Source organism: Chaetodon auriga, chromosome 15 (assembly GCF_051107435.1).
Source record: "Chaetodon auriga isolate fChaAug3 chromosome 15, fChaAug3.hap1, whole genome shotgun sequence".
NCBI lineage: Eukaryota > Metazoa > Chordata > Actinopteri > Chaetodontiformes > Chaetodontidae > Chaetodon > Chaetodon auriga.
This window is the reverse complement of record NC_135088.1, coordinates 13,303,789-13,873,842: the sequence shown is the minus strand read 5'-3', so window position 1 is coordinate 13,873,842 and position 570,054 is coordinate 13,303,789. Positions and strand designations below refer to the sequence as shown.

The following is a 570,054-nucleotide window of genomic DNA, read 5'->3' as shown; positions in this document are numbered from 1 at the left end:
CAGAGCTGGACTTCAGGGAGGCTCTCAGTCCACTCCCAATACCCCCAAGGTCTTGTACACACATGCTGTACCTTGACATAGTGACATAAGATCTGTAACAATCAAACATTAATGGATATAGGCTGCAAGATCTTATGTCTTGAGTCACTCTGACTTCCAGAAAGAGCGTCTGCGCAGAGACAGAAGAACTGCATCCCCAGGTTGTGCGTCCCCCTTGAGAAGATCCGAATCTCCTGCTAGTGTCACCAAGTACTTGGCATCCCCTACTACCTCCAAGTAAGATTATTTGTTTGGTGTTGAAGGTCAGCAGGGACAATTACCTTGTTTGTACGGCACAGCTTTTCAATTTCTCTCCTGTCATGAAACATCTCCGTCTGTGTCTGTGCAGGCTGGCATCTAAGATGCGCAGCCAGTCTCCTTGCAATGCACATCAGTACCATTACTCTCCAACAAGGCATCGCCCAAACCTGTCAGCTGATGATAGGAAACCCGAAGACAAGAAGGTGGAAAAACTTGAACCATCCAAAGATGAGGCCACAGTGAAAAAGAATGCTGACAACAACGTCACCAGTCCATCATCACAAGCTGAGAAGAATGCGGTCAATGCTGAGATCATTAAATCCAAATCAACTAAAGGAGAAACTTTTGATAAGCGTCTCAAAGGCGACACACCTGAAAAACATCAGTCCCCGGACAGAAAGGACCACATGTCTCCAAAAGCGGATTCCTCAGAGAAGAAGACGCAGAGCAACGCCCAGGATGCAGACAAGAAAAAAGGTGGACTTTATACAAACGACAGAAAAATATTTGTAACCTCACACTGAATTAAGCTTTAGTGCACTTGGATGGTCTTACAGCAGTTTTGGTGTGTGTTTGACAGAATCAGCACCCTGCGCATCCGCAGTGAAGATGGCAGCTGGCACAACAAATGCAGAGGAGGCTACCAGGTTACTGGCAGAGCGAAGGCGTCAGGCTCGAGCTCAGAAAGAACTGGAAGACAAAAAACGGGAACAAGAGGAAGAAGAAAGGTGAGTTTATTGAATGAATCATGAAATAAAGACAGCATTCAATAGTCTGTGGGGTTTGAGTCTTTACGTGGCTTTGATAAGTGTACTCACCTGCCGATCAGACTAAGGCAAGAACAGCTGAGGAAGCAACTCGCGCAGGAGCAGCGACAGCAGGAGGCAAAGGCTCAACCAGTAAAGGAGAAGGGGAAAAATGAGGAAGATCCTCAGAGGCAGAAGCAAGAAGATGACAGACGAAAGAAGGAGGAGCAGGAGAAGGAGCTGCAGACCCAGATGGACAAAGAGGTAAGAGATCATTGAAAGGTGGTATAAGGCAGTTGTTTTTGCCTTAATGCTGTACACATTGTGTTCAGATGTCAGGTGACTCTCTGGCATATTGTGTAAAATACTGTCCTCTTGACCTTAACAGAGAGAAAAAGCCAAAGTCCAGGCTCAAGAGGATGCGGAGCGTCAGCGGCAAGACAGAGAACTGCAGGCGCAACAAGAAGAGGAGGAGAGGCAACTGAGGAAAAAGGTTATTTTAAACAGAAAAACAGTCACTGCACGCATTGCATGCGGGTTGCATGCTGTACTCTGAATTGTGTTCACACAGCAATTAAACATTGGTGTATTTTTGCAGAGAATCGAGGAGATCATGAAGAGAACTCGGAAGGGTGAAGCTGACTTGAAGGTACTGTAAGAGAGTCTGTTCTCGTACAGTAGTCCTGCTGCCTTTAAGCACCTGCTGATTGTGTGATCGAGATTTTTTTTTTTCCAACTTTAATTTATTGAAAACTCTGACTTTCTGTTGTTATTATCTTTATTAAATTCTATTGTTGGTGACACTTTGGTTTTGTGTCCTGATTACCCCCCAAAACGTTGACTCTCTCGTTGAATCAGAAGGAGGAGCAGGTGGAGACGAAGGCCGTCTCACCACCAGGTTAGTGTGCTCCTCGGCTGCGGATCCTTCAGTTTGCTTGCTGTCCCTGCTCACTCCACCCCTCTCAGTATGCCTTGCAGCTGTAAAAATGCAAACAGGGCATGCGTGGTTTATGATGGGATTCATTTATTAGCTTTTTTTTTTTTGAGCATGCGCAGCAGCAATCTGTATTTTTATCAGTTGGCTTGTGTGAGATCTCAGACCGACGCCAATATTTTTCCAGCATTCTTCTTGTCTTGTAATAATCCTGCTGCTTTTCAGAAGAATGGACTGCTAGGATCCTTGTTTTCACCAGCTTAAGTCAACCAAGCAAAATTGTTTGTTGTTATGTTGCTTGTGCTTTGGGCCATACATTCAAAACCATTTGGTGGGGTTAGACAGTCCTTTCTGGAATATGGAGCAGCAGCCAAAGACTTTCCTCTTGATGCTGAGAGGGCACCTTTTACTGTAGAGCTGTGCCAGGGGAGCTGACTGTAAAATTAGCTGCTCTTGAAAATGCCCTTGAAAGTTTTGTTCAGGGAACGCTCTGTGCAGTGTGAGCTAAGACTTTATCTGGACTGTCCAGCCTTAATTCCAGTGTAGCTGAGTACATTTACTCAAGTACTGTATTTGAATACAATTTTACTTGCAGTTTACTTGAGTAATTCCATTTTATGCTCCTTAATTCTTCCACTACACTACAAATTAGAACAAATATTGTACTTATTACTCCACCACATTTGTCTGACAACTTACATTATTAATACTTATATAAACCAACTAATGAATTGAGATTGATTTCTATAGGTTCTGCTACCCAGCAGTATATAAGTAACTAAAATAAGCTCAACCTTTACCAGCAGCAGCATTTAAGTGCTGACACATCAATGCATCACTAATTACAATTCAGTCATATATGATTTTGAAATGGGCCATTCTGCATAATGAGTACTTTTACTTTTGGTACTTTAAGTAAATGTCAATGCTAATACTTTACAATCGTGCATAAGTACGATTGGGAATGCAGGACTTTTACTTTGAATAGCATTTTTTTACATGTAGTTTTACCATCTAAGTAAATGATGTGAATTCTTCTTCCACCACTTGTTAGTTCACAAATAATTTGGGTTTTACAATAAGTCAATGTCAACATTTTGAATCAACTTGTCCACCAATATTAGTACTACGTGACAGCCAATGTTACTGCTAGCAGGAACAGACCCAAGTCAACCCAGTTGATGTTAACTGGACCGTCCAGATAAAGTGAAGCCCACTGTGGTGTTTTTGCTTGTTTTTTTTTTTTGTATCCTCCACAGGTGAAGAAAAGACTGTTGAAACTAATACACAGGTGAACGAGCAAGCAGTGAAAAAGGTTGAGTTTCAGATTAAAGAGCAGGTCACAGTCCAGGTCAACCCGAAGGAATGTGCCTTGGTGAAGAAAGAAGCAGCAGCAGCTGCAGCACAGATGGACAATCAGAAGAGTCTGCCAGTTAAAAACAACACTCATCAAGTGACACCAACACACGGTGTTCCCGACAAGAGACCGGACACCAAGCAGACCAGCGAGGAGCATGGCAGCCAACCAAACAGAGAGGGCAAAGCCGGTGTCCTCAAGCAACAAGGAAAAGAGGCAGAAATGAATGTAAACAAGCAGCACAGGGCAAACGTTAAAGCCACAGACCAAATAAATAAAGAGCTGACGAAGGCGGCACCGGCAGCAGACGCCAAAGTCAACCAAAGGGAGGCTGGTATGATGAATGGAGCAGTGAGGGGCGAAGGAAGTGCTTTGAAGAGCAGCCATATAACTGCAGAGGTAAGCAAACAACAAACCCTGCATGTGTCAACAGCTGAGGGGAAAGCTAAAGGAGGGTCCCAGGTGGAGGTAATTAGACCCACTGTGACACCCCTGCCGGTGGAACATCCATCCCCGCCAGTCATCAAGCTGGAGCCGCTGGATGTGAAGGGTACAGGGGCGTGTGACGAGGTGCAGTCCATGGAGGTCAGGTGAGTCGTCAGGTAACGCTGCCATTGTTAAAGCAGTGCCACAATACATGCTTGGTCTTAAAGGACACCAATGATTCTGGACACCGATATTTTAAGTAACTGCTTTTTTTTTATGATTATATTCCAGCCCAGCTTCCAAGGAGGAGCTGATCTCAATCCCCGAGTTCTCACCAGTCAACGACATCCAGCACGGCAGTGTGAGTAACACCCGAGCTCTCGAAGATCTGATGGACCTGACGGGCAGCGTCACCTACCCCAAACTGTCCTCTGACGGCAACATAGGCGACTGCAACAAGAACCTCATCGAGGGTGTCGTTAGTCCCATGTCAGACTCAAAGCTCGTTGGGATGTCGACCCCGTCCTCAAATAAGCTTAGCATTAAATAGTCCATTAATCTCTCTTTTTCCTTCCTCTCGCTTGCCTTCCCTCTCTCTCTCTCTCTCTCTTCCCTCTCTCTGTCTCACACGCACACACACACGCACATAGGGTGTCACATTGTGAGTGTGTACCCCTGTGTCACTACACTTATGGGAATAGAGCCATAGAGATTGATTTAAAAAAAAAAAAAAGGAAACTGTGACTCGCAATATAAACTCAACATCTTCTATATTCTAATCACATCATAATTGACCATTGAAATGATGTATCAAAGATTTAGTTTGATCTGCTTGTTATGAAATAAGTGTGTGTGTGTGTGTGTGTGTGTGTGTGTGTGTGTGTGTGAGAGAGAGAGCACATGTGAAAGAGGGTCAGGGAGAGAGAGTGTGTCTGAATATGTGAAAAATATCAGGGTTTTGAATATTTTAGAAATTTAAAATAATATTATTGCAAACATATGGTAAGAATCTAATTTCCCCTGCACAGACTCCCCACTGGGTTCCACCTCAGTCCACGTACTGGACTAATAAAGCCTGCTCGCAGCATCGATGACTACATTTGTACCTCTGCCTTTCCCCTCTTGAGCCTTCAGATCTAATTCAGTGTGTCGCTGGGAAAGGCATGACTATCTCATTTTCACAACAGCCTAGTTTGTAGTACTTATCCTTTCTAGGTAATGTTATTCACGCATGTATTGGTGATTGATTTGGCTGGAAATTTAATGGATTCATCTGGCAAACTAAAACCCACAAGACTCTCAGGACCACTGCAGTCCTACATTCTTCCCAATCCAGCGAGGTCTAATCATTAGATCACTCACATTTCTGATTTCATGGCAATGAGGTGATTCCCTTTATTCCTTTTTTTAATCTTTACCTGGGGCTTTCTAACTGCACGTGAGTGAGGAGGATGATTGCAAAGCTGTAAACTTGAATGTTATTGCACATTTAAAAACATCATAGCATCAGCACAAATGATGGTGCTGCACTACATGTTTGATGCAGGCTCAAGTGAATCGCTAACTTGGACTTTATTGCAAATATACACTAACTGCATTCATAAAAGCTTATTTTACTGGCAAGGTGCCCGTTTGAGATGAAAATACTGAGAGTGGAGTGACTTCATGTCATGCCTTGCCATGTGAAGTGCTTCCAAGGCATAGTGCAAATGGATGCGTTCGTCTATTACACAGCCAGTAACATACATATTCCAATCAATAGATTTTTGGCTATTGATGCATAAGACTGAAGTGCACTGGGTCAGGAATGCTTGTAACTTGGATGAGTGCCCTGTAGCTCTAAAGATGCTGTCTGCTGTCACAGTTTTTCTTCATCTGTCATGCTGTACTGTGTGGTCGTGTGTAGGAATTATCCAGTGGGATAACTTTAATTTCTTGAGTAATGCATAAAATGACTAATATTTGCAATTTTTCATTTTCTGTGTCATGTCAAAAATGGATTTTTTTTGTAGGGTTGCCTCATGAGGGACTGATTGGTAACTGGATGTTAGTCTTCTGGCTGTGTGTGTTTACCCTCTCATTGGGATTGTTGTGTGGGACCTGTAATACTTGAACCTCGGTTTGAAATGCACCATCTCCGCCATGCCACAAACAGTTACTCCAACAGCTCGTACATGTTGACATTTGTGTTCCTCAGACAATAGATAGCCTGACAGAGGCGTTTTTAATTGTCTTAAGTGAAGTAGCCACATGTTGCACACAGTGTTTGGAAGTTAGGATTTACTCTATATTTTGCAATGCTGCTGTTCCACATTGACTAAAATGCTGCTTTTTTTTATTTTTTATTTTTTGCAAAGGGGAATGATTTAAAGTAAAATCAAGTGATAAAAAAAATGATGCATACAACCACTTCAAAAGGTATTCAAGTCTGCTCATAGCCATACTCCAAAACAGTCTACCAGCTTAACTCTTTAAGTTATGTAATTACTGTAGACATTGTGCATGGTTAGCATGGTCATAACAATGAATAAAGTGTAAAACTGGAAATTATGTGCTTTTGCTTTCGTGTTAATATGTGCTTGTGTTATGAAGCACTTCACTCAAACATGAAATGAGATGAGTGAGGCAGACGACTTCACGGATAGAGAGTGAGATGTAGAAAGAAAGAATGAAAGCACACAATCAGATAGATTATTGTTTGATTGTTTGCTAACTAAAACATTCAATCTCCCTTTTTTTTTTCTTTTTTTTAAGTTACAAGTAGCTAAAGCCAACACAGTTTGACATAACAGCCCCGCAATAAATCCTCCAACACCTTCACGGATGTTGTATTAACATATGTTTGGAGGTTGTTCGTTTTTTTCCAGCAAAAAATTAAATAAAAATTGACATCATTACTAAATGATGGACAGACGATATTAAATAGTATAAGAAATCTGACAGAGAAGACACAATGGATAGTACAACATGGTCTAATAACCCTAGAGTTACAGGAATAATTCAGAAAATGTTGTTTTTCCTGTCGAAGTACCGGCCCACACTCCAGTCCAGTAGGTGGCGGTAACGACTATAAGCTAGTTTATCAGCCACCGTTAAAACTTGACGAAGAAGAGGAAGACGAAGATAAGGAGAAGAAGAAGCACAGTTGCGCAATTGAAGGAACGAAGCTTTCGTCTAATCGAGGTCTGGCCTTTGGTAAGTAGTTACTTGAGTTGTTCAGTTATCGAATGAAACTTATTCGAAGTTAAAGTCATTGTTTCGTGATGTATTTTGTTGATTTGTTTGTTTTGTCCAGTGAATGTCGTTTTCTGAGGGCCGCGTCGCAAAACAGCGAAATACCCAGGCTAGCTAACAGGCCTAGCAGTGAGATAAGGTTATTAGCGTTGGCTCGACTGTATTTTCACTTTTGTTTTGCCAAAACTAAATCAGACCGAAACATCGTGGTACTGTACTAACACCACTGCGATACTCACGAACCCAGTGTAGGATTTGGTTACCCCACGGAAAGATCATAGTGACTGAGCCGTGTTATTTTCTCCACCAAGTGCCCGTCGCTAATACCAAAAATGGAAGCACGATCTGCCCAGACAATTCACTGGGATTTAAGGATCGGGACTAACACTGAACCGATGGCGACTGCAGAAACATCCAACCTAAACAGACAGATTTAGGTAGAAGCTCACTTGTAATTGTATTGGTTATAATTTTGATTTTGTTAGACGTTAAATGGATTATGCGATACACAAGAACATGCGCCTTTGTGTCAAGGCCGTGCATTTTGTTTTGTAATCTCAGGTCCCATAACGGCGGTTATTGTTGATTAAGACCAAACTGAATGAAAGTTTAGTACTTGGGACATTAATCTGTTGCCACGTGCGCCGACAAAGCTGCGTGAACACGCGGAAAAGTGTTAATGTATATTTGATTTAGGTAAGTTCTTTCTCCCATCTCGAGCAACTTCTAAGAATTGCACAATGTTGAGGACAGGACTCAGTACCTTTGATCTCAGGTGCTGCAGTGTGCACACAGATGATGTTGTGCAATATGTGCAACATTTAAATAGTTATGCATTGTCTCAAAAGTCTACATATAAAATGTTTTCGTTGACACAAAACGTGAATGTACTTTTTGGTGTAGTGTAGTACGAGTACCACTATAGGTTCATGTTTTTAAGCTTCATGTAATATTTCATATGGTTCACAATGTGATGTGATTGGACAGTGATATCCATTAAATTGGCCTGTTTCATTTATACACTGTTAAATTACATGGCATCACCAGGAAATGTTTCATTCTTGAGATTGTCTTTCTACCGTACCATCACCATACTGTCCTCATGTCCTGCTAATGTGACTGGGTAATCAAAAATAACAAAACCTGCTTAAGTGCAGTTAAATTCTCTAAATGACGTTTTTTTATTCAACATCAACTCTTATTAAAGCAGCAGATGGCTTTTTGCCTTTCTGATTGATGCACTGTTGGAGAGCTGAGATGTTGCACGTTTGCAGTGTTGTCACTTGTGGCTTAAGCTGAGTTTGGGATCTGTCTGAGCTGGTTAGCCAATCTCTTTCAGGCCCATCAGCAGAGGATTTTCCTTGTAGTTTTTACTGTCCAAGTTCACAGAAGAAGGTCAAAGCAGCTCCAGTTGAATCTTTGTGATTTTGTAGTTTTAATATCAAATAAAATTCATTCATCTTGCTGCATTGTATTATTATTATTTGTGTGTCCTGATTGAAGTGCTTGCCCTTCTATATGATGGTGAGCTCTGTGTTGAGACAAACTATTTTACATTTGTTACCAGACCTCTGTGATTAAACCTGTCACCATATGAGGAGAGTCAAGACAAAGATAGCTTCTTGATTAAATCTTTTGTTGTATTGTGAGGAGGGCCCAGACCAGCCCTGTGAAGCGTCACAGTTTTACTATCACAGGAACCTAACTTGCTCCTCAGCTGCTTTCTTTTGGTCTTTCATCATTACAGTAGTAATGCTGAAGTAACGCTGAAGTGTAATCTGTTTTATTCAGGAAGCCCAGTAATCAATTAGTCTTTTGCTTTGAAACAATTGTGTATTGAAGGTTGTGTGTTTTATCATCCTCAGAGTCAGTGCCGGTTAGAGTTACTGTAAATCACCTTGATAACTTGTTATTATAGTCCCTGTTGTCAAACTAGTCTCCGTTGGTCTCAGAGGTGATATTCCATCCCGATGTGGCCGTGTTCACTGGGCGGTTGCTGGACCTGGCCCTGAAAACCTCCCCCCAGTGGTCCAAGGCTTCTGTCCTCACAGTGTAAATGTCAACACTCCCCCATTGCTCCTAGCTCCCAGGCCAAACCAGCTGACTAGCTAACAGCTGCTACAGTTAGCAGCAGTGTTCAGTACTATTTAGTTGAATTGTGTAGTTGTTTTTTTTTTTTTTTATTGTGACAAGTTACTGAACAGCATTTAACATCACAAGTTTAAAATCCAAATTTTTAAGATTATAATTTAAATAATGGTTCTTATGCACTTCAGACCATCTGAACTCACGTGTGTTCATGTAAATGTTGACCATTTCCAAATTACAGCATCATTTTTAAGACATTCAACTGCATTTTAGTATTGTTACTGTTGTTTATGTTTAAGTCACCTTCTAGCTAACTCACTAGCCAGTTCGTTGTAAATGTGAGTGAGCGAAAGAGGACGAGAAGTTGAGTTACTTATTCAAGCACATAAAAGCTCACAACTGACTGGGCTTCAGACAATAAGGTGCTTGTTTCAGGTCAGAGCAGGTCAGAGATTGTGGTTAGTTGTTGAAATGTCAACAATCAATATGGTTTATTTTTTTTAATCCATAGATAATTCACACACTTCTAAAGATGGTTCGACCGCATTTTGGACCACCACGCTTGAAGCCCAGGTAATGTCTTTTGTTATGTCAAGTTGCACCCAGATACTTTAATGTTATGTTCATGGTTGTTGAATCTTTTGTTATGGACACTAATAGTGATTTAAGCTAGATGTTGGCCCTTATTTTTGCAAAACTGGTGTTTTTAATATGCAATTATGTGTTGTTATTCACCAATTTCTGTTTTTTTATGTTTTGTTCCCTATCAGACCTTACAGGGATGGTCATGGCATTGGTCCAAATGAAGGGAATTACAACCCGAACTCCAAAAATCAAAGAGACGCCCAGGGCTACCCGGGAAAGGCCCCTTTTAACTGGAGAGATTCCAGAGGTAGAGGACGGCCCCCAGTTGTCAGAAGAGTCCCCCTGATGGGAGAGCAAAGGGATCTACGTTTCAATCACTGGAGGTCCCAGGGCCAGGATTCCTTTCAGTCGCACCCTCCCAAAATGGAACCACACCATAGCCAGAGGAGGCCCTCTCCATCTAGGCCAAACCGCTCCTCGCCACATGTCGAGCATCCATCATCTTCTCGCAGTCCTGCACAAGGATCCCCAAGTCATAGGGGCCCGCCTTTCCATGGCCACCCCTCAGGACACAGGTCATCGTCCCCAAGGCATTTTCGCAGCCACCCAGCTGACAGGAGGCCAGGCTCTACACCAGCCTGGCGGGGGTCTTTCAGGGGCCATAAAAGGCAGCCAGGTTTTCTGCATCAGGAGCATCAGAGTCGAGACCCTCGTGGAGATTACAATCCCAGAGAAAGGCCCAAAGACCACACAGGTCATGGCACGAAGCGCTGGAATGAGGCTGGAGCATTTTCTCATCCCCACAATGGAGAGCATGGGCCCTCTGGGCCACAGAGGAGCCCCAGAGAGATGCATAGGAGAGGCTCAGTGCCAGAGAGGTACAGGAGTGAAGCAACAATTCCAGCTGGGTAGAATTATGAAGGAGGAGGCCTGAAGCTGGCCCAGTCCTTCCAGTCTCAGGGGTCGTAATGATTACCTCTACTCTGCCCCAGCTCATAGTTATTAAAGGGGATTAATGGGGTCTGACGTAAATGTGGTTTCACCTGCCAGTGAGAGGAGTGTAACATCTGTAATTGTTTTACTTCTCCTACCTGTTTCATTCTGTCATGGCGTTATGAAGGGGCTGCATTAAGATAAAAGTTAAAAGTTCCGCCTCCCACTTAACATGGCAATGGATCTGTCATTGTAATGATTTCTCTATTGTTTGATGGATATACAGGTGGTCATCTGAGCAAGACTCCAGGCGGCAGCGTGGCCCGGTGGAGAGGCAGGGCAGCAGATCGCACAGCAGAGAGAGGGCACAAGATGTCCCTCACCTGCCCCCTTTCAGATCCTCCTCATGGAAAGGAGGTCCATCACCGTCATCCACCTACCACAGGAGCCCTCAGGAGAGGCAAATGGCAGGACCACGCAAGAGGAGGATGTCACACATCAGCATGCCCTCCTCAGACCCTGCACTGGAGTATGGCAATCCAAAACAACCCAGGAGAGAGAGGCCCCAGCTGCTCAGTCTTCCCAGGCCATTTGGTGGTAAAGCTTTATCTCTTAGGGATAAAAGTTACCTGGTTAAGAACAGACAAATCCGAGCAGAATCCCTCATGAAGCTCAAAATACCTCCATCTGTGAGACCCAGGCCTCGCCTGGGCGACCCTGCCTCCCAGGGAAATATGAGCTCTGTTCTTGCTATCAGGAAGAAACGTCTCCAGTCAAATGCAGTTCCCCTGAAAAAGCTGGATTCAAGGAGCGCTAAGCCACAACAGTCACCCTCAAGAGCTGAAAGCAGTGGCAGCAAGACTTCAAGAGACTCTGATACAGGCAAAGAACAGGTGGAGTCTCGCCGGTCCTTAAACACACACAGGTACGGTATTTTCCTTCTAGCACTGTTCGCAGGGGCTTGATGATGATGATTAGGAGGTCAAGAAAGAATGTCTCTATGTGAAAAGTGCCAGCTGTGGAAAATGGAGATGTGATGAGCTAAATGTGCAACACTCATTCAGTTCATGAAAAGCTGCAAAAGTTTTCAAATACCTGCCTGTCTGCGTGCTGCCAGTGTTTGAAAATGTCTTCCTGTCAAGCGGGCTGAAGAGAAAGTGCTAAGTTACGCACCCTGTCGATAACACCAACCTGTTTTTAAAAACCTGGCAAATGTGGTTAATGCACTTGATGAGGAGTGTGGAAAAAAATATTAGATCTGTGCTGTTGATGGATTCTTCAGTTTGTCAGCATTGTGTGCTTGAAAGAAGTGCTCCCCAGCATGTTGTAAAAGACCCCTTCATCCTCCATAGCACAACAGCTATTTGAAGTTACAATATATAGAGTGAGGAAAATGAGGACATGAAGAGGACTGCACTTAACACGATCTAAACTGAAACTGCCATGCCGCCTCTTATTATTGGCAACATGTCAGCCGTGCGTGGATCTTGGGAAAGGAGATGAATCAAATGAATGTCCAGCGTGGAACGGTGATGGTTCATGGCACGAACTGAGACATGAGGCAGCGAAGTTACATGTCAGTTGGGCTGTGACACTTTGTTTACATTGACTATAATCACAATGTCAGGATGGATGACGGTGGTTATTGCTGACGAGACGGCAAGTTGTCCAACAATGAAGAAGAATGTCTGTTGCTGAAGGACTCTTCTTGCCACCATCAGTTAGATGAAGTTCGCCTGCTTTCATTTTCACTCATCGGTTATTATTGATCTTTCTGACTCCAGTGTTTACACACATCAAATAACCAATAATGAAATGTCTTTCTTCTAACATTCCAAAGTGGTTTGGCCTAAGACTTAAAACAACACTAAAAAATGTTAAAATCCAAGACAAAGAATTCATCTTACAGTTGATCTAATCAGCATATTCAGGAATTTTAATCTTCACGTTTCATCAGATGCAGACTTATATGGACACATGCACCATTGACCCGGATTAATGCCTAATTTGTGTTATACACAGAAGTGGAAATAATATTCTTACATGGACGAATTTATGTCAGAAGGATTGTCCCATCGAGTGCATGACTCTGTTCCACCTGAAGTGTGAACCCTTGGAGACAATGCTGAATCATTCTCATTCGGCAGAACGAAGAGGAGCTACTTTGACTTCACACAGTGCATCTAAGCACCGGAGTTTTCTTCTCAGCACTCATGAGAACTTCAAAGTTTTGTTCAGACGTTCATCAAGCATCGACCATGTCAAAGCTGGAGAACTCGCAACTTTTGATGAAATACACCATGGATGTTAACATGAGCCTCAGCAGGGGTCGAAGCCTGTGACCATAGAGCTGATATAATGCCACCTCTGTTTTAATCATCAGTGACGCCTGCAGCCAGAGGGGTCATTTTAAATGGCTGGAAAAAGATCATGTGTGAAGTGTTTGAGAACACAGAAGGCTGTACATCAAAGAACAAGACACAAAAGGTGAAACAAGACGGGCCTCAGAATGGTTCCAACTTGATGCTCTGTGGGGACGGACGCAAGATCAGTTTGGTCTTTGCAGTCTCACCATGCCACGGTGTTATATTATCAGTGTCTGAGCATATGGGCTGGACACTGGGCACCCACAGCACATGCTGACCTGTGGGTGTTTCCCATGTCTACTCTGACATGTGACCTAAATGTGAATGTGCGTCATCAGCCTGAGGGAAATCCAAGCATTCAGCAGCCACTTCACAAGGCTAATGCAGCCAAAGTCCATAGCACCGAAAGTCTTTTACCAAAACCTGCACGTCAACCTTTGAAGACATTACCAAGTGTGACGGACAAGAGATGTCCTCAACCAATTCTCAGCACTGAAACTTAAAACTCCGACACGAAGAGGAAAAGGGAGCACTGTGCTAACTCCTTGACTGTTTTTGCCGCAGAACCAATCAGATGATCGTCTATTAAACCTCTGCCATCTAAAGGAACAGAAGCCTCAACTTGTGGGCACTGCAGAGCCTTTAAGTACGTTGCCTTGAAATCTGGACTTGTTCACGGGCAGACGAACACTGGATCATCTCTTAAAACCATTGCACAGCTCTGGAGAAGAAGCTGTTAAGCTGACATAATCACCAGCCTTGACGTGTTCAGGCATTCGGTTCAGAGTGAGAGGTGTCTCCAAGGCTCAGATCTCCTCCTGCCCTCTGATGTGCGTCTTGTGGAACCCCTCGGTTGGTGAAAATGAAGGAACAACCAGGAGTGACGTGAGGACAAAACAACCTGGAGTTCAGTCTGACTGTGAAAACGAGGCATTGTGTTCCTGGGCTCCTGAAAGAGGGACGATAGAAGATTTGGTCATGTGATCTAGACCCCATATCTTGCCATTCTCTCCAAGATTTGGCCGCTCTAGCAAACACTGAGTAAATGAAGAGAGCTCAGATTGATTCAGGGTACAAAAATAGGAGTAACGAAGCATGGACAATCCATGGTTTTTGTAAGTACCCATCTGATGAGTAGCTTTATGATCATTTGTCTGCCTGCCAAACAGTGCTGTTCATTACAGGTTTAAATTGCATTACTTTTAAGAGTTGACCGGGTGATTTAACCTTTTCCCGTAAGCACTGATCATTTGAATGACATGTTAATGTATCCAGGCCTCATTTAAGATGTTGATACTCTGACATAAGCCTCACTTACATAGGCCTGCTGATTAACAGTGGCCCCACCGATCTCTCTCTGCAGATCTTCGCCCATAGAGAAACGCGATCTGGTTGTTTTGTCCCACTGGCCACCTGGGCCGAGCTCGTCCTCGAAGGATGGCTCGCCTCCAAAAGCCCGCAACCCAAGACTGAAGAGTGGTAGGTTGATCCTTTCTGTCATCCACAAAGTTTTTATGTCTTATATCACTTTGCTTTCCTTCATTATTGTAAAGGTTTAAATTTGCACAATTTTAAGGCTTATCCCTTTTTTTTGTAGAACGCTGTTCAGATGAGGAAGACACCATGAACAGTCGGCTCTCGAAGATGAACGATTCCAGATCATCGCCAGATGACCGAAAACGCAACTATTTGGATAGGAGAATGTTTAGGTATGTGCCATCGAATGAGTTTTCTCTTAGTGAAACAAGGTACTGATTCATTAGAAAGTTCAGTGTTTTCCAAGCTTCACGAAGAGTGTGTCATGTTTCTGATGTTTGTTTATTTTCCAGGCCATTTAATTTGATGCAAGACAACAGCAGACCCGGGAGGCCTTTCAGGAGACCGGGACCAGGACCCATGCAGGTGAGTGACACATGTACTGCATGAGAGGCTGCAGAGTTTGTACATTTCTACATGATAATTCATGAAGATTTACAGCCGTAAATGTGCACATAGACACAAGCAAACTTACTATGTTGCAGCAAATGTGCTCATAATAGATGAAATTGAGTAAGCTGTAAATAGAGGTGTGCGGCTAAATCATGAAACAGTATTTTATTTATTTATTTATTTATTTTAAATTCAGCCAATGGAGGCAGGAAGATCAACAAACATGTTACGACTGCGTGGCATTGTTTTAACTTCAGATGTGTAAGCAATAAATAAGGATAATTGGGTTCTATATGTACTTGACGTTCACTGTTGTGTTTAGCAAAGACCAAAGTTCATCGGTGGTCCAAGGAAGATGGGCCCTGATCTGTCTGGAAACATCAGAAGACCACTCATGGTACGCATCCCCTCTTCAGAGGTCACTTAGCTCCCCTGAGAAGTGTTAACTGACTCATTGACTCTACTTTCTGATAACTCACATGTGAATTTCCTGTGTTTTAGGAGAGCTTGGTGCCACGTCCCTTCCCAACTCAGAGGCCAGTGTTCAGAAAAAGTCAAAGTATCATGTCCAAATACCGCACCATGAGAGTGATGCGCCAGCGGCCGCCGTACAACCGAGGTCCCAACCAACAGCGCTGCTGATAACCTGCGGTCAGTTGTCATTGATGGCGTGGCTTGTGGGCTGTAGTAGAGCTTTATCATGACTGCAATCTGTAATTAACTGAGAACCTCTTCAAGAAATGTTGTGTTAAAGGAGTTTTTCTTGATCTCTCAGGTCCCACATTCTGCCGACATGATCCTGGAAACTGGAGAAATCATCAGGGTCTTCTCTGCTGGGTGGACTGCACAAACCCCTCCCACTGTAATCCCAACCTGCCTGTATATTGTGGAAGTGTTGCTTACATTTGTTCTCTAGTACAAGTGTTTCCGTCACGTCTTTGAAGTACTGCGGCACTTTTGTTTTAGGATATTTGGAACATATGCCGTAGCGTTCCGCTCTCCTGCTTTTTCCTGGTCGATCGATTGCGGTCTCTGTTTTACAGAAATAGTTTTAGCGTTTTCTTTGTTGACCAGCAACAATCGCTTTTTGTTAAGTCCGAGAAATATTTACTTAATCGATCACCTTTATTGATTGTAAAGACTTACCCTGAGATATTTGATTAACCACGAGTGTTTTGATTAGAAGCTGCTGTTTGTCCAAAGACGCTTGGCTACTACTTGTAAAACTTGTATAAACACATGTTCAGTTTGTTGTTTGAGACTTGAAATAAAATGGGATTTAACAAACTCTGTTTAAGATTTGTGTCATTTTGCTAGTAGATTTTGGACAGAATCGCTTTATCAATAATGCTGTTTTGAAGAATCTTCAACTTTCTTAACCTGATCTAGCTGGTAAACCAGTTTTATGTCCCCAAATTTACATCAAAGTAGTAAAATCCTATATTTTTTGTAAGAATAGATTGGACCGCTTTAGACATTGACTTTGACAGTTCAAAAGATTCTTGAGTGACTGTAATAATGTAATGACTAACGTACAGCTGATACCCTCAATTTTAATCCTAAGTATGGGTTAATTTCCAAAAGCAGAGTCCAACATTTCAGAAATTGCAGTAGAATAATGTGTTTCATTAGACTCCTCCGTCTGCTTCTTAAATACCAATTCCTCTCTTACCCCACTCCGCCCCATCGGTTTGTAACCCAGGCTTTCTGTCAGATCTTGAGCCCTTGTGTAACTGCATTCCAGTTTGTCCCTTTAAACACGACTCTTGCCCTTCACTCTGTGACGCCCTTCAGTCTGTGACGCCCTTCTCTCTGCCTCGGTGATATTTGTGAGCAGAGTGGAGCTCCACTCTGTCCCGAGCTAAACTTAGCCCTGACTGTACCACTCCTCATCACAACATGCTCTGCAGATTACACCGGGTTACAATGGACGGTGTCGTGTTACCGCAGATGCTGCTGTACCTCACCAGTGACGCCGGCCAAACAAGGTGAGTGTGTGCCCCGGGTCCTTGATTGTAACCAACAATAATCTGGTAATCGGTTGTTTACTAATGGCTGTATGATCTGTCACTGTGATCCTTTCTGTGCGTTGGTCCCAGCATGTGTTGCACATTTGTTCACTGCTGTGGCATGAAGAGACACAGCTGCCTCTACCACCCAAGTTTAGTTCCCCCCACTTTGATAAAGCATGACCCCAGTTTCAATACAAACTGAAGTTGCTGTTATATTATGACAGGTACAGGTAATAGTTATAATTACGATTTTTCAGTTCCTTACAGATGTAGCCTGATGTGTGAGACTGCACTGATTTCTGATTTCTGCTCCACTGACTTGCTCCAATCTGTCATTTGTAGATGTAGACTTAAAGACTCTGCAGGTTTTTCTGTCTTTCACTCTCTACACTTGTATTCCTCTCTGTCGCGATGGGCAGCTATAGCTCAGCCCTCGTTCCTGGTAAGGCTCGCAACTCTTCTCACATCTGTTGCAACATGATTTGATATACCTACTACCATGCGTGAATGCTGCATGTTAAAAAGGCTGCAGTCTTTGGATTCTCAAAGATTTAGGCTCATTACTGTGAAAGTAGGCTGCAGTCACTCTAGTGATGGGTTGGAATTAGTTGTGGGATTTTAACATTTATTCTCCGTTTCTCTCAAAGAGACTGAAGAGTTTGATTCAATCGTGTCAATCGCGGAGAGGCTGAATGAGCAGGTAGCTCATGCTGCAGATGAGAGGTTACAGTCAGAGCTCCAGACTCTGGGAAGTATACACTTTTAATGATAGCTGTCAAGAATTGAATACACTGCTACTGTAACTTGGCTCACTTTGAAAAGGAGTGTGTGGTCTGGTGTGTTTGTGTCCCATCTGTCCTTGGGATAAATTTAACTTTTCGAAGCTGCCTCATACACACACAGCCACGCGCAGCAGCGAAAGATATCTTCTTCAACTCCTTACTTGAAAGATTTGAAGGTACTTGAGCTGTAATGAATATGAGCTACATTTTCTGGATTTTACGGGTGAAAAATGTCTTTGGGGACACCAAATAAAAGCTGGGACCATTTATTTTCCCACTCTCAAAGGGTGAAGTACCTTTTATTAAATGTATTTCACTTATCAGACGCCTCAAACTAGACTTAACTTACAGGTAACGCTCATGATGGAGGAGGAGAGGAAAGAAACCCAGAGGGAAGAGCTGGATTCTTCAACGCCTCAAGAAAACTCTCAGGAAACCAGTCAAAATGGGTCAGCTCTGCCCGTGAGTGCGCAAGAACTTCTAATTCAAATGAATGTCTCAGATTTTTGTCCTATCGGTCAAGAAATGTTGGTTTACTTTCCACAGGCAGCAGAACCCAGAAGTGTGCCCACGCAGTCCTTCTCCTCTCTGTTACCGAAGGCTCTCTCTGCCGTGCTCCACCCAACGCTGCCCCCCGGCCTCGATTCCGACCGCCAGCCCAGACACGCTCCACCGAGCCTGGAACAACTGCAGACAGAGCTGAGGGACCTGAGGGACCAGTTCAATCAGATGAAGGGTCAACACAAGTACGGCTTTGTTAGTGTAATCTCAGACATTCCCATCCCTGCATCACTGCTGCTGCTGCTGCTGTCGTTTCTGCTGCACTAACTCGACAATTGTCTCGTGTTTCAGCAAAGAAATTAAACTGCTGATGAATGAGCTCGATGAGGAGAAGAGGATTCGCTTGACTTTACAGGTGCAGCATGAAGACACAAAGCATGCAGAATGTTATTTTGTTCTTCATGTTAAAATATTTAAAGTAATAACAGAATTCTTTGGTTTGTATTAGATGGAGATTCAGCGCATGAAGAAGCACATGTCTAAATGAGGGGAGAACTTTGCCTTCATCAAAGACGAGACATCCTGATTTGACGAGTTTGAAAAGTCCTGTTGCACATTTCACTTCCGTGCTCCTTTTTGATGAAAAGCTCTCGTATTTTTTCGAAAAAGTCTTAGGTGGTCATTTTATTTGCTTTTTTGTTGGACGGCCGAATGCGACCGCCATGAAGACTGAGTGTTTTCACTGCTGAGAGTGCAAAGGTGGGAGCATGAGAAACTGTCCCTTGATCCGACGTCACACTGAGAGGAGTATCTGTTGACCGGAGCCTGGTCCTGTTATACAATTGGTTTGTTTCACTTATTTCTGCAGATGGACTCTGGCCTCTGTAGCATCCTGTGATGGGAGAATGTTTCTAAAGTGCCTTGAGGTTTCCATGAAGACAACAAAATGTTTTCTGTCTGCAGCCGGAGACCAGATTTCTAATGAATGTTGGAGATCGTCACTGTTGAGTTGATTTCAATCATTTTTACTTCATCCAATTAGCCAGCAGATAACCTGCAGCCGCATGGATGACGTTTGAGTAGAATTTGTTTCTAATAATGTGATCTGGAGGCACAAACATGAAGCTTCAACCACAGTTTAGGTACATATAGTTTTCAGAGGTGTGATAGTTTCATCTGCTGTTGATGTGAACTCATTAAATATGTTGGACATTATTTGACTTGAGATTTTATTAACAATAAGCATGAATTCTCATATGTTAAAAAAATATCCATGTTTGTTTGAGGAAGTGCAGTCTCGTTCCAAAAGAGTCGGCACGCTGTGTAAAACGTAAATAAAGACAGAATGCAGTTATTGAAAAGCAGGTTTTCCCAAGTGCTCTTGAGCCCATGCAGTAATGAGTGCCAACTTGGAATCAGCGTATGTTCAGTATCTCCTTGAACATCAGTGGAGACAGTGCTTTTTATGTAAAAAAATAAAATAAAATAAAATAAAAAATCAGGGACCAAACAAAAAATTATTAATACTTGTTACTTTTCCAGTCTTTAAGATAAATTTGTGATTCTACAAAGCAATACTTTTTGATAATCATCAGTTTTCTCCCTCACTCTTTCCTTATCCTCAGGAAAACATTGCCGGTGTGATTTTCAGAGACAGACTAGAGCCGGAGAGAGCACAAAAAGACTAAAAATGTCCGCTATTCTTTTAAAACCGGCATCAGTTTTGTAGTCAAGAAATCCATTACTGAGACAACTTGTTATCTTAAATCATTTGAGATCAATTAACTTTCAAATGCATGAAAGACAAGTGAAATGTCTCCTGTTCTTTTTCTTTTTCTTTCTTTTTTTTTTTTTTAAGAAACACACATATAAGTAACATGTCACATTTGATTTTCAGATCACAGATGATCACATCCTGCCAGGTTTGTACTTTTGATAGGCTCGTGGTGCAGTCCTGTACAACGCTGGAGAGGCTGAAGACTCAGCTGAATGTCTTCCAGTGTGAGCAGTGAAATCTTTTGACCTGGAGTCTGATGTCGTCTCAGAAGTTGGATTCTTCACAGGGGATGGGCCTGAAGGTGACCTCTTTGTTCTCCTCGAGAACGATGTCATACCGACAGAGAGGCCTGTGAAGGACAAAGTCAGCGTTACTGTTTCGCTTTTTGGAATTGGAGAAAAAAAATGAAAGTCAGCAGATGTTGCATACCTGTCCATGCGCTCCAGATGTGTGAGTCGGACTCGGAGAACACGGAGCTTATATTTGGGCTTGAATACATTCCCAGTGGAGAATTTGAGAGACATCTTTTCCACCGACTGGGTGTCTTTGTCAAACTGGGCAAACAGCTTGGTCTCTGTGAAGCTCCTGAAGTTTGCAGCTTTACTGATATGAAACAAAAAGCGCACATTACTGAGAGAAAGCAGATGAACACAGAGGAGTCACGGTGCACTCTGTGCTACAGAGCCAATGATAAATGAAGTCAAGACTCACTGATCAATGGTTGCCACTGCTTCTTTACCATTACTGGAAAGCTTAACCGTGATGTATCCCCAGCGCATGTCCTTATTCCATATCATCACGTCCACCATGTAGTTTGTCTCTGGGAGAGGACATTCAAATTTTTAATCAAATGTAAAATGTCCACCAAGTGCAGAGCAGTTGTGACCTTATAACAAAATCAGCAGGAAGCACATGATCAGTCTTAACTGCTTCTTGTCTTAAGACATGTTGTTCCCTTCATGTCTGTCATGTGTCACAGCATCACATATGTCCGGTCACATGATCCGCTCTTTAACCTCCACACAGATTTCGTTGTTGTGCAGATAAATTATTAATTAAATGCTTCAATATTATTAACATTTCCAAGGCACACAGGAACAGGAAGAGGTTTTGGCCCCTGATTTAAGATGTATAAGATCAAAAAGTGAAGCATTACAACCATCAGATTGAGACTAAATTAATTAACTGGGTATCAATTTTCCCCTTTCAAAGGGCAGTGTCCTTAGGTTAGTTTAATCCAAGGTATATTCTATCATTTAATATGCATGTTGTCTGTGTCTGATAGCCAGAAATGAGTGTAAATCCACCACTTCCAAATCATTTGCTATGATAATTTATCATCCTTGAAGGTATATGCTTCAATAGAGTATGATATGATATGAATATGATAGATGTTTTCACGTGTCCCCATAAACATTACTAATACATGTCTATATACCACATTGAAGTGAAGTTATTCCATTGCCACACTGACATTAAGGGCTCCTGCGATGTGTTTCTTTCTGGTTATTATGATCATGACTGTGACCATTGGTGCTCTGTCACTTACTGCAGAATGGAGGCAGTGAATTTGTGGTGAAGAACATTTTGGTTTGGCTGAGCCTCAGCAGGACATCTCTCCACTCTGTGACGTCGTAACCTGGATTTGAGTGAAATGGCTGCGTCAGGTCGACAACAACAACACACTGTGAACCCACATGATGCCACCTCATAACCACTCTCATTTTCTCCATTAACAGTATTCCCTTTTTCTATCTTGCACATGAACATGGATTTTCAGAACTGTCCATCAGCCACATTGAGGCGTAATTTTGAGGAGTGAAAACCTCATTACTAAGAGATGATTAAAGTACCAACCAAAGACAGGACATCCAGCAGCACCGAACCGGTCACAGCTCAGACAGTCACCATCCAGAAATTCACTGTATGAGGAGCAGGGGAAGGCCGTACTGGCACACGTCCGATTCACAGACTCCATGTAGAGCAACACTGATCTCTGGTGGTCGCATTTAAAATAGGACCCTCCTGCAAAGAGGCACGATGCAAACGGGATTGTTGCCATGCAGCATTATTGCATTTCTGATGATTGGTGAATCACCACATGTGATTAGAAAACACAGCAATTTTCCCACAAGCAACAGTGAACAATTACAGTCAGCAATTGACTGATGGTCTTGGTGTTTTTCATTTTTATCCATCATTTTAAAGGCCTTACCAGAAAGGATGGTCTTTGGGCAGCCAGGTTGGTCTGTTCCCCCATTAGCATAGAAGTCGATGTGACCCAGGGGTTGTCTGAAGCCCAGGGCTGTGAACACACCACATGACAACAGCAACAATCATTTTACACAGATTAATCATCTGTATACTTTCGTGTATAAAAAAATATTAAAAACAATTCTAAATGACTAAATGAGCACGTAACACAGTATTTCTTGACTGACCATCTATGTCTGTGTGCAGGACATCCACAAACTGGGCATCTGTGGGATCCAGTCGGTCCTCTGGACGAGCGCCAGTGAACTGAGGCCCAGCAGGATCCAGAGCTGCAGACATCACGACAGTAGAGCGTCAAGTTTATTTCCAAACTCAGCATTAAAGCAGCAGGCTTGGCAGGCTGAAATGTTCACCTTATTGTAAATAATTTGACTTCTGCACCGCATCTCTCTTTTGATACCATCATTTTCTGTTTTATATGACTGAACTTTTTGCTGTTTTGCTTTGTTGCAGAAGCACTCCAGACGTCCAGATCTGCTTTTCCCCTCTTGTCTTGGTTTTTTCATACTTCTTTGCCATTAATGCTGACCTGAATACCTGTGGTTAACTCTGTGGAGAGGATTTTCTGCCTTCACCTTCCAATCTCTCCACGGGTGGAATCATCGAAACTGTGCAGATTTTTTTCACTGTGAATCCTGTCCTGAACTCTGATATGTTGCTGCAACTCCATCATGACCAAAATCCTTCATATACTCCATCACCATCTGCCAAACCCTTTGTCAGCAAGGCCACTCTGTGTTATTGGTTTCTTGTCATGTTCGCAGTCAAAGTTCATTCAGGTGTCACAAAACTGCGCTGAGGGGGTTTTGTCTTAAGGTTGGAGTTTGAATCTAAGACTGAGAGAAGCGTTCACAGTCCATAAATCTCAACATTATTCAGAATTATTCAGAAACTGGGGCTGTGAATTCTAGTCCAGACGTCGGACTTCTGCCGCTAACATTAAAACAGTGGAAGTGATCTGAATGTGCCGGCATGTGCACACTCCTACCTGTAATTCTTCCAATCGACCCATTCAGGTTTGCACCCACAAAGCCTGATATATGAGCCCCGAGGCTGACCCCGATCATGTGGATGGAGCTCAGAGAGGCGCCGTGTTCCTGAAAAGATCAGTCATTAGGTTTGATAGGCAAAACAATCTGTGTGGCGATCCTATCCAGACACAGCAGAGACGGTCACAGAGAGTGCCGGATGCATCTCATACCTGCATCTTTTTCATGAAAGCAGTGAGGTTGTCGGCTGCCTTGTGTGTGTTCTCCACTGCCTTGAAATAATTCACATTAGCAGCTCCATAGTTCCAGTCCACTACTATGAGATTCATGTCTTTCCTGGCCAGCAGCAGTTCAATGATCCTGTGCAACCACATTGGTGGAGATCCCGTGGGCCGGTACCCGTGAATGACGAAGGTGGTTAGTCTGGACAAGTTAAACTGGGGGTGGGCGGACAGGTCGGTGTGGGACATGAGTGTACCACAGGTGCCATTTTCCCTGGTGTACAGCAACAGCCTAATCCTGATGTTGGTTCCAATGATTGCGTGACTGAGATCTAGATCTGTAAATTCATCACATCTCTGAGCTGAGAGCGATGGTGGGAGGAAAAAGGAGGAGCAGACAGTGAAAGGTGTATTCGGGTATGGCAGGATGACATAATAAAATAAACACATCGTGACCATTTTGATCTCAGCGTTGCTCAAGAAAGGTTGCACAACCTTTAAAAGTTTATCATCCAGAGTTTCTGGCATCATCAGTGACATAATTCTCATATATGACTCAGTGTCGGAGTATTCTTCGCAATACTAGGTTGAAGTTGTTTTCACACACAGCTTCACCCACTAGAAGACACATCTTGAACAAGTTTTACTGGGAAAGCAGACAGTTTAGATGGCAATGAGATTCATGAGTGAAACTGACTTGTAACACACTTCCTCAGGGTTTGTGGACCAGTTCAGGAGAAATATATGCAACTAACTGCAGACAGTTCACACCAAGTGAATCTTGAGTAAAAGGGAAGATTCATAGCTTTATGTCTAAAAAGTGCCATCAGCTGCTCTCAGTATCTGTTACACAATACAAGTGAATTTCCATTTGCGTAATCATTGAAGTGTCTATAGCTATCAGCTGAGAGTCCTGCATGGGTCTACGTGATGCCACTGGTGTTTGCAAACCACAGCGAAGGCTGTTTGCTCAAACATGGTTCCCAAGAAATTTCAGTTCCTCAAATGTTGCTCACTGTCCTGTTTTCCCAGGAGTCCAATTAAACACTTACAGCAAAAAGCCACTTGTGTTTGTGTGTGTGTTTGTATGCATACATTCACACATCAGAGTGTTGTGTTTTGGGTTTTTACCTTTGCTTATTTGAACAGTTATCAGCAGGAGCAGTGCCAGACATTGCCACCGGAACATGCTTCACACCAGCTTGTGCAAACAGTCTGTAGACAGAGTTACCGCAGTAAAAATACATCAGTCAGACATGACCCATAATCATGCAGCAAATCACATGTACGCAAACACAACACATGCAGCAACAGCAGGAGAACGCTGTACTAACTCTTCAGATGTGTCTCTTAACAAAAAAAGGAAACCAAGCAAGCGGAGCTCAAGCAAAGAGGTCAGTTACTCATCTACTTACTTTCCAGAGGAATGAAACTGACCATGAACAAGTGGAAAGAAATATTTACATTGCTGGTACCATTTAGGTGGCGTGCAGGCTGAAAATCTGTTTCTAGCTCCACCCACAGTGAGTCATCTCAACCAATGACATTGTGATTAGAAGTGAAACTGAAATCTGCACAAATCTGATCTGTCTGCGACTAAATTCTTCAGCCACACTAGACGCCTCACGTGTACTGACTCTTTAGAGTCAGTGACTTCTTTAGGTTTACCTCTAACAAACCTGACAACAGAGAGAAAGAACAACATGTCTTCATTGTTGCGAGTCTTACCTTGCTGTGGGATATTAGTTCCTGGTCTGGTGTGTCAAAGGTCCAGAATATTACAGATTATCCTGTGCTTGTAACTCCACATATTTGGGCAGTGTTCAGGAAGTGAGAGGAGGAACAGCAAGGCTCTACTCCCGCCCTGCATGTTCTCACGAGGATGACCACACCCCTTGCCCCAGGTCATTGTGTTCACAGGTGAAACATTCCTGTGAAGTCACTCCTGGTTCCTGAACCGGTTCTTTGTTGCATTTACATTGAACTTGAATCTGCATAATCAACCAAGTTTCTGTTTATTGAGCTCATTCTTATACATGTGCAAGAAACTAGAGTGAAAGTCAAACATGTCAGGGGCATTTTCTGAAAGGTGTCTCTTTTACAGGAAGGAATGTTTGGAATGAGAGTGAGGCTCTGCTCAACTGGAGTCACGGAAAGCTTCACTGACATTTGTGAGAAGCTGCACAACAAATTCTCTAAACTTCCCACGTTACACTGCAGTTGGATTAGTGTCCGGTATCATGTGCACAGCCTGTTTGGAGAATGTGATCAACATTTCAGAGCTTTGGGAGAAGCAGCCTTTTGATCCCTCATTATTTCTATTTGATGTTTAGCTTGCCTTAAGTTTTTAGGATAAGTCTTTGTTTGAGCTTTCCTGCACAAGCTTTTGTTTACTTTAAATTCATGAATATGTATAGGAAATAGTGTCTCTCTGTGTATGTGAGTGTCTTTGTGGACACATCATATATATCATATATCATATATCTGAAATTTCCCCTTGCAGGACAAATAAAGGAATATTGATTGATTGATATGTTTTAGAATAATTCCATTTTTTATGTGCTAAAAAGAAAACAAAAAGAATAAATAATTAATGTGGGAATTGATGGTTTCACCTGTGATTCTTGAGTTTCCATTGCTATGGGTGTTGACTGAATCTTCATTTAAAGGTGAATCATCGTCAGTTGTTTTTCTCTCAACTGACTGTCTCCAGCTCCAAAGGGACTTGATTAATGTGTTCAGTTTCTTTCTGAAAAAAGAGCCTCACGCCTGTATGCCTTCGCCAACCAGTCAAGTTGCACTACAATGGTTCAAATATGGATGTTACTGCAAAGAAGCGTTTCATGTTGACGTTATTGTATTGAAAAATGGCCAGAAAAGTGTTTATGCAGAACATTATGATGTCACAGTGAAGCTGACCTTTGACCTTTTGGATATAAAATGTCAACACATCATCATTTTATCCGATGAGACATTTGCGTCACATTTTGTCATAATTAGAGTATGAATTCTTTAGTAATGGCCAAAAATACGTTTTGTTTGGTCACAGTGACCTTTGACCTTTGATCACCAAACTCTAACCAGCTCATCCTAGAATCCACTTGGGCGTTTGAGCCAGATGCAATGAAATTCTCTCAAGGGGGTTGCTGAGACATCTTGTTCAAGACTAGGATGGACGTGTGCTCACAGTGACCCTTGACTGCCAAAATCAAATCTGTTCATTCTTGAGTTCAAGTGAACATTTGGGCCAAATTTGAAGAAATTCCCTGGAGGAGTTGCTGAGATATTGCGTCCTCGAGAAATGGACGGAAAACCTGAAAACTTGGTGGTGCAGAAGCATAAACACGAAGATAAGATAAAGATAAAGGAGATGAACTTCAAACTTCACTATTTGTCTTTGAAAATGTTTTTGAGGGTCCTGCATCAGCATTAAACTGTACTGTATTATATTTCTAACAAGTGTCTATGGAAATGTATTTTCAACTGCTAGTGTGGCCAACAATTCTTCATCTCTGTTTCTCCACACACTAAACACTATAACATGTGTTTCATGTATCCCAAGCTGAGTATTATCAGCTTTTGTGTGGCTGTTTTAGACAGTGCGTGTGTGTATGAACCATGCAATCCGTCTGTCCTGTCAAACTTCAGCTGGTGTGATATAATGTAAACATCCTGTATTTAAGTACCAAATGGTGTCAAGAACTAAACAGCAGGAAAGGCACCACTGGTTTCAAGACGGAGCCAAACTGTATTCACAACAGGAATTACATAATATCCAGCGCAATGGCACTTTGAGAAATGTTGGAACATGTTGTCCCTCTGTGTTTGGTTCCAAAGGCTGCCATAGTAAAGGGCACATACTCATATCAAACTTCATCTTATTTAGCTTCCCTCAGTGTAAAATGTTATCAGCAGCCTCCGTTCTCATGAGAATCAATCAAAACATTTTTCACAGTCACATCCATTACAAGCTTCTGTGTACACAAAGAAAGAGAAAGCCCTCACAAGCTCAGCACTGATGACAAGTGCGAGCTGCATTTCTGAACACAGGCTGGCTTGACCTTTGCTCACTACGTTCTTCCGTAATCAGTGTCAGGCAGCCTGATGGGATGTATACTTAAAAACACACACAGGCTAAGAAATCCTCCCTGTGCTCTTGCTAGGCTGGCTGAGAGGAGCGGCGGGCGGGTGCAGTGGCGTTGTTAGCGGACAAGACAGGAGAACATTCAGGATGGCTCGAAGGAGACGAGGCCGAGGCAGCAACGTCCAGCAACGACAGGCCTCACAGAGCCAAAGAGGAGGCCCTCCTCGCAAGGTAAGTCCTGCTTTAATGTGAAACATGGACACCATGTTTATTCTTATGCTACAAATAATCATATGAGAACTCAGAGCCTGAGTGTTCAACATTTGTTTTGGTGAGGACAGACAGTGAGGACATAAGACATGCTATTGTTATGTGAAAGGCTTTGAATGTTACAGTAAACTTCTGCTCTGTGGTTATTTGACTTGTCCCTGGGAGTGGAGAGTTAACTGATTCACTGCCAGGGACGGTGTGGCCATGACTCATGTGAATGTCTTCAATATAGTACAGTAACGCATGATTATTCTCAAGTGATACTAAGCAATTGCTTGGTATGATAAAAGTTATTCTACTGTACTCAGGTTTCATTGCTGTAAATGTATCAAAGAATTGTGAGTCATATATTAAAGTGCATAAGGTACAGCTCAACATTTGAGTCTCGATTGTGGAAACATACAAGGGTCTGCATGTATGTTGACTTCTTGAATGCAGGTGTAAAGTGGGAAATCACGGCTAACCATAAAGACTAAGAGAAAACTGTATAAGAGGCGTGGCAGTAGGCTTATATTATTAGCATTCACAAATGCTTAAAAAAAAAAAGTAAACAGTATTATAGTTTAACACAGCACAAGAAACACCAGACGTTTGAGCAGAGTTCAAAGTGTACCTTACAACACAGCAGATAAGCTGCATGTATGTATCTGCACTCAACACAAAGTCCATGACATAACGACATAACGAGGCACTCATTACTTCAGAGTGCTGAGATTATTCATATCTATCATGAAGACAGATAAGCTTTGATATCTTTTTTTTTCACCATGTCAGATATCAGGAGGAGTCCCAACCTGCACGTATACAACACCTTATTTCTTTAAAAAAAAATAAAACTTATAACTGTTAATATGCTGTGCATTGTCTGCCTGCATGTGTTTGTTTTCCTCCCATACATCAAACACATGCAGGTTAGTTAAACTGGAATCTATACAATCACCCCAAGGTGTGAATGCAAATACATGTTTGTCTGCATATACAACAGTTTGTTATGTTTGAGCCATTATCGAATGCATGCTGAGGCCCTGAACAGGATAAACACTTCAGAAGATGGAAAATACAGCATTTGATTAAACTTCACATGTGTTTTTTCCACCCTCTGCTCTCCATCTTGTCTCTCTGTATTCAGGCTCTGCGGGAGCCAGCTGCTTTTGCCAAGCCCACAGGTTTTGAATCAGAGATCCCCCACGAAAAGCTGACCATTGCCCAAGCGAGGAGGGGCACCCCAGGTCACACTTCTCAATAGTGTTTTGTTTCCGTTGCTAATTGTAATGCAACTGAGAGCGTCTGCGCATCTTGTCAGTGCCAGCTTGTAGCAGTAAGGAATAAGGAAAGACTAGTGGGAGAATTATTAACTCAAGCATGTTGGTATCAGCTGATATCAGCCTTAAAAGCTGGTCTACGCATCAGTACAATATTGTTTTATTGCTAGTTATTTGACTAATCGGTATCAGTATGATGTTTTTCTCCAGAAATGTATCACGCCATTCAATTAAAGAATTGGCAACGGAATACAACTATTATATAACTATATATTACAGTCTTTACCAGCTGATCAGATATTGATATCAACTTCAAAATCACATATCAGTAAATCTTTATAAATGGAACAAATAAAGTGAGGTTTTGTAATGTGATACTGGTATTCAAAGACTAGCTTTCATATTCTCATCTTGTAGCTCATCGTCCGGTGCGAGTCTACGCTGATGGGATCTTTGATCTTTTCCATTCGGGGCACGCTCGAGCTCTGATGCAGGCCAAAAATGTGTTCCCAAACACATACCTGATGGTAGGAGGTATGAAAACCTGCAGTAAAACAAAACTGGAAATGTTAACAGTGTGTAAATGAAATGGGCCATCACTGAGGGAACATGAACCCTGCAGCACAACAGCGTGACGGTAAAATGAATCAAGGCCAGCAGAGAATACTAGCAGCAGTAACGGTGAACAGCACTGCTGTCCAAAATTAAAATATTTTGGCTTTTTGCTGTCCTCCGAGGCAACTGGATGTTATGTAGCTCCCTCACATATGGAGGAAATGAATGAATGACCTTAAGTTTTGAAGGGAATTTAACATTAATCTGCTGTCGAGTCCATGTGAATGCATGAAGTCTTACTTCAGGTTTAGTCTAATGTCCATGTAACAGGTCCTCTCTGTCTCTGCGTCTCCAGTCTGCAGTGACGAACTCACCCACAAGTTTAAGGGCTACACAGTGATGACAGAGGACGAACGGTACGACGCCCTGAGACACTGTCGCTACGTTGACGAGGTGGTGCGGGACGCTCCCTGGACCCTGACCACAGAGTTCCTTCAGAAACATAAGGTCAAAGGTCACGCAGGCACTGGACACAGTTTCTGACAATGTCTTACAGTGACAACAGCAGATGTCTGAAGTTCAATCAGTCTGAACATGTAATGTTACACTCACAGATTGACTTTGTGGCCCATGATGATATCCCTTACACCTCTGCTGGATCAGAGGACGTTTATAAACACATCAAGGAAGCAGGTGAAGATATGAATGCTCTTATACAAGCACCCACCATAATTCTAGTTCCATCATTTATTGCCTGAATTAATCACTTGTGTTCTAACATCAGGGATGTTTGTGGCCACCGAGAGGACAGAGGGCATCTCCACGTCTGATCTGATCACTCGCATCGTCCGAGACTATGACATCTACGTTCGACGCAACCTGCAAAGAGGCTACACAGCCCAAGAACTGAACGTTGGATTCATTAACGTTAGTGAAACGATATTTCAGAAACAGAACGTTGACCTTTTTGACACAAACTATAGAGAACTATACACTCGCTTTGTACTTCACTGACAGGAGAAGAAATACCGGCTCCAGAACCAGGTGGACAAGATGAAAGAGAAAGTCCGAACAGTGGAGAAAAAGTCCAAACACTTTGTTTACAGAGTGGAGGAGAAGAGCCAAGACCTCATCCACAAGTGGGAGGAGAAGTCACGAGAATTCATCGGCAACTTCCTGGAGCTTTTCGGACCTGATGGAGCCTGGGCAAGTTTCTTTTACATTAATCCATATCCAAAATACATCTCAACCCTAACCCTGTTTAGTGGTGTATTTATATTATTGTACATATATAAAAGCACAACATCACAGTAAACGTCTGTCTCTGTCCTTGTTCAGCATGCGATCCAGGAGCGGAGTGGCCGTATGCTCCAGGCCCTGTCGCCTTACTCCTCCCCCCGTGGCTCCCCCAGCAGCAGTCCCACCAGAAGACGTTCAGTTTCTCCTGACTCCTCCCCTACCTCTGCCTCATCCTCCCCACCCTCTCTTTCCCCTCCTTCCACCCCCACCTCACCTAAAAAGGGGAAACGCTCCTCTTTCAGAGCTTCCGCCACATACAGCAGACATGCACAATGAGCTTATAGAGCTTTGGTTATCTTTAATGGTCTTCATATAGCCTGTTGATTATTAATCTGGTACATAATATGTCCAATTAATTAATCAAAATGAACAAATTAAAAGAAAATAATTTATAACTTGTTTATTTAAGTGCAAGTGCAATATATCATGATGTACATAATGTGTCTTTGCTGAAAAGAAATGGAAAAGAACACTGAAATCTTGCTTGGATGTGATTTGTCTTTTGTCATTTGTTACTCTTCAATATGTCCAAATACAAAACACACACTCGCCCTCAAAGCACCTTCATAAGAATCGATAATTGTAAGTAAGTTGTATTTATCCATACTATGGTTAAGAATGGTACATTTCAGGCTTATCAACACAAATGTTCCTGTCATTAAATGTCTAACAAGGAAATAAACTCCCTGTAAGTTTGGGAGGAGGCTGAATAATTCATTTTATGTAGGTCTAAAAGGACACAGGCCAAATGGGTTCTTACACTGTTGTACAAAATCATTAGTAGTTTTGAAGCAATACTGCATGTCCTCAAAGTTCAGGCTAATAGCTCGACAAATTATGGTCAGTCCATATTTATTTCTGATGCAGACATATTACAACTACATTTAAGCTAGTTATCGTGTACTAGAGAAAAGGAAATACATTCTGGATCTGCGATTTAGGGGCTGACAGCAAATTCTCAACAACACACAACACCCTCTCCAGCAGTTAACATCACTGTGACAACGATGTCAGCCATAGGGAAATCAGCCACATTAAAACCATATTCACCTGGGGACAGCATCGCTGTGAATGACGCCCCCCCAGGAAACAAACAAAAGCCTTCAGGCTGAGAGCTGGTAACGAAAATAAACTCAAGCGCCTCTTGCATCTAAGAGACAATCTTCGTGAGCTTTCATGAGTCCTCAACAGGTGAACTATAAATTATGGACCTTTTGGCTCCTTGTCAGGAGTTGGCAAGTTAATGGACAATTACTCTCCTGACAGACTGGAACTCTGTTACTGCAGTTTTAATCTGCACTAATCAATATTCTCTTTAATATTACAATGGGACAAATGATTAATGTGACAGGTGCCAGTTGTAGTGTTGAACATGCAGAAAAATTTAAGCATATTCTTTGATTTTAAGACCTGAAAAGAAATCACCATGTATTGAACTTGTTCCCAGCCACATTTGTTTTTAGCAGAAAAAGCTCTGATAAATCAATTGCATGCGATCTGTCCTGCACCACACAAAGTTAGCCTACTAAGCTTTTATTTGATTTCTCTTTACTATCAGAATATTCTTCAGAAATGCGTCCTGCATCCCAAGATGTACACTGTTTACATGATTCCATGTGAATTTACCAAAACTTTAAGGCATGGCAGATGTTGAGTTTTCAGCTTGTTGTGGAGTTCTTCTTCCCCCATGTGGCCAAAATTAACAATTACTGCAGCGGTTTTAGAAGTCTTTGACATTGTGTACTTCAAATCACAAAACTAACTGAGCACATTTTCTATTTACTATGAACTGAGATGTATGTTTTCAATCACAGTATAAAAATATATGAAGTAATATGAATGAATAGCCCGGGATTGAAGCCTTTATTTAAACACACAAACAAAGATAACCAGAAACCGGATGTCCGACTTGTGTAGGCTATGGTAATTTGTTGGTATGTGAGCTTTAAAGTCAGTCAAATGACATGCGGGACGCTCGAGAACTACAAACATGGCTGCGCTTGTGTGTCGGTTTCCGTCAGGTGTCCCGCTATTGTAGCGTCTTTGGCTCGTTCATATAAAACCGTGGGTATGACGTCACCGTCAGCTCATGTCCTACACGGATTAAAGATGGCGCCCTCTCATGCGCTGAGGTGCTGCAAACGGGCTCTGAACTGGGTACCTGTCCTGTTTATAAACCTGGTTGTTGGTTGGTCTTATTACGCTTATGTTGTGGAGCTCTGTGTCTGTAAGTACACTCACTTTTAGAGGTATTTAATTGCCGGTGTCTGCATGTGTTGACAGTTTCTGGGTTGTCAACTTTGGTCGGCTAACGTTAACTTGTCCGTAGATTTAAAATCAGCCGCAGGCTGCGGACATGCGTTTAAACCTCAGGACAATATTACACCAGGTCCTTCTGTTTCTGCCTGTTTCACCACTGACATAATGTCAGCTTTCATGACAGCAATATATACAGCGTTAATATAACGGGGCAACTTTTTTTCCAGTTACATTGCGAGAGGAAGACAAGAACAGTAATGAATTAATAATTAATAACTTCGTAATGATAGTTGCAGTGCATCGGCTAGCATTAACTATTACATTGCCACTTAAGTAGAATTTCAAAAAAAGTAACATTTTCTCACATGATTTTTTTTGATTTTATATTTTTGTTTTAAATGTGCTATGTATTGCAAATGAATGGACTAATTAGCTCTTTAATTTTGGAAGCTCAGTTTAATGATACAACCTTGTTTTCTCGGTTTTAACCATCGAGTTCACTTATAAAAGTGCATTTCGTGTTTCTGTTTCCTAATGTCACCCCGGCTGTCTTTCTACAGTTCATGCTTCTGTATGTGTATTTTGAAAATATTTTACAAATGGCAATGATTACAAATGATTGTCTTAAATTGATGTTTGAGCGATATGGGCAAACCTTGGGAGCCAGCTGTTAAATGATCACATCAGCCACAGTGGGAGACAGCTTTAATGTAATCATCTGAGGCATCCCCTGTTATTGTCTATGGCAAGATGCAATGAAAGAGATTAAAGCTCTTAATGTGAAAGCAACCAAACCACCTCCCACACGCTTGTTGTGGTGTTTAAACTTTAATTAATCTAATGCCAAAAGTCCAAAAGCACAGATGCAGATTATTGATTCAGATGAAGACTGGTTGTTGAATCATTTGTTTTACAGCTGTAAACACACATCAGAGGATATGACTTCTACTTTTAGCTCATAATCAAACGTGATCATCCGAGTTTAAATAAGCAGATCTCAAAGTACATCAGCCCACACGAGTGCTGAAGGTCTTGACATACTTTCAGATGCGTATTGATCAGATAAGTTGTGTTTGTTTCAGCCTGGAACTGATGATACCATTATCAGCATGTAGACGGCCTGCAGTTATGTCTGTAAGTCAGCGGCTGTGGTCAGGACAGGGACATCCCTGCTGCTTAAACAAAGCTCTCTGTTATGGGTGGGTCACTGCTGGCCGTGCCAGGCTGCTGCCACATGGTGGGAGAATGGGGTGGTGTGTGTGTGTGTGTGTGTGTGTGTGTGTAGTGGGAGATGTGTAGGCATGCATTCTTAGGATTTTCATTACTCCTCACTGTTTTTTTTTTTCTTATCTAGATACAATCCCAAATAATGCAGAACGAAGTAAGTGATGCTATAATTGTCCTCATGTTAATTATTCATAGCAAAGATTTTTTTCTTGTGACTACAACTCAAACTCTTTCTTTCTCTCAACAGTCAGCTATTTGGTCATCTTTCACATTTTCCTCGCCATGTTTATATGGTCCTACTGGAAAACTATCGGGTCCAGACCAGCCAGCCCCTCAAAAGCAGTAAGTAGAGAATGTGATTCTGTAAATATATATATATATATGTGTGTGTGTGTGTGTAGAAAAGACAGAATTTCACTAAAGATCGTATTTGTTGGACATTCCGGTCTTTTTTCCTCCTCTCAGTTCGGTCTGCCCAGAGCAGAGAAGGAGCTGTACGAGCGAGAGGAGCGAGCCGAGGCACAACAAGAGATTCTGAAGAAAGTGGCGAGGAATTTACCCGTGTATACACGCACAGCAGGTGGAGGTGAGGCTGTCCCCACAGCGGCAAAATCAACTGCGGTCGGCTCACTATTTTTTTCCCAGGGGACCACCACGTGCTCCTTTGAGTAACTGTTTGCTACCATTGCCTCTTACAAAGAAGGAAGCTCACACACCTTCCCCTTTGTTCAGTGGTTTGTCAGCCACATGCACAACATCAAACAAGCAATACAAATGAAATTGCACACACATGTGTTGCTACAGTGCATCTTCCCCTTTTGGCTACAAGTCACAACACTCAACAACACTCAACAGTGAAACTTCTCTGTGACTTAGCTGTTTCCCTGCTAATGTGCATCAGGCTCATCCGTCTTGTTTATACTGACCTGCGTGAACCAGGGTTAATTGGCCTCAGGTGTGCCTTGGTATCTCTACAGGCCACACCTGTGCTCATCAACACTCATGAGCTCACATGCTTTGTTTCCCAGAGACATTTGAAAGGTTTATAAATTAATCTCTTTATTAAACTTAAGGAATTAGTAAAATAGTCAGTTCGTGGTTTAAGCATTGAAAAGAGCAGGAAATTTCTGGTTTAGTCTTCAAATTGTTAAAAATGCAGAATACACCTGAAATTCTTATTTTGTTTAGCAATAGAGAAACTGTTGTACTGTAACAATTCTGCTTTCGTTTTCTGTAAATAGCCATCCGATACTGTGACCACTGCCAGGTAATCAAACCCGACCGCTGCCATCACTGCTCAACCTGTGAGATGTGAGTGTTTTCTAAGTGTACTCGCTGAATAATTAAAGCTCATCGTTTTGAGTTTGTTCTTTCATTTCCCCAAAGGAGCTGACATGTTTAGCCCCATTCATACTCCGATTTCGATGTTTTCAAACATCCAAAAGTTGTTATTTTGGCTTATTTCTGCACCTTCTGGTAAAAGAAAGCAAAGAGAAAACTGGAGAGAGAATGTAAAGGTGTTACTGTGGACAAATCAGACAATAAATGGTCATTGACTGTTGCCCAGTGTTGTGATATACAATATAAACATATCACTTTCTTTTTTAATACTGAGCATTATGTATTTTCTTATGCTGCTTGCTCACACATTTTTAATGCTTCTGGGTAACAATAAAATCCAGAATATGCCAACATCTCAAGTATTAGATGGTACTAATAAGATGTACATATGTTTTCTTATTCTTCAAGGTGTGTGCTGAAAATGGACCATCACTGCCCCTGGTAGGCTTTCCTCCTTTATCTATACATTTTTTATTCCATCATGATCTTAGTTTGCTTGTTCATATTCCACCTCCTGTCTCATGTTTTCTGTCATGTTTTCTTTCAGGGTGAATAACTGTGTCGGATTCTCAAACTACAAGTACTTTGTCTTGTTCTTGGCCTACGCCTCACTCTACTGTCTAGTAATTTGTGCGACAGTCATCCGGTATTTCATCAAATTCTGGACCGTAAGTACCAACAACAACATACATGAAGTAAATAAAAAAATGAAGTGCAGTCAGGCTGTGGTGAAGCATGTGGTCAGTGGCTATTCAGCCACTAATCTGCATCGTAAGATATCGACCAATTGGTTTACAAAAGTGTCACTGTGGTGCACAAGTGTGCCATGTGATCGCTTATTTGCATGCTGCTTTGCATGAGACAATGGCTCCTGCCATGTAGCCTGACAGTGAAGGAGTATATTGTACTGCAGCAAAAAAAAGACAATAACGGATGGTGCAAAGGTGGATTGTCCACTCCAGTCAGCCGCTACGTGAAGATGACTCGACATGAGCTCATGAAATATTCTTGCAGATGCTCAGACTGACAAGACTAACACCTGTGTTCCTTCTTTCCCCCTGAAGAAACAGCTGCCTGACACGCATGCCAAATTCCACATCTTGTTTCTGTTTTTTGTGGCGGCCCTGTTCTTTATCAGCATCCTGTCACTTCTCAGCTACCATCTATGGCTTGTGGGAAAGAACAGGACCACTATAGGTAGCTCGAAATAAATGTCTTTCAGCTTCTGGTTATACCTGGTTAGAAGTCACCGCTGACTAGCAGTATTTTTCTATCCTTTTCCAGAGGCTTTTAGGGCACCCGTGTTCACGAATGGTCCAGACAAAAACGGGTTTTCTCTCGGCTTTAGCCGAAATGTAGCTGAGGTGTTTGGAGACCAAGCGAAGCACTGGGTGTTTCCTGTTTTCTCAAGGTGAGTCTACTCCGACCCGATATATAATTGCAGCTATCAATCACCTTAGCAGTCACAGTGATAAAAAAATAAGTAGGCCGCACTGTTGTTATGTGTGCACTGTGCTTAAGGCTGATAAGCTCTATATAAGGAAAAAGTACAATTAGCCCTGAATGCATCCCATGCTAACATGCTCACTAATGCTGTCTTTATCTTAATGTGATCAGTCTGGGAGATGGACATTCCTTTGTTACCAGACTGGTGCACATAGATCCTGAACAAGCAAACAGTGTCCTCCAGCAGAATGGCAAAGGGCAAGTATCATTTAATTTTATTTCTTTCAAATGTTTCCTTTTAACTGTGTTTGCCAGACGTTAATCTCTCATGTGACTTGAATCACAGCCCTGCCGATGGGGAGGCCAACCCCTGTGTGCTCGGTAACAACATACACACCGCGGACGACAGCAAAGAGAAGATTGGTATGTTGTTGTTGCTCACGTTTTCATTTTTTCTATTACATCTCGCATGTTAAGTGTTTTTCTAATTACTTTCCTGAGACGTCTCTCGTGTCCTCATCATTTCCTTTCAGACGGAGGCCAGATCGTCTCTGTGACGATGGAGAGTGAGCCATAGCAGGTGCTGTGCATTACACGGACATCACCTGAATACTGTTGAGTTTTGCTGGTTTGTAATCCTCCTGTGTTCATTTCTTTATTGCTGTGTTGTTGCTGCAGGTCACAGGCACATCAGTAAAGAGCTCATCAGATATGATGCCTTAAACCAGGAGCATCAGCACCTCTACAGCAGACATCCTCCACCCTCATCCATCATGTAGCGTGCTTTAAACCAGCACCACAACAATACTGCTATCACACGAGCAGAGACTGCGACCCTGTGGACTGAAGCAGACGTGATTCACAGGTTTTGTCTTTGTTTAGAGCCAAAGACATTCAAGTGTTTTGTTATTGCTGCATCTGAACAAACTCTGGGACTGCTTGTTCACCCTCGAGCCAACTCCATCCACACCGTCTGTGTTCATCTGCGTGGATTACTCACGCTCTACGTTTCAACTAGAAAATAATCCTTTGTCAGTATTAATCAAGCATTAATCACTAAGCCTGGTCGTGTCTGATGGAGAGCAGCGAGAGCCACTAAAGTGAGATTTGTTTAACTCCTCATACTGTACAAAAATGGTGAAACATTTCAACACTGACAGCAGTGTCTTCAGTTTTAAAGCACAGTGCAATTATTAAGACCAGTAGTCATTTCTCACATGGTCTGATTTAGTTTACAACTTACATGATTGAACATTTTTCTGTTTACACTTTTAATATATTTATTTTGTACATTTCAGGTTTTATACTACAGTCAAACTTACAGGTGACGTAAGCGTAAAATGTGAGGACCAAATCCAGTTTGACTGCAGTTAAAACGGTTTCATCTTATTTCAAGTAATTGTCTAAGACGCATAACCAGTGGATCTCAGATAATGCAGTCGTTATCAAAGATTGCCATTTTTCATTGCACTAAAAATATTTGTAATTTAATTGTTCTCAAGCTTTTATAAATTATGTTGTCTTTGAGTGTCTGTTGATTTTATCATAATGGCATATTTGCTTTATTTAGTTAGTTTTTTAAAAAGCTGTCGTCAGTTTCGTTTGCTCTCCTCATCGTCCACAGAATGTCTTCACGATCACGATCAATCCTTTGCCACAGTATGCATGTTTGGTTTTGAATGAATCAATCTTGAGCGTTAATGCCAAGCACTAAATCTGTATTCTTTCCATTTGTGTGTTTTTTTTTCCAGTTTGGTGATTAGATTTATTTGAAAGCTGGAAAAAAAAAAAAGAGCACACAACAAAACCAGAATCAAACCATTGAAGATTTTGCCAGAAGGGTCAGGGACATTTGATCCACCGTGTCCTTGAGCCTGAATGAGTACAGATAAGATGAACTTTATATGCCAGTGATGAAAGAGTGGGCTGGGGTCATCATAAATACTTCTCTCTGTCCTGCTGGCAGCTCTCTCATAGTATGACATTACTTTTAGTGGAAACGATGCACAGCACAGTATGAGGTTTGCCCGAGTGACCAGTACGTAGTGTTCATGTGTAGATATTTCTGAGCGGAGCACATGTGAATGTACTCACAGTACTTTAATAACTAACTCCACTGACTGAACCAAAACAGCTCGAGCTGCTGATGTAGGTGTGTTAAAGAACTGCTGTTTTAATGAGACGGACCTATTCAGGCAGGCTGAGCTTCACTGTTCTGTAACAATAAATGTGATGTAAGAAACTATAAGGTGTGATTCTTCATCTTCAACACTGCTGCGCTGTTTTGGAACAAATTAGAGGAATTTAAAATTCTTACTTGAGGTTGACTTTGTGGATCACGGCCGTACCTCTTCAGTTGTTCATGATAACCAGCTAAAATGAAGTCCAGATTCCAGGCGAACGACGTGTTTGATGTGACTTATGATGATTTCTGCCTGAGCAACGTGGTCTCTTCACAATCTTGAAAATTAGTTCTCAAATTGGGTTTGTATCTGCTTTTTTTCATTGTGTTTCCTGTGCAGTCATCTGTGATGCAAACGTGATACCGTAGTATGCAACGTCATTTAAATTCTGAACATACAAGCCATCAGAAGTGCACAACGTATACAACAATATGCTTTTCCTCTCGCACTGCCAGCTGGTTGACAAATTTGGTACAAACATTCATGTTTCCCTCTTTATCTGTCTGAAATGCTGAGTGTGCAACCCTCAACTTGACATTTACTGTAAGAAGACAGCAATCGTAAGAAATTGTGTGAGTACAGTGAAAGTGCTGGTGATATACAGAGGGTTCACAGATGTGGTAGTAACACTAGATTACACACTTCAGATCATTAAAGGATTAACACTGTTGAGCGTTTGACACTTAGCGACCTTTTGTCTGACACAGGAACAATATGAGCGGGGAATAAGATCATCAGGCCGGCGGGGGTGGAGGTGGGGGTGAATGACCTCAGTGCCGTTCACCTCTCCATAACAATGCAACAGATAAAGTTGCAAGAGTCTCCACACGCAGCTTTACATACACAAATGACCCTTTTGAACCCTTTATGGAGTCCCTGTTAAAAGCCCTGCATTAAAACCTAACTATCAGCCAAATGTACTGCACAAAATGTACTGTAAAGTCTCATCACCATTTGTAGCTTCCTGTGAGAACCACAAATCTCTAAGAAGTCAACTCAGAAAAAAAACCCTGTTTTCAGCTTTGTGACAAAGTATTTCACGGCTAAACTAAGAGCCCATAAAGGAACATTTCATCTTTCAGTTTATCAGAAAATTCAAATTCAAACTCACCACATGTGGAGATACATGGCTTTCAGTAACTTAAGTGGTCAGATGAATGTAATGGAGTAGAAAGTTGAAATAAAAAAAAGTTTATTTAGATAAGTATAAGTAAGTATAAAACGTCATAAAATGGAAATACTAAAGTAAAGTACCAATACCTTGAATTTGAACTTAAGTACAGTGCTTGAGTAAATATACTTCATTCCACCAAGTTTTTTTCTCCTCAAACCAACTCAGTGACATTTAGTGATTATTTGTCTGTAAATGGTTCATTCATTCATTCAAACATTTACTTATAAGAGTTATTTTTTCTTCCATTCAAACCTGAATGTAATACTCTTCTGTCCCACCAACCATCCGAGTGACGCTGACAGCACACCATTGATCATTATAATTCTACATGATTCAGGAGCCATATCCTGAAGGTTTGGGGACAGCACTGAGGTACACAACATGACAACAGACACATTCCTCAAAGCTCCAGCCGCTATCTTTTATACTCTTTCACATTTACTGGGAAGGAAACAACACACCCTGTCAAAGTTCATCTCTCCTGACGCGCTCGCTGGGTCTCACCCTTTTAACTATACCTCTGACCCTGCTGTTATTTTAATCACCGTGACTTAAGTCTGTGAATGAATGAGCGACAGTCACTTATGGAAGTGCTCCTATAAGCATGCATGCTCTGAACCCGTCATGCCACCTTCACTCCTTCAAAGATCTCTAAAGGGTAAAGTACACTTGCTGTTGAATCTGCGACTGGAATCTACCGGCTGACACTGTGATGTAAAGGGGGAAACAGATTCATTTTACAATCACAACCTACTGATCGGGTACTTCACCTAGGTCTTACTACCGGGACAGAAAGCTGAGGTCAATTTAGATTCTCCAGATCATTTCTTTTTTAAATTAAGTGAATTTCTCAAGAGGATTAACTACACGCCATGGAGGAAGACCTCAACAGCACCATTCATCCAGCTTGTTTACAAGACCCTCCGCTGGCTATCGATGTGATCAAGCGTAAGTGATCCACACACATCCTGCTCGCTGATAATGCTTTCTTATCAACCAGTCAGAGCTAAGGACACTGACAGCTCCCTCAGCGATGTCACGCTTGTATCTGAGTGTCCTGAATGCACCATGTGATTTCGGTTTCTTCTTCATTTATGTACCTCTGTTACAAAATATGTCCCACAAAGTAAACTTCATAGTAAACTGTCATGGATGTACAGTAATCATGTGTCTGCTGGAGTTAAATGCGCTCATGCTACAGTAGGAGTAACAAAAGCTTTTGCTAAAGTTAAAAAGCAGCATTCCTACATCATTTTAACAACATTTTCTATACCAAGAAAAATCATTTTTGTGCTGTTTGTGTGTGATATTTCACATAAAGTGTCCAACATACGTGTGCTGTATGTATCTGAACGCCTCTCTCTCCCCCTCTTACTGTTTCAAATCAGAGCTAGATGTCTTTGATTATTGCCTGTACACCATGCTCACCTGCATGTCCTGCTTGTCCCTGCTGCTGTACCTGGAGCAGTGCGTCTATATTTATAAAAACCTGCCTTATCCCACGAAGACCAACCTCATTTGGATAAGTGGCGCAGCACCAGTAAGCACTTAGGCCTGTTTTGTCATTATAATATGCTGCTAACTCTGTAACCAATACAGTTTAAATCACTTTATTTGTGGAGAAAGTTTGAAGAAGTCTGCGACAAGGCCTTTTGAAATACAACAGGAAATATGATTGAAACAGAGAAAACTGAAGATAAAAAGCAAACCACGCTACAGTATATTAAAGTACTGCTGTCATTGTGTGTTTTTATGCACATTACTGTATTTCTCTGTTTCAGGTCATTGCCACCATGTCTTGTTTCGGGATGTGGATCCCGAGGGCAGTCATGTTCACAGACATGACGTCCAACTGGTGCGTTTCCTCTCAAACTAGACCTAAGTCAGTACACAAGTGGAGGGTTTGTTTAAGTGATCCTCATGGGAGCTCATGTTAAAAGCAAACAAAACAATCAGTATTTCACACGTTCTCTCTTATCTGCACTCACTTCCTTTACTTACTTTAAACAACAATAATTATCAACGATCAGCGTTTGATGTCTGTTATCTGATAGCTGTGACCAGTAGCTAGGCCACCGTGCAGTGAACTCATCACTACTGTTATCACGTTTGCCGTATCATCATATTCCCCTTCACGCAGCTATATTTAAGCATATCTAGCTCAACAGACTTTGACAAAGCCAGACTGTTTGTGTAAATAAGCCTGTGCTAAATGGAACCGGCTGGAAAAACAACAAGTTTAGTTAAGGCTGGATAAATCATCCCAAACCCAAAGTTCAGGGCCGACCATCCATGCACACTCGCTGTCAGAAGATCAATTAAATTACAACAAGGTAAACATAATAAAAGCCCTGAAAACTTGAAAGCTTTGTATGAACTAGCTGAAGATTAGTTCAAACACTCGATGAATCATTACACACTCAAAGATTATGCTCAACTTCAATAAAATGCAGGAGTTTGCCACCCGCAGCGATAAATTTTATGTGCTTTCTTGGCACAGTGCATATAATTCAGCATGTTTAACAGTTCTTGATTTGTCGTCACGTGTCAAGAGCAGGTGTGTTTTTCTGTGCTAAACAAATGATATATTAAATTAGTCATTTGGCTCGCCGCCCTGAAAATAAACTTCAGTGGAGTGATTTTTGTGAATTATGACATACCTGCTCTTTCTTGTCTTTCTCCAGTTATTTTGCAGCCGTGGTGTATAAGGTCTTGGTTCTGATGATCGAGGAGTTTGGGGGAAGCAACAGTTTTCTGAGGCGGTTTTCTGGGAAACCCTTTCGGATCAGTACAGGGCCGTGCTGCTGCTGCTGCTACCCATGCTTACCCAACGTGCCCTTGTCACGGTATTTACACCTGTTCATACTAATACAGTCTGCATATTACTAGTCTGTCCTATTCTAATGCTGCTCTTGTATCTATACTCTCTCTGAATTGACTGCACAGTGATTGTACGCTGCACTTATGACTGCCTCCATTTTTAATGTGGCTCTTTCTTTGGATGGGATCATTCAGGCGAATGTTTTTCTGGATGAAGGTGGCTGCTCTTCAGTACGCAATCCTGAAGACGACACTCTCTGTCGTCTCCATAGTGCTGTGGGCAAATGGCAACTTTAATCAGTTAGATGTAAGTATTTTCGATGTTTCTGTATGTATCTAAAAATGAAATGAAAATGGCATGACATTTTACACATTTCTTTGCTTGTCTTTCAGCTAGCTGCCACCAGCACAGCCATTTGGATAAACTCATTCATTGGCGTTCTCACTATCATCTCCCTTTGGCCTATTGCCATCGTCTTCATGAACACTAACAAGTATCTACGCAGCCTCAATATGACCCCCAAGTATGCCATGTACCAAGTGAGTCAACACAACCAATACCACATATTTTGTGTTTATCCTTCATTTCTTCACCCGACGCGTGTGGGGAAAAGTCACACTGGGGCCTCTCCCACTCTTCTGTGTCAACTTGTTTTATTGCTTTATGGTTCAAAATGATAAGAGTGCTGCGGTTTTTAGTCCACAGTAAGTTTTTTTAAGACTTGGTGGAGAATTTCCTTGCAGCGTGTTCATCCTAAGAGAAAACGGTACAATGAAAGAGCGACAGGGTTCATGGGACATGTAGTCTCAGTTGAGAGAAACATAAGCACTACAAATACTCTATTCTGTCGTATCACTGGTGTCACAGCACCAAACTCTGAAAATTTGTGATTTTTAGAGATGCTACACAGTGAACCTTTGCTGTATAGTGTATGTAACTGATTCAGTATTGCTTTCTTCCTTAGCTGGTACTTGTATTGAGTCAGCTGCAGACATCAATTATTAACGTCCTGGCCATGAATGGAGTCATCGCCTGCGCTCCTCCCTTCTCTCCCAAAGCTCGTGGATCCAGTAAGAAACATCTCTGAATGTCTTTCTGCATCGGCTGCTTACATGAAGTGAAACGATCAATCTGAAAGCCCAATTATTACTCTCTCTCTCTCTCTCTCTCTCTCTCTCTCTGTCCCGTAGTGCTAAGTCAGCAGATGATGATCATGGAGATGTTCATCATCACTCTGGTCAATCGTTTTTTCTACCACCGTACATATAATCCAATTCCCTGTGAGGAACATGAGGAACATGACAACGACCAGAACGTCAAAGTTGACCTGGAGACTGCTCTGGTGGAGCATGATGTCTAAGAAATGAGAAGAGTGAAAGAAGTGGAAGTCAACACTGCTCTTTAACGATGTATCAGATCATTTAAGTTAAAAGTTTCTTACCTCATTTTGATCCTCGAATGTAAGGGGAGAGAGAACATCACTACTTGGATGGTTTTCAACTGTATTTCTTTGTACTTTTCACACAGCACTCACTGACATATCTAATAATAAACAATAAAAACAAACCCTATTTATTTGGGTTAATGTGTTTGTGTGTGTGTGTAAGACAACACAGTAATGCTGACTTAAACCAAGTGGTGAACTGAGGCCTATGCTGACATCTGAAGGATGTTTTTGCAGTAAAGTGGGCAGTAAATACTGCTGCATTATTCAGTTGGTTATGTATTCACTCTTTACAGTGTATTGACCTAAACTGAGGATTTAAGCACCAAAACATGAATGCATTTATCAAACAGGATTTATTCTGTCTGTTGTTCACTGAGCAACATGTACAGGGAGGTATTTGTGACAATGTTCATTTTTAATTTAGTTTCAATTCGATTTTTGTGTGAATCTCATGTCATTCCATCTCTGCTGCAATAATTTATGTTCCCTGCAAAAGCATCTGTGTACCAGTCTGACTGTGCCCTTAAACCTCCTCCTGTGTGTTAACACAGGCTGCAGAAACAGGCAGATTTGTTCAAAGATTGCTGACCCACTTACTCAGACTTATTTGGGCCAAGGAATACATGTGGATGAGACAGCAGCTTTATTTTCAGACTCTGTGTTCATTTTACAGCCGTCTGCAGCAAACTGTGCCACATGTTGTTTCCTCGGCCACCACAAGAGGCCATGCTTGTTCCACCCCAAACCCTCATTGATTCTCCTGGAAGTAAAGAACATCAAGTCGCCTCACATGAAAAAAAAAAAAAAAGTTCAACACAAACAAAATGTTTAGATCTTAAAACACGACAACTTAAAGTTTTTGGCTTAAAGTACTATTACAGTTGCTTAATTTAGAAGGACAAATTAAATACTTGAACCAAGCAAGCACAATATGTAATAAACTGATACTTAATGATGATTGTTAACATCTGCTAACGAGATGATGAACCAGGACTTAAACAAATTCAGACTGACTCCTGCATTTATTCTTATAGACTCTCATCCCGTCTTTCAGTGAATGCTAGAATTCTAAAAAAAAAAAAAAAAGAAAACTTAGACATGATAATGTTGACCAAACCATACAGAGTAAGAGATATATTAACACCGCCATGTTCAAGAGAGTTTCCTTTACCTCTCCCCTTTTCTTTTCTCCTTTTAAACTGAAATCCATTCATTTACAATTATGTAACATTCACAATGGCTCGCTTGTCTTCAGCAGTGTAGCTGACTCAAGTAAGACGTTCAAAAGGTCATTGCTATTAATTTGATTTATTATCATAATATCTACATTTTCTCTTCACAGGAAGCGTTACATTTGTGCTTTACGTGCTCTCTGATACTTGTAAAAATATTGCTTTTTGAAATAAAATGCAGCATAGTGGATGAATTTCAAGAGGAAAATACTCGACAAATATGCATATAGGTCAATATGCTAATTATGTCCCAACCTTGAGTGTAATCAATTGTCACATTTAACTGCAATTCCTATTCAGAAAACTGCAATTTTTGTAAAACTCCATAAATCTTGAGTAGACTGGGGTGAGTTACTGTAGGTTCACACTAGCTGGGAATAAGACCAGTTTATTTAGAATAAAGGCAAATCTGTTAGATTATTCAGCTGCATTAATAGGTATGTCGCATTAATCTGGATGAGTTTATGTAAAGCCAGAGCATTCGGAAATCACAATTTGGCCCTATTAATGGAGTATTTGTCTTTGCTGTTTATGTAAACAGAGTCATCAGACAGAGAGGAAGAGAGAGAGGAAGAGAGAGAGGAAGAGAGAGCTGCGTTCAGGGTGGGTTGATGACAGCCCCTGGCTCTGCATTGCTGACGAAAGCTGCTTAGCTCCTCAGTTGCTATGGCAACCGGGGAGCGCAGCCAGACAAAAACGAGGCAAAGGGGAGGGGCTTTCGAGGGAGAAATAGAGGAGAAAGGGCTGGATGGGAAAGATAGAGAGAGGGAGGGATACAGACAGCCGATAAAGAAACGCTCGGAGAGCCCAGAGGTAAAGCAGAGCAACAGACGGTCTGGATGCAAATGCTCACACCGCTGGCTGGGGAATAATAACTGCATCAAGTGACAGGAGGATACAGAGAAAGGGGGGAAACAGGGAGAAGATGGATGTACAAACGGAGAGCATGGACCCCCCGCCTTGTGAATCCCAATCGAGTGGAAAAATCAGAAAAGGATTCAAGCTGTTTGGCAAACGCAAGCCAGGCAACATCTTTTCTATCCGAAGCAAAGGGGATGGAAACAACAAGTCACCTGTTAACAGGAGCAAAACCCTCGATGGATTAACGGAGACCGCTGCGCCAGATTCGGAGCAGGAGCCAGACAAGGAAAAGGGACAGGAGGTGAGTCAAGGAGAGATGGAGCAGGCAGAAGAGGAAACGCTTGGCGAAGATGGCGTTCTGGCTGCCGCCCATCCTCGACCCTCCATTTCTTCAGTCAGCTCAGCCAAGTCCCTCAGCTTCCTGTCGTTACTGAGGGGTGGCCGGAGAGGAACAGGGGACCGCCGAGTCCACACCGTGTCCCAGCCAGTGGGTCGCCAACGTCGTGGGCTGAAGGGTCTCTTTGGCAATGTTAAGTTACGATCAAAGGATAAGGAGGACAAGGAGGATGCTCCCCCGAGCCCACTTCTCATGTCGTCCCGTGCCAACAGTGTGGAAATCATCAAAGAGGACCTCACCCTCACCCCCAAATCTCTGCCACGCTCTCTGGACAGCCCAGAGACTGAGAGCTGTGAGCCCATCAAGAGCTTAACAACACAGGACAGTACAGCCACGACCCCATCAGAGACTGTAACTCCCCCGGAGACAGCAGGCAATGTGAGTAGAACTAATGAGCATGTGTCGCTTTTTCCCACCTCTGAACCACCCTTGGTACCCGGTGATAACAGCCTGAGCTGCTTGCTGGCAGACATCTCCTCTCTCCTGACCTTTGACTCAATCTCAGGGGGTGGAGACATCATGGCTGATGTGGAGGCAGAGTGGGGAAAAGCCAGCAGTGCTATCAGTGCTGTTGTGACTGAAGTCACGTCATCATCCACATCTCTCTTCTCCAAACCCTCCATCTCCTCTCCGGTGTCTTCTACATCCGTCAGCACCACTACTACAGCAAAATCCTCTCCTATAGCCGTCCCCACAGCCACCTCGACCAAATCCTTTACTCCTCTCACAAAGTCAACTTTTTCCTCCTCTCCCATTACCAAGCCGAGCACCATCATCACAACATTGACCAAATCTTCTACTTTGACCACTCACTCAGTCAAATTGAGCTCAGACTCAACTCCACCATCTGAGCCTGCTACCAGCATTAAAATTAAATCAACTCCTGCACCAACCACGGGAAAACCCTCAACTACCCCTGCGACGATAACAAGCCTTTCATCTCCAATAATGTCTTCCCCTTTGATGACTATTAAATCCACACTGAGCTCCAACTCTGCTACTACCACGGCTCCTCCGAACACCCCGGCCACTGTAGTCAAGGCTCCCTCAGTTAGTCCAATTCTTACCTCTACAGTTAGTAAATTGGCTTCAGAGCCTCCTCAGACGATTCCTTCAGTAGATAAACCTAGCCCTGTAGCTACTCCACCTCCTGCACCAGCTAAACCTCCACCAGTAATCCATAGCTCTCCCACCCCTCTTGATTTGACCCAGCATCCACCTGTCAAATTGGAGTCGGCTAGTAATTTGAACCTGCAAACTTCCACTTCCTACAAACCTTCCCTAACCTCAGCAGCAGGACAATCTAAAGCCCCAGTGACAGTACCACCGGCCTGTACTGTTACAACCAAGCCCCCCTCTCCTGCACTGAATATCCCCTCCAAGATGACAATGGTTCCCACATCAACTACAACCTCAGCCTCGGTATCTACCCTTTCCAAGCCTTCACTCACCTCTAGCCCAGTGGACTTCAATCAGACCCCTCCCTCCGTTGTAACTGTTCCCAATCTTGGTCCTTCCTCTACCCTGACTACCACAACTAAAACTCAACCCAGCACCTCGTCTGTTCCAGCTCCAACTTCTTTAGATGAAATTCCCCCTAAACCCGCTCCTGTACCAGCATCTTCAGATAAGCTCCCCCCTGCTCCCACAATAACTTCAGCCCCTACCACTCATGCTGTTTTTTCTACAGCATCCCCAATACCTCCTGCTCTGGGTCAGATACCAGTCTCTCAATCTAAAACCACACCTGCTCCTGCTCAAGTCCTGATTTCTGGATCTAAAGATGCCCCTGCTACTGCTCAAATTCAAGATTCTATATCTAAAGCCCCTCCTGCCCCTGCTCAGATCATAGTTTCTGAGTCTAAAGCCCCTCCGGCCCCTGCTCAGATCCCAATTTCTGAACCTAAAGTCCCTCCAGCCCCTGCTCAGATCCCAATTTCTGTGTCAAAGGATCCCCCTGCCACTGTTCAAATTCAAGTCTCTCAATCTAAAGCCCCTCCTGCCCCTGCTCAGATCCCAGTTTTGGAATCTAAAGCCCCTCCTGCCCCTGCTCAGATCCCAGTTTTGGAATTTAAAGCCCCTCCTGCCCCTGCTCAGATCCCAGTTTTTGAATCCAAAGCCCCTCCTGCCCCTGCTCAGATCCCAGTTTTTGAATCCAAAGCCCCTCCTGCCCCTGCTCAGATCCCAGTTTTTGAATCTAAAGCCCCTCCTGCCCCTGCTCAGATCGAAGGTTCTGTATCTACTGACCTTCCTGTCCCCATTCATACCAAAATTTCTGGATCTAGAGACCCTCCTGCTCCTGCTCAGTTCCCAGTTTCTCAATCTAAAGCCCCTCTTGCACCTACCTCTGCCCCTGCCCCTTTCCCTGTCACTTCGCTTCCTTCTACTCCTGCACCATGGCCAAGTGAGGCCCAAGCATCTGCTAAGATGAGAGGAAGTGGACAGGCATCAGTGGACGGGCAGCTGGCTAGTCCAAGTAGCACAGGTGCCCAGGGGGCCCAGACAGTGCCATCCAAAACAGATGAACTGCATAATGAGTCACGAATGAGCCTCCAGGGGCCCTCCAGAGAAAAGAGGGCACCACAAGTAAAGGCATCAGGACATAGCAAAATACCTGTAGTTGGAGGGAGCAGAGCAGGTAAGATACCTGTCCGAGAGAGTCAACATGTTGATGATGAAGCAAGCAGGCCTGTGCTAGAGGAGGAGCGGCCCCAGTTCAACTCACATGATGCAGGAAGCAAAGATAAAACCAGTGATGTCGGGGCTACTGTGCCCACCTCAAAACACACCCAGGAGGAGAGTCAGCAGCCTCCCCAGCCGAAAGTCCTCACCAGTTTACCGCGTGACTCAAAGATCCCTGTGAAGCATGGCGCACAGTCTCACACTGCCTCCCAAATCCCTCAAGCTAAAGAACCACCTCGCACCAAGATACCCGTATCCAAGGTTCCTGTCCGCAGGGCTGGTAATAAACCTGGGGCTGGCAGCACCCAGATCAGAAAATAAAGCAATGGACCGAATCAATTAACAATACAGATTATGGCTCTGACTGCAACTTTTTTTTCCAATATAACGACATGGCCACCCTTTTTTTAATTCATATTTCTATACTGTATTTCTATGCTTGTCTCTCTGTCATCTCTTGGCTTCACTACACCATAAGCAACAGTAACAGAGTCAAGGAGGCTGACAGCACTCAAGCACAAAAACATCTCCACAGGGAGTGAAAGCAACAAGCCTGGCTCTTTGGCGCTGGGACAACTGGACATGCACTCAGGAAAGGTTCGGGGTCACACCTGAACACACAGCAGCATCGGTAACTAAGGATAAGCAAGATTCAAGGTCTTCTGGGAACACAGTCACACACACAACATGGGCGAGTGCCTTTTGAAGGGTGCTTTTCCTACAGACTCTCAAAATTTGTTCAGTCTTTTCTACAGTACTTTTAACTTTTGTTACTCCCACTTTTTGTAGGAACTGTCAAATCTTTTTTGTCTTTCTTTCCAGCAAGTCTCTTTGATAACAACCAGTCCCTTTATGTTTTTATTTATGTCAGGAGAAGAACCGCAGGAGCTCTATAATTACATGCAAAACAACCAAATTTACATTCCACACCTATCTCTGGATGTATGTAGCAGAAAATGTGCCATTAATTTTTGTACAAGATGTTGAACTGTACAGCGCCTGTGTGTCCGCCTGCTCATATGTAACATGATCTGAGCTCACTGTGAACTATGGGAGAGAGACTGGCTTTGAGGGAGGAAAGGAAATAACTCCTTCCAGTGAAATGGACAGTGGACAGAAGCCATTATGAATGGCACCGTGGACGTTTGAGCGAGACAGAGAGGATGCTGAGATGAGATTTCCACCTCATACACTGGCACATCCTTATCCTTACCCCACTCATACTCAGATGAGAACAATATCTCTGTGTATAGTCTCATCTATGTTGTTCTGTTTCCTATTTAATCAATAAAACAATATGAATACTTAGCAAGATGAGATCTGTTTAAGTTGTGAATTATATCCTGCTTCCCATATTGCGGCAGCTTGCAGACAGATAAGAAATGTGAGCACATATAAAACGAATAACTGGCACTGTATTAGGTAAGAATACATAATCTCTTGAGTTAATCTTATGTGGAAGGAAATGACATAACTCTAGAGAAAAGCTAAAGATCCGAGTAAAGCGAAATGTCAAACACTTTCTATTTTCACTGACAAATCCCCACAGTGGTGAACCATCTTACAACAGCCTGAGCTCAGAGTCCTCATAGGAAAAATGATTCCAACAACATCCACACTCAAAGCTCACTGACCTGAATAGTGAGCACATGAATGTCAGCAGAGCCCAGCCAATCAGCCGCAAGGGAAAACGCTTAACATGCATACCTTATTATCAGGAAAAGGGTTTGGGAATGTGTGTCATTGCTATTCTTAGTGTGAAATGCACTCAATGTGTCTGCTGAATAATGCCCCTCAGACTGAGTGGATCATTTGATTTGGACAAAATGCAGATAATTATTTAAAGACCAAAGGCTGGAGTGAACTATAAAGACTATGTACAATGCTGCACAAAAGCAACTCCAACAGCTACTAGTGATGAGAGTAAAACCTCAGGTTAGGGATGGGAATCTGATCTGAGTCACGGGGTTACATTCAGGGGACTGTGGCGTTAGGAAGGAGTGAAAGACAAAGGGTGATTTTTTTTTTTTTTTTTTTTTGCTTTTGCAAAAAAAAACAGTACGGAGGTGACACAAAAAGACCTCTGTTTATTTTAGGAAGCCAGAGGCGGCAAGCTAAGAAGAGAGGACCATCCTTCAAAAACACGAGTTTTTCAGCATATCAGGTGCTGTTATAAACTACAGAGGGTGAAACCATCTCCCTGGGAAAAGAACAGTCTCCCCCTGAGGCCCTGACTCATCACAGGTTCACCTCTCGGTAGCACCTGGATTCGGGATTAAAACTTTTAAATATTGTCTGTAACAGCATGTAGATTTACAAAACTTACAGCAAAGATCACGCTGGTTATACGGGATCACACTCCACCACAGTGTGATAAATCACATTATGTTCTCTGTTACAGCAAAGCATGAACAAGATTCATGCAGAAACGGAAACAGGCATAGTCAGTGAATGCTGCCTTTTGTTGACATCCATTCACATGATTGTCTCCGCAATGTGGCTTTCATGCTTATACTGTACGTGATCGTACCAACAGCCTTGAGTGAAGAACAACTACAGAACTTGTTGGAATAAACTTTTGAGCTTTATTGCATACAATGTCTCAGAGCACCTCTGTTTATTGGTTGTTTGTGTGTCTTTAAGGCCAGCCCCCTTGCCCTAAATATGTTATAGAAATTACAGCACCCATAATGCACTGAGGCCACCCTGGCTGTAGGGTCTGTGTGTGCTTGTGTCTGTTTCTGCCTCTGGAGAGACGGTGCGCCTCTTTAGAACCTAATTTAGCATGCTTCATTCTGTGTTTCCATGCCAACCCCACTAGGTCAACCAATGAAAGCTGCGAGTGTCGGGGGGAGGAGTTTAAAAACCTGAGTGCCTTAATGAGCACACTCACACTATACATGCTAATAAGACCGGTTATCACTTCATACACAATTTTAAATGGGATCGGGGGGTTATAACAGTTTAGTGTGCCGTAACAAGGCTTCACTGTAATTTTGAGACATATTTTACGCACAGAAACAATGTGCTTCCAAACTCAGGATTGCATTGACCTGAGATGAACCAGTCAAGTCAGAAATGGTTCATAAAAGCAGAAGATCCCACACACCAGCAAACATGATGGCTGTAGGAGTTGTATTTATTGAATAAGCTGTCAAAAAGTTCTAAAACAGATGTAGGGATTTACAGCTCTTGCTTCAGCTGAAAAAGCCTGCACCACACAGTACAGTACTGCAGACAGCATTTCATTCCCAAAATCATGTTCTTGAGACATTTTATATACTTTTCAGATATACTGGGAACTGATGACTTGGCACAAAATGCCACAGTAATGGTGGTATTGACTCTTTTCGGGACTATCTTAACATAAATAAAAGGCAGACTCCTTCAGGAGGTTGAATGAAAATATCTAGTTACACTGAACTACAGGGGCATTGTGCAGCCCTATATAATTGATTCCCACTGGCCATTGATTCCCATGGCGATACATTACATAACGGTGTAAAAATACTGCTATTGTACTCAGTATTGACTGAAGAGCACACCGTCTTGCCGTTTTGGGCTTTACAAAGCTTCTTTTCAGTATTCCAATGAAGCAAAACTTCTACAGCCCGTTGATCCACCTCTGTTCCGCTAACAGTTTAAGAGCTTGGGAAACATAATGTTCATGTTCAATAGACAAAGTAACATAACAATTGACAAATGTGATTCATAATCAAAATTATTTATTCTTATTCAGATTGAAAAAAAAGTCAGTTATAAACCTGTAGCATTATTCCGACTAAAATTAACATTTGTTCATACACAAAATATAAAATACCAAATTTATTAAAAATATATATAAATGCGGCCATTTGTTTGGTTTCAAGGCTTGTGTCTAATACAGTGGGAGACAGTTCGTGGATGAGATGTTAATATGACAGATAACTCTCTCTGTTCACCGAGAAGCATCCAGCAAAGGCAACAACTCATCTGCAACACTGTCAGCTCTGCAGCCTGATCTGCAGTCTGTAAACACACAGCTGCTGTTACACTTATATTTCAATGTCAGATAGTAAAGCTGTTGCAAATAGTCAAAGAATATACAGATCAAATATATGGATTTTTATAACACATTTAATAAAAACTACAAAAATAATTTTGTGTTCAAGATCAGAATAATGATTTATGGTTTGCTTCCAAAATGCAAATCTTAAGCTTGATAATACATGTGCTTATAAATGCACATATCTGATATATAAGCATCAGAAAAAAATGGATCACTGAAGCTCCACTCTTTCACTAACTGCTCATTTAAGTGAGCATGGGCGACCAGCCAGGGCATGACATCATTTCAGTGCAATAACTCTACACTGAGGCCCTCTGCTGGTGAAAAAACATACTGAAATGCCACGGAACATGTGGTGACGCAGTACATGTAGCATCACTGCTGCACAACATGGCCTCATCATACCAGGCCTGTCGCCTCCACTACAGAGGGGGAGCTAGCTGCACAGTGGTAGGCAGGAAAGACAGTACCATTGTGATTTGGGCAAATTTTCTACTTTTATGGGTAGAATATTTGCTGGAAATTACAAATAATTCATAAAATGTAAAAAGTGCACATGATCATCTCCCTTCATGGATGAAGGTTGCATGTTTGCAGAAAACATTATTAAGACTCACTGGAATGAAAGTGATGCAAAGAGAGATGTGAAGGAATACTGATGGTGGACCTTCAGACCTGCTTTGAATAAGAAGACAGGACCAGCTTATGCCGGCAGTCTGGCAGCAGCAATCAAAATACTCACACTAATTCTGTTTGAATATTAGTGACAATATAGAAACAAAAATGTGCATTCTCGCAAACCACAAATTTGGAGGGGTCAATCTTCTCTGGGAAAAGACTGGCGAGAAGTTGTGACCCACTGATTCAGACATTTAAAGCAAAGAAATTTCAGTCTTTGAAGCACTGAAAAGGTGGAGTCCAACCAGAAGCAGAGAGGGGAGAAGAAGGCAAAGAAACAGAGGTGGTCCAACAACTTAAAGTCTGGTTTGAACATCTGGGATACCTACAGAAAGCTGTTTATAGAGAGACAGCATCGGTGTGGACCGCGGTTTAGAAGTGCACCAGATGTTGAGTTTTTGATCCCCCCCCTGATCCTTGAGGTTTCGACTGAACAAAAGTCAAACATACCAGGGAGCGTATGGGAAAAGCAGGGATTTTGTATAAGGAAAGTTGGAAAATGTAACAGCTTAATTGTTGTAAGACTTAGTGATGCTTCAGCTACTCATGGTACATAAACAAAATAACTAAACAGCTTAATTATGAAACGTGTATATCAACTCTTTTGATCTGCTACACATGATTACATGATAAAGTGTGTTTTTGAGCATGAGCTGTAGGTTACAAATACTAAAAAGTGTAAACAGAAGTTCATTTCTTGTTGACCTGATGAACATTCAGCTCTGCACAACGCGTTTGCTGTCACGCTGACACGAGCAGAGTGCCGTAAACCTTCCCGTGTGGCACAATGTTTACCGAAGGAATTGAGCGGTGTGGACCCTGATCTGTTGGGATCAGTCACACCATGAAATGCATGTGTCCTTCAGCGCCCGTAACCATAACATCCATCCAGATACGCATGGCCTCAGGCGACGGAGCCACCATGTAGTACACCCGATCGTGGGTCTTCAGACTGAAGGTCAGCGAGGGGTTGGGGCTCTTGGGTGTGGAAGTGAATGTAATTTTGAGAAAAAAGTGAAATAATGGAGAATAGGAGGGAGAGGGGTGAGGTTATGCATGTGTGGGAGGGAGAAAGGCAAACGGAGGGGGAAAAAAGCAGAGGATAAACAGACGTCAACGATATTCAAAGGCAATGAGGCATGTGCGGACGATGCCAAACGCTAAAAATCACAGACGCGCACATGCACGCAAACTGACTTACTTTGTGTGCATTCTTTAAATGGTCATAGTACACCTCCTCTATGGCTTGGAAGTAAATGACTCCTTTCATCTTGGTCTCATGTTTGTCTGCAGCGGAGAATGTAAACAGAACTGTTCACGGACACTGTGATCAAAGCTCGTTCTCAGCATCCAAAGTATCCTGGCTTACAAGTCACGTCGCTGCTGCTGTAACTTTGTCTCACATTTTCAACAGAGAACAGCGAAAAAGAGTTACTCACCTGCATAGTAGGTAAGCGTCCTGCGATTCTGGTCGAAGACGAACCAGCGTTTCTTCCAGGTCTTGATCTTGCCGCCCATTTTGACCAGGAAGCCTCGACAGGTTTTATCTGTGATGGCCAGATGGAAGCAGGCGTCTGGGTTGTGCCCAGCTGCCTCGATATGGCCGTGGAGATCAAAGTCGTCTTTTCTTACAGGGAGGTAGCGAGTCAACAGCCGGGACTATGGAAACAGCATTGAAATAAACAACAGATGTAAACACTGTGCAGTACTTTACTCGGGAAGTATTTACATGAAGATTACGGATTAAAAAACATCATATGTGAACCTCTTCTCATGTAAATACCTGCGATCTTTGTTTCTCCCTGAGCTTCACCTCTCTCTCCACAAGTCTCTGTCTCCTGCTCGTCTCCTCCTGCAGTCGTTTCTCCAGTTCCTCCCGTCTCCTCCGCTCCTCCTCCAGAGCCTGCCTGCGCATCGCCATCTCACGCTCCTGCACATGGCACGGAGCACAAATGACATCCATCATCAAACACACACGTCCACATACATGGTGGGTTTTGGTAGGCTTACTTACCCGATGCTCGAGGAGCCTCAGCTTCTCAGCCTGGGCCTCTCGGAGTAAACGCTCCATCTCCTCGATCTTCACCATATTGGACATGCTGGCACTGATGGAGAATGGAAAACACAAGTCGTCACACATGAGAAGAAACACTGTAGTAAGCAAACTAAGGTTAAAATGAGGCCTTGAAAAAACACTCAACTCATTTCTACAGGAAAAGAAAGGCGACTAACAGCACAATGACGTGGGACTTCCTTGATTACAAACAGCCCCCACTTATACACCACAAAGTGCCAGCTTTTCTATCAACATGAACTCTATTATAAGGTAACTGCATTTCCTAATTTGTATGCGGCTGTTGGTGAGAAAGTGTAAGAACAGCTCGATATCATGTGGATACGTTTGTCTCAGATCTGATACAAAAACAGCATCACAGCCTCTTCAAAAGCACTTGTTTAGAATATCACTCCTGACTATCCTCTGCAGCCTTTATGCTCCAACTTCTCCTCTAAAAATACAACTCCTCTTCTTCTGATTGACAGAGATTCGCTCTGTCTACACTTTTCAAAGCAACCTTTCATTTGCACTTCTCTAACCTTGAGATGTTGTCTGGGGAGCAGGCGGAAAAGCTGGTCTCGAGGCTGTCAGAGCTGTCCACGCTGACGGTATCCGAGGCCTGGCTGTTGTCCGGGTACGAGAAGGATTCCAAGAACACGTTGGGCTCAGACACCATCCTGCTGCAAAAATCACTTCTTCTCTGTCTGTCGTCATTCATGTGTGCATGGTTGTTGCCTGCTGACAGAGGAGAATATCACAGTAACAAGATGGAAATACCCTCAGTATGCATGGTCTAATGTTAAAGTACCAAAAAACTACAGCAGAGTTGCAATTCATTAACTAGTTGGACCAGTGGAATCGCATCTTGTGATCATAATTTTATAAAATCTGTTTGCAGCAACAGGGCCAAGTTACTAACTGTGGTCCATCAGGACAGAGAAAGTCTCTATCTACTGTATTAAACTAGTAGTTTGTACAGAGAATTACACATGAATTTCCATTACCAAGTTATTTTGTGTGTGGGACTTGTTTTGAGCATGCTGGGCAACTACATAATTTTCCTCAAAATCACAAATTCCTATCTAGTATAATGTAGAGTCCTAATGTCAGGACAAACATTTAGTCGTTCATATCAGATTTGGGCTAAATGTGGCTCCCTTTGTGCATCACTGTAGCATTTCCTGTCCTGATACATGTGCGATGAGGTTTTAAAGCTGGTCAGACGCAGCACAGACTTCACGCAGATGAGATGCGACAGTTTGGTACTCTGACTCACTCTTAGGAAGGCGGCGGGTGCTCAAGTCCCGCGGGGAGAAGCTGAAGCCTTGTGGGATGACGCTGCCACAGCTGGAGCTTTGGGACAGAGGCAGGTGGGCCTGAGGAGGAAACCGCAGCACACATGCTGTTCAACACCAGCCTCTATAATCAACTAGAAAAGGTCTTCATGAGCAGAAAGCACTTCATGAGTGGGATGGGTGTTGCAAGCTTGTCTGAAACAGAGAATTCCTGCTTGGGTGGATCATTCTCTTGGGACAGAAAGTTCTGGATACAAATAATGAGGGCAATGAAATCCCCTCTTCTGCAGTCCAGAATCAGAATGAGGACCATTATTTTGAAACTATTTTTCAAAACTCTTCCCAATTTGGAAAAGTTGTAGTCAAATATCGCAAAAACGGGTTATTTTTGTCTTAAATGCTAATCAATCAATGGGTCTTTTGAACAGATTAGAAACATCTTTATGTCAGATTTGAAACACCCAGTCTAATCCTACAGTATCCAATCCGTAATGTCTGCTAAGATAACAAAACATAAGGACCTTGGGAGGAAGCGTGCGTCCCAGGGATCTGCCATAAGAGCTGAGGAGCTGCTGGCTCCTCTTATGAGGTAGGCTGTCAGTCGGGTGGGAGCCATTTTCCTTGCTGCTGCTGCTTCTTCTCCTTTCTTTCAGAGAGTGCAGGTGCTGCAGGGATCACAGACATCAAGGATAAAAATAACAGAACTTCTCATATTGAAAATTTGGCCATTCACTGTGTGAGACACTTTGTGAAAACCACCTCACACAGTGCACGCCGCTGGTGGAAATATAAAGTATTATTGTAACTGTAACTGACACCCACCTCTGTGATGGCTACAGGGCTATTAGTGAAGGTCTGCCCCTCAGACAACTCTGCATACTTTCCTTCCAAAGACGCCAGCTTCTCTCTCTCCTGCAGACAGCGGGATAGTATGTTCAGGTAAATAAAATCAAATATTTAGAGTGTCAGCATGCGGAGAATGTCCTCACCTTCTGCAGCATGATGAGCAAATTGTTTTTCTCTCTCTGGAAATTCTCTCTTTCTTGCTGAGCCTGTAAAGTAATCTGTGAGGACTGTTTCTTCAGCGTCACGAGTCTTTCCTGTGACAAAAAAACAGCAGAATATCACTACACGATATCCAAACTTTGGATGAAGCAAATATGCAGTCTTGTAGCAGAGGTGTTTTATTATGAAGCAGCAGCAGAGTGAACAGAGCAAATTCTCTTTTTGGACAATAATAACATCTTCTCCCTGATTCTGCCATTTCTGAGTGGCTTTGTGCACGATTGAAAAAAATCTATTAATTCTCTGTCTTTATGACGCAAATAGTATTTCATGCTTACCATTGCTGGTATTGTTGTTTCTTGTAATTAGTTCATGCTTTGTGCTGCAAATCTCACAATTTGGCAGCTTTATTTTCATGCACAACGTGTAGTAGAACCACAATGTAGTAACTGAAGACGCCAGAAAAAAGACAAAGAAAATTTAAGGTATTAGAAATTTAAAATAGGCTTAAACTTTTTTAAAATTCTACTGACAGGAAGTCTACCTCTTGAATAAAAATATGCATATTTCTGTGGGCCAATTACTGAAACCTGAGAGCAAGCCTGAGCCTGAGCTTCTGGGACCCTCAAGAAACAGTGTGTTGGCATAAACACACACTGAAGAGTCCTGACTTGTACTAAACATGCACTTTAGCTAAACCATTAATAAGCAAACATTTCAGATCTTGTCAAAATTTAGTTACGAAAATGAAAAGTGATGCAGTGCCAGCACTAACTGCAGTGTTAAACATGCACAACATGCTTCGTGCGCACTCAGGAAACCTCACTGCTGTACCTTGCGTGTGACAGTAAGACGCTGACACTCTGCAATCTCTCGCAGCAGCTCTTGGCTCTGATTCTCTTTTTCCTCGCCCTGATTAATTTCTCTCTCCAGCTTCTGAAACTCCAAATCCTCCAAACTTTTTGTCTGCTCCTCAGCCTCCTAAGAAACAGCACACACACACACACACACACACACACACACCCACGAACAATACAATACAAATATAATTATAAGGTAAAATGTTTTGCTTTTTTCAGCATCTTATTCAATAATAACATTTAAGATTTAACTAAGTGACCATCTGCCTCAGAGTGATATCTAACAGATGCTATTACATTACACAAAGTGTTCATTTTCATGTCTTTCCAAGTGATGCCAGGTTTCAGGTGATTTTAGTTTTTCACCAAATTGGAGTCAGATGAACTAACAATTTTCTTTACACGTGGTAACTATTTGGGCCCCTTCTCAAACGAGGGTCTACGGGGTACAAGGGCCGAAATAGAAGTTGTGAAAGGATCCAGGATTATAGAAAACAAGGTCAGGAGGGATAATGAAGGTGTAAAGGGAAACAAATTGGGGAGAAAAGAGAAAACAGACTGTACAGGTGAAAGATGAGAACTGAGATATTTGGTTTTTTCTATGAGTCTTGGCGCTCACTGCGAACATGAGCTCATTCTGGAGAAGAGAGACTGAACTGCCATGTGTCGTCCAGCAGAGCTGGTTCAGGTGTTCTGCCCACTGGTTTGTCAAGCGAGTACTGCTGCAGAGAAAGTCAGCTGACCGGTCCAGATGCAGAAACATAACATCTTTTTATGACTTTGATTATAGATGCCTTTACGTGTCAGCTAACTGGACAGTTTCAGGCGAGGGTCTTTAAGATGGCCTTTCAAGCTGCTCTGCAGATCCCATTTGTGATGACATCCCTTGGTCTGGTGTTGTAGGTATTTCCTCTTGGAAACATAATTTGTTTGTTTGGCTTTACAGGAAATGGAACTGAAACCATTTCAGAGGAAGTTGCGGTTGAACTGAACTTATCCTCGAGAGTTTGTTTGAGCTCTGGCTTCAGTGTCTGAGGACGCGTGTCCACATGCTTAGTCTTGATGCCAGCACTCCCTTTACTCCCCTCTGACCACTGTGTGCTGAACTCCTAACGAAGGACAAACTGGTAAAAGTAGTCATTTAAGATTTCAAAAACTTGACCATTTGACATATTTTTTACCTGAGACTTCTCAGTGTGGCTCTTCTTCTCACTACTATGGATCTTGTCCTTAAGTTGGTCCAGAAGCTCCTTTTCCCTCTGCAGCTGGGCCATCTCGGACTCCTGTTCTCCCTCCAGCAGAGCACACTCCACCTCCATCTGCAGCAGCACAGAGTAAAAAAAAAAAAAACAGCCTTATAAATCTATTGTCATCGTAAAATGAAACAAAAAAAAAAAAATCAGACAGAATAAGCAGCTGAAACTTAAAAACAAATGCACATCTTGTGGTTGTGTTTCCTTATCAAAACACATGACTGCTGGTGGCTGCTTCCATCAACACCACTGAGCATTAAGAAGCTCACTTCATCAGCTTTATTGTGATGAGCTTGAGTGATAAACTTAAACACAGTGCTCTTAAGCTATGAAGAGGTCATCAGTTTATCTGACACGAGATAAGAACGAACACCATCGAGCTGCTCGAGCCTCAGCTGTGTTTACACACTGCACTGTGCTGTGTACCTCTCTGACCGACTCCTCCATCTGGTTGTCCAGGTCTTTGATCTTCTGCTCCAGCTCTTCTATGTTGTTCAGGACTTGAATCCTCTCTTCCTCTATGTGCGTTACTTCCTGTTTCAGCTGCACACTCTCCAAAGCCTGCAGTGACATCAGGAATGCATAGAAATGCTTGGCTGTACATTTTGTGCATAAACACACACACACACACACACACACACACACACACACACATCTTAACACTCATACACACTGTGCATTCAAGAAATGCACAGACATGCTGCACAGGAAAATCCCCATCATAAAGTTTATTGGCCGTAGCATCTCTTGGTGATTGTATATTCAAAGTTTCGGAGAGTTTTTATGACATGAGAAACTACTTTTTCTGTGCATCCAGTGTGTTGTTAAACTAATTTGCCAGCCAGTAGAAATCAGTTTTTCTGATTTAGACGACAGCAGCTGCTGTTTTAACTCATCCAAAGTTGGATCACTGACAGCAGGATTCTTTTCCACTCGGTGTAATGGAAATCTCTATCAGTGCACTCCGCTGCCAGTCATGCCAAAGTACTCCCACATCTTTTGGCATCTACCGACGTTCATTCATACTCCTATATGGCTGCATTTCAGGGATCCTATATTATCAGGTACACTTCCATGTAAAAGTCAGGATGATTGTTTTAGAGGCCAGAGTCTCATGTGGCCAGCAGCTCTCAGATTTATAGTTTCCCAGGCGGGTTGTGAACGCTCTTTCTTCCTGTACACACTGCTCTGAGGAATGTAAGAGATGGAGGAGAGGGTATTTAGAGTCTGTAAAGCCCTGTCACAACTGAAACACTGCAGACACGATGGTCTCAACTTGGAAATTCAATTTCTATAAACTCCATGTGTTTTTGAAAAATTGTGTCCTTCACATAAATGAGATTGGTTGATTACCTGTGCTGATGTGCTAACTACATTTTCATTCTCATATGCTCCTCCATCCACTTAGCTTCAGTATATATACTGTAGTCCAAAACATCTGGAAAAACGCATGCCTTTGCCATGCATATACACTAGCATTCTTCCACTCATACACACCCACAGTTGTGCATGCGCGCACACACACATGCGGACGCTAATTCTCCGTGGGATAAAGTCATTTCCTGTTCCCCCCTCCTTGAAGACTTTGAATGGCTGAGCGCTGAAACAAAACTAGGGCTTCTTCATTAAAACCAGACACACCGCTAGGTTGTTAGTGCTCTAGAGTGGAAAAAAAGCTGCACTTTTACAGAGACAGTAACTCAGCGGCACTGGGACTAAGACAGTGGAGGAGGTGGCCTGCATGGAAGCTAAAATCACAGCATTTGATAAAATTGCTATATATTTGTATTTGTAAATTAAACATGTTCATTCATTTCTAAGTACGTGCAGCGAGGCCTCCCACTTTGACACCTTCAAAAAAGTTGGGGAGAGAAAAGATGAGGTCAAATCACAGTAACATCAAATCTGTGATGAGACCTTGCGCAACTGTGATTTCCTAGTTTATGTGTCTGTAAAACCCACATAAACAGGAACTGCAGACTCTTAGAGTACTTCTGACTAAAAGCCCAAAGATGTTGAGGAATCTACTTCAAACAAGAGAAGCTTGTGTTGAATAATAGTGGAGGATACAAACTATATACAACCATCATGCACTGGATATGCTGTCAGCATGTGACTCAGAGTCAAATCCAGCTTGAAGCAAATGAAATGCAAAATGTGTCTTTGCGTGTATCATGATTTTGTTTTTCAGACCACAATAACCCCTTCCACCTTTTGTTCCTAAAAACTTAGAAAAGAAATGGCTGCACCAATATATAAATCGCAAAATAGATGTCTCGAACGTAATTGTGTACAGATTTCGCACATCTGGTATCTCTGGAAAGCGTAATCTGCACTGGATTTTAAAATGAGGTTCTGTGGAAATGTGAAAGGGAAATGGGAAGCATTTACCCTGATATTATAACAGGTAAACAAAGATCAACATGTTATCAGCAGGCTGATAAACTGCATTCCACAGGAGGGGTGTGTCTCTACACACTACAGCTGGGTCCTCTCTGTCTCACTTTAACACTCATGCTGCAGCAGGAAGAAACTGAGAAAAGGCAAAAAAAAAAAAAAAAAAAAAAAAAAAAGGACGGGAGGGAAGCAAATAAAAAAAGGATAAGATGCGGATACACTGGGGGAAGGTGATCAAATACATTTAGCTCAGGTGATGCAGCCTGATCAGAAACCTTCCATCCTACAGTCAGACACGGGGTTTATCAGGCCTTTTCATAGCAGACAATTTGATTAGCATAAAGTTATTAGTAACACCTGTGTACAGCAGGAAAAGCACAGGTGTTACTAATGACACTGACAATGGCTTTGTTCAATCCCAGTGACCCAGTACGTCATGTCAACATGCACAATACCAGGACAATGACACTGAAGCAGCTAAATTCAACCAAGAGGCTTCATAAACACAATAAAATTAGAGTGAATATTGAACTGACATATGTCAAGTGGCCAGAGAAGAGTCCAAATAAAAGCTAATGTTGCCCCCTATTTAAACGACAAGTAACTGCTAACATGTTAGCTAATAGCACTGTATTTGTTGTTTTTGTGTGTTCTACAGCCCAAAGTGTCCAAAGAAATCAAATACAGCTCTAACCCTTCTGTTACAAACATATTAGCCACTATGTAGTAGGCAGGTTGTGGTATACAATCCTACACATTTTTTCAAGAAAGGATATATCCTAGGGGTGTTTTTTTTGTCACCTGTGACAGATTTTACTGATTAGCATTAATGTATTCAGAGCTGAAATACAAACCAATGACATCAGCTTATATAGTACTTGAAATAAAAACATGCAGACCGCTGCTGGACCACCTAAGAAAACATCGCTTCTGCAGTTAAGGCGGTCACTTGATGACACTTACTTTGGCCCTGTGGTGGGTGGAGGGTGAGGGGGCGCTGCTGTTCAGGCTCATAGCAGGTGAGTGGGACCTGGCCTCTCTGTAGCCGCTCTGCTGACGCTGGCTGGACTGCTGCTCCTCGGCCAGTTGGAAGTCTCTGGCTTTGGCCCCAAAGCAGCTCTCTGGGGCAGTGCTGCTGGGGGAGTCAGAGAACACTGACTCATCATCTGACACCTGCAGCTTCTCCAGCTCCTTATTGATCTTCTGCAGGTCAGAAACTGCTGAGCCCGCCGGCTCTCTCTCCACATGGCCGAACTCAGTACACAGGTTTAAGATGGTCTCTAGGCGCTGGCACTCCTGTAGACAGATCCACACTTGATTATTTAACAATGTTTGAGTTATTTTCCTGTCAAAAGTGGATGAATCGGGTTCAAAAAGAAACTCACCAATCTCTGCACTTTCTGCTCCCTGAGTCGTTCATCTCTCTGGTGCTGGTGATAGTCTCTCAGCTCCTCTTTGCCATTCAAAGAGCTGATACTGCCCACCCTCTGTCCTGGACCTAGACCACCCTTCCCAAAGGACAACCTCCTCTCTCCGAAGCCCAGATCTAAGCCAGTCCCATCCATGTCGATCCCCAGAGAGCTCAGAGAGGCCAGGCTGGCCCTCCTGGGAGTACTGGGCATGCTGGCTGGTACTGTCACATCTGGTGGCTGCTCCAGGGAGGAGAGACTGCGCCGCGGCCCTGCTGAGCCCACTCCTCTGTGGGAACCCACTGAGTGGCGTGACGGTAGAGACAGAGCAGGGGGGTCTGCTGCATTGTTAAGCCTTGGCAGAGAGCGACTGTGCATCCCCAGGCTGTTAAGGGAGCCAGTGGAATATTTTCTCTGCCGAGAGTCTCCTCCAGCTTTGCCCTGAGAGTAGAGCCTGCGGCCCATTCGAGGGCTGGACGGCACACTGGCTGCTCCACTTTTGACCCTGGGAGAACGAGGTAGGGGCTGCCCATATGAGGAGAGCAGAGAGCTTCCATCTGCTGCATTGGAGAGGAGCAGACTGTCTTGTGACTGGTGGCGAGAGTGAGGGTGGCGGAGTAAGCCGTTAGGGCTCAGCTGACGTTCACCTTGGCGAGGAGATGGGGGCACACTGCTGCTGGTCATGTAGGAGAAGGCTCTGGAGGCCGACGGAGGCCGGTCTGTATTGCTGAGCACTGACAATGGCCTGGTGGACTGTGATCCAACACCTGAGGGCACGCTGAGGTACTTGCGGCTGCACTCAGCTGCCCTCAAGCTGGCCTCCAGAGCACTCTTCCTGCGCTGCAGAGTCTCCATCAGCTCCTGCAGCTCTGCCTTAGAGCGGGAGCCCCTCAGCAACGTCCCACCCACTGAGCCACTGCTGCTGTGCTCAATCTTCACACAGTCTGTAAAAAAGAGAGAGCTGTCAGAGCGTGAAATCCTGCCTCTTTTTGGGTGCTGTAATAGAGTCTGGTTTAATGTCACTTCTTTAATAAGCACCAGCTCAGGGAAGAAAAGTGCTATCGCACTTGTGCTGAGTGAGGGAGGGAAACCAGTGAAGAATGTAGGCTCATACAGTTCTGAGCCCAATACAAACATTGGCTCAATCAGTGGTTAAGCTTCTTCTAAAAATGGAAGAATGCTGGTGGAGCAAGACAAGCCATAATGCATCATAGTCTCGACTGTAAGAGAAATCCAGAGGACACCCTCCACTCCAGCCCAAATATCTTAGCAAGCAGTATGAGGACGGTGCCCTGAGTCATGGGTGGCCGGATGCTGAATAAACATATAATTATAGTTCATGTGATAGCAAAGAATGTCCACCTCATGTTATATAAATTGAGTCTGGGGCTTCAAAATGACAAACTTTGCTGGGCTAACTAAAACTTGGATAAGCAACTTATTTAAACTTTCTCTCAGACATCATGAATGCTGGTATCTTTGTCTCTCTATAGAAATTGTTGTGGTGTGACAATGCTGCTCAGTTTGAGATAAAATCCTCAAGGTTCTCTGTATTTTGTCAGCTAATCATTACTGATAAATTTAGGCTGAAGCCTCTTCCAAGAGGCAAGTTGGCCTAAAACCCAGAAGCTTTTAAAGTCTTGAATGTGGACTGATGGAAAAGCAGCTGTCCCAGGTTCTAGGTCAAGGAAAGTCGTTAAGCCTCGTGGAGCATTTAACCAACCCAGATCTAGTATCATGTATTCATTGTTAACCGGCTAAAATTATCTTGTTATTCAGCTGAACACAAGTGGAAGATAGGTTAAATCAAAAGCATAAGGGACATTAGATGTAAAATGAATAATCTGTAAGTGTAGATTACTGTGAGATTCACTGCAGAATGACACAATTAGAGTGATTAATACCATTTAAATGTCACAAGGAAACATAAACTTGAATGTTGTCCTACCTGAACCATAGCCCAGACTGGCGACCGCACTCCTTTGAGGAAGCATGCTGTTCATCACAATGACCTCCTTTCTCTGATTCAGTCTGAGGATGCAGGATTCAGCTGGGCGCTATGTGCTTTGTTTCCTGAGAGGAAGAAATCAATATGAGACTCACAAACATGAAAAGACTGTAAATCCTAATACCTACTGGAATACAAATAAATACTGTACATAACAATACAACATTATACAGCAGCACCTTTCAATCTGGAAACACAGTGGAGTCCATGCCTGGCTGTCCCTCCACTCATCCTCTAAAAACTCTACAACAGTGCCTAATTTCAAGCATATATTTCAGATGTGCATATTTAAACGGAGAGAAAAACTTTCCTGAAGACTAAGTCGGAAAACAGATCTGGAGGAAACTTTTTCTGCCTGGCTCGGTCTAACCAATAAAAACCAAGTCTGAAAAGCAGCACTCAGCGCCTTAATTGATCTTTTAGCCCCAAACTCATGACCAGTCCACGAAAGCATTCCCTCAGAGTTCCAGAGTCATTGAGACGGCAGCCAAAGTTAGAGGTTCAGGCTGGGTAAAGACTGGGACGGCATGAGGATCAGAGGAGCAGCTCATGCTAAAACCATTAGTCCATTACCTGAAAACCAATACAATTTCAAACAAGCACCTTCATTTACTGAGAGAATATATGAAATATTTGCTGGTTATAGCTTCCTTGTCACTATTTCATATAATTTAGATTTTTCATTTTGGGATCTGGTGACTTTTAATTGAGTAACTGGTTAATCAGGTCATCGTAAGATTGGATGATGATGAAAACCAACCCTAAGTTTCCAATGCTGAGCCACAAACAGAATGTCTGACTCTCTCCTCTCAGGAAAATTAAAGCTAAAACAAATGAATACATCCAACAGGACAAAGAAAATCAAAGAAATACATCCTGAGGTCCCCACACTCCTAACATAACTCAGAAAGGTCAGATTGAGTGAGGATATTGTAGGTTCCAGTGATACAACAGAGGGATTTTAAAAGGCAGACTGTTTCCTGAGCCCACAGACAGCACACAAAGCCCAGAGAAAGACAAGAGACGGCTGATCCAAGACTTGCTGGTCCTGCTGTCTGGAGAGAGGGCCTACAGGAAGTAGGGTATCCTTTTACACAGTCACACAATCAATCAGCATGAGTTCATTCTCGAGACCGCCTGGAGGGAGGCGGGGGGCGGGGGGCTTCACATTAGGAGCACGGGTTTTTACTGCATCAGCCAAAGCACAGGCCAGCAGAGTAGAGCGGATCATAAACACAGAGGCGTGTAAACAGTCTGAGGAATGGCCACTGATAACATGTTTTTTCATTGAGTGTGTGGTAACTCTGTGAAGATAAACACTTTCACATTGCACAAGGCTCAAACTGTTGTTGTCGTCACTCATTGTCCAGACAAACACTATTTATTTTCAGGGGGCTTGAAAATCATTCAGGCCACAAACTCTCATTTTCATTTATGGATAATCTTCTGATTATTTTCATTAAAAAAAGATAAAATCCATCCATTTTGTCGATCAACTACTTCCTAAAATCATATCGGCTCTAAATTCACTGCACTGCTTTTACAATATTCTGATTCAACATCAGGCATTAACAAACTCACACACACACATAACGGACACACAAACACACTCAGGGATGGAATCAACAGTTTGAGGACTTACTGATTGGCTGTCACCCACTTTGCTTTTTTAAATGGCTGTGACAGTTTCCAGCGATGTTAAGTGAGCGGAGGTGAACAGTAAGCCAGACAACTACAGCTCAAAATTCATTCATTTTGACTTTTTGCATGTTTCTTGAGCATCAGCTTGACATACTTACATTTGCTTGAGTCATCTGTCTGGCATTCTTGTAATTGTACACATATGTTAACTGCTCTACATTTGGCACCGACGATGCATGCAGTACTATGCCTTAAACTATGCACTGTACTTATTTAAACTTTACTTTAAAGTCTGACACAGCGGCGCAAATGAGACAAAATGCAGTCATGTGGTTCTCACGGAGCATCACTGGTTGCGTCGACCCGGACATTTAGGAGCTGACTGAATGCGTGAATTAAAAGCAACTAACCTTTGTTTTCTGTCCCATTCACATAATATCTCCTGAGTTTTTTGGCGTCTTGTTCCTGAAGCTGAAGTCCTCTCTCTCCCTCTGTCTCTCTCTCTCTCTGTATGAAACAGAAAAGTAAAGTCTTCCCATGACAAAGGATCAGACAGGAGACCCTCTCCCTCCTCTCCCCTCCCACCTCAACTCTCTGCTCAGACTCCCTTCCCAGGAGAGAGAGAGAGAGAGGGGGAGAGAGTGTTTACTTTGCAGCATCAGGCCCGGTTGCTGCCCCCCTCTGGTTAGAGAGAGAACTGTTCTTATGTAGAAAAGCAACAGAGCAGATGGGCAAGAAAGAAGGAATGAAGGAAGCACTATTAGTTTTCACTGTAAGTGTCTTCAGAGGAATCAGTATGTTTAATCCCTTCTAACTTCAGTCTGTAGCTGATTCTGACCTTTGACCTCTCATTGATCAATAAGCTCCAGTATCATGTTATCATTATGTCATATTCCAGCACAGAGACACTGGGTTTGAGTGAATTACTGCAGATCTGGGCTCGTCATGTGACAGCATCTAACCTCCCTCCTTATACCTTCAGAGACTGTTCTGTCTGCACTTCACATCGTATTTACAATGGCAACAGTTTTCCTGCTGTCTGGCCCGTTCGTTCACAGAGAAAAAAGGACTCAACCCACAGTGTGCGTTTTCTGTGGGAGAAAGAGCAAGAGTCGGCATTAGTGCTGAAAGTTGTAAAAAAAAAAAAAAATGTTGACTCTTAGATTGTTGTTTCAGCAGTATGTGGAGGCGGGAGGAGGCCCCATCGCTGTGTTTGAAACACAGCCAACTTCACTCCCCCTCTTAACTGTGCAGGCAAAGAGCGAAAACCCCCTTATGGTCAGAGACATTACACACACTGAAACACGCAGCATATCTAATACTCTGATCCTTAACTAATAGATTTCTTTTATATAAACTGATCGGCATGTGGATGTGAAACGAGTGAATATGATGTCGAGGATGAAACAGCGAGTTCTGAGAGTAGAATGAATGAAAAGTTACTTTGGAAAAATCCCCTGAATCCCTCTGAAAATCTTGAACCATCACAAAAACTCCAATTACATCATAGGGAGGGGGCTGTGGAGTGCGGCCTGGACGAGATGATTGCTTCCAGACTCAGAGCTGGGGTCTTTGTCATAAAAACACACACACACACACATCCACACCCACGCGCACACACGTCTGTCTGCCTCTCTCTTTCGTTCTTTACTATTTCAGGAAAATAAAATGACATATAAATCTCAGGAGGGCCTCATTTGAAAACTGTGACACTTTAAGTTTAGTGCTACCACAAAAAGCTAATTGTCACAGAGCACTGCAATGTTACTCCACTTCCTGTCCAGAGAAGGTCAAATAAAGGTAGGATTTTAAAGTGTGAAACCCTGATCCATGAGTAGTGAAAGATGTGGAAAAAGGGGGAGAACGATGGAAGAAAAATTGGTGTCAGATTGTGGGAGTGGGTGTACGATCAAACTCTGGTAATTGTCGGGAATTCTGAGTCAGAGCGCGAGTCTCAAGTGTCTCACCCAATCACAAAAGACCTAAGTCATTTGCAGTTTTTGGTGTTAAAATGTGGATCAGTTCTGTTTGTTTTCTTTTGTGGACTCATCTTTCACTCCGTGCTGTCAAATGTAACTGACTTTCCCTGAAAGACAGAACCACCCGCCATGTTTCTCACCCGCCCCCTGCACTTGGACAGTCCATTTTATTGCATTTGAACGATGTGTATTTACTCAGAGCAGTTCCTGTCACCACTGATGACAAAATGAGCGAGCCCTCGAGCCATTTCGTCAAGTCACCCCACAGTTCAACTCCACAAAGAAAACTTAATTAGCAGGATGCGGGCGTTAATATGAACACAAGCCACACCACAGCTGCTTCCAGGATTTATCTCGATGACAAAACTCACTTCAATTTAAACAAATTGGCTTAAGCTCCACTTGAAACCACAAAACAGTCTTGTGTCAGTGTTATGTTAGTGGGCCTATAATTATATGGCTGTGGTGTAGGGAGGTCGTCCGGACATCTTCGGGCAGTGTCATGTTTGCACAGACAATGTAACAATGTCCCTATCTCGCGGCAATTAGCCCATAATTAAAACCAAACCTAAATCCATCGTCCATACGGACCTTTTGTGGTTTGCTTGTGGGTTATCAACCTCAGCAAACAAGCAAACAATACAAAGAAATCATGGCTCGTGTTGCCTCCGTCGCTCTGGCAAATGAGCACAGACCCTCCCGATAGCTGCATTCTGTATTGTGGCACCCCAATGTCAGAAAGACCACACAGGACACTGCAAAAAATGTTGCAATAAGGTTCTTTTTATTTTAAAGGTAGGAAAACAAGCTCACAGTCAATAGTAGTGTTTCACAGTATACAATACAGGCACTGTATACAGAAGATGAAGACAAAGCTAAGCACATGCTCTTAGTGAATTTTACAGAATCCCGGCAGTCTGATCTGGATCTTGATCTCTTTGTTGGAGGTAGTTTAAACGTTTCTGTGCATTATCCTCCACGGCATGTCGCTCATTCACGGCATTACATGAAGTTCATGATATACGGAGCCCAGGTTCAATCTTTCAAGATCCATCCTCCTCTAGACAACTGGATTGCAGCTCATCATCGTCTTCCACAGGTGGTCCTACTGGTTTTTCTTCTTCTATTTCAGCACCTGGTGGTAGAGCCACTTCACAGTCCTCTGCTGTGTTTGCCGCACTGGCTGCTACTTCATCCTTTGCTTCAGGCTGTAGTCTGTTGCATTCAACTCCATGTTGCCTGATTACGTATGTAGCTGAGGTGTTCAGCTCTTTGTGAGGCCCACCCTCAACAAAGCCTACTCCATTGTATCTATGTGAGGTCTCCTTTGCTGTACCAGTTAGAGAAAATCAAAATGAGTTATTCAACACGAGGAAGACACTGAAAAATTGTCAATATTAACACACATGTTGTGCTGTTGAGTTGAGTTAATTAGCAGGATATCTCAATGCTGCTTCAGTTTTTAGTGAAACATGGTGGATGAAACATGGCTGTTAATCATCTGAGAAAATGCATGAGTTTTTAGTGCAGACATTGCTAGTCTTGCTTTTTGAATTCCAAGCTTTGCTCCAAAATTAGATATTGTTTTTGCCAACAGATGCTGCGACAGCAAAAAGATCAAGTGGTCATGAGACAAACTGTGAATTGATGCAGATCTGATCCAAGTGCAGTTTTACTTACTTTTCTACCACAAAAAATGTAAAATGATGAAAGCCGTGGGGGTTTGCCCTCTCTGAATGCTTTCCAGTTCATAATATTATCATAAAATATCAGACTACACTGTTGGATTCAAAGTTCGCTACATGCAGGTTTTACTCACTTTTCATCACTAAGGTTTAAGTACCCTCTTACATACCTCTTTGCCTTACACACTGAGGGACAGCGATGATGACGGTGAACAAGAAAAAAGCCGCAGAGGCTGCAGTGCTCCACCATGACCTCTGCACACTCTGCTCATCTACACCTGTAGAGCAAACATGCCACATTAGTTTCAATGAACTGTTTACGGAGTTAAGAGTTTACATCTCCACCGCCAGATACTCACTTATTGGTGAAACGGTGATGTTCACTTTGGTCTGAACGATATGTTTGTTCTGCAGGCCTGAGAACGTGCAGGTATACATCCCAGAGTGTTCCTCAATGTCTGGCTTGTGAAGCAGAAGAGATCCGTTTCCCAGGAGAAGCAGGTCCTGGTCCACTTCAGCTTGACCCTCCCACAGGTTAAAGGTGTGTCTGGTTTTGGTGTCATATCTCAAGATGACGGTGGGCTCACTGGACAAGGTGAAAGTCCATGTGAGGGAGAAATTCTGGAGAATGTGTGGGGTGATGCATGGGACGGACAGCGCATGACCCTCTGTCTGTGTTATACTGTCTGAAAGGAATACCAACAGATTTTTGTTTTTATTTTTCATGAATCATCTTATGAAAACTATATCATCATGCTACCTAAACGCACCTTGGTTTTTGCGAGAGGCGGTCCACACCTGGGTCTTGTCAGCCGATATGAAAGAGCAGAAGTAGGTACAGTTGGAGAGATGACCCAGAATCCTCAGTGTGCTTGCTACAGTGAACAGACCTCTGTGGTCTGTGGTTTTGAGGGTTGAATTTTCAAGAGCTTCCTGGGCAGAGGGGGGGTCTGTGGCCCATGTCACCTGAGGGACGGGGTAGATGTGGTGAGAGGAGCAGGTGACCGTCTCATCAGTCATCTCCATGACAACGGACTGGATGAGGGCTAGAAGAAAAGCAGACAACAGAGTGAGCATTTCATTGCTAACCCGTATCCGACTTTCTGCCATCTGTTTTACTACAAAGGCTAAACAATACTTTTAAATTTGCAGCAACAACCAAACAGACATAAAAAACAAAAACGCAGTACATGCACTGTCTGATCTTTTTGTCAAAGTGAGCATTAGGCCTATGACTTTCATAAAAGTTGGATTAGTTAGGTGTACCTAATGCACTCGAAAGTGTATAACAAATACTTTAACAGTTTAGCTGCTGTCTGCTTTCCATTAGCTCTGTCATTAAGACACTTGTAAGAGCCCTTCTGCTGCGCGCTAGTGGGAAAAAAAAGTGCAAAATGTTCCACCTTGTTGTTATGTCCCTGAAGGTAATTTAAGAGCAGAGACATATCACCATCCAAAGCTTCATCAGTGCTGAATTCATCAATTTTAGACCAAAGAAAACCAAAAACAAACCGGGAACGGTAGCAAAATGGGCAACATTTCTGTCATATTGACAGTACTGCTGTCAAATTTACTGACCTTTCACCTCCAGGTTGACAAAGATCTCCTGGTTGCCCTTTCGTGTGCTTGTGTAACACTTGTATCTGCCCTTGTCTTGAACTTTGACCCTCCTGAGGAGTAGGGAGGCATTGCCATGAGGGATGTGGGAGTTGAACAAACAAGTCCGTCCACTGAAGTGCTTGTTCTGGAGTCCAAACTGATCCTTGTTGTAGTAGTAGCTGTGAACGGGGATTTGCTGCTTGTACCAGTGGATCACCACCGTGCCTGTGGGTCTGAAGCTGCAGGGCAGGATGCAGTCGTCAGGGATGATGCAGGTGACGTTGGTATCTGGTAATAAGACTTTCAGATGGTAAAGCTACTGTCAAGATTCAAGAGTTCTGCTATGTTTATATTTTACATTTTTGTCATTATAACTTAACATCTGAGAGTTGTACTGATCAAAACAAAAGCATTGCATCTGACCAACAGTCTCACTTTCACTGTCTTTTAGCCTGTAAAACATCTCAGATGTATCAAAAAAATATTATTAGCGCTGTTTTGAATGTTAAATTGAACCATGAACTGCTGGATTAAAGCAGTAAAAAATGTAAATCCTCTCTTTACATAAACAGTGAGTAATGACTGAATCTAACAGAACTGACAACTATGTTTGAAATACATGTTCATTAAATGTTTTAATGATTCTGTTTCAGAGTCTTTCATGTCTTGTCCCCCTACAGTATGACAATAACAAAAAACGTAACCATAATTTGCCTCATTTTCCTTCATAATTACATATTCTTGCAGGCATGTTTTGTAACCATTTCCTGCCACATCTGTGGTGTTTTGGGTTTGCAGATTTCAAGAGCCTGTTTTCAGCAGACTTCACAAACACTTTAAAACACACTGAACGACTGCATAACTTTAAAATCTGAGACTATTAAATGTAACACCCCCCCCCCCCCTTCTGTGTTTAATTGTCCAATAAAAATCCATGTTGTTTTACTTGAATACAGTTTTTTTTCCCCAGTCACACTTCAGCTGTTATGTGTGCTCCGTGTTTTCCCCCAGATGTGTGCAGCTGTCACAGCTGGGTAACACTCTCAGTGCTCTGAGGACACGGCACAGCTGAGATTACTGCTGCTGTGGAAATATCATTTGCAAACGGAGGCTATCTGTGAACAGCTCTGCGACATTCTTCAGCACATACTGCTACTCAAAGGCAACACAACTGACATTATATTACATGAACTACTGAGCTGTGAAATCATTTTTGACGTGTTGTGAATGGTGTGAGGGAGACACTGTGCATTGTACTGTTTTCTAGACACTTAAGATACCCTGTTGGAGAGCAGAACTCCTCCTCTGGCGTGCCTGGCCTTTACATACATGAGTAGTTAATTAGTTGATGTCATCTGTGCATGAACAGCATCATAAAGCTGTTTATGTGTCCACAAAAACTAATCACCATTATAAAAAGAAAAAAGAACTACTTTTTCCAATTGGACAAAACCTCATTCACGATCAGCTTGATGCAAACATTTGTAGTATCTGCCAGAATTGTGAAGAAGCCTTTCTTTGTGCGAGCATTATATTCTCATTATCGTCATCTCACGCCAGTCTTTTGCTTTTGAATTTGCAGTGAGACTCAGATGATGAATTACAGTAACACAGACACCAAAATAAATCACAACTCAGGCAATTCACCACAACAGTTGAGCATTTCCCTACATGCTGCATCAGATTATGCACAGCAGTAACTCTTAAAAGCATCTCATCCATTTAACTCCCTTTGATCAGAATAAATTACTTATCCATAAATTGTAGGAACAGATGTTGAGTATTACGATACCTTTTGAGTTTGTCAGTAACAATATCTGCAAGAGAATAAACAGCACAATCACGAGTCCATGTGTCTCTGCCATGTCAGAAGGCCTGCTCCGAGTTGTCGATCCCGAAATAGTATCTGGCACGCATGTGTGTGAAACACTGGTGTGCAGTCAACTGTTTCTGTGTGATTTCACTTCCTAACACGACTGAAACACTGACTAATTAACCAGGCGGGTAGAAGTTTAACCAGCCAGCTTGTGAAAACAACTCGACAGAAACAGTTCAGAAAAGCAAATGCAACACCTAATTCCTCCTCATATTCACAAAATGAGTACATGCACTCTTCACTGTCTTAGATGTTCAGTAATGTTATCTTGAAAGATGCCTCTTGCAGATCGCACATCCTCATATGGACAGATATTAACACTGTCATTTAATCTGACCATAAAAATGACTAACAGCAGGAAGCATTACAATTACTAATCAATATGATCTTTGTAAAAGAATATTTTATTTGTTTATTTATTAATGTATTTATTTATTTTAAACTAAAATTAAACTAAAGTGATCCCAGCAATGCAATACAAACCTATTCCTATTCACTGTCCATACTTGTCTAGGATAGCTACAGATATGGAAATACAATAATACAATAGTTAAACCTGTCTTCTGCATTTGGCCACAAGTTATCATCAACATCCCACCTTATGTCCTCTCCTGCGATACACCTGGGAAAGAGACTTTCTGCATGCCTGACCCATATCTGGTAATGTTCTGCACATATGCCCTGACATCCAGCATTCATTCAATTCCTCTGTGAGGCGGCACAATGGGGAGTGAGGTAAAAGGAGAAGTGGGAGCATCCCGGGGTGGGCTGTCAACCACTCAGTGACTGCAGGAGAGCACTGAAATGCCATATCATCCCATGCAATTACAAAACGCTCTGGAGCCTGCCTCGCTTTCCCCACGGGGCACATTGAGGTCATCGAGAAATGAAAAGAGGAACTCGTGTCCCAGATATGCAGTTTTATTTTAATTAGATGTGGATGCAGCAGAATGTAGCAAGTTGCATCAAATCTTGGGACATGTTTGAGGATGACTTTAACAGATTTTACAATAGTATGTAAACAGGTGGGAAAAGGATTGTTAATATACAACTCATGTATTTGGATAGATGTGCTCTGCTGAACGCATGAAGAGTTTTGAAAACAACTCAGTATTGAGAAATTAATTGTAAAAAATGTTTGTAATGTAATGTTTCGTAAGCTTATACACTGTTCCAAACAGGGATGAATTACTCTGTTGTTTTATATACGGATGTTTCTTTTCTGCTCAACACCAGCTGGAAGAGACTTTTGTCCCTCTTGACCTTTCACCGGCATTACCGATTATAGAAGATAGATGGATGGATGTGGCAGTATTAGTGATTTCAACTTATCTCAAAGACAATTTCAGAAATGGTCGACAAAGTTACAGAAAGTCTGGAACATACCTGTCATTGCTGAACACAAGGTGTGCTCTATAAACGTGGCTGCTCATGAATAAAAAAAAGCACAGTACAGCTCTTATCATATTTTGACAGATGATGACCTCTAGAGGGCACAGATGAGATGTCACTTCCACATGTGAATGGCTGCCTGCTGTCCAGCTGCTGTGGGGTCACATGTACAAGAGAACCAAGGTCCACGTGCGTGATTCTTTAAGATGGCACCGCTCATGACTGCCCTCAATCAACTTTAATCCCAGATTAAAGGGACCATGCCACTAGAGCGGAGTCATGCTGTCCATGTTTTGATTTCATTGATTCTTATCAAGTTTCTCTTTCTCTGCTCCAGCTTTTCATTTCTTCCCTGACTTGTTACAGTACCATTAAATATGCTTGTTTCTGTTAGCCTGTTATATTTCCTGGTCATTTCTTATGGAGAATTGAATTATTAAGAGTGTCCCCATTGCCTCAGTGGTTTACTTTTGCCTCATTTTCATTAGTGATACAGAATAATTTGCTGTGTGTCTATTGAAGTAAATTATTGAACACATTTATCACACTCACCTCTGTGATGACTGGAAATGCTTTTCTTTGCCGAGGCATCTGATGTCAGATGGTAGTGATGGTGATGATGGTGATGGTGATGATGATGATACTCACACCTGGTTTTTCCAGGGTTGGGTCAGTCAGTCTTGAGCAGAGCTGAGTCTTTGTAAAAGTCAGATTGGAAAAGAGCTGCTCTCATACGTAGGTCGGTGCTCAATGCCTCTATGTTGCAGGCACATCAGCTGGTTCCATGTGAAACTGAGTAGCGTCATTTTAGTTTATTTTTCGTGTCTTTAAACTTCTCACCAAACGCCTGAAGAAGCTTTCACACTCAGCAGCATATTCAGATGTCATAGCAGGCTTTAGCTCTTGCAGAGTAGGAAAACGCAGTCTTTCCTCCAGCTTTAACTTCACTTGAAATGATTTCACAGTTGAAAGCAGACAGCTGAGAAGCTGTTGGAGCCTGAGGTTCAGCTCAGAGAGGCTCTTGGTAATGTTCACCATGAGGGCCAGATCACACAGTTTCTATGACTGAGTTTCCACAACAGGTCTTCCTTCATTTCCATGAATTATTCCAGACAAACATACAGGTTAAAACATATGTAATTTGTCCGATGCTAGCACCTCCACAGCAGCAACATGGCTCTCCTTCACAAATTCTCCTTCTGAATGAGGTTTTGGCTTCTTAGCTATTAGCTCGCTCACCACACACGTGCCTGCTCAACACTGCTTCTCTCAGAATGTGGTCCTGTGAAAGCTGCTTGTTGAGCACCCAAACTCCACCGAAGACCCTTAATTTTATCCAAGCCATTGTCCTTGTATCTTATTCAGTTTGGCATGTTTCGAGCTGTGACGACGATCGACATTAGCCTTTGACATCATTGTCAGAGCCTCCACACAAACTAACTTAAAGCACACTGGTTTCTATTTTAGTTCAACTAACAAACAAACAAAGTTTGTCCATTTCTCTAAGAAACCGCTACACTCGACATCTACTTCCGTTTTGTTGATAGGCGCCATGATGCATGACGTCATATCAACGGTCCGACTGTGCTGCGTTCAGGGACCACTCGGAAGAACGTATTTAACTACTGTTGTGTTATTTTCTATTTAGCTGAAAAAGTATTTTTGTATTTATGCATTGCCTCGCGGGCCGTATACGATCCGAAGGTCGCAGGTTCCCCATGTCCAGATGTACAGATGTGGCTTGCAATCAGAATAGCACTGGTTCTGAATCACCAACCTGCAAATCTCTGCGTTAAGAAAGTGGACGTGCAGCTTCCCCCTTTTAGTAACGACTGAGAGGTTGCTGCGGTGCGTTCACTGTATCCCGGCTGCTCGTGGAGCTGCCTAGTGTCCATCAATAGAGATTAGTCAGGGATGGACAAAATAATAATAGTAATAATAAAGTATTGTTTGTTAAAATAGACAACTAAGAAATGCTAATTTTCAGATGTTGTAGTATTTTTGTTTTTTATTAGATTGTATTAAGTGTTTGAACTGGATTTTATCATAAAACGCTTTTATATCCCCATAATGTAGGAGATCATGTGATCTTTTAATAAGATCTAAATCACAAAGCTGGATCACAAAGAAACCAGTCCTGTCTAAATGTATGAGTTGACTCCATGTTTGGAATGATGATGTTTTGCATGGGTTAAATTCGCACAGACACTGATTGTATTATTATCCTTATTTTCCCCTAATATTTAGTAGTTCAAAGCCCTGGTTTAGGAATCACATTCTCTGTTGTGAATGATATCTGTTCAGGAGCAATAAGTGCAATGCTTGCAGCTGTGGCACAGACATATGTTTCCATCTGTGTCCTCTCTATGGGATCATTTGCATCCTCCCACCACAACAGTGTGCAACTCGAGGGAAAATCCTGCAATGCATAAAAGTAGGCTACAGGCTTTTTATTTTTATCTGGTCAGAATGATGATGAAACTGCTGGTTGTATTATCCCCCTCCCCGCCCTCTACTGCCTCCAGTTTGTGGGTTACTGAAAGATTTCACCAACCACAGATAAGAAGATTAGAGAGGAATTAATGGTATTCCTTTGTCATTATAGGAATAAATTGATATTTGGTTTTAAATCAGAGGGTGGGGACAGCGGGGAGTCGGAGCAACATGTTGTGTCAGGAGACGTAAGCAGAGGGATGGCACAGTGACAAGCAAACTCAACCAGGGGGATGCCTGTTCAGTGGAGCTAAGAACTGGATATCTCGACTGATGTTCACCATGACGCAGGACATGAAAGAGCAGGATAATGCAGAAGTAGCTGGGTGCGTCCGTCGTGGGGCAGAATGAGTGCTGCTGGGACATGGATGTGCCAGTAGAGGACGGGGACAGCTGTGGCATTCCCTGGGCGAGACAGTGACGCAGTCGGAGGAACGTCTGGGTTCCTCTCGTCTCTCCAGCCCCAGCTTAACCATGAGAGTGGCCCTCCTGGCCTTAAGACTGATGTGCTTGGCCTGGTTGTGGCCTGTCACCCAGCTCAACAGCAGCCACTTCCCGAACAAGAGGAGGCACAAAGAGCTGTACGTCGGAGAGAACGCCAAACAAAAGCATGGAGGGTGAGCCAAAGCAGGATTTCTTGTATGACATGTAATTTCAGAGCTGCTTCTGCTGTTAAAATGTATCTTCTGGCACCTGGCAGTTATCTTTTCTGTATGCTGCTTCACAGTGTCATCACAAATATGGTTGGAAAGGTAAGAGCAAGTGTTTAGGCTCATGTGAGGCGAAAGGTGGTCTGTGCATCACAGATCTGTCTGAAATGACTTCTCAAGCACATATTGTTAAAGTTGATATTGCTTAGTTATTTGAAATTGGAAAAAAGGGTCATTAGAAATTAAAATAGTTAATTCTAGGTTCATGTTAATCTCTTCATTAGGATTTCTAGGAGGCTAGTGAAGACAGATGGGCCTCTTAGAGCAAAAAAAACAGTTCAGGTGCAAGGTCAGCTCATGAGACAGATACGACAGAGGCCCCACGACATGTCTGATATAGTTACCACTGTGTTAGATCAGTGTCAATAAAGTAAAAAAAAAAAAAAAAAAAGCTTTAATTTCGTTTAGACTAAGGCCTTGGCCTTGTAATCAAGAGTGCTTAAGTTCAATTAACTATCACTAACTCCCTCGACCAGATGTCAGTTCTGCTTCAAGTAAGTGTCTGTATTAGAAAGAGGAAGATGGAGACAGAGAGAGAGTTTCTATTTGTTCTCTTTGGTTCTCAGACGGGTGGATCTTAAGATGAAAAAGCTGGACAGCACCAAGTCAATGTTAATTAAGTCTGAGCAGCTGCTTCGGATTGAAGACCATGACTTTGCAATGAGGCCAGGCTTTGGAGGTAAGACACACACCTGATATATCTATCCTTCTATTTGATTATACATCCTCCTCTTTCTTTTTATTTTTTTGTACTATTTCTAATAACCATGTGCTTGCCTGGCAACTCAGTAAGGTTAATGTGGGTTACTGTGCTGTCTTTGGTATTACGCCTCCAAAAAAAACCTTAGTGACCTAGATTGTCTGCTGTGCGAGACAATGACTGCAGCCAGTGGTACAGATAAAATAATCTGAACTGCGAACCTAATTCTGTGAGGGGAAAAGGGAGAAGGAAAAGCCTGACATTAGAGGTTGTTCCAAAAACTCTCTTTTTCATCTGCCTCCAAGCACAGGTCTGGATTTTCGTTTAATTTTTCATTTTTGATATGAATTCAAGTAAAAGGTGCACAAGATAAATTCAACAAACATCAATGATTTACAGTAAATCATTTCTTGTGCTTCAGATACTGCATGTCCACCTTGTTCACTGTCCTTTACAATTCAACTTGGAGCCTCCTTTTCTCCAGTCACAGATGGTTTAGGTTCAGTAAATTGACTGGTTGTCTCCATCCTCTCAGTGAACTCTACCTCCGAAGTTATACCACTGTTGAAACACTGTAAGTTGTGAATGCAGCGGGCGCTCCATGGAGCAGTCCTCTCTGAGAACAAACCTCCAAGGAGTGACAACTCTTACCTCCATTTAGTTACAGTGAGAACAGATATACCACGTGACGCAGGAAATGTGCATTATTGTACAAAAACCATTGCATAAATGACGCACATCGTGGGAGGGTGCTCTGTGAGTTGACTTCCTGTATGACCGTGTTCTCATATCATGGTTGGATTGAGTGTTTGGTAAAAGCTTTTGATTCCTGTGTACCAGTATGTGCATGTTTTTCTTTTTGCACCTTCATGAACTCTATGAGCACCTCTCATGATGCACACCAGTGAATAAATCTGCCTCTGTGAATAACTCACTCTGTGAATAGCTTTTAATTTACCTGTCAAACATCACATTTTGCTTAAAACGACATAGTTCATGGAGATGAAGAACTGACATTTACTTTCAAACATTCTGAAGACCCCTGGTCAGTGAGACCTTCTCTGATTTCAGCCGCTGCAGTTGATCTTCGTTGGTACTGGAGAGTTCAATGCCAACAAAGAGCTGAAAGAACCTCAGTGACCTAACATTGTAAAAAATGAACAGGACTTCCAGGCCCATAGCTGTCTGATATAATCCCTCCCACTTCACTACTCTATTGTTATCGTAGACTGACGGTTCTGAGTGCTTACCTTCATTAGATAATGGCACAGAGAGAACAGGTTGTTTACAGTACACATAATACGTTTACAGCATTCTGCCACAGGACGATGACATAGGGACCAACTTGCAATACATTACACTGGATTCTTATATAGAAGTAAAACATGGTAGTGTTATCGTATGATTTTTATTTAAGGAGCAAATGTTTGGGTCTATCCAAGCAGACTGCTATGCCGGCACGTGTGCTTACAGGCCAAGCTGAACCTCTTTGTTGCGATATTTCAATGATGGCCTGACTTCCTCTTTTTTTCATAACTGCATAAGATAGACAGCATAATAGCAAATGACCTGGTTTGATTTCTGCCTCTGACCCCTTCTGTTCATTTTCTCCCAGTGTTCGTGCGTGCTTGTTCCCGATCATGTAAACTAAAATGCCCACTGATAGGATTGTTAGTGTCAGTGATTGTTTTTCTCAGTGCATGCCGGGACGGGCTTCAGACTCTTATTGAAATAGGCAGTTAAGCAAACACAAACTAATGAATGAATGAGTGTTTTGTTAATCTTCATATCTTGTGGACTATGTAACACAAGGGATATTTATATCCATGTAGGTTGTCGTAGTGAGCCAGAGTTATTCCCACGGGCCTGATTCCACAGATAGGCTAAAATCAGCTTTGGATCCTTTGCCTGTCTGATGCAGTCTGATTCTGAAAGAACTTGTTAGTGTTTTGCCTTCACTAAAGCTCTTCCCTAATGTTAGCAACTACACATCTGCTCTCAATCTATATGGTCTCATAAGGCGATTTAGGTTCAGACTGTGACAGCAGCACAGCTAGTCATCTTCTGAAAACACAACATTTTTGTACACTGCAAAAAAGCAATTCAGCGGGGGAAATATTACATAAAGACTTCCTGAATCCTGAAATCCTGAAGCAGTTTTGTCCTCGTCAGTGTTGATCAAACAGCTTTAGAATTCTGGACATTCTAGTTTCAAGCATTAAGTTATTCTGAACCAGAAATAAAATCTCAGTAACAAGTCATATTATTAAGATAATTAAGGACAAAAAAAAGCTTGAAACAGTAAAACACTCTAACATAAACTACCTGGTACGAAGAAGTATCCTGTCAGGCAAAAAACAAGCATATATTGCCATTATTTAAGATATTTCAATTTAATTTGATTTCACTTTTTGCAGTGTAGTTTCATAATACTGTTTGGCTACTCATAGCTCATTCAGAAAGTGAAAAGCGATGAGATCGGCATCTTATCTGTGCTACTTGAGGGAACAGCAGACCTGCAGAGGTGAGGATGCGGATTACTGCTTCAGCCTCTGGGTTATGTATGAGCCATCACCTGTCTATCTGTGCAGCAGGTAAAGTGATGTTGTAGCTATAAACTATTTATAAAAAGATGATATGACAGCAGCTCTAAGCTGAGTCATGCAAGGACCAGCACGATTTCCAGGTCATCACTTTCATCCAACCTTTTGTCTCTGTCATTTGTAAGATGTGGCTTATGTCTTCTAGCTCGGCAGTGGGATTTACACATATGTAATCTCTGGCAGATGTGCGGACAGATGACTCATGGATGATTTATGATCCAACTGTTGCCTAAAGCTGATGCATTACAATGTTTGACCTTTTGCAGGTTCAGCGATTCCTGTCGGTATCGATGTTCAGGTGGAGAGCATTGACAGCATATCTGAAGTAAACATGGTACGTCCCACATGGAATTCTGGAGTCTGGAGTCTAAACACTATACGGCGTCTCCTTTTCTATGTTGGCCTTGGTTCTGTCTTTCAGGACTTCACCATGACGCTGTACCTGAGGCATTACTGGCAGGACGACCGGCTGGCCTTCCCCTCCAGCAGCAACAAGAGTCGTACGTTCGATGCACGTCTTGTAAAGAAGATTTGGGTTCCTGATGTGTTCTTTGTCCACTCTAAGCGTTCTTTTATCCACGATACAACCATGGAGAACATCATGCTGAGGGTTTTTCCTGATGGCAATATCCTCTACAGTGTCAGGTAAAAAAAAAAATAGTATTATTATTATTATTATTATTTAATTTTTCTCATAAAGAGATAACCATTGTGGTAGGAATGATTAAAGGCAATTTTTTTTTGCTGAAACGCAACAGCAGCCACTGTGGCCACAAGTGGTAATCACAGGATTGGATTATATTTTCATCAGACGCTTTAAAGACATCATTACCTTTATCTGTGACATATTAAAATGTATAAGAGCAAAGTTTCAAAGTATCTCAAGTTTGCTAACATTGGCTAACATTAGCAACCACGAGCTACTGGTCATACCAGACCAAGTATGGCTGCAGCTGCAAACCTGCTCTGCTGTTGAAATGAACAAAGGTGTGTTTTTTGCATGTGAATTCAACTATATATTAGCAAAAGAAGAATGTGTAATTTCGTCCTTTAGAAGATCATCATCGTCGTGATCTGAATATTAGAAAAATGTTTTGAAAGGGATGTCAACCAAGATATTTAACAATCCACTGGACTGTTACTGAAAGCTTTAACGAGCAAAGCCCGAGAGGAAAATGAGAGGCTGGTCAGTAAGCTTTCAGACCACAGTCATCATATCCATTTCAGGCACAGATGTCGACAATATGGCGTCATCCCTAACAGCTTTCTGCAGCCTCAGAGCCTGCCAGGCATAGAAACAGTTATTGAATCATCAGATCAGTCCAGTTTTGTTTTATATCCTTTTTTGACATCTTACTACAGCAGCTGGTTGACTGAGGATAATCTACGCAGCCGTGCTCTTAAAGTCATCTTATTTCAAATGTGACTTTTTCTGTTGCTGATGCTGAACGATTGTTTGATTTATGTGGGTGTTTCTTTAACTGTAAGCTGTGTTTTAGGATCACTGTGACTGCACTTTGCTCAATGGACTTCAGTAGTTTCCCTCTGGACACACAGAATTGCTCTCTGGAGCTAGAGAGCTGTGAGTATCAAACTACAGTTGGGACATTGCTTTCTGTGAATGCCTGGCAGGATATCCAAAGCAGTTTTTAAGAGGAATTCTGTTCATTTTGTAACATAAATTTGCCTTACATAATATGCCTGCTTGACATCTTTTGCTGGAAAACATGTTACACAACCTCTGCACTGATTTGTAATTTAAAGGCACTGCTAGCGATGCTGCCGAGCCCACTGAATTATTTAACAGCACCCACATTGCTGGTCAAAAAACACTGTTTGGATATCTTTGAGCATTGAACTGGTGGTACAGAATCACACTCGTTACAGCTCACAGTGCATTACACAGAGCAACTATCACCATTGTCTTACAGCAAAAATAAGCCATAATTCTCATCCAGGTCAATCTCTGTCCATTTTGTACACGTCAGTCTTTCTGATGCAGGATTTACTCAGGATTTCTTTTTTTTTTTTTTTTCGTTCTGTTCCACTCTGATTTTTAAGTTGGTCATAAATGACGGGATTACTTTTATATAGAGTTTGTGGATTTTTTTTTTTTGTCTTTCGGGCCTGCTTCTCTCTCTCTCTCTCTCTTTCTGTGCATCTTAAATTACTGCATGGATAAAACATGGATCCTGGTCCCAGAGGAGAGTCGGGAGTCTCGTTTCTGAGCGCTCTCTCCTCTCCTCTGAGAAAAACATCCATGAATCCTCCAAGAGAGACAATGTGTGAAGGTGTCATCTCCCCTCCCTCTCGCTCCCCCCTTCTCCCCTCTCTTGAAGATGCTTACAATGAGAACGACCTAATGCTCTACTGGAAGAACGGGAACGATTCATTAAGGACTGACGAGATCGTGCTCTCTCAGTTTTTTGTTGAAGACTTCCAGCCTTCCTTTGGGCTTGCCTTCTACAGCAGTACTGGTATGTGAGGTTGGAGCCTTTGGGCCCTCTGAGCTGTTCCCAGTTTGGGAACAACCAGACAGCTCCTAATTTTATCAAAACCCTTACTCAATTTTTCTAAACGGGGAATATTTCAGATGTTCATACACGTGTTTCTTCACCTTCACACCCGCTGGCAAACATTGAGAACATGTGTTGATGATAGTTTTTTGGTAGTCTCGGGTTCATATGTGCAAAAATAACTAAATAACCTCTCTTTTTAGAGCTACTCAACATCAATTGATCAACTCTGACTTGACTTTATTCTGCAGTATCAGTAACAGTGCAGGTCCCGTTATAGGAATAGTTTGATATTTTGGGTAGTGTGCTTATTCGCTTTTTTGCTGACTTAGAGAACACTTTCATGTCTCAGGATGAAGCTACCGTCAGCAGCTGCAGAGCTTAGCTTAGCATAGTGAGTGGAAGCAGGGGGAAACACATAGCCTGTCCCTGTCTGAACAAAATCCAGCTGCAACATCACGATTCATTAGGATGTGATGACAGCTGACGACGACACAGCAATTTATAGGGACAAGGATCAACTGTATTATGAGAATCACTGCTATAATACAGTATAATATTCTACTTATTGAGTACATTTAATTCTTCGTGAAAATATTGAAAAAACATCTCTACGACACATCGCTCAATTAAACACTATTACTGAATACAATTTAAAGTGTGTCAGCCTTTCAAGCCTTTTAAAGGTCTTATGGTAAAACATTTTAGTTGTCAAAAGAAATGTGCTTTTTTTTTTACAGTATGAGTGCTAAGCCACTTTTCCAAAGACTGTCTGCTTCTACTGTCACATTTCCAGTGTGAGAGAGAAAGATAGGAAAGGGGCCATGGAGATTTTCTTCTCAGTGTGAACTAATCTTGCGAGGACCTATCCGCTCTGAGAGGTTGTTATATAACTTCAGCTCTAGACAGATCTGCCCCAGAAAATAATTACTTTTAGCTCGTCCTTCTCTGGATCCATCTTGTACTTTCTTAGATTGACAACTTACACCATCCCGTGCACGTGCCGCTTGAAACATTTCCACGGAGCGATTGTCTCGTTTTCTGCCTCTCCTCACTGTTATCATGCCCCGCTCCCCACCCTGCCGGCCCCACCTCCACTTTCTGTCCGTTTATCTCTGTTTCAGGTTGGTACAATCGGCTCTACATAAACTTCATTCTCAGGAGGCATATCTTCTTCTTCATGCTTCAGACTTACTTTCCCACCATGCTGATGGTGATGCTGTCCTGGGTGTCTTTCTGGATAGACAGGAGGGCCGTACCAGCCCGAGTCTCTCTGGGTACTAAGACCGCATATCAACATGGCCATTAACACATGTTGTACATACAGTGCAAAACACTCACATTTTGCATTATGCACAATTGAAAATAACAGACAGATTTTTTTCAAGCTATACTATGAACTACTATTTTCCTCCAAATTGGTGCAGTTTTTCTGTTTTATTTAAAGGAATTGATTGAAATTTGGGGAAATATAACACACTTATTTGCTTTCTGACAGAGAGACAAATGAGAAAACTACCAATCTCATGTTTATACGCTAAATATGAAGAAGCCGCCGGCAGCAAGTTAGCTTAGCTTAGCACAAAGACTCAAGCTCTGTCCAAAGGAGACAAAATCTGCCTACCAGCACCTCTCAGGCTATTAATGTGTTATATCATGGTTTTGCTTAAAATAATTTCCTTAAAATAATCAACATTGACAATTGGTTTCACACTGGGATTGAACCCAGGTCTTCTGTGTTAAAGTCCTTGAACACTCATGCACATGAATCTATAGATTATATTCCACAAACTGCCCCAATACTGGGGCTGCACATTCACCAGTGAGTACATAGTATAATCCATCCTATCATCAAATGTTCTCTGTGAGGCACCATATTTAATCCTCATAATGTGTTGTGCTGGTGCTTTGTGTATCCAGGCATCACCACGGTTCTGACAATGTCCACGATCATCACTGGTGTCTCAGCCTCTATGCCACAGGTGTCTTACGTCAAAGCCGTAGACATCTACTTGTGGGCAAGCTTCCTGTTTGTCTTCCTGTCTGTCATCGAGTACGCCGCTGTCAACTATTTCACCACAGTGGAGGAGATGAAGAAGCTCAAGAGGGCAAAGGTCATTTATATTCAGATTTTTGTGGCCTGGAATGTCTCCTTAAATCTCATGTGACATGTTTGACCCTCAGAAAATCATTTCCTGCCATCTGGAGCTGGCCGACCTCGCAGCCTAACCCTCCTCTCTTCCCTCTGTCACCGCAGATACCCAGCTCCTACAATGCCACCCAGGCGATGGCGTTCGATGGCTGTTTCCACGACAATGAAATTGACTTGACTTCTTTCCCAGAGGTCTCCAGCACCCCAAATACAGAGAGGAACACCCAGGCTCGAAACTCCACTGTCTCTGCACCCACAGAAGGCACCAGGCTACGGCGCAAGCACCCTCTAAAACAAAACCTCAGCTTCATAATGAGCAACAGCTACATGATCGACTCCTACTCCAGAGTCATATTTCCCCTGGCCTACCTGCTCTTCAACATCATTTACTGGAGTTTGTACGCGTAGCACATTAACTCTGCAGCAGAATAAACAGGATTCTATTTCACAGTTATACAGTTTAACACCAACAGGCTGCAATACGCTCAAATTTGCACAGTTTCTGCTGATGAGCACAGATATCTTGCATGATGTGTTCTACTCAAAGACGTGTTCAGTTGTGACTTGGAGAAAATCTGAGATCAGCTGTTACATCGAATGGCTGCTATTTTTGCAGATGTTTATGTGAATTTTTGGCATGCCTGTTTTTTAAGAGAAAATTTTTAAGAGAAAATGAGATACATTTTTAGGATTTTATTTTATCGCTTGATTAGACACAGAGCATTAGATTGTGTAATTACTGTGTGACTTCTTGAAGAATAAACGTATGCTCTCAAAAATGTGTATCAAGCTAAACGTTTTTTGATGAAGCTTTACTTAACTTTATTTTACATGTTATTTATCTCAGGCAGCACACATAATTAACATCAGCACGATGTGGGCCAGATTTAGCCACAAAGGTAATTCTCATCTGTAGTCCCTGCAGGTTGATGAGACAAGCCAGACAAAAAGCACACAAAAACATTAAAGTACATAGACTTTAGGAAAATACAGCTGTTCTAATTAATTAAGTCTAATTACAACACAGGGTTCACGTTCATTCTTGGCATGTAACACAGGAGGTGAGAACATAAGGTCCCTCTAGTAGCTATATCAGATCATATGACATGATCTTCATCAGCAGATGAAACCATAGATGTTCACTTCTGTCCACCCTCACATCCATTTCTTCTGACCTTTGGTAGTAGCTGATTGTTTGGCCTCTTGGGGGCAGCAAATACAACTCTGACCTGCAGTATCATCACCCTTTAATTTGAGAAAGTGAAGATGTTAACAGCAAGTTGCCTGTTTACACATCCAACAGTAACAGTATCTTTCATTTGGACTCATGTTTCCAGCACTTATTCCAGCATTTAGTCCAGTCCAGCACTTACTCTCCATAAATGTCTGTTTTATTGTTTTAAGCTTTATCACTAAAGACAGCTGCTGCCTCAGCAGAGAAAGCAACAAAGTTGGAGCACTACAACCAAAACAATGAGCTGAAAAGTGTTAAAATGAGCAACTTGAAAAATATTTCTTAAAGATGCATTAAAGACTTGCAGCGAAGTGTTTGAAGTTCATTATTGACCCAAGAAACAGCAATTGAAAAAAGATTTAATACAATAATACAATACATTAATAATAGTGAAAAATGTATCACATGGCAATAAAGATTTATACATATTCATATCATAAACTCAACATTGTGTCCACACGATTACATGCTATGCTGTTTACAGTAATACATAAAAGAGACCATATTTTAAACTACTTTGTGTCGTATAGTGATTAGTAAATGAGGATTGGAGAGTAAGAGAAAATATGGAGAGAGGGGATTACATGCCATAAAGTCAGTTATACTTGGTTGCATAACCTTGTTGCTGCAGCCAGCAGGACGTCAGATTCATCAGAGGTGATTGATGGATAATGTGATGAATTACTACAATGAAAAAGCGATGAAACATGACCCTGTTCAAAAGTCTCAGTGGGGGGGCATCATAGGTTCAAAACATGGCTGAAAGTGACCTTTAGGCATTAAAGCTTTAACATTCAGGCTTGAACTTTGTTCCAGGAAAAACCTCTATGTGAGGTTTGTGCACCAGCTGGTGGGTGTTAGCAGGTGCCTTCTGTTTTGTTGTTTCTCTTTGGATAAGCACTGCTTCTCTACCAGCCTGTCTGAAATGAAAGGATGAGTGTCCAAGATGCTTTTGGTCACACACTGCAGCAGCCTCACTGAGTGCATTCACTCCCTATGCATTATTAGTGGAATAGACCAAAAAGAATCCATTGGTAGCATGACTTGTGCGCCAGGCTAAATGTGGCATCAAATGAACAAAGAAGCCACTGGAGGGCTGTTGATCTTAAAATAAACTGTTTAGATCTGCTCCGTGATCACGCTGCTTCCCACCATGTGGATATCCTGAACCCCCTGACTCCCTCTGGTGTACAGATGGAGAACTACACCTTTTATTCATCTATATTTTCTTTTTAATTTACAGGACACAAATCTGTTTGGTAACACTGTACAATAAGGTTTACTCATAAGAGGTTTATAAGCTGTTTTCCATTTAGAATGCCTATCTCTTTGTTTTTAGCCTAAAACAGGCTGAACATGTAGCTTTTTGGATCTATCATTAGAACATTTTCTATGACTTTGTACTTGATCATCATGTTCTTAGTATCCCATTAATATGGCTTAAGTCCTATGTCACCAACACACACTCCCAGTAAGTGTGTGTGCACTCTACAGGGTGTGTGCCTGGTTAAATACAGTTTTAATTGCCATAATAAAAGAAGAAATTAATCTCTCTCTCCCTCTGTGGTTGTGTGTGTATGTGGATCCCTCCCATTCAGAGTCCTGGTTCTAACTGAGGCAGACATACAATGCTGCAGGTGCGTGACTTCTTCTGACGCAACAGTGAATGTCTCAATGCCTGGACTCTTTTAGCTCTGTGGTGTTGCCCTGGAAACACTTGTTCACAGTCACACCCTGGGGCGCACCTTTACTGCCAAACAAAAATAGAGAGAGATAAATCTCTTCCTGACAAAAACCCAGCAGCAAACTTAGCGGTGCACAGGGAATTGTTTTGGACAACAGAACAGCCCAATGGGCCTTTCCTGATCTGGTGTGAAATCAAGTAATTTCCCGTCCAGCAGGAGGACTTGGAGACTTGCTCGGGGGTAAAGTATGCAGCGTTCACCTGTTCAGGTTGACGTTTCAGGGGCGTGCCACATGTGTCAGCTATTGATCCTTTGTGAGAAGCAGACACTCACAGTGAAACTTACACAGCAGTCTGCCAAGGACAATAGCAACAGTTAAGAGAAGAAAATGCACATTTAATGACTGCGGTTTGGCTTTGTGTTCAAGCTCGGATTCAGCCCACAGGAAGTTATGTTCCATGAAAATGAAGACGGAGAAATGAAAGGTCCTGAGGATTGTTCTGCCAGATCATCATGTTGGCACATGTTTGTCCCCTCCGTCAGGTAAAGTTGGTGTGCTGGTGTGTCTCCTTTTCCTTAATCAGAATGACAGATAGTCTCTCAAATCCAAGGTGGATCATGATTTGAGATTGTCTATCAGGCTCAATCTCTTCATCTCTACATAGATGTATCAGTTTAGAGCTTAGTGTCTCGTTTCTTTATTTAAACCACCTATTGACTTAAAATATCATGTTTCTTTTCTTACTTGAAAAGTATTTTACTTCATGTTTTTTTTTCAATACTTTTTTTGGCTTTGTGTGTATACTCTTTAATCTTACTCATCAAGTGTTCAGTGCGATCACTGATAATCCGAGAAGATGATGCATCAGCCACAGTGTGGTGACACAGTGATGTTCAGATCAGCTTACTGAGGACGGGTCCATGGATATGTGCTATTTATCCAAAAATTCCTTGTCTATTTAAATGTACAAACTGTGAAATGAGATCTGGATTTGTTCAACAAGGCAACATTGTTCCTCTCCTCAGTCGCTATCAGTTTTAGGTATCACACATGACTGTGGCTACGTCTTGTTTTTACCCATCAGGACTTCAGCTATTATTAGATTATCTGTTTGCCTGAATGTGTCCCTCACTGCGCAGGATTATTTCTCTTCACTGGCTCGATTCTCCCTCTTTCTCACAACACGTCTCACCATTCTCCTCTGGGCAAAATGTCTTTATCCACTCAACTTCCACTGTTTGGATGCATTTTGTTAACTGGATAACTTGTTTTGGTTTTCAAGTCTAACTAAATCAGTCCACTGAACTGCTTTGATTCCCTTGCTGTTATCTTTCCTCAGCAGGTAGCAAAGTTTAGAAAGGTCATAAATGCAAGTCTTCTGCTGCCATGGTATTATCTAATTCACTGCACAGTGACATAACAGAGGTAAACACCTCTGAAACACTCTGGCCCGAGCAAACATTCACCATGTGTGTCTACACATTATAATAACGTATCTTTGGCTCTATATACTGTTTGCAATTTCCCAAAGCTGTGATAAAAGTAATTTAGCTGTAGTAGTGTTTGTTCTGTGGTATTGTACTCTGATTATACTCAAAGGTTTGTCTGATCAGGAATGCATTCAAGCAGTTGATTCGACAATTCATTTATCCATTGCAAGATATGGATAATTGACTGCATGATCAGAAGCAAAGATAAAACTTTTTTGGACGCATAGCAACAGGCTACAAAGGGCTAAAGAATTCACTAGTATGGGTGTGAAGGAAAGAGGTGTTCAGGATTATGCCTGAGAAGTTTTTCGTGTGACGCGCTCTTTCACCCTTTTGAACTGTTGTTCAACAATAGGTCTCAAAAGCCTAACAGCACCTCAATGAAGCTGAAGAGCAGATGCTTTTATTTCATCGAACCAGTAATCATTTGAAAGGTTTCAATGATCATATTCGTTATGTTACAGCATGAAGACGTCAGGCTCACGTGTCGAACGTCTACGCTGGCTGCAGATGCTGCTGCTGTTCATCCTGCTGGCAGGTATGGGCTGACATCAGCTGTGACGGGTTTCGAGTGAAGTGCAGACAATGGAACAGCAGCTTCTGCCACCTTATCTGGACAGACAACTCTGCACCTCTATTTATAAACTGTGACGTCTGATGTGTCAGACACGCCAATCATTCAGCATAGGTCATGTACCTGAATGTGTTATTTTTCCCTCCTAATTGATACCGTAACCTGTTATTCCAGTCTGATTGCTGTCTGTTTCCTAATCGCACAAAACTTCACAGTGCTGTTGTGTCTTTGTAGAAGAAGAAAGGAAATATGACAAGAGTCAAACAGTTGACAGAGTCGACAACTGGGAACTTACCATGCATGTCTGAGCCTCTCAACCGTGATAATGTGAAAGAGAATAGAGGGAGATCCAAAAGGATTATACAGAAATGATCCTATATTTTAGCTTTTTGTACATTAATTGATATACTTCTGTTTGTTTTCTTTATTTCTGTGCTACTTATTCAATAAAATCTCTTTATGTATCAGCCATTAAAATCTCCAACAAACCTACAGTATATCAGGCAACCCCGTGCGGGACTGAAATACAAGATTATGAGATTTTCGTATGTGCACTGAATCTGGTCCACAACAATGGCTGTAGGTCACAATAATCATTATATAACTGAACTTTGAATTCCAAATGTTTCATACTTTGATTTACGATAGAGAAATAATTATTCTTTTCCCCCATCAGGTCAGGCTTCCTGTAATGAGGCCTCCACTTCTCCTTCCCCGCTTTCTGTTACAGCAAATGCACAGACATCAGGTAAACTTGCGAAAGCAGACATCATCCTACTCACTGCCATGTCAGGAGAAACATTTGTAATCAGAGAGCAGCAAACATCCGTTTCAGCCTTCTTTTCATCACCAAACTGCTGCTGCTGGTCTCGTCCATCACTTACAACTGGTTGAAAATGAAAACCAACCTGTTCAGTCCAAACCTCCTTTGTCCATTTGAAGGCGCCTAATGACAGGACACAAAAGATGTCACATAGTAGAGATACCGTAAAAGGTCGTCACTCAGTGACGTGGAGTACAGGAACATATTCACATAAAGGGCTAGTTTGGTGTTTGTGGACATATGCATGTTGCTTCCTTGCCGCGAGTTAGATGAGAAGATAAATACCACCCTCGTGCCTGTACAATATGCAAAATATATATATTTACCTGACAGAAATATGAGCGGTATCAATCTTTTCATTTAAGTCTTGGCAAGAAAGCGAATAAACACAATTCCCAGACTGTTGTGTCCTTTGGGTAAAACAGCAGTACCACTATGGTTACACATTACATTAAAATTGTACTCATATACAAGTGCTACTGGTGTTAGCACAATATGCTAAAGCATCAAAGTAAAACTAGCCCTTTGCGACGCAGAATAGTCCCTGTCAGTGTCATATTGTTATGTATTATAGTATTGGATTATTATTGGTGAAGCATTTTAAAGTTGAGTTGATTGAAATGGAGTTAGTTTTAACTACTTTATTCACTGTTGGGTAGTTTAATCCACTGTTTAAGGATGCAACATATTTTTATGATGATCATATATTGAATTGCAAAGTAATTAACTACAGCTAGTAAATGAATGTAGTGGAGTAAGACAATATTTGATGTGAAATAGTGGCGTAGGAGTCTAAAGTAGCCTAAAGTGGAAGTATAGAAAGTAAAAAACAAAACAAAAACAAAAAACTGAAATTGTACTGTAGGAAGGTTTGTGGGTAAATGTACCTCCAACAAACCACAGCTGTCCTTTGTCACACTGCTGCTGCTGCTGCTGCTGCTAGACACACACATGGCTTGAAAATGTTGAACAGTGTCACTTTTGACATTAAGGGGAAACTTCACCAGATATTAAATGATAGCCTCACATATTTTCTGTCTAAAAATGTCATTTGAAGTTCAGCTGAAGCTAATGTGAAGCTTGAAAAACAGTTGACTCATCATGGAGAATACAGCTCCTGCTAAAGTTGTATAATGCCCATCTTTTACAACCATGTTATCACATCTTATATTACTAATTCATGCTAACTGCTGGTGTTTACCGGGCACGGAGAGTCTAACAAGGTTGCATGAGTAATGCAGGACACTTCATAATTTTCTGCCCACCCTTCTTACAGCAGTATACTACTTTCTCGATGTCACTGTGGATATCACTGGAAAGACAAAGAATTCATCAGAAATCACGGCTTGGGTATGTAGGGAAACTGGAAATGCATTAACTGCTGAATAAAATTTAAAAAGTTTAATAAAACTTTTTATATCCTATGATTGAATGTATTAAGTGTCATGTTCTTTTCTCAGCTTATCCAGGTGTTCCAAAACAGCCTGCAGAGCTGCGGGTCTCCAGACCACAAAGAAACAACTACCCCACCTACCTCCCCACAAACTTCACCTGCAAGCACATATGAGACGACACTCATGACGACAGCAACATCACAAAGCTACAGCACAATGTCAGCTGCACCATCACCAGCGTCACAAAGCTACAGCACAATGTCAGCTGCACCCTCTACAACATCACAAAGCTACAGCACAATTTCAGCTGCACCCTCTACAACATCACAAAGCAACAGCACAATTTCAGCTGCACCCTCTACAACATCACAAAGCAACAGCACAATTTCAGCTGCACCATCTACAACATCACAAAGCAACAGCACAATGTCAGCTGCACCCTCTACAACATCACAAAGCAACAGCACAATTTCAGCTGCACCATCTGCAACATCACAAAGCTACAGCACAATGTCAGCTGCACCATCAACAACGTCACAAAGCTACAGCACACTGTCAGCTGCACCATCAACAGCCTCGAAAAGCTTCGGCACAGCTACAACTGCAACAAATCACTTGACCACAGTGGCTCCAACGCAGAGCAGCAGCTCTGCGGCCTCTTTACTCGCCTCCAGTGTGATCGCACAGACGCCTGACGCTGGAGAAAAGAACAAACCATCAAAGAACCCAAATTTCAGCTCCAGCTCAAAGAAGTCGGGCAGAGCTCGTCGTGAAGTCCGTGACAGTTTGATACAAACCAGGTACACTTGATGATACTCATGATTTAGTACAAAAATGCTTTGCTGTCTGCACTGTGGATAATAAGAGAAAGTAATGAGCATATATTTTGTCTCAGGATCTTCTGCTGTCTACCTTAATAGTGAACTCTAATCAAAGTACACTTCAAACTGCATATTTGTCAGTTCCCAAAAGTCCATACTGTGGGAACAACTTATCTGATTTGTTGTATTTATAACTCATAGTAAGTATGTTGCTGAACAGCGGCCACTGTGGCCACAAGTGGCAATTACAACATGATTGGCACATCGAGTTCATCTTGAGCCACACAATGCTTATTTTGCTTCTGCCATAAAACCACTGAAATGTTTATCTGTGACATGGTAAAATAAACAGTAAGAGAAGCAGAGATGAGTCATAACGTCAATTAACTGAGTCATTAATGTCAGTTAAACAGCAGTATTTGGTGTCAGTTTGCTTATATTAGCCACCATAAGCTACAAGTCATCAGAAGTGTAGCAACAAAACCTCTGGGTGCATTCATTTAAGCCAGGGTGTGTTTTACTGAATTCAACTCCTTATTTGCAAGAGGAACAGTGATATATCTCTACTTTTAAAATATATATAGACTTGCTTTAAGTTAGTCTTGTTTTACATTAATGTTGTCTCACTTCATTTTTCAGTGGGTTCAGTAATTACAGCAGAGCTGACTTATTTCAGGTAAGGTAATGTTTAAATGTACCCATGGATAACAGTATGTGAGTAGAAGAGATCATGTGAAACAATGGTGACTCGTGTTTTAACAGGGAATTGAAGTGAAATGCATCACAGAGACTGCAATAATGTAAGTGACATAATGATCTGCTGACTACCCTCACATGACTGGAATGGGTGTGACGAATGTATTTGTGGTTAATACTGAGCTTATTCTTCAGAAACACCAGCTGCGTTGTGCTGCTGAAGCTGAAGCAGAGCGTACCTCCATGCTGTATTCTCCGTACGCTCTGTGCGGCCAGCAAAAGGTCCTCTGACATCCATGTGGTGGGACAGATGGCAGACAGAATGAGTGAGTGTTGCATCCTCTGAAATACATAATGACCTACCTAAGAAGTTCCCATGATGCATTCAGGTCTCTGTTAAACAGGTCAGCTACAAAATGAGTGCAGTAGCAATCCACAAGAGGAAAGCAGTTGCATTTATAATGGTGAAGCCGGAGCATCATGGTAAGATGTTTGTCTTTTTCCCTTTCACAACCTCCAGCTTGTACTAAACAATATATTTTTTAAGCAAATGTGGCTTTCTTTCAACAGTGAAGTGTCTGAGTCTGCATATGTGGTTCAACAAAGCAACTCATCTCACTGCAGTGGAGGTGAGCTCTGATCATTTCCTTCAACATCTTCAAACCAAACAAATGATTCAACCGCTTTCATTTTTTACCACAGGTTGAATCAAAATGGACCAAAGTTGGACTTTTGTCACCAGTCTACATACATTAACCCACAAAGTCAAAGTAGACATTACATATTTTACATAAAGCTGACAGGTTCTGAGTTAATAAATGTTTACCTATTGTGCACATGGTGAGAGTAGCTAAAGCACATCCATATTACTTTGATTGGCCAAAACATGTTGGCTTGCCTTGCCTTGTCCACACATGGCCTGTTCAATGGATAAGACAGAAATCTTACAGAAATACCAAATGTGCTTACAGAGTATTACTTATACAGCTGCGAAATGGGCTGTCGCTTTCCTGCTGGGAATTAGATGAGAAGCTCAACACCACTCTCTGTCTGTAGGGTAAATATGAAGCTAGAGCCAGCAGTCGGTTAGCTTAGCTTAGCATAAAGACTGGAAACAGGGGGAAACAGCTAGCTCTGTCCAAAGGTAACAAATCTGCCTAGCACACCCTCTAAAGCTCACTAATTAACATTGCTCGTTTAAGGTTTATTTCTTGGCCGGGTGCAGTGACTTCCTGAAGTCACCGTGAGGTACCCAGACAACCAGCTTCTCCAGGAAGTCAGTGCGTCCAGCCAAGTGCACAATCCATCTGCTCTTATGTATCATTAAGTATTGAGATGGCACAGTGCCACAGAATGTGATAAAGTAAGTTAAAAACTGTACGAAGTGGTGTGGAAATGCTGTGGTTCTCTTCACACTGACATTTAAGTCAGTAAACAAACACACTTTGACTTTGTTTCAGATACACAGAACAACTGCAGCTGCTCTGCTTACTGCAATAGAACAGGTGAGTTTTTATCATCCCACAAAACCACCACATTATCATCGGAGTACATATAGTCTGAAAGATTTACATTTCTTTGTTTGTTTCTAGATGCATACTACACTTTTCAATTTTTAATACAAGATCCCGAGATAAGCATTGCATACGTCCGGTCCCTGGTAAGTTTAGAACATGCAAACATAAGAGTATGTTTTAGTATTTGTCTGTAAGTATCTCTTGAATCTTTTCAGGTTTCTAACATAGGACGACCACCAAAATGCTCTGAAAGTCGAGAGTGAGTTTTGCCATGCCTCAATTATCCAAATCTAATTTCACATCATATTCTTTACAGACATTTTCAGCAACTTTAATACAATCTTTGTCATGTTGCTCTGCAGTGTTTCATGTCCGCTGGCCATCATTGCCTCTGAATACAAGGTAATCATATTGCTTTAACCTGTCCTTCTTGAGTAGTTTCTTCACATTTGGTGAGCTTTTCCATCACACTTGATCAAGTTTGTGAAGATTTCATGCCCAAACAACGTTTTTGAGATCTTATCTTTCAATGCACATAAGTACATTTTGTATACAAAGCATACAACATGCATAACTCGTATTTAGCATGTTACTTTAACATAATCCATTGATTAAAATCTAAATCTCTGTTAAGGATGCCAATGTGGCCTGTGGAAGAACAGCACCAGAGTGAGTCTAATCATGCCTCGAAGGAGCATTTCTATGCACTGATACACCTGAAACATTTGAACATTGATTGAAATCTGCACTCTTCTTATTGTTTTGTTGTAGTGTTCAAAGCTGCTGGGTGATTCTAAGATTTGCCCATGAGGTTCCTATCTGTAGCGTGTCGGCCGCCGTGATTCATGTGTTTCAGTCTGTGAAACATATCAGTCTCAATGGACTCGTGACCCGAGCAGGTGTGTATATTAACTGCAGGGACAGAAGCCAACAAGCTGATTCAACGTATCTTGTAAAACCTCTCATCTGTGTTTTGCCTCATACGTCACACAGCCATTTGTGGAAATTCAGCAGCCAGCAACAATCCTCTAAATTCCCCGTTCACGTGGGTTGAAGTTAACCTAAAGCCTGATATTTTTTGCATGGCAATGGAAACACCTTCACCTGACATCCTCTCTTGGTTTGTATTATGTTCTGCACTAACTTAATAAAATCTTTATAAACTCAACATGATGGTAGTTTACTTGCAGGCTATTTGCTCTTTCACCCAAGATCTTTAATCTCTCCTTTTTTAGTCCAAATGGAAATAACGTGGTTGTGCAGATGGAGGAGCAGTGCAGTCTGCTGTCATTAACCACACCCGGCCCAAATGTGACTTCTGCAACACCAAGCACCACCAGCTCGTCTATGAATGTAACTTCATCCCCAGTGAGCACAACAGCTGAAGCCCTGAATGCCACCACCACTGCTGCTAATGTCACAGTGACAGCAACACTCAGCACAACCACAACCACCATAAATGAATCTGTTTCTGTGGTCCCATCAGAGAGCCCAACCACCAACGGATCAGGTTTATCATCACCTCAGCACTGCTTACAAATCTGTGTGCAACCTTAACAACATGACAGCATCATTAAAGCATCCCTTGTAAATGTTGTTGACTGCAGCGGAGAGCCAAGCCAACGCATTGCTGGATCTGACCAGAGACGTGTCCAAACTGAACTCCAGCCAGGTGGATCAGCTGGTGTCTGAGCTGGAGAATCTTTTGTCCGGCCCGACAGTCAGCCTGGAGCTGGGAAACACCTCCGTCCACATCGTCAGCAATCTGCTGGACGCTTCGCCTGAGACGCTGTCCGACTCTTCCAACAGGTTGCAGATGAATTTATCTGGACATTCTCAAACATTGTGCACTGCTAAATAACTTATAACCTTTTTGGACCTCAAACTATCTTTATATTGACAATTGTGTTGCAGACTGCCCCAGCAGGGGACACATCATAACTGAGTGTAACTGTTCTCCACATCCCATTACCACACAAACTGAAATATGTCAGTTAGTCAGGGGGCCTCCCATTAGTCTGTGGGTTCATATGCATGTGCCCCTCAAGCCTTGGTCTCACACAGATTTTCCACTCTTTTTAACAATGAAATGTTATGACATGGATTTAATCAGCAATTACCACAAACATAACTGACAGTAGTATATGTATCTAATTATTCTGCTCATTGAATCATAGCATTTCCTTGTGGTCCACTAGCAAACATTCAGAGGCCTGGTAGTAGTAGTGGTGTAACTGAACTGAATCAACAAATGTTTTGCACAATACCAATTCATTTCCTCTTTCATCAGGATTATAGGGATTGTTGACACAGTGGCGTTGAAGCTGGTCCTTCAGGAACAGACTGAGACCCTCTTATCTCCGGCTGTGGCTCTGTCAGTGAAACCAGCAGATGGCAGTAACTTTCAGGAAACATTTTTTTCCATCTCAGACCCCAGTAATGTCCAGGTATGTGACACCAAGAGCCCAGTTAATTACATCTGTATGAAGTATTTACTGTAATCACCAGAGCCTGTTTACCTGTGGGCTGCTGATGCAGATGTGGAGGTGTTTCAAGTCAAGTACTTTACTTGAAGGACAATTTTCAAGTACTTCTACTTTACTTGAGTATTTCCATTTTATGCTACTTAATACTTCTACTCCACTACATATCAGAGGGAAATACTTTTTCACTTCACTCTATTTATTTAACTGCTGATGTAACTTGTTACTTTTCATATTAAGATTTTATTTTAAAAAGTATGATAAACTTACAAAATACACATTATTAAAGATCCAAGATTGAGTTGCATCTTGAGACATATCACAGAAAAACAAAACAAAAACAAAACTGCATACTTGGGGGTCTTTGTCACATGTTTTGGATGTTTCTGATGTTTTGCCAGTTCCACCAAAAACACATTTCCCCCATTAAACTTCTCACATGCCGTCCTTGAAATAACTGTCATATGATTAGAGACCAAAATATGAATACAGATTCAGATTTTTGGTTGGTTTGGTTTTTGGCTTTTCTTTCCTCTCCCGTTAATTATCTCATGACCCCTCAGGTTTATCTTGTGATCCTTTGGAGGAGGTCTGACCCTGATGTTAGGAAACACTGAGCTGAACTACCAAACTGTTTATAATGCAGACAAAGCAGCTCCTCCTCAACCAGCCACTACAGTAGAATGCTGCTTGCACATTAATACATCAGTTTTATCTAATTACATCATAAATAAAACTATAACGGCCACAGAGACATTTTTTCTGCAGCATGGGTTCATTTACTTTAATATTTCAAGTACACTTGGCTGATGATACTTACATTATTTTACTTTAGTAGGACTTTGAATGCAGGGCTTTACTTTTGCTGCAGCATTTTGCTTCTTCCATAATTAGTGCACATGCAGCTACAACTTCAAACAGGCAGCAAAGAGTCAATAACTGTGGACCAACTTAAAATACCAGACAAGCAAGCCCAGAGGCATTAAAGAATTTTGGAACTGCAAACGGATGTTTTTCACAGCAGACATGTTGACATGTCACAGTATGAAAGTGTATGCGTGGTTAAAAACATGGATGACTTCTGATGAATAGCTGCTTTGCATTTAGTTATTTGTTCCATGTGTGTTTTATCTGCTATTACCAATAAAACTGTCTGCAGTGCAATCTTATATCTGGACAAATACCTGTGTTAATATATAATCTGGCTCAGTGTGTCCTACAAATGTGGACAGGTTGTTGCTGCTTCTGCATGACAGCATTCAGTGAGGTGAATTATGTCAGAAGGTCTTCCAGCCTGCTTCCTTTCACCACAGTGACGGGACTTTTCTAATATGGGTTTTACCCTGGGATTACATTTGTTTTTGCACATGATTTTGAAGAAGAAAGGAGCTATTGCAGCTCAGCTATCACAAATACTCATCTCTGGACCGATGTCAGTGGCCCCAAAGAAAAAGGTACTGTTAAGAGTCTGCACTAATAAAATCCAGTTGTTAAACCTATGTGAATCTTTCTTTTGTGTGTTGCAGGTCCGTGGGGATCCCAGGCCCAGACGGAATGTGAGGAGTGACTCCTCCATTCCTCAGGGCTCCATCAGGCTGCCTCCCTCTCTCACAGAGGACCTAACATCAGAGCAGCAGCAGCTAGTCTCCAGAGTTCAGTTCAATTTCTACCAGAAGAGCACAGTGTTCCAGGTCTCTACGTTCAGCAAACATCCCCATTCAAAACCAGATACATATTATTATGAGCTAAGGGAGAAACAGAAATGTGTTGTCATCTGCATATCTCTGATCTAGTGTTTAAAAGGGTTTTTTTTTGTGTGTTTCTAAACTCTAAACGGTCATGCAGGACAAATCTTTGGGAAAACGCAGACTTAACAGTGGGATTCTGGGGGCGAGTGTGGCCAACCTGTCAATCACAGGACTGCAGGACGATGTTGTAATTCACCTGAAGAACACAGAGCCTGTCCCAGTACGTCTGCTTTCGAAATACAAAATACACATAGTCCACAAACCTGCTGTGAGAGCAGCAGCTGTCACTCTCCACAAAGAGGAAAAAAATCATGATGTACAGTTAGAGACTATAAACTGATTGTGCCTTTTTTTTTCCAAACTACAGGCTAATTTTGTGGCGTCATGTGTTTTCTGGGACTTCCAATTGAACAGTAAGTGTTTTTTTTTTTTTTGTCCATCGGAATTAAATGAAGATAACCAAGAAAATTGAAAATATTGTTGCCCCTGTTTTCTCCTGGCAGACGGGTCAGGCGGCTGGAGTTCAAGTGGCTGTTCTGTCCAAAACAGCACAGACACCGAGACAGTTTGTGGCTGCAATCATTTAACCAGTTTTGCTATCCTGCTGGTGAGGAGACAATGGCTTCTCTATTTTTTTTTTTTTTTTTTTTTATCACATATTTGCTGATCTAACAGCTAACAGCTCTAATCCTAACCCTGTTTTGCTTTCTTCTTTTTCTGACAGGACCTCTCCAGGGAGCCTCTGACGAATCGCCTCCAGGCCACCATCCTTTCCTTCATCACATATATTGGCTGTGGAATCTCTGCCATCTTCCTGTCTGTCACCCTCCTCACCTACTTGGCCTTTGGGTGAGAGTCATGAGAGAAATTACACACATCAAACATTTAATAACCATCGCAGTGTGCCACTGTGTGTGTTTTGATTCCACCACAGAGTCACCAAAGTTTAAAGACTCTAGTTTTATATATATTATGATAAAGTTAAGGTGTTTTTTTTTTTGTTTTTTTTTACTCATTAGAAGTGCCTTGAATTCTCTGTTCTTTTCATTAGAATACTCCAATAATAATAATTGATGGCCATGAACATATAATGAGGCGGTGGCATACTCTAACAGACATTTTTCAGTTTTTAAAGATCATCCTCATCTTGCCTTTTTTTATTTTTATGCCCAAAATGTGGCGCCAACATTTTCAACAAATAACAAAAGCTGAAAAAAAAAAAAAAAAAAAAAAAGTTTCTCTCTCAGACTGCTGTTTATTACTACAAGAGTTCACAAATGAATGTGGCTTGGAATGCAGTCTTACTTATGTGCAAAGTTCACAAAAACTGGAAAGAGGCAGACATTTTTTCACAGTCCACTGAGATGCTTCATGTTGTCCAAACCATCTGAACACTGCAGGAAGTTGCGTAAGGACATTCCATCCAAAATCCTGATCCAGCTGTGCCTGGCCCTGCTGCTGCTGAACCTGGTCTTCCTGGTGGATGCGTGGCTGGCACTCTACCCGGACGCAGTGGGCCTCTGCATCTCCACCGCCTGGTTCCTTCACTACTTCCTGCTGGTTGCCTTCACCTGGATGGGACTGGAGGCTGTCCACATGTACCTGGCCCTCGTGAAAGTCTTCAACAGCTACATATCGCGCTACATGCTGAAGTTCTCGCTGGTTGGCTGGGGTGTCCCGATGATTGTGGTCATTATTGTCATTGCAATTGACAAGAATAACTACGGTCTTGTCTCCTATGGGAAGTTTTCTGATGGCACTAGTGATTCATTGTGAGTCTGCAGCTACATTTTCTACACAAACTGAAAATATTCCACAAATACCAAGACGCATCAAATAAAACCTGTACAAAACAAACCCACTAATTCCTTCCCATTGTTATCCTCTCCCACAGCTGCTGGCTGAGAAATGACATCGCTTTCTACGTAGCGGTGGTGGCCTATTTCTGTGTCATCTTTCTCTTCAACTTTGTCATGTTCATCGTGGTTTTGATCCAGCTGTGTCGGATAAAGAGGCAGAACCCTCACAATTCGCTTCACCGCACCACACTGCAGGATGCGCGCAGTGTGGCGGGGATAACCATCCTCCTGGGCCTCACTTGGGGCTTTGCCTTTTTCGCCTGGGGGCCCCTTAACCTGCCATTCATGTACCTCTTTGCCATCTTTAACTCCTTGCAAGGTGAGCTGACTCGTTTCACGTAAGAATGGGTCCATGAAAACCTGGTTTCGGTCATTTTTAGAATCATGAGGGCTCCACAGCAATAAGAAGACCATTTCAGTGCATTATAACTTGGGCTTTTTGTTTGTACACAACAAAAGTCACTGCATGACACAATACTGGGTTAACTTTACCCAGCAGGCTACCCATGGATAGAAAACCACCAAAGAAGACGACATGCCACTATTTGTTACTGATTCTTTTTAATTTGTAGTCATGAACAGTAAAGAAAAAGAAAAAATACGAAAGAGAGGGCAAAGTACCCTCCTGGTACTGGGTAAAGTTAACCCAGTATACACCCAGACTAGCTGAAATCTGGGAACATGGCACCACACTATGTGTCTGACAGGGAAGGCACGCCATCAGACGGGTTGTAAACACGCCAACACTTTAGCCAGATTATTTAAACCGCTTCATTCCGAGATGAAACGGAAAGTAAGGGCACATGAGGGAAATGTCTGCACTAATCCCTCATTGCATAAGAAAATGTGCGTGTGCACATCTTTGGTAAGTACAGTAGGTCAAAGTTGAAAGAGGAAGCGGGTCTGTAAGCTGCACTCGATGTTTACAGCAGACAGGTAGTCATTTTACCATTTGTCTTTATTTTGAATTCCAAATGAGTCACGTCTCTTCAAAAAATGCTGTTTCTCTTTTGCAGGTTTCTTTATATTTGTGTTCCACTGTGCGGTGAAGGAAAATGTGAGGAGGCAGTGGAGGACTTACCTGTGCTGCGGCAGAATGAGGCTCGCAGAGAACTCAGGTCAGAGAGGTTCACTTTCCATTTCATTTCCACACCTCTGTTTGGTTTCTGATTCCTTTGAATACAGACATCTACTCCTTCAAAGTAAAAGATTCAAGTACAGTACATGTGTGATCACATCTGTGGATGACTGCCACTTTACCACAGAATGGAGTCGCACCGCCACACAGAAGACGGCGAAGAAGTCATCGGTGACCAGAATAACATCTCTTCAGTCCTCCAAGTCCAACAACTCGTCCAGCTCCTCGTCCTTCCTGACCAGTGACTCCTCGGAGCAGATTAATGGCATTGGTAGGTGGAGACAGTGAGAGTCACAGACTGTGAGGTGTTCAGTCACTTATTATAAGCTTTCACTAGATTTACACCAGTCATACAGGTGTGCATTTGTATATTTACAGAATAATTATAGATATTTATATCTGGTCCACCACTTTGCTCCGTATGCTCCTGCTAAATGGCCCTTTCTGTATGTCCACAGTCTTCTGCATTGGATGGCTTTTACATAGAAATCTCCCTTTGGGCTGGTTCCTTCTTATTTATATACTTACATGTAAAATCCAGAATCACTACGATCTGCGCTCTCACAGTATTCTACAGATTCTCGTCCCCATAGCTAGAACAGAATTAGGCAAAAAGAGCTTTTAAATGCACTGCCCCTTTTTTCCTGGAATAATGAACAGAAGGGCCTGATGTGGTCAGAGCTGATTACTAAGGGGGAATTTAAGGATGGAGAGAACAGTGCACTCTGTCTGTGTGATTGCTCCTGAGTTTTCACTGAAATCGTTTTAAAAATCGCACATGCTTGTGCCTCATGACTGGCTTTTGTTTGTCCTTGACCTTGTGTTGCATTTCAACTGGATCCTGTTTACTCATCTGCTGTCTGCTACAGTTGTATTTGGTTGTTTGTGTTACTTGTTTATCGTGGTGACAATGTTAATTCATTTTTCATTCTTGAAAAGGAGATTTTTGCACACATTTGATCTGTTCTAAATAATGCGGTGTGCTGTATTTACAGGTAGCCCACATGAAGACAGAACAATCACAGCTGATGAAGACCCCAGCATGGACGTGATCCTCAACGAGATCAACAGGGAGTACAGAAACCAACAAGCACCCTGATCCAGAAAGGACAGAACAGACTGCTTAATGACTCGTTTTGAAATACTTGTACATATGTAAATGAACAGTAATTTATGCACCATCCGTCTTCATGTCACATGCATTATTTGACTTGGGGGCACTCTTTTACTACGGAGCCATGCTGCTGTAGTATGTGCAGAATGTGGTTTGACATGCTGAAACATGCAAGGCCTTCCCTGACTTCTGTACTGGTAACAAGCCGGATGGTCCCTCTCCTCTTGAACACGGAGGTCATGGCGTCCATGATTTCCAAAGAGATTTCACATTTTGAGTCATCAGACCACAGGACAGTTTTCCACTTTTCCTCAGTCCATCTTAAATGAGCTCAGGATCAGAGACGCTGGTGGTTTATATATAGTTTCCTCTTTGCATGGTAGAGTTTCAGCTTCATTTGTGGATGCAGCGATGAACTGTGTTTCCAGACGCTGGTTTTTGGAAGTGTTCCTGAGCTCATGCACTGACGTCCACGACAGAATTGTGTCTGTTCTCAACGCAGTGCCGTCTGAGGGATGAAGGTCACGGCCAGCCAATATTGGTTTTCGGCCTTGTGACTTGTGTACAGAGATTTCTTCAGATTTTCTGAATCTTCTAACGATATTATGTAGACAATGAAATCCCCAAATTCTTTGCAATTTCAATTGAGAAACATTATTCTCAAAATCATTGTGCTATTTGCCAGCAGAATCGCCATCTTTCCCTCAGACAGACTCAGCCTCTCTGGGAGGCTTTTTTTTTTATACCCAGTCATGTTACTCACCTGCTGCCAGTTAGCCTAATTACCTGTAAGATGGTCCACCAGGTGTTTTCATTCAGCATTTCACAGCCCTTCCAGTCTTTTGTTGCCTCAGTCCCAACTTTCCTGAAAAATGTTGCTGGCATCAAATTCTAGGATATAACAGGGTATCATTTTCAAAAAAGACTGAAATTTCTCAGTTTACACATTTGATATGTCTTTGTGCAACTTTCAATTAGATATGGGGCTTCAATGTTTTGCAAATCATCATGTTCTGTTTCTATTAACATTTATACAGCCATCTTTTTTGAAACGGGGTGGTAGAATCCACTTAATTGTCCTCCTTGAGCCCATGTTGTGGTCATGCTAGCAGCGGTTACATGGTCCAGACTGAAATACCTCAACAACCACTGGAGGGATTAAGAACCTACAGTATAATCTGGGATTTGTGCTGCACACTGCTTTGGTAAAGCACCTGTCATAGTTGAGTATTTCTCAGGACAAAAAGCTGATGATTATTTGACTCTGGACTGGAGTTGGTAATAAACAATGTGCTTTGCTTCTTTAGCACAGACTACAGTCAGAAGACGAGAACAGAGTAACTGACAGAGCTGTTGTCCTGTATGAAGATAAAACATGAATGTGACCCAGTTGTCTGACCAGGCTTTAACATGCTTTCTAATATTTAAAATACCACTGGGACATGACTGAACGCTGTTATGGGTTGTTGGGATCCCCTTGAAAAAGCAGTAAAAATGGATCACAGTGCAAGTGCTCCAAACCATCACTGCAACTGACCAAATAATGACAAAGTCTGCACCCGGAGCAGGAGATTGATGAGAGGGTCCAGCATAGTTTGTGTCCCATGTGAGACACTGTTGTATTGTTCACATATAATTTTCTTGTTTTTTTGGTTTGTTTTTTTTCAGTTTCCTGTTGCAGTTTGGTTAAGTTTAGGCAACAAAACTACTCGGTTAGATTTAGAAAAAGACGATTTCAGTTAAAATAGACCCTCTAACCACACTGGAAAGGCTAACTTCCTCCACAGCACCAACACGGTGATTTATCAGACCATGCAGAGTTCAGGCGGAGCACTGAAGTCAGCCTGCATTGTTTTCCTTCTCGGTTTATACAGACATGCTTTCTAAAATGTTTGGAAAAAAAAAAAAAAACCCAAAACATCTTCCCCCAAAAACACTTTAATTGTAGATGGTCACAAAAAATTATCTCACGTGGGACAGAACAGCATTTGGTGAAATCATATTGAATAAATAAATGTAACTCAGTCCCACAGGGTTGATCACGTGTAAACGTGCTGTGTACTGTATATGCAAGCTACATTCACCGTCCTTTACATGCACCTAATACGGTCTTAAAAAACTTAAAACATATCAGGAGAAACCAAAGGTGCTAATAAAACATGACACGTGAACAGCACAAGCACAGAGGTGGCATTAAAGTGGTGGAATCGTTTCCCTTTTAAAAACACATTTGGACTCAAACACTTCAGTCTCACTGGACACGGTCACATTGTCTTGATACAACCTGAAAGAATCAAATCACATTAGTGAGGCAGTAACAAAAACAGAGCTTAAAAGCAATTCAACTCGGCTGTGCTGAGCCTACAAACTGCCCTATCGCACAATCTGAGCTCATAACTCAAAGAAAAAAAAAAAAAACCCTAAAGAACAAGCTTGTTGTAAGAGCAGTTACACCACATTATCAGTGTATCAAAGCACTGTTGAAACATCTAACAGTTCCTTCAGAGTACATGCAAATGGACATTCCAAATCAACACGAACGAATACAACTGATCCGTTGTAGCAAACGATGGTAAAACACAACTAAAACTGGAAGAAAGAGAGGGAAGATTCGGGGAGAACGGGATTAATGGAGAGGGGAGAATAAAACTGTCATTGTGCCCCTTAAGCTGCATCCAGACTGAACACAAACATCGTGATTTATTCGCACTAACTTGACCGCTGGAGTGTTTTGAAGTTCCTGCTTGTTAACCAAAACCAGCCAATTACAGTACAGATGTGAGCTGTGGTCAGTGAGCAGTAACTCACTCATGCCAGCCATCCAGACCGCCATGTGTGTGAAATATGCCTTAGACGTATGAACTACTCTTTATATTGCAGGAACGCCGCAATCATTTTTGTGTCAATGTTCTATTTCTCCAGACTGACTCCTTTTTTCTTTTTTCTTTTTTTTTTTACATTTCAAAGCCTCCAAAACAATGCATTCATCCAATGTGACCTCTAATTTTCATGTCATGTTCAGTCTGAACACAGCCTCAAGGCTACAGCAGAAACGGGAGGAGCATTAACATTCCAGCCGCTGGGCATTCAAGCAGAGGAAACTGGAGGTCTCTACTTCTTCCATACGGTGTAGAAAACCCATCTGACAAAGTGCAATTAAGGACATGTACAGCGTTGCCTTTACTTGTTTAAGTAACAACCAAATAACACTCAACATAAACATTTTGGGGGGATTTTTCCTGCATGACAACCTGTTAAACACCTCTGATGGAAAGGATACAGCTCTGAGTAGGAGGGCACACACACCACCTCTTTGGAGAAGTCCACGGGACACGAGAGCCTTCCCAGCTGTTCCTCATACAGACTCAGTGCCTCTGTCAGGTTCACGCTGTTACCCTGATGAGCAGAGGCAGAAAACTGGAATCACTGCCTCGCGGTTGTGTTTCCACCAAACCAGTCAATTTGCATTTCCATCCACATCTGCCCAGACTTGTATAATAGGTGCAGTGAAGACTGAAGCCAAATTGAAGTTCTCACTCTATTGACATGTGTGATTCCAGAGAATAATCACCAGTGAGAAACATGCCATCCTCACTTAGAGACGATTTTTCCAGAGGAGTGCAGAGGACCGATAGAGAGCTTCATCACATGGTGCAACGACAATCAGCTGAAGCCAAATTTCAGCAGAACCAATGAGCTTATGGTGGACTACAATGACTCAAATAAGGATGATGCTGCAAAGATGCTACCAGTTGTAAAATGTTGATGCTTCACACACATGTTCACAGAAAATCTCTAAAATCAGCACAGTTTCAAAGTGGACACCTAAGATTAGTGTCACCAGGTCAGGATCTGACCAAATGTGAAATATGGTCACAGTCGGCCAGAAAAGTGTTTTTGTATAACATTACAATGTCCCAGTGAAGCTGACCTTTAACCTGTTGGATAGAAAATGTCGTCATCATTTGATCCTACGAGACATTTGCGTGGAATTTTGTCATAATTAGCACATGGATTCTTGAGTTACGGCCAAAAATGTGTTTTATGAGGTCACTGATCTTTGACAGCAGAAATCTAATCAGTTCAACCTTGAGTTCGAGTGAATTACACAAATCCCCTCGAGGCGTTCCTGAGATATTACATCCATGAGAATGGGACATGATTTCTCAAACCATCAAACATTCCTGTCTGACAATTTGAAACTGAATTCAGCTTAGATCTAAGAAGTATTTCATCCTTCCAATAACAAAGCCATTAACTCCTTCCTTGAAATACTTCCTGCAAGCAAATGTCTGACCTATAATTATCTCAGAGACTGAACAAACACAGCACGTGTACGGACGTATAAACGAGCCCAACGTTGACAGTTTGCACAGTATTTCCTAAAAGGACAAGACTCACCTGTGTGAAATACTTCCCAGAGGGATGCAGGACTTTTATTGACAGATCTAAGATGAGACGCAGGAACTCCCATGTCGAGTCTACAACAAGCAGTTAGACAGGTTCAGACATACGTTGTAATAACACCTCTGTGCTGCTTAAAGGCAACACCCAGGACAATATAGACAAAGTGTCTGTCAGACAGACTGGACAAACCCCCTTTTCCTTCTTAAAGCACTTGCAATAAGTGTAAAGGTAAGCAGTATGTATGCGGTCTCATGCAGCAGGAGGTGTTATGTAGGAATATGCTTGTTTATGCTTTATGTAATCTGAGTTTGAGGCATTTTAAGACCAAATGTTATATAAAAAATACAGAAACCTTCTTCTGGCTCCGTAGATATTGGGATTGCAGTGAGGTCATTAATTACGTAATCAAACGTCCTTCCTTCCTGGACGTACTTCTTCAGCACGGGGACACAGTCCTGGACTAGTATCTGCAATACAAGAGACAAAGACAGTCCACTCATTGTCCTCTTGGCATTCCGTCATTTAGCTAGCAAACATGGACACCGCACCTCTGACGCTGCCAGCTTCTTGAAGCCAGTTATTCAGGATCACGAACGTTAGGCTCAGTGAAGATTTCATGGCAATAACAGACGAGCGTGTATTCAGCACTCACTTGGTAACAGTCTCCGTTCAGGCTGTCGAGGATATTGCCGCAGGTTTCTCTCATGTGCGTTTTGCACCCGTCTATCACCTTCTGGTCAATGTGCACACGCTGTTAAGGAACGACCAATCAGGAGCAGATTACACACATTCAGGAAAAAAAAAACAAAGTCCTGACACAGAATGCAAAATAAAGGATATCTCCAACATGGTGATCATCTTTGGCTTTTGTTTGACCACCTCGGCGAGGATGCCTCCATCACCTCCTCCTAATATCAGCACCTCTTTTCCAGCGTAATTCTCTTTGCCGCTACCTATGATGGCTTGGGTGTAGGCCAAATCACTCTCAGCCAGGTCTGCAAGGGAAACGAGTCATTTACACACACACACAAAAACTTTTTTACCATCAAGCAATGGAGCTAAACTGCCAAACACGCCATGCACTGCAGTGTTGCATTCACTTACTAATGTCTCCATTGAGTACGAGGATATTCCCAAACTGCTGCGAGTGCAATATTTTTATGTTTTGGTATGCAGAATCTTCTTCGTACACCACCCGGTCAATGTCATACTCAATCAGTCTGCCGTCAGCTGTGGGCCAGTATCGGTCAACCTTCGCTCCTCGTACGAGGGCTGGGAGCCTTTTAATCCTTGTAATATTGCCATTTAAGAGAACCTTTAGCTCCTTTTCCAGTGCATTTAAAAGCTGTGGAGAAAAATAGCATAAAAGTATAAATACACAAACATTTTCATCAACATATTTTATAGTGCTACATCGGCACCAAATCACAGGCGACGAAAAATGCAGCAGCCGCATCGTTTCACTGCGCTTTCTGCCGGTGCTCCACCGCAGTTGCATTTCTAAAGGGCAGCTGAATGTGCCGTGTATGGGAAAGTGTGTGTTTGGGCGTCTGTGGCAAGTTGATAACATGTGCAGGCAATAATGTTGGTTGTTGCTCCTTGGCACAGATCTTTATGTCTCCAGGAAATACTGTACAAAGTGGTTGACGATGTGTGCAGGTAAAAAGTTGTAAAATTAAATTTTATGAGCGATTTAAAAAAAACAAAAAAAAAACACAAAAACATTATCGGATCCCTTGACCTGCTTAAAAGTGAGCAACATCACATGACAAGCGCTGCACCACGGCACTTCCTGTGTGTAAATGGATGAAGTACTGTGTCTTTAAATCACCTACATTGTCTAGCTGTGCAATGTTATCCTCTTCGTAACACTGCAGATCAATGGTGACCAACCCATGGGAGTGCACACGCAGAACGGCGAGCCTGACAAGAGAGCGGTGAAGAGAGCAAAGCAGTGAACTACGTGGAACATTTTATTGATTGATTGACACTCCATCCAAAAAAGCTCAAACTGCTGCTGAAAAGGTGGCTGCAAATGGTTTGTTTGGAAAGTTTCAATACATCCACTACAGCGCTCCTGTAGCATAATCCACCTCCCTGCTGAGCACCAGTATGCACACTATGTGCTTAACAGTCTTAATGACACCCAAATAACATTGCTGTGTTGTTCCTGTGGGGGTTTATTCCCATTGCACAACATCAGTAAGCTGTGAGTCAAGTCAGGCCAGCCTAAACCCGTTCAGTGGGGCCCTGACAGCAAACTGTCACTGAGCTGCATGTGGAACACATAACCCAGATACTTCAGAAGACCTCTGCTCGTCTGCGTGGGTCTCCGTCAGGATGTCCTCTTGTCTTGTGCCTGTTTATTAGTCAAGTGATGGAGTTATTTCAACTACTTAAACCAGATCTGACTTCGCCTGGCGAGATTATCAATGTGTTTACTTTGGGAGACACCAAAGTTCTGGATTGGGTTGCTGGGTTCGCTCAAGCCAGCCCAAAAAATGATGTTGCGCAGTTCTGATTATCAAATCAAAAGCCAATCTCCAGCATCTTGTTTGTTCTCGCATAAACCCCCCCAAACTTCCTGTGACAGCAGAGCTGCTCTCTCCAGAGAGTACAGCGTCACTATTAACCACATGCCACAAAGAGCACTCTGCCCAACAAGAACAGGCACTACAGGGTTCTACACGGGAAACAAAAGACGCTGTATGTAGTCTCGCTTGACATTTTCACATGGAAGCAAACAATGGTGTCAATGGATAACACTCATTTCCAATTTAACATCCACATTGCATGGAGCAGCATTTAAAGCTAATGTGCGCATTTTTGCAAAATATGGACCTAATATCGTGTAATGAACAACATGAATCTGAGACGTTTCTGGAAATTTCTGCATCCACAGACCAAAGAAGACACCAAGCTTTTGTTTGTCACAAACAATATGGCAGCTAAGGACAAACATGTTGTTCTTACCGGCCATTCTTGCCTACGAGAGTAGCAAGGTATCCGTGTCCATTTGTGTCATGGACAGTCTCTGTCATTTCCTGCTCATGAAATATGGACAGCAGACCAGGAACTGTTGAGGCAGAGTCAGCTGAGAAGAGAAAGACAGAAAATAACGATCTGCTCCCTTTCATCGTTCTCTGCATCAGCGGTGAAAGAAGGGCTCTGATCCTTCACTTACATAAAACTTGTAGCGTGACAACATAAAAAGATTGCTTTACAAGTAATAATTCAACTCAGCATCCTCTCAGCCGGCTTCATGAGGTATCACCTGGAAGGGTTTTTAACAGTCTTGAAATATGCACTGAGCCATTATTGGCTGCTTTCCATTCACTCTTCAGATCACCCCAAACATCTCAAGGTTTTTTTTGTCAGGTGACTGTGGAGGTCAGGTCACCTGATGCAGCACTCCATCACGCTCCTTCTCACCCTCACGCAGCCTTGGTCTCCCTCAGTCGTGTTTTCTCTGCAGCATTTTGACCATGAAGGTCTAATTCAAGACATCTCCTCTGAACAGCTGATGTTGGGATGTGTCTGCCACTTGACCTGTGTGAAGCACTTATATGGAGCTCTAATCTGAGGCGCTGTTAACTGGGACTTCTGAGGCTGCCAACTTTAAAACCAAGGATATGTGTATCGACTTTACATATCATCAATCCAACCCTGCCGACACTAAAACTGACGGTCAGGACTTGAGCAGAATAATTGATAAGTATCACAGGTGCTTCACAGAAAAGTCTGTGTGATCAATATAAGAACCAGTACACACAGATAAACTGACTACATCCACCCACTGCACCTCGAGTATCAGACTTTGCCTTCAAGTTCCTGCTCATACATCCAGCAGCCAAAACCAATAGATGCAAACACTCCTTCACACCCTCAGCTATTTCACCACCTTCCTCTGATAGTAACAGGTAATGTCAGCCAAACCACACTCGGTAAATATTGCTTTGCTTTCATTGTAATAGTACTCCATGTTTTTGCTTCTCATTATATGTTGGATTGTATCGCCTCATGTGTTTTTTGGATACTGTGTGACATTGTGTGTTATTACTGTTTTACTGCTGCACCACCAATAGCCTCTCTGGGGACAAATAAAGTCGAATTTGACTTGACTCTTTACTTAACTGAGTGGTTCTCATGATATGGATTACTACAGTGGTCGAACAGGGCCGTTAGCTGTATAAACTACCTGTGTGCAACAAAAATGATGGTCTTAAACATGTTAGAAAGGCAAGAATTTGCCCTAATTAACTCTTGACAAGGCACACCTGTTAACTGAAAACCACTCCAGGCAAATACCTCATGAGCGTCCTTGAGAGAATGCCAACAATGTGCAAAGCTGTTGTCAAGACAAACTGTGGCTATTTAGAAGAGTCTGAAATACTAAATAGATTTTGGTATAACAATACACACACACACACACACACACACACACACACACAACACACACACACACACACACACACACATATATACATACACACATATAAATTTGTATATATATGTATGTAAATATATTCATATATGGAGAGACACCTTTAATAAACAAATACATAATATACAGTTAGGTAATAATACATAGCTAATTTTACTTAAGTATAAGTATTTTCACAGTACTTTTACATAAGGATACATGAACGCTGCTTCTTCTTCTTCCACAGCCTTTACGTATTCGATTTCCACTTATAAAACTACAGAAATGGCCGAAGTCGCGCCACTTCCTGTGCGACCGCGCTGGATTGAACATACTTTATTCACATTGTTAGCCAGAGCGGTACTGAACCGCTATCCAGAGCAATGGGACTGAATAGAGTTCAAAAAAAGTGTAACGTCTAACACACGACCATGCACATGACATTAAAATCACACATTTCATCTCCAGTGGCCTTCAGCTTTGAACCCCGGCTTGTGAAAAACATGTGTGAATATACCTCTATCAGCCATGTTTCATCCAAATCAATACAGCCTTACTGTTTTGAAGGGCAGTGACAGACTAGCAGGTTGATGGTAGCAGGCTAGCCAGCTAGCTAGCATGCAGCCCTGATGCAGTGCCTGTAACCTGAATGCACTGAGTGTATTCAGCCGGTCGTCGGACTCGTCTTACCTGCCGTAGAGAGGCTGAAGTCGAGAGTATAATGTCGCAGTGCCATGTCTGAGTGCAACCGTCATCCATGCCTGGGATAGGCAGGCTGCGATTATTTATCTGCAGAGACAGAGGGAGGGCCCTGCTACCACTGCTGCTACCACTACCCACTACTCTCAACCAGGCGTGGCTACTGCGGTGTCAACGGCGATACGGTGACCGAGCAGAGAGACAAATGTGCGACGAGAGAGAAATCCTCCTCCGCGCGCTGTGCGGAATGGAGCGTTCCCGTTCAGAGAGAGAAGAATTCATCTCGTTTCTCTTACATACGCATTTACATTCTAGAATTTACATAGACTTATGACTTTACATAGACCACATGGTTTGTATTTTTTATTTTTTTTACTGGGAAATTTGATCCAGAACCAGGGAGAAAAATGTACAGCAACATTTGGAAGGACTTTATTTTTTATTTTTTTAGTGTCCCTGTGTTTTATGAAGCTGCAAAAACAGCACTTCTATTTAAAATTGCCAGTATTTGCTATGTAGAGTTGTATACTTTCCAAAGCATTAGAATGAATTCTGCTGGATAGACTTCAAGAATAGATCATGGCTACTTACATTCAGCTTAGATTTGTGTATATATACACTGAAGGAAGTGGTGGGGATGTAAACGATATAAGACATAGCACTACAATATTTATGCAGCCATAGCTTTGACCAAATTAATCATGATGAAATGTTTGTTAAACCACAAAGGTGAGGGGTTCCCCATATCTGATGAAGATCTTGCACTTGTATTCACATCAAGCTAGATGTCTATATCTGCACCACAGTGGCCAGTGGGGTCAAAACAAGGTGGACTACTGTAACCCTTTTTTCTTCAGTCTGGTCTTTCTAATGAGTTAAAAGAATGTAATACTGGATGAATGGTTGGGAATAGTCTTATTAACCATCTATAAGCTGATGATTTAGTCCTCCTGTCTGCTTATAATGCTGAGGAAGTTTATGTTGATGAGCTAATTCAAAAACGAGGCCTTAACTGAACCTACACACAGTCACACAAAGATGCCTGTAGGCTGTGTGTTTTAATCACATGATTAAGGAAACATGATACTCAAAATGGAGGAGTTATTGCACCTGAATTATTTTCTCACTGACAGGTTTCTGACATGGAAATAATGTTGACACACCTTAGCCAAGAGGGACAGGGAGGAATGAGGGCTCATAGAGGCCAGAAGTAAAGCATGTCATGCACTAACTGTGCGGCAGCTTTACAGATTTTCTTTTGCATATTGGAACATATGAGGAAAAACTGGTAATACAAAATTAGTCTACATTAGATGCACTTTGTGGAGCTGAGTGTCTAAGCAGCACATCATTTCTATGGTTATCTGTTCACTCAAAGAGCTCAGCAAGCTGTTTCCTTCTGCAGATATGTAGCTGTGCGGTACAGGTATACCATAGTTTCAGCAGGTCATTAAGATTGTACTCACTACCTTACCTCATTAAAGTCAAAGCAGGACGTACGGGTCATTAGTAACTGATTTATGTTTGTTCAAATATATGAAAAAGTAGGAAGAAAAGCAAATAAAATTGACAAAATCCCACATGTCAGTTTTATTCACATCAGTGAAATGGGCCCAAATTGCCATGACATAAAACAGATGTAAAGCACACTAACAGCTGGGTATGTGAAAGAAACACAGTACATGCACAAAAGTGGACGATGCTGAGATTCTGAAGAACCTGATGGTGGGTTGATTTACCCACAGCCAGAGCTTATAACTGCAACTACATGAAAAATCTGATGCAGATCTATTTGAATCCATTCATGGTTATGAAATAAGCATAATAATCCTACAACATTATGCAGAAATGTCACACAAGTGTGTACCATTAGCATCCATGGTTACTCACAGATATGGTTCATTCACGACTTTCACATACACATACATAGCATGTTATCCATTATCACAAATTCTTATCATAATCACAATCAGTGATAAAGCTGATAATGCAATTCTCATGACAAATAATGCAAATATACGGGGTAGGCAATATGCACAAAATTATTTTTGCAATGGTGTCCATATCACTACACAGGCGTTACAGAATATGCTAAAGAGTTCAAAATCACATGGTAACTTTTGACTTTGTTACACTGAAGGTCACACTGTTGTGTCAAATGTAATCGAATGTCACAAAATATTCCTACAATAAAAAATGTATGTCACACGTTTAGCAGGGTTTAGACAGAAAACCAACCTGTGCTAAGACAACGCCGGGGGAAGCATTAGTGGGGGGCAGTGAGTAAAGGTAAGGCAATGAAATACAGTCCAGGAAGTTTAGTTGAAGTGACGGATGAATGCGTTTACTGTGCTACCTGCTCAGCAACAAACGGCAGAGACACAAAGTTAGCGACTAGCTAGTGAACATAGTGGAGCATTCAGCAGCTAAGCAGACAGATATTTCCCTGAAGACTGGGTGGAGACCAAAAATGGAGCTAAAACAGAGTCAATATTGGACTTGTGTTTGCCAGGTGGCCGCAAACATGGCTTCAGATTAATGTTAATGTTGCTCTGGAACTGCTGGACGTGTAACTGGGCAACTAGTATTGTATTCACACTTGTTTGCTGCAGTTACTTCATAGCAACATTTTTTCCTAAAAAGCATCCCAAATTGGAGGCCGATACACAGTTCTGCCATTCTGACAAACCTTGAAATATCAAGTGAGTTGTCAGCATCATTAAAGCTGTCCAGATGCACACATCGCAGCACATTGCTAGAAAGTAAATCCACCACAATCAAAAGCATCGAAATCAGAGTCTGCCACTTCAAAGTCAAAGCTGTTGTAGTGAGGGGAGTCGAGCGCGGGGCCCCCGGCGTGGTACGCTCCTGCTGGCCCCATGCCAGTGAAATCCGTGTTGAGTGGCAGGTCAGCAGCTTTGGCTTCCAGATTAGAGAGTGAACATGCACCCAGGTAACCCATAGCAGAGGAAGCAGCGGCCCCTCCCATCAGCAGATAAACCGCCCTCACGGCTTGGGCATTACTGATAGTGCCATGACGAAGACACCCGACCGAATGAGCACCTCCTTTGTAATACTTTGAACGAGGAGAATTCCTACCTGTGAGCGGTTTGATGAAAACATACATGTAGTCAAACAAAAACCACGTGCGGCTCACATTAACCTGATTATCTACATGAAAATATCACAAATGAGCACATGGCTGTCTAAACTCACCTTTATCCCTCGGGGAAGCACAAGTCATGGGCCCTGGGGAGGGAACCTCTGTGTCGCTGACCGGTGGAGTTGGTGGATCTTTGTCCAGGATCTGCTCAGGCACCAGATCTCGGAGAGTAATGTGCGGTGGTGGCACGTGATGTCGCTTACAAGGACTGAGAGGTGATGAGAGACTCTGTCAGGGGAAAAAAAAGAGAGTTTTGTTAAGGAAAAACATGGTCATTGCTTCATCTAGCACACCATCAGTTAAAACAAACAAACAAAAAAATCAATTTGTCCCATTGGCTTGTGACCAAACATGTGCACCAGCCAGCACCAGCTGTATTTTGTGTTGTGCTAGTTAGCAAGTCTAAACTAGGGTGAACATTGCAATCATTATACCTGCTTAACATGGGCATGTTAGCATTGTCACTGTCAGCATGTGGTAATCTGATGTTGGCATTTAGCTCAAAGCACAGCGCGCACACAGACACACACAGACACACACACACACACACACACACACACACACACATTTTCCAAAACAAATACTTTTAAGAAATGTCTTATTAACTGACCTTTTTCACTTTTTTCAGCATATTCAGCCATTGACTGAAAAGTGATGAAAATGATTCTGTTATTACCTCCATAGAAACTACACATCCATCCATACATCAGTCAAAAAGTGCATACCAGTGAGATAACTGCGTAGGTTGCAGGGGTGGAATGTTCAGTATTTGTGGCTCTCAGTCTAACACAGTCATCTTGCAGGAGGGAGCAGGTGGTCAGAGTTAAAAAACAGGCTCTCCAAGTCTCTGATTATTAACACTGGGGCCCCACAAGGAGGTGCTTTGCCTCCAATGTTCAACCCAGTGGACACAAAGTGTAGTCTGATAAGATGTTTGAGTTTGCAGATGAAACCACAATGAAACAGCAGTAGTGGTGGACTTTTTTAAGAGTCAGAGTGGCTATTTAGTCCTGGTCGTCTGGTCTGGAAGCTTCCATCCCTTGCTGAGATCTAAACCATTAGACTAAAGAAAAAAGCTTCACAGTACTCCTCAAAACTCCTCCCACCCCGCTGACCTTGTCTTCAACTTCCTCCCTTCTTTGAAAAGACTGAAAAGTCCCAGAACTGGAACAGGTTCTGAAACAGCAGCTACCAAGAGGCTGTGAGTGTCCTTAAATCATCCACGTCCTGCTGTTATACTGTCTGTGATACACCGAAATGGTATGCATACATTGGTATACACCATAGCTGAGTGTGGTACTGATAGCTTCCCCATAATGTTAAGAGCAATGAGAGCAAAAATTAAAGTAGTTTAACATTTTGTGAAACTCACTTTTCCAGCTTTCTTGCTGAGTTAGATGAGAAGATAGGTACCACTGTCATATCTATCTGCTAATGAAGCTACCACTAGTTAGCTTAGCTTAGCATATAAAGACTGGAAACACAGGGAAACAGCTTGTCTGGCTCTGTGAAAAGGTTAAAAAAATCCACTTAAAGCTCACAAATTAATTTTTTTTTTTTGTTTATCCCATAGAAAACATGAAAAGTAAGAACTACAAGTAGCGTTTTTTTTTGTGCTGCACTATATTTTTGTCTGGTGACTTCCTGGACTCTCCTCCAACTTGTTCTCCCACTTCAGTGCAGCCAGGCTAAGATGTTTCCCCTTGTTTACAGTCCTCCAGGCATGTGAGTGGTACAAACATTCTCATTTAACTCTTGGCAAAAATGTGAAAAATAAAACAAACCACTGGAACCATTCCCCTGAGTAACTGGTGTTAAATGTAGTTACTCAGTTGAATGACGTGGACAGCATATCATTCAAGTGGAACAAGGCCAAGTAATCTGTAAAGCAAGCACAGTGACCTGCAGTCTGCAGAGGTTTCAGTCAGCAGCAGCAGGTATTTGTTCTGCGGGAGGATGAGAGCAAAGCAGCAATCCCTGCATCCACCAGAGGGTAACTTGGGCAGGTCAAGGATCTCCTTGCCTTCCACAATTGCCTCACAATTACTCTGCAACAACACCAGCTGGTCCGGGGGAGACGATGCATCGTGGCAAACCAGGAGAGTGCCCTCAGCTGTCAGGAGCAGAAACCTCTTCTTCCACTGTTTGAAAATAAATCCACCTGGACATGAGAAGCAGGTTGGGGGAAAAAAAAAAAACAGAAAACAGCACTAAATACTAAATACCTGTTGGAGAAATGATGCGTTTCTAATCATAACCCGATACCAAAGGCTTATTAACAATATTACGCGTGGTCGCTGTGATCGTGATTGCATTGGGGGCAGTGTGGAGCTGGATTAAAGCATAAACACTCTGTCCTTTTATCATCCCCACAGATTAGAAGCAGTCAGATGGTTGGAGGATCAAGGGGCTGTGGATGCTGGGCTCAACCAATCAGACCATGTTTACCAGTGTCCACATCTGGTTCTACTCATCCTATATGCATACAATAAAAAACACATGGACACACTTTATTAAAGCACCTAACAGGATAACAGAGACAAGAGAAGGTGGAAAAAGACAGAACACTTCAGATTTAGTCTTGATTTTTCATCTTTTTAGTGTATTTTCACCGACAGATTGAGACTGTTTTTTTTAAATATCAAGGTTCTTGGTCTAAAGAGCATTGCTGACTCTATTAACAGCATCATGAAATGATATTATGTGTTGTTTTGAAGCAAAGCTCTTATGAGTTTAGGCAAACACAGAGCCACAAAATGCATTCATCATCCTACTGAACAACTATTCAACATAACCACACCTCCGTGATGCAGGATCCAATTAAAATTCTCCAAATAAAAAAGAAAAAATCTAAATATGATCACCAAATGTAAAAGCTTGAGCGCTAACAGACATCAAATTTGGAAATTACCATAAAATCTGAGAGATGCACAACTATCCGTTAGCGAGATATGAGAGAGGCGATCGTGAAGAAGAGGATCAGCTCACCATACATCCTGAGCATCCCATGGTGGATCCCGGAGACGCTCATGTTAGCGACCGACGTGTCCCAGTCGAACAGGCTCGGAGAGAAATGTTAGACGACAGGATGGGTGAAAAGCACATGAAGCTCAATGTGAGTTTTAATGCTCGGCTTTAATCCGCATTCAGCCGGGATGTTCCACAGGGCCACAGTTCAACAGCTTGGTATGAAAATGGGATGTGATGAGATGTTACACACAAACTGCTGTCGTGCGTGCAGAGGGACTGTTTTAAAAGACTTATCAGCATGATTCAAATGTTTGGTTTTTTTTACGTTTTTCTCTTTAATATCAGTTCAGTTTCACATACACAGAGTTAAAAGTAAATCAGTTTCACTAAATCTGTTTGGCTCATTCCCTCATTCAAATACAAATCAAAAAAAGTAATCAATCCATCACTATGAATGATATGCCAACAACAACCTGCAGCCTAATCATCACAGTAAATGTCGGCATTGTACGTTTCTGCAAACCACAGAAATTCAATTCAATCTTATGCTGCGACAGTACAGGTCTGCTTAGGTTTAGGCACAAAAATCACCTGGTTAGGGTTAAGAAAACATCATGTTTTGGCTTAAAATACCTGATTTTGTTGCCACAAACACATCCCTCTGACCCACAAATGTACTCTTCTCTTACAGCAGCCATGAAAAGACCATTAAGTTATATTGAGTACTGTCTTGTGCAATGTAGTGTACTTGGTGGCTGTTCTCTGGTCAGCTTACAATATTGAAAACTATTACCACAAACATTTCTTGTTATATACTTAAATTGAAGAGAAAATAAATTAAACTGTACAATATCAGGATTTTAAATGTAGCTCAACCTTCCCTAATCTTCCAAATTCAAATACCCTCTGATCACCACTAATCACAGACTTAGGTAGAAATTTCTGAACAACTGAACAATAATTGAGGTCATACTGTAAATGTTGCAGATGAGGAGCCACACTCACAGACAGGACACTGTAGTCACATCACTACAGGTCATATACACACATTATACATACAGCATGACGAGTACAAGATCAAATCACATTGCAATGAAGCTTATTCTTACACAGAATTTATTCACCGTCACAGACTTTGACTGTCTTGAAAAACAATAAATAAAATAATTTAAATTCAAACATAGAAGCTACAGTATGTGAAGAAAACTAAACACAGAAAAGAAAAAAAAAAACACTCACCAACACTGAATACGCTGAAATAAAAGTGGCACAATGATCACAAAGGAAATATATAATGACTTTGAAGGAAATTACTGATTAGCGACTACAGTCTGTTCCTTATGTGCTAGTTGATGCTACAGCTGAGGCACTTTATCACACTGTCACATAAACAGTGGTTTTATCCTCTCCTCCTCTCGTTAAAACCAGCTTATGGGGCATGATTAAATAAATGACAATGCTTAAAATGTGTCTTTACTGGCAGTTTTTTCCCAGCCACTTCAAGGATGTCACAATTTCTCGCCATCTGCTAAAGATGACACCTGCATACTGAAAACTGCTCTGCTTGGAAGTTACCAAGGTTTCTCGTAATGTTCGTGCTGTTAACCATTCAAGAAAATGATTCTGCAGTTTTTCATGGCAAAATCAATCTGTGGTGCGTTTTGTCAGGAATGATGAACACAAGCAGTTCAATAGTTGTCATTTTCATTCTGTGTGTGTGTAAAAGTACTTGCTGGCTAGGAAAGCTGATCCTCATATTGCTTTCTGAAACAGTCTCCAGCAGGGAAGAAGTCCCAGCAACGCTCCTGGTACATCTTCCACACGTACGACTCCTAAAACAGAGGAAGTAAGAACAAGACTTCAAAGGAGGACCCAGCCTGAGACAACACACTGAAAGCAGCAGACTCTGTGTTATCAGTCACTGTGAGTCCTGCTCAGAAAACAATTAATAAACTGTAATAAAGCTGTTCAGACTGACCTGCCCAGTGTGCTCTGTCTCATCTTTGTTGATAAGGTACATTAAGAAGAACCTGAAAAGGAGTCACGTGTTAATATTTTCTCATCTCGCACACACAAACTGTAACACAGAGGAGGCACACTCACATGTAATTGGCCAGGTTGTGTTCATCGAAAGTGTGGGTCTCAAAGCCGTGTGGGGTTGTATCGAAGTAGTCACTTCCAATGCCACATATGAAGCATTTAGTCTGCACAAAGGAACAGTCAAGTGGATTAAAGCCATGTTGTGTGTACAGGGCAGAGGCTTACTTTAAAATATTATACTGTACCTCCATGTCTTCCTTGACCTGCTCTTGTTGGTCTCTGAGTTCTCCAAAGGCATCAATGATCAGACCTAAAGTAACATTATGATTAGAGGTGTTCATGAAATCTGCCAAACATAAAGCATCTTTAAATACTGGCATTATGTTTACCCTGAATAATGGCCAGCAGGATGACAATGACGAAGAAGAAGAAGGTTATATCAAAGACCACTCGGTAGAGCTCGTATTCATCTCCAGCAGGATCCTCGATCTCGTCTCCGATGCCTCCGCCAGCACGCACACCCACGTACATGTGGAACAGGTAACACTGTGAGGTACAGCAAACACACGTCGTTTGAAACGTGACGCAGGCGACAGCGGATCACACAGCCTTAAACACCCGGGACTCACAGTCATCATGTCGTCACATTTCATGTCCGGCTCATCCTCATCCTCACTCTTGTTGTAAAACTTGCGGAAGAAATTGAAGGCAACTACGGTGTAAAGGTACACCACCACAGCCAGCAGGCCCACTGTCATCATGAGCTGGCAGAGACAGGAACGACAAGAGGTAAGTACATTCAGACTGAAGCAAAGTGAACACTGTCGCCTTTTTCTCTGCACTTGCCTGTTTGCCATTGTGTGTGACTGAGGACAGGATAGTACGCAGAGTCTTGACACCCATGGCGATATCCAGCAAGTGGCAGGCGAAGAAGAAGTTGTTGTAATGCCCAAGCAAAGACATTATCGTGTACCAACAGAGATATAAGAAAGTCTACAAAGAGATAACAAGGAAGATTAATTCAACTCTTAGAAGTAACATCATGTTCACATACTGTAGTCTGGTATAGTATAGTAAAGTGTAGTATAGTCTAGTACAATATAGTGGAGTATTGTATCATAGAGTATGCTGTGCAGTATACAAGTAAACATGGGTTCGCTTACACCGTCTGTGAACACAACGCCAAATTTCCAGATCTGGTACTTGATGTCAATGGAGGTCATCCTAAAAAGACACAACATTGGTTGATATCCATTTTAAATGAACAACATGTAATCTCTGTTGGTGAACCCTGTACCGTACCATGCAAACACAGAGTTGTCTGGTTCCTCCTGTTTCTTCTCGTGTTGCTGACTCACATCCAGGGAGGCTAAATCGACACCCAGGAGCTCCGCGATTCTTTCTCTGCCGTAGATGTCTCCATACTTATCCAGAACCTGGACACAGACATTACATCACACGCTGAGCTGCTCTACAGAGCCCACGTTAAAACCACCAAAATCAACTCACCTTCCGTTTGACAAATTTATCCCAATAGTTGTTTGGGAAGGAGCTGTGGAAAAAAAGGGACGTCAGTTATTAGTTAAATCAAAAAGTTGTCTGTGTTTCTCGTGTGTCTATTTAATCTTGACATTATCAAGAAGCATGTGATAGGAGGCCAATGATCTCTCTCTTCACGTACGGTGTATTCAGGACCAGTCGGTCCCACTGGCCCTTAATGTCATCATCCTCTGGTTGCTCAGTGATGTAGAGGCCATCAAATTCCAGCTTTCTTGCAAGTTCTTTCTCCCTCTTAAAGATCACCAGTGGAATCTGCCGGAAACAAGTGCAAATACCGTTTAACTAAGTTCAAGTGAGATTTTGGAATCATCTGGCAGAACGTGGTTCATGCTGCAAAACTTTTCATACCTTGAGACAGTTGTAGCCGATAATACAGATGAATGAGATGACTGTGTGCAGGGCGGCGAGGAAGGCCAAGGTGGGCTGCATGTAGCCAGTGCTCTCCTCCAAATAGAAGTAAACTGGAACGTCTTCCTCGTCCTCATCTCCTCCTTCACTCATTCCGGATCCCTCGACTTCTTCCCCTGAGCCTTCAAACAACCCAGAGCCTTCAAATAAGCCGCTTCCCTCCGCCAGCCCGGACCCCTCCATCTCCTCGCCATCAGGCGGGGTGTCGGACACCTAAACAGAACAACGCAGAGGCGAGACATCGTGGTTTAGTAGAGCTGAGTGTATTATTGAGTTGTCATTTAGAACATAATCATTCAAATACAAAATGATCTTTTCACCCTGTAGAACAGCAGAATGAAGTTGAGGGCAAACGCGAGGAACAGAGCCAAGAAACGCAGGTTGTAGAAGTTTCTGGAGAGGTAGTTCTACAAAAGAGAGAAGGGTATTTTTCAGCCGATTAGCGGGTTGGTCAGTGAAGAGTGACAAATCAGTTCTGAAACAAATACAAAAAACGTGTTACCATAAATTTATTTCTTTGGGTTTCTAGCTCAGTCCAGATTTGAAAACCTCCTTCCGTTGTCGGCTTGTCTTTTCTTTTCGCAGATTTCTTTGGTTTTTGTGGCTCTTCCTCCTTGATCTGGGCTTCCTTCTCTGCTTTCTCTCCAGTTTCAACACTGACAACCAAACAGAGTAGGGTATTGTCCTATTTCTGCATTTCATTAACATCAAAATCAAATCATGATGCACTACGGCTCTCACTTCTGCAGCCGTGCAACCGTTTGAGAGGCCCAACTGCACACTGTGTAGTAATACTACAAATGTACTGCACATTCTGTACTGGTAGTAATGTTGATGGTGTAATATTTTAGCACTTAGCACAAGAAATTGCTGGATAGAAACGGTCCAAAGCATGTTCCAACATTATGAATTCTGAACATGAATGATTTGAGTCAAATATTCTTATCTACCGTATATAGACAACAACAACTCAAGACTCTTACTCAGCCTTTTCAGGCTCTGGAGGAGGTTCCTCTACAGGAACAGGCTCAGGCGGTTTCTGGCTAGCATCAGCCTCTTCTGGTGCCTGTAACAAAACAAAAACAAGACACACAATAGCCACCAACATTTTAGCCTTCACTTTTTATCTTTTCAAGTTTCTTAACAAATAAATGATATAAGACTTGAGACTTGGGAGATAGACAGAATAGTGTACTTTAAAACTGGATTGCCAACCCACAACCCACCCGGTGAAGTAGCTAACATTCATGTACATTTTCATTCACCCAAAGGTGCAAACAACTCACCATTTTCCTTTTTGTTATTGGAGTTCCTTCAGGAGTTGGAGGTTCAACAGGTGACTCCACACCCATGTCTCCAAGTCCACCTGGAGCATCAATACCTGGTATCCTCCCTCCCTCTTTTTCCTGGGTATCCTCCTCTTCTTCCTCTCCACTCCCGGTCTCCCCAGTGTCTGTTACACCTCCTGTGTCTTGCTCCTCCCCTGCCCTCGGCTCCCCTGGTCCATCTCCGTGCACATCGTCCTGTGTGGGATCTGGCATGCTCGCTAGAATCTCAGTCACGGTGATATTTTTAGCCCCTTCCACTAAGCCCCCTCCAAACAGTGTTTGCCAGATGATCATAAAGATGCCTTTGCACACATTGTAAATGAAGTGGAGTATACTCATCAGGATGGTCCAGAAAAAAGTGGACAAAGCCACGACAATCTCCTTGACGGTCATCTTCCTCACTCTGCGATACTGCCTGCGAAGGTTACGGAAGGTGAAAATGCTGAAGAAGCTTATCATGCTGTTTATGAAGTCTGCGAAGGCAGAGCTCGATTCAGGTTGTCCTTCCTCTCCGTTATTGTCCTCATCACCTCCACCTGCTCCCCCTCCTGATCCTCCCTCACCTCCACCTTCATCTAGCTCATCATCTTCTTCGTTCTTCTCTTCCTCCTCCTGCTCTGAAATTTGGGAGGCTATATTCATCTCAAAGATGGTGTCCTCGCAGAAGTTGACAAACATCTCCATCTTCTCCGATTCACCGCCCTCATTGACGACATCAAAGATGAACTGTCGTTTGGACTCTCTGACCTGGGGCATCTCCCACTGTCTGCGGTTTACTTCACTGATTTCAAAGTAGATGCGCTCAATTTTTCTGCTGGCGCCCATTATTTCAATGCGGCCCAGGAAGGGCCGGAAGTAGTTCAGCACACTGTCTGCTTGTTCTAGGAAGTTCTGTAGCCTGCTGTCATGGGGGACATGCTCAGACAGGTTGGTGAGCAGCACTGCGATGTTGAATCCGATGTCCTTGGCAGGTTCCTGGAAGCGATTGGCAAACTCCTCATAGTGGATCATGTCGTTCTCATCCGCTTCAGAGCAGGACAAAAGAAACTGGATCTCAGAAGGGGAGTACTGTTTCTGACTGTCCATGGCCTTCTGGAAGTCCTTCTTGGAGATCAGCCCTCGAGGGTCTGTGACGTAATCCCGGAAAGCATCCGAGGCCACAATGTCTTTTAGTTTGAGGAACATGTCAAAGAACTTGAGGATCATCTCCACATTGCTGGACGACTCTACCAACATGTCTACCATCTGGCGGGCTATTGTGCCATTTACCACGTTTCCTGAATAAGACAGAGTAAAATTCCAACAGAGGTTTGAAAAAGACGAGACAGGAGGAGATGAAAACTGTTGAAAACTGAACAGGAAAAAACTCTTTTACCCTCTAACAGGGAGAGCAACATAACAACCATGTCTTTCTGTAGGTCAAGAAGCTCCTTCAGCAGACCGATCTGACTGGAGTCCTGTGGCCATAAAAAGATGCACAAGAACTTACAGTAATGACAACAGATCTCAAACCATTTGAAAATATTAGGGGTTTACACAGAAACGCAAGTGTCAACAGTTATCACACCAAATTATTTTAACATATAATAACCCAAATCCTTGTTATGATATGAGGTGTACATTCAAAATACTGTGTGTTGCATCCAGTCACATTCACGTCAAAGAGGGTGCTGCAAAAAGAAGTTAAATAACCAAAACCTCATGCTGACAGAATCTGTAAAAATGATTTAGAAAAACTTGAATGTCAAAAATTGCCTCCAGCTTTACATCAATTCTGGTTTCAACAAAACAGTTAACTAACAAATTGCTATTACTGTATTACTTCTATAACTCTGAAATACACAGGAAGCAGAAGTTAAAATGTCAGGGATTACGATCTGAATAGTGATTAATACGTTTTGATGCCACTGGCCTGATCTTATTCTCTTATATGGTTTGTGTTTGGACATAAATAGCCTCACTGTACTACAATGCAATAAATACTAATGTTATGCTATGTTGTATTACATATAAATGTTATATTAATGCTTAAATAGTGTAACGACCAAAGCAATACAGAAGCCACGAAGCAACACAACACACATGAAAAGCATATCCCTTCAGGTTAAATATTAGTGTATGAAAATGGCAACAGAATCGTGAGCCCTGTTAACTGTGTGCACACAAAGTGGATGTCACATTAAAATGTATATTCCAACACCAAATAATCTCATATTAAAGTGTATATCCCAACAGTGGAGGTTAAAAGTCAGCCCCTCTCTCAGGAAGTTTTGTATTCACCTGCTTTTTTTTCTTAATTGATTGAACAAAAACAATGTTTTTGTAATTTCTATTTTTATTAGTATTATTGTGGGTTTTAAAATCCCTGCTGCTCTACAAAGTGCCTGTGATTGTTTAACAAGGCAAAACTCTGTGGTGAGGAGAATTTTGCTGTGTGGATATTCATACATTATTCCTGTAGCGTTCAGTATGAACGAGCAGGTGTGCCTCAAGATTTTATTCAAGGGTTTAGAGGGAGACGGTAATAATGTACTTGCCAACCCTGTGGCCATCCAAGTATTGATCTGTGACCTGTTTTCTGAATAATGACTCATCCTTTTGATGGGAGTTGGGAAAGGTCACACAAAATGCACTCTTTTCATATTTCTGTCTGACTCATGAGACACAAGTTGATGTTCACCTGCATCTTGTACTCTTTAAATAGTAATTCTGACTAAAATTAAACATCACAATGAATTCTGGCAAAAAGGTAAAATAAGCAATTGTCTTGTCATTCCATTATTGCATAACTACATTTTTACTGATTGCAAAGAGCCTTTCAACAAGGTCATGAATAGAATATTTTTTAATTTTTGAAGCGAGCATTTGATCAAATATCACGAAAAAGCTTTGTGCTGGCTGACGTGACACAGGATGTGGTTGGTGTGACTTCACAATGAACTCAATAAGGTGTTGAAGTATCTGCCTTTTAAAACTCACCTTCTATCTTGAGCTCAGTTTTGTTTGGAAGGATACTGAGCTCAGCATTAAAAAAAAAATGATTGGCTCTCATTGACTGGTATTTACTATGAAAGACCTAAAATGCTTAAATTAAAACAAATCAGTCAAAGAAATAAAGTAAAATACAATTAACCTTTGCATGTGTATCTCCGTTTTAAGTATGCATGAACCATGAAATGGCAACTGATAACATATATTTAAAGGACAGTTATTGAGCTTTGTGTTTAATAAATGAATAAATTGATTTTCATTTTATGTTAACAGTACAGCTGAGTGATTTGCTTTAGCATTGGCTGGTTTAAGATGCCCTCTACTGGACATCACTGCAATGGAACCCACCTTTTCACTTAGTTTCCGTGCTGTGATTTGAGTTTAACGTGGAAAAGTCACGTCATAATGAAAAACAACTCATTCAGCTGTTAAAGACAAGAAGCTAAATAACTGTCCTTTCATATTTTTATAACACATTAATACATACATGAAAGGGAAATACAAATAACAATGTATATTGCATTTCACTTCATTTCCTTGTTTGATTTCTTTTAATTTGGGCATTTTAGACCTTCCATAATATACAAACAGGAAGACAAGTCAAAGTATTCTCATTCTTTACAAGCAGGTGGGTATAAAACAACCTGATAAGGAAAACCAACATTGAATAATTACAAGCTAGTAAACACAATATCACATCAATAGATAAATAAAATGAATACATACTTTACCCTGCATTGACCATGTGGAAGACAGTTTAAATAATAAATAAATTATTCAGTTGTTAAACAATTAAAAACATTCTTACACTTTCAAATGCTATTATGTAGTATAGATTTCCACACTGAATACATAAACATCTTTTACAAACGGTACTATGGTTAGAGTTTAGTTTTTTGGTATTACACATTTAACATATGCCCTACTCACTGGTTTACCATAGTACTGAAAATATGATGACTGCAAAATGAAACAACTGATACTTGTGAGGATATCATGTCAGGAAGGGCAGTGCATGGATAAGTCATTTGTATTAGGTGCATCGTGTGTTAAGCGTCTGTTGAGCTGGGAACTTATGGATGAAGTATGGCTCAGCTCTTAATATGAGTGAATTAAAGGGTTATGCATGCAAAGCATTGAGCTAATAAGAAAGGTGCGCCGTTAGCCTCAGTCATCCAGAGAGGATGAGTGCACTGTGCAGAGTGGAGAAGTCATGTGATTTTGACCTTTCATTTGTAACTATAAAGTTACATCATATGGCCTGAAATCAATAAGGTTCCACACTTTTGGTCAGGTTGTTTTTTTTTTTTTTTTAATGGTTATATTACCTTTATGTGTATTTTATATTTTAATAATGAAATACTTTTGTTTCATTCACAAAAACTAAATGGCATCGAACCAGCTAGAAAAAGATATGTGATAATGTGTATTACATTAAATGCATATCAAAGGCCAACATTTAGACTTGTCATAGCAGGGAAAAGCACAGGTGTCATTAGTAATATTAGCAATGGCTCCGTTCTATTCAAGTGTCCCAGTAAGCCACGAGGGTATGAACAATACCAGGACCCTGAAACTGAAGAAGTTAATGGAATTAAACCATCACTGATGTTAATAATTACACTTGTGCTTTTCCTGCGGTGACATGTCAAAGTTCTGTCCATGCAGAATTAATGTGAAAGTGAAGAACCACACTGAATCCAGCCCATACTGAAGGTACAAATAAATGGTTGAAAAACTTGAAATTCAAAGTGACTTTGTTGTCTAAATGCAATATTCAGGTGTACTATATGCAGTGTATACTGGCCACCTCTTCAACAAAAATTTGGAAGCATGTTTACTACTAGGCTTGTGATATTAATAAACATTTTTCATGCACATGTAAGGAGCTGTTGTATGGTTTATACTGTTATATATGTACCCTGTAGAGGTAAACTGCACTGAACATCCATAAATAGATATTACTGAAGGCTTATAGGGTGTTAAGTGAACTTCCACTAACATAATGCACAATGAGATAACTACAGGCCAAATGAAATACCAAATGAACATCAACGGCCAATAGAGAGGCACTAAAGAACATCGTGCCTTTCACAATTTCCATAATTTGTCAGCATCGCTGAAAATATGTCAAGAGATCAAAGTTGTGTAACAGATTTCCTCTGTCAATATTGATCATATAAGTCTAGAATTGAGGTCAGTGAGTGAGTCCACCCATGAAGTTGCAGAAAGGCAACAAAGACTTTGCGTTTCTTTTGTTTCACATGCTTTCAGCAAATAAATATTTTTCATATGTGCGTACCTGAGCCAGCTTCATCATCATGTGGGCAAAGACATGAAGGAACCCGACAATAGCATCCCACAGCCTGCTGTGGGCCAGGGACTGCTGGTTGCCAGTGCAGGGGCCCTGAAAAGAGAAACTGTGTGTTACGCACATAATAAATCAACCAGCTGGTGTAAATGCCTGATTTATTTAAGTTTCACCTGAATGTATTCAGTTAGACTGTTGAAAATCTGCTTTGCGACTGTCATAGCTTTGGAGAAATTCTTTTTTCCTGGGTCATCAATGACATCCTTGCCGGAGTAATACCAGTAGAAATCACTGATAGACTCCTTGATTGAAAAAAATGAGAGGTAAGTACAGTATTCCCATAAATAAAAATATTGCATGTTTGAATAAGAATTTTATCAGGGTGTGTGTAACTGAAAATCCATGACTGAAGTCGTGGTGTAGCAAAGTTGGATGTGCCAACGAACAACCTAGCACATGTAGTTTCTGTGTCAATGTAATCCCCAATATGGCCGTCCGAACTTCTATTTTTAATCTGTGATAACAGGGCCATCTGCAGGCTCAATCAAAAGATGCACCTGGAGTCGGAGGAGGTAATCCACCGTACAGATGATGATGTTGATGGTGGTTGTGCTGCCGATCTGTGTCCGCAAATAGTTCTGAAAATCTGCAGGAAAAATAGTCGGAAACGTTTGAGACTTTAATGAAATGTATGACTTAGTTTGCATTTCTCTTTACTCTTAATTGAAACATTCTCACCATTATTGTGACCCTCACAAAGCAGCTGCAAGAAACGGAAGAGGTCACAGGTGAACTCGTCATCTGCCATCACTTTCTCATCTAGAAAATAAAATGAAATGAACAGAGGTGTGAAATGACAATCCTAAAATCAGGCTGAAATCAGACTAAATACAACGGCATAAAGTCTTACTGGTAATTACTGAAACAGTTTGCCTGAATATAAGCACTGTGAGAATAGTAAAAAAAAATTATGGCTCAACTCACCATCGTCTCTAAACAGATTTTAGTAACAGACACTGCAAAACCCACCTCTGACGGGGTGTAGATTGTTTACAATAAATTAAATAACGAGTCCCACTACACTGTATACAAAATATTAACACAAGAAATACAAACGGCTGTGGTCTGACAATGGCCTGACATATAATACACCGTCAAACAACATACAGGAGGCATCAACATCACGTGCACACAGTTAACACACAAACACGTGTTGCAGTGGAAAATGAACGCAGACACATATCAGACATACAGTCACATTAACAACACATATAAACTAAGCAGACGGTAAAAATGCACAGCTGCACGGACAGAAAGACAGCATTAAAGTTACTCTACTATACTAAAGTTAAACATACTCAGGGGTGAACTGGTCATCTGGGTTTTACTGGTGGCCTGATCAACCTCTTAGACAAGGAAAAATCTGAATTTCTAAGTGTGCGTCATCATAAATGGGCCATAAATTGCATATGCAGCTTTTTGTTGCCTTTCTAAAATCCCAGTCCACCACTGGCCGTAATGAACACACACACACGGACACAGAATCATGCAGCACACGCCAACTTTGCTCTAATGCAGCAGAGTTAAAGGTCAGAGAGGTTGGGGCGTTGTCCATCAAAATACTGAAGGGAATCCAGTGCATGATATCGTACATCAGAGAAAGCGACGGCCCGCTCTTTAGCTAATGACTTCCGACAGACTTGCACTTGGATGGAACTCTTTAAAATGAAACATCTCCGTGGTTTGAACTTGATCTCCTGAATTTAAGAGATTTAAGTTCAAGGGTTGGTTTACTAAAATCTATCAGAATATTTTTTCATGTTTAAATCGCGTCGATAATATTCTGATAGATTTATGTGTTCCAAGTCTTTTCAAGCGTGATACACGTTCATTATTAAGATTTACTGCAGTACCATAAATATTCGTGGCCATATTTCAAGATAGGAACAGCTTCTCTATAAATAATGTCAACATCAAAGAAGAAGAAAGGAAGAAAAAGAAGAAAAGAAGGAAAAAATGTCAAAGAAGGTTTCAGACAATTTCAGTGTTTTGTTTCGCAGGAGAAGAAAGGACCAGATTCCATTCATTGCCTTTTGAGATGAACAAGAAATGTGAGGAGGGATGCGAGCTATGAACATGAAAGATGGACAGAGGCATCCAATCCTCTCTTGGTGGAATTTCAGCGTTAGAAAAAGAAGTGATGGAGCAAGAGGGACAGGGGAGAGAGAGAGAGAGAGAGAGAGGAATAAGAGAACAGAGAGGCAGATGGACAGAAACATGATTTACCCCGATCTAGGTTCAAGTCTGAGGACCATGAAAGGAGGGACAAGGGAGAAGTGGCAGTGATCGTGGGGAAGGGAGAGAGGATCAGTGTGTTGACAACAGTAGAGGACTAAGAGATGAGGAGGGGGAGATTAACAACATTCCATGGCAAATTCATTCAGGTAGAATTTCAAATGAACCTCCAGAATTAGGTGACAAATGTTGGTAAAAGAGTAGGTGAAGCCCGATCAACGAGTCATACTACTGGACATAGTCAGGAAAAAAAAAACTTGAACTAATTCAAGTTAAACTAAATCTTTAAATCCAATCATTTAACAGTTATCGAGTGTTAATAATATTCAATGTTAGGAAACTAATCATTCAATTAAACTTGTACAGTAAATGTCACAGATGGAAGATGAATTAATAGATACTCAGACTGTCTTAAATTTATCTATTAATTCATATCTTATTTTGATTAATTTATTTTCTATGTTAATGATGATGAGGCAAATAAAAACCTCGGCTTGAGCAGCCGTTTTTCATTTTTGAACACTGTGACTCAATATACTGCAAAATCTGACACTGGACAGAACAGAGCTGCTGCTCCACAGTCATCCCGAGAGAACAAAAATGACAATCAGGAAATCCTGAGTGTTTTTGGCACAGCTTGTCTCAATGCACACAGAATGAACCTCTTTGGGATTTTCTGATCATATACAGAAATTAAGTGAAGGCACCCAGACATCTTGCACATGTACAATCTATGTTTAAACCCAATCAAACAAGCAAATAATCACCAAAGGCTTTACTATTAAATGCTGTTCACAGAAGTTCTGCTGCTGGGTTGAAAGTTGTGGTGCAGTGAATAATGGTAATGTGATACCAGTTTTTGAAGTGTGTCTGCAAATAATTTCTACAGACCTTCAGATCTTCATTGTTGTGGCTCACAAGGAGCAGCGGAGCAGTCTAAAGAATGTGCATCTGATTCCTCATTCAGACAAAATGTACTCGTACCACACTGCTGAGTGATTGTGTCATATGATATGTGAGGTATGTGCATTCAACAATCTAAATGAGGCAGATAATCTACTACATGATAATATTAAACAACGGCTGTGGTGTGATGTTCTGCCTGCTGTAAGTGTATGGAGACTTACTAGTGCCCTCCTCTGAGACCATGCCCAGTCCCTCTGCTTTGTTCTGCCTCTCAAAGGCGTTTAGATCCAGCACACTGCAGAGGACACACAGACATTTTTAGATGTGCACGAGGTTCACCACCAGGAAGTTACTACATGGGCTCAGGAACACTTTGTAAAACCAGTAAACACAGCTTGTTTGCAAATGAATTGGTGTTGTACAGGTCAATTGTTGAAAATTGTGCTGACTGATTGAAAACTGACCAGCATGTCTGCATCAGTGCCTGGAGACTCAAAAAGAAGCCGACATCCTTCTTATCCCTCAAGTACTCCAGCATTTTCTGACATAAGAGAGGGGTTAATCCATGAAAAGTGCTCCTTTAAAAGTAACTTGGAATTCAAAATGACATAATCTGAAGGGTTTGTTTTCAGAACACATACCCGTTGAACTTCACTGTTTCCACCGTTAAGGATGGAGATACCCAGCTTGAGCGTTGTAGTCACCATTGGGCCTGTATCTCCTACACGAAAAAGGGTCAAAGCCATAAACTTGGCACAGGTAAACCGAGTCATAGTGCAGGCAGGTTTGCAGAATAAAGGTTTCGACCGAATACAGGAAGTAAGACTACCTTTGCAGGCACTGATCATTTGCAAGACCATCTCTGCGGCACCACGATTATGAAGTCTGGACTGCTGGTACAGGAGCCTTTGTTTCTCCATTTCTTTCTCCTGCGGTGGACAAAAACATTATAAGCATTTGCTGCTGTTATATTTATCACAGAGAATATAAATAGACAGAATGGACTCTTTCAGGTCAGATATTTGATCAAATATTCAGTGGCAGTATTCAGTGCACCAGGATTGGGCTGCACCAGCTACTCCTAAATCCATTACTAATTTTGTCTTAGTAACTACTAATTTCAAACTAGTGATGTATTAAATCAGGTTGCACCATTAAAACTTAAGAGGTGTTACATCTAGTGAAGACTTTAGGAATGTGTAAAGGAAACAACTGTTGTACTGTCCAATCAAGAGCAATACACTAACAGTCATGCATCACACTCCAATTACTTAACACAGAGCGAAGCTAACTTTGAACTGACTAACAGCTGGTGCAGCTGGCTCCAGGTGTTTAAAAAAAAAAGTCTGTTCATGAAAAGGCTATCCATTCTATCATTTATTTTCTCAGTTTGGATTCACATTCACTCTCCATTCACTCACAGTCAAGTCCCTCACTTTTCACCTTTTCACTGTCTAATCAACTTACCATTTCTTTCTCAAATAGTCCATAACGGTAGCATTACACACCTACAGGTGATCTTTAAAGAGAAAATAACTCTTTATTGGTACGTTCTGTGAATTACCTGTTAATCAATATCACGCCATGTTTTTTTTCCATTTGTCAAAATCAAAATATTCCGACACCTATCTCTCATTTCTCTTCTCTTCCATGTACAGTAATATTGTCTTTTTCTAAGCTTTTGTGTTATGGGTTTGTTACTGTCTATTTAAAGGACCTGTCTGACTCTTGCACACATCCTGTCACCCCTCTTTATTAGTCATGGAGTTGTTACACTACTTCTTCACGTTTGCTGGCTGGAGCAAGCGTTAGACTACAGGAAACAGCCCCATTGCCTTAGCGTTTTAGCCACACAGCTCGCCAAAGGGTCTTTATTGCAGCAGCCCTGCAAATAAGATACTTTGGACAAGAGCCGTAAACCCTCTGTATCCGAGATATTTCTTTGGCATTCCGTAGCGGTGTGCCTTCACTTTAAGAAACAGTTAGAAATATTCATGCAAAATAACTTTGCACTTGTGATAATGAACAATTCCTTATTTGTAGTAATGAGCCAACTGGGAATGAAATGCCATTATGGAAAGACAATGGCAATCAAATTAATATCTCTGAATCCAGCGGACAAACTGACATTCCTCTGTTCATCAACATCACAAATCAACTTGTAGCATCCCACATCCTGACCCTAGAACAACCCCCACCTTGCCACCCCTTGCCTCCCCCACCTCCCTTCCCAAACCCAAGCCCCCTCCCACCCACCCACGTATGCCTGGCCATGACCTACCCACTATGTGTCGAGCAGTTAGACCTCAAATTTGCACTGCAGTCCCTGACTATCTAATGAAACCTGATTCTAAACTATGCACTGAATGATGTGTTTGCATGTACTTTTAAAACGATGACTATGTGCATGAATATATAGCTCTTAACACTGCGTGTTCTATGCTGGCTTTCGCTGTAGTCTGTCAGTATGCTATGTGAGTGGGGGGAGGGAACATTGATTAGCAGCATTCAGTTAATGAAGACTGGTGTTATGAGGGTGAGAGAGATTACATGAAGTGATGGTGAAAGAGACAGAGAGAGCGACAAATGGGACAGCTATATAAACTGGGAGGAATGACATCACTAGTCAATGAGTTTGTGTTAAAACACACTCAGATATTCTCAGTAGAGATTTGAATTTGAACGGCCTTTGGTCACACACCCAATATCACCTCCAGGCTATTCATAAAATCTTTGAGCATGTCTAACTCCCCAGTTTGATATCAGCACTCACATGTTTTGAGGGCATTTTTGAATTAAATTAAATAATTCTTTAGTAGTTCAATGCAACAACATGACGAAGCACAGAAACTGTTTATGCTCAAACAAAAAAAAATCTGAGTGCAGTTTTTTAATGGTTCAGCTCCAGTTGCCTCCAACAGTGGAGTCAGCAGTGGGTGTATCAGTGAGGACAGTGTGTGAGACTCATAAACCTGACACAAGGAATGTAGTGAAGGTCTGACAGGTGGCAGCTGGTGGTGCCTTTCAATAGAAACCATAAAGTATAAAAAGCCCTGCCAGTCCACTCCAAGGAGCTATAAGGAGTAAGACTAGAGCAGTGGACAGAGTGGTCAGCTGGGTGGCGAAACAGGAAGAAAAGCTTGACATGATTCTTCATTTATCCAAAGTGGTTTAAATTATCCATCAAGCTGAGCTGATGACTGATTTTAAAAATGAGTTAGCATTAGTGTGATGACTATTGTTATTGTTGATGTTAAATTACATTCGGTTAATCTAATTAGACCCAATCCAGATTCAAGGATTGCAATTGCAATAGCGAATGGTACATTTAAACAATTTGCTAAAATTGTCCAGTAACTTTTTGTCTCAAGTTGTCTCAAGAGATTTCACAAGATTAGTGTACATATAGTAATTGATAGAGTAAAAAAAAAAACAAAACTCTGGATTGGAGCTTTGAGTTTCTAAATCGAGCAACTGAATGAAGCACAACATACAAACAGACAGGACAGAGCACAGACATAACAGACGGAGGTAATGAGACAAAAACAAAGAGAGAGAGAGAGAGAGAGAGAGAGAGAGAGAGATGTGGTTGTGAAGTAATGTGCCGATGATGAGGTCACTCAATGCGTTGAGAGCTACCGCTCCACTGTGTTCCTGGTCCCTAGCCCCTGGCCGCCCATTACCAGTTCTGACTGTCGCACCTCAAAGGACATCTCATCCTCAGCATTTTCCACCATTTCCTCTCCCCCTTCTTCTTCCTCACCAATATGACAACTCTGAACAAATGGAGAGGAAAAGAAAAAATATGAGTGTTTCAAAGTATGTTGTACACATATCAAACCTCAACGCACAGCCGAAACCCTCCGCAGTGACTCACCTTTGCCATAATGTCGGCATATGCCATATAAAGATGATCTGTATCAAGTTTACTGAAATGGGGACAAGAAAAGACAATCAGTGAACAAGGAATGACCTCTCACCCCGTGTTTCTACCACATCTCTGCTTCCCAGTGTCGTATCAGTAAGGCTCTATCTAACCTCTTTTCTGTGAGAGCGGTACGACTGAAATGCAGAATAAGTTGGTGAAGGGGATCAGGCTTCGCTTCTTTCTCCTCCTCTTCATCTCCTTCCTCTTGCTCCATTGCTTTCTGGGATCCACAGGGGGGGAGGAAGGGTGAGTAATGGCACAGAAAAAGCAATTTTACATGAAACGGATGTGAGATGACACTCACAGATAAGTCATCTATCATCCTGTCTTCAAATGAGTAACCCTCAGTGTGAAGCCAGTTGCGTTTGTATCCCTCGAGGAACATGTTTGAAGCTCTGTGCCTGCAATCCAAAAAACAAAACGGAGCAAAAAACAACTTGAGTTTGCACTTTCATACATCTGTGCCCGTTCTGTACATGTCAGCTCTCACAACTTTCTCACCTTGGAATGTTGTAGAGTGGTGTCATCCTAAAGCAAGCGACCACAGCCCGCCGTCTCTGCTTGGACAACAGTTTGTGCCACACCATCTTCTTGGATTTAAACGGGTGCTCCGTCTGCAGCAGAGAAGGTAGACATTTGCAAGGTGGCCCGTTGTAACGTTTCATGTATATATAATACATTGCAGCTCAAAAAATGGGATCATCTGTTAGACTCATTTCTCATAATCTGTGCTGGAGAAACAGTGTGAGTCTACCACAGTTAGTGTGGTTCAGATTGGCCACTCACCACTTCAAGGTGGTAGAGGACAGCAGACACCTCCTGCACTCTCTTGACAACTTTCGCTGGAGCGTCAGCATCTTCAGCCTTCCCTGCCATCTCCTTGTACAGGGCCATCTGCCAGCGCATGGATGGGTTGTCCACCTTTCCACAACAGAGGGATGCAGAGCTTTCTGAACTGTATTGTGGTCGATTATCTGTTTACACATATCCGATTCCTTGGAAGCAATATACACTAATAGGCAATCCAGGAATTATACCTTGCCCTGAAGATGAAGGTTGTTCTGCAGGAACTCTCTCACTTCTTCATCAGTGTCTCTCTGTAGAGTAAAACATTTTATCAACCATTGTCCTCCCAAGAATACTTGGGAGGTAAAGCTGCTGTGGAATGGTTATTATACTACAGTATTTAATGCAGACAAAGTCAGAAAAAAAAAAACTACCAATGAGTATCTGATCTTGGCCAAGTTGATAAGCTCCTGGTCGGCGGGAGAGCACATGTTGAGGCCTATGGGGAGCATCTTTTTCAAGGCAGCCACAATAAGTGAAGTCTGCACGGAGTAACGGTCCCCTCGCCTCTTCTTCTTGGTACGTTCGGTATCTGAACCTCCACCCTATGAAAATGGAAAATAAACCAAAACGCATTCACAGTATCTCATAAAATGCCACAGGTATGACACCACAGTTAGCACTGCTCTGTTTCCAACACGTGACAGGCATCCTTCAAGGCAGTCACTCTCATGGATAGAAGCCCTCATTAGTGATTAACTGTTTTTTCCTAAAATGCTTGGAATGAATGCAACACCAGCAGAGCAAAAAAATGCAACTGCTTCTATACAGTATGCAACCGTACATCACATCAGGATAAACAGAAAATCAGTTTGTCAACACAGTCATACATTAAAATTAATGACAAACATTGGTGATTCTTTTAACAGTAACTACTGGACATAATCCCACCTTCCAGTGACGACTGACTGCAAGCTGTTTATTGTGCAATTAGAAGATTTTTCCATGTTAAAAACCCAACATAGCAGTCAACACTGTGTAAATAAAACACAAGTGCTTACATTATTTCCTGTATTTCCTAAATCTAAATAGATTTGTTTCTCTGAGCTCAGACTGGTAAGTAGAGGGTATAGTGAAAATGTGAAGGCAAAGTGGGTATATAGCTGGCTTTGGGAGAGGGAAGCTGAAAGGAATGGGTCTTTTAAGAAAGTAAATCAATGAAATTGCATTTACAAAACATGCAAACAGAAAACAGATTTCATTCAAGTGACAACCCATTCAGCAAATACCTAAAACAAACCCATGTCTTTTTCCGCAGCCCTTGGTGAAAGGTTAAAATTTTAGATGAAGTTACAGAACAAAATTCTTGAAATTAGTGTTAGACGGATGAGTCGCAGGCTGTTAAAATCACACAACTACTGTCAAACAAGCTGTCTACGGGACAGGTCCCTGTGCTCGCCTCCTGAACTCCTCTTTCTGTTTCTTTGAGAGTTCAGTCCTTCTGTTATCTGCTCTTTCTGGAGTCCTCAAAGATATGCAAGTGTATATGAGAGCTTACAGTATCTAAATGCATTTTGCAATATGGATGTTTATATAGTCTATTAAATGCATGCTCAATGAATATGTCACAGGGTATTTCTATTTGAGCCACAGAAGTGTAGATAACACCCTCACACAGTAATGGCGACTTCACAAAAAAACACAGGGTGCTCATTACCGCTCAGATTACACACACTGATGCTAAAAAGTACAAGAAGTACATAATATGGTCCATTGACTACTTATAAAATTTATGGTGTAGTTTACAGTGGCTCAAGTGTGTAAACCCTCAGCTTGCCTTGTGAAAATTATGGCTAGATTTTACAGGTAGGTCTGTTAACTGTCTGGGATTGCCCGGAGACAAATTCAGACACGTACATTAAGGCTGAAATGGAAAAATGAACCGAATGGGTCAGTTACAGCCTTTCTAACAGCAGTCTTTTCATTATAGGTGTTTGTTGGGATGTCACTGTCAGACATGTAGAGATATACACCCCCCTTTCCAAGTTGGATAACAAACACTATCAGTGCCAGGTGTACATAAGCCACTGTTTCTGCTTCAGTTCACTGCCAGATGCAAGTGTGTTATGGAAGACTAGTTCAGAGGGAACAGGGTGCAAAGCATTTCGGGGAGTAATTTAGATCAGAAGAGTGAATTAATGTATTGGTTAGGTTCATGGTCATTTTGAGCACATTCTAAAGAAGGAACCCAACAAATGTTTTCCAGAAATCTGCTTCAGTGATGTTAAGCATCAAGTCTTGTGTTAGTGTGGGTACTAGGGAGTGTAACGGAAGCTAAACCATGGTGTGAAATGGCATTTCCAGAGAGGAAAGAAGAAAGAGCACAGAGAAGACTAACATCATCCCCTAGTGGCAAAAAGCTGCATTACAAAAGCTACAGGTCAACCATCCTTCAATGAAAAGAAACAAAAGACATACCAGAAGACTCCAACTCAACTATGATCAAAAAAGAGCAAACTCAGTGACGGGATGATGGCACTGCGCTCTCACTGCCACCTCGGGCTTGGTGTAAAGCCCAGTGCCATGAGCCCAACTCTACAGCTGAGTACTTTCATCAAGCGCCTCCAGACTCCCCCCCTCACACACTGGCAGGACTGGGGAGGGCCTGCAGATGGGGCCTGCCCTTTTGTCCAATGATCCTTTATGAGAATAATGTGAATGTCATTCTCATGGTGAATACTCATGACAGGTCTTCCATAAGTATCATTTGGCACTAGTTTAAGTGTACAGTATGCAGGCATAAATCACTTGTTTCATGTGTCAGTGCACAAGTGCAAAGGTCCATACACTGGGGTATAGCCATGCTAATGGCAGTGTAAGTGGATCCAAACTGCATCTGTCGATCCTTTGAAGAAAATTTTGGCTCGGACGCTCATATTCTATTAATATAAATAACTCTATATTTATAGCAATGACAAATGCTCAGCTAAGTTTTGTTCCACTCATAAGCAGATACAGCTGCGTGTACAGAAAAAGCAAGTGTCACTGGCACTAAATTAAGTCGTCTCGGGTCATGTCTCAGTGAATGGAATGTGCACGCCTTTGTGCGCGTCTGCGTGCACGTGTGAGTTAAGTATACTTGTGTGTGCGTGTGCTTGTAGATGTATGTGGATCAGATGTGCCAGTGTGCTGGAGAGGTTGATGAAAAGCTCCCCCAAAGTGAGGTGCCATGCGGTCAGCACAGCGGTCGTGCAGGAACAAAGTCTAACCTCTGAGTCCCCGCCCTGGAAACCCATCCGCAACCCAAAAGAAGAGGACAAGGGACAGCCAAAGAGAGAATATTGTTAACACAGCTGCTATCGTTCTCAAATTTGCGAATTAAAATCAGACCTCCAAAGTATACAGCAGGCTTTGCGATGATAAGCCAAGCCTGATAAACAAAAATGTGGAAAAATTGAACATACACAAAATCAGAAACTTGTTTTAAAATCTTTTAAAATCATGTACCTGGTGCATCTGTTTCAGATTGCTTTGAAGGATTATAGTCAGTGAATTTTGTACGGCCATATGTTTAATAAATGGCCATCTATTAACTGGCTGAAAATAGCTGGTAAAATATCAAAATCTCAAAAACCTTGATAAAAAAACAGGGGCACAAAGAAAGGAATACAGTTGTTACACAAACTGCCCGATTTGAGACCTGACAGTATGCCAGCCCCGCCGTCGCGCTGGCTCTGCCTTTCATTAACTCACCTTGCTCATTTTGCTCTTGCTGTCAGCGGTGAGGAATGACATGTTATTGATCTCATTCATCACCACAAAGTTCTGCTCCTCTCGCTTGAAGTTCTACAACACAGAGAGAAGCAGGAAACGTACAGTACAGTAAAGGGTGTGAGCTGCTACGAATGGCTACATTCAAAGGCCAAATGGACATACTCACGTGAGATTTGGACCAGAAAATAAAGACCTCTCCAACCATTCGGAAGAGCTCCTCTGCATCTGGGTCTGGGCATGTCAGCCATCTTGCCCTGTAGCAGAACAAATGACTTTAAGCTGCCCCAAAGTCACAACAAGTTTAGCTAATGAACAATATATGAAAAGATGAGTGCATTTTCCTGCAACTCCATCAGTACCAGGTAGGATTCATGGTTCAAAATATATAATATGTTGGTGTTTATCACTTTATTGTACCTGTTGTTGTCCACATAGCGAATAAGTAGAGGGTAGAGGGCGTACAAGTCTCTGCAGAGGACAGCAAACTCATCACGTATTGTGCCGTCTTCCTCATCCCCCTCTGATTTCCCCTCCATCCGCAAATGGTCCTCTTCAGCCACCACCTTCGAGGTGCGTTTCTTCAGCTTCTCCATTGTCGGGATGAAGTGGGACTTGAGCATTTCTGGCTTTGCCCTGCTGACAATGGGCTGCGAAAACACTGGGAGAGAAAACAAATCAAAGTCAAAACAAAGTCATCTCACCTGTACAAAAACACACTCACGTGTAGACAGTGATACATTCATAGAGTTTAAAATGGTACTCACCAGCCAACCTCTTCATCCAAGAGGCCTCATCAATACCCAAGTTGTTGACTACAATTTTCATGATGCTGCCCAGCAGCTGATTGAGGTGCTCTGACGTGACGTCGGTGCAGAGCCGGGCCTCCATCTCGGGGAAGTTCTCAAGCCCTCTCTCCCACCAGCGAGGCAGGTAGTTGCACAGCATGGGCAGAGTGATTTCAATCACATGGGGCATCTCAGTATAACGAGCCCCTGACTCTGCCAAGTCTCCAATGTCCTTTAGCAGAGCATCCAGTTCTGGAATGTCTGGACATAATTCCTGGACCTCATTGGGAAGGCCCAAGACTTTGGCATTCAGAGGAGAAGTAGTGAAAAGTCAGAAACAAGGCATGTTGTTAGAGAGAGAACATATCAGAGGAAATAGTAATGCACTCACTGGCTCTCTCCCTGGGTGTCTTTGTGGTGTAGACAGAGAAAGCGTTGAATTCGTTCAAATTGGGCTCCAAGTAGGCCACTGGCATAGCTGCTGCAAGGTGAGCCAAACACTCTCCAAGAGCTGGTCTCTGCCTGCCAATGCAAAGGACAAGCGGATGCTCCCAAGAGTCGACTTCTAAATTAGTTCACAGATTGTAACATATGCAGCGATGGAGTTACCTCTCAACATGTGGATTCTTGACAGTGCCAAGGGAGTAGATGCTACACATGATGCGATAGCATGACATCTGTAGATCATCCACTGTAAGCAAGCAACAGGGACAGGCACAGCGGTGTCAGGGTGAATGAATGAATAAACCCCGTGTAAAATCAGGAATAGTACTGATGTGAAAACACTCACGGATGACATCATCTCCAAACTGGTGCTGAGCGATGTGATCAAACAGGGAGGTAAGCACTGGGAGCAGGGCAATGGTTGTGTAGTTAATGTTCTGGGACACGCCTTTCACTTGCTTTAAAGGAGAGAAGCAGCACATGATCATCAACTCAGGATATTTACGATCAAATGTTTAACTGATCATATGCAGCGGTCAAGGAATAGCAATATTTCAGAAATGATGTCCTTCTATTACCTGATTGCCTTTGGATACTTTGCCCAGTTTGAGGTTCTCTACCATCTTCTCTATATCATCAGCAGCACTCTCAAAGAATGACCGCAGCCCTGCTTTCACAATCTCAGGCCCCGACTTCATTACTGTCCTAATTAAGCAAATAAGAAAGGTAATAACTATGAATAAAAACGAAACAAAAACATATTCATCTTAATGGCCTTTGAGAAAATGAAAAAATACTAAACCTTGCATCCAATGACCGTGCCAGGATGTGAAGACAGTTAACAATCGCTGATGCATCCGTTCCTGCACATACAAATACAGTTCTGCTGTTATGAGGTCTTCTATAGAATCTAGATCAACACTGCACTTAACCTGGGTGACAATACATTACAGTTAATACAAAGAGCCACATGAGAGAAACACAGAAAAGATTCAGAAAGAAACTGACTTCTTACCAAAGAGAGAAACTCTGTGTCTCACCAGAGCGGACATTTTACAGAAGATACTACGATGAGAAGCAAAGGAAAGGGAAGGCAAGGGAAATGCAAGAAAAAGGAAATGCTGATAAAAGCAAGAAAGCGATGAAAAGAATACAAAGTGTAACGTCTGTATAAGAGAGGAAATCACCTTGCAATCATCTCCTTCTCCTTATTGGAAGAATGTCCACCGCTGCCCAGAACTTTTGCAGGCGTCGACAAGAAGTAGAGGCAGTGGTTTTTGAAATACTGGTTGATCAGAGGCATCAAGATCTGAGAGGGAGAGTTTTCACGCTTAGTTTAGCAATGAGGACAAGCTGGGCCTTCACTATTGTGAGCACTCTAGCTTTACACCATAGTCTCACCTTGGCAAAGAACTTGATTTCCTGCTCATGAGGAGACTTTTCCACTCGTCCACTGCTTACCACAGCCTCTATACAACACATCGCAAGACATGATGGTACCACAGTAACACTGACAGCACAGATCGACTTTAAGTTATACTAATACAGTTCTGTCAGACGAGCCAGTACCAAGATGAGCGATGAACTCCTGGGCAATTTCCATCCATTTCAGCAGTTTCTGCAGGAAACCATAAGCAAATCTCTTCTCGATGGATGAGATGTCAGACTCCATATCTTTCAGGCCCCTAAAGTGAAACAAGGTTTAACTTATTGTTCTCTCTACTTGGATTTAATGATAAATATCCTCCATGAGTGTCTGTGGCACATCATAAAAGAGGATTTCAAGCACTGCTATGACTTGAAACTGCTGCACAATGGCAGAGCATTGATTAAACAGAAAATGTGTTAGCAGATGAAATGAAAATACAGTTTACTATCATGAAGCAATTACAATTCCCGGCTTAATGATCTATATTAATTGCTCTCCTGATGTATTACCTTGTGACAGCATATCCATTAAGCTGCAGGAACTTGAGCAGCTCATGAGCCTTCTCTCTGTCTCGAGCCTTTTCCTTTGCTGTCAGAGTATCATATGGCACCAGCAGCGGATGTGTTCCACCTCCTACACAAACAGAAGCACAATTAAAACTCTTGAAGGAAATGGGCAAAAGTCAAATCTCTCATTTTCATATGTCCAGGATCCCTCCTCTGAAAAAACAAAAAAAAATCTAACCTTTGGACTGCAGCTCCAGCTTTTTCTTCCGTCCCCAGGTGTTATGGTAATTTTCTGCCAGTTGCTCAGCCATAGACTGTGAGCAGATACAAACAATGAATATTGATCAGATGGAAAGATTAAAGCGCAGAAGGCTCAACTATTCACTGCTGTACCTGCAGGTCTCTTGAAAGAGCCATGTGTGTGATATCAATGGGCTGGGGACTGTAGCCATGGCTTGGGTCGTAGGTTGCCTGGAACAGAGAGAAATATATTATAATATATACTAATAATGACTGACATTACGAGTGTTAGTACATTCGTCCCACAGCTCTATACCTGAGCAGTCTGTGAGATTTTCCGGGATGCTGCCTTCTTCTTCTCTGACTCCTCTTCCTCTCTAGCTTTATCTATGTTCCACTCCCATGCAATCATGGCTTTGATTGACTCTTTGATTGGCCAACGGTAGATCTCTTTGTCCTGCCAGAAGAAACGCAGTGATCAGACACAGAGACGGATGAGGAAGTCCAGGGAGATTCAATGCACAGTGTGACAGTGTACCTACCTTCTCTGAGAAGGTTTTGTATGGCCTTAGCATGGGATGAGTCTTTGCGTTTTCATCCAGCGCCTCACCGTATGACCAGTTATTCTGGATCTGAAACATTCATGCATACACATTATGTATAACAGCATCAGTGCTTCCAAATATTTAATGAGCTCCTCTTTACTTGTAGTAAGCCTATGTCTATTTGGAATTATGAATCCCTTCTAGCACATAATGTATATTCGCTCTGATCAAATAACCCAGCATGTTGCTCCTGAATTAAGAACAGTATTAGACTGTGAGTGATTACAGTGAGTGAAAATAAAAGCTCTACCTTTTCAAAGGCCCATTTATCATGTGTATATTCTGCATATTTGTTGATAAAGGTATCCAGTCTCTCAGGGATGATAGTGCTGTGGTTGGAGGAGGAATAACAGCACATTTAGCTTTCATAATTCTACAGAGAGAAACTTTATGTCTGGCATGATAACAAAAATCCTCACTTTGCAGTCTCTACTGGTTTCGGATCAAAGTTTCCCTCTGCATCTACTGATGCCTTTTTCTCAGTTTTGGAGGAGTAGCTGGCATCGACGTAGTCGGGAGGAATGGCCCCAGCAATGGCGCAGATGCATGGCATTGAAATTTTGAAAATCTCAGCATCAAATTTCTGGAATCAAAATACGAGACATTACAATCTGCCCTTACACCGTGGAATATACTGACGAAGAAAAATCTCATGTGGCAGGAGCTGCACCTTGTGTGCTAGAGATTCAAAGATCCCCCAAAACAGTTTGCGAGTCAGATGCAGCTCCTCCTCTGACGCAACTCCAAAGTTGGCCCAACCGTTAGGGAGGCAATAATACTTCCAACACCGCTCATAATGATTGGTCAAAAGCTGCAGGAGGCAAAAAAATATAAAAGTAAAAGTGAAAAACAAATACCAAAGGAACACTTTGTTTTTAATAGTTTCAGAACGTCTAAAGGTGCTCATACCTTCAGCGGCATTTTGGCATACTCATTGAGAATGGGCACATCGAACACCAGCCGTCTCAGTAAGTGCTGAAGCATAGATGGACGTAGATGTCTGAAATAAAGATGAACAAAGTTAACTTCAGCTATGAACCTGGCAATATTCAAAAGTTTGCCATGAGGTTAAACTCACTTGCACAAAGCCATGAGGCACTCTTCAATGATGTCTCTTTGGGCCTTTGTGAAGGCTCGCCCGCGAGACAGTCGGTAGATTGTGTGCAACATGGAGTCGATCATTATGGCCCGGTGGTCACTGCCAGCAAAGAGTGGGGCACACTTGGTGATGAGTGGCAACACAGCAGAACACAGGTAGCGGTTCAAAGCAAGGGCCATCTCTGTGGTGCTGAAAGCAACCTGTTGGAAAGGAACTCGAGCAGTGAATCAAGCCCAACAGTACCATTATAATCCTGCCCTGCACTGCCCTCCAAGGATGGTGACTATGTTTGTAAACTGGAGCTCACCGTGTCCAGAGAGGCAGCGGCCCTCATGTCGGGCAGAAAGCCCACCTCCAGCACGTGGAGCAGGAAATCCTGGTTGTCAATACCATACACTCTGTCCAGGAACAGAACCATGGGAGCCTTGTGATCCGGGACAAAACTGGCTGACATCTTTGGTTCTATGATGCTGTTGTCTAAGCACAAAATGAAGAAAACATTTAGGAAAAATGGTCACAGTATACGTATACAGTGTACGGTAACATTACATGTAGTTAAACCTTGCGCACTAGTCAGGATGCTAACATCATACTCTGATTCATAAATTCAGTACGTTTTCTCGAGTCTTTACCTTTTCCAAAAGAAGGAATTTGAACAGGAAGGCTGATGACTCCCACCAGATCCTCAATAGGTACGAGAGACCTCAGGATGGCCCTGATCCTCAGAGCCTCACCCTTACCAGCCTGGATCAACTGTAGAGACAAAAGCATGTTTTTGTTAATAAAGACATTTCCACCTAGATTTACTGTTCCTGTTTGTGAAGTCCAGTACGGTTGCCACTAAACAGCTTACGTGCATCTCTGGAGCGCAGCGTCCCAGCAAGTCAATAAGGGCAGAGTAAAAGGACATAATGGCGTTACCCAGGTGCACCCTGTTCTCCTCATGCTGCTCCTCTCCTCCAAACCTACCACACAAAAGATAGTGGCCCTAAATCTTTCTGTTACAGCAACAGTCAAGGAGATAATGCACTCTTTGGTGCCTCTTTAAGGCCTACAAACCAAAGCAGAGCTCTTACATGGGAAAGCGCCTGTCTTTCTTAACACTGGGACCATCTCTCGCAGGGTCCTCCGATATTTTGATGGCCTCTTCTATTGCAGCCAGCAGACCATTACCACCCTCCCCTCTCAGGGCCGGACCAAAGCACTCAGGGCGGCGAATGAGGAGACGCACCACGACATTAGCATTCTCTTCTACACTCTCTCCTACAGGAAAAATGGATTAACTGTTATTATTAAAGGAGAAAAACAGAAACAACATAGGCAATAGAATTAAATTTTGCATTGTGTAGCAAAATAAAACACAGACCATTGACAAATACAGCAAAGCGAAGAAAGTCAAGGTATTTCTCTCCACCACAAGGATTCCAGCCGATGTCAGGGTAGCCTTTAGCCAGTAGCATTGGACAGCTCTGAAGTCCACATCCAGCTAAATACTTTACCACCTGGAAATATATCAGTGTACTCAAGTCATGAAGACTTTTTGCACAATGCTTGTGATTGTGCATATTGAATGCATTTTACCATTTCTAGGTCCTGTTCTTGGAGAGCCAATGCCAGCTCGTTGTTGTCAATACAAGAGGCTGCAGCCACGTCCAAGGGGGTGGAGCCCCGCATTCCTAAAGAACGAAATGGGACGTCCAGCTTTATCACAGTTCGCACATCAAGAATAAACCAGCAAGAACAATGCTGGAACTTAGCACAGACACTCACCAAGGCCAATGCCACTGTTCTGGAGAAGGTAGCTGAGGTGGTCGAACATAGAGCGCTGATTCTGCCGACTGATGCGACAGAAATAGCAGAGAAAACGGCAACAGTTGGTCACCACTCGAGGGAATCTGATCTCCTATTGGGAGAAAGCATGTTGCAAATGTAAAGTTAAGTAACAAGCAGTGTTGGTGTTCTTGCCTAGTTTTGTGGCAATAGAAAGCAAGGTCTATGTGTAAACTGAGCACACTTACAATGCAGCTGAGTGGAATAAAAGCATACCTTTGAGTCCCCACCACCCAGTACATTAACCATGACCTCCATGACAGTTTCATGCATGCCCAGAGCTCGCATCAAGTTGGGGTGCTGATAGAAGACTTTGTTACTCATGATGTTTCTAAGGAAGACAAACATTTGTTGCTGTCATTTAGTTTCTGCCACATGTACTTATCATAGAATTTCCTTCGAGGCAAGAACTTCAGAATAAAGGAAATCTTATATTTACCCGATGCTTTGAATCATCAGCCTCTCCTCTTCTGGACCCATCTGGACAATAAGCAGTGAGCGGATCTGGCCTAAGCACTCAAGCAGGTCCATTGTGTCGTGAATTGACACTGCGTTGATGGTGTAGGCTTTGGGAAGGGCACGCATGAGCTCGCCCAGCCCGTCGTACTGCCTGTGAAGGAGGCTGAACATCATGCGGACGAGCTCAGGGTTCTGGATAAATGACTCCTGGGCCCAGTGGATCATAGTGTGGGAAATGAGTTCCTGCAATGTGCCTGGTCAACAGAGTACAAAAAGCAAAGCAATAGTACAAGAGATACTATGCACTGTAGCAAAGTGACTGTAGATACAAAAGACATGTTTTTGTTGTAGTTGTACGTGGCAAGCAAAAGCTGAGAGGCTCACTTGGTTTTTTATCCTCCTGTGGCTCAGGCTCCACCTCTACCTTCTTCTCACGGAATTTTTTCACCTTTTCCAACAAACGGAGCAGACGTCCTCGGACAGAATTATCCACTTCTTCCTCTTCTTCTTCCTCTTCAATGTGAACACCTGAGAGTGAAGTTTTAATTAAGATACTGTCACTTCTATTCAAAGCTGCCAGTCACAGTGTCAACCTTGGATGCTGATGTAGGTAGACTTGATACTGTAGATGAAGACGTACCACAGTGCGTCAGCAGAGCATTGTGAAACGTCAGCATAGACTCGCGGACGTCATCGGGAACGGGGCACTCGTCATCCTCAGCGCAGTTCTTAAAGTTCATGAGCATGTTGACCTACAGTTTTGGGGAAATTATAAAAATACACACTCAAATACATGAGTGACAAAATGAGAAGAAGCGGTATTTGTTCTTTTGGGAGTATATTCTGGGTGTACCTGCTCTTGTGGTGGGGAGCGAAATTCGCGGGTCTTGCGGGCGGTCTCGGCTGCACTCATGGTGAAGGCCAGCATAAGTTCATTGTAGCGCTGTCGCTGGTTGGACTGTATTTGGCTGACAAACTGGTCTGAAAAAGCAGTGATGGCCTCCACTCTGTGACGCAGCTCACAGTCACAGAAGTACTGCAGTAGAGTGCACATCTAAGGACAAAAGCTGAGGTGAATCACTAATACTTCATTGACAGTATCACTGAAGAGAAGAGCTTTTTGTGTATTCTGAAAAGACAGGCCATACCTGCAGTTTGACAGACTCTGGTAGCTTCATCTGGAAAAGCCCCTGCTCTAGTTGTTCCTCTTTAGCCTCCCCAGCTGTCTCTGCAGATTTCTCTTTCTCTGTTTCCTCAGCTCCTTTCTCACCGTTCACTGGCTCTGTCCCCTCCACCGTTTCTTCATGTAGCATGACTGCTTCTGCATTCTCTAATTCTTCCTCGTCCTCTATTTCTTCCTCCTCCTCCTCCTCTTCTTCGCCTAAGCCATCATCCTCAAACTCCTCTTCTTCTCCCTCCGCGGCCTCTTCCTCTTCTTCCCTCACCACTTCTGCTTTAGGTGGTGCTTTTTGTTCCTTCTCTTCCTTCAAGTTGGCGTTCTCCTCAACGGGCTCCTCTACTTTCTTGATGCTGAAGACCGTGGGCTCGAGCATCTTCAGAATGTGTGTGACATCTTCATCATCAAACACACCCATGATGAGGAGGGTACTGATGAGCTTCAGGATTGGAACAAAATGAAACTCAACACTTCCTCCCACAGGATCTCTCATGGCTTGACCTCCATCTTGCACAGCCTCAGTCAGCATGTTTAAGGCCTTGGTCTTTAGCACCTGGAAGCACAAGCAAACTTATGATGATTAGTGACTCGAGGATTCCATAAAAACGCCACAGCTGTTCAACCTCACCTGTAAGGGGATGGCTGGACTCAGCGTGTAGATGTCTGGATCTGTTCCCACAAACCCAACGAAGGAAAAGTGGAGTTTTGGACGCAGACACGTGGTGAGGCCGACCCCGGGCAGAGCATGAGATTTTTCAGTGTACAGAGTGATACTGCGTGTATCGTCAGTCATTGGAACGATGAATTCCTTGTTGGTTCCCAGCCGGTTCCTCTTGGCAGACTCCAGGTGCATGCTGATGAGCAGGTCGTAGAAGCCGCTCCTCATTGGTCCAGGTAGGTAGGTGTTCTCTATGGCATAGAAGAGCTGGGATTCATCCACATGGCTGCACAGGGCGTGAGCCACCCGGTTGTTTCCCAAAGCACACACTGAGCCATATAGCTTCAGAGTGTGATAGTGAAACGTCAGCAGGTCCATACGTTCCGACAGCTCCAGGATGTCAATGCACCTGAAGGATGCAAAGGGGTTAACGCATTTTTGAAACTCCTAACAATGCCACAGATAAATACAGAGTGGTACAGCTCTCACCTGTTCTCCTCCGGGATGTGGAGGGCCATCATGGCGAGGGGCTCCTGACACTGCACCACCCAGCCCAGTCTCTCGCTAACACGCCCAGTCTCTGGAGCCAGGAAGTGGTTTGGCATACGGCTCCAGATGACCGGTGTTAACATCTGGACATCCAGTCTAGGAGGGCACTGGGGGACAGGGTTCTTGCGTTCACTCCGGAACATGGCGGCTGAGATGGGCATAATGTTCTATCAAGACAAGTAAAGGAAGACAGTTACATAACAAAGTCAACAATGTGTAGTCTTGACTTTGAGCACTGGCACAGACCGAGATGTTCTGTGACTGACCTTGAGCTTGCCAAGCTCAAACTGAATCATGTTCTGACTGGAAGGAAGAACAAAGACAGCTGGGAAGAGTTTTGTGTTGGGCTCCACCTGCAAGAAGGGAACATGACATGATTGCATTAAATAACCATGACTGCACAACAAACGGGATGAATACCAGACTGAAGCTTTTCTGACCTGGTAAAACGTGTTGATCTCTTTTCCATTGGCAGTGAAAGTCATGAGTCCTGTGTCCAAATCAATAAGACAGCCGATCACAAAATCCTCTTGACTGACTCGGGTCTGCTGGGAGCTGCTGAACTCCCCTCCCCATACCATGTAGCAGTTACTGCGTTTTATACTGAGCAAGACAGAAAAAAATTAGAATATTTCTTGTATGTTTGTTATTTTAAACAAAAAGATGCTTTTTTTTTTGTTTGCTTTCTGTATACAGGAGCAACATACCTGTCATGAATGTTGCCTTTATCATCACCTACAGTGACTGTTACATTTCTCACTTTGCTGATGTCAAAATGAAGGTCATACTGGTGATAGTCAGGTGTGATCCAGCCCACCCACACACCACTGGGCTCCTGCCCCGCAAACACTCGCACAGAGTAATAGTACTGCAAGGGAAGGAAGTGGGTGGGAAATAACCATCAGCACAGGTTTGGTTGAAAATGATTCAAAACCCACCTTTTTTTTTCATCACTGTTATTTAAGCTAATATATACTCATACCCTTTACACCCTGTGCAATATGTCACATTTTTTTACTGTGTTGTTCATTTATTTCTCTACTGTGCAAAACATTGTATTTATTATCCACATTTGATCATGTGCAATTCAATATTTATTAGGCAACAGTATTTTTCTCATGTGCAATACAATACCAGCAACAGTATTCTTATAATCTAGTACACAATGTACATATATACAGTTGGAATGTACATAATATAGTTTATTTTTATTTTCTATTCTGCATCTTTTTTTTAATCTTGATTTTTCTTTGCCTCTCTAACAATTTCATTTCCCCGGCATGGGATAAATAAAGTTTTATCTTATCTTATAAAATATAGTATGTTAATTATGGCATCAGTATAAGCACAAGCGTGAAAGGATTTGACATGGTTATGTGTACGATAATTCTATAAGTTATAGTCATACTGTGGTGGTGTTGAGGATGATGTCGACGTCATCCCTGTCATCTGGCACCACATCCTCCACTAAACGGGGCATGGTGGGAACAACAGGGGGTGGAGTGATCAATGCAGCCTTCTTAGCCTTGAAAAGGAATCTGCAGATAACAGCAGCAATTACTCACTACATATGAAAGTTTAAACACATCATCCCATTTGCAGTCTTGTCAAACCCCACACATCTCGTACACCCCTTATCAAGACACTCAACATGAATCTATACGAACCCTTTCTTCTTGCTTTTCTCAGTTGAGGCATCCTTCTCATTCTCTCCATTTTTGATGGCGGGGATCTCTTTAGGCACAGAGGGTTCTTTCTTCTCCTCCTCCTGCTCTTTGCGAGTAGCTGACTTCTTGAGTATTTCAAAGTCAGAGTCTGGGTCTACCTCTACCACCTCATCCTCAGGAATGGTAAGGGCTCGAGTGAGAAGGGTGGTCCCCGCTGGGACTTTGAAGGTCTCATGAAACTCAACTGGCATGCTGAGTCTTAAGAACAGCAGATCTGTGTTGGCGTTCTGGGATCCGAACGTCTTGTGGGTCGCTTTGAGACATGGGGGAGTCTCCACTGTCCCATCAACCCGGGACATCTAGAGCATTCGAGGTGATCGAAAGAATATAACTTAACTCATAATAGGAACAAAGAAATATTTCATCAGGATACTGCGACAAGTCATGCACGATACCTCAATGTGAGGGTGATCAGTAGGCACGGTGATGAACTGGGGAAGGCTCTTGCTGAACCACATGGTAATGTCTCTTTTCATGTTGATAGCAAATGGTTCAAATCCCTCTTGCAGGCCACAGATGGTAAAGAAACGGAGACTGCTGACGTTTTGACCCAAGTTGATCCTTCCGACCTGGGACAGACCCAGACTGCACACAGGTATGAAGCCTAGGGATGTTTCACACATGCACGAACGTGAGTCAGGAAGACAAACACACATGTGCTAATATGCAAAGTCTCTTCATTTGGTATCAGCTGTGACTCCTCTTACCCTCTCCAATCTCGATATCCTTGAAGGCCATCTCAGAGCCTGAGTCGCTGATTAACATTTCTCCATTAAGTGTAAACATGATGTTCATCTCCGTGAGGTCAATCATACAACCCACCACATCACCAGACTGCCACTGACGACCGAATGGCTCAGTTCCCACATGCCAACGTTGGGCCTGAGAAAGAAAACCGTTAATTTTAGAGCTCTGTATTACGGAGGCTTTGGTCTCCTTCACAAGCACGTAAAATTGCTCTCACCCTGAAGCCATTGAAGACATACGCCAACTCATCTGCACCGAGTTCAGTGTCCGCGCGAACACTAGGCCTGGCCCAGCCCACTCGCATCTCCCCGACTGTCACAGCCTCAAACTCAAAGTACCACTTCCCCTGTGTGACAACATAAGATTTCTCCGCTCTGAACACTCTGATCTTATCTCCGCGGGAGCTGCCTGGTCCATCCCCACCTACATTAACACAAACACAGTGATGAACACTGAAAAGAAAAAAAATGACGCCTGCAGCTCTAAAAACAACTCATGTAAAATTCACACACAAAAAAATTAACAAATATTCCTTCTTGTAGATAGCAGTGCACACTTACTGCTCTCCTGGTCAGGTGGTTCTATGTTGTAACCATAGCCGATGAGAGTGCGAACAGCTGCGCAAACTGTGTCTCTGTTGGTCTTTTTAGTCTTTTCATCCAGTAGGTTGTAAGGAACCAGGCGGGGATTGCGCTTGTTCATTATATCCTATTCAATAAAGTAATACCAAACATAAAAATGTAATACAGTAAACCCATCAAAACATCTCCACATACTTATTATTATTATTATAGGGACTAAAAAGACTGGTGGTACCTGCACAATACTGTATGTCCAGCCCTGGCGAACCCGGTCTCTTGCCCACACATTGTGTCCGTTTTCTGCCAGTCTCTCCACCAGAGTGTTCTGATTAGGAGTCAGCTTGACATGGTTGAGGTCCAGAGGGGCTGGTTTATATCCATTACTCTGCATGTAACTAACAAACAATGCTTTGTGATCAGAACGGGTGCCTGAGAGACTGTTTGTCATTACCAGAATGCATGATAAAAGAAAGGCGATGTCGCAGAATCAGTCAAAATAAATGAAAAGCCCTGCGGCTCACGTTTTGGGGAGCTTGGTCCTTTTCAGATTCTCCTCTGCTTTCTCATCTCCCATTCCAACATGACAACCGAGTGCCAGCAGAGTCCTTTGAAGCGAATTACAAGAAGCATTAGAAATGCAAAGAGATGAAAAGCACAGTGCTGTTATTCAAGTGGAGCCCGCCACTTACTTGAGTGTCTCTCCTGACATCGCTAAATTGTAGTTCTTCTCTGGTTCAGGCAGACTCTGGAAATCTACCAGGCAGGGATGCAGCTTCTTGTTGTCATCACGAAACTTTGATTTTAAAAAGTAAAGAGAAAAGATTTTTTTATGGATATTGTTTGTGTAAACAACAAGATTTTCTGTGGAAAAGACAGCCAACAGCAAAACTCACTGGTCCAAAGGTCCACCCTTGTTCAATGCGAGTAACAGCCCATAACTCATGGCTATTTTCTGCAAGCTTCTCTCGAATGCGCTCCAAATGAGGAGGAAGCACAATCTGAAAGAATAATAAATTCAGTGGAGCGGAAAAGATGAAGATGAGAAAGAGATGGAATGGGATTTTACCTGTATGGTGTCCACAGGGCAAGGAGTGAAGGCTGTATGTGAGAGGGACTGAGTTGGACCCAACAGGTTGCGAACACCATCGAAATCATGCTTATACTCCTTGATGGGCTCAATTCGCAAACGGTCCCTGGGCAGCACTGCTTCATAGCATGGAGCATAGCCTGGAGGTGGGAGGAACTTGAAATCCCCATGACGCCCTCCGAGAAGAAATCGCAACCTTCGAGTGGAAAACTGACGTTAATCTCATATGCCATAACTGCACTGTGCTTATTAAAGAAAAAAAATTTGCTATTATAATTATGATTTATGGTTTCCTACGTAATGCCTGCAGAGAAGCTGACAACAGGGAAGAACAGGCCGTCCAGGTTGAAGTTCTCAAACATGCCCTGAACAGGATGCCCATTGATACGGAAGGAAATACTGGGCACACTCAGGTCCAGACAGCAGCTGACCACGTCCTCTGCAGCTAGGATGTGCTGATTGGGTGTGGCAACATGACGCGGAACACGTCCTTTGGACACATACAGTAAATGAATTAATGTTAGTCAATAAATATGAAATTTTAAGAAGTTTATCTGTATAATTTGTAGGTGTCATGTAGGAAAATTAAAAAAAAAATCAAAAAAGAGTTTTAATAAATAAATAAACTGTCCAAATTGGACCTGGCGATGGTGTCAGTGCTGGTCAAATGCATGCAAAAGACTACTTCTACGTCATACCATATTTACTTTACCTGACCAGAGGTGAAGCCCGTCAAAACCGTAGGAGTAGAGGTCATCCCCAACCCCGTTGCCCCCCCAGCCTTCCCCTCCACCAGGGTACGGACTGTAGCCCTCCGTCAGAGCCCAACCCACACGCAGGTGATATGGCTGAGCTGTAAGGAACGGCTCCACGTGGTCCACCATCACCTCAAAATACCACTTCTTATACTGAGTAGATCCTTCACAAGTTCCAAGGAAAACGTTGGGTCTCATGCTGAAGGAGGATCACAGAACAAATCATAGCTCAGAGCAGAAGTTTAGATAACTGGGTACACCATGTACACCCTGCACTGAAGGGAGCTCGTACAAACTCACCCACCTGGTTACATAATTGATAATGTTGGTTTGAAGTAACAGGTCACGACCTGGAAGCAGGTTCTCTGTGATGAGATTCTGATTTGACCGTACAGCCACCCCATTACACACACACAGAGAACAGAGCACATCCAAGACCTGACAAGACGAAGGAGACGGAAATTCATGAATGTTCTGTAGTTGTCTTGAAATTTGAGATTATATATCACGATTTTCGATTTTTACATATTAAAGAATATATGAATTGCAATCAGCTCAGATGTTTCAGGTTTTTCCAACATGCTCAGCAAGCAGTGTTATGTGTTCCTGACCTTATGGTTGCGTCCATGCTTATCCAGCAGAGAGATGATAGATTTGATGTGATTCTCCTGGATGATATTCAGCACCTCTGGACTCTCAATCAGAACACAATACAACACCTCCAGGATTCCTGTAAATTCATTCACAGTTATGTAGTCGGTCTAACATATGTTGGCTTTAAAAGACAAAAAACAAGATTTTACATTTTAAAAGAGCTTCTGCATGTCTATATATACCTGAGGATGCCTCCAAACGATCCAATTTACTGACCAGCCAGTCGAGGTTATCACAGAAGAGGGCACAGTTGGTACGATTACCTCTGATCAAAGATGCTTTACAAAAGAAGAGCGGCAGAAAAGCTTGTCAACGCAGCACTTTCGAAAACATGAAAGGTGGATCGATATGGGGTACAGAAAGTCACCATGAACGCAGAGAACCAATCATCAGACATACCCAGCAATTCATACAGTAAGTTTACTATCTCCTTCCATGACTCAGCGGCTTCTTCCCCAGCATACTCTGAGAAGTGGGCAGCTGTGTTGTACACATTGAGCCGATCAACACAGTCCAGGACGAGACTTATCATTCCCTGTTAAAAACAATGCAAACTTACAGAAGGCTGAAATACAAATACTGAATGGAAAGAGACCAAACAACCTACATTTACATCCAAACATGCAGCCTTTATACATTTTCATGAAGTCATCCCTCAGTAGGTAGACCAACCTCTTCCTGGAAGAGGTTCTGTCTGTTCTTGAGCGAGCGAAGCTTGAACTGTTTGTCCTCGTGCTCCAGCTCCTCCTCGGGGGGTCGGAAGTAGAAGATGAGGTCCTGCAGGGAGAGCACCACTGTGTCCATGGGCAGAGATGGTGGGTTGGCAGATTTGTTTTTCCCACTCAAGGCATCTAGGCCTCTGGAGACAAGAGAAGCACATAATGAGAATATGCTGTACCTACGAAGCAAAAACATAGCAAAGAATCGAATAAAATGAAGTGGTGCTACTTGATGAACTGGTTGAAGAGGCCTGTTGTGCTGTAAATCATTCTGGCAGCTTGGGACTCTTCAGTCTGGGATCGAGCCACTGTGAGTGCATCATCCATGTGGCCTTCTTTATGGAGAATGGCCTAAGAATTGAACACGGGTGCTCTTACAAAACATGCATACACTCAACACTTCACATTGTTACAGTTGCTCCAAGATTCATTGGTGATTTATATTTTGTGGACCATCTTGCTTTACCTTTCTCTTTAGAGGGCCCAGACGGGCAGATTTGGCATCAACAGCAGCATAGGTAAGCCAGAGGCCAGTTGAAACATGCTGTACGAAGCACATGGACTCTCCATACTTAATCTCAGGTGTGCCCATGCCTTCCACATCTCGCTTCTGGGCCACTTCAATTTTCTCCTGCAGTTTCAATAAAAAGCGTGTTCTTCATTAAGGTGAGTGAGAATCTCTGCACCGCACAATGAGGGCTCAGACACGATTCTGGCACAGCTGACTTTGCTTGACAATGACCTTTGATATTCTGAAGCAGAAGGCTGACATCTTAGAATTCGCCTTCTCTGAGTCCACCAACAGCAGTCCTTTCTCCTCATCCAGACAAAGATATCGGCCTGTTGTTATGTGACGTATCCGGAAAGACTGTCCCCATTTAATGTGACCTCCGCTCCAACTACCAACAGGCACAAATGAAAGAGCATCAGCGCACTGTAAAGTCAATAAAAATGAGTTATTGAAATGCACGTGTTGTTAAATGCAAGCGATCGAGACACTCACCCGATACGTAGTGGCTCGAGTCTCCATAAGGATCGAGCGTGACTGCATACAGCCCCTCCTTCATAGTGAGCAACCCTGGAACAAAAGGTTGACAAATTCTTACTTTGCAGAAGTTCTTGTTGGTGCGTTCAAGGATCCTACAACTAAGACTGTAGTCGCTGAAAAAGGCTCGAAAGCAATGTTAGCAATGTTGTGCAATGTTATAACGTGGGAAACATACTGAAAAACACAAGGTGTGTTAAGAAAAGAGAATGTAGATCCGATAAAAAATAAATTCTACTGATGCCTAGTGTTGTCATATCTGATGGACTGTACAGTAATGAGACATATCGTCACCTGCGCTGGTCGTCCCCTTGGTCAGCTGCCGGAATCGCCAAACACTCGTCCATGTGACCGTGGAACAGCCTGATCACATACCCTCCAATCAGAAAACCTAGTGGAAAAGAGTCACATTGCTAGGAGAGGGTGGACACGCTTACACGAACAAAGGAGGCAAAAACAACAAAATTACAGACCTTCTGCGAGCTCACATCCAGACATCACAGGGGTCATGGTCCAAAGTGTTTGCATGAAGGAGGCATCTACCATCAAGTCACCGCTGGCGTAGGACAGATGCTGAAAAGAGCGCAGGGGGTTAATACTGGAAGGATTCATTGACAACAAATTATCAGTTAAGATGCACGTAAATCAAACCATGGTTACCAGGTAACGCTCCGAAGAGACACTGACAAGAATGAGGTCATCTCCCACCCTGACCTTCTCGCCTTCAGACCTTTGTTTAGAGGCCGGATGGATGGTCCACCAGCAGGCCTCTCCTGTTACGGACAAATACATTTAGAACACAGAGATCTACATCTGCGTCTGTGTGTGCGACATAACGTGCAGTGAAGTGCACAGCCACCTGTGGAGTCTTCCTGCAAGCCCACGTCGAAAGCCAACTTGTCTGTCAGTGAGCGCGAAGTAGTCAAACAGCTCAAGTACTGCAATGTAACGAGAGGGATAACGAGTCAGTGTGGTGAGGTGACACGCACTGCAGACAATTTGGAGAACAATGGATTGTGAGAAGAACTGCCGCCAAGAGGAGAGATTATAGAGCAGCAGTATGTGCTCACCATGCCGGAGTGGGCGTGTTTGAGGAGGATGGCATGTCCGTACAGCAGGGTTCGGTGACCCCCACCTTGTGACGACTGGCGGAAGGAGGAAGAGGCAGAGTCATTTCAGTGTACAAAGGATGAAAGGACTGAGGAAGATTATACAGAACATACAAAAATAACTACAGCTTGAAATGTTTTATTGTTATTGTGTTATGGCATCATTGGTGTTTTTCATGTTCATTCATTCGCTGTTGAGAAAGAAACAGGAAAAGGCTGAAGCTGAAGTTTATGACAACACTTATGACACAAACTCTCAGGCTGAAATTTCAGTGATGGAGAGACTGAGCAGACATACCCATTTGTCCAGATCAACAGCCTATGGTTGGCAGGTGGGAGAGTGATGGAGCATGTGGCGGTCAGAAAAGAAACAAAGTTGTTTAGTAAATCATATACTGCATTTGTTTATTATATCACGGGTGGCACCTTTTAACCAAACAGTAGTAATTCCCCCTTGAATGTGTCTTACTTCATCCACAGAGGAGTTGGACAGCATCTCCTGCAACGCCCGCACAGACAGGGACTGCTCCAAAATGTAGCAGCAGATAGCAAGATCTGGAGGGACATTCTGAAGCACAAGACAAGCAGTGAGCCTGGTGAGCTGTAGCAATGACAGCTCTCAAAGAAAACAGATAAAAGGCATTAAGCACTGTGTGTGTTCACTACCTGAGCGTTCGAGGTGGTCTCGAGGAAACACAGACGATTCCCGAACCCTTCGCATGACAGACACAGCTTGATCTGCTCCTTGAGAATAGATGCAGTACACTGCAGCACCACCTGATCATCCTACAAAGACAAAATAAGTCCAGAGTGAGAAACAGTGGTATTTTTGCAGGAAAACACGGGGACAGAGCAAGATGGACTGACATGCAACAAAGATCCCAAACCAGAATTGATGTGATCTGTGGAGTTCCCCTTTAATGAATTCTACAAAACACAGATTACATGATGCCTCTTCCATTGCATGATGAGGTATACTAATGTTACCATTCAAGACTCTAATAGGTCAAATCTGTATGAACCACACTGTCCAAGGGTGGAATTACAAGCTAAATTAATCTGGAGGTGGCTGCGTACCAAGGAAGTGGTGAACAAAGGAACACAGATGTCTGACCTTATCTCATTACATACATGAGAGTTTTTTTTGTCCTCCAAATCTTTAATCAAAGCAACAACAGTGTGGACAGTACATACGAAACAGAAACTTGCTAAACAGCTGTTTTCTTACACAACTTTTCTTAACCTTCACTTGTTCTTGTCCTGTCAATGTATTTCTCTGCATCTGTCACTGGCCCAACTCTAATCTCCCTACCTCTCTGGCTCCATGACACCAGCCACTCCCCCCCTCGAGCTCTCTATTTCAGTCCGCTGCACCTGCTGTTCACAGATCCCATTCTGGAAAGCAACAGACATTCAGGAATTGACGGCCAGGGGAACCACACTGCCTAAATAATGTAATTAGTAAGATTGCTGAGGAGAGGAATATTCAAAATTTCACTTGGAGTTACCTCAGTTCAAAGCTTCATGCTCAGCTGTTTGTGTTCTTATCTGCAATTACTTCTGGTTCATTCAATCCTTTATCAAGGCACATGCCAGCAACACATCAGTTCAGCAAAATGAGTTCAACATAGTTCAACAAATGTCTGTCAACTGGGTTGAAATACACAGTAATTTCATTTAGTTTGTGGGTCATCACAGTTGTTCCTGAAGGTGTAAACTGGCAGCTGATTCTGCCAAATATCAACTGCTGATGGGTTTGAAAATTTTGACAATAAAACGAATCAAACTTGGGACATAATGACATCGTGTAAAAAAAGGAAATCTGTTAACCGATATTTCCTAATTACACAAGTATGTACAAAGTTAAAATACTGTGGTGTGATCATAAACTGGTTGCTCATAAACACATTTAAATTCACTTCCAAAGACAAAAAAAGAGCAGAGCAGGCGGACTTTTTTTCCAAGGTGAAGCTGCAGTACAGCAGAGCAGTTCTGCCACAGTGACCTATATTTTCTGTGGCTACACTGCAGATCTTAAGCATGAGTTTAGGAGACTTTTTACTGTGTCTGTGTAACAGTTTGTGAGTCTGCAGTGTTGTAAAGGGGAGCTGATGCAGTCTGTTTCCTTTCCATCAACCTCATGTCCTGAACACATGCTGAAATATCTGTCCCACAATCATAACACTTATGTCATGAAATAATTTACAGCAGTCATTAGACTGAAGTAAAAAAGCAGAGTAAGGACAGTGCTGGAAATAAAGAGAATTGAGCAAATATTTGGGATCGTTCAACAGTGACAATCCAAGCATAGCATATGACAGAAGTGTTAAGTTTCTCATCTTGACCAACTGACCAGGAATGCGTCTACAGAAAGACAGACCAACTGAAAGACATAGACCACCACGACAACATGAGGCTAGCAAGAAGATCTGCCATGTAAGAGCAACTCTAAAAAGAAAATCTGAGAAAATGTTTTGAAACCAGTATCTGATAATAAACAGTGCCAGTACTACTTTCGTAGTAAAGTTCCCACATGGACTGAAGTCAGCAGGTGCCGAAATGGGCTGAGCTTTGAACCTGATAATCCTCACACAGTAAATATAGAACTCAGCTGAGTTCAGGGTGAACAGCAACAGACTGGCACTAACTTTATGACACATTGTTAACATGTTTTACTTTGGTGCTATTTCAGGACGTGAGACGAGGAAGCTGAAAGTGTGTTTTTTAGATGAAGGTGGCTCCTAGATCGAGTGTGCAAAAGAAAAACATTTCAGTTTGAATGTGCTCATGCTCATTAAACGATTCAGTGGACTTTACATAGAAAGACCGCAGTCACGCTTCAGGATGTACTACTTACATTCAAGCGGCTACAGGGATTTTCAACTTATACTCATAATGCAGTTTATGTAAATAATCAGCATCTGGCTTATGTTAACATCCGGGCTAAAGTTACCAGGGTCTAGAGAAACTCAAGTGGCACTATGCAGAACAGCTACAGTAGCTGAGTGTCAACGCTGACCATCCAAATAGAGAGTGTTACATACAGCAGACGTACAAGGCCACAATGCCCTTCTGCAGGCTTTGACACAGAGATCTAAAAAGGAAATCCGATAGCTCAGCAGTGACTAATGCAGCAAAAATAAACAGAAATTAACACAATATTCATTGCATTTTAGAATGTAACATCATAGCAAAACAAAAACAATTAAGTCGAAATTTTAAAACTTCACAGTCAAGCAGCGTAAAGACCTGACAGCACCCCGTGGATTAATCTGACACCCTACTATTACATTTTGGTGTATTTGGGCAAATATGATCCTAAGTTATCACCAATCAAACAAAAGCCTGAGACACTGCAATCTGTCAGATTTTGATGATGATGATATTGCATTGATAGGAAGTTGGAGGACTTTGTGGTTTCTTAGAACTTTTGCTGAAGCTTTACAACCATATCAGCATTACTCTGTTGTAGATTCTTAACCCACAAGCCAAGAAAATCATCCACACCAGGCATGGTACAAATGAGTCCAGCAGTTCACACTACCGTTCACTATTAAGGCATTATTATTTCCAGTGTTTGTCATCTGGCTGACTCCAATCTTGGCGTGACCCAAATACAAGCTACAGAAAACGAAGCGTGTGATTCACCTTTCAAAGAAATATTTAATTACCCTACTTTCCATCAATTCAAATATGTTATATGAATATTTTCTGTTATATGTCTATGTGTTAACAGGGACCAGGGGACTTTTTTCTTTGTGACAAAACAATAACACATCAAGTCCCCCGTTGGGATATAAATAGATAACAATGTCGACAAAACCAGCCACCTGTCCTTGTCGATCTGTGCTCAGTCTACGTAAAGAAAGTAACCCGACACAACGAATACTTCTATTCTATTCCCATGCAGCAACAATACAACGCAGAAAAAGCTAATCACTGTACATCGTTGACTGAATAAGTTCACAACAGTTGCAAACCGTTTGAGAAGAGGCAGACAGCATCACTTACTGTGCGCAGGAATTGAATCTCTTCCTCCCCATCTGCACCTTCTGCCATCCTCCCAAGGCTTTAACAGCCAGACCTTGTGAGAAACAGGAAAAGGTTTGTCTCTTGGTTCTGTAAATACTGGTACCTATGTGGCCACCACATAAGACAAGACAATGTTGGTGAAGGCTTCTGAAGGGCACTGTGAGTGTGTGCCTCTCTCTGGCTGTGTTATGAGGCAGAGGGATTGACCATTCATTCCTGCTCATTACAACATCTGAAAGAGGTGGAGCAAGCTGACAAAGCTGAGCCAGCACTCAAGTGTTCCCTGGTCATGGAGTCTAGAGCATTGTTTTGCACCATTGTTAATGTAAAACAATGACTGTTATAATGCCATAACAATTGAAAAAAAAAAAAAAAAAAAAAAAAAGTGTTATTAAAGGGGGCAGATGAACTGATTGGACTGTGTGTCCCAGTGTGACACAGAGCAGCATGAAACGGATCATTGACAATGCTTTTTGAATTTTCATGAAAGACATAAAAGCATAAAATGATCAATAATTTTAATTTTTTGATTTTTTGGTTAATTTAAAAGAAGCTAGCCTTGCTAAATACCTAAAGCTGCCTACCTCTTCTGAATGTTAGCCTAAACTTACATGTCTGCAAATTAAAACTCACCTGTAGGGTCAACTGCCATTCCCTTTCTTCTCTATAGAAAACTTGAAAATACCTCAACGAAATGTAGCGATTTCTCAAAAACAAACAAACAAACAAAAAACTAAAATACGAGCAGATGCTAACATTCAACTGAATCTAACTGTAGCAATAACGTTAGCTGTGCATCAACAATTACAACGTAGCCAGGCGAACAATACCCCCATTTAGCTATGATGTGAGGTTGAGTGTGTTAAATAAGAATTATGCTCTTCTTCGGCGCAAAGTTATGAATAATAACAGTGTAAAATGTCGATAGCAACGACGTTTTGAGGATAAGCGTACAGTTTCATTGACGTTAACATGTATGACTGTGCAGACACACTGAACTTCCTGTGGAGGGCAGCAAAGCGCGCGAGGTGGGCGGCGTCCGGTGTTTGCCATCCATTTTCAGTAGAAGAAGAAAACGGTGCGTCGGTAAAACAATTCCCTCTTCATTTCCACAACACAAAGCAGTGTCAGGTAAGAGCTTTTAGCAATTTAAACCAGCATTATCAACTTAGTCATAACGTGCATATTTGCCAGTATACCGTGCAGAGTTAGTATGCTTGCGTTGAAAGTTGAAACAGCAACCCAAACGTATTAACTGGTTCTTTTGCTAACTTCGCTGCTAGCTTAGCTCGCAAAGCAGCGCTACGGTACTTTACAGAGTGGCTAATGTTTTGACATTGGTGAATGCTTGGTAATGTTGTCGTAGTTGTCGTTTGTAACACTGAACTTCCAGACGCTTCCACAGCTATAAACCCTATTTACAGTAGACTTAAAGCAAGCGCACCAGTTGGTTACGTCAGTCCGTAACTTAAAAGGAGAATGACATTGTAGTCAAATGTGTTTTTCTGCGCGAAAGACTTCAAGGTTGGCACAGAGGAGGAGAATGGATGCCCTCACCGACATGCTTACTGACCCTCTTGATCCAAAAGAAGAAAACGATGGACAAATCACAGAGGAATGCATGCTGGGGAACTGTAGGGTGAACCTCCCAGAGGACCTGCTTGAGGACGTGAGTTACCTGGCTCCCAGTGATGAAATACTGCTCTTCCCTGCTTTGTTCGCTTGTTTACAGGTTGCAGATGAAACATTCAATTTTTGCTGTTTACTTTTATTTGAAACAGCCTGAAATCTTCTTCTCTGTGATGAGCGAAAGCACCTGGAGTGAAGTACTGTCGGATTCCCAAAGGCAGCACCTCCGTCAGTTTTTGCCACAGTTTCCTGACAACAATGTTGCAGAGCAGGACAGCACCATCAGTGACCTATTCAACAACAGAGACTTTAACTTTGGAAATCCCCTTCATCTTGCACAAAAATTATTCAGAGGTTCTTTCTAGTTATCCACTTATTTACCCACCATCACACAATTATGTCATGCTGTGTGAATTTTTGAAGCACTTTGTGATCATGACTCTCATTATCTCTACCCAGACGGTTACTTCAATCCTGAGGTGGTGAAGTACAGACAACTTTGTGCCAAGTCGCAGAGAAAGCGACACTTGTACTCCCTTCAGCAGTATTACCACAGGCTGTTGAAGCAGATCCTCGTCTCCAGAAAGGTATTTTTGTGAACTTATATGTGCACGGCACACGGCCCCTTGCAAATCATCTTACCACGTCTTCTTGTTGAAGGAGCTGCTGGAGTTCGCGCTTCATAATGGCCTGGACTTTCCACCAAAAAGAAAGTTACCGTCCAAGACTCATGCTGAAATGCGGGAGCCAAGGGTGAGAAGAAGATTGAGCTGCATATTGAAGGAGGTCAAAACTGAGTGTGGAGATAGCAATGCTTCATCTGATGATGACGGTGAGTCTTTTCTTTTTGACTCTAATATGAATAGACACTAGTATAACAACCAATATGCATTGTGAAAATGAGTATCAGTATGAGATTCAAGTGCAGAAAAGGCAGATTTATAAAACTGACCACACTGTTTTCTTGCACGTCATTATTATTCTTATTGCATATGCTTGTAGACATTTCATTATGGACTCCGGCACCACAGTCCCCTTCCTCTCCGACGCCCACTGTCTCGCTCAGAGTTCTTCCCAGCCTCTCCACCCAGGACATGAAGATTAGTGGTTAGTGATTTCTGCAGTATCCTGATGATGTTCTTCAAATGTTTGAGCACAGTAAATGTTTAAAAACGTTTAATTTCTTCACAGAAAAAATAGAACTAGGGGAGCAGGACTTGAAGGCCATGCTGCAGAACCATCGAGAGAAGAGGAAGCGACAGCCAGTAAGAAAAGTAACACAATTATGGTTTAGTCTTAATTTGTACATTTTATTGCTAATGATTGATTCTCTCAGGACCATCCAGACTTGATGACCTCTGATATTCATCTTGGAGACATACTCTCAAGGACGAATATTGGTCGGAAGGGGACTATGCGTGAGTAAATAGAGTGGAAAAAATAATGATAAATCTCAAGCTTTGTTTTCCTTGACTTCATGACACATGATCATATGTTTTGTGCATATTTTCTTCCAGCACTCTTTGATCTGTCTCTGCCTAAGAAGAAGATAAAAGATGAGAGGAGGAAGAAGAAACTGAGGACCATAAAAGTGGAATCTGAGGATCCCTGTGAAATTCTTGCACCTTCAGACACTCCATCAGCTCCACCAGCCAACATCATCAACTCCCTGCCGGACACACCCTCTACTCCACTGCCCAACATCAAGGAGGAGTGAGTCCAGTGCTCGCCTGGTGTCGAGAATAATTCCGTAATTGTGTTCATATGTCCGTAATGTAAAGAACTGTCATTGTTGCAGAATTGTGGAGGAGTCTCAGAGCAGCCCGGTTACAGTTGAGGAAATAGCCGTCAGTTTCTTCAGCTTGCTGGAGAACATCTTAAGGGCAGACAGTCTTTGCAGTACTTCAATGGTATGCACTCATTTCAGAGCCTCACACTCATATTATGAAATTGAGTACATATGATAACGCCTACATTTTGATGACTCAGCTGGAGGACAAAGTTCAGATGTGGCAGTCGTCTCCAGCCAGCTCGCTCAACGTGTGGTTTTCGTCTGTGCCGTGTTGGTCTGACCTGGTTCTTCAAGCCCTGCAGTTTCTTGCAGGAGAGACTAAAGGTGAGTCACATCGGTCACTGCACAAAATATTACAATTTCTGTCTTATCCCAAAAAAAGACAACATTTTACCAACATGGCAATTGAAAATGAATAGTTCACCAATATTCTGTTTATGATGATTAAAGAGTTTTACAATGCCCATTCATAGACTGGTGGCAGAGGCTACTATGCAAGGTGTCACCTGCTCATCAGGAGCAATAACCGCATGCACAATCGCTTCAGAAACCTAAATAATGTCAGCATATCCCACATGTTTTAATCAGAAAATGCCTCATTTGGAAGATCCTGTTTACGTGACTACTACAAAATGTAGAGTAATAGTGGAATATTGGTGTATTCTGTAAATATAGGCACTGAAATGGACAGACTTTATTTTCCACCCTGTGCTGCTCATGTATTTCTTTCCCCCACACTTTTCTGTTTTTTATTCAGATGGCATGATGGCCCTGCCCAGTGGCTTTGCTCCATTTGTGGAATTTGCTGATGAATCTCAGCAGTGGAGGTGGATTGGTAAGAAAGTTTAACTGTTGAAATAAACGATTATTATTCAGACTGATTGTATTGCTGAAGATTAAAGTCACTCACTTATTTTAGGCCCCACTCAGGACACAGAGAAGGATCTCAGTGCTCTCTGTCAGCTGTGGCTGGACTCTAAAGATTTAGTTGTCAAGGTACTGCCGTGATTTATTTCACAAATACAGTTTTTATTTAGTTTTTGCTGTGAGGAAATTTAAACAGGCATCTTTGTCTCCCACAGACAGAAAATGAGGACATGCTGGAGATTACTTCTCCCACACCAAGAGTGTAAGATTCAGTGACACATAAAGCATTACAGACATGATGTAATGGCTGAAAATGTAACAATTTAACTGGTTGATTGACTGAAAATTAATTGATTATTGTTTTTTTGGCTTGCAGGACTAAGCATGCCTTATTCATTGACTTAATTTTATGTGTTTCAAACAGCAAATAGTTAATTACTTAATCAAAAAATCAATATCTTAATTGTAAATATCATCATCGATAGTTATTTGTAGTCGTACATTAACATAATGAAGTGGTTTGAGTTAAAATATCATGGTTGTTAACAATGTAATGTCTCTAACCAAGCAGTTCAACTGATTATGTGGTGCGACCCAGCACCGGAGATGAGAGACAAGTGTTTCAAATCCAGGTTTGTTTGTGCAGCTGGAATTATTTTCCTTATCTCTGAACATTTTGCCTCTTTTGTCTAGACATGATCTCTCTGAGCCGACATGCTTGTTTGTTTGTTTGTTTATTAGGAGCAGCAGCGATACAACCAGCCACATAAAGCCTTCACCTTTCGGATGCACGGCTTTGAATCTGTGGTCGGGCCCGTTAAAGGGGTGTTTGATAAAGAGATGTCTCTCAACAAAGCCAGGGAGCACACGCTGCTCCGCTCAGACCGACCGCCATACGTCACCATTCTCTCTCTGGGTCAGACTTATGTTTTACTCTTGACTCCATTGCCGGGCTGTGGGGGAACCAGTGTTTTAGGTGTGGGCAAAAGGAAAACAATCACACCGCTCTGACCTCTACCCTCTTTCTTCTTTCTTCAGTGCGGGACGCAGCAGCCAGGTTACCCAATGGAGAAGGAACAAGGGCAGAGATCTGCGAACTGTTGAAAGACTCACAGTTTCTTGCTCCAGATGTCACCAGTGCACAGGTGTGATATATTTTACTTAGTCCGGCAGAGTGATTTAGTTTTGTTGGGACCTGTGTAAGAGCTTCTTTCCAAAGGCAGATGCTGGTGACATTTCTTGTAGTAAGGAGCTTTCGTTGCCATTTAGGTGAACACAGTTGTGAGTGGAGCTCTGGACAGACTTCACTATGAGAAAGACCCCTGCGTGAAGTACGACATCGGCCGTAAACTCTGGATTTACCTGCACCGCAGTCGCAGTCAAGAGGAGTTTGGTAAGCAACTATGTGCTTGATATTAGGGTTTAACTGTCCAGCCGTGGCATAAAAATCTCTAATCCTATATCTCTAATCTCTAATCCTAGCCAATAAACTATTATTTCCCTCATTTGATTATCTACTGTTGTCTGAATAGAAGATATGAAAAAATGGTCATTCTCATGTTTTTTTCTTTCTCCCCCATCCAGAGAGGATCCACCAGGCTCAAGCCGCTGCTGCAAAGGCTCGAAAAGCCCTACAGCAGAAACCTAAACCTGCATCCAAGCCTGTGAGTCCACTGCCTCCATTTTTTATTACAGTGTTTTATTGAATTTTCAAGAAGAGAATTAAATACAAAACACATGATAGCAAGGATGGATACGAGCTGATCACAGACCCTGAGGAATAGACTTGTTTATGAGTGTTTGAAAGACACATTTTAGCTGTTGATGATGACTCTCACGGCCTGTTTATATTTTAGAAGTCTGGGAGTAAAGACGGAGGCAGTAAAACCCCGGGATGTCTGGAGGCAGGACAGGAGATCGGTTCCATTCCCATGTCACCAACCCCGACTACACCCACCATAAACACACCTGGAACCCCTAAGTCACCCTTACCCTGCGTAGCCACCACGCCAACAAAGACTGGAGTCCCGGATACAATCAAATCCAGCCCAGGGTCAGTGTGACACAAGATATCTTCATTTTTTATTAATATTGTGATTTAATGTGTGTCTTTTTTAATAGAATGCTTCTCTTATCTTTTGCTTCTCCTCCCTCTCGCTCCATCAGTGTTCTTCTTGTGTCGCCTCCCTCGTTGCCCCAGCTGGGAGCCATCTTACCCAGCAGTCAGGCTGGCCCAGCAGCTTCGCAGGCGGTCACATCCCAACACTCGGCTCGGATAGTGAGTCACCTGGCGGCAGGCTCCCTCCCTCAGGTGCGGGTGGTTTCGGCTCAGCCTGGTCTGGGTTCTTCAGCGGGAAGTCAGCAGGCCACACTGGTGCATCAGACCCCTCACCAGATCAGGATGCCGGTGTCAGTGGCAGCCAAGGGCATTTCACAGGTAACCAGATGAAGAGCCTGTTTGTTGTTTTGCATATTATTATGGTTGTATTATGTTAATTTTGTCTGTGTGTCTGTGTTCAACATGTATATCAATAGGCAGTGGTTTCTGTGCCTCTGAGGAGTCAGTCCTCCAGTAGTCCAGTCCAGGCGCCGACCACCCTGTCTGTATCTGCTGTAGCTGTGGCCAAACCTCACACTGGATCACCTGGTAGCCCAGCTAACAACCCTGCCTCCCCTGCTGTGCTGCAAGGGGTCGCCAGCCCGAATATCAAACAGGTGAGCCAGTCTTAAACTGTGAGAATGTCTCCACCAGGCTGGAAGTTAGTTACACAGATTAAAAATGTGTGGAGGGGTCACACTGTCTGATTATGGATCCTGTTTTCCCATGCTAATGATCTCAGGATTTATCTGTTGGTATGCTCATTTTTTTCTTTAAAGGTGTCCATCACGGGCCAGTTGGGAATGAAGACTCCAGGAGGAGCAGGAATTCCTATAACGGCAACAAACCTGCGCATCCAGGGTAAAGATGTCCTACGTCTTCCACCATCCTCCATCACCACCGACGCTAAGGGCCAGACGGTGCTGCGGATCACCCCAGACATGATGGCAACTCTTGCCAAATCACCCGTCGCGACTGTCAAACTCACCCCTGACTTCCTGAGCACGGCCACCACGGGCAGCAAGAGCATATCGGCCACTCTCCATGTGACGCCGCCCCACCCTTCACCTTCCTCTGCCTCCAGTGCCACATCCTGCACAGGGGAGATACAGACCTCTAAAGCAGGCCCTGTTGCTTCCACCTTGTTGAAGGCTGCAGGAGACACAGCCATACGTCTGATGCCCACATTGGCGGTCACTGTGGGTGACCAGAAATCTCGGACCTTCTCCACCGTGTCCTCTCCCGACAAGAGTGGCGCCACCATTCGGATAATGCCAGGCCTTGGTGTTATTCCGCAGAAACAGGGTCAGACCATCACAATGACGACCACCACTGGCGGCAAACCACTCACAGCATCTACATGTGCTAATGTAGTGACCATGCCCGCCAGTGTTGTGGCCGGTGCCAAGGGGATCACAGTGGCTCCTGGAGCCTCGGGCTCACCTCTGACACTGGGAACAGCTACAGCCACTGTGCGGCAGGTCCCTGCCACTGTGGTGACTACACAAACAGTAAGAGGATTGTTCAGTTTTTGTACATATTTATAGTCCACTGGGTCAAAGCATTTTCAGGATGCACATGTAAGAAGCAGCATGGCCTCCAGAGGTCACTATTGAGCTGTTAGACACTGTCTTGTGTCACTTCGTTGCTTCCTGAGAACAGTCTTTCCTGTGCTCCTATGGTACCCAGCTGATAAAAGCCAGCAATTTAATATGTAACAATATACCACATAACACTAACCACACATTTCTTGCATGACAGACGTTTTCATCAACCTTGTACAAACAGAACAGTTTTTTTATGGCAATGATAGACCACAGTATCATATCACGGCAAAGCGATCTCGATAAGGGTGGTGTTCTCAGTCTTGTATTGTTTTCCAGGTTAAGCCAAATGTTAATTTAGGTCACTCACCCAGGTCATGGGATATCAGCACAAAGGTGTTTTTTCTCTGCTCAGCAGTAGTCACAGAAAAAAGGAAAATAAGATTCATAAGTGGTCGTTGGATTGCAGGTGTGAACTGCAAGCTGGCTATAGACACAATCTGAATTTAGGTATCTGGATGCAGGCTTGACCCAAAACTACTGGATGTTTACCTCTCAATAGTTATGATGTGCAAATTTCCTTCGGGGCGATTCATCAAAGAGGAACTCTCCAGCTTTTATCTCGAACATTTTTAGTCATTTGTACTTGAATAACTGCTCTGACGTGTATTGATCCATTCTGTGCTGTTGATTTAAGAAGCTCTCCTCAAACATGTCTCTGTATGATAACACTATAGGGGAAGTTACCTGCACGGATAACTGTGCCCCTCTCTGTCCTCAACCAACCATTGAAGAGCAAGAGTGTTGTGACCACACCTATTGTGAAAGGAAGTTTAAACACAAAGTAAGTCTCATCACCGCCACTGTTATTTCTTTTATTGAGATGATTTCTCTCGTTTAGACCTTTTCCAGACAAAATGAATAGAGAAATTGACCACGGTGACTCAAAATGTAAAATAAGCTGTAAAGACTGTATTATTTAGACGTTTCCACCCTATTTTATTTGAATGTATTGTGAGATTCAGTGCTTTAATGTTTGACCTCGATCGCAGCTGCAACCTTGACACTATTTATGTCTACTGTTTTTATATTGTTTACTCTGTCAATCAATCTGGGAGCCCCTTAAAAATGCTTATTTATTGCTGTTCTGTCTCATTTTCTTGGCAGGGTTGGTAGACTGACATGTTTTTTGTCCTTTTCCTCTGTTTTCTGAGCAGCATCAGCAGTCTGGGCAGGAACATCATCCTGACCACCATGCCTGCTGGCACGAAGCTGATCGCAGGGAACAAACCAGTCAGCTTCGTCACAGCACAGCAGTTGCAGCAGCTTCAGCAGCAGGGACAGGCCACACAGGTTAGCGAGGGTTTCACTTTTTCAGTATTGTCAGTAGCTATATTATAATAACTACTAAATTACATTTTAATTTGTATTTTACAGTAATTGTAATTAAGCTGTCAAAACCCAGCAGAAAAAAGCAGTCATGTGACTTGGTGGCTTCAACTTCTTTAGGTTCGCATCCAGACGGTGCAAGCGCAGCAGCTCCAGCAGCACATGGCAGCAGGCTCGCCGAAATCTGTCTCCACAGTTGTAGTCACAACAGCACCTTCACCCAAATGTTCCACTGACCCCCCGCCTGCACCTCATCAGTGATCCTGTCTCATCAGACAGTAGATATGGGTAATATCGTAGAGAGTAATATGTCTTACCAGGGAAGTTACCTGCACGATGACTTCAGTTAGTTATTACAGTGTGTAATATGCTTTTATTTCTTTTCAATTTGGATGATTCTCACAAAAGCCAGAAACATAACTCCTCTCTGTGAACTGTATGGACTTCAGTTCAGATTTACACTTCGTCAGAGGGTTTGGACCTCTGGAACGTTAACAGTATCTGCAGTATGCTGAAAATCGGCATTATTACTCAACAACATTGCATCTCCTGAATTTTATTCTCCACCTTGTTAGAAATATAATGTCAAAGACTGTAACCATATCCAGGCAGGTTGCATACAAACCCTGGTTTTCTTTCTTTCAGTGGTCAAACTTTGAAAAGACCCGTCGCTCTATTGATACTTCACCTCAGTATGACTGCAAATTACAACTTGTCAGTTCATATTAAACTACCACTTCAAATTTCTGTACAACTGTAAATACGATGTTCTTTCTCACTTTTTGCTGGAATATTAGCAGATGTGACATAAGTGGGACTGAAGTCATTTCAATGTTGTGACTTGTTGATTTTTTTATTTGCTCTCATTTTCATTTGATACACTCGAGCCGTGTGTAAAATACTTTAACAGACCATAATAACAGGTCATATTTAAAACCACAGATATGTGTTTTATTTATTTACAGTACATTGTAGTACATAGTGCAAAAAAAGCAGATGTGGTCTTAGAAAGGTCAACATAAATGAAATCAAAAAGAAGTAAAATTTCAAAGAACTCGAACCATGCAGTCACTCTTCATCTGAGTCTTCAAGCAAAGCCTTCTGGGAGCTTGATTTGGAGGATGTATTTCGCATTCCAATCTCTATGTCCCGTCCCTTTCGTGAGCATCGCTTCACTGTGCTATTGGAAGAAGGAAAAACAAGGCTTTAGGAAACACGCAAACAGAAAGATTACACAGGCTACTCAAGCGTTAGGGTTTGCATGCAGGTGATGTGATAACACATTTACTGCTGACTCATAATGCACCAATGAAGAGGAAGGAGACAAGACGGGTTTCAAAGCATGGACTTGGCAAATATCTGTGAGGCCTTGTAAACATTTTAAACGCATTCAACGTTCTTAATAGGCCTCAAGCATTTGGGTGAGAAATGTTGAGTGTAAACAAAACCATGTTGACTACAAAAACCACAGGGTAGCTTGAATGAAAGGTTCAGAGACCAGATTAAACATCCTGTTTCTGTTCTTAGAAAGTTACAGTTTGTTATAAGTAGAAGTTTCTGACGCTATTGAAGAAATCTTTTGATCCAGTTTCTTTATAATAAATGTAGATGGGTTCACCAATTTACTGCTCCTGTCATGTAGGAAAGTGAAGAAGTGAATAGTATGTACTCTATAAATAGAACTATTTACTTGATTCCAGATGTTTATCGTGTATTTACCCTATTCTGCTAAACCCATAACTATGGCACGTTCAATAATGCTTGGTTTGTAGTACTTCAGGGTGGGATACTTACAACCAAACCACAAAGGAGGTGCAGGCGACTAAAAGCATGGCCACAGCTAAATGCCAGCAGAAGCACATTGTAACAAACATGACGTTGCCGTGCTGTTCCAGGTCCCACTCTGGTCCACTTAATGGGTAAAGTACAAATCCAATCTGAAATGACAAAAAGTGTGAAGAACGGGCGAACTGCAAAGCAATCTGTTCAATTTAGATTTCACTACAAAAAGACAGGTCTGAGGTCAGTGTGATGGTCTCTTTGAAGAGGCCATGATCAAACTAATTTGGTGTTGAAAAAAATCTAATGTTGCTTGAAGTAGTCCTTGTTTCAGTATTGAGTGTATTGTCTACATTGGTACTGTGGTTGGTTATAGCTCTAGAGATGTGTATGGGCACATTTTCCACAGATCACACACATTACAGCATTCTGAGCATCTGATGTTGGCTAATCACCTGGTAGAACCACGAGCCCTGCAGGATGAACAGGCATCCTCTGAACAGCTCCAAAATAATGTTGTCTCTAATGAACACCTCCAACATGGTGCTGGCCGATCCGCTGAACACAGCCACGAGCAGCAGGGAGTGGATGTGAGCATCCAGCATGGGCCGATTGTGCACGTGGTAATAGAACAGAAACCCTGGATGATGCACAAAACATGGCTTGGAGGGGCATATTTGTCATATGAAGGAAAATAACTAAAAACACAGCTTCCTTAGAGCTTACCTTCAACAAAAAGAGCCAAGGAGAGAGCAAGGCGGTCAACACCAGCTGGCACCAGTTTGGATGCAGTACTGCCAACCAGTACTATTCCATAGATCCCAAAGAACAGATACATGGTGCCATGCTGCCAGTTCATCAGTTTCACCCATGAAGCTGTCTCTCTGTTGTAAAGGTGGGCATGCGGTCCATCCACCACAAACTGTTCAACCATAATACCTGGGATGGAACAACATCGCACCAAATGAGATGAGTCAAGAACAAGTTTTAAAGTTTGAGAGTGCAGGTGGACTGAGATGAAAACTGACCAACAAATGAAGCAAAGATTGAAAATCCTCCCTCAAAATACTCCATTTTTTTCATGAAAGGCGGCATGATCAGTCTTCCTTTAGGCTGATTCGTCCTCCAGTAGTGTTGGAGAATGTATTTCACCGTTAGCCAAAAGCCAAAGAGCAGGAAAAAGGAGCCAGGAATGGCATGTCCTCCGAAGTTGGCCATCGTTAGGCCTGTAAACATAAAAAATATACTTCAGTAGTAAATAACAGACGCTTGTTTATTATTTGAACTGTTATTGCTTTGAATATGAGAGGATTCCACGTAGAGGTTAAAGTACGAGGTCAGGGCTTTATGGTGTTTGGAGCAAAGTAATGATTGCAAGCAGTCAAGGAAAAGGGCCTGAAAAGAGCAGCTGACAATGAGATACACACAATCACGTCTATATATATAGTAGTTAGATAATTCATGAATATGGTGCAATGTAAAATAAAATCATGACCAAAACTTCTCAAATGAAAACATCATTGACTGAGATGGAGTTCACTTTGAGCCTGAACGTCAGTCTGTCTAATACTAAACTTCATGTTAATCTCATTCAATCCTGAGATGCAATGGCAACAAAGATCTACCATACAATGGAAATGAGGAAATATTTATTACTCTATACTATATCTTGTATTTTAGGAGAGCTGCTCATTTGTCTTGCAAAAATGAAATTCAAATCAAACAGGGCCGTCGCCAAATGAACATGTTACTGTTCCGTTCAATGCAATGGAGCCACTGTGTGAAACAGAAATTAGACATATTCTCACAGCATGGTCACTCTTTTCCCTGTTTGTTTTCACGCCAGCAGCCAAATCAATGGTGCTCAGGCTGACCGTCTGTAACTTCCTCATGTTATCCTCAGAATCTGTGGGCACGAGGCACGGGTGTGCTCAAGATCTGCGTGCTCTGTCAAACAAGTTTTTCTTGATTAGCCCTGTTTGACCTGATGATTCTCCACATTTGTTCCTTTGACGCTTACACAGTCTCACACATTTTCACTAAGCTATCAGGAGGCACAGGCCTGTAGGTCGATGTGGCTTTCACCCAGTAGGCTGGTTGTTAACTACAATAGTTTCTGCTCATTGAAAGTGTTGGTAAGCTCTAAGCAGAACAGTCCCTGTGCAAACACTTAATGTGAAAATGAGTCTTTCCTGTCACAGTTACAATAGATAGCCATCAAAATGTACATACCTTATTTGCTGCTAATTCCAAAGGCTGAAGAGTTTTTGGGAAATCTATGAATGTTGGCAGCTGCCAGAGTGAGAGCACACTGGTCTGTGTAAACTGTGCACACCTGTTGTCTGCTCTCCTAACCTGTACTGACATCATGACATAGCCCCACCCATCATTTGCATTGGTTTCTGTGAGCAAGGGACATCCTCCTGGGAAACAGCTGCAACGTTCAGGCAGGAAAACAATACCTGACGAACTATCATGTTGTTTATTCATTTATTTATTGCAATCAAAAACAAATCTTAATGTAGGGTATTTTTTTCACGCTGTGAAAACATGATGTAGACTGAGTATATTACAACAAATCTGTAAGACATTTTCCCTTCTCATGCCATGAAATTAGTCAATCTACAACAATAATGCCAAAATCTAAACAAAGATTTGTCACATCTGTTTTAAAACTTAAGAGCACAGAAGATATTTTAGGGAGCACTATTACGTACTAACTCTGCAATTTAGTTAATGGATAAGCTCAGATACAAACTGTGTGCACAAGGAGAGGCAGCAGTACTTTAAATGAACTTTGCACTCATTTTCAAGAACTCTTTATTGCCGTCATTATCATGTTCAAGTGATAATCATTCCTCAGGTAAAGGTAGCTACTTTAACAATAAAACTGAATGCTGTAACAAAGAAAAAAAAACAACAACAACAGGATTTTGTTTGTCGTTGAATTCACACTGGGTTATAATATTACACAGAACAATTTCTTCTCTCGAAAAGGGTTCTCAGAAGAAGGTACCGGTGTGACTAGAGGGTCCTCTTTGGCGTGAGTTTCACAGTAGGCCATCAGATCAGCTGCTGCTTTGGATACCTGTGCAAAAAGGGTGTGTTAGTGTGTGTGAGTGTTTGTGTCAAAAAGGGGATTCAAATTCAGTTCATTCCTTATTTATTTTAACCACTGATTAAAACACCCAAAGGGCACCTTCAGTTCTACATCAATCAAAAGTGAGAAACTGATGTCAACAAAGGAAAGTAAAGCCAATTTTGTCAGTTTTATCAATTATTGTTAAAATTGAAAAAAAGTAAATAAACATGAAAGCAAATCTCTTATGAGATGGAAAAGTGAAAAGAGCAATTTTCATTCATTTGTTAACACTCATTCATTCTAAAACACAAGACATGTCGCCATGTAATGATCAGGCCCTTTTTGGTCATTTCATGTGTTCTCATGCTCTGATCTTTAGCCTACATGAATGTCCTTCATAGCCTAGAGCCGTAAGGATAACATGGCTGGTGAGAGCCACTTCTCATAACAAAAAGGCAGGTGGCACACTGGTTGTTGACAGTCTCGTCTCCTCTTCTCTTTTTGTGATGTCTATTGCATTTAGATCTGGCAGTCACGCCTTGACCAATTATATTCTGTAACGTATATCTGATAATTGTACTGGGTTGGTCAAACCCAACATGATAAATGTGAACTTTTGTATGACAACTGGGCTCATTCTGGCGGAGCTCCTGCGGGAGCTCTGTCAGTCTGAGACCAGCGCTGTATTACTTTACATGTGACCTTAATAAATACTTTGACTGTGAACTGAAGATTGCTTCAGACCGTTCTTGGGCTTTCAACAAAGAACCGGGCTAACAGCCATACTTAAAAGTCTAAAACAATTTCTAAACTTTTCCATTGTTACCAGCTGTGCAGACTCACCATCATCCTCTCTATGTTGACCTCCAGTTTCAGTTGTTCTACAGTCTTACGGGCATCTGCAATCTTGGCCATGTTGTTGGACATCCTGTGCCTTTCCCACTAAAGCGCGGCAGCAAAACATTAAAAGCTTAGTGATCAGAGAGGAAATAATAGTATGCATCACTGAAGTGGAAGAAGAAATCCAAACACGGTGACACTTCTAAAGTGCACACACAGCAAGCTTGACAATCTATTGAAGGTATCTGTGCCACGGCTGGAGTCTGTTTCAATTTGCTCGTTAATTCTGCTCCCTGGGCCTCAGCTGCAAGTGGCACAAGGAGGGTCTCAAAGGAGGAGGGGAGGGGAGGGGCAGCAGAGCGGCTTCCCCGGGGGAGGGCATCCGCTAGCTGCGAATGTAAATGCCCCTAACATTAACATTAACTTGTTGCTCTTGCAGAATACGTTTGTCATAAACCGCAGATGAAGAGATTGCAATGCAATAAATGTCCCCACTGTTGTTTCTACACAGCTGCTATTCTGTAGCTCAGCTGCAGAGACTGACGCAAGAGATCAATCTTGTTGAACCTCTTAGTGAGCATGAAAAGCATCATTACTCAACAACAAAACACTACTTATTTTGTCAGTATCTGTGAGTGTGAAATACATTTGTCAGTACTATCAATACAAATAATTTCCGCACTATTATAATTCATTCTCAGCACATATGCAGAGATATGTCGAGATATATGATCTGACACAAGCTGGTTCCATAAATATGTACAAAATTAAATGAAAAAAGACAATTTCTCATGATAATCACAACATCACTCACCACAAGACCTACAGCAACCGTTGGGCTCCTTGAATGAAAGTCCCCTTGTCTTCCACACGCATCAACTTACAGTAACAAATGAAGTGAGATTAATGGCAAAGATGAGGAGGAAGGCTTCATAGGTTCCCTCCCTCAAATAATAAGCTGTGGTTCTGCCCCCAGGATGGGCTCAGTGCGGCAGTTAAAGGCAACATGTGGTGTGACCTTCATCTCTTGAGTCCCCATCACACGCCTACCTGAGATAATATAGGAGCGTATGTTCCTAGATGGAGCATTAAAACATAGAGCCCAAATAGAAATTTGATTGAAATAACTAATAGTGTGTTTAATATAGAGACATGAAAAGAAAATCTGTTTTGTCATAACATCTGACAGCAACATGAAAAAACATTGGAGTGGGGAGGTTCCTAATAGAATAGGCGTGGTTGTGTCCCTTGACTTTAATTAATTTTCCTGTTCGTAACTCATTCTTAAACAATCAGCTCTTCAATACATGAAGACATATTTACCAAGCGCATTCATTTTAAGCACATTGGGCTGTAACACTCAATAATGAATTATCTGTATTTATAACAAGTTTATTATGTGGCACAACCGAATGTTGGAGTTCAAAATAAAAGTCCTCCAAAAGTCATAAACATACATTTCTGTTTTATGTGCTTTTACAGCAGAACCAATTCTTTTGCCATCAGGAGCTGGATTTGGCTTCAGATGTTTGACAAAAACTGCAGGTTTTGGACAGTTACAGTGATACATTGCTGTTAAAAAACGGGTCAGTGTCATTTGTTGCACATCAGCAAGGTGTAGTCTGACACAGTAAAGAAAACAATCTGATTTCTTTCCAATGTTTTGTGTATTTTATGAGTTCAGTTAAAAGTCAGATGCAACCTTTGGGTGTGTCTTACACAAAGTTACCTGGAGAATTGTGCAGATTTACAGGATAATATTAAGCAGCAGTGACTCAGTGCACAGTGGTTCAGAGGTAACATACTAATGTGTTTCAAGACGATCTCATCAAGGCATGAACAAATGCATTCAGAGCCTGACTCTTTCCTACAAGAAATTCAGAAGATAACTGGATGGCTTGCAATATACCCAGTGCTAAGTTTGCAAGGTAACTGAGTTTTTGTCAAGGTGTGAGTTTTCTTATTTGTGTCAGGCAGTAGCTATCCTCTGCACTGCTGCCAGTCTTTCCTGCAGAGCTGACAGTTACTCTACACAGCAGCAGGGGGCAAAGTGGCAGTGTTATGGAGTTAAATGTCAAGTGCCTCATTAACATTTGTTTTCCTGCAGTAATTGGTCTCTCTCCGTGGAAGATGTGGGACCATATGAGGAGAAAGAGCTGCCACCTCACCTAACTTACCTGTCATCAACGGCCCAAAAACATAATTTGCCCAGTGTTGTGTTGCATAAGCCAAGTGGGGGATTTTTCCAGATTATGTGGTAAAGTAAAGACTTAATATTGTTGCCCATGTTTGACAAGTATAAACTCTAATCATCCAGCCAGCCAGCCAAACAGCATGTCTCACAGTGTTCATTTATGGCAGTAGCTCAGCGAAATGGCAAGCTTGAACCCAAAAGCACAGGCAATGAGATGCTGATAAAGGTTCTCATTTACTGAATCCAAAAGACAGGCAAGGGTCCAAACCAGGAAACCAGTCAGCACGGGCTAATTTATCAAAAGGCGTTGGGCAGAGAATCATAAATGGCAGAGTCTTTCAGGTAGAGACGGGCAGTCAAAACAAAGGCTGGAAAACCTATGGTGGAAACTAGACAATCTTGCAAAGCATGGGTGGAGATGGGGAGCAGGTGGGCGGGGAAGGTCAGGTGATGCAGACAGCAGAATCAATGCTGGATGAAGTTGTGACAGACAGATGCTGACGAAACCATAAAGGAGGACGGAGTGTCTGCATATCCTATCAACACTGGTGTGCACGTGTTGTAGAAGTCTTATTTTGAAATCTCTTATTTACTGACATCTGTCTTTGACCCTTAAATAGAATATAAACCAAACCAACTTAAAACTGCTCATCACATGAACACAAGGAGCAAATTGTTTTCACGACTTTACAAAAAAACAAAACAAAACAGTTCTACTTCAGAACAATATTCTTGTAATAGCTTATATTTTCATTTGTCAGTGACATTAAATGAAGTCAATGTGGATGAATCTTTTAACACATAGCAATTGGAGGGAAAAAGAAAACACTCCCTTTTGGATAGATGACTACAACTCACCAGATAAAATGGGATTACAGTGGGATTACAAAACAGGAAGGCACCTCCTCAGCAGTTGTTTAGTCCCCAGTTCCCCTTGTTTATTTTGCCTCATCACACAGGTCACAAACCAGTTTTTCTAGTCTGTAGTTTATACTGCTCAATGTGTCGCAGACCAAACACCATTTACAGGCAGTTACTAGTATTAGCATCATTTAGTTTTCTGTGTTCTGATTTATACTCAATGTGGCACAGAAAATTAAAAAAATTAAAAATCAATTTTCAATTTAGATACATCATAGAAAAGACCTACATTAAAAAAGAAATAAGAATGTGAATCATCTCACTTTATTTCTTTGTTTGACTTGTTTGGCATTTTACATCTTCCATACTAATGTAATAAATATTAATAATAACTGTACAACAGTTTTCCCCAATGTAGTAATGCTGGATATTAGTTATAACTTAATTGTCTGGTAGACACATATGCACAATTAGGCACTAGTGAAGTTTTTACCACTCCTTTTTATCCGAACCGTAAAAATGGCATCAAATATCCTCCCTACATTTAGCCCCTATGGTTAAAAAGAAAAGAAAAAACAGAAAAAAAGGCTGTTGATCCAATATTTATACATTGTATTGTTGTTGTTGGAAGAGGACGAGGAGGAGGAAGGGGACATCCCTGTACATAAAACTCAAAAATAAGCGAGTTAGCCAAGTTACGAATATTCAACAGCATCCAGGATTGTACCATTATGAAGCCGCTCTGGTGGGCGTGTACGAACACTTCGCTGCCAGCTAAAATGATAAATAACCTCAGTGACTACAGTAAGCTCAATTTTCTCGCCTGGCTCTCGCTGAATAACAAAGAGTCTGCTGATCTTAACGCGAAATGAACCCTCTATTACGAGCGTGTCCAGAGAAAGACGCGTATAGCATTTGAGCTAGCTGGGGAATCTTTAAGTTACCAACAGCGAAGACACACGAGACTTTAACGGACAACGGTGATTCAGCGCGCTAGCTAACGTTCCACAGAACAATCTGAACATCTCCAGCGGAGCCTTCATTGATGTTAACGTCCATCATTTCATGCGGATCGTTAGTTAGTTGCAGGATTTCCATCTGCCAAGATGTATGGCATGTCGGGATGACAGGAAGATGGCAAACGGGGTTGGAAGTGAGTAACGTTGATACGTAGCAAATGTCATGACATGCTATCCATTAGCGGTGAGCGTGTCCTACTGTTGATGTTATCACCACTAACTTCCTGCACGGCAGCCTCCGCTCTCTGAAGGGGGACCCGCAAGGATTAATGGCTGTCATCGCGAGCTGACAGCTCTGTTTCACTAGTGGTGCCTCCTGATTACCACCAACTGTAAGAGCGACATGCTTTGTGTGATTCCAAGCAGGCACTGTATGTGTCCATAGTGACCTGCTGGCATGGGGGAGGTAGCTTTAGGTGGCATGGAAATTAAACCAAGATCAAGAGATTAACAACTCTGTTGGTACCAGGCCTGAGAGCTGGCTGCAGGCAGTCAGTTGAACATGCATGACATACAGGCATTGTTAAACTACATAAAGCATGTATCATGTTTTTTTTCCATTTTCCACTGCGTCTGCAGAGCACAAGCTGCTTGTCATTGGACCAACAGAGCCTTGGTCAGTGAGGGAGAAGCTGTGTTTGGCCACATCTGTCATGAAGAGTGGAGACCAGAACTGGTACTGTACCACTTTAATCTAAAGCTGCCGATAGTGATTCTTAATTGTGTGCAAAATGTTATGTGTCATAGGTCGATGATAGAGTCATACGCAGTTATTTGTAGTTTGAACATGTCTGAATATGTTAAACTTGTCATTCATCCTTTTGCTTAATACCTTTAAAGAATAGATGTAGTCAGTAAGGGTGGATCTGTTGTTGGCACTGCTGCCAAATAAGATGAATTAACCACAGGTAGGCATGTAGTCTATAGTTGTCTATCTCTCAGTGAATGCTGGCTTTAATTTTGCATATATTTTGTATGAATTTGCAACTAAATTAATAACAGCAAACAAAAGGAGCAAATAGATTTTGATTGGGGAGAATTTTTTTAAGACTGTAATAAACCAGTACTAGAATAGTAGGCCGTTTTGGACTTAAAGTCTTTAAGGTGCATCTCATCTCGGATCGTCTTCATCTCAACAGGGTATCTGTCAGTCGAGCCATCAAACCATTTGCAGAGTCTGGGCGACCGCCTGACTGGTTCTCTCAAAAGGTATGACAAGATCCAAGATCACTCTACTGCAGAACAAAAATGCCAAATTCATGGTCTCTGCAGCAGGTTTGCCACATTATATTCAGTCCTCTCACAAAGCCATTCTTACTCTCCTTTGGCTCTTCACAGCACTGTGCCTCCAAGTACTCTGAGCTCCTGGAAACAACAGAGGCCCCAAAGTGAGCGCACAAATGACGTTCACCCCGAGCATGCTTTTGTACACTTGCACAGCTTTGACAGTGTATGCCATAAAAAAAAAGCCTTAAACTAATAACGCATTTGTTGCCTTCAGGCGGAAACGTGGTGAGAAAGGCGAAGTGGTGGAGACAGTGGAGGATGTGATAGTACGCAGGCTGACGGCTGACAGGATTGATGAACTGAAAAAGTTGATCAAAGAGACACAGGAGAAGCACAGGTACACAAGTGCCGCTTTTAGCAGCATGAGCAAAACGCAGTTCGTTGCATCGTAAACTGCATCGGTGAGACTTGGCTGATTTGATGCTGTTTTCGTAGGAAGCTGAAGAGAGAGGCTGAACTGATTCAAGCAGGACATCTAGATTCCAAACTAGAGGAGTTATGGGAAGAAATTCTGCAGTAAGAGGCAGCAAACTTTCTGATTGACCTGTTTATGCAATACATACAACTCTTTTCTGTTTGTAAGACTCTGATAAATGATCTTATGTGTGTCTGTCAGGAAGAAGAAGCTGGAAGAGGAGGAAGCAGAGTTGAAAAGAAAAAACACAGATGCTGCTTATCAAGGTATCTCTTTCACTTTTAAGGGGTATTTTGGGGTAAAACACCAATATAGAGAGATATTTTAATGACGAATGATAGCTTGTACCACCTAAATCAAAAAGCTACATCCTCTGTACAGTGGCCTTCTTAGGACATTTCAGAGATAACTCACCAGGCTTAGCTCGACATAGCTGGTTTCATTCATGTTGTATGCAAGCATGCTAACTGTTTTTAGCATTTGTTGATTAAACTGATGAGATTTGGTCAGGTGTTTAGAAGTGTTCTGTCCTGAAGTGAAATATATGACCTCTTGGCAGCGCTAGATAGCCTTGGGATCACCAAGGTCAGTAGAATTCATCCTCTGAGGACCATGAAGATTTGTACCAAATGTTTTTTTTCATCTATATAGCTGTCCAGATATTTCAGGTGGGGAACAGACCAGCCACTGTAGAGCCACACTGCTAGCATGCTAAAAGTAGCATAATCAATGCTCATCTTTTGTGCGACAGATAAGAAAATCCTCTCTATGCTGCCCCTCCCTCTTCCAGCCAGACAGGTGGCAAAGAACACACCCAAGCGAGTGCCTGGCATCACCATGCATTCGCCCTCAAGCTGCAGCTCCCCGAGCCAGGAGTTCTCACCAGGTGACCCACTCGAGTGCTTGACGTTGGACGTTGTATCAACAAAGAATGTAAGTCACTGAAAGTCCTAAGGTATTTAAGGTCTGCCCCACTCTGTCCTCTGTCTTGGGCCGGATCTTGTGTGCCACATTTTCAGGTTAGACACTGTTAGACTCAGTGATCCTGCTTATTAACGACTTCACCATCCCCTCTCTCTGTCTCCAGGCTTCAGGATCAACCAGATTAATGACAATTCCTGAGTCTTCAGGACCTGGTAGTGATGACATGAGCCATGGGTCACTTTTGGATGACCCCACCCAAAAGAAGCTCCTGGGCCAGAAAGCCACACCACCACCGTCTCCACTCCTGTCAGAGTTGCTGAAGAAAGGCAGTATCTTGGCCACAAATTCCAGACTGGTATGTGGAGGGGACTCAATGTATTATGCCAGCATTGCCAAGCTCTGTAATTAATATGTTCAAGTCTGCAGGGCATCCCATCTTTATCTCATCATTTGTAGAATTAGTCTCTGTTGAGGAAGTGTTTAATCGTTTTGTCTTCCATTGTGTTGTGTGGTTTGTGTGGCTGCGGTTTGTTTTGACAATTGTGTGAAGATTTTGTCATTTTTACAAATGCATTGAATTAGGAATTCAGAGATATTCTTGGGTTTTTAACACCCAGGCTGTTTTCACCTCAGCACTCAGTACAGATTTGCTCAGGCTTTGTAAGGCTGGATGGGGTTCAACCGTCAGTTCCGCTCCGTTTTGAACGGGGTTCAGTTGTTGTCTTCGGCTGTGCTACACAAGGCCATTGCAGTGTTCTGAATATGCTTGCTTGTTGTCCTGTTATTTCTTCTATCTGTGGTCATATGCACCGTGAAGGCTATACTTAACAAGTTTCCTGTTTTTGGACACAGGAGTTCGTCTTTCTGCCCTTAAAGATTTGAGAGGCTGTGCCACAGAAACAGCACGGGAAAACATTTGAGCTTGTTCCCTTGAAACAAGTTGACTTGAAGAAATAAAAAATGTGTCATTCAACAGTTAACACATCACTAAATCTATTTTGCATTTGTTTTAGCGAATTTAGGCTATAATTGCATTGTTTGCATTATGTTTCATACCTCTATGTTATAGTTGAGGAGTTCAATATTTGCTATTTGCTTTCTCAGCCTCCTTTTTTGCAAACTGTGGGTGGACAGACTAAAAAAACATAGAAAATGTTTGACACGCGTGTACGTGTTTGTGTCTCAGATTGGGGAGAGTGACATGTCCACTGGTAATATGACAGGATCACATGACCTGCAGCTGGCTCCACCTTGTCAACCTCTGTCTCAGACAACAGGTACAGATGCATTGTTCCTGACTGATCAAATATCATATTTGTTCTAATCCTAAATGTATGTATGGCTTCTGTACAAAAGTGCTACTGTTGTCTCAGCTGTTTGCTCACACACTGGCAAGCTGATTGCCTTTTGCTGCTTTGTCTGAACTTGGTGTGTTAATGTGAATGCTTGCATGGCAGGTGCCCCGATGTTGTCTCGTCTCCTGGAGGCGGGCCCTGCTCAGTTTTCGGCCCCATTAGGTTTCATGGTCAGTGCAGACTCAGCCTGTGGCGCTCCTCTCTCTGCTGCCACTCCCATTCCCGTTGACTCGACCGCCTCAGCGAGCACAGGTCGGTCCACTTTGACCCATATCCAAACCGCTCAGCGCTCAATCTGTAACTACAACTGTTAAAATTCTTCGTGGTTAAATTTCAAATACAAACTAATGATGCTGCTAGAACTACTCTTGCTTGAAAAAACAACAGTCGAATATCAGTTGTTGTTGTTGTTGTTGGTTGCAGAGATGGATGTGATGGTGCCATCTGTGCCCCCTGGATGCCAGCCTGTCTCTGCAGAGGATAAGGTGTCAGAGCTCAGTGAGGAGGATGTGACTGTGTCCTACATGGGAGATGAGCTGGACCTGAAGACGGTGGGGGACATTATCGCCATCATTGAGGACAAGGTGCAAAAAGACAAAAAGTTCTAGATATTTCTGCAGCACTTGAGATCAGTTGTGGATAAATTAAAGCATCTGTAATCCCTGCTTATTTTATAATGTGGGTATTTTCATTTTGGCCATTAATCTAGTGAGTTATGACAACACTTGCTCACTAACGTCACTTCTGGGATTTAGGGTCAAAAAACCTCAGTTATTCTTTAAGATGTAGAGTCATATCACTTCTTCTACAGGCAGATGAGACTGCAGAGGCTTTGGATGCAGCTGCAGTCGAGGCTGCTCTGTCGCTGTGCGAGGAGAACGGCCATGCTTTGTCTGGTGCCTGGGAGGCTGGGCCTTTCCAGGCCCATGAGTCTCACCACGCAGTGCCCACAGGGATCCCACAGTCCTCACAGTCATCGTCTCTTCACAGTAGCCTGGAGGGGAAGACAGAAGTGTTAGAGGCTCAGGGTGGGACTTCAGCTTCACTCTCCTCCCTGTGCAACAGTCAGGATAACTGTCTTGCAGCATTCCCCATGGGACTGAGGGGCCCTCCTCCCGCCTCCTCATCCTCATGCAACTCGAAGAGTTTGGAGCACTGCCACACTGGAGCACCTCCACAGCCTCAGGCAATGAGAGATACTGGAGAGAGGGTGCACCAGAAAAGCCAAATTTCATTGGAGGTCACCACAAAATGTGAGAGTGAGAAGTGGGCACAGCAAAGACCCGATAAACCCCATGGAGGTATGCACACCCATGCCTAAATACTAGTATTCAGTTGCTTCATAACATGCAGTTTGCATGCAACTATGCATTTTGCATAACCATTTCCTTCTTATTATTCATCTTTACTATCTTGGCAGACTCAGTATTAGAAGATAGCCCACTGACAGAAAGGCATCCCAAGGTATAGCACCCAACGAGGACAGAGCGAACACGCTGCTTGTAAATGCTGTATTGAAATGCAAAGTGCGTAGCTCCACAGTTTTCCTGCACTGTAAGCCCTGTTTGAATCTCCCTGCATCTTTCTCCGTCTTCGTAGGAGATGAAGGCGGAGGATGGGAGAAATGTTGGCCGGGGACAGAATGCCTCAGGGACTAAAGCGCATAGCGAGGTCAACAGGCCAGAAGTCTGTGGAGAAGAGGAGGGTGACGGGACGGAGGGATTCTTGTCAGAGCCAGACGGGGAGATGGAACTAGAACCTGCGGCCAGCGAGAGCGAGGACGGGTACAGCCTCCACACAGCGTCCTCGTCTCTGCAGCTCCACACGACGGCAGACTCCATCCCCAGCAGCCCTGCCTCATCGCAGTTGTGAGTGAAACACTTTCAGGCACACACAGCAAGGAGGGAAAGTGTCAGTTGTGAGGGATGATAGTGAAGTGTTGTGTAAGAAGCTTGTTTTTCATTTTTGTCAGCTGTGTCATGCTGCAGATCAGGTTCAGCTTGAGAATAATTTCCTTATGACCTTTGTGCTCATGCTGCCTTCTCTCTAACATACCATTTTTGTGCAGTTCTGTGTGCAGCGAGGACCTGGAAGCTCTACAGGCTCACAAGATCTGGAAGAAAGCCATTATGCTGGTGTGGCGTGCAGCGGCCAATCACAGGTCAGAATATGGCTCTTAACGCTAACGTGAGCCACTGACGCACAGACTGATTTTTTTCCATTTTTTTAATCCTGTGTATTACTGAAACAATATAATGTGTGCGCACCTGTTGCAGGTATGCAAATGTCTTCCTGCAGCCAGTAACAGATGAAATTGCACCTGGGTACCACAGTATTGTGCACAGGTAAGAGTGCAAATCTTAACAAAAACAGCCTTTGTTTTGCTGGATGCCACTGGATTATTAACATTCACCAATCAGGAGCCTTCGTCAGATCACATAGACTTCCCCCCTCTTCACTCCTACAGGCCCATGGACCTGGCCACCATAAAAAAGAACATCGAGACGGGTTTGATACGGACCACCGCTGAGTTCCAGAGGGACATCATGCTGATGTTTCAGAACGCGGTCATGTACAACAGCCTGGACCATGACGTGTACCACATGGCTCTGGAGATGCAGCGCGACGTCCTGGAGCAGATCCAGCAGTTTCTAGCTACCCAGCTCATCATGGAGACATCAGAGTCTGGTATCAGCGCCAAAAGCCTGAGGGGCCGTGAGAGCACACGCAAACAGGACCCTACTGACAAGGTGCTTCACTAGAATTTTGACAAAAGCAGAGAGTACAGAAGAAGAGACAAGGGTGAGACAACAGGCTGACTTAAAGGTAGAAGAAAGTGATGCTAAAGTAGATCTGCCTGCCATTTTCCAAAGCATGACCTAAGTTTTTAGATTCACATCCTTTCAGGTAGCCACTGGTTTCCTTTGCTGTCAAAATCAACTTGCAGACACTTGAAACGTTCATGTTATAGATCTATCACAGTGAAAACCTTTTTTTAAAGCAGGAATGTCCCAAATGATCCCTTTCAAAATGTCCGTATTTGTATTTCCATTTAGTCAGCCGGTGTTGAGTTGTTTTTTCACATTTGTGCCTTAGCACCTAGTTGGCTGGTGAAGCAGAGACAGCACACTCCCCCCGAAATATTTTGATGGCAAGTTTCAAGTGTCTGAATGTTAACTGAAAACAGCAGTTGACTGAGAGGTCGGAGATGCTTGTAAAATGTCAAGCTATGCTTTGAAAAATGGTCGACAAGAATATTTGTTTGTAGTGTATGTTGTATGCAGCTAATGAGCTAAACAGTGCTGGCATGCTCCTTCAAAATACCTAAAGTGGATAAGTAGTGCAACTGCAGTGCAGCGAGGAAGTGAATCGCCAAATGCCAATATACCAATCCATGTAGAAATCTGTTTTTACACTCGTTCTCTTGAACCTCATTCCAACCTTCCCTTATGCTGAATATACTCTGTGTTGTATTATTTTTTGCCATTATTTTGCTTCTTCTTGAGACTTTCAGTGCACTTCTGAGTCGCAGCTCTGATATGCATCGTTTTCCTCTTCCAGGACACTGTCTCCATGTCCTCTCCTGCCTTCCTCCTTTCTCTTTTTGTAAGTAGTTTTCTTTCTTGTCTTTTTTTCCAAAAGCAAAAAATAAAAACTTCGGTCGTTCTATAGAAGTCACATACAGCCGAAGTCAAACAATTGTGGTAGAAGTCAAGTGACTTTAATATCTTGAAGCACAACTTGTTTGTGAAGTGAAACAGTGGCCTCGGCTCAGTTAAATGTGGTCCAATAGTCTGGTTTCTTCCTCTTTTCGACTGTAGGATGGGGGCACCAGAGGGCGCCGTTGTGCCATAGAAGCTGACCTCAAAATGAAGAAATGAACATAGAGTATGAAAATGAGCCGGCAGTGTCCCAGAGTTGAAGTGAAAGGTGTGATGCCACAAGATTCAACGTATTCTCTGTCCTTTGCACAGGTTCTCACCCTGCATAACCTTCACTTGCGCTCTACATTAAATGGGTAGACTGTAATGTGGAGAAGCTCATTTCTTCTGAGACAGCCATGCAGACATGGATTACATACAATATAATCCCAGATTACAATGGGGCATTCAGAAAGACTAGGTCAAACCTTTCATAGACGTAGCTGCAGATCAGTAAGACTTAGCCTGCTCTGAATGACATCAGGTTGTAGAGATGAAAAGAAAAGTTAGTCCCAGCCTACAAATGGTCTGGAGTTAAGCCTGCAGGGGGGTCCGGTTGAACTTCAGATTAGAGTGGCTGATTTTGAGAAATTCACCATGTTGACGATAAAACCAGAGGCCAAAGAGTCTGATTAACCTAGATTTTCTGAATGATTAGGGCAGCACATACTAATTTCAAAAACATTTTCTTTGCCGGTATAAAACCAGCCGAGATGGGGTTTTTTTTTTTTTTGGTCTTTTTTAGTTTTTCTAATTTTAAAAACTTTCAGATCATTTTTAGATATGGCTGTATCGTTTGTGATGATTTTATCGATGCTCCACTTTCCTGTGAAACAGTACCTTCATGCATATTCTCCATCATTTTCAGTATTTTTGAGAAAACTTCACGTTAATGAACTGTTTTGTGGACTTTAAAATGTGTAAACAATAAAACTCAATAAAGAGCCCTCAACCCACTCTGTTGAGATGGAATTCGATATCCTCGTGTTTTTAAGCATATGTGTCTGATTAGCCTAACTCATGACCCTGGTATTTAATGTACTGCGCGTCAGCAGGGAAAAGCATGCAGCTTCTCTCAGGAATGGGCTCAAGCAGCAGTGGCCACACTGCACGAAGCTGCTACGAGTTCCTCATTACAAGAGACATGAACCAGCTATCATCACTAAATAAGTCACACATACAGATAAGTGTGTCACCTGCATGTTTCATTTGCTGGCAAACACGTGAAGCATTCAGAGAGTCAAAACACAGAGGAATGAACCACACAGACCAAAACATATTCCGGTTACATCTTTAATTTTGTGGTATTTTTTGGCTTAAAACCTGTTGCTCAAGTGTACTGCCTCACCGACTGATACCGAAACCTGATTTGTATGCATCACAGTAAAGGTTTGACATGTGTGTGTGTGAGTTACAGCGTGGACCTGAAAGTTCTAATCGTTTAGCGTGTCAGCGGTCATGAAGATGTGTTCACACAAAATAAATACGAAACTAATAAAACACTCTCTCACTAGGGTGCATGCAACGGCAACAATATGGAACACAAGATTAAATATGAACTTAAAAGTGCTTGAGATGAACCTGAATATTTAAAAAGCATGAGGACAGCTAAGGCAGTCTGGCAGTCTTAGTGCACAGCAACAAGTATTAATGACTGTATACAGTTAGATTGATTTGGGGTTGGTGTGAAGAATTAAAGTTAACAACTCCACGAAGTTAGCGTCCTACTCGTGACAGGAAAAAGTCAAAATTCTGGTTTCTCGCCGTGGAAGGAGGTTGTTCTTATCCACAGACATTTAATAGAGCTTCTAAAAACAACTGACTTCATACTGTTAAGAGATTTTCAGAATAAAATGTGCCTTTTTTTTTTTCTTTTTTTTTTACAAAACATCAGTACAAATGAAAAGGTGCAGGACTTAGAAAACACTTTAAAATGTGGGCCGAAAAGCGTTTCTCTGAGAACAAAGTGATTTAAGCTTATGCATGGTTTAGGAAGGTTTACAAGGTATTGCATGCCGTTAAAGCCCCGGCCACCTTACACACGCACGCACGCGCACACACACACACAGAGGACTGTGCACGACTGTGAATGGGCTTCTCTTTTTTTTGTTTGTTTAGTTGAAGTGGATTCCCTGCTTGCGACAAACCAAAATGAGTTCTTCAAACCGTGGCCTCTTTCTGGGACAGACAACAGTTATTCCTCAAGCTTAAACCTCAAACATAATATGCCTGTAGCTAAAAACACTGGTTCCTGAAGGGCGAAAGCTTAATGACCAATGCAATAAACACCTATGCAAGCAGTAGTGCAAGGAGCAGAAGCTCTACTGGAGGAGGAGACGGCAATTTTTTTTTCTTTTTTTGGCAAGTACAACCTTTTACTAATAAGCAGAAAAAAATGTGGTCATGTTTTGGAACATGTTACTCTACTGTGACTCCTACTGCTTCAGTGCAAGAGGTCAAATCCCCTGACAAACACAGTCTAGATGTTTTAATCCTTTCCGGTGTCCGATTCGTCTGTGTTTTAAGAATAAATTAAAAGGTCCTGTCATTTCACAGTACAGAAGCTCTCACGTTTTGTCCAAAGACTACAGTATTATTTAAGTCGCTGTACTTAATTTCTTCCTACAGAAAAAAACAAGACGAGCCAGGTCGCTCAGGGAACATTCACTCTATTAACTAGGAAATAAATACACCTAAAATTTCAGCGAGGACACAAAAACATCCAAGAAAATAAATACAGGTGAACTACAAAAACCTAAAGGTGTATGTGTGAACATACAACTGCCTTCATAACCCCAAAGGGAGACCCCGTATGGCATGCCATTTCTATAAGAAAGTTTAAAGGCTCTGAGACATCGTACGTACTGCCACAGTGAGTTTGCACTTGATGCTGTCACCACAACAGCCAGGGTTGGCAGCGAACATGCAACTCCTATTTCCTACCATCGAAGAGGAGAGAAGGCACATTGTTTCCAGCGGCATTGTCTCCCACCGACTGCGCTATACCTTAGAGATTTCTTTACAAAGTGGCCAGATTGGATGAATTACACACTTCAATAAAATGCATTATTGTCAAGTCTGTAAAGAAACGCGTTCTGCTCTCAAACGCTCCTCATTTGCCTCTCTGGCGCCCGAGCAGTCGATGCAGTTTCTCGCAGTTGTCCAGCCTCATTGACTCGGCCTTCTGCTTTAAACGCTCGTCTCGGTACAGTTGTCCGAGGTTGGCCAAGTCTGACTCTGAAAAGGAGGACACAGTGAGAAAAAGATGATGTTTCACAACGATTTATAACTTAAAAAGGAATTAGAGTTTTTGGGAAATGCACTAATTTGCTCTCTGACAGGGAGTTAGATGTCTGTGTGGTCAATATGAAGCTAAAGCTAGCATCCAGTTAGCTTAGCTGTGCAATGAATTTGAGGGTCTGATGATGACACAGGAAACAATATTTCATATAGGTCAAGATTTGAACTTCATCGACATCAGCGATGCCAAAACAGACTCCCCTGCATGCTTACTCTGCTGTTTCTCTTTCCAGCAGCTGTTCTGCAGATGTTCGATATAGTCGCTCTCAATGGTTTTCTCTAGCTCCTCCAGCGCTGCTCCACGGTATTCCTTCACGAAACTTTTATCCACATAGTACGGTACACCCATGTGCTGCGTCTCCCTGGACACCACCAGCCCCATGGCCCTGAAACACACCATTAAAATGCATCGCACGGCGAAACTAAGGCCTCAGTCGGGATTTGCTAAAATGTCACTGTGGCGAAGTTGGTGGTGCGACAGACTCACGGCTTATAGAAGAGACTGTAGGGCGGGTTAGTGGCCATCATCTGAGTAAACACTGATATGAGGATTAGCACCAGCACAGGGAGCAGCTGCAGGAACGCTGTGAAGGTGTTCTGTGGGAAGATAAAATCAGCACAGATTACAAAGCACATAATACTGTATGTAGGCTGCACTCATACGCTGTACTCGTGCCAGCACAGTGCTTTTGTGTCTCTGAAGCAATCCACCGTCTTCTAAAGCAATGACGGCGCTTCAGTTGAGGGAAGTAAACGTGTGACATGGAATCGAGCACGATGGGAAACGGTCACTAGAGGGCTGCGGCCATGTTAAAAATGCTCCTGTGACGATTCTCCAGTGGGTGTTGCTGATTCGCATAACGCCATACCTCCGCAAGCAGATCGTAGCATAACACTGCGGTTGGTTAACAGGAGATTTGTCTTTATGTTTTGTGAGTCACTGACCTGACTCTGGTTGTCCTCCACCACCTCCTCGCGCCTCTCATGAGCACGTCGGCGACGAGGCTGATAGAACTGAGAGTAGGAGGCTCCCTGGTTGGTGTACACGTGGATATTTCCTGGAGAGACACACACACAGTTCTATAGCATCTGCACTTCCACAATAAGACTGTAGATTATGTGCCTAAACCGCAGCGGAAAGCAACAATAAATAATAATAATAATAATGAGAACAGTGAAAAAATGCTAGTAATAATCATAGATTACAGTATTTGAGGATGAAATTAAATGCTGTTCGCCTTTGCATGAAATTATTCACAGAGAAAACGTGCAAGCTGTTGGGGAAATATTCAGATTTCTTCCAAACTACCCACTAAAATTGGCTTATGAATGTATCTGATGCTACACCCTGAACAGTCATCTTGCAGCGTCTTCTCGAACGACCCTTCTGTGGCTGCAGCGCCTCGGCCAATCAAAGGCTCACGCACAGCCGCTCGCTCACCTGTGGGAAACCTTCCACCAAAGAAAATGTTGAAGAGCTCCTCGGGGGAAATGTCGGCCTCAAAGTCTCTGTGGAAGTTTCGGTGGTAACCATGGCGACTGTGGCTGGATTGGTGGGGTGCGTTCGAAGCCGCAGATTGATCTCCGTATTGATCATACTGCTGCCTCTTCTCTGGATTGCTCAGCACTGCATATGCGTTGCCTATTGCTGTTGGGAGACATAAAATGCAAAGCAAAACATAATATGATGGGAGCCATTCCTTAAAATCCAGTACAGCTCTCACTTCGCCCCTTCCCTGTTACTTTGTTTTGGGGAATATAAACAGGAAGTATAATGTTTCTATGGATCCAGTTAGCTAGCTGTGGGCTTCAACTTGAGCTTTGTTTTCTTAGCCTACATTTCTTTATGTTTTGGCAAATAGGCACCACTGGAAGTATGCTGAATTACCTATTTGCGCATCCTTTTTACAATGTACCCTTAAATGTACAGACAGCTGTGACTGGATGACTTCTAAATCTTAAAAACATCAAGATTCTCAAGCAACTTCTGGAGTTACAAGCAGTGTGTCTTTTCTCTGAATGTCTTTTTCCACGATTTCCATAAATTTACTTGAAGGCCAAACAGTAACTTTCTGTTTTCAAAACACCAACATATACCTGTCCTCTTCACCTCATGCAGTATTTGCCCCTCTGCACCTCACCCCCGCCCCCCTGGGTAGCCGCACTTCACAGTTTGAAATACATATATTCCATGAATGTAATCCAAACTGGTAAAGCTGGGCGACCCTGCTTCAAGCCGAATCTGTTGAAACAGGACACCACCAGCATGAGGGTGTTGTTCTTGAACTGACCATGACCTCCAACTTCGCTGAGAGGTGGTAACTTGGAAAAAAAATGTTAAAATCCAGAGTTTTTTTGGACACCATAAAAAGATATCGCCACTGTAGCTCACAGAAAAACTGTTTTCCTTCCACCTCTGCTGAAACTTGTACCTTTGAAAGCGTCTGTGGCTCCTGGTGCAAAGTTCTTGTCGGGGTGAAACTTGAGCGCCAGCTTCCTGTAGGCCTTCTTCAAATCCTCATCGCTGGCATTTTTGGAAACACCAAGGATTTCATAAAAGTCCTTGCAATTCTTTATCCTGCAACAACAAAGCATAACGATGGCAAAACACATGCCTCAACTTCAGCGCTAAACTCAGGAGGTTACTGAGTGCGTATAGTCTTCACACAACAGTTAGTTACATGTACACATGTACACTGACACAGAGCTCCATCCAGCACTCCATGTTATTTTAACTAGTGCATGACCAGTAGCCAGGTTACTCAGAGCAGCCAAAGTTATATGATGAGGAACAATGGCAGGGGTCGCTGCATACCAGTGTGAAAAAACAGGTTAAGAGTGTCTGTGCACCTGAGAACACCCTGCCGCTGCTCCTCAGTGTAGCTCTTCTTTTCATCACCACTCGCGTTACTTGTTTCATTGTGTCCGATGTCCTCGTCTCTCCAGCCAGTCGGCGGGGGCACGTGGTTTGCCTCTGGAGCTGCGGTGCCTCCGTTCCTCACGATGGCATCTATCAGCACTACAGACGAGAGCAGAGTGGTCAGCTGACCTACACTGAGTATCTCAGTGAGGGGTTTGACCTCTGTGAGCCTCCTGAACAGCTTCAATGCTCCCTGACATTGAATATATGCATCTCTGAAACTCCCTTAGAGGGTGAACACCATTCTTCCACAATCTCCCATAGGTGTCATAATCTGGTGAATGCAAAGCCCCCAGTTTGATTCACATCATTTTAACACTCAGTGACTCCTTGTGGCCTGTGTGAAAGCATATGCTCTAGTTTCTCCACTCATTTATTCAGGTTTTTTTCAGTCGCATGTCACTCAGGTTTTTTTCAGTAGCATGTCACTCATCAATGCATGTACACATCAAAAGTTTTTCACTTCTTGCACAATATGTGCAATTGAATCCAGACTGCTGGAAGAAGGACCGGTGTGGCATTTCACTGCCTCATCCATGTTGCGTTCAAAGAGCTGAACGTCATCTATGACAGCTGATCGTCCTGGTTATGCTGCCATTACTGCAAAAGCAATCAGGCAACGTAAAGCAACTGGAGACAGTTTGGACAGTCTGCGGTGCTGTCTGTGAGGGGGAAGGGGGCCTTTAACAGCCCTACATTTCAGTATGCAGCCTAAACAGACTTTAAGCATTAAAGCTAACGAGCTATTTCTGTCGCCATCTAAAAACAGCAATTCTGTGCACCCGTCCTAAAATCCGAAACGACACGTCCTACAGTTAACAGATTGGGATACGCTGGCTGGTTGACCAACGTTAGCAAGTCAGACTGCCATTGCAGAATGTGCGTCAGCTAATTTTACCTCTGGCTCGGGTGCTGGGGTAAATATTCTGGGCTTCATAGAGCAGCTGCAGCGCCCGTTCTTTCCGTCCAGACCGCAAACACAGCTTCGCCTTCTCTATCAGCCGGTCTGCTTCGTCTTTGTCCATTGCAGCGTTTCGGGGTTATTTCTGCGGATCCAGTCGCTGTCTATAGAGGTCTGTCCCTGTGCAATGTGCGCCAGTATCATATGGCGAGGCGAGCCGCTACAGCTAACGTTAGATAGCCGATTAGCTTTGGTTTCGGATAGCTGCGTTACGTTAGCTAGGTGCAAGCCGCAGTCACTCAGAGTCCTTCGCGGTGTCCGTTACGCAGACGATGGCGGTTGTTGACAGGCTGCAAACAGGCCTGCAGATGGGCCATTTTTTGAAATAGAAAGTCTGAAAGGTGAACTGTTTCTGCTGTTTAAAGGGCCACCCTGTTGAATTAATCTGGACCCCCTAAACTGTGATGGACAAGAGATGGAGGCGAGGCATAACTAACGTCATATCCCGTCAAGTGAGCTCATAAATCCTTAGAAAGATGCCACTGATATTAAGTCAAACTGGGATTCAGTTGGTTGTTAAGGTTTTATATTAAATCGCTACATAAAAGTACTTAGAAAACCAAGAAGGTTGAGTAACCTCAGGAAATGTAGGCCACAGGATGCTGCTGCTACATTCAAGCTCTTTCAGTAAAGACGAAGCCATGATACTTGCATGTGATGCGTTCAAGTGCTTTTGAAGCTGATTTTTTTAGGGTAGCCATCAAGAGGCACATTGCTGCTTTCGGTTGCAGTGACAGAATGAGAAGACAGCAGGAGCAGAAAGGATATTTGCAATGCAATGCGCACTGTGGATGCACAGGTTCAACAAACTTAGAATTAAGAAGGGAACAGCTGTACAGTGGTGGGGCTTCAGGGCATTAAAAGCATTTAACTGGTGAAACACAAGCTGACCTTTATTATGAACTGGTAGTAGTAGTAGTATAAATTTTTGGGATTTTTTTTTATTATATACTGTAGGGAGTAATGGAACAAGAAGGAGCAGCCACAGTGAGCTGTTATTGTAGATAAATATGTAAATAGATAAATATATATGGCAATTAATGCTAATTAATATAAACATGATATATATATATTATAAATACAGTGACATATAATTGAGCTAAGTCAATAATAAAAAAATAGTATTTAAAGATTATAATCATGGCAACTCATGGTGTGTTGTGTATACATTGACATTTTGGGTGATAGGATAATGTGTTACTAATCAGGAGGATAAAATGTGTGGTCCCACATATCCATGGGGGTTGTTAGATAAGATTTCACAAACAGCAAGGAGCTAATTTGTCCATCTTTCAAATGATCTTTTAGTTTTAATAGCTGAAAATGTAAATCATTTTGTCATATGTCTCTTCTTTTCAAAGATGACTTTCGTCAATAAAATGAATCTTGGTCATGATCCATCTAACCGTGAAGAAGCTGCAAACTTGCAAGTTTGAGCTGAAGGATTTGTTGCTCCAAAAAAAGAAATGTAAAGGCAGCTACATGTAAAGAGCTGACAAATCCAGACTCGTGCCAAATCAATAACAATCCATGCAAATTAACTCTGGATGGTAACAACATGGGTTTTAAACTTTCTTTAAATGTTTCTGCCAGAAAATGATCTTGTCATTACCTGTGAGACAGATTTGCACTCCCTCGTACATTTGGTCATGTGATTGTAATCATGTCCAAAATGTGGCTGTATAATGTTCCTTGCAACTATATGTAGCCCTGTACAAAATTCATATAGGTTAAATATATGTTGATGTTTTTAAAAGTTCATGATATTAAGAAGAAAAGTTCATGATAACTGTAGTTCATAATAAAAACATGTGCTGTATAAAAAGATAAATATCGTATGTGTGGTTTTAGAAGAATGGACTATTTACAGTTAAAAGATAAATAAATATTAAGGTCTTCAAGTTCATCTGTTCATAAAATAGCTAAGAAAGGAAGGAGTGTTTATGTGTAAAACCTAACCTGTTACTTGTCATCTGTCAATCATTTCATTATCTGTTTTGCCTTTGGTTGAGGTCAAGCTCACAAGCCAATCAAAGTGTGTTTGCTGTGTAAGAGAGCGGGACTAGTGGCACAGGTTAGTGTGGTGTGTACTGAGCATGCGACAGGAGAGAGACCAACGCTATCGCCCGTGAGCGTTAAGAAGAAGAAGCCTCGTTGTGTGGGGAGTGTTTAAGTTTAAGTTTGAGGAGGACGACTACTCGTGGGTCCTGCATATAAACTTCTGTGTAACCTGCCAGAGGTGAATATGATATGTATGTGCTATATCTAATCTGTCGTAGTGTGAAGAGACGGGATGTGTAACGGATTTAGCGACATGCTAAATACCGAGAGCGTACTGTGCTAATGGGCCTGTGTATCGTAGCTGTAGCATTCAGATGTTTACAAAGCTAAAACGAGCTAATGCTAAGTCGCACAGAGATGGCATTTGATATTGTGGCTCATTTTATGATAATATGCTTAAAGGAGGCGGACGTTGGAGAAGGAGAGAGGTCGAGACGGATCTTCCAACAGATGGTCCCTGCTGTCTCTGTGTGTGTGCTGTACCGCGCCGTGTTTTGCCTTCCGTGTGACTCGCCGCTGTGTACCATCGCCACGTGTTGAGACTGAACTGTGACTGCCACGGTCATTACGCTGCCGCTGCCATTTCCATTCCCCGTGAGAGTTTCATCATTCCCCTCTTACCCTTACCCCATGGATTTGTGAGTACTAACAGAATAAAACCAAAGTGCACGTGCTTTTTTTTTTTTTAAACTCAGTTGAGTGAAACGGCCATTGTTGTTTTGGGCCTCACCGCACCCGAGCGTCGTCCACAGGCCTGCAACGGGTTGAACTTGAGGTGTATTTCAAATGAGTGTGTGGGCCCACAGGTTTAATACCGAGTTTGAGTTTATTGTGTATTAAAATGTTGTATTTTGTATAACTGAAATAAGTGTAAAGGTATCAAATTAAGGGTTCTAAGAAAGAAAAGTTTTGTGTGAAACAGAGAAATTAAAGGGTAACTGTTAACTAAAATCTCTAACAAAAAAAGGGTTAATTTGTCATTTTGAATTGAGATCAAGGTGAAACCAAAACAAGAACTTGTGAATTTTCTTTTCTTTATTTTTCATACTTCTCATAGTGCAAAAGGTATATATTTCTTTTATTTCAGTCAAGGTATTTTATGTGAATTTATTTAACTTCTGTTAATAAATACCTGGGAAAGGATATTTTTTGCATTCAAAATACAGTTGTGGTGGTCCTCATTCAAGTACATTATTAAAGTTACATTAAAAAAAAAGTTGTATTTCCCTACAACGAGCCCAGGCCCAGTCTCATTGTATTGCCCACTCTAGTTTTCTTTTCAACTACATGGGACTTGGGTTACATATAGCATACATGCATTTTTATTATTTTTTTTTATTATTATTATTTTACACTACACTAAATAGGCTTTAGGGTACAGTTTCAGTAGTATGCCACCCTGCATTACTCTGTACATATTATATGAGCTTGAATTTTTAAGTTCTGGATCTGTTCTTCATTTTGTAAATGTATGTAAAACCTAAACAGGTTCAATTTGCTAATCTCAGTACAATAATTTCAAGATTTTAACATGCCTAAAAGTTTGGATTTATCCCATTAAAGGAAACTTTCAAATTTCATTGAGACACCAAATAACTTAACCTTTGTGTCACTATATTCTGAAGTCTTTCTGAACGTATACTGAAAGGCCATTCTTCATTTCTCATTTTCCATACTTGACCAACCCAATTCTTTCTGTGTCCCATGTATCACTTGACCTGTTGTTCCAAATATGGCCACTACATCACTGCACGGCCCAGCTCTGTTGGGAGCTAGTGAGTGTCCTGCAGTTAAAATATCATGAACACCTCCACAGTCTCATGCAATTTAGCACAAAAGCCCCTCAAAACATGAAGATATAATAGTACAAAAAAAATAAGAAATTTAATGTTTTGATTAAAGATTGAGGTAGGAAGAAAAAAGGGTGGGTGATTGATGGGTGGGAAGGGAATTAGGAAATAGTTGGTCCTGGACGAACTGTAACTGGAGATCCATCTGTGGTCCGGATCAATTCAGCCAGGAGTGGTTCTTAAGCGTCTCCAGGGTGGGTCGCGCCTCTGGGTTCTTGGTCAGACAGCTCAGAAGAAAATCGCGGCAGTCTGGGGAGACAAACAGGAATCTCATTTTAGTATACATACTTTGCTCTTTCACTCTGCACTGTTTCTGTGTGTGTATGATTCTACTGTACGTGTGTGTTTATGACTTACTAGAAGAAAGACTAGATCTGATTATAGGGTGTTTATGGATAATCTCACAGCCGTAGCGGAAGGGGAGAAATGGGTGCGTTATCCGAAACAGCATTACTCCGAGCTGCCACACTGTTGTTGATTCTCCCCTGTAACGCTGGTGCAGGAACCACTCAGGTGGGGCATATTCACGAGCTCCTACAATACACACAAAGACAAAGGTTAATGGTGAGGGACAGAGGTAGAGAACAGAGACAGCAAAGATGGTGGATTGTCTCAGAGAACCAGATTATTATAGAAAGATGGCATACCTGCTTTTGTATGGTACAGCCCCTCGTTCAGGTATGTGCCACAACCAAAATCAATAATCCTGACGTGTGGAATATCAGAGCCGGTTTCAATCAGAATGTTGTCTGGCTTGATGTCCCTGTGGAATACACCTCTGGAGTGGATCTCAATGAAGGCATCCACCAGCTGTTTGGTTATGATCTGAAGGAGAGAGAAAGACACATGCAGACTGTGAGATATGTTGCACTTGAACACAGATACAAAAACACAGAAATACACCTGCCATCAGCTACTTACTTTAGCCCTGTACTCCTGCAACGAGTACCCTCTTGATGCAGTGTAGTCTAGCAGGTCCATGCAGGGCACTGGTCTCTCTAGGACAAGAATCAGCTCATCTACCAGATCGTACCAGTCCAGCAGGGCCACGGCTGCACTGGTCTCTCCTGCTGCTGGTCTGAGTCTCAGCAGCAGTGCCACCTCCATAGGGACTTGGCAAATTTTCCCATCCAGACACTTTATATAAGAAGAAAAAAAAAAAACAATGAAACCTTCATGTGTACACATATACAAATGTAAACAGTATTCTAGCTGTCAGCGTGTATGAGTTACAAGAGGAACATGTGGATATGTTCCCTTTGTACCAAGTACAAAAAGAGGAATATCAAGAAATGTTCGTCATATGGTTTAAATAATGTAGAGACTTCACTTACCAGTGGTGTGCGCTCAATGCTGTCGTGGCAGATGTGTTTTAGGGCCACCTAACAGAAACACAGACATTTGGTTAGCTTATAGTACGTACAGAGTGGATACATGAATCAAAGAGTGTGTGGTTGTGTGTGTGTGTGTGTGTGTGTGTGTGTGTGTGTGTGTGTGTGTGTGTGTTGTATGGCATGACTTACAGGCAGATTGTCGTGTCTGCGGTGACCAGCATAGACCAATCCAAAGCTTCCTCCACCTAGCAGGTGCCCCGACTTTATGTATTTGGACACAAAGGCAGCTGCAGAAAGGAAATACAGATAAAAACAGTTTGATTACTTGTTCACAACTTTTAATGATTACACTTATTAAGTAACCTCTCATCATAATTTGTATTTTCTAAAAATTTAATCCTAATTGCAATATGAATCTAAACCCCAAGGCTGAACCTTGAAAAAAGTAGTTTGACCATTTGGACATTTGCGTAAACAGTTGATTAGCTTAGCTTAGCATAAAGACTAGAGATGGGTAAAACAGCCAGCCTGAATGTTTCTCAAGGCTCACAAAGTCCACATTAGTATCTATGCTACTAATTGACCCAGCAGAGGCGGAGCTGTCCAGATCCCTGTATGGATCACACTCCAAACATATTTCCACTCACTGGTATCTTTCACTGGACACCCCACCCCCACCTCAAACCCCATGATGACACCATCAGGGTTATTCTCTCAGTCTTTGAGGAACTCCCTCCACATCCACAGTAGACTTTACACAACAGTCTTCACAGTCTAAATAGCACTCCCCATGCCGAGCAAACTCAAGAATTTCTATCCCATCTTACCTCTGCTATAATGGAGGGCGGTGGTTGCTGAAGAGGAGGTGTTACTGGAGGAAGCCTGGGTTACATGGTCACTGGATGCCTTAGAGGAACTGGACCTCTTTCTGCTCCTCTTCCTGGGCTCCTCTGTTTCCTCAGACTTCCTCTTTCTGCTGGCCCTCCCTTCCCTTCCAGAGGAGATGTTGATGATGCTGGAGTCCCTGGAGGAACTGTGACTTGTCCTCCACCTCTGGCTGGCTCTTTCAAAACTCTTCTCAAAAAATCTTTTGGAGGTCTTCTGTCTTCCATCTGATTTGCAGTCCTTTACTGCATTGACAATGGGGTCAGTGTGGCATCCTGCAAGAATAGAAAATGTTTAACTACAATATCTACCTTAGTGAAAAAAATACACTAAATATACATAATTAAAGTGCTCTTCCAATTCGCTGAAATATATTGCATCTAGAATGTACATGACATGTACTACTAATGGATTACAAGTACATCCTCTGTAGTATATTTATATATTGCTTCCATTTCCAGTACACTTTAGGTGTAACTTAATAATCATAAAATTACACTACTAGTGTATTTTTACATACATCTTGAGCATTTTCAATACGCTTTAAGTGTACTTTAGGACTAAGGGTGAGCAGGGTGTGCTGTACATGAAAGTCGTCCGACATATTAAGTATTCAATGCACACTGTACACTTGAATTGAACTTAAATTTGACTAAAAATACATTTTACTGTAGTATTAATTAAAAGTGTGCTTTCAATGTATTTAAAGTCAGTACACATTTATATAAATGTACTGGAAACATACTTTGCAATATTTAAATATACTTTAAGTACATTTAAGTATGTATTTTTGCCGGGATTTGTCCTCACTACTCACCAAGTTGTTGATTGGACACCCAACACTGACCAGTGCTCGTTGTTGGCCACGATCTTGAATCCTTGAATTTCAAAAAGTACATTGTTCACCGATGAAATGCTATGCTATGAAAACTAATAATAACTGACTGCTCTTGGGAGTGTGTCCTCAGCTTTAAAGCCAATGTCCGGAATGTTGTGACCTCACAACAATGACATCATGATAATGTTCTTTGTTCAGTTCTAAATGCGAAATCAAAGCCAAATGAACACATTTAAGAAAAAACAACACAAAATTTAAAAAAAAACAAAGAGCCAGTGTAGCCCATGTGTTCATTTGCTAATTATATTTCACCAAAAATCCCCTAGTCCCCGGTTGCTATTTTCTCCCCCTTTTTTAAGGTATGCATAAGAGAAACCAGAGCTTGTGAAGTGCTGTACTGATATTATTGTGTTTTACACAGGTATGTGAGCTCCCTATTTATTTATTATTTTGTTTTGCTGATTTATTTTGTATTCCTAATTTTGTCCTTTTCCTTTTTTTTTGTTTGTTCTCATGTTCAGTGTTTTTGTATGGAGTGTGTTCAAGTTCAGTGATTCATATTAATTCATTAAATGTAAAATTGCAGCTAGTCGATGATAAAAATACCCTCAGTCGCGAGATGCGCTCTTGAGGAGAGGTATGCATAAGAGAAACCAGAGCTTGTGAAGTGCTGTACTGATATTATTGTGTTTTACACAGATGCGCTTTTGAGGAGAGAAATAAAAAAAACCCTTCTGGCTGCAAGACGTCTGTGGTCCCACCTCCTTCCTTCACTTTGCATTTAAACACAACGCAGAGAGTATAGCAGTATGGCGTGTCAGGCCAGACCGGCTACACCAGCACCCAGGCAGATGTTGTGCAGGATGGCACATGCTGTTATGACCTGTAGAAAAGAAGAAGAAGAAAAAAAAAAAAAAAGATAAATTGAATGTAATTAAAATTAAATTTTAATTAACTTCATTTACTGGTGCTCACCATTTAACAATAAGCAAAATTCTGTTGTGTCATGACATACCTGAGGCACAAAGGTGTGGTGCACCTCCAGCGCTTGGAGGAAGATGGCTCTAAAGCTTGTCTTCATCATTCCAAAGGCACGCTCTATGATGGAGCGTGCCTTTGGAATGATGGCTGTTGAAGCGCTGGGCTCCCACACCTTGCACCGGTCGCTTGTAGGGAGTGATGAGGGGGAGTGGATGTTGGAGGCACGGGTACCCGCCGTCTGCCAAGATGAAGTGCCCTGGAGGAGGGTAGATGCCACGCCTGTACAGTGGGCTGTGCCGGAGTACTCTGGAGTCGTGCACCGACCCCGGCCAGCCCACTGTACGCATCAATGAAGCGGCCCTGATGGTCAGAAACGGCCTGCAAGATTACTGAAGCAAACAGTTTCCTGTTGCGATAACAGTGACCATCAGGGCCGCTTGGAGGCTTGATCCTCACATGGCAGCCGCCGATTGCTCCAGCAGCTTTTGGAAAAGCTCTGTGTCTTGCCAGCCCTGCAAACCCCTGAGTTACTGCCGCCAGGTCTTCTGCGGTCTTGGGGAGGTAGATGACCCTGTGGCAAATGGCCACCACCTCCTCAGTAACTCGATGGATGATGCGGTGAAGAGTGGAGCGAGGCATCCCAAACACCCTTGCCACCACCCTGTAGGATGTCCCACTCGCCAGCCAGAAGAGGAAGATCAAGGTCTCTATTGTGGCACCCCATCCGTGTCGCCTTTCCTGGTGGAGAAGCTCCAGTAGCACCGCCAGGGACTCTGCTCAGCCTAAAATCTTGTCTCGTGTCATGATCATCAAAACAAAACTCGCAGAACTGGAATGCTGATGTTAATGCCGCAGTACATCGGCCTTACCTGGATGGAGAAAGGAGGGTAAGAACAGGAGGATTAAACATGAGCAATTGAATTTTAATTGATACGACAACTCCAGTGAATGTTAAAGCGTAGACCAATAATGCTTCATTTCTCCATCTATTACACTTTGACTTCTCAATATGGTTCTGATGTTTAATAACACAACATTTTAATAGGCTATTGAATTAAGTCAGGGTTATTTACAGGGTTCGTACACATTTAACTATTCAATTCAAGCACTTTTCACATCTTGAAAACATAGCATTAAAATCACAGCATACAGAACCCTTTATCAAGACTTATGGTTAAATGACATATATGTCAGTCCATAGTTTCTATGGCTAGCGTTTGTCACTAAACGGTATCGTTTCTTAACGGGTATATTAATTACCACGAACTATGCTAGCTACGTACGAACATTAATATGGGTTAAAATAGCAGGTCCCCACGGCGCTCTCCCAGCCGGAGATAAACGAGCCGGCGGTGCCGGAGCCGCTTCTCCTCTTCCTCCAACAAAAAATACATATATAAAAAAACAAAATGAAAATCTCTGGCTCCATTGTCGTCTGTCAGTTCTTTTTCCGTCGTCTGTCTGCTATGTTTCTGTTGTGTCGTCTGTCGTCTGTTAAAGTTTTGTCTCCGTACGTGTGTTTTTCCCGGGTTAGGAGGGAAGAAGTTATGACGTCGTGACGCAATCAGGAAATGCTACGAAGTCTAGACCGTCCCGTTTACCGATAGTTGATGCGGCCGACGGAGGAGCCTCCGAAGCCGTTGCCTCCGGAGCCCGCGTAGGTTGGGTCCTCCGAAGGATGCAGCCGCTGAATTGGGACACAGCTATAATATGATTTCATGGCACCTGAAACACAAACAACAGTAACTGGATTCATTCATATCAAAACATGGTTGGAGGCCAACTCTCATAATCAGTCTACAAACATTATATTAACCAACAAACCAGTTCAACAGGGCTTCTATCACCAGATGAAAAAGGGTCATGTTTAGCACTCTGTTGCATCGCCTCTTCTTTTAACAACACTGACAGCGTTTGGGAACTGGGGACCACTTGCTGTCATTTTGAACGCGGAATGTTTTCCCATTCTTGCTCTGATGCACGATTTCAGCTGCTCAACAGTTTAGGGTCTCCTGGGTTGTATTTAATCTTTCATCTGGATCTGGTTTATATATAGTTTCCTCTTTGCATGGTAGAGTTTCAGCTTCATTTGTGGATGCAGCGATGAACTGTATTTCCAGACGCTGGTTTTTGAAAGTGTTCCTGAGCTCATGCACTGACGTCCACGACAGAATTGTGTCTGTTTTCAACGCAGTAAATATATGTCTGATGATTCTTGTAGCTTTATGCAAACGCATACACGCCAGTGCCTTCGGGCGCAAGTTATGCCAACTGTCACCTTTCAGGTGCGCTCTGTCGTCTGGACAGGTGGCTGATTGGGGCCATGTGATGTAACCTGACTCATTCATTGTTTCAATGCCTGATGAAGATCCCACGGGGTCGAAACGTTGCCTTTTTAAACAAATACATTTTTCTTTGAGCATATACAGTGTGCAGACCACCCTTTTCTTGTATCTGTTATATCTAAAGTCTAGTACCTGTAGAGAACTTGCACGGATGTGCGCACCCCGCTTCCCTTTCTGTTTCCAACGCAGTGCCGTCTGAGGACTGAAGCTCATGGCCGGCCAGTGTTGGTTTTCAGCCTTGTGACTTGTGTACAGAGATTTCTTCAGATTCTCTGAATCTTTTACTGACATTGTGTACTGTAGACAATGAAATACTCAAATTCTTTGTAATTTTAGGTTGAGAAACATTATTTTTGAATCATTGTCTGTCACAGAGTTGCGAACCCCTCTCAAGCTTTCCCTCAGACAGACTCAGCCTCTCTGGGAGGCTTTTTTTTAATACCCAGTCATGTTACTCACCTGCTGCTAGTTAACCTAATTACCTGTGAGATGGTCCACTAGGTGTTTTCTTTCAGCATTTCACAGCCCTTCCAGTCTTTTGTTGCCACCATCTCAACTTTTTGAAATGTGTTTCTGGCATCAAATTCTAAATGAGGATATTGTTTTCAAAAAACAATGAAATTTCTCAGTTACAACATTTGATGTGTTGTCTTTGTGCTATTTTCAATTAAATGTGGGGTCTTAGTGTTTTGCAAATCAACACATTCCTGCTTTTATTGATCCCCACTTGGAGGAAAATGGGGTTGTATCTTGGTCACAGTTCATACTAATAATACTACCATAACAAACAATAATAATAATGATATGGGATCAATATATATTATTTTACACACACATACACACTTACCACTTTATTAGATACACCTCTGTAAAACTACTGTAGTCTAGAACAACAGCAATAAATTCTACAAATCATGATGTTTCAGTTTTTGTTGAAACTGTTTTATAGATGTCACTTTGATGATCATAAACATGTTGCAATTATTTTGTCCACTCCACAATACCAGAGGCCAGACAATCCGCTCACTCTGAACGAAGATGTTTTGAATGGGCACTGCACTAGTTAGAAAATGGCACACTGTCACTGACATGAGATGCATTTTGACCAGACATTAAGGCACATTTACTGAGATGTAAGCCACTGTAGCTTCATGGTTCTGATACAGAAATCAACCTTAAGCGTAGCAAATATTCTTGGTTGGCTGCATCGAACACGAGTGAAACATTCATCTTTTCAATGTTTGTATCTGGATGTAAGTCGGGGTGAAAGTTAAAGTTAGCATTAAGCCTTCCATCAGTGAGTCACAAACCATCCAACACATTTTTTGTTCATGCATATTTTATTCAAGAGTAAAAAAATGTGATTTGTCCCATAGGGCATGCTTACAATGTGTGTATCATTTAGGAAGTCAAATGCGAAAACGTATTTCCATAGATAATAAAAAATGTTGCAAGATAAAATCCATTATATTTGTTTGTTGAAATATGCATGTAGACCATACAAGAACCAGAAACAGAGGAAGGAAAATAACCATAAGCTAAATTGTAACAATAATAATATCAGCAGTAAATATAACCAGAGTACAATGTTTCCTGTTGAATGTAAGTGCGACACATGATTTTCTTTGTGTCCAGTTCATTTACATCGGAAAACCATGCTATCATGCTTTGGCAGCCTGAAAGTTGCTTTTCACTGAGATTATATTCATTCACACTATTGAACATTTTCTGTACATCAGTACAACAGAAAAAAAATAAAATAAAATAAACACAAGGCTTCATACCTTAGAAGGGCATCTTTGCATACAACAAATCAATATAAAATTAAAAGCAGTGGTAATAAATAACAGAATGAAAAATGGACAAAAACAATCAAAGGAAGCCTATTTAGAAAATTTATAAGACAAATAAAACTACAAATAGAATTTAAAAATAATTCAAGTTTACTATTTGAAACACAACTATCACAATTATAATCTCACATAACAATTAGGAACTTAACTGCATGCATTGATGCGTTCCGTACCATAGATGCTGTGTTAAAAATCACTTTTTGTCCATCCTTATTTCACATACCTTTATCATTAAATAGAAAGATGAAATATAAAGTAGAAAAAATATTAATGTATGAAAGGAAATTCTAGAAATTTATGTGATAGTACGTGTCGCTCAAAGGTGGGGCTTCACTTGTACCGCCTTTCCCAAATTATTTATTTTGAAAGAACCAGATTGTTTCCTGTTTGGATTTTGTGTCTTTTCTCTTCTTCTATCAGTCAAAATGACCCCTTCAGGGCAACAAGGCCTTTTTGGGATATAAATGGACTTTTCATCTCCGTACTCTGACACAATACTTGGACATGGGAATTGATGTTTTATTTGGATCACAGTGTGGGTGCACTTTAAAATGACACAAGATTAGAAAATGTGATAGCAAAACAAGAAATGATATATGTTTAACACACTTAAATGCTCTATGGATGGATTCATAAACCAAATGCCTCCGTCATCATGAGGGAAGTACGTGTGACAATTCTTCAAAGATCAGATTAAGTGCAAAAGAAATCACATTTGTTCCCAAAAGTAGCATTAATGAACTTCAAATCCCTTAAACTGCAGGATGGATCTAAGAGTGGTGTGTGGTTTTTAAGTACTCTTTAAAAAATAGATTATATGCATTCACAAATTTGTAGAATTTCCTTCTCACTCTGATATAGTACTTTGTGTAGCTCTTAGGCATTGAAATTTTGTTGAATTTGCAGCGCAGCAAAAAGTGCGAAAACTCAAAGGGCGCCAACGTATACTTGAGCGACTGCACGTATTCTTTTACTTTCTCTTTAGTGACAAGCAGGTGAGAAATAATCAGGTAGAGTGAGACGGCAGGGTATGCGTCAAAATCACCTCTTCTCTTCTCCTCTGTGGTCCAGAAACAGGTGTTAAGCTGCTTTGTTGCAACGCAGAAGACATGAGAAAACGGTGATCCGAAGCCTCCTTCAGCGGAGGACGCTCATGGGTACACTTTTCAGGAAGTAAATTGCACGACGTGCAAGTGAAGCTTAATCAAATGCCATGCTTCTCTGATGTGAGCCACTTAAACGTTTAATGGACGGGAAGAAAATAACTTTAAGGATGGTCTGGATTAAAATATAACCCTTTGAGATTCACCTACAGACAGTGATGAAGTTGCATCTTCATATGGGACAGTGTGTTCCTTTGGGGGATATTAAATCTTGGTGTTGAATCTGTGATGCCGAGGCTCCTACAGTAAGCAGTGGAACCAAATTTTCCAGGCGCTCCCTTCACCCCTCCCCCTTCTTCCCTCATCGCCTCCAAGTTATTTCTTGCTAGGAGATGACTGATAAGGAGGGATGCAAGGAAAGGAGCAGTCCTGGAGAGTAGTGAGACACAGTAGTGGAGCTTGACCTGCAGTGGCTTTGGTGGTTAGGGCACCGTGGCCTCTTTCCCTCGCAGCATCTTACTACAAGGTAAATCAATAAATTTAAGCCCACTGGTAAGATTGCACTGCAGGCTTTAAGAGGTATGTGCTTTGCTTCCTTTCCGTTTGCTTTATCTCTCACAAAGTGGTGCGACTTGTTAATACTAGCAACACATGAAGGTAAACACGTAAGATTAGTTTCCTCATGAAGTGAATTTGTGAGTGATTCGTAATAAACACTTTATGAAACAGTAACATGGTTTGTGTGGCATGGATACTGCAATTAAGTCTTCTGTCAGGCCCTGTAATGAAGGAGCAGACATTGGTCAGCACTCAGAACAACACAACTGCCAACAATTCAGTCTGTAATTGAACTGAGGAAGGGAACAACAGGCAGAAATAGCTTTCAGCAAGTCAAGCTGCAGCCCGCTGACCTCTCCTTATCCCCGCCCACTGCTGTGAACCCCAGCTCCCCCCACCCCAAACTGTGCGATGACATACTGTCATGAAAAAAATGACCTTTTCCGCCCGTGTTAGATTTGCTGCAGATTTCATGTTCTGTCTGTGGGCCTGGTTTATTTCTATGTTCTGAGGCCTGAATTCCCGATTTGGCAATGTCTCGCTGCACAGCGCAACAGCGGCACGCTTCTGAGGCTCCGACAGCAACATCACTGGATGTTGCTGTTATCATCCGTGCCGTTTGCCTCTGACATATTCATCTTTCCCATGGAGTGACCCACATGGTTCACCCCGTCCTTGCGAGGTGGCATGCGCTCATTGATGCGATCCAGGCCCTTAGCCTCCTCGAAGCTGGTGATCTTGTGCTGGGGGGAGAACCCACGGATGGCTGAAAAGAGACAGCACACGTAAAGGGATCAGGCTTTCCTTGTAATGGCACAATCTCAGAATATCCCTGATATCGTCGCTTATTGCGTGATTCAAAATATCAAATCTTGTTAGGTTTTTCAAGCAATATAACCAAAAAAGTTCAGCAAGTCAATGTCAATTAGGAGCAACAGATCCTATTTCCATAAAGAATGAATATACTAAACGTAGTGTACACTTTTAAAATGTCACATTTTTTTGCTTTGAATTGCACAGTTACAAACTACCAGCATATGATACTCGGTTATCTCTGCAGCTGATGCTAGTGACGCAGCAAAGCAGAAGCTGCTGCAATTTCACAGTTCAAAGATTCCTTTTGGCACTTGCACCAGCTGTAACACTTTGCGCAACACACAAATACTAGAAAAAGAAAAAAAAAAGTAGAGTTGTACAACCCTTATTCCAAAAAAGTTGGGACTGTGTAAAGCATAAATAAAACAAAATGTGACAATTTGCTAATCCTTTTTGACATATACACAATTGAAAACAGTACAAAGACAATAAATTTAACATTTTACCTCATCAACGTCATTGACTTTTGTAAATATCTGCTAATTATGAATTCAGCAGCAACACAAAGTAAGACTCAATGAACGTCCCCTCATTGTGAAAAGAACCAAACACATTTCTTTTTTTTTCAACAGTCATTGCAAATGTCGCCCATCCTGCTACCTATTTCACATAACATATGCATGTAAATAAAAAAGAATATCTACGCTGGTGCCATCAACTGCTGTCTCACACTGAAGCGTCTTGGTCAGAGAGCAATGATTACCTTAGACATATCACGAGGAACTGAGGCTTCAAGATGCATATTTCATGTTGATGCTCTGTTTCTTATTCTTGTGCATGCAACACTTTTAAGAACCAGATGGAGGCCATTTACAAGCCAAACCCAAAAACAATGGAGTATTTTAGTCATGCATCTCTTAGCAGCACTTGACTTTGCAGTGTTTTAATTTGTCATGAACACGTCTTGATGCCTTAGAAAGCTATTCCTTCCTCATTAAACATTTTTCCTCCTTTTCTCCTACTTTGTAATGACCAATTTCAAACTACAGTGATTGTTTGTGCAAAGCCTCTCTGTGTTGTTCTAGTAAGTGAGGGTGACAGCTAGTAAGAGAGTGATACACATGGAGGAACACTGGATTTCTTTTAACCTGTCTGCAAGGAACAAGAGTGCATCATCTTATCTTTTCAATTCCCTCCCCTCAAGACGATGATCCCTCACCAGCTACCCACCTGACAAATACTGCCAATAGTGAGATGTGTCTCCTCTTCAACACTCAAGCACACATTAGAAATCAGTTCCTTGGTGCACAGCATGGCCTACATTTCAAATACCCATTTATTATCCTCATCACTTCTAAATGAACCCCATCTCTCTAAAATTTGAAATCCAATCACCTTATTGGATTTCTGTGTTAATCGATGGCACTGCAAAGTAAAGTGCAAACCATAGCAGCATCAAACTGTCCCGTGAAATGTTGCTTGATGAAGTTATTATTGTGTGAGCTGTTGTGTGCATGAGCCGTCAGTGGCAGGTGGCCTCTGCAGCAGGTAACCCTGACAATATGTTGAGAGCAGTGGGAGGTGGAGCACTGGTTTACCTTCTCTGTCCTCATCATGCGGCTCGATGGCTTCAATGGCTTCAATGGTGGCTGAGGGGGGAGGAGGGGAGCAAGTTACTCCTGATCAAGCCATGCAAATGTAAAATGCAGCCCTCCAGCGAAACGGCAGCTCACATTAGGCCAGATGAGAAATACATGTTCACTGGCAACGCAGCCAAACTCCGAGGAGTGCCATGCATTAATACTGAGAGAATTAGTGTCAATATAGAATAAGATAGAGCCATATAGAGAGAGAGAGAGAGAGAGAGAGAGAGAGAGAGAGAGAGAGAGAGAGAGTAAGAGCATTAGGCTGAGGGCAGAAATCACTTGTTTTGTACCTAAACAGTGCTTTTGCTGTCACTGCTGTCAGCACACCAAATGGTTGGGTTAGAGGTAGCTAAAACCTTGATTTGAAAATACTTGATATTTAGTCATGAAGCTAAAGACTCTTTGCGGTTGCTTGGACTGCTAATTCCACTGTGAATCCACACTGAACTCCAAAGCTTAAGGGACTCCTTCGAAACTTGGTATTTCCTGTAGTAGTGCATGCTTTGGCGAGCTCTGTGACTGTCAGTCCATGCCCTGAGTGCATGTTCATGTGTTTTCCACAATGGAGGGTTAGTTGCATTCATTTTTATCGTAGACTACTTTATATGATCAGCTGTTTGCACCTTTGTAAGAATGCAGAACGTGTGTATTTGGTCACACACACAGTATGTGCATAGCCATTGAGTCTGTCTTGTAAGCCTGTTTGGGCTGGGCAAGCTGCTACACTGATATTAGAATACAGACCTCCTATTTGAGTAAATTTTTGTTGTTGAACATAAATTAGTTCATCTAAATGTCAGTATATTTTCATACTATTTAGTTGTGCATATTTTCCAGTATAACCTTATGATGGTCAATTTGAGAATTTAGTAGCAGTCAGGTAAAAGTCATTTGATAATCTGCAAGGAAATCTAGTTGAGGTTGCAGCCACGCCAGTAGTACAAGAGGAAAAACTGTATCTTCGCAGGACGAGGATTACAAAACAAATCAAACATCATCTCTGTTAGAAGTCACAGTCAGGTGTGAGGTCTCCTGTAGGGTTAAGGTTGGGGTTTAGGCTGAGATTAGGTTAATAAACGATTTATGGTCTTGCTAGCTTATCCACAAAGTGATGAGACAACCCAATGCAAGCCGACAAGAATGTGCATCAGGCAAGCAACACTCAGGATGCAGGATGCAGGCACCGCCCCCCGGTGAAATACCAAGTATTTAGGGTGTCCCTTCAGCTGAATGCAGTTAATGCGAGGTGGTGGAGTCCTGAGGTAAAGGAGGGACTGGGGAAGAAAATATAACATCCAGCAAGCTAAAGAGAGTTTGTTGACCAAACTATGACTAAAAAGTAAGCGAATAATAGACATGAGGAAGTGAGAAATAGGACTCTGAAAGGATTCTCATGTTGTTCTGTTTCTGCTGGATGTGGAAGTACACAACTTTGCTTATTGCAGCTTTAAGTCTATGTGTGAATTTATGGTCATAGTTAAGGCATGGATCTGGGAGGGACTTCCTTATTTGTCTTGTACTATGATGGGATTGATATAAGGAAGTAGCAACAATTTCTAGTAAACACTGTGATGCAGGTATTACTCTTTATGCGACTGCTGTAATGTGCTTATGACGGGTAGCTGTGTAGCTTAGATGCGATCAGAGCATCGCTAAGAGGCTCAAAACCAAAGCTTGCTGGCTGCTCTGCATTAAAGTCAGAGAAGGAGAGAGAAAGAGAGAGGTAGGACCAATGGTAGGACTGAGAACGGTGATGAAGAAATGAAACAAACAAGATGGAGTAAAGGGGAGAGAAAAGGCTTATGCTGCGCCTTGTACTCACCACTCTGCAGTGTCTGTCTGCCTCCAGAGAGAACCCCGCTCGGCAGCATGCCAGTGGGCGTCAGGCCCTTAAGCGTCAACACATTTTCACTCTCCTCTCTGCAGGGAACACGCAGTCAGGCAAACAGGTCAGAAAACTTCACTGAACCCTGGTCAAACTAAAAAAAAAACTTAATGCCCCGACTTTGACAACGGTGTATACGTATGCACACCTGACACAGGCTCGGTCTGTACGCATGTACACACAGAAACACCTGCTACAGCTTTAAAACATACACTCATACTTACATTCACGCACACAAACACAGAATCTACCTGAGAACTGAGAACATTTTGGCCATTTTCCCAATAGCACGGATCTTGTTTTTGATCACCTCCTTGCGCGCTGCAGCTGCATTGGCTGAAAACAAATCAGTATACATACTGTCAATAGAAGCTTCTTTTGATACAATAGATGCAATAAGCGTGTCATTATATGCTTATATAATGCAAGAGAAATGGTTTGTAGGGTTCTATGATGCATAAAATACTCCAATTATATACGTATTTCTTGATGACTAGGATACTGTGATAATAGGCCACAGTTCATTATAGGCAATTATAGCGCATTAGATATTGTAATTATACACCCATATGTCTCTATACTACAGACACTGTCATCATAGCCTGTCTGTGGAATAAGAAACTGTGTGTATTGGTCTCTCTGACACAATAATGCAATAAACACTGTCTTATATGTACATTTATTAGTATGTTTCTTGATGTAATAACACACAAACCTTTGTTTTACTGATGAACTATAAGGTAATGTTTCAGTTTCATGTAGTTAACATCAAGATCAAGGACAATTTCATATAATCTTCATATATTGTAACAAAACTAGCCAGTATTTAAAGGCAATGCCCTCATAAAAGCACATGGAAAACCCACAAGCAATAGAGACCTAAAATCCTTTGTGTGAATAGCTTAAGTGTGCAGATCTCATCCCACCAAAGACCTAGTTTAGCGTGTGGAGTCTGACTTGAACCCAAGACGCACTCTTGATAATACAAATAATGAATTATTAAAGCATTATTTACTTCTTACCATCAAAGATCTCATCTTCATCATTCATGAGTTCATCATCAGAGCAGATGCTCAGCACATTCACCAGCATTTCTGTGACTGGGGAAGAAACACAGCGTAGGAAAGGTGTTAAGGCACGGCGCAATAAGAGATAAGAGATTAGGATGTGGCATTTTACCCAGAGGACTTAATACCTTTCTCTCCAACAAACGGCAGAGACCAGGTGAAGACATCCATGAAGTTGGGCAGCCAGTAGGGATGGGGCGAGCAGTTGAACTGCCGGATGTTCATGACATTATTTTCATATTTGAGTACAGCAGCTGTTGGAGAAGAAGAAGAGAAACAGGTGAATTCCACAGAATCTTATAGCCTGATTGTACACTTTACTTTTTGATTCCATGAATGTTTTCTTTACATACATCAAAAACAGTGATGAAGAAGAATATTAAAATGTAGAGTAAAGCTCTCTGCTCAGCAGGCTAAACAACAGCCAGACAGGCTAGATTTCCTGACCCACAGCATCATTGTTGTAACACAAACTCAAAGATTTGAGGTCAAGAAAGCCAAAGTGAGTCCTCCCATGAAAGCATCACTAAGTACACGATGAGGCTTAGATAAACAGAGCCTTATGTGCCATATCCATATACACAGACATGGAGACAGTGTCAGTCCTTCCATGGCACATAATGCAGAGGTGGTAGTGCCATTTAACTTCATATATTTACCCTCTGAATGACCAAGGCAGATCCATTTTTTTATATAATAGACGGCTCCAAAATGATTATGTGTCTGTAACAAATCTGATGTTTATTTCATGACATCTACTGAAAGGAAAAGTTATAATGTGGTACTCATATATATACTCACATCTGTACTTACATAACAAAAATCATGCAGAGCGATGGCAGACTGCACAGTACACTTTGTCTCATTTTGTCTTATAGTGTGCAGACTCTTCATTTCATACTGTCATAAATGCACAACAGTGTTTCATATGCTCTCTTCAAATGTACTCATGTTCTGTGATGTTCCCCAGTTTTTTTTTTTTTTTAGAAGCAGCCCCCCTCTGTACACGCAGTACAAGCATAGAACCAGAGCAGAAAATGAGACACTTAACCACTAGATGGCCTAGCTGAGGCCAGGGATTGCTGACACTGTTACATCAAGAGGGATAAAGCCACATGGAGATAGTCAGCGATGCCGACAGTCCCTCCCACGCTCCCCAGCTCCCATAGCCCATAGCAACCAAGACACAGATCTGAGAACACAAACAAACGGGGGCTCCCTGATGCATTCTTATGCTTGCTCACAGGCTAAATGCAGCTACATTAGCCCATACATACAGTTCACGCTGTTGAAACCATTTTAATATGCAAGTCGGAGGAGACCATGGTAGTCATTTTGTCAGATGTGAAGCGCTTTTCAGAAACTCTAACCCAGCTGCAGCTACAATGCCAGAGATGCAGGTGTTAGAGGGATACTTCAAGTTCTATTTACTGTTGTGAGATTTAACTCAACAATAAATCATTTTCGCAAGGCCTGCCTACTTTACATAGCCATTGATATTGTATGATGTAGAAGCTTTTTTTTCCATCAGGAATAAATTTATTTCACATAACTTATTATAACACACTGGGTATAAAATGAACAAACTGATTTTCTGACCTTTGTTGTTGTAAACATCCAGGTAGTTTGGTGCTGAGAAGATGGTAATGAGCGATGGGAATCCAGTGGTCTGGCTTTTACGGTACATCCGGTAGCTGCAAGGTGGTCAGGGTGACAGAAAAAAGGCAGAGCTTGTTTTCACATATGTAAATGAGAATCTCTTATTGTTTGTGCGAGTATGCGTGTCTGCTGTAGGGATAACATACCCTGCATCTTGTGCTTCATGTGCCCGGATGATTGATAATAGGTTATTGCTCTGTAAGAACTCACATACAGCGGGATAACTGGAAAAGAGTAAATAAAAAAATGGGTTTATGTTTAGAGTCACTGAAAATGCTTTCGATATTTGGTAAAAGAGCAGTCAGTAACAGAATACCACAGAGTACAAATCAATTCAATTAAGCACACAATCTTCCCATAACTTGACGGAATTCTAAAAACGTGTTTTCCCATCACCCGACAGAACTACACTTAAGCTGCAGGTTAGCAATTTCACGCACAGTTTCACCACACCCGAGAATGAACACGATTTATCACTCATAAATGCATTTATGAAAGCCTCGCAGAGGATGATGCAAGGGTGTGAAAAACCAATCCAATAGCTACCTGTTGCAATGAAAAACAAACCAACCCCGGAAGCGGCAGTCAGGGCTTCCTGCCCCCCAGCTCTAACCTGACAGGAGAACGCCTGAGAGGGAGTGAAAGCCTGCGAGGTGGCTCAGACAGGCAAGTGAGGCCGCTGCAACACTCACACATAGCATTAAGAGGCCGCTACCTACATTTCCAATGCAGCCTAAGTTGTTTGTTTGGTTTGCTCCACCTTTCCCACTGGTGCTGTCTAAATTTCACACGTCCATTCAGCGGTCACCAGGTCAGCCAGAGGTGGAGATCTTTGTCTGAGCTGTGGACAGTTATGGGAACACAGCGGCTCTTATCAAAGGGTTTACTACCCACTAAGATGCTGGTGACCGTTGATTCACTTCACCACGCTAAGCAAGGCTGCTTATTTCTCCTTTTATGCTTCAGATATTTACCTGTGTCCAGTACCTGCATTTCTATTACAGTATTTGCAAAGTAATTTCTTGTATTGAGTTATATTTCTTCTGGTTCTTGATTGGTACACGCATCATAATTATTTCATGCTATTTATATCTGCAGTGGTGAAATATTAATATGTGAGTAATGAGAGTTATGGACTGATTTGTTTTGCAACACGTTTCATCCTGAGCTGTTGCGGAAGTTGTTGAGCCATGAGAGTTCTTTACATCTAAAAATCCAACATGTGAACCTCACTGCACGCATGTGCTCAGTTCTGATGTTCATTTTCAAAAAGATGCTGCATGCTGTGCTACTAAAGCCACCAACATGACCTACCTGTCTCTGACACTAATTCTAATTCAACCTGTCTAAAGCTTCTTATATCGGATCCATTTCCCAAAGACTAAGTCAAATTGTGGTTTTGTTATCTCTCCACTGGCTGCGTGCCGAAGTCGTCCTCTGTGTTTTTCTGGCCAGATGGACAATGAGCTGTCCAAAGGAAAAAGATGATAACATGACTTCCAATGTGACAGTTCCAACTCGAGTTGCATAGCTATTGATCAGATGGGGATCATCTAAGGGCCAGAATTTGCTTCCAAAGAGACAACAAAGGCATAAGATAGCACAGTGCAGAGGAACCATCAGACCTGCGTCACACGGGAGGAACAGATAATCAGAATTAGGACGCTTTCTAACTATTAGTATTATTATTATTACTTCCAGCTGCAGTCTGAATATAGTCTACCATAGAGCAGCTCTCACCACAGCTGTTATGTAATACCTAGAAGGTTGTGTTATGTCATTCAGAAACTGCCTTCAAACTGTGTCTCCTGGGTTATATAAAAAAGAGATTACAGTTTGATTAGCACTTTTAAAAAATGATTAATGAGCAATGTTCAATTCAGCAGCAACTCAAGCCGTCACTTCCATACGGGTCACGCCTTTGGAAAAGTCCTGTGTGTCATTTCTTTATTCTTCTAACTGCTGTATTCCACACTTACAGTATACCTGACAAGACAAAATGTCCTTGGGTTCATCAGTTGGAGGGACCAATCTGTTCACAAATGATGTTGTCATTGAAAGTTTGCCTAACTATCTTTCGAAGTATTTTCTTCCTAAAACGACTCTGACAATTGACAATTGTCCAACAAAGCCTGTGTGTCCTGTAAAACAGCGCTGAGTGAAGCACTAATGAGGACAGCTCTCTGGGTAAAAGCATTAGACAAAAAGCACCAAATGTAAATTGTGAATCAGACACATCCCTGACTTCAGTGTTACGCCCACAGTGTTCACCTAAATGAGTTCAACAGGACACATTTCAATTTATTATTGTGATAATTTGCTCTTTTGGATGTTTCTGTGCCGGCATTTAGAGATGTAAAAACTTTCTCATCGTCTCAATGTGCTAATTAGTGTTTGAAATGATCCATATTCACTGTTTTTATACTGTCTAATCCAATTACAAAGACAGAGAGAAATAGAGATACATTCAGTGACCTATTTGCACAGACTGCATGAAGCCCTGTAGACAATGCAAACCTAGAGTACTGATTCTAACCAGTATTATTTTTTTTATCAGTTAATCTGCAGGTTTTTTTTATTCATCCATTACACTTTTTAGCTGATAAAACAGTGAAATGTTCACCACAATCACCCAGAGCTCAAGATGATGTCTTCAAATTGCTTGTTTTGTCTGACCAACAGTCTAAAAGTCCAGATATTGAATTTACAGTGATAAAGTAGAGAAAAACAGCAAGTCTGAGGCAACTTTCTAAAGGATCAAAATGATTAATCACTAGTCAAAACTGATTACTTTTCTGACCATCGACGAAAGCCCCAGCAACCACTTCAACACCAGTCACTTTTATTTTTTCCAGTCCTACAGTAACATACAGTACATCCTCCCTGGAAACTCTCTTCCGGCACTTTCTTACAGTCGCTGCCATCCACGGACCCATCAAACTTTCACAAGTGTTTAAAATATTTAAGTTCTCAAAGGTTTGTGTGGGAAGAAAAACAAGGAGACTGCTGTGCCCTGAGCACCTGGCGAAACTGTGCCATCCTCATATATCTAGGTCACATGGCTAACATTCCCTTGGTGGCCACTATATAAATGACAGGAATAGCTGTGTTACACACTAACATGAATATGCTGTAACTCTTTCCACTATCATACCAGAACTGCAAAATGCCCGTCTCAGAAAATGTTATATAACTGTTTCTATTAGAACACATCCGCAATGCATGTCTAACTTAGAAATAAGGCCAATTTTTGCATCACACTTATTAAAGATTATCTTTGTCATAGCTGCAAAACACTATCTTTTGTTTCACAGCACTGGCGCAAATGACATGTAACACCATAACAATAAAGATCCCAACGTACACTATGTACTAATTTCTTTATTGTCCGCTAAAGCGGTATCTATTGATTACTGCGAGGGAACACAGTACACATATCGCTCGCCTGCGGCTCACATTCCTTCTCTCCCCTTTGTGAAAACACACAATTATGTGTCGGTGAGCCTGTGAGGGAGAGAGAGCGAGAAATCTGACAAGTGAGTACGAGCGAAAGAGACAGAGAGAGATGGAAGTGCTGTGTTGTGAGCGTGAAACTGAGAGGTTTTTTTTTCTTTCCCTTAAATCCATCTGTCAGGCTTGCGGTCATCACATTCCCTGTCCTCCCAATTTAAAAAGCATATTCCTAATCACTGAGCAGAATCACATTTTTCTAATTACTGCACAAGAAATTTGACTTGGTTGGTTGGCGCTTGGATAATGTTATAATAGAGTAGTGACAAGGTGCAGAGCCAAATGTAACACAACTTAACATGCTGTGTAGCCTGTATTATATAACAATAGACTTAATATGAACTCTTATGTGATCAAGCATTGCAACATCACGACGTCGCATCATTGAAATAGATAAGTCTGCAGTTGTGCCTCCGTCTAAATGTTACGATATATGATATATATGCAAAACCTCTTTAAAATGCTGGAGGATTTTGTTTTCATCATCTCCTCAAAAGAGGAGGCACGAAAATTTCATAACGTGACATGAGGGAATCAATCTTATACAACGCATCCGTTTGGCTGCTGTAACCAAAAAACTTTGATTTAATATCACAGGAGAACCAAATGACTGCATTATATTTCACTCCATTTTAATGAAGCCTCTTTTTCTCTCAATCTGCATGTACCTACTGCTATTTCAGGTCAAGATTTTCTTGTGTTTCCCCCCAAATCTCCAGCAAAATGTCTTTCTCCTTGCTGCATACATGTTGTATAGTTGGCAGGAGCCATAATGATGGAGAGGTAAGTTTGAGAGTGAAGGCAGAACAAAGCCATGGGGAGATAGATGACTATTATAGCAGCATCCTCCACACATCCACACAATAATCCTCACTAAGCTTCCCTCTCACTGTGAGTAGATGGTTTCTTATCTGCGACCATTTAACAGCAGAGGAAGGGGAAGTTAAGACCCATCACCTGCTTTTTTTTTTCTTCTTCTCTGTATCAGATACTCTCCTTGAGTGCTGGTTAACTCTACCAATACACCTTTCATCTTTCATTCAGTGGTTTTGCTTGTGTTAACATAATAATGTTGAAGTACTGCTGACCGTTCTCCAAAGATTAATTTGCTATAAGTTTAGTGGTTTCACTTCACTTCTTCTTCTTCTTCCTTCAATAACTTTGCGAGCTAATTTCTGGAATAGAAACCAATGGAAACAAATAGCTCATTCAAACATCCAAACACCTGCTATTCTTTGGGAAAAGAAGGCAAAAGGTCAGGATGGTTTTAAGTTTGTCTCAAAGTAACAAGGTGTGCACAGTCGAACTTTTTCATCTGATACCACTGAAGCATCTGACAATCTCCATGTACATGCAAATACATTGAAATGAGAAGTTGCAGTTGGGTCGTAATGTGAATCTGAACTGCAGTTATTCCGCACACGCTGTCCAGAATGTCATTTCCTCTTCGGCGGAGGAATAAATCTCCCTGGCTTTGCTTTTTGTGATCTGAGAAGAAGTGCAGCTCCCACGCAGTGGCCTGTACTGCTCTGAACCTTCATTAAGAAAACTCTCACCACAACTGCCACCTAATCTCCTCTCCTCACCACCACCTACTTCCACAGCTCTCTTCCATCGAACAACAATATTAGGACAGTGCTCACTCCCCCTTCTTTTACATGCTCTGTCACAGAGGTTGAACAGTTGCATAACAAACCCTTTCCCAATTTGCCTCGCTATTATGTTTTAGATTTTATTTCTTTCCCTGCCTCTATTTTTATTTGACTCCAGGTTCACCCAGCTAATCCTTTGTCTCTAACAATCTGTTCTGTGAGTCAAAAAGACAACGTCCTATCAAAAACTGCTTTTAACCACAAGGCAATATGACCCATTTACTCACAGACACTATCTATAGGCTTTAAGCAGACATTTATCTCTTCATTCAGTCTCCTTTTTCCATTATGGGGTGTTAAGTGTGTGTATTGTTTGGTTTGTTCATTTTGGTTTCGCTCAAGTAGAAATAAATGTTTGATATCTATTAATAATTCATAATCTTGACATCTATTTTTGATATTAAAAATAGTTCAGTTGCGAGGCTTCTGTGGAAGAGTCGAATTTCACCCTTTGCTCCAGCAAGATTAAATTAGATCTCATCAACACTGATAATTCATCTTCACCTTCTCCCACCTCCTCAAGTACATCCTCTAATGAAGAGATGAGGATGAAAAGGTGTGATGAGTTCACGACCAGCCAACATGGGGTTAAATTTTTAATTTTTTTTTTTTTTTTAAGCCAGGATTTACTGTTAAAGCATTCACAGTGTGAATCGCAACCTTTCATTTTTTTTTTTTTTAAACTAAAGTGTAATTAGAGACCTTCAGTGAGCCACATGGGTCAAGCTTCAGGCAACACATGACATGCAAGTTTCAGATTACTGACGCATGAAAGCAACACTGCACTGTATCCTGCGGTGTATTTGGATTTCAAAGCTGTGTGGTTATTTTCTCAAGTATCTAAGTGTGGACAACAACAGTGTTCAAGTTATAATAACACAGATGGTCCACAGGACTTGAGTCGCTGCAGGGAAAAAAAGAAGAAAGAGCTCACCTGTAGAAATAGGAGCAGCCTCGCACTGTGTTGTGGCTGAAATATTCCTGGGTTTTCTCGTTGCCAAAATCCTCCAGAGGATCGGACCACAGCAGGTCACACATGGGCCCGAAAGCCGGTGGCTCCTTGAACCGATCCAACTTCACATAAAGAAGCAGAAATGTGCCTTTTATGAAAGCTGCACCGACACAAACAACCACTGTACAGTTCGACCTGGTAAGCTGTTACCTTCTTAATGTCATCTAAGGTGTGTATTTCAGGTGAGAGTCCACCGTGGACACACAGAAACTGTTGGTTCATGAGCGCAGCCAGGGGAAGGCAGTCAAATGCATCCATACATGAGTCGTACACCTGCTCTGAGTACTTGATTTTACCTGACAGAGGACAGAAATGAAATCAGCTGCACTGATGAAAAAAAGGATCAGAACCACATAAAATGACATGCTGGCTTGTTACTGTGAGTCACTTTTGATATAGAAAAACACAAAATTACAAAACTAGCACATATGTAAAGGGTTTTTAACATAATATAAAAGTTAAAAAAAAAAATCAAATATTAAAACAAAAACAATTTATGATATATTACATGTAAATATACACTGCACTGCACTGTTTTGCTACCATCTCTAAATTTTCAATCGTTCACAGATAATTTCATCCTCCCTTTTTGTGCTGTCATCCAGAATCAACAGTCCTCACAGACAGGTGCATTAATTGTGATTAATTGGTGCATTAAGTCCACCCAAAGGGCTCAAGGCTACAAGTGACATTAGCAAGACAGAGAGAGAGAGACAGAAACACTGAGAGCTACTCACATTCTTGTTTGAAGGTGAAATATTCTGTCAAATGTCTACATTCATGATTTCCACGAAGTAAAAATAGTGTCTTTGGATAGAGGATTTTCAGCGACCAGAGGTATAAAACACACTGTCAAAACAAAGACACGAACAAAGTGTTATTCCCTGCAAAAATCTGTATAAAAACCCGCCTTGTGCAGCTTGTTTCCCCTGTGAATTACATAATGATATTCTAAAGGTTTTACCTCTATACTGAAGTAGCCACGGTCAACGTAGTCCCCGAGGAACAGGTACCGTGTTGTGGCTGGTGATCCTCCCACTTCAAACAGCTTCATAAGATCAAAGAATTGCCCATGGATGTCACCGCACACTGGAAAACAACCACAGCACAGCAAACATTACACAGTCTGACTGAATACCTGTCTGCATCTTTGTTATTTTCTGCGTCCATGGGCGTACATCCATCTTTTTGTCGCACGCTGTATCGTCGTTCTGTTCGGTGAAACGACTGATAATGTGCGAGTTTATGTAGATGTGCTACGCCTGCAGCTGTAAGGGGAGCAGGAGATCCACTTTTCTTATTTATTAGTACTGAAGGTTCAAAGTCAGAAAACAAGAAAGACCGTAGAGAACATTCTGGCAGGATCTCATGACAGTACAGAGTAGTGCACTTTGTATCGGAGGTGTGCATCTTCTTTTTCTGCTCACGGCTTCATAAATAGACAGCCGGGCGGGCAACTGCACGGAGATGCTACAGCACGTGTTTCATATCTGTATCTCAACAGTCTCAATAATTCATACCTTATAAAAGTGATGGTGTTTTGATTGCTGTTGCTACTATTGAGGTATCAAAGCAGTAAACATACAGTGGGCTGTCATCTATAATGAAGTTTAATGCACAATGAAATATAGATGTTATGTAACCATAAAGTCAGCCGTAAATAACAATATGTTGCAAACGGAAAAAAGCAGAGCATATTGTATGCTAGTTTAAAAAGGTGTTAAAGCTATTTGCATGCACACATTTCTTCATTATCACTATGGATTAATGTATACAACAGGTTAAAACCCTCCCCCACAGCCCGGTCGGTGGAATATAATGTTGCCATTCTATGCTTCTGCAAACCACAGATACATTAAATTTGTATGTTTTTATATATTGTATCAACGTTTCTACGATTGCTATCAAAGTGATGTTGTTGAGATCGCCGGTACATGCGTATGAGCTGACTTTCCCATGTTTGTAGCTACAAAGTTGAGTATTTTTAATGAGACCTTTGGACATTTTCCAGCTGTGTTTGTGGTGACTTAACCTAAGCAGACACTGACGACTGAAATGTAAAGTTTGAACATAAAAGAACAGAAAGTTTCAGCATATCATGGGTTTCAGAAACATGCAGTTCCAACATTTATTCAGGCCACTGGGTTCTTCCCAAAACAGAACAGTCAATTATTAACTCAGTCACTGTAAAGAAACATGTTTCTTCTTTTATTAGCTGCTTAGTCTTTGGCTGCTCTCTGATATCGAAGTTGTGTCAAGTAGAACAAGATGGACTTCACCTCTAACAGTCAGCGGAGCAGCAGAACAGCCTATGAGTTATGAAACTAATATTCCTGCATATGCATTTTCCTGCAGCGAGGATATATATTTAAACTGCAATAACAGCCAGTAGTGAGTACTTTGAGCGCTTGGATTTATATAATGGTATGAATTTCTCTTGTCCTTAAGTCGTTATCACGTTGAGATATTTCTATGGTCTTCTGCTGAAAGGCCTCTGTCCTCCGCAGACAAGTGAGAAGCTCTCACCTCAAAGAGGTAGAAAAAGCTCGAGCCCCCGGAGAGATGCGCACTTTTTCGCAGCGAACACTATGGCTCTGGAGTGCAAACCTACATCTCATTTCCTCACTGCCTTCAATTTTTCATTATCATCTTCCTCTGTCTCCTTCTCTCCTACTCATCCTCCATCTCCTCTCTCTTTTCTGTCTCCCCTATCAGCTCCACAGTGGCCTTCGCCCACTCAAAGCTTAGAGCAATGTGAGTGGGAGACTGCTTGTGTGACTAAAGCAATCAAACACACACACATGCACGCACGCACATACGCAAACACCCGTGGAACACATCCATGCAAGTAAAGATTCACAAGTGCATAACTGCCTCATAATATATGACTACACACACACACACACACACACACACACACACGCACAAACAGCTGCAGAGACATTCAAACACAACTCAAGCCCACAAAGATATAAAACAGACCTCCATACTTGCAAATGCCTGTACACAATACTCAGTTCATCATCCATATTTCATGCTTAATACAGAAAGCCTCCATTTTCCTGACGCCAGTCAAGACGAGGAGCTTGAGACTTCTCCTCGAGACAGTGTGCATTTCATCCATTTGTCACCTTTGTTTCGGTTAAACACCATTTGCTTTCAAGGAAGACAGTTAAGACGATGTTTATTTAGTGTCACACAGTTTTGGGGGAAGCTGAATGACATGCTAACGACAAACAACATGAGATTGTCGCCTTATAATACACCAAAAATCAGATGTCCCAGGTGCAAAGTGTTTGAGGGTATTTCAAGGATTTGTCAAAGAAGATGTAACTTCAATGTCAGGAAGAAGGTTGGCCTGCTGTATACTGTCTACTCTTTTGACAAACACATTTATTTTAGATGTAATAAAAGCAAAACGTTAAATCTTGATTCATTTCTCTTGATGGGAAACTATTTTGTGTCTGCATGTTCATGTTTTTACAACATAACTAGGACACGCTGTCGGTTGATCAGCAGCAGAAATGAGTGCTATCTGCTAACATGCGCAGATGCTTTCAGCAATTCAGATTTTTCTTTCTTCTCTCTGTTAGCTTTTATACTGATATGTGTTAATGATGGTGGTGTACTAATGTGAAGATGCTCCACCCTTTTTGCAACTAAAACCCTGATTCACATGCTCCCACTGTTTACACTGCTGCTTTTACTCAGATAAGTTACATCTGTTGCAAGATTACTTTGAGCCCGAATGTCGTTGATTTAGCTGACTTAAAAAGAAAGTCCTAATAATGCTCTCTTCAGAGTCAAAGCGCTGCAGTACTTTACTTGAAAAGTCTCACTCACAACAGACCGGAGATCTAGTCTTTGATGAGAGGACTTCTCAGGAGGGGTTTCTGAAATATCCTTGGCCTATTTCACTTGACAAGATAATGATGATTCTCCCTGAAAGTGACAGTTTCCTGCAGGAAGAATTTACATCCATATCGATTCAAATGATCTGTGTTTCGTCGTTGCTTGTGCTCTAGTCAGGTGCCTTCTTTATTTTTGTACTACAGGTACAAACAGTAGTATTGTTAGTACACGTCGTCTCACTCCCTCTGAAGTCTTGTATCTCTTCCTGTGATCATCCTTTCTTCTAGATTTTCTCTGTTGAATTATTACCATAGAATAGAAGCATCACTAAACTCAGAAATCACGTCCCCCTCAGGATAAACTATAACAACTTTTGATGACTATTCTGACTTTACATCAGAGTTTTAACCTGCAAAATGAATGGCATCCGCTTCACCTCTGGGCCACTTTGCTAAGCGCTAATTAGCACAAGTTTGCATGAAAAAGTGTTGGTGTTAGCATTTAGCTCAGGTACAGCCTCACAAACCTGCAAGCATGCCCGCATCATTATCAATCATATGGTGGATAAATGATACACAGCAATCATACGTAAGACTTCAGTGATTCTTTTTATCATCTTGTTACATGAGAGTCAACATTTTGTAATAATAATGCACATTTCATTACTCCTTTCATTGATTTTATTTTTTAAAAACGTGACTCTTAGGTTTAAACATTACTGCATGTGAAACTGAAACAAACACAGTCTCCAAAATGACCAGCGAACTAAGATTTGTTACAGGGCCGCTCCATTAGGCTGTATTAATATTAGCTGGGGGTGAAATTAGTTTTGAAAAATAGGCAGCCAAAACATTTGCAAACCTTGGTGAGATTTCGAATTGAAGCCCCATGTCTATGTTTAAGCAGGACTGATAACTATGTCCAACAAGTTACCAGTAACTATTAACTACCTGTGACTGGTGCTTCGATGTCCAGGATAGTTTTCTCCTGACGCAGGATGGCTGCTCCCTCACTGATGATTTTAAGTGCCACAGCTTCCTCCACGCGGCCCTCCTTGGTGAGGTGGGCCTTCAGGAGATCCACACGAGGTTTTCCATCGCAGTCGAACACTTCCTTCAATGTAAGGCGGTGGCTCAGGGGGAAGGGGACAGCTGAGGACAGAGCACAGGCACATGGTGACATTTTAACAGGCGGGACATTACAGTAACTCCTGCTAATGCCATCAAGAATACAATTCCTGACTCCTTTGCGCTGTTAAGAGAGAACAGCAGCAAAAACAACATATCATCAAGGAATTCATGCAGAAATCCCATTTGAGAAAATCCCATCCATGTTTGGCCTGCAGGCATTATTGTGCTGCTGCTGCCTCCATCCATCCATCCTTATAAACATGGCTGTGCTTAATATGCAGCGGGACAACATAGTATGAGAAGCCATTTGCTGATTCAAATTAAACGGGAAATAGAATTATCTTGAGTTAAATAAATAAAGACATTTATGTCAAACACCATTATTCTCAATAGATGTTTATATTTTTTCCTCTGAGGTGAAAATCGCCTGCACGCAGTGTTTTCTGCAGCGTGTTTTAAATGTGCTGCACATGTACTGTTATATTCCTATACCTCAATAATGTATATTTGTAAGACAAAACACATACAATATACTGTATGTCTAAATGACAACAGAAAATAAAAGCCTCATATTCCTGCTGTTGCTGTCAACTTTGACATGTGTAAATGGCAGCAGGCAAACTGCAACAGATTGACGCACAAAAAGTCCAGTCAGTTACAAACAGTTTTTTCTAGTACAGATGTGTGGTTACTTGCTAAGTATTTTCTGAGTGCCGGATAAAACTCAGCTAGCATCTAAGCACTCTATTTATCCAGCACTCCCCCTGGGTTGCTAAAGCCTGTGGTCATTAAAATGCACCAGTCACCTACCCAACAGACTGCCTGTGAAACTGTGAAATCCAACCACAGATCATTACTTCAGTGGCAGCAAAGGTTATTCATGAGATGTGGTGCTGATCTGTGTGCGCTGTCACTTCAAGCTTTCATGGCTCCATGTGCTGACATTAATCTACACATCATCTGGCCTGAGAAGTGTCGGAGCTGTGGAGAGCTCGGATGAAAAGAGAGATCAGTCGCATGGAGTCCGGTTGCAAAATTCATCAGAATAGCTTGACACAAACACACACATGGATGGGAGTAATAGATTACATTTAATCTCGTTACTGTAACAAAGTGGTACTTTTGTGCACTTTTACACTGTAATCTCTGACCGTGGACCAGCAGGTGCATGCTGAGTCTAGCTAAAATACTAAATGCTGGTATACCTGTGGTGGAGGAAATTCATGTAAATGTATGTAATGTCCCCAAAAATGATGAAAAATCTGTGTGTGTGTGTGTGTGTGTGTGTGTGTGTGTGTGTGTGTGTGTGTGTGTGTGCGCGTGTGCTACGTGGCGTGTAAGAACTGTGCAAGCTCTAATGTTTGTGTTTATGTGCTGCAGATGCTGTCAAGTTTATCCTGTTTTTACACCTCTGTGTTGGCTGCCTTGGTGATGCTTTATTCTGCTGTTAAAGCAGCGGTTTATTTCATTTATACAGTCTCACATTTCTGCTACACTGGTGTCCATAGCTCGTTTTATTTAGTGTCAGCCATTTATTGTGTAATTGTCTCAGTTTTGTTCTCTTTTCTGGTTAATTCTTGTAAGGCTACACTGAGGAAGGAGGTTGCATACGTACAACTGCTAATCAGTCTGTCTACAGCAAAGAAGTTTATAGTTCACTTCAAGGCTCACACCCAAACTACTACATATGTTGACATGTTAACACACTCAATTTTGATTTAATAGTTCTATCATATAGCATTACATAATCACATAACAACCCCCATTTTAACTTTTAACCAACCTACTTACCTACCCGTTTCTATTCAAGTATTTTTACTTGACTACAATTTCTTTAAAGTAACAGCACTTCTAACAGGATAAAATCATCTAGTACTCTTTCCATCCCTACAAATATGTACACATAACACAAGCTGTCAGCAGTAGTATATTCAGGAGTAAGGGCATGCTTGCCAGATTTGTGCAGTGCATAGCAAACAGGGCCACTTAGCAGTGCCAAATGAAGAGACGACAAAGGAAGCTCGGGCTCAAACTGAACATGATCAACATGCTCTTTAATAATGAATGCTTGACTAGAGAAATCTCAAAGTCGCTGCTCCTGGGATAATGAGGCGAGCCCCAGCGCGTGAATTTAATGGGACTAAAAATTTTCACAGTGTGCAGCGTGTATCTGTGATGGCGATGTGTGCTTTGACACTTTACCAGCTAGTGCAAACTCAGCACAGTCACCAATCAAGTTTTACTTTAATTAATGTCAGTGTGCGCTGATGAGTTTGCAGTGTTTTTGTCTTCTTCTTCTTGGTATTAGCATAAACAGCACAGTGACAGCCTGATGGCACGATGATACAACTTTGTAAAATACGTCCCAGATCCACGAATGAAACCTTCGCAGAGCCATTTTTTGAAGAACTGAGAGGGAAGGAATGAATCCATGAGCTATAATAACACTGACTGAATTCATCTTGAAACACTGAGAACTGGAGGGCATTTGCCAAAATATATTATTGTAGGTACTGTAATTTACATAACATGAATGTAAAAAGCTCAATGTGACGCAGAAACTCAAATCTGCCTGGAACTGCTAAATGATTTTACTTTTTGACACACAAGACACATTTTTTTCCAAACTGCTGGCACCTTTTAAACAGTAAAATGACCTGAATTGGAGGCACATGCAGATGCCTTGAAAGGGACATTGCTATTTGTTTTTTTAGACAAAATGGAGCAGCAGATTAAAACCACTAACAGCAACCCAGAAACTTAACAAATGATCTTGAACACCACATTTCAGAGACACGCGTGTATGCACGCAGACATATGAGCATATTGATATAGATGCATGGTGAGATGAAATGAGATGAAAAGATGACTTCTGCTCAGCACCCCGAGCAGAGTTGAACTATGAAATACTGTATGTTGCCGGGCAACAGCAGCAGCAGCAGCAGCAGCAGCAGCAGCCGCCGCAGCAGCTGACTGTTGGAGTACAGCCAGTGCCGCCACGGAAAACTGCAATTTGCATTGGAGGTTCACATAGCTGCTGCTGGAAATGCTCATACAGTAGACGCACATCAAAATGTTCCTATTACACTGAGAAGAGTCTATAATGTGCATCTTATTATGTGAAAACACATTTTCCTGAGAAAGATTTCTCCAGTCTGCAAGCTCATAAAAAAATGAAGTGTGGGGTAGGTTTGTGCTGCTAATGAGCAACCCTGGGTTCAGTCCAGAAACGGTGAACGGCGTCTTCTGATTGGACTAACTAGACGCTGTGCATTTATAAGAGGTCCAATTAACATACACGGACCCAAATGTCAACCTTTTAACATAATTTCATCAGTCTTTTTGCTTTTTTTCCCCCACGCACACCCTACAGCTCCACCAACTACGATCTGTTTTGTGTGTTGTTTGAAGGGTCATGTACCTCCTGGCTAATGTTAAACGTGTAGATAAAAGCAGATCTGTTGCTCCAGTGTAACCATTAATAAACTATTAATAAGTGTTGTTGGAGCCAATTTGCATGTTTGCTACTGGAAGCTGGAGTGAACGTTTAAGCCTGTCACAAGGCCCGTTCTGACTTTAAAGCTGACACATTATGTCTCCGTGCAACGCTTCTCATTTTGTTGCATAATTGTTTATTTAAAGAAACTGCTTTTATAACAATGGATGAAACAGTTACAGATTTACATACTGCATTGCCCTCAGAATACCGACTGCGTCCGTCTGTGAAATCAGGACCAACATCAATATCAGAGTCAATAATGTGAAGGAAATTCTTCTCTAAGGCGCTATAATATAGTTCACAGGTGTACTAAAGGCCTCATCCCTGAAATAACTGACCTGAATATGCCTCTTGATGCCCACAGCACAGTGGTGACGGTGCTTTGGAAAACAAACTGCACAGACCAGCAGTTATTGTATCTCTTAAGATACGTTCTGTCAGGTTAAAACATGCAAGGGAAAAGAGAACGGGTGAGCAACTTGCTGAGGTTTAAGTTGGAGATATGTAGTGATAAAAATAACTTGGAGTAGCTTGAAGTGTCAGTGTTCAGTAGTTTTCTACAAGCGCCGCACTCAGTAAGTGTAAGAAATATCAGTCTCTACTCATCAGAATCGTCATTGTCTTGATAACGTCCTTTGATCACCTGAAGGATACATGATTCAGCTTCTTGCATCTCATTTTTTTTTCACTTTTCAGCCTTTAGGGGAATGGAAAGAAAACAGGCTTTTACTACTTTTTCAGAGTGGAGTACAGAAATAGGAGAACGGATGGAAGTGACACAAGGAATATGCATATGTTAGTCAAGCGAATGTCAATAACAGCGTCTGAGCAACAAGACAAAAATGAGGGTTTGATGTTTGATGCTGAAAGGTTTCTAAGTTTCAACCTGAGGCCACATGAAGAGCAAAAATGAAGCTCACGATTTTATTCAACCAGGAAAGAAAATGCTTTGAGCGTTTCACACCGTAAACCCTAAATGTTACATGACCATGTTACAAAAGCAGAAACCTGAGTCAGAATTCTTGGCCGTGCTGCGTTTGCCGATATGAACTTTTTGTTTGATATATTTTTGAATGCCTGGATGTCAGCAAAGCTTTGCCAAAGAAATAACCACAATAGCTTTGTTGGCTGTGGGCTGTGAGGCTTTCGCTCAAACATACAACAACTAATAACAACATAAATTTAGAGAAACTTTCTGTCTCTCACGGTGGACTTTATGGTTGACAGATGACTAACTGTGTGGTAATTGGATGCAATGTTTTGATAGGATGTCCTAGAAAACAATGAACTGAATCATGTACTAACAGGGCAGATATGATGAGATGTGTCAGCGGTTTCAGAATTTGGGATGTACAGTATGTTATTTGTTACACTTCAATTTGTGATAGGACACTATTGAGTAATGATGCCCATTTTTCATTGTCACGCTGACACTCCACTAAAACTGAGTCTGAGACAAAGATTAAGATCCCTCATGAGAGCTGATTTTCTGACAAAAACCAATACCCAAACGCCTCTTTCTAGGGTCCAGACCTGTTCGTATATATCTCAAATGAAGCTTTGTCAGTTGTAAGAGCACATACATATAGGACATTAGTTGTGCCCGCAGTCATTATCACATGAGTGTATCTCACCGTGCAGATCAGTCCGTGTTTCTACAACTCCGTAGCCTCAAAGACAAAGAAGACAAAGTTGTTAATGCTGACTGAGCTGCTCGACCGTGAACGTGAATATATTCAGGCACAGTGCTGACTGTGAGCTGATCCATGGTCAGAACGAGCAGGGCTAAATGAGTTATGGCACAACTGTGAACACTTCATCATCCTCCATTGATCCAAGTTGTGTCCTCAGTAATTCTCTGACAGAGCAGCCTTCTCCACATCTACTGATGTGGCTTTTGGCTTTCCGATAGACTTTTCCTAATCAAATTAAAACATGACTCACTCCTGGTGAAATATACCCCATTAAATGTCAATTTCATGCCCTCTTCCTCCTCCACTGGCCCTGTCAAAGCCTGAGAAATCCTGCTGCATCACTGCCCCAGCTTCTACCAGCAGCTCGGCAATTCAGCTGTTTTTTTCCCCCCCTTGCCTCTCCTCTCATACCTACCCGAGCCAAAGCCAAGATACAGTCGTGACAGCAAATAATAAAATAGAAAGAAATCAGTGCGATAAAAATATAATGATTAAAAAAAATCCATATTTCCCGGTGACTGCTGCTGTTTCTAAGCTTTCTGCCCGCTCTAAGTGGGGGCTGTGCAGCAAAGAAAACCGGACTGTTTATCAACATCAAAGCTCCAGTAGCCCACTACCATCACCACGAACGCAACTTGATGGCCGCATACACACCATCAATGCACGACATCAAAGTAAAGGCCACATTCAGCCAAACCACAAGCAGCTAAACGCTCGAGATGTTATGTAATATCTACAGCCACAACCGAGCGCAAAAATGTAGGCTAACTTACATTTCACCATCCGATCGGTGGCGTTTAAGACGATGTCAGCGTTAGACATCTTCATGGGCAGTTGCTGTCTTCGTGGCTGAAGCGTTTTCTCTCCGTCCCCTTAGGATCTACTCGCAGTATTTGTTGGCGAAATGCGACTGATGCTGTGGCATCACTTAGATGATGCGCCCCCTCCGTGCGTCGGTGCTGCGCCGGGTAGGACTGCTGCTCCCCAGGCAGGCAGGCAGGCAGGCAGGCAGGGATGGATGCTGGATGCTGTAGGAGCTGCTGCTGCTGCTGCTGTGCTAAGCTGTTAATGTGGGGGAGGATGCACTGAGAGAGAGAGAGAGAGAGAGAGAGAGAGAGAGAGAGAGAGAGAGAGAGAGAGATGTGCACTATCCCGACATGGCGGTGAAGGGAACTCCCACGCAAATGTTTCACGGGACTGCCTGATGCTGCCATCAGATGGAGGCTGAGACGGGGTTGCCCCCACGCACGCGCGGCGCGCCATGTCTCGGTATTCTCGAAATTGCGTTACGCCTGGAGATGAGAGCGCACGGGCCCTGGCTAAAACATGCGCAACATATTCATGACAACTACACGGGCTCGTTTTGATTACGCGCGCGGACGTGCACGCGAACATTACAGGCAGTTGGACTGTTGCAATGATGGCAGAGAAATTTCACTTGGTGGCGACAAACCATCAGGGTTTGTGCAGACTAGGACGTTCAAACAGACGATCCGGCTCACATTTTTTTTCCTCAAGAAAAAACTTTTCATATTAGAAATTCAATTTCCTTTAAGCCTCAGGAAAAGCCTATGAATAGATTTTTCAGGATAATTACACACATCAAAATACTTCACCAAACTTGTCTGCTGCAACACGAAAACTTGAATTTCTAGGATTTTTATAACAATTTCTTACTTAAATTTATAGATTAAATTATGTTCGGTAACCTCTACTGGACGCAAAGGAGTAAAATCAAGAAATACATACAAATATTTATAGCCATCTACACCACAAAATACTGTTAATCCCTGAGTGTAGACTGCAAGGGAAATGTCTGAGTGGTTCAACGTCACTCTCCAGTAAGCCAACAATGGGCCAGCTTTGTACTTTGTTCATCTATTCTCAGCCAGTGAGCCTGACCAAACACATTTCATCTGTGGAACTTTTACACAAATCTACAGCCATAACCCTCCGTTTGTTATTTTATTACATGGAGGCTGTTTTGGAACATTCAGTCAATGTGGGATATCAAGTTAAAATAGGCATAAAGTGTATATGGTCTAGACACATCTCTAAATTTAGAGTCAAAATGGAAATTGCATTTTGAGGGATGCTGTTTTGACTCAGAGGATCCACTGTTTGTAGTAATAAATGTATCTGTAAATGTACCCGGAGAGCAGAGCTCTGTCTGCTGCAGTTCCTACTGACCACCAATAGAGGCACGTGATAGTCACTCTTTGGTCTTTACATTTTAGCAGCAAATCAGCCTTAAACTATTGTTTTAATGTCTATGATATACACTGGTTGCATTTTCAAACAGATCATTTCATGCCACAGCCATCCTCTTGTCTTTATAGCCCACCCTTAAGAAAGTAGCAGAAAGTATTTTTTTTTTAAACAGCACATAGAAATAATGAAAAATAGTTTAATAAACTAAACCTAAAAAGCAAATCCCAGACTAAGTGGATTCCTCTTTCCCTCACGACTTTGTGCAGGTGAAAGTTATGTGCTCCTTCCATTGAACACTATCATATCTACATCAAATGCTTCAAGCTAAACAGTCAGTGTGTGCAATCAGAGAAATTCAAAATCTGCTGCTTTATCTTCCCATGAATTCATCTCAGCTTTCACATAATTGTTTCATATTTAAAGAACTGTTTCATCACTTATTTCCTTATAATATCTGAAGTATATGTCACTGCATTTCTTACTACCTGACTGAATCGGGAGATTACCCCTTGAGTTGTATTTAATGATCACTTGCTGTTATACTTATGGTCACCACCATTAAATTACTCATTGCTATCAGCAACAGTCATGACGTCTGAGGCACGAGAATGAGTCTTTCATCGCCTGTGATGCTTGATGGCTTTGCGTCGTCATTATTGCTCTTGGCAATAAAAACTTTGCTCACACTGCTGCTCTTGTTAGCAGCTTTGAAAAAGTTGGCATTGACAGTGTGTTTTTGGGAGCATTGCAATCCTTCCTCATGCATGCACATGACACATGAAACAGGGATCACACCCTGTTGACCTTAAGAGAGTAAAAACAAAAAAAAGTTGGGACACACTCACAAGCAGAAAATTACATTGGTTATTCTAATTTGCCACTACTATTAGCCAGAGTGAATGAAGCAATTTGCTTCACTTTGTCCTCGGTTCAAAATGATGCATGGGTGGCTTTCTGGAACAACGCAATGTTAATACAGTGTAGACCTACAGTCCACACTGTAGGATTGTACAGTGTACAATCCTACAGTGTGTTCAGATTTCAACAAAATAAACCCAAGTTAACTGTTTGGAAGAAACATATTATTAAAACAGAGAAACTAAAGATGCAAACCGGCACCAGATGTTTACCCCAGGTGATCAGTAATGGAGCAGCTGGATACTTGGTTTGAGTGTTTGTGTCTGAGAAACACGCTTAAACAGTGCAGTGCAAAAAAGAAAAAAGAAAAAAGAAAAAAAGCTCACTCAAGTGATGAGTATAATTTGTATGGTACTTAATGCAGATACCAATTCTGATTAAATACTGAACTTTTTTGAATTGAAAAATTGACTTTACACTCAAGATGGATTATTAAATGCATATAAATAAATAAGAACGTTATCTTGAGGATGTCTCACACGACAAAAATGTATCTTGGATGCCTGGGTATTTTGATGAAAACCAGCATCCTTTCTTACTCTATACAGCAGCAAACCAGAGGTGAATGACGCTCATGTTAGCATGTCTGCAGACCTATAATGCTTTGAATCAGGAGTGTTTACATCCATCGCCGGCTGAGGCAAAGTTTTAGCTGATGACATCAAAACTTTGGTGGCCAGTTTCTTACATGGAAAAGCTCATTTTCCTATTCTACTTTTTGAGCTCTTAAGAAGTTGGATGGAGTAAATACTGCTTCAGCAATCACAGAGAGTTTTTTTTTTTCAGCAATCTTTCAAACAGCTTCTGTGAAGACTTGCCACTAGATGGGGCCCTAACCCTGATTTTAACCGCAACAGCAGCAGCAACAGCTGGTCGGCAGGTACTGCTACAGGAGGGGCAGTGTTTGCTCCTTAAAATTTAGACACACGCTAATGAGAAAGCAACGACACTACTTATTTAGCTGCACGAGCTAAACAGTTGTTGATGTCATTTTTTCATGCTTTTTTTTTGTCCTCATACTGTCAGTCAAGACAATAGAGCCACTTGCTTCCTGACAGATGAGGCTGAGCATGTGATTAGTGGCAGCATGAGTAATAAATCTCTAGTAATGGAGCCAGTGCTGCTCATCAGGCAGCGGGCCTCTGCAGCGTGGAGCTGTGAGGCTCACACAAAGCGTGACTGGCTTAGGCTTGTTCAGTGAGACGGGAAAACACATGGCAAAATCTCTAACACTTTAGAGACTCAATTGACAGCAGAGTGTCCAATACCCATCCTGGGTGCACATGGTATGTCCTTGAAGTTGCCAATATTGCTGGGAGAGATAAACCAGAGAGTGGTGATAAAAGTGAAGGGACACTATGCTGGATTTTGTGCTGGTGCTCTGCTTCTCAGTTCAGCACTGAGACCAAAATGAGCAATACTCTTGAGCCATATTTTATTATGGATAATACAGAAAAAGGACCAACTGCCAAGTCTGATTTACTGCCTTAAAAAGTCTCGCACTGCGTTGAAATGACACGTTCTTGGAAGTGACTAACTGAGTGTCACGTGTATAGGGCCAAAGTGTGCAAAGCAAATTTTAAATGAGTTTTCCTTGAAAAAAAAAAAAAATCTGCTTCTCAAGTGTAGAGTATTTCTGTAGTGGCAATGACCTGTTGGCAGCTACATTTGTTGACCCCTCCTTTAAATACTGTTGTTGCTGGCATGCTGCGCTGGCACTACAGTAGGAGAAAATGGTCTATTCCAGCATTATATACTGAAGCTTATCCAAGTGTAAGTTCCCACATAATTAACTCACAGTTACTACTTACTCTCAACAGCACAGGCCATTAATTAAATCACAAGCCATGTTATATGCGATTCAATTACATCATAAGCAAAATGTCCTGGCTCATAATAGCAACAATTCACAAGAGTACTGAGCATGAATACATTAATCTTGTGTACTTATGTGCTTATCTTATGCCCTGTCTGATTGCAGAAAGTCAATGGATTCCACAGCAAAAGAATCTCATTACTTTGGTGAGTACAGTAAGTATTTCTAATACTGCAGTACAATCGTAAATTGCCTTTGGATTCACTGACTTTGGTTGAAGGAACTGTTGAATTTTTTTTTGTGAAATATGCTTATTCACTTTACTGTTGCAAATTAAATGAGAAGATTGATTCCACTCTCATATTTGTTCATTAACTATGGAGCCAGAGCCTGGAGACATTAAGCTTAACTTAGTATGGAATCAGGAAGAAATGAGAAGGAGAAAACATCTAGCCCGGCTCACTCCGAGGCTAACAAATACGCCTACCTGTACTTTGAAAGCTCACTAATTAACACATTGCATCTAGTTTGTTTAATCTGTATAGAAACTGCAATGTAAAACTACACATTGTGGTTTTATGTGCTGGAACTATGGGCAGTGACTTCCTGGAGGTTGTGAAAAGAGGCAGCAACTGGAACACGCCGCTCCAACAGCTGGTAAATCTTGGTGACACACGATCTATGGTATTCTATGGGAAGTGACATCACTTGGCACCAAAGACCAGCCAATAGGAGAGAGCAGGAACCTTGTTTGTCGTCAGTAGATGTCATGTTTCAGACACATGTCTGGGTTAATTTTGTAAATGTAATTTTTGTCATTTATAATATGATTAAATAGCAGTTCCTCTGAACTCAAAATGTTCAGCTACAAGACAACGATGGGATTAAATCAGAATTTATGATCAGAATTTTACAGATAAATGGTGGAAATGGCCTGATGTGTATTGGTGCAGATATGGGTGAGAGGTTAATGAATGATTTTCTCTGTGCTTGTGCTGCTGGACCATGACAGAAAAAAGGACATTTGTAAGCTGCGAGAGAAACAACTGGCAGAGGAAGAAGGCAGCCTCTTAGAAATAAGGGGGATGTTGAAAGTGTGCTACAGTGATCATTTGGAGAGTTTACAGGGCTTGCAACATTCCGCCGTGTTGGAGAAAGCTGATGTTCATGTCTCGCCCTGCTCCCATCATCCCTTACGTACCTCTTTTTGGGCCGTCTTCGGGGGCTTTCCTACGTTGCTGGTCATGTGTGCAGCTGGGGATGGAGGCCATGCAACGCTAATCCTCCTCCCCGGCTCAGGAAAGTACCCTGCCTCCCTGTGCAGAACGAAAACAACAAAGAGCTGAGTGTGGCTGCAGCCTCCGGGGTTCAGTGCACCCACCAGAACATGTCCAAGAGTCACAGCTTGCTGCTTCCTCCTACCCATCTATCCATGCATGACTCTCCTTCGCCTTTTCTCTTTGACCCTCTTTTCAACCTGTGAAAGACACATATGATTGCAGACTACAATGTAATATTACGCCGCTTCATAGCCGAGGTAGAGGACTTTAGAAGGTCATAAGGGAGGACACACAGAACAGTACAAAAGAGAAAAGGAATGTGGTCAGGATGGGTTTTATGGAGGACAAATTATCCCTGTTTGTGTTACATCATTCCATGTGACTAATTACAATGAAGTCATCTACAAGTCTGAATGGAAACATACAGAACACGTAGAAGCAAAAGTGAAACTCTGATTTATGTCACCAACATTTAAAATAAAATAGCTGAAAGACCAAGAGAGAGAGAGAGAGAGACATAAGGATCTCTGGACTCACACATAAACAAAAGCGTGGAGATGATTTAGGCACATGGTTCCTGTGTTTGTTGCTGCAGCAATGGTCACTTTGTCCATATATTTGGCCTGTTGTGATGCTGGAAATGACTGACTCTGACTGACAAGCGCTAAGTTAAAACCTGTACAGCAAATGAATTAATTAAATGCACTTGGGCCTATCAGTAATTGTGTTAGCCATGCTAGCATCATGGCTATAGGGATAGCAATATCTGTTGGTCAGTCCGTCCATTGCTTTGGTCCAGACTGAAATATCACAACAGCTGTTACGTGGTTTGCCATGAAATTGTGTGCAGACAGGTGTCAGATGATGCAGGCTATGCTACTGACTTTTGTGAATCACTGACCTTTAGTGCCACCATGAGGTTGATATTTGAGGTTCTGAGTGAAATACAGCATGGATTGACATGAAGTCTGGTACACACATTGATGTGCCCCTCACAATGAAAAGAAATAACTTGGGTTCTTAGACTTTTCATCTAGTGTCGTCATCTGGTCAAAATGTCAATTTGTCCAATTCTTCAGTTTATGACAGAATATCTGCAAAGCTAATGATGCTCCCGTCAGCCTCAGCTGCACTCAGTGTTTAGAATTGGTAAATGTGAGCATGCTAACTAAGATGGGTACATCATGGTAAACATTACACCTGTTCAACATCAGCATCTTAGCATGCTGCTGTCATTTAGCTTGAGGCACTGTTGTGCGTCAGTACAGCCTCGCCAAGGTGCTCCTGTGGCTGTAGACCCTTAGATGTGTTATTTGACAGGCTGATAGTTCCATGTCAGTAAAAAAGATAAGCTCTGCGGCATGACAACAAAGATAGGGTGGCTGTTTGTTAAGCAAAGCCAATCATCAAACCCGTCAAATTCTGGCAATCTGCATTCTCACCAGGATTTCAAACTCAAGTCACAGTTCCTGCCCTGGTTGTCTCCTATGAATTACTTTCATAAATGCAACTTAATGGTGGCAATGAGGGCCAGTGCAAGGTGTAAGGACGTGGAGGCTGAGGTCTTGCTGTTTGACTTTAACACCGGTTTCACCTCCAGTGTAATTATACCCAGTGTTCCACATCTTTATTTAACCATGACTGCTGTATTTCCCAAACCTTCACCTAGTAACCTTAATCACGTCTCATCTATATAAAGGAGGAAACAGAAGTGTCAGTGAAGCGTTCACAGAAATGTACACTATGAAAATTTGTCTGATATGCTAAAGAAACACAAAGTGAGTACCATCAAATTCACATCCCAAACCACGTTACGTTTTGGTGAGTCTGTTTCGAAAAACCATCCAGCCTGAGACTGAAGGGATCAATTTGCAAAAAAGATGACTTAACAGAAGTGTGACACGGGGAACGTACGGGGGGACAGATAGCACACAAGCTGTTTGAAAGGAAATGGATCTTTTCTGCTTTGCTGGTCTTGCAGTGTCCTCTATTGTTGTTGTAGCTGCTGCATAATGCCCACGTTCCTCATCTTTAAGGCCACGGTCCCGGTTACCACAGGTTACCTTGAAATGTTCAGATCACTGAAAAGCCTTCTTCTATTGAGCATTTACTGGCAACATCCTATCCTGGGGACATGTATATTCAAAAATAGACATGAAATGTGTTTCCAGGTACTGTTTGATGTGCTGATGGCATTTTTGTTCCATCTTTTATGTACATATTGTACTGTGAATATACAGCACACGAGAGTGATTTACCTTACTTGTGTATTGTGAAATTTTGAAAAAAGCTTTTTAGAAGCTTTTTTTTTTAAGTAAAATTTCACTGATTGATATATTTTTCTATCATCATATTATCACCAAAAAGGAAATCCATTGGACTGATGTGTATCTGCTATAAGATTTGGTGAGTACTAAGGAAATATATACAATTCTTTTAGGAATTGAAGCACCCATTGTGGGTTTTAAATGAACAAAAAATGGACGTGTTAACCAGCTTTTAATGACATAAATCCAATGGCTTTTTTTTAACCTTTCAGACATCGTTGAATTATCTGACCACACTGGAGTCCTTGTTTTTGTAACAGACTTGTGCTGATCCCTTCCTGGTTGTGATAATGTCAGTTGGTGCTTCCAGGGAACACAATAAATGTTTAACAGCCTATAATGCAACAGGTGTGAGAAAACAGAAAAGTCTAACAGGATAAGATGAAGCCTATAACGAAAATAACAGTCTGACATTGTCCTTTGTTGAAGTGGAACAGCTCGGTGGAGGTGTCAGAGTAACCCACAGTCAATGTAGATTTACCAAACATATCCTGAGGAGGATTTAATTTGGGTATTAAACAATAACTGTTTAACTAAGGAGTTACACTCCAAAATGAGACACCCATCATTTTAATAAATGACACCCACTCTTGCATACAGACTTATGGCATGAGAGTTAGAGGATGTAATTGTTTGGTATTGAAAATAAATGTCATTTGAAGACATTTCAGGACAGAATTGATGATGTTTCCTCAATATTTCATGACATTTTTTAAGTATTTACTTAAATGAATATAAATCACAAAGCATAACTTAAAAATTATGCATATGAATGATGTTATTAAACTCCATCTTGGCTTTAATGATGCTTTGCCTAATCATTCAGTCATTGTGATGCTGTAAAGCTTCCTGTGAAATATTACAACCACGTTTTTCCAGCTAAATGTTGTCATTTTCCCAAGTTTTCTGTATTTCTGAAACAAGTGCAAAAACTTAGAAAGAAGTGAATTGAGCTTATGTGCCACTGGCAGATTTATTTCAAATTATCTATTTTGTTTTAAGTCATTATGTGAAATCATTTTACACTCACTAAATTATGAAAAGACTTCTTTGGGTGTGTATCTTTGCCGTTTGGAGCCCAACTCCTGTGCGTAATTACGCATTTTGGGGCTTTTTAACTTTAGTATTTACTAAGTGAGTGTCATGTTTATGATAGCCAGAGCATATTTGTTTGCAGGGAGGTTGGCTGGCTACTGACAGAGTTGGTTGAACACCCCCTCCTCTCTCTCTCTCCCTTTCTCTCTCTCCCTTTCTCTCTCTCTTCAGCTGCCGCGATATTTTCCAGCTCTGGAGCCTCAACCGCACAGCTCGATCGATTCGCATTGATTGTCCCTGACGAGCTGCTCCACTTTCTAGCCAATGTCAGCCAGTCTGCGATCGGGAAGGAGAGAAATGAAGGAAAATCTCTGCCGCCCTGGCGGTGTCATTTCCACACACTTGGGTTGGCCGCCTGCCAGCAGACAGGCCGGTCGAAAGAGGTGGAGTGGACTCACGGGCTGAGGGAGAGGAGGAGCAGCCGGGGATCGGGCTCATTTCTGTTGGCCTTGCATGTTGGATAACCTCGTGCTCTCCAAAATAAATTCATGGTTGAAATGAGTTCACCCGCGTTCACCCTCCACCCCCATACCCCTCTTGACTAAGAGGTCACACCTTGAAACAAGAAAGCACAAAATCTAAGATCACACCTGTCACAATAATGTGATAAAGCAGTTTTTTTTTTTTTTTTTATTGTTGTTAATATTTCATTTAGGCTTATTCTACTTATTTTACACCTAATTATAAAAATGCTCATCCAGGCAGTTTTATGTCTCTTAAATCACCCATATAAGAACTAGGAATAAAAGACATTTAGTTATTTTGAATGAATTATATGATCACCCTCTGATCTACGACACCATTAAAAAAACACACTGCTCGCAGGGTGCAGTCACTTTGCATCAGCCCACAGTTTTATTGTGAAACACCACCTCTCCCCTCAGCTGTCCTGAAACCACTGAACCTCACGGCCCCTCGCGCTTTATGATCGCCTCAGCGCGCGCGCCGCAGCAAAGTCCAGTTCGGTTTTTCCGCGAAGCTCCAAAAATCTATGAAATGTGTTTGCATGTTCCTCTCTGCAAGCGGGGATGTAGAGGTGGGATTGCAAGGACCGAGAAAGCTGGGGGAACCCACGCGTTCAGCCTCAGAGAAAGTACGCTTTTCCAAAATAACTGACGGTGAATATTTTTTTTCTTTTCACATTTGTCATTAACAGGCAGACACTCTGTAGGATTGTGTTCTCGGAGAATAAGCTTTTTTTCCTGCCCTTTTTCTTTTTTCTTTTTTTTTTTTTTTTGTCACCATTCTGCACGGCAGGCTGAGAGACGGACCGCTCGGACTGTGGGAGCCCTCCCCTCTGCTCGGATCTGCTTTGGTAGGTGCGAATAAAATGGGCCCGTGTTTGCAAATATGCAGATACATGGTGAGGGAGGGAGGAGGTGTGGGATGAGGCGGGAGGGGGGGATCATACTTTGTTGAAGTCTGCTGAAAGTTGGGATGTCATCTTCTTATAGGATCAAGTTGTGTCAGGGTGAGCCGGGGCTCCTCTGTATATCCTCAAATGTGCGACTGCAGACCATATGCTGGTACCGCAGATAGGCTACCGTGCTCATAGATCACTGAGTCCAGACAAAAGACAGCTATTTTGATCCGCTCACAGTGTTGAAAAAACACAACAAAGGTTTGATTCCCTATCCGGTGATCGGATATGCAATGATGCTGAAGGGGATATTTCCCAAGCTGCTCTCAGTTTTTCCAAGAACAGTCCTCATTTCCCTTTATCTTATAAAGGCAGCGCTGATACGGATCGGCACAACACCGGAGCAAAAAGCCCGGTGGTTTATTGTGAATCAGCTGTTAATGATGCGCACTAAACTTGACGCTTCCAGTTAAATGAGAGAGATGATCACCGCGCACTGGAGCCGGATCATGCTTACATTCGACAACAGACTCTGTTTGATATCCTCTATGATTCAAACTTTTATTTAATCCTGGAAACACTCAGTAAATACATATCACACTTTCCCACTCGCGTGAAGACAGGTGAGGGATTTATCGGCTTATTTTTTATTACAGATGTCTTATTCTTATTTTTTTTTTCTTCCGGGCATCATTAGAAAGTTGCCAGGTACACAAGCTTTCACCGCGCAGCCCGGAGATTACAGTCACCCCCTCTTCACTGCAATCCGCCACCAGTATCGCAGCTCCAAGTGCTCCATACGTTTACGAATAATTTGGAGTCACCGTGCGCACTGCGTGGTTGTTTTTCTCCTCCAACTTTTTGTGTGCATAGCCTAATTAAGGAGGAGAAGACACAGCAGGTTATGGACAAAGGATGGAGCCTTGAGTCTAATTATTGTCACCGGGCTTTTTAACTTCCTCTGCGTTTGCGCGTCTGCGTGTGTGTGTGCGTGTCCGTGTGCGCGCGTCAGTCGACAGGAGGTGGGAGGAATAGAGAATGTGTAGCTCACCGTAGACAAGCAGAGAGTCCGCAGACAGCGCGTCTGTACTGTGGGTGGGGGGGCTGCATTTGCATCGTGCATCGCCTGGACTAATGTGTTTCTCGCGTCTCTAGAGGTGCAGTCAGCTGCTCCGGAGTTCGTGGCCGACCAAATGTCTCATAACCCCGCAGGAAATTACATTAAAAAAAAATAAAAAAAATAAAAAAATAAAAAAAAAATCTGCCTGCAATTACCTGGCACCTGCGCATGCAGTGACGTCAGTGAGGGAAACTTATTCAGGAGTTGCTTCAGGTGCGCGCAGAGGAGATTAATTGTCCAGTGAAAACTGATGTGTGATTTCAATTAGCAGGGACGTTTGTTTATTTATTAAAAAAATTGTAAATTATTCAGCATTCGTGGCTTCCTGAAAGAGTCATGTTCGAGTGTCTCCATCACACACACCACAGTCCCAAACTAAATGAATTAATGTGTTTCATTGACCTCGTAAGTGGTCCTCGCTCCCACTGTGGGGACCAAGTCAATGCGTGATGAATATTTAAGCAGCCATGCTAGAAAAACAGCCCAGATTCCTGATAGTTTTTCCATTATTCTCATGTTTAGATTTTTGTTCTGAATAAGATTACAGGCCTGCAGTGGCAAAACAGTGAGAACTATAAAGACACACAGGCCCTAAGTGTGTTCCTCAATTCCTCCATCACCTATTGATCAGTCTAATCAACGAGTGAAGCGACCAACCACTCATCCATCAGTCAGTTGTCACTATACTGTGGACTGACACTCATTTTTACACACAAGTTTTTTTTTTTTTTTTTTTTTTTGCATTCTAGTTCAACAGCTGGTATAAAAATCAGGCACCTGAGAAGCTTTTTGTAAAAATATCTACTCAAGGTCACTGTTAAAGTTTGGAGCTATTACTGTACAAGCTGAGAGCTGCATGTGAATGTTAAATGAGCTGCTCATGTTCACACAAGTATCATTGTGCTGGCAACATTCATCCAGCAGCACTGTGGCTGTTAGGAAGTGCTCATCAGGTTTATCGCCGTGGATGTACAGGATGATCTACTGAAGTACCGTTTAATTCACCAAGAAGTTGAAAGTTTTTAATGTTCCACACAAAACAATAGACCTCTGATTGATTTGTAAACACCAGATTTTGCGAACTATTCATATACTGACCCTCTGATATATCTTATTTGGACTTTTGACTGGAGTTGCAATGTTTTGACTCACCATATAGATATTTTGACCAGCTTTGCTACAGAATATACTGATCATATTTGTGCCATATGGCATGAGGGAAAAGTTTTTGGAAATGCATTTTCTTGTGAGTCTTCTCTGTGAGTTAGATGAGACGATTGATACCACTGCAGAGACAGGGGGAAATGGGATGCATGTGCATCCGCTAAAGATTGACACCACTCACATGTCTGTATGCTAAGTATGAAGCTACCGCTAGCAGCCGGTTAAAAAGATAATTTGCCGCCATTCCCTGGCAAGGACCAGTAACTTCCACTGGTTGCCTGGAAACTGGTCGTGGCTAAGAAAGCGTTTAGACCCCCTGTTAAACGCTGATGTTGTTTTTACACTTCTGTTTTTGTGCAGATTAAACAAACAAGATATGATGTGTTAATTAGTGAGCTTTAGAGCTGCTAGGAGGGAGCTTTTTACTTCTGGACAGAGCCAGGCTAGCAGTTTCCCCCTGTTTCCAGCATTCATGCTAAGCTAAGCTAACCATCTCCGGCTATAGCTTCATATTTAGCGCATGGGCATCAACATCATTATTCTCGTCTAACTCTCAGCAAGAAAGTGAATATATGTATTTCTCAAAATTTGGAACTAATTGTTTTAATTAGAGTGTACTGATGCTGAGCTGGAAAAACCTCATGCAAAATATTGTACACAGGCCGGGGTGAAACTGTTTTCAGCAGCATGTTCAAGTAGCAAGTACGTGGAGGGCAAAAGCTGAATTTCTCTGAAAGGATCAATACAGTATTCTGTAGAGTCGGAATATCTGGCTGAAAACACCACACTTCACACTCGCATGACACACTGTGTCTTTTCGGGTTTGAATTTCACTGAGGCTGTGTGCACAAAATTTGTTATACATGACACAGCAGCTACAGTTTATGTGAGCCCAGACTGAGTTATAAGTTCCTGGAAAATGAATACCCATATATCATATATCAACCTATGTGACATTTTGTTAATCACATTCAGACGTTTGGTTTGAAATCCACAGGTTCTGCAGCTCAGCTGTTGTTGGCAAAGGGTCTGTTCACACTGCAGGCCAATCTCATGTGATGCTCAAATCAGATCTTTAAGGCTGTCCACACTGTTATTGCAGGTGATCAGATGGGACTTGTGTGTCCAGGCACCGCCAAACTATCTGCAGACTTGTAACGACATACATCATTAACTACCTGTGCTGGTGACGTTGACACAAAAGACACTGTGAAATCCGTTTTCAGCATCCAGAGCATCCAGACTGAGATGCATTTGTAGAATCTGATTGGAGTCTCATTTCAAACCACCTCCAAATGTAGCTTGGATTTCATTTTAATTTGATTTCACAAAGTAAACATTTCATTTGTGTTTCTTGGTGTCTTGGATCTTTTTATCTTGGCTATATTGTAAATGAGGTCTCAACCTCAACATATTTCATGGTTAAAATAAAGGTAGAATGTGGATTTTTGCTGTCCAGGCTTTCTAGAATCAATCTGATATACCAAAAACAGATTTGGGCTTGCAGTCTGAACAATGTCGCTGAGCTGTCATCGCTCAGCTGATTCAACAAAACAGGCACAAATTCATGTCGAGATTTTCTCTAAGTGTCTTTATTGAATGACCAGCAACATTTATAATCACATCAAGAATGTTCTGATATTCCTCCTCAGGCCTGTCAATATTTTGTTGGCTACTAAACGATTTATTGACCATTAAAACTACAGTATTTGTCCAGCTCTAAGATTTTAGAGTAAAAAAATAACAAAACGGTAAAATAGGATTCAGTTTTGCCCATAATGAAGACCAAGCATCACAGAAACAGTTCAAAATTCACACTCATGCACAGGTACTGTTCCTGCTGCAGTTTGAAATTCACCAAAACAAGAGGCCACCAATTATTTTTGTGGATGCTTCGATTGCAGGTTCACAGCTGAGCTCATTGGTCGATCCGTGAAAGGCTTCACACACGTAGCTGTTGAACCGTATTGATCATTTGGACCATTTATATCCAGATCTTTATCTCCATCTGCTAATCCTGTGCAGCACGTTGCGTGCAGATAGATTAGCAAAAAACCAAGAAGGACTCAGGGAAATATCAGGGATAGCTGATATTTATGTCTATTTTTGTGCTGAGACAGCTTGAGGTGCAAGAAATGTGTGTCTCATAGGCTTTAATATGGGACTAGTAATTATAGTGCTCTCGTCAGGCAATTTCACAGAAACCTGAGGTGCAAGGCTTTAATATGAACCACAGCATTAAGTCTGTGACATCACAGGAAAATGAATAAACATGCTTAAAGGACAAAACAACACAAAACACCTGGTTTCAGCTGTATGGCCTTCACACTCTCACTGACAGGGCCAGTTTAGTTTAGATTTAGGAGACAGTTCACAAAAGGACACAGACCTCTTCTGTAAATGATGTGGTGAGGGCATCTGAAGAGCCATGACGCTGGAAGTCCAAGAGGGTGATTAGCTAAAGACTATACACCACGCTCAGGGCTGATGATGACGGACAGAGTGTGACTGATAGGTCAGTAGGATGGAAGGCAGAGAAGGGTGAGTGTGAGGATAAAATAGGTGCCTCTGCTTTCATTTGTTACACAATGTGGTACAGCAGAGCCACAGCTGTAGTGTGCTGCACCAGCTTTGTCCGAACACAACCTGTAAACACGTAAAATACAAATCTGCGTACATGTGTTTGTCTTTCCAGACTGGTTTATCATGTTAGATCATGTGTAAAAAATTAAAATGTACCAAACTGTAACTGTCTACATATGAGTAAATTAATAACATTTGTTGATTCCTTTATGTTTTACAAATCATAGGATAGCTGGGTTATGCTTACACTTGTCACACTGATGTGTGTCTTCAACAGCACTGTGCATATGAAACTCATCTAAAACCCCCACTCCCCCATTTGTCTCATTATTAATATTTTACTGAAGAAACAAAATAAGTGTGTGTGTGTGTGTGTGTGTGTGTGTGTGTGTGTGCCTGCATGTCACTGCATCATCGTCATACACAGTAGGCGTTGCTGGGATTGACGCAAAGCAAGTCAGCAGTATGAAAAGTCCTGTGTCACATCCATACTATCAAGATCATTAACACATTGGAGGAACAGCAGCTGAAATGCATTATCATTTTCATTTGATGTAAAAACCAGTGGTGGCATCAGCAGGTCAGCTGGTGAGATGATAGTTTCCTGCCTGGGTCATTATGTTACAGCTGATCAGTGATATTTTTGAAACCGTTTTCATGGGCTCTTGATTGCCAACTTTGCTGCTTTGTAACCGACTTGAGAACTAATTTATTTTAGCTATTGATAATACGCCAGTTTGTTAATTATGTGGAATACTCAAGTCTTTTAGCCATTTACTGTATTTAGAGCATTGATGAAGCAGTTGGATCAGAGCTGGATATTCTGGCCATGATTAATCAAGAAATAATACCCACATTTACCTGTGTAGATGCACAGCTGCCATAAAGCTCAATGGAAACAATGTGACATTAAAATCTCCCTGAAAAATCCTCTCTAACAACATTTAAGTAGTCATAACTGACCACTAAATGCAGAATTTTTCAGGTCCAGTATTCCATAAGCACACAAAAACCCCCATGCGTCACTCTGATGATTTGCAGAGCTGTTATGCGTTCAACCACAACTGAGCAGAGATGCAGTTAGTTTGAGATGCTTTTGGGAAACCGGACCCTGGCCAGTGCTGTAGTAGGAGAAACTGAAACTATAGGGCTGAGGGGCTGCGGAGCTGGCTCTGGTTCGCTGGCGCCACATCCCCCTGAGCTGGTGAGAATGTGGGGGCTGTGCTCTTGCCTTTGAAGCTTTACCTCCCACTAATTCTGGCCTTCCAATTTCCACACACTGCACAGACACCCCCCCTCCATCCTCTTCCCCTCCCTCTCCCTTTGTTTCCCTTATAAGGACTGGCCCGGCCATTTCCTCAGCTTTTCTGTGGGAGGTGGTAGGCTTGTTTGTGAACATGGACAGGTCAGGAGAATAGCAGCATAGTTTTTCTTCTCATAGATGAGCAGTCAAAGGAATCTTACATTAAAAGCCAGTGGGTGCATGCAGGGTTCTAAATTAACTTTTTTGATCACCAGCCAATGTGGCTGGTGATCTTCTAAAGTTACCAGCCAATCAGAATTTCCACTAGCCAAATTTTTTCCCGGTGAAAATAAGAGAGATTATGAGTGCCACTGAATGCATTTGATCATTTTATTTACATTATTGGCATGAAAAATGCACAGAAAGTACAACACATGAAACAAAATATAAACAGAAAGTGCAAATATTTAATTTATACAAACAAAAAATGCTGTCAGATTTATTATTTTCTAAAATACATTTTTCCAGTATTTAGTATCATTACATTCCTAATAAAATGTATTTTTCCTTTCAACTTAAAGTGTTTCTGCTTTCCTTCTTTAATAAGAAATATATATATACGTAAGTAACAGCCATGACTTAAACACTTGCAAAAAATTGCATTGGTAATAAATTGAATTATGTATGTACAACTAGAAAACACAAACAGTGCAGCAGTCAGTACTGCAGACTCCTTCGGCTCTCCTGATGACTTCGGGCATTCTCATGGTCCTTTACTGCCTCCACTTTAAAATTATTAGTCCCCACCACAAAATTATTCGTCTTGTTTTTTTCTTTCGTGTACATGCGGCAATCCTTACAAAACATGACGGCATTTTCGTGATCAAACTCAAGCCATTCACGACCTGTCAGCCATTTAGCGTTAAACTTTCTTTTCTTCGTTTCGCACGCTTTGTCGACATTCTCATCCCCTGCCTCCTTCCTCTTCTCCCCCCAGACGTCTGTCCCAACCACCGCAGCATTTAGTTTAACTTTACTTTTTACTTTTAGCTAGCTCACTCTCCTTTTTTACAGTTTATACGCCGCCGTTCATTCTTCTTCTTCTTCTTCTTCGTGTTTGCGTTTCCGTGGTTTCTCGCGCCGGTTGCACTACAAACTGTAGTGTGCTTGCGCACAGCCAATGGGCGTTTTGTACGTCATCACGTAGCATTACGACAGTGTTCATGGGAACTGTAGGACGGACTGTCAGGGGGACAAATGACCAAGAACTGTAGAGCGGCTCTGACTGACATGATTGCCTAATGCATTACCGGCCAAATTGGCTAGTAAGTTTTTATTTACACCCGCCAATATGAATTTTAACCCGCATTTGGCGGGTTGGCGGGTGTTAATTTAGAACCCTGGGTGCATGCATCTCTGTCCAGTGGGGAGTCTCCCATTACTAGCCTAGTGAACCCTCTTCATAAGCCCCACCACTCTGTTTGATCTAATATTTTGCCAAACTCTATTGCTCTACAGGTTTGGTCTTTAAAACTAATATAATAGAATATCATTTCCTGACAAATAGTTCTTTGAAAAAGTCAAATTACAGAAACCCAAAGTTAATGAAAAGAAAATCAACTTCCTTTGTTCTGTCTGTGGGCTTTTGGCTACATTTTCAGCAGCCTCTCAGATTGTTGTGTGTGAGAAAGTCTAATAAGGGACAGCTATTTATTTTCTCTCATATTGTATCACAAGGTTATACACTCAGATCAATGAGCACACAATTGTTAGTCGATAAATGCAACATGTCTTAAGTGACTAAAATGTGGTCAGGGAAATACAATTCATTTATAAAGCATTCACTCCAAATAAGGCTGCTCTCAAACAAGGATTTACTTGTTTAAATGGAGCATATGTAGGGATTGAAAGGGCTAATAGTGGTGTACTGGTTTCACCGTATACAGTGGTATGAAAATTGCCAGGTGAAATTGCTTCTCTAAGGTATTGAATTCACCAACATTAGTGTAAAAAAGATTCAAATTCAAGTTTATATCAAGTTTGATGTCTGTCAGGAAATAATATTTTGTGTAATTATACTAAAGAACCCCCCTGTTTTCATGGGTTTCAGGGTCTCTGCAACTGATAATAATAATAATAATAATAATAATAATAATAATAATAATAATAATAATAATAATAATAATAATGGGTAATACCATAGTTATATGAAGTTTTCTGAGATGTTTATCATACCATGAAAATCTCATACCGTTAGAATTCTAATTACAAATGAATACTGATAAAAGGGATTTGACAAATGACATCAGGGACAGTTTACACATCTATAATTACAGAAAAAACACAATATCAAATTTTTATGTTTGTATATGAAGCTTAAGGTTACAATTCCCTTTATTTAACATAAGCAGTTTTTGCCCTCAATACAACACAATTAACTTGATTTTCTTTGACTTAAACAGCAATATTAGGCTCCCAACCTTGTAATTTCTTTTGTTTGCCAACCAATCAGAGAAGCTCCAGGGAAGCAGGTGTTGCCTCACTGGTCAGGAGTTTGATCTGTTGATTGATGTGTGAAGAATTAGAGGGAGAATGAAAGTTCTTGATTTTCAGTAATTGAATTCCATTCAGTAATTGAATACCAGCTAGTCACCAACACTGTAGTGCTGAGTAGGTAGAGCACAGTGGGTTTCTAGAGCTTTTTCTCTGTTTTATGCAGCCACAAACAACACTATGAGGGCACTAAGAGTGAAAAAAGGGTAAAGTTGTGGACCATGAAAACCACATGGTAGAGACCAAAACAGAGTGTGAACGCTGGACTTTAGTTTACCAGGTCGTCAGAAACATGACTCCAAATGATAAAGCTGCTCTGTCACTGCTGGATGTGAAAACAAATTTGCTCAGCAGATGATGATCAGCCAGTGCCGTGTACACAACCTGTGTCTGTTCACCCCAATCAGTCATGGCAGGTTTAAGATGCTATTTTTACTTATTCTTGCATTTTAACGGAACAAAAATGCAAATGTTTCTCTTGAGTGCTTCATTGTTTTGGTGAAGTGAACATTAATCAGTAATTTACCTTTTTTCTGTCCCTGTGTAAAGTTTCCAGGTGGCCCATGGAAGAACGTGGATGAGGGCTGAGCTGTAGTGCGGGCAGAAGGCTCCGGGGCCTGCCTGTTGTCGGCTGGCTGATTGGTCCATTGAGGTGAGGATCCACTCTCACCGGGACGCAGAACGGACCGAGAAAAGGTCTTTGCTCCCCCTCCTCGCTTACCCCTGCCCCCTTTCCACCCTCACCCCCAACCCAGGCACGTAAGCTCTGGACCATGTCTAGCGGGCTGTCGGAGGGGGGCCGAACAGAGGACCAGGAGCAGAGTAGCTGCAAACAGGACTCTCCTGTTATAGAGCGCAGGAACCGCAGTGGCATCATCAGCGAGCCCCTCAGTAAGAGCCTTAAGAACTCCCGTACCCTCTCCCAGTATACAGCGGTCTCCCCTGCCACCACCAATGGACATACGAACAACAGTGAGACTAAGAGCCACACGGCCAAGCCTCAGCCACCCCCGCAGCCCCAGCCCACTGTCTCAGCACTGACAGCAGCCAAGTTGGACCGGACCCTAGAACAGGTTCTGGAGGGACAGAATGGCCTGCTGCACTTTGCCCAGGCAGCAGCACTGTTAAAGCGGGCCGGTATGGAGCACATGCTCCTGCCTGGGGGCATGGGAGTTGGAGTTGGCGGTGGAGAGGCAGGCTCGGGGGCTAGCGACTTGGAGGGTACGTCTGTCACGGACGCCGTAGGTGGTCCTGTTGACTTCCCATATGGAGTAGGGGGTGGTTTCCCCTTCAACCCGGGGCTTTTCATCATGACGCCGGCTGGAGTGTTTCTGGCGGACAGCGCGCTACACATGGCCGGGCTGGCAGAGTACCCGGCGCAAAGCGAGCTGGCCTCTGCTATCAACTCCGGTAAAAAGAAGCGAAAACGTTGCGGCATGTGCCCACCTTGCCGACGGCGGATTAACTGCGAGCAATGCAGCAGTTGCCGGAATCGCAAAACAGGCCACCAGATCTGCAAGTTTCGCAAATGTGAGGAACTGAAGAAGAAGCCCTCTGCTGCTCTGGAGGTAAGAGGGTGGTGGTTATGATGTGTCATTGCTTAGGGGGTCATTTTCTAAAATTCCCCCAGAAAATAAGCTTCATGGGTTTTGATCCAAAGAGTTACCACAAAGCTTCACTGCAGTGACAGAAGCTGAAAATATCTGGATGCATTAGACATACTTACATACTCCAAAGTGAGAAACCAGAGGAATAAGACAGACAGGCAGAAAACTGTCTTTGTGAGAATTGATCCACAGTGAAGAACTGGAAAATTGTACAACAGACAGATCTGCAAACATCACATACAAATTTCATCTTCACACCTGAAAGCACAAAGAAGATCTCTTGGTTCATACCTGAATGTCATTCCCCTTTAAGGGAAATAGTACAGGGGGCTTTTTGGTGGGGTGATGGCTCCACAAGCAGGGAAATGACAGGTGGTGAGGAGTGCGGTGGGTATGTGCAGGGTAAGCATGCACCATGGGGTCTCTTTAATCTGTTCACCACAACCGTGCAATCACCCAATCTTTCAATTGGAAGGCTATTCACCAACTAAAACACACATGATTGTTTTTCCCATTGAGCTACTCAATGTATTCCCTTCAGTGGAGCATTTCGGTCACCCGTACATCCACCTTGTGCTTGCTTATGCATATGTTGTAATATAAAAATGTGTGTGGAGGCAGAGTGGCAGTAATTGTGAATAAGTGGACAGTGCATGTTTGTGTATAAGTGTACATACGTGGGTATGTTGTGTATTATGTGTGTGTGCATGTAACAAGGTCCATCTGGCCACAGAGCTGTCATCTGGAGCACCAGGTGTTAATGTGGCACATGTGCCACAACCCCCCCCCCTTGCTGCCGCTGTCCTCTCCGTTGACACTCCTGCTCAGCTAAATGGCCCTCCAAACTTCCTGCCTGTTACCTCCATCACACTCAGTGGCCTAACTAACCCCGGCTGTGATGACAGAACGACCAATCATGAAATCAATTCCAGCAGATGTTCCATCTCAAAGGAAATAAACTTTTGTGATCAATAGATAATAGCGTCACTTTGGCATTACGTAATAAATTGATAAGTATGGAACACAGTGTGAACATGAAATAGTGGAGAGGCATCTGGTCTAATTGACACAAACTGGATTTTTGCTCCAAACTGCTAATGGCTTTACTTCATTCTCTTTCTGATGTTGACTGAGGGTGACAGCTTGGCCCCTAGTTTGTAGGCTGAAAATCCCCATGTGCTAACTTTGGCCATCCACAGTGAAACACTCCTTAAAGGGATAGTTGGGTGATGGGAGAATTTTGAGTGATACAAACACAGTACTTGTGTGGCAGCGTTTTGAATGTAAGATTAGCCTAGCTTAGCTCGGTGAATGGATGTTCAAGGAGTCATAAGATTGACTGGACTATACCAAGTTCTACTTTGTTTTATCCTCTCTTTCCCAAAGCCTAAACCTAACCGAACCTTAATTAGAATCATCTCCATGTCAGTGATTTATAATGGTTTTGCAAGGCACAGACAAATAATGTTGTCCTGCCAATATGGGTGTCACTTCAGAAAAAGCTTGTTGTGTCTAAAGGGCAAACAACCTTGTTTGTTGCTTAATATTTCAACGTATTCTCACTTCCATCTTGTCATATACAGACGATTGGTCAGGGTGCCTTGGCATCTCTTTTTAAGACATTGGGTACCCCTTTAGCATACTTTTTTCAACATGCAGGATAGTCAGATAGACATCCTGTTCCTACTGCCAATGTGTCAAATGGCACAGTATAAAGAGCGATTAAAGTCCACCAATGGAGGAGGTTGGGGTGGTCGGATGGGTCAAGCACAGGGCTTTCACCCAGGAGAGCTGGTTTGTGTCTGTGTGAAACCAGAAGTGGGTGTTGATTTCTTTTGTAAGCAAAGTAGCGTAATGTATGAAAGTAACACACTCATGTTAAGCCAAACCACCATCTTTTCCTAAACCTGACCAAAGGGTTTTGGTGCCTAAACCCGTTAACCATGCGTTTATTATTGTTCTCTGCCAGCTTTATTTTGAAAGTCTAACCAGATCTTGCTAACTGTACGTTGCATATTGATATATGGATAACTTGATGGCAGAGGCCTATATGTTGAAAATGATGCTAAAGGGGTAACAAGTGCCTTAAAAAGTGATACCAAGTGGTCCTGACCAAGCATACATATGTGACGAGTTAGGAGTAAGAATGAGTTTGGAAGACTTGTTGGCTTGATTTAGATAATCCTCACAGTGAAGATCATGTCTCGTTTAATCCTTGTCAGAATCATGTTGTTGCTCATTGTAATACTGTACACTCAGTCCCCCTTTCTCCCCAGTGCTATGACCCTGAACATCACACAGCAGTAAGTTGTGTTTGGACAATGTTTATTGTAGATAAACATATGGAAAACAATGGCTGCCTGGACCACAAAGTAAAGCAAGAATTTGAAAGACTTAAAGTATACATGGTTACAATTGGAAAATTGTCAATAGCCAATAGTCAAAAGGATGCATGTTCTCTATTCCAATAAATACGTTAAAATATTCAAGAACCGTGGCATGGATCTTACATAGTGTAGGATTCATATTCTGGTAGTCACGGGCCACTGTGACTGTGACAAGTTGAGAATCAGACTGATGCGTCTGAATATCAGCATGTTGTTTTTCAGTGTCGTATTGTTCAGCTGCAAGTTAATGAGAGGCTTCATTTGTCTCTGTTGATGATTCACCAAAATGGTGAAATGTGTCAGCTTGCTATGTAGGTGGTACGACTGAATGTCTGTAACAGAAAGGAATTTAATTTTAATTTATGATCTGCAATTGATGTTGTCATGGCAGTTAGCCTAATACCAGTCGTTCACACCAGTGATGCCAAACCCAAGGGGGCTTGAATATTCATGAATGTTGATGTTGATATAGGTCATCATGCTGCTCGTAACGTCACAGTCTGCTGATATTGGCCACATCATGTGAAAGAAACCCTAGGGTACCATAAACCTGCCAAGACTTCAAGTACCAAGTATAATAGCACTATGATTATTGACATTAGTAATTGTATGTACTGTAATTACCTTGCACACATTTTTCTCTAATTTATTTAACATGTCTGTCAAGCAATTTCCCTTTTTCAGACCACAAATGAGAAGGCTAGTCTCTTCGTGTAACTCAATTTACTTTTACAGTATTAGACTAATGAATATTATTAAAGGTTATTATTAGTGTTTTTAAGAGGCTGTACTTGTTGTGTGGGTGAGACTTATCCATTACATCCTGACATCAGGAATGAAGGAACATCAGTGTAGCAGCAGTGTGGAAAAAACAGCTCTCAGACTTAAGCATTGCCTAAACTCGTCTATCAGAGTCAATATGAAATTTTAATGTTTTTCGCTTTTGCTGAAATTTCGATCATGTTACATTTAAGTTGGCCTGCTCATCAAACAGAAATGGATGTGAATACATTCATGGTCGGGGTCAGGAGGTGCATTGTAGTCGTGCAAGAGATGAAATGGGACTTTACATGAGCAAATATGCAGTGTCTATTTTAGAGCGCTGAAAGTTTCTTCAGTGCCACAGACATACTAAAGGTCTTTGGCATAAGACTGCTGTGGCAAAGGCGAGAAACATTCATGCCAACATGTGTAGCTTCTGTGCATCTACCCACACAAAATGCATGAATCAAACCATAACCTCAATCACCTAACAACCCGCCACATGAAAAAAACATCTCTGTGACCAAGTAATGCCTGTAGTATACCTCTGATGTGGCCTTATAAACCTAATGGTCTTATTCATGTTCCTTGCAGTGTATTTTGTTTTGCATCTTGGTTATATGATGCAGTTAATTTAGTAAAACTTGCGTTTTACGAATGACTGAAAGCAGCGAAACATCAATGCATTGCAACACAGCTCACAAAATGGAAAATACACCTTGACAGTAAATGGGCTTTTTGAGACCAATATTCTCATTCAATCAGGAAACCGTCAAAGACATCTGCAAACTCTTACCTTTCACTGTACGGAGCCCTGACAGTACTACAACGTTTTCAGTTGTGCCTGCTTTTTATTTGTCCTCATGCACTCATATGTTTCCCATCAGCAGTCTAGTAGCTGTCTCAAATGGCTTTGTTATTAAGTCAACAGCTCTTGTTCAGCAGGTGATTAGATCAGAGAATACAGCCTGGGCCGCGCTGTCAGTGAGCGTGATGTCATCAGTGTAAGCTAAATGTCAGAGGATGAGAATCATGGAGGATGTGCTGCGTCAGGAGAGAAAGTGGAGAGCAGAAAGTCAGCAGTAAATCCCAAATGTCAATTATGAGTACATGATGTAATAATGTAATAACTATATACATACAGTGTCTTTAAGGCTTCTATAAGAGACATTTCTGCTTCTCCTTAATGCTCTTCATGCATATTTAGAACGACTTGGGCAGCACCTGTGCCAGCACAGAAGATCGTCCACAGTGAACTGCAGTGAGCCTCAGCTGTGGCTCAAACAGCCCCTGAGTGTCACATTCCCCTCCAATCAAAGACAGAGCGGCACATCCCCGTCTGCTGTGGCTGTTAGACTCAGTGTGCAGGCTCTAAAGGGGCATGACGTCTTATTTAACATGTGTCTCGCGGTCAGTTTGTCAGATGGTTCTGACTGCTTTTCGGCATGTGCTCGCACACACACGTGAGTAGGAAGACCAGATGAAATGCCTGGGCTTTGTTTCCCTGCATTTGCATCGCAGGTTGCGTCCGTGTGCTTGCACACGAGCCTGTGAGCGTATACGCGTCGATACACAAGTGCAGTCCAGCAGTGTGCTTATTTTAAGGGTGTTGACGGTTTCCATTGAAAGCTCATGGCAGCTCAAAGAGGAGCGTAAAATTGGCAAGTGAGGGGGAGTTAGCATGCTGAGGCCTTTGCCACCTCATAGCTCACTGGCTGAAGATGTCTGGATTTATTCTGGGAATGCTACATTTGAGAGAAATAAGTGGGAAGGCAGTTCCTTTCTGCTGTATGTCTGAATACCCTCCAGTGGTGTCAGTCTCAGCGATGCTGTTCAACACCGAGAGAAAGGAGAGTCAGGAAGGGTTAGGAAGTTGTAGTGCACCTTGTTTTTACTTGTATGTCACTGTACGTTCAGGATGTACTGTACCGGTGGGGTGGGTTGAAAATAGCTGGAGCAGGAGCTGAGTTTTTGACTGTCTGCTTATAGAATAATGTATTTTCGAATGAAAGTCCGTGCCTCTTTGTCATCAGACACAGCTAACACCTGAACATAGTAATGTTGTCCACTGGGGGCCACTTTGCCAGGATCAGACGCTGATATGGGAGTAGCGTATTCCCTCATGGTCTTTCCTGCCTCCCAGACACCGTACACCAGACAGCCAGGACAGAAGAGGCTCATGCGAACTGACAGGCACGCAGACTGACACCGAGACACATGGATGTGTGGGCAAGTTGCTGGGCAGACGGAGGGACAAGTTGGAGTGGACAGAGGAGGCTCAGGGAGACGGAAAGAGAGAGAGAAGGCGGCGAGGCAGCCAAGGTGTTGTACTGTAGACTGACATCTGGATTTAGCAAACGGCCCTTTACTCCAAGAGGTACAGAGATCAGGCTCTAGTCCACCCAGTGAGGGCTGGTTTGGTAATGTGCAGCTCAAAAGACGTCTATAAAACTCATTTTTCGCTGTGTTACAGTGTAAAAGCATTGCAGTGGCTGCATTTCAACGTGGAAATAAAAGTCATGTAAACGAATCATCTCTGGCATATTTACCACTAGACCTGCAATGATTAGTTGAAAAATTAATCAGAAACTATCATTATAATCATTCATCGCAGCTCTATTTACACCAGCTGCCTGGGCACGTATAATTAACTGAATGGTGCACTTACTGTATGAGTTGAACTAATAGATCAGATTGTCTGTGCTAATGTTCCTGCCCTGGCTATGGGATGTATGTATCGGTCCAGTAAGAGAAATGATATCAATATATTTCCATATGAATCAAATTTGACTCCTGGAAGGGCGAGCAGACTGAGGGAAAGGCTTCACATTCAGCCAGACAAACAGTGAGTGTTTATGCCAGCTGGAGGTCAGCGGTGTTTTGATTCACTTGTTTCAAAAGTTTACTTTTCTGCTCCTTTTGAACGGCAGACAGTGTTACATCCCACATACGCTACTGCATGTGGAGATGCTTTGCGTTCATTGTGTCAGTTTGTGCTTTTTTTCCTCTCGATAAGGGAATTCTCACATTGCAATGTAAACAATTGTGGATGATGAATCCATGAAAACAATAACTGGAACGCTCAGGGGTTCCCTTTGCATCAGTACCACACAGCACCATGTGATGTACTCTGAAGGGCCGCTATAAGTCACTGTGGATTTAGGTGTTAAGAGGCAGTCTACTTTTGTGGCATGTTACACACGAATTGTTTGTGCAATGCTAAGACAAATGCGCTCGCCTTGTTTGAAAAAACACATCCATCGATTTTAGTGATTGGCCTCTTCACACCCACAGATCCCATCTGTTTGAACCTGTGCAATCAGGAAGGGTTTTTCTATTCCTGAACTGCTGCCATTTCTCCACTGATTGCTCATGTTTGGTAATGAGGAAAAACAGCATTTACAGTTCAATTGAGGGATGTGTTTTTCTTCCCACATATTACGTCATGGTCAGTCCAGCCCTGACCAGGTTTTTGACATCTGTGGCAGCGCCAGATGTTGCTGTCCTCCGACTGTCTTCTTAACAGCTGAGTGATGCTGTAGAGAGGTCATCGCAGAGATGGATGACCGGCTAACGCTAGACAGACCATGAAAACATGTTGGCAATATGTTGGCTGTTAACCTCTAGGTTCGTGGTTCTTATTAGTATTCATTTCAGTCAAAAAGCATTGGTATTGACAGTTTGTGCATATTTATCATTATGTTTAGCTGAACTAAACAAATTAGCATCACCAGAAACATCTACTCAATCCAAACCTGCATGCATCTTTGAGGAATGAATATGAAGTTGAGAATTTGATGTGAACTGGCACATGCATATGTGGGCTATGAACAGCACCGTGGTATGCGGTGTCTCTGCTGTCAGAATATTCCCGATTGAGTCAATTTAACAAATGAAGCACAGTGTGGGCTATATTTGGCTGAGATCACCAGAGTAATTACCTTGTTTGAAGTCTCTTTACCCCAGCAAAAATGTTTCATTTTTGTCAACAGGAGTTAACTTTCAAAATGAAAGTAAATGAAACCTGCGTAGCACGAACCCTGCTGTCACTCAGTTTCATGTCCAGATCTGAACAATAGCATTCAAAAGAACACTGTACTGCTGATTCGAGGGTAGGGGAATGGTTTAAGTGGGCCTGAAAAGTAATTAGGGCTTGTATTGTTTCTGGTTTCAAACAAACTTCTCTGAACTAATGGGCCATTCGCCTCTGAGTCGTCTTTGTTGGAAAACTCATAATTTAACTGCTGTGCAAGAGAGCTGCGCAACAAGATGCCCAAATAATTTTAGTCTGATTATGTTCAGGTGGCACATAATTTTTTCACTAGAAATTAGACAGAATTTAAAAGTTTTCAGTGCACAGTACAAACGTGTACATGTGAACAGTGTATGACATTTACATGCAGCACATCTTGTGTTGCTTTTTCCATTGGAAAGGTGGGATTGCATGCATGGGTGTGGGTATTTGTGCTTGCGCTCACAGCATCTTTGATTCCTTATTAAACCCTCTGCTCTCGATTACTGCTGGAAAAGTGAATCTGAATCCATCGTGTATGAGAATTTTATTTTAACGGTCTTACTGTTTGGTGTGATTTCGGGGGTGTATTGTGAGTGTCGGTTAGCGTGCCACTGTGTGTGGAGGTGTGCGACTGTACTTGAATACATATTGGTTCGGTGTGAGAGTGTGTGTGGGTGCATAAATGTTTGCCGAGCTCCTCCTGCCTCGCTCCAGGCAGAGCTGGCTCACGGAAGAATCCGTGCTGCAGAATCGAGTTGCACTTTGCAGGACGCCAGCCGTGCTGCAGCTCCAGGGACTCGAGCGGCTCTCTATCTCCTGACTGGCAGGCCGCTGCTGAGCCCTGCAGCTGCATGCATGTGTGCCACTCCTGCTCAGTGCAATCAGACACATAGATAGCCACAGCGAGTGAGGGGGGTGAGGGAGGGAAAGCGCCATAATCATTGGTGATGGTGTGGGAGAGCAATGCGTGTGGTGGCTAAATAATAAATGTGGCATATCGGGTTTTGTGTGAAGCCAGGACTGAAGCCCGCTTCTGTGGAGGTGCTGAGGGGAGGAAGTAGAGATTTCACACATACTACTCATGCAGGGATGAAGAGCGAAGTTCAGCTGTTTAATCGATTAGTTGTTTGACAGTAATCATTTTAGTCATCTATCAGCCAAAAATACCAGTTCTAGCTTCTTACGTGTAAAGATTTTCTGCTTTTGTCTGTTACAAACTGAACATCTTTATATTTTGGACTTTCAGTCGCACAAAACAAGCTGAAGGCTCCACAACGGGCTCTGATGATCTATGACTTTTATTTCTTTTTTACATTTCATATGTTCAGCAATTCACCAAAAAAGACAACAAACAAAAAAACAACTGGTCGTTAATGACCTAAATTGAAGAAACAACAGAGAATGTAGGACCGGGGGGGGGCCACAATTACGCCTGTCTGTCAAGGTATGAAGAAACGGTGGCTTCTCAGTGAGTAGATTTAGGATTATATTTGCAAACACTTATAAAAATGTGCTGCTTTTCATTAACGGCTCCAACCTCCTCTTCTCTCTTCCCTCCCCTCCCCTCCCCTTCCTCCTTGTCTTCTGTTTCTCCAAGAAGGTGATGCTTCCTACAGGAGCGGCGTTCCGGTGGTTCCAGTAGGACTCCTCCTCCACTCCCTACCCAAAGCTCTGCCATCAAGTGCAATGCCAACTCCTGGATTGTCTCCGGAACAGACACTGGCTAATAAACAAACAAGCAACAGATAAAATTATAGAAAAAAAAAAAAACAACAAAAAAACAAAACAGAACAACAACAACAAAAAAATCAATCGGGTAATGGATGCACCTACTTATTCCTTGAACCAAAAATGAAGCGTAAAGAAAAGCATCTATGGCAATTTTCATTCCCTTTTCTATGTTTCCATTTTGGTACCTTTTGTCCTTTTTCCAGCAGGTTTTTTTCTGTCGCTTAAACATGGAACTGTTCATTGCCAGAAACAGAAATGACGGACTGAGTGTGGACAATCAACTAATTTCTGTGTTTGGTGTTAATGTTGTTCATGTGTGGAAAGATACAGTACTTGTGTAGAGAATGTAAATTTACAGCTATATTTCAAAACTAGTGGCTAATGGCAAACATTATTGTAATTCTTCACCATCATGTTACTTAAAACCCTTGTCTATTTTATGATCATTTCGTTGGAGAGGATAGTTTTCAGACAGATCAGCGGTTGTCTTTGAAAGGCAGCGTTTCAAGTTGTGGACACGCTGTGGATTTCGGATCTAAATGAAACTGAAAAAGTCACGCTATCGGGCAGATATCCAGAGACTCTTCACTGGGTTGAAGATGCTGTTCGCCAGAGCCGTCACTACTGTAATCTCCTCAATCAGTCCTCCTCTGCATTTCCAAACTTTTCCTTTAGTGAAACTGGCAGCCTTATATTACTGTGGCCCTACTGAGCATGTGCCAATACTGCTCAGGGCGATAGCATTGAGAGACAGCACTTGCTCTGAGTCTACCCTACTGAACGCACTGAGACAAGATTACATTTTTTTTAATTTGTTTGTTAATTTGTTATATTTTCATGATTTTGTTATGTTGCTGGGTAGCTACAGCTTTTAAAAATAACCAATCTTTGTATCCGTTTAGAAAATTGGACTGGTTTTGTGAATAAAAAGGAATGCATGTATTCGTGTCAAAATTTACAATTCTGATGTTTGTCTATTTGCATGTTTTGTTTTGTTTTTTTTAAAAAACAGCTGGTTTGACGAAAAACAAACACTTTAAGTATAAATGTTCCATGACTTGAAAAAAAAAATGTTCCTTTTTTTCTTTAATAATTGGATGGTGTAGGGAAATTCTCAAAGATTCTAATGCAAGCAGAACTCATTAAAAGTAAATCAGGCGGTGGTATGGATCACCATGATGTCCTTCGTTTGACTGAGATATTTCTCTCACTGCCTATGTAACATCGTCCTATAGTGGAATGACTGATGGAGCCTTGTTATGCTAAAATGTAACCAAAATAATTTAAAAGGTGGTTGAATAATAACAATTTTGGTCGCGGTGTTTCTTCAAAATGCATGAAACCTCCTGAAAATCCTCCCAAATGGCATTTTCCTCAGCGATTTTCACTCCTCCCCAACATCATTATGACATTCACCCCTCTCCATGACATTTACAGCCAGAAAACACAAGCAGAAAATCATTGGTAGTCATGGATTGAAATATGGATTATCATGGATTACTGACTGTCAGAGCTATTAAGTATGGTGGCCCTGAAAGCTCAACACGCTGCAGTTTAAGAAAACAAATGCAAATAGACAAAACACGAGCGTGTGAAGAAAGCATCTTCATCAGTTTGACGACACATCCAACATTTAGGAACAAAACTGCAACTAGAGATAATACAACCAAGTATAGAAAAACGCTGAGCGCAGCACAAGTGGCAACAGGAACTGTTTCCAGGGGACACTAAAAAGTGACGCATGTGCCTGGACACGCTTGTTGTCCCACTGAAAAAGCTCCTCACAGATACTTCAATAACATTATGAGTCACAAACCATGGCAACAACAGGCATGCCCTGCTCATGTGCATCGCTTTTCAGTGTCCCCCGGAAACACCTTCTGCTGTCGCCCGTGCTAATTGCAGTGTGTGTGTGTGTGTGTGTGTGCGTGAATCTGGTGGTTTTCTCCACCTGCAGTATTGCCTGTGAATGCTTTGCATGCGTTGGTCAAATTTGCTCGTGTTTTTGGTCTATTTGCTTGTGTTTTCTGAAGTTGCAGTTGCACCATAATTAAGGTTATCCTGAAGAAGCCTGGATGAAGGGCTGGATGTGCTATGCATTCATGGAGGAGGAGGAGGAGGAGGGAGTGAAGTTCGGATAAAGACATGGATAAGCCAAAGCAGTGCTGATTTAAAAACCTTCCCAAAGTGTGGTCAATCTCACATGGGCCTTAGTGTAATTACTGATTCTAATGCCTCAGGTCTGTGACACTAGACTGAATTTCCATTTCCTGCTAAGTGATGATTCTCAGTGATTTTTTTTTTTTTCTCAAAGCTCCATAGTCACTCTTTCATATCCAGGTGGGGAAGTAGATGCAGATTTCTGCCGCAGCCGTAGTGCTGAGTGTTTTTAATTAGCGAGTATCCGCGGTGGAAGGCCCAGTATGGTGGGCTTGTGTACGAGCTCGTGATCAGCTTGGCGAGCGGAGGTTTGGAGAGTGTAGCTATATTCCCAGCTTCCCCCCCGGTGACAGTGCTGGGCTAGTGCCATCGCCATGGCGATGGGGGGAGTGTGTGTGTGCATGTGTGTGTGTGTGTGTGTGTGTGTGTGTCTGGGAGTGGGGGGGTGGGGGGTGGCTGAGGCCTTTCATTATTAATGTGCACCGCGGCGTCCTTACCTCCTCTGAGCCCGCACAGCTCACTGCCTGACCTGCCATCCAAGGGAGAGGGAGTGGGGAGGGGGGACTGAGGAGGCAGAGATAAAGAAAGAGAAGTGAGCCAGAGAGAAAGAAAGAGACAAGCACGACCAGTGTGCAGAAGCATAAGACTGTCAAGTAGAAATTCATTCATGCACTTTTATTACACGTTTACACCTGAGACAGAAGAAAACGGTCCGATTAAGATTTTCAGTTTGAGTGAGGGGGTTTTGGGTGTGGCTGCAGGTGACTGTGGCTCCAGCCTGCTGAGGTGTAACAGCCCAGGGGTTTGGGGGGGGGGGGGGGGGGGGGTCACGTTGTGGTGGTTGTCTTCATGCAGAGGGGTGTACGGCTTGGTGAGCAGGCCTGTCACACTGGGAAAATCCTGGAATCTTATCACCGCCTCACAGACACTGAGCAGCACTGATCTACTCACCCTCATTGCCAGCAGACATGCCCTTCCCCCATCCAAATGCCCCTGCACAGGCTGGCCCCTTCTCAGCTCGCTCGCCACCTTCTTCGAACGGGGAGATAGCAGGAACTGATGCAGTCCAATTGTTGAGGAGGGAGGAATGTTGCTTGTAAAATGCGACTGGCAGGAAGGAAAACACAAGCTTTGTAAGTGAGTACATGGGCCAGAGTGCTGAAGAGGCAGCAGTGACCCTCGTTTTGCTATAAGACCATTAAATACATGAATACCAAATACCTCTCAGTGTCATGCAAACTGCATGGGCAAAGATACAGTTAATTCTGCGTAATGAGGGAAAATGGGGGAAAAAGTTGAGCTCAGTAAGGTTCATATACTTTCTCGCCACATGTTCTACAAAGATGTTACAGCAGCAAAAACAAAGGTCATATATGATGCAACTGTGCTACAATTTGTATTTTCCATCACGCCTTTTCCATTTTGGACTCTGGTTTATCCAAAATGTATTTTCAAGTAATCTAATTGGTCAAAGATGTTCTCCAGTTGAGCTATTTGTTGTGCTGGTGGCTGTGCCAAATGCTGTAGCAACAAAGGCACATTGAAATCTTTCTGATCTGGTCAATTTATTTACTGTCAATATAACATAAATATAATAGAGTTTGAGTTTTTTTTACAAAAGCTCTAGAATACAATATGTCAGCGTCTGTGATCATAGATACAGATATGCTGCAGATTACAACAGTATTTAGAAGTGAATAAAGGTACTATGTGGATATTATTGATAACACATGATGTACTAATATATGTTTCAGTAATATATATCAATAATGCTCATGTTGCATCATGATAATACTATTAGTGACTCTTCAGTTAAATCTGTAAAATCTAGGTCCACACTCAATGTGAGACCACTTCGCACAGAATTCGTTCAGAAGTTGAACATCGACACTTACAGCGCATCATTCTGAAATACTGATGACTAATCTGTTTTCTTAAAGTAACATTACACTTTCTCACAATGCTCCACTTGTGTGATTGATGTCACAAACACTAAACCATAGAAATCAATGTTGCCAATACTCCAGTTGAGCATTGATCTACTGAAACTGGTGCATTCTCCACTCGGATTTGCTAACTGAGTATAGAAGGACTCTGATAGTGATGATGATAATATTATATCTGCCCATTCGTCACACTTTCCAGCTAAAAAGAGCAGAGCAAAACGTGGCTCAAGTTAGATTAGACAGTAGTTGTAGTTAGTTATCGTTGGACAGACACATTAAATCTACCAGACCTCTATTAAAGCTCAGACTCATGACACATGATGGAAGCGGGCCCTCTCAGAGTCTGAACAGTGTGTTGTTAGAAAGTTAGCACCTTAAGAAACTACAGCAAGTTTTTTTTTTTTTTTTTGCTTTGAGATTATTAAGACATATGAGGTGTCATTTGTACCATAAGGCCGGTCAACCATGTATATTACATTTAATAATGTACATAAAGCAACAAAACTGAATTTATTGAAAGGGTAAACAATACAAATGTGGATTGTATTGCTGTCATTCATATGTAATGTGGTAAAATTCCTTCTAAATTATCATAGAATTTACTCTGGGCTCACTACACAATTACATTTTTCTTCTGATTACTTAATTAAACTGCGGTTTTAAAGCTGGAGCAAATTATTTTGCTAAATTTAGGGTGCATTTTTGAGCATGGCTTTGCTTACTTTACTGATATATGACACACACTTCTGTGAATCTAACAAACAAACATGCAGAACAATATCTGCTTTCATAAGAATCAGCAGGACTTTCCCACTGAGATCAGGCAAATGTGCTAAATAGCAAAGCATAAATCTCACTTTGGGTATGAATGAATGAAACGTTTGCTTTCCCAACCACCATCACCACGGCCCACCCACGCATCCCTCCACACACACGTATATTTGGTTGAGACAAAATTATTTTCAGCTGTTAGTATATTACTACATCCATCCATCCATATATTATCTCTAACTGCTTGTCTTCTGGAGGGTCACAGAGGGGCTGGAGCCGATCCCAGCTGAGGGGTGGGGTCCACCATGGACGGATCGCCAGTTCATCACAGGGCTGACACATAGAGACAAACACGCGTTCACACTCACATTCATTGTATGACCACAAACATAAGGATTTCACTTATTCTAAACACACCTGCTCATGCCCGCTGTTTCATCATGGTTTCAAATAGCAACATGTGGCTCATACATGTTTGTCATATTTGGCTGTGCTGCTGCTGTTTGAAGAAACCATCCGTGTCATAGTTTTAATTATTTCAGTTGTGAGATCGTCTCATTATTGCCACAATAGCAACACCCAGAAATAGTGCAAAGACTTGCTGTACGTCCTGCTGCAGAGTAGATCTATAATATCAAAGTCAGACATCAGTCCAAATACGGCCTTAATGAACACACAATATGTCTAAAACCACATTTGAGTTTCAAGTGTTGGAGTCGCGCTGAGCTCTCATGTGAAGATCTGTTGTACCTTTTTAACCTGACGCCCTGAACAGATGGATTCAGGAAAGAGCTTTTTTGCGGACATTTTTGCCGACACACCATTAACAATGTGAGCTGGTGACAGTTGGTCTTTAGTGGAGAGCTGTTCAGTTTCAGTGTTTTTAACTTCTACTTCTAAGTGGTGACTTAATTAAAAAAAAAAAAAGAAGATAAAAACATGCTGTCTGTCCATTTGGAATTATCACAATAAATCTGCTGCTTAGACGAGCTGTAAGACTGCCGTTTAAACCTGAATATGCCATATCGTTCATATAATCAACCTTCATTCGTAGAGTCTCTCTTCAGGTGGACAAATAAGCATATTTATACTATATTATGCCTCTGGTAATGAAATACATGGTCAGATAGCTTGAGAAGTTAAATTAAAGCACAATCCATCACTGTGGCCTGTAAATTATCTGAAATTTGGCTTTGGGATCGTCTGGAAAAGATATTTCTATGAACAGATTTGTGCTTTTATTAAATACCTTAAATACTTCTGCTATTCCTTTGTCACACAACATAGCAATGCAATATACATCGCAAAGTAGAATAGTCAAGAACTGGCTATTAGATCATCTTACATGGTGAAATAAAAGTTGCATCTGGCAGATTTCCTTCACCCTCAGTTTCTAGTATTTCAATATATTATTGATAACCAGCAGTGCTTTGGGGATGTCTGAGGGCATGTTCATCAAAAAGAAAATTACAGAGGATCAGCACAATTTACAAGTGACCTTGCTTTGAGGGGCCTATTAGACATTTTGTGCTTTTTTTACATTTTTTTTTTTACCCCTGTCACACACACACAGTAGAACACTGTTTAGACTTTATTTAAACATCCGACGCAATAAAATTATAACTAACTTTGAAACTTAGTAATGAATTACTGGCTTGCTTGATTAAAAAGGTTAATAGACAGTATCTTGCGAGCAAAGACCCCTTGAAATGGTCCTGCTATGTCTGTCTAGTGAGGAAATGCTTCATAAAGCTGGACAATAACAGACTTGAATTTTAACATGTGCAGCGCTGCGACTAACACTGACAAGAGTTGGCGATGACTTCATAATTCTAGTTTATGCACAACCCATTACAATTTGTATATCGACTCATAATGTTTATAGAAATTACTTAATTATGAAAAAACACCAGACCTACAAGCAGGTGTATCAGGGTCCAGGCACCTGACTCCACTCTCACAGCGCCTCACTGATCATCACTGAATAGCGCTTAAAGAGCTGATTTAATATGCATTTGTTTGCATGCTCGAGCAGACTGAGACGTACTCCTGCACCCTGCCAAGATCTACTCCAGCCTTGGACTACAAGAGCCACTGAGCCTGTGTCAAGCTAAATAAATCTCAATAAATAATTTTCAACCTCTCCTCTAGTTTAGGTTATTCTCTCTGCAAATAGACTTAAAGCTTTAAAGGCAAAAAAATAAATGTAAGTATTAAGTTCTTTCTCCTGTTCACTGATTTGTTATTCACTGTAGACAGAAACTCCTGAGCCAACCATGGTGTGATATAATATAATATAAAACTATAATACCCATGGTTCAATTATGAAGCAAAGATACACACACACACACACACACACACACACACACACACCATGAATAGAACAAGAGACAAGTTTTGAAATTCACTCATGCACTAAATCATACACAAACACACACACTTCCAAACAGACACATGCATACGCTCCCTCTTTCTTTCTTTCTTTCTTTTTTCTTTCTTTCTTTCTTTCTTTCTTTCTTTCTTTCTTTCTTTCTCTGTCTCACACACACATGCACACACACACACACACGCACACAAACACACCCACGAGGACACGTGGGAACAGATTAAGTCCAAATCAATGGCTGTGGCTGGACTGGGAGAGAGATTTCACCCAGGGTTCTCGTTAAGGTCTGACACATGCGGCAAAGGCTGGAGGGAGTGTTATTACCAGGGTGATGGTTGATAAGACACTCGTTTCTCCACGGTGCGTCCCGCGGGAAAATGCATCGTGCAGCCATGGAAACCATAAGGCTAGGTGTTATGCTATAATTGGGCCAGCGTTTTGAACGGTGCAGCTGCACTGCCAGGTATGCCACTGTCTTCAAATGAGAAATTATAGTGGAGCCGCAGCAGAGAAGACGCGGCCGATTTTCAAGAGCGCTTTTCTTGCTGTGTGGTTCCTTTTTGATTTGTTTTGATCAAACAGACTTAGACAGAGGGAATATGGCACAAGTTGTAATCAACAAAATGAAGTAACCAAAAAAAAAAAAGAAAGAAAAAAATCAACTTATGAAGAATCGCTTGTGTGACTGGATGAGCAAATCATGCACACCTGTCACTATGTGTTCTGGAGTATTTACATCCCACAGAGTCATTTTTTTAATTGCTTACTAACTGTATTTTCTGCAGTCTGGATGAAAACTGCATGGGGAAGCACAGTATAAGATGGAGGAAGAAGAAGATGAGGGAAAAAGAAGAGGAGGAGGAGGAGGAGGGAGTAGGAGGAGAAGAGGGGAAAGATAGTCGCCGGCCAATCCCTGCTCAGTCTCTGTAACTTGGTTGATTACGATCAATTTCCCTGGTATCGATGGCCTCCTTGGCCCTGAGCTACACTCCCTCCTGCACTTTGCATGGTACGTGCTTTGTGTACCATGACGTGACTCACCCTCCATCCACACCATCCCCAACCCTTGGCACTCCCACCTGCAGCTCTGCGATCCCGGCCTTGAGAAATATCAACAGCTGGGTAACTGTGTGTTGAAGGGGGGATATAAACAAGCAACTGGAAAAACACAAACGCTTCCACGTCCACGTTCTCCAAGTCGGTTTAAAATCTGGGTTAATGCAGTATCTTTAACTGATTGGCTTGTGAGTGTGGTGGGTGTAAAAAGTTTGGGTGGTGTTACTGCAGCAGTGCAGGAGGAAGGCTTCTTCTTCTTTTTTTTTTTTTTTTTGTCTGAAGGATTGAGTGCTGGCTGAAAAACTCTGAGAGACAAGGTGGAAATGATGGGATGAAGTTTGGTCACGACGTGCTGGACCGAAAGCCCCAAATCTGTATTTGTTCTGGGGAATGCGAAATTGTCCTCCCTCCGGCATGTGCGAGGGCGCATCCCGCTCGCTCTATCTCTGCACACTTGGCACGCTCTATCCGAATTAATTGCATCTCTGCGAGGGAGAGAGCGAGATGGATAGAGAGAGAGAGAGGGAGGAAGGTTTAGTCCTTCTGTTGGGCTGGTCTTGCTACAAGGGGAGTCATTTAAAATTCTGCTTCCCATGTGGCTCCTGGTTTTCACTTTAATGACCCCCCTCCTCTCCCCCTGCTTTTTACCCAATGACTTTCCTGGGCTTGGAGCTGCGAGCTCAGTTTCCTGTACGGCTGCATGGTGCTGATACACATCCTCTTTATGCATGTATACAAATAAATAATGCTTGTTTATTGTCCAGCATTAAGGCCATTAGTGACAAAATACTGTATGCACCTTCTGTCCCTCGCTCCGTGTCTTCTCCTTGCTTCCTCTTTGTCACCAGATGACAACCCCCCCACCTCCACCTCCGCAATCAACCATGTGGCCATCAGCAAACCAACTCTCAGCTACTTGTGTTTGCCTGCCAATTACTGTAGGGGCACCACCTTTTCTCTGGCAAAATGGCCGCTACACCTGTTGTCATCTTTGAATTAGTGTTTGCACTGAACTACTGAACTCTGCAAAAGAAATTGAATACTTTGTTTTGTTTACAATGTGGAAACATGTGTCTACTAGGTAATAATTCATAAAGTCAGGATCATAACAAATATATTGATGATTTCAGAGGCCCAGCTCTACATATGGAAGTGCCTGGGACTTTGTGGTTTGTGTATGAGTGTGGGCATGTGTGTGTGTGTGTGTGTGTATGTGTGTGTGTGTGTGTGTGTGTGTGTGTGTGCGCAGCAGAGGCAGCAGAAGGCCCTGTGGACGGTTAACTGCCGCAGTGTTTACCGGCACTACACTGCAAGCTTCGGAAGACGCACGATAGGAAATGGCCTCAATAAGATAAAGCTGAGCTTTCTGCATAGTTCTCTGCAGGGGTCTCTGTCTCACACACACAAACACACGCACACACACACGCACACACATATCTCTGTGTGTGAGGTGGGGGTAGAGTGGTGTGGGCTGTAGGACAGTGATGGCCCACAAGGTCAGAGTAGGCAGTGTATAAGGTTGTTTTTCTCTGTTTTTTCTCTCTCTCAGCGGTGGAGCTGTGTGCTGCCTCCCCGGGTCTCTCCTCTATCTGGTCAATACCACCACGCAGCTTCTGACGATCAATGGAGGGTCAATACCTCTCAGACGCCTGCCTCTTTGTGCTCTCACTGATTTAGCTACCACCTACCCAGGCCTTCTTTTTTTTTTTTTTTTTTACTTTTTCTTTCTCCCTCCCTGTTTTTTTTATGACCCTGGCTCTCGCTTAAATACGTGAACCTGCTGAAATTAGAGACACAGCAGTAAATCTGAGGGGCAGAGCGCACGCTTTCTGCCAGACGGCATAAACCTTAGCCCCTCATCGGGTACGCGCATGACAGTGGTGGCCTATTGTCTGCAGAAATGCCTTTTCACCCTTTTCATTAGCTAAAAGAAAAACAAAAAAGTCCATTCATGTCAGAGAGAAACTGTGAATCACAGTAGTATGAAGTACACGTTAACTACGCTCTGCAGCTATGCAGGCTGTCTCAATGATAACATTATTTTAAGCAATGCTTTTCCAGTCTACACAATGAACTCAGTGTGATTCACCTGTAGATGGGGCTAGATTAAGTCTAAAAAGTCCAAACTCTGACATAATGGAACACGCAGCAGTTCATAAAGGACACTCAGTCATGCATGCTATCAGCTGACCCATGAGCACGCAAGTTACTATCAGACTGACAATAAGTCGGTCTGTTAACGCCAAAGTGGCTCCCACTCATTCCTGCAGCACATTCACACTGCTGCTACTGCTGCTGCTGCTGCTGCGGCTGCTGCTGATGATGATTGGTGTTTGTGAAGCTTTCCTGCACCACTCCCCCCGCTGTCTGTGCTGGTTCTGGTTTTACACAGAATCAATCTCTTAACATGTGGTGGTGGATGTGTCCACCGACCAATTATGTTGATTATGTCGGCAGGTACATCTCCACAGATTATTCTGTGTGATCTGTGAAGGCTTCGGACCCCTTTCCATTTCGCCAGGGGCTGTGAGGAAGTTATTGGGGTATAAAAGAGCAAGGTCCTCCACAGCATTATGAGTGTTTCTTAGGACCCTCCCCTTGACTTGCGCTCTCCCTGAAGATTTCAAAGAGATACAGCCCTGATTCCAAAAACTGGTCAATTCTTTTCACTGAGTGTTGTCCTCTTGTGAGTTTTTAACTGCAGATTCTCTGTATCTTGACTTCACCGCAAATAAGGGGAACCTCAGTGAATTTTGAGGCCTAAATAAAGGTTTTGAGTTTTGAATCACTGAAAACTGTTTTACAAAGTGTTCCTGAGCCCATGTAGTAATATCCTTTATACAATCATGTGTTCATAAAGTGGTGAACCTCACTCCAGCTTCGCTTGTGAACAAATGAGCCTTTCAAGGATGCCCCTTTCATACCAATCATGATGCTCACCTGTTACCAATTAACCTGTTTAATGTTCCAAACTGGTGTTTTTGGAGCATTGCACAACTTTTTCAGTCTTTTGTTGCTCCTGTCCAAACTTGTTTGAAACATGTTGCTGCATCAAATTCAGAATAAGCAAAAATCAGTGAAATTGATGAGTAAAACATTAAATAAATTGTCTCTCCACTGTTTTCATTTCAGTATATGTCAAAAAGGATGAGCAAGTTATCATATGTTTTACACAGCGTCCAAACTTTTTGGGAATTGTGGTTGTAATATATTTATTGCAAATATAACAAAATAGTGGAAATGCAGCCCCTTTCCGTATTTGAATGAAGAGCTGCTGCTGCTACCTTCTGGGATTAGAAAAAGTTGAAACACACTTCCCTGCTCTCCAACAAATATGACTGCCCTCCCTTGAGCAAAAATTAAAAAGACATAACCCTTCCTCCAGTAGTAGTTTTTTCATACAGTCCCTTAGCACACTTGAACTTGAATTTGGCTTCAGTGAAACCTGGGAAGTAGAGCCTTTAATGCCAATTGCTGCAGCATTGTTAGAAAAGTGGGATAGCCAGGTGCTCCTGCTTACAGAAAGCAGTTTATTTACCTTTTACCAGCCACTGTTCTATCTGTGGGATGCTTTCACAGACTGCTAGACGTGAATATGAACGTGTACTATATGTACTGAGAGATTACATATGCTTGGTCACTGTGGTCCTGTTGCAAAATAACAGCTACAATGCACAGCAAAGTATTCTGAAACATTAAAAATACAGTGTCTTCTTAACAGTCTGACAGTCCAACATTGCACCAAATCCTTGTTTGTTTATGCCATTGTGAAGCTCTAACAATCAAGAATTGTTCTGCTGGCTTCACTTTGGCAGACCACTCTGAAATAGAGTTAAGAAATTGCCATCAGTTCATCAACTTCATTAAGTCAGTGTTAATTCTGTGTCTTGAAAATGGCACTTAAGTAATACTGTGCATCCGCATGTGAAGGAGGATTCATGCCACCATGCATGTGCGGGGAGCAGTGGTAGAGAATACAAGGTGTTAACTGGCCCACGAGTATGCAGTCCTCGCTGTGGTGTTAACACTTTGGTCATGTTATTTAAATCAATTTGTCAGAGAATTTCTTGAAAGAAATCATTAGCGGTGCAGCTGTTATTAGAAAATTGCTCGGGAATAATGGCAGTGTGACATCTGCTGTTATTTCATTATTAGGATACCGGTTTCCCCCACCGATCGGCAAAACAACCCTCTTTGTACCAAAAGAAACTGAGGAGGAGGGGGATAAATTGTGGTAAGACTGTCCACAGTCGCTGTAAGTCCAATGTAAAGGCCTTCAAAAACATTACACATTTTAACCGCATTTTAATAAAAACACAAATGTTATTTTCATTTCTCATTAAAACAAACTGAGTGACCATGATGCATGGTAAGGCACATTAGGGAAACAGAATGAAAAAGAAACATTGATTTTTCAACAGTAACTGAATAGCAAACACAAGCCAAACACAGTAGGCCATTAAAAACACCCACAGAGCCATTTGGCATTGTTCTACTGGAAACCCAATATTCTTTACTGAGGAAATCAAGTGGGAATAAACAAACAAACAAACTGTATTAAAAACTGTATTTTGACCAAATATTGGCCCCTCAGTGATAATCCTAACTAAAAGTAACTATCTTTAGCTCCAACATTCATTCATTGGATTTAATTAGCAGAACGTCCTTAAGAGTAATGAAGCAAAATAATCACAAGACACAACTGTCCAAGAACAGCAGAAACACCACGCTGTCCGAAATAATGCGTGAGGTTGATTGTCAAAAGGTGACGTGTGTGTGTGTGTGTGTGTGTGTGTGTGTGTGTGTGTGAGAGAGAGAGAGAGAGAGAGAGACAATCCCACTCAATAACCTCAGATCTATTTCCTAACTTTTTGGGCCAATCACCTCCCAGTCTGATACATGCTGAGTCACAGATACAAACTGCTGGTGTAAACACGCTGAAATGACAAACTTCCTTCCTGATCCATACTGTTTGTTGTTCAACCCTATGCTTTTGAAATCCCTCTATAATCATGAACAGCACATATTGATGTGCGCATCATACACTGTCAATAAGGCCATACTGCAATATTTTCAACTAGATCAGTATGTTTCCCTCTTTAAGCCTGTGCTGCGCCATGACGTGCGGTATCTTGTATGTTTTCTTGACTTATGAGATACAGTATTAGTGAAATCAGGTTTGACAGCAGAGCTATGATTGGCTGAGAGAAAGTGTGGCATAATCTGGTTGATTTAACTGTAAGAGTAAACAGCCCTAATTGTCTGATACGAGGAGGCAGGAAAAGAGGGAGGTGGTGGTGGAGGTGGGGCCGTGAGCATGAATAAAAGTCTTCCTGATTGCGTGGAGGCTAAGCTTCATCTCAGAAACAGGAACTAGCTGAAACTAACCAGCAACTTTTCCTCTTGATTTATGGCACATGTTGTTGATTCCACAGTTATTTATAGAAAAATCTCTTAATTTCAACTTGCATTACATTGGAGGCAACTTGCTGTCATGGTAGAAGTAAGGGTTTTTTTTTGGGTGACCCAACATGCACTTGAAGTGTTTCAAGTTGGGAACTGAATCACTTTCAGATATCAGTTTCATCCTTCTGTGCCACCTGTGCTCCTTGATGGTGTTTAAGCGGTTGTGTTACACCCTGTCCCATTCAGTGAGAATACATTTTACATCCAATGCCAGCATTTTAAAAATTCTCACTTTGTGAAATATCTGTGCATGGCAGCTGTGGTATAGTTAAGGTCAGGCAACAAAAACATTCAGTTGGGAGATATTGTTGTGAATAAAAGAAAGAACTTTATTTGCAGGTCAGTGATGGGAGGTGAACTCTGATGTTCTGCATGAAAGTCAGACATGCCACACGTGCCCATTCACCAACCTGACCTCCGCGCCCTGACTCACTACATACAGGGCACAAAACTTCCTGCATTTGTCCAGTATGAATGTAATTCCTGGGAAAACTGGGCTATACCCTGAATCTGCTGGACAGATCCAAATTGCTCCAATGTGACATTTATAGTCGGCTGCCAAAAGGCTTTGCAATCTGAAGCAATCCAGAGGACAAATAAGCCAACACAGATGTGGTAAAAAGGACTGATTGAATTTGTTTTGCTTTGCTTTTTTTTTTTTTTTTTTGAATGAAAATGTTGAATTTCGCCAGCCAGCTGTCAATTGTCAGATATCTGATTATTGTCCTGAATGCGCCAAAGTGTTTTTTGAAACAGTTTCGTGCTTACCACACGAAAAGAAGTCAAAGGCGACAAAACACAGTTTTCCAATCTCCAAGCTGATGTTCATAGCATACTGAAATAAAAGGAAGCCAATGGCTGCCTGGAAAGGAAGTAACAAATCTAAAGAATATATAATGTGTTTTGAAAAATGGCCAGCAGACATTTTAAATTCAAATAATTCGCGGTGAGAGGACTAAAACTTTCAATTACTTCTGTTACGCAGAAACACAGCTCACACAGTCTTTCTCCCTGGCATCTATTTCTCTCTTAATAGCTGACACCGACCCATTAAAGGGAATCGCTCATTATCACATCAGCCCGCCCCTACTTATCTCCACCTCCTGACCCACTCTTGACCCCACCTTTGCCACAGATGCTGCAACTTTACTCACCGTAGTGTTAAAATGCAGGTGTCAAACATGTAGCAGCTGCAGCTGCTGCTTCGAGTCCCTTGCTTGCCAAAAGAGCATCAAATTGCACACATTAGTTAACACTTCCAGTCATTTTGAGCACCACAATTATCATCCTCTGACCGCCATCTGTATTTTTTCCATGTCATTTTGAGATGAAAGGTGTTTTGGTCTGAATTTTGACGTTGGTGTTATCCTAACCACTCTTTTTTGTGCATGAACAACCTAAATGTCTTAGGTGTCATACTTTTCTACATCACATGACCTTGATGACTGAGCTTGTTCACATTTATTAGTGAGATAGTCAGCACTGTTATTAAAATGGGGTTGTTGTGGAAAAATGGGAGAGGAGAGGTGCTTTGGTAATGTGTGGGTGCTGGATAACATTCAATCAGAATAATTGTAAACAAATGAGTGGAGGCACCCAAATTCAGGTTTCAACTCAAAACACGAACCCAGTATGAAAATGACCGAAAACTCTCCACCTGGTCGAGTCTTGTGGCTGATGATGAACCTGCAGGAAGGAAGCAAAGAATGAAGCAAACACAGGATAAATAATGGAACGAACCCATAATTAACAACAGAATATAAAGTTCATATGGTGTCAAATATGGTGTTGCACCCTTTGAATCGCTCACAGCAGTTGACCAACATCCCCTCTCCCAAAGTGACGGATGGTTGGAAGGCCCCTGTGGAGCCCAGTGACATTATGGTAATTGTCATTACTGGGGTTGGAGTGCGTGCGTGACTGACGCCATTAGAGAAAGTGCAATTACAGTAGGCTTTGGTGACCTTGCTGACTAGTGGAGGTCAGGGCTTCTCATTAGAGCGTGGTGGAAGGCAGCCCAGTGTCTCCACTGTGCCAATCAATAAGAGCGTAGCTTGGTCGGCGCTAATCATAGCTTCGACGCAGCCTCACACCCTGCCGCCTCCCATCACTACACATCCCCACCACCCCTCCCCTTTTCCACCTTTTAGCTCCCTTATTACCAGAACATGAGCACTTTACTCCAGCACTGAAATTGGTTTAAACACAAGGGTTTACAGTATAATGTCGATGTGGCAAAGCATACAGGAAAAATACAAACACCGTTGGGCTTGGCATAGTATTGCTGTAACGGACATATAATTAATCACTACAGGTACATATGTGATATGAAACTGCTGAGATGCTGCATTATATTATATAAAGTTCAGTAAATGTCCAAATTGAGCTTTCCACTGTGTGATTGTACCAAAGTGTCCTGAAAAAACGGCTGAATTTACCAAAGCTCAGGTTTTGTAACTTTATTGGGTCAGTTCAGGAGCAGCCTATCATTTCCTTCCATTCCTCTGGCTTTTATTTATTGACCTGGACTCTATAACCTGTGGGTGGTTTTAAAACTTCCTTTCAGATAAGTCTCAGTGTGCAGTTGTGAATGATGTTTGATCAACAGTTTTGAACACAAACACACAGGAAAAAACAAAAACCTGACCATCAAGCATAAGATTTTGCAGAACGTCGTTCTCTCTTTTGGATGGTGAGGTGATGCAATCTATAGACATCTATCCTTATATCCCCCTCAATGCTGTCTAGACTTATTACCAGAGATACCTGGTAGACAGCAGACAAAAGTGGGCCTTGTCTTAATGCAAGAAGACGTCTGTATTGATTGGTGTTTATTTATAAGCCTCCTCTCCAACAGTTACCAGCATATCTGTCCCATTTGGACTGGAGCGTATGAGACACACCCCTCCTTGTGCACCAGACCCCTTGACCTGCTGCGCACCTACTTTTGAGCTTTTTGTTCAATGTTTCATTACGTGAATATTCTGATTGTATCAAACATTATTAATTAGCTCAAGATATTAGACTATATCACACAAATATGTTCTCTTTGATGTCACCACCAGACGTCTGGACCAATGGTATTGTGCTTCAATTATAGACTCCACAATGACTGTGTATGATATGAGCATCTGTGGGCGGTCTGCCTTGTTCTGTCAGTGAACATGAGACTATTCTGTTCCATTGTTTTATTTATAGTGTTTCTTTCACTGACAGAGAGCAGTCAGTGTGATGAGCCTGTCTTGAACTTCTTTAATGTTGCTTTCAGTGTCAACAATCAAGGAAAAAGCATAAGCAACCCAAAGCTGACCAATCACAATTCTCCATAGCTGCTATACCCAGACCGGTAGCAAAATTTGTAAAGAGGCGCACATCAGCTACAGCATAGCCTAAAGCGACTACATGCGTGGACTACGCTGTCACCCCTTAACACACAGATTTAAATCTGGCTTTATTCTCTTGCTGCATATCAGGTGGATTGTTTGATTATATAAACCCTGCAAAGGTTGGAGCTGCTTTGAAGGGGAATGGCCAAATGGCTGCTGGTGCCCCATCCACACATAGCAGATAACATCTGGTATCGTGCTCTGTATCTGATGAGGTTTTAGGGGGGAATTTATTATCATCAGTCCCTCATCTCAGATGTGCAAGCCTGGTGTGTGCTTGTAGAGAACAACGAAGTCAGAGCTTCAACAAATATACACTCTGTACCTTCAAACAGTAAGACTATATGAGTTGGTTACTGAAGTGGAGCAGGGCGATATATGTCCAAGCCAAACTTCGCAGTGAGGACGTCATTTGTTAGCATTGCTGCTGCTGCTGCTCATATAGCATTTTCAGCATCATTTCCCTTTAGGATCTGTGTCAAAGACAGTCAGCCCCAAGTGCCAAAGATCACCTCTGTACACACTAGTAGTGAGAACACATCAGTTAACAATGTGAACTGGCAGCAGTTTCAATTGAAGCTATAAACAATTGCGCAGAGAAGTCACCTGGAAAGGCGGTTAAGTAGGACACAAAAAATTACATTAAATACATTCACGTACGCTGTCTGAGATGTCCCAGGACATGTTTGTTCCCAAAACTGCCAGGAGAACTTTCATTCTTCAGTTTTCCCACCTGTCATCAAACGAGATGAACCCTGAGCGTGCTGAGGCTTTGATAATGCCTTGGCGTTCGTGAGTGTGCAGCAGTGTGCTCTGTCCGCGGTGCTGTGAGGTATGCGGTGTGGCTTGGGGGCAAGCAGTCAGGCAAACAGGCTGCGAGCCAGTTGTCTACAGAGACTGAGGGGGAGGGGCGGCCGGCCAGAAGACTCCTGATTCACCACAGCTCTTTCCCCACTGTTTGCACTCCAGTGGTTTAGTCACAAGACCCGCCTATTAAATCAAAGGCCGCCTTCGACAAAGACTGCCAATTATGCCTAGCCCCCCCACTCTGCCGCTTTCGTGTTCCCATCCGGGTTTTATCATTTTGTACTCTGTTTTATGTTGCTTCCACTCTTTTCTCTCCTGCTCCGTCCGACTTATTTTTCCAGGTCTTGGTCAAATGGGAAAACACCGTGTTGCATCTCTGACCTTCTCCTGAAGTCTTTGCAGCTCTCTCTCTCTCTCTCTCGGCCCCTCTGAAGAATGAAGAAAGACCTACAAAAGTTTTTTTATTTGACGGTACCGACTGTTTTTGTAGCTGAGGTGTAAAACTAGCATCCCCTGGCTATTGTGGCTTTTTGTGGCTTGTTCGCTAAGAACCAGGTTGTGTAATTTTGATAACAAGGACAAGATCAGAAGGGAGATCATGATTTTTAACCAGTGTGGTTGGCAGTGTCAGGCTGTCAGCCCACCGCTTAGTTCCAGACTGAAATATCTCAATGTTATTTTGCACCTGACATTCATGGTCCCCTTTGTGTTCAAATTAAGATGGTGAATATAGTAAACCTTATACCTCATAAACATCAGCATGTTAGCATTGTTATTGTGAGGATGCTAACATTAGCATTTACCTTGACCACTGCTGTGCCCAAGTACAGCTGCACAGAGCGAGTGCAACAAAATCCAGTTCAAGCAGAAAGAGACACAATAAAGGTTGAAAGGGAATATCAGTTCAGATGAAATAAGAAATAAACAGAATTTCTCATTGTTTACCCATAATTTCATATTCACTTTCATACACTGATATTGCACATACTGCACACAGTGTACATACTGCACATACTGTACAGTTTTTGTGTGCATATGTGTATATACTGTATATTTATGTAACTGTATGCATACAACTATATCTTCCTATATTATAGTAAAACTATGTTATATTTACAAATATAATACAAACCGTTGCAGAACTTCCATTGTTCTGCTCGTTCGCAGCGCCTCTGCTGCCTCACATGAGCGGCAAGCTAAGGTCAGGTAGGGTGAGGTATTTGAGATGTTTCAGTGAATTTTTTAAAAGCCAGCGAACAGCCTTCTTCTACGTCAAATTCCAAATGCTTCCACACATTTCTTCTAAGGTGGTTTGGTGTCATGATTGTTGGTTCAGCATGACTTACATGCAGAGTCACATTTTCTACACACCCTCAGTTGGAGTACAAGGAACAGCCTATTGCACTTACATGTACACTGTAAATGATGTAAAGATGAAATATTTATTTTTGTCCCCATGTGAAAATGATTGTTTGAATTTTGAGTGAAGACAGACAGTCCTACCGTACGGGGGATTCGACTGGTGTGTGTGTGGTGGTTCAAGCAGCGTGGTCTCATTCCCACGGACAGTTTTTTACACCCCACACGAGGTTTACCCAGGACACCAGTGAACAATCTTTTCCTGCACCTTATTGACTAGTTTTGATGCCTGAACCTAACCAAACTGTGATCATTTCACAACATTAACCACGTGTTAGAAAGGCTTTCTAGCAGGAAGGCTTTGTGCATCGCACACAGATGCTTAACAGTCCTTTGTCCATCTGTATGAGACGCCAAGGAGTGTGACAAAGCAGCGTTGGTATTTGATGACCTGGGATGAGAACGTGTTGGGCAGAGTTGTTTTCCAAACACCTTTTTTTTTTTTTTTTTTTTTTTAAGGAAACCACCTTGAGATTGCCCCAAGCTTTTCTAACCATACTGTCTCTGCAAACACACACACACACTCACACACACGCAGTGTTTCCATCACTTCAGAGGACAATACATAGACTTACATTCTTTTCCTGAAGATTTACTCTAACCATAACTGCTACTTGCCTGACCCTAATCCTAACCTCAATCTAAACCTAACCTTACCTCAAGTGTTCTCCCTAAAACTGAACAATTTACATTATGGGGATTTGCTTATTGTCTCCATAAGGAAGACGAGGCCCCACAGTGTGACTTTGTGAACAGATTTGTATCCCCACAATATGAGTAACACACACACACACACACACACACACACACACACACACACACACACACACACACACACCCGACTGCTGATATGGTTTTTGTACATGATGTTAAGTTTAAAAAGTTAATTTTGTAACTGAATATTTGTATATTTTCTCTGATCACAGAGTGTATTCCAGGCCTCTGATGCCTGATTATCAGCAGTGTTTTTCACTCACTATTGTAAATTATGGAACCTACCGTTACAAAGTAATCTCCTAAGGGTCAGCGACAGTCTTTAAAGGATAGGATCTCCCAGTACTTGACTTCACCAGCCAGTTTGTGGCTCTCACTCCAAAGCACATTGGTTCCCACTAAAACATAAATCAGGTACAAATACATAGTTTGGTTTTTTAAAAAATCTTCTGTCATTTCCTGAAACAGCTGGACACTGTAGGTCTTTGCAGACGTTCCTTCAACCAGAGTAAATAGTGTGTTTGTTGGGATCTATTTTCAGCCACAGCTTTGGTGCTTGAGAGAGTATTTATGGCAGCGGGACGGTGCGGGTGGGATTGACTCAAAATAATCTACAGTGGCCACGTTCATGTTAATGAAGGAACATATCACCCAGTCCAAGGACGTGTTTCAATGGAGCTCTATGGCACAGAGGAATGTGCTATATCAAGATGTGGGTGCACAGACAACACTAGTAGGATACATTCATTGTCGTTTTTTCTTATTTGATGGTATTTGTTGACAGTACGAAAAAGACTCATCATGGCCTTTAGTGTGTGCTAACTATGTTAGCATTTATGAGAGAAGGCTCAGACACCAACAGAAAAACAACCTTGAGACATTCAGTGTTATACAATAGTAGCATGTGTACAAATCTTCAACTGATTTACTCATCTTCCATTATCAATGTAATATTCAACAAGGATGTGGTGAAAACAAAATACAGTCCTGTTAAAGGGTTTGCTCCCTAATAAGAGTTCTTAACTGCTTTGCTGGAGAGTAGGCCAAATGTAGTTTGAAGCTTATTTATAATATTAATCCTACCCAGGCACAAAACAAAGGCTCAGTCATTTGCCACCACTGCCAAATGCCATCACCCCTTTTTTTTTTAAATCTACACCAAATAATGAGCCAACCAACAAAGGCCTAATCACATTATGGGTAAAATAAAGGAATTCTTCTTAAATGCAGAGCGACAGACCTTGCTGCTTTCTGTGTTGTCGACGTCTGTGCATCGCTCCATCCACTGGCTGCCTGTGGTTGTTCGTAATGGATTGTAAACCCTGGTGCAGGCGTACAGAGCTGCCGAGGGAGCCGCACCCCCACATACCTCCAGGCGATGCTCCAGCCCTGCATGCTGCTCGTACTCGATGCTCTGCTTCCCTCTCTTACTCGCCCCTTGCTTCTCTGGTTAGTGCTCCACCCAGCTCCAACTCTTCGACCCTATACCTCCAAAAAACTGCTCATTTGCTGCCTCAGCAGCAGAGTCACTGCCTACAGACGGGTGACAAATTAAAGAAAAAACCTGGATAAATGAGCGGAGAATCATAACGAATGCAGATGTTTCCATACAGGTGCACTGCATGGTACAATTATGCAATTAACATCCAATCGTGCTCTGTGGCATGTAGAAAAATGCTGAGCAGGCCCAGTTGATTCTGAGTTTGCATCAAGATGGCAAGAGGAAACGATCTCAGTGACTTTGAAAGAGAGGGTTCATTGTTGGGGCACAGATGGCGGGAGCTTCAGTCACAAAGAGTGCTCATCTTGTTTCAAAAGGAACAGTGACATCTGCATTAGATCTATGGGAAAGACATCAGTAAATAGGACTGGAAATTGTGGTCAGCACGTATTTAATGACCGTGATGCTCGTGCATTAGTGCCGTATGTAAAGAAATACAGAGGAGCAATTCTTCTTCAGGTGACTGAGAATGTCATCGCAGGACGTGATCAGACTGTCAGCATGAACAGTCCGTGAACAATTACATAAAGAGGGATATTATAGTTGGGTTGCAGTGCATAAACCCCTCATTACAAAGCTGAATGCACATTTGAGAGTTCAGTGGTGCAAAAACCTCAGGCACTGGTCTACAGAGATGTGGAAAAAAAATGATACGGTCAGTGAGTCATCCTTCACCATATTCTCAACAAGTGGGCGAGTGCATGTGAGGCGTACACCAAGAGAACGGTCGACCCAAACGCCAGAATAAACACTGGAGATTTACGCTCCTTTACCATGATAAAACTTTATGTTCAAACCTTACGTTTGTTTATGTGTCAGTTCATTTTTTGTTCTGACAATCCTGTGGTTAAGGTCTGGTTAGGCTTAGGCACAAAAGCCTCTTGGTTAGGGTTAGGAAAATATCCTGTTTTGGCGTAAAATACCTAGTTTTGCTGCCACAAACATGGCCGGAAAATGCCCCGACATCTCTTGTTGCAAGAAACACGGCTCAAACAGTGATATGCTGCTTGCAGTCATCTCACCTAGCTGTTATGCCATCATCATCCCCTCCTCCTGATGAATGTCAAGCTCATTTACATGTACTGGCAATAAGTTAGGGTTACAAATTTAACGTATCCATGATTGCACAAATGTACAATGCCAGCATTTTTTACTGGTGACTGGGCTGGAAAGGTACAGGCCTGAATATTTCACCCCTACAGCGAGGATTCACTGAATTGTTTGATGACTCTGAAAATGATGTAAATCATATGCTACGGCCTTTGCAGTCACTAGATCTCAACCCAGTTGAACATCTATGGTATATATTGGAAAGATGTGACAGAACTCTGGGCCACCATCATCAAAACACCAAAAGAGAGAATATCTTTTGGATGAATGGTGTTCATCCCTCCAGTGAAGGTCCAGAGATGTGTAGAATCAATGCCAAGGCGCACTGAAGCTGTTCTGGTGGCAGGTGATGGCGCCCAACAACTTTCGCTCTTCTTAGTGTAGATTTTCTACTCTACACTTGCATAAAGCTTTGTTTCCTTTGTCTAATTCCTCTATATCTCCAATGCTATTATATCGCCTGCTTCTCATCATAGCTCATACTTAAACTGATGAAACTCATTCAAAAGTACATGTCTATATGTATTGACAGTTGCCCAAATTTGCATGTTTCTTGTGTTTCTCAAGGTAAAAGTATGATTTTCAAGACAGCACAGTAAGTTAATTTGTATTTGACTGTCAATCTAGGGTGACAAATAAAAAAAAAAATCCTCATTTTGGTAATAATTGATATATTCCACAGATGACTTTCACTACTGCTGCATCAAGGATTAGTAGAGAGCTCAGAAAGCTCATGAATATCATGGAGCAGGCGCTCAGGAGAGGATATAGAGAGAACGCCACCAAGCCAAAAGCCAGCTCAACAAAGCAATCAGACTGGAGAGTCAGGTTGCCAACAATGACTCATACTACAGGAAAAGACTCAACAGTTCTCCTTCCCCTCACTCACCAACAACCTCAGCCCCCTTTATTGTCTTATGGAGCAATAAATTTCCCCCATTCAGCCTCCTCCTTAGAGAAAGCACAAGGCCTCTGTCTTACAAGAGAGATGTAACTTTGCGTCATTAGTGCTATAATGCAGCGTCACTCACTCTTTCAGGATCATATGTCTAAGGTTGACAAAATCCACTCCCCCCAGATTTACTTCTGTAAGGGCCACTCAGACGCAGCGAAAATAAGCTTTTTAAAGAAAAACAAACAGCTGTGCACTTTGCGCCATGGGATGCTTCCTATGGCATTAACAACATCTGCTGTCAGTACAGGCAAGTGAGACACTGATATATACATTACTACATCTCTATGGTTCGTTTTTTAATTTTTGAACATACAGGTGAATGCAAATAGAGATGCAGCAGAGCAATCCAGCACTAAAGGAAGTTATGAGTTGCTCACAGTTCTGTTTACATATAGATTTAGGAGCGAAAGTGTAATGATGTTTGGCAGGTGTTTTCAACGTTTCAATTTTAAAGACTTCTCAAGAAAACTATAAATTGTACTAATTCTGTTATTAACATAAAATGTAAACCTGGGAGTGTGCTCACTCATACAGTAAACACATACTGTCATCATGATGAGAAGTTGACAGTAAAAAAAAGCTGTCCAGCTGGCTCAATGAATCAATACGCATTTAAACCAATATCCAAACCCATAACAAATGGAAACAGTTTCACATTTATATAACAATAACAATACATCAGAAACACTGAAACCCAGCTTTGTCACGAATTATTCATCCATAATGCACTGCTTTCAAGTCATGGAGGTCCAGTATGATTTCAGTTGGCACATCTATTACTTGAGACTAGTGAATATAAGAATATTAGCTACTGTGATCTCACCGTCTCTGTCTGCCCGGGAGGAGGAGAATTGCTGAATATTTTTGTTTATTTTCCAGATTCCAAACGCACAAACCTCTAAGACGTTTCTGTTTAACAATGAGAAACATGTTTTGACCACCCAGACTGTCGTGGTAGACCCCAGGTGGAAATAAACTACACATAATTATATGCATATGGGGTCGAAAAACTGCAAAAGGACATATGCGTGCTTAGCAGAACTCCTCCTTGTGTAAGCGGTTATTAAAGATATCTCAAAAATCCACATTCCCTTAACCATAAGGAGAGCGGTGCAAATGCTGTTACACGATGCCATAATCTTAATGGGGTTTCTTCATTTTCATGGTCACCAGTTTGATCATTTACAGCATCCCGGCTTACCTTAACAATGAGGGCGAGGAAAGAGAAATGACCTGGTCTGAGTGGGTTCTCCTTTCAGCGACGGAGACAGATGCTTGTTTACTGGCCTCATTATGTCAGCAGCTGTCCTGAGCAGGTCACACTGTGGTCTTCTGTCCACCTACCGAGTCCCATAAGTCCAGCACCTGGCAATGGCCACACTGTAAAAGGTCTCAAGAAAAGCTTGAGAGGCTCTTCATTTAAATTGCTGTCACTTGGCCTCTATGTGTCCAAGCATAATTGCAGCACAGATTAAATAATGGCCTAATGTAGAAAGTCATTCAAAGCTGGAATGTGTATTTTTTGACAACAGGGATATCCACATATAATTGGATATTTTGGCTTCTGCTGTAGATGGGAAAACACACTTTTTTGTATTTCTCAACTGATTGAAAACTATAATTAAAAATAATCAAACACCCATGCAGTACTGTTTATCTCCCATTTATACAAAAATGACTGGTTTAAACCAGCCTTTTTGTTTCACATTTTGATCACACACCACCTGCCTTTTAATTGATTCTTCCAATGCGAGCCCATAAGTTATCCACAGAAGGATGTTAGAATTGGTTCAGCTGAGAAAATATTTTACAAACAACAGGTGATTAGAGGAATTATCTTTCAGGTAATGAGAGGAATTATCTCCTATATTGTTTTGTGTTTGCACTTTTAAACCAGGTAAGAATGCCTAATTGCTGAGAAATGTACAGATTCTTCATTATTCTTCTGTTCCTGACATTCACAATTTAAATCACTTTGTACATAATAAAATAAACGTAACACCGGAATACTCATTTTTGTGTGCCTACTGCATATTCTCAGGCATGCTTTTGCCCCAAATGCATCCATGAATGTGTTGTTTTTCCTCTCTGCAGTCCCCACATCTATAATCCCTTTTATTGAAATCCGTGTCACCTGCCGCCTGCGCAGTCCAGCACCCTGAAGCATTAGACGGCTGGCATAGTGAGGGGCACTGCAGTGAGAGGAGAGAGGGAGAGACACGACCATAATGTCTTTCATTTAGTTGTGTTGGTAGGCTTTTAAAATTTAGACAAATTAGTGGTTTATTTCAAGTGTGAATTTAACACGCGGCTCATCAGCACGGTCTACAACACAGATATCTGAGCCACTGAAAGCACCTAAATTTTCACTGACAGTGGTACCAAATTTCGCTGTGAGCTTGACATCTCCCTGTTGTTATGGCAGCACACTGTCACCAGGACTGCCCACACTATTGGTCAGGAAGACGGAGTCATGGTGGGCTTCTTGGCTGGACGCTTGTTGCCTCTTTCCCCCCACAAGTATATTCACATTTCTTCTTGCCTTAGAGCTCGCAGCAGCACCAGATTGAGCATTGTATTTGGGGAAAGATTGAGATGGAGAGGGTGAGGTAGCCCACGCCACGAGGGAGGTGGAGAGAAGACAGAGTGAACGAGAGAAAGGAAAGCCAGAGGGGGAGAGGAAGAAGGGAGGATTGAGCAGAGGGAGCGGGAGGCAATTTTGCAAACCTGTGACACATTAATTATTAACAAACTCGAGCTAAATGCGTAAACTCTCACTCCTTGTTCATTCCCTCTTCTCTTTTCTTCACCTCCTGCGCAAAACGATGGTCACATGCACTCTAGATGTGTCCGCACATATAAACACACACACACACACACAGAAGACAGCGAGGAGGCATGTGATGCTCGTAACATGAAGTGGAGCATGTCAAAGGGCTGGGGAAGGTGTCAGGCACAAGGCCCGCAAAGAGTGGGAGACCGCAGGGAAGGAGCCAGTGAGGATGACGCGAGGCAGGAAATGGAGGAGGTGTACACTATAATGTAAAAAAGAAGAGAGAGGCAGAGGAAAGAGAGAGTAGGACTATAAAGCGAGAGAAAGACAAAGATATAAACAGCAGGGCAATGAGAAAGATTGTGGGGAAGGAGGGTAAAGAGAGCGCTTGTGCATGTACTCTTACAGTAGGGGCGGATTTTTGTTTTTAAGAGCTAATGAGGCTGCCAGCACTGCTCACAAAAGAAATATAGACAGCAGGAACAAGTAGTCTGACTTTGAAATGGACAAGTGATGGATGAATAACAGTACTGTATTAGAATGTAAAAAAAAAAAAAAAAATTAAGTGTGATCTTGTACAGCAGTTGAGCTAAATTCACCCTTTGTTTGGAGAGCAGTGTATCTTTCACGCAGCTTGGTTAGCTGCTAATCATTAATAGATGGTCAGTCCATTTGGCATTCAGTATCCTCTAATCAATTGGTGAGAATGTTGCAACGGCATAACATGAACGTGCCTCTGTGTGTGTGTGTGTGTGTGTGTGTGTGTGTGTGTGCGTGCCTTTGTGTGTGTATTTGTGTGTGTGTGTTGAGGCAGGCACTGCTTGAGCGGTCACTCTGCCCCTCAGGCGATGGTGTGTGTTTGGAAGGGAATGGATCCTCCCCCAGGAGTGCAGGCAGGAGATGTGTGTGAATGTCCCTACAATACTGCAGTCTGTCCTCTCGAACAACAGTCGGGTGTGTGTGTACACACACACACACACACACACACACACACACATACACACACACACACACACACATACAAGCATCCAAAAACAGGCCAAGATACAGATAGATAATGTTGAATGGTGATTGAGCATCGTCATCATCGTCATCAATCAGACCGCAGGAGGGTGGGATTGTCTTTATATGCTTAAAATGAACTTGTCAATGACATTGATTGATTGACATGATCCATAAATCAGTTATTAGAACAGTTAAGCTCCAACTTAGGAAGGACAGATCTTGAAAAAGAAATCATCAAAATCAATGAAGCAGAACAAGAGATCTTCTTATCTCATGGTCTTTTTGTCTTGTCAAAACCTGGCACCCACATTACCCACAATGCAACTCAACTGGTGACAGTTAGTTTAGAGATCTGGGTGTGTTTTGCTAGTAGCAGATAATGTAGCCTCGAGCTGTTAGCCTCAAGCAAAGATGAGGAGGGGGCTACAGCGGTCTGGAAAGCCCACTTCGTTCTAACTCCACACCCCCGGATTTTTTTCTTTTTCAGACTTGTAGTCTTCAGCCCCAACAGACCCTGACTCAAGTGACATCATATTTTCTTGGGTGGACGCTTGTTGCCTTTCTTCCAAAACTATATTAGCATTTCTCCCCTTATTTCTTCTTGCCTTCAAGCAACTTTTCCAAAGTCGTGCAAATTAAGCCGATGAATGTAACGCTACAGTATGAAGCTCCTTTCTTCTCCCATGACAGTAATGATCAACCCAATTGCCAGAATAAATCTTGCCATTGTACGTTTCTGCAAACCACAGATATGTGGAATATTTATGTTTCTTTATCTTCAAACTTTACATTTCAATTTTCCAGTTTGTGTTGTGACAGTGCTGTGGTTAAAGTCTGGTTAGGTTTAGACACAACAGCCTCTTGCTAAGGGTTAGGAAAAGATTGTATTTTTGCTTAAGATACCCAGGTTTAAAACATGGCTCTCCACCACCATCTCCTCATAGACACATACACGTAATCTGAACTCTCTCACTTTGATACCTATTGCAGAAACATTGATAAGATAGATATGAAACATATAAACTAACCACATATGATTTGCAGAAATATACAATGCCAACATTTCCTTCTGGCGACTGGGCTGATATGAACGACACTTCTAAGGAGAGTAAATATAAATCGGCCTTGATGTTGTTAGCAGTTTTCATAGCCTCACAATCCCCTGCCACATGTTTTAGGTAAACGCTTACATGCTTTCATCCAAATAGCAAACTGAATTAAATGGACAAATTTGAGAAAATGAACCGTTCAGTCAGTGACTTCAACCCACCACTGAGCTGAAGTGAATAAAAAGGCTTCCTGTCCATCACAACAAACAAACAAATGTAGAAGGAAGTCTTTCTTTCCAGAATTGATTAATATTTGTTTTGTTTGTATTGTTCTTTTGTTCAGGCTTATGATGGCTATATTTCACTCTGTCCAAAGACAAAAACAAAGAAATGTACTTGTTCTTATGAAAGATCCAATATGCAAATGCACAAACAAATGGCTATACATCATAGTATGCACCTTTATATGACAATGGGCAACTTTACATCACAATTGGCGCCATTAAGTCACAATGGCTACCTTGATGCTTGCAGCAGGGTGTATGACATTTCTGTGATTTCAAGGGGGACAAACGTCTTCTTTGTTTCCAGTTCAGATTTACATAAAAACTCTTCTGTGATGCTGAGTTATTGGGCCTCATGGTGTGCAATGCATATTTTGAATCTTAGCCATGCACTGATGTTTGTAGAGTCTGCTTCTTCTTTCACTCATATCATCATTTGTGATAAATAAAGCATTTCTGCTCATCCTACACAATGAAATATGATAACAGCAGCTCCAGTAGAATTTATTGTGAGCATTCTGGGTTTTACTAAGTGCCTTACATATCTTTGACCTTAAAAGCCACCACAAACATGAAAACAACAAGGTCAAAATGGTGACATAAGAGTGGTACGATGCAGAAAATATCACTGCTGTGGTGGTTTGGGAAATTCTGGTATTTTCTTGTGTACTGTGGAGAGGTGTGGGTCTTGGTTCCTGTGTGTCCTTTTTTGGCAGAGGCTGGGCGTGGTTCTCCAGGTGGCTTGGGAGCTGGCTCCAACACAGCTGGGACTCGTCACAATCAAGCACAGGATAAAGACTGTGGACTGCAGAGGACTCGAGGACAGTTTGTTTCTGCTGTTTTGTGGTAGAGTTGGCTGCTTTACTAGTGCTACCTGCAAGTAGAAGTTTATATTTAGCCTTTGTTTCTCCTGTGTCTGTTACTGGTGCTTGATCTCTTGAGTCCTTTGTGCTCATGAGTTCTCCTGATCCGATCTCTAGCCCCAGTGTCTCTGCCACCACTCTGGCCAGCTTCAAGCCTCTAGTCCACAGCCATCACCACCTAGTTTCATCTGTGTCTCTACTACCACGTGCCTTCAACACTGTACTCAAACTACCTGAGCTTTGTGCACTCCAGCATTTCCTGCATACATGGAGTCTCCAGCCTACCTCCATCCACAGCCATTGATCAGCTATTCATGGGCCTCGACTCCCAGGCTTTCTGGAGTTCAATCCATATCTCCCATCTCCCCTTTTCCTTCATTATCCACTCAACAAATTCCTATTTTACCTTTGCTCCCTGTCTGTGCATCTGCTATTGGGTGCAAATTCTGCCCTAACACAACAACTACTTTGCTTTTGAAAGCTTTGTAGTATGAAAGGTTGATTCACATACGTTCACAAATGTGCACACTCAGCTGGTGCTGCCATCAAAGCTCAGTGAGCCAGTCCAATCAGTTTGACCACTTGATCATATTGTATAGTGGGAGCTCCTCAAGAAGCATTCATGTCAGAAAATGTCTCATTTGGCATGTCGTAAAGCTGGATTTTTACAAGGTAAAAAAACCCTACCTAATCCTTATACTTTTTTTCTATTATATGACCACTTGAGGTGTCCCCCCAGTAAAGAAGAGCTTTCATCCAATTACCTGCTCCAGTACACTTGCACCGTACTGTTTTTGCCATTGGTAGCAGTAATGCCATGTTGATTTTCATGCATGAGAAAACTTCAGACTTGGGTCCTAGCCAGTCGCTCAAGCACTTCACATCACCTCAGAGCTTCACGTTCTTTCATGAGTCACAGATCTAGATATAGAGATACAGCATCCTGAGTGGACGGTGGTCACATACAGGACAGCCATCACCAAAAATATCACTGCGCAGAGTTATGTTATTTCAGAGTGCTACGTGTAACCTCGTAAAATATTTACCAAACTGGTAGAGAGATGGTCATAATAAGTTACCATGATTTTGTATGAACAGAAAAGGTTGTGTGAGAGGCCATATTAATAAACAAAACAGTGTCTGACAAACATTAAAACTGACTCCACACACATAAGGTTAAGCATAGTCTTGAAATATTCTGTTTCTCAGAGAACCATAGTTACGCAGGTAACAAATGTTTTTCACTTTAATGTGAAAAGTCACCGTGAGTTCAAACATTCTGCAATTATCCATAGTGATAAAAATATAGCATTTATTGTCATATCATATCAGTTAATTTCCCCTGGAATCAGACCTGCTGTGTATAAATCACGCCTTTATTAGGATTGGCAGTTTATGACCCATAAAACACACAGTCACGATTTAGATATAACCCAAATGATGTGATTGGTGGAGCTTGATTGAAATTGTGCACAGACTTAGAGGAAGAACTGCCTGAGATGTTAAACTCAAGGAACAAATTCCCCAGACTTGAAGTAAAGTCTGCTGTGCCCTGAATGAAATAACCTGAACTAGGAAAAACAAAGTTGGTGTCGTTAAAAGACTAATTCAATCTGTATATCATTAATTAATAAAACAATGTTTTCCAAGAAAATTCAATTTTAGGACATTTGTATTATTTAACATGGGAGGAAATTAAGCAACTCTAACTTGTGACAAGGCTATATTAAAAAAAAAAAAAAGTCAACTAAACTTAAACCAATGACATGATTCCACATCTGAAGAAATTTCTACAGAACATGGGCCTAAAACCTCTGCAGGCATTGACTGAATCAAGAGGCAAAAGAGTGAGTCAGCATGACTCATGTTTTGAAGTCTTGCCAGAATGGCCAAATCTCACCTGAAATTGTGATAATGTCACATATTGAGTGCTCAGTATCTTTGTCATACCATGTCTGAGTCTGACACACAGGCTATCATGACTCTTCACCAGTACACGCCGTCTGATTTAACAAAACCTCATGCTGTTGAACTAAGGTGGGCGCCTGCTAGCAGTGCAGGTTGAACGTTAGTGAGGGTGCAATCATTACGCTGTCACCCATTGACACTGCACCGACACTTTCTCTTACACTCTGACTGTAACACCTCCAATAACTTCCACTCTCAGCATCAATCTTAATGAAACTTGTGGAAAAAAGGTCATCTGGCACTGGTGACAAGAAACAATCCACAGGATAATATGATGTGATGACAACTGAGCCAACTCCATCTGCTGATAAAGGCCATAAATTGTGGTTGAGCACTCTGGAAAAAGTGTACCTTGAATAAAGTTCAGTTCCATTTGATACCCATTTTTTCAGTCGGAGCGGCAGTATATGATACCATTTCAGCTTTTGCTGATGCTGCATTTTTTTCTGGAAGATTTAAAAGACAGGAGATTGTTACATGTATCTCATTTTTGTTGAACATCAACTGTCATAATGAAAACATATGTTAAAAGACAATTATTCAGCCTTTTGTTTCTAATAACTGAATTAATTATTTTCGTTTATTTTCATCGTAACATGAATTTCCCATGCCACACTGAAGACAATTCAGTATAATCAATATAATGGCTCTTTTAGAATATGTTTTTCATCTCATTATGACACAGTGAATGTATACATAAAAAGCAAATACATATTACAATGTGCCTTGTATTTCGCTTGTTTGATCTGTCTTTACTTTGGCATTTCACATCTTGGCCTTTTATTCCACTACATCTATTTGACAACAACGTTGCTAATTACTTTGCAGATTCAAATTACTAATACGAAATATAAATCAGATAATAAATTATGATGTATTATTACAAATTAAGCCATCTGGCAGTATATAAAGTAATTTAAATTAGCCCCAGCTTTACCAGCTGCAACATTAGTGATGCTTACACATTAGTGTATCACTCATTATAATGCAGTGATATATATTATTCTTAAATGGGCCATACTGTTAATGAGTTCATGCAGGATATTTTTACAATGGTGGCATGGTGGTGTGGTGGTTAGCGCCGTAGCCTCACAGAAACAACTTTCTGGGTTCAAATTGTGGCGTTTGCATGCTTTCTTTGCGTTTGCTTGGGTTTCCTCCAGGTGTTCTGGCTTCCTTCCACAGTCCAAAGACATGCAGGTTGGTTTAATTTGTGACTCCAAATTGCCCATAGGTGTGACTGTTGTGATTGGTTGTTTGTCACCCAATGTCAGCTACAACTCCCCACTCCCCCAGACCCTCCAAAGCATAAGAAATTATAGATAATGGATGGAAGTTTTGCTGCTTTTACTTAAAGGGAAAGGTTGGTTTAGTTAAAGTGGGGTTGTATCAGTTCTTGTCAATAGTCAATGTATAACCTACAGTAGATGGTGGTCAGCATGCCCCAGTTGAAGAAGCAGCAGTACTGATGTAGGAAGCTAAGCATCACTTATTTTAGCCACCACAAAACTCCTCTGCTGCACTTCAGATAGTCCAAACTATCCCTTTTAAACAAAAGATCTGAGCACTTCTTCCACCACTGCCGGATGCTGAGAGTCAGACTTGTTTTTGTTGACATCCTGTATTTCATCTTCTACATCTACGACCACAACGTTTCAAGTAAGCAGAGTGCAGGGACGCGTTTTGCACCTTGCAACCCTGGTTAAAGTTGTATGTAAGCCCAAAGGATTTTCAAAATGTCCCCTGGTCATTTCCTGTGAGCTGCTATATTCATCATCTAGGATTTTATTTTATGACCACAGTGGGACAGATGGGGAGTTTAGAATTGGGAATGTAATTTTGGTATCACGAGTCCTGCTTACTTGTAATTGCACTGCATTTTATGAACAGAAAATAATGTCAGAAATTAATATCACTCATAATGATGACTTTATCCTCTCAATAAGATAATGTTTCTTGAGGTTTAAGTATTACTAAGACATTTTTCCCTTTTCATTGAGCAAATGTGAACAACAAAAGACCTGAGAGCATCAACCATCTGCTGTAATATATAATGACACTGTAACGGAGCAGTGAAAGATGTTGGAAATAAAATTGAAGTTTTATTTCAATTGTGGGAACAGTTAAACGGTAAACCAAGTTTGTAATTTCAAAATCAATCCAACGTCTCGTGAAGGTGAGACAGAGTGCTGATTCAAATAAGGAATTGCAAAAGGCAATTACTGCTGAAAAAATAAACAAAAACTTGAGAATTAAGAGAATAGGCACAGTAGCCAGGAGTGCTGCTTTGTCAGTGAAGAAATAACCAAGTACAGTTTCAAATAGTCCAGATGTGTGTTTTCTCACAATCACATAGTAACAGAATCATCTCCTCACCACAGCGTGTGTTTTTTGTCCCAGCTGAGAAATTGCTAAACTTAGGCCTATTGTGTCGCCAGCTAAACTGGAGATAATTATGCATGCTTTTATTTCATCCCATCTGTACTATTGTTGGTTCCTTTTCACCTGTCTTTGCAAGACATCCCTGGGTTGTTTACAAGTGGTCAAGAACGCAGCCTCAAAGCTTTCAACCAGGTTCTCTAAAAATCCAAATCAAATCAAATGTTTGGGTCCAGACCAACACCACGTGCTCTCAAGTGCCTCAGTCTAGTTGTTTGGGCTTGATTGGTGGCTTTCACACCAGCCCAAACAAACCACACTTATCAGGCACACGCAGCAGGGTTAGGTGTGAAACCACCCTGAAACTTGCCATTGCTTAGTTGTATCTATTTTAGATATTTTTATTTTGCGTTTCCATTTTATATTTTGCTTTTGTCATTTATTGTCAACCACTTAGTGGTGTCTGATTTCGAACGGTGACAGACTTCACTCACTGGGACTGCTACAAAGATAAATATAATGCTGAAAGAGTATCCTGTGCAATTGTTCAAGGAATAAATCTACATTTTGGCAAACAAGCTTATTCACTTTCTTGCTAAGAGTTAGATGATAGGATAGGATACCACTCTTGTGTCTGTGTGGTAAACATGAAGCTACGGCCAGCAGCCAGTTAGCTTAGCTAAGCACAAATATTGGGAACAGGGGAAATGGCTAGATCTGTCCAGAGATGACAAACTAGATGTAACATGTTAATTAGTGAGCTGCTTTAGAGGTGCTGGTAGGTGAATTTTGGTCCTTTTAGACAGAGCCTACTGTTTCCCACTGTATCCAGTCTTTGTGCTAAGCTAAGCTAAGCTAAGCTAAGCTAACAGGCTGGTGGCTCCAGCTCCATATTTAGCGCACAGACATGAGAGTGGTATCACTCTTCTCATCTAACTCTTGGCAAGAAAATGAGTAACCGTATTTCCCCAAAATGTCCTTTTATTTCTGTAAGTAGTTCCACTTATTTGTCCAACACACTGCCTTCTTTGATGCCCCTCTGAGAGACCAAAACCTCATAAGATCCCCTTTCCTTAGCTCGTCACACATGGATGACTATAACAGACACATTGTACTTGGACAGTGTCACTGTGGCTCTCTGTGGGCTCTGCCTCTGTGGCACTGGTCCCAGTGGACATGATCTCTGAGGACTTTTTACTCTGTCAGCTGCTGTGTCTGAGGAAAGGGGGAAGGAGGAAGCTCAGTCTGAGGTAGCCGCTGAGTCTGTGCATTATCGCCACAGCATTTAGTCTGTTGCAAAGATTTAAACCACAGTTTGGTTGTTTTTTTTTATCATTATATAGTTACTATTTGTACTTGTGCACAATGATTCACTGACACACTAATACTTAGAAGACATATACAGTAACAAATACAGCTTCAACGACTGTGAGGATGGTCTCTCCGGCCCAGACAGCCTGGCTCACCATGGCAACACTTCCTACTGTGCAGGCCGTGCAGCTGCATTAGTCGTCTGCACACTGCATGCAAACCAGGCCTCCAGCATCCTTAACACATGCAAACCACCAAAAGAATACACACACCCACAAAATCACCACTTCATAGATGTGTACACGCATACACAATGGAACCAAAACAGCTGTTTTATGTAACTTTCGGTTCTCCCAAAGTAGAAAACTCCATGCTTGTCAGGAGCTATTATGAGCAGGAGGTGGTTATTTTGGTGGAATTACTTCATGCAGTCAACAAGATTTAAATAAAAAAAAAAAAAAAGAGCAACAAACAACAGCAAATCTGTTAAAGGTGTTCACTTTTTTAAGTGTTTTCATCTTCTTTTGAATCCTGTGAATTTATTTTATCAAAGATGAAGGATAAAGAGTTGAATCAATTCTTTGTACTTTGTTCAAAGTACTTGGGGTCTTTGGTCAGTGACACTGAGCAAGCAGCTGCCTACAAGCCGCGCTACTGCCTCCGCAGTTCAGACCAGAGCGCCCACCTGCTGCTGTCTGGCTAGTCTACTCTTTTAACAACTTTTTTAACAACTTGATGAACAGTATGGGCGACCCTAAGGTACTTAGCCATGGTTGCGATTATCATTGTGTTATGTCACTATGCTAAAGCTCACATTTCCTCAGATCAGCTGGTGGCTATAGATAATTATTCTGTGGCAATACATCTGTATGTGCGGTAGCTTGTCAGTCTCTGCTTTTTCTCATTATACACTCTAATTATTGTGCTGTATTGTTGCTGGATTGTGTCTTGATTACATGTAATTAATTAACATTGGGAATGTGATCGCTTCCATACTTCCACACATTTGCAAAAGAGACACTGTTTCAGGGCTTCCAGTGTAGCAGCAGATATCTGGATAACATATGATGGATATCTGGGCCAAGACTTATTCTCACATGATACTTTTTTACAAAAAGCCTATAAAAAGCTAAATCGCAGTCAGATGATAATCAATGGGTTCTGAGGCTACATTTCGGTCCATGTTCTCTGCCTCTTTTGTTCTCGACATGGACTGTTTACCTGCATGCAACCAAGGCCCACTCAAACGTGATTGGTTAATACTACTCAGACTACAAACGGACTATCAATGGAAACCAGAACTTTTCTGAAACCCAAATCTTATCCCTTGCCTACAGATTCTGTATGCATATGCAGATACATGTTTATGGAGATTACCCCATTAGAAATCAAAAATATGGTTTGCTTGTTGACTTGTTAGTTTAACTCCGAACTCTTCGTAAAACTTTTTTTTTTTATTTTTAGTTCTTTTTGAAAAGTTTGTGTGTGTTAATGGTGATCCTACAGACTTTTAGCTCACTGTTCAGATTCATATGGAGATCATTCTGGAGAGCAGATCACATTGCACCCACATACTGTATTACCTGTTGAGCAGCAAATGGCTCACGATGTCTGTTTCTAACTAAAAGGTTTAAAAGTGTGTAAATTTGTATCAAAGAAATTTAACCACTTTTTGCAAGTGAAACATTTAAGTGAAGAATTGCTATATATTTTCCATGCTGAAAGCATATTTTAGTATAAAATTTAAAATGTATATTTTACACATTCTTTAAATATTTCTAATGCCCACTTGTGCGCTTTGTCAGAAGTTTGTCTGCCAGTAATGCGTTGTAATGTCTATAAAGATGCATGATGTATGAAAACATTACCATTGCTAATGTGAGTAGCTGTTGAAAAGAGACAGAGAGTGTGGGAAAAAAAGGTAATTTTAGCAAATATGTCGCTCAAGAACCAAAGATTGAATCTGTGTTCATCTGTGTTAACAATCTATGTTAATTCAGGGGGGCTGAATAACAATTTCAAACTGTATTCACTCTACATTTTACAAGAGTAAAATTTACTGAATTTATTAAATAGTATATATGCTGCAGACATGAGGCAAGGATTACAAACAAGAACCACATGGAGAAAGTATGAAACTGTGCTGGTGTACTAGCTGGTAAGCAGACTACAGATCAGCCCATGGTGCATTTTTTATGTCATTTCAAAGAAGGTATGATCTAAAGTCATCCTTCACAGTGGTGAGATGTAAATTCCAGGACTGCTTCTTCAAAACTCAGTCTTGCAGTAATCGTCTCTTTCAGTTCATTTAGCCATTTATGAACGACAACTATGAGGATGCTATTGTCGCTCAGATTTTTCTTGAGATGATTTAATCACACTGTATATAGGCTGAAAACAAGGTTAATGGCGCCTTGAGCAGACAAGAAAGTAAGGTTTTTATACATATTTTAACCTATTTATTCTGCGCGCATACTGACCCATTTTCAAAGCCTAACCACAACCTTAACCCCATAAGAAAAAAAAATATTAGATATAAAAGAAACCCAACATGCTGCTGCTCCAGTCAAATACACCAGCCTTTATCTCCCTATTATCCTATTAGTTTACACTTGAATGATAATTCAGTAGTTACACATGTGTGACGCACAAGCTAGTCTCAAGACATTTAAGTCTCAGACAAATCTCAAGTTACCGTGAATCAAGCAAGTCAAGACGAGTCCTAACCTGCTTAGACTAGGCTTAAACTTAACATTAGTTTTCTATCTGACGATTGACCAGCCAATAAGTTAGCTAAAAGGACACATCCGTGTACCTTTCTTTGTCGTTTTTGTAGTGATGGATGTAGCGGCCTCATGTGTTGGCCTCTGCTGGTTTGCTGCTTCCTAGTACATTGCCAGGTTTGCATCCACTAGAAATCACCCAGTCGTGTTTCACAAATAGAACAGAACTTGTCAATATCTTGAAAAAGGAAAAAAATTTAATAAAAAAAAGTCAACTCCTTTTGAGTCGTCTGTGTCAAGTCTAAGTCACGCCTCAAGCCATGAATCCCAAGTCAAAGTCGAGTTTAGCCTAATCAGTGTTAATGAAGTCTAAGTCTTTCACTTTGTAGATGAAAGATGTGCACAGAGAGACATCAAAATAGCTTTTGCAGATTCAATTTTAAAACATCAAAAATATTTTAACAAAGATTCATTACTTTATATGTGTGTTTTCCACTGTCGAACATGGCTGTAGATCGCCCCATTAGTCTGTTATTCCTGGACATTATCAGCGTAGGTTGGGCCAATATGGGCACAGCATGGAGTGCATGGCCTGACTGGTTGGGCTTATATACAGTATGTATATATATATACAGATATGTATGTGCGTGTGCATCAGACATAAATGCATACATACATGATGACCAACTGCTAAGGTCCTGTTAAAGTCGATCTCTCTCTCTCTCTCACACACACACACACACACACACACACACACATGCATACTGAGCCCCTGGTTTGTCCCCCTGCCCACTTCCTCTGCAGCCTATGGTGTTTCCGCTGGGGTGAGACAGTGCCAGCTCCCTCCCTCTGCTTCCCAGTGGGGTCCTGCCTCCCGGCATCTGTCAGGGCAGCTGTCTCTCCTCTCCACTCTGCACTGCACCACACTATGCCAGGCCTCAACACACGATCTTGAGCTACACACACTTGCATTAATGCGCACCAAGACACGATAGGACATGTCCTCGTAGTTTTACTGTGTGAAGTCAAAAGATTTTCCCCAATCGAAAAGTCAGATTTAATCAATTAATGTAGAGCACTGTATAACCCAAACTGCATACACTGCCTTACACAAGACTGCAGTCAAATGACGTACACTCCCCAAGTCAAGTGCTTACTAAATCTTGCTCATGTATGTGTGGTGATTCTTAAATATCTAATCAGCCCCAAATGACTGCTCATAGCTTTGCTCACAGCTCCATCGATTGAAACTAACTTACTGTCATACCTTTTTCAAGCCTCCTCACACCATATTCAGAAGGTGTGAGATGTTAGGACGAAGAGTGTTAGCAAGTTTTACAGATAAACAAAAAATGAAGAAATGAATGTGAAAACATGTTTGCGCATTCACTCAAAGGCCAGTAAGAATAAACGAAACCAGCAGAAGCTTCTGTTTTCGCTGTGGAAACTTACACACTGACTGGCCTCGTATTATTCAATTCCATTTGTTATTCATATGAATAGACCTGGAAAGAGACTGGAGACACAACAGCCAAACAGGGGAGACGGAAAAAAAAACTGGAGAGCAGAGATGAAAGAAGGAGGGGTAGCTTAGGTCCAGGTGTGCCAGAAGCTTCAGGAAGTAAACATACAAGCAGTGAGCTGCACAGGTGCTGAAAAATGATCCTTCTCCCAGCGAGGCCCGGCAAAGCAGGAAGGGATGTATGTGTGTGTGTGTGTGTGTGTGTGTGTGTGTTGGGGAACAGGGGGTCTGTGAGGGGGTTAGCTGAGACTGTAACCAGGAGAAAATTGTGGACAAGGAGGTGGACAGTGGACCAGAGAAGGTTGTCCATGACTTTAGTTTTGACAGCAAGGCTGGAATAAGCCCAGCATCAACAACCTCCTCCCGTCTTTGCCGGCAAATACTCACAAAACCCCCTTCACTCCCTCCCCTTCCATCAAACACGCACACTGTGCACTCTCACAGGTAGCATGCACACACACACACACACACTCATGCTCACATGCACGGAAACACAAAACGTGTGTGTATATACAGACAAAAACACAAACGTCTCTGCTCCACCCCCTCCCCTTGGGGTAGAGGTCCATCCAACACAGATGTAGCCCTGATTAATTGGGCGCAACACAGGGAAGTGGGTCTGGAAACTACCTGGCAATTTCCTGCAGCCTATCCTCCCCCACTACCTCCTCACCACCTAACTCCCCCCACCTCCCTCCTCACATTTGGATCACGTAAGTCAGCAGGTGGGCTGCTGGGAGGAGTGTCTGCCGTGTGGCGTTGATATTCTGCCTGCGTCCAGCTTGCTGGGCGCCCTACATTGCAGGCACTCCCTCTGGCAATGCTTGCCTTGGCTCTGGGCTGAGTGCTGGAAACGCTGAGAGTCTGACAGACTCCATGGGCGCACATACAGGTACACACACACACACGCACTCACACACACACACACGCAGAGAATGGACTGCTCTCCACTGCCCAGCAGAGCACATCATAGAAAGAGAGAAAACGCAAGCAATGAAGGCAAAGAGGTGGCAAAACAGAGATGGTAGAGGCAGAGAAAAGGACAGACATACTGTATTTACCTCGTGCTTTTTCGGTAAAGCATGTGGATTACCCTGCGGAGGACAGGGAGGCTTTTTAATGAAAGCACAGGAAGGGGGCAGCAGCTGGTGGCATGTGTTTGAGCTGGGAGGATAAGACCCCTTGCGCTAGGTTCGCCAGCCCCCCTCCCTCTCTCGCTTTCCTCGCCTCCTAACGCCTCCCCTTCATCCAACCGTCCTCCCCTCTCCTCCCCCCATAGAGAATGAAGTCCTTTGTCTGTTCCACTACTGCCCGTCCTGGAGTTGGGCCTGAGCCGCGGGGGCCTTCTGGTCAGCCAGCACCAGAACCAGAGCAGAACCAAGTTGAGCCCCTCTCAGCCCTGGCTACAGCCTGCCTCCACAGACCAACACAACTCCCCAGTCACCCTGAGCTGGGAAAGGAAAAAGAAAAATGAGCAAAACAGAGAGAGACATCAACAGAATGGTTGGACAATACCAATGAGAGAGATGGACAGAAGGAAAAACACAGAGGAGTGTGGCCAAAACAGAAAAAGGGGACATTTCACTCTAAAGTCGTGCAGCCACAAGATGTCTTATTTTGAATGGAAAAAATGTAAATTATTGTGCTAAAGACATACCAACACATTTTCCTATTAAATCAATAGATTCATTGTAAATGTAAATGTATTCTGTAAAAAAAAAAAAAAAAAAAAGCGCATATGTTAATAAAACATACAAAACTGGACATTCGAGTGCAAACTAAGTTAGTAAATATAAATATGTAACACATATGAAAACAATAATGATGCTAAACATGTTATCATAATGCAGGAATGCAATATAATGAATCATGACCAACATTAAAATAATAGAAAACAATAGTTATAAGGGAGCTTTAGGAGTATATTGCAACATTACTCATTCCCTGGACCCTCCTGTAGTCATTTCCAAATAGTAGCCCCCCATAAATGTAAGTATGAAATTAATTAGGGAAAAGAATGAAAATATCAAACAAAAAAATTAAAAGAGACATCTTAACCCTGACATCACAAGTTTAGAGAAGTCAGAGTGAGTAAAAGAAGAAATAAGTAAATGATGGACGAGTGAAGAAGGCTCTTGAGTTGCATGTTGAATCAAATGAAATGAGGTGGATATTGCAGAATCAGTCCAGTTACGGTATGTGTGTTTTGTAAGAGCAGATATGAGGTGCTCCACTTATCACAAAGGCTTCGTGCACAAAAGACCTTGTGTGTATTTCAGAAATTGGATCTGCGTCACCTTGTTGTCCCTCAGACCCCAAACCTCTGCTTCATCCCTCTGTGCTTCTGAGCATTTAAACATAAAATATCGTCCTTCTGTTTCGCCACTTTAACAATATTCCTGAGCCTTTATGGATCAGCAGAGTAGAAACAAGTAGAAACACTCAATAAATGTCTTTGTTCGTTGTCCCCACAAAGCTTTCAAGGTTCTTGGTGCTGATTGACTTTTGAAAAAAAAATCTGAGAACTCTTTTCTGTAATTTAATTTAAGTTTCCTTTTATTTGTTCAGGCAAGGCAGCTGTGAGCACTCGTGCTAACTGCTGAGGTCTTCTGGTATTGATTTCAAACAAACTGCTGCTGTTGCTTCTGGTAAGGTATCAGTTCCTGTGCACCAGAGAGGATTATTCCCAGGAATAAACATTCACAACAGCAAAAGCAGCATTTTATGTGCCGCTTTCTTTTCTACATCACCATCTTTAAATAAATAAATGAATGTGGAGGATTTTAGAGTTGCATTCTCTTCCACGAGGAGGTCAGACTTCAGGGTCGGCTGCAGCACAGCAGCCTGGAGCAGGTGGGCTGTGAGTCGATGGAGAGGCTTGAACCTGGTTGCTCGGGTTGAGAGACTTGTCTCGCTATTTACTCTAACACAGAGACTCCCCTGAAAACCTATTTGCTGTAATGTACAATATAATTCAGTTCCTGTGAACTGGTGTGAGGGTAAATATCTTTACGACCTACAGTATATAGTCATCTCGTTGCTCACAGAGACAATATATTGTATCTGCATTGCTACAGTGTGTTGCAGAGATGGATTAGGATACTGCCAGGCTGTCTCATGCTGTCGTAACAAGATGAACATAACGTCACACCTTATAGAAGCCTTACTGTGCCAGTCTGCTGCGCGCTGTACTAATTATATTGCTACCTCCATATCATTTTATGTTGACCATGACATCATTGGCAAGGGCCACACGCAAATATAGGTGTAATAGTGATTTCTATTATTTCAGTCCCAAAAGTATTTAAATATTCATCATTCACTTGAGTTCCTATTAAAGCTAATGTTTATTATAATGTAGAAAGCCTGTGGTTTTTTGAGAAAATCAAATCAAAGCCAATGCAGACATCAGATTTAACCAAAAAGAAAGAAAAAGAAAAGAAAAGATTCACCTGACGATTCATTTTCATTTGAGTTACTTCATAAATTTAATGTTATATTCTATACATAATTGAATGGCATTACAGAGGTGCAATTTCCTTGATCTGTGGGCTTAACTACTCAAAGCTCAGAATTCATGAATTAACAATAGAAAATGAGTTTAATACACATAATAACGGAGTAATTTCAGCGGTAGGCAAAATTGCACAAATTTAAAGAGGTTGAGACTCACACGTCAAGGTCTTGGCGCACCTGAATGGATATTTTATTGAATGAACGACCTGCTTATCTGTCATTCTGTGTTATCTCCCACTCTGTGTGCACATTTATGCGCAGGTATGTGCGGAAACATTTTTCTGTAATCTGCTGCGATCATTGTTCCCTGATCTCTGAACCCGGTGTTGATATTCCTGCTTTGTCTCTCTGTGTAGTCGCTGGAACAATATGCTTGGTATTGAACTTCAAAACTTTTCCAACTCATTTTACTTTGGTGTCTTTCACTCCAATCCAATGCAGCCACCGATTACTGGTGCTGCACAAAACTGGCAAGCTTTTCCTCCAGCACAACAAAGCCCACAACCATTAGCCAATTTCCAAGAGGCCTGAACGCCTTGCTTCCTTCGCACCTCAGCACCTTGTCCTCCACCCCATCATAAAGCGTACTCAGCTCGAAGGAGGACGGACTGATCACCTCCGAGGCGAAGCTACAGTGATCACGTGCCTGTGACATCTATTCCTGGCAGCCACAAATGTTGGATTGTCACAGCTCCAGCGAGGAGAAGCTGGCTCTGTTGGTCCTGTGACTCAGGTGCTGAGGGTGCCCCCTAGAGATGGGGGAAGTCATTACCAGTCCCTCGTGATGACGATGATGGACCACAGGGTTGGTTTTTTCTTCTTTCCATAGCTCTTGAGGTCTTTTCACACATGCTCGCTGACAGAGTATAGATCCTTGTCTTCCTGCACATCAGAACATGGCAGGCAACAGCATCCACACATGGCAACACCAGCCCAACAACCATCTCCTAGCAACGCACGTCCTCTGCCCCAGGAGGCATCTGGAGGTCTCTGCTGTAGTCACACCACACGTTTCCTGGAGGGCAATCAGCTTTTTTCCTCATCTCCTCTGTAACTCACTCGCTCTTGCCCTACCTCTCTCTCTCTCTCTGCTTCTCTCATCCCAGTACTTCATTCCAACTGGCTGAGCTGTTTTGGAGGGAGTCTTTCTTGGGATGAAAATAACAAGCCCACAAAATTTTTTAAAAGAGGTGGGGGGAGTAAATTAGTCTCAATTCGTAGAAACTGCTTGGCAAAGTGTACGCATTAGTGAGAACAAGGCTAAGGATATAACTTGAATGAAAATTCTAATTTTCTTCACTTTTGTCTTCAAATTTCCTCTTTTTTTTTGTCATCATTGTCTCACTTCACTTGTTCTTATATATTACTAAATCACCAGAGACACTAATCTAACGCATATTTCAGTGGATCTTGCCTAAAAAGAAAGTTTCCCATGACCTTACATAACCTGTTTCAACTTCTATTATAAGAAACAACCCAGAAAAAGAGGAATAAAGCCCAACGAGCCTTCGTGTGACAGAGGGTACCTAATCAAAACAGCCTCTGCATGCGACTGCTAACGCGCACTTCCTTTCCGTGCGAGTCCCCTTCCTCCCAGCCCCATCGCCACAAACCACCGTTCCCACAGTATTCCCATGACTCCGCTGCTCCCCCTCCCCTCTCCTCCCTCGAAGGGCCCAGACTCCACCAAAAGGCAGGAGGGCTGCGTTGGCGAGCAGCGAGCTGCTCTAGCCCACCTTCCTCACATCTGAGAGCCTGTGTGAAATCCTAATCCCCGGAGCGGAGCGGGGTGAAGCGCAGGCCCAGCTTGCCTGACCTCTCCGGTTGCCATGGATACAGCGCACTATAAATAAAACAGAGGGGGCTTTTTTTTCAGGCAGTTTGGCAGGGCTGCGTGGCCTGCTCGCTGGTGGGGCTTATTTTCTCTCTCCCTCCCTCGTTCTGTCTCTCCTCACTCTCATTCTACTCCCCTTTTCGTTTATTCTCTCAATCACTGAGTGTCCGTCCTCTTTCTCCGTCTCGTGCTTCCTCCCTCTCCTTGTCTCTGTTGCTCATTCAGTACTTTCATTCAGCCCTTCTGAACCAGAACACCTGTATTAGCACAATACCTGTATTTAGATTCATTCAATTCTGGCAAAACACGCCGGTTTAACAAGCCGTTGTTCAAATTCAGAAAGTGAACACAGAGAGGAAACTTGTTCTGTCGAGTGAACACGCGAGGAGCCGTCTCAGCAGAGGCCAAGTTGGTAAAAAGAAGACCTATTTTGTAGCAGAGAGGAAGAGATGAGGGGAGGCTGAGTGTGCTCGCACACTGAATCAGGACTGCGCTGCAGATTTTTGTCTGGCAAGGCAAATCTCGGGAGGCTGGAAAATAATTTGGTCATGGCTGTGGGAGGTTGTTGGGAATGGAAGGCGTATGGGTGATGTCGGGGAGAAGGTTTGAGGGGTGACTGGTTGGTGGGAGGAGGGGGTAGGGGTTTTTGACCGTCTCGCTGTGGTGAAAACATGCTTGACACTTCATTCCTTTCCAGTTAATGTGGAGCGGACTGCAGGATGTTAACCCTCTGCCTGCCTTTTGATGCTCGGCCTCCACTGTTGCACAATAGCCAGTCCTCACAACACTTCCTGCTTTACAGCGGTTCAGGGCTAAAACATGCGGGGACAGTCTTTGGAATAAATCCCTCCAGTCGTGGGTGGGACGTTTGCAGTATACATTATTTTCCGGTATCGTGTCTACATTAGCTGAGTGTAATACTGTGAGACAATATGACAGGCCTGCTGTGCAACCCTCAGAAGCTGTCATGGTGATTTGAAAATTTGACCATCACATGCCAAATACTCTTTGTTTGGGAGATTTTTGAAGAGTAAGCCACAGTTCCTGGACCATCTGCCTCATATGAATTACACAAAAGACAAGACCGGCACCAGCAAACATCCACAATGTTGCCTGGGAGACAGAGGTCACATGAGAGGATGAGTCACAGAAACCCAGAACTACCTAGAAACCAACGCTATTGAACGGCCTCACACCATCGTGGTCTTTACAGTTTGGCGACATGCAGAAGTATTAGTTTCGTGTCAGTGCCTGAACAACAGTGAGACGGTGCCCTTGGCAAAAGACAAGTCTACAGTTAAACTTAATGGGGCCAGAATCTGATACCTCAATAGGAATCCACTTCAGTGCCAGTCGCTTTTCTTTACAAGCTACGCACAAACACACACACAGCACTATGTGTATACCAACCTGTGTCTGACCATGGGTCTGCTGCTGGTGTGTGAGTTAGTGTGTGTGTTCATGCGGACCTGGAGAGTAGGGAGTTAATGCAGGCAGGGCTGTGGCAGTCCTCCTGCCCCTCAGCCAGATTAATCATGCAGGAGAGACACAGCAGGCCCCCGTTCATTCTGCCTGGGGGTGAAGCTGTGCCCGCATGCTCTGCGTATCACATGGCCCCGGCCCCCCTCTCTTCTCTCCTCTCTTGCTCTTTCTCTCTCTACTGGGGGTGCTGTGGATGGCGCTGGTGGTGGAGGAGGAGGAGGAGTGTGTTTGGGGGGGGGGGGGGGGGTTATTGGTGGTGTGGTGGAACGCCACAGCACGCACTTTAGCTTTCTTTCTTCCCTCCACACTGTTGTTTTTTTTTCTCCTCTCTTCCCCCTTCACTTCCCCTTCTGTGGGTGTGAAGCGAGTGAGGCGGAAAAAAAAAAGAAGAGAGAAACAGGCGTCCATCTCTCCTGCAAGGAGACAACAACAGCCTCTTTTTTTATCTCCCGTCGGAGGGCCCTGACGACAGCAGTGGCCAGGCTCGGTGGATGAAGAGGAGAAGTGTGTGGGGAGAAGGGGGTGGGGGGGGCATACCAAGGGACTCGCCACAGATATCTCCTGGAAACTGCTCGACGATGTCTCTGCGCATCAGAGAACAGCCACAGCCATTGTTGGGCTCACTGGGAGACAGAGGCGGCATCGCACAGTTGTGTGCTTCAGCAACAAGCACCTATAGTGTGTGTACAGCAGAACCTTAAATGTTTCATGATGTGTTTTGTAGTAAGTATTCAGGATGAGTCGCTTACTGTAAATCTGATCGTAAACAGCGCACGTGTATGTCTGCTGGACTTCAGCTCTACGCAGAGTGTGAACATAATAGTGACACTGGTGCCTACCTCTGTGTGGGCCTACACAGATACAACATGATCCATGTGCATTTGGACAGCGGTGCATTGTTTGCAATGCACGGTCCGGCGCCAGGGTCTTATCACTTTGGCCGTGAAATGACACAGAGATGAGGTCAAGTGTAGCTTTGCTGGAGTTTTTCAACTGCATCAAAAGAGCCTTTGACATACTTTCTGAAAGTATTGTCTTAGCAGATGGGAAGTACTTTACTGAGCAAAGTAATGAATTTACATATGTTGTGACATTTATAGAAGATGTACAGCAAGTATAAGTGAAATTTAGGATGAACTCTACCTGGAGACTAGTAGCGGTGTTATGGTTATGCAAGAGTCAGCATCTGGGTATTGTGCACTGGAGAGGTGAACACACTTTCAAGCCTTGTGACCACTACCATGAACATGTTTGAGATAAAACATTTAAAGAATATTTTCAGTATAATTTAGTTTTACTTTAATTTCAACAGAAATGCCAAAACACACCAACTGCAGGTTTTCCCAATTTCCTGAGAGTTTGGCTTCAATATATCAGAATCAGAATCAGCTTTATTGGCCAAGTATGTGTGCACATGCAAGGAATTTGACTCAGGTTTAAACATTAAACTCAATCAATGTACTTGCATGGGAGAAAAGCACATAAAGCTCAACAAAGACAAACAAAAAATATACAGTATACAAGTAATTATTACATTTAATGGGACTATTTTCAGATTTCTCTCTTTATGTGCCATTTTTCTGCAAGCATGAATAGCATGCAAAACAAATCTTAAGGTATAGTGAAACCATAGTTATCTTCAGTTATTGTTACATTTTAAGTATACGCTTTGAACAGCCACAGTACACATGCTATTAAAACGGGAGTTACGTTCATCAAGGCAGCAGTTTGCCTCTGCGAGGTGTTTCCAAAGTCTTCTTGAAAACAGCGAGAGCCACAGAGGAATCTCTTTCAGGATCTGATCTGAGGGTCGGGTGGGGGCACATCTGGTTCCAGATGCAGAACTCTTCCCCATTCAGCTCAACCAAAACAATATCTAGTGATGACACTTGGAAAAGTTTGCCCAAAAGAAAAATACAGTGATGATGAAGGTGCAGCATGTTTTGTGTTTGTGAATGCATCCTGTTGAGAAAATAAAGAGACTTGATGAATCACTGTCCTCTGAACCTCTCTGAGACGGCTACACAACTGACTATTGCAACACATGCTCTGAAACACACACACACAGACACACACTTACATAGTCTACCTTGTAGTGAAAGCAGTGACAATAATGTATTGCTTCTCTGTCTTTTTGTATGTCTGTGTGCACACGTGTGTGTGTGTGTGTGTGTGTGTGTGTGTGTGTGTGTGTGTGTGTGTGTATGGATCTCGCTTTCCATCTCATTGCCTTTGAAAAGCCAGCCACAGGTAGGAACCATATCATTTTGCAATTACATAAACTCTCTCATCTTAAATTACCAGGCCATTATCTTCATCTGAAATATAGCTCCTATGACAGAGGTGCTACTCTTGCTTCAACACCCAGAACCAAATTCATGAAATGCACTTTATTTTGCCAGATACATGCCAGACAAAGACAGCTTGTCTAAATTTTGTTAATGAAGATACCTTAGAGCAGCAGAGTGCATTTCTCACGTCGCCATTAATCACTGAGTGGTGCATCAACTTATATAATGTTGGAGTGCTGCTTTTATTCGCGCCAGTGAGCTGATTTGTTACAGTGGACATTTTCTTTAAACAGATTAGCCAGCTGCCAAACATTAGCCGAGGTAACCGCGATCTGCAATGGAAATTACAGATACAAATCTGGAAATATGCCTCACAATTTTAGCATCGGCAAACATTTCAATTTCATTTGCAAGCTTGGAGAGCATTACTGGAAATTAAGCAAGAAATGTGTGAGCACAGTCATAACAAATGTGGGGGTGGATGTGGAGCCCTGCTGAAATTCAAATTTTATACTGGCCCTGGTGAAGCATGCAGGTCTATTTGCTCAGGCTGGACATTTAAAAATTACATATATTCTGTGTGAACTAGCTGCAAACCGTACAGCACGTCAGTGTTGTATTCTGCTAACCAAGTGTGTCCAGTTGTGATTACAGCAGTTGAAAGAATTATTCTAGATATTTGAGTCTAAAACATTTGCCCACTGTAAGCTACAGGACATGGAAGAAAAGAAGACTTACTTCAGTCTAGAATCACGATGATGGAAGTAAGTGACATACACCGAAAGAAAGAAGACTTTTGGATAAAAGTTGTTCAATTTTATTATTTCTTTGATTGCACCATACAAGCTTGACATTAAAGATAAAAATGTCTCTCATTTTACAAGTGAGCACTGTAGCACTGTTAAATATCCCATTACAAAATGTCCTTCTCCCTATAGAAAATGTAAAAAAGAACACGCAAAGTATGACCACACATCTCTAAAATAGCACTGAAAGAAACAGAGAAGAGTAACACAGAGCTGGATCATTTGGCAGCGACTGTCTAACTTGATCCACTGGGAGCGACAGACGAGGCATTTGGCACTGTCATTGGTCCACAACAGGTCGTAGTGAGACTCCTGCCAGGTGGCAGAGGGAGACATACATTGCATTGTGACAAATAAACAACCCTATACTATTCCCAGGGAGGAGACAGCGAGATGAAGGAGGACCCTTCTGTGCCTTATTTCACCCCATTATGCCCTCCCATGCCCATTCTGTCATCCTGAGTCACAAATACTGAACCGTACATGTGTCTGTATATGAGCTAATGCAAACTGTCTCACAAGGGATGCAAAGAATGTCAGCGGTAAGTAAACAATATTGTGTGTGTCGGGTTTGTGAATTGGACTAAAGACTGTGTGTTAGAATGAGTGTGTGTTTTTCCACATGTTACACAAAGTGGAAAGTATCAACAACAAGTGAATACATATGATAGTCATCAATTCCCTGGCAAACACATATACATTGCAATCAATTGCTTTGGAATTTCTTTCCCACAAAGACTGTTGACAGTACTGCAGCATCCAAAAATAATCGAAAACCATTACATTCAAGCATTTCCATTGCTGTGCTTTGGGAGTGAAAGCAACATTGTGAACTTTACCATTTCTGAGAGCCACCTTTGGAGCTCTCCATGCCATTAGCCCACAGGCTGAGGCTCCACATTAGGTGTCCACCATTGTCCAGTGTGACTTCATTTGAATCACGGGGATGCGTGAAGCTGCGTGGGCATCTGTGCATCGGTGTGTAACGATTACCTCACCGTAGGTGTGGTCGTTACACGCAAGTGGCTCGGCTTGGTGGGGAGAGGAGGCTTGATGCTGCGAGGGGGGGTCTGCATGGGGGCTGTAGTGCTTTCAGCGCTGAAGGTTTTCATCAGCTGAGCCACCCGGCCACGCCCTGCGCAGGTTGGTGCGCTCCCTGATGACCCGGCCTCCTCCGAGGCAGCCCTCCGAGACGCTTCTGATGCACCAATATCTGCAAAAGAGAGGGCCAGATTTCTTTAAGAGCTCTAAAAATGTAAATTGTGTAATATTTAATAAATATATACAATATGTAATATAATATACATAAATAGATTTCACCCTTTCTTTGTAATTTTTTTGTTGCACTTGCAGTTCCTTTGTTTTTAAGTGCTGCACCCTGTATCTGCCACAGATTGTATTAAGATCTGGAAATAAACTTTTTCAAGCCTTCTTAATGTGATTCTAGGATCCAATCATCACTTAATTTGCATTTTGTCTCAATTTTTCTTTTCACTGTATATTTTAAGATAATTTTCCGGGCTCTGCCTGTCACAAGGGGGCCTTCTTTACTGTAAACCACAGTGGTCAGTGTCTTGTTGCAGCGGGAAACACAACACCTTTTTGGGAGCATGAGAACGTGAAAAGCAGGTGGAAATCAGTTTGAACGGACACATTTTTCAGTGCAAACTAGTATAAAAAACGTGAACAATGACAGTTACTCAGTCAGCACATCTAAGCTACGTTATTGTTAAAAAAGCAGGAATCCAGTCTTCCCACACCACTCAATCATTTCCTCTCTGCAAACACTGTGCCTCCATTTTTCTTCATTCTTTTCTACCTTTTATTCCCTCCTTTTCATTCGCATCCCTTTATCCCACTCTGGCTGAACAGAGGTCATCCTCAGTGGAAGTGTAGTAGGGACACAGCTGGGTGTAGTTGGTGTGTGTGTGTGCGCTTGCTAAGGTACTGTGTTTGGAAGAGGGTATAATTGAGGGAGGAATGGAGGGAACAGGAGTAACGGAGGGGAGGGAGGGCCACAGGGACAGCAATGGAGAGCAGACAGACGCTGCTCAGACACCAGAAGGCTTGAGGAGCCACATATTTTTAGCGTCATCCCCGGGGGACAGAGATATGTGAGAGCGCCCGCGTGCATGGCTACAGACGCACACAAGCTCACACACACACGCACACACACACACACACACACGTTTCCATCACTTTTGGGGACATTACAGAGATTTTCATTGGTTTCCAGGAGACTTAACAATAACCTAACCACCACTTGCTTCACCCTAAACCTTATCCTAATCTTCAAGTAAGCCTTACCTCATCCTAAACTTAACCCAAGTCTTCACCCTAAATTTTACACTATGGAGACTTGTGTGTTGTCCCCATAAGGAAGGCAAGTCCCCAAAATGTGACCATGTAAACAGCCTTATGTCCCCACAATGTAAGTAACACATGTCCACACTTACACACACACACACACACACACACACACACACACACACACACACACACACGAAACAAAGTGAAAACACGCACAAGCGTACACACAGCTTCTAGCAGTTGAATTTCAAAAGACACGCGCATTCTCATGTTACATTCAGGTACGTGCGCGCGCACACACACACACACACACACAAACACAAACGTGCACCTTTGCACAGCCCTCCTGCTCATGGATTCAGTCACGCATGCAGCCATCTCTGACTAACACCACGGCCTAGCACAGAGTCACACAAACACACACGCACAGACACAGAGGTGGGGTACAGCCAAAACCACACAAGCACTCCTGGGGCCAGGAAACCTTTAAAGCTCTTGATGTCTTGCAGGCATGAAAAGGAGAAACCTAAAGTAGCCTTAAAGGTTGTGTTATTGTTTATTGTTGTTTACTCTCCTTTCTCTCCTCGCCCTCACTCTTTCTTGCCCCTTTCCCTGTGGCTCCAACGCCTCCCTCCGCCCTCCTCTTCATCTCTTCCTCTCCCCGTCTTGCCCTGCCTTCCTCTGCCCCCTGACCCGCGGTTCCTGTGTTAATGTCCTCTTGCCGCGCTGCGTGGGCTTGCCTCTGATTGTCTCGTTGTGTTGTGTGGTCACCACGGAAACCTTGGATAGGCTCCAGCAATTGAGGCTGACACACATTCAGGCACGCACCGAGCACACACGCAGACAGACACACACACAGATGCACAGACACACAGGCACACACACACTCATGGTCAGAGAGTTTTTTGAGCTCAGAGCCTTGGTGCAGGTCTGAGTGGAATGCTTAATAGAGAGACGGAGAGACAGAAAGAGAAGGAGAAGGAGAGTTGGTGCTATGGGCACAGACTGCTGTAAAGAAATAACACAAGTATATATATATATATATAGTATATACATAAAACTGTAAGTCTATATATAGAGAGAAAGTCTTGAGAGAAAGCCCTTAATACCTTCACACAGGTAACCCGACTAACCTGTCTTAACACACCCAAAAAAATGTTGAAAAAAAACCCCCCACGCCTTTCTGCCTGAAACTCTTCTCAGCAGCTGCACTCTTTGCTCCGTCAGCAGAAACAGTCATTAAAGCTACCTGCGAAAACACCTATTAAAATGAAAGAGAATCTCTGCATTAAATCACTCGTCGAGATTGATTAATCTCCCATTTGAGCCTTCGTTCGCCACTCCTCACATCTCAGTCCAGCTCGTAAATGTACAGGGAGGACAAAGAGGAGGGGGCGGGAGGCAGTGTCACTGACCAGGCTAGCACAAAAATTAAAGACCAATCTATCTCTTTAAAGACCTCCACGTCTCTGGCAGAAAGAGAGGTGGGGGTTTGGCGGGGAGGTGGGGGGCAGAAGTGGGGCAGAGGGCAGAATTCCCGAGCAGCATGTCTGTGGACTGAAGGGCAGGGAGGAGAGGAGGTGTGTGTGTGTGTGTGTGTGTGTGTGTGTGTGTGTGCGTGTGTAAGCAAAGCCGGGGGGGGGGGGGGGGGGGCTCCTGTGTGGGGGGCTGGGGCCCCTGTCACTTATCAGCTCTAGCTGAGCGTCGCCCAGGGCTAGAGTCGGGAAGCAGCGCTGGAATGTGTGTCCTTCCCTCTGAAGGTGAGGAGAGAGGAGAGGAAAGCCGGCCGACAGACAGACAGAGAAGGGTTTCTAAACATGAACACACACACACACACACACACACACACACACACACACACACACACACACACGTACAAACACACACCGTCAGCTGCTGGACGCACTTTCATACTCACATGTGCTCAAATCACATGACACATACACGCGCTAACACGCAACACATAGCTCTGCATCTCCAGGCTCAGCACCACATTTCACACTTTTTATGCAGATGACACACAACTTTAACATCATGTCAAATGATCAGTTGGTGTCTGTTTTTTACAGGTTTTAAATGAAAAATTGAGGCTTGGCCAGGTTTTGTAGAAGGAGTAGATTGGTTTTAACTATTTTTCACTTTCCTTCCATCGATTGCTGTCTGCAGTAAATTAGGTCTTCTTTGACAACAAAGAAGTTGCTTAAGGTAAAAGACACAGAGGAGAAAAGTGGTGAGAAAGAGGGAACCAATAATAAGCTAATCATGTAAGCTTAGAGTTCTGTTATTTAAATTATTTTTTGACACTGATTTTTTATTCAGATTTTTACCGTACTGTACAAAACACCTTTAGGCTAATATTTTTTAACAGATAAATTGATTTAAAAAACAAAACAAAAAAAAAATTAAGATATCTTGAATCCTACATTTCAGATGATAATAAATTAAAAATGTAATCTATCAACAAACCTTCAAAAAAACTCATATCTGCCATCTGATTTCCTGACATTTGACATCTGCATTTTGACAATGTAAAGAGCTCGATACTTTTCAGTTTAGTGATAGACTTTTTTTGTCTGTCATCTTTGGTTTAATAAAAGCATTGTTGCTTTTTGTCATGGCAACAAACCCCATATACAACTTCTTGAAATCTCAAGTGTTATATTTCGGAGGTCAGAACAAGTTTCACTCCAGCTCCAGTGGACACTTGTCAATAAATTCATCTTCTGCAACTGTTGTGTGTGTGTGTGGACCACAGTCTCTGCTCACAGGATGCAGAAATCCTTGTCATTACCCACATTCAAAAGAAAACAGCTGAGGCATGAGCCTTATCCTAGTCAGCCTCCTCCTCCCCTTGGAACAAGCTTCCTGCCATTGTCAAGGACAGACACTCAGTCAGTATTTTTTGTCCAGAGTCAAGACACATTTATTCAGCACTGTGTTCGGCCCACCTCAACTCCCACCACACCAGCTGTTCCTTTCCCTTTCCTTTCCCTTTCTTTTTCCTGCATTCGTCTGTTATTCGCTGCCCTGGCAGTGCCCACTGATCTCGCATCCAGCCACTAATGTGGGTGCAGGCGCACACACATAAAACCTGTCCGTGCTACCACGGTTTATTGGAAATGTTTCTTCTTTCGTTGCAGCTTTTAGTCATTTGTGTTGTGTGAAACTGTTGATCCTGATCCAGTTGATAAATCACCTTAAACGCTCTGAGCTCATGGCACATGCCTACACAAACAGATTTCTTACTTGACAGTAGCGCAGCAGAAACTCCCTGAAAACGCTGTTAAATTCTGATATATTCTATGTTCAGTCCAGTCTATTTCAGTTGATATCTACAAACATGATTTCACAAATATTTCTGGGATTTTTGCTTCTTGATGACATTATTAAGAGCTTGTTAGCTTGTGTCTGGCATTTGGAGAGATTTGCCCGGCCTCCAAAATCTACAATGAACTGCCAGGAATGTTCAGAATGAACCAGACACTAAAGAGAGAGAGAGAGAGAGAAAAGATCTAGAAATAGTTTTAGGATTGATTTTTTTCCATTCAGCTTTCTTTAACAAGTGCTAGAAAACATGCAGGCGAAAGAATACACAGGCAGACTCAACCTTGAGCAACTGCCATGGTGCCATTAAATTGGGACACTGCTGTTGTGATTTTCTGAAGGAAATGATCTGCACTGACAACACAATATCCACATTGAATATGGCTCAGATAATGTCAAGACGGCAATTTATCTAATTCAGCTCTTTCACAAAACGCTCAAGCACTGAAGAGGAAATCTTACTCCCATGTTTAAGCTTTTCTGTGGATTCCTCTCTGAAAAAAGGTCAACCATGTCTTCCTAAAACAAAGCAACTATCAGGAACTGTTGCTGTGTGTTTGCAGTGTGAGTGCACTGTAGGACGAACATTTTTCCAGCAGAGGGACCCTATGGAAACAAGGTTTTCTATGCAACTGGCCATTTTTCCCTACAGTATCACTGTCTTCCACTGGATGGTGCTAACTCCACCCTTACACTACCCATTTTTCTGCATAACTGGGTCACTGTATGGTGAATGAGTGCCTGGTCAATTCATGAAACTGGGTGCTGTGTTCAGACAGGAAGTCTAAGAATCACAAGGATAAGAAACACAAAGTAATCTGCAACATCATAGTGGAAGACAAAAATGACAATAATATTCATGTCAAGGCCTGAGATATCTCTCATGAAGACAAAGCCTGAAGACATCTCCACTGTCTACACAGTAAACATCTGCATGGACAAAGGCAGAGACATGCAAGCAGCACAGACACAAAGAGAGACTCAAAAAGACAGAGCAGCATCCCACTGGTTTGTGAAAAACTGAATAAAATGTGAAACCCGGATTAAATGTAATGCTTGTAAGATGTGCAGATAATTGGCTAGTTTTGTCACCACTCTCCACTCTGCCTTGCCTGTTCTTACTGGCTTAATGACAGCAAAGGCTGCCAAATAACTTAGGAAACACTTTGTAAGGCCAACACAAATTCAGTAGTGATCAAATGGTTATACTCCCATGCGCCATCAATATTTTAATCCATAAAAAAACGATATAAAACCATTTAATTGGGGGTAAATTAAGAAAAAAAAGTGTTACTAAGATAATTTCTATAAAGTTTCAATTATACTATGTTATATGGGTGCATACTAATTATGCCAATTCACTGAGTAGTAGAGAAAATTCCAAGATTTTAACTGAGTTAAATATTATCATTCACTAAAAAATATGACTGGAAGAGACCAGGAAGTTTTGGGGGTTTCATATTGCTCATTTCAGGCCGAATTAAACAAAAAGTCATGTAATTTTGCTCTGAAGGGCCAGTGCTCTATCTTATATCTGTCTGTCCTCTGGCATCTGACTTGATCTGGTTAAACGACCATGCACCTGAGTCAACCCTGCCTTTTATTGACAATTTCACTGCTGACATGCACCCATGACAGAAGCGACCAAACAAGCAGGTGTGTGGGGGCGATGTGGTGCTGCGACACAAATCCCAGTCACATAAGCTTTTTTTCCCCTCTAGGCTGGCCTCATTTTGCTCTGCCAGTCCATAAAGATTCCAGCGGGCTGAGGCACTATTTGGCGAGCATATTAGGTTTGGGGAAATAAATCCTTCTTCCTTGCTGCGGCGCTGAAAAACCTATCTGGTGTGAACTTTGTTCAGACTGGTTCTGCTCAGTGCTCCACAGCCATTATAACTCTCAGAGAAGAAGTAGTGGAACGGGTTCTCTTGTGGGCTCAGTGGTGACCGTCATTTATGCTAGTTACAGTATTGTGGACTTGATTTTCAACCCACATCTGTGTCTAGTCTTCTCCATTATGTGACATTTAACTGAAAAACCGGAAGAGAAGTTAGAGTAAGATTCATGGATAGGGATGTCAGGGATGTCTCTCTTCGCTGCGTTTATCCATGATGACGGCAGCCATCTTTAATATTGCTGTTTGGGTATTTGTCTTCATTAGCCAGCAAATGAAAGACTTGCAGAGACTGAAGAACACTTAATAGACAAAGAGGAAATGTTTATTTATTCATTCATCAGACCCATCATGTATCCTTCCCTGTGTTTTATGCTCACTCACCTTTCCCACCGTGTGATTCCCAGAGCCTCTGAGGTTCCTGTGCACGCAGGCCACCTTTGGTGGGTAACGTTGTTCCAGAGTCTATTTTGACAGTGCTGCTGGGGGAAGCTGATGGTGTGGCGGCGGCCAGCCTCAGATTTGCGAGGCCGGATCTTGTGTTGACAGAGCCTGGCGCTGCATTTGCAGAAGCTGGTCTCACATTGACAGGGCTAGCTCTCATGGGAGGCCTGGAGCAGATGGAGGGCTGGGGAACTGACTTCTCCTCAGTCGCACTGGCTGAATTCAGCTCGGGCTGCAGAGGGAAGAGTGACAAAAGAGGACAGAGGAGTGCGATCAGTGTTGACAGCTAATTCACATACAGTGGAATTACTGTCATGTTTGATTAAATCAGCGGATAAATGATTCACCAAATTACGGTTCTCCAGTGACTACACTGTGCCACAATGAAAAACACAGAACTATGACCACTGATTAAGAGTTTAAGGATGTGTGCAGAGAAAATTATAAGGTGACTTGGAAATCAAGCTGCCTCGCTAATCTTCCTTCCTGATCTTACGCCTTCTTAATCAACAATCTCACTCTCTCCCCCTCTCTCAGGCGGACTCCTTCCCTCTCTAAATCAACTGGAGAAAACCTGCAGCAGCTCTAGCAACAGCCACCGCTACATCTGCAGCACCGAATCAGCCCCCTTCCTGTTTCCAGACACAAATCACTCCATCTACAAACGAGACATTCAACAAAATAATGAATTTTCTAAGGGGAGGCTTAGACTGTGATTTTTTTTTTTGGCTGTCAGACTGGCCAAACCTCCTAAGGTGTGGATGATCATTGCCACATCAGCATGGGTTGGCCAGAGATGTGTTGGGGCCTGTTGTATAGAGAATCTGGTATAGATATAAGAAGTGAGGGAGAGACATTTCCTTCTGTGGCAAAGAGGAGGGAAAAACAGAGAACAGAGGAGAGCTCACGCGCCCAAACCTCAGGAGACTACCCCACAATCCCATCCATCTGCGACTGACGCATTCTCTATCTCTGGCGTTTTAATTCCCTGATCAAGTTCATCAACCATCTGTTCTAGGGCAGTCCAGAAATCCTGCCTTGCCTCTGTGATTCAGCTGTTCTGGCAGCGCGTGTCACCTGCACACACACACACGCACGCACACATTTGCGTGCGCATAAACACAAAACGAGAAAGAAAGCGAGGGGAGATGGAGAGCGTACTCCCCAGACAACCCAAGGTTGGAGCGATGATGGAGCCAGTGGGAGGACAGTTCGGTTCAGCTGTTCCCCAGAGATCTACGAGGGGTGCGGCAGCTCAGGCGAGCGGGAGCACAGAGAGGGAGAATGCTGGGAGAAAGATGATCTGCAGAGAGGCTGGGAGTGAGGGGACAGCTGGCCTAACCACCATTTCCTGTTACTCACAGAGGGTGGGACTGCCATGAAAAGACACTCCAAAGCCACATTTTAAAAGAGCTGAGGAGTGGCTCCCGATACTGTTAATCACACCTTGCTGGGACATGTCAGGCTGGGTTTTAAGATGTGTTGCTCAGTGGAGATGACACCAGGAAGCAAATAGTCTGCTGCTTTATAAAGCATCTAAAATATATACCAAAAGCAGTCAAAAATCTTAAAAGCACAAACTGAGAGCAACTAAAAAGAAAAAAAACACAATTACTTTAATTCACAAATACCTTTTCTGCTGCTGGGGGTGATGAATGCTCGCTCACTGACACCTGTGGGTTTAACAAAGACATTACATGAGGACATGATGCAACCAGAGAGCGCAGAGCTCAGTTTAGGCAGGCAGTTGCAGCAACTCACCGGCAGAGGGAGTAAAGTGCTCGTCTCCTCACATTTCCCCTGTTGAGACAGACAGTGCCATGTTAGATGATACTAAAGGCGACACGTCATCCTCCTCAACTGTGAGTCAGTTCAGCACTTGGAGCGAGCGAGGGGAAATACAGAGTTTAAGAGCGAATCGAGAGCTGAAAAGAGCTCGTCATGCACGTAAAGGGTATTGCAAATGCTAAGTATTTAATGGCATATCAGTGCAGTGGGTGTGGTGATGGGACTGCAGGAGAATCAGTGACTGGCTGGTGTGCTAGAATTTCCACTGAGCGAGCAGCGTGCAGCCTCAGCTCGGAGAGCCATCGTGGTCGGGCCAGATGAGACCGTCCAACCCGGCTCTGGCTCAGTGTGTGCACGGTTGCCATGACAACGCAGCAAATCTCTTTTTAAGATAGCGTGAAAAAAGGAGACATGTCACCCCCATCCACCCCGCCGCCCCCTCCCAACTCCAACATCAGCGGCTCACACGCCGCCGAGTGCAAACACACGCACACACGCAAACTCTCACCACTCCGGAAATTCTTCTTGACACAATTTAGAGGCTTAAATAACAGCATTTTAAACAGCATGTTAATGGGCAGGACTCGTTTTTACCAGCTATTCTCTGAAGCCTAATTTGAGAGTTTGTGAGCATGAAGTGATGGACGTGTTACGTTTGAGATGGAAGTGTTGAGTTTGGTATAAGTTGGTCTCACAGGCCAGTTTTTTTTTTTTTTTTTATATCTTTACATTCATATACAGAGTGGGAAACAAGGAGGCAGGAGACAGTGATTTCACATGACAAACAGGCACAAAAGAAATCCTCTGAGTCCTCATCGTTCCTCAGTGTGAGCATCACTCAGCATGACAGACAGCATGATTTGATGTGAAACTAAACACACCTTTAAATTCAGTGAGATTCCAGGTTGTGCTTTAGGAGGGAAGTTCTCTCTCTCGGTTCTGACGGGTTCTGTGGTTTTTCTGCTCTTCAGGATGGTCTGATGGCTGCAGATAATCCCACAAGTCATGCAAAATGTTATATCTTAAGTATGTTTACAACAGAAAGCCCTGATAACCCCTCAAATTACAGTCTGCATGTGACAAAGGTGTATTACTATGTGTTGTTCTGAAGACTCGGCGCCTTCTTTTCTCCAAATCCTGAGCAGATGAATCTGGAGCTCAGCTCATCCACCTCCCCGATCACGATGACGGCCACGTCTCCATCCCGGCCGAGCAGCCAGCTCACATTCTTACTGTTGGCTGGAGGAAACACACACACACAAACACACACATTAAATATGAGTTATAGTGAAACACTGATCTAAAGTTTGAATATGTTTAAAAATGTTAATTACTCAGAGATGCTTCACTCAAAGAAGCGTTAAAGAAAAGTGAAACCAGAACATGAAAGACATTAAAATCACACTTAATAATAGAAAGATTTTTAATGTAATACAGTCTAACAAAGATTGCTTTATCTGATTCTTCCGGTTCTTGAAACCACAATGATAATTTGTCAACTATTATTTTGAAATACTGACATCTGTCAGATAATCAGTTGTTGCTCTGTTCATGTCAAAAGAAAAGTTATCAGCTGTGTATCTGATAAGTTGAGGCTGTTGTTATGGTTTATGTTAATGTTTTTTCAGTCCCTAATCTGAATGTAGTCATTTTTTAAATGTCACCTTAAACCCAAGCCCAGTTCCTAATCCTAAAACATCACTAAATGAGAGCTGGACTTCCTCCTTGTCTCTTCCTATTTGTCTGTCTTTGTGAGGACATTGAGTCCTCATAAGCAAGCAAAACAAGGCACACACACTGGGTTCAGAGGGTGAGACCTCGTGGGGCTGGAAACAGGATAACATACAGCGCTTTCAGAGTGAACTGGTTTTGCCAGCTTGCCCTGTGGATCGCATTCTTTCAGGGCATACCAGGATGACTATGAAACCACAGCTGTCAGAACCTTGGTAAACAGGCTATCAGTGCAAAGTGACAGCTACAAACCGCAGCGCCATTGTCAGGTGCAGGTGAGATGAATCATGTCAGCTGAGTATGGGGACATTTAAAAGACACCTTACTTAATGTGTTGGCATGCATTTCAGGTCCTACTGTAATAGGTAGTGTTAAAGCATCTGAAATGTAGCTTACAATCAACAATGTGGTGCACTGATATTTTAAAGTGACATCTTAAGGACAATTACTAATGTGGAAAAAGTTAACAAAGTCCCACGCTGAGCTATGTCTCATGCAATCCTACGACATAAGCACACGCACACAAACATGTAACCATATACGGTAATCATAGAGTACTTCAACAAAAATTACCATAAAGTCAGCCTAACCCAACAAAAGTCCCATGATCAGAAAAGGCTACAGGCTGAAACTGTTAACAGCAGCCGAGAGAGACGGCGGCTTCGTTCTACCCATAAAAACAAACTGAGCATGTGAGCTCTCCCACAAGGCCAACCAGATAAAATCAAACCCCCTCTTTGTTTCTCAAACACATACATTTCCTGCATGCTTCCTGTTTCACCTCCTGCTAATTGTTTGAAGGACTGAGTCTTGACTCACTTCCTATTTTTACACAGAAACACATACTATCCACCATTTCCTCTGCGCTACTATGGACGGGGAGCCTGTGTGGAGAGGAGCTGTGACCATGTGATCTCAGCCTGCAGTCTCCATCCAGCCTCCTAAGGACAGCTGCATGGGTCATTAAGAGATAGAAAGAGCACTGTTCTCTCACTCTGCACCCCAGTTCATAGTAAGTGCTTTGTTATTAGCCAAGACAGATCACATTACTATGTCAATCAGAGTTAATGCACCAACTGCAGCGTGATGTTAATTTGTTTTAAGTCATATTTGAGTGGGTTAGCAGTGGTGGGCGAAGTATTCTGATCCTTTACTTCAGTAAAAGTACCACACTGTGAAAATATTCCACAGTACAAGTAAGTATTATCAGCAACATGTACGTAAAGTAAAAGTAAAAATACTCATTGTGCAGTAAAATGGTCCCTGTATGTGTTTTACTATCAAATATGATATGTTGGAATCAATGTTACTGCTGCATTTATGTGTAAGCTGCATTTTACTGCTGGAGATGTTTATGGTTGAGGTCATTTTAACGACTTTATATACTACTGGGGGGGCAATTCATCATATTCTATACGATCTTCATGTGTTTGCAGCTGTCCCGTGAGAACCACATATTTCTAAAAACTCTACTTCTCATGAGCTCAGGAAAACAGCCCTGTTTTCAGCTTTGTAACAATGTATTTTGCAGCTAATCCATTTAAAATAGCTTATTTAGCTTAAGAAGTAGGAGAACTTTCCCAACCCCTAAAGGAACATTTAATCTCCAGTTAATCAGAAACATTCAAATTCAAAACCACCATGTTTGGAGATACACATTACCGGACAGGAAGGGAATGAAAAACTGTAATGTGAGAAGTAACAAGTAACTACAGCTGTCAGACAATGGAGTAAAAAGTACAATAGTTGCCTCTGAGATGTAGATGTAGTATGATTTCTACCAAAGTACAGCACTTGAGTAAATGCACTTTGCTTCGTCATGTTAGGAGTCCTACTTTGGAATATAAAAATAGAGCAATTTGTTTGTTATGTCACAGCCGTCACGCTATGCATTTGTCATTCCTGCACTTGCTACCACCAAAGAGAAAATGCAGACAGGCAAGATTCTATGCGTTAAACCGGTTTCAGGACAGACTTGCGGCCTCCTGAGTGTCTGGTTGTTTTGTTTTGTTTGATTGCTGCATGTACACTGTTGACTCCAACTGTCGCTTTTGAGCAGAAGCCAGCTCCTGATAAACCCATTTACCATCCACTCTGCCTGTGCCATTCCCCCTTTGCAGACACTTTTTTTTCCCCCCTGGTCGTCTCTGTCTATCATGCCTGTGTTTTCATCTGCCATTTATTTTCCATCAAACGTGCATTCCAGACATGAGTGACGTCTCTGAAGCGGTGAATATTCCACTCTGTCACTCTTAGGCTCACACTGCATGGGGTGACTGGGAGCAAAATGACCTAAATATATGTGTGAACACATACACACATACCTCACATTCAATCAACACAGCACTTCTTAAACAGTGCGCTCATTTCAGGGTGCATATGACATCTACTTTACTCCGCTTGTGTAAATGTTAACATCATCTGCGATTGTGATGTTAACATTAATTCACCAACATCATCAATCTGCTGTAATTGTTTGGGACTTCAGATATAAATAGAGCTTCATGTTCGCGGGGTATAAATGGTCTTTGGTTTGTGTGTGTGTGTAAATCACACTGCACATCATCTTCTTCCAAGTCTCCATTTCTGCAACATGACAGACACTTTAATGTGGAGCAGCTGGTGTTTGTTAGCCCAAGTTTGTACTTTGGGAAACTTTAAACTTGCCAAACGGACTTCAGGTAAACGCTGCGCCTGTCTCGGCAAACAGCTGTTGAGATGACAGGGAACATGAGCTACAGCACCAACAGTGCATCCAGCAGCACAGGATGTTTGTCACAACCGATGCACACATGCTTGTGCGGTGTACTTCTCAAGCTTTGTAACGCTCTGTCAGGTACAGCGAGGCAAACTGTGCAAACACAATGTAATCCTGCACAGGGGAGAAGACGGGTTTCTGTGCAATGGTTAGTGCACTTGAAAAACTTGAGGGTGCACCCTGTGGCAGTAGATAAACAGGGAGAAGAGGAGTCAACAGAAGGTGAGGTGGTGGTGATGGGTTACCTTTTTTTGGCTTTGTCCTCTTGCACTCAGCATCTCCCCCTTCTCTCTCCATTTTCTCCTCCCGCTCTTTCCAGCGCCTCACCTGCTCCTGGCGCATTTTCAGGAAGAGAGTCTTTTTCTGGTCCTCGTTAAGAGCATTCAGCACATCAGGGTCGATGTACATGTCCTTTAAAATCTGCTGCAGCATGTTGGCGGCTGAACCCGGGGGGGGGGGTTGGCTTCACCTGGTACCACCTGGCCAAGCACTCTGAGGGAGGAGGCGCTGTCCTTTGGCCAGCAGCTTCTTGAGGTGCACAGTGTTGGTTTATAGCCTCATGTCGTTAGAAGAAGACTTCCACAGCTTCCTTATCCTAAAGTCACCCTTATTCACCCACATAAACTCTTCCTCATGAATCAAGGCGCATGCTCATCCTCACACCAATTTGGTACATACTGTACAATCACACACACACACACACACACACACACACACACACACACACACACACACAGAAATCCTGTTTCCTTTCTGTGCTGTGCTGACGGTTTCCCCACCCTGCTAAGATGTCAGTTTGCTTTTTCTTTGGAGGTCATCATTGGGACAATCCTAAAGAAAAAAAGCCAAAGGAAAACACTTGAAACAAACATTTGGAACATTACGTTGTGCCCTGCAGACTCGACGTGTTTCTTAAAGTTCCAATGTCTTACATATTTCTCAATCCCTCCTTTGTCACATTGAGAAACTTTTTTCTCCCAGTCATTCCTTTGCAAAGTCTGTTTAAGCTAGCTATCTTGTCCCTCCCTTCGTGAATACGGAAGAGCCCAAACCCTGTTTCCAAACTGACAGAAAGTCTGTAGCCCAGAAAGGGAGGAGATTCCAAAGGAATGGGACTGTTTCTGTCATCAGCAGCCCATCTCTCGCCTCCCCCTCCCCACCACACATCCCTACCCAAACCCATGTTCCTTTCTCCCCAAAACTCCCACGAGATAGCGGCTCCATTTTAACACGGTCAGCTTCTGGTTGTAACAGAGAAACAAAACAAAAACGGGGTCGTAGCCCAGGACAGCATGAGCCGGTTTATCTAACAAGGAGATTGAAATGGACTCCTCCAATCACAGTGGGTAGTTGAACAATGGCTACCACATAAGCAGCCTTGGAGGGAAAGAAAGCTTGTCTCAGACTGAGAACTATCACACTGGTGGAATACAGATTGGTGTCTACTAAACACATTGCAGGGTGCAGAGAAGGAAACCCAGGAAAACGGGGAAAGTGGACAGAGAAAGTAAGTGATACAAAGTGAAAGGGAGTTGGGAGAGAAGGTAGAATTAGCTGAAGTACTCACAGTGGGATGTAGTCAGCCGCTCCACAGCAGTGTATGCTAACTAAGCTGAGAGAGTCAGAGCGCCTGTGGGTCCTCCTCGTCTTTGTGTGTATGACTGGGCTGATGACATCACAGCATTCCATAATCTCTCTCCCTCCTCCTCTCGCTCTCTCTCTCCCTCTCTCTCTCTGACACACACGCACACACACACACACACACACACACACACACACACACACACACACACTATTTTAAAAAAGGGGAAGAAAGCAATTCAGGAAGTTGACCTCACACATTAAAGAAGCAATAAAAAAAGAAGAAAAAAAAAGAGAAGCCAAACTTTCGAGATCCGTTTCCATCACTGCGCTCTGACCCACAAAACAACTGGTTTGACTATAAAAAATAAAGCTGGTGTAACTCTCAAACAGACATATGTGCACTTCTTCAAAAACACTTTTTATTGCCGACATTTAAGTACTTGATTATTGCGCAAATGAAAAAATAATTATTCTCTTCATTGATTCACTATATGTCAGATTGTTACACATGCTGCACGCACACACACACACACACACACACACACACACACACACACACACACCCCTGTGTGTTCATCCTTTAAACAATGTTTTCAACAATGTTTGGATATAATGTCAGGTACTGGGACATTCACACATGAGCTCAGATGTGTAAATGTTAGGTTTTGTTTGAGGACTTTTAACCGATCACGCAAAAGTTCACTCTATAAAACACAAAGAGTGATCTAAATTGTTTATAGTGATTCTACATTGTATATGCAATTGGGTAGAAGCTCGGGCAGCTCTGTTAAACTGCCTGTGTGCCTTATGGCATTTATTTAAGATGTTTACTTTACCTAGTCCTTTGTTAATTCTACCCCATTACAACCAAAGGCAATTTTCTCCTCTGGTAATCCTCTCTGCTGCTGTCCTGAGCCATCATTTATAGGTAAAGAGCATCCTCTAGTGGCCAAAGCCAGAGATGCCTGCTATGCATTACGTCACCAGCAAAGCAGGTGCTTAACTACTTCAGAATATAGCATAAAATTACAGAATTGAGGTAACGTTAGAGCGAAGGCAGCATCTCCAAACGTAGGCTGTAAAGCTCAGCAACATCACACCACAAATAAACATGCAGGCTGGTGCTTGTAAAAAAAAAAAAAAAAAAAAAAAACTGACAGGATGTTGCACCAACTATTCGTACTATTCGGTGCTGTCAAGGACTTCTCGGGCGATGATGGCCGTGTTGCTGAAGCAATAAAAATATGAATTTGATCAAGCGGTTTTCTCTCAGCTGGCAGTGTGGCAGCTGGACCTGCTTAACCTGCTATTAATCTTCCCAAGAAGCATTCCTGTGAGTAATTACTGCCATTGTGCTTCTAAGCAGCATGACTAACCAACTCTCGTGATATGAAAATGAAAGGATTTCCAAGACCCTTCATCAATAAAAGACATTGTTCTGTCACAGAGACAGTCTTGGTTTGACCACGTACAACTCAGCACCGGGTCTGATGTGTCGCACTCGTGACTCCAAAGCCGTGATTTTAAACCCGTCCTCCGTGTGGGCTCTTGGATGAAGAGTCTGAGTTGGCATCTGGGCTGGAGTCCATCTCGATTCAGCGCATCCTCTTCAGTCTTTTTCACCCTCCCTCCTGGCCAGCAGGGGGGCCAAGAGACCACCAACTTCAAAACAAAGCCCTATCAAACATACATCCTGCAGAAATGCCTTTGAGCGTGTCCAGACCCTGACCTCTGACCTCCCTGCAAAGTCAATGTTTGTGGTGGCGGTGGGAGACACAATCTCCACTCATCCTTCCATTGACCTTTGTTAAAGACGGTGTCCTCTGGCAGGTGGTAAAGGAGAGGGTACAGGACTGTTCAAAGCAATAAAAATGTTGTTTTTAGTGGCAGAAACAATTCTGAGGCTGCTGATGGATGTACAGCATAGCATTTGATAAGCATGCATTATGGCAGAAATCCAACCTGTGACCAGAAATCCCTCTAAAAGTAATAATAACAAACCTAAGAAACCAACTGCCGCCTGCTTTTCTTCAGCTTTGGCTTGTTGGTGCAGCAATACGGCAAACCCCCCAAAAATGGTTAGTCACGAAGAGTTACATATCTTTAAAGGACGTGCAGGCTCTGATGGCTCGTGATCAATGCGCTCTCATTTCTTTAGAATTATATGAGCAGTAAAGCTCACAGAAGAGCAATCACTGCGTACAGATGATCACAAACTGCACAGTCAGGATGATTAGAGAACAAAGTAATGCTTTATTTTACAGCCCAGTATTACACATACAGTACTAATGTAGAAATCTCTAAGAAGAAATAGGTCATCAGGTACTTGTCATTGCAGAGTTTGCATTTTAAAGGCTGTAAAATTAAGCTTTAGTAATTAGTATCATTCCAAATGTAGAGTCAGACATTGTGGACAACACTACATCAAAATCAAAAATACGTTCATCAGTGAATTGTAGACATTTTGGGAAGTTTTTCCTTTTCCCCAACAAGGAATGAAACATAAAAAAGACGTACATTGTGAATGTAGATTTTCCCTCATGGGTAAATTAAATTTATTTTTAAAATTTGTCAAATGTACATAAATTATATTTAATGCATCAAAACCAAAGGAGCAAATCATATAACCTCTTTAAAAAATAAAATAAAATAAAATAAAATAAAGAAAAATAAAGAAAGAAAAAAGGAACCAACATAAGAGAGAACGACATTCTTTGTTGAGATCATTTGAAACAAGTATTGGTCAGGCATTTCATTAACCTGGGAAAGCAAAGTGCTACACACAACAACCACTGAAGACAGTTCACCATACACCTTAATGAGGATTCGACTGAAGCACCTTTTCTTAGCTTAAAGCTAAAATGGAGATTTCACTGTTTTTTTAAGTTTTCCTTTTCACAAAAGCTCCATTGTGTGTTTATAGTCTACCTTCAACAACCCATACGCCAAGTTGACCATTTTCCTACAGAGACGTATACTTGCAGTGACATTGTTCTGTTTCAAGTTAAAGTACTTATGTGAACTGCTTGACCCAACAGGCTGCTAAGACCTTGGTTTACTATATTTTCCTCTAGGATGGAGCTTTGAGTGCAAATAAAGGCATACAACTCCTTCATGAGAAATAAACATGGAATTCAGCCACATGCTTTCAAATAGTAATCATATATTTAATTGATATACATATATTGCCACCATTGGCACATACGATATTGCACACAGTGATGAAATGTTGCACAGAAAAAATAGATATATTTTTTGTGGGCGAAAACATTCCAAAATTACAAATAATGTGGAATAACGCTGAAAAGGTTAAACTACGAAAAAAAACAAAACAAAAACAAAAAACAAAAAAAAACAAAAGAAAAAAAACAAAACAAGACATGCTTGCTGCTCCCCATTAATTGAGCGACTTACAACGTACAAATAACTACCCAAGCCATAGAAGGAGCATTTCGAAGGGGGCTTGCCGACAAAAGTTTTTAATCATTTCAGTCCGCTGCCGATGTTCCCAATCAGCCCCTGCTCTCCCTGCTAGTGCGCTTGGCTAGTGAAGAGCCAACTCTTCTGCATCATCGTGCATCTAGGTGACCACCCCCTTCCATGTTTACATGTAGGCCGATACCTGGATGGCTGGGGAATGGGGATGGCAATAGTTAGGGAAGAAGGTAGCAGAAAAAAGTTTAAGAATTCTGCTCAAAATTTTTCTGAAGAGTTTGTAACAAACCCTTTTAGCACCACGAGGCGTGCGCTAGCACACGAGGGGGCTGAGACACAAAAATGGAAGAAAGAAAAGAGGAAACGATAACAAAAAAGAAGCCAAACTGCGATCCAAAGCACCAGGCCAGCGTGTAAGCATGCGGAGTGTGTAAGGCACCAGGTTGTTTATATGCTGAAGAGGATGCTCCCAATCAGGTATCGTTTAGGCTATACCAGAGGCTCCAAAAATAGGTGGTCAAGGACAGTCTAGTTTGCTGGTTTCCAGTCAATCTAAACGTGGGAGCAATCATTTAATTCAATGCTGAGGTAAATCTGACATTATCTGATTGTTGCCAGTTTCTCTGGAGTTTACTGACAGAGTTTATAAAACTGCTATCACACATCTATGAGATGCGACTGAACTGGATTAGAACCAGTTGTTTTCCGTGTGGCAGCCCAAATATTTACAATTAGACCAAAACTGAATCTCATCACCCCCAGGTAGATATTTGGGCTTACAAATCTAGAAGTAGAGCTATGAGTATGTATCCAAAGTAGCCCCACTGAACATCACATCCTCAGATCTTAATCTCGCAAGGGTGGGCGCATCCACTGACACACAACTGGAGGCTCACCGGCAGGTGAACGGAACCCTCTTCACCTCGGCTTTCCAGGCGTGTTCCTCAGCGGCCCGCCTCATAGTGTGATGGTGATATTTTGATTACAGTTCGCAAGGTCACTCCTTTTACAATCACGCTTTGAAACAACTTCCACTACAACTACATCAAGCCTTTGGATGGAAATCACTCTGTACTCGAACTTGAGATTCGTACACTATAGGCAGATAAAGATACATATGGAAGGGTCCTTGAGCCAATATTTTGGGAGACCAACGAAATCTATCTTAGTGCAGATTAACATGCAGCAACAGCACTCCTTGGCACGATTCGGACTTTTACGACCGAACAACATCACAAAATGTTTGTGTTTCAGATGTACTAACCAATGATGCTCTGCTGAATTTTGCCTCTTTTTTTTTTTCTTTTTCTTTTTTTCTAGGGACCAATCAGAACAGGTGAAGGGTGTTTGTCTTGTTCAGTAATCTGCAATTCAGGCCATTTGCTACATGTTGTCACTGCATTTCCTCTATCAAATACACATTTAGTACCTTTAAAATTAACACATTGCATTAACAACGAGACAGAAAGGTAGTCTATAATATATCCATCTGCATGGCAACAATTTCAACTGAAACAAAATTACAATATTAATATTTCTTTGAATGCCTCTGGCAAATGTCATCATGTCGAGATCCATTGACCAGTTCAATATATTTGATTTCTATGCAATGCATATTGCACAACAAATAGAGCACTTATTTCATCTCATGAAAATGCCTATATGTTCCTTTTACATACTGCATGACGTCTAACCAGTTTTCCAAAGCAGGCCTAGCCCTCATATGATTTATGTGTAAACACATCTCTACTCACAGGTAAAGGTAAATAGGATGGCAAGTACATGTGACAACCTTTTACAAAGTTTTTTGAATTTTGGTTTTAAAAATTAAAATATCTGATTTGTGCTGAAGTCATTAGCTCACATGAAAAGGAAACGCGTTTTTCCTCGGAACTCGGCAATAATTCCATTTGAACATTGCAAACACTTTTTTTTTTCTTTTTTTTTTTACAATAGCTTTAACTGGTACAAAAGTTTTCTGTTAATAAGGGAAATAAACACTCAGTTCAATATTGTTTGTCAAGTAGGAAACAATGTTCAAATATAATGTTATTACTTTGTTTAGCAGCCTGTTACTGTATTAATGGTGGATAAGTGGGGTAACATCCAGCGATGAGTGACAACATGTCATTACTGTCAGGTTGTGGAGGTTTCGTATACTGTGGGTGATGCTCCCTTGGAGTTAAACCGTTACAGTTAAATCTTTAGATTTCTTTCTTTATACAGTAGAGTTTTTAATTATATTTCTCTTGTTATTTTCATTACTCTTGCATCTTTTTTGCTCTCTATATCAATCCTCGTCTCCATCGTCCGCCTGCATCTCCTCTTGTTGCTGCAGCTCACATGCCCTTTTCTCCCGCTGCTTCTCCTGGATCTTCTTCATCTCCTCGGCATATTTACTGAAAGTATTCCCAAATTTGGACCATACTTTGTAGGGCACCGTGATTGAGTTGCGGTACGTTGGCTTCACCTCGCTTACCCTCATGAACACACCATACTTATTGGATCCGACGTCGAAGAAAAAGCGCTTGTTGTCCACAGTCAATGATGACCCTTCGGGCAACTCTGCAGGTTCGTCCTCTACACCGTAATCGTCAATAAGTTTAGCCAAAGCGTCACGAAACTCAATAAGTCCCTGGGCAGGCAAAGCGATCGTCTGGCCTTGCGTGGATCCCAAACCGGGCCCCCGGTTAACGGTCTGTCGAATCCTCAGAAACCGTCCCCTCTGGTTCTCTTTCAGATCCATATAGTATTTCCGATTCTCTCGGACCAAGAACTCGCTTTTGAGCGCTCGCCTGGGCTCGTCTTGTACCAGTCCCGGGTTGCTCGGACCCAGCTGGGCATAATGTTCGATGAAGTCTCCCAAGTAGTCACGGAACTCGACCGCCACGGACATGGACAGAGTGAGGCGGCTCTTGTTTCCACCGGCCCCGACTTCTGCTATCTTTAAGAAGCGGCCTTTCGCGTTCTGCTTAACGTCCAAATAGAAGCGTTTGTTCTGGATGTCAACCCGCTTCGACGCCAGCTCTTGCGTCTCATGCTGGAGCCCGGAAGCCGAGCCCGCCCCTCCTGCCGCTAGATGCATGGAACCGAAGCCTGGGCCCATGGCTGCTCCTCCCTGCTCACTTCCACTGTCTCTGTCCGCCATGATGCTGCCTGCCTGCCTTCTCCCTCTGTCTGCTGCAAAGCCACGGCCAGCCACAGCAAACGCCGCAGCTCTCGCGAGATCTACACAGAGAGGTATAAAAGGCGAGGGGGGGAGACGTTAATGCAGAGCGGCGAGGCTGTGTTTTCCCCAGCAAGGTGTAATGTCATGAGCTGTCGTTTATATTGAAAACGAAACCAACAGTGGTTCGGAAGAAATGAATTTCCCGCAGGCTGCTTAAGTTTCTATTTGTGGTTATTGCCTCTGAAAATGATGCTACCTGGAAAGACCCTAGCTTGCCCCCTGATTTAAAGCACGAGGAGTAAACATTCCTTCCAACGTAACGCTGGTCAACAGTACACGTGTCTTTGTGCAAGTTTAATGTGCTAATCATTCTGCAAACGATGATTTCGTTGTGGTAATCTGACATTAAAAAATACTGCTTATTTTTATATGTAAGAGTTTTGTGTATGGATTCAAAATTGGCCCTAACTCATAATTTCTTGTGACTGAATTCATAAGAAAATCCTGTCTTGGCAATCAAGTCTAATTCTTATTTAACTTTTCGTTTTGCGCCCTAAGCAAGCCGCTAGGCCTCATCGCCAAATTAAATATAGGTTTTTTATATTTAACGGATTCGCACAGGTACCAGTAATAAAATATTATTAATAATAAGTCATAATAACCACGAGTGAATCATTTATTTGCACACTACCAGCCGTTTACAGCCGATAGCACAGGATCCTGGTGAAACTAAACCACCTGGTTTGGCTTCATCAACTTTAAGATAGTAATAATAACATACATTGAAATGACACCGCGGTATGACTTATTTCAGTCATTTATTTCAAAATGTGGTGAAGGCAACAGCACTCTATTTATTTCAAAACATTAGGCCTACATTGCAATTTATTCTCTCACCACTCAATTTCACTTTTTGCTTTGCGGACATGGCAAATGAAGTGTAGTTCTGCTGAAGCCTTCAGCTCCGGCCTGGCTGCAGCATGCCGTGCTGACCACGGGCGCGCTCACGAATAATACCACTATTTTTAATCTTTGGCCTTGAGGGACAATCAAGCTATTTTTGACTAGTTAAAGTCACCTCATTTATGGCTGAAGTCCACACCTTATATCCCGGATAGTCACCAGGCTATTTCCATTGTGCCTTTCTAACCAGTCGTCATGCAGATGCTCCAGCTTGGTGTGAGCGCTGCGCCGTGCATCCCACAGGCCTGCAGTCCCTCTTCACTGTTCGGCTGCACATACGAGGCCAACTGACGGCGCATTTTAATCACAGGTGAATTTGTCAGTTACAGCACATCATAAAGGCCTAATTTGTATAAATATGTGTTGGGTCTGCCTGCAAATAATAGCCAGAATTTGCTGTGCTCTTATTGTGCATTTGTAGAAGTTTGTATGCTACAGCATCGACTCTGACTGCCTGGAAAGACCAAAGCATGCTCATGTTGAAATGTAGGCCTGCACACTCATACGCTATTACCTATAAAATCATACTATAGACCATTATGTGGTCTGATGTTGTTTAAATAGCTGAAAAAATGCACAGCATTCTAGTTTTGCATTTACTTCTCTTAAAAAAAACAAAAACAAAACTCAATCAACATATTTTAATAGGATAGACGCAACACTGACCTGTTACTGGTCACTTGTGTCCTGTTCCCATGATGGCGGTACTTTCTTCAAAATAAATAATCTTCCTTGTTGTCCACCTGGTCACCAGTCTGGTTGCGCTGACCTTTCACATGAACCATCAACATGCTACTTTTTTTATGCGGTCTTAATTCGTTTGTGCCAATTTAGCAATTGCATGTATAAATCATAATAATAATAACAATAATAATAATTTCAGTCGAATTAAAATATTCACGAGAGAGTGCATTAAAATATCAGCTTTGGTATTAAGGAATTTCCTGTGCATTTTCAGCCGAGCATTGACTAACAGCTGTTGCAGGCCACACCTATGACTGTCCTGTACGCACAGTAGATGCTTTTAAACCAGGCACGCCTCCTCCTCCTCCTCTCTCAGGTCCATATATGTTGAAAAGTGTTTGTGTGCGTCAAAGTCTGAGTAAAAAGGATGGCCAGCACCTCAACTCCGTTTAAATCCGACGCTCATTCATAACTATTTTACTCATAATTTGGCATTAACCTGAGAAATATTCATGTTAAAAAGGTGAGTATTGATTCTTAAAAAGGTATTTAACTTAAAATAAGTCGAATATTCTTCTCATGATACATGGGCCAATCATGTCATTTGATGTGATATTTGATGTGATCAGTTTTTTTTCTCCAAGTTTTGTGATCTTATTGTGCTTTATTTATATTATCTTATTTTTTTTTCTTTATATAAAATTTAAGAAAAATGTCACATTGACAGAATTGTTAAGATTAAATAAGAAAGAAAGTTACTTTCCAGCGTGGACATGTCTTCAGAGTACAGGCGTCCAAAGGCTGTTTGAAGGCCTAAGTGCAGTTCAGTAATACAAATTAAGGTCTAAACTACAAATTAAAACACTTCAAATCTATTTAAATGTTTTTATCATTGCCATTTATAGATGCTGATAACTCTTGTTTGTGTCACGCACGGAGGTATAAAGACATATATATTATTTTAAAATGTTTCTCTATGTCAAACGTTGCTTTTTACTTTAAATTCCAAATACTGAATTACCTTTTGTAAATAATACAACTTCGCACAATTCATTGAGTGCAACACTGAAATAATTCTAAAGTTAACGTGCATGGGCCTTTTACTTAAGAAAACGAGTACTGTGACAGTGGGTCAAAATGCTGAAGAAAGGCAAAGGTGAGCGAATTACTTTCCATTTTGTGGTTGTAATTACTAAAACAAAGCAATAAAAAATATAAAATAAGCAAAAGAAATGGCGTATTTGAGATGTAAAATATTTAAATTAATTATGGATAATAGAACCACTGGCTTTATAACGCTGAAATAAACATGTTAAGAAATAAGCGGGGGGGTTGTTAATTGAAAATCAGCGGTATGAAATAACATCTGGGACAAAACATAAAGCTTTCCCTGCGCGTTTGCATTTCAGCTGCCTCCTCCTTCATGTGAGGCGAGGTGAGCCTGCCGGCCTGAAGGGGTTGGGCCTGCCACAGTTTAGCTGCTTTTCTCTTTTTCAACCTCCTTATTAAAACTTGATCTATGTTTAGATTTGCTGTCTAACCTCCTACAAACGTGCTGCTCTTTACGTCTCAAAGGTCGCCGGCCTCCTCCTCAGCACCGCACCAAACATCACTTCTTGTCACGCAAAGTCCAGCAATGTTTCGGCAAAGGTGAGTAAATTACCCTAATAAGAGAAACATTCATGTAAGCTAAAAGGCAATTAAAATAAATAATGCATTTATATATATCCTGTATCATTCTGATGTTCAGCAGAATGTAGGCCTGCATGGGTTATTTATGCAGAAATGAATGCATGTTAGCCGTTTGGCTGGTTTATCCTCAACTGTCCTTGTTTTTAACTTTATTTCACCGTCAGTCTCGTTGAATTTATTTGAGTCCAGGTTTTTAATTCTTTACGTTAATTGCGTGTTATTGCTGCTCTTAAAGGAAGCAGCAGTTGACCTTATTGTGCCACTCTTTTGACAAGCGCTCTTTTTTTCTCTCAATCAGTTGGCTGTATGTAATAAATACGAGTCCGGATTCATGCAAAATAAGTAATTCCTATAGAACTTGTGCTGAAAATCAGAAGAGGTCTTGTTTTGGTATTACGTATCAGTTTCTATATATTCTACGTAGGATGCAATATCCCCCTTTCTCTTGGGCCTTGAATCACCCATAAAAAAAAATCCCAATTTATAATTTCATCAGATTTTCTAGTGCAAAATCTCACCATGGGGCCCGTTACATTTCTGGCTCATGTATAGGCTCTACAGACCCTGTCTCTGTGCGGTGGTTTATCAGCTGCACCCACACACAACAAACAACCTGTCAATTTAATTAATCCATCATCAGTCGGTAGTCTTACTAGGCCTGTTTTTCGTACCAGTTTTTAATCATGAATATGGACCCGTAAAATCGGTTCTGTTCGGATGCCGAGGCCACGTCCAACGCAGATTGCAGCCGTAAAAAAGGTGTCGTCGCAGTCTGTAAAAGGCATCCGCTGTGATCACCTCACAAAGTTTTGCGCTATCCCGACACAGGAGTGCTGTGGCGTTGCTCCAAATGCAGCTCCGCTGTTATTTCAGATCACATGCACGGCCGTATGCTGTATGTTATGCTTCTGTAAACTCTGCCAAGCCATGACACATGCTCGGCTTCTCGTCGGAACACTTAAATGCTGCAAGACTGTAACATATCCGAGTGACATGTAAATAAAGCGTCATTCCACCGAGCGAGATCCCACAACCTACCTTACGCAGCGCTCAGTCTGCAGGCGGGAAGGGGGCGCCTTTAAAGCCTCGACGGCGTGCAGCAGGAGACGAGACAAGGCAGAAGACACACGTGAACACGCTCCGAGGCCTCTGTGACAGCGCGGCGGACTGCTTCTGCTTGCTTCACAAGATGGACAAGAAACGGCGAGTCGTGGCACAGAGAGCGACACACGCACAAGTTCAACGGCGCACGCTTCACCTCTGATGTCAACACGCACTGTAGGAACTCGGTGAAACGGCGCCATCTCTTGGTGGTATTGAGGAACTGCAGCCTTGCCTGCTGATGTTAACAGGTAGACCAGGGCAACATTTTTTTTAATTTTATTTTTAATTTTGCAACTGTAATGGAGGGCAGCGTCTAAAAAGTATGTGAGCATCGCTGCTATCCACACACACCCTGTTGATATTATGACCTTTGCCTCACTATAACAGCATGTTTGAATCTTGAAGGGAATGAGTGTTACAGCCATGCGTATACTCTGATGAGCACCTGTGTTGGTGTTCAGTGTGTTGCAAAAGCACATGGGTAGTTCACTTCACACGGCGACAGATGCTTTTATTCCCGTGTTTAACATCAGTTCTCTATAGGCTTAAAGTATAGGCCTTGTAAAGTTTCAGCACCACGGAGAGCAGCCAGGTCTGTGGCGGGTGTGCAGGACATGCACATACATGGAAAACAAGTACTGTGAATGTGGAGGTGTGTTCGTATTTTAGATTTTACAACAGTAATCAGTTTGCTCTGAGAGCCATGGCCTCCCTGTTTTAGCATAATTCAATATAAGCATGTGTTGCCCTAAACTCCAAAGGTCTGTGATAACAGTTGTGCTGCATTTCCACTGTGAGATATTTTTTTTATTGGACAAAAATTCAGATTAGGTACCCTGCTTTTCCTGGGTTAGTACCTTAGCTGTGTGATTTACAGCACCACTTACAGCAAGTATGTGTCAAATTGCTCATAAATACAGTGTGGTCAGCAGATGTCGCTCTTTGTGAATACTGTCAGTACAACATCCTGTATCCGCATTCTATTTGACGTTAAGGCTAAACCAAACCATTACAATCAAAACTTGACCTAAACATCTCCAATGATCCGAGTCAAACGTGAATATTCCTGTGTTAAATTATGTGTCTTCGAGAGGCAGTCCTTTGGCAAAGTGCTCTCTCAGAGCTACGTTATCATATGAACACATTCAATTCTGTAAAGACACAGAGGAACACACTTTCACTGAATTTTCTGCTCCTGAAGTGATGCAAATATTTTTTTTATTCTGCTTTGGACCCCGATATTGCAGCTGTTTTAGCCGTATGGATTTAATGCGGTGCTTCAACATCAGTTTTTTTAGAGGCAGAGCAGCGAATGTGACCTGAATGCAGGGCATGACTTAATGGGATGAGACGCAAAACTCATTCAAAACAGTCTCTTGAAGAATCTGAAACGCTTTCGCAGCCTTAGTCATCGCAGCCATATGGTTTTTCTAGGCCCACCGGACTATATGCGGCTGCATTTTTTAATGTGAGTCTATCTCATTTCTGGAGTAATGCCTTGGCCACAGTAAGATGCGGTTTTGAGGAGGGACAGTCATGGATTTAGGATTCCGTTTGTTTCATTATAACGTGAGATCACCGCTGCTAAAACACCATGGAGTGACTGACATACAGTAACTGGGTTCTGGGAGTGAGGAGATCGACCATTTGGTCCATCGGTTGCCTGTATCTCAGTGCTCCAATCCTGCGTTTTTGTTGACGGAGCCCCTTGGCAATCGGCATTATATTCTCTCCGTCTGTGGCTAGTGGGGGAGGCGGAGAGAGAGCCGCGGTGGAAGGCGCTGTATTAGCGTTATAGCTGCCGACCAGAAATATTGTTTTATTTTTTGGAATGAAACGTGGCTTATGTTTTGCGACCGGACTACCAAACTCGTGGTTCACTGCAGCATTTTGCGTCTTTTCCCTCCGCTGCAGATGATACAGAAAAGCATCATAGCGGTACCCCACCACTGCAATTTTTGGGCAAAGATAAGAGTGGCGTCGTCTTGCAGTTAAGGCTACTATGGCAGCATAGGGGGCATCTTCTGGAGGGGAGAATCCGCCAATTCCTTGCTTAGCCTATCTACAATGCCTTATTATTAGCAGAAAGCAGTGACTGGATTTGAGACCCAGCATCACCCCGCGGTTTCCCCGTTCCAAAGCTGCTGTTTACCCATTGGAAATCACTCGAAAAAGCAGCGGATCCCGATGGCATGGACACTTATGCAAGGTCTGCCGCGCTGCCGTGCTACTGGAGCCTACTTGCTGTCTCTTCATTCAACCCAGCTCCATCGCCATCGCCCCGCAGCCGAGAGAGCCCTGCCGCAACGCGACCAGCGACCACCGAGCCAAAGCAGGCGGCATGAGGCTTGATTCAGTACATTTATCCATGCTGGTCATCGGGGTCTCATTCGCCTGCTACTCCCCGAGTTTGAATTCCCTGCAGGACCAGGTTTACAAATCCGCCGTGGTGATCGAGGGCAAGGTGCAGTCTACGCCTGTGAACGTCTCCGCGGAGCCGTACCGTGTGAATGTCAAAGTGCTGGATGTTTGGCCCCTAAACAGCGGGGGTCTGGAGCGAGAACAGCTCGTCACCGTGGGGGAATTTGGATCTGAGGCTCCGTGCACCAAAGTGAAGAAGAACCACAAGTACATTTTTTTCATGGACCCCACTGACGAGCCCTTGGTTTTCAAGGCATCGTTTGCGCCTCTGGACACGAGTGGAAAGAACCTAAAAAAGGATGTTGGGAAGATCTTGTGTGAGGACTGCGGTAAGTTAATGTATTGTGGATTACCGGTGAAGTCCAACCCGGAAGAATGAACGGTCTGTTAACAGCCCCTGGCTCGGGGCTTTAGGTAACAGGCACTCTGGTGAATTGTGGTTATTATGGCCACGGCGTGGTTTGGAGTCAGTGGGTACCAGATAGGTGCCTAAGGGGCGTCTATGCAGCAATTTTCGACAACTCTCGCAGGCTCCCATAGCCCACATGATCAATCAAACTCTCTTTCTCTCTTTCTCTCTCCCATTCTCTTTCCCCTGAACTGCATCAGACATGCGCCTCGCACTGTTGCTTATGAGGAATTGCAGTTTGTGTGTATCGAAGTATCTGCATCCTGCAAACCCGCATTACACTTAAAGCATTTTAGGGACCTTTTCGTGCATCTTTTCCCCCCCTTGGCTTCATATGTAGATATGTGTTTTCCCGAATTGTCGAGGCTTCTCATATGAACACCGAGCACATGCGTTTCACGGACCCGGTACAATTTCAGGACCAGGGACAGCGGCCTGTATCACCGGTAATCACGTGTGGGAAATCAAGCTGCCCTAAGCAAATTGGTTCCTCGGCTATATTTAGGCTCACGCTCTGCTTTAATGCTTTAATACCCCACACTTTGCCATAGCCTGTCGTGGTCCAAGTCCTGCATGCACACATGCATCTTCAGTGCAGGGGGGTGGCTAACAGTGTGTGTTGTAGTCCTAACCTGGAATCGATGCTGTTGGAAATATCTAATGATCAACTTTACCTACGAACACTTTGGGGTTTTCTCTTTTTGTTTAGACTCATGCACAGGTAGTTCAGGACTGGACTTCGGTCAGTAGATGTCGCCCTTAGGGAGTATTTTTAAAATCACATCAGGCACATTTTATCTGTAATAAGGCATTATTTGTTCATTTTTTAGTATGGTCATTGTCACTGATGATATTCAAGTGTTTTTAGATTGTTCAATATACAACGCTCCCTCTCTCCCTCCCACCTGGCTTGTTGAAAGTTTTCACAAATGAAATTCAAGGCTGATCATTTTGTTCAGGCTATGAAAGTAATTGACTAAGAGCAATGCAGCATACTGCTGCACAGGTGCTGATGCAGGTGGCTGCACACAGATACATGCATTAATGTGCACAAGGATGCACAGACACATGTGTTTTTAATAATTGGCAGTTGTTTAGTGACACAATTCATGGGGGTTGTGGCATTTGTCAGCAGCTCAAATGCCAGGGATAGTGTCTTTCTTGCTCTTCACCAGGCTAAAATGAGTCTCAGCTAGTTTAATTATAAAGTAGTGTCAGTGTCTGTAACTGGATCTTTAACGCCTCTCAGTGCTTGTCATGGAGCCTCTCCCTTACTTGTGTCTACAACTGATGTCCCATGCTGGTCAGCCTGCAACACAGCCTCAAACTGTGAGGCAGCTCGTCTTCCACACTTTGAAAGTTTTGAGTTAATTGGAGGATGTATCACACTTATAATAAGAAATATATGCTGCTGCCATTGTATGATACACACATTTGTACTTCCACTCAAGTGTTGTGGCCTAGAACACGATGTGTGCCCTGTACTGCTGCCTTCTTAAATCCTCTTAGCCTGTACTCATGAGACACAAATGCTCTCCTCTCTTCTTGATTTTGCCACACTCACTCTGGCTTTTAAACTCATCATCCCATGAGGGAGGCAGCACAAAGTGGACCTTATTACCTCTTGAGTTCCTTGAACAGCCCAAACATCCCCTGTCAATTCTTCTGCCACTTAGCAAAGCTCATCAGTGACGTGATCAAACTGGCACGGCCACCTCACTGTATTACCTGAGAGAGTTGCCACGCCCGCTTCCTGGACCTCTGTAGATCTCTTTTATGTAGCTCAAAGTACCCAACAATGTATTTGATGTTGCTCTGGTGTACCATAACTGAGGGGCTTCCTACTCAGTGTAATTGATCTCATCACTGTTTCTTTTCTGACCCTGTCTCCGCCTCAATCATGCCATTGTCAACACCTTTAATACAGACAGGTAAACAATCAGTCCCTTGACATCGTCTTGTCCCTTTGAGCTTCCTCTGTCATTCAGCAGGGACTCAAGATCAACAGCAACTGCTTCTTTCCCTCACATTAAGTTCCCTAACACAGTATCACTGCATCTATATTACAGGCCATTTTGTGTTGGCCTTGAACCTTGAACTGCTGCATAAGCAGCTTTGTCTGGGCCCAAACATTGATCCCAGGCCCACTGAGCACACATCCCAAACTTGCCTTGAATCCCTCTCGTGCACAAGCTCCGAAGTGTGTGAATCAGAGGACTGAATGTAGATACTGTACAGCTCTGCAAATGTTGCAGAGCTTCCGGTTCCTAAGAGCTACAGCGCTTACCACCTGAACCCTTTCCTCAGGACTCTAAGCTGTGAGTTTCCTGCCCAAGAAGAAATGAAAGCACCAAGACATACTGTTCCTCTGATGTAGATTACAGCAAACATGCAAACGCCGGCTCGTGTTGAGCTATCAAATCTGTCCCTCATACTGGCTGTCAGTGTCTCAAGAAGATCATGTTGTATCTGACTGGAACTGCAACATTGCCTCTGACAAATTTTTTAACATGAAGAACAGAAAATGTGGTACATCAGAGCAAGTTTTTTAAATATGTATTTAACATTTATTTACTCTTGCTTAACATTTAATCCAGGCGTAGGCAGATTTGACATACTCGCGTAAGGCAATTCACAGTGGACCATGTGCACCATAATTGCAGCCACCTGAAATGACATTATAAGGCCCAGTGACCCATCAGTGCACACTGTAAATGTGCTCCTCTTTTTTAGCTGTTGGTAGGCTTGTATGGAGGTGCTGCACCAGGATCTCTACACACATGCTTGCACACATGTAATCCATTCAGACATGGAGTCTTTTTCTATGACAGAAGACTGCCAACATAAGCATATCATCAGTCTTCTGTTACCAAACTCTATTGATCATGATCCTGCTTTTTTTTTTTAATCAACCTACGGTATAAGATGAGATGACAGAAAACTGCATCGACCTTAATGAGAGTGGATATTTTCTGAGTAGAATTGGAGGCTCACATTTCTGTACTTAGAACTGCAATTTCAAGTATGTCACATCTGCTTTTTAGCTCTTACTATTCAGCATAACAATAGTGTATTTGTCCTTCATGGCTAAGTCTAAATCTAAAGTCTGTGCAATGAAACAAATGTGGTAAGAGAGGCCTCTAGCTTTTTGTCTATCCATAGACCCCGTGAAGAAGACCTACAAAATAGCATTTTGTGTGTGCATGCGTGTGGGTGTATGCAGACTGGTGGGAGCATTGTATCAGTGAAAGACAGCACAAAATGCTGCAACACTTATGCACAAAAAAAAAAAGGTCATCTCAGTTGAGGAGTAACACATCGCCCTAAAGCTGCCTTCATACTTGTAATGAACAAACGTGCAAATCATTCTCACTCTCGTATTCATTCATTGCCCATTAAGCCTGTTTATTCCTCTGAAGTAAATCAATGTAACAATGTTGGAGTGAATGCACGCTCTATCACTAATCTGTCACTGTGAAGTCCCACTGTATGCAGGTCGCAGCTGCTGCATTGAGGTGGTAGACGGGCAGAATTTTGCCCTGAGCGATGCATCTTTCTGTGAATTGAGAGAGTTCCTTAGAAGAGCTAGACATAGAACATGAATGACAGCTGCTGATGGCGACTGGGTTCTGCTCTCAGCCCACAAATTTGTCTGATGGCGTTATGAATCGACAAGCATCTACAGGTTGGTCATTATGCCCTAATAGCACATTCAAGGGCAATTTAGCGAACAGTTGATTGTGACAAAGGTGCTCATTTACTGTATTTCACCGGCGAGATTATTGTCTTGTACAGGATGTGTGTTTGTTTAGATAAGAATGATTGAAGTGTTTTCAACTGTCAATGCAGTAGTGTCTCTAGGCCAGGGCAGAGGCACAGGCTAATGAGGCTGACCTGCTGGAAGCATGGATTTGTTTCCACTGAGGTTATAGCGTATGTTTATGGGGACTGTTTTCTATGTTCACAGGGTCATTTATGAAGACTTTTGAAGCTCCGCTCGGCTACTCCACTCTGGCAAGATAGCTTGATGTATATTTATAAGATGTATGAAAAAGGGCATGGCCATTTTCAGTAATTGGCCCCTCATTTTCCTCCCCTATTAGACACATTCTCACCATCACTCAGATTTGTCCTCCACATTTCTAAAGACATCATTTTACAAGCTATCATTATGACAGTGCGAGCATATTGGGTCTCTGTCTTTTGTGCCTGCAAAAGTCATAATTCTGCAGCAACAGACCTGCTTTCATGGCAGACTTGAGGTTTACTGTTCCAGGTCAGGGATGATACCTGTTTGCAGGGTACAGCTGTTACAAAGCAGATGTGACTCTGAGAGTAAGTGGAGCGCTTGGAGCCTTTCAGTCAGCGGCCTTGTTAGAGAATATCAAATGCGGGGGGTGTTTGTGATTGTTGCTGTCCAGTGTTACGCTGCAACGTGTGTGCACTCGTGACTGAGGAAAAAAAGGGCCTCTCTCATTTCCCATTCTTAAGCTGAGTGTGTTGAACTTGCAACAAAGATTAAAATAATCAACGATATTTCCCTCAAACAACAGAAATAACAGTTATGAGATTAAAGAAGATTCATAGCAATATTCAGTCCTTCTTTGCAGAGACATGATTGCCACAGATTTGTTACTATTGTGTAAGCCAATATTTTGTCTCGTTCATTACAGTGTCAGTTGATTCATTTAATCTGTAAAGCACTGTGAAGCTCTTAAGAATGATGCATGTTTGTTGAGGTTAGATGACTAATACAGGAGTGAGGAATTTAAATTCCTGTTCTGCTCCAACTTTGGTCGTCTCAGCATTTGCATTGAAGCGCTTTACATTCAGCCGTCCTTTCAACTTGCCTTAGTCAAGGCTTCATACACAGCATCCATCTAAAAATTCAGACCTATTCTGGATCTTTCTTAGCGGGATTTTTGATATTACTGTATAGTATCATTGCTATAGAAGGTGATTTTCTTTGCATGTAAACAAATATATAAATGAGTGCAGATGCTATGCAGTCCCGTTGTGCTGAGCCGCCATATGTGCAGCATCTACTGCTGCTGTATAGTTAATACAGCCCCGCAATAATCAGGGTAAAGACATGGTTATTGTTAAGAGGATCTAGTCTGCTGTACTCAGATATACAGTTATTTAAGCTGTCTTTTAATGTCATAATGCTAAACTGTGAGCCATAATGTTTTGCTGGTTCTTACTGAAATATCTGTTTAAAAAATGGTATTTTGTCAGCATAGCATAGCCACTTTAGTTAAAACCACATATTACTCCAAAGGATGAACGTCTGTCTTGGTAGTTATTGAAATTTCTATTCCTCATTTCTTTTTTTCCGTATGTGATTTTGCAATTGCACTTACAAAGCCATGCCAAACGAGTAGCTTATAACCTCCTTTGTTTGATTTAATTGGATTTTGAATGTAGTTAAACACAAGCTTATGACATCTTTGGCATGTAAAAGTTTTCACAAATGAGGCAAAGTAACAATTAGATTGTTTTAAAATGTGATACAGTCATCATTAGTCAGGAGCTCTGTCCTCGGTTAACCTGTGTTGCTCATGCTAGCTAACATAAAAGCCTGCATACCAAAGCAAAATCCCATAAGTGTAAAGAGAGGAGCTGTTGATTTCACAATTAAAATGGGGAAGAGCACAATTGAATTTAATGCTAGAGAGTTTTAAGTGACCTTTATTGATTATTTTCCTCTTTTTTTTAGCCACTTTGGTTCAGAGGAACATCTCTACAAGCTGAGAAACGCATAAACCCTATTTATTACAAAATTGCTATAACTTACATTACGTGAGGACTCTTGGTCCTCCAGGTCACCAGTTTGTCAGGTCTGAGGATGACAAAATGTCCTCAAGAATCTAAAGCAAGTCCAAGTGCCTTTGACTTAACACTTTTAGATAAGTGTTAGCAACATGGAGCAACATAAGCATTCATTTGACACCATGTTTGTGGTCACCTCATGTCCAATATTCATTATCCTTGTATGTTTGTAGTGGTCTCTACCGAGTGCTGCAAAAAATAATACGTAATAAATAAATTTATTGAACCTTTTTCAGTAAGAACAGCCTGTTAGTATTACTGGAGCAGTTCTGACAAAAGTCGGCTGTAATTCTCCTTTATACTTATAAAATAAGCTAGTTTGTGCTCAGACAGAGAAGTAACCAGACTTGCCAACTCAGCAGCAATAGAATGCTTGCAATTCGTGTGCACCAGTAGTATTAACTCAGTATGGCTCACTGGCATCCCACATTACCTGATGAAATACCCGTCTCGTGTTTGGACAGAGTGACAGTAGACCTTTCTCAACGTGTTCACTTTGACTCGACATATCAAGACAAGCACAGGTGTAACAGGTAACAGTGGTCTGCTCTGATGTTCCAGTAAGCTATAAGTCAGCATGCGCAACATCAGGGTGCTCACCTAAATGGAATGCAGCAATTATTAAGGTTATTAGTTACACAAAATGTCTGCTTCGACAGAGGTTAAGCAGCTTGTCTGGCATTTCACAGGAGCAGACCTCTGACGAATATATCCAGAAGAACGTTACAGATTAAATCATGAGCCATCATAATCCTGCCAACGTCCAAATGTGAAAAAATATTTAGCGAAAAGTGAGAAAAAAAAATTGAAAAAGCACTGAAATGTAATTATATTTTTGTTTTTCTTTCAATCCCATTTTAGCATACATATTGAGTTAAAGGAATTCCAACAACAAGAACTGTGTGCATGGAAATTTTCAGGATCACACTCCAAAAACACTTACAAAAATGAGAAAGTGAAGACAAACCTGTGTTTTGACAGACTGCATTAAGCCAAAACCCTTTCATTATACTGCATATACTCTTATCACAACAAAATGAGCCACTTCTGATGAAAAAATGGCACCCCTTGATGAGATACAGTGTTGTTTGTGAAAGCTCAGGACAGGACACAACGCTAAGTTTTTATCACTTTCTAATTCTGCTCACCACAGAACTACAGTACTTCCAGCCATTCTGAGTGGTTTAACATGAGTTTAGTTCTACATGAGTGGTTTAACCACTCTACTGTGACAGATATTTTCCACAGTTTTGAGTGTCTATTTAACATGCCCTTTGATTTCACACACACCAATGCAATGCTTTGGATGATTATAAATTTCCATGCTGTAATACAGAATTATGTCTGTGCTCATGGAGAATAATGGGCTTATACTCTAAGTTCAGTTGGATAAGAATTATGAAAACAAGTCTGCAATGCCATGCACTTTAAGGCTTGTAATTTTGTACAAAAAAAAATAATCATATGCAGCACATAACTGCAAACTGCTTCAGAGAGATTTTTAAAGAATTTAAAGATATTTGTTCGATGTTGAGACTGGGCAGGTTGGGGAAGAAACAGCAAGCAAAATGTCATCGGAGGTGATAAAAAAATGGCAAAATATGCATTGTGCATTTGAAACAAGTTTTTAATCTACTCCTCAAAGTATCAGCATTTTACTATTAAAATCAATAATGATAATTTTTCTATCTATGGCAGGTTAGGAATTTGTTTTTCTATTTTTAAAGGTAATGTAGAGCAGAGAAAAGGCAAGAAACGATAATGAAGGCCACATGCATTTACATTAACAGAAACTTGGCAAACAAGTCACCATTTTCTTTGTATGATTGCAGAAATATTGTTTTTTTTTTTCAAATCTTTCTTTTGTATATAACACATACCTTGTTAAAATCAGTGTCACCTACAGTACAGCGCTGCTGCAACACTGCAGCTTGCAAACAGCTGGTTGAAATCAGCCATCAGACAGAGGAGCAGGATTGGGTCGGCTGCTGGTGGTGTGAATGCAGATTAGTCTTTCAGTTAGTACATAATGTCACAACCAATAATCTCCATTAATCTCTGGCTCGAATTCATAAAATGGCATGAAAGCTGCTTTTGGAACAGCAAAACTATTTAGACCGGAATTTTCAGAGAGGACGCACACATCGCACACATATTTATGTCTTACGGGGCTTGTGGTAGAGGTGCATGTGCATTTGTCTTGTGCTGTCAGTATTAAGATATGAGATCAACATTTGGTATTTGTGTGTGGTTCCACAGCTGCATCCACTAGGTCTGAATGAAGTGTATGCCTTATATCAAAGTAGTGAATAGTTGGCCTATATGTGGACATCAGTCAGTGGCTCTTTTTATGTGAACCTTGATTTGAATATAAGAGCACTTTGATAAAGACAAGTTTCATGTCAACATCTTAGAGTAATTACTCTCTCACCATGTTCCTAAGATCTTATTTATTTAGCTTCATTGGATGGTTGTTGGCAAACACATGCAACTGTGAGTGTGTGTGTGTGTGTGTGTGTGTGTGTGTGTATGTGTGTGTCATCATGGCAAAACGTGTTCCTGGAGACACCAGGATACGTTGTTAGCATTAAATACCACAGAATACCTGAATACTTCAACAGGTATTTATATGTCTGTCTGTCTGTGGACAGATTTTGTCAACGTGGTAGTGTCACAACTGTACAAGAAGCTTCATAGGAGAGCAGTTGAGATCAAAATGAGGGCTAAGTTTAAAGATGAGTATGAGCCAAGCAAGGGCGGAGGAGGTATGGGGGTAGGACGAGGCAAAGTGGTCACATTATGCCCCCAGCCCACATTCGTTTTAAGTCTTGGATCACTGTATCCCAGTTTCAGTCATTACCATCCACTCTAAGACATTAGGTAAACATGGAGACTATCTCGTGATGAGATCACACTATCTGCGACACCAAATAGGTGTGTGCTTTCCAATCCAACACGACATGAGACAAGTGAGTTTGGTGAAACAGGTGATCTGTAGCATGTTTAACCAACACACATATAGCGTAGATGTCTTCACCAGCATAGGTTAAAAGTCGACCATGTGAGGATGGTTAGGCATACCGAATAAATCTGGCACAGTTCACCTGCTTCACTAAACTCACATCTCTCACGTGTACACGTGTACTCAAGACAGTGTCTAGTTTCAGCATGTGATTACTGTTAGAAGCAGTCGTTCCATCACAGATGTCACAAGTTGCAACATTTGCATTCATTTCTAAAATTTTAATGTCCGATAAACTGTAGTAGGTTGAAGAGGAGAGGCAGAGGTACAGTTTCACGTGCATTAAAGCTGAATTAACACAGCGTGTAATGATAGATATTTTGTTAGTTGTAGAAGAATAACTCTTAATCACTGATGCAAGATTATAGCTTACTTATTTTGACTGTATTGCTCTCTATCACCATAGGCGAACTGTTTCAGCCCAGCAGTAAGCTGTTGTTCAGCAACAACCAAATTTATATATACTTACACTAACTGTAATCCGAGATTAATATATATATATATATGTATATATAAATATTATAGTATTTTGACTTTAGCCTCTGTAGTCACAGTTTTCCCCCTGCCTCTCTGCTTTTCCAACAATTAGCACTCTGAATTTTTCAACCCACTGAAGAATGTTGCCTTCACCACAATGAGGCAGTATATGATCAGGATCAGGAGGCAGGAGAAAGACCGAAAAGTTGAAAGGGATGAGTCCGTTGGGAATGTCGCAGCAGTTGTTAGACTCCCTGCCCCTGCGGCTGGAGCTGTGTCAAAAACACTCAAAAGCCCACAGTCACTGCACAGTCTGGGAGATATGTACAGGATAACAACTGTGAAAGTCACTGCCATTTGAATTTCACTTTGTTCACAAATGAGGGGCCATCTTTCACGTCTTAGACCTGTATTAATACTGCAGTCTGCTAAGCTGATCTGTTCTTTTGACTAAACTAACTGCAGTGGAGTCCCTCAGGGAAGAAGCTGTCATGTGCGGAGTTGGACCGAGGTCAAAAAGATGCCTAGTTATAACTCAGTTATTACTTCAGAGCAGTTGTTGCTTAATATTCCTGAAAAGAATCCTTAACCTTTAAACACATATGCATATACCTGATACCACTGTGTAATGTGGTTGTATTGGCCTGCTCTTTACAACTTGTATCCTACTGCTTTGTGAAGGCAGTTTAAGTTTACCCTGCCTTTTGAATCATTCAGTAATTTGCAGCTATCTTGGGCTGCAATACTCTTCTTTCACAGGCTACAGCCAGTGCATGTAATTAAATATTTAAAACCCTTTTTTTTCTGCGCACAGCATGAAAGGTTGTCGACAAAATTAACCCTTTAAAGTCGTAAGTCGTATCAGCGCTCAACGGGAGCTCAGACGCCAGAGTGAAAAGATGCGCATCAGTGACAGGCAAACATGGAATCTAAACATACGCTATGTACTGCACAACACCTGTAGGCGTCAAGAAAAACACGTCTGTCTGTCTTGTGCTGTGTTTTAGCATGAAAAAGACCACACCGTTGGATTTGTCATTTTGCAATCAGAAAACAGCAACAGAACAGAAAACAAATCAATCATTCAGCACCATTAATAAAACATGATTATCCCTCTGTTTTGGCATGGAGTCTGGAATCTCTTATACTCAGAAAAGAACGTTGTTTTATGCCCTAAATGTGCACTACATGTATGTGGTCAACATATTTAGTAATACTTTGTAGAAAAAAGCTGCCAATAATTGGTTGCAGGGCTATTAACCTCATTTCATATGCATTTGGCTTTTGTTTACATCTATCGACAGCTCCATTATTAACCCTGTTCAGCCCGGTAATCCAGCCGTGGATCAATGCATGTAAATGGCATAACTCTGAAAAACCCAGGTAAGCTCATTTTTCAATGATCTGAAATCTGATTAAGCCGCTTGGCTCCCTCCAATATTAAACCGGTTACTGTGGCATGTAATATCTCTTTCTCCCCACTTCTGGTGCCTGTTGTCTCTGCAAACTTACACTGACACAGGGTTAGATTCACAGCTGATGGATACTTTTTATGAACCATATAATTGCCTGTAACACCAGGCTTGCTGTCAGTGTGTCAAGATCACACGAATTGCCGTTGAGATCAACATAGTTTTGGCATGTTGTCGAAGTAACCTACTATTGCTCAGTCCAAAGAGGGAGGATGAAGCTGGCGGGCACAAATTTCCAAGTTCTTTCGTTTGTAGATCTTTCTAGCTGGGGGCGTAGCACCAGAGAAAACACATTCCATAATATTCCATAAACTGGTTTATAGGTGACATCCTCAATCGCAGGGTATCAAAGGTTTGTGTAAACAGCTTAAGGTCTTCATTGTCAACCTCAGCTTCAGTTTATTTATAGAGCATCTCTCTCTCTCTCTCTCTCTCACACACACACACACACACACACACACACACAAATGGGTGCATTGTCTTGTTGCCAATGTCAACGGAGTTAAAACTTGAGCAATGTCACAATTTTTGCCAATTCAGGTGAAACACAATGTCCCGCTGATAACCCTGGAAAAGCACCAGTATCACTTTTCTTGGAAGATTATGAATTTATGATAATAGTCCAGAAAACAGGGCAACATGTTTTAGCTGGAAGGTGCGAGGAAAATATCTAACCAAACATAAAATGCCAACAGTGGGTGCCAAAGTTTCAGGAAGAACAAGTACAGCTAATTATTACTCATTATTGAGTTTCCAAATTGTAAACGGCATGTCATAGTGAGCTGTACTGTCGTGTGTGCAAGTCTGCATTTGTCTGCATTTTTAAAAGTCTATGTAAGTCAGTGCTGTTTAGAATATGCAGCTTGGAGAATTGATTTATTGCAGCAGTTTGTGCGTGAAATCTGCTCGTCAGTTATTCATTTGTAACTCTGGGTGCTTCTTCATCGCGGCGTCTGCACACCGAGGCGTCAGGTAGATTCAGAGGAAGCAGCCTGACAGGGAAGGACAGTGTGGGAGATAACCTTTCACTGCAGACTCGCTCTCTGGCATTCATTTACTATAGGCCCCAGGTCATTACCTCACTCTCATCATGCACCAGTTTCTAGTCCTGACCTGGTCTTAACTGTAGATTTGAGCATGTTATGCTGCGTCATGATTTGATGGCAGAAACAACAGACTTATGGATGTTTCGTAGGTCATGTTATGGTAATAAAGTTTGTTGTTCCAACATAGGAAATGAAGCATTGACTGGGACTGACATGCTGCTTCATATTCAGTTGCAAAATTATGTTTATGAACATGTTAATGTAGTACCTTTGAAGCCTTTTTAAAACATGCATAAACTAAAACCCGTCCAATTCTATTTCTCTGCATCATGTTGACTGATTTTTGCTTCAGAGAACTTCAGAAGGAATGCAATCAATATAAGTATTTCTCCCCAGGTCTGTGTACTGTAGATGCCTGCCAGTGCTTGGGTGTGTTGTTCTCTGGCTAATTGTCTGAATTTCTGTAAAGTATATTTGCTATAATTCTGTGTCGGCAAGCATATGCATGTTTTCCTGCGTCAGTTGTGAGATGGCTAATTTCTGAAGCTCGTCTACATTTGTGCTGTGATTCAAGCATGATTAGCGCCATGTCATACGCTGAAGCGAGTGTTTGTCCAAAAGTGTAGTATAAGTGTCGGTTACAAATGTCCAGGGAAAGCTGACAGTGTCCATGACAGGAACTTCAACAAAATGATAGAGAACAAAAGGACCATGGGAAGGGCAACTGTGTTTGTGTGCAGCGTGCCGAAGTGTTGAAAAGAGGGGCTGCCGGCACTCCCGCTGGGCGCCTCCCGGTGTGTTTAAGGGACGTGTCCGGCCATGTTCACCCCACACACACACACACACACACACACACGCACACACACAGTACATATCCTGAGAGAAGGTTTGTTTCCTCAGGTATGTTGTAGGTGTGGATTGATGTGTGTCTTAACATGAAAAGACTTTAAACAGAATGGAATGGCTTGTTAGCGGTGTTTGGAAGTGGACCAAGAGAAAATCATGTTTCCCTCAACAGTGAAGGGGTCTCCAACTTTGCTTGAGATTTAGAGAAAATATGCATTCATAGCAAGAGAAAAGATGAATTGCCTAATTCTGTGGTCCATGATTGAGTGTTACCATCCCGAACGTAACGCAGAGGAGGAGCTGATCAAAGATTATGACACTGCTGACTCACAGAGGAATAACGTGTCAACAACTCGACACAGTCATTCCTGAATATTTACAGTATGTATGCGGATATTTAGACAATTCACCATCATCCCACTGTAAGATGACCAGATACTTAACACACACACACCCACAGTGACTCTTGTGTGCCGTCTGTGTTCCTGAAAACTGTGACGCCATCAAGTTGTAAATCCTGGAGATTTTTCCAGAGTGAATGATTCGGGAGGAGATCACAAAGGATAGTGAATCCCCACAGGGATTTGATCCATATTCATGAGGGACATACTTTAGCTTCACAAAGAGCACACCTTAATGGTTAAATTCACATGCAAACTTAGTACAAGGGACAAAATGTTAATTTAGACGATTATTAAATACTAAGTTCTGATAATTAAAGATAAAAGCATGCACACCCGTCTGTGATTAGTCCCGCATGTATGTGTGCGGGGGTGTGTGTTTTGTTAGCAGGCTGTTACTCTATCCTTTACCCTTGCTTTCTTCTGACCTTCCACCAGTGCTCCTGCTCATTATTGTGTTGCTCTAATCTGGAGGGGACAGGACTGGGTGCAGAAGTGTATTTATCTTCCTGCACAAATAGGACCTCTTTCCGTCTGGTCCCTGCTCAGCTTGTTGTTGAAAGATAGTGAGCAGCGTAAAGCAAGCTTCAGTCTGTGTGTGCGTGTGTTTGTGTGTGTGTGTGTGCAAGGGTGAACTGAGATGTGTCCCAGCTGGCCCACAGACCAGCACACTCACCATCACCTCACTGCAGCAAATGCAGACAAAAGAGGAATATATCTCCCTTGTGATATTGATACCCCTTAACTCCAGGGGTGTTTTACCCTAAATGAGAAAGTAACATTCCTCACCGAGGTCTGTTGTACTTGTAAAAGCCAGTAAGATCAGTGTTACAGAAAGTCCCTGTAGTGTGAGCCCCATTTCCGCTTTTTCTCCATCACATCTGTTGGGATATGTGCTTTTGCTACACATTGTCTAGGCATGTTTCTTTTCATTCCCTTGTTGTCTCCATGACATTAGGCTTGGAAGCAGGCAGTTATCATACTGCAAATGGCCATGGGCCAGGAAACTACTGTCGGCAAGCCAGCGTTACACAAAACAACACAATATGTACCATAAAAATAATACAAAGGATGGCTTTTCTTTTTAAAACTACTGGTCAGCTGTTTGACCCTGGTCTTGGACTGCCGTCAACAAGTTGAGACTGACCTGTCCTCCCTTGTCTTCAAATTTCATCTTTACCCCCGCAAACATGGTTTAGTATTGTATTGTTACTACATGGCTTTTTGAGCAACAGTTAATACTCTGCTGGCTAAAACTCAACTATTAGATTTTAGACTAAAGCTTTGGTACTGCTCCTCCATCACTAAGCTGCTCATACTGCTGGGGGCTTGCCTATTTAGAGCTATTACAGCTTCAGCTAGCTTTGACCTCCTTCTTAGTCCTGGGGTTGTCTGTTGCTGGTGCACTTGGCAATGGATTTTACTGCTTCTAGAGGGGTGGAGAGGGTTATGTCTGCCTGTGCAGTCATCTTGTCGCTCTGAGGTGACCCAAACACAGTCCTGGCTTCCTGTCAGCCATGTCTGGCTTGCCAGAGCACAGTGTGAGGCCATCCTGGCACCGCCAACTGGGGCCACTCTGTTGCCCACTTATCAAGCATCACTCAATTTGAGACCGCCTTGATCTGAGCTTATGCCGCCAAAGCATGATCTAAGCTTACACATGCGTAGTGGCCTGTTTTCCAGGAAAAGCCTACATTGGTGAAAAACAAACAAAGAGATAAGACAGACTCTTGATAAGGCCAGGCTCAGCCATGAGAGGCAAAAGCAGAAATGCAAATGATTTTGACCAAGAGGCTGGTTTCACTCTGTGTGAAACTCCTCACAGTGTCCTCATTGTGACATGTTTGTGCTGCTCTAAAAGCACATTCTGGAGATAAAGGACAAGTGCAGAGCGCAAAAGGAATTTGATTTGATGCGAAGAATGCAAAGCAGAGAACGGATGCACGCATGTTTTTGAAGGGGGGCTGTTGCTGATAAGAGCACAACCTTCCAGTGTTTTCCCTCATGTGGATTTACATTTCTGCAGTTTTAAGTCGGTTTTAACCGCGTTTGAAAGTCGACTGAGAGATAAATTTACAGTGGTGTGACATTTATTATTGATTTATTTAATTCCACAGTTCACATGTTTGTTTACTATTGCACTCATTGGTTTGGACAAAAAAGAAAATTATTTAAAAAAAGTTATTTCTTATCTTTCTTGAGATGACAATTCAATTGTAATGTAAATACATCCGAGTGTGCATGCACAGACAGTAAAAATGATCAAGTTTGTGGTTATGCTTTACTGTAAAAAGGATTTTTTTAAAGCTCAATCGTTTGCTGGATTTTTATAAACATGTTTTTCACACATTCAAAGTGACATGCAGTGACGGCATGCTGCTTCAAAAGTTCAATCAGTTGGTCTTACAGTGAAAAACATGTGCGTAATGGAAAAATACACGCAACCTGGTGTTTTGCTGTGATTCAGCGGTGGTGTCTTAAAAAGTCCATTTCGTAAATGAAGTATGCTTTTATACAGGGAGATGGTTTGTATTAGGTACACTGTGAGTGGAAAACAGGTCCATTTTGAACGCATCAATGACCCATGCGCTTCTTCTATTTACGTGTGGATGCACCTGTGTGTTTGTATGCGTATGCGTATGTGCGTGTTTGAGGGGGTATGTTTGCGTTTGAGTGTGACAGTGTATACTTTGTCGGCCCGAGGACACTTAGATTGAGTGTGTGTTGTTCTCTCTGGTGAGAGCACACATATGTGTTTGCATGAAGACCTGGTTCTATGTGGGTGTGTGTTTGATAAACTGTGAGAGCATGTGGGAGACTGTTTGTCTATTCATCTGGGTGAGAGCAGGAGAGAAAGAGCAGAATGAGGAGGTGGAAGAGATCTGCTTCCAGCCTCTATCTTCAAGTCAATCTGCTCACAGTCACACAAACCTCTTTATCTCTCCTTTAGACAGAAGGGAGGGAGACAGGCAGAGAGAGAGACAGACAGACAGGCAGAGACTCTGGAAAAATAAATACATTTAAAAAGAGGAAAAATACAGAGAGAAAGAGAGAGATTCAATCACGCAGCCTTAAGAAGATAGAGCGGATTTTTGTCTAAGAGGATCATCAAAGTCATGCTCAGACAGCATCTGTCATTAAAAATATTTGTGCTATTTCAGTGTCACCCCAACGAGCTATTATTGTCCAACTGAGAGACCCTTTGTTATCAGCAAAGAAATATATATAGACAGTGAGGATGCAGTTCGTCAACTTTGATAGAAATCTTTATCAGCAGTGTTATCAGCGAGAAGAAAATTATTTGACAGTGTGCGGGACTTTCACCACAGTGGAAGTTGAGTGGCAATTGACATCCTCTGCAGCCGCTTTTTCAAACTACACTGTGTCCTCACACACATACAATCCATGGCGGCACGTACACACAAACTTTGTCTCCCTCGCATTAGCACACACTTCATCGCATAGCCACGACTAATGCCAAAAAGAGGCGTCAATTTTCAGTCATGAAACTGAAAAGCACACAATTGTATCTCAGCGTGGGTGTGTCTGTCTGTCTGCCTGCAGAACAAGCATAAAGAACAGAAAAAAATAAAAAAAAAATCAACCTCAGCTTAATTGCAGGTCTGACACAAATGCATGGCTGTCATTCACAGCGCAGCTATGGCAGCAGTCCAGATAAGGAAGATGATCAGTAGGCGCAGAGATCACATCTGTCAACAGAGCTGTCTCTGTGTGTGCATGCATGCATGCATGCATGCATGCGTGTGTGTGTGTGTGTGCGAGGCTGCTGTGGTCCTGGCCTGTTATTGCAGTATCATGCCCCATTGGCTGATGAGTTGCTATGCTCATCTCTTGTTCCTCTCTGCCCCAATCAAACCTGTCACAATATGAGTCAGTGTGGCCATAAGTGGCAAAGATGCCTCTTACCATTAGATCAATCAGTTATCAGACACATCAGTCAGATTGGGTCCAGTGTGGAGCCACATCTGAAGCACACACAGACAGAGAGAGAGAGAGAGAGAGGGACACTGACGGTGTGATGTGCCTGTGAAAGCTGGATAGTGACAGACGGAGGCTGGAGCAGAGCTGGAGAACTAAGCAAACTGAGAGGCTAAAGAGCTGAAATCTCATTTTCTCAGTGGCCTTGAGAGTGGAGCATGCTCAGTGCTGATGTTTGTCATCTCTCCCTCTCCGAGATGCTACTGCAGTGCTTCCCAGCAGGCTTGGCACAGGCTTACTCATGGACATCTCTCTTATGGAGAGATACAGTGGCCAGGCTGCAGCTGCTCACTGGATACCTCTCCTCTGTGTTCCTTTGTCTCGCTTTTTGCTCCGTCTCTCCCCGTCGCCCTCCTGTCCTGCCTTTCTTTTATTTCCGCCCCTCTTGCTCTTCCTCCCATTGTATTTCTTACACATTATCTCCTACTTTCTCGCTCGCATCCTTTCTTGCTTCTCTCTCCCCATCTCTCATCCTCACTCCGCCCTTCCACATCTCTCTCACATACTCTAGTTGCTACCCTTAAGACTGCGGTTACCATGGTGACAGCTATGTGCTGCGGAAACGTCAAAGAGCTGAATCCACCCAGGATCACTTCCTTGTTTAACACTTACATTCTTGCGTGCTGTTCCTCTTTGATTTCGGGCAGCTCTCTGTAAAAGCCTGATTTGAATTCATCCATTCATTTGCTCTGCTGTAAATGAGGCTGTGCGTGTGATTTCTGGTCTCTCTCTGTGATCCTGATCTCAGCTGTTGCTGAGCAGAGTCATTAGTGACACTCTGATTTGGAATTTCGGTTGACCTTGGCTCCGCTGACCTTGAGAAAATAGCCCCTTCATCAGGCCTCCAGATGTCACTGACATTGATTTGTGTCGTGTCTCCCTTCTAGGGGGCTTCGCCAGCCCACCCAGTGACACAAGTCTTCAGTGTCTCATCACATGCTTTTCATCTCATTCATGCGGAGAGTCTCTCGCACAGGCCGTCACAGCACATACATGGAAAGCAGCAAGAGTGGCAGCATCAACCAGATGATATTTCTGCTCAGAAATGTGTGTTTTACGCAGTCTCCTTGGTCTGTACTCAACAGATAGCCCACTACTGCTGCTGGAGGCTAATCAGGCAGCCTGCCTGTGTTGTTCCAGCAGCACACCTCAGTGCATGGTCAGCTGAGGAAGCACATGCTTTGTTAAAAGGTGAATATCAGCAGGTGGGGCTGTTTTCTGTCATCTGATGAAAAGGACATTATTTCCACTCCCAGATCTGCCTTTTGCACTTTTTACCTTCTGTCCTTGCCTTTCCTCCCTCCTCTCTTTTTCCCCTCCTTTCAGTTTATCCTCTTTTGTTCCTGTTTCTCTCAGAGGTTGTGTCCCTCCCCCTGCCTCACCTCTGACAGCCAAGACTACAGGCGTGTGTTAAAAGCAGGCACTATTCCCTACTTTAAGCCCCCCCACATCCATATACACTTTGTTGGCAAAAAAGCAGACAGATGTAAACAACACAACCTAATGGCTGTTTAAAGCCATTATGTCTAAAAAGATAAACTCTCGTGCCTGTGAAAGGGCAGGAGTGCTGTTGAGCGGTATCAGTGTGATGATGTGCAGGTATGCTGTTGTTGAGAGGGAGCTGCTCAGCTCCATCATACAGGAAAGCTGTCTCCCTTTTTCTGGGGGCAGCGAGGAGGGATTAGGAGGCAGGCAGAGATGGGGCCTGTGAAGCATTTATGAGCAGGGCATACAAAGGATCCATGTCAGGACTTTTAGGGATTGGCTTCTTCTTCTTTTTTTTTATTTTTTATTTTATTTATTTATTTATTTTTTTATGTACTTCTCAAGTCATGCTCCTCCCACACTGGCCCACTGTGCCCCTCCACCTCCAGACCCTGATCCAAGGACGGCCCACGGCTGTTGAAAAACAGCAGATGCTTTCGAGTAGACTAGAAAAAAGAGAAAGAGATTTAGATGCACATTTCCATGACCATATTTGTGTCTGGGTCTGAAAAATGGAGTTCATATCAGACTCTTATACACCACAGGCTCATATACAAAAGCTCAACCTTGTTCACAGCTCGTCAAACAATCTTAGGAACAAAAAATGTAATTTTCTTACAGTTTGTAGTCTGTGACCCTCTTTCCTTCCCCCCTGTCTTGCGTGTGCACTTTTTGTATAGCCATGCTTTATGTAACTCTGCAACTGGGACACAGATGTGACAGGTAGCGATCGTAAAACTCATCCATACTGCAACATGCGGCAAATTTTAGAATTGCTCAGTTAAGCAGCACTTCTGCAACTTTGCAAAAACTTTGAAACCAGACGCTACACGTTGATGTCCACAGTATTGCCAAGGTTAATGTGCTCCCAGTGCTCCCAGTCACAACCCTCATAACTCATGTCAGCTAATGTTACATTTCACTGATTTGCATTCTTGGAAAAAAAAAAAAAATGCAAACTGACAACCAAAGCCTTGTTCTAAATCTACACCTAAGTATGCTGAAACTCGCATTTCTTTAGTCCTGACGTCAGAAATACTCACATTTCTGACACATACATAAACCTCGTGCCCACCCACAGACACACACAGGCCCGGGAACGAGTTTCATCTTGTTGAATTGTAGAGGAGGAAGTGAGTGTTGAGGCTGGGGGGAGATAGGGCGGCAGGGGCAGCTCTCTGACACACCAAAGGCCCTGCCAGTCCTCAGTTACCTCTGCTGACAGATTAGATCATCGAGCACAACTGCTGGAAGGAGCGGAGAGGTGAGGAGAGAGGAAAGAGCAGTTCGTTTTTCAAGTGGGAAAAGCACTACATTGGACCTGATTGGTGTGTCAAACCTCGGCCTCGATTTGACCTCTTCTTGCCCACAGATGAGACTTGCGCTGTTGAGTGTGCCAACTTGTTATGACCCTTCCGCTGCCCCCTTCCAATCCCTGCTGCTGCCACCTCCTCCCAAGACACGTCAAGAATACTCCAAGGGCTGAGACAAACCCCGGGAGGGCCCCGCAGATGACTCATCTACAGATTTTTTTTTTTTTTTTAACACACCAGTTTCATTGAGAGTCGCCTCTTTTGTTGTTTCAACGTATGTTTTTTTTTTTTTCCCCTGCCACTTAACAGGACAGTGGAGTTCAGTCAGCATGAAATTAGAAAGCCTTACTTTGATATAGCAGCTTAAGATAATGCTGCGATCATCTTGTAGTCACAGTTCGGGCTGTGTCAAATGAAGATAAACAGATTAGCTGCAGTGTTGTTGTTGTTTTGGGGGTTATGGTTGCATTAGATATTGTTTCACACAAACCTGAGTAAAATATCCTCTTGCTGTACTAAAGTCAGGCAGGGAGTCAATTTTTAGAAAGTTCTGCCCTCTTCTTCATGTGCCCCTGTTGGCATTCAGCTCACTCCTGGCCTACCTTTATCTCACTTGTGTCCCCTTGCCCTGTTTTCACTCACCTTTCAGAACTAACAAAAAAAACCAAAAAAAACAAAACAAAAAAGTGACTTATTTACAGAAGGCCGGATTTGGTATCATACACCTAAAGCTTGTTTTAATGCCTCTAACTCCATATTGCTGCGTGGACATTGATGACACCTGGCTAACAGCGACAGTGAAAGAGAGAGCTACAACCGCAGACATGCTGGAACTCGCCTGTAGCACTGAGAGGGGACTGACAGACAAGGGAGGTGAGGAAGGGGAGCAGCCAGGGAAGCCAAAGAGGATTTTGTGCAATTTTTCAAGAAGCAGTCTGTCACAGATTGCGATCTGACATTCGGCACCTCACACATCGCTCCCTCTTGCACGTATGCACACAACTGGTGCTCAGCAAATCTGAACCAGATGTGAGGTGTTTTGGGACCCCCCCAACCCCCCCAAGACTGTATCAACCTGGCAGGGGCAGGTCTCATGGATTATCCGGGTGGGGTCAGCAGTGCAGAGGGGACAACGTAAGTGGTCACGCTCCACTTTTGCATGGGTCATTACAAAGGAGAAGATGCTCCTGAGTTAGGGGGAAACAGAGTTGGCTACGAAGCGAGGCCATGACGCTTGAATGTGCAAACTTCAGATTTTTGTGTGGACTCATTAGGACTGGTCTCTCACCGTCCTCGGTTGTGGCTTCAGGGCCTGGAAGAGCCAGTGCTTATCTGATAGGTCCAGTAAGGGAGCAGTTGATTGCCTTAAAGCAGTGGGAAATGCCTTCCTCACTCCCTCCCTCCCTCTTTCTTCCCTCCCTCCTTCTGTATTCACATTTCCCCTCTTAGGCTCTTGAGCAGTGCCTCTCTACCTTTCTCTCCCTATTTTTCCTCCCTGCTCCCTCCCTCTCTCTCCCTCCCTTCCTCTCCCTCTCTCTCTCTCTCTCTCTCTCCCTCTCTCTCTCTCTCTCTCTCTCCCTCTGCCCTGCTGTGAGTAGGTGGTTCCTTGCTGTACTTGATTGGTGTGAGTCTATATAGGAGGAGAGCCGCTCTAACAGGCTCAGAGTCTGGTGGTGCCCACTTGCCACACGTTCCCAGTAGGACTACCTGTTTTTTTCCCAGAGTCTTCTCCTGAGAGGATTTACTTCCTTCTGACAGCATGACGGAGAGCAAGAGGAAAGATAAGAAAGGGAGAAAGAAGGGGGGTAAAAAAGGACAAAAGGAGAAAGAGGGCGATCCCACTACAGGTAAAAGAAAATTAAAGGTGGTTTATGTGTAACTTGTTCTGTATATACATACATATTTATATGTGTGTGTGTGTGTGTTTCTGTGAGAGACAGAGAGAGAGAGAGAGACAGAGAGAGACTTAGAGAGAAAAAAAAGAGTGAGATTAAGTTTGTGTTGCTGTATCACGGAAGTGTAAGTATCCCCTTGGCTTGTCAAAGCTTGCCGCTAGGTTGTCACATGGATTGGTCTCCTGATGTGGACAGCTTGTAGAGGCACATCTGGTTTTTCGCAGCAGTGTGGAACCGTAGGAGAGTCAAATGATACAACTTGTCTACAAAATCAGCAAAAACTTTAAAGCTTGAGCCAGACAAGCTCTGGACGTCACAGAGCCAAAGTACAGTTGTGTTACGAGCTCTCTGAAAAGCAACAACTGTGCTTCAAAGGGTTTCGTCAATTCACCGCATGCTCACGTTTTCACAAATGCTCCGCTATGAGGTTTGAAAAAAAAAAAAAAAAACTGCGTCTTTATCAACGCTTTTATCTGAAGTGATGTCTGTATCGTGGAATGCAATGTTTCATTACGCACTTTTTTGACAGGGTTAATAATTCAACAGTTGCTATAGTGCTTTCATCTTAATTCTCTCTCGGCGGTGAGTCATACAACATAAACGTCTGTGTTTTTGCCGGGAGCTACTTTAACATTAGAATATCATGGGAGCTGCTTGTCTTTCAGAGTCCCAAACTTAGCGATGTGCTTGCTCAGTGGAGGATCCTACAAGCCGCAGCATGTCACTGTAGTTTGACCTCAGGTCATGGGGAAGCCCAACCCCCGTTTCAGTGACACTTTAAGGACAATGCCATGATTATTACCCTCACTACAACAAGTCATTTTGACTTTGATCAGATACTGTATCTTTCACAGCATCTCTTGATGGTGGTGGCCATTTTGTACCTGCTGATGTCACTGCTGTCAGCTTCCAACAGATAACCCTCAACACTGAGTTTAGCATTTTCAAGGTTTTTTTTTTTGGTCGCAGCCTTTTTGGAGGCCTTCTAGGTATTTAAATTGCACCCTTTCCACCTTAAATGTGCTACTGTAGTGGTTTTTGGCATCTGTGGCTAATTTTCTTGTTTTATTACTTGAAGATATAAATAATTACCAGTTAGTTGTTCCAAGTTTGATTGTGATCTATAAACATATAAGATAAACAGCTCCCCAAACTACGCTGGACACAGAGTGCTTGCAGAATATTTTTTGGCATCATTGTTAATGAAGGCGCACAGCTGCCGCACACATAGAGAAGAGCTGCGTGTGATGAACCTATCCTGCTTTATTCTCTCTACTCGAACAAAATGGCACAAATGAATATAAACTGTACATGTCGATTGCTGAATTATATCAGTATGCAAGTAACACTGGAACTGTAAGTGTCTGTGCTGCTGTTGTTCGTTGGTACGTGTGTCAGCCCACATGTGCTCGTGTATTCAGAGCATGATAACCTCATCTTGAATCATCATTTTCCCTAACGAAAGTGAGATCTGCTCATTATCAAACTGGATAAACAGGTAATCTCTGGAAATCTATGTGCTCACCCCACTGCAAAATGGAGCCTTCAAAGTAGGTCGAAATGAAGACACGATCACGGTGATGCTCTTGGCGTCTGCTCTCAGGGTTCTTCACGTGCTGCATCAGGTGTGTTCTGGGCCCAAGGCTCCAAAATGGGTCATCGAAGATAAAAAGAAAGAGAACATTTTGAGAGACGATCCCTCCACCCAGTATTTTTGTTAATAAATGTTGCCAGCTTGTAATTATCCATGACTTACAGCACTTTGTTTAGGATGTGGTTTATCAATAAATAATGTTCAAAAGAAGGCATAATTTGCAAAACTGAGAACAAGTCTGCACAACAAAGAGTGAAGCTACGTGTGATCTCTGTGCTAATTAAAAGATAATTAAATGAGTAGACATCAGAGCAGAATGCTAGCTTATAGTGTACGACCTTTGTTGTCTGCGCTTTGATCAAAAGACCATCAAAAATCTTTCAGCTGGCTAAATTGCTTCGCCGGTGAGCTAACCAAGCAGCACGGTCGCACAAAATGAACTGAAACGTGCTCAAACAGACGAATGTCGATCAGCGCATGTCATGTCGCATGTTGGAATTTAAGATCAGATTTGTGTTTAAAAAAAAATCTTATGATCCACATCTGCAGTTTGCACGGTTGATCTCAGAGCTTCCACTGGTTTTTCATTACAGCTGGTCAAGTTGCACTGGACTCATTCATCTGCGTCATCGATAATGCATTATAAAATGTACCGTGTGTGATTGCGTGTGTACATGTGCTTGTGCGGACGGGGCTTTTCAAAGTATAATTGTATATAATCAAGCACATGAGCGCTCTGTTGAGGTTGTTAGACTGTCAGTCAACAGTCACCGATACCGCAAAGAACAAGACAGTACTGTCTGAGTTCCTAACGTTCCCCGAGAACATAGTTTTACACATTTATTTAAGCAGAATACCTCACAGCAGGTACTCCTCAGCTATAATTACCCTCTCACTGGCTATGACGTCTGCAGCATTTGTACCAGAATTCAAGCATTCCGCTGCTGCAATGTTACATGATTTCCTTTCAGGTCTCGTTTACTTAAAAGTTATGTGTAATGTGGCTGAAAGTCGACACTCTTCAAAGAATGTTGCATGACTTTTCTAATGAAACAGGCCTCGGGTTAGAAAGAGAAAACTTCTGCACACCCTCATCAAGACATTTGCTCCAAATTGTTGGTCCTCATTGGCACGAAAAGACACCCAGGGCAGGGAAAAACTGAGCAACTTTGTTGTCTTTCGTATGAATAAGACAAGGAGAGCAAAACGCTACAGGCACTTCATCAAATCTGTCACAAATGCAATGCAACATGAACGCATGTCTCTGTTTTTTCAAATAGTAGTTAGAAATCCCTGTGCAGTCTGCCTGACCTACATAAATATGCTTCTGCTGGTGATGACTTTCTAATTGAGAAACTTCTGTCATCCACTTCATCTTATGTCAAGACAAAAAAGCGAGTTCTTTTCTCAGCGGCTCTGTTTGCGTGCGTAGTCAGGGTGGTAATAGTTGGTTACAGACGGGACGAGTTGGCTCCTTCATTTTGTGCCAGATGCTGTTTTGTTTTATTGTGTACTAAAACCTACCACACCTTTATAATTGAAATCTAACTACTTGAATTATTCGGCAACAAAATAGAGACCCAGAGGAGGTGGTGGTGAAGCCTCAGGCGAGCTCTGCATCCGATTCAGGTGTGATCTTGCTTCGTATAATTGCTGTTGCAAAAATTTTTTTTTGGTGTGCTGGTGTAAACAGCAACTGGAAACATCATTATAGTGACCATAAAACACTTTGAAATTAGTGTATACAGAAGTTTTGTGTCTAGTCACAAAACATGGCCGATCAATACCACAAATTTGTAAGCAAACAGACGTTGTTTGAAGGGTGGTTCTCAAAGATAATGTCAGGAGGCAAATTATGACAGACTTTTAATCTCAGAGTAATCTGCAGATGAAACTTTTGAAATTGCTGGTTTACCAAAGAGCTTCCATGCAGTGCTGTGGGCGCGTGTTTAGTTTGCCACACTGTTCGCCATTTTCGACATCTGCTCTTTAAGTGCCCGGCTTGCTTTCATCTTTAGTTACTTTACGATACAGATAGAAAATGAATGGATGCGTTTTCCGCGAATTGACATTTAATATAATATTTGTCTTTGATGTGCCCACATTTTCCCTGTTATCCATATTTGTCCCCACTCCTCTCTCTTTATATTGCTGTCTTTGTACAATATTCAGCTGGCGCATTAATAACAGCTGGATAAGGTAAAATAGATATTCCTTACATATATATACCTGACCAATGCCAGTAGCCCAGGTTAAGAGGGGGGCACGTGAAGGTTTAACCAAGATCACCGTGTCTCTCTCAAGAAGCAGAGTAACATGAGCTTCCCATTGGAGTCTTCTCTTTGCACACACCCTCCTCCGAGAAATCCCATTTGCATACAGCTAATTTGGAACAGCAAATACGTTTTACATATTAACATGATGAGGAAATGTTGCAAAGTAACGTACCCAGCAAGTCGCAACAATTTTGGTACCTAATGTATGTTTGCTGAGAATGTACTTCAGTCTTTTTTAATACGGAAAAAGTCTGGAGTTTCTTGAGACATAGATGTTTTATTGACATTTAACCCATATCACAGCCTTTGCTGAACTTTAACTGAAGTGCTTTTGTTTGTCTCATTTTTTTCACGTTTCAGTCGCTCAAAGTAACGTCTCTGAATATAATACAGGCAGCGTTTTCACCACAACCTAATACAAACTAAGTGTTATAAACATAATTTCTATTAGACGAAGTTCATTCATAACCATACTCAACCTGGTTTGATCTACTTGCTCCTGAACATCTCTCTCTGCCTTGTTTGTTCAACTTTCTGCACCAGCCTATATTAATATTGCCTCCAGTGAACATCCAGTGTGCGTGAGCGTGAGTGTGTTGGCAGCATCTGCTCATAGTGTTATTTGGTTTGGGGCGTTGGTGAGAGCCAGAAGGAACCAGCCGCGGTGAACTGCAGAGGGCTGAGGGCGGCTAAAGGCTGCCTAGCATTAACAACCCTTTCACATCACAGTCATTTCATTGATGGTCAGCGTAAAAATAGTTCTTAGATGAAAGTACCTAGTTGTTAATCTGAATGTGTTTTTGAAACTTGCCATATAACTTGAGTAACACCATATTTTTGATTTATGCATCACATGGCTGCCACTGAGAGGCGAATGTCATGGAAGTAATCATTCCTATGCAGTATTTATATGCAGCTTTTTGCAGCACAGTTATTATACTCACCAGCTAGTTCACAGACATTGAAAGGTATTGAGTGACCCCTGAGCACAATTGACATGATTCTTTCAACTGTTGTCAGTAATCCATATCTGGCCAAGAATATAAGGTTTATATGCTATCACAAAATCGAGCCTCTCTTAACTGGTAGCATGTCCAATTGCAGTACACTGTATGCTGTGCAGTATGCATATTGACAAAAACTGTCTGCAGCATACAATACTGCAGACATCTAGACAAGGACTCCAGACAACAGACACAGTTTTACAGTCACTCACTGTGGAGGAAAACCTATTCCCTCGCAGGAGACATGATGACTGTGGCTGATTGGTAAAATTTTGTAAATGGAGTCCAGTTCTGTTGCTTGAAGGCAAATATGAATGATTTGCCCTCTTTAGGTCCTAATTCACTCAAAGTAGCAGCAGGTATGGAGGCTTTTAGCTCTTTTTCCTGAGCTCTTCTGTTCTTTGGGGGATGACAAGCAGCTCTGTTACTGTTTACAGTACACCTTCACCTCAGTGTCCTTTGAACTTTTATAGCAAATGACATCACTTTTGTTCATCTATCTTTCAAGCCTATAGAATTTAAACTTCTGAAACAGAGGCAAAAGACACTATGGTGATTTTGTGCTTGTTACTGTACAACCCAACAAACTCCCAAAAAAAACAAATGGAGTTGGCGAACATCTTCCCATACAGTTCATACATTGTATTTGAATAGTTCAAAACTGATTACACACTGTGCAGAATCCCTGACTTCTACATTTACATCAAGTCAGTGTTTCATAAAATTATTAGAAAAGTGGTAAAAATGGAAAAATCCACTTAAAAAAAACCAAAGTGTGATCTATTTCTGTGAGATTCTGCACATAAAATCCCTTTTAATGAGTGTCACTAAAAGAATTGTCTTAGAGCACAAAACAGGTTGTTGGATAAAAAGTTGACCAACTCAGAATAGTAGAAATAATTCACTGTTGCAAATAAACATAAAACATATGTTATTAATTTGAAGAGTAACACTATTAGAAGCATATCTACAGAGTTTAGTGAGGGAGAAGGAGAGGGTTTTGAGTCATATGCACTAGATAATTATTTGGTGAAAGTGTATTGGTTGTGGAGGGAGGCTGTTGAAATGATCTCTTTGAACAGATGTTGCATTACAGTGACTAGTGTGCAGTGTCTGAAGACCATTCCCACATGCAAAACCCATTTCTCTAGCTGTCTCACCATGTAATTTGTCTTTTGACGACGTGCAGTGAGGTGACATAACACCGGAGTAATCAGGGATACTTTGTCTAGAAGGGAAAACACAAAGGCATGCCTCAGATTCCTTCTCTAAGCTCCTGGAAGTAAAACAGAAATGTTAACTCAATAATACGAGCAATGCATTGTTAATTCATCAAGTCGCTTTGTTTTTGAACCTCTTTCTGGGCTGAGGTCTCCAACTGTTACCCAAGGCATGAGCTGTTGACACGCCGGTTAGGCTTCTATTCTCAAATTTGGGTTTTATAGTCCATGTCTGCAGCTGCCCCTCCGCTTCAAAAAGAGAGAATCAGGCTGTTGTTGAGGCGAGGGTTTATCATTGCTGCCGGACGCTTTTTCCACTGGTGTAATGGAAAATGAGACAGCCATTTGTCTCCAGGAAATTATTTTAATTCCAATGATAATGACTCTTGGAAAACATTAATTGGTAAAACTAACATGCTTTACATTTAATACTGTCAACTTTATTGTTCTTGACTTGAGTTGTCCATCAAACTTTCTCCTCTATGATCCTCCCTTTTTCACATCTGTCATTCCAAACATGAGCAACTACTGTATATCACTGACCAAGCTGTCAGACTGGAAGTTTATGGATTATAGGAGCATTTGTTTTGTTGATTTATTTTGTGTTGGACAGACAAAAGGGCTGGAAAGACAGACATTACTTAGCATGGACGTGACCACTAATCTCTGTGCAGTATATAATGTTAAACATCTGTATCTCAAAGCCAGAGTGTCTGATGGACTGTGTCTTCATTAGAGCTGGATCCCGTAGGTGGAGCAGAGCAGGCACATCTGGCTCACCGGGTTGATGAGAAGTGCAGTCCTGTGTTTCTGTAACTTTTCCAGGCAAGGACAAAGCTTGTTTAATTTACTTGGCAAGGACAAACCTGTGTCCAGGCAAAGTACTAAACATTTTTCTTTATGGTGGAGCCTCATTCCTGCTGCTCTCTGACTATGACTGACAAGGCTTTCCTCAGGCAATGTGCTTGGTTGAGTCTGGCAGAGTTGAGTGTGTGTTGAAATCGTGTACACATTCAGAGTTGGGACATTTGTGGGTTTGGTTCTGTTCTGTAACTTTTGGAAGTCATCAGATAAAGGAGCATGCAAACTAGCTGCCTATCAAACTGTGCACATGTGCATATGCTATTCATCAATGTGCCATGTAGCCACAAATCTCTGTGTCATTGCATACAGTGCAACTGATACGGTATGGGTGATTTTTTTTTTTTTTTTTTTTTTTTAGGCAGCGCACTGTGAAAATTAGGGGGATCAGCAGACCATAGGGCTTTGTGCAGTCTGATCTTTATTTAACATCAACTCCCATATAGTGCATTACATTTGTTAAATAACAGAAAATGTTTAATGCAGAACATCTGGAGCATCAGGAGTCTCATGTTCAGTATATTGCCTTGCCAGGGGCTATTGATAAACCCCCACCACTTGCCGAGTTGATTTTACATGGCGGTATACAGGATATGTTCAGCCTATATAATATTATGACTTTCAGCGAAACCACATTTATGCCTTGCTGCATAAATGAGCCTTTTATTGTCCCAAACCCTTCTGGGACAGTAAAATCTTGAACTAACTGCCCGAGCAATTGCAGCACAAAGATCCATCCCGAGAATAAGCTCATTAAGTTTACTAAGTACAAAGGCACATCTGCCTTGTGTTACAATCTTTGTCTTTATTTTCCAAATGCCATGAATATCATCACTCACATTTTCCAACAGGAAGCTGTTCACAGATAAAAGTCCACTGTCTTACCAGCGGCAGAGTAATTTTAGTAACAAATAGCTGCTATTGAACTAAGAATAGTTGCTTTTTCCATTGATCTGTGCTGTTTATGAGCTATTTTCAATTTGACATTTCACTATCTGTGATTCCAGTGGAAATAGGCTCAAAGTGTGCATCAGACAGATGGCTCTCTTAGTAAATGTAGTACTCAGTGTCATGGAATAATCATGCCTGCTTGCATTGTGAATTGCCTTTTGTATTAAATTGGGCAAATTCATGCCGCTCAAGTTATAGACTTAAGCAATATTATTACTTAAGTGAACAAAAAACATCACAGATCTTCTGTGCAGTCAATGACTGCTGTAAGATTACTAATCAAATGAAGCTAATCACATTAATAGCACATGTTTCTGAGAAACAACATCCACATTGTGGGCACCAGACCTGTAAATGAGACAAAAAAAATGGATATACAAGGATGGATGATAGTAGGCTTTATCTAGGCTGCATAATTGTCGTCTATACCAGCTTGAGTTGAATGTCTGATACCAGTGAGGTGCATGGCTGGAATTGAGAGCTGTGTCCTCTGGCTCCTATGAGGAGTGTTAGTGCCAAGTGACCAGAGTCAGAGCAAACAGGACATACTCACAAGACACTGCCATAGACAGACCTCTTCAATATCCACATCTATCAGGCTTAGAAAGCTTGTGAAAGGCTGATTGTGTGCGAATACTTGCGTATGTGGCTGACACGGTGAGCTTCGTTAGGATCAGTAATAAACAGCAGTGACCTCTGCAGAATCGATGAGACGAGCTCCTCAAAACACTGCAGATGATTGTGACACTGACTTTTTCGCAACTTCTATGTTCTCTTATCCTTCCAAATTTCAAGGGGTGAATTTTAAGGGAGAAATTGAAAAGTGCAGCATCATTAAGGTTTTTCCTTCCGTGCAGACGTGTCGCCTTTACCAGGTCAGTGAAGTAGGACAGTCTCTCAAAAAAGAGGACGACAGGGGATAATTTTGGTGCACCTCTATTCCAATGTTTAATTGAAGTCATTACCTATGTACACTTCATTTTGCTTGTCATGCTTTGTTTGTCTTCATTCTGCTGTCATCCTTCAGAGGTGATGCACAGCAAGCAGCTGGACTCTGTAGGACTGCTCACTTAAGCATATGCATGAAATCGTAAATGTTACACATGGAGAGAGAGTGTTTGTGTGTAGGAGAGAGAGGGGGGCATCTTGGCCAGCCCCTGGTTGACCCTTGTTCACCCCTTCTCTCTTGCTCCACCCTGCATGAGTCTTCTCCTAAACATGTGTGCAGCTGTCAGCTGGCAAGTGTTTGTGTGAGTGTGTGTTGTGTGTGCATGTATACATGCGTTTGGACAAAGATCATTTTGTATATTTCAATTAGCTTTTTCATCTGAGGAAAAAAAAAAGTTGCAAGAAATTATGAAACATACCAAGACAATGATTGTTTTTTTCCTCAGACTTCAGGCATAATAAATGCCACAGTATTAGAATCTGAAAGTTGTTAAAAGTGACTGAATCTTTTGTGGTAGGGTTGAACAGGTTTTGCAAAATACTGTAGCAGATGAAAGAGTTATGACAAAAGCTTTGTCATCACAACAAACTAGCTCTTATAGCATCAAAATGATCTCAGCTTTTCTTGTTTACCGGTTGCCACTAATTGCATGAGTTTGTGGTCACAGATTTTCTTCATCAGCCGGTGGATGTTTGCTAAATATTGCGTCAGGTGGTTTTATCACCGCAAAGTCAGAGTGAAATTCAGCCTGTTTATTAGTCTGAGGCAAAGTTGATAATGTCTCTAGTGACAACATCTGGTGGTCACATGAGAGAGTTGTTGGCTCAGTCCATAGAGATGATGATTGGCTCCATCGCTGCCTCTCCGTCCTCCTTTGTCTCGCTGTTTCCTCCTTAAACACCAACACACAATCCTGAACCAACTGTGCAAGCCAACTATAATCAAGTTTGTGTCTACAATGGTTAATAACACTGAGTTCTCTTTCTCTCTTTCTAGCTGCGGCTCCAAAGTTAAAACCGATGAAGAATCCAATGATAGTGGACGAGGGAAGCAAGCTCACAGTAAAGTGTGAGGCCACAGGGAACCCTCTCCCTACCTACAGATGGTTCAAAGATGGCAACGAGCTGAAGAAAAGCAAAAAAGTCCGAATAAGGAACAGCCAGTGAGTACAAGTCACCCGTGTCCTGTAAATATGTAAGATGAAAAGAGACGAAGGTGGGGTTGGCGGAGGTGGGGTTGCCATTATCAGCGCGCTGTGCTGACGGTGTGTTTCAAGATACTAGCTTGAAACTTGTTTAAAAATCAATATCAATATAGATATTGAATAAAAACATGTATCTAATATTTGGGATTTTAAAAGCTTATTCCTTTATTCAAATGTAGCATAATGATTTATTCTAGATTAAATAAATTTATCTTCCCTCCTTATGCCAACATTACTTTCAAATAAAAAGTGACATTTTTCTACCCACAATTGAGCAGTTTTTTTCTTTTTGCAGACATCTCTTTAATGTTAGTGACCTAATGGAAAAACAGCTTTTTTGGGCTGCAGATTCTTCTTCTTCTTCTTCTTCTTCTTCTTCTTCTTCTTCTTCTTCTTTTTTTTGTTGCAATTCCACAATCGGCCACTGGGGCAACTTTGCAGCGAGGCTGACTTGTGCCGCCATATGCAACTATGTTAATTACATCCATAGCCCTGATCCACTCTCTCCCAGTCAGGTCGGCTTAACTACCACACAGTTTTGTGGAAGTTAAACCTCCTACTGATGTAAGGATATTGACATTGGGTGGTGCTGTAAAACCAAAAGCCCCTTTTATAATACACTATGCTTAGTGGCTGTAACATTTGGTCCTGTGCTTTCTTGCTGTAAGCAGTTTTCTCCCCTCAAATGTTGCCCCAGACTAAGTGAGTATGTAACCTTATCAGAGGAGAGTGTTGTTGCCATGCTGCTGCTTGCCCTGTTGTCTGCCTCTCTGTTCCCCATGTTTCCACTTGTTGCGTTTCCATGCTATTTCCTCCCTGCCCGGATTCCCCTGACTCAGCTGTGCGAGTGTTGTCTCCCACAGGAAAAACTCCAGAGTCCAGATCAGCAGAGCAAAACTGGAGGATTCTGGGAATTACACATGTGTGGTGGAGAACCCGCTGGGGAAGGACAACTCCACTGGCACTGTTAACGTCCAAAGCAGTGAGTACTGACTCCTACATTACATTGTTGTTGTTATCATGACTGTTCTCTTGCCAAATGAGAGATCAAAAGGAACCATCGCAAACAGGCATGTAAGAGCGCTAACATGCATGAAGAACAACTGTCCACACATGAGGCTGCGGGCCCATTAATCAGTGGAACAGTACATTGTATTTGGAGGTGAATGGAATTTAAACGCACTGTATGGTGTCATCTCTCACTTTTTCATTCACGACAGTCTGCCAGCAACGTGAAATCCCACAAAACTACACCGCTCAGTGCCTTTGACCGTCACTAGCACACAACAAAAGCAGCAGACTATAGAGTATAACATCTAAAACATAGCTCGACAGAATATGTAAGGGGAAAAAAGTGTCTAAATCTTCAGAGTGTGATAGAATCTAACAGGCTCGTTCAGTAGTGGTGTGTGTGCATTGCTGAGTTTTTGCAAAGTACTGTAGCAGATGAAAGAGTTTCGATAACAGCTGCTTCCATTTGGTGGGGTGGTGAGTTTGTGTTTGTTCCAAGTAGTGCGGGTAGTGAGTGTGCGGCTGCTGTGGGTAGCTTGTTGTCTGAGTGGATGGAGCCAGCATAAAAAAAAAAAATACATAAAGAGATACAATTTGTGCAGCTTTGGAGAGACTTAATGCTATCTGATTGTGTCAGAGAACCATACGGCAGGTCATCCGTCAGGTGATGCTTGATGTGCATGAGCATCCTGCTGGTACACTCAGTTCACCTGGCTGTTCTATCTATCTATCTCTGCTGTGCAGACAAGGGGCTGTGATGTTGAACAGCAGCAGTATTTCCAGTATCAGTTTTTTTCAACTCCGACGTGCATGACGGCATATTCACGCTATTGCAGCTGAACTGTGCCTGAGCTGACTGGAATCATACCGTCACTGTACTTTCATTGCTTGAGTTTGTAAATAATGTGGGTTCCTCACTCGGCACCACAGAAGAGATGCTCTCATTCTCATCGCTGACCTTGACAGCAGGGTGATTTCTGGAGACATTCCACACTGGCGTGAGAGGTATAGCTGGTAAGGAAAAGGGAGGTACTGGAGTTTAGCCATCACTCAGTGTCCTTGTATTCACTTTCAGGCGCAATAATTACTCCCCCTTCTCTCTTTATATTTGTCAAGGCCACCTTTTAGTGCCATTGTTTACGGTTAGCAGACTTAAGCTGAGCTGCATTATTAGAGTAGCAGCTCTTTTCAGATAAAGAAAGGGCCCATTGTGTTTGAAAACACAGAGATTCTCAGTGGCTCCAACATGCAAGTTTCATTTCCAGCAAACAATTGTGCAGAAAAGAAGTCATCTATCTTGTATTTAAATGGGGCTGCACGTTGCCTCTTTTTATTTTCTGACATCTAAAAAGCTTCAGTAAGTTTTATAGCCAGATCGTGTGACTTATACTGTACGCTTGTTATGACACTTGGCTTTACTCCAGTGCAATGATATTTTTTCTTCTTTCCTCACCAGCGTGCACTCTTTAAAGGGTCAGTGACGTAAGATTCCAAGGCCCAGACATAAGGTGCTAACATTTATGAAAAATTAATTTGATAAAAGGTAATCACTGCGCAACAATCATGCTTAATGGCAATTAAATAAAATAGGTTAGATTGTGCTCTACAGCCTGCAAAGGTCGGGGGAATCCCTGGTGGTAGCACCTGTTTGCCTGAGTGTTTAATGAAGGCTTATGAACATGTGACTGGTGGCCCATGAAACTCTATATGATGATCTTAGCAGACAAAAGTGCTTGTAATTCAGCAATATCAAAGAAAATATAATATTACAAAGCAATGAACAAGTGGGCTGAGACGTACTGTACAGTAGCCACAATGGATAAAACATGATACGTACACTAGACAGTGTTTTCAGTTACAGCACACACTGTTTAAAACAAGTAAAACATGATATCCCTCCATCTGGTGCAAAATACGCTTGTAGTTAAAACATATGTGTACATTTGTGCACATTGCCTTGAATCTCATGCACGTTTGCACGCTGTCGGGCATGCGATTGTGTAAACGCATCTCTGTGTGTTCTTTGCGAGGCCGTCTGTCAGCACTGGCGTTTCGTTAAATCACTCCTGGATGTTCAAACAATGGCATCACTGTATGTCCTATCAGGTGCCTTGATCATCAGATGCCTGTCTCCGTGTGTTTTTTGTTTGTGCATGTGCGAATGTGTTTGTTCGCTGTTCAATAAAAAAGTCCCATTGTGTTACAGCAGCACGCCTACTTCCGTCATGCTTCAGGGGAGAAGGCAAGACAGGGCGAATCAGGGGTGGTATGTCCATAAGCAGGGGGAGGGCTCCGCTGAAGCTGCATACGTCAATGAAAGGAAACGGCCGCGCAAAGTGCATGTTGGTGGGATTGAGATGAAATGCTGAAATCAGCAGATGTTGAGGAAAAAAAAGGGCACGTTGCGTTTGCAGAGAGTGTTTGTGACAATAAAAGGCTTTCTTTGGCTACGAAACAGGTTGAATCTGAAACTGAAAACATTTGAAGCGAATTGATTTTGATGCAGAGGACATGTAATTCACTTAGACCAAGAGCTGCTTTCCATCCTAAGGTCATAAGAGAAACGGCTATTGTGTTAAAGGGCTGCAGTGGAGTATGCTCGCCTGCTGCAGTATGTTGCCGAAGCAGCATGTAGCCGCAGTATTATCTGTGTATGTGTGCCTTCTAGGGAGAGAGAGAGAGAGAGAGAGAGCAAGGGGAGGGGTGCAGATGTAGATGGACGGGGAGAGCAAAAGAAGAAGAGAGCGTGAATAAAGGAGGGGGGGGGATTACAAAATGAGGGAATGCATGACAGGAAGCAGACAAAGACATTCGGGGGAGAGAGCGAGAAGGGGGTACAGCTAGAGGAAAGAGAGGCAGACAGTGAAGGAGAGAAGGAGAAAAGTATGAAGAGGAGGAAGACAAGAGCCCGCTGTGTTGCAGAGGAGACTTTCACACCCATTTTCGAATGCAGTTAGTGCTTTCTGGCTTTGTCCGAGGCACCTTCCTACTGTATCTGATGTCTACAGTCAGGTGCTAGAGCGTGCCTTTTTCTACCTGTGCTGTGCCACTCACGGTATCTGGCACACATGCACGCTAACACAGCTGCAGCCTCCTTTATCAATGCAAAGACTCAGAGGAAAATGCAACAAGAGCATTGGCCGTCACTCAGGCAGAAAGTGAACAGAGCACAGATGATGAAGTCAAACAGCAGCTCGATACAGGAGCATCATTGTAACCCTTGCAGCAAGAGAGTATGTAGCACATGGCTGTGCCTGCCTGCTGTCTGCTCTGGTGAAGGCATACTTTGGGAAACCATCACTCAGCTCCACCACATGGTGAATACAAGCCACCACAAGCTCAGCAGCTCACACAGAATCCTGCACCGTGCCAGCCACTGATTTCACTCATTGCTGTGTTTGCGTGAGGTGGAGGGCTGAAGTCGCTCATGGAGAATCTTACTGTTTTGATTATTTATTTATTTGTTGATTATTTTCCTTCATTTGCACTGTTGTGAACAGTTTTTTTTAAGCTGTGACACAGCAGCTTGCTTATGGAATTTCAGCTCCAACAAACGCAGCAACATTTTTATCAACGAGTTTGAACATAGGTCCATTTAGTTGACATGCATAGCATCAACTACACAAGGAGTGCCAGACAAAGCTGACACGTAACCCTGAGGTGCGATTAAATAGGAGTCTCCTAAACATTCCTTAAATGAAAACACGATAGCTCGGTTTATCATAAAGTAGTATGCGGAAGGGAAGAATCTCTGCCCTTTGCCATGGGAAGCAAAAACATATAGACCCTTATTATTGATAGCACACGTAACAGCTGGTCATCACTCAGCCTAGCCAACCCATATCAATATTTGTGCAGCAAGACAGATGCGACACTCTTGTATCTCTGATCCGAGATGTGGACCATGGTGTGCAAATGGCCTTGGGCTTCAAAAAATAACCAGTGTGTTCAAGGCTGAACCTAAACTGAAAGTGAATCCCTCGTGCATTTTAAAGCACGCAGTACACTGTGGCTTCATGCCAGCCATGCAGTTTGCCAGTAGCACAGAGTGGTTAGACCTGTGTGGGGATTTTACTCATGTACTTTTTTTTTTTGTTTGTTTGTTTGACCAGTAGAAGAGAAACGCACACTGTCAGTTGATTGAGTGCCAGTTACTGTATAATTATTCAGCGCAGATGGTTGGATGTTCTGCTGAGTTGAATGTTTAAGTTCCTTGTTGTCACTGTTTCAGCCTTGAGACTCATCTCTCCTCTGTGGCTGCTGCACTTTAGCTGCTTTGGAGGAACGTGGCATCAATCGGCGGAGTGATTTTGACATTCTTTTCTGAAACCACAAGGCTTTCCTCCATGTTTTATTGTTTGCATTTTGACAGCTTCGACATTGTGGCAGAATGCGTAACAGTACACAGCATGTGTGTGAGCGAGCGTGTGTCTCTTGGTGGTCTGGAATATCATATGTCCTTTAGCAGTTTCTGTAACAATTGCTGCCTTTTCCAGAGTGGTGTTTTCAGCCTTATGCCCAACCCCCAGTGTGGAGGACCAGGGACCATTTGTTGTCCATTTGGTCTGACCTCTACCCTGTAATCAGTCTGGCATGGTAAGACCTGCTGGCCTTCTGCAGAACGGTGTAGTATATCATCGACTGTTTTCTATAAGGCCAGTGTGAAGGAGCAACACTAGTCAAAGTTTGCTTGGCTCCACGTGGCTTCAGATTAAGGCCTCCCATTATCCTACAGGCTGCTGTGTTGTGATAAGAGCTTGTGAGGCAGCCATGTGTCTGCAGGCTGCAGGTCACATCCTTGGGGGGTGCTGTGCACAGCTCCGCTGAGAGAGTGTGTGAGCGTCCAGGAATGTGTTGATGGAAATCACAGCTGAACATATGATTGCTCCAAACTCAGCAGTCATGCTGGGGCCCACCAGCAACAATTTCGCGCATGCATGCACGCAGGCCCACACACACACACACACACACATTCAAATATACACACACATACATGTACACACACACATGTGCACATACCTTGACATGTTTTCACTCCCCATCCTGAAGCCAAACACAGTCACAAAACTTTAACAGACTAAAAATTACCTTGTAACTTTTACAGTTGAGTGGACAAAACATCTCTCCAACACATGATGCAATTCAATTAGTCGAGATATAGACTTTACCAGGTGTTGCATCTAGGTCACTTCTGACTCCAGCACATGCCATGGCTGGATCTTTGTTTCAAGTATTGTGCTCCATCCCATCCCATACGTCAACCTACCTCAGGCCAGTGCAGGAAGCTGAATTTTCTGCTGCATGTATTGCTGTTCTTTTATTAATTAAAATGATTTGTGTATGCATTCTTTTAAAGATCGAAAAGATGGTTCCAATTGATTGGTAGTGATTTTGCACGACCGTGTCATTCTACCGAGGGAGATAAAGTATGCCGAAAAGCCACACAAACAACAGAAAAACATCTGAAACTGATAAAGAATCAGAACATTTTGCACTTTTAATAAGCAGTAAACTCTTTAGTTGGCCGTTTCCAAACATTTCGTAGAGTTGCCTTCAGAGCTACAAAGAGTCTATAACCATGTATTTTACTATTTCCAATTAAGCACAGTTGTTAAAGCAGATGTGTTATAGTCCAGGCATTGCGGGCCTAAAACTTGAACAACAAAAAAAATGTATTTTTATGATAATTTAAACCAGTCAGCTTCTACTGTCATTGTTTTTTTTTTTATAGTTTTTGTGAAAAAAACCCTTTAGACACTCGTCAAGTCTATAGACAGGCGAAATCATGTTTAACGTCGTATGGTCGGGTTCATTCGTCATACTTAGACTGACAGAGAAAAGGTATCAAAAGATGTTATGATAGACTCTTACTTATGTTTTGTACAGTATGACTCAATAACCTCTTAGCATTGGAGCGGAAAGCCATTATTTTTCAGATTTTCTTTAGTTAAATGTTACAGAGAGCCTAACACAAATAAACACCAAAAAACAACTCCCACAGCTCTTTCTGGTTTCTTCCAGTAAGTTTTCATATCTGTCCTACGTAAGTGAAACATTACAGCAAGTGCCTCTTTGAACCAGATAAACAACAACTTCCTCTGCTCCTTCTATGTCTCTATCTAGTCTGAGTAGTGAAAACAAAACTTACTCACTCTTACTACGTAAGCGACAAGATAAACTCATCTCTAATGACGCTAAAGGATGTTAGTTGTGGTTGTGGCTGAATGTGGACTGTCTGTACACCAGTCAATTCTATTGATTGGTGTGGGTAAGCAGCAGCATCAGCAGCCATGTCTGAGAGGAACAGGCCTTCGCATCTGCCAAGCATTCTGTATTTACAGCCCACTGGAGAACCGCTTGTCGAGTTCTGTGGATCAAGCCGCCGTGCTGTTAGTCATGCCCACTTTTTCAAAATTATCCTCAGTCCTGGGGTCTGGACAGGCATTTCTCCGAGGCGGCCATCCGATTGCACCACCATCTCAGGTTTGTCAGTTGGCCAGTTGGAGAACAAAAATCAGGATCTGTAAATTGGATCTTGTAAACTAAAAGGCAAACATAGCACAAAAGTGATAGGTGTCAGATGCTGAATGAGTGCCATCGATGGAAGGAACTGATCCTGATCTTGGAGGTGAAACAAAAAGTTGCAGCTGCTTTCATCACCACAATTTCCCAGAGATACTGTATATATAAATATATGAAAAAAATCTGATTCTATGCTCCAGTTTTGTTGAACAGAAAGTGGTTTGAGTACAGCAGCTTTCCACAAAGCAAACAAGAAAATGAAGAAAGAATGTTAAAAGAAGTTAATGCCCGACAGCGACCACAGAAAACTGTTTGAAACTCAATCAAGTCATTATTTTCACAATCCATGCTCAACTTTCATCAGCTGCAAAGACACTGTTTGTTATCCCGTCCGACGTCACCTCTTACCTCACGACAGCTGGAGCGTGCCAGAGTTTGGATCCTGTTTTGAAGTGCATCCCCAGCAATGTTTAGTTGCAGAGGCAGTCGCAATATCGTCACTTCACCCACGCTGCACGTTGTTTTTTGTTTATTGTCACAGCCTCTCTGTATTAGTGGGCAGCATCCGGTACAGTGGGAAGATCCAGAGTAAATGGAAGAGTGTATGTCATGAGCAGATGAACACCCACGGCATCGTAAGCGCGCATCATGCGGCCGTGCGAGCATCACTGAGCCATCGGGGCACGGCATGTGATGCTGCAAATGGCCTCGGTGTGCGCATGCAGCACAGAAGACTGAAGAGGACTTGAACCGTAAGCTTCGAACAACATCCAAAGGAATAATACATCAAAGGGAAACACTAATTCATGATGAATATCAAGCAACTTCATGGGAAACTTCAACAGAAACGTGTTAATCTTGTAATGCCTGTGAGGAAAGAGCCACCTCCGTGTTTTGGCTGCTCTTTTGGCATCTTAGTGTTGATGTTTTTTTTAAGCATTTAGGCATGTGTTTTTGTATGAAATAATTATATCCGCTAACACCCTAATGTTCCTCAGGCAAACCCACTTCATCAAATCTTAGAGGACGTCAGATTTAAGATGTTTTTATTTATGTGTTTTCTGACATAGCAATAGGAGGCCAGTTTACTTGAGCAGTCCTTCAACTCGAACGTCCTCCAGTTAGCGTGACAGAAGATAAATAATGCTAGATGGCTGACACATGCAACGTAAATCAGCGCTCTAAAACTGTTTGCCAGTAATTCATCGCTTTTTTGACAAGGGTTATGCGTGGTATGACTTATTGGCTTCAACATGTATGTGCTAATGTGCCGGAGAAAAGGCAGCTGTTGAGCCCTATCAGTATCGGAATCGGAGCAAAAGACATAAAATAAAACCACTTAGGAAACTTTCTCAAAGCATCATTATGTTCTGCTTGCTCTCTTGATTCGCTTTAATCCCGTCGATCCAGCGCGATAAGTGGGCGCCCTCCATCAAATCTTCGCAAAAACAACTAAGTTATTGAAAATCACAACACATCTCACTTCTTAGGATGTGCGGTAATCTCACTGTGTTGTGTGGGACAGTTAAGCCCTCAGTGTGGATGAGTGAGGATATTGCTATGTGTGTGGAAGGAAGCAGCTGTTACACTGGAAGAGCTGAGTGATGTGAGCAGGAGGTGACATGAGGTTTTTTGCTGTGTGCAGGGCTTTGTTAACTCTTCCAGGGTCCGGGACTCAAACTTATCTGAGACTTAATTTAATAGCATAATAAAAGATTCCCTTTCAGGCCCCCTCAGCTGTCCTGGTGGTCTTTCCCCCGATGGTGACCCCAACTGTGGGTGACTGTGTAGGATTTGAACGTGCCAAAGAACTAACGAGAACTGTTTGTTAATACTTTCAAAGAAGGGAAAAATATTGTCTAAAAATGATTCATTGCGTCATAAAGGCTTACTCGCACTGAGTCAGTAATAATTTGCAGTTGCTTGGAAGTTCAGTGAACAAAGGCAGCATGCTGAAAACAGGTCCGTGAGTAAACTATTGTTCACTCACATCAAACAAACTCCCTGCTCCTCCTATTACTTTGCAATTTTCAGAATTGGACATGAGCGATCCTGGGTGTCTTTGCGCTCTTTCACAGTTTTGTTTGGGCACATGAGGAACATATACTTACCATTCCATTGCTTAAAGCTCAGGAGCACAGTACTATAGTTTGGTTGCCACAGCTGTCTCTTATCCTAAACCGCCCATTACTCCATCACGACGCTTCCTTTTGTTGGCGATTTTGCAACTGTATTCATCACATCATGTCTATTGGGGGTGAGTAAGCTCTTCCCTTGGGATTGTGCATGTGTATGGCGTTACCGTCAGCGCTGTGGAAGCCATTTCACACTCACTTTAATCACTGATACACTCACATTGAACTCATCCTTTAGTATAGAGGGGGCCGGCAGCCTAACAAAACAGCTGCCCTCCGTTGCCCGTTTTCCAGGACGTACAGCGAGTGTGGGTGGTGTGTGTGTGTACACGAGTGAAGGAGGGCTGCAGCACACACACACACACACAAGCACAGCCTGTGTGCTTTCTGGCGTTTGGGGGGAATAGCAGAGGGAAAACCTTTAGTCCTAGCAGCTGGCCACTACTGTAGCTGTGAGCACAAGACCCAAATATGGAGCTGTGGTATATGTCTTCTGTATCTGGTAATGGGCTGCATAGCCTGCCCTTCCTCAGAAAAGAGGGCCAGCTGTTGAAGATGAAGGGCAACGGAGACATGTGAAGGCCTCAGATTTTGTGTTGTTAAAGTGATAATTCTCTAGAAGCATTTCGTGATACTAATATATTGTCTGGGAGATTCTGTAGAACCAGTTATATATGGAAAATATAGTCATCAAATGCCATTAAAATAAAGGTCATAATCTCCAAAACTTTAAGTGAAATTAATCCCAGTTTTAACAGACAGCTGGGCATCTTCTCTTGGCTCTGCTGTTATCAGCTGCTCCAACAATAAACTGAGACATTGGAGGAAAAAAAAAGCCTCAAGCCTCCGCTCCATGAAATAAATCACGCACTCTGAGCAGCTTGTCGACAAAAAACCGACCAGGAACTGCTAATGACAGAGCAACATGAGGGGCCGAAGGTGAGCCGCCACCCTGCACATCTCTTGCTCACTCGGTGCTGCGTTTCCTAACCAACAGTCTCACAGTATCACATCGTTTTGATTTTTATTACATTTTTCTGATTACAGTGAAAGAAATCTTAGAGTTTGAAGGTTTAATTCCTAAACGAGCTAATTCCTGCTGGGTCGAAATTAGCTTCTTCCCACAGCTCTCACACCCAGACTGTGGAGGTCGGACAAATTCTGTGTCATATCCATTTTCATGCTAGTGCTTTGAGACTGAATAACTTCCTCCTTTACACAGGATGAGGCGACGCCTGTGATCTAGTCGAGCTGTACTGCTATATACACCCATGACATGCCTTACTCCAATCATCTACCAAACGCAACCTCCCAATTTGGCGGTCTATTTAAATGTCCCATCTCTCCCTCTGCCCTCGATGCTGTGCTGCATCAGTGTTGCTGCCTGTCTTTTCAGCCCCACCACCAACCCAGCATCCACGTGCAGGCTCCAGCTACGGGGTGAAAGATATTTTCCCATCACTCTTCAATTTCTCTATGTAAACATATCTACGGGGTCAGATGATCTATGCTCTACAGCAGTAATAAACATTTCAAAGGTGAGTTGTCTGACTGAACTAATTTCATCTGTAGGAGGAGGAGACACATAAATCAGTCGACTTGTTCATAACACACATTAACACAGAACTTCAAGCTCAGTGTGAGAGCCATTTTAAGTAGTTTGCAGTTAAATCAGGCTAGCTTCATGAAGTAACTTGATTTGTCTTCTAAACTTAAATTAGACACTTTATTTATTTATATTTATTATCATGTTAATCCTTGTCCTGTGTTAAAACAGCACCACACAAAGTAAACAAAATGAGCATGTAGCCACAAATGCTCCGTTTCATCCAGATTCAACTCCAGAAGTTGGAGACATCGCCAGTTGCTGGTCACAGAGCTGCTTCAGCTGAGCCAAAGCCTTGCTGAACGGCACTCCAGCAGCAGATGCTGAAGGAACAGAAGACTGTATTTTCACAGGTTATTCCTCCTGGCCTTCAGGTTCGAATGTGTCACCTTCAAGTCACAAATCTCCTCCTCTGACCTTTACCACCAGTGTTGCTGTCTGTCAGAAGACTTTAGACAAAAGATGAAACCAAGTTGCGTGGCTGTAAAGTGGATGACCATATGTCCTGGAAACATGAGGTGGATTTTTCCCTTTACACTCAGTGATTCAGTGATTTGAATCTTTGGCAGCTAAGCAGACGTCCCTGCAGGAGTAAACCGACGGTGTCGTTGAAGGCTTTCTGCAGAGGTGTCTTCCTGCTCCTCCTCACATTTGTGACTGTAGTGGCCCGACCTACTAGTTGGGAAAGATGCAAGCAAAAGGATGCAGTAAGCAATAGCTTCTCAGGTCGGAGTGGGAAAATCAAAGCAACAGGCCTGACAGAGCGCCACGCTGAGCCTGAGCTGCTTCTGAAAAGACAGAGTGGAGAACAGCCCTGTCTGGAACTGCACCACGGAAAACACCATGTGTCACTTTGTTGCCAACTGCACACATTCTGGTGCCCGCCAGGGGCCATACCAGCACCCATTTAGGCACCCGCACCATACCCTGCCCTTCCTCAGTGCACTTTGCTTCTGCGTGAGCAGCTGTTGTGCAATCACACACACTGGGCTGCTCTTTGATTTCACTTCAGTGCTGAGACGATTGAGGCAGGCAAGACCAGGCATATCAGCTATGTGACTGAAAAATGGTAATAGGAGACAAGAATATAAAAGAAGACACACTGGTTGTGGCAGTGGCAGTCTTGCTGGAGAGTGGGTGGTAGATTAATGTTCCTGGCAGGCTCCATTTTGTTCATTTCTAAACATTCCTGTTTCATACTGAAGGTGTTTGAATTGTGGATAATTTTCTATTCAAAAAAAAGCTTTAAGTGCACTCTCATTCATAATGGGTTCTTTGGTGCGTCCTACCCACAGTAAATAGTAATTTAATTCCTCTTTGGGTATTTGACATGAAATCTCTTTGGCTCACTTTGAACTCTGTACAAAATGCTTGGAGACACAGATGTTGGATATTGCCATTGATTGGGTGTGCCTATACTGTATGTGTGGAAGTTGGTGCGTGCTTGTTTTTTGTTGGCTTTGGCAAGCTGGAATATTTTCCAACTTAAGATCCTGTCGACAAACCTTTTCTCAACCCTCCTCTTCCCCGCGTTACTCCCGTATCCATCGCCCTCTCTTTTTTTGGCCTTTATCTCGTTTGTTTCTGTTTTTTTCCTTTCTTTCTTTCATTGCTGCTACATTTGTCCGGACTTGAGCTCCTGTCAAAGTATGTTGTGCTTCTAAATCTGAGAATGAAAACATGGATTGTGTGTAATTAACAAAATTCAAATAGGAAAGTATCAATCTTTCATAAATATAAAAGCAAATGTTTGCATGTAGCAGATCCTTCTTGTAGCAATGCAATGAGTGCAAGCAAGGTCCCAACATTTATCTTGCTTTATTATTGGTGTAATTTGTCTCCGGCTCCACTTTCTATAGACTTTAATACCATTATTCAATACCTGTACTCCTGTAAAATAAATAGCAAAAAACCACAAACAAAGTCTTTTTTTCTTCTCTTTCATGCATGCATCATCTTAACTGTCGCTGCACATCCTCGTTCACCACATCAGACCAAGCTGTCAACAGCTTCATATTGAACCAAAACCGCACTCACCAAATTGGTCTTTTGTACCGTTTCCTTGTCTGTTTATCTTATCTGTTAATTCCATCAAGAATACCCAGGCCTTTCAAATATACAGAAAGGAACATAATGTAGTGCACACAAGTGTAACTGAGAATGCATGCAATATGAATTGGGCTATAGAGATAAAAGATCTTGGTCCCAGTTGTAACAGGAGACATGTCAGACATTCCCTGCCAGGAGTCGGGAGGTGAGGTGAGGGGGGCCACTCAGAGCTTTTTTCTGGTACATAAAACTGACTTGTGGAAAAGCATGTCTGGGTGGCAGAGCTATTACAGATACCATCCTCTTTATGTGTCTGCTGAAGGGTCTGTACTTAAGACATTTATCACTTTCCCATCCGACCGATTTTTACAGCCTGAGTTTAATTTTTCTGCTTGTTTGGATTATGATGATTTACATTATCTAATAAAAGAAAGAGTTTAAAGGCCCTGTGTGGTATTGCAGTATAGTGCCACCTGTTGACACACTACTGCCCAGCGTGCACTTCATTTAGTTTATAGACATTTATTAGATTTTTTTGTGCGTGACTAAAAGAGTTTTGCATGTATCTTAGGCCGTAAAAAGTTAGTTTACATTTGAACCTTAATAAAGCATTTGAATGACTGATCGAGATTGCATCTTAACATTGATATGATTTGAATTTTACTTTTTGGAGCTGCATGTCCTTTTATCTGCCTTGCTTCCCGCTCTGCACCCGGTCTGCACACTGTTCTTGCTCACTGACATACTCCCAAAAAGGCAAGATAATTTATAGTTTTTATTCTGATAACATTGCTTTTAAGAGTGAAAACACAAAGCCATAACAAAGTCCAGATGGAACCAGTCCACCGCTTGTTGAATAACTGCCTTGGCTTTTCTCTCTGCACAGAATCAGATTCTGTCTTGTGCTTTTGCGATGGCTCTCTGTTCAATTGCGCTGCAGAAGTGAAAAAGATTAAGCCAAGCTGCAGTAAATTATAAACATTTGTCATAAATTAGGGGGACATGTATATAACTCAGCACCACAGACAGGCCAATTGAAAATGTATTTCATTACACAATTCAGCGTTTCGGGCCGGGTTGTGAGGTGCAGCGCGGGGCTGGGATTCAGGGCGAGCGCTTTTCTGTTTGCTGCATATGCACAGGGTGCCTCAAGAGGGAAAAAAACGGTGCAATGGGGACCTCTCTTTTCATTTTTACGATTTTCCTAGAATCCTTTGGAGAGCGTGGAAAGACAGGCATGTTTATGAAGGTTTCCAGATGGTCCTGCTTGCACCCCCAGCTTTTCTTTTCAGTTCTTGGGCCATGAAGGATTAATCAAAGTCAGTGGCAAGGGCTGATGGCTAAACACTGTGGCTCACACTAACCTAGAGGAAACCTCTCGTCAACTAAGATTAAGCCCCTGGGCTACAAGACCAAGGAAAGTTGAAACCTGAGGTTAAAAAACCAAGCAAACTTGACTAAACCCCGGCCACATAAGTGCAGATAAGCGAACTGTTTAGCAGAGTGGCTGATCTCCTCCTTAGGTTAAAGGAATTTGTCTCCAACATCCAGCCAGGAAAGCAGAGTCAACCTTGACGAATACACCTGAACTCTGGTCCCCTTTGAGAGATGGGGAATTGTGTTGCATGATATTTATGGATTCTCTGTTACATGTAAAATCTTTACATGTAACAGAGTCTGTTCTCTGGCTGGAAACCGTTCTGAGTGATTAAATGCATTCTCACTGTAATATAAGACAAGTAGGAAACGTCCAGACTGCTATGATCAGGCTAAAGTCTCTCTTTTATCAGCCATTTTTAGTCTCACCATTACCATTTTGCCTCATGGGGATTGGTGCAGATAAAAGTGCTGCGTCTGGAAAGAGGATGACAACCAATAAAAGACGAAAAAAGAAAAGAAGATTTAGAACAAAACTGTTAATTTTCAAATAAGACAAAGCTATTTTTGTTAATAGTACGGTCCACTGTTGCCCTTCTCATAATTGTCACTTCAAACAGTATAAAGAGAAAACGATCCTGCAGTTGACAGGACTAACTGGAGCAGGTGGAACAGAGGACCTCTCAAGTGACAAAACACGTGTCTTGATTGGTTTGTAAAATACATAGTTGTAATTATATATTACTGATACTCAACCGTGCAATGAACTTTCATCATTTATTTATTTTTTGTTTATTAGATACATGCAAAAGACGCTGCCACTCTAACCCGGCTGAACAGCTGCTCCACATGGCAATGATGAACACATCCAGCATTTGCTCCACATGTTATTATACCAACTGTCAACAGAAGTCACTGTGGTCTGTTCACAGCAGCCTCACTGGACAAATGAGTCCTCCTCACATCAGCCGTTCACTTTTAACACCAAGCAATGCAGTGTAATACAAAAGCAGAGCACAAAAATCCTCCTCTGACAACAGAGGAGTGATTTGCAACTAAAACTTTTAAACAAATGCAAGAAAACCCAGCATCCACTGAGCAATATAAAACCTCTGAACTGACACAGACTGAGAAAAGACACATAAAACTCCAAAGTTATGGCGCAGTTTGTGGTCTAACCAATGCTCAAGGATGTTGACTACAAAAGGCCTTGATAACAGTTTGAACTTCCAGTATGTGTCATGAAATAATACCTGCTCCTATCAAAGGACAGAATGCACTGGCATGCTGGCAGATGTGTCGCTGTATCATAGGTTTGCAATAATTCAGCGAGGAAATGTATGAAAGAGGAAGAGGGAATGTGTCAAATGTTACCTTATAAGCCGTTTAACAAACACAACAGTGCAACGATTTAAATATCATTTTTCACCCTCGTCATGCAGTCCTAAACGAGATGCTCCTCTGCTGTTTGTATGTGTATCTCTAACCATGTCAATAAATTTTTAGGCCTTGTCATTAGTTTTAATCTCGAGTAAACATGTGGTGCAGCCTGAGTAAACACTGTATTGGCTGAACCAGATCACCTCAGAAAGAAAACACTGGTCTTGTTTCATCACTGGGACGGGGTCCACGTGCACCTCTCCTTGTATGGGTTTTCCAATAAGTGAGAAAGCTACTGCCAGCGCTATGAGACCCTGTCATTCTTCTTGTTTTCTACATGCTGAAGTGCAGTCAGACGGAGGACAAGGGGCCAAACGAAGCTCTGCGGGTCACTATGACTGCTGGCCAGTCGTTAGATTGTGACAGAGAGAAGGAGAAAACGTATGTGTTTACTGAATACAAATGGAAGCTTTCACCACAACTTAAAATAGACAAATTAAGGTAACATTTGTCAGCCGGTGAATGACCTTTCAACTTAGAACACAATGACGTTGTTTCTTAATAAGGATTTTGCAATACAAACATCACTTGTAAGGACACATCATTTACATCCGATATGCATGATTCATGTCAACAACGGGTTTTTGTGACTTTTAAGTGATTTCTTGACTCCGTCAGCTTTACCAAGTGGATTCAAAATCGTCATACATACCACTATCCAAACCTGCTGTCTGGATTATGTTCCCCAGCAAAGTATTATCACAGTCATGTTGTGGGGAGGTGGTTTTGTGGTATGGCGTGCAGAATTTTGACAACAAATACCAGGGTCACATCCCTTGGGCGGTTATGTTTAGTGCAGCAAGGGCGCTTTGGTGGTTAAAAACAAACAAAATAAACACATCTCATCAGTATTTAATCCAGATCACTTTTTCTCCCTAACCTTAACCAAGAAACTAGCGGTATGCCAACATAATTTCTACACTATAATGACAAAAAAGTTATCCAATGACAGAACAGCTTCATCATCTTGATCTACACACCACAGCGGCTGGTTAGAGTATTTATCATGAGGACGTGGACGTTCGGTCTGACCGCTGGCTGCAGGTGAAGACAGGAAGCAGTAATCCATGGTGTCTCAGGGCCCTGCCCGGATCTTTACTGCTGCTCAGCAGGTTTTTACATACTTTTGTCAAGCTTTTCAAGTTTATTGTAAAATCTGAAGCGGGTGCGTGTGTGTGATTTATGAATGCTCTGTGCATCACTGTAGTTGCAGATCCCTCACTTTTGGCTGACAGGTGATGAATATGATCAGTGTGCAATGTCCATATGCTTCATAATGAAGTATTTCTAAGCTTAGGACAAGGACGGAGACTAAGTTCATACAAGACATCCTGAAACCAGAACTTTTCCTCGCTGTGGGGGTGTAATTGGAGGACACAAAGGAAAGAAGGGAGGACAGCAGGGAGAGGGAGGAGAGGAAGAGAAAATTGGGACATTTTCTGTGCAGTATCATAGACTGGATGTCAGCTGATGACTGCAGGCCAATAACTGTTCTCAACTGGATTGTTTTTGTTAGTATCGGGAAAGATGCCATCTTTGAAGGCGCTGAAACTTGCAACAGTCAGTTGAATGTTGCTAAGTCGTGGGAAAAAACAATGATCTTGAAAGATGATCTTGGAGTTCCTCCTTAGAGCTAAATGATCATCTCCTCAAAGTTGCAGAAAATGTTTCCTTTATTTGACAGGATTTATATGAAATCTTTTGACTTTTAAGCCCCTCTGCAATACCTTACTATTTTGATGTGGTTTGTAGTGCTACTGAGTGTGAGACTTCCCTCAAAGAGCATTGGATTGTCCAAACCAGGCAGTTTTTAATCTTTTTTTTTACTGTGTTGAGGGTAAAATAACATGGCGTGAATGTGGCTCTGCTCTTCCTAGAAGCTTTTGAACACTGGCAGGTGATGTTTATTGTTTAGCTAAATGAACCTTGTCTGCTGAAGGGGGATCTATGGGCTCTCCACCTGGGAGTGTTCAGCTGAATGGCAAAGCAAAACAGGACTGGTGTTCCAGCTGTTTGGGTCTTAAACCAAGTCTGTACCTCTGAGGTTCTTCTCGGACTGTCTATTTTTTATCCTGTACTGATGTGCAGACCAACATGTCATCATCCAAGTAAAGATTTGAGTCTTTCTTTACAGCAATGGAGAAGGATTTGATTAATCCGCCAATGTGTATCATTTGTTATGCAGATGATACTCACTTTTCCTGCAAACCATCTGAATAAGCTGTTGCTGAGGTTAAGGGATTAAATGGCAGAAAATTTTCTTCATCTCCAAAACAGAAATCCTTATTGTAGGCCCTGATCACACTTATGGCCAAGCTCTGCCAGCTCTTGGCACTCAAGCCCATCATGTTGTACCCACAGTTAAGAACCTTGGAGTTATTTTAGATCACAACCTCAATCTCGAGTCCCATGTTAAAAGGCTGGCTCAGTCATCTGGATTATCATAATGCCGTGTTTACTTGCCATGGCCGGAACATGACGACACAGCTTCATGGTGTCCAAAACGCAGCTGCTCGACATTTAACCAAATCACCAAATCATGATCATATTTCCCTTCCTTTAGCTTCTCTTCACTGGCCGCCTGTCTGTGTTAGAAGTGATTTTAAAATATTAGTCTCGATTTTTCAGACCTTACATGATATGGCACAGAGTTACTTCACAGAGCAGCTTCTGAATCATTACTCACCAGCCCGTAGTTTGCTATAATAAAGCCCTGTTAGCTATTACCCAATTTAGACTAAATGAACAAGGGTGAGAGGGTCTTTGCTGTTAGGGCTGCAGTCCTTTGGAATAGCTGACCTGAGGAACTTAGGCCAGAACTGCCTTCTTTTAAATAATCTCTTAAGACCTGCTTCTACCTTTACCTTTGTCTTAGTTATTTTATATGTCACTGATTTGATCTGTTCTTTTATGTGTTAATTTTGTCTTTGCTTTTAGTCATTTTACTGATTATTTTATGTGTTGACTGTGGTCTTAGATGTAATCGTTCTCTTGCCTCAGAAAAAAAAGTGATACATCTCTGAATGAAAGTATTGTGCCTTAATGGGCTTCCAGATCATTTTAAAGCCAAATCTCATGCAAATCTGGCCGAGACAGTGAAGTTGGTGTCCCGCTGAATGTTAATGAATCACAGAAATGTGAATATAGAGATCAATGCCCATGAAGGCGTCATGCACAAAGGAATCTGTGACCAAGTAAACAAAAGTAGGTAGAGAGTGAGTAAAGAAGCAAGTGCAGTGAAACAGATTTGGTATGACCAGTAGCCAAATAAACTCTGCCAGCAGAACATACTCAGGGTTCACAGATTGGCCTTGATCCTTGCTGTGTGAAGTTTACATGTTCTCTGCCTCCTTGTGTGGGTTCTTCTCTGGGTTGTCTGTTTTCCACCCACAGTCCACCCACATGTAAGCCAGGTGGACTGGAGATTATGTGCGAGTGTGATTGTCTGTGTGTCAGCCCGCCCTGCAGAGGACTGATGATGAGCTGTCCAGGACGTTCCCCTCCCTCCCACCTCTGCGTTCTGGGATCGGCTGCTGCCCCAGATAGAGATTCATGCAGCCTGTTTTTGCCGCCTTTTGTTTTGTGTGTTTCATGGTGGAAGACTGCACAAGGCTTCTATTTTGAGCGTAGGAGGGTTTTTTTTTTTTTTTTTTTTACAATGTTTTCAGGTTCCTTCTTCCTGACAGCATCGTCTGATCTTTTTTACGAGGTGTTTTACACGCCAGCACTCCAAGTGAGAGGTCAGGTGTGACGATGAGGTAGTCCTGATTAACTGGTGAACCTGGAAATGTTTTTGGAAAAAATTTGAGGTGACAGCGGAGGGGCGCTGTGGTATGCTGAAAACGTTAAATCATTTTTGGGAAACATTGGCAAAATGATAACATGACAGCTTATGACTCATGTCCAAATATATGACTTTTTCAACCCCAAAAATGAAAGGTCAGTTATAAATCACTTCTCGTACAGTATCGGCGCATCTCCTCAGATTAAAGCAGCTGTAGATTTATCACTTGTTTGGAGGGATGTTTGTAATAGTAAACCTTTGTGTCTGCCAGAGCATGAGAACCACCTGAGACATACTGAAGGGAAGATTTTTGATACATCTGGACCATATGTTTGAAGTAGCACACTAGCTTTGTGCAGAGTGAAGACATCCCATTTTGGTAATAAATGATATTTACTGACAATTAACACAACATTTCTAGCTGTAGTTGTAATATTGTGTTTGGACTTATTCATACTGGCAAGTGGAGCGCGGACTGATGTCATCAATTTGCTTTGTTATTCTGGCTAGCACGGGAATTAACCACTGTTGTTTTAGCTAAACCAGAAGTGTGCTTCTGAACAAGGCAGAGCACACTTCTCCATGCAGAGGACTGTCAGGCTGGCTTCTCCAACTGTGTAACAAATGGGAGTTGTGAAATCTAGCACTGGTGGCAAACAGCCTACTATATGTCAGAGCCAGTGGCCCAGCTGAATCAAATCCGACTGCACTTCCTTGTCACAACATTCTACATGACATGACCGCTGAAGCTGACATACCGTAGTTGCACAGGTCTTCCGATTGGAAACTTCTGTATTCCGACCAACAAGCTGTCATATTCTGCCTAGGTGCTAATAGCGTCTGACAGAGGTACACAGTTGCAATCACGTGTCAAAATCTGACATGCAAAGCACGCTCCTCCCTTCTCAAGCCCAATCCTGCCACTGTGCACCTCTCTCAGCACTCCCCTTCCTTTGAACGTCCCTGCTTTCGTTCTGATAAGCAGACTTCATCCCAAACATATTATATCTATTCAGTCGGGGGGATTAAGTGCAGATACATGACATTTTGGGCCATTCCAAGGACCTGAGTCAACGCATAAACAACTCCTACGCCATGTCAGGGAAATATTTATCTTTGCTCATAGAACTTCTTGAGATAGTGTCAACACTGCTTAGAGACACAATTACATTTGTGGATGGAAAACTTAAGAGTTCTCGTGGAAATAAAAGTGCATAATATGAGCAACGTTGATAATACTTGTCGAGATGCAAGACTCTCATTCTGATAAGAATAACAGCCAAGTTCACATTAAATGAAGATCATGTGTCATGATGCCTCTTTATTTTATTTTTAAATCGTCACTGATTCATCTTTCCGGGACTTAGGAGAGTAAACTGATACAAAGAAGAAAAGACGGATTAAGATTCAGATGAATAACTGGTGGTAATGTGTTTTTCTTTCTTTTTCTCAGTAACCACAACGCTATCTCCAGGCTCAGGCCACGCCAGAAGATGCAACGACACAGAGAAGGCCTACTGTGTGAATGGCGGCGACTGTTACTTCATACATGGTATAAATCAGCTCTCCTGCAAGTGAGTTAACTCCTTTGTTTTTTGGATTCTCCTGGAAAATTATGTGTTCACTGTCAACCTTTCACCCTTTCCACATTCTCTGTCCTGCAGTCTTAATGTAAAAACTTTTCATGACATATTTACCCTCATAATATTCCCCAACATCCAAACTACAAATTTTATCCTGCTGTTTGTGTTCGTGATAGCACTTGATTTAATTCTTCTTTCTTTCAGCAGCAGCAGCAGCAGCAGCAGCAGCAGCAACACATCACAGCAAAATGCTGCCAGTCTGCCTAACTACCCACCTGTTGTGTATTTTAACACTAATAATGGAGTGAGGCGGTGGTGTCCTCATCCTTTTAAGTCATGTTTAGTGTACAGGAGGGCTGCACATTAAAAGCCTTTTCAAAATGTCATGAGTCACTGCTTTAGTAGTGAGCAAATATTTATGCCTGTTAGAGGCCCCCAGTGAGGTAAATAGAATCATTGCTTACATTTTAGGTCCTTGGCAGAGGGGATCAAGACCCATGTGTAAAGTGTGCTGAAGGAACCATGTATCTCAGCTTTTCAGGAAGAAAACAGGTTGACATTATCACAGAAACAACCTTTTTTTTATCTCTGACATTTACATTTTAGTTTGTGTTAGACTCGGGGTCAAGAAACATTATTTAGAACGACGTTCAGGAGGAGTTATCTTTTAAAATAAATTGTTTTCTTTCATGTTTTTTTTCTGTTTTTTTAGAACCCTGAAAAACAGCAACATGTGCAGTGATGACTTGATTAGTCGATTGTCAGAAAAATAGTAGCAATAATTTCACGATTGATTAATCATCTATGTAGTTTTTGAAGCAAAATGTGATTTGGTTTTCTTCTATCATTTTTAAACGTTTTTGAGATTCATCATGTAATCAACAAAATAATCATGAAGTTAACTGATAATGAAAATAGTGGAGCACCACTGCAACAGTAACTGTCACAGCCATTAAAGCCATAGTATACTTCTAACACAGAATAAGCACATTGTCTGCTGTCATGGCTGTCAGATATTATGTTGCATGTTCTGTTCGACCATATGTCATCATAGCATAAATCCTTTGGCTGGTTTGATACAGAGCTGAAGCACTGGGGAGGCTCCTGTGCCCAGTTGGCCCAAGGAAGAATGCTCAACAAGCAATGAGGACATGGCTGCAACAGCCGTTCAATACGCTGTGTACAAATTGGAGGCAGCAATAACTCAATTGCTGCAGCTAATTCACTCACGACTGGGGCATGGGTCCAGAAAAGTTGGATAATGCAGTGATGGCCTGCAGGGATTTGTTGCCCCACAGCCATCTCATTCAATATAGGCCAGGCTTCAGTGGGTATTACTCACTGGCTAAACAAGTCCTGCAGACAGCTAGCCCTACTTTTATGCCCAGCACCTTCACTTTGAGGTAGAAACTTTGTTTTGGGGAGAGGTGAGGTTAATAAATGACCCAAAGTAAGTAACTTGCTCAAGTAGACGTATTTTTTCTGATCATTTCCTCTTTTGAACTTTGAACCTCGAAGGACGTTTGCTGGTGCATTTGCTTGGCTGACACATCAAAATGAACACACAGTTTTGAGTGCGTCTACATGGTATGACAACACTCATTTCAAAGTTGAATACAGGTTAAGTTTTCAATAAAGGTTTTGTCTCAGCCTATAAAAAGTTAGAAAATAGTCAAAAAATGTTTTTCTAATAATTTCGTAAAGCCCTTAATGATCTTTTCAAATTGATTCTGAACAGAGAAAAACAACAAATCTCACACTGGAGCTAACTGCAGATTAATTTCCTGTCAAGCGACTAATCGATTGAAGGAGTAATCAGATATGTAAAAATGTATACAAGTGCTGTACATTAACTTCACTTAATTATTTCTGCAGAAAAACAGAACAAAAGCAGAAATATGTTGCACTATATATAAGTTGCACTTTTACCAAATCCCCTCTGTGTGGGACATGAGAAAGGGACGTTACTGGATATACAGTATGTAGAATACACAGGGAGTGACACATGGTAAAACTTTCATTTTTCACCTCCTTAATGTTACGTGTTTATTGCTGCTCTTATTATAATGAATGATGGCAATGATTTATTTCCCCTCTTTTGAACTCCAGATTAAAGAGTGATAATTGAGTTTGCAGCTGCACCACAGTGGATATTTGCACGCTCATCTGATTTTTGAATTATGTAGCGACTGTTTATTTCTTTCATCTTTCAGCCAAGTTTCCTTGGTCTAGGTGGTGCTATCCCCCAGTTAAACACCATCACTCAGGATGAGTAATTTAATGCTGAATGTTATGGTGCTCCTGGGAGGCGTTGTGTGAAACCCGTAAATCACGAGCAATGACCTTTGTTGAATTGGTGGTCTAGTTGTGACTGTGAGTGGAATGTTGGTGCTGCTAAAAGACCGACTGCTCATCCTAATGGCGTTATAATGAGGAAATATAGTTACAAAGCTACATGTGTTTCAACCGCTGAGGAGAATTGTCCAGTCATGCTTTTCCATGGAGAAAATCTCCATGTTCAAATTATTCTTTTAGAGGCGGAAATACAAATTCTGTGTTTTATTTCCTCTTGATTTGACTACTTTATGACTCACTGGCCAATGGTATAAAACTGTCACATTTGAGGCTTATGAACACAGCTAGCAAGCTCCCAACAGGCACCAAACCACATTACCCCAATTTCAGCTTTGCTGCACAGGCTTCCTAAGGATTGATTTATTGATCACCAACAAAGCAGCGCATGCTTTTTCCTCGGATACATTCCACTTTTCTGTCCATGTTCTCATGAACGCCGCTCCCCTCTCATCCTTCAACAGATTGAGGTTAAAAAGAGTGTCAGAGCCCCTGAAACCTATATGACCCTTTATATAATCATTTCTAAACTTGCCTTTATTACTATATATTATGATTATTAGCTTTTCTGTTTCTGGTTGTTGTTCTAGTTGTCTTAACTCATATTCATAAAATGTCTACCCCAGTAAATTATCATTATTATTATTATTATTATTATTATTGACATAAGTAGTAGTAGCTGTGGTAAATAGTAGTAATTTATCTATTTTCTATTTTTATCGGGAGTATGTCCATCATTAATGTTGTGTTTGATGTGAACACATTGCCACTTTATCACCTTTCAAAGTGATAAAGTTTCCTTTTTTTTCACTTCTTTTCCTTTTTTTTTCTTTATCCATATGGCTTCAGGATGACCTTTAACAATATGTTGTTAAAGGTCGACGTTAATATTTACAGTGCACCTCACTTCCTGTGTTTTCCTTTTCATAACACTTGTCTGCTCCTTCCCAGATGTCCGGACGGATACTTCGGCCCTCGATGCTTACAGACTGAGCCGCTGCGGTTGTACATGCCCAATCCTTTCAAAAGTATGTTCACTTGGTATGAGCAGCTGAGAACAGAGACACAGTTGGCACTGGATTACCTCTGTGGACTCGCGCTGCCCCCTCCTCCCCCCAATCCCCCCCGAGTTCTCTTCCTCTTTCTCCTCCTGTTTCTCCTTCTCAGGTCAACACGCAATGAGCTGTGCACTACACCATGCACACGGTGGTGTCATCCATGGGAACACTCTGCTTCTGCTGTCTGTATTTGTGCTGTAGTTCTAATTCTGTGTCTCTCTGCCTCTCTCCCTCCCTCTCTCCCTCCCTCCCTCTCCCCCCCTTCACTTTTTCTTACGCATACTCTCCTTTTCACTCCACCCTTGCCCTCTCTCTTTCTCGTTCTTCTCTTTCTCACTCATCCACCCTCCTCCTCCTCCTCCCTCTCTTTTTGTGGCTTTGTTTCTTTCCATCAGGTGTCCAAATGACTTTACTGGTGATCGCTGTCAAACCTACGTTATGGCCAGTTTCTACCGTATGTCAATTTCCTCTTCTGTCACTCTGTCAGACTGTCCTTGTGTCATGTGTGCATGCGGAGTGTAGAGAGATTTCATTAGTTTCCTGTTATTACCTAATAGTTGTGTCTGTGCCTCCTCAGATGACTCATTCACGAGCTGGCATAGTTTAGTAGTCTGTTATTGTGTTTGGTTTGCATGTGCCCTTTAACTCCCAGTGTATTGCATGTGCACTCTCAGAATACAATCTGATAGTAAGTTTGATAACAACAAGTAGGCGGCTGAGTATAGATTCTTTGCGGATGTCGATTTGCACAAAGTCAGCTGCATGGAACAACACCGTCTAATGGCAAAACAATTACTAAAACCTGATCGTACCAGAGCTGATAGATGGAAAGCCAGGTCTGAACAATTAGCATTAACTAATAGGCATGACAAATGATTGACTGTCTGAGTCGGTGCACTGGCTCCATTGATAAAGAAATGCTTGTCCTCTCGAAGAGATCTGATAAGCTGGAGCTCAAACTCTTGTTTTTCTTATAGGCCTTTATTATGTATTCCAGACAAACCAGATACAACATGTAGGATTTCTTCATAAATGTATGTGTGTGAAAGTGTGACTCATTATTACCCGTGCATCTGTGGGTACAGCATGTCATGCATGAGCCAACATGACAAAATTCCAGTTAGCAAGAATTAAATTCCCAACTAATATGATTTGATCTTAAAGATAATTTGAGATTTCCCAAAGGGCCAATCATTTACAGCAAATACTTCAAGTGTAAGTGTTCTCACTCTGTGGATCACAATAGCTTTAAGTAAAACATACATGCATGTACAGGCTGGGCATCACATTCCTTCAAGACGAGCTGCTAAAAAACAGGAAGCAGAATTATTTTCGACTTCAAAGCTCAGTTCACTCTCTAGTAACCGCCCAACATTGTTAAGTCCAACACTTGGCAAATTGCATTTGTTGCAAGCACACATTGCTTTCAAAGTCGCAGCAAAATGGTGCTTTCACAGCACACGTCTTCAGCACAGAGTTTGTGCGCTGCACTAGAGTGCCGTGTCAGAGAGCTTTGCTTGCCTGGGGTAAGAGAACCCTGCGCCACTCCGCAAGGCAACATCAGCAAACACATCCATCAACTGCAGAATTACACCAAGATTAGATGAAGGTTTGTAGAGAACTGCAGCTTGATAGATCTTGCCCTTAAGGTTTTTCTATCTGAAAACCATCCACTTGGTCTTGAAGCACGTTTCTTTAGATGATCAGCTGCGTTGTTTTTACACCTCAGTAGTACCTGTTGGTTGACTTCTTGTAAAGTGATATAGGAAGGAGTGAGTGACCTGGCATTAATGGAACACAAACATGTAGACTTTGGACCTCTGAAGAGAACACACACAGGGCTAAAGATAGTGTATAATAATGGTATAGAGATAAATACAAAGCCTGTAATTCATGTCAGATAATAGCAAAGAATCTCCCGCTATTTTACTGCATATTTGTCAGCATCATGTCTTTGCAAGCCCATGCGGTTGCAATTCAATGTAACAGTTTGAAAATAACTAACTGCATCTGCGTCTTTGAGCTGCCTGATGCTGCCTACAGAGTCTCATCCCTGCAGCCTGACTCGTGGAGCTTACACATACTGTTTGTTGTATGTTGGCTCATAGTAGAATGTAAAAAGAAAAAAAAAAAACCCTTCTTCACTACAAGTAATTTCATCTCACATTAAGTTGTAATGCACTGTGCTGAAATTACTTGTTTTTTTGGCAGAGCGGACAGTGGTGTGTGGGAGCGCTTTGTCCTACACTCACTCGCTTCTCCTGCAGTCTGTTTAACTTCAGCGCAGCTGTGCAACTGCATCAAGGACGGCGTTTATTCCCAGGTCTCATCCAGCCACATGAGCACAGACCGGGCTTTGATTACTTACTTTACATTCTTATACATTCAAATCAATTACCTGACTGTTTATAGGCCATGAAGAAGAGGGTCAGGGTGAAGATTTAAGATCATAATTAGTGTTTAGACAAGATGCACGCATGTGTTCTCTGTCCATGATGACACTATCATGAGAACTTGCACATACTTTCTAATTTTACAATTTAGGCATCACCTAAAATTCAAATAGAAAAGATTAAGCCTCCGCTCAGTCCACGCGTAAGATGTCATGTCACTTTTCTACAAATGGCTGTTACCCTTCATTGGCTCTAAACAGCAGATCCCCAGTAAAAATATGTAAAAGTAAAAAGTATCACAAAAAACCATCATCGGCTCATGAAAGCCACATTCACTCATAGATTTATTGGCTGTAGTGAGCTTGAATGGCCTCTCACATATTTCACATTTCCTTCTCTCAATTAAGATAAATAAATCAAATTTTCTGTCAGAGACCAGGCACATGTGCACGCACACACATCCATTCCATGCTGGAGGGGCGCCTCCCATCCCCAAGAGATACCCAAAGAGAAGGAGGATGGCTTCTGCTCCTCAGCCATAAGGGCTTGGCTTAACAAGAGCATGTTGTCATAAGAACAGCTGGGACTTGCTTCAACCCAAGTAAAGCAAGCGAACTGCCAGAGATATGGACTCAGCTGGTTGGTGCAGCCTCCCTATGGCCTCAGTCTGCCATATGATATAAAGCCCTATAAGTAGAATTCTTCTGATTCAGCGTGTTTATTCCAGTACTATTCAGATACACTCCTTTTAACTTGCCTGTTCATGTGATGGGTGTGTTTGGGAAATGACAGTGTAGCGTTTTTAAGAAAGCAGAAAACTGAAAGCACAGGTAATCTCAGCAGATGACGCATGTTTTCCCCGGTGCAGCAGTAATGAGGATGGCTACCCGCCTAATATGTCCTCTTCCTGTTCGGAGATTTTGTTTGGTTATGTAATGAAATTGCACTTTCTGCAAGCCTGAAACCTCAAAAGTCAGTCCAAAAATGTAGAAGTGCCTCCTCTGAAACCACCAGTAACATTAGACTGTGTTGAAACACACAGCTGACAGACAATTTCACACAAGAGGAACATCCAGAGCCGAGTTTGATTAGAGTATATTAGTCATAAAAATCATAAAATAAAAAATCACAGTATTAAAATTGTAGTTATTTAGTCATGTAGTTTTGTGCAGTGTGCTGTGAAGTGTGTGTTGCATGCTGTGTGTTCTGGTGTCTCGTCTTCAACATTACTGACCAAGTCACTGTGACTATGACTGACAAGCGTCTGTTGTTTCAGTTATGCTTATATTAGTTTGCTCCACTGTATGTTCGAAGGTGCCACTCTCTTAATCTGGTCTCTTGTTTCTCTTTGTTTTTCTTCCAACTGTCAACCCTCTGCAATGGCAGAGCATCTTGGGATTGAATTTATGGGTATGGAACAATCCATTTTGATTCTCAGTCCTAGCGTAGCTCCTGAGTAGATGTCCTTCGTTTTGACTTGCTCCCATTCCGTCTGTGGTGTGAACTGTAAATCATATTATCCCTCAATTAACCAATCGATCCCTTGATCAACCCTCCCATAACTCATTGTAATGACCAACCCTCAGTCAATGCAACTGATCCTCCATTAAACATCATTAACATGGATGTCATCACCTCTCATACCTGTGAAATGGGAAAGTACAACTATTAACTGAGTTTCCGTCTCTCTCATGGTAGCATATTTTTTCCTTTTTGGACTGATTTTTGGTTCCTCATTCCATCCGTAACAAGCATGATGTATCATGTTTGTAGCAACCAGATGTCTCAATCTTCGACTCTGTCCAATCCTTTTAGTCTCATGCATTTAGTGTCTGTCTTTTCCTTTGACATGCCATCTCTTCTCTTTTCATTTATGTGTGATCTTGTCCATGTTTCTTGCATCATCCCGGCTATAGCATAGCTGAAATGTAACTTTGAAGTATGAAATACAGTATCTGTGTTACTGGTTTGAATTATCCTTCAAGGAGTAGATGCTGTGATGTGAGCATGCATTGCTATATTTAGTACCAGTCATGTTTTTCTTCTGCCGCTATTTCCACCCTCCTTCATTGTTAGCTCTTGTTTTCTGCTACCTTTTCCAGAGAAGTGCTTCAGTGGTTGAGAGCGTAGAATAAATGTAAGAGGCATCATATCAGAGCTTGAGTAATTATGCAAGTACATTTATGTATCATGAAGATGTGACGTTAGACTGTCACCAACATCGTTTATGAATATGGGTTATTTATGGCATCAGAAACTTGACATCATTTGGCAAACTGTAAAAAGACTGCCGGTGAATGACAGATGGAAACCCCAGATGAATGGAGTTGGATGAATTCAATTCATTTTTATTACATCATTTATTTATCACACTACCTCCATCATTTACCCCAGGGACACAAAGAGTCTACCTCAACCTCACACAGCTCTTCTCTGGAAATGCAAAAAGCATCAGTCAAGATTCATATTTAATGACAATCCATCCCAAAATTCACTTGTTTCATGAATTACTGGAAAAAAAAAAAAATCTCATCATTGTGCTCACTGAATGCCTGAGTAGATGAAGACTTCTATAAGTGAATGAGTAATTTAGACTCACAGGATCATGTCAAACATTGCACATTTCCAATTCACATGTGCAACAGTGCTATCAGGCACAGTTTACAGGTTCTGCTGGTCATCAATTGAAGGCCTGAACCTATAAAGTATCGCATATGATTTGAAATTGCTTACAGTTTTAGAGAATACAGTTTCCTTAATATATCAGTCTAACTATTGCTGGGCCCCTGCCCCCACCCACGCTGCCTTACTGCAGCACAGGCAGCAACAGCATCTGTTGTATTTGTGATTATGTGAGAGGAGAGGTTTGACTGTGAAGCGAGTTGTCAGGGGAGGGAAGATGAAGCTTCATACTGCTCAGGATTTAGTCCAAAAAAAAAAAAAAAGAAAGACCTGTAGATCTACAATGAAAAAAGCAGGAATCTGCACCTTCAAGACGCTAATTTTTTTTTTTCCCTTTTATTTCCCTCACTGTGTGCATGTGGCGTGTGTGTGGGTGCATCTGTGTATTTGTGGGTGTGATGTTGACAGAGGCAGAGGAACTCTACCAGAAAAGAGTCCTGACAATCACGGGTATTTGTGTGGCTCTGTTGGTGGTGGGCATCGTGTGTGTGGTTGCCTACTGTAAAACCAAGTAAGTCCCACTGATTAATGGATCACCGCATGATTTTTGAACATGTAGCCTTTCCTTTCAGATTTCTGTTGCCACCTGAGTTTTATTAAAAGATAACAGTGTATACTCAAGCTGCTGATGTACTGTTAACAGGCCTTGTAATATACAGCATAAGTGGGAATAATAGGTTACTGTATTTGTTCTTTTATAATGTAGTCTTTTAGTTGTTAAATGGAGTAAAAAAAAAACAAAAGCATGTTAAATCATTACGTAGGCCTTCTTAGCAAAAATCAGAGTGAGAGAGAATGACTGAGATTTGCTCCACAGGAAACAAAGAAAGAAGATGCACAATCATCTGCGACAAAACATGTGTCCAGAACATCCCAATCGTAACCTAGCTAACGGACCCAATCACCCAGGACCAGGACCAGAGGAAATCCCTATGGTAGATGTGAGTTTCTGAGAGGATTCCAGACGTTATTAAAGCATACACACACAGATGTACACCAAATGGTTTTATGCTCAGTTATATAACCAAAGCTTGTCTTTTTTCACATTTTCCCATCTGCCAAATCCATTTTTTCCTAACGCAGTACATATCAAAGAATGTCCCTGCAACTGAACGAGTTATACGGCCTGCAACAGAGGGATCGTTCCCTGCCAGCCATGCCTCTTCCAGATCTCACAACTCTTCCACACGAGCCCATTCATCAACTCACAGGTAAGCATGCACCATATAGCATGTGTCTTTGCCCTCAGGCCTGCTTTACATTCAGCACTTCATATGAATACAGAATCTCACACAAGAGCCATTGGTTCATTTGGTTTGAATGTCCCGCCACAGGCGCACCAATTGTCAAGCTTCTTTTTCAAAAGCCATATTAAAAAAATGGAAAGAAAAGAAGAAGCACCCCACGCTTGGGTGTGTACGTGTTAACACCTTTTTTTATTTGTCAGGCATGAAGAACGGACATGGAGCCTGGAACATTCTGACAGCATCCTCTCTGACTCGCCGGGAATGATGTCATCATCTGTGGGGACCAGTAAATGCAGCAGTCCTGCGTGCATGGAGGCACGGGCCCGGCGCGCTGCACACTGTGGTTACTCTGACCCCCATCGGCCGGGCCTGCAGTACGGAGACTCCTTCGACTCGCTTGGAGACTCTCCACACAGCGACAGGTGGGAAACAGGCCTGCGTGGCTGATATGGCACTGGGTTTGTCGTGAACATTTTGAGAAGTTTCCTCTCTCTGCTGGTTCTCTCTCAGCCTCGAGAGGCCAGTCAGGGCACTCTGAGAGACTCAGTGGAAACTGACACACAGCAGGCATGATGATGAAATTCGCTAAGGTAGGCAAGAGTGAAAAACAGTGCTTATTTCAATGGGAACTCTGGGCATACAGCTACTGTACCATTATTTCCTGGCCACTATGTAATTCTGATTGGTCGAAGTGTTCCCTTTAATTTTATATAAGGAACAATGTGACATTTGGGGAAGTACTACAATTGTTTTTGCCATCTTGCCCAGAGACACATAAGAAGATATCAGTTTTATCTTTCTGTTCACAGAGCTAAGTCCATGATGGGTTTAGCTTAGCTTAGCTTAGCACAAAGAGTAGAAGCAGGAAGAAGTAGTCAACTCTGTCTCTCAGAAGTGAGGAAATGTGCCTTTCAACAACTCCAAAGCTGTCTATATTTATCCTGCACCTATTTCTGTACTGAAGGAACAAAGATATCAATCATATGACACTGGGCAAGATGGCAAAGAAGCATATATCCCATAATGTTGGACTGTTCTTTTATGGACCAGAACATGATGGCTCAAATTGATTCACTCTCAATAATGTGCTCTCAGGTCTTCCACATGCTCTCTATTCCAGATGTACTCAACGTAACCCATGGCCTGAATTTGAACTTGCTTTTTAAGTGCCTGAGATAAACTCCCTGATTCTGTTATATTGCCCAATAGTGACACCCCAAATCCCCAAATGCCCTCCCCGCTCTCTGCTGATGTTTTGAATTCCAACACGGCCATCGCTCAACAAGCCTACATTAGCAGTGAGCTGGGAGTAAATTTTGGGATATGGGAGCGCAATTGGGCCCTATACCTAAACTATGGAGTGTTTGTTTAAGAAGCAACACCTATAAAAGCTGTTGATGTATTTTTGCAACTAGCACACATATTTCTTGAGGGAAGGGAATGATGACCCAGTTAGGTAGAGTCTGACTTTGTTGACCCTGTAATTGAAGACCCTGTGTTTAGGGTTATGAGAAAACATGCTAAAGGTTGCCATACAGGAGGATGGCCTGCCTTTTCCTTTTGTAAAGCTTAAACGAGGTCTACTTTGGTTAAAGTCTTCAGAATCACTCCAATGTCCTCCTTCATGGAACCTTTATCATATTCACCATCAGCCCATCCATATCAGATGGGTCACCATTAGAAAAGGTGTTGTACAGTGACAGCTCAATGGAGCCTGAGCAGTGGGCTTGAGGAAAAGCTGCCCAGTGAAACCACACAAGATCCAGTGAATAGGACAATTTGATATTCAGATGGTAAAATGTCACAAACTCAGAGGGAGCAGCAAGATCATTTTTCAGCAAACAACAAAGTGGTCACATTCTCAGACGAGTGGGAAGTTTGAAGTAATTAAACCCTCATGCGGGGTTGCGCACAGCAAACAATAGATTGTGCAAGTGCAAAGGCCAAATATCCTCCTATGTGCACACGTCACAGGTATGAAGCCACCTTTCCTTTTCACGAACAGAAAGTGGAAATGGAAAAAAAAATCCAGATCAAATGCATAATACTGAGTAAGGTGTGCTGTTTATAAGCATCCTCTGGATCAATGTGCATAATGACGTCATTATGGATGAGCCAACAGGTTTTTACATATATAAAATTCAGCCCTACCAAAGACTTGGGATCAGTTGTAGACCTTTTAAGAAATAAACTCATTCCAAAGCTGACGTTATTCTCAGTGAAACATGGTTTGCTATTCCTGCAAAGAACATACAGTACTTTGAGGTGTTGAATATGCAAATCAGCGCATGCCCAGCTTCAGTTAGGCTTTACCCGCTGAGCCAAATGAAAGTAATAGAATGAGGAGGTTAATAAACTCTTTGTAGCTGTTTCATGTATGCAGCTGTACAGCATTTTTTAAAAATTCTGGAATGGACTATCTGACTGATACTGGTTGCAGCAAAAACTTTGATATAATATAAATCACAAGAACTTGACCAAGAAATTGGAATATGCAGTGCTGGCAATTGTTCTTTGAATAAATAGTATCTAAAGCAAATGGCCAGTTCCACCTAAACTGTCAAAAACTAACCAGGCAAGATATGTCTTGCCTTTTATTTGTTTGAGCTCTAAGGTATTAACATTGCCAGCATACAGCAAGCATGCATGCACGGATAGACTTGGCCATTGAGTTGTTATGCAGAGCCAGATTGCATAACCAACATCCAGTCAGAGTCATTCCAGGTAACAAGCACCTCTTCCATCATGGCAGCAGCTTCTGCATCAGCTGAATCAGCAGTGTTGTGGGAATATCTCAGGCTTGTGTCTCACACAGCCTGCTGTCGCTCCTCAGAGAAATAAACAGACAATCCAAACACTCTGATCCACGATGATTCACCGTCAGAGATATGTAAATCCTAGGTTGCTTTTCAGATGTATTGACATGAATGATTAGTTGGTTTATAATTGTGGCGTTATGACTGTAGGGCTGTATGGATAATTCACCTATGAATTTCTGATATTTTGACATTCAAACAGTCCAGATATGACCAATGAGTCTTTAAGTCTAGGTGGAGGAGAGAAGGAACAGTCGCAACCATGACAAGCGCGTGTGAGGCCAAGACTTCTGTTAGAGCAAGTACACAAAATGTACATGTCTTTAAAGTTTAATATTGACTTTCTACCTCGAAAGACAAGTAGGACAAGTTTTCAGAGCTCTAGTGGTCATGAGTGGTTCTGTATCTTCGAGAACCTCCACTGACTTCAGCATTCAGCCATGTTTTAGCAGAGCTTCTTAAGATGGTAACCACATTAACTACGAGTTGTGTAGATTACAGTTTGTTTAAAGATAATACAGGGCAATGAATATTCAAAAGGGTACAGCATAACATGAATTAAAACCTCAAAGCTTATTGATAGAGATAAGCAGCTGGTTAAATTATTGTAGAGAAGTATGGTCTGCATATTATTATTATTATTATTATTATTATTATTATTATTATTATTATTATTATTATTATTCAACTTTTATTTAAACTCCAAAACAATGAGGTCATTTACAATATAGTAAAAAACATTGACTACAAAATATTGCCATTATTATCAGTGTACACACTAACATGCCAAAAAAGATACAGTTACTAAGTATGTTTAATATAACTACAAGACCAGTGAAGTGCAAATCTTTGCTCAAGTAAAAGGCCGACTTATAAGGTTTGTTTTTAAAAGTGTTAGAAAGTAGGACACTGAGTTGGCTGTGCAATCTTGTTGGGCAGGTTGGTCCAGAGCCTGGGGGCCTCAGGCTGGGCTTTGGCTGCTGCTTGAGAAGCTCATATAGAGCAAGGTGATCGTCAAAGAACCAGTGCAAATGTTGTTCATAAAATTCACATCTGTAATTCTGTTAAGTAGAACAGTGAATGACTGTCTTTTCATGTCTGTCTTGACTGCAATTCATGGCTAAATTACTGTGCTGAATGGTTAGCAATATTAATGGGAATAATGATGATAAATTCACCTTTCCAAATCATCAGCATCAACTAATTTTATGTTTGTACATTATAAGACCCAAGTATATTAACAAAAGAAGTGGATCCACAATAGATCCCTGGGGGATGCCACACGAAGGTTTTGTCAATGGTGACATTAACTTCCATCAGAGATATTTCAGTCCTGCAGACAAGATGAAAACCAATCTTGAGCTTTACCAGGATGCCACTAAAACACACTTTCCCACCACTATTTCAGCCCAGGGAAAAATGACCACTATGATCAGTGTCAACCTACCTTCCAGCAGTTAAGCTCAAGTCAGCATTCAAGTTCATAATACTTTTTTCCGTTGAGCATTGAAGTGCCCATTTCCAGTTTGCTAGTAAGTTGGTACTTGATCTGCAAAGTTCATTCAGGCAACAAAATGCCTTTGAAACATTCAGACTATATATTAATTTTACACTCCTCTTCTTTCTCACATCTTTTCTTTGCTCTTCTCTATTTAACTGTTTACCCCCCTCTGTATTTACCACAGATATGTGTCAGCCCTGACGACACCAGCCCGCCTCTCGCCAGTGGATTTCCATTACTCATTGCCCTCGCAGGTGCCTACCTTCCAGATCACATCCCCCAATGCCAGCCATGCCATGTCTCTCCCTCCTGCTGTCCACAACCCCTACCCTCTGGAGGACGACCAGCCTCTGCTGCGCCGCTACCAGGTGCCCCTACACGATGCCCAGTGCCAGGAGCCCTACCGGCAGCAGCGTCGTACCTATCTTAATGACAGCAGGGGCAGCCTGCCCTCCAGCCCCTACCGGCTGGCTGAGGAAGAAGACTATGAGACCACCCAGGAGTATCTCTCCTCTCGGGAGCAACCAAAGAGAAGTGGGTCCAGTGGAACTGGTAGCCGGCGCTGGCGGAGATCCAGACTGAATGGCCACGTGGCCCCACGTGGATATGAGGCATCTCGGGACTATGGGTCTCGAAGCTGCCTAACAGATAGTGAGTCAGAGGAGGACGGTGAGAGCACGCCCTTCCTCAGTATGCAGAACATGAATGCCGAGCCCTCCACCATCTACAGGCCGGTGGACAGTCGGACTTCTAACTCATCGGGGCGGCACAGTGGGCATGGGAACATGCATACAAGACTTACACACTCACGCTCCAAACCGGACAATACACCCCATTAAAGAGTGAAAATGAACCAACAAAAATCAATATAGTATAGACCTGCATCTATAAGAAATATTTTTATTTTATATAACTGACAGATATTCTAAACAAATGAAATATTTATTTTCATTTTAGCAAAAGTTGTCTACTAGTTAACAGCAAAGACTTTTTTATAGGGAAAACTCTATTTATATGTACATTTTGATTTACAGCATAAAAAGATGTGCCAGTTTTTTCACAACGTAAAAAATAGAGTAATATTGTGGTGCCTTTTGCTGTATGCCGATGCCAGAGGGCCAGTGGAGGTTTTTGTAGCCTTTCTTATATGGACGCCTCATTTTTTATACACATTTATGTTTTGTTTTCTCTCTGGTTTCCTGTTTTACTTTCTTTACATTCTTTGAGGAGTCTAGCCCCACTGGAACATAACCCCTTCCATGTCACGCAATATAAACCACTTCAACATAAAGTGTATGTTTACATTAATATGATTCGCCTGTAGGGTTTATGATTTGGGATCTAATAGAACGCCTGATAAATACAGTGTAGATCCTTTTTGCCCTCTGACTAATGTCTACCGAGAGAGAGAGAGAGAGAGAGAGAGAGAGAGAGAGAGAGAGAGAGAGAGAGAAAGTGAGAGATTGTGTTTTGTGTGTGTGTGTGTAAATGCCTGAGTGTATGTGTGTGTGTGTGTGCGTGCGCACGTCAGTCTGCTTGCATGTATTTGTGATTGTTACATGAATTTCATTGTTTGTTATGGTGACATCAGATGTGTGGATCTACTGGTGTCTCAGCAGATCTGACAGAAGAGTGTCTCAGAGGTTCACAGAATAGTGCTTTATTAGAACAGTGACCCCTCCAGTGTAGGTGGACAGGTGAGGCTGCTGTAGGGTTGTATGTTATGCAGGTCATTGCTTGACGTGTTTACAGCTATTCTGCCCCTTTCCCCGCCCTGCCCCAGTAGAGTCCCTTTTATTCCCCAGCAGGTTTTCCTCATGTTCGTCCATTATGAGGCCGACAAACACTGAGCTGCTTGGCACAGGGTGACCCCCGCCATCAGAGGTGATGGCAAAACAAAAAGATTGCATCTGTTTTCACTCAACTCAGCCCCTACTCCCATGCCTCATCATCCTTCTGTGTCCATTCTGTTTTTGTGGCTCGTGTTAAAGGCCGCACAGTGTCTCAGGATTTCCACATGCCCGCCCCACGCAACCCCTCCACCCGAAACCCTGCTCACCCTCTTCCTCAATTTAAGGTCTGCCTAAGACCAAGCTTCTCAGATAATGAAGGCCTAAATGTTAACATACAGTCTACCAGTTCCCTGAACACTCCCATACAGAGAGAAAGAAAGTCAAGTGGAAACAGCTCAGCGGAGAGCAGTACAGAACATATAAACGAAATAGCTGTGAAACTTTGGAGGATCATACAATGCAAAAATATGCAATCTTTCTATTTTGCTGTTTGATTACATCATTTTCTAAGAGGTGACTGTAGTGTGTTGTGTGTAAAAAAAAAAACTATGTGATGCCTATAGTGTAGAATGAAATATCATGATATAAATGCATATTTACATGAGTTAGTTTTTAAAGCCATTATGCAGCCATCTATCAAGTTGTCAGCCTTTCTTGTTCGCACACTCATGTCCACTGAATGACTGTGTCCATGGATTATGTTACCACTCGGTTTTAGACCGCCCCACCTTACATGCGCACTTCCAAGTAATGTCAAATAGCATCCAGATAGTGTCTCCTCCAATAGTACTGTGTACTGCTTTGTCTTGTTGACAGATCTAGTCATTTTAAATTTAGTCCGTAAATGCTAATAATTTTGAAAGTGAACCAAAATCCTTTAAGCCCCCTGTCCTCCACTGAAGGTGAATATTTAAAAGATAATTCAAGAAATGTCAAACCCATTAAAAGTGACTCAGTGAGAGAGATCAGTGGATGATGTTTCATCACTGTTGGTTTGTTTCTATTTCCTCCTTGTTAAAAAAAAACACACAAAAAAACAACTGAATGCTGAATTATAAGATGATTATTGGTTCAAAAAAACACTCCTAAAAAAGATTGATCTGCAATTCTAACTGCTATATGGTAAATGCACTGTGGTATTGTTATAGAGAAAGGTCTTTGGTCACACCTCACTTACAGATACTTCATTGAGTTTCTCACCTCTGGGTCTAATTTTGTATGTCTGAAAAATGCAAAAGAAGACAGTGCTCCTCTAGTTTAAATGTGGTACTCCCTTCACTTTACCAGTCCTCTCACCCAATCGAGATGCTACCAGGCACGTCCTGCCAGTCTCTTCTGTTTAATTTTATGACCCCCCCCACTCCCACCCGACCCCACCCTCGCTTGAAATGTTTGAACACCTCTCTTCTGCATGTCCTTGTGGTCACGGTTAGATGGGTGCATGGTAAAAAAGCAGCAGACAATTCTTTTCCAGTCAGTGAAAGTGTATTTCATTTAACATTCAGCAATAAAAAAGAACCTTTCCCCATGTCATTCCTGAAATATGCTAGAAAAAAAAGAGAAAAAAATGCGAGATTGTCATAGATTGTAAAATAAAATGAAAAATGAATCCACCTGTTCATATGAGAAAATAAATCTTTATTCATATCATTTTACGATGCAGTTATTTCTGTAAAAAGCTTTGCTCTGCATTTCGATCCATCCTTTCTCTTTACGCAAGTACACACATAAAATCGGACTATTTGTTTAACATGCTGACTGAGGCTTTATAGATAATGACAAAACTGTTTTACATGGTAGCTCTGCTATAGCTCATACAGTAAGTGCCAGACACACAAGCCCATATAAACACACACATCCTGCATAACAGCTGGACATTGTAAAATTACATAAATGTCTGGCAGACCAAAGAAAAAAAAACAAAAAAAAACCAGATGTGGCTCCTTAAATTAAAAAAGAGTCTTAGTTGACTCAAATATGAGATGTAACTCAGTTTGTTCTTCACGGTGACATCTTTAAGAGTCTTTATGATTTAAAAGATCAGGAGAACATAATATGTTTCAGCTTTTAAGTTTCCTCCTCATACACAGATATTCCAATGCATGTGTGTAGTTTAGCTTACGCATTAGCATGGATACACCACTAGATGGTGACACAACAGCAAGATTCACAAGTCACACGCCTTTTGCAAAGCATTATTCAGTATTGTATTCAGTAATATTTCCTCATTTAACAGAGAAACACCTTCAAGATATAACAGCAGTGTTTGTGGGAGGAGCTGCAAACATTTATTTCAGAATGCAGTTGAAGATCCAACATCCATCGTGGCAAATGTGGAAAGTCAATACCTCCAGTTGAAAATACAGTTCAGTCACAGGGGTGTGACACTGAAAGGCAATAGCAAGTCAATGTTGTCATATTAGAAAATACAGTAACCATGAAGTTGTATATTCATTTGCAGCATTTAGAGTCTACTCACCATTAGCAGTTTCAATGCTGCTGTGTATTTCAGCACAAAATGTATCCAACACAACTTTGTTTGTACGATTAAAAATGTTTTTTGGCCTAAACTGGTATTTCTTAGTGGTGGAGTTGATGGGGAAAGGCTCACCTCTGGACCACAACTGTCCCTACAGAGATCCATGTTGAATCCAGAGCACGAAACAAGTTCACAAATTCCAAATTGACTGACTGAATTTGTAATTTCTTATAGCTCTATCATAGGAAAATGATGTTCAAAAGTAAGTCTAATTCAGCAGAAAATACAATATTTATGCTTCCCTGTGTCTTTCAGAAGTGAAAAAAGGCCTTGCAGACATTAGCTAGACTGTCTGTGAGACTCAGGAGTTTAATATTTAAAGAGTGAGGCTCATATTCAACTCGTTTGTGAGAGACAAGAGGTTGTCATCCAAACAGTAAGTTAAAAAGTCAAGTAAAGTTAAAGCCAGAGTAGTGCTTAAGATGTAATACTTCATCCTGTATGTGTTTTCTTGGGGAAAAAAAAAAAAAAAATCATGTTATGTAACAACAAGCAGGTTTAGTCAGTGAAGGAGTTCTTTCAGACGCACAGGATCAGGCCCAGTCAGTGACTCACAGTCCCTTTGTCAAGCTGTGCCTGTTGTATGTCTGTCTCCCCACTGGATGGCGCTGTTTTTGCATTATTTAAACCTAAAAACGTGATATTGTGTTCTGGTCAAGCAGGCTCTACATCAGGCTCATTTCAGTGAATTTAGCTGACAATGACTCAGCTCGTTTAAATGGGACTTAATTAAAAAATAATGCAGTTGATTTGGGTTCAGAAAACCAGTTAAAAAAGGGACACAAAAGACATAAATGAATAGGTGTTGATTTTAATGAAAATACATGTTTTGTTCACAAAGACAAGGTTATATATAAAGTAATAAGAAGTTATAAAAACATAAGTGAAAGCATAGCCTTTAACCTGTAGAAGGCTTATATATGGGAATTATTCTTTTTTTTAATGTAAAATATAAAACATAATTGGTCCAAAGTAAGACTAAAGTCCTCAAAGCTACTGTATAACAAATAAACATCTGATTGTTTGTAGCTATTCATCTCACTGGATTGACCTGTTCAGAAAAAAAAACAACAACATTGCAACTCCATTTGTCCAGCAGTCATAAGACACAATAAACTCTTTATGGAAATCAAACAAATATACAGACCAGAGAAAAAAGCAGTACCCACTCTACTTTCATTAACATGTCAGCAAAAACATCAGGAGTACAATAAAGAAGGCCTCAGGCAGGCTGCTTTAGGAGATCCGCCTGCGTGTCTTGCAAGCTTATTGCTTCCTTTGGTGCCATTTTGGAGCGTCTCCCAGATCCCCTGCGTTTAAAATAGAAAATGCAAATGGATAATGGATAATTCAGTTTCTCTCTCTCTCTCTCTCTCTCTCTCTCTCTCTCTCTCTCTCTCTCTCTCTCTCTCTCTCTCTCTCTCTCTCTCTCCGACCATGATGATGGACTTTTTGTGACTAAAAATGAATGGTTTGATTCTGGGACATGCAGAGACATAAGGGAGGGGACACATCATGCGTCCTGGAGCTCGATCTTACCTGTCCTCCACGTCCTGTATTGTGTCAGGGAGGGGTGAGCCAAGTGTTTCTGGGAGAAATATTCCAGCCACTCCGCTGATAATCGGAGCTCCTCCGTAGATTATACCTGGTAGCCAAGGGAGGTAGTCCCCTGTAAGAAGCACCATGGGGGCCACCATGGCTCCCACACGAGCCATCATGGATACGAAGCCCATGCCATTCTGACTGAGAGGGAAAAGCACAACTCTCAAATGCCCCCAAACAGCCATGACTACACTCTGTCAGCACATGACGCACTGCTGCTGAGAGCAGTCAGTGAGCATGAATCAGAAAGTGTCTCCAGTACCTTGTTGAAACCCTAGTGTGGAGAATTACAGGCATCTATATGTTACAAAACGAGCCCGTATGTAATGAAGTGGTCAGTGAGTTTACAATGATCCTTCACCTTTTAGCCCTCATGCCATGGGAGACTCTGTTTGACACTGTTAATATTTATCTCCCACCTGCCCCCTGACCTTTATTTGCTCTCCTGCCATAAAACGCATCAATGAACAATGCAAACTGCAGACTAACAAAATACAGACCACATGGCCCTTCTTTGCTGTAGTTTGCACTTTGTAGTTGCAACTTTTATTTTAATAGATTTTACTATCCTGTCAGAAGCCACAACTGCTCCACATATGTATTAATTAATATAATAAACTATAAACTGTGATTCTCCAGACGTTGCAGCACAATTGTGAGAGCTATGTTATGTTCTAAATGAAACTTGCGTATTAATAGCCTGTGTCCAGACTTCTGGGGCAGCATTTTCAATTTTTGCTCAAGAAAGTAGCAATTCAGTCTGCTAATCAAGCTAAAGGAGAAGATAAACTCTCATCTGACTCATTCATAAATAGAGATGGGTTCTGATTTCCTCAATAAACTTAAGTAAACACAATAAATGCTAAATTGTGTAATAAAAAAGGTAATTTCCCTCAAATAAGACTCACCGAATGATGGTTGGGAACAGTTCTCCAGTGTAAAGGTAGCAGCAGTTGAACGAGGCAGCAAGACAACCTTTACCCAGTACAGCCAGACAGGTGCGCAGAGTCTGTTTATCTGCACATGGGTGAAACATGTAATCATATCACTTTGTTCTGTTTGTGCTGCAAAATTTCCTGCAGTGTTGGAACATACCAGCGGGTACCAGCACGTTGATTAAAACAGTGACTCCGGCAATGATGAGGGCACCACATTGTGATGGACGCCGTCCCAAAACACTCATGCACACGCTCATGATTACTTTAGCAGGGATGTCCACAGCTCCAAAGATCACTTGCATTAAGTAGATGTCCACCCCAAACTTTTGCAGATCCATAGCAAGACCATAGTAGGCAAAGCTTGTTGATAACCTAAAAAAACATGCGTTATGTCATTGCAATTTCATAGAAGGTGCTTGAAAACCGCCACTGAGTTTTTCTACGACACGAACAGGACATGTACCAGACAGCGCTGAGGCTGATTGTCATGGTCCTCATTGTGGGTGTGCGGAACAGATCCAGGACAGAGTAGGAACCCTGTGAACCGGACATCTCTTTCTTCATGGACTCATGCAGCATCTATGCATAAAGAGAGAGTTCTCTCAAATCAAAGTGATTTTATTCACAATTTTAAGACCGACAACAACATACACACACACACACACACACACACACACACACACACCACGTTCCCTTACTTTAATGTCGATTTTTTCACCCTCTTTGCTGCGTCCGTTAAATTTGGCCACGCTTTTAAGGTTCTTGATGGCTGCCTCAGGCTTGTGATTCAGGACTAACCATCTTGAAGATTCATGAAACCACCTGTATGAGATATTTGTCGGGTTTGTTGGTGAATAGTGCAATATACAAAGTCTTTGCAACTTTAAACATTGTTTAGTAATTCTGGTTGCAACTTTCATTTGCATTTCAATACTTGGCATCTCACCATGAGACGAGGAAGAAGACATAGAAGGGCAAAGACACAGCCAGGGTTAACCACCTCCAGTCCCGGATGAAGTAGGCCAGGATTGCCAGGATCAGCTGCCCCACTGTGTAACTGTAACCTGTTATTGTCCCCACCGCTGTCCGCACACGAGTGGGGATCCACTCCACGACTGGAAATGAAAGAATTACATAAAAAGAGATCTCAGCAATGTTTTACAACATCCAGTGAAGTCCCAATTGTCATCTAGCTAGCCAAACATCTCACTGAGCGAGAAGGTGTTGAGCCCCAGGCCAGACAGAGCCATGCCGCAGCCAAACCGGAACAGGCAGAAGAGGGAGAAGGAGTTTGAGAAAGCGGCACATGTCCCTGACACCGCCATCAGCAGGTTAGAGAGGAGCAGGAGGATGCGTCGACCGTATCTAGGAGCCAGGTGAGTTTGCAAAGAGTGAGGTCAGTGAGGTCAGGCTTTTTGACTTGAATAATTTTTTAACACTGAAATGAGGAACATTAAGTTTTCTTGTGTGATGGTTATCCATGTTTCAAAGATGACTAAAAAGATGTTATCTATATGATTGACTGCAACAGATAACTGCCTTATCAGTAACAAAGCCGCACATCAGTAGGGTAGATTAACGTTACCTGTCTGAAAGAACTCCAAAGAAAAGAGCCCCCACGAGCACACCTCCCATGTAGATAGTTTGTCCCATTTGCTTCAAAGAGCGTAAATCACACACCAAATCCCACTGACAAAAAATGTAACACAATTTAACACACAACAAGACAACATATAAACATAAAAATTTGACTGAATTAAAAATATGCATTCCTACATCAGATATAATCGTGGAGCTCCTCTCAGTCAGGTTATAGAACCATCCGTCTGTGCATCCCTGCAGTTCAATGTCCAAACCATCCTGAGTGTCTCCCTGCTCCCCTGAGCTGGAGGTGCCATTCTTAAGCAGCAGGTGCCACTGTGGAGTGATGTAACGCTGGCACCTCTGTGGCTCTCCTCTCTGGTCTTTCGGCACTGTAATCAGCAACGTTTCCTCTGGGCTCAGCTGGGACTGAGAGAGGTTTGTGTGTGCGCTGCAGTAGTGATGGGGCACCGTGGCCACAAAGTTCTGCAGCAGGTTGTGACTGGCCATCATCAGGACAGGTATGCAGAGGAGGATCACATGCACGATCTGGAAACGTCCTGTGCTGCCCACCACCTCTAGTAACTCAGCAAACGGCATGTTTTTGTACAACTAGAGCTCCACAAGGTGTCTTAATATTAATGGCACTAAATCCTGTTGTTGGTAAGTTCCTCAAGTATGGATGTGCAAAGAGAAGTACGTTGCTGAAGCACCTGTGAAAGTGTTAAAGAAAACAGAAGTTGTGAGAATAGACAGCTGAGTATATTTGTCTAATAATAAAACAGAATTTGATTGACTTACCAGCCAAATTAGTCTTCTTTCATTACATAGAATATTGGTAGCACCTCATTAAATTATTAACACATGATACCAGCAATTCAAACAAATTCCTGGCCAAAGTGTTCCACAAAGAGTCCTTTAAAAAGCCAAAAAATCAAAAAGAACTAAAAGTCGTCTTGTTGCTGCAGTGTGTTAACATAAGTAATCGGCTCTCAAATTCCTACGGCTTTTCTGAACTTCGGATTATTAGACGTGCAGTGTAACCTCTTGAGGTATTAGCAGCTCATTCACTGAACGCTGAGGTAGAATGCCGAGTCCTTGCTGTGCAGGAGCAATTCCAGGTTGAAGTGTTTCAGTGCAAGTGAGCTCCAGCATCCAGGGTGGGTGCAGAAATGTGTTCTTTTCCCCCTTTGCAATGAAACACCCTCTGCCCCTTATTGGTTACTTAATATGAACGACAGGGTGATAAAGTGTGTGTGTGTGTGTGTGTGTGTGTGTGTGTGTGTGTGTGTGTGTGTATGTGTGTCTCCATGTATTACAAACGTTGTGGGGACATAAATCTGTTTACGCAGAGTAGGTTAGGAAATGCATGTAAGTCTATGTCTATGTCCCCAGAAGTGATGAAAACCTTTGTGTGTGTGTGTGTGTGCATGCATGTGCACACACGTGCATACACATGTCAGACCAGCCAAGCTCATCTGACTTAAGTAGTGTTTTCCTTGTCACTTTCTTTAATGTTTTGTCCAGCTGTTCCCTTTTGTTCATAAGTCAACCTGGATTGGTTTACTGGATTGAAGGCACCAGCAGCAGCCAATTAGGAAAGGAAAATCAATAAGTAAGTGTTTGACAAATTGCAAAACATGCTGAGAAATATTCAACCATTCAAAAGTCCTTCAACCAGATGACCTGCACTCATCCTTCTCACCTTGTGTTACAGAACACAGAAGGTGCAGTCAATGAGTGACTATGTGACGATAGTTTGATCAGCAGCAGATGCAGGTGTTCTGACTCAGTGACATTATGCAGACTGAACTACAGAACAGAACTACATCACTGCACTCTAGTAATTTGGTTAATAAAGCATTTGATATTTGTTTTGTATTTATGGGGTACATGCAGCTAAAATCTGAGACTTTTCTGCCTGGTCTGTGTCCTAATGATTAGTTCTGAGGAATGTGTGCACTTGTGTAATAATCAGCATGAGATGTCAGGCTGAATGAAGCAGCAGGTGCACCAAAGCAAAACATCAACTCTCAGTTTTTTCAGCTGTGAGACTCTGATGGGAGAAAGATTTGTCCTTTTGAATCCCCCTTTCTTCAGGGTGTTTTGTAGTTTGAGGCTTAAAAAGTAGTAAGAGTATTTGACAGAATATGTGAAAAACCTTAGACAAATGAAAAAAGGCTTCCTGGGACAACAGAGAGATAGTAAAGTGGAGGGTGAGGGACACAAATGTTGACTCAGCTAAATAGGTTACAGAGGGTGAAACGAGATTTTACAAGCTTTTGCAGTCCTCCAAACAAGTTGGGATGCTGTGCAAAATGTAATTAAAACAGAGTGCAATCATTTCCAAACAAACTGTGTTTTACAAAATGTTCAAGAGTCCATGTAGTTACATCCTTTATACAATCATGTGTTCACAAAGTGGTGAACTTCACTCCATCCTTGCTTGTGAACGACTGAGCCTTTCAAGGATGCCTTTTTCATACTCAATCGTGATACTATCAACAACAGCCAACACTTCCTGTTAGGGGCTGTCTGTAGGAGGATCTTTGTAAGTCATCCATCATCTGATGGCTTCCACCTGCTGTGACTACTCCTCAGCTATATAAGCTGATGGAATTAGCTGGTCTCTCTCCTGGAATCTTTTGTTTGGTTTGGCTGGTTTTGGCTTTGTTTGTTGTTCACTGTGTGTCTTTTCCGTCACATCCATGCAAACACTACGCTATTGATGATACAGACACTGATATGGTATTATCTTTAAGTTTGGTTATTTTTGGGTTAAAATAGAAATTACCAATGTTACCAATGAACCTGCTTACCTTTTTTTTCTAGGTGTTTTTAGAACATTCCACAACTTTCCCAGTCTGTTGTTGCTCCTGTCCCAATTAGTTTGAAACATCTTGCTGGTATCAAATTCAAAATAAGCATAAATCAATGAAGCTGATGAGGTAAAACCTTAAATGCATTGTCTTTGTACTGTTTTCAATTGAGTTACTAAAGAGGTGAGGTGCATTTTCTTGGCACCAAACTGAACATCATCGCTAACATTTAACATTTGAAACATCTTTTGTGATAAAGGATCTCCAGTGTAGCAAAGTGCTGTTTCAACAAGGTTTTGTTTAATTTCTACAGTTATCTGAAGCTGTTAGATGTTTGATGCACATTTGGACTTTAAACTTGCTAAAGTCAGAGACAGACCCTGAAGAGTTATCTTACTATATATTGCACCAGTAAACCATCAGCTGAGCGCTGCAATCACGTTGACAGCAGTCACACATTATAGGTTCTCTTGCTCTGTTAATAGTTACAAGCACACCACATAACACTTTGACCTTTTGTCTCAGTGCAAAGCCAAGAAAAATATAAAAAGGTTTGATCCTGCAGCAGCGCAGGTGCAAAAGTCTCAGTCCAGTACCAATAGCTGCTTTTAGAGTTACGATAATGTTTATTATGGCAACACCAAGCATAGGTAACATCACTATGTAAGATCACATTCTGTAGACCCTCATTTAAAACCAAAAGAAGATATGTTTGTACATGTATAGTCCATCTATAAAACATACAATTTGTCTGTATTTGGTGTAATAGTAATTGTTAAACAATAAGGAGGCAGTGCTGATGTCACCAAAACACTATGTGAAGAATCCACGTTGTCTCAGATGTTACAAAGCTGTTCAATATTTTTCTTCTTTATTTCATGAAAGAAGAAATTTTAAATTGTGGCAGTCCCAGTTCTTTTTTGCTTTAACTTCTTCACTGGAGGAAGGTAGTTTATCTTTAACTTCACTGCTTTTGTCTTTTGAATGCAGATGCTGTTCTGTCGTACACATATACGTAGCAGATAGCACTGCTCCTATATTTCTGCATGGGCTTGACAACAGCTTGATCTATGAGAATTTCTCCAGCTCAGTAAGAACTTCTTCAAGTTTTGGTCATTATTAACAAGGGGACATCATTTTGGTATGTGTGCCATGACAATCAGTCATGTTTTATTATCACCAATGGAACCGTTGAAGAGTAAAAATTTGACATTTACCTTTTCTCCTTCCTCTCGTCTGCCTCTGGTAAAAACAGCTCTTCCGACAGGTGACTCAAAGAACTATGGCTCTCTACTTACACCAAAGTTTTCTTCATGTTGATGTTGTGGTTCACTGTTCTTAAGTAAGTTCTTAAGTATGTGTGGATCCACTGCAACAAAACACTGATGTATTATCAGGAACACCCCATGATAACAGTTTGCATTCAGACTTGTTTACTGCCACTGACTGCATCCTGTCACCAGTATGGTGGATAAAGCTGTCCTCCGTCCTCTGTCCTCCCCGACACAGTACCAAAGTCCTGTCAGCTGCAAAACAGGGTCTCGTGTTAGTGTTGTCGTCCGGGGACCTGAGGGTCCATGACCTTATCAAACTCTCTTATCTCTTTTTGTTTGTGTTGCCCCACTAATGTCTGCTCTACATTCTCCCATTATTGCTTAATTCAATGTACTCACTTGGTATCTATTAGGTCTTTGTGATTCTTTGTAAAAATATCATCCATTTAACGTCCTGAATTTCAGCAGCCTACACAGAATTTCAGTTTCCTGAGGAGGGGGAAACCACATGGTGTCAGAATGTGTAACTGATGTGGATAATGGTTCTTGAACCATTTGAAGTACATGCATGGTTTTGGTCTCTTTATCTCCAGCAGTCAGAATCACTGCAAGTGCTAGTGGCATTGAGTAGTTGAAGTTTGATCACACTGAAGTAGAGGGGTTTCTTATCTGGCTGAATTTTTTTTTTCTTTTTGCAAATATATGACTATATCTGGGACTTACTACCTGGAAAACACAATGGGATCACAGCATGAAGCCTTACCCGAGTCCAAGTTCAATAAAAACTGAAAACAATACCATAGAAGCTGAATATTTTGTTTTCTCTCATGGTGTATACATGTATATATAGGCATCCTCCAAGAAAGGGCAATGTATATACATATCAATATTTATATTCTTTAAGTCTAAATTTTGGCCATTTACATTCATATTTAAGGTACTTTGGCTGTATATGTTTCTATTGATATTTTTATTTTATATTTACTACATTTATCATTTCACCTTTCGGTGGGAGTGTTATATATCTGTGGATCAGTTTCCCCCATGTTGCTTCACTTTTAGTTTGTCTGATGTTGGTGCTAATTGTGCGTCCTGTTGTGCATCAATCGACACATCAATCTTAGAGTATGAACATGAACGTAGCATTTGTGTCAAGGGAGGGGTTGAACAATAAACAACAATAAATTCTCCTACGGCCCGCAGGCGGGCCAATGCAGCCAATATGGGGTTCTACCTTTTCAGTTAGCTAGTTAAAGCTTAGCTTAGCTTTGATCCTTTGGCTGACAGGAAACAGTTTGTCAATTGTTTTCATTTGCTACAGCTGATAGGTTACACAGACTTTCCAGATTAGGGCACAATCATGGTGTGTGTGTGGCGCATGGCTGCTAGCCTAGTGAGTGGTTGCAAGTGTTGCTGCCATTGTCATTGTTAGTGTCGCGAGTGACATTGCCACAGAGTGCCTATTCTGACAGCATGTGTTGTCACACTTGTATATTCAGTTGGCAGCCCCCCTGACTTAAAACATCTTCCTGCGCGCCTGCACTCAAGCAGCCTGCAGCTTGGTTGCTGCTGTCTGCTGATTTGACCAGATTTTCTTCTCCTTGAGTCTTCACAGAAAGTCATCACAAAATACAACAAAAAGCCCACATTAAACTAACGGCATATTTCACTTACAAATAATCAATGATGTATTGCACCCTAATGCGCAAAATCGACACCAACAGTGATTTTTGCTTCACCTTTATGGATGTCCATCATCTGAAAGCACAGGCTGTGTTAATAAGGTGGTGACAGCAGTAATGGGTTCTTCTCCTGATGCTTTCTTCAGCGTGTCAGACAGTAAGTGCTCTCTAAACACCTCCCCTTCCCTTCAACAACTACAACCCACGCACCTGACCAAAACACAGAACACGGTGATGTGCGTATGTGCACTAACGTCACTGTTTCCTCAAATTACAGATTAGACTTCCGTGCCTTGTGGAAGATTGAGTGATTTCTATTATTTACAAGTATCTCATTACACTTTTGACATGTAATTTCCCCTTGTGAGTTTTCAGCCTTTCTAATATGGAGCAGGACTCACTCCCTCATAAATACAGATGCATTCTCTTTTCCTTTTGAGAAAGTCAGAGACAGATATGGCTGCTGTACCCATGAACATGCCAAAGTGAGGCTGTGGAATGGCTATGAATGGGGAAAGAAACAGTGTGTTGGAGAGTGCAAAGTCTCAGCATTTGGTAATGCAGTAGGTAATATACTATCACTGTTTTTTCATTGCGGATTGTGTGTAATTTCCACTAAAATGTTTCTCTGTTGATCTGCTGTTTTTATAGGTTTTACATGTACAACTGATCAACTGTTTCTCAAACCTGATTCTGGTGAGTCACAGTCCTGAAGTTCACTGCCCTCATACTATGAATTTAAGAACCCAGTTGAGGGTAAATATCACCCAGCAAAATGTCCTTAGTGTCCCTTCACGACAGTATGTTTGCAGATGTTTGCAAATAGATTTCCTTGAAATAGAATGGGAACCGCTGGAAAAAGTCACCAAGGCTATCATGGTGTTTCAGACAAAGTTTATTCAGAATGGGTCTGAGTGGAAAGATAAGAGTTTATATTTTTGAATAAAAAAAATATTACCAATAAATTCTCAAAGCCCATCACAAAGCTCTTTTATCCACTTGACAACAGCTACTGTAAATAGCCATCTCTGCATCCCTGATGACAACTGAAGTAGTTTTATTACACCATGAATATGCAGGTATGAGAAATGGAAACTTAGCCAGGAGCCAAGAGTTTGTGTCAGACATAGTGTAATAATGCAGGAAGCATTTAATGCTTCTTTTAGCAGATGCACAGTATGTCAGGTCTTAAGGTGGTGTGATATGAGCAGGAAAAGTTGGGGCGTTGGCCATCATGTGGACAGTTTAGTGCGCCTCATCAGGGGCAGGCAGTTTCTCAAGCGTGGGCTCCATGCCCCAGATCTCACGAGCATACTGGGAAATGGTGCGATCGCTGGAGAACTTGCCACATCCAGCAATGTTGTAGATCACCTTCTTGGTCCATTCCTTGGGGTTCTGATGTAGGGATGGAAATGATTGAGAAGTGAGTAATAAGATCTGTGATTATTATGATTGTTAGCTCTGAGTCTCCCTCCATTAGCGGTGATACTCACAGTGAACCTGTACTAATTAAAATCGCAACATAAATGTATAAAAGACTTTTATGAACAATTCCTTTTTAATGAGCATACCTTGTAAAGAGCATTGACTTTCTCCTGGCATTTGATATAGTCTTCATAATCAGCAAAGACCTTAAATCTGTGCAGAAAAGAATGTAAATAACTCAGTAGAGAATTACATATACAGCAGATATGTGGTACAATGTGAATGCATGTGGTCTGCATGTGTGTGCATGTGTGTTTTATTACGTGTTAAAGAGTACTAAATGTTGTTGGTGTGCATGCAAAAGGCTTGCTTGAGGTTTTTTTTCCTTTTTTTGCACCAGCATTCAAGTTTCTACACGTTCTTATTTGTATGTGTGTATGCATGTGTGTGCCTCAGGCTGCAAATGTTAGATGTGTCTTTACCTGTCATGATGCATCAGCATGTTGACAATTTCTTTAAACAGGTCAGGCTGCTTTGGGCTAAAGAAGCCTCCAGCAATCTGGTCAATAGCCTGCTTCAGCTCAGGCAGGCGGTTGTAGTACTCTTCAGCGTGGTATCTAAGCAGGACAGAGGAAAAAAAAATAATACACACATTCAGAAAAACACAGAATCACATGCTTGCTGTTGTAACCGGCCCATTAAGGAAGGGGTAGCAGTCAGTGCCTAAACAGAAGTACCAGCAGGTTCCCCAAGGCCACACCTTTCATGGTGGAAAACCTCCGCTTAGAGAAAACACTTGAGTCTGGTGATCATTACCGAAGCCTCTGTGAGACACTGCAAAGCTGCTGGATTGTCAGAACGCATAGAGCTCACTGCACTGAAATGAAAATGTCTTGACAGTCAGACTGTCTCGGAGCTATTTCACTAACTGGATCTGATAACAGGTAACACACTGTGTTCCTATATGCAAAGACGTTACAAACTGTAGAGGTGCAAATGAAAAGACTTCCTCTGCTCCCTTTGATATCCCCCTGTGGGATTATGTCAAGGTCAAATATGGAGACAAATATTTGGGGACTTACAGCTGTGTATCACCTTCCTTAGGAGTTGAAAATGTAAACACAGTGTTTGGACAGATCTGGGTTCATTCCTTACCCTCTCTTGTCAAGTGCGTCGACGTCATCCACCCTCATGCCAAAGATGAAGAGGTTGTCCTCGCCGGCCTCCTCAGCCATTTCAACGTTGGCTCCATCCATGGTACCGATGGTTAGAGCTCCGTTCAGCATGAACTTCATGTTGCCCGTGCCAGAGGCCTCAGTGCCAGCTGTGGAGATCTGCTCTGACAGGTCAGCTGCAGGGATGGCTGAAAGATGACAAAAGAAGCAGGATGATGACTCTAATAAGCATTTTGTGTTTATGGCTGTGCATCAAAAAAAAAAAAAAAACCCTGACTGGGGACCTCAGCATGAATTGAACAGAAAGAGAAAGAGAGAAAAGGCCTGGGAATAGGGCAATGATTTGGTAATTACCTCTCTCTGCCAATGTGACTCTGTAATTCTCCAAAAAGATGACTTTGAGGCGGTCTCCGACAACAGGATCGTTGTTGACCACCTCGCCGATAGCCGTGATCATACGGATAATCATCTTGGCAGTGTGGTATCCAGGAGCAGCCTGCATGAAAAGGAAACAGTTGGAGAAATGATATCAGATGAATTTAACTTGAGTTGTGAGGGTGAGATTGTTTTTAAAGCTATATGCCCTTAAACTACAAACCTTTCCTCCAATCATGATAGTCCTTGGAGTCCACTGCTTGTTAGGCTCCTTCTTGATGCCTGGTGGAGATATGAAGAGATGAGGTGTTATTATTCTCTTCAGGCTCTGACACACACATACACGGTATTACCCTGAAGTCATCTTAAAAGCCATAATATTTGAATTGGCGAACACAGAGGATTTTAAACATGGACTCACGGTTGTAGTAGGTGATGATGTGCAGACAGTTGAGCAGCTGCCTCTTGTATTCATGGATTCTCTTGACTTGAATGTCGAACATGGAGTTGGGGTTGATCTTCACCTTGTAGTGCTCCTCCAAGTGCACAGCGAACTTCAACTTGTTTTCCTACGTCATCAAAACATTGCCTTCATCACATAAAATTTCTACTCGCAGACACATTTGGAATTTTAGCAAAGTAACTATCATGGCACAATCAGACACAACATATGAACAAATATCAAAGAAAACACCCTCTTTGACTTTCGTATGCTGACTGCTGTTGCAGGGGTTGCGACATTGATCACAGAGTTACAGCTCTGAGGGTATGTAGAATGCACCGTGGAACAATGTGTGCATGTTATCTTTAAAAAGCACAGATTGCTCGATGTGGAATATGTGCCACTCCTCTCCAGGGCTTTGCTCTGTTGAGCAGCAGCTTTATTTAGATAACCAGTTGTAATACAGCCATACAATGATTCATTCATTCAAGTATCTATCTTAAAATGTGATCGTGTTAATTCCAAACTGACACATTCACTGCAAAGTTGACATACAAAACAATACGTTAAGTACCTGCTTCACTTTGGCAACATCCCGAATGAAGGCATCATCATTCACGTACTGGCAGAGGCGCCTCAGCTGGTCGAGGTCACGGATGAAGTCCTCACCAATTCTCTATTGATAAAAATTGCGAAAAGGTAGATAAAAGGCCTTTTCAGCTTCCAGTGCTATTTGTGTGAAGTCTGTGTGTTAAAACAGAGCTAACCTCGGCGATGACCTCCGCCAGCCCGGGGTTGCACATAACCAGCCAACGGCGAGGAGTGATGCCGTTGGTCTTGTTTTGGAACTTGTGTGGCTCCATTTCATAGAAGTCCTTGAAACTGCAGGCAGAATGAAGCATCGCATATGAAAGCACACAGAGGATGCTGCAACATGTGAAATCATAGAGGCTGGGGACTTGTGAAAAATACATGTGTTGCACTGAATATGTGGAAGCACTGTATTTTGTAGAAGTACTGTATTTTGGTTTATTTACTACTGTTACTGACAAATTAGTATTTATTTTAGGGACATACATAGTTGCTTTCAGGATGTCGGAGTGTATCTGGGCCACTCCGTTGACAGCATGGGAACCCACAATGCACAAATGGGCCATGTTGATCCTCTTCTGTCCACCCTCCTCAATGAGGGACATGCGGCGCATACGATCATTATCACCAGGATACTTTGCAGCAACTCTCTGCAAGGTGGAAAAGAACATAAGAGAAAAAATAACTCATACGTCTTTATTTTCCTAGCTGAATCATACATTTCCATAATCATGCATATAAAATAGGTCAGCACAGCTATTCTGAAATAATATTAAATTAGCAGCAACAGGACAATCTCCATCAGTACTTAAGCAGACAAATGAAATTCAGTGTATTATTGTGCAGGTCTAGTCGAGCTACAGCTCGTAAAACCTGCCTGCCCCTTCATGTCAGAAATATTTCTCTTTCTATTCAGCAGGAACTTAGGCCATGTAATTTCACTCTGACAGATGTTGCAATTAAAAGTCAATAAATGCCATTTTATTCTTTGATTTTTCCATCACAGCATTTAGGTGCGCTTTCAAATCAGAATTCACATTTTAATGGTTTTTTCTGTAGTCTCTTTCCACAGTGGCAATCTTAAAATACCCATTCATAATCAGAGAAAACATCAAATATCAGAATTTTAATTATCATGCTTGTTGGGGTTTTTTGTTCCTACTTTTATAGCCTCACGTTTCTAAATTTGCTCTGTGAACTGTAAATTTAATAGGCACCAAGATTCAGTGGTGAAGGAAGCACTCAGATCTTTTACTTAACGAAGAGCAATACGACAGTGCAGAAATACTCTATGACAAGGAGAAGCCCTGCATTCGAAAGGACAAAAGCACTGGCATAAAAATATAGCTGAAGAACACAAATTTAAAGTGCTCATCATGCTGGATGGCACATTTCAAAACGACATATATTATCGAATCCTAATTATTACTCTGTATTAATGTGTACATCACTTTGATTTTTCACCATATACTGCTGGGTGGTTTGTGGATCTCACCAGGGGAATAATGAAGTCTGATCTCCGTATTATCATCTGCATAATAATGCATCTTAAATGATGTGCTGATTGTATTTTGTATTATTAATCAGAATCTGAAAAGTATAGTTGTCAAATAAATTTAGTGGAGTACCTCTGAATAGTGTGGGGTAAAATTATGAAGAAGCATGAAATGGAAATACTCAAGAAAAGTATCTCAAAAACTCTACTTAAGTAAAGCACTTGAGTTTTTTCCACCACTGCCCAAACTGATTGATCACACCAAGCTTTGACATTATGGAACTTGCACCTTGTGTTCAACCAGTCAGATGAAAGCACAGATGGATATTCTGGTGACAAGAAACAGAACACTAACAGTGTGTGCATCCACATTGTATGCGTGGAAATGATGACACATTGCAATGTGCAGTACTAACCTCCAGGTGGCGACGGTTGATCTCATAGACAATTTCTAGGTGACGAGGCAGCAGATGAGCAAACAGGTCGACTGGCCAGCGCTCCAGAGCTTCAGGAAGGACTGTGTGATTGGTGTAGGCACAGGTGCGCACACAGATGTCCCAGGCCTGAACACCAGCAGGAGATTTTTTTTATTTTTATTTTTACTGTGCATGACTAAATAATAACTGACTTGATAAACATTGTAAAGTATCACTTCTTGGCATATAACTTCTCTGTGTGGTGCTGGTAAATAATTTATTAACTACACAAATATAGTGATGTCCCAGTCAGAAATATTGCAAATGAGGCAGCATGAAGCAAAGCCAAAAAGTGTCACGCTTTTAAAGACTAACATATACTCCAAAATTGAAAAATGAAACTTTGAAAGCTTTGAAATATTCAGTTGTGCTGTTATGTCAGTGTCGCTCTTCCTCACCTTATCCCAGCCAAGCTTCTCTTCATCAACCAGAACCCTCATCAGCTCAGGAATAGCCATGGCTGGGTGAGTGTCATTCAGCTGGATGGCAACCTAAATATGCAGAACATTATTAAATGTCAATGCAGAATCTGAATGCGCCATAAAATGCTCTGCAGATACTGTTCACTTCAACTATTCTCGTAAGGTACAATAAAACCAACCCACAACCTGTTCAACACACTGACGGAGGCAATTTAACGAAAGCACAGAGAGAACATCAGGGGGAAACCTTTTCATTTTTGACAGTAACTATTTTGTTGAGTTTTTTCGCTTCACCTTGTCAGGCAGTTTGCTGAAGTCTGTGCGAGCAATCTCCCTGGAGCCAAACTTAGAGACCTTGAAACGACGGATGATGTCTTGCAGGGTGGCAGATACCACAAAGTATTCCTGCTTCAGACGGAGCTCCTTCCCTTCAAAGAACTGAGGATGAAGACACATATTTGTCTGATTCTGTTCTTCAGGTGAACATGAATAGCTTTTTTTTTTTTTTTTTTTTTTTCATTCCTTAAACATAGCCTTTTGCATATTACTGACTGCATTCATTCCTGGACAACTGGAACGTTTTCATTTTAAGAAGATAATTATCTAACCTAATGTAAAAAGAAAATGGCAGCACGACTGCAGCTCTATATCTAGCATCTGTCCTACAATTACTATGCAAATCTAAACATTTTAGCATAACATCAAACACAGATTTATAATATACAGTTGCATTCTAAGTGTATTAATTCTGTGCATACATTGTGTAAGTGTGCAGTTCCCTTAAACAACATTCATAGAAGCTGAATTTACTGTTCAGTGTTTGAACCAGAGGATCCTTGAAATTTCAAAAGTTATTAGATTTTTTTTCTTCCTCTGAAAAGCAATTATGTTTAATTTCACATTTATTAAACCACAAAAAAGTAGAATATTAAAGTAATTTTTTTCTTTTGAAAGGACAGCTGGAACTGTCACCTTCAACTTGCTTGTCAATTTGCAGATATGGCGTATTTGTCAAATAGAGAGGCAGTGCAAAGAAACTGTTTGGCTGGTTGTTTCCATAATAAATTCATCCATGAGTTATTTTTAAGCAATCAATTCTAAAAGCTAATCTGATAAGTTACCAAATCCTACAGCGATGTCTTCACTAATAGGAACATTAATATGAAACTGTAAAAATCAGTCACATTAGAGAAACTAGAACTTAAAATCTTAAATTTTGATTAACTAATCAATTTATCACTTAAGTTCTTTCAATGCTTCTTTGATAGAAGTACACAACATGATGGAACAGCAGTGTCACACTGACTGAACTGAATACAAACATCTTCTCCTTTCTCTTGCACAGACATAAATTACCAGAACTGACATGAGTTATAGCTCAAGTTAGATGGTTATCTCTCAAATCCTCCCTCTTGAGCCTTCGGGGCCTCGGTACAGGGTGGTCACCTCTTATGTCAGCTATAAAGGACAGCTTCAGAGGAAGCTGAAAGATCACACAGTGGCTCTCGCCGAAGACAAAGGACACCAGCTGGGGGTCCAAATTATGGAAATCCATCTCTTCACTGAGTTAAGATAAACCCTCCATCTATACAGGTGCCATACAGTCCAAAGCTCCTTTAATGTTGGACATTCAGCTATTTCCTCTAATCCAGGTTTACATATGACTGCACGTCTGGTGGATTAAAAGGTAGTATGGTCATATTTTCTTACATTGTCGTTGGGATACAGCACACGGGAGATGTTCTCAGCCAAGTTCCTGTCCAAAACAGCCTGAATATAGCCACCAACATTGACTGTAACGAAAAAAAAAAATACTCCTTTCATTCATTGTTATTTGACAGCTGCGTCATGACTAAAGACATTCGATCTCTGCCAGACACGTACAGTCTTTAAGGTTAAACTCGCAGGGAGCCTTCGCAGACCACAGCCTCATGGTGTTGACAACGTTGTTTCTGTAGCCGGGGATAGGCGTGTCATATGGCAGAGCCAGCACTACCTGCCAGTACCATAACAGGAAGAAAGAGATAAATAAATCATCCCAGAGGACATATTTCTATTATGATTCATACTCATCTAACTCATATTTTCACCTGAGTGTCAACCCATTTGACACCATCGGGGTGATGCTCGGTCCTTCCATAGAAGTGCACTGGACGCATGTACTCGGGACGTGCCTTCTCCCAGGGGTTGCCATAGCGCAGCCAATCATCAGCCTCCTCAACCTGAATAATGACATACATTTATAGTGAGGGGGGAAAAGCGTTCATTTGGTGAGTGGTGTCTGAGCAGAGCCAGACACAGAAAATGACAAGGAGCATCAGGTCCTGATACCGTTAGAGGAAACTCATCCAGCAGGTTATTTAAGGTGAAGCACTAGTCGTTTTTCTACATAGAGACAGCAATAAGGATGGAAATGCATCATTTCTGACCTGCCAGCCATTGACGATTTTCTGATTGAAGATACCAAATTCATAGCGAATACCGTAACCATAGGCAGCCAGACCCAGCGAAGCCATGGAGTCCAGGAAACAGGCTGAAAACCAGACAGCACATGAAAAAAGCCTTGACTAGCTCTTATATAAAGGAATGCATTATTCAAGTCTATCGGCAGAGGTTAAAAACTCTGAATTCATCAAATATGAAAGGTGAAAAGATACACACCAGCAAGGCGACCCAGACCACCATTTCCCAAACCAGCATCTTCCTCCATGTCCTCCAGTTCCTCCATGTCCAGACCCAACTACAGAGGACAACACAACATGGACTAATGCATGACTTTTTTTCAAAAATAGTTGGAAAAAGAAATTTCACAGTTATTAGAAGAATAAATGAAGCATCTTTGTCTCACCTGGTACGTGGCCTCATCACAGGCGTTCTCCAGTGCCAGGTTCACCATGGTGTTTTGGAGGGTGCGGCCCATGTAGAACTCGAGGGAGATGTAGTAAACACGCTGTAGTTTGGGCAGAAGGGGAGAAACAATTAATCAAGCTGAATTAACATCCAAAAGTCTTATTATGGGGATATTTTAGCGCCATTGTACGATTGAGGTTGCAGAAAGGTGTCCACAGTAGCCTGGTGGCCACAAATTTGGCATTGAAACCAAAAGCCAAATGTCACAATAACATCCAACTCCAGACTGGCAGAGGAATCTTCAGGTTTCATGATTTAGCTTCATGGTTGGGAGAGCAGAGAAATGTGCCACCTGAGCCTGCGTTTAGCCTTTGCCATTTAGTTGTTTTTTTTTTTTTTCCTCCTCCGACATGGAGGGGTGGTTACAGAGGAAGGAAAGGCAGAGGAGAGGAGGGAAGAGAAGGGACTCAGGGACAGATTGCTTTGGGTATTACATAACACCAACATTTTAGCCCGGGCAAAAATAGCTCCTGTAGAGGTCGCTGTAAAGGTCAGTCTGAGCCTGATACCCTTTCATTGTGGAGTTCAAGTCTGGAGTGATAGGACAAGGGGTTCAAATAGATGAGTAAAATGATAAAGAATAGACATAGCATTGAAGAACTGACAGGATTTATTTTTAATTATATGACTATGTATCAACTCTTATCTTACTTATAGCTTTTTTTCCCCCAATAATGCATATTAGCAATGAGAAATCTGACCATTCTAACAGTGACTTTGCAGTAAGTGATTTTACATGCAGCTCAAAACTCTAGAGTGAGCTTGGAAGTGGCCCCTCCTTCAGGTTCCTGTTCAGACCTTTAAGGGTTCACCTTTGACCTTTCAGTCACCGGAACAACAGTTAGGTTTGAGGTCGCAGCCCATCAACATGCGATTAAGCAGTGTCTGAAAACTAGCTTAATGTGAGTAATAAACTTCTCCTGAGATGTCTGCTGAGATTAAGGGCTTTGCCACTTACAGAACAGCAACCCTGCAGAGGAAGGCAAGGTGTGCAGGAAAATTTTCTTCCAGCATTAAGAAAAGAATAACGATCCCCTTTATTTGGTAGAGTTATTAATGATCTTGCAAGGAACATTTTTCCCTGCTAAGTAAATGCAACTGGAGCTGAGTTTCACTGTGCTTCCGAACCCTCTATTGTAATTGCACAAGGTTTGTGTGACATTTCAAGGAATAATGTGGTGTGGATTGCAATTTTGCCGCTTTATTCTGGAGAATTCCACCTTCTATTGTGCTTTTAAAGTTTTTTTTCTGTATAGCTGCTAGTTAAAAAGCCTGCAGCTGCTGAGATTTAGCTTTTCCGATTATGTGACTAAGACTGTGTGAGTGCTTCTGTATGAACTCAGACGTCCTTGCAGGCATTTGCTTAAATGACACAAGTAAAGGCTATGTGCTTTATGGTCAAACAGGATGGGAACAGAAGGTCATGAAGAGGTTTTATGTTTCAACACACTGTAAGAACGGCAACATACCAGCAGAGTGCAAAGAAGCCCCGGCGAAGTTTAAATGTCATGACTTGACATTACACTGACATCAGCCTGCTGAAAGTACAGTTAGAGGATATAAAGCCCTTGCCCCAATGAAAATGATGCATGGCCTTAAGATGTGTTCAGTGTGCAGACACAACTGAGTTATTTCACGAAACAGAGTAAGATACAGGTTATGGCACACTGTGTGCCAGACAGGCAGTGAATTCACAGAGAATTCCATAAATGCCCTGAAGCTGTGAACCAGTTCTCAGATCAAATATAGTTGCAGGAATTCCCCCTGTACATGAGGAAAACTATGATAGAGTATTTCAAGTCATGTGTAATATTCTCTATCACAAATACAAGATGTGTTACTGTTTATCAGTTAATCGATCAATGTGTATATTCATTGTAGTTCACATTACCGTAAGTCGTTGGTATGGCTTGAACTTACTTTGGGATCTTTCTCATAGTAGTGCTGCTGGGTTCTGATCCACCTGCCGATCAAGTGGTCCCGCACAGTGTTGGCAAGAGCAAAGTAGTAATCCCTTCTGGTTGCCACGTTTCTGTCCTTGACCAGTGTAAAGTGGAGGTGTCTGTTGAAATTCTGCTTCAGTTCTGCGACGTTTTCAATGCCGGCGAGGCCGCGCACTGAAATCTGTTTCCTTCTATCATGGTCAGACAAGGGTTTTGACATGGTGGCACGAGTTGTAGCGTCTCAAGCCTCTGACTGTGGAAGAATGTAAACAGTTAGATAGCAGGCACACACCACCAGGCCCAGAGACACTGCAAGAGAGGCACCCACCCCACAGGCTCAGGTTCGGCTTTTTAAAGGCACAACAATGAATATTAAGTAGAGGGTGGAGCAGATTGTGTTTATTAAGTGAAGGGCGGAACATATGTTGAGCATCGAGGTTTTAAATTATATGACAATTAATAATAAGGTGCCCATCTTGGATCAAAGATGTAATAATTACATGGCAGGATGATGACTTCATTTATTTATTAACTGTAAACTGGAGGAAAAGGAGGCTGAATTAGGTTCCATCTACTTTTCAGTTTTCTGTGGTCAAAACCAATAATTGATTTTCAGTCAACCTGATTAAAGCTGTAAGAACAATCTGATCCTTCCTGTTTTCATTGCTGAAGAAAACCTGCAATGAGTTGAGTGATCCCCCATTATTCATAACTATTATCAGAATAACAATAATATGACAAAAAAGTAGAAAATAAATATTTCTAGTTGCACTTTTCAAAATATAGTTCCTCCACTTCCCTGTTGTCTGATATTGGAGAAGAGATACAGGCTGGTGATAATATCTGGCAGCTACAGTGGCTAACTTGTTTTTCTTCCCATAGTTGGCAGCACCGCCTGGGCCAGCAGATGGTGGCGGTATATTGCATTTTTAAAAATTGCATTTTGTTGCACCTAAAAGGCAAAGCACTGCAAAATCTGCTAATTATCATATTGTAGAGGGCAGTTACAGGACGTCTTTGTTTTAGCAAACCACGCTGCAGACCCGACAGCAATGCTGCAGCGCTGAGCATGTGCGACTGTGTTACTTCACTCGTACTGTAAGTAGTGGTACTGTAAGTAGTTATAGACCAGTGATCCAGAGGCTGTGTAGATCACATCTGTTCAAGTGCCTGGAGCAACAACTGACACAAAGTCATCTGCAGCAGAGGTACTAAAACCTGCTCTATTTTCAGTTATCACTGGAGCGAGCCAAACTATCGTGAAGTCTTGCTCTTCTATAAATAGTAACTGACCCAGTCCCAAAGGCCATGATATTTGAAAGGCATATCTTGTTAATGTCAGCAAGAGCCGGTAGACAACACTAGTATATTACTATGAGTCGGACCACAGCACAAGGAGGAAGGCAGTGTTTGCTGAGCTCTTCTCAGTGGGATGCAACTGCACGCTTATCATTATCTTGTTCAAAGGGGCCTTTGCCTTTGGACTAAAATTGGTTAAAAGCATGATGAAAGAGCAGCCGTTACTTTAGTGTCAAGATGAACTGGATTGCCCTGCACTTTGAATAAATGTTGACAGGAAAAGTGTTGGGAGTGAAATTATTATATCTTTCTAACTATTTGCCACTCTGTCGCATGATTGGCCAAGATATAAAAAGAAAAAAAAAAAACCCCACAAAAGACGCCACTGTCAAACTCCACAACAGTTGGACAGAGGCTAAATAGAAATCAAATTACAGGCGGTGGTTGAAGTGGTTGGCAGCACTTCATGGCCGTTGCTTCATCTTTTGAAGAATTTTTAGAACATACACAGTATGTAAATGCTTTCTACACCATTTCCTGTTATGTTTCTTTTTAATGTTCAGGCCTGCCAAATGACCCCCAGAACAGAGGAACCATCACACAACAGATGACAGAGATTGAAGCTGGCGTGCCCCCGATTTGTCCATTATGATGAGCAAATTATGTTCTTACATGTCTACTGGCTGTTCTGTCAAATGGTACATCAAGCATTTCAAGACCACACTGAATGAATGCACTGCCTGATGGAAACTGTGAAAGAAAACAAACAACGTTCTTGATGTGAAGGCAAATTTTCAGCAAAAAGTTTAACTGTTACGACAGTCGAGCCACCGAACAACCAGGTCCATGTGCTAGCACAACGTGACCATCTCTTGCTTTTCTATCAGCAGCATCTGCCATTGTGTGTCTGTTTTTTTTTGTTTTTTTTTCATGATCTTGCCATCATATAATCACAGGATGAAACGCATGAAAGTTTAATTAATTTGAATTTGAATTTCACTCCCTGGAGAACATTAAATCAATTAACTCTGGTGTTAATGAATGTTCCGATTGGCCAATAGCACCCACAGTTATTAAGGTGCCTGTGTTGTCTGGCAGGTATTATAAAAAGGTTTTAAAAGCAATTGATTGACGCAGGCTGGTGCAAACTGGGATTTATGTGTCAATTCATGCAGTCTCACTTTTTTTTTTACCTTCAACATGCATGCTGTGATTTCTGAGACAACAAAAAATAAGTACGCAAGATGGGAAACATCTGTAGCGTGAGCACAGGGAGTAAAAAAGGGAAGGAAAAAGACCCTTTATATTGATGACTCCATGTTAACATTTAAGATTTAGTTGTGGAATTTACCACTAATGTCATTGTTAATTAGAGTTTGGTGAGCATAATGTGGCATATTACTATGCTAAAGATGCGTAAAGTCGGATCTTTTGTTTATGTTGGTCTTATATGTAACTGAGGATAGAACATGTTTTGGAGCAGCTTTATGGTAAATCATCCATCTATCAGCTCTGACACTGAGCAACAAAAGCTGGTGTGATTTTTATTTTTCAGTACTTTACTCTTCAAAATATGAAGCTGACATTACAGCAAAATCTTCCTTTACACAGGTATAAATGTATCTGAAAGCTGTCACACAGAATAATGTGTTACATTTGCAGGCGCAATCTATGTCTCACACCTCCACATCTAAACATCATGTTGCACTGCGTCCTTTTTCATAACACTTCGATTTCTTCTCTTTTTTTTCCCCATTGATGCTTTTTCTTTTCTTCTTTTTTTCCTCTCAGTTTCTTGGTTGTCTCGTGTGTTTGCCTATCGTGAATTCAGCTTTTTCCAGGTGAAGAAAGGAATTCATTTTTTATTTCCACAACATCAGGATAAAGGAGTGTTGGGATTGGCTCCAGAGGAAGCAAAGCATGAAAAAAAAAAAAAAAACAGAAGAAGAAAAGGGTTGATATGGGTGAGCTCACTTGAGGTTCCATTAGTTCAACACATTGATGTGACATTCAGTAACAAACTAATAGGTAGCGCAGGGCATGGAGTTCAGGGAAAGCTTGCCAATACACTTTGAACATAGGTCATGAGGATATTCAGACTGTGTGCCAGCGCCAGCGAAAATGTCCCTTTTTCTGTTTTAATGGTTTTTCACTTGCCCACATTCAGTAAAAACACAGTGCTGCTTCCCAAACAGCAGCAAAGCACCCAACATAATTACATCTCAAGCTGATCTGGCTGTAATTCTCTTTTACTCACACATTGACTCTTGGACACATTGTTACACAGTCTGTTGGTGGCAAAGCTGTTTCTTCTCTTTTGCCTGAAGAGAATGAGCATCTTTGTTTACATCTCACCAAAAGTTATGGACTTAAGGTATAACACCTACTATTGGCACACATTCATTTCTGCACATGGGGCTAACTGTGACTAGGCCTCAGCGTTTTCCCATTAGAATGTACTGAATTTAATTAAATGACATTGTTAAAAAGATGTTTGTCTAAATGGTAAAATATGGACTTGTTCAATTGATTTTCATACACTGTGAAATCATTAATCTCCAGTTTCCTTGCAATGATTTCTAATAGAGACAGACAAGATTATTGTTTTTGTGTGTGCAGTACAATTTTATTTCTGACCAAAAAAAAAATGCATTTAATTGTTTCCACACTGAGTGTTTCTGTTGTGCAGAGTTAAAACGCTGTTGTCCTGGCAGAATACTAATCATCTGATTTGCATTGCATGTATTGCTGCCAATGAATCAGAGCACAGTTGGTTCATGGGGACGTTGTTTAGTCCCTGTGTTTTACTCAGGTCAAATGCTTCATTTTGTCTGCCTGTCAACCTGTCAGCATGAGGCCAACACAGGAGGAATACTGTCACCTGGTGGTACATGTAGTAATGTCACACTGAAAACCCCCAGCTTTGTTTTGCAGTAAGCAGACTGAAGGGGAACAAACAGCACTAGCAAGCACCTGTGAGGAGTGAGAATTATTCACTAATTGGATATATTAACTAATTAACACAATGAGATTTAGTAACTAATTAAAGTGGCACTGAACCGCTTTTACACATAGAGTTAGCTTACTCATCTGAGGGAGTACGACTTAGCCTGTGAAACCACATATATCTAACGTCTTCTGTGGCTCGTGAAGAGCTTGTTTCAATCCATGATGATGTCTAATGAAGGACTCTACTGAATTGCATAATGGGAGGAAAGCAGGATATCCAACCCGTTCTCATTCCAAGAGCATCAAATACTGGCACTCTGTCACACCCCTCAGCATCAGAAGCAGAAGGTACCTTTTAGTGTCTGTACGAGACGCACCGGGCTTTCAACTAACTCCACTGCAAACCCATCCGTGTCAGTATTAGACCAACACGTTCTCATCCCAGCGACGCACAAAGTCTTCCCGCCAGAAAGCCTGTCTAACACATGCCTAATGTTGTAAAATTGTCGCTTTGGCTAGTTTAGGAACCAGAACTTGGTTAAGTTCTCTAGTTTAAGGCTCTAAAGTTATTTCTTTAAGTTTAGCAAACCTACTTGGTGAGGTAAAGGAAGAGATCATTCACTTTTGGTTTATCATGGGAAACAAACCCCAGTCTCCTGGGTGAAAATTGTGTGTTTGTTTGACCCTTCCATCCACCCCACTCTTACTCTTTACACTATGTGATCTTGCTCTGAGTGTCTGATATTATCGGGGATGGGTTTACAGTGGCGACTGTTGAAAGCCTGGTGCGTCTCATACAGACGTGTGCGTCTGTTCGAGATGCCGAGGGGTGTGACAAAGCGGTGGTATCTGACGCTCTGGGAATGAAAAACAGGCTCAGATATCTCAGCCTCTGCTGCTTTGATTTTTACCATTCTGTTTTTAATCTTTCTCTTCTGAGTCACCCAGCATTATGAAAGTACAGCACTAAATTGCTGGAGGAGAAGCTATCAGTGTGTTATAGGTATCAGAATATTTCAAGTAACAGTGTTATATGCATTTTTTTTTTCTAGCTTCTGCAAAGAAAAATCACATTTTCCCTTAATGACAATCATATAAGTCTCTTGTGCGTGTTGCCATGAAACAGATTTTTGTCAGAGAAGCACAGGGAAATGTTCATTTGATGGGAACAGATGAGAATTTGCAGAAAAGCATCAAAATTCATTCTCTGACTCCTTTCAAGGCAGAATCACAGTTCACACCCTCAGGTGTTTTCACTTTTACAGTAGTAGGCTTCTTCTCAGGACTGTTTTCAAGATTACTTTATTTGCCCCTGCGGAAATTTGTCGTGGACATGTGGTAAAGGTTGCTACGTACATACAATTATAGTGCAGTAACAGACTTAATGTGCATAGCACAGACATTCAAATAGATGCAACACAGCCCCTCATTTCACACCCTCTTTATGTCCTGAATTCAGGAGATTTGCAGATAGAGGAATGAGAGTTTTTATACCTTTTAGATGTGTTTTGCTGTATTTGATAGGAGCCATGCAGCGCCTGCCTGTTGGGAGCCGTTCCCTCTCTGAATACAAGATGAGAGAGGTCAGCAATAATTTTAGCCTCTTTAACTATTGTCTTCTCATAGAGCATTTGGAGGGGAGACACTTCCTCACCCCCATCACTTTCATTGCTGTGTGGACCTGAGTCTGTTTATTTGTGATTTTAACTTAACTGATGTGCCACCAAACCAAGCTGAGATTCCCTAACATAAACTGCTCTCTATCACAGCGTGACAAAGTAACATCATTACCCTCTGTCCAAGCCCAAACACCATGAGTCCGCCCAAGAAGTAGAGTCCCTGTTGGATCCTGGTGCAACACACAATCAGATGGACAATCCAAGACAGATTACCCCCAGATGACCTGGATCAAAAATCCAGTGCTGGGGTGACTGCTTGTACAATCATTTGCATATACTGTAAACAGCATTAATGTGTGGGCGTGTACAGGCTGTGCTTGAGTGACAGCTCCCTCCCTCGCCTGTTGCACCTGTCAAGGCAGGACAATTTGCGACTTCATCACCTAACTCCCAGCATGGTTTCACTCATCTTAAATGTAGGTAAAGGTCTAATTAACCAGAATAAGGGCACACACTTGTGTGGGTGTGCTGGGCCTTTTAGTCAGCGGTAAAAGTACTCAGAGCTTTTACTTCAGTAAAAGCAGCAGAAATACTCTATTACAAGTAAACTCATGCATTTAAAATTTTACTTGCAAAAGTAGTAGCAACAAAATATACTCAAACAGAAAATTTTGCAGAATAACCCTTAAATTATAATATATGTAAAGTTTATATTATTATAATTATTGATTAATTAATCTGTACATCATCAGTATTGAAGCTGGTAAATGTGCGGCTAGTGTAAGGACATTACGCTAAGGCATAAGGTACATTTTAGAAGGAAAACCGCATGTGTTAATATCACAATGGCTATATAATGACTCTTGGGCCTGAGTCACGACAGTGAGCCAACATGCGCAAGACCCGACCCTGAAACTGAAACAGCTAAATAATAATCATTAATTTTATTATTTACACCTGCTGTGACATGTCAAAATGCCTCCAGCGAGGAAAAGAACTATTGATTTTCTATCTTTATGTAGGGTGAAGTCATGATATTATAATATTTATTTCAAAGTCAGTGATGGGAGGCAGTGCTAATACTGTTGCATCTTAATAATTTATGTCTGGTTGATCACTGCATCATATTATTTAAAGATTATTACAATATAGTAGCTATATTTTGAATAAGACTGTACATTAATAATACTTAAAACTTGATCTGCCTCACAAATCCAACATCAATATAAATAACTGATAACTCATCAATTTTCCATCCATGTTCACCCAGTAATCAATACAACAAACTATTGCAAAGCACAGTTTAGCCAGTCGGGTGCTCCCAGACTTGCTAAGAGACCTTGTTTACTTGTACCATATTTCTGCTGACTGTATGTTATCAGGTTTGTTTGGAATATGAACTGCTTAATTGTACTGAGCAAACAGCTTGAACTGCACAACGGAGTGTGTCACACGAACTGCACAAGCAGTGTTGTGAGCTGGTGGACAAGCTTTCTTCAGATCAAAAGAATAAGCCACTGAATGCCAGAAAGCACATTTAATAACATGCATGCTTTACGCAAGTCCTGTGGGGTTTCTCATAATACGGATACGGCTCAATATTTTGTTGCAATTGTGGATATGTATCTCTTTGCACAACGGATGAGCACCACTATTTCCTCATGGAGGCCGCAGAGCTTCACTCTGCCTTAGACCAGAACAAAAATCAATAATTGCCTTAGACAGGTCACTAAAACACACACACACAACTGGTTGGTAAGGTTTTGTGGGGGCAGAAATACCACTGATGTTCACAATAAAAGCTGGTATTGGACAGAATATGTGTTGCAAAGGGGGCCACAAAACGATTACAGCTTGGTGACTAAACATAATTATGATCTAGTGCATTAAAGTAAAACACACATTTCTGTTCTATTTGTATTTGTGGATGCTTTATTGCACAAGTAATTCTGCTTTGCAGGTTGTGTATAAAAACGCAAACCGCCCACTGGAAAGGGTCTCATATGAAGCAAAAACCTAGTAGTCTTCAACCATGCTGTGAGGTGGTACTTAAGTACAACAGTGCTTTGTGCTAAATGCTAACACCAGCATGATAACATGCTCACAATGCTGCCTTAGTTTAATGTGTTAGCCTGTTAACATTTGCTGATTAATTCTAAAAAAAAAGGTCAAAAAGTGTTGGACAAATTTCAATTTTGACATCTGGAGGGGACAAAAGGGAAGGGTTATTACAGTCAATCCTCCGGGCAACACAAATGTGTGTACCCAACTTCATGGCAATCCATCCAATTCTCTCAAAATCCAAAAAGTCATCCTGCCAGCGGCACAAGAGCAAAAGTCGGTAAGATTTATCTTCTAAGAAACATCAATATCTGAACCAGATGTCATGAAATCCACCCAATATTTGTCAGGATTTTTCACTACAAACCAAAAATGTCAACATCATGGTGGCACAGGAGAAAAAGCTGGAGCATAAGGCTTCATCCTCTGGGGGCCATGAATGTCTGCACAAAATGTCAAAGCAATTCATCCATTACCTGCTGAGATATTTCAATCTGCAGCTGTGCACCGACCAACCAACTGACACACTGTCACACTGAAACAGACATCCATGGAGTCAGACTGCTGGCATGCCTGAAAATGAAGTGACAGATGGCCAGAAGAGACTGACACTACCTCAGTTTTAAATGAAGAGAAGTCTCTTAGACTAAATCAACAAGGTCCAATTATTTTCCTCTTTTGGGCTCCATTAACGATTAGTTGATGGAGAAAACATGTGAAATGTCGCCTAAACTCAAACTAAAAAAATCACTGTATATACTGTGCCTGCGTAGCATGTTCTTCATTAGTCACACCATGTCCTCTGCCCTGCCAAATAGTAATACAGAGCCAATAGTCACAGCTGAATCACAGTACAGGTATTGAAATGCAAAAGGCTGAGCAGAGAGGCTGAAGGTAAGATAAGATGACGACAAGACAGGAAATTATAACCACTCGACCGCTGTGCTAAGTAGCAGCAGCAAACCATCCACAGACATTTAACCTCTCAAATGTGTCTGAACTTTATTCTTCGGAGGAGAGTTTGAAACAATCAGTCCGCTGATGAGGACATTGTTTGGATTTCAGTGCACTGTCTCGGCTATGTGACTGGCAGGCAGATGTGTTGCAGTGCTTTGTGGACATGCTTTTACTTCACAAATTGGCTTTGGCTTGGTTTGCTGAATTTCTTAATGTCTGGATTTTTGCTATCACAGTACTTTTTTACACATGTGCTCTATATCACTTGGGATGCAGATGGTAACATAAGGTTGTCGTAGTTATTCCAGCCCAGTATCAGGGCAGTTTGTGAAATAGGCGTGAAATTTAATTTATTAAATGTGTGTACATGGACACGCATATTCCATTTTTTTCATCACATTCAGCACAACTTTCAAACTAATAAGGGTTTGATTGTTTAAAGGAAGTAGTTATTGTAACCCAAACCATAATCTTTTCCTAAACCTGACCAAGTACTTTTGGAGCCTAAACCTAACTAAAGTGCACTTGTCACCCGAAATTTCTCTCAGCAGACTTTATTGTGAAACTCTAGCGTTGCATATTTATTATTGCTCACTTAAAAATGGACAAGGGTTGATGTAGCGCAGGCATGAAAAAGATACCCCCAAATGAAATACATTAGTTTGTCCATGCATGTGAATCCTATAGGTTAAGTTTCATGACTGTTTTCCTACCATCATTAAATTACAAGCACTGGTTGAATTTTAGCAGTGAGGATTTTGAAATGTAGCTGTAAAAGTAGTCAGCCCCATCTACTCACTCAGGCTGAATTGTTTTGCAGGCAAAAACATTTCAGAACATACATTATTCATACGTCATCTCAAGATTGCTTTGATTTTATCTCTCTTGCGAGGAAGGCTTAGACCCATACCGGTTCACCTTAGCAGGCTTTCAGGGGTCTGTATGAGTGCGTCAACTGTCACTGATAAGCCAGATATCCACAGCATTTCCTGCACATCGGCATCCCTTTATTGCACAGACATAGTTTACGACAGTGAAGTAAAATCAGCATTTTAAAAAGATAATATGTATGAAATGTTTCCTTTAGGACCAAAATACATCTCCTACTGTCTTTCACCACATGAAGTCTCTTGGGGTTGTCTCAGGTCTGGTAGATGTCTGCAAGAGTTCTCAGAGTCCAAACTAAACATAGAAAAACAACTTAAGTTATTGACCCAGAACAATCACCCAGAACTTATACAATTTCCTCCAAAATGACCAGGTTAAAAGGTTTCCACTCTCCAGCACCAGACATTTATCCAGGCGGTGTTTACATCCTGAACTCTCTCCTATTTATTTGCATTTTCATAGCAAAATTCTTTTTAAAAAATGTCTCTATCCTTCATTTTTTGTGTGCTTTAAATGTCTTATTTCTCATTTTATGCATTAGGTGAAGTCTTTTGTACTATATACTGCAAGTAACCTTTACTTGCTTCATGAATAACTTAGAGTTTAAGCATACATTATAAGAATAATAAATGTTAAGCAACATTAGAGATGGACTGCTTTTATATTAGATTTTTACTGGCCCTAAAATTTTACCAATACAGATTTCACATTTTATATCCCCACTCCACCAGTTGTGTAATTTCAACCAAAAATCCAAAGCATAAATGGAATGAATGTTTTAACTGCTACAGTTCAGCATCCCCTTGTCGCCTCTTCTTGACATTACTGTGACAGGGCAGACCCGGCGGTATTTAGCACTTCAGGTTTCTTCTTTGTAACTCAAATAGTCTCAAACTCCAAATAGCAGAATTCACAATACAGTTACAGTTTCACTTAAGCACCTGCTGCTGGAGTGATGGCAGCCAGAGATGTAATTCAGTTCATTATTATGCTTTTGGCCAATGTTCTGCAGTTTCCAATAAAATAGATGTGATTTTGTTGAACTTCAAATGAAATATAAACTTGACATAAACGTAAAAACTTCCCCAGAGCCGTGAAAGTTTTCCTGGATAAAATTCTGAATTAGACAAGCTGAATGTGAGCAGGCTGCTGCTGCTGCTGTGGGGAGTAACGTGTGGGCTTGTTGTGTTACGTGATGAAACAAAGATGGCAACTAGATGAGTAAGTGTGAAACAGGTTGAAATATCAATTCACTGTTCAATGGGGCTGAGGGAATTTTTTTTTGACGAATAATGCATTTGTCGTCCAAAACCTGGAGGTGTCTGGTGTTTTCACATCGCCCCGGCAGCTGGTGGATCTCTTGTGCCTTGCTCAAGGACACTCGGGCAGCATGAATGGAGGGCAGGGTGGGGCTGGTGACGGGTCTCGAACCTGTGTCTTCTCTCTCAAATAACACTCCCATCCTATGTTGAGAGCCTCTTTTTAACATGATGCCGGGGTGGCAAATGAAAATACACCTGACTGACAACCGCAGGTTATGATTCTGTGGTTAAACGCCGTTTAATCCTCCATCGCAACGCTGCTGTTAGTTTGATGGGGAGCAGGATTGGTCAACAGCAGCTGACCGCGCCCTCAACCCATATAAGCTACCTACCAAACTATTACCATCAAGTGTCGGGGGAATGACGGCTCTGCTGCTGCCGCTGCTGCTGCTGCTGCTCTCGGTGCGGCGGAGGAGAGAAAGCATCTTTGTCTGTACGGAGAAGCTCCGGGCTTCCCTGCCTGCCTCCCTCCATCTACACAGCTACATCTAAAGATAAGAAGATCCTTTCTGAAGACAGAGGTCGCGTATTCATCTGCCGCATTCATCTCTGCTCAATTTAGGATTTTTCTTCTTCTTTTTTTTTTTTTTTCCAACCTCCCCCCCTCCTCCTCCTCCTTTGTGCTTGTGTTTGCCTGGCTGGAATAATCAAACCCCCCTCGCCGTATCCATGTGTCGGATCGCTGGATGATGCACAGGTAAATGACACCGCACACCTCCTACACAGAAACGACCCCTTTGCGCGGCGGTAATTAGCTTTAAAGCGTGCTGCGGTAGAAGGCGACAAGATAAGCCGTGGCCGTATCAGCGTCTGTGTGTTTTTTCAATGTCAGCGGTCCGGAATTGTTTGTATTCCAATTCGGGGATGTTGGGCTGCCGCTCACAAATTATTGACACTTCTCCTGAGGTGCCTTTTGAAGATTTTCACTCAGTGTCGCCGGGGATAATCAGATTTGAGACCAACCATCTTTGTTATCGGTGTTTACAGTCAGTTGAGGTGGGTGGAGGAGAGGTATGGTTCCCAAATTCAACACGGTTGCGGATGAGGTCGCTTAATTGCGTGCCGGAAGACATGTCCTGTGGTTGGGCTACAGCACATGCAGTGGTGGCTCTTTTTTTTTTTTTTTTTTTCCCTTCTGTGAATAAAAAAGGCTGCTGCAGAAATATGGAAACGAGCCACATAACCTATTGTTTGAGTTCGCCTGATGTTGCCTCGGTGTACATATATATAAATATAAAAGTGAAGTTAAGGTGCTCTTTGAGTCATGCAGCATGCATGGGCCCTTGTCTCTGGAATGCTCGAGGTAGCCTATTTATTATTGAGGGGGATTTCATGTTCTGTGGCAAAGGATTGGCCAGTTTAAAGATAGGAAGGAGACAGAGAGGGAAACAGGAGTTGTTTCCAGTGGCTGCCACATCATCTGCAACAAAGGAAGCCTCACCGTCACCTCGGAATATTCTCCTTTAAAATCAGGGGGGGAAAGTTGTGAGCTGGAAGGAAAAGGGTTCTTACCTGTGCGGTGAGATAATGTGTCTTAAAACCAGCACCAGTATCCACGCCCCCATAGGAAGCTGCTGCCTACGGATACAGCAGATTATGTGGCTCCAGTTCAGCAGGGTTGACCACTGAAGAGGTGGTTCTGGTTCAAATTAAAGCTTCCAAAAAAAATAAAAGCCAAATGAGCAGAGAGAGACAGTTTGCTTAATAATTGTCTCTTGTTTTTGGATTTTATGGCATTATGAATATTATGTGTTTACTCGGGGATGTGTTTGTTTTATTTTGTTCTTTGACTGTTCTGACTCTTGAAATGGCAGTGATTCAACAGGCTCACAATCAGATTATTTTAGCAAAAAGAAAAAGAGGAGGTGGTGACCAAGATTCTGAGCGACACCCCCTGCACATCTCACATACATGCCGCTGCCCTTCCTGCTCCTCCTGTAAGCCTATTTGCTTTGCAAATTCTACTCCAACAGTAACACAAGACATTTTGTTCCTGAGTTCTCTGAGTGGGGGAAACCGGAATCCCTGTATTCACAGAGCAGGCGACAGCACTGCTGGCTCAGGTTTCCTGTTCACCTGCATTAGGCGGCCACCTCTGCTTGGCTTGTGTTGCATGCTATCATTTAGCACCTCACTTGTGGACAGCAGCACAAGTATTGCATCTCGGATCCTTTGCACGTTCCCTCATTACCACATGCTGCTTGGCTGTACTCTTAAATCCCTGCCGGTTGAGCAGACAGACTCATTTCAATGCTATTGGATTCTTTAGTCGGCCACTTGGCTTCCGAAATGAGAGCCATATTGACAACAAGGAAGTCATGGCTCGCAATGCTGGAGACATGAACAGCGAACTTATGCAACGCTGAGGGTGACTTCTTGAGCATATCGTGTTGTTATGGTAATATTCTTAGGCAGGGTGTGTCATAGTCTTTGCTTTTTGTTTTCTTTTTTTGTTATACTGCATTGTATTTTCCCTGGGTCATGCTTCATTTATATTTGCAGCTCAGTGCAATTCACATGTTTATTTTTATTTCTCATCAGCTCTATTTTGACACAGGACACGCCATTGCCAAGATTTTACTCACCACTCAGTGTTTTTGGTGCCTTCAGTGCCATCTTTACCACACTCGTGTTGCTATGGTCTGACTCACAAGACATCTGTCTCCATCGCTGCTTCCAATGAGGTTTAAAGGCTTGGGTTGAGTTAGCATTAAAAAAAAAAAAGAAAAAAGAAAAAAGAATGGTGTCACTGCTGCTATTACAACAAACATAACACTGCAAGTGATAATATTGGAAAAAACATTACAAATGATTTTATAGCTCTTAAAATTAAGCTGCATGTTATTTCACATTCAGCCTAATAATTGAAATTCTTTAAGCCATTATCTCTTAAAGCTGCACTTTTACATTAGCGTGGCAGCTGCTGAGTATGAAAAGGAAATAATATTTGGAATTAAGATATCCCGCACAAAACACCAGCCAATATGCAAAGCGAGATGGATGATTGGATGACATGAAGGAGGAGACTGCTTGAAATAACGACAGGCCAGAGTTGACATGGTGTGTGTTTGTGTGTGTGTATTTGTGTGTCACAGCTCAATAGCTTCAGCATGCGTACTTGGGAAGTGGAAGGTTACAGATATTGTGTGGCATTGCGAATCGTGTCGCTTCCTCTCTATCATACCCCATCAAGGTCATATCCACAGACTGAAAGTGGTGGCCCTGGCCTTTTCCACTCCTGGCTCTGGCAGAGGAATGGGGCCCGCGGACCACTGCTGCTTCTAATCAGGGCTGACGCGTGACTCAGTTGCATGCCAGCTGCACAGCCAAACAGGGATTATGTCCCTGGATGGTGAAGACAAAAAAAAAAAAAAAAAAAAAAAAAAAAAAAGGTCATTGTTGAGATCCTTGTCTCTCTACACCTTCGGCGAGTTTTTTGGGTTATTTCATTGTTTGTGTGTTATTTCTAATGCAATACTTGGATAACTGAAATCCTGCGGACAAGGCATATAGCTGGGAGCCTTATAGTCAGAGTTGTGACACCAACAGCCCACTGTTGGTTAAGTTACTATCTGGGTCATTGTGCCACTTGGTTTTAATGGTAGCTACAAGGTTGTAAAGAAGTATTAAAGTTAAGGACATTTATAAAGTAAAATCTGCATGAACAGTGGCAACTGATTTCCAAGGCTTGATTGATATTGTAATATATCTGTGAAATAATAGGCAGTGAAATTGCCAGTTATTTTCTCCACAGGTGGTGCAGTAGGTGGAAGGGAAGGTGGTTATAATTTTCTGTAAGCAGAAACACTCTCAGGATTCGAGCAAAGGTACATTGAGACCTGTCATACTGACAAAAAAAAGGGTTGCTTTTTTTTTAAAGCTCAGCTGTGATTCATTAAATATGTGCATAACAAAAATGTACCAAATCAAATTTGAGCTTCAGACAAAGCCGCAATTACAAAAAAAATGATGGAAGTTATGAAGTCTATTGTGTGTGCCTTTCATTGACGGATTGGTGCTCCAATTGAAATATATGTTATTTCAGTTGGCCACGACGGTCCAGTCGAACACTGGGAAACTGAAACCTGTGATAATATCAGTAAGCTCATATTTGAAATTTGAGTCAATATTGGTGCATATTCTGCTGCTTAACTGACAGCCTTACTATAGATAAAAGCTCCACTGGGTGCAGCAGAAACAAGTATTTTGTCCCACCATGTCATGCAGACACAGCTTTTATAACTGATGGCCTCCTATGGTGTTCAATTAGCCTCTGGTCTTTATGAACAAGCAATTGTAGACCAGCAATAACGAAGAAAAATGAAGTAATGTAAGTGTTCATAATCACACAGTTTAGCATTGCACAGTTCTGTTGTAATTCGACCAAAATAGCATACAGAATAATGAGTTCTTAGAGTGCAGATAAAAGCCCCTGAAGGTGATATTTATAATAAGCATTCACTATTAGACTCAAGATACGTGACCCAGCAGTTAAAGAAAGCAGGTTTGTCTTCCTGTTCCACTCAGGTGTCTTTTGCACACTCAGAAGTGTTGCATTACATTGCAAATGTAGGTATTTCAGCTCATCCATTGTTGTTACTGTGTGACAGCATGAAAAAGGGAAGCTGAAACTGCACTGTTAACCAGAAAGTGCCCAGGCAGCATAATCAGTGCCCTCAGAGATATAAAACACAATATCACCCTGTCAGGATATACATTATGCAGCTACAGTGCTCAGAGGACGGCAACGCAACGAGGCCCAAATCTACTACACAGCGCTGATAGGGAAAATTTAGAGGTGGTAAAGAATAACAACGACGCTGTGTGCTCCAGTTGCTATATCATTTTCATTCTGCATTTTTAACTTCAATAATGGGTGATGTGATACAGGACGAGATACTGTCTGGGACTTTATTACTCATACACTGACATCATGATATACTTTATGTGCGTTTTCCTCGTCCCAAAGGCTAAATTACACTTAAGTGGCCCAAATTAAGGAGCTTAATTGACTGTGAAGGAAGCGGGCTTTCCTAAAATATCATCACATTACTGTATATTGAAATACTGCACAACAATATTAAGGTATTTAATCAAGAATGCTGTGGTATTTGGGTTTGTCAGGTTTCATATTTGCTGTGGCCGTCCTTAAAATGCTAATAAAGCTTTAGTAATGAATGTCAACGAAACAATAAATCACAAGTCGAACAACAGGCGGGATCAATCCCGCACTATATCCATGATAGCGCCACAGTCAGCTCCCGGCACATCAGTGTCATCTTTAAAGAAGCGTGTGCATGAGCCAATTTCTTCTGCTAAAACTGTGGTGACACGAGGAAGGTCAAACATTCACTTTGACTGACTGTCAGTCTGATAATACAGTTTATCTACATCACCTCAGCCGCGAACTTTGAAATTAAAAAAAAAAAAAAAAAAACAGACTACAGTTTGGCCAGCTGAAACGTTTTGATTGAACTTGCATCAGATCTGTTGCCAGAGACTTCTGACGGAGCTGCTGAGGTCTTACACTATCTTAGTTGCAGATCGCTCTATGAATCTTTCTCTTTCATTCCTGACATTACTCTCACCGGTGCGGGCATTCATCTTTTTTCGAGGTAATATCCACAGGACTCTCACATGGGAGGCACGGGAGAGTTTGCGATGAAAGGTAGCTTGTGTGTTGGGGTAAAATAAGAACGGAAAACCTGGTGATCCATTGTAAATTGCATTATACTCTAAGAGTTGAGGTTAAAGGAGCACAGCCCTGTGAGCTTTCTTTTCTCCTTCCTTATCATGTCACATTAAGGCGGATGGCAGATTTACGTGGATGCAATTGATCAGTGAGTGGCATATCGGGCTGGGCGTGAATCAAGAGATTTTTAGCAGCTGCCTGGCTGTCCATCCATCACGGTGATCTCTGCTGTGCTCAAACCAGGCCTGTCACACTTAGATGGCCAACTGACTGCAGCATGGGGGATGGTGTGGTAAACACTGGGACAGTCATTTATTTCAATTCACTCTGTGTCTGCAGGCGTCTCTCATGGGGAACAGATTCATGCTAATTCGTTATAGTATGCATCGGAAATCTCATCTAATACCGCGCTGCAAAATCAATCTCATCCTTGCCCGAGGCTACGCCATCTATAAAGGCATTTGTCTCGTGTGTCCTACCTGTGTGAGGAGGCTCCATGCCGTATCAATGTCAGCATTCATTGGGTCTTAGTGGAGCTCTCTGATCCTGGCCAAGAAGCTGTTACCCAAGATTAACCCAGGCTGTTCTGTTGCATAGCTGGTGAAGAGGAGGTGTGTGTGTGTGTGTGTGTGTGTGTGTGTGTGTGTGTCTCTCTGTGTGTGTGTGTGTCTGCATGTGTGTGTATGTATGAAAACAAGAGAATCAGAGAGTAGGATGCTTGCCTGCTCCCACTCTTCATTTTGTCTGGTGGCATTCTCCTCAGGATGAGATGTGACAGCACTGGATGATCTAATAATGGATGTCATAGCATAGCTGCTTATTAACTGAGATTTCAAGGGCAAACATTTCCATCATTAGTAGTATACTGTATAAATGGGCGAGCTCTATGAGCAAGCGCAGTGCTGAATGATGGCTCCTGGTAATGTCACTTAAGCACAGGAGGGACTAGTTGTCTCATTAAATTTTTTTGTGCATATATTTTAGGAAATGTCTTTATGAGGAGCTAATTTATAGAACACGCATTGATACGTGGTGTTCTAGTCAACTGAAGTGTTCTTTGAGAGTTGAGGGGGAAGGAAGGAACTGTCATTTATGGTAAAAATCACTTTGGTTGCTTTCATGATGGTTATGTTGTAGAGTATTTGCATATTCAGAGTCCCGAGGAGTCTGAAAGATGTGCAAATTTATGAAGTTTCACAGTTACAGAAGGGCTCCATTGATCTTTGATGTCTGTACTGTAATGTTAACTCCCAGACAGTGTGTTTTCTCTTTTTGGCCTTTGGATCAGTGTATGTTTTGACAGTGTTTGAATGAAATATATATTCGAATGTAAACAGAAAGACATGTTTACCATACAATTTGTGTCTGTGTGTGTGCGCATGTGTGAAGTTTTTAAGAGTGAGGACATTTTTGGAAAGTGGAGACATTTTGGCCATTGCTCACAGCTTCAAACGGGTGTTTGAAGGTCAAGACTTGGTTTTAAGGGCTAGAAAAGGGTCAGGTTAGAATTAGGTTTAGGTTAAGGAAAGGGTAAGGGTTGGGGGTAAGCATTTAGTTGGTTAAGGTGGTTAAGGGGCCAGGGAATGCATTATGTCAATAGATATTGTCAGCATAAATATTTTAAGTAATTTTTTAAGCAAAAAGTGTCACAAAAATGTTTGATTAGATTTTGGATAGTTGATCAGGAGAAACAAGACTTGATTTCCTGAAGTTACCAGTTTTAGGATATATGGACAGGAATTTTCCACTGTTTTCTTTCTTTTATACACCAAACAACTAATCGATGAATCAAGAAAATAATTGGCAGATTCATCAATAAGGAAGATAACTGGTATTTGGAGCCCCTAATCCCAGTAGACTGATCAGTTTCCATGGAATTTGGTCCAGACTTTCGAGGTCCCTTGAGGATAAACCGTTCTGATTCTGTTAACAACATGGCCTTTCTTCTGGTTCCTCCCTCAGGGCAAACTTAAATGTTTTGACCCCACTAGTAGTGAGCTCTAAAAATAGAAAAGTTGTTCATCCATCTAATAGTTCAGTTCTTGGTGTGTGTTGAGTATTAAAGCCTCATGTGGTTGCTGGAGTGGCTCTAGACTTTCATTGTGTACTATAAAAGAGGACGATGCATGCTTGTAAGTGATCAGCAAACCTTTTCTGTTGTCCTGGATTGTATTTCATGTCTCGCCAGTACCTGAAGCAACACCCACAAACGCAGCCCCTTGGGTTTTTTTTGTTTTAAACGCAGGGCTGATTTTGGTCTGAACACCCACTTAGTCGGGAAGCATTTTGCTAAAATGTGAGACATTCACTCTATCATCAGAATATCAAATGCATTTATGAGGCTAAAAGATTTTCCCACTCATTCCTACTTTGGCTTACCTGTGTGAGATTGACGGCGTCTGACTAAATGGCGCTCCACGCCATCGTCTGCTCGTCCACACACATCGCTCATGTCATTATGTGCTGGAGTAGAGTGGGTGGCAAGCGGACAATGTCATTCTTCAAAAAAAAAAAAAAACAGCCACGATAAACTGTTCTGTGCAGTGACGATCATACTCTGTATGTAATCCCTTTTTTTTCCCAAACACTGAAGTATGAGTGAATAGATTTAATGTTGACAGTAGATATGCCAGGGCTAAGTTCTGTCTAATGATGTTTGGGAGCCTTCGTGCCTCAGCTGAGGGCCTGATAGCCACAGACCGACCTTCACCTCTGAGCGAGATAAGGATGGCGCTCTGATCCTGCTGGATCGGATGGAAACGGTGATTATAGCAGGTTAAATTTGCAGCGTGCAAGCGCATAAGCGGATGCAGCCTGCTGTCTTGTCATTTTTTGCTGTGGGAACCCAACCAAATTCCATCTCTGAGGAAAGCATTTCAAATTGTATTATAGTTATAGCTATGTAGCAAGCAGATGTGCATGCATTTTATCCCTTACTACGCCTACAGTACATTTACATTCATTTAATGAGGGTACTGTGCTCAGTACCATGTTTATGCTTGTAGCTAGTGTTATGTAGTTAGCTAATTACCTGGCTTGCTGGTTTGTGAAAATGTCAGCTGTTACAATGCCCTGTGCCACTGAGAAAATAGTAAATCCAGTTCAGTTGACATGCACTCACTGTATGGCCTACATACTGTTCCAGCAAGTAGATATATACTTTAAATTGGTTGTTCTGCCTGACTGGGGTTCAAGCCACCACACCATATCAGCTCATATTTATCACAGTTAAATCTACAGGTGCAGCAAAAACACTGTTTTTCCCTGTATGCTTGTATCTATAACAGCTCTCCCAGAAAGACAAATTGGCAGTTTGTGAAGAAAAAATAATAGGCACAAACACACCAACAGCACGACCATGACCGCAAATGTTGCAAAAACGGTTGAGATGATTGTTATTGTTTGAATATCTACAATTAAAATCCATATTTTCAAAAGGCTACTTTCATCTCACTGATAAAAACAATTTGTGCAGCACACTGTGTGACGAGAGTGCAGGTAGAAACCTCTCATTTTCAGCACTACAGATATCGGAGGGGTTATACATCTCTGTGTAAATTATGCAACACATAAATCACCAGGATAACAGCTGATGCAGAGATATGAGTTAACGGTCAAGAAGAGGATCAAGTGGATGATGAAGATGATGATAATGATGGCTGTGCTGATGATGAAGACTATATGCCTGGTGGCGGGGTCGATGATATTGCTGATGCTGATGTTGATGAGGGCGATGATTATATCTCTGAAGCTTGCAGCTGAAGTCAAAAGCATTCCACAAATGTGAAAACATCTGTGGAAATAATATGCAGAGGAAACAACTAAAAGCAAATATTTACAGTTGGCTGTGGTTTGAAACTTTTCATTACCGGTGCTGATAGCTTACTTTGATACGGGTTTTTAAAAAATATCTTTAAGTTAATAATAAACATGGTTTTTCAACAAAACTGTTTTTATTTGACAAAACAGGCCAAAGTCTCAATGCAGAAATTTTTAAAGGAAAAATCAGACGTCATGGAAAATATACATATTTGCTGTCTTGGCTACACTTAGATGAGATGATGTCTGTCCAATAAAAATGAATCTACTGCCAGCAGCAAGCTAACTTAGCTTAGCAAATTAGCACACAGTGCCAACAATCGGCACTGAGTGTGTGGAAGAGAGTTGCTTTATCTTGAACTGATTGGTGATGAGTCCCAGGTGTGCGTCAGGTGATTGAACAGGTGGGCGTGGCTTAACTGTGAAAAGTGCTGGCTGAACAGGTGAGCAGATGAGAGGGAGAGTGGCAGCAGGTAAGAGTTGACGAGTGTGACAAGAAGCTGAATCTGAATCTTTTCTATTTGAAATTCGTTTGCTCAAGTGGAATTACTGCTTTTAAAAAAGTGAATCTGATTAGCATCATTTGAAATTTCATTTATTAGTTTTGAACTGAATTCCAGTTAATTTAAAACTGAATGAAAAATTATGAAATATTTGACTAATTTGCTCTCAAACTGTATTTGATCCTCACTGAAAATTCAGCTCTTTATATAAGTCCACATTCAGTTCTCACAATTCAAATTCAGTTTGTGCAATTCAATTTTCAGCTCACTGAGACACACATCCGCTCGTCGAGGAAGAGCAATCAAGCACAGATTCACAGGACTCTTTTTCTTCTACCTTTATTCAAGTCTTTCCATTTGAGAGCACGGCTCATTTCACGTTCAGATTTTGTAACACTTTCCCTCAAAACTTCACCCTCAGTCTCAAACAGCCCCTGCTTGCACTTAACTTCTTAAAGCATCCCTTACGGGTGGTTACTCTTTTACTGAATTCATCCACTCCCACCCTCCACAATCAGAAGTAAAGTGAACGTGCCCGTGACAAGGTAGGAACCATTTTAGGTGACACATAATCTTAACCCAGGCAGCAATACAAGAGCTTTCTTTATACACTTTTCTTTTATACACTCTAAAATTAGCTATACATCAATTCTGTAGACAGACAATGACAACAATGACAACGACCAGCTCCAAAAACTCATGCTGTAATCTTAACACCACTTAAGAGTAACACCCAAAATGATATCAGCCAGCCAAAGAAGTCCCATTCTTAGCAAAAAAAAAATAAATAATACATGTCATCTATAAGTAATTAAAGCTTCACACCAGCCACTATAGATGAGTGCATGCCAGTCATAAAACATTGAGATATTTACAATGAAGTAACCTCCAAAAAAAGACGGAGGAAAAAGAAGAAGCAATGAAATGTAAGATTCATAAAGCAGAGAGAAGAAGAGAGGCTTGTTTGCAACATGACATACATTTGAAGTCGGGACTCTGTCATGCACTGTGGAAAATATGGATCTCACCGCTAGCACTGAGGGCCTTGAACTGCGAGGCTGATGCCCACAGGAATCCTGAAACAACATCAGTATGTTCCAATTACAGCTTCCACCAAATAATCATACTTTCCGAACATGTCAGGTGCAATGGGGGTAGTGTTCAGTAGTGAATCAACAGACGGTACGTGACAAAAGTCAAGGTGACACATGAAGAGGAAGAGCATCACCTTAGTGTTTCGTGGCTTCATGCGCACACTGCTGGGAGGAAAACTGCATCTGATAATTGGATACCAAATTAAAAGCTGGCACGATTTACACTTGTGCGACACATAATACATGGGAAATGAGCTCCCCTTCAGCATGTTACAGTCAAATACATGTTTAAGTAAATAAGCTATTAACTTTCTTGTTGATAGTCAGACAAGAAGAATTAATTATTAATGCCACTGTCTGTATGAAATATGAAGCTGCAGCCAGGAGACAGTTAGCTTAGCTTAGCATAAAGACAGAAAGCAAGGTTGAGCAGCAAGCGTAGCTCTGTCCTAAAACAAGGATGTCCTCGAATGACCTTCTCAACCACAAACTGAAAATATGCAAAAAAAAAAAAAAAAAAAAACCTTTAACGTAACATATAATTTAACTAAATTAACAATTTCATATTACATTTAGTTGCACTTCCTTGCCATGCTTTTTTTCTTCAACCATAAACTCTGGCCATTTATCATACAAATACATGCAGACAGGCCTTTTACTGTTAAGAGATATGGACTGCTGTACAGAACGTCTACCCTGTAAATGTGAGAGAAAGGAATAGAAAAGAAATGGGTCAACAAACAACAGCCTTGTCAAATTACAGCTGGGCACAAATCACAAATAACCTGCACTGACTGTTGTAAACAAATACTACAAACTACTTTAAAATGACCTTTGAAAGGAAATAGACCTGCCCTTCACCATCACATCAAGGGTGGTTCAAGTCAGACACGGTAATGTTTTACCAATGCATGAGGCATTTGCGCTGGTTTACACTGGAGAGCTGAAATAAATCCCATTAATATTGAATAAATGAGAGTGAAGGTGATTAAAGATATCTCAAAATAATAGTAGCTGTAGTCTTAGCCATGCTAGCAGCTTGAGCATATGGCGGTGTCAGTTTGTCAGTTGGTCAGTCTGGACTGAAATATCTCAACAATTATTGGTTAACATGAAAGTTTGTACAGACATTCATCCCCTGACCATCAACCTCACATCTACTTTGTGTTTAGTTTCTGCAGCAATGTTATCATGCTAACACACTAAACTGAGATGATGAACATAGGAAACATTATACCTGTTAAACATCAGGATATTAATCACTGTCAGCCTCTTAGAATGCTGACGTTAGCATTTAGCACCCACTGTTGTAGACTTTTGTTCGACCATGTCAAAGGACTAGTTCTCTCCAAAATGAGAATGAGAATAATTAGGGGGTTTATGTAATGACAGATTATGTAGCCTATTATGTATTTATTCTTCTAATTTGTGAGCAAGTCATAAAAACTGCGATGGCTACATGTTCAGTGTGTTTCTGGCGCGAGCTTTGTTACCTACAGTTTCATTCATAGGGGATGTCAATTCCTGACGATGGAGTAACAAATAAACTGTCCCACATAGTCCTCACTTTCTCTCAGCACCTTTCCTCTTCTCCTTTTACCTCCTCTAAGCGAGGCTACCTCCCGCGAGGAGCAGAGTGCCACTGAGGGAGGTGAGAAAAGCAGGAGTAGTAAATCTGCTTCGAAATGCATCCTCTCTAGATGCTCTCGCATTCAGCGATATTAAGATCTATTTTTCAGCTTGTATAAATATAAACACGGAGTCTGCATTATCATATCTAATTATGTTGTGAATACGATGAATGGTGAGCGGTCACAGTCCTTCGCCTACACACAGCAATGCATGTTGCACCCAGTAAACAGCATGTAATGAAAATGCAGAGATCACAGACAGAGGGAACCTATAGAAATACCAGGTGCAGTTGTAAGATTTATTTTCCGAACTGCTTTTCTGGATTTAGATCATATTTTAAAACCAGGTGTAAAGGCGCTTTAGTTGCTTTACCTTAGCGCTGTTAACAGCTGAATTGTAGATGGAAAATCTCAGCTTTCATACACAGAGCAATACTTTAGAGCTTTATGACTTTTCTCTCTTTAAGCCAACTTTCAGTACAAACCTGTTTTACCAAGAAGACGTATGAAGAGGTTTGTCTAATGTGTTGCATAATAGTGGAATGCAGTTCATTGCATTGCATTTTGTATACACACAAGCCGGGGATAGAGGGAAAATAAGAGGTTGTATGTCTCACAGTTGAAGTCTTCAGATAGAATTAATTTAAAGAAAACTCTTCTTCGAGGCTGGTCAGGATTCACTAAGGAGTTGCTGGCATGGGGAACACAGACAGAAGTTATTCCAACCAAAAACCCAGCAACAACAGCTCACTGAGGCCGCTTTTATAGGCGCCTAGTAAACAGTGTAAGAAGCTTCAGCTGGGCCAGACTGAGGTAGCAGCTTGTTAGAGTGATCCCACACAGCTGAGCAGCCTTCTGTGGCTCTGTCCTGGGTGCTGCAGGGTGGAGGGCGGGTGCTGTCCTTGTAACTGCGCTGTAGGTCTCCAGGCAGCATCAGTGCCTGAGTGACAACCCCCTGCTGCCTTTCTTTTGCTTATATTTGCATGCAAAGCCTATTTATATACTCTGCTCTCAATGCTGCAGAATTCATACTTAAACTTTTTTTTTTTCAACTGACCAGAGCCTCCTTGAGCTTGTATATTTAGAAAAAAGATTTTTTATTATGCATGAATGACATTTTTGCATTGTTATATCACTCATATATAATATTATAATTAGATAATCTAATTCTATGATCAGCAGTTATTTTTTCAATTAGTTGATTAATCATTTCTCCATAAAATGGCTATCAACTGTCCAAAACCCAAAGATAGTCAGTTTAATATCATGTAAATTAATGGCTTGCTTGAAGAACAACCTACACAGCTAATTGATCGTGCATCTTATTGTTGCATCTATGGTGTATTTGTATAGTCGGCCAGAGTCTGCTCTTTACAATCAGCGCCTTTGTTCAAATCAGTCTGATACTCCTTATTTTTAATTTAGCCAGGCTGCTAAATTCCTCTCATTTCTTCCACTAATAGACAAATTATCATAGAGTCACAGTCATATGCAAACCCCTGCTGGTTGTGACTTGGTGTGATGACTGAATATGGTCGTGTAGGAGGAACAAGAAGGTGGTGAAGAGTGCAGTATCCAGGGAAAACAGATTGGGCTCATCCCCTGAGGCACGCAAACTGTGACCTGTCAGTCAGATAGTTGATGACTCAGATCACATTTATGGCATCACACGGTTTCACCCTTATTTTATCAGGCATATCTATCTATCTATCTATCTATCTATCTATCTATCTATCTATCTGTGCTGTATTTATCCTCCAATAATAATATAAGAATTCAAACAATACAATTCAATATAATGAATTCAATATAATGAATTGTATGAGTCACTTTGAGAGATGTTTTGAAGGATTATTAACATTCTCGCTGTACTTCACTGCAATTTCTGTAAAGTCCCAACCATGCAAATCTTTAATAAAATTGACCGTTTTCCTTATGGAAGCCAAAATGCTGACTTGCTGTGGACTCAAGGTTTGGTGGAGCATTGAAAATCTCCTGGTCACTCTGTTCGCCTGCTATGCACCAGTAGCTCTGTGTGCTAACGCAGGTTCTCCTGTGGTCCCCTCCCAAGATGAAAAAACAAGTGATTACAGAGTTGCTCGGCTACATTCATGATGACTATCATTAGGTCTATTATGTAGAATTATTCATGACTTTCTTTGTACTCCATGTTTGTCCATAGCAGAGGAAAACGTGGATGCGATTAAGGGAGCTGAGACACCCCTTGTGTACTGTCTCCTAGGGAACACAGATTAAATATGAAGAAGTAAATAAATATCGAACTGATCTGGAGGCAGGATGTTTTAACAACAGACATCTATTCTGAATTATTAGCAGGACTCTCACATGCCCTCACGCTTTGTCCTCTCTGACAAAAACATGCATGTATCTGTGTCTGTTATTTAAAGAGGCCAATTCCCAGTTTCACTCTGTAATGACTAAAACATGCAACTAGACAGATGCATCAATGATTCATAATGAGACAGCAAACAAAGCGTTTTTTTATTTTTATTTTTTTGTCTTTCATCAGCTCTACCATTAATGAAAGTATAAGCAAAAAAAAAAAATGTGAAAGTGCTGAAAAATAAAACTTGATTAAAATAATTAGATTTTTAAAAACCATTTGAGCTTGGAGACAACGTTCCAAGGCAGCAACACTTAAGTATGATGTCTTTAATCTCCAACGCAAAGTTTCCATTAAAGACGTCCCAGTGTATGTAGGTCAAGCCCATCTTTGTTCCACACCAAGCCAAATTAAATTACATTTTTAAATTGGTTAATTAAAAGTGTGTATCATTACAGCAGTCATTGTTTCAGTGTGTGATTAATAGTAATGATTCTTACAGCTCTTTTCTCTTGATTTAACAGACCATGAAGTTGAGAAGCATAGAACAGACATTTATATGATTTGTCCTATATTATAACACAAAGATAATACAGTGCAGACTGCTGAGAGTTTACTGATTTGCCATGCATGTTTTGTCCAGATAAGCTAAAAAAAAATTATCCAACAACATAATATGACAGTTAGACCTGCTTTATGTTTTCCTTTACAGTAACATGGAATCCAATGACTGTTCACCATGAAAGCTTGTCTTGTCAAACCCAGTCAAAATAATTGAGTGTCGCTGCTCTCATCAACACTCCCTCTAAACCCAAAGACAATCTCAGACAAACATTTTACTGAGACCTAAACGTCGGTGTAGAGAAGTCAATCAATTGAAAGCATTGCTCTTTTTGTGTTTGTTTGTTTTCAACAATAATTGAGTTTCATTCTGGTTTTGGGAAAACAATAGTAAATGTAAAGGGCATGAATAAATGAAGGGGGAGATCAGATCATTTAAAACAAGAACAGACCTGGAATAGATGGCTATGCTCATACTGAAAGTTTGCTTTAGGTATGGAAACAGCTCATGTAGTTGCTTGAGAGTTAATCAAGAGTTGCATCTCAGTCTATCAGAGAATAGAAGATATGTCTATAATATTCACTTTTAGGGGTGTTACTACATGGTCAAAGGTAATCTTATGTGCTCATAAAGGCAGTGCCCAAATGCTATAGATACTTCATTACCTCACCCTGGCAGCTAACATGCCAAAATATTGCCCTGTTTTGCTTCGAGCATCACTCAAACTATGAGGCTGAGGGGGTGAAAGATTACAGAGGTGTGTTGAGAAGTCGTTACTTGCAGCACAGCCTTTACTCAATGCACAGACCCGAGACAGACCCATGCTTCTAGTAGACTGGGTGTGCATATTGAGTGTGATTTTCCTTACATTTGGTCCTATAGACCTATTGGAATTGCTTTCATAGTCTTGCAGGCTCCATTTAGAGAATGACTCACCTCCACTGGTCCTCTAATAAGAAAATTGATGGGTGAAAAGAATAGAGTTAAACAGCTAGGCAACAATGACCATGTGGTACATCGGGTACAAACGCTGCACTCTTCTACAGTGTAAGCTTAGAACCTGCTTTGGTAAGAAGGATGAGGGACCTGCAGATAAGACGGATGATTTCAGAATGCTTCCAGTTCATTGAAGCATTAAACAGAAGCCAATACATGCAACAGAGGTATGCTGCAAACCAAGGCCTTGCACTCTGCCTCCTATACAGATTCAAACATCATACTGTAAAATGTCTCTGCAGCAAAACTTAAATCCACCTAAATCAAACATAACCAGACATTTTGAACAGTGTTTGAACATTAAATGCATACAGTAATTGCCAAAGCACATGGAAACATTGTCACAGTGATCCTGTTAAACCTGGTTGTGACAAAAACAATTCTCACATAGCAAAGTGCATACAATTAAGCAGTCATGCACAGTCTATTATAACTGTTCATTATCGCCAATATCTGTCAGATTTGTGACTTTGGTTGCAGTTGGGTGCATTTGTCATTTTGCTAAACCTCCTGGTTTGCTCTTTCACCTGTTTATCCACTTGATTCTTTGGCATAATGCTTTAAGGTGACCACTGTGTTCACTGAAACGTCACAGAGTGTCAGACTATGATTGTTCGGTGTCAGCCATGGATGCAAGCGAAGCCTGGTAACTGCCATTCCCTGCAGCATAGAGTCTGTGTGATATCTGCACATGCATAGTGAGTAACTGTTGAACCTCCAGGCCCTCTGTCTGCCCCACTGGCCTTCCCCAGGGTATCAGGTTGACTCTTAATAGCAACAGCTTATTCATGCTGAATGTGCTCAGTGGTGTAATGCAGGTCCTGCACAGATACATGCTGACGATGTTAAGAGCATATACTGATTCAATGGTGAAAGTTAGGTGGTTGAATTGTTTTAGGTGGGGAGCCCTGAAGGAGCAATTGTCCCTTTTATCTATAGATGAGGGGTGACCATGGTGTCTCATTCACCTACAATATCTCTTCAGCCATCTTCCTTAATGAATTCATCTTCTACATTCCTGTCCCTAACAGTATACTGGTGGATCATGCACCAGTAGATATTTTAAGCCAAACCATGATCTTTTCCTAAACCTAACCAAGTAATTTTAGTGCCTGAACCTAACCAAACTACAGCCTCCACCTGAAATGTTTCTCACCAGGCTTTACTTTGAAAGCGTAACTAGAAGTTGGATATTTATTATCGCTAACTTGACCACCAAATGAGAAGGTGTTGATTTCACGTCCAGACGATGCAAAGACAGACAGGTTGGACGGGTGTGAATCAGGGGGTGTATTACATGCTTTGGCACGATACCAGGTTGGAACATTACACATTTCCACCCTGGTGCAGAAAGCGACTATGTTTCTTAGGGAAACTTAAGAAGGCAGAAATCCTGTGCCAAGTTCTTGTCAACTTTTACAGACGAGCAATGGAAAGCATCCTGACACATTACAAATTGGCATGAGATGTGCATGGCCCAGCACAGGAGGGCCCTGAGATTAAAACTGCCCCGGATGTCAATGTGCAAAGTCCAAAAGATGCTAAAACACAATAAGCATCCCAGCCACAGCCTGTTCACTATGCTGCCGCCTGGCAAGCAATACAGAAGTATCCGCTGCTGGACCATGAGACTACAGAGCAGCTTCTTTCTTCAAGCCTCGAGACTCCTTATTCATCCTCTGCACTACCAAATAACAATATTTTGTTTTGTGTGTAGCATAATGGGATTATAGCTTGCATTTCGTTGTAGAATGATATATAAATGGATCTTCAACCATGGATATTTAATTCTTGTCCAAGTTGAAGTTCTGTATTCATCATATGCACAACGTTCACACTGAGGCAGTCGTTGGCAATGAAATTCTTGTTCCCAGGCTCCCTTCAACAATGCTCATACAATATGTATAAAAAGAAAGTCATGCAAGTAAATGAGAAATGAGAAAAAGAGAATCTAAGACATAAAATAGAAGTTAAAATACAGGAATAAAATAAAATCTAAAATGAAGTAGAATACTGTGGTAGACCACTGTAGAGGAGAGATGAAGGGAATAAGCTGTAATGTAGACAGGTTCTGCAGTAATGTGATGAATGTTTGGTGTTTTCCTGTTGTTGCCATCAGTGCTTCTGCTACATAAAAGCTTCACTTGATTTCAGTTTTATTCTTATGCTTTTTTTAATCTTGTTTGTTTTCTGTATCTTTATGTAAGTTGTTCTCCATCACACTGTGTGGTAGGGCTCACTCGGGTGGCGCACATGTCGCTAAAAAGACAAAAATAAATCAACATGACGGCCGTCCCTGGCGCCGCCTTCTCTGCATTTTATAAAGGCTCAGTGTATTTAAATAATACCAAAGCGTTGAACTATAGTACAGTTATGTCATGTTAGATATATGTCCGTGTGTGCAAGTGTTTACTCACGATACAATCTGAGTTCTGGCAGTGTGGGCCAAAAATTGTTGTATTAACTACTGCGATTCTGCCATTTTTTGTACTATAGTATAACAAGCAGAACTAAAGCAATAAGTAAAATATATGGGGAAAGAGGAAAATAAGCTACAGAAGCTTATTTTAGCTTCTTTTTTTATCCTACAGAGTTAAGACCAGACCTGCTTCAATTTGCCTCAGACCCACACTGGAAAGAGATTAATTGCCCCCCTCCTGGTGTCCCCCACCCCACCCCCACCCGATTCTGACCGCGATAGATAATTGTGGGCCTGTTAAAGAGCATGTTATTCCGTGAGAAAAGCCATTAACTGCAGAGGAGGCGGCACTACATTTTACATTAACAAGCCTAACTGTAAACACCTTACTGACAAGGTGATAAGTTGTTAGTGTGTGATCAATAGTGGGTCCTATGTGGACAGAGGAGCAGCTGACCCTGGGGTCCACACACACCAAGGGCCCCAATTTGACCTCTCTTCCATGTACTTAATTAGATTCTTATTACTAGTAGCTGTGCTATCAATTTAGCAGACTAAACAATCCTGTTAAAGCCAGAAAACATCAAAAAGGTTGTATACAATGCAGCTCTTTCCACTCCCTTATGTAGTGGCAGAGTTTTGTAAAGCTACTGTCTTAGAATTTAAACAAGTATTTATTTGGCATTTAAATGTGTTACTGTGATACAGATTTCCTTTAAAAAATCTGAACATTATTAGAGTTTAAAAATACACTGAAAAAGATGCAACAACAAGACCTACTTACATTCAAAATGTGTGCTGAATCAGCTTTAAAGTTTTTTTTTTTATACAGGTGCAGAGAAATGATATTGCCTGACTAGCACCACAAAGCCCCACTGGGAAACAAGCCTGTACATGTTTCATATGCCCTGTGTGTGTTCGCCTAATAGTCCCTGAGATATTTTGAGTGCTGATGAAACTGATGTAACCAAAAAACAAACAAACAAACAGAAAAAAGGAGTGGGTGATGACTACTGGAAACATAGGGCATTTCAAACATGAAAACCAAGCAGATACAAAAGCGCTCAAACAAAGCACGAGTTTTCAGCGGTGATATCCAGTCAGTGTGGCCCTTGGCTTTTTCTTTTTATTCATAAATAAACTTTATTTATGTCAGCTTTTAAATAAATCATTCACTTAACTGTATCTCGGTGCATCGGTGCAGGGGACGGGTTATGCTCGGACATGGATGCATTGTTTAGATATCCAGCTCGTAGCAAATTAGAACAAATTTAGGTTTGCTGTCTCTGCTATGCAGTTCTCGTGGCTGCATTAACAGTAGGTGCATAGTCTGTAGAATAATCCACAGTCTGGAGTGTGTCATATTTTGTCTCAAATTTGAATTTCAGCTCATTAAGACTGGAAATGCATTTGTCATTAAGGTTTCTTAACAAAGCAATTCCAGTGAAATCGTCTGTGAATGCTGTTGGCCATACTGTCCCAGTTGTTATATGCTCTATATGGAAGTAATCTTATTTTATTTATCATCATTACCCATTTGGATATGTTTGCTCCCACATTATGGTGCATTTCTGTGTCTTAAAATTACATTTCGGAGCTTAAGTTGCTCTTAATGAGTGTTAATGGGAGCCTCTGCAAAACAGTTATCATGCGGCGAGGCTGTGAAGCTGAAAGCACCACATGCCTCCTTATCTTTTTATATAGAATAAATGCTAATGTGCTGTTTGTCTGAATCAAATAAGCTGAAGTCAAACTCATATAATCAGCTGTGACAAGTTCTGAGAAGCCTTTCACTCACCATACCTGACCCTGGCAAATTGCAATTCATCCTGTGAGGAGGGCGTCAGTTTTCATGACCTTCCACCGTACAGCTATTCCCATGATAAACCCGTCTGTCACAAGGGTTTTTTCCCCAGCCTGGAGCTTCCTGATACTTTGGGGAGAAACTTTGATTTATTTGCTGTGATGCACTCTTTCTTGCGACATCTACCTTTAGCGAATAAACCCAACTGTGGCAGTCCCTCATCAGCAGGAGACCCAATAGAGGCTGTAATTCCCTGCAGACTCAAACACATATTATATTTCTCTCTGTGACAGAGATGAAATTGGGCCAAACTTGCATGAAATGCCTCTGCTCCTACTTGAGAAATGACTATAAATGAGGAAGAACTCGGTTTAACATAACATAAAGATTATTTCTTGCTTTCAGGCAAATTTGCTGTTTTTTGTGGTTTAATGCAAAACCCAAGAGGTTTAACTTGACACATCATATACAGTAGTTTGTGTTCATTGTACACTGATTAATACCTTGTATGTAAACTGCTCCAGTGTCTGTATTCCCTTCTCTTTCTGAGGAGACAGGGTGACTTTGGTACATTTTGTGAATGTTAAGAGCAGAAAACTCAACATTCACTGTCTTCCCAGGTTTCATATTTTGAGTCTGATCAGATGTGTGATGTGTGCCATGCAGTGTATAGAGATCTTAAGTGTTGTTCCACTGTCTTCCGCAGATTGGTTGTAAGAGATAATAGCTCCTGATTTCATTTTTGATCGTTTATAATGGGATCACACAATGGCTTTACTCTTTTATGTGTTTTTAATAGGTTCTGGACAGCAGTGGAGTTCTTTGGCACAGAGGCATGAGCTATTTCAGGCTGTGTCTACACAGACACTACTTGTCAGTCAAATATATTCATTGTTGGTTTTGTTCTCTTTAGGGAAATTGTTGTTAATAATGAAAGATAAATAAACACCACCCTCATCCTTTAAATACAGATTTTATCTCTTGTATGTGTAGTTTTCCTGGGCCGTATTCGACAGGATGACTGGTCACCAGTTGTAGTCCTTTAGCCTTTCTGAGTGCTGATAATGAGTCAGGGCAGGCTCCTGTTTAAGCCAAAGACTGGTGCATACAGTTGTTTGTGGCCTTAGGCCTATGAGGCGCTCCCTCTTTTGTTATCACAAAGTATTGAATTTTGTGTTTGTTTGTTTGTTTCTAACACAGACCCCTTCCTTTCCATCACTCCCAGCCTCTGGCCTGCATGCGTTGTTCAGCTGTAATGTCTTAGCTTAGCCCAGGGAGCGCAGAGGGCTTAAGGGGCTCAACATCACTGAAGTTAGTGAGACCATGGATTGTAACAAAGCATCTGTGGGGCTACTTTTTCCACCAGCTTTTGGAAATTAGCACAGGACTCAGCAAATTAGTGAGACATTCTATTGTCTTTTTCTCCCTGAATGCTGAGATGTGAGGAGGATGGAGCTGCTACTTGGCCCGAGCATTGTGTTGAGGGCCTGTTGCTGCAGTCTCTGGGCTGTAGGCATGATCTTCATGATAACCAGCTGCCAACAACAAGTCGCTGGAAATGGCTTATGAAAATATGAACCTCCACTGAATGCTGATTTCTGAATTCTTCAGAAAAATGAAACCCCTCTATCACTCTCTTCTCCATATTCCCCGCTCTGCCATTTGAATGATTTGTTAGATTTTATAATTAATTTGCCATGTATTCATAATGACTTTATATTATTCACCTTTTTTTGTACCATCAATTGTTTGTAATCTTCCCAGCTATTCATTAGCCGTTCTTCTTTTATGTCGTAGGATGTTGGGAGGCTGAGAAGAATGGAGGCTGTACCTAAGCTGCGTGCCTAGCTAACCCATGGGGAACTGACGGGAACAGTGCTGGATGGAGGCCAGGACACTGGATGGCGAAGACGAGGAAGCACACAGTATTGTGGATCACTTGCGTTGTTTGTTCTCTTTCTCAGCCGATCCAAAGTAGATGCAAAGTATTCTGCAATGTGCCTCATTTGCTCACTTTGTCACGTGTCACCCGTGGAGACATGGCAAAAAGAATAAAAAGGATAGGCAGCCAAGGCTAAAGAAACTCCGTTACTGCATGTGGGAGTCGCAGTAATATTTCTGCAAGTTTTAGGGTGATTAAAGACAAGAAGTGTAAAAAGAAGTGTAAACACCAGATAACATTCCTCCTCACAGCTCTGTTGGATTCATATGAATTAGAGACCACAGGGGAGCCAGTAGTTGTAGATTGTAACCATCATGGGCAGGTGTAAAGGCAAGGCTTCCTGGTTACTGTTGTTGGCTGGGTTGGTGCTAACAGGAATAGCTTTGGAATATGAGGGGGTTCCTGGTCAATGGACACGCTATGGCCAGTGGGATGCCAAAGCAACAGGTGAGCTCAGCTTCATCCTGAAAACCAATGTCAGCAAAGCTCTGGTGCTCTATCTGGATGACGGAGGGAACTGCGACTTCCTGGAGCTTCTAATCGCAGACGGGAGGCTCCAGATGCGCTTCACCATTCATTGTGCCGAACCAGCCTCCCTGCATACAGAGACGCGTATCAACGACCTGCGCTGGCACAGAGTCCTTCTCACCCGTAACTACAGAGATACTAGGCTGGTGGTGGACAACGAGGAGAAAGTGGCTGAGGTGAAGTCCAAGAGAAAAGAGATGGTAGTGGCCAGTGACCTCTACGTAGGCGGAATCTCACCCGATGTGCGTCTCTCTGCCCTGACGTCCAGCACTGTTAAATATGAGCCGCCATTCCAGGGCTTTATAGCCAATTTGAAACTGGGGGAGGCACTGCCTGTGCTGCTGGATGGTCAAGCTGTCCATAGTGATTTGGAGTATATATGTGCCACACACTCTCCGTGCAGCAACAAAGGCTCGTGCTCCATCAGCCACGGAGAGGTCGTCTGTGACTGCATCAACTCCAGCTACAGGGGAAGGTACTGCCATGAAGGTGAGAAAAACATCATCCTTCTGCTTGTCACAAAATGTATTTTTGCCTTAGTATTTTTTTTTTCCTGTCTGATTTTGGGACAGAGAGACTTTATTTTGCAGTTAAATGCATTGCTTTCTATGATTAAGGGAGTTTTTGAGAGCATGTTGTTGTTTGCACTGTTCTCCAGCTACAGGATAATGCTAGATGCTAAAATGTAGTGTCACAATAGCACAAGCAGGGAAGAGTCACAAAGTCAATGCAGAATAGCGGCATTTCAGCAATTATATATGACCAATATAAATGAGTCATGGGATCGTTATATAAGTTTTACCTCAATTAAATGTGTAATGCGTCATGATTTAATTGTCAAAATTTGTCATTTTTTTCTAACTCCTTACCTCCATTAGCTTATAGATTGTTTGAAAATCTCTTATCAATATCCGTTTCTAAGTATATGGTCTCATCACTGACTGAAATCCAGGAAATAATCAATAAAGCCCACTTAAAAGCAATCCAGGTCAAAGTATACTCCAGAAGTACTTAAAGGCTGCTTGGGTGTGTGAGTCCGGCTCTCTCTGCAGTTATTTTCACAAGTCATAGGAGATAACAGCTTCCTAATGTGACAGATGTTTGCATGTTTTCAACACTGGGACATTTCACAGGCTACCAAATGGATTTTCAGTAAGGACAGAATTGGGTATTTTAAAGTGAGCTTTAAAACTCCTTGGTACTTACAGAAAAGAAAAATGCGAATAAATGATTAATTAAAGAGGTTTTCCACTCTGCCAAAAGATGTCCGATTTCCCTCTTATAATAATACATTTTTGGCTCGGCAGCCCTGCAGCCTTCTTCCACAAGATCAGGGGGTCATGGGAGGGATGGGGGTGACCTTCCTGGCTGAAAAGACAAAGGATGGATCCTGGCTCGGGTCCCTTCATTTGAACAGTGGACTCACAACCTGCAAGCAAAAAGTTATTTTCATTGCATGCATTGTAACAGCCATTGTACACCATTATATAAACTACTAACAGTCTTTAATGGCAACCTCTTTTTTTTTTTTTTTTTTGCCTTATTGCAAAGTAATGCCATAATATTGGAGTCAGTATAAGATCATATGAATTTTGAATATCAGAACACCTGAAATTGTTTGTTATTTTGATTGCTAAAGGTAACAACATTCACAAACAAGCAGGTGAAAGACATCAAATATTCACTGGACTCTATTGACAATAATGATGGATTGTCAGCATTGACAATCCATCATTAGAAGAAGAAAGGTTAATCAAAACATGACGCATCAAGCATCTGTCTTAGAGTAGATGGAGATACCAGACTGGTAGTGGTCTAATATCCTGATATCAACATTAAATATGTCTCTTTGTCTTTATTCTCCTGCAGCTGTCCAGAAAGAAGTAGAAGGTAAGACAATGCATCACATAATGAGCAGAGCAATGCGCAGAATTTGTTTGTTTGGTGATGATCTTATTTGCAAAGGCAATTGTCACAGCATCAGTGTGTGAGAGTGTGTTCGCTTATTATCAGGTTGTTATTGTCGGTTTGGACTGCAGTTCTGACATCCAACAAATTAAGCTGAAAGGAGATATACTATCACTGGTCATGAGGTCGATAAAGGAAAAAGCATTTAATGTGCTGAATGCTCATTGTATATGCAATCAGTGTGCCGAAGGTGACTGGAGGGGTCTGCAGAGTATGTGGGTGTTGAACAATATGGGGAGCGTTCATATACTGCATCACAGAGAAAATGACTGTACAGAGATGCTTTGTTTTATTATTTATAACTTCTGTATTTTTCCCTCTCTCTGCAGTGCATTTTTTCCTCATCTAAACTGCTGTTTAATGTTAAGGCTTACGAAGTCATTATGCCATTATATGCCATTATGCTCAAAGGTCAATATGTGGATTAAACCCAAACATGATGGCATAAATCCTCTGGCATAAGATGACTGACTACTGAGGCCTTGACATTCATCAAATTGTAATATTATTTGGGCAATGATGATTTTTTTTTTTCAGGTGCATTTAAATTATTTTCTTCTTAAGAGGGACAAATCTCCTTTGGCAGGAAAAGAGACATTTCTTTCGCTATTGGCAACATTTTAACTGACCACAATTAAATGGGATTGAATCCTAATGAGGTGCACATACTGAAAGTGAAATGAAGATTGAAAGTGAGGAGGGAGATTTGTTTAGTCTGCATCAGAGCGAGACATCCATCTCCCCAGTAAGGAGTGCTGGTTCTGGCAAAAGGGCAGCCAACAGGCTCCGGAGACCAGCGCAAGGTGCACTGAACCACTGCACATTATAAATCACTGTTACCGACTCAAAATGCACCGACCCATGTGCACCTGCTCTCCGAAATCCTGCTTCTGACACTTACGTTTGGCGTTTGACAGCAAAATACACTGAAGGTTGCAGAATGTTATTGTCTTCATGTATAGTGGCTGTGCACAATGCAAGTAGGAAGAGTGTAGAATGGCTTCCATGACACAGAAAAGATATTCAGTGATACTGGTATACATCATCTTACATGCAATATGTTGTTAAAGATGAGTCATGTTTTGGTTTAGATTGTCGATGCTGTGTTTCATAAAAGCACACAACTCAGACTTAGTTACTATGGTATCTGATTGTATGCTTCAGCAATAGTTAATAGGTTTCATCTCAGCACTGTTTCCAAAAACGGGCATTAATCATTCTTAATAAGAGCAAAGATGGCATGGCTCTGCTCGCAGCAAAAAGGCAGGCGTTATTAAATGACAGGCTGCAAAGAGAGCACATCAGAATGTTTATTGGATTAAAGCTTGACATGGAGACAATCCCCAATGCAGAATGCATGAAAACAACAATGACAACAGCAAAATCACACTCACCAGATGCCTTTTTTCTGTCCTTCAAACAACTCCATGTGCTATTTGGCAGCAAGTCTTTGTTGTCCTCGACAGAAATAGACGAATGTATGCGTTAACTGAAGCAGCCCCCCCCCCCCCCACCACCACCACCACCACCACCGCCAGCAACCCCAGAGATGGCAAAGATGGTAACCCATATGCTATATTTGGTTTTGGCTGTGGGTTTTAAGTGGTGCAGGAATTATCTTTATTTGTCTGAGGAAGCGCTTTAAGCCAGTGAAAACCTTTTTCACAGCAGGTGAGTCTTCTGACTTGTTCATCTACAGTATGCAGCACGTGGGCTCCCGTCGATGTGTGCGGACAAAGGCCATGACGGGCCGTGCTCTAATGCCAAAAGAGTGCAGCGTCCTCTGATGTGTTGTGAGCGAAAAAAAAGCAGGTCTGTGAACGAGAGATAAGGACAGCCACCTCGCAAGGCAGACGCAGAACAGCGAGAAGCCTCTCAAACGTATAGGAAAACCTAACACAGCGCACAAGTGTCAAGTGCAAACACACTGCCATTGTTTTGGGGGTGGGGGGGTTGCCTCCTTATTTTTATGTGTAAGCACACAGTAATGGCACACTAAGAACTACAGGGTTGACAAAGCAGGCATAAAAATCTTGCAAAGTAAGGACACAACTGGTCCTGGTGGGCTCGCATCTTTCAGCAGCAGTGACCTTGGTCTAATCCCTCATTACAACAGGCTCCATAATACTGTACTTTTCACGGAAAAACAAATTGTGCAAATCCTAATCCTCATGCAATGGCTCTTTCTTCTTAGATGCTCGCTAATTAATGTCACAATAATGACTGAGAGGTCCTTCAACATCTGCATTTGTCTTTTCACTCTATTTGTTTAATTAAAGTTACCTAGATAGCAGTGTTTGCCTTTGTTAGAAGCATTTCCAAAAGTTCATACTGTCATAAGCAATTAGGGAGAAATGAAATCAAGATGTGTTTTGCTTTTTATTGAGCAGCACCACGGACATAATTTAAATGAACAGTAATTCTAGATAGTTGTAAAGGTTTTAAAAAAAAAGTTTTGCAAAAATCTATCAAATCAGTGGAAAGAAAAAGAGGGCAGAAGAACGAATGCAGGAGGCTTAAAGGTCAACACCATATCATGAGGAAACACATTCCTGTTAATATATCAACACAGTGTTTGCAGGTCTGTGGTGTACCTTAATACATAGTGTGCTTCCTCTCTGAAGCAGTGTTTGGTCACAAGAGAAACATTCGTCAGGTATAAAGAAAGTCATTTATATTGTGCTAGCATGGCAGCACTCTTGAAAATATTATTATTGTATCTGTCACAGTTTCCTCTTGCTGACTTTTGCCGGGTAAATCCACACTGAATCACACAGGATGGCTTTCAAACCTCGAGTCAGTAGTGTGCAACACGCTTGAAGGTTTGAAAACAAAGAGTGGATTTATTATGGATTTACTCAAGGTCAGTAATATAGATGAGTAAAGGCATGTGTGGGCCCGGCAAACACAAAACTAACAAATGACTGCTGTTCACAATCCCTTATACAAAGACATGATGAGATGATCATTAACACGTCACACCCACAAGGTAAATCTGCTCGTTACAGATTCCAGACAGACTAGAACAGCGGGCTTTTGGCGTAGAGTTTTGTTTTTATTTATTCCTAAAAATACTGAAGTATTGTTTTATAATGAGGTCAAGTCACAAGGATCCTAAATCAGCATGCCAACATTTTAATGAAATGAGCTTCCATCGCCTGATTATACATTTTTGTTTGCCCTGAAACTCATCTGGTAAGGTTGCGTCTTGATTTAAAAATAGAAAGCTAGTAGATTACTGGTAGGAAGGGCGGTTTATTTCCACACGGGCTTTCCTCTCTAATGGGTTTCTCTCTATAGGTCCAGCCAGTTATCTCTGCCTTTCCACACACTGAGATTTGGATATAAGGCTCAGCCAAGTAGGATGAGCATATTCAATGTGTGGCTGCCCCAATACAAGGGCAGCAACGACACCACTCCTCATCCACTTTTCTTAACTCCTCGAATAACAACTAGTCAAAGATGACGGTGTTGACTGAGGCGCTCGTTAAGCGCTGCCTGCCCTCACCTGTTTTGGTCACGAGCATCAGTCTCCGTGCATGAATTAGACATGCAGGTCAGTTTTCCTCATCCCAGTGCTCAAAATAAATAAATAAATAGATAAATAAATAAATAGATAAATCTGAAGTGTGTGGAGTCATCATAGCTGTGAAGTCTTTGGGTCAAAGCTCCTTTCTGCAGCTCCACAGAAATCACAAGGGTTAGTACTGGGAATTCCCCACTTGATGAAGCAATGGCCTCTGGCTTTGCGACTGCTTCTTCTTATTAGTTGGATTATAGCAAAGCTACCCTTCCACCTTCTCACATAAAGAAAAAGAAATGGAGAGAGATTTACTAGATATTCTTCATGCTGTCTCAGCTGGCGGTGGCTTCCAGCCTGGTGCCGCTGGGTGTGTCTTTGTCACTGTTAATGATAAACAAGCCTCCCTTTTAGCCCCTTGGTGCTACTGCCATGTCATAGATGTGCTTTCTCTTTTAGAGCAGAAGGAAGGGCAGAAGATACAGACGCCAGAAGATCTCAGTCCAGTCTGGTGAGAATGAGATCACCCGAGGGGTGATGAATGGAAGGGGAGGTAACGCTGTTTATGCCTTGTGTACACATACATTGGCTTGTCATGTGGGTTGCACAGCCACAGCAGGCGCGCACACAGCAGCTCTTTGTCTGCTGTGTAGACAGGGTTGTGGCTGAATCCTGTCTAAGCAGAGGCTCAGTCACTGGCCTGTGCAATGACACTCTGTATCAAAAGCCTACGTGTTGGCAGGCAAGGACCCTCCCAGGGGTAATCATGTCCATTCCACACCAAGAGTTGCAGCATGAACAGCTTTGTTCAGTGGAACATGTGCAGGAGATTTGTGCAACGGCAACCTGCCCCTTCATAAGATTTTTGCTAATGACTGAACTGGGACTTAAACCGGGAATTCTGTGTGAGTCTTAGAGTATTGATGCACTGACGAGAGCTGTTTGTGTTGGCTGGCATGGCAGGGCTCATGTGCTCAGCAGAGGTGTTTGCATTGTGTCATCCCCATCTCCTTTTTGGCAAGAGGAGCAGGTGACGTATGCCATATGATTTCTGGCCGGCCTATTGTGATATTCGTCTGAGTTCTCTGTGTCTGAGCTGAGCAGGACATTGGAGTGAGAGACCGAGGATGGTGACACACATGACATGAAATCAAATTTGGCTTTGATCGCCACAGTGAGCAGTCTGACCAGCTGGACTTTTAGACACTGTCACCTGAAGCTGCTCAGCAATATGTGATGAATAGGTTGCAGTGAATTTTCGGTTTGCTTTGATAGACTCATGGTTGTTTCTTTGTGTTCCCAGTATGACTGTCAGAGGGTATTCCAATGCTGCAATGCTGTGCTACTTTTAAGCATATGGCCTGTCTTGCTCTCTGTATGAGTGGTAGACCAGTAAGTTGAGCTGTTGACTTGACCAAATATGGAGGTGGGATGTGTATTTATTTATTTTTTTGTTTGTCTGGCCTGCTTTATGATGTGCTTTAACACAATGCAGCATTGGGTCCAGTCTGCTTTTTTTTCTCACTTTTTATTTCCAGAATTAAAAGGTTAGGTGTGGCAGATCACGAGCGGCTGACCTGATGCAACTGTTTTGCCCTTGTTCTTCCGTTGTATCACTGTTCAACCCCTGAAAGTTATTGAGCTCCACGAGATGGAAATGAGTGATGGTCGCTGGATATTTAGCAGATAAGGAATGGTGTCACTTCTGCCCTTTAATAAAATGCTGCCACATACAAGGTTAAATAGACTCATCTGGATTGGCCACTTAAATGCAAGTATCAGTGTGTAGAGATGAGTGGCTAAGCCTATAGAGCCCTGTTTGACATCATAGAACTCGTGTTACCATAAGTAACCTTCTACGTCAGGTGTTTGCGATATAAGCAGGATTTATGTATATCTGATACATCTCGAACGCTGTCTGCATCAAGTAAACATACAGTATGTGTTCCATTTAGAAAAAAGCATCTGTGTGAGCAACTACCTATAAGGGTTGCACCAATCAAGATGTTTTTTTCTTTCCTTGCCTTCCCTCTCCTCCCTTGAGATGTTTGTCTGTTTTTAGTTTGATTTCCCCTTTATATTTTAGTTTGAACTTTGACATCCGTACCTTCCCCAGGATGTCTGTCACAAACTGCAGTCCAACATTGTGACAATGCTTTTGTTCTCCCAAACCTCTTTATGAACTTCCTGTTTTCGTATCCTTTTTTCTGTTCTTTCCCTCAAGGTCTGGCGCACCTGATGTTAAACCGCCAAGGTATGGGGTCTATTGGTTTGCTTTTCCTTCCCAGCCACCTGATCACAACATTTCCCTTCCCCTGAAATCATTTTAGTTAACTGTGCTGCACTAATATTTCCTCTCCTCTTTTTCCATATACTTGCCTATTCGTTTTTGCTTCCTGTCATGTTATGCTCACTACTCACTCAATTCTTGTCCGTCAAACCCTTGTCCTGACCACTGACTGAGCTACTGGAACATCACCTTTGACCTCTGCAGTTTTTCGCCAAGGTAATGCATCTATGCTCATAGCATCTCTTCGGTTTGGTTTCATGGTGTTTTCAAAGGAAATCAACAGGTGTCAGTAATAAAGGATAAAATGATCTCATGCCAGTAGTGTCTCTCAGGGCCGCACAGAAGTTTATTGACTTTTCCTGTTAAAATGATTGGAAGGAAACACAAACATACTGTACCATCAGAGGAATTTCTTTTGCATCTTTTTTCTTGAGGCTGTTGCAGAGAAATTTGATTTCCACAAAGTTACAAGATAGCTCTGATTTCTCAAATGTGTGATCACTGGGTTGTTTATGATCACTCATCAGTGGGTTGCAAGTAACATTCCCATCAAATGATTTCTGCACTTCAGCAGCGCCAATGTGTTGAATATTCATATATGTGCACATTCAAAGAAATAGATTTCAAACTAGTGATGGAAGAGATATTTTTGGTTTTGCCAGTAAGAAATTAAGTCAGGGAGGTATTCTGCAGTGCTTTCCTGTTCTTGTTCAGAAAAAAAAAAAATGTAATGCACACAAGGTTAGGATATACCATTCTGCACACTCTTTCAGCTGATTTGAACTCGAATGCTGACTAATATCTGAATTATACCAAAGCTTCAGCACTGTGATGTAAAACCTTGGAAGAAAAACATTAATCCAATGCAACATTAGGTAAAAAATTAAAGGGACATTTTGACTAACAGTATGGGTGGCACTGACCTACATGAAGCCTGCTGTATTTATGCTTTGTGTTTTCTGCCACGTGTTGTGAGATTCAGATAAAAGTCCCCATCCTGTCTCCATGGCAATCAGTGTTGTCTCTAAACATAGAGACTTGGCTTTAATGACCCACGCTGACAGTAAAATACACTGCTCAAATCCTCATTTTCCTCATCAGCAAAATGTTACTTAGACTTTAATCTTGATAGAATAGCTTTTTGGTTGAATTTTTACAAAATAAACATCTTAAAAGGTTTTCTAAAAATTACTGATCTGACCAAAAAGCTTATTTGTTTGGTTATCGTCCTGTTTTTTTTTTTTTTTACAGTTTCATAGAAACTATGTTCATTCAAAGCAAATTCTATTTTTATTTTCAACCCAATCAATGCAGTAAAGTGTCTTTATGTAATTGCTATAAAATATCGTTATAACTACTCTCTATGAATAGCTTTGTGTGCCATCTTTGTTCACTCCATGGAACACGAATCGGTGAAGATGAGAAAAAAATGAGTGTGTGGTAGTGCGCTGGGTGTTCTAATATACATTTTCTGGTGTAGAACTGATAATACTAATATTGAGGTCATTTACAGTACATGAAAAGGCTTAAGTGAATACTTCACAGCATGATAACGGCAGTTTTTCAGCCACTATAAATGGTGCAGCTTGAGGCCATACATGAGTGTGACATTATAGATTAAGGTCTGGATTCTTTGGTTTCTTGCTTTGGGACAGACTTGTTCATGTACAGAAGGAGTAATCAGTCTTTACAAGACCAAAAGATGATGTTCAATTTAAGCTCCAAATTGAATTGATGGGTATGCTGACAGAACAATGCAGCTGGATATACTGTATGCGGCTACTGCCTCAGCAATGATTAACATCGTCTGCTGTACTAGAATTATGCTGTTAAATCAAATATTTAGTAAGTTATACAGTAAGTGTGTCCTATAGGCCAACCACAATGTGAATCATCATGAAAGGAAGTCTAAATGTAATTGCTCCATTTTATGAATCAATAAGAAGAAGTAGTTGGTAACTGTGTAATGAAGATTTACAGAAATAACCCTCTGAGCAATACTCAGACGTAGCACAGCTATATAATTAGCAACAAAGTAATGTACGTCTGAGTTCATGGAATATACATGAGACATCACATTGTTTTATTCAGCTATTTAATGTTTCTTTAAACATTTGTTATTAACTTCAACAATATTCAGCATTAGCCTGAGGGGATACTAAAGAGAGCCGTCTTATTTGATGTGTATTTATTTTGCCACACATCATTTCAAATTAACATACTCCTTAGCTGTCAGTCTCTGGGAAGAGTCCCACAGTATTTAAATGAATTAAAAGCTTTTTTGCAGACTTTCAGTAGTGGCTGCTTGTGCATGTGTCCAATGTGTACACACAGATATACAGTAAACTATGAGATTATTCAGGCGCAGGTGTAGCTGATGGAATGCCTAAAGTGCTTATGCACATCCCTGCCTCCAGACTGGAGTTAAACTGCTGCCCAGGCTACGCACATGCCCACACTGCCTGAGGTTTGGATGCAACCAGCCGACAACTGACTCCCCCGCCCCTGAACAGGAGTTGAAGTCAGCAGTTGCCATCTGTGCCCCGGGTTCTTGGACCACTTTGAAATTAATCAACTGTAAAGCTTAATATTAATGAGCAATCCACATGTTGGCATTTTTTGTTGGCATGGTGCAGCCACTGCAGCATAGTGTTATTGTTCTAAAGATGGGACCAGGTGGGCTAATAGGAAGTAGTAACAGACTACAGTGTTTGATGTGCATCATGCAGTGACAGTTAGCAGCTAATTTATACCTCTGGGCAGTACCTATACAGATAATCCTTTTTTGACATGAGTATAGGGGCTACACCAGTTGTTGTCTTAAAGCTAACTTGTCCAATGTTGAAGTGGCACCCAGAATTTTTTTGCTTCCTCCATATTTTGAAGGTGCCCAATTCATTGGATTGGCCATGAGCAGCCCCCCATTGACTCACTACTGTTTGTACCCTGAATTTAGAGGGACCCTTTATGGTCTGAAACCATTGGATGCAAGGAAATAGGATATAGGATGATGGATAGTAAGATAGACACAGAGAAAAAGAGGAAATGGTAGCACAAAACAGCAAGATGTGACTATCAGAAGAGAGGCGGGAGAGACATGAAGAGATTGTTGGTGCTGCCATTACATTCTGCTGAGCCTCTCTTGTCTTCTCATACAGATGTCTGCTGCAATTGTCTTATAGCTGCAACCAAGGTAGAAGCAGCAACATGTATAAACTACGCCAGCAGCATCTCTTGTGTCATTACCACAGAGTTGGTGTCAAAGATTATCTGGTGTCAGAGCACAGCCTTTTCCACAAGCTGGTAGACATTGTTGCCGCAGACAATGGGCCACATCATTGGTGACCAGGAAAGCAGAGGCCTCCAAGATCTTCAAGAGGGCTTTGGGTTCATCTGCGAGTGACGTCTTAATTATACAAAGCTGGTAATGGCAGAAACATGATTGTGCAGGATATGTTGCATATCCTCTTGTCATACAGACTGATTTTGTATGAGAAATCCTTTTTAGATATTAGATTAAATGGTACCTGTGCCTGTGGGGTTCATCAACTCAACACATAAGCACTAATGTTGTGCTAAATTAGACGACAACACCTCGGGTGTCCCACCGTCACTTTTTCCTCAACCACACTAAGTTGCCTTCAGTGTTCATTATGTTGGCTCTGCACCTGCACTTAGGTTTGCATTCCACTCCATCTACAACATCAATCAAATGCCGAACTTCACATTTAGGCTCAACAGCAATAGCCCAACGAGTCGCTGTCTGCTCAGTAGTTGAGTAACTACACTGTTCAAACAATAGAGACTAATGGGACCGCTGCTCCTGCCGGCTTAAATTGGCCCTGGAGTTCAGAAGCCAACATCTACTGTACAAGCAAACATAGGCTTAAGGGACAGCTTATCCGTCTAGCTTGAAACGGCTTGCTCAGTAGTTTTGAGGCTGTAACTTACAAACAAGCAAAGGAAGGGGTGTCTGTATGGGCCTGAAACAGTCCATTCATGAGTTCAAGAACTGAGTTACACAATAGTAAACATTACCTTTGTGGTTCAGTGTGAAACAATGGTTAAATGCAAAAAATTACAACCCTGAAGTATGAAGGGAAATTAGTGCGGTGTGTTTCATTATTCAGTATTTAATTATTCAGTATACAGTCAGGCTGAGACAACTCCGGCAGGACTAGTCTGCAAAATCAAAATACAACATTTAACACCTTTTGCCTCTGTGGCGTCGAGCTCAGGTTGCTGCATGTCTTACGTGCTTCTATATAGCTTTGATTTTCCAAAATCAAATTGGAATTTGTAGTCAGTATTGTACATGTTTTAATGTGAGTATGGTATCTATCTATCTATCTATCTATCTATGTATCTAGCTTTGTTTTTTCTGTTTGTTTATTCAAAATCTTGTCATTTCGTAAGTTGTCATTCAGCTTACATTGACAATAGCTGTCAAAAATCCAAGCAAATCAAAAAACTTTATCTTCTGTATAATCATTAGTAGCGTCATCGTTGAATGAATGAACTGTAATATCAAGAACGATTTTGTGTTACATGTAGAGATGTTTGACACCAGAGGCAGTACATTGATAGCTTGTGAAGAGGTATGTCGCCAATAATGTGGAATTCGGAAGAAACGAAGAAACAGAAACAGAAACCAGCATCTTCCTTCTGCTCCGTTTAAACCTGAAGTTGCTTTTATTGAAACAGTTTGGGAAATTGTTTGAGCCATCAGATTTTACTGTACATATACTCACTGGAAGTTCTGTGGGTGTAATTAGATGTTTAGCCAAACCTGATGCGTTTTTACTGGCATTTTCAAAATGTCACTGTTGAATAAAGGATAAGGCATTGTTCTATGCTTCTCTTATTGTCAACAAATCAGCAAAATCAACGATGTATCTCAATACGTAACGACTACCCTATCTTGTTTGTTGCTCTCATGTGTGAGTCCATTTTTCCTACTAAAGATGTACATCTCTAAAAAACAGATCACAAATTTATATGTTTTTGAAAAAGGCCAAATAGACATTTGTTGGGGACTGTTTTCAGCTGCAGACTTGGTGTGTTAGTGACTATTTGCAGCACTAGGAAGCTGTATGTGGGATCGACTCAAAGTGACTCAAAGGGCCCATGTTTATCCTAATGAAGGAGCATGGCAGCCAGACTAACACTGTGGCTCTCTGTTGTGTCTTAAAGGAGGCCTGTGAAACAGAGGAATATCAGGCAGACAACACTTTCTATAGGGATCAGTTTATTGCTGGTTTTGGTCTTTTTATGGCATTGCTTGACAATAAGAAAAGTCTAGAGTATCACCAGACTTCTCCCTTAGTGTGCAAACAACACGCAGACTCATATGATCTCCCACTGACAGTACATTTGTCCATCAGACTGTACAGTGATTTTGTAGCATATGTGGGTAGTCTCACAGCAGGTATGTACATGGTCCATTCAAGTTAGTTTTGGTGATAGGGAAGTATTTGTTGAATGATACTGTTTTGTAAATGTTCTACTCGTTTTAGTGTTATCTCAACATGTCACTGCAGTAGTGAATATACAGTACCGTGCAGTAGATAAATCAACCTTAATGACTGGAACCATTATCTAAGATGTTTCTCCTCCCCTCTTAGGGCAGGAGGAGTCAGTGGCCACCTTCAAAGGCAATGAGTTCTTCAGCTACAACCTGTCCCAGACTCCCATTCAGAGCAGTTTGGATGAGATCACGCTGTCGTTCCGAACCCTGCAGAGGAACGGCTTGCTGCTTCACACAGGGAGGTCAGCTGACTATGTCAACCTGTCCCTGAGGAACGGAGCTCTGTGGCTCGTCATCAACCTGGGCTCTGGTGCCTTCGAGGCCCTGGTGGAGCCAGCCAGTGGGAAGTTCAATGACCATGTCTGGCATGATGTTCGAGTGACCCGCAACCTACGCCAGGTGTGTATATACATCGGCTGCCTGTGAATGAGTAGCTTTTATTGAGCCTGTCATTATGTATGCTGTAATATCAGTAAGTAGCAGGCAGAAAGGATCTAAAATAAAGGATGTCAAACAGAAACCAATCACTGTATGCAGTATAGTCACCTTACACTGTAACTGAAAGTGAATTTTTCAGGTACACTTATTTAATTGCGTAATTATCTTTAAGATTTGGATCAAATTGTTATGAGGTCCAGGTAATACCAGCCCTAAGCTAATAAGGTTTAGGCACTATAGTCCAGCATAAACACCGCCATATATTGTTTTTCTATTGAATGTGTAATATTTGTGCTCTGCCAGATGTCACATTTTCAAGGTTCTGATAGATATTACAAGCTCATAGTAGGTCATGTACCTCATTCTCTTGAAATAGAGTGCTTCGGTGGAAATCTCTGAGTCCTTTTATAATCAGGCACCTTGCGTTTTTGTCTGCCCCTACAAGATTGCTGTGAAGGTCTTTTTAGCCTATTGACTCATGCAGCAGTGTCCATCATATTCATGTATCCTGCAGCAGAGAAGAAATCTTTGGAGCCTGCAGTCTTTTTTTCTACCCTTACAGAGCAATAATTGTCATGCAGGTTTTCAGATTTTGACGAACTCCACACATTTTTGTGGCTGCAGCGTCTGATGCAACTTTGCAGCAGTATCAGAGAGGTCATGCAGAGCAGAGCTTTTATATAATGAATACAGCCATTGCATGTGTCCGATATTGTACTGCTGTACCTACTGTACTGTACCCAAGCCAAGTACAACCCGGCCCTAAGGTTTCATATTCATTAGTTTTGTCCACTGGACAAAGCACAGTGCTGAATTCCCAAACTAATTTACAGGCTGCCAGGAAGTGTCTGTTCCATTAAATGTTACCCTGCTGGCACTCTTCTTTGGCTGCAGTCATTCTACAATTAGTCCCATCACACAGTACCTTAAAGCTCCACTAATCATTGTTTTTATATTAACACAGTAAATGTGCAGTGTGAAAGTGTAATGTGAAAGGGTGTTGACTGCAATGATAAACCCACACTTAATTACCCATTCATTTTAAAGGCTCGCAAATACAAATGTAGGTAAACACATCAAATGCTAATTTTGCTCTTTTTTTTTTTTGGTGTGTAAACTATTCTTTGCTAACACTTGAGCTATAACGACATGTCAGTTTGTGGTTGGGTTCTGTCCTGTATAGCAGCCAATAAGTTTGATGCAACTTTAAACCTGCAATGACAGATAGTTTTGGTCACTTGGGGGCAGCTGAAAGAACATTGACACCTGTCAAGGTGATATGGCAAACTGGTCAGCAAACAGTTGAATATTCAAGACAATTGGGTCAGGTGTCATTATACCATTGCAGAGGAAGAAGACAACAACAAGAAGACCAAATTCAAAGTCAAACCTATGACATAAATATGGCATTTACTGTATGTTTGGTTCGTGCATGAATTTGAGGAAGGTTATGGTTTTCTCATCACTCCACACAGACTTGATGCTTTAACTGTGCCGGTCTGCTGCTTGATGCTGAGCTCCCAGTGTACAGCTGGTTTTTAGAGCTTTTTAGAGCATTTTACCCACATCAAGTGAGAAATATGCTAATCTGTACAACTTACTCTTTCAGCATCTTCATCAGATATACCTGATGATGCCAGTGTTTAAATGTCATACAGTAGCTGTGCTTAATATATATTTTTGGAGCATTAACTGACACATTTGACACATTTAGAAGTGTGTACAATATGTTGAGGCTGGCAAATTGTATCAGCTCAAGCAGAGCTCCTGTGAGCTGAGGTGCAATGTAATATTCTTACCTTAGAAGAGCATTTAAAAAATCTGCAGGGGACATTCACACCACTGAGTCCAACAAGAACCCTGTGGATCATTTCTAGCACAGCACTGAAACCTTAAGGAAATTGGCCTTCTGAAGGTGAAAAGAGTCCAAGCGTTTTTGTGCCATATAAAGTCATCGCTTTATAAATTTACCCCAACCATAACTGAACTAAACACGTTTCTCTCCAGTGAGCTTTGCCACGTGCATTGCATTTAAATGTTTCATTCCTTTGCTAAAGTGGGACTCATTTTGTATCTGTAGTAACTCTCTCCTCATCACCAATATATTTTGAACCTGTCACATTAACCTGCGTATAAAGTTGCTTCCTCCTCCACATCTATTTCCTTACCCCGGCTTCCAGAGGAGCGGCAATCCTATGCTTACAACGTCACTTATGCTTTCAGCCATGCATTTGATCCCTGTGTAAATTGCTTTCCCCTCAGATAAGTTACCTCACTGACATGTAGATACGGAGAACTGTAACTCCCAAGAGAGTGCTGGTGGAAACATTTTATTAGATCCGGTGGTGCTTTTCAGGGTAGAATTCTTCCTATTACTATCTCCCTCTGCATCTGTCTCTTCTTTGACTGTCATGAGCAAACTGATTCTTGCTTCTTCTCTCCTTTTTTGACCCTTATTAATGATGCATCCACTTATTCTTGTGCTGGCCAGTACACACACATGATCTGCTGTTGTTCATTGTTAACACAGCACTCAATTCTCGCTGTAATACTGGAGCTCCACTAATGAATGACGTTTTTACCGAATTCAGTAATTACCTTTGCACACATTCATCCCTCACCTCTGATTTTCAAATGCCAGGAAAATATCTATCTGGGGATATGGTGTAATACCCATTATTAGAAATTGGTCTGGTTTTTCCAGACGCCGTGGAGTGAAAGAGAAAGCAGCATCAATCAGTTTCCAGACATGAAAGCACTTTGGTTTTCTGAAGTTTCTTGATGTGCAGTATCAACAACCCACAGTCAAGCCCTGCCATTGTCCACTTTCTAAGCCAAAGATAGTGAAGGTTTCACTGCCAGATAGACAGAAATCAATATGTGCCAGTAGCAGAGAACGGTGATGCGGGACCTCGTTTTAGAGACCCAACACCTGAACATACCCTGTCAGGTCATTCTTTTGTCTCTTATCCTTTTGCTTTCAACATACCACTGATTTTACAAAACAGACACCACAGACTGCACAAAGTTAAATTCACAAGATATACTGGGCTTTTAAGAATCCAATCACTTGATCATAGCTCCCATATTTTAAATGATCTGTTTTGTGTATGCCTCCTGAGACCTGGCTGGGTGATTACGATCAATTTGTTCTGATTGAACTTTACTTCTCTTATCTACTTAAGTCAAGGTCTATTGGATCTGCTGGTGGTGGCAGTGTAGTGTAGCTGTTATCTGCACTTGTGTCCAGATATGTAGCTCAGTGTTAACTTGTCATCCTTCTCTTTTAATAGAAATCACCCTGTTATTATCTGTAATGCCTATTAGTCCCTCAACATGTTATATTTCAAATGCTTAAATGCTTATTAAATTCTCAATAAACATCTAATTATAAATAATTATAAATTAAACATGTTTACAATGTAGAACAACTAAATTGTTAAATGGTACAGCTGAGAGAGCTGTCTTTCATATGATTTGGCCTGAAACATATTAGTTTGAATTATGAACATGCCTGTCCCATGCCTTGCTGGATGTGTCATTTTCATTTTTGACCTTAAATGCAGTTTATCAGAGGCAGTACAATTGAAAAATTATTGTAACCCCTGATGCAAAAAATTTGGGACTCTGTGTAAAACTTAAAATCCTTCTTGACCTGAACTCAATTGAATACATAAAAACACAATATATGTAATGTTGTAACAGGGCCAACACAAGACTGGGAAAGTTGTGGAGATCTCCAAAAACACCTGTTTGGAACATTCCACAGGTAAACAGGTTCATGGGTAGCAGGTGATAGTATCATGGTTGAGTATGAAAGGAGCATCATGTACTCAGTGGTTCACAAGCAAGGATGGAGCGAGGTTCACCACTTTGTGAAACACTGCGTAGACAAATAGTTGTACAGTTTAAAAGCAATGTTTCTCAACACACAGTTGCAGGGAATTTAGGGATTTCACTGTCTACAATCCATAATATCATCAAAAGATTCAGAGAATCCACAGAAATCTCTGTACATAACAGGCAAAAACAAAAACCAACAGTGAATGCCCGTGACATTCAATCCCTCAGGCAGCACTGCAACATGACTGTATAAAGGATGTTACCACATGGGGCTCGGGAACACTTCGGAAAACCACTGTTGGTAAACATAGTTTGGAGCTGCATCTACAAATGCAAGTTAAGACTACCACGCAAAGAGAAAACCATATATCAACATCCCCCAGAAACGCTGCTGCTTTGTCTGGGCCTGAGCTCATCTGAGATGGACTGACGAGAGAGAGAGAGAGAGTGGAAAACTGTGCTGTGGTCTAAAAGCAAAAGTGATGTAACGCAGCAGCAAACATGCCCCTGTCCCAGCTTTTTTGGAATGTGTTGCAGACATCAAACTCAGAATGAGTGTGTATTTACAGAAAACAATACGGCCGTAGGATGGGCAGATCATTGCATCCTGTGTCTCTGCCTGTGTTTTACACAGTGTCCCAACTTTATTTGGAATCATGGTTGAAGCTTTTCACACTAGATTTTCCTTTCACCCACAAAACAGATCCTAATTGTTTTCACTTCCCCAAAGTGGGAGCTGTCACATCTGTGCAAGCTTACACGTTAACTGTAGGTTTATTGTCATGGCAACAGGCATATCATTTTTTTTTCTCCTATAGAGCTGTTCAGTATTTCATTTCCTTTGTCTCTGTGTACTGATGAATCTGATATGAGAATAATCTTGTTTTGTTGCTGCCAATATACAAGTCAGACAGCTTGCCATCTTGATATCTTTAATCTCAAATTAATTGACTATACAGTAGCGTTCATATTGTTCTGGAGCCAAAATATCAGTGGAACCAATATTTATGGTATATTGACTCCACTGCAATCCTGCTAATATATCAGAAACAGGGATCAGCTGAGATTAGCGAACCCTTCAAAGCTGTTCTTGTAATTGCCTTCAAGATCCAACATTAAGACAAGCTCAACTAGAATCAAGAAATGGAGCATGAAATAATTAGGCCAGTTCTTTCTGTTTGACTCCAAATTTCTCTGTGTCTTGTTATTTATTTTCCCCAAACCCTCCTCTCCCGACGGCGCCTCCAGGTGACGATCTTGGTGGATGGGATTCTCACCACCACCGGCTACACCCAGGAGGACTACACCATGCTGGGCTCTGATGATCTCTTCTACATCGGAGGCAGCCTAAACACAGCAGACCTGCCAGGCTCCCCGGTCAGCAACAACTTCATGGGCTGCCTGAAAGACGTGAGTGCAGCTTGACCTCAGTCCCAACAGAGGACTGGAAACACTATCCGTCCTTCCGTAGATAGCACTACCCCTTCCTATAGCAGAGCATGTTTTGCGTATAGAAAATCACCCCTCACATTCATATCGATTCTCCCGCTGTAGGGCGTTTGAAGGAGAAACATTCACCTGAGAGGCTGCGCTGTGGAGAACATATGCATTTATAGATTCCTGCGGGAATCCCTTTGATAGAGCGAATATGCATAAACAGATGCATCTTCTCATGTTCATTCTTGAAACACAGTCTGAACTCAGTTTTCACCACTATATCCACATTTTGGAAGCTTTTTAACTCTGACCTGTACCTGTCACATTAATTATTTTGAGCAAGACAGTTAAGATCATGTTCTCAGCATTAGAAAGGGAATAGACAAAGCAGTGAATTATGGGTTAATGCCCACTTTCAGCCTGGTCTTACAATTTAATGAAGTGAGCAATCTCATGAAAAGCAAATGAAATGCTATGTGCATTAAAAGCGAGAGAAATGCTCTCTCTACCCAAGCAAGGATTAGAAGAAGACATGGGGAAAACAGACAGTAGTTTAAATTAAAATAGTGAAGTAGAAGGTAACAATAGCGTCAGGGTGACTGGTGGGTGCATGCATATTTTCTAGGGGTCAATAACCAACACAAACAACGGAATTTACTTCTGCCAGAGACACTTACGTCAAAGGATATAAGACCATTTATTCCATAAATACTTATAAACTGCTATTAGGCTTTGCTCTTCATCCCCATTAAATCCAGCAGCATGGGACTCAGCTGGGAGTACAATGCACCAAGGACAGAACAGACGCATCGCTTAGATATGGGATACACAAAATGCACAAGGCAAATAGAGCTGAAATAACCTGACTAAGCTAGTAACAGCAGCTTCCTGCTGTGTGAGAGTGAGAGCTTGGCAGATTATAAAGACCGCTATATTATCTTGTTAAAAGTAGATTGATTACTTCTTTGAATATTTTTGGATAGGCTACTGTGTTCTTGACTTCAGTGCTCTGCCAGAACGAACTTAAAAAGATCTTTCTTGTCAGTTTTGCATTTTCTTATTGGGGTTTCGCTTGCCAAGTCCTAACCACAAAGCAGTATTTATGTCAGAGAACTGAAATCGTCAGACTGCTGCGTTTGTAGCCACAACAAGTAATCTGTGTTTCAAAGTGTAGTCCCATGACACATTGATAAAGAAGTTACAGACAAATTCTTTACAGGATTCAGGGTTTGTAGCTGTGCTGGGCTGTAAGGACGGTAGTGTTGGCTGGTCGGCCTGTTGTCCACCACTTTGGTCCAGACTTGGCTCAACAACCATTGGATGTGATTGCAATGAAATTTCATGGTTCCACAGAGGATGTCATACAGACTTTGATCTCCTTTTGTTTTCTCTAGTGCAGCCACGAGGTGGACAGTTGTGGTTTTGAGGGAAATGTCTTGACAAGTGTTTGATGTATTGCTATGATATTTGCTGCAGTTAATCACGGTCCCAAGAGGATAAACTGTAGTGATCTTCTTAATTTTTACATCGCGCCATCATCAGGTCAAGATTTCAGTTTGATCAGTGCTTTGGTTTATGAGCAGGTACCTGCAAAACTTTCCCATTAGCCTCAGCTGTACTGTTTTGTGCTGTGAATGAATGTAAGCATGCTAATAGGCTAAACTAAGATAGTGAACCTGACAAACATGACCTGTTAAACATGCATGTTAGCATAGCCAGTGTGGGCGTGTTGGCATGCTAATGTTAGCATCTTTCACAGAGCACTACAGTACTGAAGTATGGCCTCAGAGATGTGTTGAAATGCTCTTGGCTATTACTTTTTTTAGGTTTTTTGCTTTTTTACATTTTGAATCGGAAAGTCCACACAGTCTACAGATATGTGATTTTGTCCTTTAAACAGCAGTACACACACATTTAAAATGAATGTGTTTGTCATAGAACTGGCAGCATTCATTAATAAAGTATATAACATTAGCATTTTAAAGCACTCAAGCATTAACTGAATGGTTTTTAAACGGAGTGTCTGCATAACTACTCTGCAGCGTGAATACACTAAAATGAAAATGAGATGTTATTTATGTACAGGTTATTGTCCCAGCACCGCTGCCAGTACTGCAACCTCCGCTCTGTGGGCGGTGTGGCTGGTGGTGGTGTTTAGACTGACTACTGCTGTGCATAGTCACACGGATGTACTGTAGGCATGCAGGAAGAGTATGACGGGATAAAGAGTCATGAAGATGGGATGACAAACCCGAAAAGTCGCGGTAATGAGGGTGAGTGGTGACAGAGGCAGAGCTGATCAAGTGGGATCAGGCTGCCAGTAAATCCAGGAACCAAGTTCAGAGATAGGTCAGGCCAAACCAGAGCTCTGAGTTTGGTGATGAAGTAGAGGAGCAAAGCTCTGCAGTGAATGCAAAGCATTTACACATAAATATTCATGTTAATTCACGTGGGAAAGAAAATGAGCAGTGACTAAAATATGTATTGTATAAGCATTGGGTTTATTTAGTGGGATATCTGTCTTCTTGTATTCAATGTAGGTGAGTGTGGGCCATGACTAATCTCTCTAGACGTTACACGATAATAGATGTGAGTGCTGCTGGGTAGAGGCCATCAGGTTCATCAGGAACAAGGAAAATAATGGCCGCTTTCAGACAAATGTCTCGACTACAACAACTAGCAGAGAGATGAATCTGTCTTTCAAGTCACCTGCTTGCTGGTCTGTAGTAAGTGTGCCCACAGGATATCCTGCAGCGCATCATTAGGTTGCTTTACTTAAATGCTTCAAAGATTGTACCCAATTTGGTTATGAAGAATGAGCTCACATGGCTGTTAGCCGTAGAGAAGGTCTTCATTCTCAGACTGCTGTTATTCTTCACCGCTTGAGCATAAAAGACACGAGGGCTTTGTCAATCGGCACTAGAAGAGCTTTATTCTTGTGTTTTGGGATGCTTGGTAATCCTTGTCACATACAACAGGCGTCTGAATTGGTGAAATAGGATTCCACTTCCTGTATTGTCCTTTGGCTTATATAAGAGCCCTGCAGAGGTCACAGTGTGCCTTTTTGTGTTTCAACTTGTAAATGATTTGTAACTGCTAACGCACTGGTCCCACTCGGTGTATGCGCCTGTCTTGACTGACCATCTTCCCATTTAGAAATTGCCTGTTTCTCGATGGTCAGTTTCACCATCTGATTTTACTGCTTAATTAGTCACACTGAGGCAGTGTGAAGTGTGATTTTGGCTCAAATTGCCTCTCAGCTCAACTGTTAGTCCTCTGTGCAGTGTGGTGTGTCACCTCAGGCAGTGACTGGTTGCAGAGCAGTGTGGCTGATAACAGTGGGCTCTGGGTGACTTACAACTGATACAAAATGAGACAAGGATTGTTGTCTCCTGCTGTGCATATTGATGAACCCAGAATGAAAGCAGAAAATAACAGAATAACAGCACGAAGAAGCATGCACAAACATTATATGGAGGTATGCTTTCAGTTTAAACAGGGAGTTGTATATCTTATATTTAATATAAGCAAATGTCTTTAAAAAAAGGTTTTTCTATTTCTCTTTGTTTCCTGTGATTTATGTAAAATATCAAATCAATAGTCAGATGTTCCTCAAGGACAGAGTGAGGCCTGTTGCACATCCACTGCAGCAGGTCATTGTTTAGCTGCTTCTGCATCATGAGATCAGCAATGAAAAGTTTATGCCCTCTTACATTTACTAAATGTACCTCTTTAAGTGATAAATTGTGTGTTGTGCTTGTAAAGGATCGAGTCCACCTCTCTCCCACCCACCAGCTCTGCTTGGACTTGATCTTTTTCAGTTTACTTAGTATAACCGCACATGATTGTTTGCCATTGTGTAGGTGCTATGTCTGTGATTCCTCCGCTCCGAATTTAAGATTATTCTACTGTCAGACCCATTGTACGTTGGGTGAGTCAGCAGAATGTCAAAAATTTAAATGTTTGCATTTGTGTCCTAATCTAAATGCATTTTCACAAGCGTTTCAGTTCTTGCTGCCTTCTTCTTTTCTCATGACGATTTTGTAGTTGAAGAAGGAAGAAATTGTGAAACATCCAGATCAAAAACTTGGCAGATTCTTAGTGTGGTGAGGAAAAATCTCTGGTTTTCACTCACAGTCAGTACCAACCAGTATAACACAGGGTGTTCAGTTCTACATGCTTCCTCTCACTCTCCAATCTCAGTGAGGTCAAACATGATTGATTTTTTAAAATTATTATTATTATTAATGTATCAAGGGCTTCTACATGCGTACCATTAAAGGTGCACTCTGAATGTGAAATCAAGTCTGAGTTCAGGGATGATTCAACATGTTTTCTGCTGCATGTCCTTGTAAATGCTGCTGTGTCATATCGATTCCAGTATTTATTGATGAGTAATATTCAGCCTTTGTGCTGAATTTATTTCTCTCTCCAGCTGTCATCTCACCACGACATCTCTCTCATTTATTAGGTGGTCTACAAGAATAATGAGTTTAGACTGGAGCTGTCACGCCTGGCCGAACAGCGAGACCCTAAGATCAGTATCCATGGTGACCTGGTATTCAGCTGCGAGAATGTGGAGGCCCTGGAGCCGGTCACCTTCGACACACCGTCTGCCTACTTGACATTGCCCAGGTGGAACACGAAGAAGACGGGCGCCATATCTTTTGACTTCCGCACCACAGAGCCCAGCGGCCTGCTGCTGTTCAGCCACGGCAGCCTGCAGGGTACGCAGCCTGACAGGAAGCCCAGGGCCGACTTCTTCGCCATAGAGCTGCTGGATGGATTTCTCTACCTGGTCATGGATATGGGTTCCGGCAGTATCAAGATGAAAGCCAGTAACAAGAGGCTAGATGATGGCGAGTGGTGCCACGTGGACTTCCAGAGGAAAGGGCGCAACGGTAAGAGAATTACGTGTGTTTGTGAAGGCAGGGGAAGCCTTCTGTCGGCTTCTGTTAGTGTGTTTCTCCAGTTTTGGCTGTGGAGGAGAAAAAAGGTTCCAAGCTGTGAAATCGCCATATGCCAGCATGGATACAGTCACATCGGCATGCTCTTGCTTTTTATTCACTGCAGTGAAACAGGCGTGCATATTAGCTTTTAATTACAATGATATTTTTAGGTGCTATAATCTATGTATGACATTTTGAAATCTGTGTTACCCTATTTCACAAGTGGCCGATTATACAGTCACCCACCTCAAATTGGCCCTTATTAGTACAATCCAAATGTCTGCCTTATTTGCAGAAGCCAAAAAAAAAAAAAAAAAACCACAATTCCTTCTCTATTTCATCCTTCACATTTCTATAAATACACTTCCTTCCATCTCGAGCAGAGTAAGATTAGTCATTTATAATTCTTCACTTTCCAGAGCAAGTTTTAGCTACTGCTTCTGCTCACCAAATCACTTCCCAAGGACTGGCCGTACAGTTTCTTAATCCCCCTCTTTTAAGACAAGCAGAGACAAGTGCCCACTTCCTCAATCTCGCAGTTTGTTCTCACTTCTCACCCACACACACCTGTCTTCATTTTCTCCAGCAAAAGCATTGTATGAGTACAAGTTGACTCACTACCTGCCCTACAGGCTTTATCTCCGTGAACAGCCAGAGCATCCCCTTTTCTGCTAATGAAGGCAGTGAGATCCTTGACCTAGATGGGGAAATGTATCTCGGAGGTCTACCTGAGGATCGCCAAGCCCTCATGCTTCCCCCTGAGGTGTGGACGGCATCCCTCAGCCTTGGCTACGTGGGCTGCGTAAGGGACCTCTTCATTGACGGACAGAGCCGGAACCTGTGGAGGCTGGCGGAGGTTCAGAGCGCCACAGGTGTCAGCAGCTTGTGCACCAGAGAGACTCACGTCAGGTGTGCCAGAGACACATGTGCCAACGGTGGACACTGCAGAGAAGGCTGGAACCGCCATATTTGTGACTGCAATGGTACCGGCTACCTAGGTCCCAGCTGTGAGAAGGGTAAGAGTGTCTGAGGAGGATGGTAGTGAGGATACTGTAAGTGACTTGAAAATGCTGCTGCAAAGCTTTTAACACACTTTGCCCAGTATTTTATTTATTAACTTAGCTGTGTAGTGGCTGGAAAGTGCCTGCACAGATGGGAAGACTGTCGATACAAAGAAAATTCATTAGCAGGCTTTACTGCTCAGGCCTCGTAAACAATAATAGTTTCATTTGCAATTGCAGCATGATCGTCGACATTTCTGCATCTCCATGTGTAATGAGCGTCGTGCCCTCAGCTGAAAATTACAGTGCACATCCACACAGCAGTGTAGGTGACAATGAAAGCACCAAAGAAATTCGTCATTTAAGCCATTGAAAAGTAAATTACAGTATTTTCTTACACTGTAGTGATTCATTAATGAGTTGTCAGTATCATGAGGTTGCCAGTACTATGAGTGTTTCATTAAAAATGCAGTGCTGCAGAGTGATTCGGCCTTAATCATTCTGCATTTACCATGCAGATGGTTTTCTCACAGAAAGGCCAAATTACGCAGCTCCATTGGCAGCTAATAGCATGAGGATATATGAAAATCCCCCTTGTATTGCATTATGATGGGTATAAATCCTTCAGAAATTTGATTGCTGCTGCAATCTTGCCGCTGTCTTCGTATGCTCCAGGCTTTTTCTGCCATCTGGTGCGACTGATGAAAACTGCAATCTAAAATTTTATATCATTGTAGCACCTGAGATAAGCTCCAATAGAATTCAGGTGTCTTTCGTTAAATCCCACTTTGTGTTTTTAATTGTGCATCGTGATTCCCGCTGGTTCAGTGTCTGCTAATGTTTCCTCCTCCTGATATCCGTAGAGGCCACCATGGTGAGCTATGACGGCAGCATGTATCTGAAGGTGGTGCTGCCAAGGACGATACACACAGAGGCAGAGGATGTGTCCCTCCGCTTCATGTCCCAGAGGGCCTTTGGGCTGCTGATGGCCACCACCTCTCAGCAGTCGGCGGACACCTTGCGTCTGGAGCTGGACGGAGGCAGAGTGAAACTCACTGTGAACCTGGGTAATGCTGCTGCAGGAAATGCGAGCATTTAATACCAGTTGACCTTTTACCAAGCTAGAGCTAGTCACCTAGCTAGACTTCTCATGGCATTAGTTTGTCTCAGACTCTCCCATACCCATCTTCATACACAATAACTACAGTTGCTTAAAAAAAATGAGCACTTCCCTTGATTCTGCTGCATGTTGCAGGAAATTATTCACTATTTTTCCAGAGAGCTGTGGCGGCTGTGTCAGATTTTATGCAGATTTTTTATGTGTAGTTCTATTTAACTGGACATTAGTGGATTGAATTACATATGGTCCGTTTCCAATCACAGTGATAACACAATGAAAGACAGACTTAATGTTTTGGATGTCATTAAGGAACAATTTTCATATGAACTAATAGTTTCATTCATCACATTAGTTGGATTTTAGAAAGAGATCATGTGGAGACTAAAGTGGGTCATCTAAGAATGGAGTTAAATGAATATGTTTATTTGCTTTCTGTTGGACAGGTAGATGCAGAGATCGATATTCATCATCATATCTGTCCATGAACTATAAGGGCTACAACCAGCAGGACAAACAGATGATAACAAAATCCACCTGCCTCCGCCTTTAAATGTTGCACACTATCTCATTTGTTTAACCTGCACATACAACTGAAGTATAAAAAGGACTGTTTGCAGTTTTAGGGGGTGTTATGTGTCTGACCATTTCTTGGCCACGCACAGTAAGTTCCCGGAGTCTTTGCTGGTTCCCTGGCAACTACACCGAGCCATGAAATAGACCGACTCAACGGCTTTGCAGTAGAACATGTGTCGTATTTACACTTCGGTTTCTGTTAGCAAGCCGCGGGCTGTAGCTTCATATTGAACAGACAGATGTGACTGTGGTATTGATCCTCTAAATCTGACTCTCCACCAGAAAGAGAATAAGTGTATTTTGCAAAACTTTTGCTTTAAGTCATCAGGGTTTACTGTGGACATGGTGGTTTTACAGTTACTTAAGAGTCTAGACCACCAGGATGTCCAGGCAGCGTGCTTTTAGCACAGGTATTTTTCAGCTTTACTGTGAAGTAGAAGAGAAAAGCAAATGTTTGCCTGTCTTGAAAAGCTTACAGTGTACAGGTAAAATGGGGATGGAGTGTTGACATGCAACAAAGGTCCCCGGCTGGAATCGATCCTTAACCATTTGGCTACCAGGAAGAATTATAAGCTTTTATTTCATGGATAAAACATAAGAAACACAAACCAGAACAACTGAGCAAAATAAATCAAGAATGCAGTATCAAGAATCTAAAATCAATTTTTCCAAAACGTTATGAAGGAATAACTCAAGGCGTCTAATGACTTTTTAAGCAACTGCAGGTGTATGTATTCTGCCTCTCTCTCTCTCTCTCTCTCTCTCTCTCTCTCTCTCTCTCTCTCTCTCTCCCCCTCTCCCCCTCTCCCTCTCTCTCTCTCTCTCTCTCTCTCTCTCTCTCTCTCCCTCTCTCTCTCCCTCTCTCTCTCTCTCAGTTCATCCAGTGGTCAGGTCTCATCTGACCGTCTCGGCTCTTTCAGCCCTTCAATGGCTTGTCTGCAGTTCAAGGAGAAGGCAGTCAGAGACCAGATCCATCATTACGCTGAGATATTACCACTTAGACCACTCACGCCATAAATGTGACCGTTGTAGTTCCCTCCCCTCACATTTACCGGCCTGTCCAGTTTAGAGCCGCTTCGCTGAACAGTGGGTGCCCGTGATGGACGTGCATGCACACACACGCAAACACACACACACCCTCTCTCTCTCTCTCTCTCCCTCACACACACACACACACACACACACACACACACACACATACCTGCAGCAGAAAGTCACTCTGGTCTCTGGCTGTCTGTATCCACTGCTCTGTGATGGTTGACAGCTTGAGAGCACACCTCAGCCACATAACTTATACCAATATATTCATATACAGTAGGGTAAATTGGTTTAATTTTTCAGACATGCAAATAGTGGATCCATTTTGAGGCCAAACATATGAATATTTAGAAGATAATAGCTGTTATAGACATGAGAAAATGGTAGCAAAGCATCACATTTGTGCTGTTGTCATTCTTTTCCATGGTGTAAGGTTCATTGTGGCTGCAGGTGTGCAAATCGCCCTTTTCCTCTTTGAAAGTATACTAGCATGAGCCAAGTAGTTTTAGTTTAAGAGTGAAGACGGATCGAGGTTTGGGCTTTTGTGTAGAGGTGCACTGGTACAGTAGGTTATATTTTGATTCTGAACAAATCAGATGAGTAAGTGTAATACCCCTAAATTTATCAAACTGCACATTCATGACCGTCTTGTTCTCAGGGAAATGTATCAATCACATTCATTTGTGCATCATGTAATATATGCATGCAGGCTATCCTGAACAAAAGAGTCTATTAATTCACAGGCATAGAATATGACATACAAGAGGCCATATGCCTGAAAACTGATAATTAGATCTTACAGGAAAGTAATCCTTTATTGCAAATTCTACATAATTACAGTAATGGCTTTAACTTGTGTGCTATTGTCCAGTAAGTTCATTATGGTCCTTTATGTGAGAGGCTTTAAGATTTTTATTCAGTTTCACGTGTTCAAACCTTCAACCAAATCTAGCACAGACTGTATTTTTGTTATCGGCCGCAGACATTTTTCCTCACCGCGGTGCATGTTTGCTCTGTTACCGTGTCGGTAAAACCATCAGTCGTGGTATCTGAAAAAGTCAAATTCATTTGCAGAAGCTGAATGTTAGCAGCCGCGTCAAAGCCGATACCGCTGCTAAAAATAATACCGGTGCACCTCTACTTTTATGGTCAATAAAACTCTTATTGATCCCAACTTTGATCTGGTCTATTGTACTCCCAGCAGTGCCAGACACATGCTGAGGTTCTCCTTTCACTCGCTGTTCCTTTTTCTAACATTATGTACACCACAGGGAGGAAAGTGGCGGTTTAGACTCTCGAGGCTGTCCCCGGATGGTGGGCTCTGAAAAGCACTGAAGTGTCTGCAGAATGTACCTTGAAGGATGTGAAATATTCTCCTCTTTTGTGCTGTTCTTTTTTTCTTTTAATCTCACCATCTCACTCTCTCTCTCACCAGATTGTATCAGGATAGACTGTAATCTCAGTAAGTGTCTCCTATGATTATTTACAGTACCATGATTTAGAGAACATGCAGTGTGGTATAATCGTGTGCCTCTTCTTGTGAAACACAACATTTGTTTATTATGGCCCACAGTTTTCCTTGTTTACTGTTGCTTTTAACCTACTCATGAGTATCATTACAAAGATAAGTACAAGAATGAGATTTCACTGTGTTGTACTGTTGACTATAATTGGATCTTTTTTGCTCTAGACTCATGAAATCCACATTTTAGTAACAATTTAAGTTACACATTTCTCTTTATTGCAGTGCAACAATGTTGTAATCAAATGTAGCTAATTTTGACAAACAGTAGTTGCTGTTGTGCTGCCAGTGAGTCTATCATTCATTTGCCTGTGACTAATTTTTTCACATAGCTCATAATTGGGCACAGTTCAAGTGCAATCAGCAGTTATCAGTGGAGAGAAAAGCAGTGCTCAGTCTCAGGAGAAAAATGCGATTTTGCTGCCGGATAATCACGCTGCAGTGGCGGCGCTAAGATTAATTTCAAGCTTAGCCTGATATCTGATCAATAGATGAGTATGAGATGAGACTGTCAGCTCTTAAAAAGGCTTGTTTTTGCTTAAATGTTGAGACATGTCAGAGTTACAGTTTAACGCAGCCAATTCTCCTCATTTTAGGAGAGCCGATGTAGTGGAACATATTCTTTATAAGTAAATTAAATCAGCAGATTTCTGTTTTTCATGACAAATCCTTTGAATGTAATAAATGGCTGATTCTAACTACTCGTCCCACATCAACAGACACTTGTTATCGTGCTTTGTGATACCGTGAAGATTTTAATTGTAGGAGGCATCCTGGACCAGATGTGCCATAAAATGCAGAATGAGTACACTGAATGAATGTAAAGCGTGTCTAAAATCCTTCAACAAGAAAATGTACTTAATGAACACACTCAAGACAAGACAAGAGCATCCATTGAATACATTTTCATGAACTATGGGGTATTTCAGTGAGCACCCATAATTCCATTGATTAAAAGGGAGATGAATGTCAAAGGCAGATCTTCCTCTGTATCAACAGAATTGATTTTCTGGTATTCTACGCTCTTGTGAAATGGAGTGGTACTTTAGGTCGAACCGAGGTAATGTTGGAATTTATGATGTAGATTGTCGCTCTCACCTGATAGTGAGAGACAGGCAATTTAAGTTTTGGTTCAGACTACAGCGGTGTGAGAAATAGATAAAAGCTATTGCCAGTGGAGAGGTGAACGGCTCTCTGATATAGATCATCCAATATAGAGGAGGCTTGTGAATGCTTATAAAAGTTATCAGTATAATCGAGTGCCGGCTGAAAGCTTGTTTCCCCCCCCCTCATGTATGAATAATTCCTGAATTCGTATAAAATGAAACTGCTAATGCTCAGTGATTTGCAGAGCAGCCATATTAGTCATTACACTGTATTTATGCCTCACCTGAGATGAAAGGAACCCATTGCATCCAACTGTTTATGTGCTCTCAAACATATTTTAACATCTAAGCATGCACAATAGGAAAATCAATAACCCACAGTCTGTATCTATCGATTTGAGATGCGGATTTAATGGCTATACAGAAAAAAAGAGTCACATTTACTAGTACAACATATTTACGACACATCGCACGCACTCTGAGCCTAAGCAACAGCCCATTATGTTGAATGGATTACTTGTTTTTCTCTGATCAAGGTGAGTAGTGTGCGTGTGCATTCAGGGGTGTGCTGATGCTTGGAGAGACGTGAGGTGTGTGTGTACTGTCTCTGTAAACCAGTTCCGTGACCCACCTGCAGGAGAGACATTTATAGCCTTTTCAAACGGTTCCCTGCACTCAGTCGAAAGTAAAATATGCAGAGAAATACTTGTGGAAATAACAAAGAAGATATATTGAACTTGACTTATTAAAAGCAAGGCTGTATATCCTTTATCTCATCAGATATCTGCCCTGGAAATTGCCCTCTCTACCAGCAGATGGCATTGTACCATCATGCACTGTGCACAGAAACTCACTCACATTTCTGTATGCACATTAATCGTCTTCCTGATCAGTTAAACTGTATGTATGCTACACCGGTGACCTGTGAAGAGCATGATTCTACAGATGCGATGATGGATGGCTTGTTAATGGATTTTATGAAAATGGAGCCAAATTTTAAATTGCAAGAATTACCTGCCTAAATGATTTAAAACGATCATCATTTAGTGAGTGCTGTCATTGGGGAGAATTATAGTTTGTGCCAAAGACTCATTATGAATTTTAAATATGTTTGTTTTGACTACTTTAACTGATTAGCTTACAGCTTGATTACAGGAAGAAGATTTCTCAGGTGAGGGATCTCGCGAGTGTGGCTTATTTCTGAAGGAATCAAAGAGACAGCCCATCTGCAGCAGCTGCTTGGAAGCTGTCAGTGGGAGGGTAATAGTTGTAAGAACAAATGTTGCTGCAGTGCACTTGATTAATTCTCTGGAATCTGGGGAATAATGCTACACTACACACTTTTGAAATGAGGCATTTGTTCTCCAAAATTGCAGAATTACCATAACATGCTTTGATTAACATGCACATCCTGCGTTCAAAGTCGCAGCTCACTCATAATGCTGACCTGTATAACCGCACCATGTCTTTGAAGTTATCCTTGTTTGAAAATATTAATCAAATTCAATTTTAACTGAGGATCAAACTGGACAGAATAGACCCAGTACATGTGCAGCTTGCTCTCGAGTGTCTGGAAGCTGAGCTTGTGAAGGGAAGGCTCTTTGAAAGGAGCCTACAGTTTAAAGGGTTTACAGTCAGACGTCTGTGTGAATACATACAAACTCCACCATTTTACCACCCGCAGCAGTGTCAGAGACAGATCTCTATCAGTAATATGAAACACAGAGTGCTTAAATTTACTATGTGTATTTCATTAAATTTGCTGAGATAACATTCATGATGACTCCACCTTCAAATCAAACACTACTACAGTAAATAAACGAGTAGTTTAGTAGCAGTTTTTATTGAAAAAGCGCTTGATTTAGCATTGCGCTCTTATAATATTGTCATATTCCCAATGGGCAAAAATATGGAAGCCACTAACGGCCATTCATGCAATGCCTTTTTTTTAAATGCGGCTATCTTGAGATCACAAGTTAATTATTGCGTTATCTTGAGAAAACGAGCTTTGTTGTATCGTCATTCCAAGAGGAAAAAAAAAAATGTTTTTTTCCTATTATAGTGTCAGACATCAGGAGTGCCATGCCAGCATGCATAGATGGCATCTTGACAACAACTGATTTAAGCTGCAGATGTCAGATCAGGGAGTGGCCATTACTGATGATCAGTGCAAGTTAACTTTTAGTTCCTTTATCAATCTTCAGCAGCTACGCCAAAAATTTGTTGCTGAAAGTTCAGGGGCACAGTCAGTTGGTGTCTATAGGGGGTCAGTGGTACAATGGGGGTCACGAGGCTATGTACAGTGGGATGGGCTTGCGTGTCTCACAATGAACCAGATGGCCTTAATGTCTTTCCCTCTGCCATGTTAATAGGCTTTATTTGAGAAGCTGTTGGCTGAAGCACAGAAAAGTAATTTTCTCGATAAAAATTATGTTATCTCGAGAAATCTGCCTTTTGTTTTCTTGACATTACGAACCTGTTATGAGCAAACAAGCTTTGCTGTCTTGAGATAACGAAATAATTAACTTGCAATGTCGAGATAACAGCATAAGAAAATAATTGCAAACACAACCACCCTGCACAATAAGAATCAGAAAAATCTTCTTTTTCACTCCAGACAATCGTCTTCCTTGTCAAACTATAAACTGTATAAATATGGACGCAACTGCAGATTTCTGAAGTGCCATTGTGGAGCTCAGTGACATTTCAATATTGGGTCTATGGGGATTGACTCACTTCTGGAGCCAGCCTCGAGTGGTCATTCAAGGCAGTTTTTGGCACTTGTGCATTGACTTCATTTTTCAGCCCTAGAGGTTGCCACTTGGTCAAAACCTGGCGCCCTCATTACCCACAATGCAACTTAACAGTCAGCAGCTCAGTCAGAGATTTAGCTATGTTATCCTAGTAGCAGCTAATGTAGCGTCGAGGCAATTTGCCAGACCTAGTTACACAATGAAAGACAACTACAACTTAGTAGTACTCCCCAAGACTTGTAAGCAGGCTTTGATAGTCAGATAAAATAGTCAGAGTTCCCGTTTAATGTGTATCTCCAAGTATCCAATAAAATTCTGTCCAGTTAATATATAACTTAATGCAAGAAAATACAAGACAATGCTATCCTCTCAAGAATTTTCACTCTGTTTTTCTCTTTGGTATTAGGATGTTTGGGTTCAGACACTGACATTAGATAGGAGCGAAGCTCCCCTCTGAGAAGCACAGATAAGATGAATTGTCCCTGCTATCCAGCACCAGCTCCTCTTTTATTACAGCAAATCTGGTCTGTTCCTCTGTTTTCATGATAGAGATTTACAAGGTAAACATTTCTGCTTTTGTGTTGGACATGATTCCAGCGAGTGGTTTGTTTTTTTCATTATCTACCTAAATCCATCAAATATAGAGGGAGCAGGGTTTGACGTGATTGATCTGTCTGGTCTGCATAGTCAATATTCAGCAGGTGGATGGTGGGTATCATGCTGTGTGCTGTAAAGACACTTGATATGCAGCCCTGGACAAAGTCTCCAGTTGCAGTTTTATTTCCCTGAGGAGCAAACAGTGAAGTGTTCGGAAACCAGTTGATGTTTTCCATTTATTGCCCTCTGTACGTCCCCTGTAATTCTCCTGCACCCTGAGCTCAATTAGACAGACAAACCCCTAAAGGCACAGTCAGCTTAGGCAAGGCATGGCCAATTAGTTTCCCAAGCGATGTCAGAACTCCTTTGAACTGCCGTGTCGGCCTGTTGCATAGGCACTGATTCGGGACGACGGTGCTGCAGTGGCAAGCTTCTGCACTGTGACCTATTTTGAAACCAGTGAAAAAGGCAGAGGATAGTGCAGAAATTCTGAAACTTAAAGCTGTACGTGTGAGCCTCGAGATAATACCTATCATGTTTCCCCAGTAGACATCAACGAAGTGACCTTAAAACAAGAAAGCATGGGTCATGCTGCTTTACTACAGAAATTATTTCACATATATTGGCCGTTCAGTGGCTCGTTTCATTCCTCTGTTAACTGACTATTGAGTGAATGCAAATTGTTGGTTGCAAGTAAGTGTTGATGACTGTATGTGTGCGAGTGATTCTGTTAGTGAATAATCTGTGCGCCTTGAGCAGAGAGTGCTTGTCATGTTGAGAGGAAAGAGTGTATACTGAGCTGATATTGTATGATTGTCACTTGACACTTTCCTCCTCTTAGGCAAGGGACCAGAGATACTCCTGCTTGGCGAGAAGCTGAATGACAATGAGTGGCACACGGTGAAGGTGGCGCGACGTGGGAAGAACCTGCAGCTTTCTGTGGACAATGTGACTGTGGAAGGTATAGTAGGAATGAAAGAGCTGTGCTTACAAATATATTGAAAGGTATTTGCAATTTCAGCTGCATGTTGTGTTCCACAGGTCACATGACCGGCGCCCACACCCGCCTGGAGTTCAATAACATTGAGACAGGGATCATGACAGAGCGGCGTTTCATCTCCGTGATGCCCTCCAACTTCATTGGCCATCTTCAAGCTCTCTCCGTCAATGGGATGCTCTATCTGGACCAGTGCAAGAACGGCGATATCTCCTACTGCGAGCTGAATGCTCGGTTCGGCATGAGGCACATTGTGGCCAATCCTGTAACTTTTCTGACTCAAGCCAGCTACTTGGCCTTCTCCACCTTGCAGGCCTACGCCTCCATGCACCTTTTCTTCCAGTTCAAGACCACCAGTCCTGACGGCCTTATACTGTACAACTCTGGAGATGGCAGTGACTTCATCGTGGTGGAGCTGGTCAAAGGGTAAGTGCTAAGGTGTTAGGATTGAGCTATAATCCTCATGCAAGCTTGGGCTGAGAAAAGACAGAAGAGGCCATTTGGGATATGAACAAATTATTTATATGTACCTTATTATGTACTAGTACTAGTCTTCTGTTTCATTGCAACAACATTTGTCTTGGGAAAACTCAAGGAATAAGATTAGTCTTCTTTTTTAGTTACCTAATTCATATCTGGACTCCATCAGCCTGCAGCAATGTAGAGAGACACAAAAGAGCTTTAAAATAATTTGTCCAGTATAAATAATTTTGTTTAAGGGAGAGAAGAAGAAGAGAGAGGAAGCGAGTGAGTGAAAGAACAATAGCTGCCATTCTGACGGCAGCACCAGTGTCATTCTCACTCTCAGACCTACTCGAGCACATTTGGAAACAAATGCGTTCCAAATGTTTTATTCACTGTAAATAATTTTTGTTACACGGAGAATAGCAGAGAAAGGTTGTCGAAACAAAGCAAGCAAAGCAACAATTGTAGCTTCCCACTGTCAAACCTCGCACAGACATTCTCCCAGTAAGCAATTAGTCAGCAGGAGGCCTTGTTCAGCTCTGGAGCCTGCAGCAGAAGCTTGCACAGCCAAACACTGATGAAAAATGGCTTCCAACACTTCTGTCATAGTTTTCAGTCTGCTCAGTGCTATGTGTGAAGTGTAGCAGCTTTGTCGTGGATGTTGCTTAACTTTGATTCAGACAAGATTTCATTTTTTTGACAGCGCACTCTCCGCTGATCAAGTTTAACATCAACATGATGGCGTGCCTTAAGCCTTACAGTGTGTTTACGTTCTTTCACTGTTAGTTATTTGAACGTCAGCAAAGCAGTTCAATATTTCTAATTCTGAGCCGCCTCTGTGGTGGTGTCACAGAACAGACAGCAGCTGCAAGCAATCAGAGTCATTTGAAACATGCTATAATCACAAACAAGCCTCACACATAATGGGTTTGAAGTATTTAATTACCTGGTTTGTAAATGACGTGTGGTATATGGAGAATTAGTACTGGATAAGAAATACTGAGTGTAAACATCTACACTGTCCTGTAGGTACATTCATTATGTGTTTGACTTGGGAAATGGTCCGTCACTAATGAAGGGAAACTCTGACAAGCCGCTCAATGACAACCAGTGGCACAATGTGGTGATCTCCCGGGACAGCAACAATGTGCACATCCTTAAGATTGATTCCCGCACTGTCACCCAACACGCCAATGGAGCCCGCAACCTGGATTTAAAAGGTAACTTATCTGACCACATAAGTATTTTATCAGGTGATGCAGTGAATACTCACACTGGATATTCACTGTGCATGTCCCTCTGTCAGATTTTGTATTGTAAACCAATTATATTTGAATACATTCAGCCTAAAATTTGCATTATCTTGTAGTTTTGTGTAAAAATGATCACTAAATACGACTTGATTTGATTAAAATTTTGGGGGTTTTTGTTGGATTTTTGTTCTCGTATTATTATAAATAATATATAATATATATAATATTTCTGAAAAGAAAACACACACTTTGCAAAACAAACTAATGTTCAGTTTTCGTTGACATCGTTGAAAATGTGTAATTCTCCTCCTCCGGCATTTCACAGGTGAGCTGTACATTGGTGGTGTTGGGAAGAGCATGTACAGCAGCCTGCCCAGGTTGATAGCATCCCGGGAAGGATACAAGGGCTGTTTGGCGTCTGTGGATTTGAACGGGAGACTCCCTGACCTGTTGGCTGATGCCCTCCACAAGGTGGGAGAGGTGGAGCGCGGCTGTGGAGGTGAGGCAGGGGAACACGCTGGGAAGTATGAAACACCTGTGAATTATGCCTGTAATCTGATTTCCCCCTACTTCCAATCAGAGGAATTCAGAGTGGCTGCTCGCTGAAAACTAATTACACCATATTTGTTATGGTATTAAACAGCTTTGTTGAACGCTCCATTATGATTGGCCAGTGAGCACATTCTGCGCTTTTATTATTCCTGATTATATACGCTAACATGTGCTCACATCACTCTCCAGTCCAGAACTCTCGCTGCTATTGTTGAGCTCTAATCAACCAAAAAAGCACTCAGAAGAGCTCTGAGTCCTGCTAAGGTTGAATAATCTCAAGTGATCTCCCCAGGTAGCCATTATTTTTACAGGAAACGCTGGCTATGACAGTATAGTTATATAAGCATACCCAAAGTTTGGCTTGAGGGTGACACTTGGGTAAAGGTCATGGAGTCTCCAAAATCAAAAGACATCTTCTTCCTCTGCAGAGCATGAATGAGCAAAGGCAATTTTACACCGGCGTGAGTCGTCAGTGAGATCTGATGATTAGAAAATGATTGTGGACTGATTGTGGTCTCAGGGTCTCCAAAATGAATGGAAAAACATATATTAATCTTCCTCTTGACTGTGTGATTGTGCACAGCAAGTCTGATTATTATTTTGGAGATTTTTCATAGAACATCTGTTTTGGTGAAGCAAAAGAGAGAAGCTCAATTTTTTTTTTTTTTTTTTCAGTTTTCAGATGAAGCAGTCACAGTGACACAAACACAGACAGACAGAGTTGATCACATTACCTGTGATCTTTAGTGGACGTAATTAAAATCAGTTCAATCAAATCAGCATCGTACAATAGCTGGTTGAAGACTTAAGAGCAGTTCCTTCAGTCAGAGGACAAATATCTGAGTGTCTTTATTTTGCAGTAATAACTGTCTCACCGTTACATTTAATCCCCTTTGGACAGTAGTGAAGGTGCATGCATAAAATGGAGAGAAAGCACCTGCTAAGTCTGCTGTTCACACCCCGCAGGTCCCAGCACCACCTGCACAGAAGACTCTTGCCACCACCAGGGAGTTTGCCTGCAGCTGTGGGAGGGCTTTTCCTGTGACTGCACCATGACCACGTACGGGGGGCCGTTCTGCAGTGACCGTAAGTACAGGTGTATTCCGACTGAATGGGTAGAATCAAAGTCTGTCTCAGTTTAAATGTACCACTGGTCACCGCAGGGTAAATAACGATAACGATCAGCTCCCACAGTTGAGTAATTGGTCAATTGAAAAGATCTTTAGAATGTGAATGTGTTCCCTTATAAAGAACATTCAGTCAGACTTGGCTGTTCTGAAGGCTGCAACAATGAACCATCACAGATGTCATTCTAGCTTACACCACATTATTCCCTCTCATAGCAACTCACGGTGTGCGTCAGGACAGCTTGATGAGAGCTGATTGGCCCAACCAGTTGAATACTCTGTATCCCCGAAACTGGAACTGTTTCTCAATTGAGAAAACAAGACAGAGAGTCTTGTTTTGTCTACAGAGAAATGCTTTTTTCATTTTATCTTACTCAGTTGTTCCCAACCTTTTTGGCTTTTGGACACCTAAAATGAAACAATGTCTCCTCGTGGCTTCTCTTGACAAGAGTCATTTTTTATTTAGGACACTTTGGTTGATCCAACTTGTTGTGATTGATTTCGGTGAAACAAAGAACTGCAGGCTTTTCAAATTAATCTGCCCTTACAACTACAAAACCACACAGAAGTGACATCACATTGACAACAGCAGGAGAGCATGTGACGTTCTCTGTGATTGATTGGTCGCTGTATGGAAGTGAATTGAAACCAAATGCTGCCTCGAAGGTAGGAAATCAATCTAAAGACTCATGGTGTGCTTTGGAAAATGATCAACAGCGATGCAAAGTAGAAGTGATTTGTAGTCAATGGGCAAAGCATGAAATAACACTCCTAAAATAGTCCTTTAAAAACAGCAACGATCATGCAAAACATTAATGATTGATCACTCTTCAGTCGTTTATGATGGCTTTTCTAGTCTGATGACAATAGCTTGCTTTGGTTTGAGTGACACACTTGCTCACTGTTTATTCTACATTGTCAGCACTGGTATTGTGTAGTGTGAGTGCTATCTCAGGACTGAATGTGATGTCTACATCTCTTGGTCCTATATTTTCAAACACTGACACAAACTATTTAGTAAAAACATTTGCATATATTGTGCATGCGTTTGAATGCACGGTGATGGACCCTATTTCTGACTTGAGGAATCGATTGCATGCTAATTGCACATGACACGTTGACAGCAGCACATTTCAAAAACCTCTCGTCTTCCAGTCACTGCTTCCGCTACAAAGAGCCCTCCATGTCCAAAATAATAGACCCGACTTTTACCAGAAGCTTTTCATACTTATAATAGCAAGAGATTAACATTAAGCTTATTGGTCCAGTGGTCATGGCGAGTTAAGCTTCATTTGCTGCAGAGTCATTTAGAATAACTGCAAGAATTGTGCCTTCGTGGTAATCATTATTGAAATGTGCTGTTATGCAGTATTGTTTTAAGAGAGGACATTACACCCTCAAAACTCTGTAGGGGGGGTATTTGAGGATAATTTGATGCTAATAGTGAGCCTAAGAAGGCCATGTTTGCAAAGAAAGATATCTGACATTTACTGTACAGTATTTATATCTTCATGTGTAAGCAGAATCGAGATATTTCAAGACAACACACCTCATCCTTCATCACTGTGAGCCGTTTATTTGGTTGTTTGCACTGATTGTGGTAACAGTCTAATTAGAGAATTCAGGAAGTTAAGAAACCAAATAAACTACTTTCTCAAGTCGATGAGCAGCACTTACTTAAAGGCACTTCAGCTCGATATCAAAAAGCAGCTTTCCTCTTCCATTTGTTTCAACAAGTTGTCTCATTAATCTGCCTGCTTCCAGTGTTACAAACTTACACACACAGCCAAAAGAGCTTGCTGCTGTATCTATTGATTTAACCTGAAAATCAATAGTTTGTCCTCTGTAGTCTTTATCTGCTGCATCCCTTACTGTCCTGATACTGTGCACCTGGATAAAATGTATATTATGGTGTTCAAGCCGCTCTTTGTTTCCTGACCAAGAGGGCAATATATTAGATGAAACAGGAGAGGAGAGCTGCCCTAGTTTACAGTTCTGTTTGTGCCTGTTATATAATTAGTCTAATTAATAATTAATCTTGGTAATAACTTTACAAATGCATTTCACAAAGAGAAGAATACAATATCATATGCAACAAAAAGAAACTGCGACAGCACAAAAAAAATGATGTTGATGTTGAAGAGACGATAAAATGACAGTTTCCAGAGAAAAGAAATCTTTGCACAACAGGTTTATCAGACACTGATGAACCCTCTGTGTGCTTTAACATGGTGCCTATTTGTCCAACATCAGCCCAGACTGTGTGAGAAGTTCAACAGGCTAACCTCCAAAATAAACAGTAAAAAAACTTAAAACATTTCAAAACGTGCAGCTTCAAATCTGAAGTTGGGTCATGGACAGACGGTATTGATCCATCCTTGAGATTGTACCGTTGCTGGTCCTCACTTACAATGCATTACAGGAGCGAAATACATGCAGTTTTCCAGTGTTGTGGGGACATTTCTGTCACATTTCCATCAAAAAATACAGTTAAACCACTCGGTCTTGATATCCTCAGAAGAAGGAGTCGATAAAGACGTTTTTGCTGGTTTTTTGCAGCCAGCAACAGAGAAACTGGCACGTTTTGCTCATACCTTCCACATCTTCTTGTTAGGTGCCGGCATTAGTGAGAAAACAACAATGGTGAGCGCAAAGTAGATTCACCAGCTATGCAGTGGGTGGGACGGTCACCTAGCTGGAAGACATCACCTATATGAACGTGGTACGAAGCCCATCAGAAGGGAAGGCAGATCTGATGTTGGGAATGTTGGAACACATTTTCTGAAAGGTGGCAAAGCCAAAAAAAAAAAGAGAGAATGGTCTTTTCGTATATTCTGTGGGTTTGTAGGCCATGAGTATATTTTGCATTCACAAAAATTCTCAGACAGGAAGCTTTTTGTAAGTACACGTCTATTTTAACAGAGACAATAGCTCTCATAAGCTTAGGTTCGTCAAAGAAAAGCAACAAAGCAAAAAAATAAAGATTACACGTAAGTGGTTCCCAACATCTTATAAAAAACATCTTGGAGTTTCTTTTTGAATGTCTTTCTTTCTGTAATTGCAGCTAGTTTGATTGTCGAAGCGTGAATTTCAAGTGGCCTCCTAAGGCTAAACCTTCACAGCAGTCTGTCTAACATGTGTTGCAGACATGAATGTATGCAAAGTAATATTCGTTTGCTGGAAACATGGCGGTCTGGCTCTTCAAGGATACCGAATGAGGATCTTGTCAATTTCAATCATTTAACAGTATGGTTCCATTGATCTGTCTTTAAATACCAAATTTTTGGACAGGAGCTGTCAACAGCAAATATTTCTTGTGTTATGCCCCACAACCTCTCTGTTTTCACTCACTAATTCCTCCTGACATGTATTCTTATAACTGTAGAGACTGTAGAAGCACTACTTCAATGGCAGGGGTGCTACCACTCATGCAATTTCAATTGTAAAATACATATTTTAATTCAAAATAATGTCTGGATTGGACTATGTCTGTAAAAATTATCCTGGATGAGTAGGCAAAAATTTGTCTTTTCTGCCTAATAATAAAATGATTGAACCAACCTGGTAACACTGCCAAGTAGCTAAAAAGCTAACAGGACTGAACTGGTCCTGGTCGACCACTAGAGCCTAGAACCACTAGCCAACCTTCAGCTGGTCAGAGAAGCTAATAGCAACAATGGCTAATATCAATGAACAATTTGCTGAAAAGCATGGCGTGGCAAAAGTCATGCCATGACACTGGAAATAGCATTCTCAAGAAAAACACAATTCCTTTGCAGCATTTTTGGTTTTCACCTCACAGTGTTCAGGAACGACTCTCAATCACGCCGGTGATAAATGGCATGGCTGACCGACACCAAAGGTCAAACCAATACATCAGTCCAACACAGAGGAAATAACAAGCCTCATGCTTCACATTGAGCCATCATCGAAGTCATTAAACAAATGGAAAATGTGACAATAATGTGAAAACACAAACAAATATGTAGGCAGGAAGATGGCTTTGTAACCGTCAGTATTAGCTGGTAAAGCCTGCCTCATCTGCAATCTGCTGCTCTGTTTATCTCACCAACACTAAAGCCTAACAAATAATCCTCCCACCTTTGTCTTCTTCCATGTCTGCGTACCAGCTCAGAAGGTCAGCCTCCAAGCAACCAGCATTAATAAGCAAGGAGAGCGGTGTACTTTACTGATTCCTGACCGTCTGACTATCATTCAAAACTTTAACCTCATATAACCTCCTACAAAAGTGTGGAAGCTTGTCAAACACCTGAGCTTCCTCACTTGTTTTTTGCCACCTTACTTTCATATTCATACAGAAAGCAATTTACCAAGTATGCTGCAAACATCTGTGCTAATTACCTCGAGGTCATCGTTTCATCGCGAAAGTAACAACGATATATGATGATGGTTTGTGCTCAGTTTTCACTGCTTCTTTCTGAAAACATATGGAGAGTGTAATTATTGGTTAACCTCTGTCGTTACAGATGATTGTTTTGGCATATTCATTACCTGCTTGTGTGTCTGTGTGTAAGGGTGTGGGTGTGCTGATGTGGGTGTACTCATCTGTGCATGTGTGTGTATGTGTGTGCGCATGTGTGTGTGTATGGGTGTGTATTACATTGCGGGGACATCTGTTTGCAGAATCACACTGTGGGGACTCACCTTCCTTATGGGGACCACACATTCCATAACGTAAATCATTACATTTTAGGGTGAAGACTTGGGTTAAGGTTGGGAGAAGGCTTAGGTTTAGTCAGGAAGTGGTTGTGGTTATGGTCGCAGTCAGGGTAAGTCTCCATGAAATGAATCTAATTCAGTGTAATGTCTGCAAAAGTGATGGAAACCTCACTGTGGTGTGTGTGCATATGTGTGCGAGTGAACTTGCAAATGTGTATGAATTACTGTAGTTTAATGTGTGATTATGTGTGTATTTCCAACAAGTACTAATCCTAAGCAAATACCAGTACTATTCATGTCACAACAAAATGTACATGATTTCACTTAACTTCCATTTAGCGTATAAAAAACTATGACAACTGTGACAGATGTGTTACCTTCCTTGATGTGACATGAACAATTGAAGAATATAGAGTAAAAATGCACAATGGCCACCTACTGATTTTAACTGAATGTGACTGTTCCTGCATTTTTTTCCACTAATCATCTCCGATGTCCTCCCACCCCATCCACACGTGCACCACGCACGTTTGACAAACACATGAAATTCCACCTGACATGGCATTTGCTTAACCACAGTGTTAGCACCCATCAGCTGTCTGCAGAGTGGAACCCACCTTCACCATTAGTAAGTCAACACTGATTGTTTAATTCCCATGGAAGTAAGGCAGGCTTTAAATTGAGCCTGTAGCCTCCAGGCATGCAGGCAAGGTACAATAACACGGCACTCGACAGCAGCTGTCCTCCTTTCCTGTTTCATGTGGCATTTAGCAAGCATTGTATCTAGCTTTCATTTTATTTGTGCCAAAACTACAATGGTTTTTCATTTCCTCAAAAAAGCTGGATGAAGTTTGTAGTATTCAGTATCCAGTATTATCAAAGGGTTCTAAACTGTAAGCGGTAAGTTACAATGATGAGAAATGATCATTTGATTCTGTAGATATGTAACCAAAACAGTTGTGTATGTGTGTAGTGCTGAAAAATAGCAATGTACTCCAAATGTACTGTAACCTGTGACAAATCTGGAAGCATAAGTGCTCAATCAAATCCCATTTTTCCTTTGACCTTCACTTCAGGTGGAGTCACTCTCGATTATGAGTGTGTCCCACAGGCCACAAGGATAATCCAGGATAGAAGTTCAGGCTTAATCTTGTGCCCCGGGACTGAGGCTCAAGAAAACACATAACATGGTGACCTACCCGAAATAGACTTGTGAGACACGTCTGAGTCTGGACCATAAAGCCAGTGATCTGGACCGAACTTGAGATCAAGCAGACATGTCTTTAAGAGACATTATGCATGCTCATTTTAAGACTGAAATATTCAACAGATTTGAGAAGCCATTACTCTCATTTACATGTTAGTCATGTGTACAGACTTTGTAATTACAGCACATGCTTCATTCCCTTGTTCTCCGTTGAATGCAGCTGACGGTTGCAGACTTGCTGAAAACAAATGTCAGGATAAACACATTCCACATCAATTTAAGGATTTCTAATTTGGAAAGCTTACCATTGAAGTGACAATATTGTGCGTCAAAGTATGAAAAAGTGGAGTTGCAGGCAGTTACCTCCTACAGAGTCATTAATTTCAGTCGCAACCACTCAAACATCAAATTCTATACAGCTTGCACAAACTGGTACATTAATTAGGCCTTTGAAAACATGGGTGGCATCATCTAATCACTTTAATACCCTCTGTTCAATCTCTACAATTAGCTTCAAGTGGTCAAGTCCAAGTCCTAACTCTGCCTCCTGCTTGCTTTACATCACATACATGTAATGATAAACTGCTTTGCTCCTTTTGTAGGACTTTAATGTCAGTGACCCACTTCAACTTATTAATTGTGGACTGTAGCTTGTAGCATCTCATCATTTCTGGACACCACAAGACCTCTGAGGGCAATTAAAAGATTTTTTGTGTTTTCTGACTGCAGATATGCATTAGCAGATCCTGCCATTAACGTTTCAAACCAAGGCATTGCAGGATCACAGGCTCTTCTTCTCAGTGTCGTCTGTCTTTGTTCACAGTATGCCCTTTCAGACTGAGTACAGTAGAGGACTCCATCATAGGCAATTACCTCTCATAACTTTGGAAAAGTGTCTCTAATTCTAAAACAGTCAACATGGCAGCACGCGCACCAGTATTTCATAATCATCCAGTAAATTAATGGATTCTATTTTGAGCAAGTATGCATAGACTTTATGCCATATGTTAGCTCTAACTTCAAATAGGGAAATGTGGAGTTAATGCCAATCTTTGACACATGCATCTATTTCCAGTTTTTGCCAGTTGTCTGTGTTTGTCTTCTCGGTTAGATCTGTGCACTAAAGAGTGAGGTATAGAAAAGCATACAGTCTATAACGGCTTGTGATAGACTGTCCGGGGTGTACAGGATGGATGGATGGATGTATTGATAACTCGTGATACCAAAGCTGATTTTCTGTTCAAAACAACATGCATAATTAATATCCAGTACACATACAGAAATATTTCATGCTCAAGCACCATTTTCCAGACATCTTATGAAGTTAGATATTTTTCCATTAGTTACCTCTGCCATCATCTTAGCCGCCTGGCTTTGTCAGCTTTGTTCAGCATGGAGATAGTGTATCCCATAAATGATCATCTCTGCCAAATCTCTGCTCTGTGTGAGTCATATATACTCTGAGCCCAAGACTGCTGGCGCAGCTCCCCACAGCTACATTACGGAGGTAGAAAAGCTTGAGCATTGTGTAATTGACTAGCAGAGCTTACGAGGTTTGAAAAGTGAACCTGCGACTTACAAGAAGCATTGATTTAATCTTTGTAATTCTTTGCCAAAATAAAAATCACGCACACTCATGCTCCAGTGTAATACACCACAGGTCAATGTCTCACCACTCAATGCATTTTTACAGCTTTTCCAGCCTTTTAGGCATGAGTGGAAAGATTTTGACATTTACATAGATGTGAAAAGAAGTGAATTTCCTGAGGGAATAATGCCCCCTTTGACTTATTTTAGCTTCTCTGTCCTTGCAGATTCTCACATTAAAAAACGTCTTTGTTGCCTTATGTGTTGTATTTTAAGCGGCTTTCTTTAAAGGGAAATCTTATGTCATAGGAGTGCCTATGCAGACATCAAAAACATAGTAAGTAACTTAATAACTACTCTATGCTTTCCTATTCCTATTTATCATGATGTTACGTGTTTTCAGAAATGGGCTATCAGTAAGGCTGACTCACTGACTCACACTGTTTATTAAGCTGATAAGGAATTAATGCCGTTGTATGTGTAAAGAAAAACTAATGATCGTGTTCCTCCAACTGTGCACATAAGAATTTCAGGCACTGAATAAGAGACTGAGCTCATATGACCCAATTATTTTTGATAAATAGCAATAGCAAACAAAAATAGAGGAAGGGATTACCTAAATAGCTTGCCTCCACCAATGCGCTAAACTGAAACCATCACATTTATTGCTATTTGTGGTGGGTAACAGAGCATAGATGTGCAAACTGTTCAAACATGAAACAGGCAGAGAGGGCAACGAATTAGGTCTCACCCATTTGAGAATTCCTCTCCTTCAAATGTCAGAGGATGACATTCAAGGAAATGGAGAATGACTGAATTAAATAATCATTTCTGGAGGAAATAAAACACCTCAGTATCCTCAAACTAAGTGAAGACAGGTGACAAAACAGGTGTTGCATTTAGTCACCGGTTAATGGCAATTAAGTAATGGTATCATTTGATAATCACAGTTTAGGAATAAACAAGAAATCATAAACATCTAAAAGCACAACATCCTTCTCTAATTATACCAGTGCCACAGCAAATACTTCTGTCTAATATTAATTTTGCGTCACAGTTTACAGTACGTTACCTCCTCGATGTGGAGATGAAAAGAAAATGAAATATTTGATCAATATTCATTCAAAGTTATGAAGTTTGAGTTTCTACTTTTAGCTCCAATGACATAACACAGTGTCACAACAGGAAGTGTTACTAATCAAGCACTCAGAAAGTCCCTGACTGTGTGAGCTGGTCACCGTCTCTTCTATCCTCACTGTTGTTTGTTGTTTAGATAACAATATTCTCGCTGCCCTTCAGGTATTCAAACAGAAAACTGTGACTAAACTGTGACGATTTCTGGTCAGCTGGAAATGCTTGAAGTTCTCATGTTTTTGTACTCTTGTGGATATTAGTATTGGCGACAATATTCAGAAAAATGTTGCACATGTTACTTTAACATACTTAAATGTTACTTACCACCATATTTTAATGTCTAAAAGGCTGTGCTACACCGTGGGTTTCAACTGTATTGCACTTGTGACCACACTCAAAAAAGGTATCGAGGCACTAGAGTAAGATGTTACATCACCTCTTGTGTAGGAACACAGTGTGTGAACAATTTCTAGATGGAAGGCAAGAATCACAGCCTCACTAGTCTTATTATTATAACTGAATGGTGTGTTGCTTTCCCGAGGTTAAAGCTTTGTTAGGCGATTTTGACACTGCTGATCTGCTGAAAGCACATGATTGCTACACAAAGCTGTGAACAGCGGTGTTGATTCACATGGGATCCACAGAACTAGTAACCCTTTCATGTAACACTGAGTCATTTGATTCAATTGTACAAAATATTGCTCTAAGTATCATAGAAACACTATTCCTCCATGTTTATCAAATCTGTAGGCATAAACTTAACATGTCGAGATTTATCCCTCATAGTACATAAAAAAATCACTGATCAAAATCTGATATGAACCTATTATAATATTTATTTTAAATGCTCCAATCTAAATTATGTGATTCAACAGCACATTTATAGAGAGTGAACTGAAGTTAATGAGAGAATTAGGTGTCTAATGATGTCTTTTTTCGTCTGTAAGAATAGTCCTGTTATCATCGTATTGCATAGGACCATTATTATTATTCTTATTTCATTTTTCCTTTTTACCTCAGGTGTGTTTAAAACAATTATTTTACCTCCAATGATAACTTTTTCTGTTTCCACTTCAGACCTTTAGATAAGATCATGTAGTGCATGTGTTTCTCTCTCAGCCATGTGTTGGTTGGTTGGCCCACCACTTTCATCTTGACTGATATATCTCGACAATTATTGAATTGATTTCCATGCAATAAGACTCATTATTCATGGTCTTTCATGTAGCACCATCATCAGGTCTCTCATAGTTTGTTGTTTTTTTTTTTTTCAACCTCACTGAGCTGCTAGCATAGCTGTTGATTTCTGTTATTTTCAGGTCAAAAATTCAAGTTGCGCTTTAGTAATTAAGTGCTTTAATGCTCTCGTTAGTCCCAAGATTTTACGTCATCAGCAATCAGTAATTAGTTCCTCACACGTAAACCTGCTCACTCTTGAAAGCCACTAGATGCTGCTTCCTGACCTCTTGTAACCTTTGGGCAAAGTGTCACGGATCAAGATAATTTAATACAAGCTGATAGCTCATTAGAATGCAAGCAGACACGGGCTGTGCTAAGCTATGTTTAACAGATTGGAAAGTACAAGCCACACTGCCAGTTTCACTCAGATATGCGACAGGTTATTTCATGATTAGTTATGGTCTCTTATGACTCACGATGCAAACACTGACTGCTGGAGAGGGAGTTCAATCTTCTGCCAATGTCACACTGACTAACAGAGTTAGAGAGAAATATCCAAACCTTCGCCAAAAAAAAAAAAAAAAAAACTTCAGTCCACTGAGGAGTTCAAACCGCAGGTACATTGTGTGAGATTGGAAGTTACAGGATGCAATCTAACATCATTCTGCAGCCAGATTCACAACATCAGCCCGGCCTTTCTTGTTTACCATGTGAGTTGTGCTTGCATGCTCCTTTTATGAGTAACAATGGCTTTTGTTGGTATGTGAACAATATGATGCTAAGATGTCTGTGTGTGACGGATACATTAATTTTATTTATTGTAAGTCTGCAGAGCCATTCCATTACTGCATATACCATCTAAGAGTTTTGCATTTCTCAGAATATATCTTATCCTGTCGCTACTAAACTGTGAGGATCGTTTATAGATAATGATTTTTATTATTATCAAAGGCATCCCGATTCCCAACATGTGGTAAACACTGGAAGGTTTAACTTTGGCAGTTATCGTCTAACCTAATTACATCAGTATCCTTGCACGGCTAAATCAACTACACTTGATTGTTCAGGTAAATCAATCCTATTCTTGGGCTAATTTTGCCTCATATCAGGTTTATTCAATAATATTTAAACACTTCACCGGAAAGAATTCATGCCGAGGAGCCATGAAGCCGACATTGAATGTGAGCGCTCATTAAAGACTCTCTCATTTTGTGCCCGTGATTTGAGTGTCGTCTTCACACAATGTTTTAAATGCCTCTGTTGTTAAACAGAACTGACTCGGTTCTTTCGTGCAATTCGTTGACAACATCCTCAACAGTTCCTTCAAGCAGAAAAGGCTTATTTTATGATAGAGTTGTGCCTGGAATACCTGGTACCGCTTGTGCATTTAAACACCGGGTGCTGCTCCCTCACTAGCCGTTGCCTCGAAAGGAAAACATGCAAATTCGTTAGTATTGTGCTTTGAATGCAGTTCAGGGAGAAGAGTTCTGTAATTATCAAGTGAAAACAATAATCAGAATTAAATGATAGAGCAGACTTGGCAATTTAGGCTAAGCGAGGCTACTCTGGGCTACTCAGAGATGCCCCAGAAAAGATGTGCTTGTGGTTGGAAAGCAATTTTCACTATTTCCTTGCAGAGATTATGTGAATTAATAATGTAGAACTGTATTACTGGTTGATGACACAGTTGCAGTTAATCTTGGTTAGCCTGTGTGGTTTGCTAAGTGTGTGCTGTTTTCAGCATTGTCCTTTCTGTACACTTCTCTGTCCATTCTCCCATCCATGCATACATGCATTCATGAATAAGGATATAGCTGGATGAAAATCTTAAATAATACACATTGGCTTCATAGGAAAAGTGGGAACAAAAACCCCAAACAATTTTAATTTTTACCCCAAACAAAAATTGTTTGAAAAAAAATGCAGACATAAATATATTCACCCAGCTTCATCTCACTTTGTGTGTCAGAGGTAGACTGAGAGGAGAGCGTCTATTGCAGCATCATAAGCAAACAATAAAACTGAAAGATTCCCTTAAAAGAGCTACCAGGAAGGCTGTATATCAGCCAGAAATAGCCTTGGTGTGATGACCGATTTAAACAGCCATAGGCAGTTTCAGACTCCAGAATAACAAAGATAAGAGCTGGTCAGGAGGCTGCATCTGCAGCTAGAACAGAGTGTCATATCCACAGAGGATCCATTTGCATCAGAGAGGAGAGTTTCTTTTTATAATAACAGGCAATTTGTTAAAGAGGATATTTTGAAATAATATTCATATAAAGGCTATTTATTAAAAGAATGCTCTTTCAAAATTGCTTTGTCACTAACCAAAGAAGTAACTGCAATCATAATATGCCTGCAGGTGAAGTAACTAAGAGCACATGTAATTACTGCAATAAATGGTGTAAAAGTGGGGTCAGAGGCTTGCCAAGAGGCTTGGTGCTTCTGCACACAATGAGTGCTGTGGGTGTGGAGAGATAAAGTATAAATTGTCTCACATTGGCTGTTAGTGCCTCTGTTCATTCTCCCATTTCCAAGATGATATTCCCCAAAGTGTCTCTAAGGCACTGTCCAGTTTTGGGCCTAACATGCAAGGCTTGATTACCAAGTGGACAGCTCCTGCCCTGCTCTGACTGTCCCTCTGTGCCCCTCTCTGCTAGGAACATGGTGGGTTTCACTTGACACCCAGACCACGCAGCAGCTGAGCCTCAGATGAATGTTAGTCTATGCCGCCTCCCGGGGGTGGGGGGGGGGCTTCCCAGTCCCTACTGCAGGGGCTGTGTGAGAGGAGAAAGGTTACATTCAGTTTACATCATAAAGGCTAGACGCACACACAGAGGCCTTAAGATGCAGAGTCTGCCTCTCTCTGACTTCGTTTGTGTCTTTGTGTCACTCTAACACACAGTGACACACTCACTTATACATCATTCACTCGCTGTTCCTCTCACAAAGTCTGAGCTTTCACTCTGTTTGGTGTGCGATAAATTATAACCCATTGTAATGAAGAATTCAGTCTGTGAGAGTGCATGCAGTGCAGCCATGTCACTGTGGTCGTGATGCACAATGTTTGAACTCGATGTAACGTCAGCAACAACTAGTAACATATAGTAAGTCCATTCATCAACTTTCCAGCAATCATTACTGTTTAGATTGGATTACATATGTTATATAAAGGACTTCTGTTTCAGAGGTTGGTCACATCAGATTAAATGCAATTTTGCATAATCTGTCATTTGTACAACAGGCCTGACACTCATCTTTGTTTAATTCTTAAAGCAGCATGAGAGGATTTTCACATCTTTAAAGCCAAATCATATGTGATTCATTTACGGATGCACTGGAACTGCAAAATACGCCGAACCGCATCTATACGGAGGATTTAGTTGAACCTAACAGAGATATGACCAACACGTATGATACATGAGGGGTTCATGCACATTCAGCCAATAATAGCTCACTTTTGTGGGAGTGTTTGGACTTTGATATAGTTACTTTAAAGTCCTTCATTGCCGTATAATGAAGATATACCATTGGATAGTATATTATGATGATAGTTTTATAAAGCTTTTGTATGCCAGCGACATCCATGGCTGGAGGCCTTATGTTTTCAGGTTGACCATCTGTACTTATGTACCTTTTGGAGGTCAAAGGTCAAGGTCACTGTGACGTCAGTCCTATTTTTGTGAACGTAATATCTCAGGAACGCCTCGAGGGACTTTCTTCAAATTTCGCACAAATATTCATTTTGACTCAAGGAAGCATTGATTAGAGTTTGATGGTCAAAGGTCAAAGGTCAAGGTCACTGTGGCCTCAATAGCGAACTTCACCAGTTGGCGGAAGCGTACAACTGCAAGGCTGTAATTCTAGCTTTTTCTGGTGTGTTCAAAGAGATGTCACCTTGGATTACTGGTGTACAGCCTTACATGCCATCGATACAAAGGGACTGCGCTTGGCATATAAACTGCAGACTATACATCATTCTTGATACATTTCACCATAAGATGGATTTCTCTACTTGAGGTCACAACTGTCGCCTTTTCCCGTCAGCCAGAGAAAGTGGCTGCCGTCTTCAGCTGCTGAAGCTGCCTCTGCGACCTGATAAAAGCCCATGTTCTAATCCTTTACTTTCCCCAGCCCACTTCTGTAACCTATTAAAACTCACAATCCATATAAAATTGGCATTCAGCAGATTAGTTTATGGAAACATGGCATAACAAGCCACTCAGAAGGCTGCACTGTTCTGCATAGCAGTAATAGTCAAATCCGTTGTAAGTAACCCGTGGAATTAGTGGACTTGGAAAGGGTTTGACATGCATGGCAAGTTTCGTGGTTTTGCGTGTGATGGACGTCATCACATGCGGCAGTCCTCCCTCAGATTGCTAAGGTTGGAATGTCTGATGATCAAAAATTCCTTTTCAGACTGTGTATGTATGTTTAAATCGATATCAAAAATCTAGCTTTTGATCTCAAATTTAGAAAATATCAGCAAATATCTCATATATATCTTCATATATGGAACACATTTCATAACTAGTAAACTCAGTGTGTGTTACGTGAATTTGCTTGTGTAAAGACTCACCCGAAGACAGTATGTAGCAATTTGGTTTAATATTACCACTTATTTATTTTGATTTATAATTATTACGACTGTAACAAAAAGAAGCAGAAAGTTCATGGCTCAGTAGAAAGTTAATGTCTGCTCAGTTTGTTTATTGTATTGTTATTGTTATTCTGCAGTCTGTATGGACTGTAGCATGCAGTGTGCAATAGTGCTCCCTCATCTAGGACTTGCAACCCCACTAACTGCATCTGCACATACACAAGCTTGAGTTGATTTACAATAGAGTAGTACTGTATGTGGGCTGAATTTTTGCAAGCAAAGTGGGCTTTGTATTTTATGTATTTATGTGTGTGTGTGTGTGTGTGTGTGTGTGTGTGTGTCTGTGTGTGTGTGTTCCTATATCTCACCCGCACAGAGAAACAAACTCTCCATTCCCTGCCTTTTTATTTCTCTCAGTGTACCCCTTCTCTTTGTCACCTCCTCTCTATTCCTGGCTCACTCTCTGGTCATTGTACAACAAAGCGCCAGTCTCTGCACGCTCAGCAAAAGAATACCTTAAGATTTTCTTCTTTGCTCCCAAATTCATTTTGATTGATTGCTCACTCACTTTCCTCTATGTTCAATGAATAAGAAAAAGATCTGCTAACCTTTCTTCATATAGTGAAGTAAGATGCTGTCCCCTATACACAGACGCAACTGCAATGCAGATAATGATATATTAATGACCAATGTAGGTATTTATGTCTGTCGTCCATACACAGCGGCACTTGTGTCATCCGGGCAATGATATGAACATGAATCATGATGAAATAACCAAATGAAAATGACAGGCTTTCACTCAGTAGTTTATGTAGACCCAAGGCCATTTGGATTAAACAGCAGTATAGACAGCAGCTTTTATTTGGTAGTGCCTTCAGCCAATAAATACTTAACAGTGTGATATATATTTCTAACACAAAGAACTGTGTAGCTGCCACACATACTTAACAGACAGGAATACATCAGTGTGTTGATCTGCGCTCTTTGTAGCGAGAGTCAATTCACACCAGCATGTCTCATGCCTTGACATTTGACAAGGGATGCACACCTGTATCTAATTATACTTTTGCAGTGGGCTGTCACATTATAAATTCAGTATATAACTATGTTTGAAGCAATGATGTTCGCAGAAAGCTGTTAACATATTTTAGCTTTTCCAATCCAATCCAATCCATTTTATTCATAAAGCACAATTTTAAATAAACACAAAGGTTTCCAAAGTGCTGTACAGTAAAACGAACACAATAAAACAAAATAAATAAAAGATTAAAAAGATAAGAACATAAAATGATAAAATATCTGTGCACATAAAATCAACAACCTAAGTGGTGTGAAAAGCCAAGGAAAAAAGGTGCGTTTTAAGAAGAGTTTTAAAATTAGACAGTGAAGAGGCCTGTCTAATGTGCAGTGGCAGTTCGTTCCACAATTTTGGAGCTGCAACAGAAAACGCCCGATCCCCTCTGAGCTTCAGCCTGGTTTTGGGAACCCTCAGGAGCAGCTGGTCTGCTGACCTAAGAGATCGGGTGGGTGTGTAGGGGTGCAGAAGCTCAGAGAGGTACGATGGGGCAAGACCATTTAGAGATTTAAAAGCAAATAAAAGAATTTTAAAATGAATTCTAAAGTGGACGGGTAGCCAGTGGAGTGAAGCTAAAATTGGTGAAATGTGCTCAAACTTCTTTGTACCAGTTAAAAGACGTGCAGCTGCGTTCTGTACCAGTTGAAGACGTGCGATGGAGGACCCACTAACCCCCATATAAAGTGCATTACAGTAATCCAGTCGTGTGGTCACAAAGGCGTGGATTACTGTCTCAAAGTGCTGTCTCTGGAGAAAAGGTTTTATTTTCGCCAGCTGCCTTAACTGGAAGAAGCTTGTTCTCACCACAGCTTTAATCTGGCTGTCAAATTTAAGATCAGCGTCCACTTTTACCCCTAGGTTACTGACAATAGGTTTGGCGTACTGTGTCAAGGAACCCAGATCCACTGGGGGGGTCACTGATGTGCCACCGAAGACCATCACTTCAGTCTTGTTTTCGTTAAAATTTAAAAAGTTTAGAGCCATCCAGGCCTTAACATCATCTAAACAATTTAACAGTGGCTTAAGGGAGAATGAATCAGCCTTTTTCAGAGGGACATAGATCTGGCTGTCATCAGCATAACAGTGGAATAAAATGCCGTGCTTCCTGAGAATGGAACCAAGAGGGAGGAGATATAAAGAAAATAAAAGAGGGCCCAGCACTGAGCCCTGTGGGACCCCACATGAGAGAGGAGCAGTGGAGGACACAGAGTCACCCAGGCTGACACAGAATGTCCGATGAGACAGGTAGGACCTGAACCATTCCAGCGCCGAGCCCCTGATGCCCACCCACTGCTCCAAACGAGCAATCAGGATGTCATGGTCCACTGTATCAAATGCTGCAGTTAAATCTAAGAGCACAAGGATCACACAGTGACCAGAATCAGTGGCTAAAAAGATGTCGTTAAAAACTCTCAAAAGCGCAGATTCTGTGCTGTGCAATGTTTTAAAACCAGATTGGAAAGTTTCAAGAACATTTTGTTCATTTAAAAAGTCCATGAGCTGGGAGTAGACAATCTTCTCTAATATTTTGGACAAAAATGACAATTTAGAAATGGGCCTAAAATTACCCATAACAGCAGGATCCAGTCCAGGTTTTTTAATCAGTGGCTGCACAACTGCATGTTTAAAATTTACAGGAACCACTCCTGAAGACAGACTGCTGTTAATAATGCTATATAGATATGGCCCAACAGTGGGAAAAACCTCCTTAAAAAGTTGAGGAGGAACCGGGTCATTGGGCGAGCCTGATGGCTTTAAATGACCCACAGTCTCCTGTACAAAATGCAGGGTCACAGGCTCAAATGAGTCAAAAACAGCAGAACAAGGGACAAACACTGAGGGGTCATAAGCAGGAGGAGAAATAAGTGCTCTGGTAGAAGTGACTTTAGCAGTGAAGAACTGTAGAAAGTTTTCACACACAGAAGGGGAGGGCTCAATTCCCACAGTCTGTGGTGCGTTCAGAGCAGAGTTTATCACTTTAAACAACACACGAGGTTTGTGACAGTTTGAGACAATAATATCGGAGAAATAATTTCTTTTAGCCTCTTTCACAGAGGATTGGTAACGACGCCAACAGTCTCTCAATATTTGAAAAGACACTTCCAGCTTATCTTTTTTCCACCTGCGCTCAGCTCTACGACATTCCCGCCTGGCAGTGCGGGTTGTTTCATTCAACCAAGGCTCTGATTTGACTTTATGCTGCCTGCTCTTCAGTGGGGCAGCAGAGTCAATGGCAGTTTGACATGTGTCAAGAAACTGAGCACTAAGAGCCTCTGCATCACCGCACTCAGGATCGGGAGAGACACAGTTCTGACGGAAGGCGGCGGAGAAGCGAGCAGCAGTGGAAGGGTTAATGACCCGGCATCTGCGAGCAGCAGCGGGAGTTTTAACTGAGTTACAGCACACAGCAGCTTCAAAAAGTACAGGCATATGATCTGAGAAAAACGCTTCACAGAGCTCCAGGTTAAAAACAGGCAAACCATATGATAAAACAAGATCAAGTGTGTGTCCCTGTACATGTGTCGGGCCCAGTACAGACTGTACAAGATTAAAAGAGTCGATTATGTTTAAGAAATCTCTCGCCAGGGGGTTTTCTGGACAACACACGTGAATATTGCAATCACCAACGATCAGGACCCGGTCATATTTCGGCATGATATCAGATAAGAACACAGAAAAGTCATTTAAAAAGTCTCTGTTGTATTTGGGAGGCCGATAAACCACAGCACACAGCACTGTGTAGGAACTCCCCAGCTCAAACAAACTCGATTCAAAGCTGGGGAGAGCCGATGACAGCGATATCTGTTTACATTTAAAATCGCTTTTAAAAATAGTTGCAATTCCTCCTCCTCGACCAGATGTCCGTGGAGAATTAAAATAGCAACACTCGGCAGGTAAAAGTTCCGTAAAAGCACTGGACTCACCAACACTCAGCCAAGTCTCGGTGACAAAGAGGAAATCCAGTTCACGAGATGTGAAGAAATCCTTCAGGATGAATGTTTTATTCGCAAGCGATCTTGCGTTAACCAGGCCAAACTTGGCTGGAGCTGGTGGGTCTGGGCGAGCAGATGACCGTGGGTCCCGGCGGAGAGGCCGCAGGTTCCCCGGATCCACTCCGCGCCAGCGAGGACGAGGAGGGCAGGGACCGCGGGGCAGGAACAGGTCTTCCGAGCCGGCTACCGGTACCAAGCAGACGGCGACAGGGTCCAGCCAACGCCGAGAGACACAAAGACGAGGCACCGCTCCACATCCGCCACGATCGGGACGCACCAACCCGGCCCTCAACCTCACCAGACAGCCGCCACGCTTACCCCGGCGGCGGTGGCGTTTTCGCCGAGGGAGTGGCGCTGATGTGCGGCACAGGTACGCCGGGATGTCCGACAGGAAAGGAGGCAGAGTTTGATGTTCGTAATGATCTAAGTTAACCAGATTTTCAGCGGAGGTTCTTAGATCCAGCAACGTTTGGCGATCATACACCAGCAGAGCGTTGACATTATGTGCAACAAGTATTATAAGCAGAGTAAGCACACACAGTGCCCGGAGCGACCGACGGAACGCCTCACACACTGGCGCCATCTTTGTTATCCTCGAAAAAAACAATCACAAAGAATTTGTTTAATGTGATGTTACTGTGTGTGAAAAACAATCAAAAGTGTGACTTTGCCATATGTAGGCAACGGACAAAAGACTTTCCCACTCCAACCGTTAGTTTACCATCAGGATCAGGATCTGCTCTCTCAACCTGCCACCTACCCTAAGTAGAAAGACACTGTAATACAAGCAGTAAATAAACAGCGCAGGGCAGTAAAACAGGTTTGGTGGCTGCAGTGGTATCATGGGTGTTTGGTAAAGTATGATGAGATGGTTGCTAACCAATCTTTAGCATGGTTTTTAGGGTGTGTCCGGTTTGCTTTTAGGTGCTTGCTGTGGTATTATGTGTAGTTGCTAGAATGTACTGCTGGAGAGTTTAGTTGTTCACCTCTCAAAGGGTCCTGACCAAACGTCTATATGTGACACAGTAACTGCAGTGCAAATGTTTTGTTTATGAGTTATCATTGAATAATGTTTGTGGAGTCTGCAGATAATGCGTTCCATTTTAAGCCCCCTCAGACACTGCCCCCAGGCTCATTAAGTGGCCACTCGCATGACGTATGATGCTACATTATGTGAAGTGCTGAGGGGAGTTGAAGGACATGACAAATGAATATTGACTGCGCCGTAGGGCTGTGCCCAAAATCACTGCCTATTTACTACTTATTGCACCTCATTTAATCTTGGTGATCTCTGTCAGTGGCTGCACGTAGTAACAAATAAGTGTATAACATGTGATGGATGCAAAAATGATAGTTGTGCAACACTACACCAGTCAGTGATGATGCAAAATGACTGAAAGTGTCCATTTTAGAGCAAACTACGGAGAGTTTGGAGGCTGAAAGAGTGAACGAAGGAGTGATTTTTTAGGCCCAGTGTTTGAATGTTAAAGCACTGTGGCAAGATACAGAGAGACTGTGTTTAATGTTTCTCATTGTACTCCTCCAGTGGCCAAATGCAGTCATGACGCAAGGCAGATATTGCTGAATTCTCCAAATTTAATTATGCCAGCATAATATAAGGACCATCTTGCGCAGATCTGTACCAAAAGTTAATCACTTGTTCCTTCCTGTCCATGAAATTTCATAATAATAATAATAATAATAATAATAATAAAAGCCAAGTTATAATGGAGGATGTTTAGATGATAATTGAAAATATCCTTTCAGCCAGTCAGTTGTAATAAGGCAATTTATTACAAACCTTTGGGGCCATAGCTGCAATGTCCAGTTTTCAGTTTAATTGGCAGTTTACAGCCAAAAGACCTGCTTAGACAATAACAGACACCTTGAAGCACAGACAGACTTTGCAAATTTCACAATATATGTTGGGGCTCTGTGTGCAGTCCCTTGTACATCTTCCTGAGGTCCTCACTAATACAACAACAAAAACTCCCACTGGATCAATAAAACCAGAAAATACAGTATGAGCCAAGCATAAAGATCAGAAAACCAATGAAAAATCTTTACCCATAAAACAACAAACAACAGTAACCTGTAAGAGAAGGAGAAACAAGATTATCGAAAACATGGCACCATAGAAATACTAGTAACATCTATGATAGATTACACCATTTGTGTTGAAGTGAAAATGTAATTTTGGACTGTTTTGATCAGAAGATTCAATTCAGTAACACATTTGGAGGAGCTATAAGGAGCCTCAGACAGTTAGTTATTATTATGACTGAGTTGTACACACGAAGGTAATAAAGGTAACCATAAGGAATAAATGAGTGTATTTAATTCAGTTTTTATTTAATGAAAAACATTTTCAGAGCCTGGCAAAAGGTCAGATGGCTTTGATATAAAATGTGTTCATGACATCACTTGGTAACATCTTTTCTTTAAACTGCCAGTAGCTGATTCATGGAGATGAGATGACAGCGCAGCTTTTCACAGTGATGACTGACCTACTGATTTCTAACGTCTGTAGTCTGAGGATATCACACATAATCATTAATGAAGGGAATTATTAATGTATGAAGTATCACTGAGTAGTAACTTGCTAGAAAACTAGATATTAGAAGGACATCAAAATGGTTAGAACTGTGGCGGTTTTCCACCGAACTGAAAATGAAGGTTCAGGATAGTGGATATACAGAAAAAGACAAAGAAAATTCCCTATAGAAAATCCATATCGGACAAAACAAATAAACATTTCTCAACTGGCACGAATTTTGCAAGGTCTACATGTATGTCCGTATGTACAGGCTGTTTTGCAAAGCTCGATAATTGAATCGCAGTCCCCCATTAACTATCATCATTCTCACAATTTTAAGGCTCGCCTGAAGAGGTGAAGTCGCTGGACTCAGCACAAATGTCCACCACAATTTGCAGTCAGTAAAATCCATCATGCATTTCTGCTGGTGCTTTCTTTAATGCTGATATAACGAGCAAGAAAGCTAGATTGACGCACACCAATAACAAACACAGGGCCTCCTCTATGGCCAACAATCCTGCTGATGCTTTTTCAGGCTCATCATCAAAATCAGGCTCCAGAGTGAAGAGGGAAAACACCTCAGCCAAGCAAAAACTGTATCACCCTCTGCGGTGAAGGCTCACTGCCTTTTCAGGTTTTTAATTTTGAAGGCCGTAGCTCGACCATGAAAAGGAGGCAGACTGTTCAAGCCGCTCCTCTTGCACTCATGTCTTTTGCATCAATCCCAAGCACAACATTTAGGACTTGTGGTAGTTCAAATTCAAGACACTGTTGCCCTTTATCTCTTTTTGTGGGGCTTTCACTGCATTGTAAGCATCGCTGCTCTTCTCCCTCTTCCAGGAGACGTGCTGAGGCTAGTAAGCTCAGCTAAACAAGCAAATGGAATCTATTTTTGCCTGCGCCATGTGCAGCCAACAATATGCAACCTACTGTCACATGCAGTGTCTTTTCAGCGAAGAGTGCACATAGTCTGCCAAGACACCAAGAAAAAAAAAAAAAAGTGGAAAATCATGTTTAATCAAGGTGTGAGTCTGGAGGACAAAATGCTGTGTGAGTAAAGCTGTGCATGAAGAGGCCCTCCTTAAACCACTGAGCTCTGAGCCTTTTGTAGATGTACCTCACCTCCTCTCACATTTGTGCCTCTCATTTTTTCACAATAGATGTCAGCATAATAAATACATTTCAAAAAAAAAAAAAAGGAATAAGTGCGCAGTTCTTTTTCCGTTTCTGTTCTGGCCGTCTGCTAGATCTTTATCTGATGGTTCTGCCTGCTGTACAGTGTAGATGTATTCTTCTCTGCATCTGTCGGTGCGTTTTCCTTCATATTTGCCACTCTCTCTCCTTTTCCTTGCACCGTCTGAGCCAGGCTTATTTTAGGTGTTTGTCATTTTTAGCCTAATGAAATCAACCAAACATCACAACTGCAGGCCATGCCTTTCAGAGGATGCTCGCATTATGAGTAATTAATCTGAAAGTGCTATGATTAATCCTGCTACTTTACCCCCTGGGGCAAGACTGGATGTCTGTGAAAAATCTTCTCTCACAAATCCTCCTGAGAACAAACAGTGCACATTTAGGTTTCTTAAGTCTTTAAAACGCTGTACACGTCTTCTCATATCATGTCATTTGCAAGTTTTGCGGGCCCCTTGACTTGTAATTTTTCTACAAAGAAATTTAAACACTTTCTGTTCATGGTGTATAAACTATATGTTATTCTATTTATGCAACAATAATTTGATTATGTAAATGCGTAGGGATCTGCCAAACTGCTCTATAAGTGGAAAAATAGGTTTAAAATAGCCCGTAGGAAAATATTACAATGCAAATCAATGGACTGGAACCAGAGAAGTAGCAGATGTAGGACAGTCATCCCATCTTCACACTCCAAGAGAAGTCAGTCGGACTGATGAGAATGAAGCTCATCATCAAATATATCGTCAGATGCGTACAGTATATGATGTATGTCTTACGAGGTGTGTTTAGGCCTGTGTTAATAGGCAGAGCTGCGTGGGATGCACAACTTATTAAATAACCAAGGACAACACAAGGTTACAAACACGGAGACCCCCCCCCCCTCCCCTCTGTTGTCCAGATAGCATGGCTTTCATCATGTTGAGCAACCCTCAAGCACGTAAATTGATTAATGCAAGCCTTTCACTCTAGACAGCTCTCACCAAGATATCATCGCTGCCTCGAATGATGCTCACATGCAGGAGAGCCTGACAGTTCAAGTCACTGGCTGTAAATCATCGCTCCCCAACGTCTCGCACCCAGTCCTCACAGATACTGTCAACGAAATGCCGGTTTCATTTGGACATGAGAGAATTTTGAAATATTAGTTATGTCTGCTTTTTTTTTGTGAGAATGACTGAAGCTTTGACTTTTTTTCAGGCGTCATCAGAGGATTATTGTCGGTGCTTGCCATCGCATCGCCTCACCAAATAATCATCACTGTAAATGTGTCTGCGTGTTACAGCCAAGCAGTGCTCTGCATCACTGCAATTGTCTGTTTGATGGAGCTGGCGTGCACTTCCTAAGATTTACTGAAAAACACATAGAAGCGGATACACATAAAGGATTTAAATCTCCCTGTGACTCAGATTGAAAGACAGATGTGGAGAAAAATATATCCGCAGCCTGTTTCTATTTATTTATGTTCATAATACGAACAGATGAACGCCTGTGATGTTAGGGCACTTGCCATTCCAGAGTGCTATGCACTCACCCCTCCTCTGTTCTTTTTGTTCAATCAGCCTCGCTCCCCCACACGCCCCACCCCCCTCCCCTGCTTGAGTAATGGCCTGCGTCGACTTCTTGTCACTGTGAGAGGTGGTGCTGCATGGCTTGCCTCTGTCCTCCTGTTTCCATGCGTGTCCTTTCAACCGACTAGGCAATCCCAGCTGATATCTCTATCGACCGTGATTTAGCTGATATCGCTGCAGTCCCCCTTCCTCTCCCTTCACTTCTCCCTCGCAATCTCTCCCTCCTCTCCCTCTGTTTCTCCAGTTTGTCTCCATCTCCCCTACCTCCAACCCCTCCCTGCTTTGTCTCCCCATTCCTGATAATGTGTTCCTCCTCTCAAGTGTCAATATATTCCAATTCATCTTAGCATCACATTTCCCCACCCCACCCCAAAAAAACTCCCCCCGAGCAGCTCTGAAACTGTCAGAATACCTCTGAACTCAGATCAGTCATAGCTAGGAATAAGTTCTGCATGGTTAAGCAGCATGAGAGCAGAGAGCTACTGAGCCCTCTAACAGAGGGGTGACTTGTATACAGATATGAGGTGAACACATCAGGCAGAGGGGACTGGAGAAAATTGATTTCGAGTGTAAAAACAGCAAAGCTGTGGCAATGCAATGCTGGGCGAAGAGGGGCTTGAGATTTAGCATTGAGCCATATAGCATTATGTCATGTTGACAGGTATTTGTGTTTCTATCACTCACACGCTCTTGAGTCTTTATGATAGGAGCACGTCCATACCAATACCCTTGTGTTGATTCTGTAACAGCTCTGACAGCTCACCTAAATCAGGCTCCTCCTCTGCAGTATGATTCCTGCGTGTTACTGCCAGGACCTGCGAGCCAGTGCGCCGTGAATCTGTAGCATGTATTTATTCACACAACCCATTTTCTTGCCTCACTATTTCCCTGTGTGTTTGCGCCGTGGCTGCCTGTTTTCTCTTTCGCTGTCTCTTCCTGTCTCTCCCTCCCTCCTGCTATTGCCCCCCCCCACCCCCCACCCAACACCACCTTCCCCACCCCCCTTCTCCCTCCTCACTCATTTGCTCACAGACTCTCTTTCTCAGACGCACACACGCGCACACAAACACACACAGAGGCACATGCTGTGCCTAGCTGGATCAGAGCCTCTGACTACAGTATGCCTTCAGAAGGGCTCCTTTATTTCGTATTCATTAGACCACAACTCAAAGCCAAGGTTATTTTTGCCGGGGTCTCAGACTGTCCTGGAATTTCACCCATGCGGGATTCATTATGGTACGACGGTGCTTTTTAATTAGCATAATTTTTGCTGCAGCAGTCCAAGGCAACATCTCAGTCTCTGCCACCCGAGCCATCTCTTCTGAGGAGGATCACCTGCCCCCCTCCAGAGACAGACACGCGCAGCTGTCACGCTAGCCGTCCTCAGTCGGAGGCAGCGCAGCAGATCTGGACGAGGCAACGGGAGAGGATAAAGGAAAGAGGAGCAGCAGTGAGAGGAGAATGCAGCAGTAGTCTTTACTGCATGAGACTGAGCAGGTGGAGCACGAGAGAGGAGGATCATACATTCATTTGAAATAGAAACACTCGCGCTACGGCTGCATTCTGGTGGATCTCCGCCTCACCAGAGGTTACCGTTCGCTGGATTCTCTGCGTCTGTGAGAGAGTGAATGAGGAGCTACTGAGAAATTATTTATATATTTTCTGGATTTTCTCCTTTACCGTGCTGCTGCAGATACTGCTCCCTCTCTCCCCCCCCCCCCCCCCTCCTCTCTCTCTCTCTCCCCTCCCTATGTCTGTTCTCTTCCCTTTCCCTGGCTAAAGGGGAACAAAAGCGCTGGTTCCTGCATCACCCTTCATCGCTGCATCTTCACTTGCGCGTAATTTTATCTCCTTGTCTCTTTTTGCCCAATGAAATGATCCAGTTTCTCACGGAAGCGTGTTGTGTTTTCTGCTGCGGTGGAGGGGCACTCTTCTTAGTGGGCAGGCTCAGCTGCCCTCAAGCTCTACCTGTGGGCGATGGAGACTCTTATCAGAATTCTTGTCACATGAAGCTTCGTCCTGCCACTTTTCATGCCTGAATATCATGGTTCAGCAACATGCCAGCCTGAAGTCACAGCTGGATTCATCTCCATTCTTTATTTGGATGTGTGGCTTTTCTGCATTTTGGATACACTCGGCTCACTTTCTGAAGAATGTGCTCTGGGATGGTTTTCAATGAGGTTTTAGCACTGGCTTTTCTGTGCAGTAGACATCTTGTCATGACAAAACCAAAATTAGATAAGTTGGTTGCTCTTCAGTTCCTCCAGCAAGGACATTAATTGGATTTCGACTGCTTTCTCGAAATCCATCTTTGGTTATTTTTCTCGCAAATTCAAAGGATATTTTCCATCATCGACTAACTCCCTAACAAAACTAAGGAATTATGGGCCCAGATCGTCACTGAGATGCTCTGTGGTCTTCAAGTTGAACTGTCAGATGCCAAACCTTGGCCAAGTTGTCTGCACTGGGCCCATGTGGATCTAATATACATGGGTAGACTCTTTGCAGCCACCCCCGTGCTCGGACAGAGGAGCAGCTGGTCACGCTTTAGCATAGGCATGGGCCTAAGTTATTGCTCCAGACTAGCCTTCTGGTTCGCCCTGCTTACTGTGCTCCCCATCCAGACTGGAACAGCACGTGTGTCTTCCAGTCTCAGTACCACGCACCACGTCCACCATTTTCACAATAAGCATGGCACCGTTCCTATTGCCATCAACAGGATGCCTTTTCTTACCAGAGGGGGCCATGGTAAGACATTTCCCTCCAACATTCTCAACTTGCTGTTTGTTGCCTCACCAATGCATCATTTTGCTCTGATTGGGTGTCAAAGGTCAGGAATAATAGGACGTAAGCATGCTTTTGCTATCTGACATATTTGCTTTGACAGATTTGGTATGTTAGCTGTAAAAAGGCTTTAGTTGTTCTCTTACATTGTTACCATTGGTGGCTCTCTCCAGACAAACAGTGGGGTAATGGATCCTTTTCTAACTATGGATTTGCTGCAGCCTCTATGCACCATTAAACCCCTTTTATCTACCCATCAGTATCAGTAGTCGTTGCCCTTTCCCCATGTTGCTTTTCAAGATGCTACAGCACCAGAGCTGTGGTTGTTATATTGCAAATACACATCAATGGCACCATGAATCATCTTTGCAAATCTCTTTATCTTTTTTCTGTGAGGTCCTTGTTTGTTTAAGCAGCGTAATGCACTCCCTGTAATGGAGCCGGTTTTGTGTCAAAGGTGATTTCTACAGCAGGCTGTAATTAGTGGCGCGTCACAACACACGTAAAGCGATTATATGTGCATAAACAATCTCTTTGGTTTTCCTTGGGGCCTTAGAATCTAAAGCAGTCATCACAGGATTTATGGCAACAATTTCTCCAACTTCATACAAAATCTGTCTTGATAATCTGTTCTGTGCAATTTCAGGACATAAAGAATAACATGTTCAACTGGAGGATATGAAGTATTGACCTATCCTCAATAATCTACATCAAGCTGGCTTCACTACTTAAATTGGCTCCTTCAAAGCGCTGACACCAGAGCCGTGCTCCCTTTTATATTGCACTTTGAAATTTCTGTCCTAAGACTCATTTTTATGTCCTATAAAAGGAGGCCCGACGGATTTGTAGTGTCTTTTTCACTGCAGCAGTTTTGTCAGTTGCAAAGGGGCTAAAAATGTGATGAATTACATCTGCGCTATTATAGCCATATCATTCTGGACCAGGCTTTTACAGACACGGTACAGCCTGTGATCAAACCAGCCTATAAAAAAAAAAAAACACTTCAAAGAACTCACTGATAAATTTTCAATTACCTCTATTGTAGATTTTGTACTGTAGGTTGTTCTGAACTATGTGCTTCAGAGCAAGAATTTCATTTTACTGCAACATAAATAATGAAGACGGTACTTATGATTTTACAAGTCATGTCCACAATGCCATAATGCACTGTGGAGAATGCATATGCAGATATTGGTTAACACTGATTGGCATAATGGTCACCAGAGTCTTGGGTTATGTAACCAGTGTCACACAAAAATAAATCATTTAAACAATAAAACCAACTTTGAATTTAATAACTGTTACAGAGTTTTTCTCAAAATGATCTCAAATTTTTGGACACTTGCTTTAATGTAACAGATACATGTGCGTGTATGTCAAGGCTAGCCAAAGACTTCTGGAGGCCCCTGGGCTATGGCTATTTATAGGCCACCTACCCTACTGCAATGCCTCACATGCCTCATCCTAAACACAGGTTATTACTTATACCGTATTGTTACACTGCACAGCTTACAGTATGTGGAATACACACTGACGCACGTTTGTGAAAGAATGCCACTCCTCTAGAGCTACAGTGATTAGTGAGTTGATTAATTGATCGCCAGAAAAATAATTTCATTGTTGAGTAATGAAGTCATTTTAAACAAAAATGCTAAAATTCTCTGCTTTCAGCCTCTTGGATGTGAAAATTGGCTGATTTTTTTCTGTTTTATAGCACTGGAAACATTATCTCTTTGGGTTTTGGACTATTAGTCAAACAAAATAAGCAATTTGAAGACATCACCTTGGATTCTGGGAGAATGAGGTGGACATTTCTCACTATTTTCTGACATTTTATGTACTGAACAATGAATCGTTTAGAAAGTAATTGACAGATTAATCAGTAATTAAAACAACTCATTGTTGTAGCCCAAATTTGTTTTCTTTTTTGCAATAAATCGCAATGCAGATGCATTTGTCCAATAATTACCACTGCACCTTTAAAATGTCTCTCTGAATCTCTCTAGAAAATGTCATGGATTTTCCCATGCTACAGTAGCAACATAAATCAAGATAGTTCCTTCAAAATTCTTCATTGATGTCTGCTTTTGCTCAACTGAGCCTCAGATGAGGCCTTCAACAGTTTAACTCCATATCATACCTCCTACATCAGCAGTGAGGTTACCCTGGTCACAAAATCGTGCAGCTTTTCAGATAATGTTGGTGTATGTATTTTAGGCATTGTATCTAGGTTGTTAAAAATAAGAAATTATGTTTCCATGTTCCAAACAAAACACCCTGCATGAGTGCAACAGACATTATTAAGAATGTTAACACATTGACTGAAGGATTTCTCATATCAGGGGAAGCCAAATCCCAACTTGAGACATATTATGTAACTAACGTGCTTACTGTCTTCCTCAGTTCATATTACGACCCTGCAGTGCCATGATAACTCAGACGGTATTTTTCGATTTTGCATAACCTTCCTCAGCTAGCTGTTGACAGGCTTCTTAAATACAATGTTGTTTCGGTGTTGGTTACATGCAGCGCTATGTTGAACTAACCCCTTAACCACCACACTGCAGGAGAGCCAGCCAACACGGTGACCCTGGGTACCAAAGACCTCATATGCTCTCAACTGGAATGCAAGAAAGATTGCACTGTAGCTGACCCCTCATCGGGCTCCCAACACACTCGCATGTTCAACACACTCAGTGAAATTCTGCTGCACTTCGTTCTCCAGGGCCCCCATGTTGTTGTAAGAACTGTCTGGCTGTGGCAAGGCAAAGAGCAGCTAATGCTTCCAAAGAGATGTCTCAAGTGGAGGAAATGGCTTTGTGAGCTTCTTTAAAAGATGATATCTTTGAGCACTATTCAATATTCAAAGACTGAATTGGAAAGAAAGCATGTTATCCTGCGATCAATGTGTAAAAAAAAAAAAAAAAAAAAAAGGTTTGTCTATGGTCTCACTGCAGCAGGATGTAACACAACATTTGTTTCTTGCTACAAGAGCTGCAGGGAGGGAAAGCAAAGGGACAGGGGCATCAAAAGGTCCATCAGAGAGGGCTCTATTTCCTCCAGGTCGCATATTATATTACGCTGCAGGATGATGATGGCAGGCCTGAGTACACATACACTTACACAGATAAACATAGATATACTCATACTCAGAAGCAATAGAAACGGAAGTTAACAGAAATTCTCTCCCACAGCAGTCGTGTTCAAGTCGCTGCTATAGTGAATTTTACAGCTGATATTATGTCATCATCATCATCATCATCGCTGCTGTTCTATAAATGAATACAGGCGTGTTGATCGCACTTGTCATTTTGCGTTTTTTGCCAAGACACTGAGGTTGAAACAAGTGGACAAGGCAAACGACAGCATATAAGAGTGTAAATCAGAGAGCAAGGTAACCGCTGCTCTGCTCTAGATCTGCAGCAAAGCAGAACAAACAGGAGAAGGAAAATGTGAAATGAAGAGAAGAAAGCATTTGCTGTAATAGATAAAAGACAAACTCAGACACAAAAGAAATGCAAGGGCTGCATCCTTAGCAAAAGAACCAGAGGTTGAAGAAGCGCTCAGATCCTTTACTCGAGTAAATGTACTAATGTTGCTTTGTAGAACTACTCCATTACAAGTTAAAAACCTATTTAATCCAACAGAAGTATTACCAGCAAAATGTACACTGAGTATCAGACGTAGAAGTACTTGCTGTACAGAAAAATCTCCCCTGTGACTGATATATTAAAGAAATATTCAACAAGGTCATAGGGAACAAAGAAGACATCAATACTCACTTTAAGTATAGCATGTGCAGTGGAATAGTGAAGGTAATGTTTTTTTTGTGGTTTTGAACACTTTATTTAGCACATGAAGTAGCATGGCCTTCAGTGTGGTTGCAAATGTATATGGGGGATGTATTGTGCACCTGCCCATGTGTGACATTTCTAACAAGCATGAAGCAATCATCACATACAGCAGAAAGTGACAGTAAGGGAGGTTTATTGCAGGAAGAATCCATGAACACCAGCACAGTGAGGGCGTTCATGGCGGTCTATTTAGGAGTACAGGCATGTTGCAAAGAGCTCTGCCATTATATTGTATTGTAAACCTCTGTTTCCATGTCAGACATCTTGACATTAAGATTTTGACTAAGAAAATGTTATGAAAATGTATTTGTGAAAATGTAAAGCTGCAGTAGGAGTATTTTTAGTGTAAAATTGCACTCATCTCACTAAGTCAAGTCATGAAATGAGGCTGAAGCAGAGAACTTTCTACTATAACTTTATACTGTTGATCAAAGTTTTAGTGTTAGGTCCTGTTACATGCTGAAAATCTTACCCTCTCTGAGTTGAGACGAGCCAAGAATGGAATATATAACTGGCTTGTAAAGGGTACAGCAGCAGTTCTCCATCAAAGAAGAAGTTGGACTCACCCACTATGATTGTACCTCCTGCAAAATGATTTCTTGGAAACCTCTAAAGCCATTGTGGAGACAGAATTTAAGTCTGAGGATTGTGCAGTAAAATAATTTCACAGCATTTAAGACTTTAAGAAAATAATCTCTTGTTATAATTTGGTTTTGTCAGGGTGCAAACAGTGCGATGCATGTATACATTTTGGCATCACAGAAACACAGACCCCTGTTCTCATTGATATTATTGATGTAAATCTTCAGTAAAGATTTCAGGCCAAGTTGAAGTGGTGACACCCGTGGTTACCGTTTTAGCAGCAGGTGCAGTTTAACACGACAGCAAACACTCCTTGAGCTTTTACTTTGTGAGAAATACAACAGAAGAACATCTGGTGTATCTGTTTACAGCCCAGTTAAACAAAGTCACGTTGCTTTGTTTGTGGCTGATTGCTTCACAATAAAAGCCACCCTGTGTTTTGCCAGTTGCTTTTAATATGAAGCGGGGCATGTTATGCTACTAGCGGATAATGTAGCCCCGAGCTGCTAGCCTCGAGCAGAGATGACGAGCGGGCTACAGAGGTCTGTTCAGCTCACTTCCTTCTGACTCCACACCCCCAGATTTCCTTTCCTTTTTTTCCACACTTGTAGTCTTTAGCCCCAGCTGACGCAATTATCAGACTTTGCGCAGCTCCCTCGGAAGCCACAAAAGTCTTTATACATCTCTTTTCACATGTGCAGTAGTACTCCCCAAGACCTGTAAACAGACTTTGATGTGTAAATCGGCGGAGTTCCCCTTTAAAACTGCTCTGATGCGGCATTAAGAGGGTGAACAGTAAACAATGAGGCTGATATCAATGATAAATTCACACTGGATTACATGCTGCATCATCTCCTGTGAATTCCTTGTGAGTGTGAAGCCACTTTGAATTGAATTCCACCTCTGACAAAAAAAAGAAAACTGCTACACATTGGGCTAATCACTGAATGCAGACACACTGAATGGCTATTGCAGAGAAAAATGCAGACCATAAAGAGCATAAAAAGTGGACCTTGATTTGATGAAAATCTTAAGGGTTATGACTTTAAATGCAAGATATTTTCCAATTTCCAATTCTTTTGCGCTAATGTAATTACAGAACATCATTTGGAGCTTAACATAGACAATTGACACAACCTTACAAATACAACAGCAATAATGTCATAATGGCACAAATACTGAGAGCCATGAATCTGAAAAGCTATAAAAATGAAGGCAAGAACAAGGCTAATGCCCAAGAAAACCTTGGGCGCTGAATTCTTATCATAAAAGCCATTCTGGTGCATTCATGGGAAATGTCTTTGTGACTTTTGCAATAGGAGGAAGCATTAATACAGTTCTTCAGAATTGCATTCGAGTCTAAACAGTTTTACCATGACCCGCGTCATCTGAAAGTTGAGTGGAAGAAAACCTTAACATTACCAGAGAAGAAGGGGGTCATTTGAGGCACTCTGAGCTGCAGACATTCAATTTGAGAACTGACAGTCTGGATACATCTTGCTGATGGGAGCAGAAACAGCAATTCAACCATAATACAGCTGAAGTGTGCATGTGCCAGCTGCATGTGCGGTTATTTAATACGCAAGAGATTTTCATTGTGGCTTTCAATTGATCACATTCAATTGATCTGATTGATTTGATTCCTAAACCCTGTGCTCACCGAACTGTGCCGCTTTCTAACTCCAACGCCATATTTTAACTTGAAGACCGTATGTCCTCTCAGTAAGACTTTGGCCTGCGCTATTCATTTTCATCATTTCACTGAGCTGTATTTAATAGACCATGGAAGGAGTGTGCCTCAGACACCATAAGTCAGACGACAAATTCAAACTTAATATCTCTCCATAACTCTCCATTTCTGCAGAGCTGCTCACAGTTTAGGGATCTATATGAGTTTATATTCTTAATCGATCAGCTTTGTTTTTCCAGTAACGTGCCCTTTTTTCCCTACACAAACAGTGTCTGCAGCACTCTCTACACTGTGCTGCACTCATGCACTTTGGTCATTTTGCCCCGCTGAAGGCTGGCAGGTCATTCAGAAATATTTATTGACTATGGAAAAAAAAAAAAAAAAAAACGTCCATATACTGTACAATCACAGGTGCACTTAAGTATAAAATACATGTACTCTGCCAGCAGAGTTCATTATCACCGGAAATGTTTTACATCGCTATAAGAGTATGAGTAATTTACTGTGTGTTCCACTGCTTTGTGTTCATAGTGTTACAGCTAATACTAGTTGCCATTTATATGATTCATGATGATTTTTCAGCCTCTTAAAAGTCATGATTAGTAATATTATGAAAGCTAATACTCACTCAGGCCACAGGAATTCTCCAATTCTCTACGAAAGCAAGCTCAGGGGGTGCGTTAAAACCTTTTCACATCTAAAGTGTTATGTGTGATGCAAATGATTAGCAGCGTCTCAGTGTATTTTGCAAGTCCTATGAGCATGTTGCCTCGTCTCTTGCGTATTCAGCTGGCTGAGAGCAAAAATGAAAAGGACAGGATGTTTGAGTGGGTTGGATGCATCTTGGCACAAACAAACAATCCATACTGTAACATTTGTTGTGCAGAGGTCCATTAAGACATGACAGCCAATCTCGGTTTCTTTGTGAGCTTCACTGACACCATTACAGATGCCTGTGAAAAGCAAAGCAATCTGCAATATCGCTGTGTGATTCTGCTGACCTCTGTAATGTATTAAACCAACAAGAGGGCTTTTATATGCTTACAATTAAATTTTTACAGTGAATGTACTAAATCCTATATCACCTATATGCATTAATATTACAGTATGCACTCTGGGTATTATAATGCCTGTTTACAGTACAATTAATCATCAAGGTTCCCAACCAATAATGATGTGATATGCAGCAACACATTTTGAGCTTGCGAATCTCCAAGGGAGCCTTATAATGCGAGCACAGATGCATTGGCCATGGCCATGAGAGAAGAGCACAGCGCTCCCGTGAGATAGTCGACAGAGAGAGAGAGGAGGGCTGCTTGGAGCAGAGAACTGTGATGTTTATAGTAATAATCTTAACAAGACTGATTTACTGCCTGCTTTATTTGATGCAGGCCTGCCACAGAGAGAAAAGAAGAGATAGGAGGAGACGGAACAGGGAGGCAGAAAGATGTAATGAAATGCTTTAATGTTTTGAGTAATGCAGGAGTTACTGCTGTCATTAGTCAGATGCTTTCATGTTTTCCTGCAGGTGAATTAGTATTATATATTTCATGATGCACATTGCACGGGTTCATGTCACCCTTTTTCCACCCTTTGACTGCCTCTTTGCGCCTGTTCCCACAGCACTGGAACACTACAGTTTTCATGTTCATTAGCTGTTTGCAGAGGGGGAAACCTTTTTCTTGACATTAGAAGAAATAAGTAATAATATAATATATTAGTAATGAGTTCTCAACAGCAGCACAAACAAACAAAACATTCATTTATTGTGATACAAGCTTCAGTATATCTGACTTGGCACTTACTAATGCAGACGTCCCTGAATACTAAACAAATATGGATGCCTCACATCAGCCAGAGAAGGTCCAAATTTAATTGATATGGTGTTATACTGTCAATGCAGAGTGTTTGAAACCTCACATGAACAACTCTGTAATCCCACAACCTTCTTGATGACATTAACACTTGCATGTTGGTCGCATAGGAGTCTTTCCCACCTCAAGCATCCATGCTGTGTGAACACGGCATTATCACGTGTGAAATGATATTAATGTGAGAAATTGATTTTTTTAAATGAAGTGTCTTGTGAAATGTCTAAAAACTACATATGTTTATGTGTGATGTTTTCACACATGGATCAGCTTTCCTCATTTAACATGCACTGAATTCACATGTTTGTTTGGTTTTTTTTGTAAGCTGTTTGTCAGCAGTTTATTTATGGTAAAAAGATCCAGTTTGTCTAATAGTGACATCTTTACTCGCTACATTGCTGAATGTAATGTGTGTAATGATCTACCAAGACCAATTTTTAGGTATTGAAAATTGGGTACTAAAAGTTCATGAGGTTTGAGTCTCCTGAGTATCCTTTTAAATTGGTGTTCAAGGCTATATTGCCCAGTGAAATTTGAAACGAGACCTGGTGTGAAATTGGGCCTCAGAATATGGTGAATGACCACATCATGGCTTGTGTGCTTGTTTGTTTCATTTCACGAGAACAAACAAAGCTAGAAATCATGGAGGGTTTAATGAAACGCAATATTGTAGCCTTTCACCTTGCAGCATTTGTGTGATTTTTGTTGAGATTGTTTGCAGTGTGTGTATTTTGGATCTCCTTATAACACACATTACCTACAAAAGTAGTAGCATTTGATGCAGGGCTGCTTTATTAACCTTTATTTGATTGCGCGTGGGTTCATGATGTGTCCGTCCCCGATATTACGTTGAAGATACAAAAGAACAGAAGTTGTAAGTAGTAACACGAGGAAGCCAGGTGCAGATAACGTTCACTGAAATGACGAAACCAATAAAACCCCTCATCGAGCCTCCTTGATGTAACTAATGTCACAGACTCACATTTGACTGCAAATCCCAGACATTAATTAAGATTACCTCAGTAAGAAATAATTTGGTTTGAAACAAACACTTGTGAGAGAACCTGCCCTTTTAATTAAATCCAAAGTCAGTACAAGGTGCTCTTAAGCATTTAATGTTAAGAAATCCAACCGGCAGTTAGTTTCTGTCAATAAGAAGAGCTTCGTGGTGAGTGCCCATTAAACCGAGCAGAAGAGTACTCATGTCTTTGCACATGGTTGAAATTGAGGCTGCAATTTTGTCTCAAGTGTTTCTCTGTGCTTCACTTAAGGTGAGGAGAAAAAAGTCTCAGGTTTAAAAACATCACGTAGGTTTCAGGTGTTATAACAAGGCCTGAAAAACAAGGCTTTGTGGTGTGCTATTACAGGTAGCTGTTTCTGCTGTGCCCTGTGTCATAATGACTGTGCATCTTTAATGGCGTAATGTTTTCATGTGAGGACAGCAGATTCTGTCTGTCTTGCCGTCAGCGCCTGCAATCCCGACTCCCCTGAAAGAATATTCAGCCCCTTAGATCTAACTCAACTTAAATTTGCACAGACAATGAAAGATGGATTATAGCTCTGATGTTTCTGTCCTCACACAAACGAAAGAATTCAGCTAATTTATATTTAATCACCATTCTGAGGTGTCTAACAGGTTAGAAATAAATCATATCAAATCACAAGGAGGTGTCAGGTTTACAAGCTGATCAGCAAATGGCTTTTGGCACAAGACTGCATGGATTTTCTCAGGTATCTCAAAAATTCCAGCACGACTTGTAAATGACTAATTAACACCTATATGCCTCATTCATCTCATGGAGATGGAAATGTTGAGTGCATGATAAAAAAATTTAAGCAGACACCATTGGTACGTACTGTGTGAGAAGGTGGATTAATTTTAATCCGGTTTTTAAAACAGCCACTTCACATTAATCACTTACTTATTCATATCTTATAGTAAAGTGAATTGGACAGTAAAAAAGTAGAATACCACTCAGATGCAGAGCTGCAGATCTGTATGCCTCATCCTAGAGGTGCTGTTTGGCTAAATTCTGTGAAATCATTGCAGGTTAAAGCTCTGCCCTCATTTTGAGATGGCCGCAGTTGTATTGTAGTATTTGGAAGAGTGAAAATAAAAGACTTTAACGCTCAACTGCTGCCATTAATTCACATCTGGGAATGTAAAGCTTCGTCATAATTTGCAAATTAGGCTACTTAACTGTGATTTAAGAGGAACGCAGACCTCTTTGACAAATCTTTCCTCCTTCCTTCCCGGTTTGAGCTTCTCTCTGCCTACTGCATTATTTTGAAAAATGAAAGACAGCGTGTGTGTGTGCAGAGCGGTGGGGCGGAGGGGGTTGGACTGGCTGTGGGTTGGTGAGAGGAATCTCATCTTCATACTGGGGATGGTACTTTAAATACTAAAAATAACAAAAAAAAAACATTGGAATAGTTGTCCTTGAAGGCAGCTACATCTCAAACTGAACAGCAGCTGCACAGACTAAACCAGATTTCATTAGGTAAACAAAACAATCCTGCTAATATCGTTAATTCTACCTATTTTCTGCTCAGAAAAGATGCTCATTCATGTCTCTGACTGCTGTTTCTTGTTCTGTCTCTTTTCCCAGCTGGGACCACATATATTTTTGGGAAAGGGGGGGCCCTCATCACATTCACCTGGGCCCCCAACGAGCGGCCGAGCACCCGAGCCGACCGGTTAGCCGTGGGCTTCAGTTCTCAGCAGAAGGATGCCATCTTGGTGCGAGTGGAGAGCACCCATGGGCTCGGAGACTATCTTCAGCTGCACATAGTAAGGATGGAAGGCAGAGTTTGGGGCTTTAAACGTAAATGTTACAAATCACTGGAAGATTGGCGAGGTATCACACTGCTGGGATGCATTAAAAATAGCATTTAAAGCAGATTAAAATACATTATTCATGCCATCTAAGGCAGTTCTATGAATATTTGTGTTCATTCCCTTTCTGGTCTCCAAATCCAAAAACCAGGAAACTTACAATTCCAAACTTTAAATACATTGGTATTAAATCTAAGAGTGGTTATGCAGAGAGATTGTCATATATGTTTTGCCATATATTTAATTTCTTTCAGATGTATCAATAAGACAGACGGGGCAGATTTGAGAGATCGTTCTCTGCAGAATAAGGCGCAAATTACCCTTAATAACACTTATGGTTCATACTGTGCTATGTAATCTATTACTCTGTGAATATGGAGCGAAAGAGGCATTATCATGTAAACCAGGACAATGGGCAGCTAACTGGAACAGTGGAAGTTAGTCCACTCTGTCTGCAAACACAAGATAACAAACAGCGATATTAATGCCTGAGGAAATCAGTGAGCGACACTGCAGAGTAATATTTCCCAGTGTTTGGAGGAAAGCAGCTGGTGACTAACAAACATTTTTAAGCTGGTGGAAAAAAGAGCACAAATAAACCAACATACATTTCTTCAGTTGATATTTAGATGCCAATTTGTGCGAGTACAGCTGAGTGTCATGAAAGCATTTCACGGAGAAAAGACTACAATGGTGACAAAGTTTTGGACAAAGTTGATTTGTCCAAAGTGAGGAAAATGTCACAATTTCTCTCCTTAGATATGATGATGAAGGTGCAAGTTATCTTATATTTGCACATGAAGCCTTGCTGGGAGAATTCTGAGGCTGCCATCCTGATAAAGTGACATGAAAAGGAAATAAATATAGATAAACCTCCTATGGTCTAACTTACACCATTATTGTAACTTGGCACAAAAACATCATGCAGAGTTTGTCACAGCTTGCATGATTCTCTCATTAATGGCATCCGAATACTGAGATAACATAAGAATGAATATATTAAGACCATCAATAGGGGAAACAATAGAGCACAGATCAGACGACGGAGACGTTTTCTGGAAATAGACACACGTGTCTGTTGGTGGAAGTGACTCTTCAGCAGCTGCCAGCATCTGTGTTTTTTTCTGGAGGGAAATCAGCCTGTTTAGCATGTAGCCATAGGACAGATGTGCCATGATGACGACCAGAGGGGAGATCTGTCAGACGTTTGTGTGCGGTGTCATAATTAAAATCGCACATGTTGTTAAAGCAGACAACAAAAATCAGGAGTTAGACCCTGATTGGGAGACACTTTGTTATGGTTTCATCAGGCCTGGCCTTGAATTTGCATCATATAATGTTCATAAATGATGTGCAATCTGCAAAGAAATGTTTTTTCTTTAAATTTAAAAACAAAATGCTATCTCTAACTGAATTTTCGGCAAACCTACTGAGAGCATTTAAGGTATGACATACATGCCTGTAGCTGGTCTTGGAATGGTTCAGATTGTTGTTCGAATGAGGTAAACTTAGTGAATCAAAGGGGACCACGCTCATGGCACTCAGCATTTACAGTGTCTTCCAGTCCAATCCAGCAGTAGTATTCAGTCCATTGTGTTCACTATTCCAAGCTGGTGGTTAATGATAGTTAACTGTTGCCCTCAAAAGAGAAGAGCTGAGGTAGTAAAATAATACTGACACTATCCAGAACCCATTTTAAAGTGCATTGTGTAACATTTAACATGAAATGTTTGTATTTGTGCCCATTTTGAGAGTTCGACTGGCTTATTTTTCAGTTTGTAGACGAGCCTGGTGCAAAAATCCTCCTCTGGATGTTTTTTGACTGTCTCATTTAAATTGTATTTCCAGTTTTAAAAGTGTGAAACTGACCTTGCCAGCCATGGACTGCTCGTAAATGCAAACACTGCTGCCTGTGTGCAACGCCAGCCGATAAAAATTTTTCCAGCATCTGCCAAGTCCTTGCACCCTGACAGATTGCTTACTTTGACACCTTATTATTGCTCAGTGGAGGGGGATAAAAAACAGTTCAGAGGGTGTTGAGCTTGTCTGTTCTGTATTTCTTGCAATTCTATTTATGTATATTATTAATTCCACATTTTATCAAATGAAACGTGTCTGTTTCCTTCCCCTGCTTGCCCATTGAAGAAGAGGAAAACTGCGTAAACTAGGTGAAGACAGAGAGAAGCTGGTCAAAATAACACTGGCCACAGGGGAGAGTTGAAAATAGTAAAGGAAACAAATGATATGTGAGTTTTTTAGTGCTGCAGGGATTTGGGGGTTTTCAGCTGAGGTGCCTTAGAAGAGAATTCATGTCTTTAAAAACTTCCCTGGAATTCACTCTTTCTATTCAAAGCTACAATATGACAAATATATAGAAATATAATCACAGCGGAACTTCATGAAATGGTGTAGCTCGTGCAACGAAAGGGTCAAAGTTCCTCCTTAAGAATCAACCTGTAAAAAGTCATGAATGATGTATGAACAGAGCACTTTAATTGCATGTGAAATACTCTTGATTAACAGATATTAGAGAGACTACTAGATTCTACCTGGCTGATAATTAAGACGAGATTGAGTTTTTACAGCTGCAAATGCAGCATTTGACCATCAGGGCTTAAAATGCTTCATTAAAACAGCATTTCTGAATCACCAATAACTCCAGACAACAAAAATAAACATTACTTACTCGCACAGAAGATTGCTGCATTAAAATGGCCACATGCTTAACTTAAACTGCAACTTTGAGGATGGCTTCAAAAACCAATTACTCAAACCATCTCCATATTCACCAGAGAGTACATTAGACAAGCTTGTGCTACTTTCAAAGGGTCATGTTTTTAATGAGTGTCTGAAAGATAAAACAAAAACAGAGGATTCATTGTGCAAAACGATGATAATTAGAAATGTTTAACAAGAGAGAAGCTTCAAGGAGATGGGATGATGACGTTAGGCAGCAACCTGCTGAGGCTTGGGTGGACCTGATCCCATAAGTTGATTTCTTATGCATTTTAATGTGCAAGTGCATCAATCGAGCAATGGCTGCTGCAATTTGGCTCTCGAAATTATATTCTGAAAAGGAAAAGCTTTCTTAATAAATATTCTGCCTCATTCTCTGTAGGAATGGAAACGCTTCACACAAAACTCATGAATGTGCATATTTCGGAAGGGCACTTTCAAAGGCAGAGTTCAACCTGCCTTCTTGCTGTGCTTCATTTCAATTTTATGATAGTCAGGCACAAATCTGATGCTGTGTGCTGTGGTTGCTAAATATTATAACTAAAGAAGAATGTTCTTTTGGAGTTTTTCTCACCGCTTCAACACATTTTACTGTCATAACTGAATATTTTCAGATTGAAATCATTTTAGTGAAAATAGGTGCCTTTGATCATTCGGGAAAACGTGCAACAGTTCAAAGGAATTAGGAAACAGCTCCCATTAAGCATGAAGCAGTTTGAAGTTGTTGGGGTTTTTTTTGTTTTTTTCGTTATTTGATGATCCGTCATTTTCATCCAGCAATCTCATTTACAAAGAAAAGGGTTGTTGAAAGGAATTGGATTTAAAAAATAGCAAAAACAATTGCTTTTATTTACTAGGTTCATTTTATGTTTGCCAAACACGTCTATCACTAATCACTTTATCATTCCCTGTTGGAATAAGAGAAAGAAATCTCTCAACTCCCAATACAGCAAATGCAAACTCCCACCTGCCTGCGAGGAGCAGGTGCCAGTAAAGAGTCTAGTAAATGTATCTGAGACAGAGGAAGACATCTGGCTGGTAACAAACAGACAGATGTGCGTGTCTTTTTAAAACCATCATGACGTGTCCAATCTATGCTCAGGTGACAGTGGTGTCCCATCACTGAAGAACTGTAGACTGAAGATGCTGAAGTCCTTTTTCTTTTTCATTTCATCAGTGAGTGATCTCTATCATAACATATCCTTTGTAACAATCCGTCCTTTTCCTCTAATACAAATGATCGGCGACTGCGGTTGAGATCGCAACGCTCCAGTGCAAACCAGCAACACTCCAAGGAAATGCCTTCTCCATCAGAACTGATGTCAAAACAGCGAGGTGGAAGACTTTTCATGAGGACATGCCTGACTAGGCTTATAGCAGAACACATGAGCATTGAGTAGCCACTTGAAAAAAAAAAAAAAAAAAAAAAGTGAACTGGAAAGGCCAAAGTTTTGTTTACTGAAACCGGATGTCGTAGTGTTGCTCTGTGAGCTGTCAAAAAGCTGCTTCAGGGATGTTTTGTAATCGTGCACTAAGAGTGAGTTAGCAAAAATAAAAGCAGCTCTTTTGTTGAAGCCATGTGAAGCCCTCGGCAGAATGCTCTGGCCCTGGAGATGTTAATTGTTGTCCAGAGAGCAACAGAGGGCTGAGATTTGACCCGAGGCCACACTACCCTGTTTGTTGCCTAATGAGTACTCATCGGTTTGCTTCATGGGAAGAGTGATTAAACCATGGACAACCAAATAGCTCTGCGTGTACAGAATATCAGTAAACAAGAGAGATTTCTTACAGTGTAAGGAATACAAAGTATGCATATTGAAAAGGTGATAATTTGGTTTCTCAACTCATGTTTGTATGAATTTCTAGTAGTAACTGTGAATTAGAGTAACGTTTGTCACAGAGACAGTCCATCGTCTTTATGTGTGGATTTGATCATGCAACTGTCACAAATCAGTTTATGATTTAACAAAGATAACAAGGCTCTGCTTGCAGTCAGAGCTCCTTCATAGAAAACATTTGAAACCTTAAAATTGGATTATTAATGGTAGGTTCAAGGTCTCTGAGGACATTTAACACTTTCTGTACTTAACACCAACTGTGTCAGCATGAATAATTATTGAAATTCAAACGGTTTCTAGAAGGATTTTACATATGATTAGACAGAAAGCGCAAAGCTCTGAGACAGGTTTTACGTTACACAATAGCAACCGCCATCAAGGCAAGAAAAGAAGTATTTCTGTCGACATATTTGAAATTCTGGTCTTTGAGTCAGTAATGCAGCACTGGAGGTATGAGAGAAAGGGAACCATCAGTTATATTAAATGGCACATGCCAAGGAATAAGCTGTGAAAGTCAGTTCTGACAGTAAAGCCAGAGAAACCAAAAGCAATGCAAGACCCACTGTGCAATATATTTACAACTTGTCTATAAGTCCAGTAAATACTGTGCACACCATGCACTGTGCAGAACCAGCAATCTGCAGCATTTCATTTCAATAAAACACCAGCCCAGCCAATTTCACTGTTTACTTCCCCTCTCTGGTTGAAGGTGTGATAAAGTGCGGCCAGCTGCTAGAGGTTGTTTGAATAAAAACTTGCAGAGTCTTAAAAGACAAATGAAGCTGCACAGCCTGAAAGTCACATATTATTAATATTATGTAATGTAATGAGGTTTTACCAATGTGCACAACATGCATGTGAGAATTTTACATTATTTGTCTTTTCATCACAGTTACAAAGGTTATTGCAATAACAGTTTGTTATAGAAAGTCAGCAGAATTAAAGGGCACTGTACTAAAGTGTACTCTGACAGTGTCTCTTATAACCATATTAACACTTTGACCTTGTGCAGCATTTAGAAAGAGTGCAAGGCAGCGAACGTACAAACAGGCGCAGAAACCCCACACAGTTTGTTTTCAGTGTTTCTTATTAGTGTCACCCAAAGGCCGGCCTGAGATGTAGATTTGATCTTTGAGGAAGGTTTGCAGTAGCAGGCAGCAGCTGACAGGGAGAGAAGTTGGTCAGCCAAACAAGAAGCAGCAGGATTCTGTCAAAAGTGATCGACATCAGGAAACCTGAGCTGGCTGCTGAGGGAGAATGGTGTTGAACCCTAAAGAAAGAGCTGAACATACTGTCTGTGTCACTAAAGTTATGCTGTTTAAACAAGAGTTCTGGCTTGACAACCCTGAAGTAGACAGAAACTCTGTTTCACTGTACTGTACAACTTTTATTTATTTATTATTAACCGTTTTATGTGTCGCATTCATTCTTTTTCTCCTACAGGATCAAGGGAAAATCGGTGTCATCTTCAATGTGGGGACAGATGACATCACCATTGATGAGCCTGCTGTCATAGTAAATGACGGCAAGTACCATGTTGTACGCTTCACACGCAGTGGTGGCAATGCCACTCTCCAGGTGGACAACCATCCAGTCATTGAGCGTTATCCACCAGGTAAGACTGCTTGCATGAACTTCGTGGTTATATAATACATAGATAGATGGCATGGAGCGTCTGGATCAGTGAGAGAGGACTGCATGTCTGCCTATCAAACGTAAATCTTGGAATGCGCAGTTGTGAAATGTACTGTTTGCAAAAAAAACTGATTGGCAATTTGCCCAGTGGCGTATTTTAAATCAGCTTTCCCGTCTAGTTATTTCATCGCTCTGCAAGCTATGTATTAAGTTGCCACGTGCATACAACTGGACATGCCATATTGGCTGCACAGTATAATAATCTGAAATTGATACATTTGCCTCAGGATGCATTGCTAAGTATGTCTAGCAATGAAAGGGCTTTCATCAGCCGCTGTCGTTTTTGCAGCCAGTTTGGCAGACAGGTGGGGAAGGATGTGGCAGATGAGAAAAAGATGTTAATTTACAGCAAATTAAAGCAGCATTTTTTCCTAATCTCTCCTCTATAATTAGGTTTTCACGATGCGTATTAAAGATGTGCTTGTGTGGCAGGATTTTCTAGATATACCATACAAGCCTAAAATAATATTTATCTATTTGTTGTTGATCTAACCAAGAGACATTGTTGACTAACCAGGGTGAATATGTTGCTATTAATTCAGCTGATATATTCGTGTTGCCTAAATTTACATTCATCTCTCTGCTGGTGAGCACTAAGGGACGTTATGGAAAGGTGACCTTTCCACAACGTCTGTTTTACATAAACGGATTGATGGATTCGACTAAATTCATACTGTATTCTGCCACTTAAAGGGCTCAGCTCTATGGTGACCAAGTCCTATATGTGTTTCACATTTCATTTTCATAATATGGTTGGTGTCGAGGTAACCGTTGGATGTTGTCAGATGAGATACTGTAGACCTAAACATATACATAATAATGAATTACCCCACCAGGGTATAGAAGTGCTACCTTATCATGGTGTATATGTTAGGGCATCATGTCCTCAGTAACATAGAAAATTAGATTTTATTCTGGCTTTCAAACACATTCATGGCATTCTCGATCTGCAGAGGCAAACAAACAAAATGAAGAATCTGCAAATGCACAACAAGAGGATACATCTTGGTGAAAAACACTGATTTTCACCGTCCAAAAGGTTTAAAGCTTACCAACTTGTGCACACCCATATTTGATATGGACCAAAAAAAAAAAAAAGCATACATAATGTGATCATGACCAGATGTGCTTTAACCTGTTCTGAACCAATCAACCAATTAACCTTATTTAGAACAGGTGCAACAGCCGGCGTAGCGGGAGGAAACCAAGTCCCCTCTCTACCTCCAGCTGGTGCTCAAAACACACACACACACACACACACACACACACACACACACACACACACGCACACACACACGCCACAGTTGCACATAAATCAAAATCATGTAATGGTGACAGCCATGTGTGTTGTGTGTACACTCAGCTCCCACTCAGTAATCAGTGGTTTTTGAAGCATTTCTAATGGTAAATGACTAAAGCGCATAATAGCAGCAATCACAAACAAAGGTGCTTTTGCTGTACGTCACAGGTGACAGTTAAGAGTATAAGGAAACATAATTGATCTTTTTTGGCTTTAAATGGACATCGAACAATGTAAGGGAGGCATGATATACAGTGCCTCCAATACAAGGGCTCTGCCCACAGCTCTCCAGGCTCAATGAATGTGCAGCTTCACTTATCTTAAAACCTGCCGTAAACTGAAGCTTACAGTAAAAACACCGTCTAGGAAAGCTTCACTTAAACTGTCACGCACTGTCATGTACTGTGCCTCCTCTTCCATGTTGTGCTATAATCCTAATCCTTTTTATCCATTCATTACTATCCCATGTCCAACAACAGTGCTGACTTGACACTGTTTATTGCTTTGTTCAGTTTTATCTATTTATTGACATTTTTATTCATTATTAATGTGGGGGGTAAACATGCTTTCATATGCAGTAACTTGATCTACAAACTCTACAAAGACCAAGGTACTCTACACATGTGGTCATTTATCAATAATGTCAATAAGAATTTGCTAGTTGTGAAGTCAGAACGACGTGGCTGATGATTGATAGAAACCTTTCAGTGCTAGATAAGCACAAGAATGAATGAAAAGTGTTCATGGCACTAACGTTAACTCGCCTACTGCGGCAATTCGTACTATTGAAGTTTGTGTCATGCAGTACATTTCCTGTTGTAGTTTCCAATTTATTAATTACTCTTCTGTGTTTGCATGTGTTACATAGAGAGCTGAAGTCCTGCCCTGCTTGAGAGCAGCGCGTGTCCTAGTAGCCCCGATTGCACGAAACTAAGAAGGGCTTTATCCGCTGCTGGACTTGTTAATAAAGTTTGAAAGTCTTGTATGACGACATAAGAATTCAGCAATTACAACTCCCATGAGTTTTTGATGTAGACGTGCTGTATTATCTCCCGGGAGCTGCAGTATAACGTGCAGTGTGTTATGAAGATGCACAGTGGAGCAGAAGCGGGGTGAGACTTCGGCCCTCTATGACTGATATCTGTTTCTGCTCTAACCACAGAATGCGTATCGCTGTTTACATGCAACAACTGATTGTCTTTGTTGAAGTGGCTGATTTTTAATGCTTTTTCTGTTTACCTGAATTAACCTCTTTTTTTATACAGTACATAAAATTATTTTACTTTTTACAGTAGTTGGTATTTACTTAAGATTATGCTTTGCTTAAAAAAATAGCTAAATAACACTAACTAGTGTAGCACATTATAAATAGCCTAAACATGACTCTAATTAGCGTTAACACTGTTTCTTATACTAACTAGACAAGACTAAGTAAAGCACAAGTTTCTTTTAACTCACAGCTGGGTTAAAATTGATAACTTGTTAAACCTGTTAGCCATTATAACACTGTTTCTAACCATGTGATCTTTCAGCTTGCAGACTTTAACCTTTAATCTGTCTCTCCAAATTCTTTGAAGGACACTATGATAATGAACGACTGGCTATTGCTAGACAAAGAATCCCATACAGACTTGGTCGGGTAGTTGACGAGTGGCTACTCGATAAAGGTAAAAATTAATTGATTAATTAATTAATTAACTACTAAATAATCTTTCCCCATGAGAGGTGCAGTGCCAGAAGACAAGGGTGACAAGGATCCAGTTACCCAGATGTATAACTCCATTTTAATTGGAATTTCTATTGGCTATTAATTTGGTTGACCACAAAATAGCTTCAAATGGAATTCAAAAGAGGTGTCAAAGCTAAGGGGTATAGCACGCGTGCCGTGTATTCTTTGTCATCCTTACACCTTGTGGAAAAGCTGCACCTTAACAACGATTTTAAACCAATTAACTAAAAACACATAACCCCTGTCTAACCCTCTACCGTCCCCTTTAACCGTTGTGTGTAATTAGATACTGTGTGTAACTATTTTACATAAAAACATTAAAATGCTGTGTAACGTTTCCATTAACACCAGTGAAACTTAACATGTGACATAAGTTGACCAGGTCTCGCTCCTTCCTAAACTGAACATTTTAAAATATAACTCCTGGATGTGATCATACCAAATAACTTCTTTTCCCTGTCTTGTTCCCTTCAACCTTGTATTGCTCTACCTTGTACTACATCGACCACGTCAGACTCTCAAGCCTGAAGATTCCTTTGCTGCGACAAAACAGCCCTGACAGGCTCACTGTTTGCAGCCATTAACTTTGCTAATAAGTATTCTCTTGAGATGGGCTCATTACCGCAGTCCTCCTCCTCTGATATAACTCGGCTTATCAGTGAAGCTGCTGACAATGGTGCTGTTAGATATCAGTGCCCCTTTCAGGAGGTGAAACAATTGGACTAGGGGCAACCCAGACCAGAGCATGTTTCAATGGCCTTATGGCTGATGAAGTCAGTGGAGGGAGGGATGTTAAGCTGTTATTGTCATTTAGCTTCACACAGTGTGAAGTATAGTAAGACATTTTAATAATGTGCCCATCTTTGTAAAAAAGAAGCTAAGTGATATGCATCCTTGCACCATCTGTTCCAGAGTTAAGAGATAAATAAACCCATTTTTCCCTGCAGACAGTTTCCTAACTCAGTGATGATTCAAAATGACTATCTCTGTCCAACCAAAATGCTTAAATAGGCACCTAAATACAGACATTAAGCGTCCTCTGATGGCTGTAACCATGCATGTGTAAAGTCTAAATTATAAACTTGCTGCTAACTAACCCTCCCCTATTAAAGTTAACATCTAAATCAAGCTTTAAATAAGTGACTAATTACTATTGTTCCCTAAAACCCACCTGGTTCAAATCATGTCCCTGTGCAAACTCTCCCATATGACTTCTCTATGTCTGCTCCACCATTCTCTCCCTTTTTCCACCTCTCTCTTTCTCTATGTCTCTGTCTGACTTTAGGGAGACAGTTGACCATCTTTAACAGCCAGGCAGCCATTAAAATTGGCGGCTATGACAAGGGTCGGCCCTTCCAGGGTCAGATTTCAGGCCTCTACTACAACGGTCTCCAGGTGCTGAAACTTGCAGCAGAAAATGATCCCAGCGTGCAGGTGGAGGGAAACCTTCGTCTGGTCGGGGACTCACTGTCCGTGTTGACCACCGACACCACCTCCGCCACCCCGCTGGCGGTGTCCGATATGTCCACCACAATCATGGAAACCACCACCACTATGGCCACCACCACCACCCGCAGGCAGCGCTCACCCAGCTTGAGGGAGAGCATCTCAAAGGTCAGAAGGGAGTATGAAGGAAAAGTAGATGAGAAGCTGGATTCTAGTTTATAAGCAGTTCGTGGTGAATTGGTTTAGAACTTAGATGAAGTTGTTGTCAACACTTTTCCAGGAGGTAAAACTGATCAAAGTGTCTGCCTTTTTTTTTTTAAATTAAATTATGCAGTTGCTGATGCTCTTCTGGAAGTACTGAAAGTAGCTCTGCCCATTGTGTAGACCCAAATATTAGAACGATGGATGCAAACATACATAACCATTTATATTATGTGTCAGTAGGCTATTCCATTCTTTTTTCTACATCTATTGCTATATGCTAACATATGAGCTATTGATAGTTTGAGAGTGTTCTCAATGGTCTCTATTCATCTTTTATCTATCAGTTCAATGGGCATTCTCTTGGCAAAATTATGATAAATAGGGGACCAAATTGAATGAAATGTTCATTTTTTTATGTTCCAAAATAATTATAACCCTGACATTGACCACAGATGAGGGCTAGAAGTAGTTTGTAAAGTAATGCACCTTGATCCTCCATGCTTATTTTCTCCCAATGTCACTTTATGCATTCTACTAAACTATCTATTCTAAACTACTCTGTTCATAGTTGGGGGGCGAGTCCGTCGTCATTCATGGTGTATTAATATGTACAGCTGTAATACTAGATCCTACTGTGCCAACCTGTGTAAAGAGGAGAACACAACAACATAACCAAGGATGATCAGAGAATACATCTGAATCCTTGGATTCTCTCTGCACTTGCTGTGGCCATGGCACTTAACTTTGGAAAGCTGTTCCTTCACACAATTTGAAAGCTTTTCATTGGCAATGAAATTACGGGGAAAAAAAATGGCTTCTTTTTCTGATTTTAAAATTTATTCCGATTTGAAGAGCTGAGTCTCAGAGGAAGGTGAACTCTGATGTGAAATGTGCAGGGGTTGAGTTGAACGTGACCCCTCTAAAGAAGGAGAGTTGTTCTGGCTTTTTTGTTTTTGTTTTTGTTTTATAATCAAGACAAAAGTTGCCCTTGCTGGAAATAAAGACACACCACCGTCTGTATATCTAACTGCCCCAGTCCCTCTTCACTGGAGACTCAAGAGATTCTAACAATGAAATAATTTAAATCAAATTTCCCTTCTTGTCAAATCATATGCATTATAATTAGAACAAAACGCAACATAAATACAGTAAATAATTGTGTGCATGTCATGTTACAACACGTTTAAACTGCACATCTGATTCTGAAGTCTTCTTATAATTCACTTCCAAGTGTGTGAGGATAAGAAAGATATTCGTGCTTCAGTCTATTTTTGAAGGAGTGCAGCTATGCAGAAAAGAATCTTTATTGAATATATTTGAAGAACAGATTTTCACACACTGAGCAGTCACAATACTGCATCCAGACTGGTGAATATTACCGACCACCATTTCAAATGAGTTGATTTTAGTCCAAAATGCTGCAAACCGGCCAAATTGGAAGGATTTCAGCTGTTGTACTCGGAGTTCTGAGGTTTCAAACAAAAATTCCCAAGCCTCTCCTAATAAAAATACAGAGTGCATTCTTCATTACATTTCTCTTGTCCAGTTTCCCTGAAATTACCTTTGCTGTATTTTCAATTTATCCAAGCAACCCATTAGCGAACCATCTATTCCCTTCTCTTCTCAGGTATTCTCAGTCCATTGCGCACTGTAAAATCCACTTTAAATATACAGAAGCCCTGAAGTGCAATTTTGCTATAGCATAATAATGTAATGGAATTGTACAAAAAGCAAATTGTATACAACCCCAAGTTCAAAAAGGTTAGGATGTTTATTCTGAATTTGATGTTTATTCATGTTTTACACAATGTCCCAACTTTTTTGGAATCAGGGTTGCAGAGTTAGCTGAAAACATGGACAGCATTTATCCTACTGAGCATTTACTCTGCATCAGAAGGGCTCTTGCATTGTTCATAAACATATGAAGTGCTGCCACAGGGGTGAAGGATGAAAAGCTGCTGCATATGGACACATTTTGGATTTGTAGTCTTACCAGCGTGGCTCCGAGCAAAAACAATAAAGTGGTACAGTGCTGAATATTGCATTCTTTCCTCAAACAGGACAGTCAGCCAGCAAACACAATCAGAAAACAAAGTGAGCACAAATCTAGACGATGGGAACGTGCTGACCGTGTGTTCGATAAAAGCAACTCTCTGTTTTCCTTTCAGCCGCAGAACTCTGATGATATTTTGGTGGCATCAGCCGAGTGTCCAAGTGATGATGAGGATCTGGAAGAGTGTGAGCCAGGAACAGGTGGGTCAGCCCCGACAAAAAAAAGGGTGGGAGTGCAGCTCTCATCCAGCTCCGAGCAATGTTGCTTTTACCCAAGACTGTAGACAAAACGCACTGACTTCAGACAGCCGTCATTAGAGTCACATTTTCCACTCTCCCTTCCCAGCTTCATGTTTCTGCAGCTATCACACGCTCATTTATTCAGGGGCTCCGTCAAATAGCTGTCCTCATTTGGATACTCAACTAGCACCAATTCACCCAGTATGTTAGCTTTTAAGTCATGTCTGTAACTTGCTAAATTGGATGGAAGAAAATCCTTATGAAGTGCAGTGCAGTCATTAAGGGCGGACGACAGTAGACAGGAGATCAGGCTTGTGACAGAAACAAGCTGTGGAATTTAAGAAGGAGTCTGCCCTTATTATGGCTGCCTCAATTATTAATTTGACCTTATCAGAATTGTTTGTTGTTGACTGGCCCTGCAAAGTGTGACTCAAATAATGATGAAACAGAAGCTAGCAGCCATAAATAACCAAACTCGTTGAAGTATTCCTCCGCAACCAGAAGACATTCTGACCTCGGAGTCAAATCAAAGGAAAATGTCAATGCATGCTGTGATCGCTCATACAGGAGAATATATCATTTATATGCAGCTGAATATATTGAGCAATCTTTGTCCCGAGAGTGATTGAATAGATCCAGCTACGATATTCCACATGTGATTCCTACACACATTAACCTGTCTGTGATTTCTCTTGCCACCCCTCAACCCCTGCCTCCAGATGTGCATACAGCAGCATGGCAATTTTAATTTACTGTTCTTTGTTTGTCATGTGCTCTCTTTGTTATATGCTCTTCATTCAGCTGCCGCCTTTCATGGGTCATCTTGTATGTTTGTGTCTACATGTGAGCTCTTTAATGTTCTTGTATTGTATTTTCATAATATTCTGAACATTGTTAATCTGCACGCCCACACATTGGCTCCATATACCGATCAAGAACTCTATATAACATTCAAGAACGTCACGGTGGTTTCAGTTTGTTTTTGCCAAAGGTTGATGTAAATAACCTTGTACTGTAGATCAGGATAATATGTGTGATAGCGATAAATGATATTCCTGATAAGCCAGCTAATGTTAGTCTGATTCCTCAGTAATATTTGACATAATGAGCAGCCTCTATTTTAATGAGCGCCTCTTTTCAGCCAGAATTTTAATTTTAATGCTGTTCTAATTTAGGATCCCCTACCTTTTCTGTTTCCTTTCTAGGAGGTGAATTAGTGTTGCCTATTATAACAGTGGATTCCCTTGAGCCCCCATCCATCGCCACCCGCTACCCCGTCATCCCTCCTCCCCCCACCCTCCTATCCCCACTTGAAACCACCAAAGAGTCCCTGATACTCCCTCCTCACCCTTCCTGCCCCCCGGACCAGGAGGACTGTGGTGACCCTGTGGAGGTCTCGGCCTTCGGCTCTGGGGAGATGACGGAATCAGATGACGAGGACTTTTACAATAATAACTCCCCCATGGTCACTGACAGGACAGTCCTTCCTCCACCTCCCACCGCTGGTGAGGGTGGAGTCCAGAAACCCCGCCCCTTACCTCCTTATGTTCCCACCACCAACCCTGACCAGCTCCACATCCCCGCAGGCAAAATGAACACCCGCGACCAGGTGCTTCTGCCCCCTGCTCCTCCATCCTCCCGAAACACACCAGGACTAACTTACCCCCCCAATTTTCCCCATGTGCCCACAGCCAACCCCACAGCCTCTGACGAAAAGAGCCAACCCGGTGCCGTGGAGGTGATCAGGGAGTCCAGTAGCACCACTGGGATGGTGGTTGGTATTGTGGCTGCTGCTGCTCTCTGCATTCTTATCCTCCTCTATGCCATGTACAAGTACCGCAACCGGGACGAGGGCTCCTACCAGACAGACCAGAGCCACAATTTTGCCAACAATTCCACTGTGGAGGGCAACGGAGCAGTGGTCAAAGACAAAAGCACAGCAACGGCCTCTGTGGCCAAGGCAATCACAAAGGGCAAAAAGAACAAAGACAAAGAATATTACGTCTGAGTTCGGAGAAGGCGAGTGTGAACTGAGACAAGAGGATGAGAGAGGAAGCTTTCGTTTTGCTCCCCTGTCTTGTCAGGTCGACCATCAGAGAAATTTCACAGGCCACAAAAAACAACTGCACAAAGCAATTGTATCTTGCTTTTAACAGTTTCGTTTCTCTCAAAAGTCAAGGTTGCCCAGCTCGTATTTGTGATAAAATCCTCATCTATGGCTCAAGATCTGACTCATCCTCTGTGTCACTGCGTGCACTCGGTCCACGTACACCAATTCTTTGCTCATTTTTTTATGTTTTTAACAAGCTATGAAGAGGCATATCCACTTTGGCTTTGTATATAGCATGGTACAGTGAAGAAAATGCTGAGAACATCCGGACAGATTTGCCTAAATGTTTTCTTTGTACTTCTTTGTAATGCTCTATCTCAAGTCTCAATGGCCCCATTATGACATACATATGAGGCAGAACCAGGCAAGTTATTGAATTTTTATGGTAGATGAGCAGAGAGCAGCGCAGTAATTCTGAGTATGCTGAAGAAGAAAGCCTTTATTCGGATGAGACATCATCTCTGCAGCCTCCATGTTATGTTATGTGGTTTTAGTTATTCTGCCTCTGTCCACAAGAGATGGTATTACGTTGCTGGTGCAGTATCATAAATGAAGCATGATATTTAGCAAAAATACAGCATTTTAAAGGGATTATTAAATCACTCAACACACTCTGGCCAGTGAACCTTATAGTATGATTGATGAGAAACATTACGTCAGCCATGCCATTCCAAGTAGGGATAATTGTGAATGAGTCAGTCTACACCAGTGAAGGTATTTCTCTGTAAACATTGCTTGTGTGTACATATAGAGGTTAGCAGACTGAAAAAGCATTGTGTACGCAGGGGAATAGGTACGAAAAAGAAGAAACATCCGAGACGCGCTGCCCCTTCGACGCCGTTTTCACGACCACATCAAAACCGCTGGAGCCCGAACTTCACAGGAATTTTGGGGGAACACAGAATCACATTTTGAGGAAGTTTGTCTTCTCGGAAAGAGGGAACCAACCCGGCTCACCAGAGGCCGGCTCTCTCTTGATCTTTTCCTTACTCTAAACTGTCATGGGATAATTCAAAAGCACACAGAAAATGTAAACATATCTTTGAGACATAGATATTCCTTGTAAAGCAGCCAAACATGTATCGTTTCTTTTCTATCAGTTACTAAAAGACTATTCTATGAGATGAATAATTGAAGGTTTGTGAATTGTATTGATATTTCTCTGATATTTCGATGTATCTTGTTACCACTCCTCTTAACACATTACATTTTAGATTGCCTTTTACTTTAATCCAGACAAAAAGCACACTTTCCTCTGATAGCTGCAGACATGTTTTTGCATTATTTACAGTTCAGATTATGCAGAGAAAACACAAGGATGGAACAAACAAATGTTTTGTTGCATTGTGCATTTTATATGTGCTGAATCTGTTACTCAATGGATCTGATAATATAAAGCCATTTTCTGTGTTATGTCTACATTTACTTATTCATGCTCTGTGATTTCTTGTTCTTTTTTTATGAAAGTGCCATTCAACATGAGCTGCTCAGCACTCAGAAAATATTCCATTCCTCACTCATTGCTATTGTATAGTGTTCATGTGAAATGGATCTTAATATGTGTACAGAACGTGGATAAAGATGAAAATACACTTGATTATATACTTTGTACACACCTGTGTTGTGTGTTGATTTTTGTAGATTTGCAAAAAAAATGCTCAGCCTTTTATTATTGAATGCACATCATAATACACACACTGAAAATAATGCAGCTTCTAAGTCAAGGGAATTCACAGTGAACTGACATGAATCAGGATTTCAGGTAACAATTATGATATAAATCGGTATATTATGTGAACACAAGTGACCGTCTATAGCCACTAATTTTCAAATATCAATCTATGGCGATGGGCTCAAGGTGATGTAATCGTACAAAGGTCACACTTTGCTAACAACGCAAGTTAAGATATTTAACATGAAGAAACAGCGTTTCACACAAATTGCAGGTCATGATGTGTTTTTAAAAATGTGTCTTACACTTGAGTTTCATCATCATCTACTCTCTCTCTCTCTTTCTCTCTCTCACTCACTTTCGTGTGCTGCATAGTTGTATGGTGTGTTAATAATGCCTGGATGTTCATTATTTATGAGAAAATGAAATGTTTAGGTGTCTTTTTTTGCACCTTACACTATGCTGGCATCTAGTTCAGGTCTCCGTTAAAAAATGGATTTCAGTGAGGCTGACTTGAACCCGTGAAGCTTAAATGAGAAGCATTAAACCGGTTGGCCTGCTCTTGGTGATCCACGCCACAGTGTGACAGGATTAAGTGTAGCTCGGGGCCTTTGTTGAAAGTGACATCACTGCACAAACGATCGTGTGTTGTTATGACGTAATCACATTGTACTCTGGCAAGTGAAGGAGCCAGTGTTTCGGAAGCTTGACCCATATCAGGGGACCAGTGGTGGAATATAACTAAGTACTGTACTCAAGTTCTAAGCTGTGCTACTTTTACTGTAGTAGGCTTTCAATTTCAATTTTATGTAACTTTAAACTTCTGCATCTCAGAGGCAAATATTTTGTTCTTTACTCCATTTGTCTAACAGCTTTGGTGACTACTTATATTTGATATTACAATTTTTCATACCCTTCCTGTCCATTAAAAAAAACATGCTTCTCCAAATTTCATGGTTTTGAATGCTTCTGACAAACTGAAGGATGACATGTTCCTTTATAAGCTATTTTAAAGGGATTAGCTGGAAAATGTGTCGTCACAAAGCTTTTAACAGAGCTGTTCTTCTGAGCTGCGTTGTTCTCACAGGACAGCAACCCTAGATCAAACAAACATATGATCATCTTATACAGTACGATGCATTGCTGTAGGTGAAACTACAGAGCTGCATATAAAGTAGTTAAAATAAGCTCAACCTTAAGCATCTACAGCATTAAAGTGCAACACAGACATTATTACAGCAATAATATTAATCCAAAAACATCATACGTAACAGCCATTTTACTGCAGAATGAGTACTTTTTAGTTTTGATACTTTAAGTACATTTTGCTGATAATACTTGTATTCTTACACTTAAGGATCTGAAAACTTCCTCCACCACTTCAGGGGACTAAGAGTTAGGATATCTTGACCTCTGTTGCACCAGTTCTCGTCTTTCTTTTTTTTTTACATCTGAATGCACAAGTGCTCCTTTAATACATAGAGCAAGTCTAAATACTGTAACTGTAGCCATTGCAGAGTGACATAGCGTGACTTCAGTCTATAGCACATGAGTGAGTTTTTTCATGTGTACTTGTTGTCCAATTGAAAAACACATGCAAAAAAATATATATGTATAAAAAAGAAGCATTCTAGATAATCTAAAAACGATCATCTGTTGTGTTTGATTATGCAAAGACAGAGTCTATATATGCATTTTTTAGTTATTATGTAGGCTCTATGGCATTGGTTTTATTTTGGGATAAATTTATCAGCCTGAAGGGACATAAAATGAAGGTATTACAACCTTTCTGTCAGCCATGCAGTTTGCTGGCCAGCCTCAAACCCATTTCTGTCAACATCACTACTTCTGTAGTCACTGCTCACTGCCTTTGTAGTGCAAGATAGATAGATAGATAGATAGATAGATAGATAGATAGATAGATAGATAGATAGATAGATAGATAGATAGATAGATAGATAGATAGCAGTAACATGTTTGGTGTTGTTTGACTACCCCCTGCTGAGAAGACAAGGAACTGTAAGATGGAGGGAAAGGTTAACCCAGAGGTCTGCATCCCTGAAAACCAGAATGACGTCATGTATCGGCTGCAGCTTCCCTCACTAAATCAGCTCTCAGTTGTTCTACTTGAGCAGATGAGGTTTATCACAAGAGGCAAGAATTTGGAGAGGATGTATTTCAAGCCAGCGGGGTCAGGCGTACCGTTAGCCTGTTTGTGCTGCGACCGATGGGGAATAATCCTGAAGTGATATGTTGTGTCAGTGAGGTCTAGTGTAGGTGAGGCTTGATCTGTTCTGACACTGGGTATTAAGAAGGGTGGCTAAAGGATATGACAGGCAAATACTGAGCATTGCTGAGGTGTCACAAGCATAATTCAACAAAACAGCTATGACAAGAGAAGCGCTGATGATAACTGCTTTGCCATTTCCACTGTGGCTCTGGTCCCCTAACACCGGAGTCAGGTTTTCTTCATACTGTAAGTATTTGCCCTGTAGTTTAGCCTGACTTCTACGCTCATGTATTGCTAAAATACGTTGTTGGGTCCACCCTAAAATGTGTGTGTACATT

At 41.8% G+C, this 570,054-nt stretch overlaps 29 protein-coding genes across 60 annotated transcripts in view; 14 read left to right on the top strand and 15 right to left on the bottom strand.

Moving 5' to 3' along the window:
- map7d2a (MAP7 domain containing 2a) overlaps positions 1–6,307 on the top strand; it is a 13,387-nt gene extending 7,080 nt beyond the window's left edge. For 6 of the 8 annotated variants that reach the window (XM_076750010.1, XM_076750015.1, XM_076750016.1 and 3 more), the window contains 10 exons: positions 1–49; positions 161–276; positions 389–777; positions 881–1,028; positions 1,130–1,310; positions 1,435–1,539; positions 1,645–1,695; positions 1,905–1,944; positions 3,240–3,927; positions 4,055–6,307. The exon at positions 1–49 is cut by the window's left edge and continues 58 nt beyond it. In XM_076750010.1, the coding sequence (XP_076606125.1) occupies positions 1–49; positions 161–276; positions 389–777; positions 881–1,028; positions 1,130–1,310; positions 1,435–1,539; positions 1,645–1,695; positions 1,905–1,944; positions 3,240–3,927; positions 4,055–4,313 (2,026 nt within the window). In that variant the 3' untranslated portion in view covers positions 4,314–6,307. The remainder of the gene's footprint in view (positions 50–160; positions 277–388; positions 778–880; positions 1,029–1,129; positions 1,311–1,434; positions 1,540–1,644; positions 1,696–1,904; positions 1,945–3,239; positions 3,928–4,054) is intronic. The other 2 variants (XM_076750011.1, XM_076750017.1) reach the window with 1 other exon arrangement.
- A 574-nt stretch (positions 6,308–6,881) lies between these two features.
- LOC143332609 (uncharacterized) lies at positions 6,882–16,190 on the top strand. 3 transcript variants are annotated; one of them, XM_076750243.1, is made up of 10 exons: positions 6,882–6,958; positions 9,591–9,658; positions 9,856–10,548; positions 10,890–11,528; positions 14,333–14,448; positions 14,567–14,678; positions 14,799–14,871; positions 15,221–15,295; positions 15,400–15,549; positions 15,674–16,190. In XM_076750243.1, exons 2-9 carry the CDS (start codon positions 9,618–9,620, stop codon positions 15,538–15,540), a joined length of 1,890 nt encoding a protein of 629 aa, XP_076606358.1. In that variant the 5' UTR covers positions 6,882–6,958; positions 9,591–9,617; the 3' UTR covers positions 15,541–15,549; positions 15,674–16,190. The 3 variants fall into 3 exon arrangements, with proteins under 3 accessions (XP_076606358.1, XP_076606357.1, XP_076606359.1); XM_076750242.1 differs by having other exon boundaries at positions 6,888–6,958; positions 9,597–9,658; XM_076750244.1 differs by having other exon boundaries at positions 6,888–6,958; positions 9,597–9,658; positions 15,224–15,295; positions 15,674–16,179.
- A 542-nt stretch (positions 16,191–16,732) lies between these two features.
- Positions 16,733–19,502, top strand: LOC143332990 (SH3 domain-containing kinase-binding protein 1). 4 transcript variants are annotated; one of them, XM_076750891.1, is made up of 6 exons: positions 16,733–16,886; positions 17,330–17,352; positions 17,558–18,154; positions 18,239–18,438; positions 18,545–18,608; positions 18,702–19,502. In XM_076750891.1, exons 3-6 carry the CDS (start codon positions 17,999–18,001, stop codon positions 18,738–18,740), a joined length of 459 nt encoding a protein of 152 aa, XP_076607006.1. In that variant the 5' UTR covers positions 16,733–16,886; positions 17,330–17,352; positions 17,558–17,998; the 3' UTR covers positions 18,741–19,502. The 4 variants fall into 4 exon arrangements, with proteins under 4 accessions (XP_076607006.1, XP_076607007.1, XP_076607005.1 ...); XM_076750892.1 differs by lacking the exon at positions 17,330–17,352 and having other exon boundaries at positions 18,044–18,154; XM_076750890.1 differs by having other exon boundaries at positions 16,733–17,352.
- Positions 19,503–20,020: 518 nt separating this feature from the next.
- On the bottom strand, positions 20,021–25,251 carry lipia (lipase, member Ia). Of its 2 annotated transcripts, none has more exons than XM_076750818.1 (11): positions 25,183–25,251; positions 24,586–24,669; positions 23,446–23,816; positions 23,233–23,341; positions 22,412–22,513; positions 22,186–22,275; positions 21,828–21,995; positions 21,520–21,609; positions 20,682–20,790; positions 20,400–20,573; positions 20,021–20,319 (listed from the first exon to the last, which is right to left on the bottom strand). In XM_076750818.1, the coding sequence occupies exons 2-11, from the start codon at positions 24,641–24,643 to the stop codon at positions 20,235–20,237; spliced, it is 1,356 nt and encodes a 451-aa protein (XP_076606933.1). In that variant the 5' UTR covers positions 24,644–24,669; positions 25,183–25,251; the 3' UTR covers positions 20,021–20,234. The 2 variants fall into 2 exon arrangements, with proteins under 2 accessions (XP_076606933.1, XP_076606934.1); XM_076750819.1 differs by lacking the exon at positions 25,183–25,251 and adding an exon at positions 24,870–24,930.
- Positions 25,252–27,685: 2,434 nt separating this feature from the next.
- LOC143332968 (choline-phosphate cytidylyltransferase B-like) lies at positions 27,686–31,200 on the top strand. Its single transcript, XM_076750853.1, has 8 exons — positions 27,686–27,769; positions 28,938–29,037; positions 29,488–29,604; positions 29,981–30,132; positions 30,240–30,318; positions 30,410–30,552; positions 30,643–30,831; positions 30,964–31,200. The coding sequence occupies exons 1-8, from the start codon at positions 27,686–27,688 to the stop codon at positions 31,198–31,200; spliced, it is 1,101 nt and encodes a 366-aa protein (XP_076606968.1).
- A 1,794-nt stretch (positions 31,201–32,994) lies between these two features.
- On the top strand, positions 32,995–39,443 carry LOC143333219 (palmitoyltransferase ZDHHC20-B-like). Its single transcript, XM_076751215.1, has 13 exons — positions 32,995–33,151; positions 34,538–34,564; positions 34,658–34,752; positions 34,876–34,996; positions 35,652–35,721; positions 36,160–36,192; positions 36,299–36,419; positions 36,816–36,948; positions 37,036–37,162; positions 37,369–37,455; positions 37,544–37,620; positions 37,731–37,777; positions 37,876–39,443. The coding sequence occupies exons 1-12, from the start codon at positions 32,995–32,997 to the stop codon at positions 37,772–37,774; spliced, it is 1,092 nt and encodes a 363-aa protein (XP_076607330.1). The 3' UTR covers positions 37,775–37,777; positions 37,876–39,443.
- A 1,983-nt stretch (positions 39,444–41,426) lies between these two features.
- Positions 41,427–44,735, top strand: LOC143333261 (organic solute transporter subunit alpha-like). The gene is made up of 8 exons (XM_076751281.1): positions 41,427–41,502; positions 41,943–42,094; positions 42,336–42,409; positions 43,239–43,400; positions 43,570–43,681; positions 43,768–43,914; positions 44,340–44,445; positions 44,566–44,735. Exons 1-8 carry the CDS (start codon positions 41,427–41,429, stop codon positions 44,733–44,735), a joined length of 999 nt encoding a protein of 332 aa, XP_076607396.1.
- Positions 44,736–46,785: 2,050 nt separating this feature from the next.
- On the top strand, positions 46,786–52,592 carry LOC143332744 (uncharacterized). Of its 2 annotated transcripts, XM_076750514.1 has the most exons (2): positions 46,786–49,457; positions 49,501–52,592. In XM_076750514.1, exons 1-2 carry the CDS (start codon positions 46,980–46,982, stop codon positions 49,741–49,743), a joined length of 2,721 nt encoding a protein of 906 aa, XP_076606629.1. In that variant the 5' UTR covers positions 46,786–46,979; the 3' UTR covers positions 49,744–52,592. The 2 variants fall into 2 exon arrangements, with proteins under 2 accessions (XP_076606629.1, XP_076606628.1); XM_076750513.1 differs by having other exon boundaries at positions 46,843–52,592.
- Positions 52,593–53,774: 1,182 nt separating this feature from the next.
- On the bottom strand, positions 53,775–69,140 carry phldb2a (pleckstrin homology-like domain, family B, member 2a). 2 transcript variants are annotated; one of them, XM_076749705.1, is made up of 17 exons: positions 69,055–69,140; positions 66,944–67,068; positions 64,972–65,939; positions 64,550–64,882; positions 61,616–61,750; positions 61,118–61,255; positions 59,911–60,057; positions 59,061–59,171; positions 58,894–58,983; positions 58,593–58,736; positions 58,053–58,152; positions 57,316–57,514; positions 56,735–56,825; positions 56,504–56,650; positions 56,160–56,379; positions 55,922–56,007; positions 53,775–55,698 (listed from the first exon to the last, which is right to left on the bottom strand). In XM_076749705.1, the coding sequence occupies exons 2-17, from the start codon at positions 66,996–66,998 to the stop codon at positions 55,558–55,560; spliced, it is 3,105 nt and encodes a 1,034-aa protein (XP_076605820.1). In that variant the 5' UTR covers positions 66,999–67,068; positions 69,055–69,140; the 3' UTR covers positions 53,775–55,557. The 2 variants fall into 2 exon arrangements, with proteins under 2 accessions (XP_076605820.1, XP_076605821.1); XM_076749706.1 differs by having other exon boundaries at positions 57,316–57,511.
- Positions 69,141–71,386: 2,246 nt separating this feature from the next.
- Positions 71,387–78,750, bottom strand: LOC143333143 (uncharacterized). The gene is made up of 6 exons (XM_076751092.1): positions 77,728–78,750; positions 73,887–74,207; positions 73,079–73,354; positions 72,668–72,994; positions 72,479–72,586; positions 71,387–71,953 (listed from the first exon to the last, which is right to left on the bottom strand). Exons 3-6 carry the CDS (start codon positions 73,332–73,334, stop codon positions 71,667–71,669), a joined length of 978 nt encoding a protein of 325 aa, XP_076607207.1. The 5' UTR covers positions 73,335–73,354; positions 73,887–74,207; positions 77,728–78,750; the 3' UTR covers positions 71,387–71,666.
- A 1,092-nt stretch (positions 78,751–79,842) lies between these two features.
- Positions 79,843–89,132, top strand: LOC143333221 (gamma-aminobutyric acid receptor subunit rho-3-like). The gene is made up of 9 exons (XM_076751218.1): positions 79,843–80,285; positions 80,945–81,057; positions 83,948–84,015; positions 84,103–84,326; positions 85,181–85,263; positions 86,021–86,158; positions 87,322–87,474; positions 88,118–88,311; positions 88,455–89,132. The coding sequence occupies exons 1-9, from the start codon at positions 80,143–80,145 to the stop codon at positions 88,755–88,757; spliced, it is 1,419 nt and encodes a 472-aa protein (XP_076607333.1). The 5' UTR covers positions 79,843–80,142; the 3' UTR covers positions 88,758–89,132.
- Positions 89,133–91,596: 2,464 nt separating this feature from the next.
- Positions 91,597–108,266, top strand: LOC143332675 (uncharacterized). Of its 2 annotated transcripts, none has more exons than XM_076750396.1 (30): positions 91,597–91,811; positions 93,224–93,297; positions 94,010–94,081; positions 95,436–95,506; positions 95,617–96,350; positions 97,011–97,047; positions 97,134–97,171; positions 97,263–97,393; positions 97,472–97,550; positions 97,638–97,696; positions 98,528–98,572; positions 98,660–98,727; positions 98,800–98,843; positions 98,947–98,986; positions 99,219–99,253; positions 99,356–99,483; positions 99,578–99,704; positions 99,820–100,094; positions 100,192–100,393; positions 100,875–101,031; positions 102,594–102,758; positions 102,913–103,035; positions 103,183–103,228; positions 103,319–103,422; positions 103,540–103,664; positions 104,216–104,587; positions 104,710–104,993; positions 105,691–105,792; positions 105,940–106,087; positions 106,812–108,266. In XM_076750396.1, the coding sequence occupies exons 1-30, from the start codon at positions 91,720–91,722 to the stop codon at positions 106,909–106,911; spliced, it is 4,077 nt and encodes a 1,358-aa protein (XP_076606511.1). In that variant the 5' UTR covers positions 91,597–91,719; the 3' UTR covers positions 106,912–108,266. The 2 variants fall into 2 exon arrangements, with proteins under 2 accessions (XP_076606511.1, XP_076606510.1); XM_076750395.1 differs by having other exon boundaries at positions 95,433–95,506.
- Positions 108,267–108,843: 577 nt separating this feature from the next.
- On the bottom strand, positions 108,844–116,667 carry sms (spermine synthase). The gene is made up of 10 exons (XM_076750397.1): positions 116,447–116,667; positions 114,307–114,427; positions 113,169–113,256; positions 112,438–112,678; positions 112,174–112,328; positions 111,986–112,075; positions 111,686–111,800; positions 111,328–111,407; positions 110,207–110,322; positions 108,844–110,068 (listed from the first exon to the last, which is right to left on the bottom strand). Exons 1-10 carry the CDS (start codon positions 116,490–116,492, stop codon positions 110,038–110,040), a joined length of 1,083 nt encoding a protein of 360 aa, XP_076606512.1. The 5' UTR covers positions 116,493–116,667; the 3' UTR covers positions 108,844–110,037.
- A 1,370-nt stretch (positions 116,668–118,037) lies between these two features.
- LOC143332570 (uncharacterized) lies at positions 118,038–122,764 on the bottom strand. 3 transcript variants are annotated; one of them, XM_076750176.1, is made up of 5 exons: positions 122,607–122,764; positions 121,521–121,779; positions 120,229–120,262; positions 119,672–119,846; positions 118,038–119,554 (listed from the first exon to the last, which is right to left on the bottom strand). In XM_076750176.1, the coding sequence occupies exons 1-5, from the start codon at positions 122,647–122,649 to the stop codon at positions 119,211–119,213; spliced, it is 855 nt and encodes a 284-aa protein (XP_076606291.1). In that variant the 5' UTR covers positions 122,650–122,764; the 3' UTR covers positions 118,038–119,210. The 3 variants fall into 3 exon arrangements, with proteins under 3 accessions (XP_076606291.1, XP_076606292.1, XP_076606290.1); XM_076750177.1 differs by having other exon boundaries at positions 121,521–121,759; positions 122,607–122,681; XM_076750175.1 differs by lacking the exon at positions 122,607–122,764 and adding an exon at positions 121,844–122,207 and having other exon boundaries at positions 121,521–121,759.
- Positions 122,765–124,285: 1,521 nt separating this feature from the next.
- Positions 124,286–167,179, bottom strand: LOC143332569 (ryanodine receptor 1-like). Its single transcript, XM_076750174.1, has 107 exons — positions 167,132–167,179; positions 163,787–163,906; positions 163,590–163,688; positions 163,082–163,156; positions 162,871–162,949; positions 162,672–162,784; positions 162,485–162,584; positions 162,306–162,402; positions 161,970–162,044; positions 161,709–161,865; positions 161,433–161,597; positions 161,196–161,317; positions 160,920–161,106; positions 160,647–160,782; positions 160,430–160,525; positions 160,205–160,323; positions 159,898–160,031; positions 159,551–159,792; positions 159,136–159,328; positions 158,818–159,034; positions 158,645–158,749; positions 158,441–158,544; positions 158,273–158,356; positions 157,987–158,146; positions 157,725–157,878; positions 157,388–157,578; positions 157,131–157,305; positions 156,819–157,027; positions 156,364–156,722; positions 156,105–156,234; positions 155,404–155,564; positions 155,137–155,299; positions 154,963–155,049; positions 154,637–154,863; positions 154,118–154,556; positions 153,825–154,042; positions 153,629–153,752; positions 153,461–153,526; positions 153,166–153,366; positions 152,953–153,064; positions 152,697–152,840; positions 152,293–152,566; positions 152,070–152,184; positions 151,794–151,926; positions 151,605–151,699; positions 151,390–151,525; positions 151,100–151,286; positions 150,877–150,988; positions 150,656–150,776; positions 150,331–150,500; positions 150,003–150,223; positions 149,834–149,924; positions 149,595–149,735; positions 149,344–149,507; positions 149,175–149,253; positions 148,862–148,951; positions 148,636–148,776; positions 148,473–148,550; positions 148,318–148,393; positions 148,083–148,206; positions 147,714–147,829; positions 147,546–147,613; positions 147,332–147,453; positions 147,160–147,209; positions 146,947–147,007; positions 146,723–146,849; positions 146,491–146,602; positions 146,310–146,391; positions 146,092–146,222; positions 145,680–146,000; positions 145,333–145,573; positions 145,082–145,169; positions 144,895–144,987; positions 144,411–144,425; positions 141,576–141,746; positions 141,393–141,452; positions 141,142–141,276; positions 140,857–140,969; positions 140,660–140,756; positions 140,466–140,575; positions 140,305–140,356; positions 140,129–140,203; positions 137,257–137,356; positions 137,069–137,148; positions 136,892–136,968; positions 136,649–136,722; positions 133,965–134,045; positions 133,784–133,872; positions 133,400–133,528; positions 133,218–133,322; positions 129,300–129,381; positions 127,883–129,201; positions 127,580–127,662; positions 127,099–127,252; positions 126,917–127,003; positions 126,537–126,809; positions 126,310–126,440; positions 126,138–126,180; positions 125,931–126,064; positions 125,792–125,852; positions 125,475–125,621; positions 125,258–125,392; positions 125,018–125,174; positions 124,874–124,938; positions 124,692–124,792; positions 124,567–124,618; positions 124,286–124,420 (listed from the first exon to the last, which is right to left on the bottom strand). Exons 1-107 carry the CDS (start codon positions 167,177–167,179, stop codon positions 124,325–124,327), a joined length of 15,030 nt encoding a protein of 5,009 aa, XP_076606289.1. The 3' UTR covers positions 124,286–124,324.
- A 1,035-nt stretch (positions 167,180–168,214) lies between these two features.
- Positions 168,215–177,232, top strand: nfrkb (nuclear factor related to kappaB binding protein). Of its 2 annotated transcripts, XM_076750074.1 has the most exons (26): positions 168,215–168,283; positions 168,669–168,821; positions 168,934–169,135; positions 169,241–169,368; positions 169,442–169,613; positions 169,784–169,888; positions 169,973–170,046; positions 170,118–170,199; positions 170,299–170,494; positions 170,580–170,691; positions 170,771–170,897; positions 171,331–171,408; positions 171,493–171,569; positions 171,656–171,702; positions 172,012–172,072; positions 172,182–172,356; positions 172,479–172,585; positions 172,710–172,833; positions 173,025–173,104; positions 173,297–173,493; positions 173,607–173,877; positions 173,976–174,155; positions 174,318–175,049; positions 175,820–175,926; positions 176,300–176,435; positions 176,592–177,232. In XM_076750074.1, the coding sequence occupies exons 2-26, from the start codon at positions 168,696–168,698 to the stop codon at positions 176,730–176,732; spliced, it is 3,837 nt and encodes a 1,278-aa protein (XP_076606189.1). In that variant the 5' UTR covers positions 168,215–168,283; positions 168,669–168,695; the 3' UTR covers positions 176,733–177,232. The 2 variants fall into 2 exon arrangements, with proteins under 2 accessions (XP_076606189.1, XP_076606188.1); XM_076750073.1 differs by lacking the exon at positions 168,215–168,283 and having other exon boundaries at positions 168,508–168,821.
- A 307-nt stretch (positions 177,233–177,539) lies between these two features.
- tmem45b (transmembrane protein 45B) lies at positions 177,540–180,561 on the bottom strand. Its single transcript, XM_076750078.1, has 6 exons — positions 180,483–180,561; positions 179,279–179,476; positions 178,977–179,189; positions 178,706–178,890; positions 178,266–178,408; positions 177,540–177,651 (listed from the first exon to the last, which is right to left on the bottom strand). Exons 2-6 carry the CDS (start codon positions 179,466–179,468, stop codon positions 177,540–177,542), a joined length of 843 nt encoding a protein of 280 aa, XP_076606193.1. The 5' UTR covers positions 179,469–179,476; positions 180,483–180,561.
- Positions 180,562–181,074: 513 nt separating this feature from the next.
- On the bottom strand, positions 181,075–182,999 carry gng8 (guanine nucleotide binding protein (G protein), gamma 8). Its single transcript, XM_076750079.1, has 3 exons — positions 182,987–182,999; positions 182,176–182,274; positions 181,075–181,338 (listed from the first exon to the last, which is right to left on the bottom strand). Exons 2-3 carry the CDS (start codon positions 182,257–182,259, stop codon positions 181,210–181,212), a joined length of 213 nt encoding a protein of 70 aa, XP_076606194.1. The 5' UTR covers positions 182,260–182,274; positions 182,987–182,999; the 3' UTR covers positions 181,075–181,209.
- Positions 183,000–185,836: 2,837 nt separating this feature from the next.
- brd8a (bromodomain containing 8a) lies at positions 185,837–194,884 on the top strand. Of its 3 annotated transcripts, none has more exons than XR_013078226.1 (20): positions 185,938–186,380; positions 186,826–186,922; positions 187,386–187,455; positions 187,585–187,634; positions 187,748–187,870; positions 187,969–188,049; positions 188,150–188,214; positions 188,739–188,881; positions 189,036–189,227; positions 190,059–190,149; positions 190,330–190,479; positions 190,651–190,811; positions 191,039–191,528; positions 191,648–191,691; positions 191,827–192,095; positions 192,296–192,388; positions 192,504–192,572; positions 192,695–193,029; positions 193,789–193,833; positions 194,049–194,884. XR_013078226.1 is itself a non-coding variant. In XM_076750076.1 (20 exons), exons 1-20 carry the CDS (start codon positions 186,338–186,340, stop codon positions 194,106–194,108), a joined length of 2,619 nt encoding a protein of 872 aa, XP_076606191.1. In that variant the 5' UTR covers positions 185,938–186,337; the 3' UTR covers positions 194,109–194,884. The 3 variants fall into 3 exon arrangements, 2 of the variants coding, with proteins under 2 accessions (XP_076606192.1, XP_076606191.1); XM_076750076.1 differs by having other exon boundaries at positions 192,695–192,977; XM_076750077.1 differs by lacking the exons at positions 191,039–191,528; positions 191,648–191,691 and having other exon boundaries at positions 185,837–186,380; positions 192,695–192,977.
- Positions 194,885–195,207: 323 nt separating this feature from the next.
- On the bottom strand, positions 195,208–205,033 carry dnajc18 (DnaJ (Hsp40) homolog, subfamily C, member 18). The gene is made up of 8 exons (XM_076750344.1): positions 201,047–205,033; positions 200,079–200,247; positions 199,661–199,806; positions 198,670–198,876; positions 198,174–198,286; positions 197,716–197,825; positions 197,442–197,614; positions 195,208–197,165 (listed from the first exon to the last, which is right to left on the bottom strand). The coding sequence occupies exons 1-8, from the start codon at positions 201,171–201,173 to the stop codon at positions 197,041–197,043; spliced, it is 1,170 nt and encodes a 389-aa protein (XP_076606459.1). The 5' UTR covers positions 201,174–205,033; the 3' UTR covers positions 195,208–197,040.
- Positions 205,034–205,129: 96 nt separating this feature from the next.
- On the bottom strand, positions 205,130–207,843 carry LOC143333108 (serine/threonine-protein kinase pim-2-like). Its single transcript, XM_076751047.1, has 8 exons — positions 207,780–207,843; positions 207,182–207,514; positions 206,544–206,641; positions 206,355–206,402; positions 205,942–206,157; positions 205,668–205,845; positions 205,378–205,554; positions 205,130–205,269 (listed from the first exon to the last, which is right to left on the bottom strand). Exons 1-8 carry the CDS (start codon positions 207,841–207,843, stop codon positions 205,178–205,180), a joined length of 1,206 nt encoding a protein of 401 aa, XP_076607162.1. The 3' UTR covers positions 205,130–205,177.
- Positions 207,844–212,729: 4,886 nt separating this feature from the next.
- Positions 212,730–239,595, bottom strand: ppp3ca (protein phosphatase 3, catalytic subunit, alpha isozyme). 2 transcript variants are annotated; one of them, XM_076750178.1, is made up of 14 exons: positions 239,113–239,595; positions 232,967–233,167; positions 229,129–229,253; positions 228,902–229,013; positions 228,315–228,460; positions 228,087–228,226; positions 222,137–222,214; positions 221,931–222,025; positions 220,460–220,585; positions 220,287–220,364; positions 219,516–219,600; positions 219,202–219,299; positions 217,332–217,382; positions 212,730–215,683 (listed from the first exon to the last, which is right to left on the bottom strand). In XM_076750178.1, exons 1-14 carry the CDS (start codon positions 239,165–239,167, stop codon positions 215,505–215,507), a joined length of 1,569 nt encoding a protein of 522 aa, XP_076606293.1. In that variant the 5' UTR covers positions 239,168–239,595; the 3' UTR covers positions 212,730–215,504. The 2 variants fall into 2 exon arrangements, with proteins under 2 accessions (XP_076606293.1, XP_076606294.1); XM_076750179.1 differs by lacking the exon at positions 217,332–217,382.
- Positions 239,596–248,953: 9,358 nt separating this feature from the next.
- cxxc5a (CXXC finger protein 5a) lies at positions 248,954–269,814 on the top strand. Of its 4 annotated transcripts, none has more exons than XM_076751239.1 (4): positions 248,954–249,104; positions 249,244–249,301; positions 258,559–259,577; positions 268,381–269,814. In XM_076751239.1, exons 3-4 carry the CDS (start codon positions 258,783–258,785, stop codon positions 268,420–268,422), a joined length of 837 nt encoding a protein of 278 aa, XP_076607354.1. In that variant the 5' UTR covers positions 248,954–249,104; positions 249,244–249,301; positions 258,559–258,782; the 3' UTR covers positions 268,423–269,814. The 4 variants fall into 4 exon arrangements, with proteins under 4 accessions (XP_076607354.1, XP_076607352.1, XP_076607353.1 ...); XM_076751237.1 differs by having other exon boundaries at positions 248,998–249,079; positions 268,378–269,689; XM_076751238.1 differs by having other exon boundaries at positions 249,007–249,301.
- A 48,172-nt stretch (positions 269,815–317,986) lies between these two features.
- On the bottom strand, positions 317,987–333,977 carry LOC143332506 (uncharacterized). Its single transcript, XM_076750046.1, has 8 exons — positions 333,811–333,977; positions 332,489–333,074; positions 328,849–328,993; positions 328,636–328,738; positions 327,728–327,766; positions 327,598–327,639; positions 325,907–326,198; positions 317,987–319,207 (listed from the first exon to the last, which is right to left on the bottom strand). The coding sequence occupies exons 2-8, from the start codon at positions 332,673–332,675 to the stop codon at positions 318,984–318,986; spliced, it is 1,032 nt and encodes a 343-aa protein (XP_076606161.1). The 5' UTR covers positions 332,676–333,074; positions 333,811–333,977; the 3' UTR covers positions 317,987–318,983.
- Positions 333,978–336,354: 2,377 nt separating this feature from the next.
- puraa (purine-rich element binding protein Aa) lies at positions 336,355–344,987 on the bottom strand. 2 transcript variants are annotated; one of them, XM_076750045.1, is made up of 3 exons: positions 344,809–344,987; positions 342,061–342,163; positions 336,355–340,490 (listed from the first exon to the last, which is right to left on the bottom strand). In XM_076750045.1, the coding sequence occupies exon 3, from the start codon at positions 340,408–340,410 to the stop codon at positions 339,553–339,555; it is 858 nt and encodes a 285-aa protein (XP_076606160.1). In that variant the 5' UTR covers positions 340,411–340,490; positions 342,061–342,163; positions 344,809–344,987; the 3' UTR covers positions 336,355–339,552. The 2 variants fall into 2 exon arrangements, with proteins under 2 accessions (XP_076606160.1, XP_076606159.1); XM_076750044.1 differs by lacking the exon at positions 342,061–342,163 and having other exon boundaries at positions 344,809–344,980.
- Positions 344,988–346,176: 1,189 nt separating this feature from the next.
- Positions 346,177–418,550, top strand: nrg2a (neuregulin 2a). Of its 4 annotated transcripts, none has more exons than XM_076750364.1 (11): positions 346,177–347,624; positions 379,344–379,509; positions 380,415–380,533; positions 400,929–401,049; positions 404,864–404,922; positions 408,248–408,271; positions 409,952–410,054; positions 410,361–410,484; positions 410,627–410,754; positions 410,991–411,212; positions 415,292–418,550. In XM_076750364.1, the coding sequence occupies exons 1-11, from the start codon at positions 347,216–347,218 to the stop codon at positions 415,944–415,946; spliced, it is 2,130 nt and encodes a 709-aa protein (XP_076606479.1). In that variant the 5' UTR covers positions 346,177–347,215; the 3' UTR covers positions 415,947–418,550. The 4 variants fall into 4 exon arrangements, with proteins under 4 accessions (XP_076606479.1, XP_076606481.1, XP_076606480.1 ...); XM_076750367.1 differs by lacking the exon at positions 346,177–347,624 and adding an exon at positions 369,230–369,444; XM_076750366.1 differs by lacking the exon at positions 408,248–408,271 and having other exon boundaries at positions 346,185–347,624.
- Positions 418,551–420,234: 1,684 nt separating this feature from the next.
- slc22a6l (solute carrier family 22 member 6, like) lies at positions 420,235–424,703 on the bottom strand. Its single transcript, XM_076750659.1, has 11 exons — positions 424,362–424,703; positions 423,756–424,273; positions 423,565–423,668; positions 423,190–423,344; positions 422,926–423,094; positions 422,678–422,801; positions 422,443–422,558; positions 422,137–422,351; positions 421,950–422,058; positions 420,979–421,182; positions 420,235–420,749 (listed from the first exon to the last, which is right to left on the bottom strand). The coding sequence occupies exons 2-11, from the start codon at positions 424,158–424,160 to the stop codon at positions 420,662–420,664; spliced, it is 1,689 nt and encodes a 562-aa protein (XP_076606774.1). The 5' UTR covers positions 424,161–424,273; positions 424,362–424,703; the 3' UTR covers positions 420,235–420,661.
- A 5,555-nt stretch (positions 424,704–430,258) lies between these two features.
- On the bottom strand, positions 430,259–440,901 carry LOC143332698 (glycogen phosphorylase, muscle form). The gene is made up of 20 exons (XM_076750440.1): positions 440,567–440,901; positions 438,585–438,686; positions 438,398–438,476; positions 438,166–438,269; positions 437,827–437,958; positions 437,621–437,732; positions 437,447–437,529; positions 436,031–436,174; positions 435,713–435,805; positions 435,255–435,401; positions 433,830–433,993; positions 433,520–433,634; positions 433,327–433,428; positions 432,732–432,879; positions 432,534–432,592; positions 432,290–432,431; positions 431,916–432,123; positions 431,243–431,377; positions 430,907–430,973; positions 430,259–430,730 (listed from the first exon to the last, which is right to left on the bottom strand). The coding sequence occupies exons 1-20, from the start codon at positions 440,807–440,809 to the stop codon at positions 430,581–430,583; spliced, it is 2,529 nt and encodes an 842-aa protein (XP_076606555.1). The 5' UTR covers positions 440,810–440,901; the 3' UTR covers positions 430,259–430,580.
- An 11,130-nt stretch (positions 440,902–452,031) lies between these two features.
- On the top strand, positions 452,032–567,425 carry LOC143333326 (neurexin-2-like). Of its 3 annotated transcripts, XM_076751388.1 has the most exons (22): positions 452,032–452,381; positions 474,346–475,507; positions 476,888–476,908; positions 482,731–482,760; positions 483,001–483,012; positions 488,421–488,722; positions 493,853–494,014; positions 498,513–498,942; positions 499,623–500,006; positions 500,855–501,058; positions 504,158–504,184; positions 509,542–509,661; positions 509,742–510,123; positions 511,192–511,382; positions 511,741–511,914; positions 512,934–513,053; positions 550,238–550,419; positions 556,482–556,653; positions 559,611–559,700; positions 561,048–561,376; positions 563,581–563,665; positions 564,910–567,425. In XM_076751388.1, the coding sequence occupies exons 2-22, from the start codon at positions 474,805–474,807 to the stop codon at positions 565,710–565,712; spliced, it is 4,923 nt and encodes a 1,640-aa protein (XP_076607503.1). In that variant the 5' UTR covers positions 452,032–452,381; positions 474,346–474,804; the 3' UTR covers positions 565,713–567,425. The 3 variants fall into 3 exon arrangements, with proteins under 3 accessions (XP_076607503.1, XP_076607504.1, XP_076607505.1); XM_076751389.1 differs by lacking the exons at positions 482,731–482,760; positions 483,001–483,012; XM_076751390.1 differs by lacking the exons at positions 452,032–452,381; positions 474,346–475,507; positions 476,888–476,908; ... (11 more) ...; positions 511,741–511,914; positions 512,934–513,053 and adding an exon at positions 537,880–539,595.
- Positions 567,426–570,054: the final 2,629 nt, after the last annotated feature.

What these genes read in the sequence shown, in the direction of transcription:
- LOC143332609 (XM_076750243.1), top strand. Translation starts at nt 9,618, where the DNA reads ATGGTTCGACCGCATTTTGGACCACCACGCTTGAAGCCCAG. An exon ending in CGGTCCTTAAACACACACAG is followed by an intron (nt 11,529 to 14,332) that starts GTACGGTATTTT and finishes CTCTCTCTGCAG; the next exon opens with ATCTTCGCCCATAGAGAAAC. An exon ending in CAACCCAAGACTGAAGAGTG is followed by an intron (nt 14,449 to 14,566) that starts GTAGGTTGATCC and finishes TTTTTTTTGTAG; the next exon opens with AACGCTGTTCAGATGAGGAA.
- LOC143332990 (XM_076750891.1), top strand. Translation starts at nt 17,999, where the DNA reads ATGTATTTCACTTATCAGACGCCTCAAACTAGACTTAACTTACAGGTA. An exon ending in AAAATGGGTCAGCTCTGCCC is followed by an intron (nt 18,155 to 18,238) that starts GTGAGTGCGCAA and finishes TACTTTCCACAG; the next exon opens with GCAGCAGAACCCAGAAGTGT. An exon ending in GGATTCGCTTGACTTTACAG is followed by an intron (nt 18,609 to 18,701) that starts GTGCAGCATGAA and finishes GGTTTGTATTAG; the next exon opens with ATGGAGATTCAGCGCATGAA.
- lipia (XM_076750818.1), bottom strand. Translation starts at nt 24,643, where the DNA reads ATGTTCCGGTGGCAATGTCTGGCACTGCTCCTGCTGATAACTGTTCAA. An exon ending in GCAGTGGCAACCATTGATCA is followed by an intron (nt 20,574 to 20,681) that starts GTGAGTCTTGAC and finishes GTTTCATATCAG; the next exon opens with TAAAGCTGCAAACTTCAGGA. An exon ending in CATCTGGAGCGCATGGACAG is followed by an intron (nt 20,320 to 20,399) that starts GTATGCAACATC and finishes TGTCCTTCACAG; the next exon opens with GCCTCTCTGTCGGTATGACA.
- LOC143332968 (XM_076750853.1), top strand. Translation starts at nt 27,686, where the DNA reads ATGGCTCGAAGGAGACGAGGCCGAGGCAGCAACGTCCAGCAACGACAG. An exon ending in CACATACCTGATGGTAGGAG is followed by an intron (nt 29,605 to 29,980) that starts GTATGAAAACCT and finishes CTGCGTCTCCAG; the next exon opens with TCTGCAGTGACGAACTCACC. An exon ending in AGTTCCTTCAGAAACATAAG is followed by an intron (nt 30,133 to 30,239) that starts GTCAAAGGTCAC and finishes TTACACTCACAG; the next exon opens with ATTGACTTTGTGGCCCATGA.
- LOC143333219 (XM_076751215.1), top strand. Translation starts at nt 32,995, where the DNA reads ATGACGTCACCGTCAGCTCATGTCCTACACGGATTAAAGATGGCGCCC. An exon ending in CCCAAATAATGCAGAACGAA is followed by an intron (nt 34,565 to 34,657) that starts GTAAGTGATGCT and finishes TTCTCTCAACAG; the next exon opens with TCAGCTATTTGGTCATCTTT. An exon ending in CAGCCAGCCCCTCAAAAGCA is followed by an intron (nt 34,753 to 34,875) that starts GTAAGTAGAGAA and finishes TCCTCCTCTCAG; the next exon opens with TTCGGTCTGCCCAGAGCAGA.
- LOC143333261 (XM_076751281.1), top strand. Translation starts at nt 41,427, where the DNA reads ATGGAGGAAGACCTCAACAGCACCATTCATCCAGCTTGTTTACAAGAC. An exon ending in GGCTATCGATGTGATCAAGC is followed by an intron (nt 41,503 to 41,942) that starts GTAAGTGATCCA and finishes GTTTCAAATCAG; the next exon opens with AGCTAGATGTCTTTGATTAT. An exon ending in TCCCAAAGCTCGTGGATCCA is followed by an intron (nt 44,446 to 44,565) that starts GTAAGAAACATC and finishes TCTGTCCCGTAG; the next exon opens with TGCTAAGTCAGCAGATGATG.
- LOC143332744 (XM_076750513.1), top strand. Translation starts at nt 46,980, where the DNA reads ATGGATGTACAAACGGAGAGCATGGACCCCCCGCCTTGTGAATCCCAA.
- phldb2a (XM_076749705.1), bottom strand. Translation starts at nt 66,998, where the DNA reads ATGAACAGCATGCTTCCTCAAAGGAGTGCGGTCGCCAGTCTGGGCTAT. An exon ending in GTCTTACTGTCACACGCAAG is followed by an intron (nt 59,172 to 59,910) that starts GTACAGCAGTGA and finishes TTTTTGTCACAG; the next exon opens with GAAAGACTCGTGACGCTGAA. An exon ending in GGGAGAAACAAAGATCGCAG is followed by an intron (nt 56,380 to 56,503) that starts GTATTTACATGA and finishes CTGTTTCCATAG; the next exon opens with TCCCGGCTGTTGACTCGCTA.
- LOC143333143 (XM_076751092.1), bottom strand. Translation starts at nt 73,334, where the DNA reads ATGGAGATGACTGATGAGACGGTCACCTGCTCCTCTCACCACATCTAC. An exon ending in CGCCTCTCGCAAAAACCAAG is followed by an intron (nt 72,995 to 73,078) that starts GTGCGTTTAGGT and finishes TATTCCTTTCAG; the next exon opens with ACAGTATAACACAGACAGAG. An exon ending in TCAGTGTGTAAGGCAAAGAG is followed by an intron (nt 71,954 to 72,478) that starts GTATGTAAGAGG and finishes TAACTGGTACAG; the next exon opens with CAAAGGAGACCTCACATAGA.
- LOC143333221 (XM_076751218.1), top strand. Translation starts at nt 80,143, where the DNA reads ATGAGAGTGGCCCTCCTGGCCTTAAGACTGATGTGCTTGGCCTGGTTG. An exon ending in GCCAAACAAAAGCATGGAGG is followed by an intron (nt 80,286 to 80,944) that starts GTGAGCCAAAGC and finishes TTTGGTTCTCAG; the next exon opens with ACGGGTGGATCTTAAGATGA. An exon ending in TGCCTTCTACAGCAGTACTG is followed by an intron (nt 86,159 to 87,321) that starts GTATGTGAGGTT and finishes TCTCTGTTTCAG; the next exon opens with GTTGGTACAATCGGCTCTAC.
- LOC143332675 (XM_076750395.1), top strand. Translation starts at nt 91,720, where the DNA reads ATGTTCCATGAAAATGAAGACGGAGAAATGAAAGGTCCTGAGGATTGT. An exon ending in GACAGTTTGATACAAACCAG is followed by an intron (nt 96,351 to 97,010) that starts GTACACTTGATG and finishes TTCATTTTTCAG; the next exon opens with TGGGTTCAGTAATTACAGCA. An exon ending in CCCAACCACCAACGGATCAG is followed by an intron (nt 100,095 to 100,191) that starts GTTTATCATCAC and finishes TGTTGACTGCAG; the next exon opens with CGGAGAGCCAAGCCAACGCA.
- sms (XM_076750397.1), bottom strand. Translation starts at nt 116,492, where the DNA reads ATGGCACTGCGACATTATACTCTCGACTTCAGCCTCTCTACGGCAG. An exon ending in CTCGTAGGCAAGAATGGCCG is followed by an intron (nt 113,257 to 114,306) that starts GTAAGAACAACA and finishes CTCTCTTGTCAG; the next exon opens with GCTCGCCGTTCTGCGTGTGC. An exon ending in CGTACTCAATGGAGACATTA is followed by an intron (nt 112,329 to 112,437) that starts GTAAGTGAATGC and finishes TTTCCCTTGCAG; the next exon opens with ACCTGGCTGAGAGTGATTTG.
- LOC143332570 (XM_076750175.1), bottom strand. Translation starts at nt 121,933, where the DNA reads ATGCAATCACGATCACAGCGACCACGCGTAATATTGTTAATAAGCCTT. An exon ending in GAAACCTCTGCAGACTGCAG is followed by an intron (nt 120,263 to 121,520) that starts GTCACTGTGCTT and finishes ATCACTTTTCAG; the next exon opens with TCAATGGCTGAATATGCTGA. An exon ending in TGCTGAAAAAAGTGAAAAAG is followed by an intron (nt 119,847 to 120,228) that starts GTCAGTTAATAA and finishes TTCCCCTGACAG; the next exon opens with AGTCTCTCATCACCTCTCAG.
- LOC143332569 (XM_076750174.1), bottom strand. Translation starts at nt 167,179, where the DNA reads ATGGCAGAAGGTGCAGATGGGGAGGAAGAGATTCAATTCCTGCGCACA. An exon ending in AAGGGTGGACCTTTGGACCA is followed by an intron (nt 158,545 to 158,644) that starts GTGAGTTTTGCT and finishes TTAAAATCAAAG; the next exon opens with TTTCGTGATGACAACAAGAA. An exon ending in AAAGACAGGCGCTTTCCCAT is followed by an intron (nt 150,989 to 151,099) that starts GTAAGAGCTCTG and finishes TTTGTGTGGTAG; the next exon opens with GTTTGGAGGAGAGGAGCAGC.
- nfrkb (XM_076750073.1), top strand. Translation starts at nt 168,648, where the DNA reads ATGTGTTTTTCTGCGCGAAAGACTTCAAGGTTGGCACAGAGGAGGAGA. An exon ending in TCGCAGTCAAGAGGAGTTTG is followed by an intron (nt 172,834 to 173,024) that starts GTAAGCAACTAT and finishes TCCCCCATCCAG; the next exon opens with AGAGGATCCACCAGGCTCAA. An exon ending in CCAGCCCGAATATCAAACAG is followed by an intron (nt 174,156 to 174,317) that starts GTGAGCCAGTCT and finishes TTTTCTTTAAAG; the next exon opens with GTGTCCATCACGGGCCAGTT.
- tmem45b (XM_076750078.1), bottom strand. Translation starts at nt 179,468, where the DNA reads ATGGCCAACTTCGGAGGACATGCCATTCCTGGCTCCTTTTTCCTGCTC. An exon ending in CTTGGCTCTTTTTGTTGAAG is followed by an intron (nt 178,891 to 178,976) that starts GTAAGCTCTAAG and finishes TGCATCATCCAG; the next exon opens with GGTTTCTGTTCTATTACCAC. An exon ending in ACCTCCTTTGTGGTTTGGTT is followed by an intron (nt 177,652 to 178,265) that starts GTAAGTATCCCA and finishes TTCTTCCAATAG; the next exon opens with CACAGTGAAGCGATGCTCAC.
- gng8 (XM_076750079.1), bottom strand. Translation starts at nt 182,259, where the DNA reads ATGTCCAACAACATGGCCAAGATTGCAGATGCCCGTAAGACTGTAGAA. An exon ending in TCAACATAGAGAGGATGATG is followed by an intron (nt 181,339 to 182,175) that starts GTGAGTCTGCAC and finishes CTTTTTGCACAG; the next exon opens with GTATCCAAAGCAGCAGCTGA.
- brd8a (XM_076750076.1), top strand. Translation starts at nt 186,338, where the DNA reads ATGGCATGTCGGGATGACAGGAAGATGGCAAACGGGGTTGGAA. An exon ending in ACCTCTGTCTCAGACAACAG is followed by an intron (nt 190,150 to 190,329) that starts GTACAGATGCAT and finishes CTTGCATGGCAG; the next exon opens with GTGCCCCGATGTTGTCTCGT. An exon ending in AGCCCTGCCTCATCGCAGTT is followed by an intron (nt 192,096 to 192,295) that starts GTGAGTGAAACA and finishes ATTTTTGTGCAG; the next exon opens with TTCTGTGTGCAGCGAGGACC.
- dnajc18 (XM_076750344.1), bottom strand. Translation starts at nt 201,173, where the DNA reads ATGGACAAAGACGAAGCAGACCGGCTGATAGAGAAGGCGAAGCTGTGT. An exon ending in CAGCGGCAGGGTGTTCTCAG is followed by an intron (nt 199,807 to 200,078) that starts GTGCACAGACAC and finishes TTGTTGTTGCAG; the next exon opens with GATAAAGAATTGCAAGGACT. An exon ending in TGGTGGAAGGTTTCCCACAG is followed by an intron (nt 198,287 to 198,669) that starts GTGAGCGAGCGG and finishes GTGTCTCTCCAG; the next exon opens with GAAATATCCACGTGTACACC.
- LOC143333108 (XM_076751047.1), bottom strand. Translation starts at nt 207,843, where the DNA reads ATGTCGGACGACTTTCATGTACAGCACACCCTGCTCACCCTTAGTCCT. An exon ending in GCAGACACGACAATCTGCCT is followed by an intron (nt 206,403 to 206,543) that starts GTAAGTCATGCC and finishes TGTTTCTGTTAG; the next exon opens with GTGGCCCTAAAACACATCTG. An exon ending in GCATTGAGCGCACACCACTG is followed by an intron (nt 206,158 to 206,354) that starts GTAAGTGAAGTC and finishes TCTTATATAAAG; the next exon opens with TGTCTGGATGGGAAAATTTG.
- ppp3ca (XM_076750178.1), bottom strand. Translation starts at nt 239,167, where the DNA reads ATGAAGATGTCTAACGCTGACATCGTCTTAAACGCCACCGATCGGATG. An exon ending in TTTCACCTTCAAACAAGAAT is followed by an intron (nt 228,461 to 228,901) that starts GTGAGTAGCTCT and finishes GTCCTCTGTCAG; the next exon opens with GTAAAATCAAGTACTCAGAG. An exon ending in GGCTGCTCCTATTTCTACAG is followed by an intron (nt 222,215 to 228,086) that starts GTGAGCTCTTTC and finishes ACTCTTTTCCAG; the next exon opens with TTATCCCGCTGTATGTGAGT.
- cxxc5a (XM_076751235.1), top strand. Translation starts at nt 258,783, where the DNA reads ATGTCTAGCGGGCTGTCGGAGGGGGGCCGAACAGAGGACCAGGAGCAG. An exon ending in AGCCCTCTGCTGCTCTGGAG is followed by an intron (nt 259,578 to 268,377) that starts GTAAGAGGGTGG and finishes TGTTTCTCCAAG; the next exon opens with AAGGTGATGCTTCCTACAGG.
- LOC143332506 (XM_076750046.1), bottom strand. Translation starts at nt 332,675, where the DNA reads ATGCTGCAGCAGATTTTAAAGGACATGTACATCGACCCTGATGTGCTG. An exon ending in GAATCTCACTGAATTTAAAG is followed by an intron (nt 327,767 to 328,635) that starts GTGTGTTTAGTT and finishes CTGTCTCAACAG; the next exon opens with GGGAAATGTGAGGAGACGAG. An exon ending in CACCCCCAGCAGCAGAAAAG is followed by an intron (nt 326,199 to 327,597) that starts GTATTTGTGAAT and finishes TTCCCTCTGCAG; the next exon opens with CCCGAGCTGAATTCAGCCAG.
- puraa (XM_076750045.1), bottom strand. Translation starts at nt 340,410, where the DNA reads ATGGCGGACAGAGACAGTGGAAGTGAGCAGGGAGGAGCAGCCATGGGC.
- nrg2a (XM_076750364.1), top strand. Translation starts at nt 347,216, where the DNA reads ATGAGGCTTGATTCAGTACATTTATCCATGCTGGTCATCGGGGTCTCA. An exon ending in GATCTTGTGTGAGGACTGCG is followed by an intron (nt 347,625 to 379,343) that starts GTAAGTTAATGT and finishes CTCTCTTTCTAG; the next exon opens with CTGCGGCTCCAAAGTTAAAA. An exon ending in GACTCTCCACACAGCGACAG is followed by an intron (nt 411,213 to 415,291) that starts GTGGGAAACAGG and finishes TATTTACCACAG; the next exon opens with ATATGTGTCAGCCCTGACGA.
- slc22a6l (XM_076750659.1), bottom strand. Translation starts at nt 424,160, where the DNA reads ATGCCGTTTGCTGAGTTACTAGAGGTGGTGGGCAGCACAGGACGTTTC. An exon ending in GTGAAAAAATCGACATTAAA is followed by an intron (nt 422,559 to 422,677) that starts GTAAGGGAACGT and finishes CTTTATGCATAG; the next exon opens with ATGCTGCATGAGTCCATGAA. An exon ending in CTGTTCCCAACCATCATTCG is followed by an intron (nt 421,183 to 421,949) that starts GTGAGTCTTATT and finishes TTTCCCTCTCAG; the next exon opens with TCAGAATGGCATGGGCTTCG.
- LOC143332698 (XM_076750440.1), bottom strand. Translation starts at nt 440,809, where the DNA reads ATGTCAAAACCCTTGTCTGACCATGATAGAAGGAAACAGATTTCAGTG. An exon ending in TCAACCGTCGCCACCTGGAG is followed by an intron (nt 433,994 to 435,254) that starts GTTAGTACTGCA and finishes TCCACCTTGCAG; the next exon opens with AGAGTTGCTGCAAAGTATCC. An exon ending in CATCATCACCTACTACAACC is followed by an intron (nt 432,593 to 432,731) that starts GTGAGTCCATGT and finishes TATCTCCACCAG; the next exon opens with GCATCAAGAAGGAGCCTAAC.
- LOC143333326 (XM_076751388.1), top strand. Translation starts at nt 474,805, where the DNA reads ATGGGCAGGTGTAAAGGCAAGGCTTCCTGGTTACTGTTGTTGGCTGGG. An exon ending in TCATGGGCTGCCTGAAAGAC is followed by an intron (nt 494,015 to 498,512) that starts GTGAGTGCAGCT and finishes CTCATTTATTAG; the next exon opens with GTGGTCTACAAGAATAATGA. An exon ending in GAAACTCACTGTGAACCTGG is followed by an intron (nt 501,059 to 504,157) that starts GTAATGCTGCTG and finishes CTCTCTCACCAG; the next exon opens with ATTGTATCAGGATAGACTGT.